This window comes from Corythoichthys intestinalis, chromosome 15 (genome assembly GCF_030265065.1).
Source record: "Corythoichthys intestinalis isolate RoL2023-P3 chromosome 15, ASM3026506v1, whole genome shotgun sequence".
Lineage (NCBI taxonomy): Eukaryota > Metazoa > Chordata > Actinopteri > Syngnathiformes > Syngnathidae > Corythoichthys > Corythoichthys intestinalis.
In genome coordinates, this window is record NC_080409.1 from 43,136,882 (window position 1) to 43,713,597 (window position 576,716).

The window sequence follows — 576,716 nt, forward strand, 5'->3', positions numbered from 1 at the left end:
CGGTGTTCAAGGTCATAACTTGAGGTGTTTTTCCCCTCCTAGAGATTTTTTTTCTGTAACTTGAGATGTTTTTACCAGGATATGCCATAGTAAGTTTTGGTTTTGTTTCTATGATGTCAACCCATAAATTGAGGCATGCCCTGCATTTCTCTTTTGTCCACATGCGGAGAGGATGCTTTGTGCGTGGCTCCGCGTCTCTACCCTTGATATATCATGTTTATAAAGTCTTCGAAGCAGGCAATCTTTGGTTGGGTCTGATTCATTTCTCTTAATTGAGCTATCGAGGTAACACTTGTCTTGGAGTTCAAATCTGAGCTTCCCTGACAAATAATCCAAACTCTGACAAATAATCACTCCACAAGTGTTGTGTGAGTTCATGTTTATCTTTATGACTTAAGTTTTTTTTTTTTGTTTTAAACTCTAGTTTCCCCTAAAGTTCAATTGAAACGTGTTTACTATCATTCATAAAATACCTTTTTGTACACCGACTTCAAACAATAGCCTAGCCACACCCCACAACCCTCAACTGCATTGAGTAAATAAACTCCAAACAGTTTTTCCTCTAGGGAATTTCCTGGTTGTGTTATGTGTTCCCACACTTACCCTGAATTTCAAGATATGTTATCACAGTATTTTCACAGAAATTTGAAGATCTTACATAGTCAACTAGTTTTAGGGGAACCCTCACATATCAAGTCTGGCCTGTTGTTAAAATTGAACCTAAAGCAAAATGTTCTCTTGGCCAATTGGAGGGGTCCGGCTCATTAGCAGATTGCGGTGGTCAGAATGCCTGCCCTGGTTCCATGTGTCATCACACAAACATCTGCAAATGCTTCAACATGCCCCCCTTTAGACACACACACACCCCACACACAAACACATATACAAGCCTCCCATGCTGTTCCCTCTCGTCCCCATGTGAATGGTAAACAGTAATCTGCGACTTCCCCTCCAACATATTCATTTATCCCCTCAATCCTGTGGGGTTGGACCATGATTACAGGGCAGACCAGTGAAGCCGCCCAAATAAACACCCCTCAGGCAGCACCAAGGCCCGTCCACCTCACCCTAAACACCAGTTTCCCCCGGCTGGATCGGGTTTCAATCAAACCCACGCACAGCATACAAATAATAGGAAGTAGTAAGGGGGGATCGTCATTCACACCAGATGAATGTAATGCAGTCGTGGAAATATGCCACATTTCCCATACCCCGATTACAAAGTAGAGAAATATATGTTAGGGCTGTCAAACGATTAAAATTTTGAATCAAGTTACTCACAGCTTAAAAATTAATCGTAATTAATCGCAATTCAAACCATCTCTAAAATATGCCATATTTTCTGTAAATTATTGTTGGAATGGGAAGATAAGACACAAGACGAACATAAACATTCAACATACTGTACATAAGTACTGTATTTGTTTATTATGACAATAAATCTACAAGATGGCATTAACATTATTAACATTCTTTCTGTTAAAGGGATGCACGGATAGAAAGACTTGTAGTTCTTAAAAGATAAATGTGAGTCAAAGTTATAGTAATTTTATATTAAAAACCCCTCTTAAAATCTTAATTGTATTAAATTTGTAAAAATTTCAAACAAAAAATAAACTAATAGCTCGCCATTGTTGACGTCGCCGAGCGGTAGAGCCTAGTTCGGGCCTAAAAAATCCAGCCCGACCCGACACGGCCCGCTGGTATTGAGGCCCGACCCGGCCCGAGCTCGATCACTTAACTAGATTTGCAGGCCCGAGCCCGAAAAACCCGATTTTTTTTTTTTTTTTTTTTTTTTTTTGAGTGACGCGGAAAAAACGCAGCAGCAGCAATTTATTGTCATTTCTTCGAGTTGGCAGAAAAAAACGCAAGTTTTCTTAATGTTTAAATAATCTACATATTTTTTTTAGAATTATCAAAGCATTCACACAACGAAATAACGCTGGGAAAGTTTGTTAAACATATTTCTGAGTGTGTGGGACATTGTTCTCACATGGACGCGCCTCTCTGACAAGGAGAGGGAACAAGAGAGGGCGGCGCCTCGGCCGTGCGCAAACTACAGCGGGAGGACGGCGTTCGTGCACACGCACAAGCAAAAGCGCAATACAGAGAGCCTGCTCTCCATTTTATTTATTTATTTATTTTTTTTTTTTTTTTTTTTTGAGTGACGCGGAAAAAAACGCAGCAGCAGCAATTTATTTTCATTTCTTCGAGTTGGCAGAAAAAAACGCAAGTTTTTTTAATGTTTAAATAATCTACATATTTTTTTTTTAATTATCAAAGCATTCACACAACGAAATAACGCTGGGAAAGTTTGTTAAACATATTTCTGAGTGTGTGGGATATTGTTCTCACATGGACGCGCCTCTCTGACAAGGAGAGGGAACAGGAGAGGGCGGCGCCTCGGCCGTGCAGCGGGAGGACAAGAAGAAAAAGCGGCCGGCGCCACGGCGTTCGTGCACACGCACAAGCAAAAGCGCAATACAGAGAGCATGCTCTCCATTTTTAAAAAAAAATAATTTATTAGTCCGGCATGGCGGCCCGACCCGACCTGACCCGAACGTGAATGCTTAAATTGTGGGCCCGACCCGACCCGACATTCGGGTCGGGTCGGGTTGGGGTTCGGGCACAAAATCTAACCTCTACCGAGCGGGACCTAACATGGGCTCCCTGCCTTTCTTCCACAGTGTCTTTAACTATGTAAGGTAGTGATTGAAATACACCACGAGGTGTCAATGGTGAGTTTTAAATTAATTAGAGATCTAGCCAAGGCAAAGTCTGAATAAGTTTTATGTGTATTTTGCATAGCTATTTTGATTGGGAATGTCAGTTCTCTTTGCATTGAGCGCGTTTCTTTTTGTGAACACTATTTTTTGAGAGATAGGAATATTATTTTTGTTGTGCTTTCACTAAATGATACTGTAGCGACTTAACTGTTCCGCCCAAATGCATGATGGGAAGTTGGGCAACCATGACTGTCAGTGGTGGCTGCAAATGGTATACCGCAGGGGTGCCCAAGTCCAGTCCTCGAGAGCCCCTATCCAGCTTGTTTTCCATTTCTCCCTCTTCCACCACACCTGACTCAAATAATCAGGATCATTATCAGGCTCCTGCAGAGCTTGCTGATGAGCTGATCATTCGATTCAGGTGTGTTCAAGGAGGGAGACATGGAAAACAAGCTGGATAGGGGCTCTTGAGGACCGGACTTGGGCACCCCTGGTATACAGTATGTTCTGCGTTGTGTTCAATTAAGTGTGTTAAGAAAAAGATCGTCTTCTATGAGAGATAGGAATATTGTTTTTGTTGTGCTTTCATTAAATGATACTGCAGCGACTTAACTGTTCCACTCAAATGCATGATGGGAAGCTGGGCAACCATGACTGTCAGTCGTGGCTGCAAATGGTATACAGGATGTTCTCCGTTGTGTTCAATTAAGCGTGTTTAGATAAAGATCGTATCCTGTCATTCTTCCCCATGTTCTTCCCCACAATATTTAAATTTGTTGTGTAATAGTTGCCAAAGCTTAAGCCATTAAAATGCGCGGTCAAATGAACGCCTGTGTCCACTTGCATTTCTCTGGCTTTTCGCTCTCAATGTGCTAAAACGGTGTCATTGTAAACTGTTTGAGGCAATGCCTGAACGGGTCATTCCATGCATGCGTTAATTGCGTCAAATATTTTAACGTGATTAATTTTAAAAATTAATTACCGCCCGTAAATGCGATAAATTTGACAGCACTAATATATGTATTAGCTTTAACGGACGGAGCCAATTGCAAGTGCCAGAACTTACAGTTTTTCAAGTAATAATTCATTGGTTTTGTGTTGTGACCAAAAATTTGACTCGAGCAAGTTTCCGAGATATCACTCGATTGCAGTGAAAAAACGTAAAGCCACTATCACTAAAGCCCCTTTCACAAACATACCCCGGTAAATTCCCGTATAAGATGACGCGGGATTTACTCGCGTCATTGCTTTCACACATGTAGAGATATCCCGGGAATGACAAGGGTTGGACACTTTCACCGACTTGTCCCGTGTTGCCCACTGGTGCTCTCTGAGCAGGGAGGGCTGCTGGCGGGATTTTATAACCCGGACATGACTTCATTTTTGGTCGGCATCAGCAGTCACAATGTTGGTCAAATCATGCTTTTTTTACAGAGCCATTTGTGGGAGCATTCCCGACGTCATAACTGCAGCCAATCCAAGCTTATCAAGACTGTATTGAAGCCCAGGCGATCCAAGACAAAGGTACCGAGATATTAATTTGCTGGGCGCAATACGACACCTCTGCTGCCCGGGTTTTGAAATCCCCTACGTTGTCCTGGTATTGGAGTGTATTTGTTTTGATGTCTTATCGACTCTCTGCCTTCCGCTTAGGTTAGTATTATTGATCCCCGTCAACCTACTGTCACGGACCCCATTGTGTTATTCCCCCTTTTCCGCGATCACGTGTATTTTTGTTTTTATTTAATAAACCCTTGAACGCTTCCCTCCGTTGTTTTGTGCTTTGAGGTACAACCTTGCTTAACATCGGCAACAAAAATAAACCACACATTTCCAAAGATGGACGATGGTCTCTCTTTCTCGGCTCGACGATCCAGAAGCAATTTAATTTCGTTATGTTAACTTTTCAGCATAGACTTCATAACCTATTGACATGGCACGGGAAACGGGGCCAATTCGTAGGGGGCCTATTTTCAAAAACTTCAAATTCAAATATTTACAAAACCAAAGCTGCTACCGACCTAAAACCAAAACACACACATATCTTAGCCATATATGAGTCTCCATGAGCAGCGTATCAAAAAATGCAAAGTCGTTCTCTTATAAAATCCCGATGTATTATTTTTTATATATGTATAACACAACTTAAAATGGCTATAAAAGTCTCAGATTTTACACTAAATGCACAAAAAAAATCACCAAATGCAGAGATAATCACCTATATTTTCAGGATCAACAGCAATATTTAACATATCCTATAGGTTTTTGACCAAAATAGCAATTTTTTTTTTTTTTTTACTGCAAGTTTTCAACAGCTAATAAATCACTCAACTTAACATCAGAAACTTAATACTTGAGGAAAACATGCAGAATCAATTATAAATAATATGTAAATAAATTATTAATAAATTCTATATACAATCACAACTTATTTTAGAATAGAATAGCCCTTTATTATCATTATACACTATATAATTTTAGCAAATGAGGCTAGCGGCCGCCTGGCATAACAGGAGCTTTTCTGGCGAAAATTCTTGTGAATAAATGCTTAAACCCCCAAATTCTTCATAGATATAACGTAAAACAGTCTCGATTCTTGGTTAAAAGGAAAGAAACCGTGCAGTTAGCGTTATGTATATTGACGAAGTACAATGCTACTATGTTAGCGAATGAGGCTAGCGGCCGCCTGGCGTAAAAGGAGCTTTTCTGGCGAAAATTCTCATGAATAAATGCTTAAATCCCCAAATTCTTCATAGATATGGACGTAAAAAAGTCTCGTTTCTTGGTTAAAAGCAAAGAAACCGTGCAGTTAGCGTTATGTATATTGACGAAGTACAATGCTACTATGTTAGCGAATGAGGCTAGTGGCCGCCTGGCGTAAACAGAGCTTTTGTGGCAAAAAATTTTTGTGAATAACTGCTTAACTCCCTTAATTCTTCATAGATATGGACGTAAAACAGTCTCAATTCTTGGTTAAAAGTAAACTATGAGGCCAGTCAGTTACAAAAATTAGCCGCCTCCATATGTAAACAAAGAGAATTCCTGTGAATAAAGGCTTCTATCACGCATGCATGGTACGAAAAATATCTTACCTTGAATCCTCGAACAAATCACTCCTGAGACAATCCTTCCTGTTTGTAGCCTATGCAGTACAGCTTTCGTAGTTAAATCCAATCATAAGTAAATCCAAGCTTAAATCCGACATGAGCGTGTGTCGTCTTCGGCGATTACTAAATGAAGCTCGGCCCCATCTGATAAGGCGTCGGGCAAAGAATGACAACGTGACACATTCAATAGTAATGATGTCTATGGTTTTCAGTTTAATTTAGCTATTTCCAGCTTGCTATGTTGATAATTGCGATGTTTGTTTACCGTTTTTCGTCATGCTGCGAAGAAAGAGGAAGTAACGTTCAGGCCGCCATGATATTTACATCATCAGCCATCGTGTTGGTACCTGGGAATTTAACGCTTGCTTTCACTTATGCCTCGTCCCGGGACTTTCCCGGATATTATACTAAGACGCAACCCATGAAATGTCTGCATAATCTCCGTGTCAGTCGACCCGGGAAATTGTACTCACATACAGTACAAGGGTTGCCCGTTTAAATTCCGGGATTTTAACGGTGTCAGTGGCGCCTCCAGAAATTTTTCATAGGGGTGGCCAGATGGGGCCACTTAAAATCTTGGGGTGGCCAAAACTAAAAGCCATAATTTCAGGTTTTCGTTTTATCATTGCAGTAAAAAGGTCAGGGGAAAACTATCAGAAAGACTTAAGGACACTGCTACTGATGTACCTTGGTGTATTGTGTAATATTTGATGTTACTAATGATTTAATGTGCATAGTCCATAACTGTCCAGTCAACATTTTGAGTTCGACAACAATTCTGTTTTATTGTGTTATGTATATATTAGACATAAGGTGTACATTTAACTAGGGCTGTCAAACGATTAAAATTTTTAATCGAGTTAATTACAGCTTAAAAATTAATTAATCGTAATTAATCGCAATTAATCGCAATTCAAACCATCTCTGAAATATGTCATATTTTTCTATAAATTAATGTTGGAATGGAAAGATAAGACAAGACGGATATATACATTCAACATACTGTACATAAGTACTGTATTTGTTTATTATAACAATAAATCCACAGGATGGCATTAACATTATTAACATTCTTTCTGTGAAAGGGATCCACGGATAGAAAGACTTGTAATTCTTAAAGGATAAATGTGAGTTTGCATATTGTGACTAAATATTGCCATCTAGTCTATTTGTTGAGCTTTCAGTAAATGATACTGTAATGACTTAACTGTTCTGCCCAAATGCTTGATGGGAAGTGGTGCAACCATGACTGTGTGTGGTGGCTGCAAGTGCTATATCTTCTCTGCGTTGGGTAGACTACAGGGTATTAAGAAAATGATCAACTCCTGTCATTCTTCCCCACGTCGCTTCCCACAATATTTATAGTTGCTGTGGGAGAGATGACAAAGCTTTTGCCAATTGAAAGCACGGCCCCAATGAATGCTTGTATCTACTCCACTCACTTGACACTGCCTCTTATCTCTGTATATAAGTAAAACAGCGCTATTGTAGGCTGTTTGCGGCAATGCGTGAATGAGTCGTACCGCGAATGCGTTAGTTGCGATACATATTTTCACGTGAATAATTTTTAAAAATTAATTACCGCCCATTAACGCGATAAACTTCACAGTCCTTCATTTAACAAAACGAATTAAATGCATTCATTTGGGATGAAATGCATAACTGTTGCTACAACAATCTAACGATATACTGGCAAGCGGGGTGGCCAATTTATAGCCCCTGGTGGCGCCACTGAACGGTGTTTCGGTGTATGTGAAGGGAGCTTAATACACCTTCTGATGAATATTTCACGTGTTAGTCACATACAAAATAAGACACTAACAAAGACCATGAGAATTTGCTAATGCTGAAATAATTGTGTGGTGAAAGCTCAGTTCCTGACCTCTCACATTACCTTGATTTGCCTTAAAGGCATATTAATGCATTGATGTACCAAAGGGCCTTGAAAAGTAAGCTTTACATTGAGGTTCCTGTTCGTGAACTATAAGACAAATAGGCAACTTTTATACATTTTCTTGACCAGGACTGCTGTTGGGGTCTGGGGGCATCTCGCCAACAATACACATTTTTTTAAAAAGTCTTTTAACAAAAGAAAAGTTTCTTTTTTTTCCCAAGTTATGATGGTGCTACATTTTGGTTGCCCGCAACTATGTTAAACTAAGGGGAGAGTTTCAGTTAGAGAAGCTTTACTGTACCTTCATCAGATTAAAATACAACGTTTTATAGTGCGTGTCAATTACTCACAGATATTCCTGTCCTGTTCCAGTGCTCGTTTACAAAGCGTATTTTAACTTTATTATTTCAGTTTTATTAGATTCATTCAGCAGAAGGTCAAATGCCTCTATGTAATGGGATAAACTCACTTAAATGTACATTTGGGTCTGTTTAACCCAACTTACGTAACACTGTAGTTTTCAAATGCTCACATACTTTACTTTCTAGCTATTTACAGAACTTAGAACATCACAAATATGTGTTTTCCTCAAGGGCTTTTCAACTGTATTGGCCTTCCATCTGAACCAACATCCTTGATCGCAATCACAAGACAAACTTCACCCATGCGCCTACAAAATGAAGACAGTGCTGCACGACAAACAAAGGCGCTTAATGCATCACACAAATGAGTAAGCGTGATCCTTTTGGGTGGTCACACTTCATAGAAAGAACCAGTCAAACACGCCTGAAGGCCCCGAACACTTGCTTTTCTTCTCGCCTCAATACCTTCATTACTCACTACCCTGCAATTAGGACACCTAAAAAGTGTTGTCCTGTGAGGAGAGCAAGGATTTGGACACTACATAATCATGGGTATGTACTGTTGAGTTCATCTGTCTGGTACCTTGAAAACAAAATCAGCGACTGTGAAAGCCACACCTCTTGGTAACACCTTGTGAAAAAGGCGAGATTTCATGGGGTCCTTATAAAAATGACAGGCGCCTTCAAATTGAACCACCTCAATTTGTTTTGACCATAGCATAGCATCATTCAGTTAACATTAAAGTTCCTGATGACATGGGTTACATAACCTTAAATTGCATGTAATCAGAATGCTTCCAACCTCAAACAATGAAACAAACAGGAAACAGAAACAAATAGAAAACAGATTGGGAAAGAGCTTATGATTGCTGAATAATCATTTACTGCATTTACAGTCATGCAACTCAGAAATAGGTAGCGAGTCACATACCTTGAATTGAACGTCAGTTGCTTTTTTACTCCGCCATCTTTATTGTCGCGAGTCGTGACACAACATTCCAACATCTACCTTGACATAATTACATGCATATTCTGTAGCCACTCTGTTTGATTGTGAATTGTCTAAACCAGTGATCCCTAACCATCGGGCCGGGGACCGTTACCGGTACATGGCACATTTGCTACCGGGCTCAGAGAAGTTATTAGTAGGGCTGTCAAAATTATCGTGTTAACAGGCGGTATTTAATTTTTTTGATTAATCACGTTAAAATATTTGACGCAATTAACGCACATGCCCCGCTCAAACAGATTAAAATGACAGCACAGTGCAATGGCAACTTGTTACTTGTGTTTTGGGGAGTTTTGTCGCCCTATGCTGGCGCTTGGGTGCGACTGATTTTATGGGCTTAAGCACCCATGAGCATTGTGTAATTACTGACATCAACAATGGCGGGCTACTAGTTTATTTTTTGATTGAAAATTGTACAAATTTTATTAAAACGAAAACAATAAGAAGGGTTTTAATAGAAAAATTTCTATAACTTGTACTAACATTTATCTTTTAAGAACTACAAGTCTTTCTATCCATGGATCGCTTTAACATAATGTTAATGCCATCTTGTTGATTTATTGTTATAATAAACAAATACAGTACTTATGTACCGTATGTTGAATGTATATATCCATCTTGTGTCTTATCTTTCCATTCCAACAATAATTTGCAGAAAAATATGGCATATTTTATAGATGGTTTGAATTGCAATTAATTACGATTAATTCATTTTTAAGCTGTAATTAACTCGATTAAACATTTTAATCAATTATTAAATTATATACAATTATACAATTATTAAAATTATCGCGTTAACCGGCGGTAAATAATTTTTAAAATTAATCACGTTAAAACATTTTACGCATCTAACACATGCGCGGAACGACCTACTCATGCATTGCCGCAAATAGACTACAATGGCGCCGTTTTATGTATATTGAGAGCAAAGAGGCAGAGTCAAGCGAGTGGAGTGGACAGAGGCATTCATTGGAGCCACTCAATTTATTGGCATAAGCTTTGCATCTCTTCCACAACAATTTTAACTATTATGGCATGCGATGTGGGTAAGAATGACAGGAGATGATCTTTTTCTTAACACCTTGTATTGTACACAATGCAGAGAAGATATACCATTTGCAGCCACCACTGACAGTCATGGTTGCCCAACTTCCCATCATGCATTTGGGCAGTTAAGAACAGTTAAGTCGCTACAGTATCATTTAGTGAAAGCACAACAAAAATAATATTCCTATCGCTCTCAAAAAAAAGAAAAATGTTCACAAAAAGAGAAGTGCTCAATACAAAGAGAACTGGCATTCCCAATCAAAATAGCTATGCAAAATAAGACTCAGACTTTGCTCAAACTCTATTCAAATATTTCGTTTAGCACAACAAATACACTGGATGGCGATATTTAGTCACAATATACAAACTATCAAAATTACTATACCTTATACTCACATTTATCTGTCAAGAATTACAAGTCTTTCTATCCGTGGATCCCTTTCACAGAAAGAATGTTTATAATGTTAATGCCATCTTGTGGATTTATTGTTATAATGAACAAATACAGTACTTATGTACAGTATGTTGAATGTATACACCCGTCTTGTCTTATCTTTCTATTCCAACAATAATTTACAGGAAAACTATGGCATATTTTAGAGATGGTTTGAATTGTGATTAATTACGATTAATTCATTTTTAAGCTGTGATTAACTCGATTAAAAATTTTAATCGTTTGACAGCCTTAGAAATAATAAATCATTTGATTACGACCGCAATCTGGCCAGTGCCACCTGACACATCAATATTCCTGTCTACTAGGAGTGGGAATCTCTTGGTACCTCACGATACGATATGATTTGCGATACAAAGCTCACGATAACGATGATCTGACGATATGGCGATACAACGACTTTCGATACATTGGTCAGGAAATCATTCTAGGATATTCTAAAACAAACAGAAAATAAACAGAAAAACAAGCTTCTGCTGTGAATTGGAATGAGTTTATTAGTAGTAGATCAGTAATAGAGGTCCAATCCATTTGAACTGGGCGGGTGTTCATTCGCTGCCACCCCTCCCACTTCAAACGGATTGAACGTTAATGGCCGTCAGTGGCAGCCGATGCCAGGCAATGAGAACCGTATTGGCCCGAATATAAGATGGTGCTTTTTGCATTGAAATAAGACTGAAATAGTGGGAGTCGTCTTATATTCGGGGTCTAGACATTATACCCATTCATGACGCTAGATGGCGCCAGATATCATTGAAGCGAATGCTGAACTTGAGGAAGAATGTTCTGTCATGACAGATCTCAGCTACTCTCAAGTTTCTCAAGTGTCACACCCCTACTGTCTACTCTATTGACTTATCCGAGTAAAGATTTGTGTACGTCACCATCTAGTGGGTGGCCACCGTTTCTGGGGTTTTCAGTCAACGTAAACAGTAACGTTAGCTGCTGTTGGCTTTGTGCTGCCAACGACAGCGTCTTTGAGCAGCTTGTTTACTGGGAAAATGCCACCTGCTGAGCCAGAAGAGCAGCCTACAACGAATACCATTCTGCATAATATGTGGCTAAAAGCTAGCAAACAATAAAAGTGAATGGACTGAGAGCATTGTGGCGAACCGTATTGGTAAACCCAAGAAACTTTTCACAATTGAAGAAGAACTCATTATGCCTTCAATCAAGGATTTTGCTGTCAAATTTTAGGAGAGCCCGCCGTTAAAAAAAAAAAAAAAAGGTTGATTCAGCGTTTGGTGAGTTACATTTTCCCTGCCCCTAATGTTCGTTTTAGCTCTGTTGAGTTATTTTATATTTACTGTATTTTTTTGCCACAGATTACCGGTCCGTGAAAGAAAAGGCCCACATTACACAGGTCCGTGGTGCAAAAAGGTTGGGGACCACTGGTCTAAACTTCATTTTATTTGCATTGTACAAATGAGGCACATCACGTCAGGCACAAAACACCCATGGGGTTGTGATGATGGGCTCTGGGAGTGGTGGTCTAGTCTCCCTTCCCTACACTCGGAGTGACTGGGGGACCGCCCTGGGTACTGGGACACTAATGGTATCCCCTTGACTGGTTGACACATGGGGTGATCGCACAGGCTCAGCTCCCTTCACAGGTGGCCAGTGCCAAGCCCATCCCCCCTCGGATGTCAGCAGAAAACTTCCACACTATGGATGACCAACACAAGTACCGTAATTTCCGGACTATAAGCCAGTACTTTTTTCCCTCATTTTGAATCCTGCGGTTTATAGTCCAGTGTGGCTTATTTGTAGATTCATTTGGGTTAATAGATAACACTTTATTTGACAGCGGTGTCATAAGACTGCCATAACTGTCATAATTATGTCATGACACTATCATAGGCATTAATGAATATTTTTGACGGTTGTCATTCCATGTCATCTGGCAAATTATGTCACTAACTCCATTTATGTCCAGCTCGGATCTTTTACAACAATTCAAAAGTAAAATAATTTGCCGGATGACAAAAAATGACATCTGTCATTAGCATTCATTAATGCTTATGGCAGTGTCATGTCATAGTTGTGATGGTGTTATGACAGTCTTATGACACCAGCTTCCCTAAAAATCCCAACAAAATTGTTTTGCATTGCATCATGTGAAAATTAAGTCTTCCCTCTTCCATACAAAATGAAGTCTCAGTCTGGGTGATGCATATTATGTGGCACAATTGAGTATCAAAAGTGAAAAAGTTCTCACAACATGTCGCTATGACAACCGTCTTGAATCATAGCTTGATCTCTTGCTTTCCACACACCCCACAGCAGTCCAATAAAATCTGAGCATTAAGCAAGTTGGGCAATTGATTCAGCTCTGCGAAAGCTTATGAAATATTTGAAAACAGCCCTTCTGGTAACTTTGGTGGTTTTGTCAAAACTGGAACTGAAGGATGATAATTTGATCAATTGTATTATCCTAATCAAGCATATTTGATTGGTCAATTGTAAGGTTAATACTTTTGTATTAGGTCACTGCTAGCATAGTTGTTAAACAATATACTAGTATAGTTTAAAAGAAGTTTTTTTAATTTATTTTTTATTTTTATTTTTTTTGCTTCAATGGGGTGTAGTAGGGGTTGGCAACCCAAAATGTTGAAAAAGCCATATTGGACCAAAAAAAAAAAAAAAAAACTATGTCTGGAGCCGCAAAAACATTAAAAGCCTTATATAAGCCTCATAATGAAGGCAACACATGCTGTATGTATCTATATTAGCTCTTAGGGCTGTCCCAAACGACTAATTTTCTCCCGATTTGTCAGCCAAACTATTTTTACGATTAGTCACCCAATCTAATATATGGGTTTTCCCATTAGCAGTGTATCAAATACTTGTTCTCCCCACTGTATAATACATATATATATATATATATATATATATATATATATATATATATATATATTACTAATTTAGCAATGAAATTTTTGTTGATGCTAATTAATTCACAATAAAAAAACATTTTGGAACACTTACATTCTTTATTAAAGTACAAATAAACACGTAAATAACCATAATAAATAACAAATAAACAATGAGGTCAAATGCTGATATCATTAACTAGTGCAAAAGAATGGAATTTAACAGATTCAGAACACTGACTTCGCCTTTCCAATATGATTCAAAACAATTCTCCCCCCCCCCCAAAAAAAAAAATATATATATATAAAAATTATATATAAATAAATAAATAAATAAATAAATAAATATATAAGGGCTGTCAAAATTATCACGTTAACGGGCGTTAATTAATTTTTAAAAATAAATCACGATAAAATATTTGACGCAATTAACGCAGATGCCCCGCTCAGACAGATTTAAATTACAGTAAATGGTGTTGGTGTTATACTTATATAGCGCTTTACCACCTTTCAAGGCGCTCAAAGCGCTTTACACTATCTCGCCATCTACCTACTGGTGACGCAGCACCAGGAGCAACGTGGTACAGTGAAACGCTCACTTGTTAATTGTGTTTTATGGAGTTTTGCCGCCCTCTGCTGGCACTTCGGTGCGACTGATTTTATAGGCTTCAGCACCCATAAGCATTGTGTAAGTAATTATTGACATCAACAAATCGGGCTACGAGTTTATTTTTTTGATTGAAAATTTTACAAATTTTATTAAAACGAAAAAATTAAGAGGGGTTTTAATATAAAACTTCTATAACTTGCACTAACATTTTTCTTTTAAGAACTACAAGTCTTTCTAGCCATGGATCACTTTAACAGAATGTTAATAATGTTAATGCCATCTTGTTGATCTATTGTTATAATAAAGAAATACAATCCTTATGTACCGTATGTTGAATGTATATATCTATCTTGTGTCTTATCTTGCCATTCCAACAATAATTTACAGAAAAATATGGCATATTTTATAAATGGTTTGACTTGCGATTAATTGCGATTAATTACGATTAATTAATTTTTAAACTGTAATTAACTCGATTAAATTTTTAAATCGTTTGACAGCCCTTATATATATATATATATATATATATATATATATATATATATATATATATATATATATATATATATATATATATATATATATATATATATATATATATATATATATATATATATATATATATATAAAATAGTTTGGGGCTTAATGCTCTATGAATCTGCTATGGCAGCATATAGACATATTGTTCTATCAAACACAACACTGTTTTTTTGGCTTAAAATATAGCAGGTTATTTCAAAGAGGGGTGCAAAAGCAGAGACTGCTTTTTCAGTCTTGTCTGTGTTTTCCGCCATATTAATATATTATAATATTATATATATACACACACACACACACACATATATATATATACATATATACATACATATATATATATATATATATATATATATATTCTTTTATTTGTGTTATCCGGTCTATATAACAATCAACCAGCATGACAATTAAGTAAAAATTGTATTTGAGGCCGAATTTGATGTTTTTCATGAATAATTTCGATTCTATCCACCTTGTTTTGAGCACAGAAATCATGAACGGGATCTGATGTAATTTCACGTGTTGTCCCTGTGTGCTCTCACGCTCTGTTTGCACTCTTTCCATGTTCCTTCAGGTGTTGAAGGAAAAAAAAATTCTTGTGAATCGAAAAGAGGAGCAAAAATATCAATTTTAATGACGAAATCCCTTTTGATGGGATTATTTTCTACATCGCGTGTTTATCTCGGACTCGTAGCAATACGTGATTGACGGGAAACTTCTTGTCTGGAAACATGCCACCGGGACTACTTTACGGCAACGCGGAAATACGGGCTATTAGCATGTAGTTTGTCTTTTAGGTGTTACTTAGTGTCTCAAAATAAAAAATAGGCGATCGGGAATCACATAGATAGCGCGGCGGTGCGTTTGAATGGAACATTTTTAGCAAGCTGCGGAAGGATCTAATTTTCTTCTCGAGAGAGGGTCGACACATCCGCCCAGTTTTCCGATGCCCACCCTCCCTCCTTCCTCCTCCCCTCCCCTTGTTGAAAATGGAGTTCGATTAAAGCAGATGTCCACCAACTTCTGAGGGGGAAATTTAAACTATTTTTTTCCTCTCGCTTCTAACTAGCATTTGTGCAGGAACCCCGTTTAGGGACGCGACTACTCTCTTCATCCCTGTCTTGCATTCCCCTCCAGGCGTCGTGGTTGCCTTTAAGCGGACATTACTCGGACACGTTGGCGGAGCGAGGCTGGCTTTCTAACAAGGCGCTGTTTCAAGTGTCGTCCCGGAGCGCTCTCAAGTTGGCGAATGGATGCTCGACAGTCAGCCACGACTAATACGCAGCCGAACGTGACGGGCTTCAACACTTTCTGCGTTTTTTGAGGATATATCCACAAGCAGCCGGGGCTATTTTTATTTATTTTTTCTCACTAAAAAAACGGAGCTTGCTTGGAAAGAAGATGGCCAGTTTTGTGCCTTGGTCGGATTTTACTTCCAAGGAGAAGAAGGCGAAATTGTCATTCTTCCTCCTCGCGATTTAACGGCTAACGCTAGCTCCATTTCTTTCCTTTTTTGCTCGCTTTTTTTTTTTCCCACCGCGGGGGTCCGTTTTTACGCTTTTTACTGAGCACCCCACCCTGAATAAACACCAAACTCAAAGACTGTTGTACGCATGTGGAGGAAAATGGTGAATATTGTGCTATTTTATCCCGCCGTCACAGCGCCGTCGATGCTAGTGCTAGGACTCGGATCTCCGTGAGGAAGAAAATGAGTGAAGAGTCAACAAATCCAAACAACGAGTGAGTACAAATTCTCACGAACAAGCTTGTAAACATTATTTTTTCTTACCCTTAGCATGTTGCTTATATGCATTCATAACGAGCGATGCTTCATAAATACGACCCTGGTAATATATGAATGTATTTTTTTGAATGGCGTGTCGTCATGAGTATAATCATCAACTAAACCTCATTTCGGCATGTAATTCGTCTAAAAGGCCACAAGTGAACGTCTTTTAAGATCATATCGTGAACAGTACAAGGGCGAAAACGCCATTTTTCAGCATTCATACGTGACAAACCGCATATGTATAATAATGCGGGTGTCGTCGTCTTTGTAAAAAACAAGACATTAAACGCCTTAAAATGGATGCTTCTTTCCCATAAGGCGGAAGATGGGCTGTTTTTCTTCAATCACGCTCATTTACATACTTTCATTCATAAAAAAAAAAAAGCTTTAAATACACAAAAGCGCCGCGCAAACTTATGGAAACACGTTGGATAAAAAGGGATAATTTACGTGTCTCGAATCCATTAGTATTGTTATTTAGAAGGGAGTTTTAGGTGTTATGGTTTTACACGGTTGATCCCTTGTGTGCCCTTGTTGACAGTCAGTGAGAAATATCTGCTTCGGGAGGTGCTGCGGTCACATGATCCCCTCCATTCATAAAGTACCTGCCAGGCCCCATTCACATTCAACTGTACGCTGTTTCGCATTGCAGCCACGGTCACACAATGATCACATTTCCTTTTCACGCAATTTCTCTTTCACTGTGCGCGCGCGCGCGTGTGTGTGCGAGCACGCGCAACACATCAACACTGTTCTGTGTCTTTTGATAATGTATTTGTCACAGAGGAAGTCATGTGTTGCTGCCTTTTTTCCTCTCTTCTGCCCATAGCCATTTACACTGTCACGCTTTTAATGTGTCAAACACGCCCATGTACAGAATCTCTCTCTACACCTATCCAACTGCTCGTTAACTTAATTTCTAATCAGCCAATCACATGGCGGCAACTCGGTGCATTTAGGCATGTAGACATGGTTTAAGACAATCTCCTGCAGTTCAAACCGAGCATCAGTATGGGGAAGAAAGGTGATTATGAGTGACTTTGAACGTGGCATGGTTGTTGGTGCCAGAAGGGCTGGTCTGAGTATTTCAGAAACTGCTGATCTACTGGGATTTTCACGCACAACCATCTCGAGGGTTTACAGAGAATGGTCCGAAAATGAAAAAAATATCCAGTGGGCGGAAATGCCTTGTTGATGCCAGAGGTCAGAGGAGAACGGCCAGACAGGTTCGAGCTGATAGAAAGGCAACAGTGACTCAAATAACCACCCGTTACAACCAAGGTAGGCAGAAGAGCATCTCCTGAACGCACAGTACGTCGAACTTTGAGGCAGATGGGCTACAGCAGCTGAAGACCACGCGGGGTGCCACTCCTTTCAGCTAAGAAGAGGAAAATGAGGCTACAATTTGCACAAGCTCATCGAAATTGGAGAATAGAAGATTGGAAAAATGTTGCCTGGTCTGATGAGACTCTATTTCTGCTGCGACATTCGGATGGTAGGGTCAGAATTTGGCTTCAACAACATGAAAGTATGGATCCATCCTGCCTTGTATCAACGGTTCAGGCTGGTGGTGGTGGTGTAATGGTGTGGGGAATATTTTCTTGGCACTCTTTGGGCCCCTTGGTACCAATTGAGCATCGTTGGAACGCCACAGCCTACCTGAGTATTGTTGCTGACCATGTCCATCCCTTTATGACCACAATGTACCCAACTTCTGATGGCTACTTTCAGCAGGATAATGCGCCATGTCATAAAGCTGGAATCATCTCAGACTGGTTTATTGAACATGACAATGCGTTCACTGTACTCAAATGGCCTCCGCAGTCACCAGATCTCAGTCCAATAGAGCATCTTTGGGATGTGGTGGAACGGGAGAGTCGCATCATGGATTTGTAGCCGACAAATCTGCACCAACTGTGTGATGCCATCATGTCAATATAGACCAAACTCTCTGAGGGATGCTTCCAGCACCTTGTTGAATCTATGCCACGAAGAATTGAGGCAGTTCTGAAGGCAAAAGGGGGTCCAACCCGTTACTAGCATGGTGTACCTAATAAAGTGGCCGGTGAGTGTATATTTCAAACTCATGTGTTTGCCCATCAGTGTGGGTCCATAGTAGTGCTGCAATGATTAATCGATTAATTCGAGTATTCGATGAGAGAAAAAAAGATTCGAATTAAGTTTTGCTGCTTCGAGTATTCGTTTAATTAAAGTGGCATTGTAATGGTTTATTTTGAAAGTGTTTGCATTTAGTTTTATTGATTTGGGTGGATACACTGCCCTCTAGTCTGCCTCATTTCACATGGCCCAATCCAGCTTCTCCCTGTTAAGACCAACATAAGATAGGTTTTTGTTTGAGCTAATTTTTTTTTTTTTTTTTTTTTGAATGCGTTCGTAATTTAGTTTAAAGGTAAATCTAGCCAATTTTTCTGGAAATGTGTCTGAACCATTTGGTAAGAGCATTGTAAATAACAACAAGAAAAGTTAGTATTTTATAGCATTTAAGCTAGCTGACTTTTGCTTTGTAAGTTAGCCAATTGTTCTTAATACCGTAATAATATAATATTTTATAATACCGTTTGAGGCTCAGCTCAGGTATTTCAAGTTTTTATGTTCCTTATCCGATTACTCGATTATTCGAACTAACTAGCTCATCGATTAATCGACTACTAAAATAATCGATAGCTGCAGCCCTAGCCATAGACTTCATAACCTATTGACATGACACGGGAAACGGGGCCGATTCGTAGGGGGCCTATTTTCAAAAACTTCAAATTCAAATATTTACCAAACCAAACCTGCTACTGACCTAAAACCAAAACCGGCACCTACCTTAGCCATATGAGTTTCCATGGGCAGCGGCATAAAAAAATTCAAAGTTCCTTATAAAATCCTGATTATTTTTTATATATGTAGTACACTACTTAAAAGGGCGATAAAAGTCTCATTTTACACTAGATGCACAAAAATCACCAAATGCAGTGATAATCACCTATACTTTCAGGATCATGAGCAATACTTAACATATATAAGTTTTTGACCAAAATAGCAACTTTTTTTTTATTATTTACTGCAAGTTTTCAACAGCTAATCAATAGCTCAATTTAACATCAGAAACTTAATACTTGAGGAAAACATGCAGAATCAATTAGAAATATGTAAATAGATTATTAATAAATTCCATATACAATCACAACTTATTATAGAATAGGATAGCCCTTTATTATCATTACACACGATATACTATTTGCGAATGAGGCTAGCGGCCGCCTGGCACGACAGGAGCTTTTCTGGCAAAAATTCTTATGAATTAATGCTTAAATCCCCAAATTCTTAATAGATATGGACATAAAACATTCTCGATTCTTGGTTTAAAGCAAGGAAACCGTGCAGTTAGCGTTATGTATATTGACGAAGTACAATGCTACTATGTTAGCGAATGAGGCTAGTGGCCGCCTGGCGTAAACCTAGCTTTTGTGGTGAAAATTCTTGTAAATAAATTCTTTAATCCCTGAATTTCTTATAGATATGGATGTAAAACAGTCTCGATTCTTGGTTAAAAGTAAACTATGAGGCTAGTCAGTTACGAAAATTAGCCGCCTCAATGTGTAAACAGAAGAATCCGAAATGAGCGTGTGCAGTCTTCGGCTATTGCTAAATGAAGCTCGGCTCCCTCTGATAAGGTGTTGCGCAAATGACAAAGTGACAAGTCTATAGTGATGATGTCTATGGTGGATCATAAAATCAGCTAGCAAATCTACAGAGATTCTAGGGCATTTGCTTAATTTAATGCAAGACAAGAGGCGAGTGTTATGGCAGGTATCGCCTTCACGCAATGCCCTGAACATCCGACATTTCTCGGCTGAGAACGTCACTGTGGTGAAGTAAACGCTCTAATTATTAGGCTTGTCCTGATCACATATTTTTGTAACCGAGTCAGAGTCACCTGTTTTTAAGGATCTGTCGATACAGAGTACCGATCAGATTGCTCAGCAAAGTATTAGGGAGACAAAAAGCACATCCAAATGTAAACTCGTTACATATTCTATGCATTACGCTATCTAACCTTCAGCTTCCCACGACTACGGCTGCAGCTATTGATTATTTAAGTAATTGATGAATCGATCAATGAGTTTGAATAATCGAGTAATCGGATGAGGAACATTTAATTCGTTGCAGAATAAATTTTAGGAGATTTAAAACAAAGGCTTGCTAAGGTTGTCCTTTAAAAAGAACATAAAATGCAAATACAAAAGAAAATTCTCGAGTATTTTTCAAACTATGCAGAATTGCACTTTCATTTCACAAGAGAAATAAATGCATTTTAAAATAAAATACCTGAGCTTAGCCTCAAATAGTATAAATGATAAATGAGGATGAAAGTACAACAAAAGAACAATTGACTAACTTACATAGCAAAAATCCCCTTGCTTAAATGCTTTGAAAAGATCATTTAGAATTTTTTTTAAACAAATCATTCAAACACATATTTCCACAAAAAACCGCTAAATCTACCTCTAAACAAAATCACAAATGCATAAACATATTGGCTCGAACAAAAATTTAAAACTTATGTTGTTCTTAACTGGGAGCAGCTGGGTCCAGTTATGTTAGATGAGTTGTGTCATATAATCACTGTTGCCACTCGAGGGCAGTGTAACCACCCAAATCAATAAAACTAAATGCAAACACTTTCAAAACAAACCGTTACAATGCCACTCTAATTGAACGAATCCTTAAAGTGGCAAAATTTGATTCGAAGCTTTTTTTTCCCAATCAAATTACTCGATTAATCGTTGCATCCCTATCCACGACAACTAGCGTATTTCGAAGTTGCGTAGTACTATCAAGAGGAGCCATTTTGAAGTTGTCTAGATCATTACAAAGCTGCAGAAAATTCTCAATGCTAAGAAGGTCTTTCCCATTGAAGTGGGATGCAGAGGCTTTGTAGCCGTATCCACCAATAAAACTGCAAAAAGACCTTGGTGTCCATGGACAGGCTCTGCAACAGACAGTTAGGTCACTCTTGGAAGCAGCTGAAAGCAGCCGCCAGTGGATAGGGTTGAAGCGGAAGGACCCATGCTGGGCTCGCAGGTCATTGACATGACCCCCCAACACACACACACACACTTGCAAACCCAGGTCAGAGCCCTCCAGGAGGAGGGTGGACAGGGTATAAGGTCAGCACAAGGCTTGACTCAGGGAAAAGGATGTCCTTGCCTTACATCGTTCATTGGACTGGAGCATCTAAACAGCCTCTAATTGAGCATGGGACACAGGCGCAGGCGTGATCAACTTATCTCTGGCAACCATCGATGAGGCTGCCTAGTGATAAAGGCCAAAACACCCTATGACTTGGAAAAACTAGATGCGAAATGACAGATTCGCCGGCGTTAGTAAACAACTGCCATCTTAAAGCAGTAGACTTCTGTGAAAGGCTGTTATAGCGAACCTTCCAAGTGAACCTAATTAACTTTTCATCTAAAATACTCCTAAATCGGCAAAATCTTGACTTGAATCTATCTCTAAATGATGAAAGTAGACAGAAGGGAAATTATGGACTAACGGGAGCAATTTGAACAACTTTAACGGTTGATTCACAACATTAAATTAATTTAGTATAAAGCCGCTGATACAGAATGGGGACTTGAGTATTTTATTTACTGTTTTGAACTGTTAACGTGATACTGAAATAGTAGTTTATTTTAAGCCTGAAATGATTTTTGTACATTTTTTTAAACTAATGTACAAAACATTAAAAGCAGCTAATAGCTGGGGGGGATGCATCCATAATCGAATCATAGCCTCTGAATCGTAATAGTAATCGAATCGTTAGGTGCCCCATGATTCCCACCTCTACTCATATGTATGTTGTATATAACTCAATCATTGTGGACATTAACCTGTTGTGTCGGCACACCTCACATACAGTAAGTAGACCTTGTAACATGTTTACTCTGAAAAGACTTAAGGCGTCGGCAGTGTCCAAGAACACTACTTAGTCAAGTAAGTGTTTCGGTGTCATGTTAGTTGGGGATCATCACCAGCATTGTTTCTTCACATATACGTATGGTAGAGGTTTGGTTTAGTTTATTTTGTCTCATACTGCTGCAATTAATGTTAAAATGTTACTTAAACACTGGCTGTTTAGTTGATAAACTTTTTTATGGCGGCAACGGTTTGGACTCTGGAATGAAATGTTCTAAATAAGATTGATGTGACTGGGAAATCTTGTTTTGAAAACTCAAACAAATGGCATTGACACTAGTGCAGTTGTTTTTGGCAGTCCTTCTAATTTTTGTCTGCCTTTTGAACGAAAATACTTATTCATCTTAAGGTAGTCATATTTTAAGTAGGGCTGTCAAACGATTAGAATTTTTAATCGAGTCGAGTCGAGTCACAGCTTAAAAATTACAGTAATCGTAATTAATCACAATTCAAACCATCTATAAAATATGCCATATTTTTCTGTAAATTATTGTTGGAATTTAAAGATAAGACACAAGACGGATATATACGTTCAACATACTGTACATAAGTACTGTATTGGTTTATTATAACAATAAATCAACAAGAAGGCATTAACATTATTAACATTCTGTTAAAACGATCCATGGATACAAAGACTTGTAGTTCTTAAAAGATAAATGTTAGTACAAGTTATAGAAATTTTATATTAAAACCCCTCTTAATGTTTTCGTTTTAATAAAGTTTGTAAAATTTTCAATCAAAAAATGAACTAGTAGCTCACCATTGTTGATGTCAATAATAATTATGGTGCTGAAGCCTGAAACCCATAAAATCAGTCGCACCCAAGCGCCAGCAGAGGGCGGAAAAACACCAAAAAACACAAGTAGAAATGACACTTTGCTGTCATTTTAATCTGTTTGAGCGGGGCATGTGCGTTAAATGCGTCAAATATTTTAACGTGATTAATTAGAAAAATTAATTAACGCATGTTAACGCGATAATTTGGACAGCCCTAATTTTAAGTTGTGTCAAAATACTTTTGTTTTTATCTAATTTTCATCGACGAAACATTCCTAAAATTGCAGCGTCGCAATAGTGTAGCAATGCTACTTCGTTGCAGTCCTATTGGGGCATTCGGAGTAACAACGCAATGCTCCTATTTGTGCGTTTGCAGGCGCAAAAACTTATGGGTGGCACCATAATTGTAAATAGTTGTTAAATGCAGGAGATGAGTGATTGAGTTGTTAATAAAGGTGTGTGAAATTCTGTGAATTCTTGCATGCCTCAAAATATGAAGGAAGCTGACTCATTTTTGTCCCGTTGTCGTCTCGTCAGACAAAAATTGATATTGGTGCTGTATATTTTTGTCTCCCAAGACACATTTTTAGCTCGACGAAAAATGTTCATCGACCAAATAATTTTATTGTCCTAGTTGACGAAAACAACAACGCATTAGTGTCGCAGAATCAACTGTCATTTAGCTCTGGTGTGTGTAGTTTGTGTGGAATAATTTAAATAGTCAAGATCCACTTTCAAAATAAAGGCACCACATATTTGAGATTTTATTCAAACTCAATAAACATTGCGTTGGCCGGTCAGCGACTGGATGGGCTGGATATGGCCCTCGGACTGTGTTTTGCTTACATTTGCTATGTGATGTGCTGTGGTTTGTTCCTGTATGCGTGATGGCGGCAGCTAAGATGGCGAAGTGATCCAAACATTGTTGCTAGGATTCCACCACCTGTCTTGCCTGAGTGTATGATTCATAGAAACGCAGAGGGTGCGGAATACTGAATGTTGCAGCATTGGTCTCCATTCTTTTCTCTCTTGTCTTTTTTTCAAGGCGTTCCATCGCGTTTTGATTTGTCCACTAAAATGTTTAATTCCAAGGAATTATTGGAGGTTGTACAAACTAATGAATACACTCTTTATTGTGGACATGTTAATTTGCACCACAGTGATAGTCACTGGTTATTTTTATTCTATTTTGTTGTCCTTTGTGAGCTTAATTTGATTTCTATCACATATAGAACATCTTTGAAGGCACTTTAGTCATCATATTCAGTAATTGTTGAATGGTAAAAAAGAGGAACCACAAAAGTGCTTTCTCCAACAGTAGTTCAGTGTGTCTGTTTGCGACAGTCCTGACATACAAGGTTTTGTGGCAACAAATGGCATGCACTGCACTAAAACATATTTTGGGTCAAGAAGTGTTTTTGAAACAAATATTTAGACTACTGTGTGCTGTGGTTTACTTACAAACTCTGGTAGCGTCACCACAGAAAGAATGGTTTTACATTTTAGCACCTATTGGTGGAGCAAAGTCACAATTTTGTCATATTCTAAGATGAAGAATTGGAAAAAACAACGACAAAATGCATACGAAATTAGCGTAGCGTGTTGCTAAAGCTTTGTACGGTGATATCTCGACATACGATTGCTTCGACACACGATCTTTTCGACATCCAACGTAAAATTTGACACGCCATTTGTTTCCACATCCGGCGAAATGCTCGAAATACGACAATTCATGACAGTCGCAATTTCATTTTTTGCACGGCGGATTTTCTTGTGAGAGAAATCAACATGACATGGGTTCCAAGAACGTTAAAGCAGTAATGAGATAGAAAAAAGGTGAGGCTTACCATTGAAATGAAAATGGAATGATGGGAAAAATATGAGCGTGAAGTGCACGCCCATGAAGTGCTTGCCAATACTCCGACGACCTCTGTTCGCCAGTGTTTGTACGTTAAGGTGACAATTATTATTCTGGTACCATCGCCAAAGAGATCACCAGCTTCGTCAGGTTTTTAATCATTTCATTCAGAACTTGTTCAACAAAACGCGTCGCCAACTGATGGCAACAATAAGACGTGAAAAGAGAAAGTCAACTGCACTCTCTCACTGCCGTCAGCCCTGCGGTGCGTTCAGGTACACTACGCAAAATACATAATGTATTTGTGTTGCTCTTGTAATTGCTTTTTGCAATAGTAACAGCAGTATTTATTAGGGATTTTGTAAAAAAGCACTGAGCTGGTGTGACTAGAAGAATGGATACCACTGCAGATACCGTAGTATCCCGAATATAACGTGCACTTTTTTTCCAAAAATTTACTCGTAAAATCATGGGTGCGCGTTATTCACGGGTACAGAGACGGAGACAGAAAAAATTCATCGTGATTCATGTTCCATTGTAAACATGGACCAGCACAATATTACCTAATCCGAACGACAGTGATATAGTAATCAAGTTTCATGTGGTAAATAATTGTTTTCATGATATTTTTCACATCTAATAAAATTTAAAAAAAATTTTGTACTATTCGTTTATTATTTACCGGTACATTTTTCTTACCTTATCGTTGCAACGTGGCGATGTTGTCTTGAATAGAGCGTAGATGGCGATCCGTTTTGTATCAATGTTGACCGTGTGGCGAGCTAGGACGGGAGTCTGAGGAAGAGTGTCGAACCACTGAGCCAAGCAGAGTTGTTTTATTTACATTGAAACTCACAAAGTGACAACGTACGTCTTGCACGCAACTCGCAGGACATTTGTTTACTTTCGGCTGTTCCCTTAACTAAACTCTTTCCCCCCCCGGGAACTACACAACTTGCAACATTAGTTCCGCTGGTGAATTCTGTTAAAACTCGCTACAACTCCTTACTTTATGAAAATTATTATCGTATACTGTGAGCAATTTTACTAAAGAAAAATAATATTCTTTTTTTTTTTTTTTTTTTTAAGTGATCCTCTAACTTAAATACATGAAGGCTCTAATAATTAAACCACAATTGTTCTCTTGTACTAAAATATGTTGTTAGAAACACATAAAATGTTAAATCAATGACAATATTTTATAATATTTAGTACATATTTTGACCGTTAGTTGGTGCCATGGTTTGCGGGCTCGCAGTGATGACGTCACTGGGATCTTTCCAAATGTGTAGCGGGTTCAACAATTGCTTATTGCTGCCTAAACTCGCGAAGTAAAATGCCACGAATTGCTGCTTTTGTATGCAATTTACAGTCAAATGGAAACAAGGGGAGTGAAGTGAGCGGTCAAGGTGGAATTATTATTTTTAGTGAATAAATGTGCATAAGTGGAAGCTTCTCCCCCTTTTTGGTCCCTGAATGCATGTATCCTACTCACCACGCGTTACAACCGCCGCCCGAACATTTTTCCTGGATCCTCAGTCAAGTAAGGGATCCGTCTATTTTCTGGATCCGACGGTCCCACCGCGTCTGCAATATTGGTTTCGGATCTGTCCATTTTTTTGATTCATCGGTCCCACAGCGGCTTTTTGGATCAGTCTATTTTGTGGAATCGACGGCCTGATAGCGGCTGCGACATTGCCATGGGATCGGTCTAATTCCTGGATCTTCGAGTGAGTAAAAAACGCGGATTTGGATTACTATTGCTATCTTTTTTGTTGACTATTCTTCGTGGGAGTTTTCCCCAAATCATACGAAATAATTAAAGCACTATGGCACGCTACAGTGACGACAGTGACTCTGACGTGGCCCTTACAACAATGTTTGTGTTCGTCAGGGAACAGCGTACTGCTGAGCTCCCGAGTAAAGAGTGGTCAAGGTAGAAATATGATTTTTTGGTGAAAAAATGTGCATAAGTGGAAGCTTCTCCCCTTTTTGGTACTTTTATACACGTATCCTACCTGCCACGCGTTACAATGTACAAGACATGGATTACACAAGGTGTGCTCTTTGGCCTGTACTGTATGTAAAGCACACAACAGCTCTGGATGCTAACAATCGACATAATTATATTGGGATAAGTTTGAAAACACAATATGCTTACCTTGAATATCTGCTAATAAAACCGGAGTTCCCAACAGCATACACTCTCGCTCCCAACCGGAGTTCCCAACAGCAGTCTCTCGCTCTGTTGCCATCGAGACTCACTTGCAGCGAGTGCATCACCAGTTTTGATCAACTTTTGTCTTATCACGTATTTGCTGCACGCATTTTTCCCTGAAGCTCGTTTTGTGAACGACCGACAGTGCTGTCCTGCTCTTCACTTTTCAGATCTGGGTCAAATAGGAGGGGTAGAACTGACGACATGTTGGGGAAGCTAACGAGTGGCAACGGGCCCGGTAACGTCACGCACTGCGACGTACCAAGAATGGCGACCTATCACTTAAAATAATTTTACAAACTTTATTAAAACAAAATTATTAAGAGGGGTTTTAATATCAAATTATTATAACTCATACTAACATTTATCTTTAAAAATTACTAGTCTTAAAAATAGAGGATCCCTTTAAAAAAAATATTTGACAAAAGGATTAAAAAATGCTGCAACCGCTTACTTTATCAAAGTTCGAGACACGAGACTCGTATTTATTGGTGCTAAAATTAGGGTGCGCTTTATACACGGGTACAAGAATTTTCCTAGATTTTACAGGTAAAGTTGGGGTGCGCATTATACACGGGTGTGTGTTATATTCGGGAAATTACGGGTAGTCCTTTTAGAACAATAATGATACCTGTCCCGAATTAATTAGACCAAAACTTCATCAACGCATTGCCTTTTTATTTTCTTTCTATGAGAACGTAGGTCTTAGCTTTCTTTAGGTGGCCAAAATATGCCTGATCATAAAAACAACAAATTGCAAATGGCCACCTGGGGGATTCAAAACACGTAACATGCAAACATCCTAACATTTTTAACAGATTTAATGCAGGTTTTTGGGCTGTGGAACAAATTAATGGAATTATAATGTATTCTTATGGAAAAATCCTGTTCGACATACGAACATTACAATTTACAAACAAGGTCTTGGAACGAATTAACTTTGTATTTAGAGGTACCACTGTATTTAGGAATTTCCATCAGTCTTTTTGCTGCCTTCAGTGTAACATGGTATTCTCAGGTTGCCATTAGTGTTGCACCGATACCATTTTTTGGGCCCGATACCGATACAGATACCTGGCTGTGCAGTATCAGCCGATACCGATACCATTCCGATACCACTCTGTTAGCAATATATATATATATATATATATATATATATATGTATGTATATATATGTATGTATATATATACATACATATATATACATACATATATATATATGTATGTATATATATGTATGTATGTATATATATACATACATATATATACATACATATATATGTATGTATATATATGTATGTATGTATATATATACATACATATATACATACATATATATGTATGTATATATATGTATGTATGTATATATATACATACATATATATACATACATATATATATGTATATATATGTATGTATATATATATATATATGTATATACATACATGTATATATATTTATGTATATATATATGTATATATGTATATATATATGTATATATATATGTATATATGTATATGTATATATATATGTATATATATATATGTACGTACGTATAAGGGATGCAACGATACAGTTAAGTCATGGTTCGGTACAATTTTCGATACAATTCAATACATTTAATGCTCTGAAACAGAAAATACAACTGTTATTATTATTATTATTATTTTTATTTGCTAACAAGCAAAAATAACATCATATAAACAAGCATTTAATGCATAATATTAATGTGCTTCTTACTTATCTGGAGAAATTTTGTATGTAAGTGCTGAGAACAATCTTTACTGTTTGTAAAGTGGGGCACACTGTTGATTGCTGCAGCTCTCTTAGCAGCTATATTTACCATATAAGCAAAACATCCTATTTGTGGTCCGAGTCCATCTGTAACATGTACTGAATTAACAGTATTTGCACCATTATCTATTGTCACTGGTATGGATTGATTTGGTCTGCTTAACTTTCATTCAGTCATGGCGGTTTCTAATTCATCAATGTAGTATATGGACTACGCGTCGCTCTGGGCTCACGCAGTTAATGGCATGGGATCTAATGTAGCACATCTAGGTTGCTATTTGATGATATCTAGTGTGTGCGTGCGAGAGTTAGCATGGGATCTAACATAGGACATCTAGGTTGCTATTTGATGATATCTAATGTACGCGCTGCACCGCTTGAGTGTTTTCTGGCCGCAAAAGTCACTTCTGCTCATTACTGCACAACACATATGACAATCGACTTTCATAAACAGGACGAGTTTGAAGTACGGCGCTCTTAATTTGCCACTCATTGTTCATCATGAAACCATGAGTCTGTTTAGTCTCCCACGGTTTTAACCTTTCTGATCCCATCGGCGCTATAATAGCAGGCGTTAGCTTACGCATGCTAATCGTTTGTGAATGCCAGCAGCGTAACATCGCGGATATGCGTTGTAGTTTACATCCTTAAATTGAAGATGAAGGAGTTAATTTCGTTTGGTAATTTCGAGACAAAAAAGACATACAGATGTCATGCATCGGGATTTGGGAAGTTAGCTCACGTGGGGAGGACAGTACATTTGCGTTCAAGTGATGCCAGTAGATGGTATCGGCACCCTAAATGTTAGTACTCGTCGTTACCGATACCACCAATTCGGGCCGGCCGCGCCCCCTGCCGATACTGGTATCGGTATTGGTGCAACTTTAGTTGCAACGGCACTATTCTTTGTAGCCATAACTGTATAGCAGAGAAATGGCGTTAGGAAGACTACTTATAAGAAAAGCAACGCCCTTCACTTCCTATTAATATTCTGACATCTGAATTTTTATGGCGCCACATGACTATTGCTTGCCGTGTATCGTAAAATGTTATTACAAATTAAGCTGTTGGATTCTTGTCATTGGCAGCCAATAAAGTGTTGCTCTTTTTTATGGGCGAGGTCAATAGTGCTTTCACTGAAATGATCATGTATGGTAGGGCCCCCATTGTCTCAAGACTCCTGCTGTGTCGTGCTTTTGTCTTGTTGCCGCTTGCCGGTCAGGTAGACTCTGGAGGTCCTTCTCTTGTCCTCTTCCTATCTGCATGATTGATTTGACAGCTCAGCATTTTTATCTGCCATGCGGCTGTTATGATCTTATCACCTGTGGCTGTTTTGCTCTCCCATTCCTGTGGTGGTGCTTTCTAAATGCATTCCTCCCAAACAGCCCTCATCAAGTCATGAAACAACAAGACGAGACTGCTACTTCAGGCACTAAGCTTTACGGACCTGGGTAATTTCTAATATCCTGTACCCGTCATGTTATCATTTCCTGTATTTTTTTTAAAAAGTACATCTTCGGGGTTGTTGGCAGTGGCTCGATATAATCTTGAACACGTGGATTTTTACTTGCTAATCCGATCGAGATGCGTCTGCCCTTTTACAACGTCTGCTGAGCTGAAAGAGGCACCTGTATCTGCATCACCAAAACTAATTTAACACTATCAATTAGGGGTGTGACAAAATATTGAAATGATGGTATATCGTGATACTTTGTATCCCAAAAGGTTATCGATATGCTCCTGCCAAGAACCGAGATATTGTTTTAAAAAGGTGTCAGTGGGACCAACAAGTTGCTACCAAATTCTTCCACCATATTAGTGTCTCAGATAACTCAAAGGCTGCCATTGACGGTGCTCGACGCCCAATCCGTTTAGACTGGGAACGTTCGTTCATTCGAAATAGGGCTGCAGCTATCGATTATTTTAGTAGCCGATTAATCGATGAACTATTTATTTCGAATAATCGAGTAATCGGATAAGGAACATAAAAAATTAAAATACCTGATCTGAGCCTCAAACGGTATATAAAAAAAGGATCTATGTACCTCAAAAGAACAATTGGCTAACTTACATAGCAAAAGTCCGCTAGCTTAAATGCTATAAAATGCTAACGCTTTTTTACAATGCTCATAAAAACTGGCTCAGACACATATTCCCACAAAAAATGGCTAAATATACCTTTAAATTAGATTAAGAATGCGTTCAAAAAAATCTTGGCTTATGTTGGTCTTAACAGTGAGCAGATGAATTCAGCCATGTGAAATGAGGTAGACTAGAGGGCCGTATATCCACCCAAATCAATGAAAATAAATGCAAACACTTTCAGAACAAACCATTACAACGCCACTTTAATTAAACGAATACTCGAAGCAGCAAAATTTAACTTGAATCTTTTTTTCTAATCGAATAGTCGAGTTAATCGATTAATCGTTGCAGCACTAATTCGACACCAGAGTATTCAGTCATTCTGTCCAATTTTTTGGGGTCATTTACAGGTCACTTGCTGTTCATTTATAGGTCATTTCCTGTTGAGTTTGAGTCACTAATCATTTGGGTGATTTCCAGGTCACTTCCTGTTCTGTAACTTAAAATAAACAGGAAATGACACCTAAAATACCCCCAAATCAACAGGAAGTAACTGAAAATCAACAAGTAAATGGCCCAAAATTACCTCATTGCCTGGCATTGGCTGCCAATGACGACCATAGACGTTCAATCCGTTTGAAGTGGGAGGGATGTTCATTCGCTGCCACTCTCCCAGTTCAAATGGATTGGACGTCTACTAGTGATAAACTCATTCCAATTCACAGCAGAAGCTTGTTTTTCTGTTTATTAGTTGTTTGGTCAGGAAATCATTCTTGGATATTCTACAATGTATCGATAATCGTTGTATCGTCAGATCATCGTTATCGTGAGCTTTGTATCGCAAATCGTATCATATCGTGAGGTAACAAGAGGTTCCCACTCCTACTATCAATATAAATGAGGACTGCCATAATTAATCAAATCATATAAATAATGAATTACAAAAAAAGGTTAAAGCAAAACCCTGTCTCAAAGTTTCGGGATAATCATTTTACCATGAAGACTCACATGTCTAGATAACATAGTGCAATGGTTGCTAGCCAGAAGAAGAGTCAATAGATAAAAACGAGTGTCCGAAGTTAGGCGCCATATCGCAGTTGACAATAAATAATAATAACGTGCCACACCATTATGTTTATGTTATTTAAATAATAATCATAACAACAGATCCTACTATTTGCAAGTTAGAATGAACTGTAATGTAATCACAAGTGCACAACAAAAAACTCAGCTGCCGGTGCACTTTCAAACACTTTGAGTAAATGTAGGAAAACAAACACATAATAACCACATTCATACACAAGCTGCCGATGGCAACAAACCACAACTCATGACGAGTTAACACAGCCAGACTACTTTCCTTAGGCCAGTTTTTGCGTTTTAAAGCCATAAACGTCCATTGTCACTGATACAACCGCATGTCATTTGACCTTGGAAAGTAGAAGGACCAAACTATTGAGTGTATCTACTACACAACCCCACATTTAAAGTTTGAGGTTATTTTTCAGACGGGTGCTGTCAGTGGCTTAAATAAAACAGCCTAAATCACAACCTCTGAATCTTTCCAACGAAAATGTTTTTACAATGGGCACATAGTGAGATGGAGTAGCGCAAGAAATGTCCAGAAATTCAGATTTACAGGTGGTATGTGTATTATGTTTTAAACTGTGTAACTTAGAACAGCAAGACTACATTTTAAAACTATCCTGCTCTAGGGTCCCACTTTGTATTTCAAAAATATTTGATTGATAAGAAATCATGGGAATTATTTTTAATAACATACTCACTGCTTACTGGACATCATGCATGACAAATGGGTCAAGTGCAAAGATTCTCTGTGATTCTTAAAGGGAACCTCGGACTTAAAGATGTATAAGCTCTAATAAGCCAAAATTGTTATAAACACATCAAATATTGCCATTGATTTAAAAATCTATGATATCTAGTACATGTTTTGACCTACAGAGGGCGCAATGTTTTATGCGCGCAATGGACACTCGGTGTGATGACGTATAGTTTGTCATTGTCACTAGACGAACACTCTCGATCCCATCATTGCTTACCTTGGTTTTTTTATTAATTATTTATTTTTATTGAGTCTTTTATTACCTTTTCGTTGCCTCAAAATACTTTTTGCATGTGTTTCCCTCTCATAATTTTAAGCATCGTTTTCTTGTGCTAGCTTTAAGGAGCATACGACAGGAGAAAAAAAGTCTTAAATAGCATTATTATGTGAATTAGAATCATATTTTGAGACGATTCGACTATATACAACAATTTAGCAAAGCGCAGATGACAAGAAATTAGTCTTTTAATCTGCCGGTTAGCCACGTCTACCATTATAGGGCTCTAGCGTCACCAACAGGTGGATGACGTCAGTGGGAGACTGGGCTCATCGGTTCTACTATTCAGCCCATTGAGAGGGAATTATTCAGAACGAGGAAAATGCGACGAAGAGAGCCGCAAAATGTCATTGTTTCTGTCTTTTCAATATTTTTTACAGGATATTCTTTTTATCCAAGTATTTTCCCCAATTGCTAAATAAATGGCATGGTCATTACAAATAACAGTCTTGTGCTAAATGGAATATGAAATAATAAAAATGCACTTATTCAGGACGACATGGCAAAATTACTCCATAATGGTCAAAACTGTCGACTTCACCTTTACTGTCGCACCTCCCGAACAATATTTTATGACACCTAAATCGGACATATGTCATTTCCCTTCCCCGGCTTCGGAGAATATAAACAAACCAAGAGGCGTGACAGCTAGCCGACACGCTAACCCGAACCGAGTGATGTTTCAAAGCGAAGCGAAAAATCACGCATAACTAGCCCGGATTATTTGACACGACGACTGGGTTGTCGATTGAGTTCGCGGATCGGCAAACCGCCCGGCGGAGAGCAATTTACACTTCGTTCCCCGGAGGAGGGCGGCTGCAGTTGTTGTGCAGCTAACGTGCAGCTAATGTGCATGAGGAGAGCTTTTTATATGCCTATCAATGATCAAACGTAAGTAGTCCTTTATTTAAAGAAAGTTTGTAGTGTTTACTTTGTAATCACTGTATTCGTATTTGACATAATACAAAACAAGATGTTTACTCAATTCCTCGTAAGTCCAATGGTCCCACAGTAGTAGGGCTTGTTTTGGCCAATATCCACGGTGAATGGGAACCTTTTGAAACTCCAAAAAGGCGCACACGCCTCTCCCTCATAAAGCAAGATTTTTCAGCAGCCGTTTGGCTGGCGTGATGCGAAAAATAAAACGTATTAATCCGCAAAATCAGCTGAATCCTTAGTCATACACAACAGTACGGCTGTTTAGTGAAGAGGACGCCTTCACTCGTACACGTCACTGCGCCCTCCTCCTCAATGCAAGACCGAAGCCGGAAGTCACTCATTTTCATGGCGCGGGATTCAAAAAACTAAATAAATATAGCGATCACTTCCACACACATCCAAGCAGTCCATATCATTCAGGAGCATACAATACCGCGTGTATTATGAAATAAACATGCTTTTTCGTATCACATGCACTTTAAAGCATATTGTTGAGCTATTGACCACATAAGTGATGTAGTATAGTTAAACCACCCTTATTTGATATTACTAGTACGTTGAAGTATTTTCTTAAGGCATCTTTCATATGATCTGTCTGTATACATGTAAACAAAACAAGCTGAAAGCGCACCGTAGTACTTTGGGTGTCAAATTCGCCTTTTGTAGGACGTTTTGCCGCTGAAGCACATTTTGTCACAACACCGTTTTTTCCCCCCTACTTTCGTCTCGTCTCATCCCGTCTTTCCTGTTCATTTAGCGTTTGCTGCTCGTTTTGTAAAATATCAACAGTGCTGTCATGCTCATTAATGTTCCTCTCTGCTTCAAATTGAATGGGCTGAACAGATGACATGTTTATGTCGCCAAAATCATACTCTGGAAGCCCGGCAGCGTAACAATGTGACGTCAGTGCCCTGCGACGTCAACAACGTTGGTGACCTACTAGTTAAACTAATTTTACAAATTGTATGAAAACGAAAACAGCAAGAGGTGTTTCAATATCAAATTATCTTAACTCATAATTATGTTTGTCTTTAAGAACTACAAGTCTTTCTATCCTTGGATCCCTTTAAAGAGGGGAAAAGCTCCTCAATACCACAAAGGGCTTTCGATTTTAGTGCTGCCACTATATTGACATCAATTCTGTCATTGCATGAACCACCGGAATATTCTCACACGGTGTCCTGACTGTCCATCCAGTCTCAAGCCCAAAACATGGTTGGCATAGGCCATGTGACTATTTCCCCATAGAGGAACTAGCAAACATTTTAAAAGCCACTCTGTGGAGCCCATTGTTGCAATATTACATTTAGCAAACTCCATGGAAGGATTGTGACATGTATTTTATACCTCATCTCTATTAAAATTCCAGACTTCTGAGTGCAAAGACTCTTAAATTATCTTGTCTTAAACTGATCATTTGACCTAAGTACTGCATAGCAGATTTGGCCAATTTGTTCAAATAAACTTCTGTTGGTATCCAAAGACAGTCGTAATTAGGCATTTGCCGGTAAGAGATTTTGACAGTATGATAACTTTAAGCAAAAATACCGCGGTTTCACGGTATCATGGTTTTGCAACTATAACGCTAAAATGTCATTTTGGGATGGGTTAATTTTTCACAAAATATTTGCGAACTGGAACATAAACATGAATATAATGTTAAATCAATAAAATAACAAAAACAACAAAAATATTTTAAATAGAATTGAAATAGAACTTATAAAGCCACACCTCAAGTTGCTTAACATTAGAACAAAATAATTATTTTCCATAAAAAGTAAAAACATTTCTAAATAAAATTGTTCTTCTCTTCACTGACTTTAAAGCTCCATCTCGGCATTTTTAGAGACTTGCTCATCTTCTACATATTTCTTTCTCAGTTCAAGTTATGATGCAGAAATGTGAGTATGTTCACCTTTTTCAGGGTTACTATACCACTGTTACTATACTATTATTAATTAGTTGAATATTAATAGAGAGTGAGAGCAAGAGATGGAGTGCCTGTATGATTCGTATCATTATTTACACATTATTCACACACGCACACCCTCTCTCAACACAGAAATTCGCCAGAGAGAAAAAACACCTAAGGCTTTATTTAACAGATGTTTACCAAGACTTTATAAAAGTACGCTAATAGTGAGGATACTATTAGCTGTATTGGCATGCTAACTAGCCACGTTAACAAACTTTCATTATAGTATTTGTTTTACCATCGCTAGGCACACTAAACACATTGGAACCTTGGTAGCTGGTGGGAAACGTTCATGACAGCGTTTAATTACCTTAAATTTTGTGTAAAGTGACGGATGATGGTCACGTAACTGTGAAATCATGTTGGAGGTGTTGCCTGCACAATGACTGTCCTTCCTTGCGGCCGTCTGTTTCTTTTCGGTAGCGGAAATAATCCCATACTAGACTAGACTTTTTTGAAGGGGTTTTGAAAAAGATCAGGTGTAGTTTTGACATCGACAGCAGTGCCACCAACACACAGGACAAAGCAACAACCGCGGAAGGGTAAGCGCTGCCGCTCCAAGCCATTTCTAGCTGCATTTTTGGGACATAAAAATAGCTAATACAGTACTACGGTATGACTGAAAATTTTAGTGGTTTTGAAACTGTGACGTTTTCATACCACGGTAAACCTTGAAACCAGTATCCGGCACATGCCTAGTCGTGAATATTAATTGACACAATTAGTGCCGCAACGATTAATCGATTAACTCGAGTATTCGATTAGAAAAAAAGATTCAAATTAAATTTTGCTGCTCCGAGTATTCGTTTAAAATGGGGTTGTAATGGTTTATTTTGAAAGTGTTTGCTTTTAGTTTTATTGATTTGGGTGGCTACACTGCCTTCTGGTCTGCTTCATTTCACATGACCGAATCCACCTGCTCCCTGTTAAGACCAACTTAAGCTAAGTTGTTGTTTGAACTCATGTTTTTTAATGCATTTGGAATTTAGTGTATAAGTATATTTAGCTGTTTTTTTGTTTTGTTTTTTGTGGGAATATGTGTCGGAACGATTTGTTGAAAGCATTGTTAAAAAAAAAAAAAAAAGTTAGCATTTTATAGCATTTAAGCTAGCGGACTTTTACTATGTAAGTTAGCCAATTGTTCTTTTGTTGTACGCAGATTCTCATTTATGTTTTTTATACTGTTTGAGGCTCAGCTTAGGTAGTTTAATTTTTTATGTTCCTTATCCGATTACTCGATTATTCAAACTAACTAGTTCATCGATTAATCGATTATTAAAATAATCAAAAGCTGCAGCCCTAGACACGATACATTTTTACTAGGGCTGTCAAAATTACAGCGTTCACGCGCGGTAATTAATTGCCCCGCTCAAACAGATTAAAATGACAGCACAGTGCAATGTTACTTGTGTTTTTGGGAGTTTGGTTGCCCTCTGCTGGTGCTTGGGTGTGACTGAATTTATGCGTTTAAGCACCAATGAGCATTGTGTAATTATTGACATCAACAATGGCGGGCTACTAGTTTATTTTTTGATTGAAAATTTAACAAATTTTATTCAAACGAAAACATTAAGAGGGGTTTTAATATAAACTTTCTATACCTTGTACTAACATTTATCTTTTAAGAACTACAAGTATTTCTTCCATGGATCGCTTTAACAGAATGTTAATAATGTTAATGCCATCTTGTTGATTTATTGTTATAATTAACAAATACAGTACCGTGTGTTGAATGTATATATCCATCTTGTCTTATTATTCCATTCCAACAATAATTTACAGAAAAATATGGCATATTTTATAGATAGTTTGAATTACGATTAATTACGATTAATTAATTTTTAAGCTGTAATTAACTTGATTAAAAATTTTAATCGTCTGACAGCCCAAATTTTTACTACAACCATACATGTATTGCAGAATAATTTGCTCTCAGAGAGTGTTCGTAAAGTTATTTTGCAGACACAATATTTATTATCTAGTGTCTGCTTGTTCTCGAAGCTGCCACGTGATTGTTTGGGTGATTAATGGCAGCGGTGTTCTGAGTAACCAGACTGCTCGGACTGCCTGTGACGAAGAGCCTATTCCATTCCCATGGTTGGAGTTGGGCCTGGATTCTGTGCATTTTAAAAGCCAAGCCACTTCCTCTTTGCATTTTTCATTTCCTCTTTGAGTATTTTAAGCGCTTTAAATGTCAGCACTGTTGAGGTTTTTTTTTTTTTTTTTAACACCTTTGTAGACACCTATATGCTGTTTGCGGGTTGGTACCACAACAGAAGAACATCAGAATACACTGTTTTTGTGTTGGTCATAGAAGGCTTCTCTGATGTGCTCAGACTATATCTCAGGGCCTGTGAGAAGACGCTTTGAGCAATAAGCTCCTCAATCGTGGATATTGTTTGCAGTTGTGCGGCATGTGGGGAACATGAAGGCTGCGCCTTGTTGCGAGCTCTTTGCTCACAGCTGGTCTGAGGTGGTTCTTTCCTGCGAGGCCGCAGACATAAAAAGGCACAGATGTAAATCCTAAACCTTGTTTCTTTGATTGAGTTCCCCAAACCCTTTGAAAACAGGAAAGGGTTTCTGTGCGTGCCAAATGTTCGTTGCTGGGATGTGTTTCTCGAGAGATGAGCCATGATCTTAAAACATTAAGTTCCATTTATTCATTGAATAAATTAGACATTTTGTAGAGGAAGATAATACTGGAAGTCTGTTATTTGTTTCTTTTGTCAACTTGCCGTATTTATCTTTTCAATCGAATTTACCAGGCAAATGTGTGTTCAATAGACTGTGATGAACTACATTTTGTATGAAAGTTAACAATGCCATATTTTGAACATCTGCCAAACAGTTTTGAAACTTGCACACATTGTATTGCAATTGCGTAATCGCGTAAAGATAGCATAGCATGTCCATCTTCTATGTGTCTTATGTTTAACTTATCCACTCCCAGCCATTTTCACCGGTGCAACCCCCTTCGCTCCCGGCCGTTTTACTGGATTTTGACTGATTTTTCAAGGCCCACAGAAAATTATGTTCTATTGCTATATAAACATGGACCCCACCAAAAGAAAGATTACTGTCTTCTTTCAGCAGGAAAAAAAAGTCTTTTCCCATTCTTTAGAAATCAGCATTAGAAAATAGCTTAGTTTGAGCAGTTTTCCAATTTCTGATGAAAAAAACGGAGAAATTGAGCTTTTTGTAAACGCATACATTTCAAACATAACTTTGACTTTACCACAGCTATTTTTTTGCTTTAGTTACATCTCAAACATCTGAATGATTTCATTTTACAAAATAACATAAACAACAAGACAAATAAAGCTTTTGATAGCAAAGTAACAATTTATTTACACATAACTAACTGAGAGATGACGATGTTGTGGTCGCGACGGCCGGGGTAAACTTCTCCCTCATCGCCGCCTGTCTCATAAAGATGGATTTTTTTTTTAGTGTTTCCAGCACGGACTCAACGGCATCGTCCGCTGCACTGGTGGTCCCGGTCGTTCTGCTCGGTTGTCCAGCGCCTGGCATCCCGGGCATCCTCCCGGTTGTTCTGCTCGGTCGTCCGCCGCCTGGCATCCTGGACGTCCATTCAGTCGTCTTCCGCCAGTGCTCTGGCTGTGCGGCCGGCCGTTCGTTCCGTTGAATTGGGTTGGGGGTCTTACCAAATGCGCTACTGCCCTCCAGTGGCCAGTTTTATTGCTTTAAAATGGATTTTCAGCTTTGTGCTTTGGAGCTAAGTTGAATCAGAACCTAGAGATGTTTCTTGTTAGAAAAAAACCGTAAAAGACGTTATACGTCTTTGGGACACTGAAACAATTAAAAAATAGAACGTATTTATACGTTTTGGGGAGCAAATGAGTTAAGTAACAATTTCTATTTTGACATTTTTTGATATTTAATCCAATGTCCTTGATCATCCATGCTGAACATGTTTGAACAATTGCCTTGAGAAGTTGGCTAAGTCAGTTTACAGTCGTAGATGTCTCGTGGCGCTTCTTTTGACTGCAAACTCAGCAAACTTGCCATTTAATCAAGTTTACAGTTTGAAGCCAAGTTGTCCCAGGGTAGACAAAAAGGGAAATTAGCGACTAGCCAGTGGTTTTTGATGTCCACTGGCCCCACTATCAAAACCACTGGCCCAGGTCAACACGTCAGTCATTGATCCCAATAACTGTGGGGAAAAACATGAATCTAGTGCAAATAATCCTATTCCAATTCCATAATCTCATCCATAATCACTCCAGTATAGCCAGCAATTTTTCTTGGGAGCTCCAGGGGGAGGCCGTCCCGTGGGAGAGCCCCGTGCATGGGCGAAGCTTTCCTATCCTCCCCTTACCGCCCTCTGGAAGTCTCCTCCGGTTCGCCTGTCGTGGCAACAATTTAGAAGTCAAAGAGATGACTAAGGCAATTATGGGTTAGAATTTTCAAGCTACACCGTCGTTATGACGATATTATTTTCTCCATAGTCACGCGGATGAATTATCACGTTATGTTTATACCATAGGCTTCATACTCTAACTTAATTGTCTGCATATGTGGGCATTGATCTGCACATCTTACAGTAAACCTCATTTTTTTTGTGTCATCGTAGCCAAGCCAATTCCAGCGGTCTCGCCACTGCGGCTGAAACTTTCGCTCCCTTTTCTTTTCATATTTGATTTCGCTTTCCCTCAACTCCTCTGGTGACTATCTTTCTTGAGCAGTCTTTTTTTTTCCCGGTGCTTGGCCGGGTGCTGGTGGTTTCAGAAACATGTTGTATTGTAGTATAATGTCAGTATCTGAGTACCCACCTATCAATCAGCAGCAGTAATAAGGTTGCGCGCATTCATGCGAGAGCGAGCGAGTGAACGAGGTGTGTTTACGCCCCACGGAGAGCAACGGCTGACTGCATAGACTGTAAGGTTGTCTTTGATCAGGATAGCATAACGTCATCAAAACACGTAAATACTGGGAAATAATGTGAAATTAGATTGTTTTTTATTTTTAATCAACGCATTATTTTTACTAGCACCACCGGGCCAGTGGTTGGAGTATTCTGGTTGCCTTGACTGTATTCAAAGTACACTGGTACCTTGACATACGATCGCTTCGACACACGATCTTTTCGATATCTGACGTAAAATTTGATTCGCCATTTGTTTGTGCATCTGACGATATGCTCGGATTACAAGGATTTATGACCGTGCCACAGTTTCTTTGTTTACTCACAAGAAAGGACATACAGCAGATTTTCTCGTGAGAGAAATCAACATGGGTTCTAAGAATGTGAGTGCAGGTGGTGGAAAACAGGAAAAATGTGATGCTTGCCATTGAAATGATAGAAAATGAGCGTGGTCCACGCGTCCGTGAACTGGCTCGACAATACGGCCATAGAATGTCTACGATCTTGACGGTCCTCCTTCGAACTCCGATCGCCAGTCTTTATAAGTTAAGGTGACAATTATTATTGTGGTAACATCACCAAAAAATCGCCAGCTTCGTCAGGTTTTTATTAATTTATTTCAGAACTTGTGCAACACAAAATGCCTACTGTCCGCCGCAGCTGAACAAAGTGAAAGTAAAAAGCCCCTTTCTCTCTTTAAAGTCAGCCGTGTGGCGCGTTCAGGTACACCACGCAAAATACATCCGCCACATTAAATCCCTATTCGTTACATTGTTACAGGTAGTATTATTACTATTATTATTATGATTTTTAGCCATATTTTATTTGTTTTGCTCTGTGTAATTGTTATTTGCTATAGTACCAGAAGCATTTATTAACTTATTCACTCCCAGCCATTTTTACCGGAGCAAGGCCCTTCGTTCCCGGCCGTTTTACTGGATTTTGACTGATTTTGCAAGGCCCACAGAAAATTCTGTTCTATTGCTATATAAACATAGAACTCACCAAAAGAAAGATTAGACTCTCTTCTTTCAGCAGAAAAAAAGTTAGTTCATATATTTTTCCATTGTCTAGAAATCAGCATTAGAAAATAGCTTAGTTTGAGCAATTTCTGATGAAAAAACGGAGAAATTGAGCTTTTTGTGAAACCATACATTTCTAACATAACTTTGACTTTAACACAGCTATTTTTTGCTTTAGTTACATCCCAAACATCTAGATAATGTTTTCCTTTTACAAAATAAGGTGAACAACAAGACAAATAGAGCTTTTGATAGCAAAGTAGCAATTTATTTACACATAACAAACTGAAAGATTACGCTGTTCCGGCCGTGAGAGCCAGTTAAACTTTTCCCTCATCGCCGCCTGTCTCTTAAAGATGAATTTTTTTGAGTCTCTGTGAGCTCTGCTCGCGAGCAGCACGGACTCAAAGGCATCGTCCGCTGCAATAGTGGTCCCGGTCGTTCTGCTCGGTCGTCCATCGACTGGCATCCCGGGTGTCCTACCCGTTATTCTGCTCGGTCGTCCGCCGCCTGGCAGCCATTCGGTCGTCTTCTGCCGGCACCCCAGCCGTGCGGCTTGGCCGTTCGTTGCCGTTTAGTCGGGTTGCGGGTCATACCAAAGTTTTATTGCTTTAAAATGGATTTTTAGCTTTGTGCTTTGGAACTAAATTGAATCAGAACCCAAAGATGTCTTTTTTGAAGGAAAAAAACAAAACAAAACGTAAAAGACGTATAAATACGTCTTTGGGACACTGAAACAATTAAAAATAGAATGTATTTATACGTTTTTGGGGGCAAATGAGTTAAGGATTTAGTGTAGGTTTTCGGGCTATCAAACGAATTGATCAAATTCTAATGTAATTCTTATGGGAAAATCCTGCTCGACATACGACCATTTCGACTTAGAAACAAGGCCCTGAACGAACTAATGTATATAGAGGTACCACTGTACGTCCAGGCTACCGGGCCAATTATATTTTCTACCCTTTTTTCCCATATTTGCTTCAAGACCCAATCGACAATCTCTTCCGCCGACTGAATTATTGACCATCAATTGATTATTATTTCTAATTATCGCATAGCTGGTAAACAGTCCAATTGGACTGTTTATCTCTCCCCATCCTTGCAGTACGAAGATGGTAACTGTCGAAATTCTTACAATGATGTCTGCTAGAGGAGGTTGGTGTGTGCTGAGGCCTAAAACCTCCTTCCTCCCTACCCCTGCTATAGTTGTAGAGAAACTACAATTAGAATCAGGGTCTCTTGAGACTGCTCTAACATCAAAGCAGAGCATAGACACTGTACAATAGTCAAAACTTGTGCTTCCTCTTCTGTATTTCATTTTTTTCTTCCGGTAATGCTAGGCGCAAGGTTTTAATTTACCGGAATGCGTGTGGCTTAATTTAAGATCTACTCATTCTGTGGCTTTTTTTTCCAGGTTAAAAAAAATGCATTGGTAATCCAATAATAGTTGGTCTGCTTTTCACAAAAGCACTCTTTAGTCCATTTTAATAATATTGAATTTCATTTTTCCTGTTTGTTTGCAGGGTACCCGCAGGGTCTTAAAGTCTTAAATTTGATAACTGTAAAATAAGGCCTTTAAAAGGTCCTAAATTTTGTTTACGAGTCTTAAATTTCATTCTCAAATGTCTTAATTCTTCCCTGTCTTATCTGCGTGATAGAGCTTATTACTGTATAATGAGTATACAAACAAAAAAAGTATGGAATGTTGTGTCGTAAAATTATTTTTCATTTTCTCCATTATCGTTCTCTGACCGATAAATGCACTGTTTGGGTCGGAAAATCCAGATTTCCGCGTTTTCAAAAATGCAGCATTACATTAAAGCTTTGGGATGGGAAAGTACAGATTTAACCCGTTGTGGTTGAGTGACTCAATATTTTGAGTCACTCAACCACAATGTCTTATGCTGTTATTCTTAGTTATGCTGACAGATTCTTTTGCGTTATTTCATAAATGTATGCCCGAATAGGTGCGAGATTGGTCTTAAATTTCATTGGATGTGGTCTTTAAGACTTTTTAAGACCTTTTTAATTTGAATAGAAAAATCCTGGGGGAACCCAGGTTTGGTCAGGTTTGGACTCGGATATCGAAGTCGTATGATTTTCGACATTTACGAAAAATTCCAACCAACGTGAAGAGAAATCTTACTGGATCAAGTGTCTAGTCTAAACCTTGTCCAGATTCAGAAAACTTTATAGTTCATGTCCATCGCAAGGACTATAAATGATATGAACATGTGTAGGGCTGCAGCTATCCAATATTTTAGTAGTCGATTAATCGATGGACTAGTTAGTTCTCCCCAAGGTTTGTCATTTTTTCCAAAGGCTTTTTGGAGTTTTTCCTTGTTGACATGGAGGGTCTAAGGATGAGGGATGCCCAGGACTTGGACTAGAACTTTATTTAAATTATCTACTCTTTCTGACTGTGTATCATTTTGCCTCTGCAAAGCCCTTTGAGACAACCTTGTTGTGATTTAGGGCTATACAAATAAAATTGAATTTAATAGTTCGAATAATCGAGTAATCAGATAAGGAACATGAAAAAATACCTGAGCTGAGCCTCAAACGGTACAATTTTTTTTTTTTTAAATGAGGATCTAAGTACAATGAAAGAACAATTGGCTAACTTACAAAGAAAAAGTCAGCTAGCTTAAATGCTATAAAATGCTAGTTTTTTTTTTTTATTTTTTTTTTTTTTTTAAGCAATGCTCCTAACAAATGGTTCAGACACATATTCCCACAAAAAACGGCTAAATATACCTATAAACTAAATTATGAATGCGTTAAAAACATTAGCTCAAACAAAAACTTCTTATGTTGGTCTTAACAGGGAGCAGTTGTATAAAGCCATGTGAAAAGAGGCAGACCAGAGGCCAGTGTATTTACTCTAATCAATAAAACTAAATGCAAAACCCTTTCAAAATCAACCATTACAAGGCCACTTTAATTAAACGAATACTAGAAGCAACAAAATTTAATTCGAATATTTTTTTCTAATCGAATACTCGAGTTAATCGATTAATCGTTGCAGCACTAAACGTGATAACAATTACCAAATTTGGTAGTGTTACCACATTTTTTGCTATTTTGTTCAAGAGGTAAAATGTACTTTCTTTGTTAAGTGCGGTGTTGTTTTTCCCTGAGTCAGTTGGTAGCTTTGGCCGAATGTTCTTGTGAGGGAGATGACTCACCAGCAGCCTCGAGGTGTTGCAAGGAGATACAGCTGCATTTCTCTTTCACTTCTCCTTCTACAGTCAAAGTATTAGCTTTCAGTATAGCTAATAAAGCAGGCTTGCACACACACGGCCTATTTTGTGGGCGTTGTCCAATTACGAATTCGTCTTTTATTAATGGGTAACATAAAGCACCCCTATGAGCCTTCTTGTTGCTGCTCTTGTCATAATTTGCTCTGCATCCATGTTGGGTCGTGCCATTTGTTTAGCGCTGCCCTTCAAGTTGGCTGGTTATTTAGAGAGCTTGAACCGTGGCTAATTAGCTGGCTGGCGACAGCACTGCTGGAATCGACAGTCGCGGCCCAGATTGCATGTTGTTTATCTTCAATAATAAACTGTAGTCTTCATGTCTTGTAGTTTTCATGTCTTGTTTTAACCTGTCGAAGTCGTGCTTGATTTGTTTTAAACTTATCTGAGCTTTGAACAACTTTCACCTCCCTTCACACTACCAATATCCCAATAGAGGATAAGCCGCAGAATCGGATTGTGATAAGTAGCTAGTTTATTTTGCCAACGATATTTTAATGAATTTCTTTACCCTCGAAAGCTTAAAAAGTCCCACAAGCCAAATCTGTCTCGTAACGCTGGACAACATTTCTGATATAGAGGAGCGATGGGGAGATGGAAAAAATGAGTTTGGGTGGGGGACTTTTCTCCCCTTTTCTGATGTTAATGAAAGGAGGAATGGTTTTCCAGCTTTTAGCTTGCAGAGTGTGTCTCCCCTGCAGCATGCTCCAGTGCCTGGACATTGTGGGAGTACAAAACTCCAGGCCCGGGATCCAATAACGTGAAATTTCAGCAGAGAAGCAACCATTGTGTGGCAACAGGCAGGCGGGGAGGGGTTTTGGTAGAAGGGGGAGACAGAACGGAGTGAAGGGAGGGCGACTTGGCCAGCTCCCAGGGCTCAGGCCACATCCTTTCTCTCTCCTCTCATTCGTCACTCCTCCTCTTCCTTCTCCTCTTCATGTCTTTCTTTCAGTGCCCCCCTCTTTCCATCCACCCACCTCTCACCATAGGGATGGGAAGCCAAAGACCAAGACACAAGCAAAAGCATGATGGCATACTGGAGCCTAGTGAGCCATGGGCCAGAGAGAGTGGACAAACGGCCACTTTGTCCACTTAGGAAATGCTAGTCCCAGGATCTCCCTTCTCCGGCACACACTAGAGCAGCCGGTCTCGAGGCCCAGGCCTGCCTGGTCTGCACGTGCTTTATCATCACGCCCTCTCTTCACCACAACGTCCTGCTTTGTCTTCCTCTTTCCCCTCGAAATCTTTTATTTTTTATTTTAACACCGTCGATGCTCACGCTCTTCGCGCTCACGTTGTACAATTTTTGGAATAATGCTTATCAAAGGCCTTTTCTTAAAAAGTTCACTTTAAATCCATTACTAAAACGCTTTAAAATGGTTGCATAAATATAACAACGCAACATGTCTTTTAATAGGATTTTAGGGTGCACATAACAATTTCGGTGTGGTTGTCAAATGAGTACCAGAGGTTGTTGTTTGGTGTTTTTTTTTCCTGCCTCACCACCATCCTCACAGATGAATTTAAAGACTCACAGCACAACTGAGCAAAGTACGTCCCACTGGCCACATCCGGCCCATCCACATTCAGTGGCAGCCTTTATGAAATCAAAATGAAAAATAAAAGTGTGCGCTTCTCATGTTTTGATATGTGTTTTGGCATTACGAGTTATTATTATTATTTTTTAAAACAAGTGTTTACAAGTTATACTGTAATATACCGTAAATTTCAGACCATAAACCGCTACAATTTCCCTTCATTTTTAATCCTGCGGCTTATAGTCCAGTGCGGTTTATTTCTTGATTTATTTGGGTTAAAAGGTAACACTTTATTTGACAGCGGCGTCATAAGACTTTCATAAGACTGTCATAATTATGACATTGTTAGGTTTGCGGGCAGGCAGGTGGTGTGTGGGCCCAAATGCAGGGAATGGGAGGCGAGGCAGATAGACGGTGCAATAAGTATTGAATTAAAGCCAACAAAAAACAAAGTACAAACAAAACGACTGGGGAATTCAACAACTTAAGTCAAACAAAAGTCTGGGTACGAACAAAAGACAAGTATCAAAAACTTACTTAGGCTGAGGAACACGAGGGCTGTGACATAGGAACGGGCAAGAATTGAGGTTGAAGTGAACATGCTCATTGAAAATGTCACGACAAGGAGTGAAAAGAAACTGGGAGCTTATATACACACACACAGACAAGGGGTAACGAGACAACGAGGAACAGGCAGGTGGCACAGGAGAATGCAGATTGGAGGATACACTAGGAGCAGGCACAACAGGTGAAATCAATGGGCAATCACAGGGACACACTAGGAGGTAACCAACTCAAAACCTAAAAGACATGACACTATCATGGGCATTACTGAATGCTTATGACAGATGTCATTAAGTTTAATCTGGCAAATTATGTTACTAACTCCATTCAAGTCCAGTTTGGATCTTTTACATCCATTCAAAAGTGAGATAATTTGCCGGATAACAGTAAATGACATCTGTTACAAGCATTCATGAATGAAACAACTGCAACAGTAACTGAAGAAGTAATTGGCACAGAACATGAATTTCGATTGTTATTTACATTTGTAGCGCTGCAATGCATGCTAGGAGGCATGTTGGACGACAACGGTGTTGACAGCAGGTGGCAGCAGAGGTTGACTGTCCTCCAAGGGAGCAGAGAAGGCCAAATGAAGCTTCTTGAAGCAATGAATGGTCATGCTGGTTCATTTGGTCTTATGACAGTCTTATGATACTGCCGTCAAGTAAAGTGTTACCGGTTAATAGCTTTTGGTGTAAATATCCCATAATACAGTGAGGACAGCTGCGGCTTGTAGTCCAGTACGACTTATCTATAAACATGTCTATGAAAATTTGGTGGGTGGCGGCTTATAGTCAGGTGCGTCTTATAGTGCGAAAATTATGGTATATGAAAAGTCCTGCTGTTTTGGTTAGTAATTGGGCTCAGTTATTAGATGTGTCAACAAAAGTGTATCTGAACTAAGCTGCAGTTACTGGGCGATTACGGTAAATAAGGACATTTACCAAAGCCATCTTAAATAGAAGAATGCTATGATGACGCTTAGTAGAAACAAATGGCAAGAAGTCGAAAAGATCGAGTGTCGAAGCGATCATATGTCGAGGTACCACGGTATGTAATTGATGTTTAAAAATATGTAACATTACATATGATGGTAATGATCACCTTTTGTGGGTAAGTTGGCAAATATTAAAGCTAGGGCTGTCAAACGATTAAAATTTTTAATCGATTTAATCACAGCTTAAAAATTAATCAGAATTAATCGCAATTCAAACCATCTATAAAATATGCCACATTTTTCAGTAAATTATTGTTGGATTGGAAAGATAAGACACAAGACGGATATATACATTCAACATATTGTACATAAGTACTAGAGGTGTGCAAAATTTCCGATTCTTAGATTTTTCGCGATTCGGCCGTGGAAGATTCGAGAACGATTCACAAACATCCAAATTCTGATTATTGAAATATGCCAAGTAAAGCGGAAGTACAACACACTCAGCGCGCCGCGCGGACTTCGGGACGGAACGGAGCGGGAGTAGCTCAACATTATGCTTCTCATTAACCGGCCCCTCGGGCCCTAACCCGTTGCCAACGCTCAACTCACGGCTCTAGCTCAACTCATGCCACGAGATAAAAAAACACAACAACATACCTGACTGCTGCCGAAAAGCTGCTACAAGTACAGCTAAGCTACATAATGTTACGGTAGATATAATTTATATAGGACTAGATGGATTATAGACTCGGTAGCGGTAGCAGCACATCTGCAAAAAGCTAGATGCGGGCGTTAGTAAACGGCCGCCATCTTAAAGCAGTAAACTTCCCTGCAATGCCGTTGTAGCGAACCTTCCAAGCAAACATAATTAACTTTTTATCTAAAATACTCCTAAATCGGTAAAATATTGACTTGAATCTATCTTTAAAATAGTTTTAAAACTTTCACATGTCAAAAGTAGACAAAAGGGAAATTATGGAATAACGGGAGCAATTTTAACAACTTTAACGGTTGATTCACAACATTAAATTAATTGAATGTAGTTTAAAGCTGCTGATACAGAATGGGGACTGGAGTTTTTTTATTTAATGTTATTTTTGTATATTTGTTTACTGCTATATGTTAACTTGATACTGAAATAGTAGTTTGGTTTAGCCTGAGAGTATTTTTGAACAATTTTGGAACTAATGTACAAAACTTTATTTTATATTAAAAAAAAAAAAAAAGGAGGGGGGTGAATCAATAATCGTTTTATAATCGAATCGGAGCCTCTGAATCGTAATCGAATCGTTAGGTGCCCAAAGATTCCCAGCTCTAATAAGTATTGTATTTGTTTATTATAAGAATAAATCGACAAGATGGCATTAACATTATTAACATTCTGTTAAAGCGATCCATGGATAGAAAGACTTGTCATTCTTAAGAGATAAATTTTAGTCCAAGTTATAGAAATTTTATAGTAAAACCCCTCTTAATGTTTTCGTTTTAATAAAATTTGTAAAATTTTCAATCAAAAAATAAACTAGTAGCTCGCCATTGTTGATGTCAATAATTACACAATGCTCATGGTGCTGTAACCCATACAATCAGTCACACCCAAGCGCCAGCAGAGAGCGGCAAAGCACCAAAAAACCCAAGTAACAAGTGGACATGACACTGTGCTGTCGTTTTAATCTGTTTGAGCGGGGCATGTGCGTTAGATGCGTCAAATATTTTAACGTGATTAATTTAAAAAATTAATTACTGCCCGTTAGCGCGATAATTTTGACAGCCCAAATTAAAACATAAATCTAACAAATAAAAATATCAAAGGCCAGACAGTCTTACCTTGTAACCATCTTTTGTCTTGCCTTACTTGTGGTGCATTCTCGGTCAGAATAACTTTAGATTTTTTTTTTTTTCTTTTTTAATAATGTCGGGAGCATGAACATTGTTCAACACTAATGAAAGCATGCTTGGACACTAGCGTTTTCTTATTGTTTTATACAAAGAAAGAAACTATAATAGCTTATTCTAATCTATATCATATAGTTTTAAACATTTATATATGATTTTTATATGAAATTGAATATTTATGATGCTGTATTGAGCTGAAAACATGCTTTTCATGGACACATTACAGGAATTTACGACTCCAAAATCAGTTGAACATACAAAATACCATTTTGGTAACAAATCGTGGACCGGGCCACATCCTAGACATAACCATATTTCAACTAAAAATGAACGATTTCTTGTTTTCGTGACTAATTCCCTGAAATCTTCAAAGACATAGTTTAGGTTAGCTTCATGACAATCGCCCTACTACCTGATTTTTCCTTTTAAGGGAAAAGGGAGGTGTCTATTTGAGGGGAAGCGTTTATAAAGTGGGTGACGCACCCGATGACTAATTGGGGCACGGCATCTATTAGCAGAAATACAGTAGTCAAATAGCTCAAATTCCCTTAATGCAAACGCCCCATTTCAGAGTGTCCGTGAAAGCCTGCGCACATCCTTTTTGTGCATAGAAAAGGCTCTATTCACGTGTAGTTGGGAGCTGTTGACTGTCACCTTGGTCTCCACCCTGTTCCCATCCGCTGCCACGTCCTCCCCCACAGTCCTCCATTACATTCTCACCCTCCCTCCCCTCCGTCCCTCTGTTTTTCTCTACTGCTTTTGGTCGGAAATGAAGTCAGTCATCCAGCAGAATAACTTGGAATAATTTGGAACATGGGGGGGGGGGGGGGGGGGGGGGGGCTTTTCTCCCCCCATCAACCCCTTCCCCCATTCAGTGCACTCACAGGCCCAAGCCAGCTGATGTGCTTCCGCTCTCAATTGTGTGTCCAGTGCAGTGGACTGTGTGCTCCCAGTGAGGGGTGTTCAGGACAGCCTTTGTTTGTACCATCCTGGTCTAACTTTCCCTGTGTGTTGCCTTGTGAATCACACGTGGGGGAAGAACTCAAAAGAATAGAATTGACCATGTAGACCCTTGTTTTACCCTGTTTTAACTTTCTTCCTCTTATGGACCTTGTCCTAGAATGGATGTAGCTAAGGCTGCAGCTATAGATTATTTTAGTAGTCGATGAATCGATGAACTAGTTAGTTCGAATTATCAAGTAATGGGACAAGGAACATGAAAAATTAAAATACCTGAGCTGAACCTCAAACAGTATAAAAAATAAATAAGGATCTCTGTACAACAAAAGACCAATTGGCTAATTTATGTAGCAAAAGACCGCTAGCTGAAATGCCGTAAGACGATATTGTTTTTTGTGTGTGTTTTTTTTTTTTACAATGCTCTCAACAAATGGTTCGGACACACTTTCCAACAAAAAACAGCTAAATATACCTCTAAACTAAACTACGACTGCATTAAAAAAACATGAGCTCAAACAAAAACTTGGCTTATGTTGGTCCTAACATGGAGCAGCTGGATTCAGCCATGTGAAATGAAGCAGACTAGAGGGCAGTGCATCCACCTAAATCAATAAAACTCAATGCATACACTTTTAAAATAAACCATTACAACGCCACTTTAATTAAACGAATACTCGAAGCAGCAAAATTTAATTCGAATCTTTTTTTCTAATCGAATACTCGAGTTAATCGATTAATCGTTGCAGCATTGGTCCGCTTTAAACGGATGAGAGTTGTTTTTCTCAGATAATCCACTTAGTTTTTTAAATGTGAACGTGCATCCGAACTCTAGTTCGGACCAAACAAAGAAACTCTTGTCCGCTCAAAAATCTTGGGTCTCGGTCCGCTTTAAGCACCCTGTTTCACTTGTGAACGCAAGCGGATCAGTGTGTGCTTTGCTACAGCGTCACACCACGCTCCCTCCGGTCCGAGAGATGTATTTCCGCTTCTAAATTTGTCCAATCAATGAGCGCGCTTTTGTCCACGTGATGCTACTCGGAAAGTTCGGTTGGCGCAGTGTGAATATGAAACCTTTTGAACAAGCCATTTGCAAGTGTTGTTACGAGGTAGCTTTCCAACCGGACCCTGATCCTCTTGGTCTAATGTGAAAGTGCCCTAACTTCCTATTTTGGGGGTCTAGACCCTTTATCCCCCCCTCCCTGTGACTGTGCTGGCATGTGTGAGATGGTGCTTTTGAAGGGTCAGGTCCTGGTCATTGTGCCCTGGTCATGGCTGAACGACACCGCCGCCTGCCTTCTGTTCACCCCAGGGACCCTTGCCTGACTGACAGCCCCTCCTGCACCCATCACCCCCCACATCCTTTATTGAAGTGGGGGGACTTTAACAGCCGCTATATTTCCATCTCATCCTGCTTGTAAATTGGTCCAAAATGCATTTTTATTGTCATGAGGCCAGGGGTCATATTGTAAAGCGGAACATGGCCTTTCTGGCGTCGTAAAAAAGGTGTGGCCAGAAAGGGTAGTCCAAGGAAATTACAAGGGAAGTTGTTGTTCTCCTGTCCTATCCCTGCCACAGGCCAGTTCCTCTCCAAGTTTGGGACGGCATTGAGGAGTGAATAGGCCCGAACGATTTTGGAAAACCTATCTTTTTGGGGAGTTTGCGATGTTATATTGAATTACCGTATTGGCCCAAATATAAGACGGCCCTGATTATAAGACGACCCCCTCTTTTTCAAGACTCAAGTTTGAAGAAAGACTTTTTGAACACCAAATTAATTTTTATACAGAAAATATTTACAGTACATCTGAAACAAACGATCATAACAATTAGCGCTGCAACGATTAATTGATTAACTCGACTATTCGATTAGAAAAAAAATCGAATTAAATTTTGCTGCTTCGAGTATTCGTTCAATTAAAGTGGCGTTGTAATTATCTATTTTGAAAGTGTTTGCAATTCATTTTATTGATTTGGGTGGATACACTGCCTTCTGGTCTGTCTCATTTCACATGGCTGAATCCATTTGCTCCCTGTTAAGACAAACATGAGCTTACACTGCCTTCTGGTCTGTCTCATTTCACATGGCTGAATCCATCTGCTCCCTGTTAAGACAAACATGAGCTAAGTTTTTGTTTGAGCTAATGTTTTTTTTAATGCATTCGTAATTTAGTTCATAAGTATATTTTGACATTGTTGGGGGGGATGTGTCTGAACCATTTGTTAAGAGCATTGTAAAAAAAAAAAATTTTTTTTAGCATTTTATAGCGTTTAAGCTAGCGGACCTTTGCTATGTAAGTTAGCCAATTGTTCTTTTGTTGTACATAGATCCTCATTTATTAATTTTTCATACCAATTGAGGCTCAGCTCAGCTATTTAAATTTTTCATGTTCCTTATTCGATTACTCGATTATTCGAACTACTTCATCGATTAATCGACTACTAAAATAATCGATAGCTGCAGCCCTAATAACAATATATTTTAAAGAAAAAGCATGTTATTTTGCCCCATTCAAATCTTAATATCTGAACATTTAAATATGTAAACTAAAGTGCAATCACATTCGTAAATGAATGGCTTGTGGTTTTTGAAATGTAAATAAACCAATCTATTGTGATAAAACAACAAAATTGCAATAACTGCATTAACCGTCAAATTGAAGTCTAACAGTAACTGTAGTCTTGAAACAAATATGAATAAGGAAAAAACAACAAAATTGCAATAACTGCATTAACTATCAAAGTAAAGTCTACCTGTAACTGTAGTCTTGAAACAAATCTGAATAAGGAAAAACATTGCAATAAAATAATGCAAACTGTTTAAACTTGAGAGTAGCTGAGATCTGTCATGACAGAACATCGCTTCAATGATATCTGGCGCCATCTAGCGTCATGAATGGGTGTCACGTCTAGACCGCGAATTTAAGACGACCCCGAACTTTTTCAGTCTTATTTCAATGCAAAAAACACCGTCTTATATTCGGGCCAATACGGTATATATTATATTATATTGTATTATATTTTGTTTAGATGCATACAGACAGAACATACTAAACCTTAAGAAAATACTTCAATGTAGTAATATCAAATAAGGGTGGTTTAAATATGCTAGTGACTAGAGCAGGGCGGTAAACCGAAAATTTACCGTTACCGAAACTCTTCGCGATGACCGACGTAATTTTTACCTGTAAATTCGGTAATTTAATAAAACAAGAAAATACAGTTTTTTCATCCCGCGTTGACCCTGCCGTTCGGCTACGTTCATTCCCCTTAAAGAAAGCAGTCAATGTGCTTACTTATGGAGTCACGTGGTTATCAGGAAGTCAAACAGAAGCCCGATAGGCTCACAGTAGCGGCTAACGCGGCTTAAGGGAGGTTCGCCATACTTTCACCAGACATTAAGTAGACTCTTGGCGGCATCCAGACGGGCTTTCACCCGCTGTCCTCCCTGGTTTTCACGATTTCTGGAGAGGGTGCTTTCAGTGCTTTCTACCGGTAGCCAGGCCACAGGCTAACGCTAGCGGTTAATGCTAGCGGCTAACGCTACAAATGAACGTGATGGAGTCGGTTAGCGGCTCTAACCGAAACGGCTGAACTTAATGAGTGGATTGGGCACGGACTTCATTTTGCAATTAGTATGTCACGTTATTTTTGCATCTCTGTCTGTGTTTGATTTCTCTGATAGCTTTTGTGATGGTAAATCATTCAGCATAAAGTACAATCCAACAGTGAAATTTATATGACCGTTTAATGGCCACAGCTATTTTTCTGTAATTGCTTGCTTAATTCTGTGTCATTACTGCCATCATAAAATCTTAAAATTGGCAGAAGATCAATATAGCTTTAATGTGTGTGTGTGTCTGTGTGGGGGTTTATGTGTGTGTGCATGTATTAAAAATGCACTGGGAAAAAAAACCTGAAACTTTGAAGTAAACACTTGTGTTGAGTAATTATGTCACAGCAGCCATTAACAATAAGTTGTCTGTTTGAAGTGTACTGTTAAAGCTGTAAGTCATTTGTGTTACAATGACATGTACATTGTTCAAGCCATACAAGCTGTAATAAATGTTCATACTTGAATTCTTATTGTTTACAATAATTTTTTATATACTTAATGTTTAGACTGCATGTACAATTCTTAAATATGTTAAATTGAAAACTGGTAAATAAATCAACGAGAAACGGTTAATCTGTATTTCATGCATTGATTCACATTTTCAAATTATATACCGTATTTTTCGGACGATAAGTCAGTTTTTTTCATCGTTTGGCTGGTGGTGCGACTTATACTCTGGAGCGACTTATGTGTGAAATTATTAACACATTATTATATCATTTCACATGTTATTTTGGTGTTTTGGAGTGACACTAATCGTTTGGTAAACTTGTTAGCATGTTCTTTATGCTCTAGTTATCTGAATAACTCTTAATAGCTATGTTACGTTAACATACCGGCCACGTTAGCATTTTGTTGTTCATGCATCATGTAACATTATCATACTGTACATTTATTCAGCATGTTGTTCTCTATTGTATTTTTATTTTAAATTGCCTTTCAAGATGACATATCTGTTCCATGTGTTGGATTTTATCAAGTAATTTCCCCCCAAAATGCGACTTATACTCCGGTGCGACTTATATATGGCGGAAAACACTCAGGTGATTTGAAGTTCTGCTCTGAGACCCCCAATTTAGCCAACTTTCAAAATTGTCCAATATGCATGTGTGATACATCATTGGAAAGCTTAAAATCTCAATTTTCTGAGGGAATAAAAATTTTGAACAGGAGGGCATTTAAAAAAAAAAAAAAAAAAAAAAAGTTTTTTTAAAAAGCAAAACCCCATCTGGAGGCAAGAGCACGCGAGAGCAGAATTAGACGCCATGACTTTAACGAGATATTACCGAGTGCTTACCTTGTTTTGATCCAAAAACTCCATGTAGCATCATGTATCACTGAGTGTCAAGACACAGCTGTGAATGGCCACAGCTGGATTTTTGGGGGATTTTATGGGTGAAACATGGTGATACAACAAGGGTCACGATGCAGAAATCGCAGACAACAAGGAGTGGTCGAGATGTTCTTTTTCATATATTTACCCTTTTAAACGTTATTTTTCAATTTACTTTGTTTGGATCAATTATTTATCATCTAACATATCGGGGAAAATGCGACAGTAACAAAAAATACAATTAAGTGACAGTTATGAGGTAGATATCCGTGACTTTTTTACAGACGCCAAATTTTTCATTGTGACGTCATTTGTTTAAAAGTTTAAAATTTGCAGGTGAATACTTTTTTAGTCGTTTTTTTTTTTTTTTAACAAAATATTAGACATCAATTAATGATTCTAAGCTAAAAATGACAGTCATTTTGAATAATAAATATAATGAATTACCTTTGTTTTATGGCTGGGTTGAAACAAAAGCGGTTGCGGACGTCTGTAAATGGGGGTTTCCAGGGTAAAAGGGACAAATTAAAAATAGTTCGGGGGCTTAATGCGCCATGAATCTGCTACGGCAGCATATAGACATATTGTTCTATCAAACACAAGTAATTTTGGCTTAAAATACAGCAGTTTATTTTAAAGAGGGGTGCAAGAACAGAAACTGCTTTTTCAGTCTTGCCTGTGTTTTCCGCCATATGTTTTTTTCCTCTTCATTGGGCATTTTATGGCTGGTGCGACTTATACTCAGGTGCGACTTATTGTCCGAAAAATACGGTAACAGTCCGTTTGGGCCAATTTATCGTTATTGAGGTAATTCTGCTCAATTTACTGTGATATGTACTTTAGGCCATATCACCCAGCCTTACTAGTGACTAATGTGGTCAACAGATCAAGAATCAGCTTTAAAGATACCACAAGAAAACACTGTGCTTAAAAGTATGCGAGGGTAACACATGCAAAAAGTATTTTGAGGCAATGAAAAGGTAATAAAAGACTCAGTAAAAACAAATAGTAAGTACTCGCAGCTTTTATCCGATGAGCGCATGTGCTGGACGTCTCTGTGTAAAAGGAATTGGAGTAACCCGCTAGTGTTAGTCTAGTGACAGTGACAAACTACGTCATCAACCCGCGCGTCCATTGCGCGTAAACATGGCACCATCCATAGGTCAAAACATGTAGTAAATATTATAGATTTTTAATAACATATTTTAGTAAAAGAAAACGATTGAGGGTTATTAGAGCCTACAAGTCTTTATAAGTCCGACATTCCCTTGAAGTACATTTTATTAACAGTGAGGCTTTTGCAATTTATATTTGGCTGTCACTCGCGGTCTATCAAGTTGATTTTTAATTTGCGGAACTTAACATTCTGATGCAATGGTTCAATTGCTGATAGTCCCAGCACTGATCTTTGCCAAGGGTGTGGAAGGCTGGAGAACAAAGGTTGCCCACGTTTAGTGGAGGGCGAGTTAAAATGGGAGTGCACCAAGGTGCATTATCTGTTGTCAGTGACTTTTTTTCTAGCCTCAAATCAACACTTTTCACACATGGTATCTATCACAGAAGCATTTTTCACAGATACAGAACATTCACGACATCAGAAAACTAGCATTGTGTCACAAGTAGAGACATTCAGCAATCACATTCTTGACATGTCTTTGACTTAATATGTTACCAAGAGTCCATGCAAAATCCTGCCCTTTAGCACACCCTGACCTTTGTCATTTCTGGTGGCCTGATGCAGTTTTTGTTATCTAATCAGCTAAACATCTGACTGCAAGTTAAGATGCAGTGAGGCAACAGAGCTAGTGAGCCAGAAGAAAATGGAATGAAAACAATTATTTTTATTGAGTTAGGGTTAAGGTTTAATGTCAACTGAAATCCCAATACCTGTACAGTCTTAAGGCTGGTTTATACCTGATGCGGCTTCACACGGAAAAATGACATCAGTCCAGCGACCATGCCTTTCTGCATGGCGTATGAACATGTCAAAATTTACACACCGTGTATGTAGTGGACTGACATACACGAGGACAATGGTGTTTCAACTTAAGTGAAAATCCAATTTAATAAAAGTCACAAAAGAAAAAGTTTCACAAAATATCTTGGGCCCAACATAAAAGAGGCCAACACAACAAAAGGCTTTAACCAAACTGACCTCCAGACATATCTCTGTGGCCGTTTAAATCAGGGTGGACTCCACTAACGACCACCTGAAGGAGGTATGAGAAATTAACCAAACTTTGTCAACGTAATAAAACGACAACAAATGGAAAATATACATATATTCAAACAATAATTAACTAATGTGCATTTAAACAAATTGAAAACTTTACTCCAAACAGTCGTAATTAAATCAACTCAAATATCCCCCCTTCAAAATGGTAGGTGCCAGATCTTACACAGCTGTGGTCGTTACCTCAAATTGGCAAATTAAATCTAGTAAGCATTCAGACAAATATTAACTAAAGTGTGCACCCATTAGAAAATATATGTTCAAAAAAATCACTTAAATAATTAACTAAATCTTGAAACTAGGGCTGTCGAACGATTAAAATTTGTAATCGAGTTAATTACAGCTTAATAATTAATTCATCGTAATTAATCGCAATTCAAACCATCTATAAAATATGCCATATTTTTCTGTAAATTATTGTTGGAATGGAAAAATAAGACACAAGACGGAAAAATACATTCAACATATGGTCCATAAGTACTGTATTTGTTTATTGTAACAATAAATCAACAAGATGGCATTAACATTATTAACATTCTGTTAAAGCGATCCATGGATAGAAAGACTTGTAGCTCTTAAAAGGCAAGGCAAATTTATTTATGTAGCACAATTCAACACAAGGCAATTCAAAGTGTTTTACATCACATGAAGATCATAAAAATCACATTTAAATCAATACAACGTAAAAACCAAGACAATCAAAATCGGAAATCAAATTATACATAAAAATCACATTTAATAACAAATAGAATGAAAATAAATAAATAAAAATAAAACAAAAACTACTAGTACTAATAATAATTGAAATCAGCAATGGAGATAAGCACAAGAGGAATAGAAAGCAAGTAGATTGAAATATATAGACAGTTATGGATATGCAGTGCTAAACAAAAGCGTTTTTAGCCCTGATTTAAAGGAGCTAACAGTTTGAGCATACTTCAGACGTTCAGGTAACTTGTTCCATAGGTGAGGAGCATAATAGCTAAATGCCGCCTCTCCCTGCTTGGTTCTTGTTCTTGGAACATGCAGAAGACCGGTTCCAGGCGACCTTAGGGGTCTAGATGTCTCATAGGAATCTAACAAATCAAGCATGTATTTTGGTCCAAGGCCATTAAGTGTTTTGTAGATGAGCAGTAGTATTTTATAGTCTATCCTTTGACTCACTGGAAGCCAGTGTAGCGATTTCAAAACCGGTGTAATGTGGTCCAGCTTCCTTGTATTTGTGAGGACTCTAGCTGCAGCATTCTGTACTAGCTGCAGCTTCCTGACTGATTTTTTTATCAAGACCCGTAAATATACCGTTGTAAGTTTTTCCATGTCTTGTTGAGTCAGAAGCCCCTTAATTCTGGTTATATTTTTTAGGTGGTAATAAGCGGATTTAGTGACAGACTTTAGATGGCTATCAAATTTTAGGTCTGAGTTAAAAGATAAATGTTAGTACAAGTTATAGAAATTTTATATTAAAACCCCTCTTAATGTTTTCATTTTGTTACAATTTGTAAAATTTTCAATCAAAAAATAAACTAGTAGCTCGCCATTATTGATGTCATTACACCATGCTCACTCCCCAAACCCATAAAATCATTTGGACCCAAGCGCCAGCAGAGGGCGCCAAAGAACAAAAAACAGGTAACAAGTAACAAGCGGACATTACACTGCTGTCGTTTTAATCTGAGCGGGGCATGTGCGTAAATTGCGTCAAATATTTTAACGTGATTAATTTGAAAAATTAATTACCACCCGTTAACGCGATAATTTTGACACCCCTACTTGAAACACTAAATTGTGGTGGTAGTGGGAGCCATGACAGTGTACCTGCTGAAATTTTAAAACCACCTGCACGTTTCGGCATGGAGATGCACGCTGAATGAGCTGCTGTTGGCGGAAGCGAGTTGAGGAGTGGAGAGTACTCATCAGCTCCTGTGGAAAGATTGGAGAACAAAATACTAATTGCAGAAATTCACAAGTACAAAACATTTGTATGATTCGGCCAATAAAGACCAAAGGGATGAGAATGGCATCAAAGAACAAAGAAGTTGCTCCTCCTTGATGAGAGCTTTGATCTTCTCCATGTTGCAGGGGGTGGAGGGCGTTGCAGAGAAATGGATTCTCTTCTGTCACTCTCTCTGTCGCTGTCGATTGTGAAGTTGCTCGTATGTCGTAGACACTTTTTGCTTCCCCCTGTAGTCTGAGAGAATATTGGTTTCAGTACGAGTATACATTCTGAAAAACATGTGCCAGATGAACCTCATATGTCTCGTTTCTGCACAGAACCTTCAACGCGTCATGTATAAACCAGACTTTAGAAATCTAAGAAATGACTTGCCTATTTTTGGTCGGAAACCAGCCAGTTAGAAATTAACAGTGGCCCCTTACTCACTTTCCGGGGGGTTGGATATATACCGTAATTTTAGGACTATAAGTAGGGTTGGGCATCGACGGGAACCGGTTCGAACACTCCGATGCTCCCGGAATCGTTCGAATTTTTAAGTTTCGATTCCTTGTTTCGATGCCCTGACTGCCGAGTGGAAAAAAAATTGCTCTAGTTTAAAGACTGATATTTATATACAAGTTATAATTAGCCCTGTGAGAAGTTCATTTAATTTCAAAGAACGTCGAAAAGTTAAGACTTTAATATGAACTATGCAATTTTTTGGACCCTTCACTTTTTTAATTTTGACCTTGCCTCTTAAAAGAATCGGAATCGGGAATCATTCGGAACTGGAATCGAAACGTGGAATTGGAACCGGAATCGTTCAATTTCAAACGATGCCTAAGGCGCACCTGGCTATAAGCCGCCACCTACTAATTTTGACACGAGATCGGCATTTGGTCATAGATAAGCCTCATTGTATTATAGGATATTTACACCAAAAGATATTAACCGGTAACACTTTATTTGACAGCGGCATCATAAGACTGTCATAAGACCAAATGAACCACCATGAGGCTTTGAACCAATTGGCTGCAAGGCTTCATTGCTTTAAGAAGTTTCATTTGGACATCACTGCTCCCTTGGGGGAGACAGTCAACCTACTGCTGTCAACCCTGTTGTCGTCCAACATGCCTCCTAGCATGCATTGCAGCGCTATAGATGTAAATAACAATCAAAATGTATGTTCTTTGCTAATTATTTCTTCAGTTACTGTTCCAGTTGGTTCATTAATTGCTAATTATTGCATTTGGTAACACTTTGACAGTGGAGCAATAAGAGAATCATAATTATGACATGACACTGTCATGAGCATAAGCATTCAGTTGTGCCCATGATAGTGTCATGTCATGTTTATGACGGTCTTATGACAGCCTTATGACGCCGTTGTCAAATATAGTGTTATTTGTTAACCCAAATATATTAAAAAATAAGCCACAATGGTCTATAAGCCTCAGGATGAAAACTGAGGGGGGTGGGGGTGTCAGAAAATTACAGTACTCTAAATGTAATTTGTGAGGCAGTGTACATCACTTTATCAGGAATAGTAGCTTTAGACCCTGTATCACAGATCATAAAAATAACTACTGCTTTAATCCAGAAGTGAATCTTTGTCCTTGTCCCTTTATATATTTTATTTTTAGCCTGCTTGAGTGTCTAAACATTAACTTTGTGGCAATCAAATGTAGAATTCTTTGCCAAAAGATTCTATTCATGGTAGTCCAATTCATGGTAGATGGCACTTGTGGCTTTTTTTTCTTCTTTTTTGTGCTATATAAATAAATTTGCCTTGCCTTGCCTTACATCTTCTAGGTTCTTTACATTGTGCATTTCTACCACGTAGGTTGAGTAAAAATTATTTGAGATCTGTTTGAATAGTGGATTTTAGTTGTGCTCTGTTATTGTTATTTTACTATTGTATAGTAGTCCTCTCGGGAATCGGCGATTGCGGTATTTAATGCATATTTCAATGTCCTCTGCAGAAATCAGTCTGTGGAATACAGGGCGAGGTGCAGAATATTATTTCATTTCAACTGTTGCTGTTGAATCGCACCTACCTACCTTTGACCACACAGAGAAGAAACAGCATTTAATTTCCTGCTGAATAGAGAACAACATGCTGAATAAGTGTACAGTATGATAATGTTACAATATTGTGCACTTTAAGTCATTTTCTGCTGTAAACCTACGTTTTCAATAATAAGTCAAGTAGATGGCTCCCACCTTGTTTAAATATTTCCTTCAATATAATTTCTGCCTGTAACCTTTTGTTTGATTAAATGTTTTGTACTTTATAAGCAGCGCAAGTAAATCTGCCCTAGAGTAACAAAGACAAAATTGATATTTATTAATTTAAAGCCATACTACTTCCCTGTGTTTTGGTATTGCAATTAGTTTCATAATATTTACATATTTACATCATCAGTGCTTGGATTTGCTTTAAAAATGGTCATTTTAGATTTTTTGTTGTTTTTATTTAATTTTTTTTTTTTTTTAATTAAAAATTTAAAACAACTTTTGAGCCGTACAATCAAAAACTGCTTTCTGCAGAATCAGGATTGCTGTCCATGGAATCAAATGCTTTTTCACCGCTGATGATGACCATGATATCTGGAGTCGTTTTTTTTTGCTATTCATATACAGTGGGGAGAACAAGTATTTGATACACTGCCAATGGGAAAACCCATTGGATGTGTATCAAATGCTTGTTCTCCCCACTGTATTCTGTAGGCAACATGCTATTTTAAAACCTGTTTTGTCTAATTAAGGTCTGCAGCTATCGATTATTATAGTAGTCGATTAATCCATGGACTAGTTCGAATAATCGAGTAATCGAAAAAGCAATATCGAAAATTTAAATGCCTGAGCTGAGCCTCAAATGGTATAAAAAAAATAAAAAAAAACGAGGATTGAAGTACAACAAAACAGCAATTGGCTAAACTTACATAGCAAAAGTCTGCTAGCTTAAATGCTATAAAATGCGAAAAAAATAAAATAAAAATCTGACAGTGCTCTTAACAAATGGTTCAAACACATATTCCAACAAAAAATGGCTAAATATACCAATAAACAAAATTACGAATGAATTAATAAAAACATTAGCTCAAACAAAAACTTGGCTAATGTTGATCTTAACAGGGAGCAGCTGGATTCAGCCATGTGAAATGAGTGATGTCATATTCACTGTCGCCCCTAGAGGGCAGTGTATCCACCCAAATAAAAACAAAAACAAAAACTAAATGCAAACACTTTCAAAACAAACAATTGTAATGCTCCTCCAATTAAACGACTACTCGAAGCAGCAAAATTTGATTCGAAGCTTTTTATCTAGTGGAATTACTCGAGTTAATCGATTAGTCGTTGCAGCACTAGTCTCCCTACCTTCAACTATGCATAAATTAGTGCTGCAGGGGTTACACCCAACAGCAACAGTGTTAAAAGTGCATTTAATTTCAATGTGTTCATATTTGCAGTTCTGACAGTCAGTCTTTAAGATACTTATGTTTGCTTTCTCCCTCTTTTTGCAGTGACAGTTATGCGCGTGTGAGAGCAGTGGTCATGACGCGGGATGATTCCAGTGGAGGGTGGCTTCCCCTAGGCGGTGGCGGCCTCAGCTGTGTTACCGTCTACAAGGTCAGCCAGGCGGAGGACAGCGGCAGCGCCCACAGTGGCGGAACCCGGGGCAGCACCGGCAACCTTAGCCCTTGTAGCCCCAGTCCGACACCCAGCCCAAGTCCCAGTCCCAGTCCCACGGCGGTGGAGTTTTACATAAAGGGGGAGCGGCTCAAAGACAAGCTGGTAAGGAACACTTGAGCTTGGAGAATTTGTAGATCGCCCTTTGCAGACTCCACAGGATGCTGGAAACGTTCCTTTGAGATTTGGGTGGAAGTTGATCACACAGCTGCTGTGGATTTAATTCATGGTGTCGTATGTTTGAGATGAACGCAGTGGGAAGGAGGACATTTGTGTTTTCACAGTTATAGTTATGATTTAAATCTTTTCCTTCAACTTCCAGAACAAATTGCCCTGTTTTTTCTTTAGCCGTGTGGTTGGTTCTTGGTACGAAGGATACCACTGAAGCAGCTGCTCCTGGTATCCGTTTATGAAATACTCAGAAGAAAAAAATGGAACCCTTACTTCAGTGATAATTCTTAGCCACAATGGTGCTTGTTTTAGACCTAATCATTGACTCCATGCCTGGTTTGACTGAATAGATACTGTACTTGCGTCAGTGATGTACTATATATGTGTTACACCATTGTGGTTTAGACAGTAGAAGTTCTAAAGTCCCCCAGCTCCAGATGCCCTGCAATTTGTAGTTCGATATCCTCCTAGAAAACTTACTAGAGAAGCTTCCTCAACCAGTCATGTTTTACTACATTCAGTGTTACGTACAGGCACGAATGCAGCTACATTGCATTACTTGACCGACGTATTGCACAGCTAAGCCTGCTGCAATATGCAATAATTCAATTTATCGCACGGTAAATAAAAATTAAGGCGGTCATTTTTCCGCTGCGATTTGTCGCCTCGTGTGCACGTGCGCGTGCGCCAGACGTGCTGTTAAAAGTTCAGCTTCCTTGTTACCAACTCAAAATGTATCTCCGTTCTGGGCCCGGCAAAAAATGGCGCCGGAGCCAATCCGTTCCCATTATATCATATTGTTCAACATATACCAGCCGCATCAGTGCTCCGAATTGACTGCGGACCATCTGGCATGCCGGAGCCCGCCGGATGGTTTAGTTGTTATTTTTGCCGGGGACCCATCCGTCAAAATGGGCGGAGCCGGGCCTGGAGTCAACAGCCCATTTGCTCATTCACGGTTTAACCAGTGAACGTGGACGAAGAACACTCCATCATGGAGGTGGAAAGTCACAAAGTGATTTTTGATGCAGCAGAACGTTATAAGGACAACATTAAAAAGGAAGCTTTATGCTGTCCTATTATGTGTGTTTTTCTGGCAATGATATCAAACATACGACGTTGCGCTTCAGGGTGCCTCGGAAAACATCCAATCAGAATATTACACATAGAACGCCATAGATGAAGCTATGAGGGGGAAAAGTTTTCATTTGCCTAAATGCTTAAGTTATTCAGTACAATTTAATTTTTTTCTTGAAAAAGACATTTTATTTATTCTGTGTTTCTGTGCGGTGTAAATATTGTTGCCTATTACTTAAAAGAGGCATAGTCTATTGTTTTTAGTTGTGATTTCTTAAAGGGTATGACAACACCTGGGGAAATGCTAATATTCCATCATTTATCCATCAACGCATGCCTTTTGAATTCATATCATGCCACTTCGTGCAATTACACACATCACAACACCAAGAAAATGACAGAAATTAGGTCGATTGTCAAGCTAAAAGGACCCGCCCCCAAGATGCCGGAAGTCTAGCATATTGTGTGTGTGACGTCACTATAGGGAAACAACCGGCTCAGTGCTTAGTACTGAATGGCGGCGATGATGGCGGACAATTTTGTTTCTATTTGCAGCGACGAATCCGACGTAACGAACATTCTTCTAATGGTGACGAGGAGAGTTATGAACCTTTCTTTGGTGTTTTGGGTTATCAATTTGAGCCCAAACGAAAGCCAATGCAGCCTAATGAAAGGATCATTGAGGGGAGCAATCACACTGATGAAACACCGGCGGCAACAGAATCACCGAATGGTTTGTTTTGCATTTCTTTTTGTGAAGCTGATACACCGTGACCGCAAAATAAAGTAATGTATAGAATAATTATCATTTAATATGCTATCATCGGTTTCGCTCTTCCAACCGACACAAATATGAATGGGATTAGAGGATTTGTTCTATATATTTTACGAGCGATAATTTATACATGTGTCCAGTCCTATATCCAATGCATGATATGTTTTTTATTATAAAAGAGTACTCACTCTGGCCATTTCCCTCCTTTGCTTTGCCTGGGGTGGTGAGGTGGTCTCATCAGAGCCAGTCATCGTCCTCTTTCACCGGGCACCGCATCTGCTTTCCGCAGCAATTTCTTTGCAAAACCTGATTTCATTTGCCTGTAGTTCGTATAGCTTTCAGGTGTAAAATGCGCACCACACAAAACCGTGCCGGAGGCTGGGTCTGCAAAATTAGCCCTCTTAGCACTGACGAACTTTACTCATTGTCTGCGTAGTCCAGCTCTTTTTCTCGCGTTCGGGAACTCATGGGTACTACATTGCGGCAAATGGCTATTTGTAAACCACATAGCATGACAGGTTTGAACCATTTTAGCGATTTTTTTGCTAAAACACGAACGCAACTCTCTCGTCGATAAACAACGATGGCACCTGCCTCGACCTTTTGTTTCCTTGTTATGACGTCTCCGCCCCATTCGGCTGTTTCCGGAACACTTTCGGAAATGTTCGTCATTTTCGATCTATTTTCGATAATTGCTCATTAATGTGATTGATTTTTTGTTAACTTTATCAATATTTGTTATCTTGGCACATAACGGTTCTATTGATGTCTGACACCCCTTTTGCGTTTTCATACCCTTTAAAAGTATTTCTGAATTTAAGAGTAAACATTTATCGTGTTTAAATGGGTCTACTTGATCTATTAATATATACTGTATTCTCACTGTGTTATTGTAAATTGGTTTAAAAAGAAAATTGGGGGGGCACAATAATATCGCAATAATTTATGAGATAAAGTATCGCACACTAAAATTTGTTATCGCGACAGGCCTATGCGCGGCCCAACCTCTTTGCAACACTTGTCGGACACATGACAGAAATTGTCATCATCCTTTGCGATCGGTCTCTTTAGTCACAAACTGGAAAGACGTACTCGGCTTTCTCTGGCTTGGTTACCTAATACTACTGTCTTTAGATTTTAAAAAATTATGCGCAAGTGCATTTCTATATGTTCAGTTAATACATTTGCTGTTATTTCAACAAGAACTGCCGAAGTTATTGGTCTGCGAGATGTCAATTTTTGGTGGGTGATATCCCGTGCTTGTTGTAAGATGGTATGTTATTTACTCATTTATAAGGCAGCTGGTTAAGTTAAGGTTGTATGATCAACTAATTCACTTTTACTTAAAAAAAGAAGTCAACCTGTATCCGGAATAATTTGCGTTCATCTTTAGAAGTTCCGAGGTACATTTTTCGTACATATTCTCTCCATTTAATCATCATTCATCCTCTTATATACAACAAATTGAAAATGTTGGAACTACTTCTTCACCATCCACTGTGCTTCTGTCACTCTCAAAGGCACTCAGCCTGGAAGCATTCTCAACTTGCCTCTGTGGCGCAGGTATCTGAAAATAGGAGTGAACTGCGTGATGCATGATTACATCATCTGGGAGAAGGGCAGATTACTCAGTAGCAGAGTATGATGAATGAAGGATGTGGGAAACCTATGTAGTTCCAAAAACGAAATATATGATGGAAACACATGCTCACTCTTGTAATTGGTACCAAATAAATGTGTGTCTGAAAATATTTCATCAGCATTAGGCATTACCTCACGTGTGGTATGTAACGTACAAACATGAGAACAAATTTAGTCCGAAAATCATGAGACAGTCTTTCATTATTGCACTTTGGAGTGTATCGCATTCAAGATTGAGCTGTGACGTTCCGAGGCAGAAGTGGCCTGTAACACATCACCAGCTTCCAAAATGTGTCCCAACTCTTAATTTATGAAAATAGAGTACTGTATATGCTGTATGCTACATTTGATATGTCGCTTATTACAACTACAATTCATTAATCACAGTCATTACTCAATAATATATTCTGAGTAAAAGTGTTATTTTTGGCCTTGAGTCACCTTATCCCCCACCCACTCTTTGATGTCATCCATTCTGGTCAAGTAATGCCCTATCCCTCTCTGACGTATAGTGATCCCTCGCTACTTCACGCCTAAAACTTCGCGCCCTCAGTCCATCGCAGATTTTTTTTTTCCAATTAAAAAAATAAATAGACACAGCATTTTATAGAAATACCACAATCCGATCATGCACAGCCTTTCACCTTTCCTCCTGCTGCTTTTCTTACTCACCAGGGCAGCTGCAGTTTGTTTGTTAAAGTTAACGATGACAAGCTAACAACCTTTGATCTTGCCAGAGAAGCTTGGGAGCGATGCGCTTCAAAGGAGCCGACTCGTTTAGCTTGTTAAACATGTGGCTCTGAAAAAGTTTAGGATAATGATGCAAAACAGGAGTTTGCTGTTTAAAAATTAAAAGGCTGAAATGCAAATTGCACTGACTTTTTCCATCCTCTCCAACCATCGGGTCTCAATGTTACCTGGTGTCTGTGTTAGCCGACAAAGGAGCCTTTGCTACCCTTTTAAATGTAGCTACAGCAAATTTATCTGGTGGCAGGCAAGCTTAGTTCTCAGCAATTCCTTAGAAATAGTTTTAGCAACTATACTGTGTCCTCTCAATGCACTCAAATTTGTTGAATTGATGCCAATATTAGCTCATTCACTCCCAGGCATTTTCACCGGTGCAGCCCTTCGCTCTCGGCCGTTTTACTCGGTTTTGACTGATTTTGCAAGGCCCACAGAAAATTCTGTTCTATTGCTATATAAACATGGAACCAACAAACAGCTTTTGATAGAAAAGTAACAATTTATTTACACATAACTAACTGGGAGATGACACTGTTGTGGACGCGACAGCCGTGTAAAGTTTTCCCTCATTGCCGCCTGTCTCATAAAGATGTTTTTTTTGAGTCTCTGCGGGGTCTGCTCGGCGAGCAGCACGGACTCAACGGCATCGTCCGCTGCACTGGAGGTCCCGGTTGTTCTGCTCGGTCATCCAGCGCCTGGCATCCTGGGCGTCCCCTAGGTTGTTCTGCTCGGTCATCAGCCTCCTGGATTTTCATTCGGTCGTTTTCCGCTGGTGCCCCGGCCGTGCGGCCCGACTGTTCCTTGCCGTTGAATCGGGTTGCGGGTCTTACCAAATGCGCTACTGCCCTCCAGTGGCCAGTTTTATTGCTTTAAAATGGATTTTCAGCTTTGTGCTTTGGAGCTAAATTGAATCAGAACCCAGAGATGCCTCTTGTTAAAAAAAGAACGTAAAAGACGTATAAATACATCTTTGGGACACTGAAACAATTAAAAATAGAACGTATTTATACATTTTTGGGAGCAAATTAGTTAATTTTGTGTGCTTGGTTTTAATTTGCTGCACCAGGTTTGAAGGGTTCATTGACTTGAATGCTAGCTTGTCTTGGTCTACAACATATGGGGCTTTTTCCAAGTCTGTTCTTCTTTTACACATATGCTATTAAAATAAAGTTTGGAATATCACAGAAGGAGAAAAAAACATTTTTTATTGCTCTAGGCCAAAAATCAAGGGCCAGTGTCGTCATGTAAGTTGATTGACTCTATTGTATTGGTATGTTAAAGCAGTGGTCCCCAACCTTTTTTGCACCATGGACCGGTGTAATGTGGTCCTTTTTTACACAGACCGGTAATGTGTGGCAAAAAATTACACTAAATATAAAATAACACGACAGGGCTAAAAAACAAACATTACGTGCAGGGGAAAATGTAACTCACCAAACGCTGAGTCCTCCTTTTTTTTTTTAAGCAGCGGCCTCATCTAAAACTTAAGAGCAAATATCCTTGATCGAAGGAATAATGGTAATAATAAGTTCTTCTCCCATGAAGCGTTTCTTAGCTTTAGCAATACGGTTCGCCACGATGTTCTCAGTGCATATTCGCTTTTGTTGCCTTGTTTGCTAGCTTTTAGTGACATATTATGCAAAATGGTTGTAGGCTCCTCTTCTGGCTCAGCAAGTGGCCTTTTCCCAGTAAAAAAAGCTGTCCAAAGACGCCGCCGCCAGCAGCACACAGCCAACAGCCGCTAACGTTACTGTTTACATTGCTTGAACACCCCAGTAATGTTGGCCAACCACTAGACGACGACGTACACAAATCTCTACTCTGATAAGTCAATGGAGTGAACAGGCATATTGATGTGTCAGGTGGCACAGGCCAGATTGCGGTCGTTAACAATGATTTATTATTTCTCTGCGGCCCGGTAGCAAATGTGCCACGGACCGGTACCAGTCCTCGGCCCGGTGGTTGGGGATAACTGCGTTAAAGGAAGGAGACATGAAAAACAAGCTGGATTGGGGCTCTTGAGGACCAGAGTTGGATACCCCTGATTCAAAATTATTCATGTCTATGATTTGATATGTCCATTTTACAATCAGTCCATTTTCATATACATTTATTTTAAGGCAGAAGATCCCCGTGGAATTCATTAGTTCCACTAAAGGAAAAGTGTTGTGTTTTAACTTCAGACCACACATTGCAGAATAGCATTATACACACAGGTGTTGTCATGTGTTTCTTAGGCCAAGAAAATTTTCACATCTTCAACACCTCAATATCTGTACAATAGACAAAAATAGGAATGAAAAAGCTGACTTTTACAGGCCTTGTCCAAACTAGTAATACATTAATGCAACTGTAATGTTCCGTGCTTTCTCGAAACATCTTGGTGTTAGCTGGAAATACAGTATGTCCCTTGTTTGCTAGTGGCTTTCTTGTCTGTTTGTTGACATTTATCAAGCCAAACAAAACTGATATTTAAAGTGTCGTTATCTCGCATTGTCACGGTCTTTCTTCCTTGCAATCAACGAAATAGCATCTCCTTCTTAATCCTTAAGGCGATTGCCGTTAAGCTTGTGACCTGCTTGTTCCAAGAGCTGTGTTGTGGATGTAAAAGTGATGGAGTAAATGTTGGATAATCCAGACTCTGGTAATGAAAGTGTGAAAGTGATGTCAGAAGGCTGTGGCCAGCATAGTGACGTAGAGACTCTGGTGGCCTCTTAATTCTTCGACATTGGCGGCTTGTAGGCTGCCTGGCGTCTGAATTGCCTTTGACTGAAAACATTTTATGTATTTTGTGTTCAAGGCCTATGAGTGTATAAGTATGTATGTGTGTGGCACAGGAAAGGGTGTGACGGGAATGCTGTCGTACAGGCTGGGGCATACACATGGCTCAGAGACCCCGACGACTGTTCTGGGAAGTGGTAAAACACCCCGCTTGCCGCCAGCTTCTACCCCTAGTCACCACAACAAACACGTAGCCATATGTAGGTCTGTCAGGATGCCACCCAGTGCCTGGGTGCCTGGCATGTGCTGCAGCTCTGCAGACTGTTTGAGGGCATCAGCGCAACAACAGCGGCAAGTCCAAGACAAACAACCACCGCAGACGAACCCACAGACGACTAATGTTAGTCATATAAGACTAGTAAGGCATGATATTACCTGTTCCTCTTACCACAGTATTGTTTGAAACCATCAGTGAGTTGACTAAAGTTGTCGACATAGTGGGATTATGTTTTGTTTTCATCAATTTGAGTTTGTCGCTGTTTGTTTGCCAATATGCAATTTCTTAGTTTCAGCTTTGGAAATGGCAATCTGATATTTTTATGGAAGGGTGTTTTTTTTTTTTGTGGCATTATTCTATTGTACAGTGCCCTCCGTAATTATTGGCACCCCTGAAAAAAGATGTGTTTTTTAGCTTCTAATATTTTTTTTTCTATTCAAATAATATGGGACCTTAATTGAAAAAGAGAAAAATCCAACATTCGATATAAGTGTATTCATTCAGTGGGGAAAAAATCCCACATAAAGAAAAAATTATTTGACATCAAATAATGTGTGTCACAATTATTAGCACCCCTACTATTAATACTTTGTACAACCCTCTTTTGCCAACAAAACAAGGTCTGGGGACTGAGATGGCCATGGGAGGAGCTTGATTTTGTTTCTGGTGAACCATTTCTGTGTATATTTGGCCATATGTTTAGGGTCATTGTCTTGCTGAAAGACCCAGTGACGACCCATTTTCAGCTTTCTGGCAGAGGGCAACAGATTTTGATTTAAAATGTCCTGGTATTTCAAAGCATTCATGATGCCATGAACCCTAACAACTTTCCCAGGGCCTTTGGAAGCGAAACAGCCCCACAGCATCACTGACCCACCCCCATACTTCACAGTGGGTATGAGGTGCTTTTCAGCATGCGCATCTTTCATGGCACGCCAGACCCACTTAGAGTGTTTGTTGCCAAAAAGCTCAATCTGGGTCTCATCTGACCAAAGCACACGGTCTCAGTTTAAGCCCCAATACCGCTTGCCGAACTCCAGACGTTTACGTTAATGATTGTGAGTGAGGAAAGGTTTTCTCCGTGCATGCCTCCCAAACAGCTTGTTGGCGTGTAGACAGCACCTCATACCCACTGTGAAGTATGGGGGTGGGTCAGTGATGCTGTAGGGCTGTTTCACTTCCAAAGGCCCTGGGAACCTTGTTAGGGTGCATGGCATCATGAATGCTTTCAAATACCAGTACATTTTAAATCAAAATCTGTTGCCCACTGCCCGAAAGCTGAAGATGGGTCGTCACTGGGTCTTTCAGCAAGACAATGACCCTAAACATATGGCCAAATCTACACAGAAATGGTTCACCAGACACAAAATCAAGCTCCTCCCATGGCAATCTCAGTCCCCAGACCTTGTTTTGTTGGCAAAAGGGGGTTGTACAAATTATTAACACCAGAGGTGCTAATAATTGTGACACACTTTATTTGATGTCAAATAATTATTTCTTTATGTGGGATTTTTTTCCCCCCAGTGAATGAATGCACTTGTATTGAAGGTTGGATTTTTCTCTTTTTTTCCCATGAAGGTCCCGTATTATTTGAATTAAAAAATATATATTAGAAGCTAAAAAACACATCTTTTTCAGGGGTGCCCATAATTATGGAGGGCACTGTAGATATAATGCACGGATAATATTTTATTTACAGCACTTTAAAATCAGCACCTCACCCTTAAAAACCTGAGAACACCACTCGTGGGTGAGTGTAATGACCTAATAGCGGTGATGTTATTGGGAGTGCATGGAGAAAGACATCGTGGGGAAAATATATTCCGTCAAAACACGGTAAACAGGCGGAGCCAGATCGAAGAACAGAGGTGGTGGTGGTGGGTGACTGTGATGCGCAGTGATGCGGCACAGAGTGTACTGGTGATGACTCAGCTGGCTCTCATATAGCCCCCCCCCCTTCATCATTCCTACTCACTTTAAAAAAAACGACCTAATTGGTTGACGAGTTCTTACGACACTGGCTTACAGATTTGTGTCAGATCTCGAGCTGAGCTTGCCGCCTCACTCGTCTCAGCCTCCCTAGGATTGCTCACAGCTGTGAGGGTGGCGCCTTCCTGGCTCATCAAAAAGTAGCTTTTCTTTCGTGCGAGGACCGTCTCCTGCGCACGCGCTCTCTTGATACGTGCATGTTGCTTGTTTATTCAGCTTTGCCATCCAAATGTGGTTTATTATCTGCAAGACTATCGGTGTCATCTAGCTTGCAAATTCTGAGCACCATAATGTTGCATATGTGACTAGCTTGTGACTCCGTAAACACAATAGATGGTGACAGTTTTTTGTGGCATTTGTTCTGTGCCTTGGCACCAAAAACATTCAGATGAAGTCTTGAATGATCACAGAATCCAAGCGTACTAAAGCCAAGATGTTAAACGATTATTTTAAATGTGCGTAACTGTTTTGTTCATGTAACACAAATAACGGATGCCATAGACTGCAAATATTACTGTGTATTTGAGCTGCGAAATCCATCGCTCTTTAAATTTGTCAGCGGACACAAATTAGTAGTGCAGCAGTGGCAGGAAACACTATACTGTCGTAACAGTTCTGCAGCTAATAATGTTTCCAAACATGGCGCCCCTCTTTAACGCTTACTCTTATTATTGTCCTTGTGGAATAAGTATTTTAATTAGGGCTGTCAAATGATTAAGATTTTTAATCGAGTTAATTACAGCTTAAAAATTAATTAATCGCAATTAATCGCAATTCAAACCATCTATAAAATATGCCATATTTTTCTGTAAATTATTGTTGGAACGAAAAGATAAGACACAGGACGGATATATACATTCAACATACGGTACATAAGTACTGTATTTGTTTATTATAACAATAGATCAACAAGATGGCATTAACATTATTAACATTCTCTTAAAGCGATCCATGGATAGAAAAACTTGTAGTTCTTAAAAGATAAATGTTAGTACAAGTTATCGAAATTTTATATTAAAATCCGTCTTAAAGTGTTCGTTTTATTAAAATTTGTAAACATTTTCAATAAAAAATAAACTAGCTCGCCCGCCATTGTTGATGTCAATAATTACACCATGCTCACTCCCCAAACCCATAAAATCATTTGGACCCAAGCGCCAGCAGAGGGCGCCAAACCGCAAAAAACAATTAACAAGCGGACATTACACTGCTGTCATTTTAATCTGTTTGAGCGGGGCATGTGCGTTAATTTCGTCAAATATTTAACGTGATTAATTTAAAAAATTACCGCCCGTTAAGGCGATAATTTTGACAGCCCTAATTTTAATCAAAATAGTATTTTGATTAGCGCAGGCTAGGCATGTGCCGTTTACCGGTTTCAAGGTATACCGTGTTATGAAAACGTCAAAGTTTAAAAAATGCTAAAAATGTTCCGTCATGCCGCTGCTACGGTATTAGCTATTTTCTATGTCCCAAAAATGCAGGGCTCACCCCTCCCCCTCAAGTTGTTGCTCAGTGTCAGTCAGTCAGCTGTGCCGCACGTTGGGTGGAGGACATGAAACACCTGAACTTTTTCCCCCTTTGAAGAAAACAAAGTCGCTGCTATGGGAATACCTTGGGTACAGGAAAGTTACAGCCTCGGTGTAGGTGGGCCAACCGACATGTAAAACATGTTTGCGGGGGGTGGCTTACAGAGAAGGCAATATCTCCAATATGATTTCACATTTGTACAATATTAAAGGTTAGTAAACGCTATCATGAATGTTTCCCACTAGCTACAAGAGTGTGTAGTGTGTCTAGCAGTGGTAAAATATACTGTAACGTAAGCCTGTTAACGAGGCAGATAATGTTGCTAATTAGCATGCAGATTTAATTTAGAATATTTCATTTATTTATTTATTTTTTTAACTTCACATGATACTTATATTCCAATTTGCTAAGATATTGTTTTGAAAAATAAAAATCCTGTTGAATGGAAAAAAGTTTGTTTTGTAACCCAGAAATCTCAAAACATTTTAGAGCTGTAATTACAATACCGTGAAACTGTGATATTTTTGTTTAAACCGGAAGTTCTGAGTTTTTGACACTAGGCTTTAGCTTTGAGTTGGTGGGGGTTTAATTAGTCGGTGGAGTTGATTTCAACAAATTCCGTGCTGTCTGTTAGTGCCGTATTGTCCCGAATATAAGAATAAGAAGAATAAGAATACGTTTTTTGCATTGAAATAAGACTGAAAAAGAGGGGGTTGTCTTGTATTCGCAGTCTAGACATTTTACCCATTCACGACGCTAGATGGTACCAGATATCATTGAAGCAATGTTCTGTCATGAGAGATCTCAGCTACTCTCCCCATTCACGACGCTAGATGGCGCCGGATATCATTGAAGCGATGATCTGTCATGACAGATCTCAGCTACTCTCAAGTTTAACCAGCTTGCATTATTTTATTGCAATGTTTTTCCTTATTCAGATTTGTTTCAGGACTACAGTTACAGTTAGACTTCACTTTGATGGTTAATGCAGTTATTGCAATTTTACAGAAGCCATTCATTTACGAATGTGATTGCACTTTAGTTTACTTATTTAAATGTTAAGATATTAAGATTTGAATGAGGCAAAATAACATGCTTTTTCTTTCAAATACTGTATATTGCTATAATCATTTGTTTCGGATGTACTGTAATTATTTTCTGTATAAAAATTAATTTGGTGTTCAAAAAGTCTTCTTTCAAACTTGAGTCTTGAAAAAGAGGGGGTCGTCTTATAATCAGGGCTGTCTTATATTCGGGCCAACACGGTATTTAATACTCTCAGGGCTCCGGAGTGGCTAAGCTAGCGCGAGTCAATGGTCCCTTCCTAGCATGCCAATAAAAAACAATAATAACAGATCTAACATAGTCAAATAAATTCGAAATGCAGATCGTTGTTCAAAATACCCATGTGGCCAAAACAATTGTCAAACCAAACTGCCGTAATTCATGATGGATGGATGAATCTTGGGATGCTAGGACGGGCTCATTGACTTGCCCTAGCTTAGCCACTCCGGAGCCCTGAAACTAATGACTAACTAACTAACTGCATGGATTTTGATGAAATCAACTTCGCCGACTAAATAAACCCCCGCTAACTCAAAGATTAAGCCTAATGTCCATAATTCAGAGCTTCCCGTTTAAGGTTATCATACCATCAGAATCTCATACCGGCAATTGTTTGGCGAGGAATGTAGTTCCTCTTTAACTCATTGGATGCCATTGACTGTGTTAGTCATCAAAGCCATCCTCTCAATCCCATTTACTGTTTCTTTGCCATGACAGTTTTATTTGCAAGCGCCTTATAAAGCTAGAGTTCAAAGAATATCACCATCTTCCTCCATGTCTGTTTATCGGCACACTGCACCTCCCACACCATCTCTGTGCCCCACGTGCAACATCTCCTGCCTCCTGTCATTTCCGTCCCTTCAAAGATTGGTTTGTGGAATGCGACGTTGAGTATCATCCTTCTTAACAACACGCGATACTTCCTCCTGTGTTTGTGCAAGCCTCACCATGTGACGCTCATCTTACCTGCTCCGGCTCCATTCAGTCTCGCCCTCCACAATCAGCCCCAGAGGCACAGACACCCCATCCTCCTCCCTTTTATCACCTGATCCCACCCCATCCTCCATAGTGTACATCGCTCTTCTTCCTTTCATTCCTCCAGCTTAACCCTTGGTCCGTCTTTTCTTTGAATGGTAGGGGGGAAAAAAATTGTGATACACTGGTGAGAGCTAGGTCTTTTATTTATTTTTTAAAATTGATATGTATAATATATATGGCGGAAACAATCAGGTGATTTGAAGTTCCGCTCTGAGACCCCCAATTCGGCCAAATCTCAAAATTGTGCGATATGCATGTGTGATACATCATTGGAAATCTCAATTTTCTAGGGGAAGAAAATTTTGAAAAGGAGGGCATTTTGGAAAGAAAAAGAAAAAATGAAACAGCAAAACCCTAACTGGAGGCGAGAGCAGAATTAAAGACGCCACAATTTTAACGAGGTATCGCGTACTTGCCTCTTTTCGATCCAAAAACTCCATGTAGCATGTATCACTAAAGGGGCAGTTTACATGGCGATTCTGCGACACAAAGATGCAATGACTGAGTAGCGGACTCGCCTCGCGTACATATGGTGTCGGCGAAAATGGAAGGCAAAGACGAAAAATTCTGAATCCTGCCTCCAAAGTGGAAGAATCCGATTGCGGGGGTTTGAGGGGGGCTTCCTCAGCATGCATATCAAAGGCTCCTGCAGCGCGAGACCGCGCCGTTAAAGTCAGCACTCGTACACGTCACATTGCGTGTGCGAAGCGGTGCTACTAAACATTAAAAACACCAAATATGGCGGAATGTCGGCTTTAATTTACTGTTTTAATAATATTTTTAAATATGTTGAACGTTTCAAATTTTGTGCCTTTTTGAACAAAGGAAAAAATTACATTGCTTCGAGTGGGCGGGCATATTTTTTCCGGGCTGAGGGCGCTTGGTGGGGTCAAAGTGCATCATTCTCTGTCGCCCTGTAAATCTGCACTGCCCCCTAGGGCCTGGCATGAATACTACATCGTTTTCATGCGGAATTAGGACATTGTTCAAATGGGGACGCAAATGCAAATTTGAAATTTTTCGTATTCTCGGAGAGTCACCGTGTAAACAGCCCCTAAGTGTCAAGACACAGCTGTGAATGGCCACAGCCGGATTTTTAGGGGATTTTATGGGTGAAACATGGTAATATAACAAGGGTCGTGATGCAGAAATCGTAGACATTGAGGAGTGGTTGAGATTTCCTTTTTCAAATATTGACCATTTTAAATGTTTTTTTATTTTTATTTTTTTTAATTTTCTTTGTTTGATCATTAATTATCTAAACTATTGGGGAAAATGTGACCGTAACAAAAAAAAATACAATTAAGCGATAGTTAGGAGGTAGATATCCGTGACTTATTTACAGACACCATATTTTTAATTTCGACGAAATTTGATTAAATGCGCGACTGAATAAATTTTTAAAGTTTTTTTTTTTTTTTAAACGAAATATTAGACATCAGTGAATGATTCTAAGCTAAAAATGACAGACATTTCGAATAATAAATACGATTACATTTTTTATGGCTGGGTTGAAACAAAAGCGTTTGTGCGACGTCTGGAAACGGGGGTTTCCAGGGTAAAACTGACAAAGTAAAAATAGTTTGGGGGTTTAATGCACCATGAATCTGCTATGGCAGCATATAGACATATTGTTCCATCAAACACAACAGTTCTTTTGGCTTAAATAACAGGTGTTTATTTGAAAGAGGGGTGCAACAGTAGAAACTGCTTTTTCAGTCTTGTCTGTGTTTTCCACCATTATTATTTTTTTTTTTAGTTAGGACTTCCGGTAGTTTCTTTTCACATGCCCACTTAGAACGTGTGTTGACAAAAGTCTCCCAATCAACATCGATCAAGGATTAGGCTTGTCCTTAGGATATTTAGTAGTATTGAATAACAGTAGACACTAGACACTGAGAGATGCTGTTCAATATCAATGAGCTTCCAAATCTTTTGGTTCAATGGTATAAAATTTCCAGACATTCTCCAAAATGTTTTAAAAATTAGCCACATTTGGCCAAAATGATTCTTTTAGATTCAGATCAGTATCACAGCTTTAGTTCACTGCATATATTGGTGTGATAGCTACTATGTCAGCTACTCAAATAGTGTAACATCATTAAGTACCAGCAGGACAACATAAGAATAAGCATTCAAACAAATTGGTTACAGTGTAAGGTTCTGTTAAAAATATAACATGAAAATCAGGGTGTTTCTTAAAGCGACAATAGGTAACTTTTCAGTTTTGGTCAATTTTAGCGACTCCGATGGACAAAAGCGGTAGTGTTTAGCCTTAAAGAAGACTACGTTTCCCTTGAGGACCAGCGCACACCCGCGCAGTGTCGTGAAATCATAATCTCCCAGTCGCCTGCAGATGGATTAAACGACATTTCTGTTTCCAGTGGCTGTGTGAAGGATGAACGATAACAATGAACGATGAAGGATAAGGTAACAAATTCAGTTGTAGCTAAACAATAGCATATTATATATAGCTAAAACCCCTCCCTGACGAGTTCAGTCGAATGAAAGCCGGGCCAATGTTTATTCTTGAGCATCCTGGTAGCCTCCCTTTTTTTTCTCTCCGCGGGCAAAACTTTTTGTCTCTTGTTGCTCTGCCATCTTTGCAGAATTTGCACGAAAGCATCGACTTCCGTCTTTATAACGAATGGGAAAAGTATGCCGTAAATTGGTCTGCACATTTGTAGTTTTTTTGTGTGACAGGGTTCCTGCCACTGCCTTCAAAGTTAATTACTGTCGATGAAAGCGATACAGACCCCCACAGGATATAAAAGGTGTCACTCAACTAATTGTCAGTCGACATATCATCACGACTGTTATGAAAATATTTTATAAAGGCTGAAAAGTTACCTAATGTTACTTTAATTACACTTTGATTACTTGTTGGCCTTTTCGCAGCCTTTTTTTTTTTAAACGTTTCCCAACGTCGTTGTTCTGTGTGAGAGGTATCAAATGTGTGGGATCTTGGTGAAAAGCATAAACTGATAAGTCATGTCTCTACTGCCATGTCTTATACATCAATTTGTATGAACTGAGTGAAAGGCGCTGCCAAAGAAGATGGACAGTTCTGTCAACCAATCAACTAGTAGTAGGTTTCCAAGCTGCACATTTCACAAGCTGTGATGTCAAAAAGGATGCGTTTAAATGAATGCATTAAAAACGTTAAATTGGAAGCATATACTTTTCTGATAATTAGCTGACACCGTTATAGTTATCCAATAATGTATATTATCTGGTCCAAAACATACTCAACCCAACCTTTCCTTTTTTATTGTTGCAAGTATTGCATTGTGACTCTTGCCCCCTGATAAGAAATTTACACCATGTCAGCGCAGCACATGGCCCATGGATGGTTTTCATAGTGCCAAACTTGCATATGCTCGCGCAGTCCGCCACGCCCCACAATTGCACATTCACGGCGCGTTAAGCCATTCATCTGCACGTTTGTCAAAACCTCAAGGACTGTAATAGCCGTCTCTCATTTCACTTAATCTGCCCTAGAGGAAGGCCATGAGGTGGCTCAGTAGCGCTGATTAATAATAGGCTTAAGAAATACAGCATCTTTCTACCGCACACTTTTGACTGTTTGCCTCCGACTACATAGTCCTACCGTTGTCCTCCAACTCATCTGTATTTAAGAAAAAAATAATAACAACCCAACACTATTTTGAGTACTTTTTACAAAATAAACTAAAAAATGCATGCAGTTGTTTTTTTTTGGTTCTGTTTCAGTAACAACAGTTATTGTGTGTTATCTTTCTATGCTCATGTTAAGTGAGAATGAATGAATGTCTTACATTCAAACTGGTCAAGCCAAAGAACAAAAATATATTCATCGGTGTTTTTACGGTGAATGAGGTGAGACTAAATACAGAAAATTTGTCTAATAACCCCATTAACACCTATTTTTTGGAATGCAAGTACAGAGAAAGAGAATAGGACTGACTGTCTTTTTGTTTGGACTAGGGCTGGCAAAATGATCGCGTTAACGGGTGGTAATTAATTTTTTTAAATTAATCACGTTAAAATATTTGATGCATTTAACACACATGCCCCGCTCAAACAGATTAAAATGACAGCACAGTGTCATATCCACTTGTTACTTGTGTATTTTGGTGTTTTGTCGCCCTCTTCTGGCGCTTCAGTGCGACTGATTTTATGGGTTTCAGCACCGTGAGACTTGTGTAATTATTGACATCAGCAATGGCAAGCTACTAGTTTATTTTTTGTTTGAACATTTTACAAATTTTATTAAAATGAAAACATTAAGAGGGGTTTTAATATAAAATTTCTATAACTTGTACTAACATTTATCTTTTAAGAACTACAAGTCTTTCTATCCATGGATCGCTTTAACAGAATGTTAATAATGTTAATGCCATCTTGTTGATTTATTTTTATAATAAACAAATACAGTACTTATGTACAGTATGTTGAATGTATATATCCGCCTTGTGTCTTATCTTTCCATTCCAACAATAATTTACAGAAAAATATGGCATATATTATATATGGTTTGAATTGCGATTAATTACGATTAATTAATTTTTAAGCTGTGATTAACTCTATTAAAAATTTTAATTGTTTGACAGCCCTAGTTTGAACATTGATGTCTTCCAGTTAGCCAGCCAGCTGTTTCCTGGATCGCTTATCATTAGTATGGCTGCAGGTGTGCATAGCTAGCATTGGCAGGAACTGGGGTACACCATGACCGGGTTGCCTCAAACTGAAATGTTTCAAACAGTTGTTAAAGGGATCCAAGGATAGAAAGACTTGTAGTTCTTAAAAGATAAATGTTATTATGAGTATAAAATAATTTGATATTGAAACCTCTCTTGATGTTTTCGTTTTTAAACAATTTGTAAAATTAGTTTTACCATTCTTGTTGACGTCGCAGGTCGGTGACGTCACATGGTTACGCTGCCGGGCTTCCAGAATATGACTCTTGCGACATAAACATGTAATCTGTTCAACCCTTTCAATTTGAACCCAAGAGGAACATTAATGAGCATGACAGCACTGTCGATATTTCAAAAAATGAGCAGCAAAAGCAAAATTAACAGGAAAGACGGGATGAGACAAAATGAGAGTAGGAAAAAAAAACGATGTTGTGCCAAAATGTGATACACCGGCAAAACATCTACAAGTCAAATTTGACACCCAAAGTACTACCGTGCGCTTTCAGCTTCTTTTGTTTAGATCCGGGGTCCTCAATTAGCGGACCGCGGTCCACGACCGGACCACGTCACACCTCTCTGCGGACCCACGGACGGGAAAAAAAAAAAAAAATCCAACATATATCATTTGTTTGAATCGCCTATCTATCACTAAATTCAGTTTCATTTTTAGTCAAATATCTTCCATGTTCCCACTTCTGTTGTCCTCTCTGACAACGATGCGCTGATTGGCTGAGAGAGCCTACGTGCGGCTAGCTAGCAGTGTGAAACACGAGTCGCACCCGGCACTTTGCAATCTGTTTGTTAACATGCCACCAGTAGAAGAATCTAACAAAATGGCATGGCCAAGAGAAGAAAAGTGGACAACGAAAATCGCTGTTTCAATGAGGAATGGAATGACAAATATGCGCCCATTTGACCAACTGCAAGTACCAAACCTATGTGCTTAATATGCTTAAAGACAGTTGCTCTGATGAAAATGTGAAACGCCATTATGTTAAATAGCCCAGCTATTTTGAAGATAAGTTTCCTCCTAAATCAGAATGGAGAAGGCAAGAAATTAACAGGTTGAATCAGTCATATCAAGAGTCAAGCAAGGTTATTGTTAAATCTATGACATAACAACAAATTGCAGCGGAGTGAACACAGTGTCGTGGGTGTTGGCCAAACATCAGAACCTGTTCTCTAATGGAGAAATAATAAAAGAGTGTATGACTAAAGTGATGATAGCAATGTTCAAAGGGAAACAAAAGGAGGAAATGACAACAAATCTCACTCTCAGATTCATCAACCACAAGACGCATTGAAGTACTGGCTGATGATGTCAGTAAACAGCTTTGTGACCCTCAAATGCTATTTCTGTCATTGAGCAGTGTTTTACAGTTAAAGTTACTGTCAATAATTGTTATGTTTTTACCTTAATGACAGAGCTTGTCATTTTTGTACTGGACAAGTGAACATGTACTGTACTAGTTGCACATGTTTCCTTTTTTGTACAGCAGTGTTTTACAGTTACAAAATGTACTGTCAATAGTTATTGTTTGCACCTTAATGACTGACAGATCATGTCAATTATTTAGTGTACATGTGTAAACATTGTACCTGCATGTTTTTTTAATTTTTATTTTAAGTAAAAAAAATGTTTTGTTAATCTATTTTTATTTAATCAGAATGTACATTGTATTTTCGTTTGGTCAAAAGAAAACCACCTTTACCACCTTCGACCTACCTTGTTCTTGACCGACATTAATAAATGGACCCATGCTTGTATGAAAACAATAATCGTGGACCTTCAACATTTGTATTTGAGGACCCCTGGTTTAGATGCATACAGACAGAACATACTAAAAATATTTTAATGTGGTCAATAAATCAACAATCAATGACAGTGCTAATCTATGTCATCACCTCGAGCGTCCATTGTGCGCTTAAAACATGGTGGCCTCCGTAGGTCAAAAGGTGTACTAAATATTATAGATTTTTTACATCATGGGAAATATTTTTGTTTCTAGTGCTGCAACGATTAATTGATTAACTCGCGTATTCGATTAGAAAAAAAAAAAAGATTCGAATTAAATTTGCTGCTTCGAGTATTCATTGAATTATAGTGGCGTTGTAATGGTTTGTTTCGAAAGTGTTTGCATTTAGTTATATTGATTTGGATGGATACACTGCCCTCTAGTGTGCCTCATTTCACATGGCTGAATCCAGCTGCTCTCTGTTAGGACCAACATAAGCTAAGTTTTTGTTAATGTTTTTTTTAAATGCATTTCTAATTTAGTTTATAGGTCTATTTAACTGTTTTTTGTGGGCATATGTATTTGAACCATTTGTTAAGAGCATTGTAAAAAAAAAGTTAGCATTTTATAGCATTTAAGCGAGCGGACTTTTGCCTCATTAATTTTTTTTTATACCGTTTGAGGCTCAGCTCAGGTATTTTAATTTTTTTATGTTCCTTATCCGATTATTCGAATTAAGTAGTTCATCGATAAATCGACTACTAAAATAATCGATAGCTGCAGCCCTATTTTGAACACTGCAAAAACTCAAAATCCTATCAGGACTTACAATTTAGACTAACCTAAAACTTAACTAGAACTTAAAAATAGCCTCAAATTCAATTGAGACACGTGGGGAAAACATTTAACTTTTAAAGTGATGTTTGTAAGCGAAATGACATTTTTTGGTCAGAAATATGATTTTTTTTTAATAAGATCTGGAAGTTTTTTTGGAGTGAAAGCCGTGAATTAGTTCGGGTTTTTTTCTAGTCATGTCTGAGATGCAATTGTTTGCTGTTTTCAACAATGTACATCGAAAATAAAGACATTTGCCACGTTTACATGGAGCCAAATATTCCAATTACAATCGGAATTTTTGTTCAAACCGAATAAATGTGTTCCATATAAACACTTCATTCGGAATGAACAGGCCCAAACCGAATGGAATTTCATTCCGATTCACAGGGGTGGAATATTCCTTTTCCCAAACCGATTAGAAGTAAAATTATATCATGTAAACAGGGAAGCGGAATGGTGTCTGGTTGCGTTCGTTCTGCGCATGCTCCGTACTGACGTGGTGACGTCACTCGGTGACGTAAGTAACGTCACTTGCAACATGGCTTCCAAGCACACGCACAGCGCACCCACACAACTTTTTAAATGAACGGCGTGTCATTGTTTCCACTCGAAAAGTTAAAACAGCAGCTGATCTGACTATCGATCTCCATGTTTTGCAACGTGACGCTTTGTTTTGATTAATCTGCGCATGTCAGACGGCAGTTGTCAAACGTCCTTTCGGAATAAAGGCAGACACATGTAAACGCTGGATCGGAATAGATGAAGTGACATGTAAACAGTTGATCTGAAAATTTCCATTCGGAATGATTTGAATCGGTATGAACAAAAGTCAGCATGTAAACGTGGCTATTGATTGTCTGAAAATGGTTCAATCTTAGGTGAAATGTCTTGTTTTCTCATGTATATTTATAATTGCTCTTTACCTAAAATTTTTTTTATCTGATTACTGGATTGATCGATAGAATTTTCAATTGAATACTCGATTACTAAAATGTTCGATAGCTGCAGCCCTATTTGTTTGTAATGACATATTTTGGTAAAACAGAACAATTGTGGCTTATTAGAGCCTACAAGTCTTGAAGTCCGAGGTTCCCTTTAAAATTTCCCAGAAAATTACATCATATTGCATTTAAAGGTGATTTAAAAAACAAAAAAATGTTCTTCTTTTATCTGACTCTTCATTTGTTTTTGTTTTGTTTTTTCTCTAGGTTGTACTGGAATGTGTCCTGCAGGAGGGCCTCGTGTACAACAAGGTCAACCCAATCTTCCACCACTGGAGAATTAATGACAAAAAGTTCGGGCTGACCTTCCAGAGCCCTGCCGACGCTCGCGCCTTCGATCGGGGCATACGCAGGGCCATTGAAGACATCGGCAAAGGTGGGCACTTGTTTTGGACACGTGTGTGTTGGCGTGCAGTCAATGTAGGATACATTGATCTGATTAGTGATTAAGGACACTTCCAAATGCTGAGCAAGACCTGCTCCTGTGTTATCTTGTTAGTGCCAGCTGTCTGTATCACAGCTGAAAGGAATACTCGAGTAACTCTCGTTTAAAACTGATCCGAGTAATTTTATTCACCTCGAGTAATCGTTTAATTTTGACAGCTCTAAGTATCACATTTTGCTCGGACTACTATTAATTCGGGACAACGCGCTGATGTCACGTGCGCAGAGGAAGAAGCAATTAAAAAAAAAAAAAAAAAACTTACTGCAGCCGACAGCCGCTACAAACGACGCCGACGTTGCTAAAAACTAGCCCGCATGATGCTACGGTGGTAGCAGGTAGCGTCTGATGCGTCTCATAGAGATCACATGTATGTTGAACTAGATGCGAAATGACAGAGTCCGCGGCGTTAGTAAACAGTCGCCATCTTAAAGCAGTAAACCTCTAAGCGCTAATAAATAAGATTAACGTTACTGTCACTCGCTCACGTAACGTTAGCCCTGCGGAGGGTTAGGTTAATTATGACCACTGTCGATGTGTGGCTAACGTGTCTTACATACAGGCTTTATTTAATCTGTGAAAACATAGCACTGTAGAGTGATGAGGGTGTAAAATAAAAACTTAATAATGCTAACTGTCAATTTTAGCTCAGTAGTCATTGCTGGATAAAACACTAAGAAGCACTGGTCCCTAATGTGCCCCAATACAGCAGGGGTCATTCATTTATTTTGAACACTGCAAAAACTCAAAATCCTATCAGGACTTACAGTTTAGACTAACTTAAAACTTAACTGGAACTTTAAAATAGCTTGACACAAATAGAATTTCGGTTGAAACATGTGGGAAAAACTTAACTTTTAAGTGATGTGTGTTATCAAGCGTAATGGCATTTTTAGGTAAGAAATATACAGTGGGGCAAATAAGTATTTAGTCAACCACTAATTGTGCAAGTTCTCCCACTTGAAAATATTAGAGTGGCCTTTAATGGCGTACCGCAAGCAACACGTCACTTCCGCTCATTAGTATTCATGACATTAGCTACTGTTGCTAAGTAGGGACAAGCCACCGTTTGTCCCTAATAGGAAATGAATGGAAATCGTGTACGAAGGAGATGTTTACAGAGCTAAACCTACCAATTCTCTCCGAAAATGATGTGCCTGGTGCCAAATTCACTGGCAAAGATGTGGAAGAACATAAAAATGTTCATTTAAAGAGATGGCTTGAGTGTCGAAGGCTGAAAAAGACAAAAAAAAAACGAGCCGACCTAAGCATAGCTTTAGCTTTTTTATCGACGCGACTGACAATGACATTCTCTTGTTTCAACAAGCTATCCTTTACCATCAGCCCTGTCTTTCTTATATATCCTCTGGTTGTCCTACGTCTCTTACCGTTCTTTGGGGTAATTTAGTTAGCTTTGTGTAGCGATCGCAAATGCTACTCAGTGACAGCCAACAAACACTTTTAATTTTTTCACTGACAACCAGTGTTGGGCACGTTACTTTAAAAAAGTAATTAGTTACATTACTCACTACTTCTTCCAAAAAGTAACTGAGTTAGTAACTGAATTAATCTATAGAAAAAGTAACTAGTTAAGAGGGAAAGTAACTATTTCCGTTACTTTAAAAAGAACTTGTTGTATGTCAAAGAATTTGAAATTTTCTGAGAAGTATTCGAGTCAGTGGAATAGAGAAGAACAGACAGGTAGTTAACCTGTTAGGTGCTTCAGCAGATTTGAATTGCTTACCACAGATGTCGACAAAAGCTTTGCCCCGGGACATAAATTTCACATTACATGCAGGTTCTTTCCATTAATTTTGACAAACTTGAAATATTGTCTATATCTCCACCTCTTAAAGGACAATTTTTCTTCTGAATGCTCTGCCATCCCGACCCTGTGCATATCTTTTGCGTGTGTGTGTTTGCCGCACGCGCTGTTCCGGGTTGCTTATGAAATCAACGGCTCTGATTGGCTTACTACGACACATGACTCTAACCCTCAGCCAATCACAATCACTTCCATCGCATCTCTCGAGGGGCCGCATTTAGGTAGGCTCGTTTCCCGACAATTCACGTCACCTTCAAAGCGTCTGTCGTCCTCAAGATGGAAGCAGAATTATTGCTGGCTGACAGTGGGAGATGGGAACGAGGCTAGCATCAGGTGTAGCAAACAGAAAAACGTTACCAAACTTGAAAGCAGTGTCTAATTGAATGAGCAGGGACAAACAGCTTGGAGTCAGAAGTACGTGCGCTATTCTCGAACCTGAACGCACCCCAAGTCTTGGATGACAAATCAACAGAGCAGAGAGTCGACTCGACACGGCTGGTAGTTTCTTCAATTTATTCAAAGTAACGCACCGCTTTTGGCCGTCAGTAACGGTAACGGCGGAAAAAGTAATTAGTTAGATTACCCCGTTACTGAAAAAATAACGCCGTTACGAAACGGCGTTATTTATAACGGCGTTACTCCCAACACTGTTGATATCACATCTCAATTCTATAATTTATTTACACTTCCCCCTTACTAAAGTTTTATATATATATATATATATATATATATATATATATATATATATATAACAGAAATGGTAACAGTGGCAGTCAGATACCATTGTAATTCTTTTCAGGTCATTCATTGTCAGACAGAAGCAGTACGGCACGTTACGATAAAAAAATAAGCTAAAAATATAAAAATGGCTTACCTCTTTGTCCTCTGAAAGACTATGCCACCAACCCAACATAACGTTTACTGCATATGAAATGTGAATGGATTCACCGAGCTGGTGTGAAAGTCCGCGCAGGTTTGATTCAGTTTTCACATTTTTTCCTCCCGGGTTTTTGGTTTCCGGAAACCTATGAAGAAAACATCCTTCATGTGTCGTAATGTCTAGAGTCGTTTCTACAAGTTCCAAAAAAGCAATGCGTGATCGGCATGTTCGTTTTTGAAAGATAACCGGTGAAAAGTAGTACAAATTACGTTGTTTCTATGTGAGGGCGGGTCTATAATGTCCCACTTCGGCTTTACTTCCGCTTTACGATGCGACGTCACGGTCTAAAAATAGCATGCGTGCGGTACGCCATTGTCAACATGGTTAAACCTCAACCATGAGAGACAGAATGTGGACAAAAAAAAACAGAAAATCACATTGTTTGATTTTTAAATAATTTATTTGCAAATCATGGAACATAAGTATTTGGTCAATACCAAAAGTTCATCTCAATACTTTGTTATGTACCCTTTGTTGGCAATAACGGAGGCCAAACATTTTCTGTAACTCTTCACAAGCTTTTCACACACTGTTGCTGGTATTTTGGCCCATTCCTCCATGCAAAAAAAATGTTAACATTTTATAGCATTTAAGCTAGCGGGCTTTTGCAAGTGAGCCAATTGTTCTTTTGCTGTACTTAAAGATCCTGATTTATTTTTTTTTATTTTTTTGGATAAGCGGGAGAAAATGGATGGATTATCCGATTACTCGATTATTCGAACTAATTAGTTCATCGATTAATCGACTACTAAAATAATCAATAGCTGCAGCCCTAGATATAATTGCTATATACACCTTTTATAACTGACAATGTAGTCTCGCTGGCTTCAGCTAATCAACAAATAGCCCAACTGTGTTGAAAGCAGAGCTAGTTTTGTTTTGACATGAGAAACTTGCAGCAAACATTAGAAAACGGTTGCTAGCCAGTGCCATTCACGAACATTTACAACAATTCCACTGGGGTAAAGGAGAGATCATTATTATTAGTATTATTATCTGTGTGGTAGGGGGCACCAAAAGATTTTCATATCGTTAATGCTGGGGAGCGAGCAAGTAAGCGAGAGACAGCGATGGCAGCACGACTCCTTTTTCAAAGCTGCCTGAGCCATGTGCCCAGTGTTGCCATGGCAACAGAGGACTGCAAGACCGATACACACGCATGTGCGCGCACATCCACAGGAGCGCAACATATTCTCTTGCCTACCAACACAACACAGGCCACCCACACCCCAACGCTTGTCCACTACACGCTCCCGCACACATTCACGAAACGAAGCGACTGGCAGTGGAGCAATGCAATACGAATACAGAGGAACCTGTCTGTGTGTGCGTGCGTGCTGAGAAGAGAGCCCTTACACAACAGTGACAGAATACAGAGGATTCCAGAACACAGAGCACGGGAAGGAGGAAAAAGCAAAAACGAGGGTGACGCGCCCTTCTCTGCTAGAGCTGACATGCGCACAGTTTACGTGTTTTCAGGGCAGGTGTACTGTACAATCAAGAATCTATTCAAACTTTAAATTCCACCAAGTTTAAGTCTCATTTGTCTAGTCGGCGACCGAATGAAATCTGAACAGAGATCTACGTTAAAGTAAATAGAGAGTGTATACAGACTAGGGCTGCACCGATCGAATATTTTAGTAATCGAGTAATCGACTGAAAATTCTATCGATTAATCGGATAGAACATATTTTTAGGTGAAGAGCATTTATAAATATACATGAGAAAACAAGACATTTCATTTAATAATGAACCATTTTCAGTCAATGAATGTCTTTATTTTCGATGTACATTGTTGAAAACAGCCAACAATTGCATCTCAGATGTAACTAGAATAAAAAATAAGACTAATTCACTGCTTTCACTCAAAAAACTTTTAGATCTTATAAAAAACAACTTAAAACTTAACTGGAACTTAAAAATAGCTCGACACAAATAGAATTTCAATTGAAACACGTGGGAAAAACACTTAACTTTTAAGTGATGTGTGTTATCAAGCGTAATGGCATTTTTAGGTAAGAAATATACGGTGGGGCAAATAAGTATTTAGTCAACCACTAATTGTGCAAGTTCTCCCACTTGAAAATATTAGAGAGGCCTGTAATTGTCAACATGGGTAAACCTCAACCATGAGAGACGGAATGTGGAAAAAAAAAAAAAAGAAAATCACATTGTTTGATTTTTAAAGAATTTTTTTGCAAATCATGGTGAAAAATAAGTATTTGGTCAATACCAAAAGTTCATCTCAATAATTTGTTATGTATTCTTTGTTGGCAATAACAGGCTGGTATTTTGGCCCATTCCTCCATGCAGATCTCCTCTAGAGCAGTGATGTTTTGGGGCTGTCGTTGGGCAACACGGACTTTAAACTCCCTCCTCACCCCGTGACGTCAAAATGATAACAAGAACGGGGAGCAAGAATCACACGGAGCGACCTAGTGAATGACCTACAGAGAGCTGGGACCACAGTAACAAAGGCTACTATCAGTAACACAATGCGCCGCCAGGGACTCAAATCCTGCACTGCCAGACGTGTCCCCCTGCTGAAGAAAGTACACGTCAGGCCCGTCTGCGGTTCGCTAGAGAGCATTTGGATGATCCAGAAGAGGACTGGGAGAATGTGTTGTGGTCAGATGAAACCAAAATAGAACTTTTTGGTAGAAACGCAGGTTCTCTTGTTTGGAGGAAAAAGAATACTGAATTGCACCATACCCACTGTGAAGCATGGGGGTGGAAACATCATGCTTTGGGGCTGTTTTTCTGCAAAGGGACCAGGACGACTGATATGTGTAAAGGAAAGAATGAATGGGGCCATGTATCGAGAGATTTTGAGTAAAAATCTCCTTCCATCAGCAAGGGCATTGAAGATGAGAGGTGGCTGGGTCTTTCAGCATGACCATGATCCCAAACACACAGCCAGGGCTACAAAGGTGTGGCTTTGTAAGAAGCATTTCAAGGTCCTGGAGTGGCCTAGCCAGTTTCCAGGTCTCAACCCCATAGAAAATCTGCGGAGGGAGTTGAAAGTCCGTGTTGTCCAACGACAGCCCCAAAACATCACTGCTCTAGGGGAGATCTGCATGGATTAACGGGTCCAAATACCAGCAACAGTGTGGAAAAGCTTGTGAAGAGTTACAGAAAAGTTTTGGGCTCCGTTATTGCCAACAAAGGGTACATAACAAAGTATTGAGATGAACTTTTGGTATTGACCAAATACTTATTTTCCACCACGATTTGCAAATCAATTCTTTAAAAATCAAACAATGTGATTTTCTGTTTTTTTTTTCCACATTCTGTCTCTCATGGTTGAGGTTTACCCATGTTGACAATAACAGGGCTCTCTAATATTTTCAAGTGGGAGAACTTGCACAATTAGTGGTTGACTAAATACTTATTTGCCCCACTGTACTTCAGAATTCAGATTCTACACATAAAATAGCTTTAAAATGATACCCTTTATGAAAAATCTCATTGCAATGAATAATTATTATACTACTATAATATATAGTAGTATACTATAATATTAATGCTAGATATTATTTTTAAGAATTGTTTTGAATCATGTTGGAAAGGCGAAGTCAGTGTTTTGAATCTGTTTACATTTTTCTTTTGCACTAGTTAACGCGATCAGCATTTGACCTCATTGTTTATTTGTGATTTATTGTTGTTATGTACGTGTTTATTTGTACTTTAATAAAGAATTTAAGTGTTCCAAAACGTTTTTGTGAATTAATAAGCGTCTTCAAAAATTTCATTGCTAAATTACCGGTAGTAAAAAATAAATAAATAAAAGGGGGTGTGTGGAATTATTAGATTAGTCGACTAATCGTAAAAATAGTCTGCTGGCTAATCGGGAGAAAATTAGTCGTTTGTGACAGCTCTAGTACCGGAACATATTTCCTCCACACCCTTCTCACCTTTTTAAGCCCTGACCCATTTTCATGCCTGATAATAAAATGTTAAATAAAATAATCTTGTTTCTCATTAAGAAATATGCAGGGCAAAATATCTCGTTCTCAGCGCGACTTGTCTGCCACGTTTGTGGTGTTTTTTGTGGCACTACTAGTGTTTTGCTTTGGGGGTTTGCAGATGCCGTAAACTCCCCACTCAAAACTTTTTTCCCTGCAAAAATTCTCGTGACAACAACTTGAATGTAGGTCACTCGCAATGAGAAAATAAATTGATTTGTACAGGAAGGAAAAAGTGGCCTTAGGCAAGTTGATTTGCACTCTGACTAATCAACTAAAAGAGTTAGTTGTACACCAACAAAGAAAATAAATCCATTACAAATGGTTTTGTCAATGTGACACTGTCATCTTATTAGCAAAGATAAAGAAAGCTTTCGTTTTGTGTTAAAAGTTCAATGACTTCTTTGTACCTTACGTCATCACAGTTTTTAAAAAAATGTGGAAACAGAGTCACCCTGATACCTGAAACGCGAGCCTGCAGTCTCCTGCATTTGCAGACAAGGTGTTTTTTGGGGGGATGTGGAAATGGCACATGGCGTTTTAGCAGAGGTCAGGTTACATTATTCGTGGCATGCATATTTCATGAGCTTCCGTGTGCCCCGCTGACACAAAGCAGCTTTCATTTCCCCATTTAGGCCGTAGTTGAATGGAAGCGCAATTTTGGTCTCATTCTGTTTTAAGCTTGCAAAGTAACGCACCCTTTTGACAGTCAAACTGCTTGGTTTATAAATACCTATTTAAACAGTGCACATAATCCTAAAATTGGTTTTAAAAACTGTATTTAAAAAAAAATATCATCTAAAGTCTTTTTGTGTGTATCTGTTTTTGTTTTTTCAGGCTGTAAACCATTTGGCGAAGGGGATACTCAGGAGGACGGACTACCAGTAAGTATTGTTTTTGGGAAATTTTTGCCCATTTTTTTTTAAAACAAATCATAACAAAAGAGACATTTACAAAACAAATACATATCCATAATACAAGAACTGATGAAGTGCACATGAACCAATGATAAAGATTGTAAAGACTTTATTTCTAGAGTACTTCCTCACAAAGGGGTCTCATAGGGCTTCACGGGCCACATTTAATAGAGAACATCCCCTGATCTAAACCCCAAATCAGAGTACGAAAAATTCAAATCCCATTCAAGGAAAAAAGGAACAATGACACTGTTGGATATCACTTGTGTGAAAAGTGAGAGAAAAAGCAAAGTGTAGGTGGCACGTTAGTCCAATGCTGACGTTCAAATTCAAAGGTTGATTTTTTTAGGCATGCAACCTCATATTTCTGACATCCTGCTGTACCTCTCATCAAGGTTCAACACTTTTGACTCCCCGAAACCCTTTACCCCCACCCCTCAGTATCTTAAAAAGACGGATGAAGGAGGTAGCTGCGTTCTTGTTCCTGTGGCAAAGTTCCTCTTTAAAGGATCAGGCTGAACAACACAGGAAATCCAATGGCACTGTTGTTGCTAGGCAGCAAGGGGGGGGGGGTTGCTACGGGAAAGGAGTTGGGTGTTCACAAGGTTCAGCGCGTGAGCCACTGAGGGTGTCACCATGGTGATTTGGCATCTGAATGTTGCGGTCGCAGATCTGGGCTGCAGAGATAGAAAAGTGAGCCATCCTCAAGTTCTGCAATTGGAGAGCCAGCAGATAGCACATCATCAGGCCTCATGGAATCATGGGACAGTTTGGACTGACATGAAATGCAGTAGCATTATATGAGATGCAAGTATCATAAATGAGTTTCTGACTTTAAAGTAATTTCTCAAGCACAGCATACTCTTGTGTACAGTTCACCCCATTCAAAGATTATGTATACAAGCTCAAGTTTGCTGTTATCCTTGATCAAAAAGTACAATACTATCTGCATTGTCAATCCAATTTCTTCTGCTTATCTGAGGTCAGGTCGCGGGGGCAGCAGCTTCAGCAGGGAAGCCCAGACTTCCCATTTGTATTTTTTTACTGACTAATAATGACTCCCGTAAATCCGTGGAAGATGTAACTGATGATTGCAGGTATCAACACACTGGTGGCATGCTAGGTCAATGATCCCCAACCAACTGGCCAGGCATCCGTGCCGGTCCGTGGCGCATTAGCTACTGGGCCACAGAGAAATAATAAATCATTTGTTAACGACCGCAATCTGGCCTGTTCCACGTGACACATCAATATGCATGTGTACTCTATTGACTTATCCAAGTAGAGATTTGTGTACGTCGCCATCTTGTGGTTGGCCACCATTACTGGGGTGTTCAGTCAATGTAAACAGTAGAGGCATGTGAAATTTCCGATTCTTAGATTATTCGCGATTCGGCCGTGGAAGATTTGAGAACGATTCACAAAAATCCAAATTCCGATTATTGAATTATACCAGGTAAAGCGGAACTAAAACACAGTCAGCGCGGGCTTTGGGACGCAATGAGGAATGGACAGAGAGTAAATATCATGTTCAACTCATGCCGCTAGATAAAAAAACAATAATACCTGACTGCGGCCGACAGCTGCTGCAAACAACGCCCAGTTGCTAGTTGCTACAAACATACGGCCACGTAACGCTACAGTAGATATCACATATATGTAGAACTAGATGCGAAATGACAGACAACGATGGCGTTAGAACATGTATAGCAAACTAGATGCGAAATGACAGACTTGCCGGCGTTAGTATACAGCCGCCATCATAAAGCAGTAGACTTAACTGGAAGGCTCTGTTGTAGCGAACCTAATTAACTTTTTATCTAAAATACTCCTGAATCGGCAAAATCTTGACTTGAATCTATCTTTAAATGATTAAACAGTTTTAAAACGTTGACATGTCAAAAGTAGACAGAAGGGGAAACTATGGAAGAACGGGAGCAATTTTAACAACTTTAATGGTTGATTCACAACATTAAATTAATTGAATGTAATTTAAAGCTGCTGATGCAGAATGGGGACTTGAGTATTTTATTTACGGTTTCTAACTGTTAACTTGATACTGAAATAGTAGTTTGGTTTAGCCTGAGAGGATTTTTGAACAATTTTGGAACTAATGAACGAAACATTAAAGGGGCGAGGGGGCATCAATAATCGATTTATATTCGAATCTTAGCTTCGTAATGTTAATAGAATTGTTAGGTTCCCAAATATTCCCACCTCTAGTAAACAGTAACGTTAGCTGCTGTTGGCTGCGTGCTGCCGGCAGCGGCGTCTTTGGACAACTTGTTTACTGGGAAAAGGCCACCTGTTGAGCCAGAAGAGGAGCCTACAACGAAGTCTATTCTATTAACTTTTCACGAATATCCCTTCGATCAAGTATATTTGTTGTAAAGTTGTAGGAGAGAACGCTGTTAAAAAAAAAGTGACTGAGTTTTGGTGGGTTACATTTTCCCTGTACTTAATGTTCGTTTTTAGCCCTGTCATGTTATTTTATATTCACTGTAATTTTCTGCCACACATTACCAGTCCATGAAAAAAAAAGGTGCACATTGCAAAAAAGGTTGGGGACCACTGCGCTATGGGACTGGGTAATACCAGCTTCAGCCTTTGTTTTGGGAGTCTGCTTGGTCTCAGTCTAACTGTGCCTGGTTGTTTTTTTCCTCAGGCTACTCTGGCCACCGCTTACATGAAAAAAACATGGCTGTTTGAATGATTGAACACTTATTTTGTAGATGTGAATGTATGAACGGTTGTCATTTTGGCAGTTAGTTCAGGATTTACCCTGCCTCTTGCCCATAGACAGCTGGGTTGGACTCTCAAGCACCCAGTCACCCTTGTGAGGATAAGAGCTACAGATAATCGATTGAAGGACTGATTAAAATATAGAGTGCACATGCATACACAGGTACAAACTGTACACATTGTGTAAAGATTCACGGTGAGTAGCAAAAATGTTATTTTGTATAATTTGCTAACATTAGCCATTGAATTGGAATGAACATACACCTTTTTCACAAGCTCTAGATACTGGTAAACAGCAATACAATTGACTGATTTTATTACTTTCTCTTCCAAAGATAAACGTAAAAAAATTATTATTTATTAATCCCCCACAGGGGAAATCAACAGTTCGACAGCCATACAATCACACAAATATACATTCAGCTCAGGTCAAGAAAAAGTTGCAAACAGCAAAATGTATTAAGTAGGGGTGTCAAACGATTAAAATTTTTAGTCGAGTTAATTACAGCTTAAGAAGTAATGGTAATTAATCGCAATTAATCGCAATTCAAACCATCTATAAAATATGCCATATTTTTCTTTAAATTATTGTTGGAATGGAAAGATAAGACAAGATGGATATATACATTCAACATACGGTACATAAGTATTGTATTTGTCTATTATAACAATAAATCAACAAGATGGCATTAACATTTTTAACATTCTGTTAAAGCGATCCATGGAAAGAGACTTGTAGTTCTTAAAAGATAAATGTTAGTACAAGTTATAGAAATTTTATATTAAAACCCCTCTTAATGTTTTCGTTTTAATAAAATTTGTAAAATTTTCAATCAAAAAATAAACTAGTAGCCCGCCATTGTTGACAATAATTACTTACACAATGCTCATGGATGCTTAAGCCTATAAAATCAGTCACACCCAATCGCCAGCAGAGGGTTACAAAACTCCAGAAAACACAATTAACAAGATGACATTTCACTGTGCTGTCATTTTAATCTGTTTGAGCGGGGCATGTGCATTAATTGCGTCAAATATTTTAACGTGATTAATTTTTAAAAAATTAATTACCGCCCGTTAACACGATAATTTTGACAGCCCTAGTATTAAGAGATAAAAAATAAAAGATTCACTCAGACTGATCTGTTGTATAGTCTTCTGGCTGTTCCGGAATTGTTCCTTTCTGCACTAAGAATGAGGAACCAGCAACCCTGATTGCTCCTCAGTACATTGGAGTGGGTGCCCAGTGTTGTTCAGGATGCCCTACATGAGAGTCCCACAGAGTCCACACTTTTCCCCATCACAAAAACACACTTCCGGTCCAGCCAGTTTGTGTGTCTGTGGGTCACAATGCCTCCCCCAACAACAGACTGAAAAAGATGTACACTGCCGACATTGAGCCTCTACAGGAAATGAAACATGCTCTGACCTTTCTTAAATATAATTGTTTTTTGATGATTTTTCTTGGGGGAAAAAAAGCAGTTCATGCTCAAGAAATTACAGCAAGTGGTCAAGATTGTAATCTCAAACCACCTCCTTTCCATTATTATACACAAACCCACACAAAGGACTTGCTTTACCCATGAAGAACAAATCCAGTTGCACAACTGAGCTCCGCAAGTCATCTACAAAGATACGCCACGTCCAAATTTTTTCTTGTTGAAACCCCACTTCAAATGTCTGCATTTAATTTTGAATGAACAGGAAGTTGCGATTTAACACTTAAGTTCACTGAGGTTATGATGGCTGCTTGACTTTATGGCCTTGACTGATTTTTTGGTGTGGCTGAATATGTCTCCATATGACACACCTCTGAGTCGGAGTTTGAAAACATGTTTTAAATTTTACGCTCAGGGTGCGAAGACTTCTTGTTGGATGACGATAGTGATGTGAGCGGTATCCAACTTCATGTATCCTTCTTGGCAAAGATGCAAATCTATTTCTTTTAAGAGCTTTCTTACAATTGAGCCAAGTTTGAACCCCTTTGTTTTGAGGCCAACAGCATTCAAAGATAAAGCCTTACTTAAGGCGCCTGAGGTGATTGATTAGCATAGCATAGCATGGCGTTAGGACTTAAGGTGATTTATTCCTTGACCACACTTATAAATCAAAGCCCATATATCTCAAGCTCTTCAACCTTCGAAACAAAGTGAGGAGCAGAAATATTTGCACACTTTGTGATTTTGCAAGTCCACCCCCTTAGAAAACAGGTAGAGGTCTGAAAACTTTTTCCACTTCTAGAGACATAAAAAAATCCAGAACTCACATTGTATGATTTTTCAATAATTTATTTGTAATTTGCTAGGGTTCATAAGTATTTGTAACCATATTGTTAATAATTGTTTGCAATTACAGTGGTCAGACGCTTTCTGTAGTTCTTCACCAGATTTTCACATATGGAAACAGGGATTTTGGCCACTCCTCCACATAAATCTTCTCTACAGCTGTCAGATTTCGGGGCTGTTCTTGAGAAACACAAAGTTTCAGCTCCATCCAAAGATTTTCTATTGGATTTAGGTTTAGAGACTGACTAGGCCCCTCCAGAACCTTGATATGCTTTTTACACAGATTCTCCTTGGTCAGCTTGGCTGTGTGCTTTGGATCATTGTTGGAAGATTCAGCCACGACTCATCTTCAAGTCTCTGACTGATGGAAGGAGGTTGTGGCTCAAAATTTGACGATACATTTCACTGTTCTTCCTCTGCTCTATACAGTACAGTTGTCCTGTCCCCTTTGCTGAAAAGCAGCCTAAAGCATGAGGTTTCCACCACCATACTTCACAGTAGGGATGGTGTTCTTGGGATTGTTCTCATCCTTTTTTTCCCTCCACACACGACAAGTAAAGTTTGCACCAAAAAGTTCTACTTTGGTCTCATGTGACCACATGTCTTCCACTGCATCATTCAGATGGTCCCTGGCAAACTTCAGACGGGCCTTCACATGTACTTCAACAGGGGAACCTTCTGAGCAATGCATGATTTTAAACCATTGTGTTCTACTGATAGTAGCATTTGAAACTGCATCTAGCTCTCTTCAGGTCATTAACCAGCCTCTACTGTGTAGTTCTACACTTTTCTTATCATGAGTGGTGCCCCACGAGGAGAGATTTTAAATGGAGCCCCAGTCTGCGGTAGATTATCAGTCATGTTTAGCCTTTTCCATTTTCTAACAATTGCTGCAACTGTTAATTTATTCTCACCAAGCTGCTTTCCAGTTGTCCTGTAGCCTTTTCCAGATTTGTGTAGCTCAACAATTTTTTCTGTGGTTTCTTTCGAAAGCTCTCTGGTCTTGCCCATGGTAGCAGTTAGATTATGACTGCCTTCGGGGTGTACAGTTAACAATAATTAGCTCAAACGGGTAGTGGGTGGGTGGTTACTCACGTGGTAAAGGTGGGCTTTTTGTAAGGTAGACTGACAACTCTTTGAGTGTCATAATTTTTGCGGATTCTCAGGGGTACAAATACTTATCAACCCCAGTAAATTACAAATAAATTATTTAAAAATCATAGAATGTGATTTCTGGATTTTTTTAGATTGTCTCGATGAGTGAAACTGCATCAATGATTGAAATTTCAGTCCTCTACCTATTTTCTAAGTGGGTGAACTTGCAAAATCACAAGGGGTGCAAATACTTCTGCTCCTCACTGTTCATGGAAATGCCATCAAAGCCCCACCCCCAAATTAACTTTCATCTTTGCTGGTCTTCTGAACAAATTGGGAAAGGTGAATGAATTTTTAGCCTAAAGCACAAGTACCGATACATGTTGTGAAGGACAGCATTGGCCAGTAGACATACATACCTGCTAAAAGCATGTTTTTGTTTGCGCAATCAACTCTTGTGCTGAGGGTCTAATGAATCTTCACTTGAAACAAATTAAATGAGGGAGTTAAGGCCGAGTTATACTTCCGAGTCAGACCTGCACCGTCAAGGAAGACCCGATTTACGACCCTGTGCCGTAGCCTGACGCGGTCCTATTGATTTTTCAAACCGTAGCGTCACGTCAGCGCATATGACGTGGCGGAAATGGACTGTGATTGGTTCGCTCAGACTGTTGTTTCCGGTTCAGCGCGAAATCACCGCCATTGTAAAACATTTTTCTAGACGCAAAAATGGACCAAGCCGACGGGAGTATCAACAAAGAGCAAGTCTCATTAAGACATCATAAAGTTTGCCAGATGGCAAGGTCAGCGATTGAATAAAAAATGGAAACACCACCGAGACGTGTGTGGTCGGAATCGAGTGGCCACACGAAGCGGTGACCCAGGCGGCCAAAAACTGCCAGCTTTTTATCACTTGTCATATTTTTGGTTGGTGCACTTCATCATTTATTGTGTACATATGTTTGCTGTGAGTCTGTGACTTATTTACGTGTCACACTTCAAGTATATGGAGAATAAAGCACAGGTTTGGTGTCAAAAGAGTTGTTTTGATCTTTAATTTTCAATTTCAATTCAATTTTCACACACGATACATCATCACTGATTGAGAGTGCCTCGGTGCTTTTTATGATAACGTTAACATCAAGGCTTCTAACGCAGTTTGTGAAGTTCCATAGACGCCAGAAATCTGCTATGGCTTCACACTGGCTGGTTGTAGGACACGGCAAACAAATCGGGCCGGATGGCTTTGCAGACCTCGGACAAAACGCCGGACGCAGTGCTCGATGCCAGTTTGAAGCTAGCCGCCACAGCTAGCTGGTTTTCACCCGAGGCTAGAAGAACTCTATGCGGCATCAAAAGTTGGACAGACCGCCTCGAAACTGTCTTCTGGGTCGCCTGCGCCTCAACATTTGTAGGATAAACATTTATTCAATGTTGATAAGCTGAAGATCCACATTCAAGCGTTCCATCTCGCATTGTTTATTTTTCTCTGTTAAACTAGACAAAAGGAAGTCAACAAGCATGCCCCAAAACCGTACAAACTTAACACAACACCCCTCTAGTGGCTTGGCGGCGAATTACAGAGCAACGCGTCACCTGGCCGGAGAACCATCGAATGTCGAATGACGCCGTAGTCGCTGCACCTTCACCGCAACGCGGTAGCATAACTCTGGCTTTAGTTTATATTGCACAAAAATGTGTTTGGGAGTACTTGTGAAAGCATGTTATAAAACCTGTTTTTAATTGGCTGTTCTACTGCTTTTAACTAATTAACTGTCATTTACGGCAAAAATGGTCCTATCTGTTTTAACAGCGAGGTGCGACAGTGATCATCTACTGCTCTACTTCAAATGCATTAGATGCCCATTTCCGCCAATGGCACGGAAACGTGATCGTTCACCACCAGCCCTCCCAGTACAAATGGATAGGACTTCAAGTGCTGTCAATAGTAAACAATGAGTTAATAGTATGTGGTCAATAAAACAGGAAACTGTTTTGTCATAGTGGACAGTCATCATTAATGAAAAAGTTTACAGTTTAACTCATCATGGGCCAAGGACGTGATTCAGGCCGACCTTAGAACTCTTGTTTTCCGACACCATGTGAGGATGGAAGTACCCTGGATGTTCCCTGACACCAATACTAGGCAAAGTTTCTTCATCTAAAACCCCTTCCCGCTTGTCGTCCATAGTTCCTTCATTCCTCACTTCCTCTCCTCCGTCACCCCCGGCCACATCTCTGGGGTCAGATCAGCTCCAGATTGGCCCCCACGCATGCCTTTGAATGGTGGGGCTTAGGCGAATGCTTCAAAAAGGAAGCCAGAGTCTGTTTCTCATTTTGATCTCCCCCCTCCTCCACCCTTTGCTCCTTTCTGTCTTCCTCTCACATACACATACAGCTGTCATCTGGCTTTTTAAGTTCCCTGCTGCATTTCTCCAGCTGGAGCTGGTTTATGACATTCTCTTTGCAGACTCTTTGGCCTGCCTCTCTCCCTCTCTCGTTGTCACTCATACACGCACACTTGAATCCAATGCAAAATCATTTTTCCCACCTCTGTTAGTCCTCCTCGCTCCTTTCACTGGCTCCTCTCGCTTACGTAGACACTTGGTCTGTTTGGAGGTACTCTGCGCGCACACTCATGCACATACTTTGTACATTCACTGTACACAGCTCGAAGGAGGGTCTGAAAGGGGTAAAAGTTGGGGTGGGGGGAAGTCAAAGGAAGCATCTCTTAGCAACCACAGGACAGTAATTACTGTTGCAGCAGCTGGGAGCAAACCAGATTTCCGCTGTGCGTTAAAGCACTGGCGTGGGCTCCTTTACTCACGGCACTGACTAACCAGAGCCAGCAGCCTCCCCCACACGCCATTAAGAGGAGGAGAGAGAAGGGCTCACCCAGCCTTGATGAGGTCTGGTGGTGGGGTTCAGATGGCAGGGGAATGTGCTTGGATCGGGGTTACATTTTTTGTGTTTGGCCTCCCCCCTTAAAAAGTGGAGAACTTGGGAAGCACTTAAATGAACTTGATGGTGGCAAATAGTCGTGAAATGAGGACAAAAGATTTTGGGCCAAAATAAAAGGCAAGAGCTATTGACAGATCTTGCATTAAATACCTTATTCGGTTCAGCAAACTTCAAATAACTCAACTTATGTTCATTTGGCTTTTTGTTACTCCAAAAGAAGTACCAGTGTCAAAGGAAATTTAAGGCTAACTACTAAAGCCCCTTTCACATAAACTTGAACACTGTTAAAATCTCAGGTTTTAAATGGGTAGCTCTTGTGTGTGAAAGCAATATCCCGGGTCGACTAACACGGAGATTACGTGGACATTTAATGGGTCGCGTTTTAGTATTACTGTATGTCCGGGACTTTCCCGGGACGAGGTGTTTGTCGATTCACAGCACGATGGCTGATGACGTAAATATCATGGCAGGCCCATTGTCATTTCCTCTTTCTTAGCAGTAAGACGAAAAGCGGTAAACAAACATCGAAATTATCAACATGGCAAACTGGAAATGGCAAAATTAAACTGAAAACATAACAAAATTAAATTAAATTGCTACTGGATCGTAGAGCCGAGGAAGAGAGTCCATCGTCAATCTTTGGAAAAGTGTGGTTTATTTTTTTGCTGCTGTTAGGGTCTGCAACTGCGGAAACAAGGTTGTACCTCAAAGTAGAAAACAACGGATGGAAGCGTTCAAGGGTTTATTTAATACAAACAAAAATATTTGCGAACGCGGAAATGGGGGAATAACACATTGGGTCTGAGGCAGTCGGTTGGCGGGGATCAATAATACTAACCTAAGTGGTAGGCAGAGAGCCGATAAGACAACAAAACAAATACACTCAACAACACAACGTACGGAATTTCAAAACAAGGGCAGCAGACGAACAAGCTAGCAAATGCATGAAATTCAAAATTACAAGGTGGCGAAAGGCACCTAGCAAGTTAATATCTCTTTGATCGCCTGGGCTTAAATACAGTCTTGATGAGCTTGAATTGACTGCAGGTACAACCGGCTCCGTAGCAAAACACAATCTGACCAACAGAATGTGACAGCCAATGCCGATCAAAACTGATGTAATGTTTCGGTTGTAAAATCGCGCCAGCAGCCTTCCCCACACAGAGAGCGCGAGTCGACAACACTGTGTTCACTCTGTGAAAGTGTCCATCCATGACGCGAGTAAATCCCGCGTCACCTTACACGGGAATTTACTGGGATTTGTGTGTGAAAGGGGCTTACCTTTAAAGGCTTATGTTAGCTATCTGCTAATAGAGGCGTGCGAAATTTCCGATTCTTAGATTATTCGCGATTCGGCCGTGGAAGATTCGGGAACATCCAAATTCCGATTATAGAATTATACCAGGTGAAGCGGAAATAAAACACAGTCAGCGTGGTCTTCAGGACGCAATGAGAAACGGGCCGAGAATAAATATCATGTTCAACTCATGACGCTATATATAAAAAAAAAAAAAAAACACACACACACACACACACAATAATACCTGACTGCGGCTGACAGGCGCTACAAACAGCGCCTAGTTGCTACAAACATACAGCGACATAAGGCTTTGGTAGATATCACATATATGTAGAACTAGATGCAAAATAACAGACGACGACGGCGTTAGAACATGTACAAAGAACTAGATGCGAAATGACGGACTTGTCGGCGCTAGTAAACAGACGCCATCTTAAACCAGTAGACTTCTCTACAAGGCTCTGTTGTAGCGAACCTAATTACTTTTTATCTAAAATACCCCTAAATCGGCAAAATCTTGACTTGAATCTATCTTTAAATGATGAAACGGTTTTAAAACTTTGACATGTCGAAAGTAGACAGAAGGGAAATTATGGAATAACGAGAGCAATTATAACAACTTTAACGGTTGATTCACAACATTAAAATTGACTGTAGTTTAAAGCTGCTTATACAGAATGGGGACTTGAGTATTTTATTTACTGTTTTTAACGGTTAACTTGATATTGAAGTAGCAGTTTGGTTTAGCCTGAGAGGCTTTTTGAACAATTTTGGAACTAATGAACGAAACATTAAAGGGGCTAGAAGGGGGTTGTGCACCAATAATCGATTCATAATCGAATTGGAGCCTCTGAATCATAATCGTAATCGAATCGATAGGTGCCCAAAGATTCCCACCTCTATCTGCTAACATATAGGAATAGGCTCTCTTGTTCGAAGTTATGACAATTAGCTTCTACAGAGATAAACAATATTGCTGGATCAGAGCTGTGATGGAAAACCCACCTTTTGTCCACCTTTTTTGGTTTTCGTTGTCTTTTTTTTTTTTTCAAAACCAATGAGGCAAATGCCACAGACTGAGCATTTCACAATTAGATTATTATTGCCATCTCCAACATGGCTGTAGGGTTGGTGTGGTATGGGTCCGTACCTCAGTTTTCTCTTTCAAAATAATATTTATTTTGTTTGTCTGAAAAAACTGCACTTTCTGTGGTACTGAAGAATAACTTGTTTGAAGTCAACAGTTATTCTGTTGTTACTGCTTCCAAGCTTCTGGGTATTCTTATTCACATGATAATCCAGTAGTGGTAATAGTTAAGTATGTAAAACAAATTAAAACACATGAAAATGTCAACAAAAACGGTACTTGTGTAAACATTGGATTAAGTGTGGATCGTGGATTTCTCTCAGATGTATTATTGTGTTGGTTTTCCTTTTTTATTACATACTGTTTTGATTTGCTGTTCAGCCATGAGAATTTTTCTCAGGTTTAGATGTATTATCTTTTGGGGTCTTTTATGTCAGGGGTGTGTCATCTTAGGCACCCCACGATTCGATTCGATTACGATTCAGGGTGCTACGATTCGATTATCAAACGATGATCAAGGTATTGACGATGATCGCGACTATCGCGATTATCGATGCATCATACATTGCTAATTGATACAATAGCCAAACACATTTATATCCATTATTTATTTAAAATATCCTAATGATTCAACAGGAACGATGGAAACATGCCCACACAACCAAAAGCTGCCCTCAAGCTGCTTTTTTATTTATTTATTTACAAGAAATTGCAAAAACATGAACCATTTTAAAGGGAGTACTTATTTCTCTCAAAAATACAATAAAATTTACACAGGTGGAATGAATTCCACATTTTCTGGAAACAAAGTGTCTTTAGAAGTAAGACTTCTTTTAACCAATATACTTTGTTTTCAGATTTCTTTACTATTTCGCATGTTTGTAGTGTTACCGCTGTACTTAATCATGGTTTTACAAGTTCTGCATATGAAATACACGTCAGCGAATTAGCTAATTAGCTTAGCGCTCGGCGCTAACTATTAACTTCTCAAAAACAACAACAATAAAGGCTAACAGTACAAGAGGGTTCGTGTACTCACCTCTTATAAATACATACGGGTCTTAGCAACACACTCAGGACATTTTTCAATTGAAATGCCTTAAAACTACTCCTGGAAATCTAAAAGACAAGGAGCAACGTTATCCCTCTCTTGCCCTCTCGCGCTAAAAAATAACTTGGCGCTGGCGCTTCTGTGACTGTCTCATACACAAATTTATTTTCCAGTCTTGTAAAAATGAGTAAATCTCTCTCAGTAACCGGCAGCATCCATCATAACACGCGTGCGCCCGTTAACGATGCCCAGGCGGCAGACGTGTCTTGAATTTCGTTCTGCTACGAGAGGCTGCCGCAAAGTTATGTGGGAAAATCATCGTTTTTTTTTTTAACCTTTGTGAATCGTAATGGAATCGTCACGTGTCGAATCGCGATGCATGTAATAATCGATTTTTTTGGAACTCACCTCAAACCAGAGAATTATTTGAACAGGAACTAAGCAAATTTTGAACTTTTGAAGAACAAAATATTGTTATTATTGAATTTAAAAGATGAAAAGAAAGACCAGAGAAGTAAAATTAAGGAGGAGATCCTTTTGTTTCATCTTTTTATTTCCGTAATTTTCGGACTTCACAGATAAGCCGCACTCGACTGTAAGCCGAAGCTGTCCTCACTGCATTATGGGATATGTACACCAAAAGATATTAACCGGTAACACTTTATTTGACAGCAGTATCATAAGAGTGTGATAAGACCAAATGAACCACCATAAAAATTTGAGCAAATCGGCTGCAAAGCTTCATTGCTTCAAGAAGCTTCATTTGGTCATCACTGCTCCCTTGGGGGAGACGGTCAACTGCTGCTGCCAACATTGTTGTCACCCAACATGCCTCCTAGCATGCATTGCGGCGCTACAGATGTAAATAACAATCAAAATTCATTTTCTGTGCTTATTTCTTCAGTTGCTGTTCCGGTTGTTTCATTAATTGCTAGTTAAGGTAGTTTGGTCACACATTTGACAGTGGCGCCATAAGACTGTCATAACACCATCATAATTATGACATGACACTGCCATGAGCATTAATGAATGCTTATGACAGATGTCATTTTGTGTTATCTGGTAAATTATCTCACTTTTGAATGGATGTAAAAGAGCCGAGCTGGACATAAATGGAGTAAATGACATACCGTAATTTTCGGACTATGAGCCGCTACTTTTTTCCTTGACTTTAATACCTGTGGCTTATAGTGCAGTGTGGCTTATTTGTTGATTTGGGTTAAGAGGTAACACTTTGTTTGACAGCAGCGTCATAAGACTGTCATAAGACCGTCATAATTATCACATGACACTATCAGGAGCATTACTGAATGCTTGTGTCATTAAGCGTCATCCGGCAAAGTATAACTCCATTTATGTCCGGCTATGATCTTCCACATCCATTCAAAAGTGAGATAACTTGCTGGATGACATCTGCTATAAGCTTTCATTAATGCTCAGGACATAATTATGATTGTCTAATCACAGTCTTATGGCGTCACTGTCAATTAAAGAGTTACCAATACCATAACTAGCAGTTAATGAAACAACTGGAACAGTAACTGAAGAAATATTTAGCACAGAGCATGAGTTTTGATTGTTATTTACATCGGTAGTGCTGCAATGTATGCTAGGAGGCATGTTGGATGGCAACAGTGTTGACAGGAGGTGGCAACAGACTCCCCCAAGGGAGCAGTGATGGCCAAATGACGCTTCTTGAAGCAATGAAGCTTTGCAGCCAATTGGTTCAAAGCTTCATGGTGGTTCATTTGGTCTTATGACAGTCGTATGATGCCGCTGTCAAACAAAGTGTTACCGGTTATTATATTTGGTGTAAATATCCCATAATACAGTGAGGACAGCTGCGGATTATAGTCCAGTGCGGCTTATCTATGAACAAATGCCGTTTTCGTGCCAAATTTGGTGGGTGGCGGCTTATAATCAGGTGCGCCTTATAAAAAAATTTGGGTAATTTGCCGGATGACACTTAATAACATCAGTCATAAGCATTCATTATTGCCTATGACAGTGTCATGTCATAATTATGACAGTCTCATGACGCCGCTGTCGAATAAAATGTTACCTAGTAACTGATCATATTTTCTTTCAGAGAAATATTTTTTAAATCTGAACAAAATGGAGGTTGGCAGCATCTCCGCAAAGAATGTCTTGTACCTTTTTCTACTGTGATGTAATTTCAACAGACAAAGTGACAATTCTATTAATCAAATGTTAGCCGCTTCGTGTATTTAATCCAACTTTGACACATAGCTTTACACCAGTGATGGGATTTTGGTGCGTGGACAAGCTGGGAGGCGCTCAGATACTTGTGCTGACATAACGTTGGCTCTTGATGTAATATCCTCCCCCATCTCGCGCTCTCTGTTTTTCTCCCGCACCTCTGCATTCATGAATCACGAAATCGTTGTCACATTTGTTGCCATGTGTACCGAAGTCTTGGCACGATTGCTCATTGAATCCTATTTATGAATCTACTGGAGCTGCAATGTAGATTTCCCATTCAGCGTATACATTCCTACACGACGCAATCTGCGGCATTCACAAGATGCTATTAATAGAAAGTTCAGCCTGATTGTTGTCAATGGTGAGATCCATTTCATTTTGAGACGTTGCCAAGCGAAGCTGAAAGAATGTGCTTTAGCTGATTTTAATTGATATGTTATTAATATTTTTTAATTTATATTTTAGCCATGTATCATATTTTGAAGCTTTTGACTCTTTGGAACTCTTCGGTTCTCACATTGAGGGCCTTTAGTCATCACTGCAGCACCCTTTCAAAAAATAGTTGCAGTCTACCCTCTAGTGGTTACATTTGGAAAGCCTTAGAAAGATTTTTGTTTTGTTGTTTATGCTTACCAAAATGGTGGCTTAATATCTCCACGTGTTTCTGTCTTTCTGCAGGCTTGCGAGGAGCCTCCTTCTATCTGTACACCCATGAAGGAGCCCTTCTCCCCTCTGAACAATGTGGTTTCAACTGAGCCCTTCAGAGGCTGCTACGTACGTGCTCAGCCCTTCGACGAGTTCTCCTCCAGCAACCGACGCTACCTGCCGCCACAGGTCTGATCCTCCTGCCACGCCCAACAATGTACATTTACTGAATAGAAAAGAGTCTTGAGTTACACCAATCAGAACATAGCTTGACAACTAATGCCCCTTTTCCACCGTACTCTAACCACTCTATGGTTTACTATTCGTAGTCCATGGTCAGACAAAGTGTATTGATGTGAGACCACGCTGCTGTTCAAGTGCTACTAGGGGCGACATTATAACATCTCACAATACACCGCTAGCAACTACAAAATTAAACACACTTGCTACATATGACAACACATGGATGATGAGACGGGCACAGGTCCCGAAACATACGCAGAAAATGGTTCTGAAAACAACAAGCAAATGCCCACTTGCCATGCTGTGGGACTTACAAGCCTCAATTTCAGATACTGTAATATCCATTATACCGTAATTTCCGGACTATAAGGCGCACCTGACTATAAGCCGCCAGCCACTAAATTTGACATGAAAACAGCATTTGTTCATAGATAAGCCGCACTGGACTATACGCCGCAGTTGTCCTCATTGCCGCAGTTGTCCTCATTGTATCATGGGATATTTACACCAAAAGATATTAACTGGTAACACTTCATTTGACAATGGCACCGTAAGACTGTCATGATACCAAATAACCCGCCATTAAGCTTTGAACCAACTGGCTGCAAACCTTTATTGTCACTAAAAGCTTCATTTGGCCATCACTGCTTCCTTGGGGTAGACAGTCGAACTCTGCTGCCACCTGCTCTCAACACTGTTGTCATCCAACATTCCTCCTAGCATGCATGGCGGCGCTACAGATGTAAATAACAGTCATGTCACTAAAAGCTTCATTTGGCCATCACTGCTTCCTTGGGGTAGACAGTCGAACTCTGCTGCCACCTGCTCTCAACACTGTTGTCATCCAACATTCCTCCTAGCATGCATGGCGGCGCTACAGATGTAAATAACAGTCATGTCACTAAAAGCTTCATTTGGCCATCACTGCTTCCTTGAGGTAGACAGTCAAACTCTGCTGCCACCTGCTCTCAACACTGTTGTCATCCAACATTCCTCCTAGCATCCATGGCGGCGCTACAGATGTAAATAACAGTCATGTTCTGTGCTAATTATTTCTTCAGTTACTGGTCCAGTTGTTTTATTAATTGGTAGTTATGGTATTTGGTAACATTTTCTTGGATAGTGGTGCCATAATACTGTCATAAGACAGTCTTAATTATTACATGACACTGTCATAAGCATTAATGAATGCTTATAATAGATGTCAGTGTCATCCAGCAAATTATCTCACTTTTGAATGGACATAAAAGTTCTGAGCGGGACATAAATGGATTTAGTGACATAATATGCCATATGACACATATTGACATCTGTCATAAGCATTCAGTAATGCCCATGATAGCGTCATGTCATAATTATGGTGTTCTTATGACAGTCTTATGATGCCGCTGTCAAATAAAGTGTTACCTATTAACCCAAATAAATCAAAAAATAAGCAACACTGGCCTACAAGCCGCAGGATTCAAAATTAGGGAAAAAAGTAGCGGCTTTTAGTCTGAAAATTAGGGTAAATGTTATGACAACAATTTACAATTATTTAGGTATGCTCTGCACAGCATGGAAAATTGCCCACATAATCACAGGTGGGACTTATAGTACACATTCCGCAACTAGTTTCTCAACAGGTCTAACTTGTAAAACATTAGGAAAAAAATCATCCGAAGGCTTCTATGGCCCCAAAGTTGCCACCGCCTCACAAATTGTGCCACCCAGACCCATAAGGGTACTAGCCTGTTGCTCCAGCTGTTGGTGGTCCACCTTGCTGACTGCTGGTGCTGTAGCTGGCCCCCACTCCGGGTGGCGCTGAACCTGACCAGCTGCTGCCACCGTAGCAGCCTCCTTCCCCGGCTTGGCTGGCTGTCCGTGAAACTGGCTAGCTGCTGCGGCGCTAGCCTCCTGCTTAGGGTTGGGCATCGAGCATCGATGGGAACCGGTTCTAACACTCTGATGCTCCCGGAATCGTTCGAATTTTTAAATTTCAATTCCTTGTTTCGATGCCCTGACCACCGAGCGGGAAAAAATTGCTTGAGTTTAAAGACTGATATTGATATACAAGTTAGAATTATCCCTGTGAGAAGTTCATTTAATTTAAAAAATCATCGAGAAGTTAAGAGTTTAATATAAATATGCAATTTTTTTGACGATGCATTTTTTTTCTTTGACCCTGCCTATTAAAAGAATCGGAATCGGAACTGGAATCGTTAAATTTCAAACGATGCCCAACCCTACCCCTGCTGCACCTTTTCCTTCCCGTTAGCATGATAGCTACAGCTGCCCTCATGGCCGGTTGTTGCTTTTCTGACTCGTTTTGAACCATCTTCCTTCTTTTTGAAAAAAGACAGTAAATGCAACTGTCTTTTTGGCATGTTAAAATATCATTTGATCCTGGCTGCTTGCAAATTCCCATTAGTTTATTTATTTATTTTTATTTATTTATTTATGTCACGGGCATGATTTGTTGGTCCAGCTTTTCGGTGCATCAACAAATCTCCAACTCTTTTAAATGACATTAAACTTTATAAAAAAAAAATTAAAAAACAGGCAATTCTTGGGATTTGTTCTCTAAACGAATTAATGCATATTATAATTTTATTTTATACAGTTTTTAAATTCGTTTTTATATTATTTTCTATACACGAGAGGTGCCGAATCTGCCCAAATAAGTCCCGTAACTCAGGGAGGCCAAAATGAAGAGGTGCCGGATCTTGTTCTGGCAGGATCCGGCACAAATTAACCCCTGGTCTTAGTCTTTTGGACAAAAATACTTGGTAGTCTTAGTCATATTTTAGTCATTTCAAAATGTGTTCGTCTTCGTCTAGCTTTAGTCGACAATGCTAAAAATGTTTCTGTCTATAAATTTAAAAAGTTTTAGTCCATGAATAAACACTGGTGTGAGCCATTCATCGCTACACATCGAGGTGGCATGATGAATCTTGCGAATAAAACCCAGAAAATGTTCGGAATATATGGCGAGGATAGCGTGGCGCTATGGTGAAGTGCTGGCGAGGCCTTCGGAAAATGATGTTATCAGGTAGCGGCCAGCAGCGAGGCGCGTCCCTCGTTGCTAAGGTTGTTGCTATGGCAGTAGCTCAAAAACTACGAGGTCAATTCAAAAAAAATTTTTTTTAGTAATTTGAGTTTTCAGACAGCAAATGACGCATTCAATACAATTTAACTGAGTAAAACACTCATGAATTGAAGTCTTCACCTGCCCTTTAACAGTTTTTTTTCTCTCGTCCTGGTCTCGAAGGTGTCATTCAAGTCAACACGCCATGTCAGCTTTCACATGGACGAAGAGGAGATCGTCCGCATCAACCCGCGCAAGGACGTGCTCATTCGTGGCTACGAGGACTACCGCCACCCGGTCATGTGGAAACAGGACGCAGAGCGAGAGGACCTGGACTTCCCGCCAGCCTTCCACAAACCAGACAGTAAGAAGTGCGAGTACCTCTTCCCCGACGGCCCCGGTATGGACCCCCACTCGGGCTCCGGCATGCGCACGGGCATGGGCCTCGGCCTTGGCAAGGACACGGCCATCAAGACTCAGCCCTCGCCGCTGCTCAAGTCCAAGAAGGGGAGACGGCGGCGGGAGGACGGAGAGCGCTCGCGCTGCATCTATTGTCGGGAGATGTTCAACCATGAGGACAACTGGCGGGGGCAGTGCCAAGACGCCCCCGACCCCATTAAGCAGTGCATCTACAAAGTCAGCTGCATGCTGTGCGCCGAGAGTATGCTCTACCACTGCATGTCCGACTCTGAGGGCGACTTCTCGGACCCGTGCTCTTGCGACACGTCCGACGAGCAGTTCTGCCTGCGCTGGCTCGCCCTGGTGGCGCTCTCCTTCATCGCGCCCTGCATGTGCTGCTACCTGCCCCTGCGTGCCTGCCACCACTGTGGCGAGGCGTGCCGCTGCTGCGGGGGCAAGCACAAGGCAGCCGGGTGACCCCGCGCCACCCTTGCGGGACACCCTCAAAGCTAGCTAACACAAGAAGTGGATCAAAGCAGATCAATTCAATGCCGGCATCCTTTTTTTCCAAACCCCGCCCACTCTTGGGGACGGGGCGGAGTTGTTGATCGCCAGCTCTGAGGGCTTTTGGAGATTTCAGTTTGCGTTTGTTGCCGACGAGCTGAAGCGGAGGACAAACCTGGGCTTTGCGGCGAGCTAAATCCAGAAGAGGAGTTGAGGACTTTGAGATTAACAAACTTGGAGATGTTACTAAACGCACCACACCACACATTGGCATACAAATCGCCGAACTCTACTACAAAAACGTGTAACTTTATGAAGGAAACTTGTCTTTTTGTACAGGGACAACAACAAAACAACTATTCAGAAAAATAATTTGCTGTTTGAGTATGCTAAAAGGGATTCATACTGTACGTGCTTATGCTTATTTTGTGTGACGTTGCAGTTGAGTAACAGTGGCCTTTCCTTCCCCTCATGACAGTGTAATTAGTAGTCAGAAAAAAAAAGCGTGCACTAGACATGACGTCACCCCTTACCCTATTTTCCCTATTTAGTGTCATTTAAACATCAGCGCGGTGCATACACGGCCACTTCTCAGGCAACAGCCTCACGTTGACCATTTTGTTTGCATTCCAATATAAAGGGACTCATTCCATTTGTTCGAAGGGAAAATGGTAACTTTATACCATGTTGACTTTCCCACAAAACTCCCCACAAATGTCATGTAAGATGACATCTTTACAAATAGAAATCCCACTTATTTAGTGCTTTTTTTATGCGTCTTCACTTTCTGATTCAAAGCTGAAATTTTGCTCAACCAGCAAGTTTTGTTTCGGTGCGTGAGGGATGATGGTGCTCCTATTTTATTTCTCTTTACAAAACAACCAGGCACTTAAAAAGAGGCTGCTTCTTCGATTGAGTTGTCCTTCTCCGATTATGAAATTAGTCCGAATAAAAGCACTGCACTCAAAAGCTTTTGGTTGCAGCGCCCCTCCACATTCCAAAAAGTCTTATGTTTCTCCCTAAATTACCGGTATATTTTTTATTTTGTTCTCCTTTGTGTCCATTCTCATGTCACCAGTCCACTCCTTCATGTGTCTTCGTTTCAATAAGCCCCGAATGAATGAGCACATTGTTTCAGGAATGTTGAGTATCTCGGCTAATAAGAACATACAGTTGGTGTGTCTCCATGCACACGCGTTTATGTGCAAAAAGGCCTTCATATGCACTGGTTATGTCCTGACTGACGACTCTTTTGACAAAAACATGGTAAATATATTTACTTTGGGGATATTCCAGGCTTTTCTGTTCGTGTTTAAAACTTTATTTAAGCGTTTATTAGCACTGACATTAGTCTGAACAACAACAAAAAGATGGTTAAAGAGATCCACGGATAGAAAGACTTGTAGTTCTTAAAAGAAAAATGTTATTATGCGTCAAAATAATTTGATATTGAAACCGTTTTCGTTTTTTTACAATTTGTAAAATTAATTTAACTAGTAAGTCCCCATTGTTGTTGACGTCACATGGTTACGCTTTTGAGCTTTCAGAGTAGGACTTTAGCGACACAAACATTAAGGGTGTAACGGTACATGTATTTGTTTTGAACCGTTTCGGTACGTGGTGCTCGTTTCGGAATGGAAGCGTACCGAACGAGTTTCTGACGTAATGTAACCCTTACTTTTCGAGGCTGTGAGTCAATCGGGTTACAGTTTCTTTGTGTAGATCATATTTACTCCGTCTTCTGTACTATAATGAGGACCAACACGGTAGGACGGTATAACCCAGAAACGTCAACGGCGCAACAACGTGGCCGCTGCGAGAACGCAGTGAAAGCGGCTCAGCACGACGCACGCGAAAAGAACGGCGGAGTTTATTATTTGACGCGAGACGCGACCCTCCTGCGTCAATACTACTACCAGTAGCTAGGATCGGGCAGACCGGAAGTCACTCGTGTAAAAATACGGTGGATCCGGTCGATTTTCAAACTAATATGCAATCGTAACCCACTTTTTGAGTCCATCAGATCTCTTGAGTGGTAGATCGGGGTACAGTTGACTTGTCTTTGTTGATTTACTGCTGTCTTCTGTGCTATAATAATAACCAACACGGCCCCGTGTTCAATACAAAACCCTCCTACCACAACAAAACAAGTAGGAACTAATATTCACAAAGGAACTAAAGTTATACAACATAAAATATACAATATAAATGAATACTACATAAGAGCTCATTTAAATAGAATAAATTGAAATGAGCCGAAACACCTGTAATTAAATAATAAGAATAATACACAGATCCTGCTTTCACAATTAAGTTGATTAATTTCTGTGTGGCGCTTTAACTTGAGAAAACCCACCAATAAAGCTTTTGAAAACCGTTCATAAGAAAAAAAAAAATGATTCATTTAGACATTTCATTTGTAAAATACATATAAAATCTTTGTCATTGGGATTGCTTTCCTCTTTAGCACAGGACTTCTTTTTTTCTTTCAGAAAGAAAGCTGACCAATACTCGGCGTCTGAAAGGCAAATTGTTGTTGGGTTATCTTTAAATACCCGCTACTTTTTGAGCAGAATTCTAGCTTTGTATGGGCTAATGTTCCTATTGTTGAAAGCACAAAGGTGTGTAATAAACAACTAGCACATTTATATTTTTCAATTTGTTTTCTTACTGTACCGAAAATGAACCGAACCGTGACCTCAAATCCAAGGGTACGTACCGAACCGAGATATTTGGGTACCGTTACACCCCTAATAAACATGTCATCTGTTCAACCGTTTTAATTTGAACCCGAGAGGAAAATTAACGAGCAGGACAGCACTGTCGACATTTCACAAAACAAGCAGCAAAAGTAAAATGAACAGGAAAGACGAGATGAGACGAGAGTAGGGGGGAAAAAAACGGTGTTCTGCCAAAATGTGCTACACCGGCAAAACGTCCTACAAGATACGAATTTGACACCCAAAACACTACCGTTCGCTTTCAGCTTGTTTTGTTTAGGTGCATACAGACAAAATGTCCTAAAGATGCATTAAGACGGTGGTCTCCAAACTATTCCACAAAGGAATAGTTTGGATTTTGTTCCACAGGATTTTGTTCCAACAAAACAAGACGACACCTTTGCACCAATCTGGTGTTTCACAATTCAGTTGATTGCAGCCAGGTGCTGCTTGTTTTAGGAGAAACCTCATTGGTTAAACTGTCTGAGCTCGATCGGTAGGAACAAAAACCAGGACCCACAGCGGCCCTTGATGACTGGTTTGGAGACCCCTGCCTTAAGAAAATATTTCAATGTCGTAATATCAAATAAGGGATGTTTTCAACAAAAAAAAAAAGATACATGACTAATGTGGTCAACAGATCGACAATCTGCTGTAAAGCTACCATAAGAAAAAAAAATGCTAAAAGTAAGAGAGAGAAACACATGGTTAAAGTATTTTGAGGCAATAAAAAGGTAATAAAAGACTCAATAAAAACAAATAGTAAGTCCTCACCACTTTTAACCGATGTGCGCATGTGTTTGACGTCTCGCCGCGTAAAAAACCAAGGCAAGCAAAGACGGGATCGAGAGCGTTGTTCTAGTGAAAGTGACAAACTACATCATCACCCCGAGCGTCCATTGCGCTCATAAAACATGGCGCCCTCCGTAGATCGCAACCTGTACTAAATATTAAGGAATTTTAAATCACTGGCAATATTTTTTGTTTCCAATAATATAGTAAAAGAGAACAATTGTGGCTTATTAGAGCCTATAAATCTTAAGTCCGAGGTTCCTTTTAAAATACAGGGAAATTTTCTGTTACTGTTCCTTACCATGGTTGTTGGTTTCTTAATGTAGATTAAAATACAAGCTAAAGACTCCTGGAAATGGAGGCTTTATTTTTCTGCTTTTTAACCAATCTTCCCCTCAACACATCGAGTATGGCCGAAAACAAATTTCTATTACGGGGTTCCACAGTTTAAGAAGTTTTATCTCAGATTTCCATAAGTGTAGTCCTCTATTTTCTTTTGTTGTTTATCACGATCCTTTGTTATTGCTGTAGTAAGAGAAATCCTAGGCCACGAATATAAAACAAATTTGTCCTCTTATATTGCGTCCAATTATTACGCTGTTCAGCAAACTAATTCATTACATGAAGTTTGTAACTTCATAACCTTTATATGGACCTCCTTAAACAGGATCCACTTATTTCCTGCATGTTAGATGACTGGGAATTTTGACAGTTCCCCCCTTAATGTGTTGCAAACAGATTAACGGCAAACGTGACTGACTAATTACCACCACAATAAGCTGACGAAGATATCTGTGTGAAAGACTCTTTAGATTGGCTGGTAAAGTTCCCAGATTTCACGATCACAAAGTATCTCTCCATTGACGTGGACAACTTCCAAACGATTGTGGTCTTTAGACTCCAAACTGCTGTTTGCAGCTAAGTAGTACACTCCATTTTGACACCATTGCTTTCAAGGTGTGAGGAATCCACAGTCAATTCCTCAAGCATATTCTTTACTATCAGAGGTGGGTAGTAACGCATTACATGTACTCGGTTACATTTACTTGAGTAACTTTTTGAGAAAAATGTACGTCTAAACCAGGGGTGTCCAAACTTTTTGCAAAGGGGACCAGATTTGGTGTGGCAAAAATGTGGGGGGCCGACCTTGGCTGACGTCCTTTACGTAGAACAATATATTTAAGCAAATTTTAGCAAGCCGTTCTGTGTGTCACATTTGCTTTATTATAGGGCTGCAGCTATTGACTATTTTAGTAGTCGATTATTCGATGGACTAGTTAGTTCGAATAATCATGAAAAATTAAAACACCTGAGCTGAGCCTCAAACGATATAATTTTTTTTTTAAAATGAGGATCTGTGTACAACAAAAGAACAATTGGCTAACTTGGATAGAAAAAGTCTGCTAGCTTAAATGCTATAAAATGCTAATTTTTTTTTTATTTATTTATTTTTTTTTTTACATTGCTCTTAACAAGTGGTTCAGACACATATTCCCACAAAAAACGGCTAAATATACCTACAAACTAAATTAAGAATGCATTAAAAATCATTTGCTCAAACAAAAGCTTAGCTTATGTTGGTCTTAACACTTTTTTTTTTTTTTTTTTAATAATTTCAACAATTTTGCAAATAGCCTTTGTGGCGTTCTCTTTCGACTCTCGGGCTCTTGCGAAATACTGCTGCTGTGAAATTAAACTAGCTTCAAGTTGCTTCAATTTCTCGCTACGTATCTACCCTGTAGTCTTGTCGTACATGTCAGCGTGTCTTGTTTGGTAATATCGCCTCATATTGAACTCTTTAAAAACAGCGACTGTCTCTTTGCAAATGAGGCAGACACAGTCGTTGCGTATTTTAGTGACAAAATAGCCCAGTTTCCACCTATCCCTGAAGCTCCAACCGTTGCAGCCAACTTTTTTTTTTTTGTTGATTGTCGACGTTTTAGAAAATTGGGAGTAAAGGGTCACATGTGGTAATGTTGCTTAGAGTGCTGCTCCCCTTTAGTGGGTAAATGAGGAACAGCATTTAGTGTGTAAGCTACTTCATATGCTTGTAGCAGTACTGCTGACCAATTTATTAAGTCTGTGTGCGGGCCAGACGTTATTGATTTTATGACAGAAGCTGGGGGCCGGATGAAATCCGACCACGGGCCGCATTTGGCCCCCGGGCCAGACTTTGGACATGACTGGTCTAAATCATACTTTTTACTTGAGTAGATTTGTCTAGAAAAAAACACTACTCTTACTCCGCTACTTTGGGCTACACAAGAGTCATTTACCATTACATTTTTTCTCTTTTTTTCTACATATTGGATTTATTATTTTTTTGCCAGCTAAGAGTAGCTCTACTAATTTCACCAATGAGATGTCGCAACAATAATCACATGACTACATTACACCAATCAAACACAAGCTTGCCATTCTATGATCACGCCATCCTCTTCAATCACGTGGCGTCTTTAAGCACCATAAAAAATAAAGTATTTGACATAGAGCGGAACTAGGAACTATTTTTAGCCACTAGAGGGCACTCATGCTCTTTGTACGAAAAATGCTTAATTTCTGGGCATAGACTTCATAATATATTGACATGACGGGGCGCAGGGCCGATCCGTAGGGGGCCTATTTTCAAAAACTTCAAATATTTTCAAAACCAAAGCTGCTACCGACCTAAAACCAACACAGGCACCTACCTTTACCATATATGAGTCTCCATGAGCAGTCATTTCCTTGTAAAATCCAGATAATTTTTTGTATAAATATAACACAACTTAAAATGGCTATAAAGTTCTCAGATTTTACACTAAATACACAAAAATCACCAAATGCAGAGATAATCATATGGCGGAAAAATCTCAGGTGACTCAAAGTTTCGCTCTGAGACCCACAATTTGACCAACTTTCAAATTGTCGAATATGCATGTGTGATACATCATTGGAAAGCTTAAAATCTCAATTTTCTGGGGGAAGAAAAATTTTGAACAGGAGAGCATTTTTAAAAAAAAAAAAAATTTTTTTTTTTTTTTTAAACAGCAAAACCCTAACTGGATGCGAGAGCAGAATTAAAGACGCCACGATTTTAACGAGATATTATCGCATACTTACCTTGTTTCGATTCAAAAACTCTATGTAGCATGTATCACCGAGTGTCAAGACACGGCTGTGAATGGCTAGAGCCACATTTTCGGGGGATTTTATGGGTGAAACATGGTAATATAACAAGGGACGCAATGCAGAAATCGCAGACAACAAGGAGTGGTTGAGATTTTCTTTTTCATATACAGTGGGGAGAACAAGTATTTGATACACAGTCAATGGGAAAAACCATTGGCAGTGTATCAAATACTTGTTCTCCCCACTGTAGTTACCCTTTTAAAAAAAGTTTTTTCAATTTTTCTTTGTTTGGATCGATTATCATCTAACATATCGGGGAAAATGCGACAATTACAAAAATACAATTAAGCGATAGTTATGAGGTAGACATCCGTACTTTTTTACAGACGCCAAATTTTTCAATGTGACGTTATTTGTTTAAAAGTTTAAAATATGCGACTGAATAATTTTTTTAAGTCGTTTTTTTTTTTTTTTTGATTACATATTAGACATCAATTAATGATTCTAAGCTAAAAATGACAGACATTTTGAATAATAAATATCACTATTTTTTATGGCTAAGTTGAAACAAAAGCGGTTGTGTGACGTCTGTAGACGGGGGTTTTCAGGGTAAAACGGCCAAATTAATAATAGTTCGGGGGCTTAATGCGCTATGAATCTGCTATGGCAGCATATAGCCATATTTTTCTATCAAACACAACAGTTGTTTTGGCTTAAAATACTGCAGTTTCTTTTTAAGAGGTGTGCAAGAGCAGAAACTGCTTTTTTAGTCTTGTCTGTGTTTTTGCCCAAAATAGCAACTTAACTTTTTTTCAACAGCTAATAAGTCATTCAATTTTCACATCAGAAACTTAATACTTGAAGAAAACATGCAGAATCAATTATAAATAATTTATAATTATATTATAAATAAATTCTATATGCAATCAAAACTTATTATAGAATAGAATAGCCCTTTATTGTCATTACACAGTTGTATAGTTATATAGTTGTAGTGAATGAGGCTAGCGGCCGCCTGACGTAAACAGAGCTATTCTAGTGAAAATTCTTGTGAATAAATGCTTAAACCCCAAAATTCTTCATAGATATGGACATCAAACAGTCTTGATTCTTGGTTAAAAGCAAAGAAACAGTGCAGTTAGCGTTTATTTTACGTAAATATGTCGAAGTACAATGCTACTCTGTTAGTGAATGAGGCTAGCGGCCGCCTGACGTAAACAGAGCTTTTCTTGTGAAAATTCATGTGACTAAATGTTTGATCCCAGAATTTTTCATAGATATGGACGTAAATCAGTCTTGATTTTTGATCAAAAGCAAAGAAACTGTGCAGTTAGTGTTTATTTTACGTAAATATGTCGAAGTACAATGCTACTCTATTAGCGAAATAGGCTAGCGGCCGCCTGATGTAAATAGAGCTTTTCTTGTGAACATTCATGTGACTAAATGTTTGATCCCAAAATTTTTCATAGATATGGACGTAAAACAGTTTTGATTTTTGGTCAAAAGAAACTTTGCAGTTAGTGTTTATTTTACGTAAATATGTTGAAGTACAATGCTACTCTATTAGCGAATGAGGCTAGCGGCCGCCTGACGTAAACAGAGCTTTTCTGATGAAAATTCTTGTGAATAAATGCTTAAATCCCCAAATTCTTCATATGGACGTAAAACTGTCTCGATTCTTGGGTAAACGCAAAAACAAAAAAATTGCGCAGTTAGCCTTTATTTTACTTAAATATGGCAAACTATGATGCCAATGCAGCAGTGGCTGATTTCTCCCATTGATTTTTTTCCACAATGTTTAAAAACGCATGCATGGTACGAAAAAAATAATAATTACCTTGAATCCTGGAACAAATCACTCCTGAGACAATCCTTCCTGTTTGTATGCGGTACAGCTTTCGTACTTCTTCAAAATCCAAGCTTAAATCCGGCATGAGCATGTGCGTTCTTGGAATGACTATTACTAACCCTTTAATCCCAGCAATATGAAGCAATCATCAGAGAATTCCAAAATTTGAAAAATACGGTCCTCATGAAACCTTTTTTTTTTTTTTTCAAATTTGTAAAAAGAAAGTCAAAATGAATATGTGTAATAAGCGCTCAGATATCTATAACTAGGGTGGTTCCGATCGTGTTTTTTTGCTCCCGATCCGATCCCAATCGTTTTAGTTTGAGTATCAGCCGATCCCGATATTTCCCGATCCGATTGCTTTTTTTTGCTCCCGATTCAATTCCAATCATTCCCGATAATTTTTCCCGATCATATACATTTTGGCAATGCATTAAGAAAAAAATGAGTAAAACTCGGACGAATATATATATTCAACATACAGTACATAAGTACTGTATTTGTTTATTATGACAATAAATCCTCAAGATGGCATTTACATTATTAACATTCTTTCTGTAAGAGGGATCCACGGATAGAAAGACTTATAATTCTTAAAGGATAAATGTGACTTTTTATATTGTGACTAAATATTGTCATCTAGTGTATTTGTTGAGCTTTCAGTAAATGATACTGTAGCCATTTAACTTCTGCCCAAATGCATGACTGTGCGTCGTGGTACCAATTGATATATCTTCTCTGCGTTGGGAAATAACATAGGGTGTTAAGAAAAAGATTAACTATTACCTTGCTTCTCCACCTAGCTTCCCACGATTATTCCAGTCGGTGGGAGAGGGATTGTAAGGCTTTAGCCATCAAAAAAAAAAAGGCTCCAAAGGCTGCTAAAATTCACTCTACTCATTTTACACTGCCTTTTAGCTCTATATACTGTATGGGTAAAACGCCACCATTATAGATTGAGCGCGACAATGCGTGAGTGGGTCGTGCAGCGCATGCGTTAATTGCGTTAAATATTGTAACGTGATAAATGTAAAAAATATTAATTCTCGCCGTTAACGCGATAAATTAGATAACCCTACCTTAAGCTTAAATTAAAGACTCTGGAAGAGTGTAACACATTATGTCTGTAACGTTAAATACAATTAGAAAATGATTTAATTAATATATATATTAGGGCTGTCAAAATTATCGCGTTAACGGGCGTTAATTAATTTTTTAAATTAATCATGTTGAAATATTTGACGCAATTAACGCAGATGCCCCGCTCAGAGAGATTCAAATGACAGTACACAGTGAAACGCTCACTTGTTGTGTTTTATGGAGTTTTGCCGCCCTCTGCTGGCGCTTGGGTGCGACTGATTTTATAGGCTTCAGCATCCATGAGCATTGTGTAAGTAATTATTGACATCAACAATGGCGGGCTACTAGTTTATTTTTTTGATTGAAAATTTTACAAATTTTATTAAAACGAAAACATTAAGAGGGGTTTTAATATAAAATTTCTCTAACTTGTACTAACATTTTTCTTTTAAGAACTACAAGTCTTTCTATCCATGGATCGCTTTAACAGAATGTTAATAATGTTAATGCTATCTTGTTGATTTATTGTTATAATAAACAAATAGTCCTTATGTACCGTATGTTGAATGTATAGATCAATCTTGTGTCTTATCTTTCCATTCCAACAATAATTTACAGAAAAATATGGCATATTTTATAGATGGTTTGAATTTCGATTAATTACGATTAATTTTTAAGCTGTAATTAACTCGATTAAAAATTTTAATTGTTTGACAGCCCTAATATATATATATATATATATATATATATATATATATATATATATATGTATATATGTATATATATAAGGTATGTCCGATATTTTTTTGCTGATTCCGATACTTTGAAAATGACGTGATCGGGCCCGATCGATCGGGACATCTCTATCTATAACCCTTGCTAAATCCTGTTTGTTTTTTTCATGGAACCTGCAGATGCATGTGTTGAGTTGCATCCATTTAAAAAAAAATTGTTTTTTAATGTCAAAATTCTGAATTAGTCTCAAAATCGTGAAATTTTAGGTGTATCAAATGTGATACATTTGGCAATATAGGGCTAAATGAAGCTCAGCCCCCCCCATGGTAAGGCGTGACGCAAAGAATGACGCAGTGTCAGGTCAATACAGTTTTGAAGTCTATGTTCTGGGTTTTATTTCGCTTAATGTAATGGGTTATTGTACAGTATCATTATAACAACAGTTCATATAGATAACCTTGTGCTGGGAAAAAAATCAAACATCGTAAGCAGTTCCTCAAAATGTTATTAATTACTTGAGTTTTCTTTTCACCAAATCATTTTTACTTGAGTACATTTTTTGGGATGACTTACTTTCACTTGAGTAATATTATTTTAAAGTAACGCTACTCCTACATGAGTAAATTTTTTGGCTACTCTACCCACCTCTGTTTACTGTCCATTAACTGAAAAATGTGGCACTCAGCAAGAACCGTAACAATTTGGGAGACAAAACAACTTTTTATTAATTTTTGTTCTTCGAATCTTTCTATGCAAACTTCTGACACGGGACACTCTCTTTAGACTGACAAGACACTTGTATTTTTATTTTTATTTTTATTTTTATTTTTTATTTTTTGAGATACTCATAGGTAGGAGTAATATTAGATGATGCCCTCCCCCTTTGATACCAAACACCTGTAAATATGTAACACTGTATTTAAGTATTGATCATAATAATATTACCTGGCTTGATTTGTCTTTGAGGGTGTCTACTTAAAGATAGAGCTGTATTTATCGTGGCTTGTCAACATTATCTACGGTAGCTTCTATTGACAGCATACTTTTGTACATAGGTCCACCTTTTGTAGTATTATTTCACATTGAAAAGTAGAGGGCATTTGCAGTGGGTCGGGGGAAAAACTAAACAAAACGGCTATTGAGCTTCTAATAAAAAGATATTGCTAGTTTTGTACGGTAGACGGAAGAATAGCGCTAACACGGTACAGGAGTAGCACTCCATTTACTTTGGAAATTTTGTATATGAATATAAATATATAAATACATGAATTTAAGGCTGCTAGATACAATCACTAATTTTATTGTGCTGTCAGAGAAAATTAGCTATGAATGACTGTTAAACCCTAATTCTCCAACAGCATTAAGCTTTTTTTTTTGTTTTGTTTTTTGAAAGTGTGTGTGTGTATGTATATATGTGTGGGAATTAGTGTGTGTGTGTGTGTGTGTGTGTGTGTGTGTGTGTGTGTGTGTGTGTGTGTGTGTGTGTGTGTGTGTGTCTTTCCTGTTGTGGAGGTAAACCAAAATTAGATGAAGCTGATTAAAAACTTGCTGGCTGACAAAATGTAGGATGTGCATTTATATCTCTGTGAATATATATATGTGTATGTGTGTACAGTGAAAAAAGTATTTGAACACCCTGCTATTTTGCAAGTTCTTCCACTTAGAAATCATGAAGGGGTCTGAAATTTTCATGGCAAGTGCATGTGCACTGTGAGACAGATAATCTAAAAAGAAAAATCCAGAAATCAAAATGTATGATTTTTTCAAAACCAATTTATTTGTTTGATACAGCCTGAAATAAGTATTTGAACACCTGAGAAAAAAAATTAATATTTGGTACTAGGGTTGTTCCGATCATGTTTTTTTGCTCCCGATCCGATCTCGATAGTTTTGGTTTGAGTATCTGCCGATCCCGATATTTCCCGATCAGATTGCTTTTTTTTGCTCCCGATTCAATTCCAATCATTCCCGATAACTTTTCCCGATCATATAGATTTTGGCAATGCATTAAGAAAAAAATGAATAAAACTCGGACAGATATATACATTCAACATACAGTACATAAGTACTGTATTTGTTTATTATGACAATAAATCCTCAAGATGACATTTACATTCTTAACATTCTTTCTGTGAGAGCGATCCACGGATGGTAAGACTTATGACTTTGTATATTGTGACTAAATATTGCCATCTAGTGTATTTGTTGAGCTTTCAGTAAATGATACTGTAGCCATGCCCAAATGCATGCTGGGAAGTGGAACCATGACTGTGCGTAGTGCTACCAATTGATATATCTTCTCTGCGTTGGGAAATAACATAAGGTGTTAAGAAAAAGATCAATTGCTACTTTGCTTCCCCACATTGCTTCCCATGATATTTCTAATCCTAGGGAGAGGGGTTATAAGGCTTTAGCCAGTTAAAAAAGGCTCCAAAGGCTGCCAAAATTCACTCTACTCATTTTACGCTGTCTTTTATCTCTCTATATAGGTAAGACGGTGCCGTTACAGATTGAGCGCGACAATGCGTGGGTGGGTCGTGCAGCGCATGCATTAATTGCGTTAAATATTTTTACGTGATACATTTTTTTAAAAAAATAATTACCGCCGTTATCGGGATAAATTTGATAACCCTACCTTAAGCCTAAACTAAAGACTCTGGATGAGTGTAACATATTATGTTTGTAACGTTAAATGCAATTAGAAAACGATATAATTAAGAAATATATATATATTTAAAAAAGGCATGGCCGATATTTTTTTGCCAATTCCGATACTTTGAAAATGACGTGATCGGACCCGATCGATCGGGACATCTCTATTTGGTACATTTGCCTTTTTTGCATTTACTGTACAGAGGTCAAATGTTTGAGCTCTCTCCAAAGATTTTCTATTGGGTTTAGGTCTGGAGATCGGCTAGGCCATGCTAGAACCTTGTTATGCTTTTACAGAGCCCCTCCTTGGTTTTCCTGGCTGGGTCTTCGGGTCATTGTCATGTTGGAAGACCCAGGCACGACCCATCTTCAATGCTTTTACTGAAGGAAGGAGATTGTTCCCCAAAATCTCACAATACAGGGCCCCAGTCATCTTCTATTTGATACAGTGCACTCGTCCTTGTCCCATGCGCAGAAAATCACCCCCAAAGCATGATGCTACCACCCCCATGCTTCACAGTAGGGATGGTGTTCTTGGGATAGTACTCATCTTTCTTCTTCCTCCAAACATAAAGTTCTATTTTCCTCTCATCGGACCACAAAACTTGCCTCCATGAGTCATGACTCCTCTGCATCATCCAAATGGTCAGGCAAATTTAAGACGGCCTTGACATGTGCTGGTTTAAGCAGGGGAACCTTCCGTGCCATGCATGATTTCAAACCATGACGTCTTCGTGTATTACCAACAGTAACCTTGGAAACTGTGGTCCCAGCTCTTTTCACCTCATTGACCAACTCAGGTCGTGTAGTTCTGGGCTGATTCTCCCCCTTTCTTAAGATCATTGAGGCCCCACGAGGTGATATCTTACATAGGGCTCCACTCTGAGATTGACCGTCATGTTTAGCTTCTTCCATTTTTTTTAATGATTGCTCCATCAGTGGACCCTTTTTAACCAAGCTGCTTGGCAATGGCGTACCACAAGCAACACATCACTTCTGCTCATTAATATTGATGACGTTAGCAACTCCTGCTAAGGTGGGGGACGCGCTTCCGTTTGTTCCCAATAGTAAATGAATGGAAATAGTGTACAAAGGAGATGTTTACAGAGCTAAACCTACTAATTCTGTCTGAAAATGATGTCCCTGGTGCCAAATTCACTGGTAAAGATGTGGAAGAACGTACAAACGTTCAGTTAAAGAGATTGCTTGAGTGTCGAGGGCTGAAAAGGACCGACCTAAGCCTAGCCTTAGCCTCTTTTATTGACACCTTTTTCTTACGCCACTGACAATGACATTCTCCTGTTTCAATAATCTATCCTTTACCACCATATGCCCTGTCTTTCGTATATATTATATCCTCTGGTTGTCTTACGTCTCTGACCGTTCTTTCGGGCAATTTACATTGCTATTTTTGTGTAGCGATCGCAAATGCTTCTCGCTGACAACCAAGGAACACTTTTAATGTTTTCATTAAAAACAAATTTTAATTCTACAATTTATTTACGCTTCCATCTTACTAAAGTTGTTTTTTTTTTTACAACAGAAAAGGTAACAGTGGCAGTCAGATACCATTTTAATTTTTTCAGGTCACTCATTGTCAGAAAGAAGCAGCATGCCGTAACGCCATTCTAAAAAATAAATAAAAAAATATCAAAATGGCTTACCTCTACATCCTCTGAAGGGCCATGCCCCCCAACAAAATGTTTACTGCATATGAAATGTGAATGGCTTCACCTCGCTGGCATTAAACTGGTCTTTTGGACGTCCGCGCATGTTGATCCATTCTACACATTTTTTTCCTCCGAGTTTTTGGTTTCGGTTTGTCTTAATGTTGTAAAAATCTAGTCGTTTCTACAAGTTCCATAGCAGCCGTGCTTGATCGGCATGTTCGTTTTTGAAAGATTACCGGAGAAAACTAGCAGAAAAATCCCACTATAATGTTCAACTTCCACTTTACGATGCGACGTCACGGTCTAAAAATAGCATTTATGTGATACGCTATTGCTTTGTAGCCCTTTCTAGCCTTGTGGGGGTGGACAATTTTGTCTCGTGTCTTTGGACAGCTCTTTGGTCTTGATCATGTAACAAGTTTGAGTCTTACTGATTGTATGGGGTGGACAGGTGTTTTTATGCTGTTATCGACCTCAAACGGGTGCATTAATTCAGGATGATACATGGAGTGGAGGTGGACTTTTAATAGGCGGACTAACAAGTCTTTCAGGGTCAGAATTCTGGTGTTCAAATACTTATTTGCAACTGAATCACACAAGTAAATTGTTAAAAAATCATGCATTGGGATTTACAGATTTTTCTTTTTAGATTCTCTCACAGTGGACATGCATGTACGATTAAAATTTCAGACTCCTCCAATATTTCTAAGTGGGAGAACTTGCAAAATAGCAGGGTGTTCAAATACTGTACGTATTTTCTTCACTGTATATTTATACATAGATACATACATAGGGGCTGCAACTAACAATTAGTTTAATAATTTTTTTTTTTTTTGCGGGAAGAATTTTTATGTCCATTATTTGAAATTGACAGTGCAGAAAATACACAAATTGATTCTGATCGAGTTACTGTTTAGGCAAAAATGTTGAATTATTTTTAAAAGTGAAAACATGTTTTCGATTGTCTCATTTTGATTAAAGATAATCCGTTCGTTTTAATAGAACTACAGAAATCTCGGAATATTTCTTGTAGAAATGTGGAGTATCTGAGGACATTTTGAAGAAAGAAAATGTCTAAACGATTAGTCAATTGTCAAACTCGTTGCACCTCTAATATATATTTATATATACATAAAGAAACGAAAAACAAAAACTAACATCATTTGCATTAACCAGCTCAGTGCAACGTCCTTTCATGAACGGTATTATATTATGCAACATACGTGTGCCCGCTTTAAGATACGGTATATGTATTATGTACATATACACATACAAACACGTATACACCTTTAGTTTTAACCACTTTTGCTGCTAGTCTTTTCTTTCAATCCTGGAAAAAAAAAAATTGTGCATTACAGTGAAATTCATACAAATGTACATTGTTGAAATTGTGTAGAATTATATCTCATATATAGCGTTATAGATACATCTATAGAAATATAGATGCTCTATATATACATACATGTATATATTTATACACATGTATATATCCACACATATATTTATGTGTACTTGTATGTGTGTGTGTGTGTATGTATATACAGTATATACTGTATATATGTATGTAAATATACACACACACTTACACTATACAGGCACACACACACACACCGTTTTCCTTTCAGTGCATTTTTTAAGGCGTTAACAGTTTACTTCTACCTTTTCACATCAGTTTTTGGGAGTGTTTTTGTTCAGGTTCTCCAACAAGGCTTTGGTGCACTGATACTACTCGATGTATGCTTTTTTTGACATCTTACAGCGCTTGGTGTAACATTTATGTGATTAGTTCTGAAATAGTGGAAGACATTTTTGTATTTTTTGGAATAAAAAAACTTGCAGTATAAATGGTACTATTAACTATTCTGTAAACACTGCCTGTTTGGTTTTTTTCCCCCTATTCCCCTTCTTGTGCATATATTTTTTTGTTAATTTAAGTTTCTTAGTGCCATCCTGACGACCTCAAAAACAACAATGATGACAAAAGAAGTGCCTCATGTCCAGTTTAGTCTCCATAAGTTTAACAACTCTCTGTTCTGGTTCTTTCAGTTTGCTATTATTTTGTGCGTTTGAGAATACCAAGTATATGATGTAAAATTGATAGTCCCGATAACTCCTATGGCATAGTTGTATTTTCTTTATACAGATGTAGCTTGTTACTTTTCATAAATGTATAATGTAAATATGCATACATATGTTTGTAACTGTTTTTATGTTACATCATACACTTGTAATTTGACATATCAAATAACATTATCATAATAAAATTGTGAGTTTTACCTCCTGTCTGAGTGTATTTTTATATTGCAGTCAATACAAATAAGAATACCGTATCATTAAAAATGTATACAGCAGGGGTGTCCAAATTTTTTGCAAAGGGGGCCAGATTTGATGTGGTAAAAATTTGAGGGGCCTACCTTGGCTGACGTCCTTTACGTCGAACAATATATTTAAGCAAATTTTAGCAAGCCAATCAGTGTGTCAAATTTGCTTTATTATTTGTTTTAATGAATAATTTCAACAATCTCGCAACTAGCCTTTGTGGCATTCTCTTTCGACTTTTGGGCTCTTGCGAAATACTGCTGCTGTGAGATTAAACTAGCTTCAAGTTGCTTCAATTTCTCGCTGCGTATCTTCCCTGTAATCTTGTCCTACATGTCAGCGTGTCTTGTTTGGTATTATCGCCCCACATTGAAATCTTTAAAAACAGCAACCGTCTCTTTGCAAATGAGGCCGACACAGGTGTTGCATATTCTAGTGAAGAAATAGTCCAATTTCCACCTATCCTTGAAGCGTCGGCCGTCACAGTCAACTTTCTTTTTATTTGTTGATTGTCGCCATTTTAGAAAATGGAAGTAATGGGTCACACGTGGTAATGTTGCTTAGCCCTTAAATACCTGCAACATGAAGGAATTATCAGTGGATCCCAAAATTTGAGAAAAATAAGGTCCTAATGAAACCTATTTTTCAAATTTGTAAAAAGAAAAGTCAAAATCAATATGTGTAATGACCGCTCTAATATCTATAACCCATGCCAAATCGTTTTTTTTTTTTCTCATGGAACCTGCAGATACATGTGTTGACTCGCATCCATCTTTTTTTTTTCTCGAAAAGAAATGTCAAAATTCTAAATTAGCCTCAAAAAATATAAATTTTAGGTGTATTAAATGTGATACATTTGGCAATAAAGGGTTAAAGAGCTGCTGCCTTTTAGTGGGTAAATGAGCAGCATTTCGTGTGTAAGCTACTTCATATGCTGGTTGCAGTCTGTGTGCGGCCAGACGTTATTGATTTTATGACAGAGGCTGGGGGCCGGATGAAATTTGACCACGGGCCGCATTTGGCCCCCAGGCCGGACTTTAGACATGTCTGGTGTAAGTAATTATTGACATCAACAATGGCGGGCTTCTAGTTTATTTTTTGATTGAACATTTTACAAATTTTATTAAAACGAAAACATTAAGAGGGGTTTTAATATAAAATTTCTATAACTTTTACTAATATTTATCTTTTAAGAACTACAAGTCTTTCTATCCATGGATCGCTTTAACAGAATGTTAATAATGTTAATGCCATCTTGTTGATTTATTGTTATAATAAACAAATACAGTCCCTATGTACCGTATGTTGGATGTATATATCCATCTTGTGTCTTATCTTTCCATTCCAACAATAATTTACAGAAAAATATGGCATATTTTATAGATGGTTTGAATTGCGATTAATTACGATTAATTAATTTTGAAGCTGTAATTAACTCGATTAAAAATTGTAATCGTTTGACAGCCCTAATTTATTTATTTATTTATAATTGAGAAATCCGCAATGGACTGAGGGTGTGACGTTTGAGCCACAGAGTAGCGAGGGATGACTGTAATGGCATATATCTTAACATTTTACAATAATATACTGTATTTATTTTATTTTTAATTGAAAAATATCCGCGATGGACTGAGGGCGTGAAGTTTGAAGTGCAGAGTAGCGAGGGATCACTGTATATTATGTACAAGAACGAAAAACGTACAATATTCAGGGGTGAAAGTGGGCCAGAACGGTCAGGAACGTAGTTCCGGTATAAGATTCAGGGCCAGAACGCAGTTCACGTTGCTTTGATTCCGAAAATATGACAGCAACTTTCAAAACGCTATGTAAAAAAAAAAATGCTAAGCTGCCACACATGCATTTCAGCTCCAAGAAGAAAACAATCTACCAACATCAGATTTACATACACAAGTGTTAACAACAAGCATAATAAAGTGCTTGTTTGGCGTAATCCGTTTCCACCAATATTTATTATTATTCCACGGACTGCATGGAGGTTTCCCCAGCTGCTGCAGTTATCTGAGTCTGACGATGATGAGTCACGTCAATTGCCACGTTTACATGGAGCCAAGTATTCCAATTACAATCGGAGTATTTGTTCAAACCGAATAAATGTGTTCCATATAAACACCTCATTCGGAATGAACAGGCCCAAACCGAATGGAATTTCATTCCGATTCACAGGGGTGGAATATTCCTTTTCCCAAACCGATTAGAAGTAAAATTATATCATGTAAACAGGGAAGCGGAATGGTGTCTGGTTGAGTTCTTTCTGCACATGCTCCGTACTGACGTGGTGACGTCACTTGCAACATGGCTTCCAAGCACAGCGCACCTAATTGGAGTCCGGCGGAAAGATTGTATTTAATTCAAACTTTAAAAGAATTGAATATAATTGCTCGCTTAGACGGGCGTAAAACGAAGAACAGTGAACTATTTTAAAAAGTTCACGAGAGGTTACACGAAGCCGGAATAGACCGGAGCGTTGACCAGATTAGAAATCGGTGGAAAACGCTGACAACCGGCTATTACAAGGCAAAAGAGCAAAACAGCAGAAGCGGATACGACCCCACAAACACAACAAGTGGGTTAAAGTTAAAACAGCAGCACTCTGACGATCGATCTCCATGTTTTGCAACGTGACGCTTTGTTTTGATTAATCTGCGCATGTCAGACGGCAGTTGTCAAACGTCCTTTCGGAATAAAGGCAGACACATGTAAACGATGGATCGGAATAGATGAAGTGACATGTAAACAGCTGATGTGAAATTTCCATTCGGAATGATTTGAATCGGTATGAATAAAAGTCAGCATGTAAACGTGGCTAATGTGCGAATGCACGCAGCAAAGCAAAACTCCTGGACTCATTTATCCGTTCAACTGGCTGACATACTGACATGTGAACAGCAAAGATGGTTAGCTCTGATTGGTTCGTATGTGTATGTTTTCTGGAACAGCAAAAAAAAAACAAAAAAAAAAACGCTTGTTGAATTGATGCGACAAAATAAGATAAAAACATAAAATGGCTCAAAATTTTTTATGAGCAACAAAAGAGTTGAGGAGGCTTGTTTATCATATTTAGTTTTATTTACTCTGATGGGGAGGTTCAGAACATCTTAGCTGTCAATGTGCACTTTGGACTTACAGTTGTGGTCAAAAGTTTACATACACTTGTGAAGAACATAATGTCATGCTCTCTTGAGTTTCCAGTTATTTCTATAACTCCGATTTTTCTCTGATAGAGTGATTGGAACAGATACTTCTTTGTCACAAAAAACATTCATGAAGTTTGGTTCTTTTATGACTATATTATTGGGTGAACAGAAAAAAGTGATCAAATCTGCTGGATCAAAAATATACATAAAGCAGCGTTAATATTTGGTAACATGTCCCATGGCCATTTTCACTTCAATTAGGCGCTTTTGGTAGCCATCCACAAGCTTCTGGCAAGCTTCTGGTTGAATCTTTGACCACTCCTCTTGACAGAATTGGTGCATTTCAGTTAAATTTGATGGCTTTCTGACATGGACTTGTTTCTTCAGCATTGTCCACAAGTTCTCAATGGGGTTTAAGTCAGGCCATTCGAAAACCTTAATTCTAGCCTGATTTAGCCATTCCATTACCACTTTTGATGTGTGTTTGGGGTCATTGTCCTGTTGGAACACCCAACTGCGCCCAAGACCCAATCTTCGGGCTGATGACGTTAGGTTATCTTGAAGAATTTGAAGGTAATCCTCCTTCTTCATGATCCCACTTACTCTCTGTAAAGCACCAGTTCCATTGGCAGCAAAACAGCCCCACAGCATAATACTACCACCACCGTGCCTGACGGTAGGCATGGTGTACTTGGGTTTAAAGGCCTCAACATATTGCTGGGCATTGTGGCCAAACAGCTCGATTTTTGTGTCGTCTGACCACAGAACTTTCCTCCAGAAGGTCTTATCTTTGTCCATGTGATCAGCAGCAAACTTCAGTCGAGCCTTAAGGTGCCGCTTTTGCCTCTCAGTCCATGGAGATGCAAAACACGCTTGACTGAGGACACTGACACCTGTGTTCCAGCAGCTTCTAATTCTTGGCAGATCTGCTTTTTGGTGATTCTCGGTTGAATCTTCACCCTCCTGACCAATTTTCTCTCAGCAGCAGGTGATAGCTTGCGTTTTCTTCCTGATCGTGGCAGTGACAAAACAGTGCCATGCACTTTATACTTACAATTGTTTGCACTGTTGCTCTTGGGACCTGCAGCTGCTTTGAAATGGCTCCAAGTGACTTTCCTGACTTGTTCAAGTCAATGATTGTTCAAGTCAATAATCACTCACAAGAAATTGCTAATTCGTGTTGCTGTATGTATATTTTTGACCCAGCAGATTTGATCACTTTTTCTGTTAACCCATAATAAAGTCATAAAAGAACCAAACTTCATGAATGTTTTTTGTGATAAAGAATTATCTGTTCCAATCACTCTATCGGAGAAAAATCAGAGTTGTAGAAATAACTGGAAACTCAAGAGAGCCATGACATTATGTTCTTCACAAGTGTATGTAAACTTTTGACCACTAGTGTATATTTGTTTATTTATGTTAGGCTACCGTATTTCTCGGACTATAAGTTGCACCTGAGTATAAGTCGCACCAGCCAGAAAATGCCCAACAAAGAGGAAAAAAACATATATAAGTCGCACCGGAGTATAAGTCCCATTTTGGGGGAAATTTACTTGATAAAATCCAACACATAGAACAGATATGTCATCTTGAAAGGCAATTTAAATTAAAAATACGATAGAGAACAACATGCTGAATGATAATGTTACATGATGCATGAACAACCAAATGCGAACGTGGCCGGTATGTTAACGTAACAAAGCTATTAAGAGTTATTCAGATAACTATAGCATAAAAAACATGCTAACAAGTTTACCAAACGATCAGTGTCACTCCAAAACACGAAAATAACATGTGAAATGATGATATAATAATGTGTTAATAATTTCACACATACAGTAAGTTGCTCCAGAGTATGAGTCGCACCCCCAGCCAAACTAGGGAAAAAAACTGCGACTTATAGTCCGAAAAATATGGTACTTATTCATTTCCTTTTGATTTAAAAAAGTCAATGTTTGCGCGATCTTCAAAATATATTCCATTTCACTCCGCATAATATGAGTCATTTGTACCTATTTTTCTGAATGTATGTTACTTATATCTTTATTATTTAACAAAAAAGTAAATGTTTACATTAACTACAATTGTACTATATATATGTTCTTAAGTAGTTAAAATTGAGATTTGGCATTTAGTATGTGAGGAAATGAGGGAAAATAAAAATTAGGAGATGGAGGTTGGGGTTATTGCTGTTTTGTTAACTTTAATTTTGCAAATCATTGAAAAAATACGATTTTGAATGAAAATCAGTTTTTGTATGTGTTGTAGAAATAACTGTGCTAAAACAGTTTTCTTTGCATTTCAGTAGTTTAAGAGGTTTGACCCCAGAAAAAAATAAATAAATTGGAAAAAAATAAAATAATAATAATAATATTTCTGGCTCCGCGGCGACCTTCACGTCGGACTCTCTTGGAAATTCTATCCATTTTCACCCCTGACAATAATTAAGTTGTTTTCAATGAAATATACTGTAGGTATACGGTATATTTTTACATAAATGTTATTTGTTGCATTGAGTGACGTCTCCTTCAGGCCATATTGAATATCTAATAAGTTAAAAAGAAATATCAACATGTAACTGGAATGTACATTACAGTAGTTGATTTTGTAGGCGGAACCATATTTGGACGGCTGGTTTCCAATCGGTCCTTAAACACAACCGGAACAAGCATGTATAACCATTGCAAGTAGCATTGTGTTGGTATTGAAAAACAAACAAAAAAGTCCAGCTTTCTCTTTAAGCACACTCTCATAAACACTGTCCCGTTGCGATGCGTAAACCATAGAATAAGCGATGGAGTGTGATATTCTGGACTCTTTGGAGCAACTTGGGTGAGTTCATAACCTGCTACTATGCTAACGCATAGCTTTTACATTGTCTTTTCCATGTTAACTTCGACTGTAAACTCAGTTTCAATTAAATATATTTTTCCCGCTCAGCTATGACGGTCCTCTGACCGAGGAGGGGGCGTTGCTCGAAGCCGCGCGGGGTGGCCTGTCGTCGGTGCAGTATGTGGGCTTGTGCCGGTGGTTGGTGTCCCGTTTAAAGCCGCTGTGTGACCTGGAGGAGAATATCACTACCGGTTCTGGTGAGCCCAAAAATGACACAAATCAATCTTATTTAGTTCCTATTAGTCTTGAAAAAATTAATAGCTACAATGACAAGAGCTGAATCCGAAATGGAGAGCTGTACATTCACAAAATTTAGTAAGGATTTGGATTTTTTTAAAAAGCGATTCCATGGGCTAGGGCTGAATTTTCCCATCAAATCGGTAACACCCTTGCAATGTCTGATTTTCACTATTCTGTCCTTCAAAATGTGACATGTCAGCAGTGAACAAAGGTTTTTGAATGTTGGATGAGATATGCAATCACCATCACCTTCTTTCATCCTCAGCGACCTTTTAAATTAGATAAACAGTAACACCATGTAACACATATTTTTTCCCCCAGGTTTTAAGTGGTATTTCCTAGTTTGTTTCATCGCATTGACATATAAAAACACTGTTTCCCAAAATGTTTTGGGTTGTGGTCACAACTTTTACATTCTATTTTCCACTTTTCTTTACCATTTTAGTTTCTAATGTAAGGTTTGTTGCCAAAAAGCTCAATCTTGGTCCCACACAAAAATACACACGGTCCCAGTTGAAGCCTGGGACCGTGTGCTTTGGTCAGATGAGACCAAGATTGAGCTTTTTGGCAACAAACACTCTAAGTGGGTCTGGCGTGCCACGAAAGATGCTCATGCTGAAAAGCACCTCATACCCACTGTGAAGTATGGGGGTGGGTCAGTGATGCTGTGGGGCTGTTTCGCTTCCAAAGGCCCTGGGAACCTTGTTAGGGTGCATGGCATCATGAATGCTTTGAAATACCAGGACATTTTAAATCAAAATCTGTTGCCCTCTGCCTGAAAGCTGAAGATGGGTCGTCACTGGGTCTTTCAGCAAGACAATGACCCTAAACATATGGCCAAATCTACACAGAAATGGTTCACCAGACACAAAATCAAGCTCCTCCCATGGCCATCTCAGTCCCCAGACCTTGTTTTGTTGGGGGTTGTACAAAGTATTAACACCAGGGGTGCTAATAATTGTGACACACATTATTTGATGTCAAATAATTATTTCTTTATGTGGGATTTTTTTCCCCACTGAATGAATGCACTTGTTGGATTTTTCTTTTTTTCCATTAAAATAATATTCACATTATTTGAATTAAAAAAATATATATTAGAAGCTTAAAAACATCTTTTTCAGGGGTGCCAATAATTATGGAGGGCACTGTAAATGTTTGCAGAAGTTCCACCGACGTAATTTCTATCACAGATTTAGTAGTTGCAGTGTTGGATTTGGCCCCGAGTCTGTCACAAATAGACAATGAAAGTAAATAAACTTGTATAGCACTTTTCCACCTTTCAAGGCGCTCTGCACTACATTGCCATCTACCTACTGGTGCTGCGTCACCAGTGTATGTATGTATAATAAATATATATATATATATAGTATACCAGTGCATGTATGTATAATAAATATATATATATACACAGTATACCAGTGCAGTGTAGTAGGAATGTGGGGTTCAGTATCTTGCTCAAGGACTTAAGCGAGTTCAGCAGAGAATTGAACTCACGACCTTTGGGTTGGGGGACAACTACTCTACCACTGAGCCATGCCATCCCCAGTGAAAGTAGCTGTTGAAAGTAGTTGTTGTTTCAAAAGTAATGAGTCGTGTTAACCACCCGTATACCTTAATTCATCAAGAAAGAGGATCAAAAAGGACTCGCTGATGATAAGTCAGACTGTATTAAAAACACCTTTCTCCACAGATGACTTGGAAAGCTTGGAGGTGGACATGAGGGGCTTGCTGAAGGAGCTTTGCTGCCCTTATGACGCGTCTGCAATACGGAACGGAAACGCTAAAGACTACCTCAAATTTATCTGTAAGTCACCGTTCGTCTGTCGACTTCAGCAACACAGTTGGAACCTCTAATGTCTGATGACTCTGAAGTGTTTGTGAGAGGGATTACTTCCAAAATGGTACCTTGCAAACATGTTACCCAAAGACCAGGAAAGATTTTGTGTGGAGAATGCAGGGTTTCCCTTAGGATTTTTTCAAGCTGTGGTGGTGGGCTGCATCGGAGTCGGACAGCCTCACCATGTCGTGCCACGGCAAAAAAAAAAAAAATCACGTTTTTTTCCCAAGAAGAACCATAACAAAGATATATTTGAAATATTTCATTAGCCGGGCTAATGTCGTAGCTCTCAGCTACGGTGCATGTACAGTACGTAAAATGCATAGCTGATTACATCTACGTTACCCAACGTAATAATACGACTTTTGTTCTCGTAGCAATAGTACGACTTACATCTCGTAGTCCAGGGGTCAGCAACCCAAAATGTTGAAAGAGCCATATTTGACCAAAAAACAAACTGATACAGTATGTCAGGAGCCGCAAAAAATTAAAAGCCTTGTATAAGCCTTATAATGAAAGCAACACCGGCTTTATGTATAGGTATTAGCTATTTTAGCCCACTATCAAAATGACTAAGTTGGCTACAAATGCATACTTAGACTTCATGATTAAATATTTATTTTCCCTGCAGTAGATCCTACAGAGAATGACGCACCACGTGACTACTGTGTTGTACGATGCCACCTCAAGTTTAACTTCAAAATTAAAAAAAAAAAGAATAAAAAAAACTCATTTGAAAAGCGTGGCGGCTTTTATTTTGGTGTGGGGGTGCGCCACAATCTCTTTTATGTTGGGGAAACCCTGCAATGCAACACCTGTCTCTTTTTGGCTGCTCAAAACAATATGGCATGGCCAGATTTGGGCAATTTATAAGCTGTCTCCGGACACTAATGACGTCACATCACTGGACCGTAAGCACAGTGGAGGCGTCTCCATTTTTTCAGATGAAAAGTGAGGGTCTGGGGGACAAGTCATTCTTTATAGATCAGGGTATCCGCGGGTATCTTAAAAAGTCTAAAAATATTTGAAATCTAGTCATTTGAATTTAAGGCATTATAATGCCTAAAATTCATTTTCTTGAGCAAATAATTAATGAAAAAAATTGTTTCTGATTCAAATTATTTTCATTTCCTTGTTTTCACCCCGCTGTTTTTTTGTTTGTTTGTTTTTTAGATTTAATGCACAACCAACCTGATTGCTAATCACCTGTTCAACGTTTCTCTTGTAGTGTTTTTAAGCTCTGAGCTTCAGGCGGCACAGATTATCATTAGCGGACGACATGACATTCGGGGACAGAATGGGTGTCCGGCATCTCGGGATCTGCGGGAAATCTGCCAGACCTTGAGCATGTCAAACTGTAAGGGACAGGATGCAGTGGATGTCCTCTCTCTCATTCAAAACAAGGTGAGGTTCTCTGTCCTTTATGTTGAAATGGTCATAATGTCATTATACTGATGTGTAATGTGTTACTACAGGTGTACACGCTTGTTGAAAAGTGCCCTGATGTTACAGAAGGAAAACCTGCTATGAAGAAAGCTCTCAGCAGTGAACAGTGGGTGGGTGATGATGACTATGAAGTTGGATCGTTTTGTGCTATCACACCGAGTTGCTGCAACATAGTTGTTAGGACTCAAAGTGTACTGTGCTGTATCTTATTGTACGAATGACAATTTCCACTTGCGTGTCCTCTCACAGGAGACGTTACGCAGCGTTAACGCCACCATGTCTGCAGAGTACGAGTGTCGTCGCAGGATGCTCATCAAGCGTCTGGATGTCACCGTTCAGTCTTTCGGGTGGTCTGACAGGGCCAAGGCACGTTCATCCATTAGCTACAGTGCAACTTCCAAAACCGAATGCCCAGAAAGTGGTACAATTCACAGTTTAACCAACATAATGTAGGAAAATGTACTGAAATTCTACCAATGTGTGTGTTTATAGTGATGTCAGGACTATTCAGATGAAGCCAATGTTTTGTTGATAGCCATTTTGACTAACATAAAAGCGTGTTTGTGGGATACTGTTGGAGGTTAACGTCCTCCTGGCAGTACACTATTTGGCTCCAGAATACTTTAATAGCTCTGAGATTTATTTGATGACCAATGTAACAAAGAACTAGCATAACTGATCTTACTGTTAGCAGTGTTGTTAGTAACGGCGTTAGAATATAATAGCGTTACTAACGGCGTTATTTTCTTCAGTTGTGAGTAATCTAATTAATTACTTTTCTCATCTTGGCAATACCGTTACCGTTACAGAGGCGTGAAAGGCACGCGTTACTATTTTGATTGGCTGACGCGAGAAAAGTCTGAGAAAGACGGACTCACGGAGACGAGAGAGCAGAGCAGGAGTGGGGAGGAGGCAAGGGAGTGTGACGCCGTTACAAACACGATGCTACTATGCTAGGTGGCTCCAATAATCCCTGACTGTAGCCAATAGCTTACAAACTACGCCCACATGATGCTTCGGTAGATATCACACATATATACAGAACTAGATGCAAATGACAGACACGGCGCCATTAGCAACATATTTACCATTTACCATATATAATAAAGAACTAGATGCGTTAGTAAACAGCCGCCATCTTAAAGCAGTAGACTTCTCATGAAGGCTCTGTTGTAGAGAACCTTCCTAGCAAACCTAAGTCACTTTTTATCTAAAATGCCCCTAAATCGGCAAAATTTAACTTAAATCTATCTTTAAATGATGAAACAGTTTCAAAAACTTACACATGTCGAAAATAGATGGAAGGGAACTAATGCAATAACGGGAGCAATTTTAACAACTTTAACGGTTGATTCGCAACATTAAATGACTTCCACACATAGCAAAGGTTGTTATTAGGGATGTCCCGATCCAGGTTTTTGCACTTCTGATCCGATACCGATATTGTTTTGCACTTCCGATCCGATACCGATACTGGCAGATACCGATACCGGCCTCTCTGAGCATGTATTAAAGTTTAAAGTTATTTAGCCTCCTTACTTAGTTGTCAGACTCATGTTGAAAAGGGTTTTAGTAGTCTTGATAACAACTTGCCAGCTGAATTAGGTGAGTTGGAATAACACATAATGGTTGGTAACAAGAAACTGACCTGTTTATTAAAAAAAGCAAAACACACAAACAACCTCAAACTATTAACTATTACACACTCCCTTTGATTTGCTTTGCTTTTATTTGTAGGCACAAGCCCGAAAAAAACATAATTTTATGCTTTATTTGTGAGGACTCAGGAGCGATGCGTGTTTACGTTTTGTGTGATCACGTTTGGTGACGCCAGTGCATAGTATATGCATAATGATAACAAATTATAGCCTGTCTTTTGTAACAAATTCTCCCAGTTAAACAAGACTGTAAGATGGATATTCAATAAACATTTATATATTTTATATTTGCATGTGTGTTCTAACAGGTGGATAGTGGATTTGACATTTATTTTAATCTCCTCGAGTTGGCAGAAAAAAAAATGCAAGTTTTCTCAATGTTTAAATACTCTACATATTTTTATCATTATAAATGCATTTACACAGCGAAATAACGCTGGAAAAGTACATACATACATACATCGTTTTAGTATAAATATATGAATATATATTTTTTGAAAAAAGTCTGCCCGATGCGTCTTAATCCCACTTTACTCACGAGAGATAATGGCTCGTCATCCAGAATGATGCCTTCGGCAATGACTCTTCCCCGGGCTTTGGGACTGTCAAGTGCCAGTTTGTCACGCATAGCAAAAGTTTCTGCCAGTGTTCGTTGCGTATGACCTTTCTTTCTGTCTTCTGTTTTCTCCTTATACTCCTCATATACTCCTCATACTCTTGTACTGTTTGTGGTGGTATTTCGATAAATGCTTGATTGGTTTGGTTGTATTAACACTTCTTACAGCTTTACCACCACGCTTGACTTTATTGTGGCATATGTTGCACTCTGCCTCTTCGTCTTTGTCGTCCTTTAAAGTGAAATAATCCCACACAGCTGACATTTTTACCGATAGTCTCTCAGTCAATTGCGATAATGGGGGGTAATGGGTAATGTAGTGTGTTGAAGGTGTGCGTAAAATTCGGACCGGATTTTAGGGAAACCGAAGCAAAAACTGGAATAGATTATGTAAGTCGGTGCACTGGAAAACCCGGACCGGACTTAAAAAAAAAAAAAAAAAAAAAAACTGGATCGGAAGTCGGGATCGGAATTTTTCCGTGTCGGCCGATCCGATACGCATTTTTTTGCCCATATCGGCGTCCGATCCGATCCAGATATCGGATTGGGACATCTTTAGTTGTTATGTAGTTATTGCAATATCTGCAATACCTCTGTGTCTAGTTAGGCTAGGCTAGGGCCAAATGTCCCAAAAAACCTTTAAACTTTAGATTGTGTGACCTGTTCTTGGTCATGAAAATTATCAATAGTTACTTTGTCAAGTAAGTTATTACTCTTACCTTCAGGTAACTGAGTTGCTAACGCAATTACTTTTTGGGAGAAGTAATTCGTAACTGTAATTACTTTTTAAAAGTAAGATTAACAACACTGACTGTTAGTTCCACAGTATGCAGCCAGTCTCATTTCTTTCATCTACAATATTCCTTTTGTCAGTTTCAATTTACCGTCATTTATGGACTATAAAGCGCACCTGACTATAAGCCGCAGGTGTCCATAGCCTAACATTGGATATTTGCATAGATGTTACACAGAAATATTTGATTGATCAAATATATATTTATCACTAATCAACACGCATCAACAGCACCAACTCGTGTTGTCTGAATGCTTCAAAACTAACTTTAGAAAACAGGTCACTACATTTGCAAAAATAATTAATCCACTTTACGTTGCTTCTAAACTTGAAGTGGATAAAATCCTCGTAAAAATGGTTAACATTTAGCCCTGCCCTTATATAGCAACTTTGTTGTAGCATAGTGTGGTAATAAATTCTTCCGACTGCCAGTTGAAAACAGCTAATCAACGCTAGCATCGCGTTCTCTTGTCGTACTTTTGGCTGTGGCGCAGTTGGTAGCTCAAGTTGTCCTGGGACCTGAGGGTCAGCGGTTCGATTCCCGGCTACGACTGCCCACTGTCAAAATGCCCCTGGGCAAGGCACTGAGCCCTAATTTGCCCCCAATGGGTTAGCAGAGCCTTGCATGCAACATTGGTCTGTGAATGTGTGCGTGAAAGAAAATGTGTGCCAATGTAAAGTGCTTTGGGGATTGTACCCTTTGTTTTGGGGTGTGGTGTTACCACAGAAAATTACCTGTGATGGCAGCAATAAAGCAGACAGTTGTTAATATTGCAACGTAGCTGTAGTGTAGCAACTGAAGAGGTACACAGTTACACAGGCTATTGTTTTTAATGCTTATAGTGGACCCTAGAGTTATCAAGGTTTTGTCAAACATAGAAAAAAATATTCATTTCTGGGGGAAGGAATTTTGTTGAGCTGAAGGATGTTAGTCAGATTATGAAAGAATAATTTAGTGAAATGTTTTGTCGCAGTTCTGTGATATGTAGGTAGTCAGATGCATTTTTTCAGAGAATTTCTGCTCGTCGCGATTCTTTCCTTATGAATTTATGGTTGTATTATTAGATTTTTTTTTTCGATATCTATGTTTTGTTTCTAAACATATTTCCTATTTTTAACCTATTTCAGAATTTCTCATGTTTTCCTTTTGAAAGTCAGTTTTTACGTATTTTCTTCACCAGTTTATAAGAACAGGAAATGGAAATTCTTGCAACATTCCTAAAGTGTTCAGTTCACTTGAGATCTTCTAGTTATCATTTTTTAATTATTTGTAGTTGTTTTCAAATGTCACATTTCCCTTTTGTCTTTATTATTTGAATGTGTTATCCACATTTTAATATTCAGGCGAAGGTGGATAGCATGGCTCGGGCCTACCAGCCTAAGCGACATGTGTTGAGGGCCGAGACCACAGTTGACGCCGCTGCTCTGCTGGCCGCCAGAGAGGACATCTTTAACGTGGTTAAGACCAGCAGCGGCGCCAGCAGGGTGAACACCGCATGCGCCGTCAACAAGGTATGCACATACACTTCTGGCCAAAAGTATTGACACTCCTGCAATTATGTCAGATAATGCTCAATTTCTCCCAGAAAATGATTGCAATTACAAATGCTTTGGTAGTAATAGCTTCATTTATTTAGCTTGCAATGAAAAAACACAAAAGGGAGTGAAAAAAATTAAATCATTATATTTTTACATAAAACTCCAAAAATGAGACGGACAAAAGTATTGGCACCCTCAGCCTAATACTTGGTAGCACAACCTTTAGACAAAATAACTGCAAACAACCGCTTACGGTATCCATCAATGAGTTTCTTACAATGCTCTGCTGGAATTTTAGACCATTCTTCTTTGGCCAACTGCTTCAGGTCTCTGAGATTTGAAGGGTGCCTTCTCCAAACTGCCATTTTTAGATCTCTCCACAGGTGTTCAAAAGGATTCAGGTCCGGACTCATTGCTGGCCACTTTAGAAATCTCCAGTGGTTTCTCTCAAACCATTTTCTAGTGCTTTTTGAAGTGTTTTTTGGGTCATTATCCTGCTGGAAGACCCATGACCTCTGAGGAAGACCCAGCTTTCCCACACTGGGCTCTACGTTATGCTGCAAAATTTGTTGGTAGTCTTCAGACTTCATAATGCCATGCACACGGTTAAGCAGTCCAGTGCCAGAGGCAGCAAAGCAACCCCAAAACATCGGGGAACCTCCGCCATGTGTGACTGTGGGGATCGTGTTCTTTTCTTTGAAGGCCTCGTTTTTTTCCTGTAAACTCTATGTTGATGCCTTTCCCCCCCCCCAAAAAATACTCTTGTCTCATCTGACCAGAGAACTTTCTTCCAAAACGTTTTTGGCTTTCTCAGGTAAGTTTTGGCTAACTCCAGCCTGGCTTTTTTATGTCTCTGGGTCAGAAGTGGGGCCTTCCTGGGTATCCTACCATAGTCTCTTAATTCAGACGCCGACGGATAGTAGGGGTTGACACTGTTGTACCCTCGGACTGCAGGACAGCTTGAGCTTGTTTGGATGTTAGTCGAGGTTCTTTATCCGCCATCCGCACAGGATTTCGTTGAAATCTCTCCAATTTTTCTTTTCTGTCCACGACCAGGGAGGTTAGCCACAGTCCCATGGGCTTTACACTTATTGATGACACTGCGCACGGTAGACACAGGAACATTCAGGTCTTTAGAAATGGACTTGTAGCCTTGAGATTGCCCATGCTTCCTCCCAATTTTGTTTCCTCCTCAGACAGTTCTTTGGTCTTCTTTCTTTTCTCCATGCTCAATGTGGTACACACAAAGACACAGGACAGAGGTTGAGTCAACTTTAATCCATTTTAACTGGCTGCAAGTGTGATTTAGTTATTGCCACTACCTGTTATGTCCCACAGGTAAGTAACAGGTTCTGTTAACTCATTTTCTCCCAAAAACGTATAAATACTTTCTATTTTTAATTGTTTCAGTGTCCCAAAGACGTTTTTTTTTTTTCATAAGAGACATCTCTCGGTTCTGAGTCAACTGAGCTCCAAAGCACAAAGCTGAAAATCCATTTTAAAGCAATAAAACTGGCCACTGGAGGGTAGTAGCGCATTTGGTAAGACCCGATTCAGTGGCATCGAACGGCTGGAAAGCACGGCTGGGGCGCCAGCAGAAGGATGCCAGGCATCGGACGACAGAGCAGAACAACCGAGCAAAACGACCAGGACCACCAGATAGGGTTGTTCCGATCATGTTTTTTTGCTCCCGATCGTTTTAGTTTGAGTATCTGCCGATCCCGATATTTCCCGATCCGATTGCAATTACAAATGCTTTGGTAGTAATATGTTCATTTATTTTGCTTGCAATGAAAAAAAAACAGGAGAATGGGACAAAAAAATATCATTTTACACAAAACTCCAAAAATGGTCCGGACAAAAGCATTGGCACTAAGGTTGTTCCGATCATGTATTTTTGCTCCCAATCGTTTTAGTTTGAGTATCTGCCAATCCCGATATTTCCCGATCCGATTGCTTTTTTTTTTTTTTTTCTCCCGATTCAATTCCAATCATTCCCGATAATTTTTCCCGATCATATACATTTTGGCAATGCATTAAGAAAAAAATGAATAAAACTCGGACGAATATATACATTCAACATACAATACATAAGTACTGTATTTGTTTATTATGACAATAAATCCTCAAGATGGCATTTACATTATTAACATTCTTTCTGTGAGAGGGATCCACGGATAGAAAGACTTGTAATTCTTAAAGGATAAATGTGACTTTGTATATTGTGACTAAATATTGCCATCTAGTGTATTTGTTAAGCTTTCAGTAAATGATACTGTAGCCATTTAACTTCTGCCCAAATGCATGATGGGAAGTGCAACCACGACTGTGCGTAGGGCTACCAATTGATATATCTTCTCTGCGTTGGGAAAGAACAGAGGGTGTTATAAAAATGACCAACTACTACCTTTCTTCCCCACATTCCAACGATATATTTAATTGATGAGAGAGGTATTGTAAGGCTTTAGCCACATAAAAATTGGCTCCAAAGGCTGCCAAAATTCACTCTACTCATTTTACGCTGCCTTTTAGCTCTATATACTGTATGGGTAAAACGGCGCCATTATAGATTGAACGCGACAATGCGTGAGTGGGTCGGACAGCGCATGCATTAAATATTGTAACGTGATAAATGTAAAAAATATTAATTCTCGCCGTTAACGCGATAAAGTTGATAACCCTACCTTAAGCTTAAACTAAAGACTCTGGAAGAGTGTAACACATTATATCTGTAACGTTAAATACAATTAGAAAACGATTTAATTAAAAAATATATATATATATTAAAAAAAGGCATGTCCGATATTTTTTTGCCGATTCCGATACTTTGAAAATGAAGTGATCGGACCCGATCAATCGGCATCATCTCTACCACCAGTGCAGCGGACGATGTCGTTGAGTCCGTGCTGCTCGCCAAGCAGACCCCGCAGAGACAAAAAAAAAATCCATCTTTATGAGACGGTCGGCGATGAGGGAAAAGTTAACCCGGCTGTCGCGGCCACAACAGCGTCATTCTCTGTTAGTTATGTGTAAATAAATTGGTACTTTGCTATGAAAAGCTCTATTTGTCTTGTTGTTTATGTTATTTTGTAAAAGGAAAACATTATTCAGATGCTTGGGATGTAACTAAAGCAAAAAATAGCTGTTAAAGTCAAAGTTATGTTTGAAATGTATGCTTTCACATTCACATTTGTTTTTTCATCAGAAATTGGAAAATTGCTCAAAGCTATTTTCTAATGCTGATTTCTAAAGAATGGAAAAAGATACGAACTTACTTGTTTTTCCTGCTGAAAGAAGAGAGTCTAATCTTTCTTTTGGTGGCTTCCATGTTTATATAGCAATAGAACAGAATTTTCTGTGGGCCTTGCAAAATCTGTCAAAATCCAGTAAAACGGCCAGGAGTGAAGGGCCTTCCTCCGGTGAAAATGGCTGGGAGTGAAAGAGTTTATTCCAGAAATTAGAAAAGCATCACGTGATTTTTAAAGGGTGCCAATTAAAGATGTCCCGATCGATCGGGTCCGATCACGTCATTTTCAAAGTATCGGAATCGGCAAAAAAATATCGGACATGCCTTTTTTTTATATATATTTTTTATTTAAATAGTTTTCTAATTGTAAATAACGTTAACGTTACAGACAAAATGTCTTACACTCATCCAGAGTAGTTTTGGCTTAAAGTAGGGCTATCAAATTTATTGCGTTAACGGCGGTAATTATTTTTTCTTAATTAATCACGTTAAATAATTAACGCATGCGCTGCATGACCCACTCACGCATTGTCGCTTTCAATCTATAAAGGCGCCGTTTTACCAATATATAGAGCTAAAAGCAGCGTATAATGAGTAGAGAGAATTTTGACAGCCTTTGGTGCCTTTTTTTATTTGGCTAAAGCCTTACATTCACTCTTAGTAATTAAAATTAACGTGGGAGGCAATGTGCAATATGTTCGTTCCCAACGCAGAGAAGATATATCAATTGGTGCCCCTACGCACAGTCATGGTTGCACTTCCCATCATGCATTTGGGTTGAATGGCTGCAGTATCATTTATTGAAAGCTCAACAAATACACTAGATGGCAATATTTAGTCACAATATACAAAGTCACATTTATCCTTTAAGAATTACAAGTCTTTCTATCCGTGGATCCCTCTCACAGAAAGAATGTTAATAATGTAAATGCCATCTTGAGGATTTATTGTCATAATGAACAAATACAGTACTTATGTACTGTATGTTGAATGTATATATTCGTCCGAGTTTTATTCATTTTTTTCTTAATGCATTGCCAAAATGTATATGATCGGGAAAAATTATCGGGAATGATTGGAATTGAATCGGGAGCAAAAAAAAAAGCAATCGGATCGGGAAATATCGGGATTGGCAGATACTCAAACTAAAACAATCGGATCGGGAGCAAAAAAACATGATCGGAACAACCTTAGTGCCAATGCTTTTGTCCGGACCAGAGTTTTGTGTAAAATGATATTTTTTTGTCCCATTCTCCTGTTTTTTTTTCATTGCAAGCAAAATAAATGAACATATTACTACCAAAGCATTTGTAATTGCAATTTATATTGTGGGAGAAATTGAGCATTATCTAAAAGAATTGCAGGGGTGCCAATACTTTTGGCCAGCAGTTTAAGGATCTTTAAAGTTCTTTAGTGTTCATGGACAGTGGCGCCTCCAGAAATTTTTCATAGGGGTGGCCAGATGGGGCCACTTAAAATCTTGGGGTGGGCAAAACTAAAAGCCATAATTTCAGGTTTTCATTATATTATTGCAGTAAAAAGGTCAGGGGAAAACTATCAGAAAGACTTAAGGACACGGCTACTGATATACTTTGGTGTATTGTGTAATATTTGATGTTACTAATGATTTAATGCGTATAGTCCGTCCGTAACTGTCCAGTCAACATTTTGAGTTCCACAACAATTCTGTTTTATTGTGTTATGTATATATTAGGCATAAGGTGTACATTTAACTAGGGCTGTCAAACGATTAAAATTTTTAATCGAGTTAATCACAGCTTAAAAATTAATTAATCGTAATTCAAACCATCTCTAAAATATGCCATATTTTTCAGTAAATTATTGTTGGAATAGAAAGATAATACTGTACATAAGTACTGTATTTGTTTATTATAACATTAAATCCACAAGATGGCATTAACATTATTAACATTCTTTCTGTGAAAGGGATCCACTGATAGAAAGACTTGTAATTCTTATAAGATAAATATTGCCATCTAGTGTATTTGTTGAGCTATCAGTAAATGATACTGTAGTGACTTAACTGTTCTGCCCAAATGCATGATGGGAAGTGGTGCAACCATGACTGTGTGTGGTGGCTGCAAATGCTATATGTTCTCTGCGTTGCATTCACTACAGGGTGTTAAGAAAAAGATCAACTCCTGTCATTCTTCCCCACATCGCTTCCCACAATATTTACACTTGCTGTGGGAGAGATGACAAAGCTTTTGCCAATTAAAAGCACGGCCCCAATGAACTCTTGTATCTACTCCACTCTGTATATAAAACGGCCCTATTGTAGGCTGTTTGCGGCAATGCGTGAATGAGTCGTACTGCGAATGCGTTGTGATAAATATTTTCACGTAATTAAAAAATAATTACCGCCTGTTAATTAGATAAATTTGACAGCCCTACATTTAACAAAACAAAATACATGCGTTCATTTGGGATGAAATGCATAACTGATGCTACAACAATCTAACGATAGACTGGCAAGCGGGGTGGCCAGTGGGGTGGCCAACCAATTTATAGGGGTGGCCGTGGCCACCCCCTGGTGGCGCCACTGTTCATGGAAAAAGTAAAAACTAATTTCAAAGTCTGCTACATCCTTAAAACATGTTACTCGCTCATGTTCATCAGGTCCAAATGGGAAGAGTTCCTGACCGAGGCGGGCGCCCCTCAGAGATAGAAGCACCGCCCCCTGAGATGCCCCCCTGGCAAAAAAGGCAAGATGGCGGCAGCAACTGGGGAGGTCATGGGCAAGGAAGAGGTGGATGGCAAGAGAGTCGGGGTGACAGATGGGTGGGCGGAGGAGGCGGCGGTGGATGGTGGGGAGGGGGAGGAGGAGGAGATTGGCATGGTGGGACACGCAACCATGGTGGCAAGCGAGGACGGTACCAGTATTGATTTTCCTATTCTTTTGAATAAGTTGCCCTTTTATATGAATTTGACAGAAAAAAAAGTGTTATGAAATTGAAGACCGTTTTATACAAGCAATCAACCTCAATAACCTTAATGTATTTCATTTTATTCCTTTTCTAAATTCACATTGAATATAGTGGTGCCTTGAGATAAGAGTCATTATTCAGCTGATTTTTTTTTTTTGACAGTAAACACAATTCTGCAAATATTGAATTCTACTCCGACTTGAAGATTACATTCATATCAGTGTTGTTTTTGGCAGCCATTTTAATTTTCGTCGTAGCCTGTGTGGGGCGGGGAGGCGCAGCACGCCACATGAGTGACACGACCAAACACTGCTAAATGCGTGCTAACTACACACAAAATAAAATATCACAAATATGAATTTAACGGAAACTGGCTAATTTTCATCTTCTCGGTAAGTTTGTCTCCTAAGACACGTTTTCAACATGTTGACGTCATCGTCATGAAAAAATTGTTCGTTGACGAAAACAACACCGATTCAGATTTAAGAGAATTAACACGTTTTATTTTTATAAAAAATAGTTCTGGCTTATCGAAACTTGAAAGGCATCTTAGATTCTTAGCTTAATGCTAACATGCAAATCACCATTAACCTCTTTTCCCTTATCAAAAGATCAGTGATATTACAGTTGTAAGTCGATCCCAGTATGGCTTAATAGTATTACATCCCCACTTTTTGGAAAAAGCAGGACAAATTATTTTGATAGCAGAAAACTGTTTACATTTTATTTAGTTATGGTATCATCCTTGGTTTAAAAAAAAAAACCAAGTAGGACGTTATTTTTTTAAAAACTCAAATATTTTGAGTTAAGAGGGTCGACTGGGACACATTCGTAGCATTTCAATGGGCAAAGATGATTTGCAATGAGTGTTTTGAGTTATGAGCATGGCTGACAACAAACTCATCTCAAGGCAACACTGTAATACTGTATAATTATTCCTCCATTTCATTGAAGGACAGCAACCCTCAAATAGTGTTCATTCAAAATACTAAGTAGCTATTCAGTGCAGCACTCACTTTCAGTCCAACAAACATGACTACACTGGTATATGAACTACAAATGAGTCTACTCTTGTATGTAAGCCTGTCACAATAATTATTGACTTGTCATTCGACATATAAAATTTGACTTGTGACAGCCATTATCATGACATGGTTTACCTGCGAATCAAATTAGAAATCGCAGCAATACTTTGCTCTCAAATAGCGTATAGGCCTCATTTCATATATACAGTGGGGCTAGTAAGTATTTAGTCAACCACCAATTGTGCAAGTTCTCCGACTTGAAAAGATTAGAGAGCCCTGTAATTGTCAACATGGGTAAACCTCAACCATGAGAGACAGAATGTGGAAAAAAACAAACAGAAAATCACATCGTTTGATTTTTAAAAGAATTTATTTCCAAATTAGAGTGGAAAATAAGTATTTGGTCACCTACAAACAAGCAAGATTTCTGGCTGTCAAGGAGGTCTAAAGAGGCTCCACTTGTTACCTCTATAAATGGCACCTGTTTTAACTCATAATCGGTATAAAAAACACCTGTCCACAACCTCAGTCAGTCACTCTCCAAACTCCACTATGGCCAAGACGAAAGAGCTGTCGAAGGACACCAGAGACAAAATTGTAGACCTGCACCAGGCTGGGAAGACAATCTGCAATAGGTAAAACACTTGGTGTAAAGAAATCAACTTTGGGAGCAATTATTAGAAAATAGAAGACATACAAGACCACTGATAATCTCCCTCGATCTGGGGCTCTATGCAAGATCTCACCCCGTGGCGTCAAAATGACAACAGGAACGGTGGGCAAAAATCCCAGAACCACACGGGGGGACCTAGTGAATGAGAGTTGGGACCACAGTAACAAAGGCTACTATAAGTAACACAATGCGCTGCCAGGGACTCAAATCCTGCACTGCCAGAAATGTCCCCCTGCTGAAGCCAGTACACGTCCAGGCCTGTCTGTGGTTCGCTAGAGAACATTTGGTTGATCCAGAAGAGGACTGGGCGAATGTGTTATGGTCAGATGAAACCAAAATAGAACTTTTTGGTAGAAACACAGGTTCTTGTGTTTGGAGGAGAAAGAATACTGAATTGCATCCGAAGAACACCATACCCACTGTGAATCATGGGGGTGGAAACATCATGCTTTGCGGCTGTTTTTCTGCAAAGGGACCAGGAGGACTGATCCGTGTAAAGGAAAGAATGAATGGGGCCATGTATCGAGAGATTTTGAGTGAAAATCTCCTTCCATTAGCAAGGGCATTGGAGATGAGACGTGGCTGGGTCTTTCAGCGTGACAATGATCCCAAACACACAGCCAGGGCAACAAAGGAGTGGCTTCGTAAGAAGCATTTCAAGGTCCTGGAGTGGCCCAGTCAGTCTCCAGATCTCAACCCCATAGAAAATCTTTGGAGGGAGTTGAAAGTCCTTGTTGCCCAACGACATCCCCAAAAAATCACTACTCTAGAGGAGATCTACATGGAGAAATGGGCCAAAATACCAGCAACAGTGTGTGAAAAGGTTGTTAAGAGTTACATAAAACGTTTTGCCTCCGTTTTGCCAACAAAGGATACATAACAAAGTATTGAGATGAACTTTTGGTATTGACCAAATACTTACTTTCCACCATGATTTGCAAATAAATTCTTTAAAAATCAAACAATGTGATTTTCTGTTTTTTTTTTTCCACGTTCTGTCTCATGGTTGAGGTTCACCCATGTTGACAATTACAGGCCTCGCTAATATTTTCAAGTGGGAGAACTTGCACAATTAATGGTTGACTAAAAACGTATTTGCGCCACTGTATATGTACAGTGGTACCTCGATATACGATGGCTTCGACACACGATCTTTTCGACATCTGATGTAAAATTTGACTCGCCATGTGTTTCTATATCCGACGACATGCTCGAAACATTTTATGACAGCGCTGCAGTTTGTTTTGCCGGAAGACGGACGCACGGCGGAGTGCAGGTGGTTAAAAAGGTGACGTTTACCATTGAAATGCGGATGGAAATAATAGAAAAATATGAGCGTGGTGTGCGCATCCGTGAACTGTCTCGACAATACGGTGTTGACGGTACTCCACCGACCGCCAGTCTTTATAAGTTAAGGTGACAATTATTATTGTGTTAACATCGTCAAATCGCAAGCTTCGTCAGGTTTCTTCTTTATTCCATCAACTTGTGTAACACAACACGCCTACTGTCCGCCGCAGTTGACGCCAGCAACAAAACATTGAAAGTAAAATCTCTACCGCACTACATCACTGTCGCGGTGCGTTCAGGTACAGCAAGCAAAAACATCTGCCACATTATAATATTACCGTAATTTCCCGAGTATAAGGTGCACCCGTGTATAATGTGCACCCCAAATTTACTTGTAAAATCTAGGGAAAATTATTGTACCCATGTATAACGCGCACCCTAATTTTAGCACCAATTAATAGAAGAATACAAGAAAACAGAGCTCGTGTACAGATATAGAGAAGTCATTTTACTGTCTGGTGAAACACAGCACAAGCATAGCACATTGGTAGTTCAAAACATTATCGTAAACTGACAATATGTATGGTAATAATATGATGATAACTTCTTGAACTTACCAGAATCCAGGAGAAAACAAAACAGATGTGACTTTTCTTTTAAAGGCTTCTGTATAACTTGCTCGTTTCATCATGATGAATAAATGTTTCCTTCATGGATTGATACGGTAAAATGAAAGTAAGAACGCAAGTCGGCAATCCGAGAGAGCTCATCGCTGTTGGGTTAGAGTTTACCGAGGGACAGATATAGTTGACGGACACAGGACGTCTGTGATGCGTTACGTATGTTATGGTCCGAGTTGCGGAGCTGCAGTAAACGTTGACTCAATCAAGAAACTAAATTCTGTGCTTTATGAAGAGTGAAAAAAGCAGAAATTAACACAGACAAAATTGTTCGGCCGATCAGAGCGAAGTATTACCGAAACAAAATGGTGACGTCACGTACCGTAGTGATCGGCCACATACGTTTCTTCAACACAACATGGCCATGTCAATTTTTAAAAAATCGGTTTATATATATATATATATACGTGTATATATATATATATATACGTATATATGTATATATACGTATATATATGTATATATATGTGTATATATGTATATATATATGTGTGTATGTGTATATATATACGTATATATATATATATTAGGGCTGTCAAACGATTAAAATTTTTAATCGAGTTAATTACAGCTTAATTAATCGTAATTCAAACCATCTATAAAATATGCCATATTTTTCTGTAAATTATTTTTGGAATGGAAAGACGAGACAAGATGGATATATACATTCAACATACGGTACATAAGGACTGTATTTGTTTATTATAACAATAAATCAACAAGATGGCATTAACATTATTAACATTCTGTTAAAGCGATCCATGGATAGAAAGACTTGTAGTTCTTAAAAGAAAAATTTTAGTACAATTTATAGAAATTTTATATTAAAACCCCTCTTAATGTTTTCGTTTTAATGAAACTTGTAAAATTTTCAATCAAAAAATAAACTAGTAGCCCGCCATTGTTGATGTCAATAATTATTTACACAATGCTCATGGGTGGCTGAAGCCTATAAAATCAGTCGCACCCAAGCGCCAGCAGAGGGCGGCAAAACTCCATATAACACAATTAACAAGTGGTCAGTTCACTGTACTGTCATTTAAATCTGTCTGAGCGGGTAATCTGCGTTAATTGCGTCAAATATTTTAACGCACGTTAACGCACTAATTTTGACAGCCCTTATATATATATATATATATATATATATATATATATAATTTCTGTCGCCATCCCTGTACCCGTGTATAATGGGGACCATGATTTTACAAGTTGATTTTGGAGGAAAAAAAGTGTGTTATATTCGGGAAATTACGGTATTGATTTATAATTTATTAGTTTTGCTATGTGTAACTGCCATTTGTAATAGTACCAGCAGTATTTATTAAGGATTTAGTGTAGGTTTTCGGGCTGTGGAACAAATTAATGGAATTATAATGTATTATTATGGGAAAATCCTGCTCGACATAGGACCATTTCGACTTACAAACAAGGTCCTGGAACGAATTAACTTCGTATGTAGAGGTACCACTGTATATACAAAGAAATCTACCTGAATTAGCACTTATAACTGCACAAGTACAAATAGACTTCTGTTGCTAACCAAAACAGAAGCATCCATAGAAACCTTCACATTGCTAATGATTTATTATGTGGTGACTGTTTAGCGTTTTAGTAGACTGTGACGTGGCACAATGTTGTGATTGCCTTATTGGTTTGATTTTGTTTTGTTTGCCTTGCCATAGGTGTGTAAATAAAAGGCCTCACTTCTTGGACATTTCCAGATGTTTTTTGTAATCACATTTAAGATGCGGTTGTTCAACTATATTTCAAAGACACACAACTTAGTTTTTGCATCATAATGACTTTATACAGTTTGTACAGATCACTCAGAAAATGTATACATTACATTAACACCTGAACATTTACAAAACAGACTTTTTTCTTTTGCACTGTTTTTTTGGATCAGAAAAAAAAATCTCCAATTTGTGCGTGCATGTACGCTGGTGACTGACCCTGTGGTAATTCAGCACACGCGCGAGCTGTTTCACTGCAATCAAACTTTCCTTCATCCTAAAAAAAAACAGTCTGCAGGCACTTAGTCAAATGTTTAATTAAAAAAAAAACCCTTAAGTTTGAAACAAACAAGATTTCTTGCTTCTGTTTTATCCTTCATTTGTCCATAAGACACCTTGGCTATAATAGTTTTGACGCAGTTAGGTGGTACTGCACAGTTCTGTTGAAAGTGCTTTATCCAGCAATGTATAAAAACAATATAATACTGATTAGGAGAGTTATGGATCAGCCGTGTTGTAGCACACATCCGATTTTGAGGTGCTCAGATAAGGCGGGAGTTTCGGAGGTACTGAACTAGCACCTTGTAGATGAAGCTGTACTGGGATAAGGTCTGCACCATCATCATCCTCTGCTGGCGTAGCTTCATCAGCACGGCCTTAATGTCCGTCATCTGTGAGAGGATAACCATCGAAAAGGAAATTGAAGCAATTTAGACGGAAACAGCTCTGGCTCCTCAAGAAAAATGTTACAGGTTAGTATACAGTCATGGACGACATTATTGGCACGCCTGGAATTTTTCCTGAAAATACAGCATTTTTCACAGAAATTAATTTAATTACAAATGTTTTCAGTATGAATGTGCTTATTTCTTGGATGTGGATTGGAAAAAAACACAGAAAAGCTAAAGAGAAAACGCCAAAATGTACACGATTTTACACCGAATGCTAAAAATGGGCTGGACAAAATTGTCGACACCCTAAATATCTTTTAAAATAAATAACAGAAAGCAATCGCTTCCTATAACCATCAAGTTTCGTGCACATCTCAGATGGAATTTTGGACCAACTCTTCTTTTGCGAACTGTTCCAGGTCTCTTTAGATTTGAAGGTTGCCTTCTTGCAACAGCAAGATCTCCCCATAGTGTTAAATATGTTTTAGATCCAGACTCGTCGATGGCCACCTCAGAATTCTCCAGCACTTTGTCTCCAACCGTTTCTTGGTGCTATTTGAGGTATTTTTTGGGCTCAGTCCTGTTGAATCACAAACGACCCAGTTTTCTAACACTACATTCTACATTGCGGCCCCAAAATTTTTTATAGTCATATTTCATGACTCCTTGCTAGGGGTGTAACAAAATATCGAAATGGTAATATATCGTGATACTTTGTATCCCTAAAGGTTATCGATATGCTCCTGCCAAGAATCGAGATATCGTTTTAAAAAGGTGTCAATGTCCAAAAGAAAAATGAACGAACAAGTTGCTACCAAAATCTTCCACCATAATAGTGTATCGGTTAGCTCTTAGGCTGCATTGACGGCGCACGACGCCCAATCCATTTAGACTGGGGACGTTCGTTCATTCAAAACCAGAGCATTCACAGTCATTCTGTCCGATTTTCAGGGCATTCACAGGTCATTTTCTGTTGAGTTTGAGTCACTGCCTATTAATTTGGGTGATTCCCAGGTCACTTCCTGTTCTGTAACTTAAAATAAACAGGAAGTGACCCATACAATACCCCAAAAGCAACAGGAAGTAACTGAAAATCAACAGGTAAATGAACTTAAATGGCCCCAAATGACTTTAATTAATCATTGCCTGGCATTTGCTGCCAATGACGGCCATAGACGTTCAATCCGTTTGAAGTGGGAGGGATGGCAACGAATGAACGAATGTGCGTTAATTGCGTCAAATATTTTAACGTGATTAATTTAAAAAATTAATTACCGCACGTTAACGCGATAATTTTGACAGCCCTAGAATATACATATAGTATTATACTATAAAATTAATACTATATATTCAATTTTTGTTACTATGACTATGTGTGACTTTCATTCAAAAGAATTGTGGTAATATTTCAGTGTGCCCTCTGCTTTATCTATTTTCAGGTTAAAACAAACAAAAGTTGAACAGTTTTTCCCCTCCCCATAAAATGCGGAATGCACACCAGAAAGAGCATCTCAACTCACACAAAGTATTCTGAAAATGATTGTCTGGGACATGAGGCCCATTGCAATTCATTTTAACATTTATAACAATATAGACATACCACAAAAAGAGTAAGAATTGTTTTGACTCCTGTTAAAAAGCTGAAGTCACAATGTTTCCGTTTACATTTTTTTGCACTAGTTAATGCCAGCAGCGTTTGACCTCATTGTTTGTGATTTATTATTGATATTTATGTTATTCATACATTAATAAAGAATTTAGGTATTCCGAAATGTTTTTGTGAATTAATAAGCTTCAACAAAAAAATCATTATTAAATTAGTAAAAAAAAAAAAAAATTAAATAAAAATATTTGATTAGTCGACTAATCGTAAAAATAGTCGGCTGACTAATCGGGAGGAAATAAGTCGTTTGGGACAGCCCTACTGTGAACAGTTCAAATCTTTGGTAACCATACGTGTAGCGTTACCTTCTCCAAGAAGTTTGATAATCCTCTCCTTGGTCTCAAGAGACATCTCTCTTGTTGGAGCCATGATTCTTGTGAATCGACTTGGTCCAGCAGCCCTCCAAGGTGTAATAACTACACTGTTTTTAACTGCTGACTAACGAGCAGATCTAATCTGAGGCAGGGGCCCAATTAAGGAAAGGAAATTGACTGGGTGTGTCTGTATTTTCTACTCAAAATGGAGGGATTCCATATTTTTTTCTTCAGAATGGAGTGATTCTATATTTATTTCCCTGCACTCGCTCTATAAATGTAGCATTTACTGACCACTGCAATGTTTTTTATTGATTTCTTTTACGCTTTTTGAATGGCAAGGAGTTGCGCTTTCGAACTAATTCATTATTTTTCAAGCTTTTTATCTGAGTTTGTTCTACATAATAAAATGTATGAGTGCTCATCCGAGACTGGTGATTCCATACTTTTTGCTAGGGGTTGTATTAGGTACGAACCGTTTTAAGTGTCTCTCAGAAGCCAAGCTGAGAAGATCAATTCCCCTAATGTTGTGTTGAAAGATAGCAGAGGAACACTGGAAAAGTTTCCCAGCAAATAATTGCAAAGCATTTTAAGTGATCATCTCAGAAAACTGAACTAGAAGTGTATCAAAATGTGAGCAAACAACACTTGTGTCTCCTCTTGGAAATTTACCTCATTGTGCTCCAGGCAAGCGATCATGATCTCAGACAGGATGACCACACCGCTGCGGCCCACTCCGGCGCTACAGTGCACCAGTACAGGCAGATTGCTGTTCTTCGGGTCACTGATACTGTTGGTGTGCCTTCGTACCGACTGTATCTCCTCCAGGTAAGCTGGAGACACCGCGACAGGAATGATAAGCCTCAAAATTTTAACAATAATGAGGGGGGGGGGGAATCTTCAACTCACTTAGGAAGCCTTTAAAATCTTCAGGGCAGCCGTGGTCCGGCCAGTCTGTGTACTGCAAGTGCCACACGGTCCTTTCATGGCCCGTAACTAGGTGTTTGATCTTCAGGCCTGTCGTGGCGTAGCAGCCCGACTCGGTGCGGAAGCGCGTGGTGATCTTGAAGCGGCCATATGTCACAGTGTTGTGCCGCGAGCCCAGACGAGGCCAGTAGCGGAAGCTCTTCTCTCGCCCGCTCTCCTGCACACGGAGGCCAAACAATCATTTTTAACACGAGGTTGAAACACCACGACCCAATCTCGCATCGACGCACCTCCTCCGCAGTGACCATGGCGATAATGGCGACACCTTGCTCCCACACCATCTGCCAGAAATCCTGGCATGTGTTGGAAAGAGGCCCCTGGCTGGCAATGTAGTTCCACTCGTGTCCTCCTACGTCGATCTGCCGAAATAAAACTTCCTCAACAACAAAACGCGACTGTAAAACCTGTCGCTCCGGAAGCCTTCCGAAAATTGCTTGTGTCGCAGCATGCCACACATTTTTTCTGGACGCTTCTGTTATTTTGTTCTCATGGCTATGCTCATCAGTAGAGCTGGGAATCTTTGGGCACCTAACGATTCGATTACGATTTTTTTTTTTTTTTTTTTGTACATTAGTTCCAAAATTGTTCAAAAATACTTTCAGGCTAAACCAAACTACTATTTCAGTATCAAGTTAACATATAGCAGTAAACAAATATACAAAAATAACAGTAAATAAAAAACTCCAGTCCCCATTCTGTATCAGCAGCTTTAAACTACATTCAATTAATTTAATGTTGTGAATCAACCGTTAAAGTTGTTAAAATTGCTCCCGTTATTTCATAATTTCCCTTTTGTCTACTTTCGACATGTGAAAGTTTTAAAACTATTTTAAAGATAGATTCAAGTCAATATTTTACCGATTTAGGAGTATTTTAGATAAAAAGTTAATTAGGTTTGCTTGGAAGGTTCGCTACAACAGCCTTGCAGGGACGTGTACTGCTTTAAGATGTCGGCCATTTACTAACGCCCACATCTAGCTTTTTGTAGGTGTGCTGCTAACGCTACCGGATCCATAATGCATCTAGTCCTATATAAATGATATCTACCATAACATGATGCTACTTTGTAGCAGCTTTTCGGCACCAGTCAGGTATGTTGTTGTGTTTTTTTTTATCTCGTGGCATGAGTTGAGCTAGAGCCGTGAGTTGAGCATTGGCATTACCCGAGGGGCCGGGTAATGAGAAGCATGATGTTTAGCTACTCTCGCTCCGTTCCTCATTGACCGCGCGGCGCACTGAGTGTGTTGTACTTCCGCTTTACTTGGCATATTTCAATAATCGGAATTTGGATGTTTGTGAATCGTTCTCGAATCTTCCACGGCCGAATCGTGAATAATCTAAGAATCGGAAATTTTGCACACCTCTACTCATCAGCCACCTTGTAAGATGCAAGCAATGGCAAGTCATCAGAGGTGGGTAGAGTAGCCAAAAAATCTTACTCAAGTAAGAGTAGCGTTACTTCAAAATAATATCACTCAAGTAATGAGTAACATTGTAACTGCTTGTTTTTGTTTGATTTAAAAAAAATAAATAAACAATAGTGTTTTTTGCTTAGCACAAACGTATCTATATGAACTGTTGTTATAATGAAAGTTGCACCGATACCGTAACCAGTATCGGCATGGGGCGCCGATCCGGCCAAAAATGATGGTATCGGTATCGACGAGTACCAACATTTAGGGCGCCGATACCATCCACTGGCATCACTTGAACGCAACTGTACTGCCCTCCCCTACTGAGCTAATTTCCCATATCCCGATGCATGACGTCCGTGTGGTTTTGTCTCCATTTTACCAAACGAAGTAAAAACCTTTGACTTCAGTAATATGTGTGTTCTCAACAACGCATATTCGCGATGATACGCTGCTCATACAAATATGGCACTCACAATCGGTTGACATGCGTTTACTAGCGTTTACTATTCTGACGACGTCGGGATCAGAAAGGTTAAGACTGTTGGACACTAAGCAAACTCATGGTTTCATGATGAACAATGAGTGGCAAATTAAGAGCGCCGCACTTCAAACTTGTCCTGTTCGTGAAAGTCGATTGTCATATGGTGGTGTCTTGCAGTAATGAGCAGAAGTGACCTCTGTGGCGTTTGTTAACTTTCTTTCTTTCTTTCTTATTTCCCAGAAAACACTCACACGCACACTAGATATCATCAAATAGCAACCTAGATGTATACGTTAGATCCCATGCCAACTCTCTCGCGCACACACTAGATATCATCAAATAGCAACCTAGATGTGCTACGTTAGATCCCATGCCATTAGCTGCGTGAGTGATGCGTAGTCTATATACTACAGTGATGAATTAAAAACCGCCATGACTGAATGGAAGTTAAGCTGGCCAAATCAATCCATTCCAGTGACTACAAATAATGCTGCAAATACTGTTAATTCAGTACATGACACAGATGGACTTGGACCACAAATAGGATGTTTTGTTCACGTGGTAAACCTAGCTGCTAAGAGAGCTGTAGCAATCAACAGTGTGCTCTGCCTCACTTTAGAAACAGTAAAGATTGTTCTCAGCACTTTTATACAAAATTTCTTCAGATCAGTAAGCACAAATATTATGCACTAAAATGCATGTTTATTTGATGGCATTGTTATTTTTGCTTGTTAGCAAATAAAAAAAACATCAACAAAAAAATAACAGTTGTATTTTCTGTTTGAGAGCATTAAATGTATTGAATTGTATCGAAAATCATACCGAACCGTGACTTTATATATATAATATTTGTTTGTTTTTTTTTGCAAACAAAGTGGTATCGGAATCGGCCAATACTGCGCAGCCAGGTATCGGTATTGTGCCCAAAAAATGGTATCGGTGCAACACTAGTTATAATGATACTGTACAATAAACCATTACCATAGACTTCATGCCATTACATAACCACATTAGTGTCATTATTATTATTATTTTTTTTAAAACCTGTCCTGTTCAGCTGTTTGACACTGAGAATGGAAGTGTCCGGGTGGTCTCAACAGTTTTAATGTTTCACATTGAGAGCATGACATACTCCCATTGTGATCTTTCAACATACCTCGTTTATTATGACAAAGCAGCGTACAGGAAGGGGTGATGGGAACAGAAGAAAAGAAACACAACAACAAGAAATACATTGAACACCTCCACTAACGGTTGACACCATGTGGGGGGCCTGTTGACCAGGGAAAGAAGGGGATGGGGGTGGGGAAGTTTATAGGATAAGTGATTGGGAGGGGTGGAGTGTACACAAATCAGCTCTGTGATCTAGAAACCAGTAATCTTGTGAATCCCTTGTGAGTGTAAGCCCGTCGGCAACCGACCCTACGCCGCCCTATCGCCAATCCCGGTGCCCCCCACCCGAGCGTGCCCAATCACATCCAGCCGCGCACTAGCCCCACCAAACACGCGACAGCCACGCAAACGGGCGCTACCTCCTCACGCAGCGCAGCAAAGGAGCTATCATCACCCCCCCACCACCAACACCGGGAGCCACGCCATAGAGGAAAAAGTGTGGGACCCACCTACCACCCTATTACTGTGGCTGCCAGGTCCCAGGCTGGCAGCCTTTACCCTGCACCGTGATGGGATTGTGTGGGGAGGGTAGTGCAACGTATGCATTAAGCTTGGGGCTGTGGGACCGCTGCATGGAATTTCTACCCAGCCGCCCGTCCCACCGCCCTTTATTAGAGCTTTCACCATAACCACATTAAGTCAAAGAAATACAAAAAAAAAAAAAAAAAATCATTAAATTCCGGTAAGAGGGAAAAAAAAAAAAACACAAAAATGAAGCATTATTCGTTCAAAGAGAATTAGTGCATTGCCCTCTAGTGGAGAAAATAGTTCCTAGTTTGAATAGTGAATATGTAGTTCCTTCATAGTTACTATTATGAAATTAAAAGGATCATATCTCCTGTGTTCTGTGGTCAATCGGTGCCAAAACAAAAACTTTGAGAGATTTAAATCCGCGCTTTCGAGTCATATTGAGGGCAGCGCTCTATGTCAAATACTTCAATTTTTACAGTGCTTTTAAGACCCCACCTGGGTGAACAAGCTAGCATGATCATAGAACAGCAAGCTTGCGTCTGATTGTTTTAATGGTGTCAAGTGATTATTGTTGCGACGTCTCATTGGCGAAATTAGTAGCGCTACTCTTGGCAATGGCATTGCTGGGAAAAAAAAAATCTAATATGTACAATAAAGAGGAAAAATGTAATGACTATTGTGTAACCCAAAGTAGTGGAGTATGAGTAGTGTTTTTTTCTTCACAATTCTACTCAGGTAAAAGTAAAAAGTACGGCTTAGTAAAACTACTCTTAGAAGTACATTTTTCACTAAAAGTAAATGTAACAGAGTACATGCAATGTGTTACTTCCCACCTCTGCAAGTCATCAAGTTTTCCTGCTGTGCTCTTCCCACACGATATGACAGGTTGAAATTTTAACCAATTAGGTGTCGCCCATTTGTTTTAGGAAGTTAATTAGACAAAACCACATGGACAAGGTAATGGATATAGAGAACAGAACCCTAAAATGGCTGTACCAAAACAAAATGGCAGACTTTCTTTTGTGGCATTGGTCCTTGAGAGATTCCTAAATTTCAAGTTGCAAATTTTAACTGGGTTAATGGGCTGAATTTCCAGTGGTCTATCTTTGGATGAGGCCTGGAAACCCAAAATGGCAAAACTCCTGTCGTTTCGGCTCCCGAAGAGATTAATTCATGTTGAACACGGTGACACAGCCATTGAAATTTTTCATTCCTGTTGTCCCATGGGACCTCTTAATGTGCAAGCACTTACTTTAATGTGTGACGCGTTGATGTAGCCTGTGTTGTTCTCTTTGGTCGGCACCAATTCCACACGAGTGTCATCGTAGGGCAGTACATCCTGGAAGCGGTTTTTGTCTGCGCTCTCTGCCATCTGGGCGACGGTGCACTCGGCCCCCGGATAACACTTGGGGATGCTCTCGTACTCCTTCAGCAGCTCACCCATCTCCATGTGATGCTCCAGTAATTTGCACTGGACGACACACAAGGTAATCTTAAATGATTTTTGTAAAAAGAAAATTTTCACTATGTCTTGTCAAAAGTTAACTCAAAATGCTTCCAACCTGAACAATAGTTCAAACAAATTAGAAGAAGAAAGCAATCCAAACTGGACTGGAGGTTCCAACGGATACTTAGCATGTTTGGTTGTAGACATGTGCCGATTACTGGTTAAGGTATAGGCTACCGTGGTATGAAAACGTCATGGTTTCAAAACCATACAAAACAAAAAAAAAATTCATACCATCCCTACGGTATTAGCTATTTTTTATGTTCCAAAAATGCAGGGAGGAATCCCTCGTTTGCAGCTGCAAGGTCTAACCCTCCCCCACCGGTTGTTGCTCAGTGTCAGTGAGTCAGCTGTGCTACACGATGGCTGGAGGAAGGGAAACTCGTGAACTTTTTACCCCCATCAAAGAGAACGAAATCGCTGGTATGGTAATACAGTGGTACCTCGACATACAGTGGAATGAAAAAGTATCTGAACCTTTTGGAATTTCTCACATTCCTGCATAAAATCACCATCAAATGTGATCTGATCTTTGTCAAATTCACACAGATAAAAAACCACCCAAACATTTATAGTAGGGCTGCAGCTATTGATTATTTTAGTAGTCGATTAATCGATGAACTAGTTAGTTCGAATAATCGAGTAATTGGATAAGGAACATAAAAAAATTTAAATTCCTGAGCTGAGTCTGAAACTATAAAAAAAATAAAGATCTATGTACAACGAAAGAACAATTGGCTAACCTACATAGCAATAGTCTGCTAGCTTAAATGCTATAAAACGCTAACATTTTTTATTTTTTTATTACTATTTTTTTTTTTTACAATGCTCTTAACAAATGGTTTTGGCACATATTCCCACAGAAAACGGCTAAATAATAATAATAATAATAAATATACCTATATAATAAATTACGAATGCATTAAAAGACATTAGCTCAAACTAAAACGTAGCTTTTGTTGGTAGGTCCGTGGAGCAGCTGGATTCAGCCATGTGAAATGAGGCAGACTACAGGGCAGTGTATCACCCCAAAATCAATAAAACTCAATGCAAACACTTTAAAAAAAACACTACAATGCCACTTTAATTAAACGAATACTTGAAGCAGCAAAATTTCATTCAAATCTTTTTTTCTAATCGAATACTCGAGTCAATCAATTAATCGTTGCAACACTAATTTATATGTCGGTTTTCATAATATGAAAACCTTTAAATGTTTGTGTGGTTTTAGTTAAAGCAGACACAGTTTTTACATCTGTGTGATTTTGACAAAGATCAGATCACATTTGATGGTGATTTTATGCAGAAAAGTGAGAAATTCCAAAAGGTATAGATACTTTTTTCATACCACTGTACGATCGCATCGACACATGATCTTTTCGAAATCCAACGCAAAATTTGACACGCCATTTGTTTCTACACCCAATGACATGACAGCGCCGCGGACGGACGCACGGCGGATTTTCTTGTTAGAGAAATCAACACAGGTTCCAAGAAGGTTAGTGCAGGTGGTGAAAAAAAAGGAAAAAGGCGAGGCTAACCATTGAAATGAAGTTGGAAATGCTAAAAAAAATATGAGCGTGAGCTGCGCATCCGTGCACTGGCTCAACAATACACTCGACACTCCTCCAGTCTTTATAAGGTGACAATTATAATTGTGGTAACGTCGCCAAAAATATTGCCAGCTTTGTCAGGTTTACATTATATAATTTATTTCAGAACTTGTGCAAGGCAACACGCCTACCCTCTGCCCCAGTTGACGGCAACAACAAAACATTAAAGAGAAAGTAAAATCTTAACCACGCCCAGCACGCAAAACACGTCCGCCACATTAGAACCTTATTTGTTACATTATTACAGGAATTGTTATTGTTGTATTATTCCGGTTTTTATTAATAATTTGTTTTGCCATTTGTAATAGCACCAGCAGTATTTATTAAGGATATAGAGTAGGTTTTCGGGCTGTGGAACAAATTAATGGAATTATAATGTATTCTTATGGGAAAATCCTGCTCGACATATGATCATTTCGACTTACAAACAAGGTCCTAGAACGAAATAACTTTGTATGTACTGTAGAGGTACCGCTGTACTTCGGCTAAAGAAAAGTTACAGACTCTAGTGACTTAGAGGAGGAGGGCCAACCGACATGTAAAACATGTTTGCAGAGGGTGGCTGCTGAGGAGGCAATACCTCCAATGTGATTTGGCATTTATACAAAATTAAAGGTTAGTAAACAATGTCATGAATATTTCCTTCCAGCTATGAGAGTTTACTCCAGCGTGTTTAGTGTGTCTAACAAACATGTTTTTTTTTTTCTCTCTCTCTCTGGCAACTGTATGTGTGATACGAGTCATACACACGTGCTTCTTATGGGAAGTAATTCAATTACTTTTGTTCTGATGGTAATAATTTTGAGCTGTGGCTGTGGGTTTACGTTCACCTAAAAGCAATAGCGTAGGTTTGCATAGGGACAGTAGGGACATAACACTACCAATTTTTCAGGATGGTCAAATTGTCCCCACCAACTTTTAAGCAACCTTATTTGCATTATTATGAGTTCAGTAATATAGGCTGCTCAATGGTAAAAAAAAAAAAAAAAAAAAAAAAAGGTTTTTACCCCAGATATAACACACATTTTAGAGCTGTAATTGCAATATGGTAAAGCTGTGATATTTTTGCTTAAGGTTATCATATCGTCAGAATCTAACAACGGCACATGCCTATTTGGTTGTTTTGTATGACTAAATCCCAACAGTTTGAAACAAAATCTCCAATTTTAAATGGACAGGAATTCAGCCTCTCCTTATAGAGCTAAATGCTCAGCCAGGCTGTCAGGGCTAACCAGTTCAGCTAGAAGACAGCGAAATGGCTGCTTAATTTCACAAAGCGTTACAATTCATTCCTACCCTCTCGTCATTGGAGTCTTGTTCAGGCTCGTCCTTGACTTCGCTCCGCACCGGGTGTCTGGAGATCGACAGGCCGTTGAGATGCGCCACTTTCAAAGACCCCATCTTCCTCCCGTCCGACCGCACGCTCTTCTTCATGCCCTGGCGTGTGGAGTACATGTAAGCATATGGTGAAGACGACTGTCTGTATGACTGGCGCCAGCGAAGGTAGCTAACTTCGAGGGAGTCAGAGACAACAAAGCCACACTTGAAGCATTTCCGGTAAAATGTCACCCGACTGGTTTCCAGTCTTTTTTCAAACATACCAACGCGTCATACTGCAGCTGCTGGTGTCAGCTCAATGCACCCGCATGTGAGGCTAGTAACAGGACACAAGCTGATGTGGAAAACAGCATGAAAAAAACAAGGCGATTCTGCTTTTCTTTCTTGTGGCTTGCAACATAAACTAGCTAATGAACTGGGGACCAGATGGACAACCCACAACAAAGGCCAAATGTGGCCGTATGGTCAGGTTGCTGTTCTAATGGGCCAAATGTGCAGGTTGCAACATTGAATGTTGCATGGTGAAAAAAATAGATTAATGCAGAAATCTATGTGATGGGTATATGTTCACACATGGCCAGAGCAGCTACCCGCATTCAGATAATTAGATGCGTGCTGTCTGATGTAATGCACGAAATACAGCTGTTACATTCTGTGACACCATCTCAGGCTATGTCTACACTAGGAAGGATAATGGCCTTAAACATGTAATTAGTTAGACCATACAGCATGTCGGCCACACTAGTATACCACTTGTCCGGATTGGTTGTTACCCACCGCTTAATATGGATTGCTGTCTCCGTACAACTATTGGACATTAGGGAAATTACATCATCGAGCGTGCCATCGCCATTTTATCATTGCATGACGGCACTGTAAACAATGGAGGCGGACGATCAAGACTTGGCATTCCTGCTATTTTGTTTTCCACAGGCGGGCTCGCTCAACTTGAACGAGTGGTGATGAGCCAATCATGCACTCACACATTTTTCTAGAACCTTCAAACGTACGTCACAATAATATGCTCCAATTCCAGTGCCCATTTGTGGTCCTCCCATTGCAGATTAGTTGATTGTTAAGTCTCCAATCAGCCCCTTCCAACACAATGCCGGGCGAAGTGGAGTATATAAAAATCTGTACAGGAAAATTAAACCCTGAAAAGTGAGCTGAGTGGTACCCAAAGTCACAGAACAAAACTGTCGCCACTTCCAAGAGTGCCACTGTCATGCACAAGCCCTCCTGGCTGCGGTTTCCACTTCTTGGAAATACATGCAGCACCACACCATATGTTTCTATATGTTATTCTTCAAGTGGTGAGTGTGCAACTGAGCATTGATTGTAACATCCCAAGTAAAAATGTCAGGCTTTCGTTTTTGTTCTTTTCTAAAGAACTATTTCAATCGGTCACAAAAAAACTGTGATCACAAAATGGAGTTCCTGACCCCTGGTCTAGAAGGTGAAGTAATTTTGAAATTTCCCACCGGTGAGTGATGACTTTCCGGTTCAGAGGTAAACCGCGCGGGCGATGACGTAACACAAGAGGCTTCTCCCTTCTACGCATGCATAGTTTACGCAAATGCAGGCGTAGTTTGCAGAAGCGGTGGGGGGCCTCAAAGGGTATGACAACCCCTGGGGAAATGCTAATATTCCATCATTTATCCATAAACGCATGCCTTTTGGATTTATATCATGCCACTTCGTGTAATTACACACATCGCAACACCAAGAAAATGATACAAATTTGGATCGATTGTCAAGCTAAAACAAACGGCCCCCGAGATCCCAGAAATCTAGCATATTGTGTGCGTGACGTCACAACAAGGAAACAACCGGCTCAGTGCTTAGTTCTGAATGGCGGCGATGATGACGGACAATTTTGTTTTTAGTTGCAGCGACGAATCCGACGTAACGAACATTCTTCTAATGGTGACGAGGTGAGTTATGAACCTTTCTTTGGTGTTTTGGGTTATCAATTTGAGCCCAAACAAATGCCAATGCAGCCTAATGAAAGGATCATTGAGGGGAGCAATCACACTGATGAAACACCGGCAACAGTTCGTGTGGGAAACACCGAATGGTTTGTTTTGCATTTCTTTTTGGTGAAGCTGATACACCGTGACCGCAAAATAAAGTAATGTATAGAATAATTATCATTTATTGTGCTATCATAGGTTTTCGCTCTGCCAACAGACACAAATATGAATGGGATTAGAGGATTTGTTCTATATATTTTACGACAATAATTTATACATGTGTCCAGTCCTATATTCAATGCGTGATATGTTTTTTATAATAAAAGAGTACTCTCTCTGGCCATTTCGAGCTTCTCTGCTCCACTCCTTTGGTTAGCCTGGGGTGGTGGGGTGGTCTCATCAGAGCCAGCCATCGTCCTCTTTCTTGATATCTCGGGACATTTAGGTGGCTGCGCGTGTATGGTGGTGTATGGTTTCGCAAAACCTGATTTCATTTGTCCATAGTTCGAATAGCTTTCAGGTGTAAAATGCGCACCACACAATACCGTGCCGGAGGCTGGGTCTGCAAAATTAGCCCTCTTAGCACGGACGAACTTTACTCATTGTATGCGCAGTCCAGCTGTTTTTCTCGCGCTCGGGAACTCATGGGTACTACACTGCGACAAATGGCTATTTGTACACCACATAGCATGACAGGTTTGAACCATTTGAGCGATTTTTTAAATAAAAAACGAACGCAACTCTCTCGTCGATAAACAACGATGGCACCTGCCTCGACCTTTTGTTTCCCTTTTGTGACGTCTCCGCCCCATTCGGCTGTTTCCGGAACACTTTCGGAAATGTTCGTCATTTTCGATCTATTTTCGATAATTGCTCATTAATGTGATTGATTTTTTTGTTAACTTTATCAATATTTGTTATCTTGGCACATAACGGTTCTATTGATATCTCACAGCCCCTTAGTATTATAATACCCTTTAAACACACCTTACACGAAGTGCGGACAGGTATAAATATAGTCTGCAAAATACCCTGGGAAAAATTATCTGTCCTAGTGTAGACCTAGCCTCAGAAACCAGCAAATTCATGGTTGGGCTCCAAAACCTTGTCACACAGGAGAGCCACTTGAAAAAGGCTGCTTTGATGGACTGCAAAACTGAATCGTAATTAATGACTTACCGCCGGTGGTAAACCTTCGATGGTCTTCTTCGCCTGAGGCACATCAGACACAGGCCTCTTCTTGAAATCCTTCTTGGATTTGTGCTTGGCCTCGCCGGTTAGGTCTCCCTCTGACACCGAAGGCATAATTCTTGCTTGCCGCACCTCGCGCAAGTAGAGAGGTTCAGAATCATGGATCAGGGGATGAACCTTGTAGGTGAGGGCGGCAGTTAGCGAGGGGTCCAGAGACGAGCCAATGGGATAAGCAGGGGGGGGTTCTAGAGGAGTCTGATGCTGAGGACCTGTGAAGGCTTGTTGCGGCGGCTCCTCTGGGATGGTGGCAGCTATCGCGTCATGAGAGAGCGGTGTGTGGCGCCCTGCGTCATCCTCAAAGTCGTCCTCATCGCCACTGCTGTGCACCAGCATGGTTGCGTCGGAGAGGGATTTCTTGTGTCCATACTGCACATCTACCTTAGTGTCCCCCCTGTCGTCCGTCTTTGCACGCTCCAAAAATACATTGAGCTGGGAACCCTGCGAGCGACCTCCGCGAGGGGCCTGAGGAGGCATGACAACTTCGGCCGCTGAAGAGGACACGTGCCGCTCTTTCAGCCGCATCCCCTCGAGGTTATGTGCAAGTCCAGCAATCTCAATGGAGTTGCGTTTCTGGCCGTGGTAAGGTGGCCTCTGCATGGGTCCGCTCAAAAGAGGTTCGGACACTTCTTGCAGGGAGTGAGCCACAGGCAAGCTGTCCTCCTGGAAAGTTTGGACCGAGTGGTGAACCCTGCGCGTGATGATCAGGTCTGGGTTGCTGCTGCTGACATAGAGGTGGCGTGACAGATCTGGTGTACTGTTGGCGGGCCGAGGGTGAGCGTATGGGTACGGCGGAGGCGGTCTGTACACCTGCGTCCTCATGATGTTGGGTGCGGGATACTCTTGGTCTTGCTGTAGCTGGACATTAGTGAGCTCAGGGACACTGACCGCTCCCACCACAGATCTCCGCTCAATGGGGTATCTGTGATACGGCGACGGGCTGTGGAAGCTTGATCCCATGTGGAAGGGATAATGCTGGTGCTGCTGGGCGGCGGCGCCATGCTCTCCTCTGATCTCGGGCTGACTGTAGACAAGAGGGTCCGGCCTGCTGTAAGCGTACGAATTTCCAATGTTAAGGTTTCTCATGGAGTGGCTTTGCCGGTGCTCCTGGGACAAAAGCATCCCCCCGCCTCCCCGGTTCTTCTGTCGCATTACTGTTTCGTAGTCGGGAGTGGCGCGGTAAGAAGGCGGTATGAGGGCACTATGGCGATGCGAGGGCACATAGTCAGGCCGGGTAATGTCACTAGTGATGGAGGGGTTGGAAGACATGGGCGAAGGCTGGAGATAGTGCTGAGGGTTGGTCAGGGAGCTTGTGCTGTGGGCGCTGTAAACGCTGCCGTTGCGCAAACGCCCACCACCGCTGTATTCTATAGGAGGGCAGTCTAGGCTGGTCTGGGAGTGGTAGTAGTAACCATTCTGGCTGTTCATATACAGGTTATCTGGGACAGAACAACATGTCTGAGATGAGCTTTGATGAGGAAGGCTGACACAAGTTTCAAGTAGGACTGCAATACACTATTATTTTAATAATTATTGTTTATTCTTTTGGATTTCCACTTTACCAAAACAGGTCATTTCAAATCAACAATGATAATGATTGCATTCCTGGCTTGGCACCAAACGTGTCACACACATGTTGATCATTCTTTCAGAAGTTTTTGATGAAACACACAGATAATCTGTCTGCTCTCACTATGAACTACAAACTGAGAACGTTTGCAACTGGGAGGCAGAAAGGACAGTTTTAAGTCAAACAGTCTGAACAATAAATTATCAATATAGTCGATTTATTCGATAATGGAATAGTTGTATAGAGTTACCTTGTGATGAGGTGTAAGGCTCTGTGAAGTGACCGTTGTAGTGCATTTGTGGCGGGGGCATCATGTAGCCCTGAGGCTTTGGCTGCTGTACAAAAAAATAAGGACTGATTGAGTGTTCTTATGATGTTAATATTCAAGCAGCAACAACACAAGAGGAAGGGAATTAGGATGTGCCTAGTGCCAAAAATAATCACACTTGTGATTTACCATATACAGTACAAAATCAACTCGAGTGCAAAGTTGGGTTCATGCATCCGTATTAGGGCTGCAGCTATCGAATATTTTAGTAATCGAGTAATCGACTGAAAATTCTATCGATTAATCGGATAAAACATTTTTTCTTTAGGTAAAGAGCAATTATAAATATACATGAGAAAAAAAGACATTTAATCCAATATTTGACCATTTTCAGTCAATTAATGTCTTTATTTTCAATGTACATTGTTGAAAACAGCCAACAATTGCATCTCAGATGTAACTAGATAAAAAATTCTCTGCTTTCACTCAAAACATTTCTAGAAAAAAACTTTAAAAAAAAAAAAAAAAAAAACATTTCTTATCTAAAAATGTAATTACGCTTGATAACACACATCACTTGAAAGCTACGTGTTTTTCCCTACGTGTTTCAATTGAATTTCCATTTGTGTCAAGCTTTTTTAAGTTCTAGTTAAGTTTTAAGTTAGTCTAAACTGTAAGTTAAGTACTGATAGGATTTTGAGTTTTTGCAGTGTTCAAAATAAATGTATGGTACCGGCTGTATTGGAGCACATTAGGGACGAGTGCCACATGGTGTTTTATTCAGCAATGACTACTGAGCTAAAACTGACAGTTAGCTTTATTATGTTTTAATTTTACACCCTCATCACTCTACAGTGCTGTGTTTTTACGGGTTAAATAAAGCCTGTATGTAAGACACGTTAGTCACGCATCGACAGTGGTCATAATCAAGAGAAACCTAGTCTTCCGAAGGGCTAACGTTACGTGAGCAAGTGACAGTAACGATATATTTATTTGCGCTGAGAAGTCTAATGCTTAAAGATGGCGGCTGTTTACTAACGCTGCCCAGACGCGGCCGAGTCTGTCATTTCGCATCTAGTCCTAAATGCATGCGATATCTATGAGACGCATCTGACACTACTTGCTACCACACTAGCATCATGCGGGCTAGTTTTTAGCGATGTCAGGGTAGTTTGTAGCTGCTGTCGGCTGCAGTAAGTTTTTTAAAAAAAAATTTTTTTATTGCTTCTTCCTCTACGCACGTGACGTCAGCGTTTTGTCCGGCATTAAAAGTAGTCCGGGCAAAACGTGATGCTTAGAGCTGGCAAAATTAAACGATTCCTCGAGGTGAATAAACTCAAATTAAATTAAATTTTTAAACTCGAGTTACTCGAGTTGCTCGAGTATTCGTTTCAGCTCTAATCCGTATTAATGGTCATAAATAACCATGGTTTTTTTTGTTTGTTTATATCATCAGCTTTTCATCTTCACCAATAAAAACATTTCCACAATTTCATACACCAACAGTGCAACGAGTAAAACGGTAATGATAACTTTGGGGTCCCATGGGATTCCACTGAGGTAGTTTTGTATCCTATGACTGGTAACAAACTGAACATTTTTTGTTCGACTGATTTGTTTAGCATTCTTAATACTATCGCTTGCTAGCTAGCGGTTGGTGATCCAAAGATAACTTGGTGTACATTTATGTAAATATATACCTGTTTATCAATTTTAAAAAATAAATTGTGGGCTGTATTTTTTGCATTTTGACAATAAGGACCGAGTAAAATAGCTTGAGGTACAGTAGCTGTAGGAAACTATTAACTGCATTTGGCCTTGATCACCGCCATCTAGCCAACTTTACCATCAGGGTCTTAAAGGGATCCATGGATAAAAAGACTTGTAGTTCTTAAAAGATAAACGTCAATTTGAGTTAAAATAATTTGATATTGAAACCCCACTTGATGTTTTCGTTTTTATACAATTTGCTGCCGGAATTCCAGAGTATGGCTCTAGCGACATAAACACGTCATCTGTTCAACCCTTTCAATTTGAACCAGAGAGGAACATTAATATGCATCACAGCACTGTCGATATTTTACCAAACAAGCAGCAAAAGCAAAATGAACAGGAAAGACGGAATGAGACGAGACGAGAGTATGACAAAACCGGTGTTCTGCAAAAATGCGCTACACCGGCTAAATGTCCTACAAGAGGAGAATTTGACTCCCAAAGTACTACCGTGCGCTTTCAGCTTGTTTTGTTTAGATGCATACAAACAGAACATACTAAAGATGCCTTAAGAAAATTACACGTAGTAATACCAAATAAGCGTGATTTAAATACGCTACGTGACTAATGTGGTCAACAGATCAACAATCTGCTTTAAAGCTACCACAAGAAAACACGTTGCTAAAAAGTATGAGAGGGAAACACATGCAAATGGTATTTTGAGGAAATTAAAAGGTAATAAAAGACTCAATGAAAACATAATTAGTAAGTATTCGCTGCTTTTAACCGATGTTCGCATGTGTTGGGCGTCTTGCCAAATAGAAGAAATTGCAGAAGACCGGTAGTGTTTGTCTAGTGAGTGACAAACTACGTCATCCCCTCGAGCGTCCATTGCGCGCATAAAACATGGCGCCCTCTGTAGGTCAAAACCTATAATAACTATTATAGATTTTTAAATCAATGACAATATTTTGTGTGTTTTAATAAAATATCTTGGTTAAAATATTTAAGTAACAGAACAATTGTGGCTTATTAGAGCCAATAAGTCCTAAAGTCCGAAGTTCCCTTTAAGGGTGGAATACACCAGCCGCATCTGTGGCACGTCAGGTGAAACGCGGCCGTTAAAGTCAAGCAGTGAGTGCACATCAGTCGTAACGCGGCTGCGTTTTAGACGTGTCCCAGAAGCAGTTGAATGCGTCGCACTCAAACCGAACGACAATGTTTATTATTTGTTGCAAGACTCAAGCCTCCTGCGTCAATACTACTAGGTAGGATCGGGCACACCAGAAGTCACTCGTGTAAAAATACAGTGGACCCGGTTGATTTTCAAAATAATATGCAATTAATTTGATTGATTTCGGCGTGGCGCTTAAACTTGAGAAAATTAATCAATCTTTTTAAAACCGTTCATAAGAAATAAAAAAAATTCTTTGTGAAATACGTGTTGAAATCTTTGTCACTGGAATTCTTTGCAATGTTGTTGTATTGTTTTTTTTAAATACCCGCTACTCTCACACAGTCCTCGCGTGAAACGATCGAGCCACTCCACAGACGCTATGCTCATAAAACACATCCTGTGGAAATTGGGGGCGAGCGACACCGGTGCGTTGACGCTCCGGCAACGCTAACGCACATGGTTTATTACCGGGGTTAGCCTTCCACATGCACAAAATCAAAGAAATACTCAATTTAAAAAAAATTTTTTTTGGTGTGCCACTTTGAGTGTTTACTCTTACCAACAAGCTCCATCTTTCATGTTTGGGTCAAAAACTAACATCCAAAATGCTACCTTTGTTGAAAAGAGTTTTTAATAAAAAAATAAAAAAATAAAAAAATAATAATAATAATAATAAAAAACTTAGTTTTTTCAACATTGATGTCGTTTTTTTTTTTGCATGAATCTTGCCACAAATTAACCGGGTTAAAACACATGCGACACAATGATATATAAAGTTAAATGTCAATGTTGATGCACTGTTTAACAGCATATTGAATTACTCTTGTCCAATAAAATTGCTTGGTCAGAAGTTAGAACTAGTTGTTAAATCAATAAGCAGAAGCATGCACATTGAACTCACAAGGGACAATCTTGTTGACGATCTACGCCTGACCGGGTTGATGACTGTGGGCTGCGTTTGCCTGTTGAGAAAACAAGTCAGTCAAACACATACCTGTACATAGAATCAAAGTTTACTTAAAAAGTCCTCTTAAATGCAACAGACATTGGCCCCCTTTTTAAAAAATTTTTTTAATTAATATTACGAGACGGAGCTGAAAAATATATCTGCAGAACACCCCCAACCACCCCCCTAAAAAAAGATGCCCACATTTCATTTTGGAAATCCCAAAGTGTGACATTTCCACTGCGAAAACGAATAGAGAAGAAATTTAACTCATTGTTAAAGGGAACCACAGACACAAAGACTTGCAGGCTCTAATACGCCACAATTGTTCTCTTTTACTAAAATATGTTCTTAGAAACACATAAAATATTGCCATTGATTTAAAAATCTATATTTAGTACGTTTTGACCTACGGAGGGCGCCATGATTTATGCGCACAAAGGACGCTGGGGATGATGACGTAGATCGTCTCTGTCACTTGACGAATACTACCGGGTTACTGCAATTCCTGCTACGCGGTGAGACATCCAACACATTTAATGAGTCTTTTATTACCTTTTCATTGCCTCAAAATACTTTTTGCGTTTCCTTGTGGTAGCTTGAAAGCAGATTGTTGATCTGTTGACCACATTAGTCACGTAGCATATTTAAACCACCCTTATTTGATATTACTACATTGAAGTCTTTTCTGGAGGCATCTTTAGTATGTTTTGTCTCTATGCATCTAAACCAGGGGTCGGCAACCCAAAATGTTAAAAGAGCCATATTGGACCAAAAGAAAAAAAAAAATGTCTGGAGCCGCAAAAAATGAAAAGCCTCATAATGAAGGCAACACCTGCTGTATTTATCTATTAGCCTACTATCAAAATAACCAAGTTGGCTACAAATACATAGTAAGCCTTCATGATTAAATGTTTATTTTCCTTCTAGTGCATCCTATCCAGAATGACGCACCTAGACACGTGCCAGTTTCAAGGTATACCGCTGAATGAAAACGTCACAGTTTCAAAAACCGCTAAAATTTTCCATCATACTGTTCCCATGGTATTGGGTATTTTTTATGTCACAAAGGAAGAAATGCCGTCTCACGTGCTGCTGCAGGGCTTACCTCTCCTCCTCCTCCTTCGTTCAGTGAGACAGAGAGTCAGCTGTGCTACACGATGGCTGGAGGAGGTGAAACACCTGAATTTTTCCCTCATAGAAGAAAAAAAAAAGCCTTTGGTATGGGAATACTTCAGCTACAGAAAAGTCACAGATGGCCGCGGCTGAGAGGAAGAAAGCCAACCGACATGTTTGCGGAGGGTGGCTGCCAAAGGAGGTAATACCTCTACGTGACCACCCGTTGCTTTACACAAAATCAAAGGTTAATAAACGCTGTCGTAAACGCTTCTCACTAGCTACGAAAGTTAACTCCAGTGTGTTTAGTGGGTCTAGCGCTGGTAAAACAAATACGAAAATTGGACAACAATTCAATTAATTTTGTTCTGGTGATGGTAATGTTGAGCTGTGGCTAAGGGCTATGCTCACCTGAAGGACTTTTTTTTTTTTTTTAATTTTAATTAGAATATTTCATTATACTTATGTTCCAATTTGTTAATATGTTGTTTTGAAAAATAAATATGTTCAAAGGAAAAAAAATGTTTTTTTTAACCCAGACATCTCAAAATAACACATTTTTGAGTTGTAATTACAATCCCGTGATATTTTTGCTTCAGGTTATCATTACTTCAGAATCTCATACCAGCACATGTCTAGACGTGCCACGTGATGTATGATGCCGCCTCAAGTCTAACTTCATTACAATATTAATTAATTAGAAGACTGTTTGTGCCATGTTTGTCCTCAGACAGAAACCATACTGAAACCATACTAAAACAAAAAATATATTTCCGACTCCCATCTTTTTCCATTTTTTTTTGAAAGAGCTCCAGGGAGTCACTAGGGCAGCGCTAATGAGCCGCATGCGGCTCTAGAGCCGTGGGTTGCTGCCCTCCAATCGAAACAAAACAAGCTGTAAGCTCACGGTAGTACTTTGGGTGTCAAATTCGCCTCTTGTAGGACGTTTTGCCAGTGTAGCACATTTTGACAGAAAACCTTTTTCCCTACTCTCGTTTCGTCTCATCCCATCTTTCCTGTTCATTTTGCTTTTGCTGCTCGTATTGTGAAATATCGACAGTGCTGTCTTGCTCATTAATGTTTCTCTCGGGTTCCAATTGAAAGGGTTGGACAGACGACATGTTTATGTCGCTAGAGTCATTCTCTGGAAGCCCGGCAGCGTAAACATGTGATGACAGCGCCCTGCGACGTCATCAACAATGGCGACCTACTAGTTTAAGTAATTTTACAAATTGTATAAAAACGAAAACAAGAGGGGTTCCAATATCTAGTTATTTGAACTCATAATATTGTTTATCTTTTAAGAACAAGTCTTTCTATCTGTGGATCCCTTTAATTGAATTCCTGTCTAACTGTGAATCATAATATAGTATCCGTTTCAAAAAATAAAAAAGAGCTGTGAATTTTGTATGACTAGCTTCTGTGTTTGGCTGCTGCAATTGTTTATGAAACATGCTACTTGGCCAACTGCGCTGCTCACCCCTTACTGGAAGGCAGAGAGGGACGGGAGAGCATTGGAAAACGAGGAAAGGCTAGAGTGAGAAGGGACTTCTGGGAGCCCTCAGGAGGCATGGGGTCATACTCCTCCCTGAGGAGGAGGGTGGGGTTGGAGGATGTGGTTACACTCGAGTCTTCCAGGAGTCAGGAGTGGTGCTCACCAGACAACAAGAGACAAAAGAAGCAGGAAGTGGGCTAGACGTGTGAAACTTACAGGCTGCTCTTGTTGATCTTATAAAACTTGAGTCTGGCCAGACACATGCGACATACGTATTTGGAAGTTTCCATGTCTTCCTGCAGTACAAAAAAGGGAAGTGAAAAAGAGAATGACAAAGATCGGATTGCGGCTGATGACACATTCCTGCACACAGACTTTCAGCTGATGCTATGTAACTTTAATGGCCTACACCCAGATAACAACAGCGCAGGCACATTGTTCTGACTGGCTGAAGCTAAATCCAATAAGGGACAGCAATGTCTCGAGGCTGGACGGGGAGAGGGTGTTAGAGACTTACGGTCTGGAACTGGACACTCTCCTCTCTGTTGAGCAACTCCAAGGCAAAGAAAGACCTGTTGTGACTCATGTTGTTAATTTCATTCCACCTGCGCGGCCAATTCAAGCAAAAAGAAAGGGAGAACACATGATGTCATTGCAGTCGTAGCAAAATTCTAAGTACGAAGACACAAATCAAGTCTAGAATTCATGTTGCTATGCAAGAACAAGAGTGAGAAAATGTTTATGGACCGGTCAGTCTTACAGACTGGGTTTAAAGGCCACATTTAGGTGTTGAAGATATTTTGAGGATTACCTAAATAAATGAAGAGGTCTTCCGTTTTTGTGTTTGACAAAGATCCCATCAAGGCAGGAACCCAGCATCACATCCGTGCCCGTGTTGTCCTGTCAACACGACCGGAGAAAAGCCTTTATTTTATAAACCGTTGACATTTATGAAATACACTGAAGGCCAGCGTGAACCCACCTTTGCCTGGTAGCTCTCCTGGCCATAACCCTCCATTTTCTCCACCTCTTGCATGTACAACATTTCGGCCTCTGGGGATGACAAACCCCTAAGAGCAACACAAGTCAATAACTTCCCAGGTTTCTCTTGTTAAAAGGAACCACTACTAGGACGTTGCTAAATAGCCATTTTCCTTTGCTTGGTTTATTCAACTAATGAGAACAGAAACTATTGGCAGTACGCTGATACTACTCACCTGTAAGACTGATACAGAAGGGCCACTTTCTGAGTGGCCTCCTCCAACACCCGCTCATCCTGGATCCAGTCCTGCAATGTCAAAACCCCAACGATTAAAGCGACTACACAAAAGGCAAGCCAACATTGCTTTGAATGGATGCAGAAAAATATACGGGTAGTTACCGGGTTACGATGTACCCGACGTCCGTGGTTTGAACTTTAGGACGCCGGCTCTCGTTTGCCATTTTGTCTCAGCTGTTTTTTTTTTGTCGCGTAACAGGGTCTCGTCTGCCATTTTCCTCAATTTTTTTTACTTTGTTGTTAATGTGACGTATAATACATATTTTGGTTAGTTATTTTGAGATTTAGGAGGTATTTAGGGGTACTTATAGGGAACCTTCAACTTAAAGACTTGTAGGCTCTAATACGCCATAATTGTTCTCTTTTACCAAAATATATTATTTAAAAACACATAAAATATTGCCATTGATTTAAAAACCTATAATATTTAGTACATGTTTTGACCTACAGAGAGCACCATGTTTTATGCGCGCAATGGAGGCTCGGGGTGATGTCACGGTCACTAGAAGAACACTACCGGGTTACTCCAATTCCATCTACGCGGCGAGACATCCAACACATGCGCACATCGGTTAAAAGTGGCGAATACTTCCTGTTTGTGTTTTTATTGAGTCTTTTGTTACATCTTCATCTACATCTTCTCAAAATACTTTTTGCATGCGTTTCCCTCTCATACTTTTAAGCATTGTGTTTTCTTGTGGTAGCTTTAAAGCAGATTGTTGATCAGTTGACCACGTTATTCACATAGCATATTTAAACCAACATTATTTGATATTACTGACTCAGACCTAAAATTTGATAGCCATCTAAAGTCCGTCACTAAATCTGCTTATTACCACCTAAAAAATATAACCAGAATTAAGGGGATTCTGACTCAACAAGACATGGAAAAACTTATGCATGCATTCATTTTCAGCAGATTGGACTATTGCAACTGTATATTTACAGGTCTTGATAAAAAATCCGTCAGGAAGCTGCAGCTAGTACAGAATGCTGCAGCCAGAGTCCTCACAAATACAAGGAAGCTGGACCACATTACACAGGTTTTGAAATCGCTACACTGGCTTCCAGTGAGTCAAAGGATAGACTATAAAATATTACTGCTCATCTACAAAACACTTAATGGCCTTGGACCAAAATACATGCTTGATTTGTTAGGTTCCTATGAGACATCTAGACCCCTAAGGTCGTCTGGAACCGGTCTCCTGCATGTTCCAAGAACAAGAACCAAGCAGTGTGAGGCAGCATCTAGTTATTATGCTCCTCACCTCTGGAACAAGTACCCTGAACGTCTGAAGTATGCTCAAACTGTTAGCTCTTTTAAATCAGGGCTAAAAACGCTTTTGTTTAGCACTGCATATCCATAACTGTCTACATATTTCAATCTACTTGCTTTCTATTCCTCTTGTGCTTATCTCCATTGCTGATTTCAATTATTATTAGTAGTAGTAGTTTTTGTTTCAATTTTATTATTTATTTTTATTCTATTTATGATTAAATGCGATTTTTATGTATAATTTTATTTCCGATTTTGATTGTCTTGGTTTTTACGTGGTATTGATTTAAATGTGATTTTTATGATCTTCATGTGATGTAAAGCACTTTGAATTGCCTTGTGTTGAATTGTGCTACATAAATAAATTTGCCTTGCCTTTGCCTTGCCTAGTATGTTCTGTCTGTAATCATCTAAACAAAACAAGCTGAAAGCGCACGGTAGTACTTCGGGTGTCAAATTCGCCTTTTGTAGACGTTTCGCCGGTGTAGCCCATTTTGGCAGAACAGTTTTTTTTCCTAATCTCGTCTTGTCTTATCCCGTCTTTCCTGTTCATTTTGCTTTTGCTGCTCGTTTTGTGAAATATTGACAGAGACGTCATATTCATTAATGTTCCTCTCGGGTTCAAATTGAAAGGGTTGAACAAATGACATGTTTATGTCGCTAGAGTCATACTCTGGAAGCCCGGCAGCATAACCATGTAAGGTCACCGCTCTGCAATGTCAACAACATTGGCGATCTACTAGTTAAACTAATTTTACGAATTGTATAAAACCAAAAACAACAAGAGGGGTTTCCATATCAAATTATTTTAACTCAAAATAACGTATATCTTTTAGGAACAGCAAGCCTTTCTATCAGTGCATTCTTTTAAGACGCCAGTACTCGTCCGCCATTTTGTCTCGGGTTTTTTGTTTGTTTGTTTTTTTAAGTCTTGCAGCAGTGTCTCATCTGCCATTTTCCTCTTGTTTATCTTTATTTTATTAATGTGACACATAATACATGTTTTTAGTTGGTTATTTTGGGATTTAGGGTATATTCATGGGTACTTAAAGGATTAATTCCGACTTAAGCGGAAATTTGGGTTAACGTCGCCAGCGTAGGAACGGAACTCGTTCGTAACCTGGGGACTGCCTGTAAACTTACAATAGGAAACAGCGCAAACTTCTGAAGAAACTCCTGGGAATCGTAGCGATTGAAGTCTCCAAAGTCAGCTGTGGGAAGACAAAAAATGTCAGTGTTCAATTGTCAACGTAACTGTTAAAGCTCCAGCCTCACTGCTAGAAACACCTGTTGAGTATCCTCAGCACCAGTAATGTTATAAAAGCAGGCCCTTGACTCCAATGCCTACATTGGTGACACCAAATAGGAATTACGCCATTTAATTCACGCATATACACCCCATTCCAAGAAATGTGATGGATAGTGACAGAACCTGACATAAACATTCAAATGGTGAAGGTCTTTTGAGGCAAAAGTGATCTCAGAGTCTCTGCTATGCTAAAATGCAGGCGTACAAACAGTAAAGCCCAATATAACTTTGTCAGCAGTGTTTGAGATTCTTGTGACTGCTCAAAAGGTTGGTAGGATATGTCAGCGCATCGGGCTTTCAGTGCTGTGATTTGGATTCACAAATTTTCACGTCAGTCTGAGTGTGTTTGCATGATATGTATGTGTAAAATATGATTTTAAAGACAAACGTGGGTTTTTTGTGTTCTGATTGCAGGACTGTGACTTTGGGTCAGAGGTGGTTAGAGTAGCCAAAAATATTACTCAAGTAAGAGTAGCGTTACTTCAAAATAATACTAGTCAAGTAAAAGTAGTCATTCAAAAATGTACTCAAGTACAAGTAAAAAAAGTATTTGGTGAAAAGAATAGTCAAGTAGTGTACTAAAGTATGTAGTAAAGTACATTATGAGTACATTTTTACATTTTTTCTCAGCACGAAGTTAGCTATATTAACTGTTGTTATAGTTATACTGTGCAATAACCCATTACATCAGGGGTCCCCAAACTACGGCCCGCCTCCACATTTGGTCCGGCCCCTTGAACAATAATTTTTTTTTGTTTTTTTTTCTTCTAATAGTGTTATTTATTTCCTGGCTTTTTTCTGTGAAGAAACCAGAGAAGGTTATTTGGTTATTATCTATTTAATTAATAATGTTATTATTATATTATTATTATATTATATTATATTATATTATATTATATTATATTATATTATATTATAATTATTTTCATTGTATTTACTTTTGTTCCGTGAAGAATCCAGAAAGGGTTATTTGACTGTGGCTTTCTGAAAAACAATAAATTTTTACATTTAGGCACTCCTGCAATCGTCACACCTTTTCTGTTACAAACTGACCCCGGCCCCTCATCAGAGAAGGGAAAAGTTATGTGGCCCTCACAGGAAAATGTTTGGGACCCCTGCATTACATAATCACTTTAAGCCAGGGGTGTCCAAACTTTTTGCAAAGGGGGCCAGATTTGGTGTGGTAAAAATGTGGGGGGCCGACCTTGGTTGACGTCCTTTACGTAGAACAATATATTTAAGCACATTTCAGCAAGCCATTCTGTGTGTCACCTTTGCTTTATTATTTTTTTTTAAATTAATAATATCAACAATCTCGCAACTAGCCTTTGTGGCATTCTCTTTCGATTGTCGGATTCTTGCGAAATACTGCTGCTGTGAAATTAAACTAGCTTCATGTTGCTTTAATTTCTCGCTACGTATCTTCCCTGTAATCTTGTCGTACATGTCAACGTCTCTTGTTTGGTAGTATCGCCTCAAATTGAACTCTTTAAAAACAGCGACTGTCTCTTTGCAAATTGGGCAGACACAGTTGTTGCGTATGTTAGTGAAGAAATAGTGCAATTTCCAACTATCCCTGAAGCGTCGGTCGTCGCAGTCAACTTTCTTTTTTGTGTTGATTGTCACTATTTTAGAAAATTGGGAGTTAAGGGTCACAAGGGGTAATGTTACTTAGAGTGCTGCTGCCTTTTAGTGGGTAAATGAGGAGCAGCATTTAGTGTGTAAGCTACTTCATATGATGGTAGCAGTACTGACCAATTTATTAAGTCTGTGTGCAGGCCAGACGTTATTGATTTTATGACAGAGGCTGGGGGCCGGATGAAATTTGACCAAGGGCCGCATTTGGCCCCCGGGCCGGACTTTGGACATGTCTGCTTTAAGCCAAAGAAATACAAAAAATGGGGGAAAAAAGTCATTGAATTCCGTCCAGATAAAAAAAAAAAAAAATGACAGAAACGAAGCATTACTCGTCCAAAGAGCATGAGTGCAGTGGAGAAAATAGTTCCTAGTTTGAATCGTGAATAGTTCCTTCATAGTTGGTATTATGAAATTAAAACGATCATATCTCCAGTTTTCCGTGGTCAATCGGCGCCAAATAAAAACTGGGAGAGAGGTTTAATTCCGTGCTTTTGAGTCGTGATGAGGGCAGCGCTCCATGTCAAATACTTCATTTTTTATGGTACTTTAATGACGCCACGTGATTGAACAGGCAGGCGTGATCATAGAACTGGAAGCTTGTGTCTGATTGGTATAATGGAGTCATGTGATTATTGTTGCGATGTCTCATTGGGGAAATTGGTAGAGCTACTCTGGGCATCGCTGCAAAAAAATTAATAAATCTAATACGTAGAATAAAGAGGTAAAATGTAACGACTTTTGTAGCCCAAAGTAGCGGAGTAAGAGTAGCGTTTTTTTCTTCACAAATCTACTCAAGTAAAAAGTATTCTTAGAAGTACATTTTCCTCAAAAAGTTGCACAAGTAAATTTAACAGAGTACATGTAACGCTTTACTACCCACTTCCACATTGGGTGATAAGTCACCAAAATACAAAATGGATTACTTTATGTGAAATTGGCAATATATCTGTAAGTATTCACATTTTGTGGAAAAATTGCATAGCATATTTTCAGAAAAAAAGGTGTCTTTTTTAAGGTTGGTGGTTATGTGATTTTTGAGTGCCATCTGCAACCAACCAGTAAAATAATTGGACCAAAGTGTCTATAATAGGGATGGTTAGATTTTTTTTAAAGTATGGTTTGCAATTATTCAACGGTGTTGTCGTGGTGCAGTGACCTGACCTCAGTGCAGGCATCGCAGCTCAACTCCTGCTCATTGACTGCTTCAATGTGAGGACAAATGGTTGTCTTATCTCTGTATTTGCCCTGTGACTGACTAGTGACCAGTCTTTGATAATTTACAAATATAGAAACAAATTTGACTTGTTAAAAATGGATGGGTGGATTTGTAAACAATAATACTTTTCATAAATCTACTTGCACAACTATTGGCTTCCTCTCAAATAGCTGTTCCTCTACAGTTAAGCCAATTAACGCCTCAGGTCACTTTACAAAGAACGCCTTCCAAGGCAGCGTTCCAGTGGTGGTAAATTTGCGTGTTTTGGATAACCACTATTTGTCATGCCTGTAATTACTTTGTCTGAGATGGCAGGTGATAAAAGCAGTTCTACAAAAGCAGACAAAACCTTCACGTTACCTTGCACAGCAAGGCTGGCCAGGCGGATGGCTTGTTCCAAAGTGCATGAGATGCGGCCCTCCAGCACATCCTTCTTCAACTGTAGATAATACTGATATCTATGAGAATTTGGAGTGGTCATTTTAGAACAGTAAAGGGGATAAAAGAGATTAAAAAAAATAAAACGACAGCAGACAATTATTGTGTGGAAGAGAGATTGTATAATTAAGGCAAACAAACGTTTAACAGCCAAGAGCATGTGACAAACTTATTTAAATGTTACTTGAACGACGATGGACAGTAATCCAGGATGTCGCTTTGGGACTAAACAAAACAGAACCTTGTTACCTCGTGATCTCCTGCTGCAGCTGCGTAACACTGGGGATGTAGAACACCACTCCAAAGTAGACCGTGGGTTCCACACCATATTTGTCTAGTTGCTTCTTCAGCGGCTTTTCTAGGTCGATCCACCGCTGCTGGTTCTGCTTGTTCTGGTACCATAGACTGAAGAATGTTATCTAACGTTTGGAGAAAGTGGAAGTGTCATATGATTGATGTATGTGAAACTAGTGCCGCAACAATTAATCAATTACAAAAAAAGCTTTGAATAAAATTTTGCTGCTTCGAGGATTCGTTTCATTGGAGTGGTATTGTAATGGTTTGTTTTGAAGCGTTTGCATTTAGTTTTAATGATTTGGGTGGATACACTGCCCTCTAGTGACAACAGTCAATATGAAACAACATATCTAACATGGCTGAATCCAGCTGCTCCCTGGTAAGACCTACATAAGATAACTTTTTGTTTGTGCTCATATGTTTGCTTATGCCTTTTTAATTTAGATTAGAGGTATATTTAGCAGTTGTTGTTTTTTTGCGGGAATATGTGTTTGAACGATTTGCTAAGAGCACTGGAATTTTTTTTTTGCATTTTATAGCATTTAAGCTAGCGTGTTTTGCTATGCAAGTTGCCATTTTTTGTTGTTGCACTTAGATCCTCATTTATTTTTTTTTTGTACAGTTTGAAGCTAAGTTCAGGTATAGTGCTGCAACGATTAATCGATTACCTCGAGTAATTCGATTTGACAAAAGATTCTAATTAAACTTTGGTTAGTTTTAAAATTGTTTTACATGTAGTTTTACTGATGTAGGTGGATAGATTCCCTGCCCTCTAGTGGCAACTGTGAATATGACATAATTCATTTCACATGGCTGAATCCAGCTGTTCTCTGTTAAGGCCAACATAAGCTAAGTTTTTGTTTGAGCTAATGTTTTTTTTAATGCATTCGTAATTTTGTTTACAGGTATTTTTAGTCGTTTTTTGAGGGAATATGTCTTTGAACCATTTGTTAAGAGCATTGTTTTAAAAAAAAAAATTTAAAAAAAGCATTTTATAGCATTTAAGCTTGCGGGACTTTTGCAATGCAAGTTAGCCAATTGTTGTTTTGTTGTACTTAGATCCTCATTCATTTTTATACCGTTTAAGGCTCTGCTCAGGTATTTTAACTTTTTATGTTCCTTATCAGATTACTCGATTATTTGAACAAACTAGTTAATCGAATAATGGGCTACAAAAATAATAGATAGCTGCAGCCCTATTCAGGTATTTTATTTTTAAATGAAAGTGCAATATGATAGGATCATTGGATGTCTTTTATCATCAGTGGGACTAAGACATACTAATTATTTGCCCTTCCCAGTTCAAATAGATTGGACATCAATAGTGGTCTATGAATTAAGTTTAATTAATTTTTTTAATGTTTTTTGGAAGTTTTTGTTTTTTTTGCGACTAATTGCATGCATATTTTGACTGACAATTTTATAAATCTGAAAACGATAAGGGTGAATTTTTCCCAGCAGTATGTCTTGGCTCCGAGCTCTTACAACTTTTGTTCTTAATAATTACAGTGTATTTGGTTATAAATGACAAAACTTAGTGTATTCGCTACGACAAATTTAGTTGGTTTCTAAATTGCATGACATTGAAGTTGTATTTCTTCCTGGTAAACTGTGGGTTTTCAAATTGTGCGATGTAATAAGGTATACTTTTTCCTCTGAATTTTGTTTCTAAATTGTACAAGTCAAGATCCATATTTTATACAATAGCTTTGTTTGGTTTCTAAACTGTGTAAACTTTACATATATATATATATATATATATATGCATATTTCCTGACAATCTTGCTTCCCCTGACAACTTTTTTTGGTTAAAAAATGTATATGATGTCAAAGAGTGCCAGGTGCATTTTTTTCCCAATTATGGTCAAGTTCTGTTACGTATGACCCGAGAAAAGAACAAGCAAAACTGTCCTTTGCTGACATACCTCTCTCAACTCAAGTCTCTGGGCCACTGCCTCCAAACATTCCTGGCCCGTGCTCTCCACTGACAGTGTGAATTCCACAAACTCGCCATTGAGTTGTTGGATGCGAGTGACCAGGCAACTCTTGCTGGAAACTGTGTACCTTCTCGTGCGCTTGAGCTTCAAGCCGAAGGGCAAGGGCATGATTCACTCTGGTGTGAATCGTTCGCATCTAGTCCTCGCAAATGGATCGCCTCTCTTTATCTTTTTAAAACACTTTATAAATGGTAATGGTCATGGGGCAGAGTCGGGTAGACCTGAAAAGATACACATAATGTCATATCAAGTTTTGGTTTTATTCCACCACATTAACAAAGTACCGTAATTTCCCGACTATAAGGCGCACCTGACTATAAGCCGCGACCCCCAAAATTTGACACGAAAATGGCATTTGTTCATAGATAACCCGCACTGGACAATAAACTGCAGCTGTCCTCACTGAATTATGGGATATTTATACCAAAAGATATTACCTGGTAACACTATTTTTGACAGCGGCATCATGAGACTGTCATAAGATCAAATGAACCACCATTCATTGCTTCAGGAAGCTTCATTCAGCCGTAACTGCTCCCTTGGGGGAGACAGTCAATCTCTGCTGCCACCTGCTGTCAACACTGTTGTCATCCAACATGCCTCCTAACATGCATTGCAGCGTTACAGATAGAGGTGTGCAAAATTTCCGATTCTTAGATTATTCGCGATTCGGCCGTGGAAGATTCGAGAACGATTCACAAACATCCAAATTCCGATTATTGAAATATGCGAAGTAAAGCGGAAGTACACAACACTCAGCGTGCCGCGCGGTCTTCGAGACGGAACAGAGCGAGAGTGTAGCTAAACATCATGCTTCCCATTACCCGGCCCCTCGGGTAATGCCAATGCTCAACTCAAGGCTCTAGCTCAACTCATGCAACGAGATAAAAAAACACAACAACATACCTGACTGCTGCCGAAAAACTGCTACAAGTACATCCATATAATGTTACATTGGATATCATTTATATAGGACTAGATGCAATATAGCTTTGGTAGTGTGAGCAGCACATCTACAAAAAGCTAGATGCGGACGTTATAAACGGCCGCCATCTTAAAGCAGTACACTTCCCTGCAAGGCTGTAGTAGCGAACCTTCCATGCAAACCTAATTAACTTTTTATCTAAAATACTCCTAAATCGGTAAAATATTGACTTGAATCTATCTTTAAAATAGTTTTAAAACTTTCACATGTCGAAAGTAGACAAAAGGGAAATTATGGAATAACGGAAGCAATTTTATCAAATTTAACGGTTGATTCACAACATTAAATTAATTGAATGTAGTTTAAAGCTGCTGATACAGAATGGGGACTGGAGTTTTTTATTTAATGTTATTTTTGTATATTTTTTTACTGCTATATGTTAACTTGATACTGAAATAGTAGTGTGGTTTAGCCTGAGAGTATTTTTGAACAATTTTGGAACAAATGTACAAAACATTGAAAAAAAAAAAAAAAAAAAAAAAAAAGGAGGGGGGTGCATCAATAATCGTTTTATAATCGAATCGGAGCCTCTGAATCGTAATCGTAATTGAATCATTAGGTGCCCAGAGATTCCCAGCTCTAGTTACAGATGTAAAGAACAATCCAAATTTATGTTCTGTGCTAATTATTTCTTCAGTTACTGTTACAGTTGTTTCATTAATCGCGAGTTATCATATTTGATAACCATTTATTTGACAGTGGCGCCAATGGACTGTCATAAGACCATCATAATTATGACATGACATTGATAAATGCTTATGACAGATGCCATTTTGTGTCATTTGCCCAAATATCTCACTTTTGAATGGATCTAAAGATCCGAGCTGGACATAAACTGAGTTAATAAGTGCCCATGATAGTGTCATGTCATAATTATAACGGTCTTATGGCAGTCTTATAACAGAGCTGTCAAAGAAAGTGTTACCTTTTAACCCAAATAAAGCCGCACTGGACTATAAGCCGCAGGATTCAAAATTAGGGGAAAAAAGTAGAAGCCGAAAATTACAGTTTTGTTTTTAATGGTAGGCTATCTTCGAACCTTGTGCCCTCAGTCCATTGCGGATTTTTTTTTCCAATTAAAAACTGAATGAATAAATGCAGTATTTTATAGAGCTGTCCCAATCCGTTCACGTAGTCTCTCACTCTCGCTCCTGCCGCTTTCCTTGGTCAGGCAGTGCACTGGAGTTGCTTATTAAAGTTAACGATAATTGTCAGACGTGAAGATTTGATCTTGCCAGAGATGCTTGGAAGCCGAATCTTAGATGCCCCGAATGCGTCAATCATAGTTTAACATGTTAAACAGTTGCTGGGGCAACTCACTGTGTGTAAGTGAGCAGCTTGAGCGTATTTGAGTGGACTCACTCAACAAAGCATTTAATAAAGACAAGAATTTTTCTCCTTTATTCTTGTTTAAAAATAATTAGGTGGGACAGCAACATGTTTAACACTTTATTCTTGTTTAAAAATAATTAAGTGGGACAGCAACATGTTTAAAACTAATCATAATTATTACATTTGAAGAGCTAAAACCATTTATTAAAATTAAAGATAATAATAATTATACAGTGGTACCTCTACATACGAAGTTTATTCGTCCCAGGACCTTGTTTGTAAGTCGAAATGGTCGTATGTCGAGCACGATTTTCCCATAAGAATACACTATAATTCCATTCATTCGTTCCACAGCCCGAAAACCTACCCTAAATTCTCAATAAATATTGATGTTACTATTGCAAATATCAATTACAAAGAGCAAAACAAATACATTATGAATAAAAATCCGAATAATAGTATAATAATAGCAATAATAATAATATTACCTATAATAATGTAACAAACCGGGTTCTAATGTAACGAATGTGTTTGTGTGGTGTACCTGAACGCATCGCTTGGCTGCCTTGATAGAGTGAGCCTTTTTAGTTTCACTTTCACCTTGTTTACTTGCTGCGGTGGACACTAGATGTAGAAACAAATGGCGAGTCAAATTTTACGTCGGATGTCAAAAAGATTGTGTGTCAAAGCGATCGTATATCGAGGTACCACTGTACTTTGGGTGGGAAAAAAAGTTTAAAAACTAGGGCTGTCCAAATTATCGCGTTAACGGGCAGTAATTAATTTTTTAAATTAATCATGTTAAAATATTTGACGTAATTAACGCACATGCCCTGCTCAAACAGATTAAAATGACAGCAGTGTAATGTCCGCTTGTTACTTGTTTTTTGGTGTTTGGCGCCCTCTGCTGGCGCTTGGGTCCAAATGATTTTATGGGTGTCACAATGAGTGAGCATGGTGTAATTACTGACATCAACAATGGCGAGCTACTAGTTTATTTTTTGATTGAAAATTTTACAAATTTTAATAAAACGAAAACATTAAGAGGGGTTTTAATATAAAATTTCTATAACTTGTACTAACATTTATCTTTTAAAAACTACAAGTCTTTCTATCCATTGACCGCTTTAAGAGAATGTTAATAATGTTAATGCCATCTTGTTGATTTTTTGTTTTAATAAACAAATACAGTACTTATGTGCCGTATGTTGAATGTATATATCCGTCTTGTGTCTACTCTTTCCATTCTAACAATAATTTAGAGAAAAATATGGCATATTTTAAAGATGGTTTGAATTGCGATTAATTACGATTAATTAATTTATAAGCTGTAAATAACTCGATTAAAAATTTTAATCGTTTGACAGACCTATAAAAATGTCTTTTATTTATCTTTCCAATGCTAAATTTGAATAAATGCATTGAAAAACAGAACAAAAAAGGTGGGGGGGGCGGTACTTCGCGGTTTTTCCACTAATCGCGGCGGGTTCTGGTCCCCATTAACCGCGAAAAACGAGGGATCACTGTACAGTGCCATGCTGAGAGCTGTCTCTGATATTATGATTTCTTGCAGAGTTACAAAAAAGTTAAAATATTAGAAACACACACCGGTATGGTGTACTGTAATGCAGTTGTACACCACTACAAGAGTACTAAAAACATGTCATTCTTAGGTCTTTGTAAATTTGCAATTACCAAAACATTGACAACTGCGCAGGATTAGTCTGGTAACTTAGCTGTTATTAGAGCGATATATTGATGTAAATCAAATAATTATGGGAGGCAGAGCAGTTTTGAATTTACCTTATTGATTCACCCTCCTTGATTAGTCGGGTCCAAACACTCCTGGCTGTGGAACTCTCCAGCACTAAATCCCTGCCCCCTTCTACTTCACCGAGGTTCAAATGAACTCACGCCAAAGTCCGCTCTAACTCTACTAAATGGCAACTACTGCTTTAAAAGTAAGCTATCCACCAGTTCGTAACCGAGAATGTACTTCATATGGTCTCTGTAGTTACCTTCATGAGGATTTACGCGCAAAAACAAGTGTCTTAGCTCAAGCTTGCTAACACACGCCCAGCAAATAGACACCACCCGCGAGTGGCTGACGTAGCCGGTAAATACGTTGAGCGGAGCCGCTTGAAGTTAGCCCTCAGCCTCCAGGAGAGTTTAAAGCTCGGAAGAACGTGACTCCCAGCGGTAGCTCCAAAATGTTTCGTTTTCGCGACAAACAATTCTAAATAACTTCACTAAATGCCAAACGCATGAGTTCCTAAGTCAACGCGAGTGTGCCACTACATGCCTCATTCCGCATCACTCGGGTTCCAAGCGTGTTTTGCTTCCTGGGACTAGAAGCGCAACAAGTGTTTTCATCCGCGGGACTAGAACATTTGTATTTGTGTTATTTTCCAAATGAATCCGAAGAAAAAAAAAAAAAAAAAGCTCACTTTTACAAACTATTTGACTTTTACACAATTATACAGTGTCCCAAAATCATAACCAAAGTCTGGAAAAAAATGTATTAGTGGCACAGTCGCGGAGGGATATATAGAGATTTCGGGGGTGCCGTGACCCCTGACAGCTGGAATGCCGGGTGGTGAGAATTCTCCAAAAGGGACAGCTGCCTGGACCGGCTGGCCGCTGACCTGCATGTTTACCTTCCATCTCGGCTGACAGCTCTTATCGCACACGCTAAACATCGCATTGTGCAAGAATACCGGTGTTTGTTTGCAAAATAGCTTCACATTCTTCCCTCCCCGCCAATCATATGTCGTGTAAAATAAATTAATTAAAAAAAACAGTAAAAACATTTTTATTGCATATTCAAAAGACACCTTGTGGTGACTCAAATCTGTTAGTCAACATAGAAATTCAGCCACACATTTTGATGACATAACAAATTTCAAACAGCAAACTGCAAGCTACGGCAATAAATGCCTGGGCACAAAACTACAGTGGTACCTCAACTCAAAGCAACACTAGGTAACATTTCAGTTTTGGTCGATTTTAGCAACGCAGGTGGACTATGGAGGTAAATTTGTGTCTTTATAATTCAATCAAAAAAAAAAAAAGTTTCATCAAAATATATATATTTTCAATCACAAAAAGTCACTTCAATAAAAAAAAAGTGTTTGAATGCAAAAATAAATGTGAAACTCCAAAAAATGCATTTGAAAACTATTTTTCTTTGATTTTTTTTTTTTTTTTTTTCTTCTTTTTTGATTGAAGTAACGTTTTGCTTTCGGGCCACATTTTGGCTAGGACATTAGTGTGTTTATTATTCAATCAAAAAATAAGTTGCAAAATATTTTCAAAAGAAAAATCACTTCAATCAAAAAAATATTTCAAAAACTTTCCAATCATAAAGAAATGTTTTTGAATGCGAAAAAATATTTGAGACCCAAAAATTTGGATTCTTTGATTGAAGCCATCTTTTTTGTGTTTGGGCCAAATTATAGGTAGGACATTTGTGTCTAAATAATTCAATCCCCCAAAAAAGTTGCTCCAATCGAAAAAAAATATTTAAATTACTTTTGCAAAAATAAAATTGCCATCTCTTAAAGATAATATATGTATATTTTTAAAAATATTATTTTTATTTGAAATTATTTTTTTTACTTGAAGTGTCACTTCTTTTTAAGTGCAAAACATTTTGAACTCTTATATTTTTTGAAGAGCAAAAAGTTTTGAACACACTTTTTTTAACTGCAAAAAGTTTTGAAGGCACTTGTTTTTTGTTTGAATCATTTTCAGACAAATGTTGCACTTGGTCAGACATGTTTGAGTGACAAGTGGCAACACTAATGGGGTAAGCCTTAAAAGCTTGATGAAGCAAGAATCATGGCCACCACTCGTCGGGCCGGCCGTAGCTGTTGGCTCGAGCCCAAGCAGAAAATAGCGCACCTAAGGTGGACGACTGGCTCGATGCGAGGGAGCGCCTCTATGGTCCAAGAGCCTCCTGCTTAATTTGATTCAACACGGAAAACCTGGGGAAGTGACGTATGCCATAAAGCAGTCAGCAAATTTGTAGTTTTTTTTTTGTGTGTGGTAGGGTTCCTGCCACCCTCCTTAAAGTTACTGCTATGTCAGTCGACATAGCATTACAAATGTTTTGAAAATATTTTATAACGGCTGAAAAGTTACCTAGTGTTGTTTTAAGAACGTCTCTACATACAAAATTTTCAGGTTAAGACCTGCCTCAATGGGAAAATATTGCCTCTCTTTAAGAAATTTCAGGACACCAAAGGCAAAAATACAGTATGGCTGGTACTTGCAGCTCCCAGAATTGACTGAACGTAACATACTTATAGCCGCTCTGAAATTGGCTATTGCTTAGCATCTAATTAGTTAAGAGGGAACTCTACTGTATGTGTATGTGTGTATCCCAGCGTCTTCATTCGCCCCTCGTGTTCCGACAGATTTACATGAGTGTTCTAACCTTGATTCGTTACTCTAGTCTTGTTTTTTTATATTATGCACAACTCAGAATATTATTATTGTACAATAATCTAGTAGTAACATATTTGTTACATGTTTTGACGCATTTTTATGCATTATAAAAGATTTATGTCTGAATTTGGGGGGGCTCGGAACAGATTAGGGCATGTACATGGAAAACACGTCTCTAGTTACAGAATTTTCAAGTTAAGAAACTACTTCAAGAACCAATTAATTACGTAAGTAGATGTACCACTCTATATTGTATACCTAGCTAAGCCTTAATATACTTTGGTCAAAGCAAGAATTTTACACCCCTTTCCCCCAAATAGCAAACAAACATGACTGAACGGTAAATAACACACAACATTCTTCCCTTTCAGAAAAAATAACTTTTCCACAGATGTCCTGAAAAATGACAGCAGCATTGCATTATACATCATTACATAGCATCACAGAAGATTCACAGTAAAGTAGGTCAAAAAAATGCCAAAATGAGTTTCACCCCTCTTAAAAATTGTGTTTTTGAAACGCTTCGAACTGCAAAGATTTTTTTAAATTAAAAGTTCACATTTTTTTTTGTTCAAACTTTAGGACATTTAAGATTATGAAATCTGAGAAAATGGGCAAAGACGAGACATACTTGCCTTTAAGAACTCCTAAGCTGCCATGGTAACAATAGCATTTGAAATCAATTTAAAAATATCAACAAATAAAATTGATGAAATACCAGAATGCAATTTGTGAGGGCATCATTTTGCCACCGTGGTTTCGGTGAAACAGCTCACAGAAGTATATACGAGCAGAAGTATTTGCACTCCTTGTAATTTTGCAAGTCACCCACTTAGAAAAAAATAGGTAGAGGTCTGAAAGGTCAATCATAGATGCATTTCCACTCATACAGGCATAATCTAAAAAAAAAAAAAAATCCAGAAATAACATTGTATGATTTTTTAAATAATTTATTTGTAATTTACTGGTGTTCAGAAGCATTTCTACCCCTGAGAATCAGCAATAATTATGACATACAAAGAGTTGTCATTCTACCCCTAAAAAAGCCCATTATTGTCACCTGTGCACCCCACAGTCAGCCATAATCCAACTGCTACCATGGGCAAGACCAGAGAGCTTTCGAAAGACACAATAGAAAAAAATTGTTGAGCTCTACAAAGCTGGAAAAGGCTATAGGAGAATTGGAAAGCAGCTTGGTAAGAATAAATCAACAATTGTAACAGTTGTTAGAAAATGGAAAAGGCTAAACATGACTGAATCTAGCTCGGACTGGGGCTCCATGTAAAATCTCTCCTCGTGGGGCATCACTCACGATGAGAAAAGTGAGGGCTCAGCCTAGAACTACATGGCAGGAGCTGGTCAATGACCTGAAGAGAGCTGGATGCACAGTTTCAAAGGCTAATGTAAGTAGAACATTACAGTGCAATGGTTTCAGATCATGCATTCTCAGAAGGTTCCCCTGTTGAAGGCAGTACATATGAAGGCCCATCTGAAATTTGCCAGGGACCATCTGAATGATGCAGAGGGGTCATGGGAGAAAGTCATGTGGTCAGATGAGACCAAAGTGGACCTTTTTGGTGGAAACTTTAATCATCGTCTGTGGAGAAAAAAAGACTGATGAGTACAATCCCAAGAACACCATCCCAACTGTGAAGTATGGGGGTGGAGACCTCATGCTGTGGAGCTGCTTTTCGGCAAAGGGGACAGTACACCTGCACTGTATAAAGCAGAGGATGAATGGTGATATGTATCGTCAGATTTTGAGCCACAACTTCCCTCAGTCAGAGACTTGAAGATAAGTCGTGGCTGAATCTTCCAACATGACAATGATCTGAAGCACACAGCTAAGCTGACCAAGGACTGGCTGCATAAAACACATATCAAGATTCTGGAGTGGCCTAGCCAGTCTCCAGACCTCAATCCAATAGAAAATCTTTGGATGAAGCTGAAACAAGTTTCTCAACGACAGCCCCGAAACCTGACAGATCTTGAGAAGATTTGTGCGGAGGAATGGGCCAAAATCCCTGTTTCTATCTGCGAAAACCTGGTGAAGAACTACAGAAAGCGTCTGACCTCTGTAATTGCAAACAAAGGCATCTGCACTAAATATTAGCACTGATTTTCTCAGGGCTATAAATACTTACGAACCCCAGTAAATTACAAATTATTGAAAAATAATACAATGTGGGTTCCAGATTTTTTTAGATTATGTCTCTATAAGTGGAAATGCATCTATGATTGAAATTTCAGACCTCTGCTCCTCACTGGATGTAACTTAACAAAGGTAAGTATGGCAGTGCCTATGTTTTCACTAAGTAATGCAGCATCTGCAAATTGGATATTTGGATATTCAACAATACTACCATTTGCTATAATGCATAAATTACTTTTCTGGTAGAAAGGTAGGGCCAGCTTCAAAAGGTAGTTGGGACAGTGTTGACAACCATTTCTTATACGCTTGTCTGATGTAAGGATCAGCGTGAAAAATAACAGTTGCCATGACATACAGCGGTCATCAAAAGCTGTAATGCAGATAACTCGCAGGATCCCTTTAACAATGAGGTTTCAACGTTCAGCGGCAACATTCAAAAGTCGTTCTCACTGACGGACGTCAGTGTATTTGTTTGTTGCTCACTACTAAAGTCCAATGTGTCATCTTGATCGACATGCAGCGACTCTGAAAACCTTCTTTCCAGGTCTTCAAGATCTTTGGATTGTTCTGTAAAATTCACCTCAACCTGGTCCTGAAGGAACTCCTCATGTCTGGTTTCTCCGTCTGCCTCTTCCTGCTCCGTCGCGAACAACCGGTAGTGTTCTACATCCTTTACTTCATTATTGCTAGCATCCTCAAGCTCGCTTTCTTCCCGATTCACCTCCTCGTCGGCCTTTTCATTCCCTGTTAGCGAGAAACGTTTTTCAGGAGACCACAGTGGTGTGGTGTTTAACACGGGCTCCTGACACCGCGCTGGAGAATTTTCACATTTGCTTTTATAAAAAGAGAGGCTGTTGTCCCCTTCGTTTTTCACTTGTTCCAGTGTTGGTTCAGGAGTCACTAGGAGAGAATCCAACAAGTCTTTTTTCACAAGCTCCTCGCTGTAAGAGGACGCAGAGGAAGGCTCGTCCAGGTTGTTGCGCAGGATATCCAGAAGGTGGCGCATTTTAGCCTAAAACAATCAAGTGGCACTTTGAATATATTGTACTTTAATACAGTGGTTCTTAACCTTGCTAAGGGCATTGAACCCCACGTTTTACATGTATATTCATCGAACCCTTTGGAAATAAGTAATAAAGCTTTTTTTTTTTTAATTCAAAACTGCTATAGCTAAGCTATAGCAAGCTAATATCTGAGTGAATTCCCATTCAAATTACTTCAAATTTCAAATACACTACTAATAATTGTGCCTTTTGCTATTAATTTTCACGTTAAAAAATTAATGTCTTGTTTTCATGTCTATATTCTCAGTTTAGTGTTCCTTGCATCACTTACTATTTTTGTAGTGTAAAACATGACGCAAATCGGACTTCATAATGTATTGACGGAACCCAGGACGAAACAATCTCGATTCTTGGTTAAAAGCAAAAAAAATGGGCAGTTAGCATTTATTTTACGTAAATATTTCGAATGTGCTGCTAGTCTTTAAGCAACTGCTGGGTCGCCTTATCACCACAAAGAGCTTTTCACGTTGAAATTCTTGTGAATAAATGCTTAAATCCCTGAATTCTTTAAAGATATGGTCGTAAAACAGTTTCGATTCTTAGCAAAAAGCAAAAAAACAGGCAGTTCGCATTTATTTTACGTAAATATCGCGAAGTATTACGCCAATGCTGTAGCGGCTAATTTCTCCCACTGATTTTTTCACAACGTTTCAAAATGCATGCATGGTACGAAAAATATAATAATTACCTTGAATCCTCGAACAAATCACTCCTGAGACAATCCTTCCTGTGTGTATGCGATACAGCTTTCGTACTTTTTCAACCTAAATCCGGCGTTGGGTCGCTGCATGTGTTTGAGAAGAACTAAGACCGACTGCTAATAACTGAAGCAGAGTGTGGGACGCCCCCTACAAAAAGGCGTGCCGCAGTGTCTGGGTAATCTGTCCCCTCAATATACACTGGGGCAAATAAGTATTTAGAAAAATCACCAATTGTGCATGTTCTCCTACTTGAAAAGATTAGAGAGGCCTGTAATTGTCAACATGGGTAAACCTCAACCATGACAGACAGAATGTGGGAAAAAAAACAGAAAATCACATTGTTTGATTCTTAAAGAATTTATTTCCAAATTAGAGTGGAAAATAAGTATTTGGTCACCTACAAACATACAAGATTTGTGGCTGTCAAAGAGACCTAACTTCTTCTAACAAGGTCTAACGAGGCTCCACTCGTTACCTTTATAAATGGCACCTGTTTTAACTCATTATCGATATAAAAGACACCTGTCCACAAGCTCGGTCAGTCACACTCCAAACTCTAGTATGGCCATGACCAAAGAGCTGTCCAAGGACACCAGAGAGAAAATTGTAGACCTGCACCAGGCTGGGATGACTGAATCTGCAATAGGTAAAACGCTTGGTGTAAAGAAATCAACTGAGAGAGCAATTATGAGAAAATGGAAGACATACAAGACCCCTGATAATCTCCCTCGATCTGGGGCTCCATGCAAGATCTCACCCCGTGGCGTCAAAATGATAACAAGAACGATGAGCAAAAATCCCAGAACCACACGGGGGGACCTAGTGAATGACCTACAGAGAGCTGGGACCACAGTAACAAAGGCTACTATCAGTAACACAATGCGCCGCCAGGGACTCAAATCCTGCACTGCCAGACGTGTCCCCCTGCTGAAGAAAGTACACGTCCAGGCCCGTCTGCAGTTCACTAGAGAGCATTTGGTTGATCCGAAGAGGACTGGGAGAATGTGTTATTGTCAAATGAAACCAAAATAGAACTTTTTGGTAGAAACACAGGTTCTCGTGTTTGGAGAAGAAAGAATACTGAATTGCCTCCGAAGAACACCATACCCACTGTGTAGCATGGGGGTGGAAACATCATGCTTTGGGGCTGTTTTTCTGCAAAGGGACCAGGACGACTGATCTGTGTAAAGGAAAGAATGAATGGGGCCATGTATCGAAAAATTTTGAGTGCAAATCTCCTTCCATCAGCAAGGGCACTGAAGATGAGACGTGGCTGGGTCTTTCAGAATGACAATGATCCCAAACACACAGCCAGGGCAACAAAGGAGTGGCTTCGTAAGAAGCATTTCAAGGTCCTGGAGTGGCCTAGCCAGTCTCCAGATATCAACCGCATAGAAAATCTGTGGAGGGAGTTGCAAGTCTGTGTTGCCTAACGACAGCCCCAAAACATCACTGCTCTTGAGGAGATCTGCATGGAGGAATGGGCCAAAATACCAGCAACAGTATGTGAAAAGCTTGTGAAGATTTACAGAAAACGTTTGGCCTCCGTTATTGCCAACAGAGGGTACGTAACAAAGTATTGAGATGAAATGTTGGTATTGACCAAATACTTATATTTCACCATGATTTGCAAATAAATTCTTTAAAAATCAAACACCGTGATTTTCTGTTTTTTTTTTTTCCACATTCTGTCTCTCGTGGTTGAGGTTTACCCATGTTGACAATTACAGGGCTCTTTAACATTCTCAAGTGGGAGAACTTGCACAATTAATGGTTGACTTAATACTTATTTGCCCCACTGTAATTATGAAGTCTATGCGCAAATGTTTCCTTTTTCTTGTACTTCCTCGTACCAAGTTCGGGTCAACCTTCCACTGAGCAAACCAGTTTGTCCTCCCATTAGATAGAGGGCTAGCAGTTGAAAGAAATGGAATTACGGTAAGCTTGTAAATTAGGGGCAAACCAGTCCAAAACTTAGTCTAAAACGACACTTTGCCTTTAGTTGGTGTAAGAAAATAGGGCTCTTTGTGTCTTAACCTTCATCGAACCCCTTAGACTTACTCACTGAACCCCTTGGGTTCGATCGAACCCTGGTTAAGAACCACTGGTTTAATATGAATGTATGTTTTTAAAGTTTCAACAAAGTTGATTAGGGTACTTTAAACTACAACCAGGTTCCCTCCCTGAAACCTAGGTATACTCACCTCATCCAGACGATGCAGATTCATATCAATATGCCGCTCTATCACCCGGTTGAGGACCCTTGAAGGAGACATGGACATTTAATATCCTGCAGCCTAGTAGCAACACGTACACGAGCTGCCTAAAGTGGTTATTAACCCAATAACATAAAATTGCTCCAGTCAGAAAAAGGATGACGTCAAAGCCTAGGTTTCCCCATCAGAAACATTGTCCGTCCATATTTTTTTTTGTTTTGCAGATGTCATTAGCGAACGTTCCCAACCATATTGAAGCTACAACCTATACTTTGACCGTAAAGCCTGACTGATAGGAACACACACAAAAAAAAAAAACATAAGGTAGTTGCCCCACACATCTGCAGTTCACCGTTCAATATTTTTTAAGCAATTTGCTGAAAAACTAATGTAACATCATTTTCGGACTATATGGCGCACCTGACTATAAGCCGCCACCCACCAAATTTAACATGAAAACGGCATTTATTCATACATAAGACGAAATGGACTATAAGATGACCTGTATTATGGGATATTTGCACCAAAAGATATTAACCGGTAACACTTTATTTGACAGCGGCGTCATAAGACTGCCAAAAGACCGTCATAATTATAACACTGTCATAAGAATGCTTATGACAGATGTCATTTAGTGTCATCAGGCAAATCATCTCACTTTTGAATGGATGTAAAAGATCCGAGCTGGACATACATTGAGTTATTGACAAAAGTTGCCGGATGACACTTAATGACATCTGTCATAATGCCGATCGATCGGGTCCGATCACGTCATTTTCAAAGTATCGGAATCGGCAAAAAAATATCGGCCATGCCTTTTTTTTTTTTTTTAATATATATATATTTTTTAATTAAATCGTTTTCTAATTGTATTCAACGTTACAGACATACTATGTTACACTCATCCAGAGTCTTTAGTTTAGGCTTAAGGTAGGGTTATCAAATTTATCCCAATAACGGCGGTAATAAATTTTTAAAAAATGTATCAGGTTAAAATATTTAACGCAATTAATGCATGCGCTGCAGGACCCACTCACGCATTGTCGCGCTCAATCTGTAATGGCGACGTTTTACCTATATAGAGATGTAAAACACAACATAAAATGAGTAGAGTGAATTTTGGCAGCCTTTGGAGCCTTTTTTTTAATTGGCTAAAGCCTTACAATCTCTCTCCCTATGATTAGAAATATCATGGGAAGCAATGTGGGGAAGCAAGGTAGCAATTGAACTTTTTCTTAACACCTTAAGTAATTTCCCAATGCAGAGAAGATATATCAATTGGAAGCACTACGCACAGTCATGGTTCCACCTGCCATCATGCATTTGGGCATGCCTACAGTATCATTTACTGAAAGTTCAACAAATACACTCGATGGCAATATTTAGTCACAATATACAAAGTCACAAGTCTTTCTATCCGTGGATCCTCTCACAGAAAGAATGTTAATAATGTAAATGCCATCTTGAGGATTTATTGTCATAATAAACAAATACAATACTTATGTACTCTATGTTGAATGTATATTTCGTCCGAGTTTTATTCATTTTTTTCTTAATGCATTGCCAAAATGTATATGATCGGGAAAAATTATCGGGAATGATTGGAATTGAATCGGAAGCAAAAAAAAAGCAGTCGGATCGGGAAATATTGGGATCGGCAGATACTCAAAATAAAACGATCGGGATCGGATCGGGAGCAAAAAAAACATGATCGGAACAACCCTACCTATAACAGTGTCATGTCATAATTACGGTGGTACCTCTACATTCGAAGTTAATTCGTTTTAGGACCTTGTTTGCAAGTCGAAATGGTCGTATGTTGAGCAGGATTTTCCCATTAGAATACATTATAATTCGATGAATTCGTTCCACAGCCCGTAAACCTACACAAAATCCTTAATAAATACTGCTGGTACTATTACAAATTGCAATTACACATAGCAAAACAAATAAATGATAAATAAAAATCGTAATAATAATACCGTATAATAATAATAATTCTTGTAATAATGTAACAAGTTGGGTTTTAATTTGGCTGATGTGTTTTGCGTGCTGTACTTGACGCACAGCGTGGCTGACATGACAGTGAGATAGATACGTATTAACCCAAACAAATCAACAAAAAAGCCACACTGGACTATAAGCTGCAGGATTCAGAATGAGGAGGAAAAGTAGCATCTTATAGCCCAAAAATTACGGTACGGTTTTTAAACTCTTTATGCAACTCAGTAAGATTCCCCCAAGGAAGTGAAATGGGAATGACCATAGAACAGAAAATTATTTATACAGGTATTCCCCGTGTTACGACGGACCTGACTTATGTGATTTCGACTTTACGACGCCTGCATCTCGTCGTTTTTTTTTTGTGTTTCTTTTTTAATGTGGACTTTTGTTTTGCGATGCATGCTTTTATTTTGGCGCAGGAAGCGTAGAAAAGGCGCCTGCCCAGCCAACACACGGCACGCACACACAGAGAGGCCGAGTAACAGAAAAGACAGCCTGCGCACATTTCTTGCTTGTGAAGCATCCAGAGGCGACGGCTGTGTATAACCCCTTTTGTATTTTTTGGGGTGCGTTTTCAATTTTGCTCGAATACTTGGGGCAAGTTTATGTAATTTGTTTTTGATGTGCGGACGCTAACTGATACATGCTAATCGTTTGTTATTGCTACAGTGGGGAGAACAAGTATTTGATACACTGTCATTGGCAGTGTATCAAATACTTGTTCTCCCAACTGTTAATCGGCAGCTACTTGTAAACGCAAATTTGAATTGCAGTTATTGAAGATGAGACTGATTTAATTTTATTTTATTTATGTTTCATTCTGCAAGTGTTGATGTCATAAGCAGCTGAATAAAATCAGCGAACCACACGGACGTCTGACATCGTCATTTCAGAGGAATACATGTTTTAGGATAGTTTTTTTTTTTTTTTAATTTAGAGGGTGTTTTGAAGTTTTTAAAGGGTTAATTCCAACTTACACGGAAATCCGGGTTACATCACCAGCGCAGAAAAGGAACTCATTCGTAAACCGAGGACTACCTGTATTTTACTGACGTCACACCCCACCTGTTAGAGACGGATCCTCTGGACAAGATGTCTTCCGTTACATCATTAATAAATTCGAGGTACATCAATTCTTCGTCCCTGTCAAAGAGCAGAGTATTGTTGTTGAAATGTACTCCGAATACTTTGTATAATTTTGATTGATGTTAATTAACTCGGAGATTTGAAAAACTTACTCTGCACTTGAAGACATGTTTCCACCCTCAAGTGTGAAACTGGAAGAAAATATGCTTTTAATAAAGTATACCGTGTAATGTGTCATTTTGTAAAATATTTCACCTGGATAAGTCGAAGTGATCATAGTTGCGGCTCTTGTTTGTTTGTTGTTTTGGTGTTAAGTATGTCCCATTGTGCTTGTCCTCATTCAACTGTTGCTCTTTATCAAGTTCCTAAGATAAAAAGAGGCATCATGTTAGGTTCACAATATTACATTAAGTGGCCAATAATAAGTCTACATATCCGGCGTCCAAATGTCAGGGTTTTATACTGAAAATGAGAAAGTTAAATCATTAAAAAATGCCATTCATGTTTTTAGAATTGTTAAAGCCTCAATAGAGGTTTGAAATTAAATACTATAGTTCAATTTCATGTTAAGTGGGAGTCAGCACGCACTTGCCAACATTTAAAGTGCCTCTGATTCAGCCAAAATATAATTAAGATGTTCTGGTAGACTTTGCCTGATATAGTGTATACAGTCATGTGAAAAAATTAGGACACCCCATTAAATATTCAGTTCTTTATGAAGAAATATTCACATATCAATGTCTGATCTTGTTTTTCTTTATCTCTGGAAAAGAAAGTGATTTAATTGCAGGTAAACAACAAAAAATAACATTGTTTGATTCATTAAACGAAATATATGAACAAAAATGCATATTCTAACTGAGGAAAAAGTTAGGACTCCCTTCCACCTAATAGCTAGTGTTACCCCCTTTGGCTGAAATAACTTTAGTGAGATGCTTTTTGTAGCCATCTACCAGTCTTTGACATCAGTCTAAAGAGAGTTCGCCCCACTCCTCAATGCAGAATACTTTCAACAATGACTGACTGTTGAAGTGAGAGAAAACACCATGGTGAGATCCAAGAAGGTCTGAGTCCTTCAGAAAGAAGATTGTAGACGCTTATGAGTCTGGTAAGGGATTTCAAAAAAACAAATATAAAATCAGCCATTCCACTGTCCAGAAAATAGTCTACAAGTGGAGGACATTCAAAACAACTGCCAACATGCCCAGGTCTGGCCATCCAAGCAAGTTCACCCCGAAAAAAACAAAACAAAAAAACTATGTGATATATCACACCGCTCTGCTCCTCTGCAGAGCAGCTGGATTAAAATTGTTGCTGTTAATACTGCAATTATTGACCTGCAAAGTTAAGTTTTAATAACTTTCTAACATAGCCAACACAATTTGATTGCATAGGTAATATTTGATTTTCATTATGACTTATGAAGAATGTTTTCTTCATACGTTTCCTGAAGCCAAAAACTCGGGAGGAAAAAATGTGAAGAATGGATCAACTTGTGCGGACGTCCAAAAGACCAACAGCAACAGTTTACCAATAGCAAGGTTAAGCCATTCACCTTCATACAGTATGCAGTAAACATTTTGTTGGGGGCCATGGTCCTGCAGAGGATGAAGAGGTAAGCCATTTAAATATTTTTACTTTTTTTTTTAGCGCAGCGTTTTGCCATGCTGCTTCTGTCTGACAATGAATGACCTGACAAAAATTAAAATGGTATCTGACTGCCACTTTTGTTACCTTTTCTGTTGTAAAAAAACAACTTTAGTAAGGGGGAAGTGTAAATAAATTATAGAATTAAGATTTGTTATTAATGATAAAATTAAAAGTTTGTTGGCTGTCACTGAGTAGCATTTGCAATCGCTACACAAAAATAGCATTGTAAATTACCCCCAAGCACGGTCAGAGGCGTAGGACAACCAAAAGATATAATATAAAAGAAAGACAGGGCATATGGTGGTAAAGGATAGATTGTTGAAACAGGAGAATGTCATTGTCAGTGGCCTAAGGCAATGCACACAAGAAAAAGGTGTCGATAAAAAAGCCACCTCTGGATCAGGTCGGCTCTTTTCCCATCTTTTTCAGTCCTCGACACTCAAGCCATATCTTTAACTGAACATTTCTATGTTCTTCCACATCTTTACCAGTGAATTTGGCACCAGGGACATCATTTTCGGACAGAATTGGTAGGTTCGTGCACTATTTCCATGCATTTAGCATTAGGGACAAACGCGAGCTTGACCCGCCTAGCAACAATTGCTAACGTCATGAATATTAATGAGCAAAAGTGACTTGTTGCGTGCGATACGCCATTGACTCGGGCTAGCTTAGCCACCCCGGATCCCTGAAAATAATGAATAACTAACAAACTACATGGAATTTATTGGAATCAACTCCACCGACTAATTAAACCCTAGCGAACTCGAAGATTAACCGGATGTCAAAAATTCTGAACTTCCCCTTTAATGTAGAAAAAAATCATTTTGAATGACTTATCTTGGTGGGTTTGTTTTTACGTCGTTTAAACAAGCACGTACACTTTGTAAATTCACTTAAAATGTGTTTAATTGGGTCACTATCGGCAAAGATTTCCATCTGCAAAATTACCTGAAGTTGCTCTTCCAACTCCTGTGTCTGCTGTATAGTTTTTGCTCTGCATGAAGAAGGCAAAACAACATGAAACAATTGGGAGACATATTTAAGTTGAGGCACTGTGATGAGTACCCTTTCTCCGATCTTAAGTCGTCACATCCTTTAAATTTGGTGACCCTCGGCGCCTGGTAGTAGCGATAACTCGACAGGTACGAGCTCTTTTCCGACCTCAGCATCCTAGGTGTGAAAGGCTTGTCTTGGGTGAAGTGCTGCGAATGTTTCTGGAGCAAGTCGCCGCTGTACGTCTTTTGCACGGGATCCCGGAACGCCCTGGAAAAGCTCGAGCCGCCCGAGGAGTATAGGTAAGATGCCGATGGCTGCCAGTGCGATATCGACTCCTGGCTTCGAAACTTTTGTTCTGCGGCGGAGTGAGGGCGATGGTGATAATGATGATTCTGAGGGGCAGCTTTAGAAAAGGGCATCTCCTTAGTTTGAAAGGAACTGCGAAATCCTGGGGTGGAGAGCACAGTGTTTCTTGAGCTGAGGTAGGGCCGGCATTCCGACTGCAGGGAACATCGACTCTAAAAAAAGAAAAAGAAATGTAAACCGCAAGTGAAATACCTTCAGGAATTTTACCGAGCTGATCACCCAATTAGTCTTATGTTTTGTTGTGTTATTGCAATGACAAATAGTTTTGATACATGTAGCTGGTTTTAATTCAGCAAATCATGTATGTTTTAATTCAGTTTCACATCATCTGTTGTTTGATTTGTTATCTTATTCGACAGGGTGAAATGACAGATTTGACTTCATCTCCCGATTGGAATTTCGTCACGTTTCACAGGGAGGGGTGTGACAAAATTAGTGCTGCATCGATTAATCGATCAACTCGAGTAATTCAATTAGAAAAGATTCAAATTAAATTTTGCTGTTTCGAGGATTCGTTTCATTCGAGTGGCGTTTTAATGGTTTGCTTTGAAAGCGTTTTCATTTAGTTTTATTGGAATAAGCGGCATGGAAAATGAATGAATGAATGAATTTGGGTGGATACACTGCCCTCTAGTGTCAACAGTCAATATGACATAACACATCTAACATGGCTGGATCCAGCTGCTCCCTGTTAAGACCAACATAAGGTAAGTTTTTGTTTAAGATAATATATTTGTTTATGTATTCTTAATTTAGATTACAGGTATATTTAGCAGTTTTTTGCGGGAATATGATGTTTCAAAGATTTGTTAAGTGCATTGGTAAAAGCATTTAGCATTTTATAGCATTAAAGCTGGCGGACTTTTGTTATGCAAGTTGCTAATTGTTCTTTTGTTGTACTTATATCCTGATTTATTTATTTTTTTGTACCGTTTGAAGCTAAGTTTACGTATTTTATCTTTAAATGAAAGTGCAATACATACAGTGCATACATTGAAGAAACAGGAATTTTATTTTGTATTCGCATTCAATGTTCTTTTGAAAGTGTAATTTTGGCATAAGCATAAACACTTGTTTATTTGTTTTACATATCCTAAAATTTATTCTGCAACGCATTAAATGTTAATAATCTGATTACTTGATCATTATAACTAATTGATCGATAGATGAATCAATTACTTAAAGCAACACTATGGAACTTTTCAGTTTTGGTTGATTTTAGCGACGCCTGTGGACAAAAGCGGTAGTGCTTTGCCTTAAGGATGACTGTGTTTCGTATTAAGACCAGGGCACACCCGCATAGTGTCGTTTAATTAAAGTGGCGTTGTAATGGTTTGTTTTGAAAGTGTTTGCATTTAGTTTTATCGATTTGGGTTGATACACTGCCCTCTAGTGGCAACAGTGAATATGACATAACAAATTTCACATGGCTGAATACAGCTGCTCCCTGTTTGTTAAGACCAACATAAGCTAAGTTTTTTTTTGAGCTAATGTTTTTTTAACGCATTCGTAATTTACTTTATTGGTATATTTAGCCTTTTTTTTTTGTGGGAATATGTGTTTTAACCATTTGTTAAGAGCATTGTAAAAAAAATATATATATAGTTAGCATTTTATAGCATTTAAGCTAGCGGACTTTTGCTATGTAAGTTAGCCAATCGTTCTTTTGTTGTACTTAGATCCTCTTTTTTTTTTTTTTTTTTTTTGAGGCTCAGCTCAGGTATTTTAATTTTTATGTTCCTTTTTCGATTATTTGAACTAATTCATCGATTAATCGACTATTAAAATAATCGATAGCTGCAGCCTTAGACAAAATATCGAAATGGTGATATATCGTGAAACTTTTTTATTCCAAAAGGTTATAGAAATGCTCCTGCCAAGAATCGAGATATCGTTTTAAAAAGGTGTCAATGTGTGAAAAAAAAAATTAATAATCTATGGCTACCACTGACGACGCCCAATCCATTTAGACTGGGAGAAGTGAATGAACGTTTGTTCATTTGAGACCAGACAATTCGCAGCCACTCTTTCCGATTTCTAGGGCATTTAAGTGTCACTTACTGTTAATTCTAGGGCATTTCCAGGTCACTTCCTGTTGAGTTTGGCTCACTGCCTATTCATTTCGTGTTCTCTAACCCAAAATCAACAGGAAGTGGCCCATAAAATACCTAAAAATCAAAAGGAAGTGACCCTGAAATGCCCCAAAATCAACAGGAAGTGACTGAAAATCAATAGCAAATGACCTGAAATGCCCCCAAATTAAAATCACTGGCTGCCATTGAACGCCGTTAGACGTCCAATCCATTTGAAGTGGAAAGGTGGCAGCAAATGAACATTTATCATTCTCCCAGTTTAAATGAATTGGACATCTACTAGTGATACCTCAGTCCAATTCACAGCATAAGCTTATTGTTTCGGTTTATTGCCGCAATTTTTGGACTATAAGGCGCACCTGACTATAAGCTGCCACATACCAAATTTGACACGAAAACGGCATTTGTTCATAGATAAGCCGCACTGGACTATAAGCCGCAGCTGTCCTCAATGCATTGTGGGATATTTACACCAAAAGATATTAACCGGTAACACTTTATTTGACAGCGGCATCATACCACTATCATAAGACTAAATGAACCACCACGAAGCTTTGAACCAATTGGCTGCAAAGCTTCATTGCTTCAGATTCAGAAGCGAGAGATTTTGAGTGAAAATCTCCTTCCATCAGCCAGGGCATTGAAGATGAGACGTGGCTTTCAGCATGACAATGATCCCAAACACACAGCCAGGGCAACAAAGGAGTGCCTTCGTAAGAGGTCCTGGAGTGGCCTAGCCAGTTTCCAGGTCTCAACCCCATAAAAAAATCTACGGAGGGAGTTGAAAGTCCGTGTTGCCCAACGATAGCCCCAAAACATCACTGCTCTAGAGGAGATCTGCATGGAGGAATGGGCCAAAATACCAGCAACAGTGTGTGAAAAGCTTGTGAAGAGTTACAGAAAACGTTTGGCTTCCGTTATTGCCAACAAAGGGTACATAACAAAGTACTGAGATGAATTTTTGGTATAGACCAAATACTTATTTTCCACCATGATTTGCAAATAGATTCTTTAAAAATCAAACAATGTGATTTTCTGTTTTTTTTTTCCACACTCTGTCTCTCAGGGTTGAGGTTTGGTTTACCCATGTTGACAATTACAGGCCTCGCTAATATTTTCAAGTGGGAGAACTCGCTCAATTAGTGGTTGACTAAATACTTATTTGCCCCACTGTAATTTGTCGGATGACACTTAATGACATCTATCATAAGTCTTTAGTAATGCCCATGATAGTGTCATGTCATAATCATGATGGTCTTATGAGAGTCTTATGACGCCGCCGTCAAATACAGTGTTACCAATCAACACAAATAAATCAACAAATAAACCGTACTGGACTATAAGCTGCAGGATTCAAAATGAAAGAAAATTACGGTAGTTTTTTTGTTTTTTTTTCAAATATCCTAGAATGATTTCCTGACCAATGTATCGATAATAGTTGTATCGCCATATCGTGAGATTATCGTTGTCAGGTGTTTTTTTTATCGCAAATCAGATTGTATCATGAGGTACCAAGATGTTCCCACCCCTACTCACAGGTAGAAAACACAATTGCACTATAATGAAACTTCCAGTGACTTACTTGCGCCGAGTAACATGAAGCTCTGCTGTTCCCATGAGAGAATGACTGCGCAGATTGGGGACGACCGCCTTGCTTTATACGCTCCTGCCTCTTCCTGTCAATGTCTGTTTACACAGGGAACCATTTTTGAATTTTCTCAGCTAGAAACTTCTTGCACACAGCATGATACATATTGCGCCTTTGAATTTTCAAGTTTCCTGCGAGCGGAAGATGTTATTGTATACTGAAGTCAGGTGTTAAGAGTGAAACTGGGACGCGTAACTTACACTTCATATTGTGTGAAAGGCTTTTGGGTATCGAGGTGTCGACAACAGCTGCAAAAAAAGAGGAGAAAATAAAAACTGTTTCACATCGATAGACCTAGTTTCATCATCATGTGCTGTGACTATTTCTAGTTAGGCATGTGCCAGTATGAGATTCTGACGGTATAATAACCTTAAGCCAAAATATCACGGCATTATGGTATAGCAATTACAGCTCTCAAAATGTGTTACGTTGAGATATCTGGGTTAAAAAAAAGAATATTGAACAGTATTTTTTTATTTTTCAAAACACATTAGCATAAGTATAATGTTATGTTAAAATAAATTTAAAAAAACAAAAAAACTGAAATATTCTGCAGCAATGCCGACAGCACTCCTGTAACGAGTCACATGACATTTTGGAGTGAAAATGACAAGCAGTACTCAATTTGGACATTTAGGGATGTACGTAGTTCCCATGCGGTGTCCTCACTTTGGTTGCCAAGCGTTTATATATTAATGGCTATATTTTAAGTTATTTTGAGGGGAAAATAAATTAACTCTATCATATAAGCTGCACACAGACTACTTTTCATTGTGTCAAAGTGTCATTTTCTCAGTGTTGTCCCATGAAAAGATATAAATATCTGCAGAAATGCGAGGGGTGTACTCACTTTAGTGATACACTGTGTGACGGAAAATTTTTGCGGTTTTAAACCCTTGACGTTATCATACCACGGTATACCTTGAAACCAGTAATCAGCGCATGTCTATTTCTGGAATTTTTAATGGCTCACCTTTAGCTGAATAAATCCGTTTGTAGTGAGACATCATGTGATTTTTAATCATTGCTTCGGCCCACCTACTGGAGGAGTTGGGATAAAATGCTGAAAAATAAATTAGACAGTGTTAAATATTGATCAAAAATCAATCTATAAATTCTTAAAATATCAATATGCAGTACTTACGGCTACTTTTAGATGCCTGCCCTCTGATGTTAAAGCTGGAACCAGGGACAGACGATACACTCCCTAAAATAAGAACACAGGTCACTATGTATTCATATTTTGGCTGATATGACTATCTATTTCTACACCGCTTGTCTTCATTAGGGCTACTTGTTTGCTGGAGCCTAACCCAACCACAAAAGCGAGGTCCAGACATAGAAAAATAACCATTCACACCTATGGACAATACCATACAATACCAAAATTAAAATGCATTTTGGGGGAATGAGGTAAGAAACATGCACTTACTGGGGCGGAACATGCAGACCGCGGAAAAGAAGAGCCAAAATTTGAACCCGAGTATTGCACTTAAAGTAAAACTTGGTAACTGTTAAGTTTTGGTCGATTTTAGCGACGCCGGTGGACAAAAGTGGTAGTGTTTTGCCTTAAGAAAGTTTCCCATGAGGACAAGCGCACACCCGCACAGTGTCGTAAAATCATCAATCGATAAAAAATCAATCACCGGGTCGCCTGCAGATGGATTAAACAACATTTCTGTTTCCAGGTGGCATTGTGAAGGATGAATAGTAATAAGGAAATGAATCCAGTTGTGGCTAAACAATAGCAACCGTGTGGCTGAGAAAAGCTAACCGCGCCCCCGTCCCACCCGAACTCGTCAGCACTGACGAGTTTGGTTGAAGGTGGGGGTGTCACGCCAGCGAGTAAAAGCCGGGCCAATGTTTATTCTGAATATCCTGGTAGCCTCGCTTTTCAATCATCAGACAAAACTTTTTGTCTCTTTTGTAGCTCTGCCATCTTTGCAGAATTTGCTTGAAAGCGTTCGCATCGACTTTAGTCTTTATAATATGTCACTTCTATATGCTACGTGTAATGGTAATGAATGGGGAAAGGAGGGAAGTGATATGCTGTAAAGCAGTCAGCACATTTGTAGCTTTTTTGTGTGGCAGAGTTCCTGGCACCCTCCTCAAAGTTAATTTGTGCCTGTGAAAGCGATACAGACCCCCTCAAGATATAAAAGAGGTGTCATTCAGCTAGTTGTCGTCGACATACCATCAAAAATGTTATAAAAATATTTTAGAAAGGTTGAAAAGTTACCTAGTGTTGCTTTAACAGTACATTTAGCTGGACAAATATAATGGGGCAAGGGCTAGTTAGATAGACAGAAGATGATTTCTATATTTCTAGTGTTTTTATGTTTATTCAGAACCAGGGGCGGACTGGTAATCTGTGGGTTCTGGAGGATCACAGAACGGCCGGTGCCCTGGTCGGCCGGCGGCCGCCATTCATTATACATCACTGTTTTTATCCCCCCTAGCCTCTCATTATCTACAGTTCGCATCCAATCCGACAGGTGGCAGCAATGCGCCTGGCTGTTTATCGCAAGTCTGATAGAAGAACAAAGAAAACACAAAGTAGACTTCATTGGTTCTTTGTAGAAGCAAATTAGCGACGAGTGTAAATGCACAATATGGATGGTGGTGGCAAAAAAAAAAAAGAAGGGTGGCGCGGAGAAGGTTAGGGAGAAAAAAATTAAAGAAACTGGAGAGCAAAGCATTAAAATGTCATAAGTTGACAAATATTTTCGCAAGCAGCAGTCTGGCTGCAATGGCCACGTCGGGTAACAGCAGCCCAGCCCCCGGCGATGGTGATAGGGGTAGCGGGAGCCGCTCTGACATGCAGCCGGTGCAGGGAGAGAGAAAAGAAGAGGGAGGGTGAAATGATAAGCTGGTGGAAGTTCCCCAGACAAGCGCAGGGCAAGTAAAAAGGGATGAAGAGGGTCACTTGCTCGGTATACTGGCAATTGTTATCCACCAGGTAGCTACATTTTAAATGAAATAAATGATAATTAAAGGGTTCGTGCCAGCTGGTCCGTTTGCAATCGTGTCAAGTAACAGTATGCTAGTCCTACTGTCACTCTCCTAAGGAAAAATATTTTAGCTGTAAAACAACGTATGGACACGCAGCAGCATTATTAATTCAGAAGAAATATAACAAAATATTAATAAAATGAATGGTTTTACTTTAAAGTTTAGTAAGTTAAATTGACATGATATATATTTTTTTAATCAAGTATATATCGTTTTGTTTTCTGGTTAATACTTTCCAGTGAATGTTATGTATCCAGGATTTGTCTTGAAATGTTTATTGTATTTTCACTTAAATTTATTATTTGTATAGCAAGATTAATTATGGCAGGGGTCTCCAAACCGGTCCTCAAGGGCCGCTGTGGGGCCTGGTTTTTGTTTCAACCGATCGAGTACCGACAGTTTAACCAATGAAGTTTCTGCTAAAAAAACGAAGCACCTGACTGCAATCAACTGATTGCACTTGTAAGACACCAGATTGGTGCATAGGTGTTGTCTTGTTTTGTTGGAATGAAATCCTGCGCCCGCTGCGGCCCTATGTGGAATAGTTTGGCGACCACTGAATTATGGCATAAACAATGAAATCATTTTATAGACAGATATATAGAGATATATTATAATAAATTAGATACATAAAACTTGCTTTGAAAAATAAATTCTTTCATTTTTTTTTTCAGGTTGATCATAGAGCTAGTACAGAAAATGAACCCAACTCCAGTTCAGCCTTGCAGTACTTTGATCGCCAAGTCAGACAGTCACAGTCTAGACACATTTTCTTCATTTTCTCTCAAAGTGCACGAAATTGATGCATTTTACAATAAAATGTAAAAAAAAAAAAAAAAAAAAAAAAGTCTTTTTCTGTTTCCCTTCGTATAGCGATTGTTGTGGGCTGGGCCGAGTCAAAGTCCAGGGCTGCTTTTTAGTCCCAGTCCGCCCCTGTTCAGAACTCAAGTTCTTACATCAAATGATCTTCCCAAAATGGCACTTTCCAAGTTTCCTTTTATCTGTTAGTCACATGATGCCCAATTACTGTTACTACGCATTAAAATTAACCAAAAGAGAAAACTTTGTGGTCTAAAAGGTGTTTTTGCATGACTGTAAAAGGAGAGTGAGCGAGAGAGGGGTATTAGATTATTAATTCGCATTTGCCAATTTGCTGCTAAATCTAAATCTTCATGTTTATTTCCAAATCATAATGGATGGACGTCTCGCGCCGTCAATGGCATTCATAGACGAGCATTTAAAGCTAATCCTCTCACTTTAAACGAATTGGACCTCCAACGTTACCAATGGTATGCAACAAGTTAAGAAACAATTACAGTACATTATTTGCCAGACACAACGCTAATGCTAACGCTAAGCACGTTACATACTTCTTCTCGAATCCATGTCAACGCTGCTTTTAGCGTATCCCATTTTCTCCAAAATCCTCCCCAAACCGCACAAGCAAGACCTCAACACATCCAGAAAATGTATCACGATCAACTGTTAACATTTTAAAGAGCCGAGGCGATAAATGATAGCAAGGTAATGCTAGCTTCAAGAAAGTCACGGAGCCTTGCAAAGCTTCACCGTCGCCATGCCGGTTGCTAAGAGTGATTACGTCAGGTCGTGACATGCGCATGCGCTGATGGGCATCAGATACGCCGGAAGTTGGAGGCAAAAAATGAGACACATTGGCAAATTTTCGCACATTTCTAAGTTTTGAATCATTTTAAATTGTTTTAAACCCTTAGTGAATAACGTTGATAACATACCCGAGGCATCTTACCTTCAATACATATACATAGATCTATCTCATTTTCAATGGGTGCATCCAATCATAGACGGAGTTTGACTTTTGGGGCAGGGGGGGGGCACAACATGTTTGAATGCAAAAATAAATTTGAAACTTTTTTTTTTTTAATTGAAGTCAAGTTCTTTTGATTGGAGCAACTTTTTGAATGTAGTAATGTTGATCTGTTTTGGGGCCACATTTTGGCTAGGACATTTTTGGTTTTATTATCAGTCCAAAAAAAAGTTGCCTCAAAAAAATGCAGATTTTGAAAAAGAAAATCACTATAATCAAAAAAAAAGAAAAATTTCAATCATAGAAAAAGTTTTTGAATGCGAAAAAATATTTGCGATTGAAAAATTTGCATTTGAACACTTAATTTTTCATTGAAAAAGTTGTCTTTGATTGAAGCAATCGTTTTTGTGTTTGGGCCATATCATGATTAGGACATTTGTGTCTAAATCATTCAATACCCCCCAAAAAGTTGCTTCAATCAAAAAAAATATTTTCGATCAAAGAAACCCCCCCCCCCCCCCCCCAAAAAAAAATTTTTTTTTCAATGATATGCAAAGCAAATGACCATCTAAGGTGCTAGGAATAATAATTTTGACCAATTATAAAAATTCATTCATTTTTGTTGCAGTTTTATTGCTTTTAAACTTTCATGTATATGTATGTATGTATGTATGTATATATATATATATATATATATATATTAGGGCTGTGAAACGATTAAAATTTTTAATCGAGTTAATTACAGCTTAAAAATTAATTAATCGTAATTAATCGCAATTAATCGCAGTTCAAACCATCTATAAAATATGCCATATTTTTCTGTAAATTATTGTTTGAATGGAAAGATAAGACACTAGATGGATATATACATTCAACATACGGTACATAGGGACTGTATTTGTTTATTATAACAATAAATCAACAAGATCCCATTAACATTATTAACATTCTGTTAAAGCGATCCATGGATAGAAAGACTTGTAGTTCTTAAAAGATAAATGTTAGTACAAGTTATAGAAATTTTATATTAAAACCCCTCTTAATGTTTTCGTTTTAATAAAATTTGTAAAAATTTCAATCAAAAAATAAACTAGTAGCCCGCCATTGTTGATGTCAATAATTACTTACACAATGCTCATGGGTGCTGAAGCCTATAAAATCAGTCGCACCCAAGTGCCAGCAGAGGGCGGCAAAACTCCATAAAACACAATTAACATGTGGGCATTTCACTGTACTGTCATTTAAATCTGTCTGAGCGGGGCATGTGCGTTAATTGCGTCAAATATTTTCATGTGATTGATTTAAAAAATGAATTACCGCCCGTTAACGCGATAATTTTGACAGCCCTAAAATATATATACATACATAAATATATATATGTATATATATATATATATATATATATATATATATATATATATATATATATATATATATATATATATATATATATATATATATATATATATATATATATATATATATATACAGTGCTGCTCGAAAGTTTGTGAACCCCACAGCGATGGTCAGATTTTTTGTAAAAAAAAACTAAAATAACCTTATTAAATGTTAAGTTATACCCAAATCCACAATACTGACATTCCAAATAATGGACTGAAACAAAAGAAATAGTTATATTGTCATTCTTTATTTAACAAAAGTGGTTGATTTAAGAAAAACTCAGATATCATGTGTGCAAAAGTATGTGAACCCCTTCAGTTAATAGGATATTGCGCCTCCTTTTGCAGAGATTACCTCAACCAAACGGTTTCTGTAGTGACTAATCAGCCTCTCACATCTACTTTGGGGGATTTTTGCCCATTCTTCCTTGCAGAACGCAGTCAGTTGAGAGAGGTTTGATGGGCGTCTGGCATGAACTGCTCGCTTCAGGTCCCGCCACAGCATTTCAATGGGATTTAGGTCAGGACTTTGACTGGGCCAGTCCAGAACACGAATCTTCTTCTTTTTCAGCCATTCCTTGGTTGTATTGCTGGAATGCTTTGGATCATTATCATGTTGCATGATCCACCTTCTGCCAAGCTTTAACTTCAAAACAGATGGCGTCAGGTTATGTTCTAGGATTTGACAATATTCCTCAGAATTCATGATTCCCTGGACTATGTGGAGTTGTCCAGGTCCTGAGGATGAAAAGCAAGCCCAGATCTTGACATTCCCACCTCCATGCTTCACTGTTGGGAGAAGGTTCTTTTGGTGGTATGCAGTGTTGACTTTTCGCCAGACATGGCGGTTTTGGTTGTGACCAAACAGTTCAATTTTGCACCTACATCAGTTGATGAAAACTCTTTTTAATTTAGTCTCGACAACACAACTGTTAAAAAAACAAAAAAAAACTACTGAATTGATTGATTAGGAAATCAGGTTGAAATAATAGAAAATTCCAAAATGTTGAGGGGGTTCACAAACTTTTGAGCAGCACTGTATATATATATATATATATATATATATATATATATATATATATATATATATATATATATATATATATATATATATATATATATTTACATGCAGTGACACTTTATATATATATATATATATATATATATATATATATATATATATATATTTATACATATATATATATATATATATATATATATATATTTACATGCAGTGACACTTTTCGGACACCGGGGGGCCTGGCCCCCCCATAAAATCCGTTTATGTTAAAATCCTATATAGAAAGTCAATTACATGCAATTTAGGGAGGGGGCTTATTTATGAGAATTGGCAGAAAAGCAAAGAAAATGATCAACTTAACACATATATATGTCTTAAGCTTCCACTTTCTGGTATCTGAAAGCTCATCAATAATTCAGAATGCTCCTCATACATATGAATGATGTCACCATTGAGATCCACCAATGGTTGGGCGTGACTCGCCGTTTTGCACCATGTGCTCACACACTCACCGGCTGCCTGCAAGGATGAGGGAATAATATAACAAAATCCATCTTTTTTGTGCCCGCCAGGAAAACAAACCCAAGAGTGAGTATTGGAAATCGATATTTGATGCCGGTTTACATTTAAGGAACACATTAGTGTTTGTTGATTGTAAAGGATCATTGCGAGAATGATAAAGGAACAAGCGCATCCTTATTTTTTAACCTCCTCGTTGTTCTCCCCAAGGCGAGTGCGTAAAGTTGGGTGGGCACCCACAGGGTGTGCCATTCCCTCGTGTGCGTATGTTTATGTGTGTGATAGGAGTGGTTTGTGGGTTGCCCTCGGTAGAATCAAAAGTATCTCACTTGGTCCAGACGAGATGCAGAAAAAAAGGAGGGGACTACTCTCGAGCAGCAGACAATGCGGTTATTTGCTCGCTTGTCATTAGCGCACACGATCTTTAAAATTAGAAGACTAGACAAAACTCTGAAGATGTGAACAATCGTTCACTTTAATCATTTACATACGCATTTCGCTTTTTTGTACTCCAAGCGATTGCATTACTTTTGTACAGGATTTTAATGAATTATTTATCGGATTTTTTGCAAAGATGAAATTCCCAATTGAAACCCCGAGGAAACAAGTTAACTGGGACCCCGAACAAGGTCAGTAAATACGTTTATTTATTTTTAAAAAATAATGATAGCAATTGGAATATTTAAAAAAAAAAAAAAAAATTTAAAACTCGACTTTAGATCTTACTCATCTGTCCTTCGCATTTTTTTTTTTTTTTTAATTTTCAAAATTATTTGTGTATTAACGGTTTTTGTTGTTGTTGTTGTTGTTTTTCCAAATATTTATTATTACATTATTATTTATTTGGCTTCTCAAAAGACAGAGATGCCAGAGTGTAGTGACAAAGCAAGCGGGCACAAACAATCAAAAGCAAGCCAAAACATAATCATTTAATAGCGTTCTATAGTAAATTCGTATTCATTAGACATTTGAATGTCTCTTGTATACAAATAAAAACATGGTCTTCTGAACTAAATTCTTCTGTTGACTAAAATTTGTCTTTGAAACGATTACACGTCATTTCGTATTATTTTGTAACCGGAAGTAATAGTTTTTTTTGTCCGATTTTGTCAGACTTGACACTTGAGTGTGTTTTGAAGCCTGTCATGTTCATTTTACCGTCAAAGTATTAAAATTTTCACCATAAACGTCTAAGGAACATCACTCACAGCAGTTATACGATGGTATTGGGCTCAGCTTGTGCCCCATGAAGAGGGAGTATCAGCTTTCCACCCAAGCCTTATTCAATTAGACACAATCAATAGGAGGCAGAGTTAGTGCCTTGGATTTTAGAGGGATGCATTCGTCACAAGCAACGTTAATACAATTCTTATTATAATACAGTACAGCTCTAAGGGCAAATGCAATCCATTCAGGGACATTGAGCTACTTTTAAACTATTTTCTCATTAGGGAAACTGAGGTTGATTTGTCATTCTGTGGCTTGTGCAAGTCACTACATATACCAATAGCACTATAATACACAAAGGCATGTGCCGGTATGATATTCTGACGGAATGATAACCTTAAGCCAAAAAATCACGGTATTGCAATTACAGCTCTAAAATGCGTTACTTTCATATATCTGGGTTAAAAAAAAATTCCATTCCAAGAGAATTTTTAAAACATATTAGAAAATTTGAAAAAAAAAAAAAAAAATCTGAATAGAAAAAAAGCGAAGCCCTAAGGTGAGCCGAAACCCACAGCCACAACATTATTACCATCAGAACAAAAATAATTGAATTATTTTCCATAAAAAGCACGAATGACTCATATCATGTTTACATTATACACACACTCTTTCTCAACAAAGTCAGTTGCCAGAAAGAATAAAATCGCCACATTTTACCACCGCTAGATACACTAAACACGCTGGAGTTAACTATCATAGCTGGTGGAAAACATTCATGACAGTGCTTACTAATCTTTAATTTTGTATATGGCGGAAAACACAAGAATGAAAAAGCAGTTTCTGCTCTTGCACCACTCTTTAAAATAAACTGCTGTATTTTAAGCCAAAAGAACTGTTGTGCTTGATAGAACAATATGTCTATATGCTGCCATAGCAGATTCATGGCACACCCATCCTCCAAACTATCTTTAATTTGTCCATTTTACCCTGAAAACCCCCGTTTACAGACGTCGCGCAACCGCTTTTGTTTCAACCCAGCCATAAAACGAAGGTAATTAATTATAATTATTATTCAAAATGTCTGTCATTTTTAGCTTAGAATCATTAACTGATGTCTAATATTTCGTAAAAAAAATTTTTTTTTTTTTTTTAAATTATTCACTCGCATATTTTAAACGTTTAAACAAATGACGTCACAATGTAAAAAACGGATATCTACCTCATAACTATCCCTTAATTGTATTTTTTTGTCACTGCCGCATTTTCTCCGATATGTTAGACGATAAATAATCGATCCAAACAAAGAAAACTTGGGGGAAAAAAAACGTTTAAAAGGGTAAATATATGAAAAAAATCCGGCTGTGGCTATTCACAGCTGTGTCTTGACACTCGGTGATACATGCTACATGGAGTTTTTGGATCGAAACAAGGTAAGTACGCGATAATATCTCATTATTATTAGGGTTGTTCCGATCATGTTTTTTTGCTCCCGATCCAATCCCGATCGTTTTAATTTGAGTATCTGCCGATCCCGATATTTCCCGATCCGATTGCTTTTTTTTTGCTCCCGATTCAATTCCAATCATTTCCGATAATTTTTCCCGTCAAATACATTTTAGCAATGCATTACGAAAAAAATGAATAAAGCTCGGACGAATATATACATTCAACATACAGTACATAAGTACTGTATTTGTTTATTATGACAATAAATCCTCAAGATGGCATTTGCATTATTAACATTCTTTCTGTGAGAGGGATCCACGGATAGAAAGACTTGTAATTCTTAAAGGATAAATGTGACTTTGTATATTGTGACTAAATATTGCCATCTAGTGTATTTGTTGAGCTTTCAGTAAATGATACTGCAGCCATTTAACTGTTCTGCCCAAATGCATGGTGGGAAGTGCAACCATGACTGAGCGTAGTGGTACCAATTGATATATCTTCTCTGCGTTGGGAAATAACATAGGGTGTTAAAAGATCAATTACTACCTTTCTTCCCCACATTGCTTCCCACGATATTTCTAATCGTAGTGAGAGGGATTGTAAGGCTTTAGTCAATTAAAGTAAGGCTCCAAAGGCTGCCAAAATTCACTCTACTCATTTTACGCTGCCTTTTAGCTCTATATATAGGTAAAACGGCGCCATTACTGATTGAACGCGACAATGTGTGAGTGGGTCGTGCAGCACATGCGTTAATTGCGTTAAATATTTTAACGTGATAAATTTTTTACAAAATTAATTACTGCTGTTAACGGGACAAATTTGATAACCCTACCTTAAGCCTAAACTAAAGACTCTGGATGAGTGCAGCATATTATGACTGTAACGTTAAATACAATTAGAAAACGATTTAATTAAAAATATATATATGTTAAAAAAAAGGCATGTCCTATATTTTTTTGCCGATTCCGATACTTTGAAAATGACGTGATCGGACCCGATCTCTAATTATTATTATATAATATTAAAGTCATGGCGTCTGTAATACTGCTCTCGCGTGCTCTCACCTCCAGATAGGGTTTTGCTGTTTAAAAAGATTTTTTTTTAAATGCCCTCCTGTTCAAAATTGTTCTTCCCCCAGAAAATGGAGATTTTAAGCTTTCCAATGATGTATCACACATGCATATAGGGCAATTTTGAAATTTGGCCAAATTGGGGGTCTCAGAGCGGAACTTCATCACCTGAGTGTTTTCCACCATATATATTTTGTGTATTGCCTCCTCGGCAGCCACCCTCCGCAAACATGTTTTACATGTCTGTTGGCCCTTCTCCTCCTCTAAGCCGCGGCCGTCTGTAACTTATCTGTCGCCGAAGTATTCCCATACCAGCAATTTCGTTTTCTTTGATGGGGGGAAAAAGTTCAGGAAATTCACCTCCTCCAGCCATCATTTAGCACAGCTGACTCACTGACACTGAGCAACAACCGGTGGGATAAGGTTGAACCTTGCAGCTTCCAGCGAGGGATTTCTCCATGCATTTTTGGGACATAAAAAATAGCTAATACTTTGGAACCTTGACGTTTTCATAACATGGTATACCTTGAGACCGATAATCAGCACATGTCTAAATACACCATCTCACTGCTAAGGACACACAAGTCTGCAAACCTGCAGCGAGTGCTATAGCAATTTATTTAAAACGCGAAATGTCGCTATAAGATTAGATTCCCGTCATCATGATTTCATCGCGTGCATCCCTGAATACTAATTCCAGGTTGGCTTCTGTCTGGTGTTTCATCTTGATTGTTGTGATTTATTTCATCTCCTGAAAATAACCTGATGCCGTCATTATGTAGTTTTATTGGGAGAGAACTAAAACAGAAAAAAAAACACTTAGCCATAATTGACTCAGTCATCCAAAAAGGATGAACTAACAAGATTCAGAAGTGCTGTGGGAATGCATGGGATGCTTCCTGGATGTCCTTGTCTCATCCCGGTACTGCGCATGTGCCTGGATGTGTGTGTGTTTTTCACATCACACATCAGTGAGCTGATGCCATCAAAGAATAGGAGCACCTCCCTGGAACAAACCTCCCACTCTTGAACGCCGCATCACTGTGGCTGCAGTGGATATAAGGTTCCATCCACTTCTTTCAGACACCCTTGTCTTATTAGTTTTATTGGAGGGAAAGTCAGTCCATTAAAAGGCTGAAAGAGTGTACCAACACACTGGAGGACACATAAAAAAAAAGGCTTCACAAATTTAAAAGGAAGTTAACACCTTAAAAGTTCATCAAATACAACCCCGAATTCCAATGAAGTTGGGATGCTGTGTTAAACATAAATGCAATAAAATAATTTGCTAATCATGGTTAACATAGTCATGTGAAAAAATTTGGACATCCTATTAAATATTCAGTTCTATATTAAGAAATGTTCACATATCAATGTCTGATCTTGTTTTTCTTTATCTCTGGAAAAGAAAGTGATTTAATTGCAGGTGAACAACAAAAAATAACATTGTTTTACTCATGAAATCAAAATTTATCAACAAAAATGCATATTCTAACTGAGGAAAAAGTTAGGACACCCAACCATCTAATAGCGAGTGTTACCCTCTTTGGCTGAAATAACTTCAGTGGGACGCTTTTTGTAGCCATCTACCAGTCTTCGACATCGGTCTGAAGAAAATTTGCCCCACTTCCTAACGCAGAATACTTTCAACTAGAGATGTCCCGCCGATCGATTGGGTCCGATCACGTCATTTTCAAAGTATCGGAATCGGCAAAAAAATATCGGCCATGCCTTTTTTTAATATATATATATATTTTAATTAAATTGTTTTCTAATTGTATTTAACGTTGATGACATAATATGTTACACTCATCCAGAGTCTTTAGTTTAGGCTTAAGGTAGGGTTTTCAAATTTATCCCGATAACGGCGGTAATTAATTTTTTAAAAAATGTATCACGTTAAAATATTTAACGCGATTAATGCATGCGTTGCACGGCCCAATCACGCATTGTCGCGCTCATTCTGTAATGGCGCCGATATACCTATATAGAGAGATTTAAAGGCAGCGTAAAATGAGTAGAGTGAATTTTGGCAGTGTTTGGAGCCTTTTTTTAATTGGCTAAAGCCTTACAATCCCTCTCCCTACGATTAGAAATATCATGGGAAGCAATGTGGGGAAGCAAGGTAGCAAATGATCTTTTTCTTAACACCTAATGTTATTTCCCAACGCAGAGAAGATATATCAATTGGTAGCACTACGCACAGTCATGGTTGCACTTTCCATCATGCATTTGGGCATGGCTCCAGTATCATTTACTGAAAGCTCAACAAATACTCTAGATGGCAATATTTAGTCACAATATACAAAGTCACAAGTCTTTCTATCCGTGGATCCCTCTCACAGAAAGAATGTTAATAATGTAAATGCCATCTTGAGGATTTATTGTCATAATAAAAAAATACAGTACTTATGTACTGTATGTTGAATGTATATATTCGTCCGAGTTTTATTCATTTTTTTCTTAATGCATTGCCAAAATGTATATGATCGGGAAAAATTATCGGGAATGATTGGAATTGAATCGGGAGCAAAAAAAAAATCAATCGGATCGGGAAATATCGGGATCGGCAGATACTCAAACTAAAACGATCGGATCGGATCGGGAGCAAAAAAACATGATCGGAACAACCCTCCTTTCAACCACTGTTGAAGTGAGTGAAAACACCATGGTGAGATCAAAGGAGCTGTCTGAGACCTTCAGAAAGAAGATTGTAGACACTTGTGAGTCTGGTAAGGGATTTCAAAAGATTTCAAAAGTATATAAAATCAGCCATTCCGCTGTCCGGAAAATAGTCTACAAATGGACGACATTCAAAACAAGTGCCAGCATGCCCAGGTCTGGCCGTCCAAGCAAGTTTGTCCCGAGAGCAGACCGATAGATGCTAAAAGACGTCTCCAAAAACCCTAAAATATCATCACAGGACCTACAGCAGGCTCTTGCTACTGTTGATGTGAAAGTGGTTGCCTCTACAATCAGAAAGAGACTTCACAACTTTAACCTTCATTAGAGGTGTGCAAGGAGGAAACCTTTGCTCTTCAAGAAGAACATGAAGGCCAGACTGAAATTTGCCAGAGTGAATGTAGACAAAGACCAGGACTTCTGGAGTAATGTTTTTTGGACAGATGAATCTAAAACTGAATTATTTGGACACCAGAACAGAGGACATGTTTGGTGTAAACCAGGGGTGTCCAAACTTTTTGCAAAGGGGGCCAGATTTGGTGTGGTAAAAATGTGGGCGGCCAACCTTGGCTGACGTCCTTTACGTAGAACAATATATTTAGGCAAATTTTAGCAAGCCATTCTGTGTGTCACATTTACTTACTTACTGACTATAATTTTTTTTCATTATTAATTTCAACAATCTCGCAACTAGCCTTTGTGGCGTTCTCTTTCGACTCTCGGGCTCTTGCAAAATACTGCTGCTGTGAAATTAAACTAGCTTCAAGTTGCTTCAATTTCTCGCTGCATATTTTCCCTGTAATCTTGTCGTACATGTCAGCGTGTCTTGTTTGGTAATATCGCCTCATATTGAACTCTCTAAAAACAGCGACTGCCTCTTAGTGAATTTAGTGAAAAATAGTTCAATTTCCAAATATCTTTGAAGCGTTGGCCGTCGCAGTCAACTTTCTTTTTTTGTTGTTGTTGATTGTCGCCATTTTAGAAAATTGGAAGTCAAAAGGTCACACGGGGTAATGTTGCTTAGAGTACGGCTGCCTTTTAGTGGGTAAATGAGGAGCAGCATTTAGTGTGTAAGCTACTTCATTTTCTGGTAGCAGTACTGCTGACCAATTTATTGAGTTTGTGTGCAGGCCAGACGTTATTGGTCTTATGACAGACGCTGGGGGCAAATGAAATTTGACCATGGGCCGCATTTAGCCCCCGGGCCGCACTTTGGACATGCCTGGTGTAAACCCAATACAGCATTCCAGGAAAAGGACCTCATATCAACTTTGAAGCATGGAGGTGGAAGTGTCGTGGTTTGGGGATGCTTTGCTGTAGTAGGACCTGGCCAGCTCACCATCCTAGAATCCACCAAAAATTCTATAGTGTATCAGAGGGTGCTTGAGGAACATGTGAGATCATCTGTGAAAAAATTCACCCAAAAGCAAAACTGGACCCTGCAACATGACAATGACACCCATAAATACCAGTAAATCCACCAAGGACTGGCTGAAAAGGAAGAAATGAGTCCTGGAATGGTCGAGTCAAAGCCCAGATTTTAATCCCATTGAGATGCTGTGAGGTTACTTGAAACGGGCTGTACATGCAAGAAACCCCTCAAAAATCTCACAGCTGAAAGTATTCTGCATTGAGGAGTGGGGCAAACTTTCTTCAGAACGATGTCAAAGACTGGCAGATGGCTACAAAAATCGTCTCACTGAAGTTATTTTTGTTGATCAATTTGATTTAATGAGTAAAACAATGTTATTTTTTGTTGTTTTTTTGCTATTAAATCACTTTACTTTCCAGAGATAAAGAAAACAAGATCAGACATTAATACGTGAACATTTCTTCATATTTTAATATTTATATTTTCTTAATATTTAATGAAGTGTTCTAATTTTTTTCACATGACTGTATATTGAATACACTACAAAAATAGAATATTCTATGTTAAAACGGATAAACATTGTTGCTTTGGAAAATAATCATTAACTTACAATTTATAGCTGTCATCACTTTCACACCACATAGTTCTAGTTATGATACGCATGTATAAATCCATGCAGTATTCACTTATTTATTTACACAATGCATCAAAAGCCAGGATGTTTTGTTCATCTAATGGAATCCTATTAATGACCACATGTGGTTCTTCCGCAATAGTGATACAGGCAATGCCCAACAAGCTTCCGAGGCCCCCTTCTAATGACTAATGGCTTTAATGTGCAGCATCTAAAACTCATTTATCAGACAGCAATGCAATATAAAGGTTGCCTTCGGAACTGTAAGATGCAGGTCAGATGAAGATAGGAAATAATAGAATGCCATATACATTTTGTGCCTCAACCACAAATTGTCAGCAGTGCCAGCCCCTCCCAGTTCAAATTAGGGCTGCAGCTATCGATTACTTTTGCAATCGATTATTCTATGCATTAATTAGTTCGAATAATCGAGGAATCGGATTAGGAACATTTAATGTGCTATAGAATACATTTTAAGAGATGTAAAATAAAAGCTTGCTAAGATTGCACTTTTCAAAGAGCATTAAATGCGAATACAAAATAAAACTCCCGACTATGCAGAATTGCACTTTCATTTCACAAGAGCTATAAATGCATTTAAAATTAAAATGAAATACCCAAGCTTAAGCTCAAAGAGTATAAAAAACGATAAATGAGGATCAAAGTGTAACAAAAGAACTAGAGATGTCCCGACCGATTGATTGGGTCCGATCACGTCATTTTCAAAGTATCGGAATCAGCAAAAAAATATCGGCCATGCCTTTTTTTAATATATATATACACACACATATATATATATACGTATATATATATATATATATATATATATATATATTTTTTTTTATTTTAATTAAATCATTTTCTAATTGTATTTAACATTACAGACATCATCCAGAGTCTTTAGTTTAGGCTTAAGGTAGGGTTATCAAATTTATCCCGATAACGGCGGTAATTAATTAAAAAAAAATGCATGACGTTAAAATATTTAATGCAATTAATGCATGCACTGCACGACCCACTCACGCATTGTCGTGCTCAATCTGTAATGGCGCCGTTTTATCTGTAGAGAGAGATAAAAGGCAGCGTAAAATGAGTAGAGTGAATTTTGGCAGCCTTTGGAGCCTTTTTTTAATTGGCTAAAGCCTTACAATCCCTCTCCCTACGATTAGAAATATCAGGGGAAGCAATGTGGGGAAACAAGGTAGCAATTGATCTTTTTCTTAACACCTTATGTTATTTCCTAATGGAGAGAACATATATCAATTGGTAGCACTACGCACAGTCATGGTTCCACTTCCCATCATGCATTTGGGCATGGCTACAGTATCATTTACTGAAAGCTCAACAAATACACTAGATGGCAATATTTAGTCACAATATACAAAGTCACAAGTCTTTCTATCCGTGGATCCCTCTCACAGAAAGAATGTTAATAATGTAAATGCCATCTTGAGGATTTATTGTCATAATAAACAAATACAGTACTTATGTACTGTATGTTGAATGTATATATTCGTCCAAGTTTTATTTATTTTTTTCTTAATGCATTGCCAAAATGTATATGATCGGGAAAAATTATCGGGAACGATTGGAATTGAATCGTGAGCAAAAAAAGCAATCGGATCGGGAAATATCGGGATCGGCAGATACTCAAACTAAAACGATAGGGATCGGATCGGGAGAAAAAAAACATGATCGGAACAACCCTAAAAAGAACAATTGGCTAACTTACATAGAAAAAGTCCGCTAGCTTAAATGCTATAAAACTTTTTTTTTTTTTAACAATAATCCAAGACATCCCCAGAAAAACCAGCTAAATATACCTCTAAACTAAATTACAAATGCATACACAATCATATTAGCTTAAACAAAAACTTACCTTTCGCTGGTCTTAACAGGGAGCAGCTGGATCCAGCCTTGTTAGATAAGTTGTGTCATATTCATTGTTGCCACTACAGGGCAGTGTATCCACCCAAATGGTGAATAATGGTAACTGTAGAGTACTTATGTAGAGCACATTTATCTACATTGTTACAGGGACCGAAGCGCTTTACATTAGCACACATTTACCCTTTTACACACACATTCACACACCAATGGTGCCATGCAAGGCGCTGCCAACCCATTGGGGGCAAATTATGGTTCAGTGCCTTGCCCAAGGGCACTTCGACAGTGGGCAGTCGTAGCCGGTGTTGAAATTCGCCTCCCCAGACAGGCCGCACGGAAACAGCGACAGCTGAACAAAGTGCCGCTCTGCCGATGCTGCCTCCGGGAAGGCTGAACTTCGCGCGTTCATCTCTGATATTAACCCTTTGTACTGACTCCATGTTCCAAAAGTTTGAAAAAGACTTGCCGAAAGCAGGTTGACAATTTATTCGTCGACAATGGTCAAAAACAAGGCAAAAACAGACGACGGAGGGACAATTCTGGATCCAAAACAAGGCTACATGTTTCCGAGCAGCAAAATCTGTCTTATCTCAGTGTCCAGTGTTTTTTAAGTCCGTGGGCCGGCCGAAGGTGTGTCCAGGCGTTGCTTTGGGATCATCCCTCTCTGGCCGGTTTCGGGGTGTTTAGGTTCGTGCGTGGATGGGATGTGGTTGCCACAGCGACTGACGCTGGTCTTGACGTCACAAGCGCCTGCTATCAACTTTGTTATCCGGGCTGGCACTACTTGTTTTAGGACAAAGCGCGCTGGTCTTTGTCCTTGTTCATTTGTCGGGAGGACTGATTGCCAGAGTTTGGTGCGTCAATCTTGCTCGTGGCGCACACGTTTTGGGCTTCTGTGATAAGATGGCGTTGTGTATCTATTCTGTTTCTTTAAACTATGGTGTGCTATTTATTTTACATTAGGTGTGTTAGAGTAGTGTAGTCCTACAGTGAATATGAGAAATGATACTATTCCCTGATTGATTATATTACGTGTGTTCGAGTAATGCAAACAGTTAGACGGTGCCTACGAGAAACGGTACATTTTTCGTTTTCCCCCTCATGAGCTCCGATAAGGTGATTCACTTTACTCTGTTCAAGGCCACTGAGTGGAGTCTGCCTAAACTATAGTCTGCCTAAACTATAGTTAAATGAATGTATAATACTAATGCAAAAAATTATATGGTGTGTGCGAGAACGGTAGCTTTTCCCTTCACTGGGAATCGAACTGCTGACCCTTCGGTCCCAGGACAACTCGAGCTACCAACTGCGCCAGGGCCTCCTCAAATCAGTAAAACTAAATGCAAACACTTTCAAAACAAACCATTACAATGCCACTTTAATTAAACGAATGCTCAAAAATTAAATCCAAAGCTTTTTTTCTAATCCAATTACTCGAGTTAATCGATCAATCATTGCAGCACTAGTTCAAATGCATCAGATGTCTTTTCCCAATGAGTAGTAGCCAATGGCAGCCAATAAATAAAAATCAATCTTGCATATTTTGTTGCAGACACGTGAGATGTTTGAACACAGCCTTCAATCTGCTCTGTGCCTATGATGGATTCCACTTGAGTTTAAGTGTACCAATCCTCACCAGACTTCACACAAACCATTTTTTCAAGATGTCTTGCTCCACTGAATTTACTTGCCAAACGCCACTTTAAATGGTCTCAGTCCAATTGCTTGGGTTTACAAGTTAACCGAATCGCAGCTCAACTTGATCTTTTTGATGTTTTTCAGTGGCGGTCCAGAGCAACTTGGTACCTCCCAAGAAGGCCCAACCAGGCATGGTGAAGTCCACCCTGGTCCAGGCCAGCGTGGCCACCATGCAGAACCCAATGGGCTGCGAGCCGAAAGCCAACGGCCACTGTGCCCTGCCTCGCCTGTCCATCTCGTCGCGCTCGGCCAGCGTGGTGGCCAGCATGGACGCCAGCTGCGACGGCTCGCTTGCGGCGCTACACTCGGTCATGAAGTGGAAGACGGTGCTGGCCGTCTTCATCGTGGTGGTCCTGTACTTGGTGTGCGGTGGTCTGGCTTTCAGGGCACTGGAGCAGCCGTTCGAGAGCGACCAAAAGACCAGCATCACCCTGGAGAAGGCTTCCTTCCTATCGAGACACCCATGTGTTACCCCTGATGAGCTAGAAGCTCTTATCAAGGTGAGTTGATGATGGCTATTTTAATAAATGACCATTGAGAGAGTAATTGGGTGATTCGTTCTGGTTCCATTGGCTGGTCACGTACCCTGGGGAATTACAGTGGCTGCATCCGTTATGCGCGGAATGTCCTTAGTGAAAGGAAAGCCTTTAACCTCAAGTTTCATTATGTTAACGGTTCCATTTGGGGTTTAGGGAATGATTACATGCGTCTGGGCTTGAATTTGCATTCATCATGAGTGTCACTGATGTTAGTGACTTGATACGGCAATATGACTTCACATTATAGCCAACAGCCTTTACGTACTTTCCAAGGTACTTGCAACACACTGTACATATGCCATGCAGATCTCAAGTAGAGCAGTGATGTATTGTGGCTGTCGTTGGGCAACACGGACTTTCAACTCCCTCCTCACCCCGTGGCGTCAAAATGATAATAAGAACGGTGAGCAAAAATCCCAGAACCACACGGGGGGATTTAATGAATGACCTACAGCGAGCTGGGACTACAGTAATAAAGGCTACTATCAGTAACACAATGCGCCGCCAGCAGGGCTGGCCCAGGCCATTTGGGGGCCCTAAGCAAAAAAATGCAAAGGGGCCCATATTTTTGGCCCTCCATTTAGTCACAGTGTACTGTGAAACCCATACATGCAATCCAACCCATACGTCCATATTTTGTATATATCAGATTTTGTTGCACTGCATACTTCAAACTTATCACCCCAAATGATTGTCAGTACTTTCAGTAGATAGCGCCAAACCCTTTTCTAAAAGAGAAAAGAAAGAAGTTAAGGAAGAACTTTTATTTGTTTAAGCTTGCAATCAAGTATCCAAACTCACAAAAGTCAAATAAAGCAAACTGCAGTAAACAAAATAGAATATAAATTAAACCATTGCCAGATTGGGCCCCCCCTAGTGGTCCGGGGCCCTAAGCAGTTGCATAGTCTGCGTATAGGCTGGGCCGGCCCTGGCCGCCAGGGACTCAAATCATGCACTGCCAGACTTGTCCCCCTGCTGAAGAAAGTACACGTCCAGGCCATAACACATTCTCCCAGTCCTCTTCTGGATCATCCAAATGCTCTCTAGCGAACCGCAGATGGGCCTGGAGTAGCTAGCTTAGCTACTCCAGAGCCCTGAAATTAATAAATAACCAACAAACTGCACGGAATTTATTGAAATCAACTCCACCAACTAATTTAACCCCCACTAACTCGAAGATTAAGTCTAATGTCAAAAATTCTGAACTTCCGCTTTAACACTGTAAATATGATTGATTACTTTTGGAGAATTCTATTAAGTGTTAACTTAGGTGTTTAAATATGAATAGATCTCAATTCCATAGCATTAAATTAACAGTTTACAGTTTTTTGTTTGTTTGTTTTCTTTCTTCGAAGGTAAGAGTTGATAAGTCCACTCTAAAGGTAGTAAACATGTAAATTTAAACCATGCATCCTGTGCTTGCCAATACTACCTTCAGGCAAAGAAGTGCTAAAACCTACAATGCTCAGTGACACTTCATGTGTTGACAATTTGTATGGTAAACATTGTTATGTAACACGACATAAAACTTGTCTGGGGGAAAAAAGGTTGGATAATAGTCTCTATCCTTAATGAAGTATTGCATGATACGAAGCATTCAGAATGCTCTTCTGATTTTATTGCACTCTTGGGCATAATGTATTAAATGCCATATTTCTGTCTTTCTTTCTATTGTCCATCTATCCATCTAGATTTATTCAAACATGACTGAACTGATATGCAAAAAGTGAAACTATTTTAGTTAAGGATTCAAAAAAACACCCCCACATATATTTTGAACAGTTGCCCGTCAACACATTTTTTTCACTGTACAAAATGTGCGAAATGTCCGAACTTCCGCTGCAGTAAAATTTTAAGGGACGTTGTGACCTTTTGTTATAAGCAATTTCATACGAAACTGAGTCAAAGTCCGTGAAGCATTTAAAAAAAAAAAAAATGTAAAAAAAGATTGGTAATAGAAACTGCATAATATAATATCTCATATATGCATATGCATATATATGAAAGACAGGGCAAGATTAATTAAAAACACACCAGGACCAGGGAGGTTCATCCGAACCTCAAGTGTTTTGTTTACTGTAAGAGTTGGCTCCGTCTGTCTCGTATTTTAGCGATGAAGCAGAAAAGGCACATTTTCCCATTTCAATTTAACTGTGTGCCTTCCGCCCACCACGTCATTTGCTAATTAGGCAGGCCTAATGGAGATTATGAGCTGGCTCTGTGGAAAAAATTGATTTTTAATGACAGAAAACAGTGGAAAAGTCTTTTCCAGTGTAAAGTGTTCCAGGGCTACAGCTATCGAATATTTTAGTAATCGAGTATTCTACAGAAAATGCCACCGATGAATCGAGTAATTGGATAAAACATTTTCTTAGGTCAAGAGCAATCATAAATATACGTGAGAAAACAAGACATTTCACCTGATATTAAACCATTTACCAAACCACCAAAAATAAAAAAATGAACTCGGGCTGTCAAACGATAATTTTTTTTTAATCGAATTAATCACAGTTTAAAAATTAATTAATGGTAATTAATTGCAATTCAAACGATCTCTAAAATATGCCATATTTTTTGTAAATTATTGTTGGAATGGAAAGATAAGACATAAGACGGACATAAACATTCAACATACTGTACATAAGTACTGAATTTGTTTATTATAACAATAAATCCACAAGATGGCATTAACATTATTAACATTCTTTCTGTTAAAGGGATCCATGGATTGAAAGACTTGTAGTTCTTAAAAGATAAATTTGAGTACAAGTTATAGTAATTTTATTTCAAAACCCCTCTTAATGTTTTCGTTCTAATAAAGTTTGTAAAAATTTCAATTAACTACCTAAGGTGAAATACAGCACAAGGTGTCAATGGCGAGTTTTAAATTAATTAGAAATCTAGCCGAGGCAAAGTCTGAGTACGTTTTATGTGTATTTGGCATAGCTATTTTGATATGGAATGTCAGTTCTCTTTGCATTGAGCACTTTTTTTGTTGTTGTGAACATTATTTTTTTGAGAGATAGGAATATCATTTTTGTTGCGCTTTCACTAAATGATACTGTAGCGACTTAACTGTTCCGCCCAAATGCATGATGGGAAATTGGGCAACCATGACTGTCAGTAGTGGCTGCAAATGGTATACAATATGTTCTGCGTTGCGTTCAATTACCCCTAATTTTCGCACTATAGGGCGCACCTGACTATAAGCCGCAGCCCACCAAATTTGGCACGAAAACGGCATTTGTCCATAGATAAGCTGCACTGGACTATAGGCCGCAGCTGTCCTCACTGTATCATGGGATATTTAGACCAAAAAACATTAACCGGTAAAACTTTATTTGACAGCGGCATCATACAAATGTCAGAAGACCAAATGAAGCACCATGAAGCTTTGAACCAATTGGCTGCAAAGCTTTATTGCTTCAAGAAGCTTCATTTGACATCACTGCTCCCTTGGGGGAGACAGTCAACCTCTGCTGCCATCTGCTGTCAACACTGTTGTCATCCAACATGCCTCTGAGCATGCATTGCAGCGCTACAGATGTAAATAACAATCAAAAATCATTTTCTGTGTGAAATATTTCTTCTGTTACTGTTCCAGTTGTTTCATCAATTGCTAGTTATGGTATTTGCTAACACTTTATTTGACAGTGGTGCCATAAGACTGTCATTACACAATCATAATTATGACATGTCTCTGTCCTGAGCATTCATGAATGCTTATAACAGATGTCATTAAGTGTTATCCGGCAAATGATCTCACTTTTGGATGGAAGCAAAACATCCAAGTTGGACAAAAATTGAGTTAGTGACATAATTTGCCAAATGACACTTAATGATATAAGCATTCGGTAACGTTCATGATAGTGTCATGTCATAATTTTGATGATCTTATGACAGTCTTATGACACCGCTGTCAAATAATGTGTTCCCTAAAAAAATCAACAAATAAGCCGCACTGGACTATAAGCCACAGGTATCAAAATGAAGGAAAAAAGTAGCGGCTTATAGCCCGAAAATTACGGTAAGCGTGTTAAGAAAAATATCGTCTCTTGCTCCGCCCAAATGCATGATGGGAAGTTGGGCAACCACGACTGTTAGTATTGGCTGCCATAGCTTAAGCCAATAAAAGGCGCGGTCCAATAAATGCCTGTGTCCACTCGCATTTCTCTGCCTTTTCGCTCTCAGTGTGCTATAACGGCGTCATTGTAAACTGTTTCAGGCAACGCATGAATGCGTCATTTCTTGCATTCGTTAATTGCGTCAAATATTTTAACTTGATTAATCAAAAAAATTAATTACCGCCCGTTAACGCGATAAATTTGACAACATAAATTTGAACATAAATAACAGACAATTGACTTACCGTGATTTCTGGACTATAAGGCGCACCTTACTATAAGCCGCCACCCACCAAATTTGACATGAAAACTGCATTTGTTCATAGATAAGACGCACAGGACTATAAGCCGCAGTTGTCCTCATTGTATTATGGGATATTTTCACCAAAAGATATTAACCGGTAACACTTTTGATATATTTATATTTTGTTCTTTTGCTTATGTTCTGTTTTATTTTATTTTTTATTATTATTATTTATTATTTATTTTTTTATTTTTATCAACAATTTTTGGCTTCCTTTTTTATTTTATTTTATTTATATCTTATTTGACAGTGGCATCATAAGACTGTCATAAGACCAAATGAACCACCATTAAGCTTTGAGCCAATTGGCTGCAAAGCCTTATTGTTTCTAAAAGCTTCATTTGGCCATCACTGCAACCTTGGGGGAGACAGTCAACCTCTGCTGCCACCTGCTGTCAACACTGTTGTCATCCAACATTCCTCCTAGCATGCATTGCAGTGCTACAGATGTAAATAACAATCATGTTCTGTGCTAATTATTTTTTCAGTTACTGTTCCAGTTGTTTCATTAATTGCTAGTTACGGTATTTGGTAACATTTTCTTGGATAGTGGATAGTGGACAGTCATAACTATTACATGACACTGTCATAAGCATTAATGAATGCTTATGATAGATGCCGGTTAGTGTCATCCAGCAAATTATCTCACTTTTGAATGGACGTAAAAGATCTGAGCTGGACATAAATGGAGTTAGTGACATAATATGCCACATGACACATATTGACATCTGTCATAAGCATTCAGTACTGCCCATGATAGTGTCATGTCATAATTATGATGTCCTTATGACAGTCTTATGATGGCGCTGTCAAATAAAGTGTTACCTATTAACCCATATAAATCAACAAATAAGCCGCACTGGACTATAAGCCACAGGATTCAAAATGAGTGAAAAAAGTAGCCGCTTATAGTCCGAAAATTAGGGTAGTTGGCGAGATCGAGAATTTTCTAGTCAGGAGAAGCTCGATCTGAGATTTGAACGCTAAATCTAATAACTGTGGGTCCGATTTGCTAATTCCTAGTCTGTCATGCTTCTTTGAAGTATATTCTTCCAGAAATTCCTTGAACTGTAACATGCTCTCACTTGGTAGACTAATAATAAAATAATTATGCCCCCCTGACATGCTCTTAACCTTGGAATAACCCCGACGATGAGGGAACCAGGCACATACAATTTGGAGTGGCCCACTTTCCGCTAGAACAACCCTGTTAGATGTTAACATCTTCAACACTGGTGGATTCTTGTCTGTCTTGTCTTTCTATTGTTTTACTTTCCACATTACCCACCCACACAAGCATCCATTACGCTTGCCTACTAAACTCAGGGCCACACAAAGGGATGCTATCCAGAATATGTTGTAGAAATCAATGATGGCATCTCCTGAGAGGAGTGGAAGGAAATGAAAACCTTTAGATTGTTGTATTAGGCAGCGGGGAGCCCAGAGGGAATCAATTATTCATTGTGTTAGGCAGGAGTAGACCTCCCGCTATGCCAGAAGCAGCAGCTGGATAAATGGGCCCATTGGAGGCAGGTGCAAGAACATTACAGCAGCAGGAAGTGCAAGCTAACGTGCTATCTACTAACTAACAGCTTTCAAGTGTTGACAGAATGATTATACCTTAGCCATAACTACAATTTAAGCCACAACCAGTGAGGAACCATCCAGTGAGGAACCATCCCAACAGATTGGGTGAACAGGGGTCAAGGCTACATTTCTCACGAATATGAACCTAATTAATTGATAGGCTAAATGATCAATGCAAAATAAATCTGTTTTGACCTATACTAACTTTCATATACCGTGGGGCAAATAAGTATTTAGTCAACCACTAATTGTGCAAGTTCTCCCACTTGAAAATATTAAAGAGGCCTGTAATTGTCAACATGGGTAAACCTCAACCATGAGAGACAGAATGTGGAAAAACCCAGAAAATCACATTGTTTGATTTTTAAAGAATTTATTTGCAAATCATGGTAGAAAATAAGTATTTGGTGAATACCAAAAGTTCATCTCAATACTTTGTTATGTACCCTTTGTTGGCAATAACAGAGGCCAAACATTTTCTGTAACTCTTCACAAGCTTTTCACACACTGTTGCTGGTATTTTGGCCCATTCCTCCATGCAGATCTCCTCTAGAGCAGTGATGTTTTGGGGCTGTGTTTTGGGGAACACGGACTTTCAACTGCCTCCACAGATTTTCTATGGGGTTGAGATCTGGAGACTGGCTAGGACACTCCAGGACCTTGAAATGCTTCTTACGAAGCCACTCCTTTCTTGCCCTGGCTGTGTGTTTGGGATCATTGTCATGCTGAAAGACCCAGCCACGTCTCATCTTCAATGCCCTTGCTGATGGAAGGAGATTTTCATTCAAAATCTCTCGATACATGGCCCCATTCATTCTTTCCTTTACACAGATCAGTCGTCATGGTCCCTTTGCAGAAAAACAGCCCCAAAGCATGATGTTTCCACCCCCATGCTTCACAGAGGGTATGGTGTTCTTCGGATGCAACTGAGTATTCTTTCTCCTCCAAACACGAGAACCTGTGTTTCTACCAAAAAGTTCTATTTTGGTTTCATCTGACCATAACATATTCTCCCAGTCCTCTTCTGGATCATCCAAATGCTCTCTAGCGAACTGCAGACAGGCCTGGACGTGTACTGGCTTCACCAGGGGGACACGTCGTCGAAGCTGCAGTCCGCTTGGCCAGCCGGTACCTGTCTGCTGCCTCCGGAGTCCCACAGGCCAAAAAGGCCCGGTAGGCCTCCTCCTTCAGCTTGACGGCAAGCTGAAGGTCCCATATTATTTGAATTAAAAAAAATATTAGAAGCAAAAAAAAAACATCTTTTTCAGGGGTGCCAATAATTATGGAGGGCACTGTAGGTGTTCTAATATGTCGATGAATGCATCCTTCATGTACTCACCATCTGTTTTCAACGCGTTATTATCTCCCGGGTTGCAACAAAACTTGCAGCAATAGTGGTGTTTGGCGATGCAATCCACTTCTTAAATCTATTTTTGCATTCCTCTAAGTTATTCAGAAGTAATGCAATGTCATTTTTTCTCCACATTACTCTTTTTTTGTTATTCGACAACTTTTCGCCACAGAGTAAACGTTCAGGCAATCCTTCCGCATTGGCAATGAATACAAACGATTTGGTCCAAGAAACGTTGAATCCTCTATTCTCGTCAGTTATTTATCTCTTTCGGCTCCATGGCCCATCACACAGCCGCCGATTTGTTTACAATAGGCCCCTGCCTGGCATCCCGCCCCACTGACAGAAACGTGCGTCGCAAGCCATGATGCAAATCTTCGTTGACAAAAATGTTGAAATTTAATTTAATAATTTGATTAATTTTTTCCATACATTTTTACAGCAATGGAAAATGTTAAGAATGTTTCTGTTATTTTTGTTCTCCTACAGAAACCATATCAAAACAAAAAATATATTCGCCTCCCTCATCTTTTTCCATTTTTAAACATTTTTGAAAATGCTCCAGGGAGCCACTAGGGCAGCGCTAAAGAGTCGCATGCGGCTCTTATAACACAGTTTGCCGACGCCCTGTCTGAATATAGAAATTAAATATAACTGAAAAACTTAGGGAATAAGAAAAAGAAATAAAAATTGAGCCTTCCTTCGGGTAAAACACCACTGCTTTTTTCCACAAGTGCAGCCAAACTGAGCAAAAAAAATGAAAGCTACTTTGGGCTGCTTCAAGACCACATAAATAAAATAAAAATGAACATTGGGCGGAAAGGGGGGTAAACCTTGGTTCACTGCATTTCTCACTAGGGTTGTTCCGATCATGTTTTTTTGCTCCCGATCCGATCCCGATCGTTTTAGTTTGAGTATCTGCCGATCCCGATATTTCCCGATCCGATTGCTTTTTTTTGCTCCCGATTCAATTCCAATCATTCCCGAAAATTTTTCCCGATCATATACATTTTGGCAGTGCATTAAGAAAAAAATGAATAAAACTCGGACAAATATATACATTCAACGTACTGTATTTGTTTATTATGACAATAAATCCTCAAGATGGCATTTACATTATTAACATTCTTTCTGTGAGAGGGATCCACGAATAGAAAGACTTGTGACTTTGTATATTGTGACTAAATATTGCCATCTAGTGTATTTGTTGAGCTTTCAGTAAATGATACTGTAGCTATGCCCAAATGCATGATGGGAAGTGCAACCATGACTGTGCGTAGTGCTACCAATTGATATATCTTCTCTGTGTTGGGAAATAACATAAGTTGTTAAGAAAAAGATTAATTGCTACCTTGTTTCCACACATTGCTTCCCGTGATATTTCTAAACATAGGGAGAGGGATTGTAAGGCTTTAGACAATTAAAAAAACACTCCAAAGGCTGCCAAAATACACTCTACTCAATTTACGCTGCCTTTTATCTCTCTATATAGGTAAAATGGTGCTATTACAGATTGAGCGCGACAATGCGTGAGTGGGTCATGCAGTGCATGCATTAATTGTGTTAAATATTTTAACGTGATACTTTATTTTTTAAATTAATTAATTAATTAAATTTGATAACCCTACCTTAAGCCTAAACTAAAGACTCTGGATGAGTGTAACATATTATGTCTGTAACGTTAAATACAATTAGAAAACGATTTAATTTAAATATATATATATATTAAAAAAAAGGCATTGCCGATATTTTTTTGCCGATTCCGATACTTTGAAAATGACGTGATCGGACCCGATTGATCGGGATGCTGACCGATCGGGACATCTCTATTGCTCACAGTTTAATTAACAGTAGAAAACACATACAGGAGGACACTCAGCAGCTTAGTACTTGAGTTTTGCAGGTTAGCAAATTCATACAGTTTAATGTTATGCTAACTCTAATGTAGGTTGGACTCTCAGTAGCAAAATTATTGGTGTTTTCCCCACCTCCGCAACATTGACATCGTTTTACATTACTTACAGTGGCTGCTGCTGGCCGAAAAATTTTATCAATCCTTTTCGAAGGGGGCGGAGGAAGCGACATATTGTCGACGTGTTGTATGTCTGTCATCAGCCAAACGAACATGCGTTTAAGGGGAAAAAATCGACTGGCACATTCAGCAATTGAAAAGGGATAAATGTCAATCTAAACATAATGAAATAATTCACTTAATTATGGTAGAGTTAATTCTTATTCTTACAACATATGGGAAGACAATCTAAATTACCTATTCAACAGGTCATTATATAATGCAAATGAGGTTGCTTAAAAGTTGGACAATTTGAGCATCCTCAAAAGTCCCTATGCAAACCTACGTCCTTAATTCTAAATGTGTTAATGTTGTTTCAGCGGTAGCAGTGCTCATTCATGCCAGTCTGTTATTTTCCGGGGGAGTTTCAAATACAAAAGCCTCAGGAAGAAGAATGGACCCAAAAAGCAACCACTGACAGACGTTCAATGCCTGTGTCCACATTTTAGCTCTTTCAGCGTACCACCTACCCGCTGTCATCCCCCTATGTCGTCCACCCTTATAATTGCCAAAGCCTCGAAGCTGACGCACGCTGTGACACAATGTGGTGCCGCACTATTATTTACAGACAGCATCTAGTGATGAGTCACGATTCAGTGCACCTACAGCAGCATTACATCACAACAACGACTTCCGGATGTTATACACATAGGCCTTGACATTGGGCATAGCTTTATGAGGATAACGCGGTGTATTGATTGAGCTATGAAGTGAACAATATTTATAAGAGTGCTCGGGAAAGCAGTCAGCCAAAACTATTTCCCCCCCCCCCACAAACACAAAAATAGAGATAACAAGCTTCAAGCACAAGATCTGCTATGCTGTGACATTCTCACACCAGCCTTCACAGTCAAGGAGACAATCTTGTTTGGCAGCTATCGGCACAGCTCAAGTTGGCCAGCATGACGATAAAGACATTAGCAAAAGTACTGCAGTTATTGGCACTGTTTCATGCTTTTTTAAAAGAAAATTTAATGGGTAGAGCACCAAGTCACTTGCTGCTGTATGCCAGAAAGACACTTTATCCGTCCTACAACCCTACGTATCAATTGGCAGTTTTTTGTTAAAAATATTTGCCAAGAAAATGACATAATTTATGAGGCATTTTATGACATTTAAAGATTAAATACCATATTTGGTGAGGAGGGAAAAAATCAGTCTTTTGATGTAAAAAACAAACAAAAACTGGCCACAAATAATTTTGTTTTTTCTTCTTAAAAGCAGTATTGTTTGTGGACACTTTGGCCACAAAATGTGTCATATCCGCCTTAAAAAACAAAACAAAACAGTATTTTAAAGGATATGGTCAGTGTTTTCACAGAATAATGCGATGTAATGCAAATTTTCCACCAAAAAGCAGTGTTTTGCCTCAACCGAAAGTTCAGAAATTTTGACATTAAGCTTAATCTTCGAGTTAGCGGGGGTTTAATTAGTCGGTGGAGTAGATTTCAATAAATTCTGTGTAGTTTCTTAGTTATTCATCAATTTCAAAGCTCCGGAGTGACTAAGCCAGTCAATGGTCCCACTTCACCATTCATCCTCTGCTTTATACAGCACAGTCGTCCTGTCACCTTTGCGGAAAAGCAGCCCCAAAGCATGAGGTTTCCACCCCCATACTTCACAGTAGGGATGGTGTTCTTGGGATTGTACTCAATCTTCGTTTTCCTCCATAAACGATGAGTAAAGTTTGCACCAAAAAGTTCTACTTTGGTCTTATGTGACCCATAAGCGGATTTTAAGGGGGGGGGGCAGGGGGTCCAAGCTCCTCCTGGTGGCCGAAAATTGTCATTGCATGTAATTGACTTTCCTATATGTATATATATATATATTTTTTTCGAGCACCTTAGACGGTCATTTGCTTTGCATATAATTTTCATAATTTTCATAATAATAATAATGAAAAAAAAAATCTTAAAAAATTTTTTTCTTCTTTGATTGATTTTTTTTTTTTTTTTTTGATGTAGCAATTTTTTTGGGGCATTGAATGATTTAGATAAAAATGTCCAAATCATAATATGGCCCAGACAAAAAAGATTGCTTCAATCAAAGAAAACTTTTTCCGATCCCGATATTTTCCGATCCGATTGCTATTTTTTTTGCTCTTGATTCAATTCCAGTCATTCCCGATAATTTTTCCCGATCATTTACATTTTGGTAATGCATTAAGAAAAAAATGAATAAAACTCGGACGAATATATATACATTCAACATACAGTACATAAGCACTGTATTTGTTTAGTATGACAATAAATCCTCCAGATGGCATTTACATTATTAACATTCTTTCTGTGAGAGGGATCCACGGTTAGAAAGACTTGTAATTCTTAAAGGATAAATGTGACTTGAATATTGTGACTAAATATTGCCATCTAGTGTATTTGTTGAGCTTTTAGTAAATGATACTGTAGCCATTTAACTGTTCTGCCCAAATGCTTGATGGGAAGTGCAACCATGACTGTGCGTAGTGGAACCAATTGATATATCTTCTCTGCATTGGGAAATAACATATGGTGTTAAGAAAAAGATCAATTACTACCTTACTTCCCCACATTGCTTCCCACGATATTTCTAATCGTAGGGAAAGGGATTGTAAGGCTTTAGCCAATTAAAAAAAGGCTCCAAAGGCTGCCAAAATTCACTCTACTCATTTTACGCTGCCTTTTAGCTCTATATATAGGTAAAACGGCGCCATTATAGATTAACACGACAATGCGTGAGTGGATCGTGCAGCGCATGCGTTAATTGCGTTAAATATTTTAACATGATAAATTTTTTAAAAAATTAATTACTGCCGTTAACGGGATAAATTTGATAACCCGACCTTAAGCCTGAACTAAAAACTCCGGATCAGTGTAATATATTATGTCTGTAACGTTAAATACAATTAGAAAACGATTTAATTAAAAAAAATATATATATTTTTAAAAAAGCATATCCGATATTTTTTTGACGATTCCGATACTTTGAAAATGACGTGATCATCTCTAGTGCCAATACGTTTGCCCAGCCCATTTTTTGAGTTTTGTGTAAAATGATGATGATTTGATTTTTTTCATTGTAAGCAAAATAAATGACGATATAACTACCAAAGCATTTGTAATTTTAATCATTTTTGGGGAGAAATTGAGCATTATCTGACAGAATTGCAGGGGTGCCAATACTTTTGGCCAGCACTGTATGAACCCCAGTAAATTACAAAAACAATATTTTTAAAAATCATACAATGTTATTTCTGGATTTTCTTTTAGAATACATCTCTTTGAGTGGAAATGCATATACGATTGTAATTTCAGACCTCTACTTATTTTCTAAGTGGGTGAACTTTTAATATCACAAGGGGTGCAAATACTTATACTCCTCACAGTACACTCTTGCCACACCATTTTAGAACAAAACTGCAATATTTTGCCCCCCTATTTTTATCTTTCACCATTCCAGAGCAATAATTTGACACAAAAATCCTCTGATGTTTTTGTACATTTATTAATTTAAACTAATTTCAAACAAACCATTAAAGGATGAGTTGCCAATGTTGCTTGCTGCTGTGCGCCGAAAAGAAGTGGAAAATAGTGTGAGCAAAACAAAACAAAGTGTCCTTCGGGAGTCCTCATTCCTGCAAAGTGCACGTGCGGGAAAAAGGATTTTCCACATTTTCAATGCAGTACCATGTTGGCTGGCAAACAGGCGAGAGCCATAAATAGAACAGCTCATAAAGTATTCAGACATAATGCAGATCTATTTATAGCCATCCCACCACTCTAGAAATAGGCTATTCGGAATCTTGTTAAATTTATATCTGGTCCGGCTAATTATAGATATGAAAATGAGTCAATTTAAAAAAGGGATGAGGGATTTGACATGAACACGTGCCTTACTAGGTATAAGAATAAGTGGGATGTGCATCCGAAATGTATGTCACTAGAGTGTTTGCATTTTTCATAATGCGGTAGCTCTCAAAAAGCTTGAACATAATGTGTGGGGGCGGCCCTGAATGAGAGAGAGAGAGAAGTGCATTCAAGCGCATTTAGCGTAAGAATTTAGCAACACAAAAATGCCATGTTTTGCTATGATAATTCAATAAAATGCTTATAATGTCAATTTTACAGAATTCCTCCCAATATATTGCCAAGTGGGTATAAAATGTCTTTAAACCCACGCGGAAATGCCATGTGTTTGGGTATTAGGGTTAATCAGAGGCACTGATTGAACATGAGTTTTAATGTGATTGGTTAATTTTGAGCACAGCCACATGTCCAGTTTTAAAAGGGTATGCACGTAACGATGTTTTGTCAGTAAACTACGATCGTTTCAAAGTTAGAACACAGCTAATCATTATTTCAAATTGTTTTCCAAGTAACCCAAAATTTGATATTAGTATTCTACTATTATTCCACGACCTTTTGTATAAAATTGTACTAAATTGTTTCAAGATGGGTTCACACATTACTATCAAACCACCAGGAGAGTTGGCTCATGCACAGCTTTGCCTGAGTGCATGTCGTCATGGAGACAGGGAAATAAAGAATTCACACTGAACATTGATGGGAAAGAAAGAGTAGATGGAGACGTGATAGAGGACAAGTGTGAATAACACCACAATGAGCACCATGAGTTTCTTCAATGCACCTTACAGATGCATAAGTTTACATTAATGAGTTAGCGTTCACTCTGCTGTAAGTCAAAATAAATGCTGTTTGGTGTGTGTTTTAGCATTCCATCGATGCCGTGAGTGCTGGTGTGAGTCCTTTAGGAGACACATCCTACAACTCCAGTTACTGGGACCTGGGCAGCGCTTTCTTCTTCGCCGGAACTGTCATCACTACCATCGGTAACTTAACATTACTACAGCGATCCCTCATTTTTCGCGGTTAATGGGGACCGGAACCCGGCGGGATAAGTGAAAAACCATGGAGTAGCCCCCTCCACACCATTTTTTTTTTTTCTTTTGTGTGTGCGTTCAATGTACCGTATTGGCCCGAATTTTTGCATTGAAATAAGATTGAAAAAGTGGGAGTCGTCTTATATTCGGGGTCTGGACATTAAACCCATTCACGATGCTAGATGGTGCCAGATATCATTGAAGCGATGTTCTGTCATGACAGATCTCAGCTACTCTCAAGTTTAACTAGTTTGCATTATTTTATTGCGATGTTTTTCCTTATTCAGATTTGTTTCAAGACTACAGTTACAGTTAGACCTCACTTTGATGGTTAACGCAGTTATTGCAATTTTGTTGTTTTATCACAATAGATTGGTTTATTTACATTTGAAAAACCAGAAGCCATTCATTTACTATTGTGATTGCACTTTAGTTTACATATTTAAATGTTCAGATATTAAGATTTGAATAAGGCAAAATAACATGCTTTTTCTCTCAAATACCGTATATTGTTATAATCATTTGTTTCAGATGTACTGTAATTATTTTCTGTATATGAGTCTTGAAAAAGAGGGGATCGTCTTATAATCAGGGCCATCTTATATTCGGGACAATACGGTATTTATTCAGATTTAGTATATATATATATATATATATATATATATATATATATATATATATATATATATATATATATATATATTATATATATATATATATATATATATATATATATATATATATATATATATGTATAAGACATGGTTTTTCACTTTTTTTCCCAAGGTATAATTAAAAAAAAACAAACTATTTATTTTTACATTTTGATAAATGGTTTTTAAGCACTTCAAATGTAATAATTATGATAAGTTTTAAACGTGTTACTGTCCCACCAAATTATTTTTGAAAAACGAATTAAGTAGAAAATTGTTTGGCTTTATTAAATGCTTCACTGAGGGAGTCCACTAAAATCCGCTCAAGCTGCTCACTTACACACAATGAGTTGCCACAGCAACTGTTTAACAAGTTAAACGATGATTGACGCATGTGGTGCTTTGAAGTTGGTGTCTCTGGCAAGATCAAACCCAATCGTCTATCAATCATCGTTAACTTTAATAAGCTACTCCTGTGCACTGCCTGACCAACAAAGAGCATTGAGAGATTGTGAGGGAGGGAGATGAGTGAGACTACGCGATCGGCTTGGCACAGCTCATCTGTATGTATTTATTTATTAATTTTTATTGAAAAGAAAAAAAAAATCCGCGATAGACTGAGGGCGCAAAGTCTGAAGCGCGAAGTAGCGAGGGATCACTGTATTGGTTAAATGTTGAACGATGAAAAAAAAAGCCATATTTTGCCACAAAATAGATTTTTTTTTTTGCTAAAAAACTGAGAGGTTTTCTTTAAAAAATGTCAAAGTGTTTTTGTGTTTTCTTCTAAATTACAATTTTTAGCCTAAAAATATAGTTCTATCTCAAAACGCAGGCTTTCCCCATAGAAATCCAACGGTGCACCATAAAAATAATCATTCGTCCAAATGAAAGTGGCTCCTCTCATCCCCTTTAAATGCAGTTTATTATTTTTTTGACATGACTGAACAAGAAACTGATTTTCTTGAGTCCAGAAGGGCAGACCCAGCAAAATACACGTATAAGGAAATGTAAGCAGATGTCCATGGCCAGATTATGCTAGGTTGGCTAAGGAGATCACTGATCTATATTGTTAAGTAGGCGCTTGATTGCAATGACGTACGGTGAGGATCATGACGAGTGAGGCACTGACTTCCAGTCAGATTTACAAACACACCACAATATATATTTCACATAAATTAGGACACCCCATTAAATATTCAGTTCTTTATTAAGAAATGTTCACATATCAATGTCTGATCTTGTTTTTCTTTGTCGCTGGAAAAGAAAGTGATGTAATTGCAGATAAACAACAAAACTTAACATTGTTTTACTCATTAAACCAAATACTGTATATCAAAAATATGCATATTCTAACAGAGGAAAAAGTTAGGACACCCTAACACTTAATAGCTAGTGTTACCCCCTTTGGCTAAAATAACTTCAGTGAGACGCTTTTTGTAGCCATCTACCAGTCTTTGACATCGGTCTGAAGAAAGTTTGCCCCACTCCTCAACGCAGAATACTTTCAACAGTGACTGACTGTTGAAGTGAGGAAAAAACACCATTGTGAGAACAAAGGAGCTGTCTGAGGCCTTCAGAATGAAGATTGTAGACGCTTACGAGTCTGGTAAGGGATTTCAAAACATCTCAAAAGAATATAAAATCAGCCATTCCACTGTCCGGAAAATAGTCTACAAGTGGAGAACATTCACAACCACTGCCAACATGCCCTGGTCTGGCCGTCCAAGCAAGTTCACCCCGAGAGCACAAAGCAAGATGCTTGCACACTCCAAAAACCCTAAAATGTCAACACGGGACCTCTTGCTACTGTTGATGTTAACGCGCATGCCTGTACAATCAGAAAGAGACTTCACAAGTTTAACCTTCATGGGTGGTGTGCAAAGAGCGTAGGCGGATCTACTATTCAGGCGAAGTAGACGATCGCCTTAGGCCCCCAACCAGTAGGGGGCCCCCAACTAGCTGCCCTTGCCCCAACGAGCAACGGCTTGGGCCACCGGAGCCAGCAGCACCCCCAACTTTTCATCATGTATAATTATGTCAGCATACCAAACAAACAAATAACAAAACAAAAAAGAAAGACATTTTAATGCTGAATTTATATTATCCCCCCCCCCCATTACACACGCACTACAATGGACTGTTCCACGACGACGGACTGAGTATCAGTCGCTTACCTTTGCTGTTTCTTAGCTTCACTTAGCTCTCCCGCGGTTTTCACGCCACTACGCTCGCTATTTTTACATCTCACTTGCTACTTTGCACGTCTGCTATCGTTTATTTTGAACACATCTCAATGAGAGCCAAAGCGCAGTGAGGGAGAAGTTGAGAACAGGCCTCTAATGCCTCTTTTAACTTTCTTCTTCTTCTTCACACCGAATATAAAATACACGACAGAACACCCTGTGGCGAAACAATGTAGTACAGTTCCAATCAGTCATACACTCAACAGCTGGTTAACAGCAAAAGTACGTCATGTTCATCATATAAATAATGATTTCTGGAGTTAATCCCACATACTTCAGAATTAATATTATAATATGTTGAGTAAAGACTACATAATACAGATTCTACACTAAGAATAGCTTTCAAATGACACTCTTCATGACAAATATGATTGGCAATGAATAATTATTATAATTATTATACTACTATTATATATAGTAGTATACTATAATAATATTGCTAGAATTTTTTTTAAAGAATTGTTTTGAATTGTGCTGAAAAGGCAAAGTCAGTATTCTGAATCTGTTTATTATCCATTCTTTTGCACTAGTAAATGCTATCAGCATTTAACCTCATTGCTTGTGATTGATTATTGTTATTTACATGATTATTTGTACTTTAACCCTTTAAGGTCTGGGCCTATTTTGTCTGATTTTGCATGCCTTTGAAGTTGCCTTTATATTTCAAAGAAAGAATTGTTCACGATGGCCTGGTTTGGTCCCTTTTTTTGTGACACCTTGAACTTCATGTCCAAACTGTTGTTTCCATCACTGACCAATTATAAATCATCATTTTGGGCCCAAAAAGACCAAAAATTCCACAATCGTTTTGTCAAAATTTTAAATTTTGATGTCCAATTGACAACCAAACATGCGTAACGAACCGTTTTGAAACTTTGTAATATTTATTCAACATGTTAGGATGAACATTCAACCAAAAAAAGTTAGAATAAATAGTCTTATATTTGACAATTTAACATAAACAACAGGTATAGCATAGGCGTTTTTTGCCTTTATACATGCTCTAGTCAAAACAGGTTATATACAGCAGACCGAACAGTGAAAAAATATATACCATCTAACACAAAAAGTGTTTAGAGGCCATCTCTTTATGAGTTTAGGTATTGCGGCCCATCACCTGATGAAAACTATGTACACACAATCAAGCTTCTTGAACACACATTTATATACACAAATTGAGAAGACTGATTGTGGGAAAAAATGTATATATATATAACATTGGGGGGAAAAAAGTATTTTCAAAAATATTTACAATAAACAAGTTACATTTTTTTCAGGCATGCCACTCCGAAAAGCAGTTTCGTCCTGGAATTCGAAACAGGGCGACATCACACAGCCCACACTTCCATGGGGTGTTGGTCCTCTTTCCACCCTTCCATTTTCATTTCACTTTACTTTCATTGTCACTATAAATGTACATGAAAAAAATAATACATAAAAAAATATATATATACAGCAATAAATAATAATGGAAATCTATATGTATGACAATAGAAAGAATACCATAGCTGAATATGTGCTACATCCCTAATCTTCATATAGAAAGAAGATCACCACAATTATAAATTCCTGCCTTGGATACACACAATTCACGTACGACTTTGATCTGATATGCACATTTTATTATTATATACACAAACACACACTTATATTGCATCAAAATTAACTTTGTCATGCAATATCAAAAGAAACTTTCAAAAGAAACTTTTTCCAGCCTAAAAAAAAAAAAGTGTGTTTGCTTACCTCTGCTCGTCGATGGCGTCACCCACATGTTCAAATACGTCACTATCTTCACTCGAGGACTCTTCCGAAGAAGACGATGATGACGAATTTGGACCATCCTCTTCCTCAAGTTGATCAAATAGCACAATTGCTTGCGCTAAATTTAGTTTTCCGTTCATTCTCAAAGTCACACAAAGTCGCTGCTCGATCCAAACGGCCGTCGGCTCGCCACCTCGCTGCTTCAGAACACTCCTCCCTCTCGTTCGGTGGAACCTCGCATGGCAGTTATATTTATTTAAAAAACGCATTTTGTGCTTCCACTGTGACTTCGAAAGGGTTCGTTTGATTTGTGGTTTTTTCATGGAGCTTCCGTTTAGAAAAAGGACAAGAAATGATGGAAATATAGACACAAACAAATGATCCATGCAGCGTTTTAATGTTTTTTTGAGAGGACAATAAAACTATAAAACTTAAATGACAATATCTCACGTTTTAATTGGTCGATTGACTTCAAATAATAACGAGAGTAAACCGCAACTTCCGCACTTTAAAACGAGACCAGCCAACGGCATGTGGGTGACGTATTTAAAACGTGAGGGCGCTTCAAAGACGACGTGCGCTGAGGACGCGCGTCCTTCGACTCTCAAGGGTTAATAAAGAATTTAAGTGTTCCAAAATAGTTTTGTGAATTAATAAGCGTCAACAAAAAATTTAATTGCAAAATTAGTAAAAAAAAAAAAAAAAAAAAAAAGAAAACTATCAGATTAGTCGATTAATCATAAAACTAGTCGGCTGACTAATCAGGAGAAATTTTGTCGTTTAAGACAGCCCTAGTGTACCAGAACATATTTCCTCCACACCCTTCTCACCTTTTTAACCCCTGACCCATGAAGAGGGCCCCTGGATATGTTCACCTTAGGCCCCAAAATTGCCAAGTCCGCCACTGGCAAGGAGGAAACCTTTGCTCTCCAAGAAGAACATGAAGGCCAGACTGAGGTTTGCCAGAGTGAATGTAGACAAAGACCAGGACTTCTGTAATAATGTTCTTTGGACAGATGAATTAGAAAATTGAATTATTTGGACACAAAACAAAGGACATCTTTGGTGTAAACCCAATACAGTATTCCAGCATAGAGGTGGAAGTGTCATGGTTTGGGGATGCTTTGCTACAGCAGGACCTGGCCAGCTCACCATCATAGAATCCACCATGAATTCTATCGTGTATTAGAGGGTGCTGAAGCTGAAGTGAAGCTGGACCCTGAAACATGACAACGACCCAAAACATACCAGTAAATCCACCAAGTACTGGCTGCAAAGGAAGCGAGTCCTGGAATGGCCGAGTCAAAGCCCATATCTTATTCCCATTCAGATGCTGTGGGGTGACTTGAAACAGGCTGTATATTCAAGAAACCCCTCAAACATCTCACAGCTGAAAGTATTCTGCGTTGAGGAGTATGGCAAACTTTCTTCAGACCGATGTCAAAGACTGGTAGATGGCTACAAAGAGCGTCTCACTGAAGTTATTTCAGCCAAAGGGGGTAACACTAGCTATTAGGTGGTAGGGTGTCCTAACTTTTTCCTCAGTTAGAATATGCATTTTTGTTGATAAATTTGGTTTAATGAGTAAAACAATGTTAATTTTTGTTGTTTACCTACTAGGAAGTCACTTTCTTTTCCAGAGATAAAGAAAAACAGGACCAGACATTGGCAGGAGTTATAGAGCATGCGAAAATTAATATTCTAAATCGGGTGGGAAAAAAGTCTCCAATTGGATTCAAATGAGAAACTGTTTATAAATACATACCAAATGACAGAAAATATAAAATTAACTATATATATAATAATCACATTTTTATTTTTCCATGACTGGCAGGTGAGGGTCTGCCTCCCCCGAATGCACGTCACTGCTTGATTGTGTTAAATTCAAATTAGGGCTGTCAAAATTATCGCGTTAACGGGCGGTAATTATTTTTTAAAATTAATCACGTTAAAATATTTGACGCAATTAACTCACATGTCCCGCTCAGACGGATTTAAATGACAGTAGAGTGAAATGCCCACTTGTTAATTGTGTTTTATGGCGTTTTGCCACCCTCTGCTGGCGCTTGGGTGCGACTGATTTTATAGGCTTCAGCACCCATGAGAATTGTGTAAGTAATTATTGACATCAACAATGGCGGGCTACTAGTTTATTTTTTGATTGAAAATTTTACAAATTTTATTAAAACGAAAACATTAAGAGGGATTTTAATATAAAATTTCTATAACTTGTACTAACATTTTTCTTTTAAGAACTACAAGTCTTTCTATCCATGGAACGCTTTAACAGAATTTTAATAATGTTAATGCCATCTTGTTGATTTATTGTTATAATAAACAAATACAGTCCTTATGTACCGTATGTTGAATGTATATATCCATCTTGTGTCTTATCTTTCCATTCCAACAATTTATTTTACAGAATATATATATAATTTACAGAAAAATATGGCATATTTTATAGATGGTTTGAATTGCGATTAATTACGATTAATTAATTTTTAAGCTGTAATTAACTCGATTAAAAATTTTAATCGTTTGACAGCCCTAATTCAAATATTTCCTGTCCCTGGTCGACTCACCAGACTCACACTATTTGGTAGAAATATGGATAAGCTAAACACTAAGTGGAAAATTCGTAAAACTGATATGACTAAATTCATTCTCATCGAACGTACTAAGGTACTGACAACAAAAAATGTTATTTTCCCTTGAGGACAACTTAATTATCGACTTTCTGTGATCTTATTTAGCACTGACCCTTTCCTCCATGAACATTACATAAGTCCTTGTATTGATGATGTTACATAAGGACATCATCTTGTCTTAATGTCTCTCCCACCCACCGTCTTCATTTCCCTCCTATGGAGCCCCTTTAAATGTCCTCATTAGGTTTTTATTACGTTTTATAAGCTTGTCAGCAAGGTCAATGTTAATGATGTCAATGGAAAAACCTTTCTTCATTTCTTTAAATATCAGGTTATGGAAACATCGCTCCCAGTACAGAGGGCGGCAAGATCTTTTGCATCCTTTATGCCATTTTCGGCATTCCTCTGTTTGGCTTCCTGTTGGCTGGGATTGGAGATCAGCTGGGCACCATCTTTGTGAAAAGTATTTTGAGAGTAGAGAAAATCTTTAGGGTGAGTTACAAGTATCGATAAATCATTACGCATACTGGTTTTGTGAGTCCTCCATTAACCGTTTACCATTTACCCTGTCCCCAAACAGCAAAAACACAAACAGATCAGCCAGACAAAGATCCGGGTGACATCAACCATCCTCTTTATTTTTGCTGGTTGCATCGTCTTCGTCACTGTCCCGGCTGTCATTTTTAAACACATCGAGGGCTGGACTACGCTGGAGGCCATCTACTTTGTTGTCATCACTCTCACCACAGTGGGGATCGGCGACTATGTGGCTGGTTTGTATTCAACCTGACGTGTGCTGGCAATCGTCAAGCCTATTTTAAGTCATTGTTTTATTTCTGTTTTTTAGGCGGAAACCGCAGGATTGACTACATGAAGTGGTACAAGCCACTGGTGTGGTTCTGGATCCTGGTGGGCTTGGCTTATTTTGCGGCTGTCCTCAGCATGATTGGAGACTGGCTTCGAGTGTTGTCAAAGAAAACCAAAGAAGAGGTATTTCTTTCACTGGCATGCTTATCACACTTCTGGGTTGGTTCTTTAAGCATGGTATAGATTTCAAGCATGTTAGAAGACCGTACACAGGCTTGGAAACAGTTATTTATGGCAACCCTTTTCATGACTTAAGGCTACAGTGGGGAAAATAAGTATTTAGTCAACCACCAATTGTGCAAGTTCTCCTACTTGAAAAGATTAGAGAGGCCTGTAATTGTCAACATGGGTATACCTCAACCATGAGAGAGAATGTGAAAAAAAAAAAACAGAAAATCACATTGTTTGATTTTTAAAGAATTTATTTCCAAATTAGAGTGGAAAATAAGTATTTGGTCACCTACAAACAAGCAAGATTTCTGGCTGTCAAAGAGGTCTAACTTCTTCTAATGAGGTCTAACAAGGCTCCACTCGTTACCTGTATTAATGGCACCTGTTTTAACTCATTATCGGTATAAAAGACACCTGTCCACAATATCAGTCAGTCACACTCCAAACTCCACTATGGCCAAGACCAAAGAGATGTCGAAGGACACCATAGACAAAACTGGAGACCTGCACCAGGCTGGGAAGACTGAATCTGCAACAGGTAAAACGCTTGGTGTAAAGAAATCAACTGTGGGAGCAATTATTGGAAAATGGAAGACATACAAGACTTCAAGATTCACTTCAAGATTTCACCACATGGCGTCAAAATGATAACAAGAACGGTGAGCAAAAATCTCAGAACCACACGGGGGGACCCAGTGAATGACCTACAGAGAGCTGGGACCACAGTAACAAAGGCTACTTTCAGTAACACAATGCGCCGCCAGGGCCAGTACACGTCCAGGCCCGTCTGCAGTTCGCTAGAGAACATTTGATCGATCTAGACGAGGATTGGGAGAATGTGTTATGGTCAGATGAAACCAAAATAGAACTTTTTGGTAGAAACACAGGTTCTTGTGTTTGGAGGAGAAAGAATACTGAATTGCATCCGAAGAACACCATACCCACTGTGAATCATGGGGGTGGAAAGGGACCAGGACGACTGATCTGTGTAAAGGAAAAAATTAATGGGGCCATGTATCGAGAGATTTTGAGTGAAAATCTCCTTCCATCAGCAAGGGCATTGAAGATGAGACGTGGCTGGGTCTTTCAGCATGACAATGACCCCAATACACAGCCAGGGCAACAAAGGAGTGGCTTCGTAAGAAGCATTTCAAGATCCTGGAGTGGCCTAGCTAGTCTTCAGATTTCAACCCCATAGAAAATCTGTGGAGGAAGTTTAAAGTCCGTGTTGCCCAACGACAACCCCAAAACATCACTGCTCTAGAGGAGATCTGCATGGCGGAATGGGCCAAAATACCAGCAACAGTGTGTGAAAAGCTTGTGAAGAGTTATAGTGTTTGGCCTCTGTTATTCCCAACAAAGGGTACATAACAAAGTATTGAGATAAACTTTTGGTATTGACCAAATACTTATTTTCCACCATGATTTGCAAATAAATTCCTTAAAAATCAAACAATGTGATTTTGTTTTTTTTCCCCACATTCTGTCTTTCATGGTTGAGGTTTACCCATGTTGACAATTACAGGTTTCTCTAATATTTTCAAGTGGGAGAACTTGCACAATTAGTGGTTGACTAAACACTTATTTGCCCCACTGTACGTCAACACTAGGACGGATAATGGCCTTAAACGTGTAATTAGTTAAACTATACGGCATGTCAGCATACACTTATCTGCCTCTTATCCATGCAAGAACTTACGGTCCACAGATAAATTATCCGGCTTATATTAGCCGCCACTTAATATAGACTCGTGTGTCTGTACAACAATTTGATACTAAGGAAATGATGTCAAGCTGTCGCCATTTTTAGTGCAGCATGACGGCATTGTAAACAATGTAGGCGGATGAACAAGACTTGGCATTCCTGCTTCTCTTTTCTTTACCACACATTTTTCTTGAACCTTCAAACTACGTCGCAATGATATCCTTCAATTCTTTGTCCATTTGTAGTCCTGCCATCGCGGATTACGCGGAGATGAGCGTTTTCATACAGAGCTCATCTCCCCCATCTCCGATCAGCCAGCTGTGGGCCTGGCCCCTCCCAACTCAGTTCCGACCGAACATGAGTATATAAAAATGTGTAGAGGAAAATTAAACCCTGAAAAGTGAACTGCATGGTACCACCTGTCAAAGAGACGCACGATCAGTATTTTTCATGACATTTCCGCCTGTCAAAACTGTTGCCACTTCCAGGATCGCCACTGTTATGCACAAGCACTCCTGGTTGCGGCTTCCAGGAAATATACGCAGTACCACACTATATGTTCCTATTTGTTATTTGATATATAAGTGGTGAGTGCGCAACTGAGCATCGATTATAACATCCCAAGTAATGATGTCAAGCTTTTGTTTTTGTTGTTTTCTAAAGATTTATTTCAATCACAACTCTGCGACTCAGGAGCGGGCCCTCCCTTCACTCTCGCTCCCACGTGATGCGTTCAATTGTGTTCACGAAAAAAACAGCGATCACAAAATGGTGGTGTAACAAAAAAACACAAAAAAGGTGTAGTAATTTTGAAAGTAATGAGTTTCCGCTTCAGAGGTAAACCATGCAGGCGATGACGTAACACACAAGGCTGCTCCTTTCTACGCATGCGTAGTTTGCGCAAATGCAGGTTTACCTTGCAGAAGCCTTAAACGCACCTTAACCGTAGTGTGGACAGGTATAAAAATAGTCGGCAAAATACCCTGGAGAAACAGCAGGGCCGAAAACCAAAAGTGGTTTTTGCCATGTGGCATTTTTTTTGCCATGTGGCAAAATGTTTTTGTCATGTGGCATTTTTTTTTGCCATGTGGCATTTTTTTTTTGCCATGTGGCAAAATGTTTTTTTGCTATGTGGTGAAAATGATTTTGCCATGTGGCATTTTTTTTTGCCATGTGGCAAAATGTTTTTGCCATGTGGCAACAATTTTTTGCCTTGTGGCATTTTTTGCCACATGCCATATACCAAATGCCAAATGCCATATACCCCCCAAACCAAAATGCATTTTGCCACATACCCCAAATAAATGCCACATGGCAAAATCCATTTTGCCACAGGGAAAAAAAATTGCCACATGGCAAAAAAAATTGCCACATGGCAAAAACATTTTGCCACGTGGCAAAAAAATGCCACATGGCAAAAACATTTTGCCACATGGCAAAATTTTTTGCCACATGGCAAAACATTTTTGCCACATGGCAAATACCACTTTTGGTTCTCGCTGTCTCTCGAAAATTGTCTGTCCTAGTGTCGACGCAGACTTTAGTCTTTTGGACGAAAATGCTTATTAGGCTAGGTTCATACTGCAGGTCTTAATGCACAATTCCGATTTTATGTCATGTCTTATTTTTTGGCGTGCCTGTTCAGACTGCCTTTGTCCATTGAGCCCGTTCAATGTTTAATGGCCTAAAAACGTACAAAGAATCAGTGTACGGGCTTGGCCTAAGTTGCTACCAGAAATATTTAACAGGTTTAACATTGAAAATTGCCAGACAACCATTTTTTATTTTTTTTTGCACAGCACAAAAGGACAGTGACCCTGGTCGTTCTGTAAGGATTGGTGGTGCAATAACCTTGAATAATTAATCTGTCCATAAGAGCATGTGTCTCGCACATGTGCGTCACAGTCGTAGGTTCCACTTGTTTTTTGAGCATTTGCACGAGGTAGTGTTGTTTCTTCACGCTTGGATGTTAATGGAAGACTGGTAGTGTGCATGGTTGCTTTGGTGTGCTATCAAATAGGGTGTATCATGGTTCTCGAGCCAAAAGCCAAATGGAATATTTTAGTGTAGATGCCTCCCACTGGTCTGCTGTCAAATTCAGCAATAAGTTTAACATAGTGTTTCTAAATGTTTCTCAGGTTGGAGAATTTAAAGCTCATGCAGCTGAATGGAAGGCGAACGTTCGTGCTGAATTCAGGGAGACGCGGCGGCGTCTGAGCGTCGAGATCCATGACAAGTTGCAGCGGGCTGCCACCATCCGAAGCATGGAGCGCCGCCAGCTCGGCCTGGAGCAGCGGGCGCACTCTTTGGACATGCTTTCCCCAGAGAAGAGGGCAGTTTTTGCCAGCCTAGATGCTGGCCGTTTCAAGACTTCGTCCCAGGAGAGCATCGACACCAAGCTGAACAACCTCCGCCTGAAAGGCGCATGCGAGCCCTATGAGCACCGCTGTGGCGAGCAGACGCAGCAGACGGCGTCCTCTTCGGAGGAGAACCTCTTCAACCTGCGCTTTGGCTCACTCACTAAGTTGGGCAGGCGCAGCAAGAACCGCGAGATCCGGAGGAACATCCCTGGGGACTCTCGACGGGCCAGCGTCAGCGTGAGCAACGGGAACGTTATGGTTGATGAAGAGCGGGGCGAAGGAGTGGAAGAAGATGGTGAGCTAGATGAGGAAAATCAGGAGAGGAAAGAGAGGAACACTAGTTTGACAAACCTGTCTCAGTATTCTATGGAGCGCTCAAAGTTGAACGGACGTATTCCAGAGCTATCTAAACACCAGAACGATTAGGTGTTCTCTGGAGAATCTCTTCAGATAAAGAGATATAAACTGTCAGCAGGAGTTCTTTTCACACATCTTGAGGTCCTGCCTAAAAGAATCATGCCCCATAGGTAAAATTTATGGACTCAAAGGAACGCTCCTACTTGTAAGGCTGCAGACAAAACTGTCTAAATCTAGAGTGATTAGCTGTTTGCTGAAAACATTTATCAGCCAGAGGGTTGACATTCAGGAATAGTACGCCGTGGGGGAAATTTCTGGACTCCTAAGAACACTCTTAGCTCAATATACATACATACGGGAACTGTCCAAAACCAGAATGATTCCGTTTCCTCAAAAAACCCATCAGACAGAGGGACATGTAACGGAACAAGCCCACTTCTGCCCCTTGAGGTACATTTTTAAAAGAATTGTACTCCATAGGAATCATTTCTAGACCCCTAGAAAAGCTCCTGGCACAGCGGAAATGTTAAAAAACAGAACGACTAGTCACTATTGACTGCAGTCACTGTTGACTGCAGTCATGTCAGCTTGTGGACACAAGAGGTGTTTTAAATTAAGCGGGTGAATAGCCAAACTTTCTGGACTCCCTTGAAGCATTCCACGTAGAACAGGTGCGGATGTATACCAGGACTGTCAAAAACTAGAATGCTTAGCTACTTGCTGGGAAAACTCACCAAACCGAGGGATATATTGTAGACTTTGAGTAGGAGTCTTTTATTGTTCCTCAAAGTACAATTCTAAGATAAATATACACAATTTGGAAAATTAACTGGAATCTAAAGCAAACTGAGGCCAAAGGGAACGTTTCCAGACCAGAATTGTCAGAAAACTATTTATCAGAAAAAGTAATCGAGACTTTCAAAAGGAGTCCACTTCTGCCTCTCAAAGTACAACCTAAAGCCCCTTTCACATACACCTGAACACCGTTTAAATCCCGGGATTTAAACGGGCAGTCCTTGTATGTTAAAGCAATTTACGCGGACATTTATCAAGTCGCGTCTTCATATAACTTTCCCTGGAGGCGGTGTGCGGGAAAACAGGCATTAAATTCTCGGGTCACAGCACGATGGCTGATGACGTAAATATCATGGCGGGCCAATCGTCTTTGAATTAAGACGAAAAGCGGTAAACGAACATCCCAATTATCAACATAGCAAGCTGGAAATAGCTAAATTAAACTGAAAACATAACAAAATTAAATTGCTACACTATCGTAGAGCCGAGGAAGAAAGTCCATCGTCCATCTTTGGAAATGTGTGGTTTATTTTGTTGCCGATGTTAGGGTCCGCTACTGCGGAAACAAGGTTGTACTTCAAAGCGGAAAACAACGGAGGGACGCGTTCAAGAGTTTAAAACTAAAATACAGTGGTACCTCGACATACGATTGCTTCGACACACGATCTTTTCGACATCCAACGTAAAATTCGACTCGCTATTTGTTTCTACATCCGACGACGTGCTCGAAATACGACGACATGACAGCACCGCAGAAGGATGCATGGCTGACTTTTCTTGTGACAGAAATCAACACAGGCTTTAAAAAGGTTGGTACAGGTGGTGAAACAAGGAAAAAGGTGACGCTTACCTTCTAAATGAGGATGCAAATTATAGAGAAATATGAGCGTGGGGTGCGCATCCGTGAAATGGCTCAACAATACATGTCCACAGTCCTCCTCCGACCACCGTTCGCCAGTCTTTATAAGTTAAGTCGACAATTATTTTTGTGGTTACATTGTCAAAGAAATCGCCTGCTTTGTCAGGTTTTTATCATTTATTTCAGAACTTATCCAACACAAAACGCAATTGACTGTGTACTCAGGAAAACATTGAAAGTGAAAGTAAACTCAACCGCACTGTTCCGCTCTCTTGTCATGTCAGTCACGCGGTGCGTTCAGGTCGTGCAAAAATAAATTTGAAACTCAAAAAATGCATTTGAAAGTTATTTTTTTATTACATTTTTTCATTTTTTTTTTGATTGAAGTCATTTTTTTTTTTTTTTTTGATTGAAGTAATGTTGTTTTGTGTTTGGGCCACATTTTGGCTAGGACGTTTGTGTCTTTATTATTCAATCACAAATTAAGTTGCTTCATACAAAAAAAAAAAAAAAATATATATATATATATATATGTATATATATATATATATATATATATATATATATATATATATATATATATATATATGTATATATATATATATATATATATGTATATATATATCCAAAAGAAAAATCACTTCAATCAAAAAAAAAAAAAGAAAAGAAAAAAGAAACATTTCAGTCATTAAAAAAAAGTTTTTGAATGCGAAAAAACATTTGGGACTCAAAAATTTGCATTTGAACACTTAATTTTTCATTAAAAAAGTTTTCTTTGATTTTAGCAATCCTTTTTGTGTTTGGGCCATATTACGGGTAGGACATTTGTGTCTCTAAATCATTCAATCCCCCAAAAAGTTGCTTCAATTAAAAAAAAAAATATATATATATATATATATATATATGTATATATACACATACATATATATATATACATACATACATATATATATATACATACATATATATATATATATGTATATATATATTCAATCAAAGAAAAAAATCATTTGAAAAATTGCCCTCTCCTATTTTTTTCTTTTTTTGTTGAAAATAATATGCAAAGCAAATGACCGTCTAAGGTGCTAGTCACATGATCTGTTCGACAAATAATTTTGACCCATTATAAAAATATCTTTTTGTGTTCATTTCATTAATTTTTGTGGTTTGTTTTCTTGCTTCACAACTTTTATATATATAGGAAAGTCAATTACGTGTAATGACACTTTTTGGCCACCAAGGGGGGGCCTGGCCCCCCCTTAAACTCCGCTTAGGCTCGGCACCGGTCTCTTTTGATCGCCTGGGCTGAAATTCAGTCATAGTGATCTTGAATTGGCTGCAGTTACGACATCGGGAACACTCCCACAACCGGCTCTGTAACAAAACACGATCTGACCAACAGAATGTGAAAGCCGATGCTGACCAAATATGACGTAATGTCCGGATTCTAAAATCGCGCCAGCAGCCCTCCCCGCACAAAGAGCGCCAGTGGGAAACACGGGACAAGTCTGTGAAAGTTTCCAACCCGCGTCATTCCCAGGATGTCTCCCCATGTGTGAAAGCAATGACGCGAATAAATCCCGCGTCTCCTTACACGGGAATTTACCGGGATAGGTGTGTGAAAGGGGCTTAAAACAGCTTTATTCTATTGTTAGAACGTAGCTTTTCTAAGGCTAAAACCTGTTCAGGTTCCCAAAGTCTGGTAAAACCCCAGGTACCTACCTACAGTATCTACTTTTGAGTGTATCACCCCAGTGGCAAGCCTTTGTAACCCCTACTTTTTCCGGAAGTCCACGGGCATACGTTGGAGAAATGTGCCTTTTCAGTTTCCTCAGTTAGCTAGGAGCTGTGTCCAGGAACCTCTGTCGTGCCATAAAATGGTGGGAAGCAAGATTTGTTGCCAAAAAAAAGAAACTAACCAACCGGAAGAGACTCAGTAGTCTCAATACCTCATCCCAGTTTTTGTTTTCATGAGCTTTTATCATGATGTTAGCTTGTAAGCTAGCTCTTATCCCACTCAGTCAGTCTTAAATGTGAAATCCACATCGTCACCCATCTTCGGGAAATATCATCGATTGCCGTTTTGTCGTCCCGTATCGCCTTTTCTATTTTTGGACCACTGCTAAAGACATGGTGGACGGTAAGATAGGGCTAGGATCAATAAACACACACTAAGTGGCTATAAACCACATCATGCTAATCAACATTATTGATTGTGCATGGATTTATGTTTTTCAAATGAAATGCACTTATTTGGAAAGTGAGGGGGAAATAAATCAGGATTGATGGCCAGTTTTTGTAAAACCACATTTTGTACTCACCAAGCATGTTTTTGCATATCATTTTGACATCAACGGCACTATTGTTGTAAAATGTTCGTGTGACTAAACACTAATCACCGACATCTGTATTCCTGGACCTGGGATGGGTCCAATAATCAATTAGCCAAGTTACTGATTGTTAATAGCAGAGCTTGACTTAGGTTTTTGTTGCCCCGTTTGAGCAATTGTTTTAGATTGGGTGTCTTGCAGTGATGTAGGTGTGAAACATTCACTGCCAATTAAGGCTGTTCTAGGCATCCCCTTAAAAGAGAGCGCACTTACGTCTCGCATTTACACTGCGGAAAATTCCACAGCAATCAGTTACTTATGTTTACGTTTAAAAAAGAGCCATTAGTTTTCACTGGATTGCCGACTTTCTCTGGTACGGTACAGACAAACAAAAATTGGTAACACTTTACAATAAGACTCCCTTAATTACCATTAGTTAATGCATTTTTAGACAATAACTCATGTTTAAGTAACATTACAATTATTCATTTAATCCTGTATCTAACATTTATTAATATACTAATTAACATGAGTTAATGCATTAATTAATGCATTTTAAGACAATAATGTTTAAGTAACATTACAATAATTAATATAATTGCTAATCTAACATTTTTTAAATATTTTAATTAACATGAATGAATGCATTAGTTAATGCATTAGTTAATGCATAACCAGACAGTAACTAATAGTTTGGTAAAATTAAATATATACAATGTCCTCCATAATTATTGGCACCCCTGAAAAAGATGTGTTTTTTAGCTTCTAATATTTTTTTTATAATTCAAATATTATGGGTCCTTAATGTAAAAAAAAAAAGAAAAATCCAACCTTCAATACAAGTGCATTCATTCAGTGGGGAAAAAATCCCACATAAAGAAAAAATTATTTGACATCAAATAATGTGTGTCACAATTATTAGCACCCATGGTGTTAAAACTTTGTACAACCCCATTTTGCCAACAAAACAAGGTCTGGGGACTGAGATGGCCATGGGAGGAGCTTGATTTTGTGTCTGGTGAACCATTTCTGTGTAGATTTGACCATATGTTTAGGGTCATTGTCTTGCTGAAAGACCCAGTGACGACCCATCTTCAGCTTTCGGGCAGAGGGCAACAGATTTTGATTTAAAATGTCCTGGTATTTCAAAGCATTCATGATGCCATGCACCCTAACAAGGTTCCCAGGGCCTTTGGAAGCGAAACAGCCCCACAGCATCACTGACCCACCCCCATACTTCACAGTGGGTATGAGGTGCTTTTCAGCATGCGCATCTTTCGTGGCACGCCAGACCAACTTTGAGTGTTTGTTGCCAAAAAGCTCAATCTTGGTCTCATCTGACCAAAGCACAAGGTTCCAGTTGAAGCCTGGGACCGTGTGTAGTTTTGCGTGTATTAGAAGCTAAAAAACACATCTTTTTCAGGGGTGCCAACAATTATGGAGGGCACCGTATATAGGCCTATGTAGGGTTAGGGTTTAGGATTTGGGTTTGTTAACTAAAGATGTTATAATTTCTTAGTTAAGGGACACATGTGCTACGCTTTACATTAAGGGTCCAAAAAGCATTCAGTAATGGTTAATAAAGGTTGGGGGGGAGACTTAAGCATTTATAATTTCTTAGTTAAGGGACACATGTGCTACACTTTACAATAAGGGTCCAAAAAGCATTCAGTAATGGTGATATAAGGTTAAGTAATACTTATGAGGTACGTTCACGTGAAATAATACCATAGTTAAGGTTAGCTTATAATATATATAATACATAACATTAATTAACATATACATTAGTGCATTAATAAATAGGTATTAATGTATACTGGTTCTAGTAAGTGATTATGTTATTTTTAAAATGCAAAAACGTTGCTCTGTGAGTCCTTGGGTACTGCTAACCTAACCTTAAGTAATGTATTATTTCACGTGAACATACCTCATAAGTATTACTTAACCTTAATTAAACATTACTGAATGTTTTTTGGACCCTTATTGTAAAGTGTAGCACATGTGTCCCTTAACTAAGAAATTATAAATGCTTAAGCCCCCCCTAACCTCTATAAACCATTACTGAATGCTTTTTGGACCCTTATTGTATCACATGTGTCCCTTAACTAGGGAATTATAAATGCTAAGTTAACAAAGCCAAAGCCCTAACCCTAACCCTATAGAGGCCTCTATATATTTTTAATTTTACCAAACCATTAGTTACTCTCTGGTTATGCATTAACTAATGCATTAACCAATGCTTTAGCTAATGCAGTAACTCATGTTAATTAATATATTAATAAATGTTAGATAAGCATTTATATTAGTTATTGCAATGTTACTTAAACATTAGTTATTGTCTAAAAATGCATTAACTACGGTAATGTTAATTAAGGGACCCTAATTGTAAAGTGTTACCCAAAAATTCATATTAGCCTAACAAGTTTTCTATGAATTCAGTATACAAGGAAAATGATTTAGAAGCCCATCCCAACATTGGTCCATTTTAAATGTAGTTACATGGAACAAAATGTTAATTTTAGGGAGAGATTTTACAGACAGATGAACTGATTAAAACTTTATCATGACCATGGCCTGTGATGTTTTGTTGTGAACATTTTACGAAAATTCATTAGTAAATGTATTCAGTGCCTTTTTTTTTTTTTTTTTTGTGGAAAATAAATATGGCAAATGGAATGTATATGTGAACACAGTGTTGTCTTTTACATTTTACATATCATACATCAGCGATTAATATTTTGTTGAACATCAAAAATTAATAACTTCAGCAGCCCCTTTGCTGAAGCTGCGAGAGGAGGGATGGGCTACGCTGGCTCACCATCCTGATTGGCCGGGGAGGGGCCATGACCCTGGGGCGGCCCCCGTGCAACATTTCCTCTTGCCTGCAGGACTATCACACGTCTGTTGGGATTCACGCATGACTGAGTACAATTAGGCACACTCAAGTAGAGAAACTATCGGTGCCAGGATTAGCGATCAGGCAGCATAGAATGGGATGTCAACATATCCACACTTACAAGTGATTCACATAATACTGGGTTCTACACCTCTCATGTCTGATTTGTGTACGCTCCACGCCACCTAATCACATCTAATTCTTACTCCACCCCCTTTTTCTCCTCGGTCATCAGGCCCCCACACCAACCAGAAATACAATTAGCTAACGATAGCACTACTATATTCATAGTTGCGTAGGCTTTGAATGTACTTGGCGGAAAACACTCTGGTGACTTGAAGTTCCGCTCTGAGACCCCCAATTTAGCCAACTTTCAAAATGGTCTGATATGCATGTGAGACACATCATTGGAAAGCTTAAAATCTCAGTTTTCTGGGGGAAGAAACGTTTTGAACAGGAGGGTATTTAAAAAAAAAAAAAAAAAAAATTAATAGCAAAACCCTAACTAGAGGCGAGAGCACGCGAGAGCAGAATTAAAGATGCCACGATTTTTACGAGATACTACAGCGTGCTTACCTTGTTTCTAATCAAAAACTCCATTACCATGTATCCCCGAGTGTCAGGACACAGCTGTATATGGCCACAGTTGGATTTTTGAGGGATTTTATTTCTGAAACATGGTGATATAACAAGGGTCGCGATGCGGAAATCGCAGACAACAAGGAGTGGTCGAGATTTTCTTTTTCATATATTTATCCTTTAAAATGTTATTTTTCAAATTTTCTTTGTTTGGATCAAATATTTATCATCTAAAATATTGGGGAAAATGCGACAGTAACGAAAAAAATACAATTAAGCAATAGTTATGAGGTAGATATCCGTGACATTTTTGCAGATGCCAATTTTTTCATTGTGACGTAATTTGTTTAAAAGTTTAAAATATGCGAGAGAATAATTTTTTAAAGTCGATTTTTTTTTTAAGTCGTTTTTTTTTAAACTAAATATTGGACATCAATTAATGATTCTAAGCTAAAAATGACAGACATTTAGAATAATAAATACGATTACTTCTCTTCTTTTTATGGCTAAGTTGAAACAAAAGTGGTTGCGCGAGGGGTTTCCACTGTAGGGTTGTTCCGATCATGTTTTTTTGCTCCTGATCCGATCCCGATCGTTTTAGTTTGAGTATCTGCCGATCCCAATATTTCCCGATCCGATTGCTTTTTTCCCCCCTCCCGATTCAATTCCAATCATTCCCGATAATTTTTCCCGATCATATACATTTTGGCAATGTATTAAGAAAAAAAATGAATAAAACTCGGACGAATATATACATTCAACATACAGTACACAAGTACTGTATTTGTTTATTATGACAATAAATCCTCAAGATGGCATTTACATTATTAACATTCTTTCTGTGAGAGGGATCCACGGATAGAAAGACTTGTAATTCTTAAAGGATAAATGTGACTTTGTATATTGTGAATAAATATTACCATATAGTGTATTTGTTGAGCTTTCAGTAAATGATACTGTAGCCATTTAACTATTCTGCCCAAATGCATGATGGGAAGTGCAACCATGACTGTGCGTAGTGGCACCAATTGATATATCTTCTCTGCATTGGGAAATAACATAGGGTGTTAAGAAAAAGATCAATTACAACCTTTCTTCCCCACATTGCTTCTCACGATATTTCTAATTGTTGAGAGAGGGATTGTAAGGCTTTAGCCAATAAAAAAAAGGCTCCAAAGACTGCCAAAATTCACTCTACTCATTTTACGCTGCCTTTTAGCTCTATATACAGGTAAAATGGCGCCTTTATAAATTGAACGCGACAATGCAGGAGTGGGTCGTGCAGCGCATGTGTTAATTGCGTTAAACGTGATTAATTGAAAAAAAAAATTACCGCCGTTAACGCGATAAATTTGATAGCCCTACTTTAAGCCAAAACTAAAGACTCTTATGCGCCATGAATCTGCTATGGCAGCATGTACACATATTGTTCTATCAAACACAACAGTTCTTTTGGCTTAAATTACAGCAGTTTATTTTAAAGAGGGGTGCAAGAGCAGAAACGGCTTTTTCAGCCTTGTCTGTGTTTTCCGCCATTTGTTGTTTTTGTTCTTCTTTTCTGTCTCTCTCTCCTTTTCTATTTTCCTTTCTGTCCCCCCACAAGCCCTTCCTGTTCATTGTATTCTCCTAATAAACGAAACAAAATGAATAATCACAATGAGTACATATCATACTCTCATTTTAACACATTAAAACTGTTCAGGCCTGTTACAGCCCCACAGAAGGCCTGTATGCTTTTTCCCTCTTTCCCTCAGTCATCAACACTCATTCCACCCACCTGTTCTGCACACCTGGTCATTATCACAGCCTCATAAACATATACACCCACAGCCCTCTGCTTCATTGTGAGTTTGTTAGCCCACACTGCAACATACGAGCGTCTCTAGTTAGCATGTCTTCCCGGATCATGATACACCTTTTGACCTTGTGGATTTTTGCCTCTAGCTTGCTCCTTGTCTGTGCCTCTGCCCTTTTTCTGTGACCTGCAACAGGACCGGATCTAGAACGTATCCTGCCTGGGCCTTCGCCTTGCTCGTTACCTTCCCCGATCGAACAAACCTCCGGGCCTCGTCAAAAGCCAAGACTGACCCTCTTGGGAATATTGTCAATAAAATCTGCTCTGAGCTCTGCATTCTTGGATCCGCTTGTTCCCGGATCCCTGTCAAGACAAATAGGAGATTTGGATCAACCATTCTCTGTGTCAAGCAGCTGAACAGGACCGGTTAAAAAAATTATATGTGGAAAAAAGAATATTAAAAATTTCAATTAGAAATTGTAATTTCCTCAAGAAGATAGTACTTTTACAACCCCTAAAAAACTTTTATGAGAATTAAAAAAACAACAACAAAAAACTAATATATATATATGTGTATATGTATGTATATATATATATATATATATATATATATATATATATATATATATATATATATATGTGTGTATATTAAAGATGTCCCGGGATGCCGATCGATCGGGTCCGATCACGTCATTTTCAAAGTATCGGAATCAGCAAAAAAACATCGGACATGCCTTTTTTAAAATATATATATATTTTTTATTTAAATCTTTTTCTAAATGGATTTAACGTTACAGACAAAATGTCTTACACTCATCCGGAGTAGTTATGGCTTAAAGTAGGGCTATCAAATTTATTGCGTTAACGGCGGTAATTAATTTTTTTTAATTAATCACAAATCACAAATATTTAACACATGCGCTGCACGACCCACTCACGCATTGTCGCGTTCAATATATAAAGGCGCTGTTTTACCTATACAGTATATAGAGCTGAAAAGCAGCGTAAAATGTGTGAAGAGAATTTCGACAGCCTTTGGAGCCTTTTTTTATTTGGCTAAAGCCTTACAGTCCCTCTCTCAGCAATTAAAAATATCGTGGGAGGCAATGTGGGGAAGAAAGGCAGTAGTTGATCATTTTCTTAACATTAGTTGATCATTTCCTTAACACCTTATGTTCTTTCCCAACGCAGAGAAGATATATCAATTGGTGCCCCTACGCACAGTCATGGTTGCACTTCCCATCATGCATTTGGGCAGAACAGTTATATGGCTGCAGTATCATTTACTGAAAGCTCAAAAAATACACTAGATGGCAATATTTAGTCACAATATACAAAGTCACATCCTTTAAGAATTACAAGTCTTTCTATTCGTGGATCCATCTCACAAAGAATGTTAATAATGTAAATGCCATCTTGAGGATTTATTTAAGGACGGGCGGCTGGACAGAAACTCCATGCTGCGGTCCCACTGCCCCAAGCCAAGCTCTCCTATTTTAATGCATACATTGCACTACCCTCCCCTCACACCCCCATCACGGTGCTGGGTGATGGCTGCCAGTCGGGAACCTGGCAGCCACAGTAATAGGGTGGTAGGTGGGTCCCATACTTTTTCTATATGGCGTGGCTCCCGGGGTGTGGCCTCCCCTCTGCCTCGGCTGCCGGCCGCGGGAGTGGGTTGGGGGGTCGGGTCTCCGATCTTGCATCGCCCCGTGGCAGTTCCTGGGCGTTCTCCTGCCTCCGCCTTCCCCTCTCTTCTCTGGCTGGACATCCGCCCTGCGCTCCGTCGCGGGTCGCTGGCTGGGCGCCGGTGTATCAGCGGGGTGTCGCCTGCACCGGCGGGGGACCCTGCCTTGCCTGGGGCTTGGTGGGCCGCTGGGGGTCCCTGAAGGCCGGTTGATGGGCCGGTTGATGGGCGCGCGGGTGGCCCGGGGGACCACCCTGGGTCCCGGGGGGGGGACGGTGGCTCCTTTGCTGGGCGGCGGGAGGAGGGATGGGCTGCGCATGGCCCCCCCGCCCGCCCTCCCTCCCCGGGCTGGCTGGGTGGGGGCCGTGGCCCTGGGTTGGCGCCCGCGCGGTTTCTCCGCTCGTCTGCGTGGCTGTCGCGCGCCCGGTGGGGCTTGCGTGCTGCTGGATGTGGTAGGGCATGCTCGGGTTGGGGGTTCTGGTGCCGGGATTGGCGATGCGGCGGCGTAGGGTTGGTCGCCAACGGGCTTACACTCATAAGAGATTCACACGATTACTGGGTTCTAGATCACAGAACTGATTCGTGTACACTCTACCCCTTTCAATCACTTAGCTTATAGTCTTATAGACACCCCCACCCCCATTCTCCTCTTTCACTGGCCAATTGGCCCCCACATGGTGTAAACCGGAAATACATCTCGCTGACGATAGCACCAGCATATTAGTAACTAGTTTAGATGTTCAATGTATTTCTTGTTGTTGTTTGTGTATGTGTTTCTTTTCTTTCTTCTCTTGTATTTCTTTTCTTCTGTCCCCCCATAATCCCTTCCTGTTCGCTGCTTTGTCATAATAAAAAGGTATTTTGAAGGATCACAATGGGAGTATGTCAGACTCTCCATGTGAAACATTAAAACTGTTCAGAATCCGGGCACTTTTTGACTTCCATTCTCTGTGTCAAACAGCTGAACAGGACAGGTTAAAAAAAAAAAAAAATAAATAACATACTGTACATAAGTACTGTATTTGTTTATTATAACAATTAATCAACAAGATGGCATTAACATTATTAACATTCTGTTAAAGCGATCCATGGATAGAAAGACTTGTAGTTCTTAAAAGATAAATTTTACTACAAGTTATGGAAATTTTATATCAAAACCCCTCTTAATGTTTTCGTTTTAATAAAATTTCTAAAATTTTCAATCAAAAAATAAAATAGTAGCTGGCCATTGTTGATGTCAATAATTACACAATGCTCATGGTGCTGAAACCAATAAAATCAGTCGCACCCAAGCGCCAGCAGAGGGCGACAAAACACCAAAAAACACAAGTAACAGGTGGAAATGACACGGTGCTGTCATTTTAATCTGTTTGAGCGGGGCATGTGCGTTAAATGCATCAAATATTTTGACGTGATTAATTAAAAAAATTAATTACCGCCCGTTAACGCAATAATTTTGAAAGCCCTAGCAAAATCAATCCAATAGAGCATCTTTGGGATGTGGTGGAACGGGAGATTTGCATCATGGATGTGCAGCCGACAAATCTGCACCAACTGTGTGATGCCATCATGTCAATATGGACCAAACTCTCTGAGCACCTTGTTGAATCTATGCCTGTATAAATACAGTATATATACAGTATACATATTGTATATACGGTATATACGGAAAACCCTTTTCATGGTAGGAACAAAAGTGTATTCTTTCAAGATAAAAACAATAAGATATGATTTTATAAAAGGAAAAAGTATTTTACTCAATATGGAATAATTTTATAAAAAGTCTTACTTTTTAAGTTTTACTCAAGTAGAATTATAATTTGCAGTGAAGAAAAAAAAACTAAGTGAATTCATTGCGCTGCTGTATTTAACAGAAACAAAGAGGGATTTCATTATATCCCAAAAAAAAAAAAAAAAAAAAAATTCATAAACAAAGCCACATTTTGTACATTTTGAATACAAAGAACTAAATAAAGCCGCATCTTTCAACTTGGAAACACTATCATTTTGTTGGGCATGTCTTCTGGTAAGTGGCTAGTGAAATTATGTGAAACACTACTGTATGTAATACTGTATTCTTACTTGCCCTTCATCGTGAAATGTGTGACATGAATATATACGTATCATTAATTCATATGTCAACAATGACCCACCCCTTAGGATTTAATTATTTTATTTAGGATTTTTTATATATACAGTATATAGCTATTTAGTGTATATAGTACTTTATTGAATAGTTTCACTTTTGATCCACTTTTGTTCATTCATTATTACGTAATTAGCGTGATGCAGACTATGTAAGCCCGCAGTCACGTGCATCCAAATGTGTGCAGCCAGCTGGCAGCAAAACAAAACAAATGAATCAAGGCGAGTGAGATGACTATAAATTGTGTATGCGTGTGTTCCTCCAAGGTGGACGCGACCCCTCTTTCCTGTTGATACATCTTGCGCCATCATGAGCACAATCTCGTGGCAAGTTAGCGATAGACTGGTCACCAGTCAATCGCATATAGATAAATATCTGCTTACGTTTGCATCTATGCACTTTTTTCTTTTGCGACCCAAAGCTGGAGCTTTTCTAATATAACTTTGTTCAAGTGAAAAGAGGAACACAGCAAACTGGAATCTTCCGACTCTCATATATTCATATTTTTAGAACATGATATTTATAGTGAATCACTGTGAGTAAAAAGTGTCAGAACAACCTCACCCTTTCATCTGGGAGCAGAGATGTAGGAGAAGAAACAGGAGGAGGGAGAAGAAAAAGTGGTGTGAACGCACTGAGGAGGCGGGTGTGAGACGGGGGCCTGCAGCAGTTCAGCATGAAGAGAAGAGTGTGTCCCATTAATTAAGTTCTATACATATGTGAGAGAGTGTATCAAAGTAAAATGACACCTAACACAACATGATATTTCATTAGATATTTTCCATCAAATAGTTTGAGTTTTTTTCATGGCATGCTTCCTGCTTCCTATGTTTGTTTACATTTCTAGCCCTTGTTTTTGCCCATCTGCGTAACTTTAAAGGAGCTGATTTCCATATATGGATCACTATAACCTGTGCAGATAACATGTAATTTATCATTAAGACAAAACCCTATTGATCTGCACTTATCTCTATCTCCGTGCATGATATCAGCCAAGGACGGAGGAAAGTGACAGAGAATGGAACATTGAGACTGGCGGGCCACTGGGTTATGCTGATGCAGGTGCTTTCCTCTTACTGAGGTGAAGCACATTATGTGAAACGGATGGATGGGTGAAAAAAAGGGGAGGATGGAAGAGGGAGGTGAGGGGCAGTCGCTCACATGGCCAAGCACATGTTCCTCACCGGGCCTTTTCTCCATTATAAAGTGTCACACGTGTAAGGACAAGGAAATAAATCATGTTTGTTTACAACCAGGCATTAAAAAAGGGGGGCTCAGCTATTTGTTGGACACATCTCAAAAGCAGTTTGCTTTGTTACTGTAATGAAATTGAATTCCAATTGCGTTAAAATGACACAGAACAGATGAAATTTGAAAGTTAAGGCACCACTCTATTCTTAGGTGTTTATTGTACACCAGTGGAGCAAATTAATGATTCAAATTTTATTTCAGAATGAGTTCGGTACGTACCTCTTGTTTGAGGTCACGGTTCGGTTCATTTTTGGTACAGTAAGAAAACAAAATGGAAAATATAAATGTGCTAGTTGTTTATTACACACCTTTGTGCTTTCAACAATAGGAACATTAGCCTATACAAAGCTAGAATTCTGCTCAAAAAGTAGCGGGTATTTAAAGATAATAATCCAACAACAATTTGCCTTTCAGACCCCGTGTATTGGTCAGGTTTCTTTCTGAAAGAAAGAAGAAAAAAGAAGTCCAATCCCAATGACAAAGATTTTAACATGTATTTTACAAATGAAATGCCTCAATGAATCTTCTTTTTTTTTTTTTTATTATTTTTTATGAACGGTTTTCAAAAGCTTTATTGCTGGATTTTCTCAAGTTAAAGCGCCACACAGAAATAAATTTAATTGTGTAAGCAGGATGTGTGTATAATTCTTATTATTTAATTACAGGTGTTTTAGCTAATTTCAATTTATTTTATTTTAGTGGGCCATTATTTATTTTATTATGTGTTTATATTTTACAAATGTGATGTAGTATTCATTTATATTTTATATTTTATGTTGTATAACTTTAGTTCCTATGTGAATATTAGTTCCTACTTGTTTTGTTGTGGTAGGAGGGTTTTGTTTTGAACACGGGGCCGTGTTGGTTATTATTATAGACCCCACTCACCAACGTCACACAATGACGTGTCGCTGTATCCGGCCACCATATTGTCCGTCATTGTGTGTCCGTATTCTCAATGGTCTCAATTTATCGTGCAATTTATAGTGGAAGGCCCGTTGCTTTCAGATGCTGTAAACCCATTGGATGTGTTGCATAAAAGGCGTTATGTGGAAAAGCTTCAGTCGATCCATTCGCCAGATCCATATTTGATGCCTAAATCGATATTTTTCGACCCGCTGTCTTCGCCGTCTCTGCCTGACATCTGCTACCCTGATATCTACAACTATCTTGTCCACAGAAACTCAGCCTATTCTCACGAAACTTTGAAAAACTTTAAGAGCAGCACTCTAAGCAACATTACCCCGTGTGACCCTTTACTTCCAATTTTCTAAAATGGCGACAATCAATAAAAAAAAAAAAAAAAGTTGACCGCGATGGCCGACGCTTCAAGGATAGGTGGATATTGGACTATTTCTTCAATAAAATACACAAAAACTGTGTCTGCCTCATTTGCAAAGAGACAGTCGCTGTTTCAAACAGTTCGATGTGACGCGATATTACCAAACAAGACACGCTGACATGTACGACATTACAGGGAAGATACGCAGCGAGAAATGAAAGCAACTTGAAGCTAGTTTAATTTCACAGCAGCAGTATTTCGCAAGAGCCCGAGTGTTGAAATAGAACGCCACAAAGGCGAGATTGCTGAAATTATGAATTAAAAAAAAAAATAATAAAGCAAATGTGACGCACAGAAGGGCTTGCTAAAATTTCTTTAAATATATTATTCTACGTAAATCAGCCAAGGTAGCCCCCCACATTTTTACCACACCAAATCTGGCCCCCTTTGCAAAAAGTTTGGACACCCCTGTTTAACTGATGATCCGTAGACGAGGCCAGCTTCTTTCACTTGGTACCAGCTAAATATTATTCAAAAAATACTGATGGTGGAAGAAATAAGCATCTTGAATTTGAAATTGTATGTTGTCGGCGATTAGCCTCGCAATGATCTTAACTGTGGTTGTCAGCCCAAAACCCTCTAAATATATATTAAATGCATCTTACCAGATATAAAATGACTACTACATAATCTGCGGTGATCGTTTGGTGCCCAGTTTCCTCGTCGAATAGCAGCAGTCCATCTCGCTCTCCTCTCCGGGTCTCTCGGAATACGGTAGAACTTCAAGTCTCTCCGTCTATCTTCTCTGTTACTGCAACCAACCGCCACACACGCCTTCACCATTTTGATTATTAATGTTAACGAGCAGACAAACACGCCATAATAGGAGGAATTTACGTAGCGGTAACGCGTAAAAACGGCAAGCTGACGGACAATATGGCGCGGAGGCGTGGTTGTGACGTCATGTGAGTGGGGTCTACAGCAGAGAAGACAGCAGTAAATCAACAAAGACAAGTCAACTGTGCCCCAATCTACCACTCAAGAGATCTGATGGACTCAAAAAGTGGGTTATAATTGCTTATTAGTTTGAAAATCGACTGATCCACAATATTTTTACAAGAGTGACTTCCGGTCTGCCCGATCCTAGCTACCGGTAGTCGTATTGACGCAGAAGGGTCGCGTCTCGCGTCAAATAATAAACTGCCGTTCTTTTCGCATGCGTCAAGTGTTGAGCCGCTTCAGGGAGGCGTCTAACACGCGGCCGCACTGCGACTGGTGTGCATTGGCTGATTGACTTTAACGCCCGCGTTTCATTGCGTTCTCGCGGCTGCCACGTTGTTGTGCCGTTGACGTTTTTACTGTCCTACCGTGTTGGTCCTCATTATAGTAGAGAAGACGGAGTAAATATAATGTACACAAAGAAACTGTAACCCGATCGACTCACAGCCTCGAAAAGTAAGGGTTACATTACGTCAGAAACTCGTTCGATTCGCGTCTGTTCCGAACCGAGCACCACGCACCGAAACGGTTCAATACAAATACATGTACCGTTACACCCTTATATCTATGATTTTTTAAAGACCCCTAAACCCTAACTCGAGGTGAAAGCATGAGAGAGCATAATTAAAGACACCAAGATTTTATTGAGATATTATCGCATACTTGCCTTGTTTCGATCCTAAAACTCAGCGTAGCATGTCTCACCGAGTGTCAAGACACAGCTGTGAATGGCCACAGCCGGACCTTTTGGGGATTTTATGGGTGAAACACGGTAATATAAAAAGGGTCGCAATGCAGAAATCGGTCGAGATTTTCTTTTTAAAATATTTACCCTTTTAAACGTTTTTTTTTTTTTTCCAATTTTCCTTTGTTTGGATTGATTATTCCTCATCTAAAATATTTGGGATAATGCGACATCACAAAAAAAATACAATAAGGGGTTGTTATGAGGTAGATATCGGTGACCTATTTACAGACACTGTTTTTTTTCACTGTGACGTAATTTGTTTAAAAGTTTAAAATATGTGAGTGTAAAATTTTAAAACGCCCTTTTTTCTCTTAAACTAAATAATAGACATCAATTAATCATTTTGAGCTAAAATGACATTTCGAATAATAAATATAACTACTCACCTTCTTTTTGTGGCTGGTTTGAAACAAAAGCGGATGTGTGGTGTCTGTAAACGGGGGTCTCCAGGGTAAAACGGACAAATGAAAAATAGTTCGGGGATTAATGCGCCATGAAGCTGCTATGGCAGCATATAGATATATTGTTCTATCAAACACAACAGTTCTTTTGGCTTAAAATACAGGAATTTATTTTAAAGAGAGGTGCAAGAGCAGAAACTGCTTTTTCAGCCTTGTCTGTATTTTCCGCCATACATAGCCATCTGTATATTAGGTTAACTTGAAAATTGAAATTTATAGGGTTGCAAATGATAACACTGGGCAACAATTTCTGCTTTATTTTCTGTTGTTTCGATACAATTTTTGGCCGCTGATTTGACATATGCCCCCCCCCCCCCCCCCCCCAATTTTTATGCAATCATCATTTTTGATATTCCTACATTAAATTATTATCATCATATCATACAGATTCTTTATTTATTTCCACAAAATAAATGTTTAACCCTTTGCATAGTTTTCCCCCCCTTTTTTGTTAATTGTTGTGATCATTAACTTGTCATATTTTTCACAAATTGGAGAACTTTGGCAGCAGTCCAGTACAGCACGTCACATTGTACTTACTGCTGTTAATGTTGCATAACATGATTTGTTTTGTGTATATTTTAAGTGCCAGCTAACTTTGCTAAATATATCACTTTGCAATAATGTTGCATTGCACAAATATTTTTATCTTGATTTGCAAAACAAAACAAAACAAAACAAAACAAAACAAAAACATTGTAGGGCATAGAGAAAAACTAAGATTAGATTTGGATTCAGCACCCTAAAAAGTACATAAGAACAAAATTTGTTTGTGTCAATGCAAGACATTTCTTTTTGACCAGTGTAATGAATTGACATTATTCAATTAAAAATGAGGAGTTGAGTTGAAACTCATACGATGTCGAAAATTACAGGCTGTATTTCCATAGACAAGGAGGGATGGACGGAAAAATACAAAACATTCAACAAGGGCTGGGTTTAATGCTTTGTCATTTTCTTTTTGCCATAGGCCAAAAAGCTATTCATCCAAATGTCCGTTAGAGAGCGCCACTCTCCACGTTTCCCCAACTGACTACTGACAGCCGCTCATACAAAGTGGCGTTTAAGTTTTTGGGGTGGATGAAAAATAAATCTAAACATTGAGAGGAAAATGTTGACTTTCTTAACTGCCCAACTTGTGACGCCAGCGTTTCGAAATACAAACAGAGGCCGAGGTGAGTCACGTCTGTACACACAGAAAGCGTTAGCTGCAGCTAACAAATAAGATCTTAAGGCTGGACGCAAGTTTTAGATTGGTAATGTTGAGAGTGCTAATTTTTTTTTTTTTTTTTTTTTTTTAAATAATCTATTTGTTCATTACCAGCGTCATGGCCCATTAACCAATATAAATGGTATAGTTACCCGTGCTTATTTCAGTACCCATCAAACTCAAATGTGAAATGTTTGTAGGGATTTGTCAGGTTTAGACTGGTTGGTACCTGCCTGGGGGCTGCTTGATTGCATTGAACATTAATTCAAGTCAAGTCACGTTTATTTCTATAATATAGTCAAAAATAGATCCAAGATGACACCACAGACAAACAACAGTTGACAAAAATATGACACTAAAATGATAATGAAATAATTACCATTAAATTAAATGTCTATGTGGCTATGGATAAAATGTTTGTTTTACTTACCTCAGATCAGTGGTTCTTAACCTTGCTAAAGGTACCGAACGAAGTTTCACATGTGGATTCATCCTTCAGAATTAGATGATAAAGCAAATTTTTTTTCAAATTCAAAACCAATATATCTAAGCTAGCAAGCTAATAAGCTTGAACCAATTTAAGAAAAGGCTCCAAAGGCTGCCAAAATTCTCTCTACTCATTTTACGCCGCCTTTTAGCTCTCTATATAGGTAAAATGGCACCATTACAGATTGAGCGCAACAATGCGTGAGTGGGTCGTGCAGCGCATGCATTCATTGCGTTACATATTTTAACGTGATACATTTTTTAAAAAATTAATTACCACCGTTATCGGGATATTTTGATAACCCTACCTTAAGCCTAAACTAAAGACTCTGGATGAGTGTAACATATTATGTCTGTAACGTTAAATACAATTAGAAAACAATTTAATTAATAAAAAAAAAATATATTAAAAAAATGTCCATGTCCAATATTTTTTTGCCGATTCCGACACTTTGAAAATGACGTGATCGGACCCGATCGATCAGCATCGATCGGGACATCTCTAGATAGAACAGTTTGCATATTTAAACCAAACTATCATATTTTATCCTGCGCTATAGTCAATTGAAAAACCATTGTGGCGAAGATAGAAATATAATTTTCCCATCATCCTAAATGACAACAGGCTTTATTTGCTCATGTCTATGAATGTAAGTAGACACGACGGACCGCTGATAGGTTGTCATGTCTGAACCTCTGCGATTACCCAAAGCCCTCCTTAGGATGGCATTAACTTTTTTTCTGAAGTATTGCCCAGAGAGGACGTAGAGCACAGGGTTTAGGGCGCTGTTGAGGATTCCGAGATAAGCCGAGACCTGGCCACCGACGTCCAGCGTGTGAGACCATGCTTTGGTGTCCAGCATATGAATGTCATAGAGGGTATCAAGGAAGGTGAAGACCTGGAATGGTCCCCAGCACAGGATGAACAGTAGAGTGACAGCATACAACAGCACTGTTGTCTTTGTGTCGTCAACTTCTTGAAGACCGACGCTCTCCTTTCTCTGTCTCAAAGCCTTGACGATAGATCCGCTGCTGAAAACAATCACCAGTGCAGGGACGACAAAGCCGATGACATTCAGCAGAACTTGGTTGGCTAACTTCCACGAGCTACCGTGGCTGTAGTCCAACATGCAAGCAGTCAACTGTACTTCTTCAAAGTACATCACCTTTCTGTGCAGCATGGTCGGCGTACTGAGCGAGAGGCCAAAAATCCAGAGGAACACACAAGTGACCTTAGCGTACCGTGTCCGTCGCAACCATCTCGCCTTCATGGTCATCACAATGGCCAAGTAGCGATCCACGCTGATCATAACCAGGGTGTAGACGCTGGTGTAGAGGTTCACCGTCATGATGCTGTTGACCATCTTGCACAAGGCATCACCGTACAGCCAGTTGAAGCCGTTAAGGATGTTGGCAGCCCAGAAGGGGACGCCGCACAGGAGGGCGAAGTCAGCCAGAGCCAGGTTGCCCAGGTAGACCTCGGCCACTGTCATGCGGTCCTTGTTAGCGAGGAATACACACAGCACGAAGGCGTTCAAGGCGAGACCCAGCACAGACACAGTGATGATGTATGGTGGGACAATGGTTCTGACAGTAATGAACTCCACGGACACGAGAGCCTCTGACAGGCTGCTGTTATCAGACCACAGAGCCGTCACCGCATGAGGAGTCACTGGCTCCATCGTCTTGACAAGAACAAAACACATCAAATAGTTTAACTGTAGAATATTTACCCATTAATATTATATTATCAGCAAAGATGAAATGAAAGAAGAATCTTCCAACAAACAATGCTAAGCTTATCTACTTCTCAACAGACAATGATCTCGTAAGCAATCTTTCTTTCCAGTAATCCCTTGTTTTTTGCGGTTAATGAGGACCGCTACCCCAAAAAACCTACTACATATATTTTAAGAAATGGTTTTCAAGCACATATAAATGTAATAACTATGATATACCAAAATTTTCGCACTATAAGGCACACCTGACTATAAACTGCCACCCACGAAATTTGAAAGGAAAACTGCATTTGTTCATAGATAAGCCGCACTGGACTATAAGCCGCAGCTGTCCTCACTGTATTATAAGTGTCTATCATAAGACCAAATGAACCACCATGAAGCTTTGAACCAATTGGCTGTAAAACTTTGCTTCACATTGCTTCAAGAAGCTTCATTTGGCCATGACTGTGATAGATAGATGGGCGAGATAGTCAACCTCTGCTGCCACCTGCTGTCAATACTGTTGTTGTCCAATATGCCTATAGACCCTACTCACTTGACGTCACAACCACGTCTCCGCGCCATATTGTCCGTCAACTCGTCGTGTTGACGCATTACCGCTACGTAAATTCCTCCTGTTATGGCGTGTTTTTCTGCTCGTTAACATTAATAATCAAAACGGTGAAGTTCTACCGAATTCCGAGAGACCCGGAGAGGAGAGCGAGATGGACTGCTGCAATTCGACGAGAAAACTGGGCTCCAAACGATTACCACAGATTATGTAGTAGTCATTTTATATCTGGTAAGATGCATTTAATATATATTTAGAGGGTTTTGGGCTGACAACCACAATTAAGATCATTGCGAGGCTAATCGCCGACAACATACAGTTTCAAATTCAAGATGCTTATTTCTTCCACCATCATTACATTTTGGAATAATATTTAGCTGGTACCAAGTGAAAGAAGCTGGTTTCGTCTACGGATCATCAGTTAAACAGGTGTGTCCAAACCTTTTGGAGAGGGGGCCAGATTTGGTGTGGTAAAAATGCGGGGGGCTACCTTGGCTGATTTACATAGAACAATATATTTAAACAAATTTTAGCAAGCCCTTCTGTGTGTCACATTTGCTTTATTATTTTTTTAAATTCATAATTTCAACAGCCTCGTCTTTGTGGCTTTCTTTCGACACTCGGGCTCTTGTGAAATACTGCTGCTGTGAAATGAAACTAGCTTCAAGTTGCTATAATTTCTCGCTGCGTATCTTCCCTGTAATGTTGTCGTACATGTCAGCGTGTCTTGTTTAGTAATATTGTGTCACATCGAACTCTTTGAAAGCAGCGACTGTCTCTTTGCAAATGAGGCAGACACAGTTGTTGCGTGTTTTATTGAAGAAATAGTCCAATATCCACCTATCCTTGAAGCATCGGCCATCGCAGTCAACTTTTTTTTTTTTGATTGTCGCCATTTTAGAAAATTGGAAGTAAAGGGTCACACGGGGTAATGTTGCTTAGAGTGCTGCTCTTAAAGTTTTTCAAACTTTCGTGAGAATAGGCTGATTTTGTGTGGACAAGATAGTTGTAGATATCAGGGTAGCAGATGTCAGGCGGAGAGGGCGAAGACAGTGGGTTGAAAAATATCGATTTAGGCATCAAATATGGATCTGGCGAATGGATAGACTAAAGCTTTTCCACATAACGCCTTTTATGCAACGCATCCAATGAGTTTACAGCCTCTGAAAGCACCGGGGCTTCCATGAATTGCACTATAAATTGCACGACAAATTGAAACCATTGAGAATACGGATAAACAATGATGGACAATATGGCGGCCGGATACAGCGACACGTCATTCTGTGACGTTTGTGAGTAGGGTCTATATGCCTCCTAGCATGCATTACAGCACTACAGATGTAAGTAACAATCAAAATTCATGTCATGTGCTAATTATTTCTTCAGTTACTGTTCCAGTTGTTTCATTGATACTTATGGTGTTTGTTCACACTTTATTTGACAGTAGCGCCAAAAGACTGTCAATAGACCAGTGCCTCTCAATTATTTTCTGTCATGCCCCCCCATGAAGACGTAAACGTTTCGCGACCCCCCCAACTCTCTGCCGCCTCTTTAAATAGTACCATTTGTCTCTAAAATTATCATTTTAAGTACACCTCTGCATAACATTGTCCTTTTTATATTAAAGGGGAAAAGTAATATAAATCAACTTGAAATAAAGTATAACTTTATTATAATTGTTTTGTGTGTAACAAAACAAAACAAAAAAAGGGTTAAGTCGCATCAATTTGCCTGAATAAAAACGTCTCATCCCAAACTAAAAATACACCCAAGGTACATTTTTTGACCATTTGATGCTGAAAAATAACAATTGAAATTAAATGACAGTGTCATTGGACAGAGGGACAGTTTTTATTTTTGCTGCAGGCAATATCAGCTCCTTTGCTATAGTGTGAGGTTATTTTGCACGGAGCATGCATGCTTATAGTGCATGATGGTTTACTGCTATAACAGGGACAAAGAGGGACGATTGTTGGTAATATTCAGCACGTTTTCACTAAAAAACATTCAAAGAAATAAGACCCCGATCACATTGATAAGCCGCTTAAGTGACGTTTTAATTGATTTGGCTTCCCACTGTCCGCCGTAAACATTTTTAGACACAGTAAACAGACAGGTCTTTCCTCGCCTCCTACTGTATTCTTTCTTTGCTAAGTGTTCTCATTCTGTTAAAAAATACTCCGCACACTCTGAAAAAGAGAGGGCCACTGCCACCTACTGAGGGGGTGTGCAAGTACACTTTACACTGCTGCCACAAAAGTACACTTTTGTACAGCAAATGAGCAAAAAAGTATGTTTCCCCGAGGTCGCATGCGCCACCCCCGGCATGACTCTGCACCCCCCCTATTTGAGAAGTACTGAATCAAACAGTCATAATTATGACACGACACTGTTATGAGCATTACCAAATGCTTATAGCTGATGTCATTTAGTGTTATCCGGCAAATTATCTCACTTTTGAATGGATGTAAAATATCTGAGCTGGACAGAAATGGACTTAGTGAAATAATTTGCTGGATGACACTTAATAACATCTGTCATAAGCAATCAGTAATGCCCAAGATAGTGTCATGTCATAATTATGACGGTCTTATGACACTGCTGTCAAATAAAGTGTTACCTATTTTCCCAAATAAATCAACAAATAAGCCGCACTGGGATATAAACCGCAGGATTCAAAATGAAGAAAAAAAAGTAGCGGCTTATAGTCTGAAAATTACGGTACATGAGATCTATGTAAAAGAAAACAATGATTTGTACATGTATACATGCACATAACTTAACATTTATAAATAAAATACTCTTTTTTTTTTTTTCATTGGAAAAAAAAAAAACACGACGGACTGAGGGTGCGAAGTTTGAAGCGTGATATAGCGAGGGATCACTGTACATCAATATTCCCTTTTATGTAGGCAGGGCTTTGGCGCCATCTTGTGGCATTTTTAGTTGTTACTAATACAGCACAAAAATACTGCAAAGAACTGCAAATAGCTGAAGAACGGCTCCACTAATAAACATGGATCATATGATTCCTGTCTAATATACTGTTGCAACCACCAGTCACAATGTTAAATGGGTTCACTTGCCATTTTTTGCCAGCAAGATTACGCAAAAAAAAAAAAAAAAAAGCAATACGGACTATGTCTATTGTCTTAGATAAACCAGAAATTGGCTTACTAACTTATATAAAGTGCTCCATGATTTTTGCAGGAGGAATTTTCTCCTTTTGCCATTAAAATTGTCACAATCCAACCATCCTCACCACTTCAGAATGCCGATGGTCCTATGTTCAGCGTTTTAGTAAAATTCCCAATTACATAAAAATGAGTGGTTCACTCATCTCAATTAATTATCAAATATTTTGACATTATTGCTTACAGTATATCCAGTCTAACTATCATAATACAAGTGCTGACAATGCATGATTAGCTTTTTTAGTCCTCAGATGTTGTTTACCTTGTGATTTCGTCACGCACTCAACTTAAGACTATTAAATGCTGACTCAGTCAACAGATGTTCCTCATTTCGGTCACATGATTTCCATTACTACTTTCAACGTTGCTAGTATTTACGACTTATTCTATTCAATAAATATAATTGTTGAAGGTTCTTACCATAGTGATCAGCAGCTCAAATGAGTTCACACTGCGAGTGGAAGAAGCGTTGGAACGATGGAGTGTTTTTGTATATACAGCAGCATTCTTGCACACCCCCTGATAGATCAGCTTGTTTATGAACAGTCCCCAACTTGCTGCTTGAATAACTGCACGGCCCTAAATGGAAAAATGTTCCTAGTGCAATAAATGTACTTATTTTATTAACGTGTTTGGGAAACTTAATAGTTATATGACCAAAAAAAAGGAAGTAGCGGTAGTATATTCTCACGTGGAGTTTACAAATGACAGATTTATAACTGCGATCATTTAAATGCAAATCCTAATTAACTGGATTGAATTCCCCGAGTTGCAGAGTGCAGACATGATGCAAATGTGCATTAAACTGTCAAAGGGTGCTGTTACAATGTAAAGTATGAGTGACATCTTGTGGTAAGGTGTAGATAGTATATTATTGTTCATTCATGCATTCCATCTTTTGAACCGCCTATCCTCACGAGGGATTCGGGGGTGCTGTAGCCTAACCCAGCTCGCAACGGGCAGGTGGCAGGGCACATAGAGTGTACAATCCAACAGTGTAGGTTTGCATAGCGACGGTAGGGCCATAACACTACCAACTTGGAAGTATGGTGAAATTGTCCCCACCAACTTCTAAGCGACCTTATTTACATTATATAATGAGTTCAGTTATATAGATAATTTAGATTGTCTTCCCATGTTTTGTAAAGCTAGAATAGACCCTACCATCATTACCAAACGCATGTTTGATTGGCTGATGACTTGACCCCACCCCCTTCCTGCCACACAGACACACACGAACTCAGTCAGCCCCGACAAATTCATGTCGACAAAATGCCGCCTCGTCCGCCCCCTTCGAAGAGGAAGGATATTAACTAGGGGTGTCAAACGATTAAAATTTTTAATCAATCGCAATTCAAACCATCAATAAAATATGCCATTTTTCTGTAAATTATTGTTGGAATGGAAAGATAAGACACAAGATGGATATATACATTCAACATACGGTACATAAGTACTGTATTTGTTTATTATAACAATAAATCAACAAGATGGCACTAACATTATTAACATTCTGTTAAAGCGATCCATGGATAGAAAGACTTGTAGTTCTTAAAAGATAAATGTTAGTACAAGTTATAGAAATTTTATATTTAAACCCCTCTTAATGTTTTCGCTTTATTAAAATGTGTAAAATTTTCAATCAAAAAATAAACTAGTAGCCCACCATTGTTGATGTCAATAATTACACAATGCTCATGGGTGCTTAAGCCCATAAAATCAGTCGCACCCAAGTGCCAGCAGAGGGCGACAAAACTCCAAAAAACACAACAAGTGGGTATTTCACTGTGCTGTCATTTTAATCTGTTTGAGCGGGGCATGTGCGTTAATTGCGTCAAATACTTTGTGTACTACGTGATTAATAAAAAAAATTAATTACCGCCCGTTAACGTAATAATTTTGACAGCCCTATATTATATTGTATTGTATTATTATATTATATTATATCATATTATATTATATTGTATTATATTATATATTTTTTTATTTACTTTAGTTCCGTGAAGAATCCAGAAAGTGTTATTTGATTGTGGTTTTCTGAAAAACAATACATTTTTACATTTAGGCACTCCTGCAATCGTCACACTTTTTCTGCTACAAACTGACCCCGGCCCCTCATTAGAGAAGGGAAGGGTTATGTGGCCCTCACAGGAAAAAGTTTGGGGACCCCTGCTCTACAGTATGCTGCTGTAAGCAATGTAGCTGAACTAAAAAGCGTACCCATTGATCCTTCTGAAACCGCCAAATGAGGCCAAATTTGATCAACCCGCCCAATGGATTTTTTCCTCCCTCTCCCAGTCTTTGAAAATAGCCCAACTTGAGAGGACCTGCCCAGTCTTGCAACATTGCCCTCAGTGTGCTATGACTAAAATGTGTGCTGTATTTCATTTTTGGGATAAATATATTTTTCCCAAGTAAAGGTTCCAGCTAATTGTAACATAGTGTTAGCACCCATCTCTGATGAAGAATGAGGATTTTTCAAACTTATTCGTAACGTATTCATATTTTCTTTGTATTGCTGCATTTAGAATATGATGAAGTCAATGATGGACCCAACATCTGTAATGCATTCACTGTATTTACTCTTATAACAATTCCACCCATCACAATAATAAATATAAGCAGATTCATAGACAGCAATTGTAATTGTACATCATTATGCTACAGAATCAATGTGTGGAAGCATCATTGTGAACGACTGGCAAAAATTCATGTGTTGAACTCAAATGTTTGCCATATATTCCACTTTGAGGTCATTTTATATACAGGTAGTCCCCGGGTTATGACGTACCCGACTTGCGTGACTTTACGACACTGGAGTCAGTTTTTTTTTTTTTTTTTTTTAAATAATGTTGGCAGTGCTAATGGTATGCGAGTAAAAGTGCACGTACACTCGAAAACGAACAAATTTGCGCACACAAAGAAGAGCGTAGCTGAATGAGAGAGAGAGGGGAAAGCCTACTGGCCTGCGCGCACATTTGTTGCTTGTGAAGCATCCATGGAGGCAACACCTGTATATAATACCTTTCGTACTGTTAATTGTGCGTTTTCAATTGTGGTCGAATACTTGGGGCGAGTTTATGTGATTGTTTTTGATGATGTGCGGACGCTAACTGATAGATGCTAATCGTTTGTGTGGATTGTTAATGCTGTAACAGCAGATAATTATAAATGCAAATTTGAATTGCTGTTATTGAATATGAAGCCGATTTAATTTCATTTTTATAATAGTTACATTCTGCAAGTGTTGATGTCATGAGCAGCTGAATAAAGTCAGCAAACCCAACGGACGTCTGACGTCATTTGGGTGCTTAACCTCACTGTCTAGCTAGGATTTAGCTCCAACATCTTGGCGAAGACAGTACAGTGATGTGTAATACATGTTTTTGGATTGTTATTTTGAGATTTAGAGGGTATTTAGGGGTACCTAAAGGGTTCATTCCGACTCACACGGAAAATAGGGTTACGTCGCCAGCGTAGGAACTGAACTTGTTCATGACCCGGGGACTACCTGTACTCCAGTGGTTGTCCACAGCCCTGGCAATGTGGTTCAAGGCTGACTGCCTTTTTGGTATCCCATGCCTTATATTTTGGGGAGTATCTGTGCACCCTCCTCCAGGCCTCTGAGTCATTACTGAGTGGGCTGCTTGACTGTGGTATCGTGAGGCAAGAAAAAAGCAGCGTGATGCTGCATCACTGGAAATGTTGTCGGTGGACAGTGAGTCATTCATTCTTGCCTGCCCAAATGTTTAAATACAATAAAGAATTTTCTGAAGGACTTGACCGACAGTTTGTTTTAAAATCAATGCAGACATTTGAATTTTTATTTCAGTTTAATTTGTATATACTGTGTCTTTACAGAGAATAGGAAGAAATTGTGATCAATTTTTATTTTACATACAATACATACTGTTACAATTATGCAACCGAGCTATTTAAACCTAGAATGTCAATGTTTTTATTTATGCTTTCTCTGTTCTAGGCATGTGCTGGTATGAGATTCTGACAGTATGTTAACCTTAAGCCAATATATCACAGTTTCACGTTATCACGGTATTGCAATTACAGCTCTAAAATGTTTTACTTTGAGATGTCTGGGTTAAAGAAAAAATAAAATAAAATCATTGAACAGCATTTTTATTTTTAAAAATATATTAGCAAATTGGACCATAAGTACAATTTTAAGTTAAATTAAATAAAAAATAAAATAATATAAAATACAATTAAAATAAATGCAGTCCTTTAGGTGAGCCTAAACCCACAGCCACACATCAACATTATTACCATCAGAACAAAAATAATTGAATGATTTTCTATTGAAAACCACATGTGTATGACTCGTATCATATTTACATTTTACACACACGCTCTTTCTCAACACAGACAGTTGCCAGAGAGAAGAAAACACCACGTTTTAACATCACTAGACACACTAAACACACTGGAGTTAACTCTCACAGCTGGTGGGAAACGTTCATGACAGTGTTTACTAACCTTTAATTTTGAATAATGTGAAACATAGACTTCATAATGTATTGACGGAGCACGTGGCCAAAAAATAGGGGGCCTGCATTGTTGGCGAGGCCGTCAAAGCTGACCGGGTGGAGTCACAGACAAAAAGCTTTTTTCGTAGACAATTCTTGTGAATTAATGCTTAAATCCCTGAATACTTTATAGATATGGACGTAAAACAGTTTCGATTCTTGTTTTAAAGCAAAAAAAAAAAAAAAAAAAAAGTGCAGTTAGCATTTATTTTATGTAGAAATGTCAAAGTACAATGCTAGTCTGTTTGTAAATGTAGCTAGCGGCCACCTGATGTAAACTGAGCTTTTCCAGTGAAAATTCTTTTGAATAAATGATTAGATCCCAGAATCCTTCATAAATATGGACGTAAAACAGTCTCGATTTTTGGTTAAAAGAAAAAAAAAAACAAAAAAAACGTGCAGTTAGCATTTATTTTACGTAAATATGTCGAAGTACAATGCTATTCTGTTAGTGAATGTTGCTAGCGGCCGCCTGATGTAAACAGAGCTTTTCCAGTGAGAATTCTTGTCAACAAATGCTTAAATCCCTGAATTCTTAATAGATATGGTTGTAAAACAGTCTTGATTCTTGGTTAAATGCAAAAAGAACATGAAGTTACCATTTATTTTACGTAAATATGTGAAAGTACAATGCTAGTCTGTTAGTGAATGTAGCTAGCAGCTGCCTGATGTAAACTCAGCTTTTCCGGTGAAAATTCTTCTGAATAAATGCTTAAATCCTCGAATTCTTTATAGATATGGATGTAAAACAGTTTACATTCTTGATTAAAAGCAAAGAAACCGAGCAGTTAGCATTTATTTCACATAAATATTGCGAACTACAATGCCAATGCAGTAGCTGCTAATTTCTCCCATTGTTTTTTTTCACAACGTTTCAAAATGCATGCATGGTACGAAAAATATAATAATTACCTTCAATCTTCGAACAAATCACTCCTGAGACAATCCTCCCTGTTTGTATGGGGTACAGCTTTCGTAATTGTTCAACAGAATTCTGGTGTTAGATCGCTGCGTGCGTGTTTGTGAATAGCTCCTCTTGATGTGGGCGACCCCCTACTTGAATGCATGACCGATCTGGCCAGTCAATACTTTATGAAGTCTATGATGCGAAATCATATTGGAGGTATTGCCTCCTCAGCAGCCACCTTCCGCAAGCATGTTTTACATGTCGGTTGGCCCTCCTCCTCTAAGCCTCGGCCGTCTGTAACTTCTCTGTAGTTGAAGTATTCCCATACCAGCGACTTTTATTTTATCTGATGGGGGAAAAAGTTCAGGAGTTTCACCTCCTCCAGCCATCGTGTAGCACAGCTGACTCACTAACACTGAGCAACAACCGGTGGGGGAGGGTTGAGCTTTGCAGCTGTGAGCGAGGGAGTTTACCGTGAATTTTAGGGACATAAAAAAAAATATCTAATACAGTCGGGACGGTATGACGGAAAATTTTTGTGGTTTTGAAACCGTGACGTTTTCATACCACGGTATACTTTGAAACCGGTAATATGCACCAGGGGTCGCGTTAACCGAATATTTTCCATCGTTCACCGTTTTTTTTAAAATGGTGACGGAAAAAACTGAAGTCCATCCGTCATTTTGACAGGTTGCAATTCACACCCCAGACAACAGGGTGGCGAGTGAGCATATTAATTAGCTATTGTCTCTCTTGATGCATGACGTCGTTGGCCTTACTCGGAAAAATGTCAAGGCAACTGAGCGTCCGAACTAAGACTACGTTCATACTACAGGTCCTAATGCGCGAATCGGATTTTTTCGTGTTTTTCCGACTCGAGTGAGGCATTAACTTGATGGTCTGAACGTGGCAAGTCGCATAGAACGGGACCATTTCAAATCCGATCTGGGTCACTTTCGTATGTGGTCTAAATCCGATCTGGGCCACATTTTTCCAGACTGTCGTGGCAGTCTGTACTGTCCAGTCCCGCAAATCGGATTTAATGCAGCAATTACGTCATCAAAAAGCGAGAGACGTTACGGTAGCTACAGTAGCGATGCAGCTGTGCGTTATTAGCGCCTAGCTTGCCTTGAACACGGCTTTTTAGGAAGGGTTGGACTTGACAACAGTCATAAAAAAATAAAAATAGGTTTGAGGATAAGCCTGAGAATGATCGGTTTTCTCTCTGCTCCATCTAAGCAATATTTCAACATTGCTTACACGGCCGAGAGTCGGGGCAAACTGCCCGTATGTGTGTGTGACATGCACGAACAGTGCGTGCATGCTATCGATCCATATACTTTGAATATAAGCCTAAACGGGGATTATACAGGTATATGCCTGTTATTTGTGTCCTCTTTTTAACAGCAATAAGCCTATGGCTACGTTCATACTACAGGTCTTAATGCACGAATCCGATTTTTTGTCATATCTGGTTTTTTGGCGTGCCCGTTCAGACTGCCTTTGTCCATTGAGACCATTCAAGTATTACGCATGCGCACTAATTCGCAGTCCGACATGCGCTTAGCAAGACGACCCGCATGCGCAGAAGCATCAAAACAAATGACTACACATGCTGGCTGTCATCCGTCATTCCAGGGATATCATATTTTGCTTATTAAAAAGAGGACACAAATAACAGGCATAAATAATCCCTGTACAGGTTTATATTCAAAGTATATGGATCGATAGCATGCACGCACTGTTCGTGCATGTCACACACACATACGAGCAGTTTGCCCCGACTCTCGGCCGTGTAAGCAATGTTGAAATATTGCTTATATGGAGCAGACAGAAAACGGATCATTCTCAGGCTTATCCTCAAACCCTTTTTTTATGACTTGCCAAGTCCGACCCTTCCTAAAAAGCCGTGTTCAAGGCAAGCTAGGCGCTAATAACGCACAGCTGCTTGATGTGTGATGGCGCGGTGTGGATTCTCTGTTGAGCTTGTTCGGACAGAATATTAATTAAAGATGAATGAAAACTAAATACTACTGAATATGTCATTATAACATTTAAAAAATTTAAGTGACGTGTAAAAATAAATTATGACCGGATTTTTATAACCCTGTCAGTCAAAATGACAGACAACGAAAAAGTCTAGCGCAACCTCTGATATGCACATTATTAAAATATGAGGGTTAACCCTCAATGGTCTTCTTCTTTCTTGTCCTACAAGAGAAAACCTAAAAACAGCCAATATTCTTGCGAAGCAAAATACTGCTGTGTTTTATCGCTATTTATCAGTAAACCACATATGTGTATGTTGTGACTATGACAAAATAGTACACTTCTGTTGGCATGGCATTTAAAATCTTGTTTTGGTTTTGACTTTTTACGTAAAAATAAATAAATAAATAAAAATAACGAGGCTAACAGATTTCTCTTGGATTACAATTTGGAGTTAGAAGGGAAAAGAGAGTTATGTAATAGCATGTTTGGCATCTAACTACAGTGCTTGGGGCCCAGCAAGGTTTTTTTTTCTTCATAAAAATGCCTCTGGGCTGAGATGAGAATCTTTTTAGAAGCCATCATCAAGACAAGCTGAGTTCTCTCACCGAATGTTATTTATTTTTTTCTCATGTAAACGTCCTCAACGTTGCAGAAGTGTTAGAACGTGTAGACGCTGTTGTTGCGCTACTCAAGGGCCACTGCTTACACACTTCCTGAGCTTTTTTCCGAAAGTTTTTACCAACTATGACATACAAGATGGGGTTGATGATACTGTTGAAGAAGGCCAAGTAGACAAAGATTTGTTCGCAAATATCTATGACTGCTTCAAGGTGACATCCTCCAATTAAACCGGCCTTTAATAGAATATCCGCCATTGTGTTGATGTGAAATGGTATCCAGCAGATAAGGAAGGCACCCAAGACGACCAAGACCAGTGTAGTGGCTTTCTGTTCACTCTGCTCAGCGCTGAATCTCTCGACTGACCTTTTCTTTAACGATTGGATGATCTTGACGGTGCAGAATGAGATGATGACGATCGGGATGATGAAACTAATAAAAATTAATATGACATCGCGGAGCAACATTAAGGTACGACTTGGAAGATCAAGAGCGCAGGCGTGTACGTTATATTCCGGGAAATGCATGACAGTCCTGAAGACCAGCGTCGGGGTGCTCAGGAGCAAGCCGAACACCCACACTAGAAGACAGCCAATTTTGGCATACTTGGGTCGACGCATTCGCCCGTGCGACATGGGATGAACCAACGCCACGTAGCGATCTATGCTCACTAAAACCAGGAAGTAGATGCTGCAGTAAGCATTCATCTTGATGCCCGCGTTGACCACTTTGCACATGGCCACACCGAAAGGCCAGTTAAAATCATTTGCAATGTTGATAGCCCAAAACGGAAGACAGGACACCAGGATGAGGTCGGCAACCGCCAGGTTGCTCAGGTAGATCTCCGCCACAGTGCACGCTTTCTTGTGAAGGCAAAACACCAGCAGCACAAAGGCGTTTAACACCACTCCCAACACGGTGATGACCGCCATGTAGATGGGCTGGCTGCTAGTGAGTGCATGCCAAACATCTGGATCGATGCAGTTCTTCTGTTCTTCCATGCCGCTTTGGTTCCAATGTGCAGCGGTGGTGTTCAGCGCTGGCATTCTGCAGGGAAGCAAAAATGCAAATTAAATAAAGAAGTGTCCAGTGTCAACTGCATTAAAAAACAAACAAACAAAAAAAAAACGTAATTTGTTGTATGATTTCTGAATAAACTTTCACTTCAAGGTAGGGCTGGACGATATGGCCTTAAGTACGTATCACGATAAATTGAGCAGATTTACCTCGATAACGATAAATGACGATAAATTCGCCCAAGCAGACTGTTATATAATTTGAAAATTTGAATCGATGCATGGAATTCAAATTAACCGTTTCTCGTTAAATTTATTTAACCAGCTTTCAATTTGACAATTGCACTTGCAGTCTAAACATTAAGTATTAAAAAAAAATCTTGTAAACAATAAGAATTCTAGTGTGAACATTTATAACAGCTTGTATGACTTGAAAAATGTACAACATTATAAAAATCAATATGACGACTGTGCAAACATGTCATTCTAACACAAATGACTTGCAGCTTTAACAGTACACTTCAGACAACTTATTGGTAATGGCTGCTGTGACATAACTATTCAACACAAGTGTTTACGTCAAGGTTTTTTTTTTTTTCCCCGAAACATTTTTAAATACATAACCACTTATTGGTAATGGCTGCTGTGACATAATTATTCAACACAAGTGCTTACGTCAAGGTTTTTTTTTTTTCCCCCGAAACATTTTTTAATACATAACCAACCCACACAGACACAACCAGATTAAAGCTGTATTGCTCTGATGCCAATGAAACATTTAAGGTTTTATGATGGGAGAATAAAGCAAACACATACAGAAAAATAGCTGTGGCCATTAAACTGTCATATTATATATAGGCTTCACTGTTGGATTATACTTTATACCGAGTGCTTTAGCATCATGAAAGCTTTCAGAGAAATCACACAGAGATGGCAAATAACGCGACATGATGATTGCTACATGAAGTCCGTGCCCAGTCCACTCATTAATTTCAGCCGTTTCGACAAGGTTAGAGCCGCTGTCCGACTCTTTCACGTTCATTTGTAGCCGTTGTTAGCCGCTAGCGTTAGCCTGTGGCCTGGCTACCAGACGAAAGCACTGAAAGCATCCTCTCCTGATATCGTGAGAACCAGGGAGGACAGCGGATGAAAGCCCGTCTGGAACCAGCCAAGAGTTTACTTAATGTCGGGTGAAAGTTTGGCGAAGCTAACTTAAGCCCGACTCCATCCCGTTTACTTGTAGCGTTAGCTGCTAGCGTTAGCCTACTGGGCTTCTGTTTGATTGGCTTCCTGAAAACCACGTGACTCCATACGTAAGCACACTGTCTGCTTTCTTAAAGGGGAATGAACATAGCCGAACAACACAGCGTCAAAGCGGGATAAAAAGACTATATTTTCTTGTTTTATTAAATTACCGAATTTACCGACATGGTCAAAATTACGTCGGTCATCGTGAAGAATTTCGGTGACGGTAAATTTTCGGTTTACCGCCCTGCTCTACTTCAAGGCTAACATCCTAAAATAGAGGGAGCTATTAAGCGGAACCATCATAATACTCCAAAGATGCCCATTTGAACAGTTTGGTTTAGGGATGTCCCTGCTCCAATCATGTGATCGGAAGTCCGGCCGATTGCTAGGCCTGACGTGATAACAACTTTTAGTAGGCGATATATTGTAGGGCTGTAGCTATCGAATATTTTAGTAGTTGATTAATCGATGGACTAGTTAGTTCGAATAATCGAGTAATCGCATAAGGAACATGAAAAATTAAAATACCTGAGCTGAGCCTCAAACGGTATAAAGAAAAAAAAACGAAAAAAAAAACCAAGGCCTCTGAGGAATCAAAGACTAAAAAAATTTATATAGTTTTCATTTTATGTCCTGTTTTGCACATTTATAGGTAAAGTATCGAACAAATGTTATTGTAAATAATTTTTATATACAGTATATGTATTTATTATCTATATATATAAAATATATTTATTATACATATATATATTATATATATATACATATATATATATATATATATATTAGGGCTGTCAAACGATTAAAATTTTTAATCGACTTAATTACAGCTTAAAAATTAATTAATCGTAGTTAATCGCAATTCAAACCATCTATAAAATATGCCATATTTTTATGTAAATTATTGTTGGAATGGAAAGATAAGACATAAAATGGATATATACATTCAACATACGGTACATAAGGATTATTTGTTTATTATAACAATAAATCAACAAGATGGCATTAACATTATTAACATTCTGTTAAAGTGATCCATGGATAGAAAGACTTGTAGTTCTTAAAAGAAAAATTTTAGTACAAGTTAGAGAAATTTTGTATTAAAACCCCTCTTAATGTTTTCGTTTTAATAAAATTTGTAAAATTTTCAATCAAAGAATAAACTAGTAGCCCGCCATTGTTGATGTCAATAATTACTTACACAATGCTCATGGACGCTGAAGCCTATAAAATCAGTCGCACCCAAGCGCCAGCAGTGGGTGGCAAAACTCCATAAAACACAACAAGTGAGCGTTTCACTGTGTACTGTCATTTAAATCTCTCTGAGCGGGGCATCTGCGTTAATTGCGTCATATATTTTAACGTGATTAATTAAAAAAATTAATTAACGCCCGTCAACGCGATAATTTTGACAGCCCTAATATATATATATGTTATTCACTATTTTGCACAGTTCGTCTCCTGTAAATAACCTGTTTTGACCATTGCTGTGTAGAAAAGACAAAAATACCTATGACCATACCTGCTTTTTCAGTTGAATTATCAAATATAAAACTATTCAGTCTTATTTTTTTCTGTTGAATGTTTATCCTAACAAGATGAATAAATATTATCACGCTTCAAAATGTTTGGTCGAGCATGTTTGGTTGTCAATAGGACATCAATATTACAAATTTTGACAAAACAATTTTCGAATTTTTTGTCTTTTTGGCCCCAAAATGTTGATTTATAATTGGTCAGTGAAGAAAACAACAGTTTGGACACGAAGATTATGGTGTCCTGAAAAAAGGGACCCAACCTGGCCATTGTGAACAATTTTATCTTTGAAATATAAAGGCAACATTAAAGGCATGCAAATTTGGCCAAAATAGGCTTAGGTGTTAAAGGGTTAAGGAATACTTGGAACAATTCTCTTGCCAATTTAATGTTATTGCTATATCTGAAACCTGGCTTAACATTGACAAAGGTATACATTTTTGGTTAGATGGATATGAATTCAGATATTTGAACAGACAGAACAAACTGGGGGGTGGGGTAGCCTTATTTATACACAAGTCTATACAATTTAATGTTGTAATGCATATGACCTTAGCTGTTGATGGAATATTTAAATGTCTAACGATTGAGATAACATTTTTCTGTTTTTCATTTTTTATCAGTTGCATATATCGGACACCTAGTTCAAGTATTGATATCTTTAATTATTGGGTAGATAAATTGTTTTCTTCTGTGAATCAAAAACAGTTAGCATTTTTGGACTATAAGGCGTACCTGGCTATAAGCCGCACCCACCAAATTTGACACAAAAACGGCATTTGTTCACAGATAAGCCGCACTGGACTATAAGCCGCAACACTCATCAATGTATTATGGGATATTTACACCAAAATATAGTAACCGGTAACACTTTATTTGACAGCGGCACCGTAAGACTGTCATAAGACCAAATGAACCACCATGAAGCTTTGAACCAATGGGCTGTAAAGCTTCATTGCTTCGAGAAGCTTAATTTGCCCACCACTGCTCCACCTGCTGTCAACACTATTGTCGTCCAACATGCCTCCTAGCATGCAATGCAGCACTACAGATGTAAATAACAATCAAAATTCATGTTCTATGCAAATTATTTCTTCAGTTACTGTTTCAGTTGTTTCATTTATTGCTAGATATGGTATTTGGTAACTCTTTATTTGAAAGTGGCGCCATAAAACTGTCATTAGACAATCATAGTTGTGACATGACACTGTTCTGACAAATAATGAATGCTTATACCAGATGTCATTTACTGTTATCCGGCAAATTATCTCACTTTTGAATGGATGTAAAAGATCCGAGCTGAACATAAATGGAGATAGTGACATAGTTTGCCGGATGACACCTAATGACATCTGTCATAAGCATTCAGTAATGCTTGATAGTGTCATGTCATAATTCTGACGGTCATAAGATTTATAAGACATATTTGGTAACATTTTATTTGACAGTCGTGCCATAAGACTATCATAATTATGACTTGACACTGCCATGAGCATTAATGAATCCTTATGACAGATGTCATTTTGTGTCATCGGCAAATTATCTCACTTTTGAATAGTTTAAAAGATCCGAGCTGGACATAAATGGAGTTACTGACATAGTTTGCCGGATGACAATGACATTTGTCATTAGCATACATTAATGCCCTTGATAGTGTTATAATTATGACGGTCTTATGACGCCGCTCTCAAATAAAGTGGTACCTATTAACCCAAATAAATCAACAAATAAGCCACGCTGGACGATAAGCTGCAGGATACTGAGGGAGGGAAAAAAGTAGCGGCTTATAGTCCGGATTTACAATATTGACATATTAAAGCCACCAAACTCAAAAGCATTGATGATTTCACTGACACACTACATAGTTCATCTTTATACAGTAGTTACTATAGCCAAGCGAATATTAAATAAAGAAACAATAAATACCTTCAATTACAGTCTTGAGCCCGGTTTATAAAGAATCCAATGCGGATTGTGCCTACGATACTTTTCTAGATATATTCACCTTCTTATATAACAAACTTTGTCCTGTTAAAGAATATTGTATCAAGGAAAAAAAAGACAAAAAGTCCTTGGCTCACCAAAGGAATTATGAATGCTTGCAAAAAAAAAAATAATAATTTATATAAACAGTTCATCAAAGCAAAAACAAAATAGGCGGAACAGAGATATAAAACATACAAAAATAAGTTGACGGACATCATTAGAACAAGTAAGTGTACTATAAAAAAGATTGTACGCAAATAAAAATAATATGAAAAGCAACTTGGGATACACTAAATCATTTAATTAAACACTGATCTCCAGCTCGATCATATCCTGATTATTTTACCGATGGAAATGGGAACATCCTTAACATGAATGATATCGTTGATGGTTTTAATAATTTTTTTTTTTTTTTTACAAATGTTGGCCCTCAGTTGGCTGCGGAATTTCCATGCCATACTGTTAATAACTGTCATAAAACGATCAAAAGAAATCCATCTTCAATGTTCCTCACAGCTACAGACGATAAAGAAATTATTAATATTGTATTAAAATTAGGGGTGTCAAACGATTAAAATTTTTAATCGAGTTAATTACAGCTTAAAAATTAATTAATCGTAATTAATTGCAATTAATCGCCATTCAAACCATCTATAAAATATGCCATATTTTTCTGTAAACTATTGTTGGAATAGAAAGATAAGACACAAGATGGATATATACATTCAACATACGGTACATAAGTACTGTATTTGTTTATTATAACAATAAATCAACAAGATGGCATTACCATTATTAACATTCTGTTAAAGCGATCCATGGATAGAAAGACTTGTAGTTCTTAAAAGACAAGCTATAGAAATTTTATATCAAAACCCCTCTTCATGTTTTCGTTTTAATATAATTTGTAAAATTTTCAATCAAAAAATAAACCATTGTTGATGTTAGTAATTACTCACGCAATGCTCATGGGTGCTCAAGCCTATAAAATCAGTCGCACCCAAGCGCCAGCAGAGGGTGGCAAAACTCCGAAAAACACAAGTACACCTTTCACTCTGCTGTCATTTTAATCTGTTTGAGCGGGGCATTTGTGCGTTAATTGCGTCAAATATTTTAACGGGATTAATTTCAGGGTGTCCCCTGCCTACTGCCCATAGTTAGCTGGGATAGGCTCCAGCACCTCCGCGACCCTCGTGAGGAAACAGCGGCATGGAAAATGAATGAATGAATAATTAAAAAAATTAATTACCGCTCGTTAACGCGATAATTTTGACAGCTCTAATTAAAATGTAAAAGTAAGTCTATGGATTATCATGATATCAACATGTTAGTATAAAAAAGATTATATTTTCCATTGTAAAGCCCTTAACATATTTCTGTAATTTATCACTTCAATCTGGTTGTTTTCCTCAAAAAATGAAAATTGCTAAAGTAATACCATTATTCAACAGCAACGATAAACACAATTTCACAAATTATAGACCAATCTCTCTATTGCCCCAATTTTCCAAAATTTTAGAAAAACTTTCTAAAATTCTAGACTTGAAAAGTTCCTAGAGAAACATCAAATACTAAATGCAGGACAATATGGGTTTAGAACTACTTCAATGGCGATAATTGAGGCAGTAGAGGGAATTACTAAAGCACTTGACCAGAATAAATATGCGGTTGGGATTTTTTTTGACCTCAAGAAAGCTTTTGACACAATAAATCATTCAATCTTACTTGAAAAATTAGAAAAAATATGGTATTCGGGGGTAGCTGGGGACTGGGTGAAAAGTTATTTAACAGGCAGGGAGCAATGTGTCAACATTGGCTCTTATTCATCAAATAAACTGGGTATTTCATGTGGGGTTCCACAGGGGTCAGTGTTGGGGCCTAAGCTTTTCTCTTTGTATATAAATGATATATTTAATATATCCAAAGTTATAAAACTCATTCTCTTCGCAGATGATACAAATATTTTTTACAGTAGTGATAGTTACACTGAACTTGTAACTACCGTGAACAGGGAACTAAACTTAATTGAAGAATGGATGAATATAAATAAATTATCATTGAATATAAGTAAAACTAAAACAATGATTTTGGGGAATGCAAAAATGGATACAGAATCAACATTTAGTATTGAAGGTATACAAATTCAAAATGTTGTTGAGAATAAATTTTTGCGAGTTATAATTGATGACACTCTTGGAAACCCCACGTCAGACATATAAAAACTAGGGGTGTCAAACGATTCAAATTTTGAATCGAGTTAATTACAGCTTAAAAATTAATTAATCGCAATTAATTGCAATTCAAGCCATCTAAAAATATACCATATTTTTCTGTAAATTATTGTTGGAATGGAAAGATAAGACACAAGATGGATATATACATTCAACATACGGTACATAAGTACTGTATTTGTTTATTATAACAATAAATCAACAAGATGGGATTACCATTATTAACATTCTGTTAAAGCGATCCATGGATAGAAAGACTTGTAGTTCTTAAAACATAAATGTTAGTACAAGTTATAGAAATCGTATATTAAAACCCCTCTTAATGTTTTCGTATTAATAAAATTTGGAAAATTTTCAATCAAAAAATAAACTAGTAGCCCGCCATTGTTGATGTCAATAATTACTTACACAATGCTCATGGGTGCTGAAGCCTATAAAATCAGTCGCACCCAAGCGCCAGCAGAGGGCGACAAAACTCCGAAAAATACAACAAGTACACGTTTCACCTTGCCGTCATTTTAATCTGTTTGAGCGGGGCATTTGTGCGTTAATTGCGTCAAATATTTTAACGTGATTAATTATAAAAATTAATTACTGCCCGTTAACGCGATAATTTTGACAGCCCTAATAAAAACCAACATTTCAAGAAGCCTTTCAATTTTGAGTTAAAAGTTAAAATATATCTTGATTACAATGCACTCCGTATTCTGTACTGTACCTTCATTCTCCCATATCTTACATACATTGTGGAAGTGTGGGGGAATACCTATCGCAATACGACAAATCCTTTAGTCATACTACAGAAACGAGCAGTTCGCATCATTCATAAGACTGGATTTCTGGATCACACCCATGAACTATTTCTTCAATCTAAATTGTTTAAATTTCAAGATCTAGTCGATTACAACTAGGGTTGTTCCAATCATGTTTTTTTGCTCCCGATCCCGATCGTTTTAGTTTGAGTATCTGCCGATCCCGATATTTCCCGATCGATCGGGACACCTCTAATTAAAACAATAAAAGGCTTGAACTACTTCAGTTGTGTGTAATGAATCTAAAATATATGAAAGTCTAATGTTTATCAGTACATTACATAAAATAATGAACTTTATCACAATATGCTAATTTTTTGAGAAGGACCAGTATATAGATGCTGACTACAGTATAGCGGCTTTGAAAGCAGTGCACACCATATTCAATCATTGCCCTAGACAGTGTCCCTATCTCTTTCTCTGCTAACTTAAAAAATACTCCAGTTTTAGTCACTGCTGCAAGTTTTACGCAACTTGTAAAATGACATAGGCGCAGGATATCAATTGCTGTACTGTAATTACATTCAGGTCGTGTATGAACTGCATGAATGTGCGTTTTACTAACATATTAAACCATACACACTCTTCCTCTGTGTACAATTAGCTCCAATAATGAGCTCTGGTCTGCCGACTGTAATTCCCTGGAGGGGCTTTAAACTGTGTACATCGCATTATGAGATATCATGCAGCTCGTCCGGCAATCTGTTTGGCATAAGGCCATTATGCTGACATTAGCCAAATAAAAGAACGAAAAACAACACATTACTGTATTTGACAATCTACTTAATTTTTACAACTACGTAGTCATTAACTTTAAAGAATTGCGGTTGAGTCATTTCCGTCTGAATCAAGTGTATTTTAATTGGTAACATCGTAATGGTTCACAAATAGAACTGTATATAATATTTTAAATACATTTGTAATTTTGTTCAAAAGAATATTGTGAGGTAAGAAGTTCATACCTTTTTAGTATTATTTGGAAGAGATTCTAGTCCTGACTATTTGGAAAACTCCTAAAATCCGAGGTCACTTGTTATATTGTTGAATCCCAGATTAAGAAAATATGATTGCAATCTGAGATCTTTTACCTTGTAGTAGGAAGATCCATTTTCTCTTGCGTAAAGTCAGTCCAGATGTGATGTGTACAGATGCCCGCCTGCGCTCTTGTAGGAGCTTCCTTCCCTTCTCCGCCCCGTCTGTCTGTGACTTGTTCTTTTGAAGGAAACTGAAGTGATGTCAGCCAAAAACCTATTACTTCACTCTGTTTTTCCTTTTTCACCCCCTCACTTTAACGTGTCATGTCTGCATTTATGGTATCATACTGTGCATATATTTTATATGTCAATGGCTTGCTCTTTTTTATTAAGTTTTATGATGTTTTTTCTTTTAGATGTAAACACATTTAACGACTGGACATCGTACAATGTAAGTTGAGTTTGTCTGCTTAATCATTTTTATTGAACTTGAATGTTTTTATGACTTTCTCCTTTTATTATCTTGTATTTTGCCCTATAAATACCGCAATTTTCGGGCTATAAGCCGCCACCCACCAAATTTGACACGAAAACGGCATTTGTTCATAGATAAGCCGCACCGGACTATAAGCCGCAGCTGTCCTCACTGTATTATGGGATATTTACACCAAAAGATAGTAACCAGTAACACTTTATTTGACAGCGGCATCATATGACTGTCATAAGACCAAATGAACCACCATGATGCTTTGAATCAATTGGCTGCAAAGCTTCATTGCTTCAAGAAGCGTCATTTGGCCGTCATTGCTTCCTTGGGGGAGACGGTCAACCTCTGCTGCTACCTGCTGTCAACACGGTTGTCGTCTAACATGCCTCCTAGCATGCATTGCAGCGCTCCAAATGTAAATAACAATCAAAATTCATGTTCTGTACTAATTATTTCTTCAGTTACTGATCCAGCTGTTTCATTAATTGCTAGTTATGGTATTTGGTAACACTTTACTTTACTTTACAGAGGCGCCATTAGACTGTCATTAGACAACAATAATTATTACATGATACTGTCATGAGCATTATTGAATGCTTATAACATGTAATTTAGTGTTATCCGGCAAATTATCTAACTTTTGAATGGATGTAAAAGATCCAAGCCGGACATAAATGGAGTTAGTGACATAATTTGCCGAATTAATTCCATCTGTCATAAGCATTCGATAATGCCCATGATAGTGTTATGTCGTAATTATGACGGTCTTATGATGCCGCTGTCAAATAAAGTGTTACCTATTAACCCAAATAAATCAACAAATAAGTTGCACTGGACTATAAACCGCGGGATTCAAAGCGAAGGAAAAAAGTAGCGGCCTATAGTCTGAAAATTACGGTAAGTAGATTTTTGGAAGATTTAAAAAAAACCTGAAATAGTTACTTTGATTTTTGTTGATACCAAATCACATTTGTAACAGTTTTGCTCGAAATTAACTAAGATGTAATTGCAAACAATTTTCTAACATGTAGGTAGTCCCCGGGTGACAACGTACCAGACTTACATGATTTCCCGCTTCCTTGTATTAATGCTGCTGCTGCTGCTGTCCCCCAGCATGGACTCCTCTTGCGAGTCCCAATCCGTTTTTCTGAGTTCAGACGGCTGGTTCGCTGTAAGAGAGGGGACGCCGGCGACCTGAACGGCCATGATATCCCCCTTCTCTCGCCTCGCTGCACTTTCCACAGCGCCTTTTTCTCTCAGAAAGGTGACTCACTTGCGAGTAAAGCCCAAATATATATATTAGGGCTGTCAAAATTATCGCGTCACGGGCGGTAATTAATTTTTTTAATTAATCACGTTAAAATATTTGACGTAATTAACGCACATGCCCCACTCAAACAGATTAAAATGACAGCAGTGTAATGTCCACGTGTTACTTGTTTTTTGGTTTTTGGCGCCCTCTGCTGGCGCTTGGGTCCAAATGATTTTATGGTTTTCAGCACAATGAGTGAGCATTGTGTAATTATTGACATCAACAATGGTGAGCTACTAGTTTTATTTTTGTTTGAAATTTTTACAAATTTTAATAAAACAAAAACATTAAGAGGGGTTTTAATATAAAATTTCTATAACTTGTACTAACATTTATCTTTTAAGAACTACAAGTCTTTCTATCCATGGATCACTTTAACAGAATGTTAATCATGTTAATGCCATCTTGTTGATTTATTGTTATAATACACAAATACAGTACTTGTGTACCCGTATGTTGAATGTATGTATCCGACTTGTCTTATCTTTCCATTCCAACAATAATTTACAGAAAAAAATGGCATATTTTATAGATGGTTTGAATTGTGATTAATTAATTTTCAAGCTGTAATTAACTCAATTAAAAAATTTAATCGTTTGACAGCTCTAATATATGTATATTTATGTATGTATATATATATATATATATATATATATATATATATATATATTAGGGCTGTCAAAATTATCGCGTTAACGCGCGGTAATTACTTTTTTAAATTAATTACGTTAAAATATTTGACGCAATTAACGCACATGTCCCGCTCAGACAGTATTCTACCTTTTGGTAAGTTTTACAGCAAGGCTTTTTGTGCTGTCTAACAGCGAACTCTTGTGGTCTCTTTGCGACATGGTTTATTGTGTTCTTGCCAGTTCAATATGGCTGCTAGACATCTCGGGCTGACGCCTACGTTGTGCTTATATGATCCTTGGACAAGATTTGTCCGTAAGTATGGTTGTTGTAAAGAATGTACATATTACGTAAGTAAGCGAAATGTTATATTTTTTGTGTGAGACGCTTTTTGTTTATGTTTAGTGAACCTCTATAGCGTGCTAAGCTAACGTTGTTGCTAATGCAATGCTTGTGTACTTTTTTTTTTGTAGTTTTACGACTGTCTAAAGAGGACAATGGTTTGAGGCCATTTTATTAATAAATCAGATGAAAAAGGAAGAAGTCTGATTATTAAGGTGTCGTTCACTAGCTGTCTAGCTTTGGAAAAAGTAGACGCTTCGGAGTGAGGACAGCATAGACAGATTTAAATGACAGTAGAGTGAAATGCCCACTACAGTCCTTATGTACCGTATGTTGAATGTATATATCCATCTTGTGTCTCATCTTTCCATTCCAACAATTTATTTGACAGAATATATATATAATTTACAGAAAAATATGGCATATTTTATAGATGGTTTGAATTGCGATTAATTGCGATTAATTACGATTAATTAATTTTTGAGCTGTAATTAACTCGATTAAAAATTTTAATCATTTGACAGCCCTAATATATATATAAATATATATATATATATATATATATATATATATATATATATATATTTTTTTTTTTTTTAAAAGCCTGAATAGTCACTGAATATAACGGCATTTAACATAACGTACTTAACATACCTCACAATATCTTATTTTTTTTACTTTATCTTATTAATATGGCGAATAAGACATGTTTTGGACAGTTATTTTGGAGTTTAGGGGGTATCTTTGGGTACTTAAAGGGTTCATTCCAACTTAAGCGGAAATTCGGGTTACATTGCCAGCCTAAGAACAGAACTCGTTTGTAATCCGCAGACTACAAGTATTTATTTTAGTCATTACGCCCCCCCCCAGGTCTGGAACTCCCTACCCCCTGATCTTCGCAGCATATCTACCCTATCACTTTTCAAATCTAAACTGAAAACACACCTGTTCACTCTTTCTTACCCACCATAACCCCTAGCTCTGTTATATTTTTACTTCTTTTTATTGTGCTTTTAATGTTTTATCCTTTTAATACCTTTTTATCGTACTGTGACTCCATGTATCTTGTGAAGCGTCTTTGTGTGTCTTGAAAAGCGCTTAGAAATAAAATGTATTATTATTATTATTATTATTATTATTTTCAATTTTCTCCTTTCTCCTTTTATTTACGTTTTTCTCATTAATAATTCAAGATACAATACTTATTTTTCTACATAAAACTCAATTTCGTTCCCTTATCAAATTACATTTTCTTCTCTGAATATTAGGATTTTTATTCAAGGAAAATTCGAAGTCATCACCCCACCATTTTAAATGGAATTTTGAGGTGTTAATTTGACTGGAGTAAAATACACAAAGCGAAAAAACAATTCACACCGTTTCTTAAAATCTCACATGGAACCAGTTTTGAACCCCTTCGGACCTGAGCATGCTGCTGAAGGGCATGACGCGTTCGCGTCTCTAAATCAATAAATACACTGAATTTAGTTGCTATTGCCACTTCTGGGAGATCATTGGTCGGAATTTTTCCTAATCAAAGTTAAAATTAGTTAAAGTTAAAAAGTCAATTTCACATAGAGCTACTTGAAAGCAGGGATTTCAGCCTCTCTCCCAGTTTTTATTTGGCAGCCATAGACCACGGAAAACCGGAGATAGGATCATTTTAATTGCATGGTAGGAAATATGTTTTGCCCACTAGAGGGCACTCATGCTCTTTGGACGGGTGATGTTTTATTTCTGTAGATATTTCTAGTTAGAACTTCAATAATTTTTGTGTATTTTTTAGGCTTAATATGGTCATGTAATAGGTTACAGTACAGTATAATAATACGTTTATATACTGTGGATGATGTTGTGCTGAAAAAAACAAAACAAATTACACCACTATGACGATTACTTTTACGTGTACAATATTATTTTGAAGTAACACTTCTGTTACTTGAGTAAAGTTTTTGGCTACTTTACCCACCTCTGCTTTTTTTTGACATTTGAGTTACTACAGTTAATCTATAGCAAATTGTGACATCGACCAGACAAACACCATCCTCCAGCCAGCTGATGACTAATAAGGAGATGATCTGCCCAACACAAATACCTAACATTAAAAATAGAGTTCTGCTTTTTTATTTTGAGTGGAAAAAAACGTGATCCAACATCTCTGTTGAATAGAGAAGACAAATAGGATAGAAGCTGTTTGGAAGCAACAGTTTTGTCTTTCACAATTTAAAAAAAAAATATAGAAAATACGTTGTATGCATTCTTGTAGGATATTTTGTGTGGAAAAATTTGTAGGATTTTCCTCCTAATATTTTGACGCAATTCTTCTTTGTAACTTTTAGGTAAATCTGGGATTTTAATAGTGTTGCACCGACAGCATGTTTTGGCCCTGATACCGATACCTGGGTGTGCGCTATTGGCCGATACCGATACCACTCCGTTTATGTACCGTATTGGCCCGAATATAAGACGGCCCTGATTATAAGACGACCCCCTTTTTCAAGACTCAAGTTTGAAAAGACTTTTTGAACACCAAATTAATTTTTATACAGAAAATAATTACAGTACATCTGAAACATGATTATAACAATGTATTTGAGAGAAAAAGCATGCCATTTTGCCTCATTCAAATCTTAAACTTAAGTGCAATCACATTTGTAAATGAAGGGCTTCAGGTTTTTGAAATGTAAATAAACCAATCTATTGTGATAAAACAACAAAATTGCAATAACTGCATTAACCATCAAAGTGAAGTCTAACTGTAACTAGTCTTGAAACAAATTTGAATAAGGAAAAACATTGTAATAAAATAATGCAAACTGGTTAAACTTGAGAGTAGCTGAGATCTGTCATGACAGAACATCACTTCAATGATATCTGGCGCCATCTAGCATCGTGAATGGGTATAATGTCTAGACCGCGAATATAAGACGACCCCCACTTTTTCAGTCTTATTTCAATGCAAAAAACACTGTCTTATATTCGGGCCAATACGGTACAGTGGGGGAAATAAGTATTTAGTCAGCCACTAATTGTGCAAGTTCTCCCACTTGAAAATATTAGCGAGGCCTGTAATTGTCAACATGGTTAAACCTCAACCATGAGAGACAAAATGTGGGGAAAAAAAAAACAAAAAACCCCCAGAAAATCACATTGTTTGATTTTTATTTATTTGCGAATTATGGTGGAAAATAAGTATTTGGTCAATACCAAAATTTAATCTCAATACTTTGTTATGTACCCTTTTTTGGCATTAACGGAGGCCAAACGTTTTCTGTAACTCTTCACAAGCTTTTCACACACTGTTGCTGGCATTTTGGCCCATTCCTCCATGCAGATCTCCTCTAGAGCAGTGATGTCTTGGGGCTGTCGTTGGGCAACACGGACTTTCAACTCCCTTCGCAGATTTTCTTTGGGGTTGAGACCTGGAGACTGGCTAGGCCACTCCAGGACCTTAAAATGCTTCTTACGAAGCGACCCCTTTGTTGCCCTGGCTGTGTGTTTGGGATCATTGTCATGCTGAAAGACCCAGCCACGTCTGATCTTCAATGCCTTTGCTGGTGGAAGGAGATTTTCACTCAAAATCTCTCGATACACGGCCCCATTCATTCTTTCCGTTACACAGATCAGTCGTCCTGGTCCCTTTGCAGAAAAACAGCCCCAAAGCATGATGTTTCCACCCCCATGCTTCACAGTGGGTATGGTGCAATTCAGTATTCTTTTTCCTCCAAACAAGAGAACCTGTGTTTCTACCCAAAAGTTCTATTTTGGTTTCATCTGACCATAACACATTCTCCCAGTCCTCTTCTGGATCATCCGAATGCTCTCTAGCGAACCACAGACGGGCCTGGACAGGTACTTTCTTCAACAGGGGGACACGTCTGGCAGTGCAGGATTTGAGTCCCTGGCGGCGCATTGTGTTACTGATAGTAGCCTTTGTTACTGTGGTCCCAGCTCTCTGTAGGTCATTCACTTGGTCCCCCCGTGTGGTTCTGGGATTTTCGGTCACTGTTCTTGTTATAATTTTTACGCCACGGGGTGAGGAGAGAGTTGAAAGTCCGTGTTTCCCAATGACAGTCCCAAAACATCACTGCTCTAGAGGAGATCTGCATGGAGGAATGGGCCAAAATACCAGCAACAGTGTGTGAAAAGCTTGTGAAGAGTTACAGAAAACGTTTGGCCTCCATTATTGCCAACAAAGGGTACATAACAAAGTATTGAGATGAACTTTTGGTATTGACCAAATACTTATTTTCCACCATGATTTGCACATAAATTCTTTAAAAATCAAACAATGTAATTTTCTGTTTTTTTTTCCCCCACATTCTTTCTCTCATGGTTGAGGTTTACCCATGTTGACAATTACAGGCCTCTCTAATGTTTTCAAGTGGGACAACTTGCACAATTAGTGGTTGACTAAATACTTATTTGCCCCACTGTATATATTTTTCAAAGAGTTACATACTTGGATGAGAATCATTGCTACCATGGCTTTGTCAGGCTGCTGCTTACCTTTGCGAAACAGGAAAAAACTGTTGTAGAACTGTTTATTGCCAACCTGGTATGGGCGACAATAGTTGAATAAAACTTTGGCTCTCAAAGACAAAAATAGTGCTAAATTTGTGAAATTAAAACATGTATAATACTAGCCCATCATTAAGACAGTAAAAATACATTCATAATATTAAACTCGGAATGAACTGAATAAACTTTTTAATCCCCTCAAAGGCCAAAAAGTACAAGTTTCATGAAATTATAAGTAAGAATAATAATAACTAACCACAGAATCCTGTCTCTCTATTAGCCTCCCTCTTTGTGCACCGGCAGGGCCTGGTCGGGCCCAAAATGTCAATTATTTACGTTCGGTTCGGGTCGGGCTTTTATTTATTTTTTCTTAAATAAATATATATTTATATATGTATACTAAAATGACATATGGATGTTAAACTAAGGAATACTTGTGATAAAATAAATGATTTGGATAAAACAGAAGGCGCTGTATGGTAATTGCAAACAGGAGCCGCAGACGCAGAGCCAGTGCATGCCTGCGCACGTGAACGCCGTGGCCCCGTCCTCTTTTTAATCTTCCCCTGGCGCCCTCTGCGAGTCTGCATCCTAGTATTTCCTTTTCTATATGGAGCAGCAAGAAGTGAAAAACAAACTAAAGCTGGGGGAATTGAAAAGGCAAACATGCCCCGGTAGGAGTGGGATATGGAAAGGTTTCAAATTGATCGGTGAAGATGCTATACTGTGTCGGCTTCGCTCAGTGTAAACGAATGTGGTGCTTTGCTTAACATACGAGAAATATATTTAACTTTTCCAGCAATATTTCGTTGTGTAAATGCATTTACTGTCTAATGATTAGGGTCGGGCATCGAGCATCGATGGGAACCGGTTCTAACACTCTGATGCTCCCGGAATCGTTCGAATTTTAAAATTTCAGTTCCTTGTTTCGATGCCCACACCGCCGAGCGGAAAAAAATTGCTCGAGTTTAAAGACTGATATTTATATACAAGTTAGAATTAGCCCTGTGAGAAGTTCGTTTAATTTAAAAAAATCATCGAGAAGTTAAGACTTTAATATAAATATGCAATTTTTTTGACGCTGCATTTTTTTCTTTGACCCTGCCTATTAAAAGAATCGGAATTGAGAATCGTTCGAAACTGCAATCGAAATGTGGAATCGGAATCGTTCAATTTCAAACCATGCCCAACCCTAATAATGATCATAAAAATATGTAGACTATTTAAACTAGAGATGTCCCGATCGATCGGGTCCGATCACGTCATTTTCAAAGTATCGGAATCGGCAAAAAAGTATCGGCCATGCCTTTTTTAAATATATATATATATATATATATATCTTAATTAAATGGTTTTCTAATTGTATTTAACGTCACAGACATAATATGTTACACTCATCCAGAGTCTTTAGTTTAGGCTTAAGGTAGGGTTATCAAATTTATCCCGATAACGGCGGCAATTAATTTTTTAAAATATGTGTCACGTTAAAATATTTAACGCAATTAATGCATGCGCTGCATGACCCACTCACTCATTGTCGCGCTCAATTTGTAATGACGCCGTTTTACCTATATAGAGAGATATAAGGCAGCGCAAAATGAGTAGAGTGATGCTTTGGCAGCCTTTGGAGCCTTTTATTAATTGGCTAAAGCCTTGCCCTCCCTCTCCCTATGATTAGAAATATCATGGGAAGCAATGTGGGGAAGCAAGGTGGCAATTGATCTTTGTCTTAACACCTTATGTTATTTCCCAACGCAGAGAAGATATAGCAATTGGTAGCACGTTGCACAGTCATGGTTCCCCTTCCCATCATGCATTTGGGATGGCCACAGTATCATTTACTGAAAGCTCAACAAATACACTAGATGGCAATATTTAGTCACAATATACAAAGTCACAAGTCTTTCTATCCGTGGATCCCTCTCACAGAAAGAATGTTAATAATGTAAATGCCATCTTGATGTAAATGCCATCATAATAAACAAATACAGTACTTATGTACTGTATGTTGAATGTACATATTCGTCCGAGTTTTACTCATTTTTTTCTTAATGCATTGCCAAAATGTATATGACCGGGGAAAAATTATCGGGAATGATTGGAATTGAATCGAGAGCAAAAAAAAAGCAATCGGATCGGGACATATCGGGTTCGGCAGATACTCAAACTAAAACGATCGGGATCGGATCGGGAGCAAAAAAACATGATCGGAACAACCCAAGATGAAACAGTTTTAAAACTTATACATGTCGAAAATAGACGGAAGGGAACTAATGCAATAACGGGAGCAATTTTAACAACTTTAACGATTGATTCACAACATTAAATGACTTTCACAAGTTGCAAAGGCTGTTATCTAGTTATTATTATTATCTAGTTATCGCAATATCCGCAATACCCCTGTTGTCTCATAAACCCTTTAAATTTGAGATTGTGTGACCATTTTTTTTTTTTTTTTTTTTTAGAAAAAAAAACCATGAAAATTATCACCAGTTACTTTGACAAGTAACTAATTAGTTTTACATTCAGGTAACTGAGTTACTAACGCAATTACTTTTTGGGAGAAGTCATTTGTAACTGTAATTAATTACTTTTTAAAGTAAGATTAACAACACTGTGATTAACCAATACTGATCCATATATAAGACGCAGTCTCGGCTTTTGAGAAAATTGAAGGCTTTTATGTGCGCCCTGTAGTGTGGAAAAAACTGTAAACACTTTCTTTTCATGTAAAATGAAGTTGTTGGGTTTTTATTTTTTTAATTGGAAAAATAAAAACTTTATTCTTGTCTAGGATTACCACGTCGGCCTCACAGTTCTGAGATTGGGTGTTCCTCCCACATCCCAAAAACATGCATGGTAGGCTGATTTAACACTCTAAATTATAAATACTTGTGAGTGTGTGCATGAATGGTTGTTGTATACTGTATATGTGCCGTGCGATTGGCTGGCAACCAGTTCAGGGTGTACCCTGCCTACTTCCCGGGAAAGCCTCCAGCACCCCTATGACCCTCGCAAGGATAAGCGGTTCACAAAAGGAATGAATGAACTCTAGGATTTCATTTTTGTGGTGCAGCTCCATGCCTTAACAACAACCAGAAACCTCTACTAAGACTACATATAGAAAGACCCATACATTTCGTACACCATATTCCATGTTATGTATTGTTCGTATCATGCAAAATCTTTCATACTGATGATAGTCTGAAAAATGGTGTCCATTTGTGGTCACGCCCTCTCCAGTTTTGAATCCTCATCACCATCATAAGTGCAGCCATTAGTTCTGTGCTTTTAGCGCTTTTGAGGTTAACGCAAATGAGCGGCACAACAATTTTTTACATGGCAAATGGTCATTCTGCAGCTCATTAAGGCTAATGTACTTAGTCCCAAAGGGGACTTGTGAAGTTAGGATTTTCCAGTACTCAGTAATGTGCAAAAGACCATTTGATTGGTCATATCCATTCCCGCTAAAAAGTGTGGTCGCTATGCAAAGAAAAAGAAATTCTGTAATGCTTTTGAGAAATGATTGAATGATTCACAGAGACACAAAGAGTTGCCCCAGTAAGTTCCATTAAATTGCTGAGAGGTATGGAAGTGGTGTCAGGCTCTTGCCCGCCATTTGCCTCCCGTGAGTATATCGGGCAAGCAACGGAATGAGAACGATTTATTGAGGTTACCGGGTTGTTTCCTAGTTGGAGCTTGAGATAAGGAACACAATCACATGTCACAGTGATTGCAACAACATGGATGATTAAGAGTTCCTGTATGAACGGAGCGATGTGTTGCTAAAAAATTCCATAGTGCCAAAATGCACCGCAAGGAAAGTTGGACATGCTAAAATCAGAATTAAAAAGTCGTAGTGTGAAAGTCATGTTTTTACTCTTATTGACAAGTTTCCTGTGCGAGGTATGGGCGGCGCCATCTTTGACATTTTCTGGTTCGGACTTCCGGTTTAGACAGAACAGCATGAAGTGCGGCTAAAGTAAGCGGGCAAAGTTAAAATTGTAAAATCAAACCAGAGGAACCCACGGCATCTCCAAAAGTGGATTCAGGACGACGTAAATGAGGCTTCGGGATCTTGTTCTTATCACTTCGTTGATTGTTCATGTACAAAATTCTAACAATCTGTGCAGCCTTTGTTATCATGAGGTGTAGATTGACTGGCCAGCCACTTGAGTGACCAAAATGAGGCAAAGTTACAAATAATATTACAGTTGCCGAATGCAGAAGGGCTGACACGGATTTTGTTGTTACAAAACCTGCACCCACTGCGGCCCTATGTGGAATAGTTTGGAGACCACTGACGTAAAAGGAGGCGAAACATGGTGGAACAGTAGCTGGGATAACCTGTAATCACACAACAGCGCATGTCGGGCGATCAAGCTGCCTTCGAAACAGATCACTATATGACTCAAACTGCACTTCAGACAAATAAAACAAGATGCTACGCTGTTGTTAAGACACCGACAAGGCTCTAATGACACTAGAAAAGATCCACCCATGTACAGTGGGGCAAATAAGTATTTAGTCAACCACCAGTTGTGTAAGTTCTCTTAATTGAAAATATTAGAGAGGCCTGTAATTGTCAACATGGGTAAACTCCAACCAAAAAAAACAGAAAATCACATTGTTTGATTTTTACGGAATTTATTTCCAAATTAGAGTGGAAAATAAATATTTGGTCACCTACAAACAAGCAAGATTTCTGGCTGTCAAAGAGGTCTAACTTCTTCTAACGAGGTCAAACGAGGTCTAACAAGGCTCCACTCATTACCTGTATTAATGGCACTTGTTTTAACTCATTATCGGTATAAAAGACACCTGTCCACAACCTCAGTCAGTCACACTCCAAACTCCGCTATGGCCAAGACCAAAGAGCTGTCGAAGGACACCAGAGACAAAATTGGAGACCTGCACCAGGCTGGGAAGACTGAATCTGCAATAGGTAAAACGCTTGGTGTAAAGAAATCAACTGTGGGAGCAATTATTAGAAAATGGAAGACATACAAGACCACTGATAATCTCCCTCGATCTGGGGCTCCATGCATGATCTCAGTAACAAAATGCGCCGCCAGGGACTCAAATCCTGCACTGCCAGACGTGTCCCCCTGCTGAAGAGAGTACACGTTCAGGCCCATCTGCGGTTCGCTAGAGCGCGTTTGGATGATCCAGAAGAGGACTGGGAGAATGTGTTATAGTCAGATGAAGCCAAAATAGAACTTTTTGGTAGATACACAGGTTCTCGTGTTTGGAGGAGAAAGAATACTGAATTGCATCCGAAGAACACCATACCCACTGTGTAGCATGGGGGTGGAAACATCTTGCTTTGGGGCTGTTTTTCTTCAAAGGGACCAGGACGACTGATCTGTGTAAAGGAAAGAATGAATGGGGCCATGTATCGAGAGAGTTTGAGTGAAAATCTCCCTCCATCAGCAAGGGCATTGAAGTTGAGACGTGGCTGGGTCTTTCATCACGACAATTATCCCAAACACACAGCCAGAGTAACAAAGGAGTGGCTTCGTAAGAAGCATTTCAAGGTCCTGGAGTGGCCTAGCCAGTCTCCAGATCTCAACCCCATACAAAATCTGTGGATGGAGTTGAAAGTCCGTGTCGCGCAACGACAGCCCCAAAACACCACTGCTCAAGAGGAGATCTGCATGGAGGAATGGGCCAAAATACCAGCAACAGTGTGTGAAAAGCTTGTGAAGAGTTACAGAAAACGTTTGGCCTCCGTTATTGCCAACAAAGGGTACATAACAAAGTATTGAAATGAACTTTTGGTATTGACCAAATACTTATTTTCCACCATGATATGCAAATAAATTCTTTAAAAACCAAACAATGTGATTTTCTTTCTCTTTTTTTTTTTTTCTTCTCCACATTCTGTCTCTCATGGTTGAGGTTTACCCATGTTGACAATTACAGGCCTCTCTAATATTTTCAAGTGGGAGAACTTGCACAATTAGTGGTTGACTAAATACTTATTTGCCCCACTGTATTTAGCTATCGCCAAATTCAAAATCAAAACGAGCAACTTTGACTTAACTTACCTAGGCAGAAATTTACCTTATTCTTTAGTGTAGTGAACTCTTTTATGCATAGAGACCTTAGGAAATTATAAACATTTTTTGGGTCAGATGTATTACTGAGATTTACTAATTGCAGCATGGTTGATTACATTCTCAAATTCTCATGCTGTTAAAAGTAAGGTTTTCAGTGTTCTTCTCCACGACAAACCACCATAAAGCATAGTAGGTACATATTGGACACGTTTATTGTGACAACCTGAAATTCCCCTGAGTAATTATGGAAGCAGTTGCAGTGTTATGTCTCGCTAGTGTGTAATGGGCCGTAATGCAGCACCATGATATGCGGCTAAGAGGGCGCCCATGCTCGTGCTTTTCATCCAAAACATACACTCCCAATTTTCCCTGTAAACTCTCTTAACGCGCTTCACAGGCGCTGGTCTGGATTACTCGGAGCCGCTCCCATCCTTGTGGTTTGTTTCATAACAGAGATATAACTCGAGATGGAGGGGACGCCCTCACTGTTTTTGCAGCCGTCTGTCAGAAAGTAGACAGAGCTCATGCCAACATCTGGCTTGGACTCCCACAAAAATAAAACGTCGATGTGACAGCGTGAGATGTCGCTAATGGCTGCCATGGAAACGTGTTTTTCACTAAAGTTCACCCAAAGACTGTGCGAAGTGGCAGAAACCACACAGACCACCCGCCCATGTTATATTTCAAGCACTTGGCACAAAGAGCATTGAGGGGGTTCCATACAACCAGTTGGATAGGCTACGTGTCTCCATTTGGGTACTTTCCTTTACTTGGGTTTCAATGTCGGCGACATCATTACAGCATGTAATGAAATATAAAACTTGGACGCAGATGATAAATTAAAGGTGATATATCTGGCTGACGGCATTGAAATAATACATAAAACTTGTTTTAAATGGTTAAAAACGCCATAAAAACTTTTAAACTGAGATACAAACGATGAGTTAAGCCCCTTTCAGACTTACTAGTCCTTTTCAAAAAATTAGCATATTGTGATAAAGTTCATTATTTTCTGTAATGTACTGATAAACATTAGACTTTGGTATATTTTAGATTCATTACACACAACTGAAGTAGTTCAAGCCTTCTATTGTTTTAATATTGATGATTTTGGCAAAAAAGTCAAGAAAAACCAAAAATCCCTATCTCAAAAAATTAGCATATTTCATCCGACCAATACAAAAAAGTGTTTTTTTAATACAAAAAAAGTCAACCTTCAATTAATTATCTCAGCTATGCACTCAATTAGCGATGTCCCGATCCAGGTTTTTGCACTTCCGATCCGATCCCGATATTGTTTTGCACTTCCGATCCGATACCGATACTGGCTGAAACAGATACCGACCTATCTGAGCATGTGTTAAAGTTATTTAGCCTCCTTACTTAGTAGTCAGACTCATGTTGAAAAAGGTTTTAGTACCCTTGATAACAACTAGCCAGCTGAATTAGGTGAGTTTGAATAACACACAACGGTTGATAACAAGAAACTGACCTGTTTATTCAGTGACAAACACAAAACATTATAAATAACAAACAGAAATGGCATAGTCAGTCAGTAAAACGCGCAAATAATATTGTAAACTGTCTTAAAAAAGCAAAACACACCAACAACCTCAGTGGAAAATCCCACAAATCCCCCAAGCTATTAGATGCTTTTAATGTTTCGTGCATTAGTTACAAAAATTGTATAAAAAGCCTCTCAGGTTTAAATAAACGACTATTTCAGTATCAAGTTAACATTTTAAAACAGTAAATAAAATACTCAAATCCCCATTCTGTATCAGCAGCTTTAAACTACATTCAATTTATTTAATTTTGCGAATCAACTGTTAAAGTTGTTAAAATTGCTCCCGTTATTCCATAATTTCCCTTCTGTCTACTTTCGAAATGTGAAAGTTTTAAAACTGTTTTGAAGATAGATTCAAGTCAAGATTTTGCCGATTTAGGAGTATTTTAGATAAAAAGTTAATTAGGTTCACTTGGAAGGTTCACAACAGCCTACTAGGGAAGTCTTCTGCTTTAAGATGGCGAATGTTTACTAACGCATCTGGTTTTCAATACTTCAATGTTGCTAACACAGTCGAGTCTGTCGTGTAGCATCTGGTTCTATATACAGTGCCTTGCAAAAGTATTCGGCCCCCTTGAACCTTGCAACCTTTCGCCACATTTCAGGCTTCAAACATAAAGATATCAAATATAAATTTTGTGTCAAGAATCAACAACAAGTGGGACACAATCGTGAAGTGGAACAACATTTATTGGATAATTTAAACTTTTTTAACAAATAAAAAACTGAAAAGTGGGGCGTGCAATATTATTCGGCCCCCTTGCGTTAATACTTTGTAGCGCCACCTTTTGCTTCAATTACAGCTGTAAGTCGCTTGGGGTATGTTTCTATCAGTTTTGCACATCGAGAGACTGACATTCTTGCCCATTCTTCCTTGCAAAACAGCTCGAGCTCAGTGAGGTTGGATGGAGATTGTTTGTGAACAGCAGTCTTCAGCTCTTTCCACAGATTCTCGATTGGATTCAGGTCTGGACTTTGACTTGGCCATTCTAACACCTGGATACATTTATTTTTGAACCATTCCATTGTAGATTTGGCTTTATGTTTTGGATCATTGTCCTGTTGGAAGATAAATCTCCGTCCCAGTCTCAGGTCTTGTGCAGATACCAACAGGTTTTCTTCCAGAATGTTCCTGTATTTGGCTGCATCCATCTTCCCGTCAATTTTAACCATCTTCTCCGTCCCTGCTGAAGAAAAGCAGGCCCAAACCATGATGCTGCCACCACCATGTTTGACAGTGGGGATGGTGTGTTCAGGGTGATGAGCTGTGTTGCTTTTACGCCAAACATATCGTTTTGCATTGTGGCCAAAAAGTTCAATTTTGGTTTCATCTGACCAGAGCACCTTCTTCCACGTTTGGTGTGTCTCCCAGGTGGCTTGTGGCAAACTTTAAACGAGACTTTTTATGGATATCTTTGAGAAATGGCTTTCTTCTTGCCACTCTTCCATAAAGGCCAGATTTGTGCAGTGTACGACTGATTGTTGTCCTATGGACAGACTCTCCCACCTCAGCTGTAGATCTCTGCAGTTCATCCAGAGTGATCATGGGCCTCTTGGCTGCATCTCTGATCAGTTTTCTCCTTGTTTGAGAAGAAAGTTTGGAAGGACGGCCGGGTCTTGGTAGATTTGCAGTGGTCTGATGCTCCTTCCATTTCAATATGATGGCTTGCACAGTGCTCCTTGAGATGTTTAAAGCTTGGGAAATCTTTTTGTATCCAAATCTGGCTTTAAACTTCTCCACAACAGTATCTCGGACCTGCCTGGTGTGTTCCTTGGTTTTCATAATGCTCTCTGCACTTTAAACAGAACCCTGAGACTATCACAGAGCAGGTGCATTTATACGGAGAATTGATTACACACAGGTGGATTCTATTTATCATCATCGGTCATTTAGGACAACATTGGATCATTCAGAGATCCTCACTGAACTTCTGGAGTGAGTTTGCTGCACTGAAAGTAAAGGGGCCGGATTATATTGCACGCCCCACTTTTCAGTTTTTTATTTGTTAAAAAAGTTTAAATTATCCAATAAATGTTGTTCCACTTCACGATTGTGTCCCACTTGTTGCTGATTCTTGACAAAAAAATTTAATTTCATATCTTTATGTTTGAAGCCTGAAATGTGGCGAAAGGTTGCAAGATTCAAGGGGGCCGAATACTTTTGCAAGGCACTGTACATATGATATCTATTATCACCAGTAAAACGACATTGACGTAGTTTGTTGGTACTCTCAGCAGAAGTCAGGTATTCTTGTGTTTTTTTATCCAGCGGCATGAGTTGAGCTAAAGCCGTGAGTTGAGCATTGGCATTACTCGGGTCTAAGACAAGTTATGTTTACTTTCGGGACGCAATGCGGTCAGTTTCTCATTGCGTCCCGAAGGCCGCGCTGTGTATTAGTTCCGCTTTACTTGACATATTTTAATAATCGGAATTTGGATGTTTGTGAATCGTTCTCGAATCTTCCACAGCCGAATCGTGTGTTGGATGGTGCGTCTTTACTCACATGAGATAATGGCTCGTCATCCAGAATGAATTCTTCGGCAATGACTCTTGTTATTCCCTGGGCTTTGGGACTGTCGAGTGCCAGTTTGTCACGCATAGCAAAAGTTTCTGCCAGTGTTAGTTGCGTAGGACCTTTCTTTTTGTCTTCTGTTTTCTTAACATACTCCTCATATTGTTTGTGGTGGTATTTCGCTAAATGCTTGATTAAGTTGGTTGCATTAAAACTTCTTACAGCTTTACCACTACGCTTGACTTTATTGTGGCATATGTTGCTCTCTGCCTCTTCGTCTTTGTCGTCCTTTAAAGGTGAAATGATCCCACACAGCTGACATTTTTACCGATAAAGTCTCTCGGTAAATTGGGAGATGGTAATGTAAATGTAGTGTGTTGAAGGTGTGCCGTAAAATGCGGACTGCATTTTAGAGAAACCGGAGCAAAAACTGGAATTGATTATGTAAATCGTTGCGCTGGAAAACGCAGACCGGACTTTTAAAAAACTGGATCGGAAGTCTGGATCGGAATTTTTCCCGTGTTCCGATCCGATACCGATGCGCATTTTTTTGCCCATATCGGCGTCCGATCCGATCCAAATATCGGATCGGTTCATCTCTACACTCAATACTTGGTCGGGAATCCTTTTGCAGAAATGACTGCTTCAATGCGGCATGGCATGGAGGCAATCAGCCTGTGGCACAGCTGAGGTGTTATGGAGGCCCAGGATGCTTCGATAGCGGCCTAAAGTTCATCCACAGTGTTGGGTCTGGTGTCTCTCAACTTCCTCTTCACAATATCCCAAAGATTCTCTATGGGGTTCAGGTCAGGAGAGTTGGCAGGCCAATTGAGCACAATAATAGCTCAGTAAACCATTTACCAGTGCTTTTGGCACTGTGAGCAGGTGCCAGGTCGTGCTGAAAAATGAAATCTTCATCTCCATAAAGATTTTCAGCAGATGGGAGCATGAAGTGCTCCAAAATCTCCTGATAGCTAGCTGCATTGACCCTGCTCTTGATAAAACACAGTAGACCAACACCAGCAGCTGATATGACACCCCAGACCATCACTGACTGTGGGTACTTGACACTGGACTTCAGGCATTTTGGCATGTCCTTCTCTTCAGTCGTCCTCCAAAACTCTGGGACCTTGATTTCCGAATGACATGCAAAATTTGCTTTCATCTGAAAAAGTACTTTGGACCACTGCACAACAGTCCAGTGCTGCTTCTCTGTAGCCCAGGACAGGCGCTTCTGCCGCTGTTTCAGGTTCAAAAGTGGCTTGACCTGGGGAATACGGCACCTGTAGCCCATTTCCAGGTTTCTGCAGGTACCCCAAGGTCTGGAATCGGCCATTCTCCACAATCTTTCTCAGGGTGCGGTCACCTCTTCTGGTTGTGCAGCGTTTCCTGCCACACTTTTTCCTTCCCACAGACTTCCCACTGAGGCGCCTTGATATCGCACTCTGGGAACAGCCTATTCGCTCAGAAATTTCTTTCTGTGTCTTAGCCTCTTGCTAGAGGGTGTCAAATATGGCCTTCATAAGTCAGGTTGTCAGTCTTGCCCATGATTGCGGTTTTGAGTTATGAACCAGGCTGGGAGTTTTTAAAAGCCTTAGGAATCTCTCGCAGGGGTTTTGAGTTAATTCGTTGATTCATATGATTAGGTTAGTAGTTTTAGAGTACCTTTTCATGATATGCAAATTTTTTGAGATAGGGATTTTTGTTTTTTCTTGACTTTTTTGCCAAAATCATCAATATTAAAACAATTAAAGGCTTGAACTACTTTAGTGGTGTGTAATGAATCTAAAGTATATTTCTAATGTTTATGAGTACATTACAGAAAATAATGAACTGAATCATAATATGCTATTTTTTCAGAAGGACTAGTATGTCCTGCTAAATTTCCGTGTAAAATGACGTGGATTTGACCTCTGTCATAGGTTTCATATATGGGGAGACGTACCGGAATTACCCGGGTTGGACCCTTTTTTCAGACTTGTCCCATGTTGGCGACTCGGCTGGGAGGGGTGGGGTTTTATAACCTGGACATTACATCATTTTTGGTTGGCATCAGTAACAAAATAGACCACACATTTCCAAAGATGCACAACCGACTGTCTCTTCCTCGGCTCTAAGATCCAGCAGCAATTTAATTTCGTTGTTTGTAGTTTAATTTTTCTCTTTCCATTTTGCCAATTGCGATGTTTTTTTTGTTTTTTTTTTTAACCACGTTTCATTTTACTGCAAAGAAAGAGGGAATGACGATTTTTACGTCATCAGTTTTTGTGCCGTGACCCGGGAATTAAACGGCTGCTTTCACACATGCCGCGTCCTGGGAAAATCCTGGACATTATACTAGGATGTGACACAACAAAAATGAGTGAAATGAAGAAAAAAATATTTTTATGATCGGTCAAAATTAATTTTCAAACAGATCATGCACCTGAGAGATGGTCATTTGCTTTGCCTAGCCAAAACCACCTGAGGACAAAAGAAACAAGATGTATTTTTTTCCCAAACCTAAACTTTCAAAAGCGACAACAACTACTGAGCGAGAACCAAGGATTGAGTATGTGGGCCATGAAACGCCAGAGATCACCGGCAAAATGGTGAGCGCAGTTTCAGTTTGTCCTACTAAAGACACCAATTGTATAACAGAGCCACAACAGGGCGTACCATATTCAATGGACGACGTCTTTGGCCAAAAACATAGTTGTCTTAAGTAGCCTGATTTAGAATTCCACAAAAAAATGATGGGAAACTAAAAAAAAAAAAACACTCATTTTCAATGTATGATTAAAAATATTCCTGGCTGGAATATTCAGTCAAAAGGATGTTTTGCCTCCCGCCATTTTCAAACTCACCACGGTGAGGATTTGTTTCGCAAGGCTGTGAGTGACTGGAAAAACTTGGCATTATCCGCGGAATGCAAAAATTGGCGTCTACTTCTCCAGAGAAAAATTTACAAACGCATGCACACCAACACACACACACATAGCTGGGATGCCTGCATTTATGAGCATGGGCTGAGCTTCTAACCGAGCATATATCTTGTAAGTTAATTTTATCGCTGATGCCACGTTTCAGGGTCATCAACATGTTTTGTCCCGCTGCCACAAAAGTCAAACTCCACCTATGGATTATGCCCGTGTAATTTACATGTCAGTCGACAATGGGAAATTGCTTTCAGACATAGGGCTATCCGTTTAAATCCAAGGATTTAACCGGAGTTCCGCGTATGTCTGAAAGGGGCTTTACTGTGTGATGAATGTAAAAACATTTTTCGGGGAACTTCAGTTCTCCATCATTGCCAGTGGCAGCCAATGAGTGAAATATATGTTCACCAATGAAAATCAGACAGTGCTTTTGCAGTGTCTCTGCGGGTTTCAACAAGCCAAATTTAATAATTTTTTAAGACCATAATGAATACAGTTTAAGATCCACTTCACATCGATACCGGCAAAAAACGTACAGAAGACTTGATAGAAAATGACCGGGCAGCACAGGTAATTCTGGTTTGCAGCATCAAAACATTTAAAAGCGAATTCATGCAAGTTGAATAAAAGTAACGCCAGTAGATTTTTAAGACCTTTCAAAATCGTATTTAGGTCCTTTTGTGAGATTTGAAGATAACTTTAGACATTTTAGGGCCTGAAATTCAAATTATTGGATTTAAGACCTTTTTTTTTTTTAAATACTTTTTAAGACCCCGCTGATCCCGTTTTGGATTACAATTGAGCAGAATTACGACATTTCCAAGTGGCATTACAGGTTTTTAAATAAACAATTCAATTCAATTTTGTTTGTATAGCCCTATATCACAACAAGGTTGTCTCAAAGGGCTTTGGAGAGGCAATATGATACACAGTCAGAAACAGCAGATGAAATAAATAAAGTTCAAGTCCTGGGCATCCCCCATCCTTAGACCCTCCATGTCGGCAAGGAAAAACTCCAAAAACTCTTTGGAAAAAATGAGAAACCTTGGGGAGTACCACAGTCAGGAGAGATCCACTCCCAGGACGGATAGACAAGATGCACCAGGACTGCCAATGGGAATTAGCAGACGGAGTTACAGTTTGTAAAGATGCAATAGATTAAGGGAAAAAGAAGAGGTCCATCTAGCCAGATGAGACTGGGGGGGCAACGAGGACGTCCATCCAGCCAGGGGTCCGGATAGTCAGGAGGCTGCAGCTGAAAAATAGCCCCTTCCCAGAGGGAAGGGGGGAAAGGGGACACCGGGTGGCTAGTGATGAAGAGACTAGTCAACTAGATATTAAAATTAGAAAATAGAAATAAAGTAAGACAAGTTGTAGGTAGAGTGAGAAAAAGGAGATAGGACTCAGTGGCTGTACTTCCTCCAGCATTATAGCTTCTAGTGCAGCTTAGACTGAACTGTGAGTCTAGTCCGATTTCAACTGGCCTGACCATAAACTTTGTCGAATAGGAACGTATTTAGTCTAATCTTAAATGTACAGACTGTCTCGGCTTCTTTAACACTAGCTGGAAGCTGAGTCCATGAAACAGGAGCTTGGTGGCTAAAGGCTCTAGCTCCTATTGTACTTCTAGAAACACTGGGAACTACCAGTAGACCTGCATTCTGAGAATGGAGTGTTCTTTTCTAACATTGTTTTTTTAATAAGCTGGAATGCCATTTTACCCAGGTCTGCACAACCATATGCATTGAAAGTACCCATTATGTCATTTTTAAAGCTACTTTATTTGGTTCTTTTGGGGTTCTTCTTCTACAGAAGTGCAGTTTCTCATTCATGGCGAAAAATGACAAACTAGTCACGCGACAAAAGAATTGTACTAAACATAGGGTGACCATATTTTGATTTCCAAAAAAGAGGACACTCAGCCTGGCCTCAAGATACTTGAATTTTACTCAAAGTTCGCTCAAAGATGCCTATATCACTTTAATATATTTAAAGTGTGCCCCCTCACTCTGGATAGAAAAATGCAGTTTGAAAAAAATAAAAATAAATAATGACGAAAAAAAATACATATATATACATATATGTATATATACATATATATATAATATAATGCAAACCCATGGAAATATAGTTCAGTCAACATACATACACACAGTAGGCTTATAGATTACTATCACGGCAATAGCCCTTGACAAATTGTTACTCCCATTCAATTGATATTCTCAATGTTCTAGATTGCACACAAACAATAACCGAAACAAACTGACAAACTATTCAACCAGCATGTTTCCAAACGTAGCAGTTCAAAACTACGTTTCCCATAATGCCTAGCGTGGTTTAGCTTACTGATAGCTAGCTGAAGCAAAAATCAAACTTTGCTATAAAAGTTTACAATCATCGGCAGCGCAACGATGCGACACCAAACGGGATTTTACAGTCAAAGCTCCGACAGAAGTCAACAGTTGCCATTATATACGTATTTATCGTAAAAAATGTAAAAACTGGGCAGGCGTTGTGGCCACATCGTCAACCCACTAGATGGCGGTAATGCCTAATAATAGGGGTTAGCTGCCAAAAAAAACAAGAAGAACTACTCCTTCCCTCCCTACGACTAGGAGCCATGTCATCGCAGGCAGGCGCTGCCACCCAGCGGCCGGAGGGATTCTCTTCAAATTGGTCCCGTGAAAAATCATAAAAACCGGACATTTTTATGAATTTATAAAACCCACCCGGACCACAAGGATACTACGTGAAAGTAGGACTTGTCCGGGCAAAAGAGGACGTTTGGTCACCCTAACTAAACAACAGCAAATACAAATGTATAAATTTGCAGTAAAAAATGCTTTATTTATATACTATATGCTGAATATGACGCATTTTAGAACCAGGAAATGACAACCTCCAAAGGACTTTCTCAGTGTTCAGCACTCCGGATATTAAAGGCCTTGGGGGAAGAATGAAGAAGTCATGTTCCTGCATAGTGTGACGTCATGCCATGAACCTTTTCGAACCTACATTTGTAAAACAATTTCACTTGCAAACGTGATTGCAATCAAATATTAAACTAGAGAGAAACAACCCATCAATTAGGGTACAGTCTCATCTTTTGCATGAAATAGTTGAAAATATTGCAAAAATATTAAAACAGACCTGTACATAAATATTTTTTGCTTTAACTTGACAATGTTGTGTACGTTTCTCTGAACACTATCTTTAGCAGACGGCTTCCAGTAATTTTCTGACATGCTGTGTCACTAAATTCAGCGGAGGCTTCCTCCTAAGAATATGCAGTTTAAAGTCTTGCAATGTTGAGGTACGTTTGAGCGATTGTTAGGTGTTGTCTTAGTTTAATTATGCCAAAACTCTCTAAATAAAAATTCTAATTAAACCAGGATTCATGGTGGCTGTGCACCACCGTATCCAGCAGAGGGTAGTGTGGGATATAAAAAACATTTTCTTCTCATTTTCAATATGCGTTCATCTTGTAATATTTTTTCCCATATGTCATTATATCTTTGGCTGTCATTGACGACGTGAAGCATCTAATCTCTTTTTGACTGGGGGATGCTGGTAGGGGAAGAGCAGCCCCAGCCTTCCCCGTCTCGCGTTGTCAATACCACTGAAAGATGAAAGATGGGAATTCACAGCTTGTCCTCAATGTTTAAATTGAGGTAATCTATAATGTTGTAAATAATTTATAGTTTCTCCCGTCCATTTTATCTGAAAGAAACAAGTGACCTGCAAACACATGCCCAGGATCTGAGCAATTCTGTCAATCTACCTCAGTGATGCGGCTAAAATTGCATTTGACATTTTATAGTGAGTCATTTAATTGATTAATATTCTGTACTGTTGAGAATATTCCCATTTCAGAGAGAGTACTGCAATTGATGCAAGCCTCGCTCCCTTCGCATCTTCAACATGTACTGTAATTTATGCACTCTGAAATTATTGGTAATTGTCTATTTTTACCGTTGACTGTATACAAACGACAAAGGATCAAATAAAACCAAATTTAAAACTCAAATCAACATTAGCCTTTAATATAATCATCCCAATTAACTGTTGATCTTTAAACCAATTACTGTGCTACAGGCGGTATCACATCCCGGCTGGCGGGATTTACACATTTTTAATACTACAGTATTATAATGTTTTGTTTGGTATTTATTAGGGCTGTCCAACGATTAAAATTTTTAATCGAGTTAATCATAGCTTAAAAATTAATTAAACGTAATTAATCGCAATTCAAACCATCTATAAAATATGCCATATTTTTCTGTAAATTATTGTTGGAATGGAAAGATCAGACACAAGACGGATATATACATTCAACATACTGAACATAAGTACTGTATTTGTTTATTATTACAATAAATCAACAAGATGGCATCAACATTAACATTCTGTTAAAGCGATCCATGGATTGTTGTTCTTAAAAGATAAATATTAGTACAAGTTATATAAATTTTATATCAAAACCCCTCTTAATGTTTTCGTTTTAATAAAATTTGTAAAATTTTCAATCCCCCCCCAAAAAAAACTAGTAGGTCGCCATTGTTGATGTCAATAGTTACACAATTCTCATGGTCATAAAATCAGTCGCACCCAAGCGCCAGCAGAAGGCGACAAAACTCCAAAAAACACAAGTAACAAGTGCATATGACCCTGTGCTCTCATTTTAATCTGTTTGAGCGGGGCATGTGCATTAATTGCGCCAAATATTTTAACGTGATTAATTTAAAAAATTTAATTACCGCCCGTTAACGCGATAATTTTGACAGCCCTAGTATCTATGCAAGACAGTATTACTTACACGCTGTTTCCGCTGTCCCTGTGGGCTGCCTTTTTTTTCTCCATTTTTATTTTAATTAAAAAAAATATATATATATTTATATATACAGTGCTGGCCAAAAGTATCAGCACCCCTGCAATTCTGTCAGATAATGCTCAATTTATTTTAAAATGATTGCAATTACAAATGCTTTGGTGGTAATATCTTCATTTATTTTGCTTGCAATGAAAAAACACAAAAGAGAATGGGAAAAAAAATAATTAATCATTATCATTTTACAAAAAAACTCCAAAAATGTTCCGGACAAAAGTATTGGCATCCTTTGAAAAATCATGTGATGCTTCTCTAATGTGTGTAATAAACATGACTTGTTACTAACCTCTGGCACGTAACAGGTGGTGGCAATAACTAACCACATTTGTAGCCAGTTAAAATGGATTAAAGATGACTTAACCTCTGTCCTGTGTCCTTGTGTGTACCACGTTAAGCATGGAGAAAAGAAAAGACCAAGGAACCGTCTGAGGACTTGAGGTGCAAAATTGTGAGGAAGCATGGGCAATTTCAAGGCTCCAAGTCCATCTCCAAAGACCTGAATGTTCCTGCGTCTACCGTGTGCAGTGTCATCAATACGTGTAAAGCCCATGGCACTGTGGCTAACCTCCCTAGATATGGACGGAAAAGAAAAATTGACGAGAGATTTCAACGAAAGATTGTGCGGATGGTAGATAAAGAACCTCAACTAACATCCAAACAAGTTCAAGCTGTCCTGCAGTCTGAGGATACAACTGTGTCAACCCGTACTATCCGTCGGCATCTGAATGGAAAGGATCTCTATGGTAGGATACCCAGGAAGACCCCAATTCTGACCCAGAGAAATTAAAAAGCTAGGCTGGAGTTTGCCAAAACTTACCTGAGAAAGCCAAAAACGTTTTGGAAGAATGTTTTCTGGTTAAATGAGACAAAAGTAGAGCTTTTGGGGAAAAGGCATCAACATAGTTTACAGGGAAAATAAAACGAGGCCTTCAAAGAAAAGAACACGGTCCCCACAGTCAAACGTGGCGGAGGTTCCCTGATGTCTTGGGGTTGCTTTGTTGCCTCTGGCACTGGACTGATTGACCGTGTGCATGGCATTATGAAGTCCGAAGACTACCAACAAATTTTGTAGCATAATGTAGGGCCCAGTGTGAGAAAGCTGGGTCTCCCTCAGAGTTCATGGGTCAATGACCCAAAACACACTTCAAAAAGCACTGGAAAATGGTTTGAGAGAAAGAACTGGAGACTTCTAAAGTGGCCAGCAATGAGACCAGACCTGAATCCCATAGAACACCTGTGGAGAGATCTGAAAATGGCACCCTTCAAGTCTCAGACCTGGAGCAGTTGGCCAAAGAAGAATGGTCTAAAATTCCAGCAGAGCATTGTAAGAAACTCTGTTTCTCTGTTGCTGTCTCTGAAACTCTGTTTTGTTGAAAGGTTGTGCTACCAAGTATTAGGATGAGGGTGTCAATTCTTTTGTCTGGCCCATTTTTTGAGTTTTGTGTAAAATTTTAATGATTTAATTTTTTTTTTCATTCTGTTTTTTCATTACAAGCCAAATAAATGAAGCTATTACTACCAGAGCATTTGTAACTGCAATCATTTTTGGGAGAAATTGAGCGTTATCTGACAATTGCCTGGGTGCCAATATTTTTGGCCAGCACTGTACAGTTGTACCTCGACATATGATCGCTTCGACACACGATGTTGTCGACGTCCGACGTAAAATTTGACTCGCCATTTGTTTCTACAGCCGACGACATGCTCGAAATATGACAACACGACAGTACGGATTTTGTTGTAGGGAGAAATCAACACAGGTTTCGAAAAAGTTGGTTCAGGTGGTGAAACAAGGAACAAGTTGACACTTACCATTGAAATGATAGAAAAATATGAGCGTGGGTAAACTGCCTCAACAATACAGCCGTAGAATGTCTATGATCTCCACGGTCATCCTCCGACTTCCGTTCGCCAGTCTTTATTAGTTAAGGTGACAATTATAGTTGTGATAAAATCGCCAAAGAAATCGGCAGCTCAATCACGTTTTATTCTTTCAGAACTTGTCCAACACAACACGTCTACTGTCTACACTGGCACGACACCGGCGGGCGTACCATAGTTAATGCATGACGATCTTGGCGAAAAGTATAGCTGTCCTAAGCGGCCTAATTTAGAATTCCCCTCAAGAATGATGGGAAACAAACAAAAAAAACCTCATTTTCAACTTATTATTATAAATATTCTTGTGAGTTAATTTTATTGCTGACGTTGCATTTCGGGAACATCAACATGTTGTGACCCCCCCTTCCCCAAAAGTAAAATTCCGCCTATAGCTGTTGGGCAGTACACAAGGAAATGCACTGTTTTGGGCAGTACACATATAGTGTATCAAAAAAATTGAGTACACCCCTCGCATTTCTGCAGATATTTAAGTATATCTTTTTATGTGAAAACACTAACAAAATGACACAATGAAAAGAAGTCTGTGTGCAGCTTATATAATAGTTACTTTATTTTCCTCTCAAAATAATTCAAAATATAGCCATTAATATCTAAACCCCTGGCAACAAAAGTGAGTACACCCGTTAAAAAAACATAAATCTGTAAATGTCCAAATTGAGTACTGCTTGTCATTTTCCCTCCAAAATGTCAAAAAGCCCGCCCGTCTAATCAGACCATAGGACATGTTCCAATAGTCCATGTGCTTTGTTGACATGTCTTCAGCAAACTGTTTGCGGGCTTTCTTGTGTACCGTCTTCAGCAGAGGCTTCCTCCTGGGGCGACAGCCATGCAAACCAATTTGATGTAGAGTACGCTGTATGGTCTGAGCACTATCAGGCTGACCCCCCACCTCTTCAATCTCTGCAGCAATGCTGACAGCACTCCTGTAATGAGTCACATGACATTTTGGAGGGAAAATGACAAGCAGTACTCAATGTGGACATTTAGAGATGTACGTAGTTCCCATGCGGTGCACTCACTTTTGTTGCCAGGGGTTTAGATATTAATGGCTATATTTTCAGTTATTTTGAGGGGAAAATAAATTAACCATTATATACAGTGGAGCAAATAAGTATTTAGTCAACCACCAATTGTGCAATTTCTCCTACTTGAAAAGATTAGAGAAGCCTGTAATTGTCAACATGGGTAAACGTCAACCATGAGAGACAGAATGTGGAAAAAAAAAACAAATTTATTTCCAAATTCGGGTGGAAAATAAGTATTCAGTCACCTACAAACAAACAAGATATCTGGCTGTCATAGAGGTCTAACTTCTTCTAACGAGGCTCCACTCGTTACCTGTATCAAAGGCACCTGTTTTAACTCAATATTGGGATAAAATACACCTGTCCACAATTTCAGTCAGTCACACTCCAAACTCCACTATGGCCAAGACCAAAGAGCTGTTGAAGGACACCAGAGACAAAATTGTAGACCTGCATTAGGCTGGGAAGACTAAATCTGCAATTGGTAAAACGCTTGGTGTAAAGAAATCAACTGTGGGAGCAATTATTAGAAAATGGAAGACATACAAGACCACTGATAATCTCCCTCAATCTGGGGCTCCATGCAAAATCTCACCCCGTGGCGTCAAAATGATAACAAAAACGGTGAGCAAAAATCCCAGAACCACACGTGGGGAACCTAGTGAATGACCTACAGAGAGCTGGGGCCACAGTAACAAAGGCTACTATCAGTAAAACAATGCACCACCAGGGACTCAAATCCTGCAATGCCAGACCTGTCCCCCTGCTGTAGAAAGTACACGTCCAGGCCGGTCTGCGGTTCGCTGGAGAGCATTTGGATGATCCAGAAGAGGACTGGGAGAATGTGTTATGGTCAGATGAAACCAAAATAGAACTTTTTGGTAGAAACACAGGTTCTCGTGTTTGGAGCAGAAAGAATACTGAATTGCATCCGAAGAACACCATACCCACTGTGAAGCATGGGTGTGGAAACGTCATGCTTTGGGGCTGTTTTTCTGCAAAGGGACCAGGACGACTGATCTGTGTAAAGGAAAAAATGAATGGGGCCATGTATTGAGAGATTTTGAGTGAAAATCTCCTCCCATTAGCAAAGGCATTGAAGATGAGGCATGGCTGGGTCTATCAGCATTACAATGATCCCAAACACACAGCCAGGGCAACAAAGGAGTGGCTTCGTAAGAAGCATTTCAAGGTCCTGGAGTGGCCTCAGCAGTCTCCAGATCTCAACCCCATAGAAAATCTGTCGAGGGAGTCTGTCGACAGCCCTAAAACATCACTGCTCTAGAGGAGATCTGCATGGAGGAATGAGCCAACAAACGGTACATAACAAAGTATTGAGATGAACTTTTGGTATTGACCAAATAATAATTTTCCACCATGTTATGCAAATAAATTATTTAAAAATCAAACAATGTGATTTTCAGTTTTTTCCCCCCCACATTCTGTCTCTCATGGTTGAGGTTTACCCATGTTGACAATTACAGGCCTCTTTAATATTTTCAAGTGGGAGAACTTGCACAATTAGTGGTTGACTAAATACTTATTTGCCCCGCTGTATTTCAAGCTAATGTTACGCTATTGTGTATGGATACAGCATGGCGGCCATCACTAAACAAAGAGCTTTTGAAGTTGAAAGTTCTTGTAAATAAATGTGTGAATGCCAGAATTTTATAGATATGATTGTAAAACAGTTCTTGGTTAAAAGCAAAAAAACGGGCAGTTATCATTCTTTTTACGAAAATATTTTCAGCTAAAGTTACGCAAATTTTTTTCCATTCATTTTTTTTTTTCAGAACGTTTCAAAGTGCAGATATGGTGCCATTTTATATAATAATTACCTTGAATCCTTGACCAAATCACTCTTGAGACACTCCTGCCTGTTTGTGTACATTAAAACACGCGTCCTTTTCCACATAAATCCGGCATTTGAACGCAGCGTGTGTTTGAATTTATCGCAGTGAAGGGCACGACGCTCTGCCTGGCCCGGCCCCTTACGGGGAGGCGTGGCGCATTGTCTGTTGGAGCTGTCTAGTCAACTGATGTTGAAGTCTATGCATCAACGTGGATTTCACAAAGCACAACCATGACTAGGTGGGTGCTTTGGCAAATTGCGAAGGATTGATTTCAAAGAAAAATACACAAATCTGCGAACCCCGAATACGTGGGGATATTAGTAAACAGTGTTTTTTTTTCTGGTAGGTAGCCTGCCTAAGTGGCTGGTCCCGCTCCTCCCATGTAAAACCACAGAAAGATACTCAAAACATCCGTTTTTCCAAGTCTTTTGTTCTGCTGTGGGTAATGCGGAGTGACAGCCGACATCGTCAGCGTCAGACGTCCGACTGCCTGCTGACTGATTGGATGACTTTTGACAACGTAGTGGTACTCACACTGAGGTCGCCACTCAGTATCTCTTGACGGGACTCCTCGCCGCCGTCATCGTTGTCATTGGAGCATCTCTTTGATTCAAAAAGACAAGTGCAAAGAAAAAATACTGAATGCGGTGACATTTTACTGCTCCACAGAGTAAGGTTAAGGTCACCCAAATACCGCAATTTCCCGCGTACTTTTCCCCCCAAAATCAACTTGTAAAATCATGGTGCGCATTATAAACGGGTACAGGGATGGAGACAAAAATATAAATATATATACACTCACCGGCCACTTTATTAGGTAAACCATGCTAGTAGCGGGTTGGACCCCCTTTTGCCTTCGGAACTGCCTCAGTTCTTCGTGGCATAGATTCAACAAGGTGCTGGAAGCATTCCTCAGAGAGTTTGGTCCAGATTGACATGATGGCATCACACAGTTGGTGCAGATTTGTCGGCTGCACATCCATGATGCGAATCTCCCGTTCCACCACATCCCAAAGATGCTCTATTGGATTGAGATCTGGTGAATGTGGAGGCCATTTGAGTACAATGAACTCATTGTCATGTTCAATAAACCAGTCTGAGATGATTCCAGCTTTATGACATGGCGCATTATCCTGCTGAAAGTAGCCATCAGAAGTCTGGTACATTGAGGTCATAAAGGGATGGACATGGTCAGCAACAATACTCAGGTAGGCTGTGGCGTTCCAACGATGCTCAGTTGGTACCAAGGGGCCCAAAGAGTACCAAGAAAATATTCCCCACACCATTACACCACCACCACCAGCCTGAACCGTTGATACAAGGCAGGATGGATCCATGCTTTCATGTTGTTGACGCCAAATTCTGACCCTACCATCCGAATGTCGCAGCATAAATCGAGACTCATCACACCAGGCAACGTTTTTCCAATCTTCCTTTGTCCAATTTCGATGAGCTTGTGCAAATTGTAGCCTTAGTTTCCTCTTCTTAGCTGAAAGGAGTGGCACCCTTCGTGGTCTTCTGCTGCTGTAGCCCATCCGCCTCAAAGTTCGATGTACTGTGCGTTCAGAGATGCTCTTCTGCCTACCATGGTTGTAACGGGTGGTCATTTGAGTCACTGTTGCCTTTCTATCAGCTCGAACCAGTCTGGCCATTCTCCTCTGACCTCTGGCATCAACAAGGCATTTCCGCCCACAGAACTGCCGCTCACTGGATATTTTTTTTGGACCATTCTCTGTAAACCCTAGGGATGGTTGTGCGTGAAAATCCCAGTAGATCAGCAGTTTCTGAAATACTCAGACCAGCCCTTCTGGCACCAACAACCATGCCACGTTCAAAGTCACTCAAATCACCTTTCTTCCCCATACTGATGCTCGGTTTGAACTGCAGGAGATTGTCTTAAACCATGTCTACATGCCTAAATGCACTGAGTTGCCGCCATGTGATTGGCTATTTCGAAATTAAGTGTTAATGAGCAGTTGGACAGGTGTACCTAATAAAGTGGCTGGTGAGTGTATATATATATATATGTAAAGACCGATTTTTAAAAATTGACATGGCCATGTTGTGTTGAAGAAACGTATGCGGCGATCCGTTGCCGACCATTACGGTACGTGACGTCACCATTTTGTTTCGGTCGTGGCGAGCTAGGGAAAGAGTCGGAGGCGGAGTATCAAACAACGGAGCTAATCCGCGTTGCTTTATTGACATTTAGGCTGCAACAAAATACGGTAGCAATGTCCGTCTCACATGCAACCCGCGGAATATACAGTGGGGCAAATCAGTATTTAGTCAACCACTAATTGTGCAAGTTCTCCCACTTGAAAATATTAGAGAGGCCTGCAATTGTCAACATGGTTAAACCTCAACCATGAGAGACAGAATGTGGAAAAAAAAAACAGAAAATCACATTGTTTGATTTTTAAAGAATTTATTTGCAAATCATGGTGGAAAATTAGTATTTGGTCAATACCTAAAGTTCATCTCAATATTTTGTTATGTACCCTTTGTTGGCAATAACAGAGGCCAAACGTTTTCTGTAACTCTTCACAAGCTTTTCACACACTCTTGCTGGTATTTTGGCCCATTCCTCCATGAAGATCTCCTCTAGAGCAGTGATGTTTTGGGGCTGTCGTTTGGCAACACAGATTTTCAACTCACTGTGCAGATTTTCTATGGGGTTGAGACCTGGAAACTGGCTAGGCCACTCCAGGACCTTGAAATGCTTCTTACGAAGCCACTCCTTTGTTGCCCTGGCTGTGTGTTTGGGGTCATTGTCATGCTGAAAGACCCAGCCACGTCTAATCTTCAATGCCCTTGCTGACGGAAGGAGATTTTCACTCAAAATCTCACAATACATGGCCCCATTCATTCTTTCCTTTAAACAGATCAGTCGTCCTGGTCCCTTTGTAGAAAAACAGCCCAAAAGCATGATGTTTCCACCCCAATGCTTCACAGTGGGTATGGTGTTCTCCGGATGCAATTCAGTAGTCTTTCTCCTCCAAAATCGAGAACCTGTGTTTCTACCAAAAGTTCTATTTTGGTTTCATCTGACCATAACGCATTCTCCCAGTCCTCTTCTGGATCATCTAAATGCTCTCTAGCGAAACACAGACGGGCCTGGACGTGTACTTTCTTCAGCAGGGGGACACATCTGGCAGTGCAGGATTTTAGTCCCTGGCGGCGCATTGTGTTACTGATCGTAGCCTTTGTTACTGTGGTCCCAGCTCTCTGTAGGTCATTCACTAGGTCCCCCCGTGTGGTGCTGGGATTTTTGACGCCACGAGGTGAGGAGGTAGTTGAAAGTCCGTGTTGCCCACCAACAGCCTCAAAACATCACCACTCTAGATGAGATCTGCATGGAGGAATGGGCCAAAATACCAGCAACAGTGTGTGAAAAGCTTGTGAAGAGTTACAGAAAACGTTTGGCCTCCGTTATTGCCAACAAAGGGTACATAACAAAGTATTGAGATGAACTTTTGGTATAGACCAAATACTTATTTTCCACCATGATTTGCAAATAAATTCTTTAAAAATAAAAAAATGTTATTTTCCGTTTTTTTTTTTCCATCTTGTAGGTGACTGAATACTTATTTTCCACCCGAATTTGGAAATAAATTTGTTTTTTTTTTCCACATTCTGTCTCTCATGGTTGAGGTTTACCCATGTTGACAATTACAGGCCTCTCTAATATTTTCAAGTGGGAGAACTTGCACAATTAGCGGTTGACTAAATACTTATTTGCCCCACTGTATATCTGTCCCTCGGGAAATTCAAACCCAAATAACAATAGTTCCTCGTGTTACCGTCTACACAGCGATGCGCTCTTTCCGATTTCCGACTTCGGTCCTCACTTTTATTTTACCGTATCAATCCATGGAAGAAACATTTATTCAGCATGATGAAACGAGCAAGTTATACAGCAGCCTTTAAAAGAAAAGTCACATCTGTTTTGTTTTCTCCTGGATTCTGGTAAGTTGAAGAAGTTGTCAGATCATATTATTACCGTACATATTGTCATTTTTCGGTAATGTTTAAACTACCAATGTGCTATGCTTGTGCTGTGTTTCACCAGTCAGTAAAATGACATTTCTGTATCTGTACACGAGCTGTTTTCTTGTATTCTTCTATTTATTGGTGCTAAAATTAGGGTGCGCGTTATACACGGGTACAATCATTTTCCCTAGATTTTACAAGTAAATTTGGGGTGCGCGTTTTACACGGGTGCGCCTTATATTCGGGAAATTACGGTATTATATACAGCATTCAGTTAGTTGTGTATGAAGCAGCACAATTCTACAGCACTGAAAACTGCAATTTGTGTGGTTTCTTTTTTAGGCGTTCATTCAATCTCTATGTCCTATGTCGCAGTTAATTCCATTTCTGGTTCTATGGTTATCGTCAACTATCTTTTTGTTATGACCTCAAAAATGGAACTGTTTTCTTCCTTCATTCTCTTGTATTTTTTGTTGTTGCTTCCATTAACCTTCGCGAGTGCCTTCCACTTCCATTTTGCCCCGCACACATTTAAGTGAGGTTTGGCTCACGTCTGCCAGTGAGTGATGAGCGATTCCAGTCAGTCTCGGCGGTGACAGGTTACATGTTGTGCATGCTGATTGATACTTCATTACGTCTTATTGAGCTCAAAGTCATCACCATTAACTGAGCTACACACTCTGTTGCGTGGCAGGCTTCCTGGTTTTGGAAATGAAAGATCTCGTCATAACAACACAATATTCAGATGCGTGTGCAGTTCATTTATGATTTCTTCACTATATTAATATCTCAATCTTGAGGATTATTTGAGTTCAGCACTTTTCACATTTGTATTTGCGCGAGAGTTTTCATAGTTAGGTTTCATTACCATCTTTAATATCTGCAGGCGGCTTTATGCAAAAGCATTAAAAGGTCAGGAATGACACTGTAGGGCAATGTTGCAAAAGTACATTTATGTATTAAGCAGTTTTGACCTTTTGCCGACATGCGTATTCCATTTAAGGTCAGTTTTTACATGTTTACCATATGTCAAGAATACTATGAAACGGAAAGTTTAACTCAATGAACCAAATGTGTTATGTTTTTTATCATTGCATTTTCTTTGTGTCTATATTTTTCCTAAGCATATGCTCTTACAGATCATTCTCCGATTACACTGTATATCTTTAAAGCCCTGAGCATTATACAAACACAAATACAAATGTTATTTAAATATTATTTTTCAAAACTTTTATTTTATGTAATAATTTTAGTTACCGGCTCGGAGAAACCGCTCCCCAACTTTGTTAACTTTACATACAATGACTCCTCTATTCTTAAACACATTTGATTAAAGTTTCCCTTGAGCAATTTTCAAAGTACAGCTAGTCTCCGACTTACGAACGAGTTCCGTTCCTAGGCTGGCAATGTAACCCGAATTTCCACAAGTTGGAATTAACTCTTTGAGTTCCTCTAAATACAAAATAACTGTCCAAAAACATGTATTATAAGTCATTTTAGTAATATCAAGTAAAACATAAGCTACTGTGAGGTATGTTGTGTTAAACGCCGTTATATTGAATGACTATTCGGGCTTTAAAAAAAATATATTATAGAATGGATATCTCACAGATTTTTTTAAAAATTACATTTTTAAAATCAGGCTAAATGACCGGAATAATGAGCAATTTTCGAAGTACTTTTATTTTGAAATGACACATCACAATTTCATTAGAGTACTTTAGTTCGTGTCTTGGGGTAGCCCACTATAACTTAGAAGTGGATTGGTTCTTGGTTATAGCAGTGATTCTTTTACATTTTTTAAATCAGGTGAATCGACACCCAATTTCAGAGTACTTTTATTTTGAAATCCCAAATCATTTAATATTACAATGCTTTAGTTTGAGTCTAAGGTGAGGGCGCAGGTTTGCTTAGGGACGGTAGGGACATAACACTACCAACTTTTCAGGAGGCTCAAACTGTCCCCACCAACTTTTTCATTATGTTCAGACTTACATTAACCCCTTTTTACTTGCTGAATTGCCGTTACACCCCCCCACAAAAAAAAAAAACTACAACAACAAAAAGGCACATTTGATCAGCTGATTTCTACATTATTTATTTAAAAAATGTTATATGCAGCCTATGCAGACATTTTTTCCGCTAATTATGCATTAAACATAATCGAGGTAAAAAGCTTTCATTTTTTGTTGAGTTTGGCTGTGCTTGTGGACAAAAGCAGTAGTGTTTTACCTGAAGGAAGGCTCAATTTGTATGTTTTTGTTATACCGTGGGGCAAATAAGTATTTAGTCAACCACTAATTAATTAATATTAGAGAGGCCTGTAATTGTCAACATGGGTAAACCTCAACCATGAAAGACAGAATGTGGAAAAAAAAACAGAAAATCACATTGTTTGATTTTTAAATAATTTATTTGCAAGTCATGGTGGAAATTTTTTCCCATTTTTCTTTTTAAATGAAATATAAGACATCCATTAATGATTCTAAGCTAAAAATGACAGACATTTTGAATAATAAATATAATTAATTACCTTAGTTTTATGAATGGGTTAAAAGAAAAGCAGTTGCGCGACGTCTGTAAACGGGGGTTTTCAGGGTAAAACGGGCAAATTAAAAATAGTTCGGGGGCTTCATGCGCCATGAATCTGCTATGGCAGCATATAGACATATTGTTCTATCAAACACAAGTTGTTTTGGCTTAAAATGCAGCAGTTTCATTTCAAGAGGAGTGCAAGAGCAGAAACTGCTTTTTCTGTCCTGTCTGTGTTTTCTGCCATATATTTTTAATAAAGGTCTTGCACTCTGAAGCCACTTCGGTGCAACACCGTAATGCAAACAATGATCCAAATGAGGGGCAGTTAGCTTGACTTCGTTTTTACGAGTGCAAGGTGGCCTGACCGCAGTAAATTTATATCGTTATTTCTTCAAATGCTTTTGATTGGCTGAATTGGTCTCATGATTCGGGTGCATAGCAGCCTTAGAAATGCAGTAAGAAATGGTTAATGGGATTTTTAGTAGGATTTCTCTTTTGGAACTACAGTACTGGTGTACAAAAAAATCTTAATACACTCATCTCCTTCCTGTCTGATCTTCCTTAGAATTCCCTCTTGCTGCAATCAACCTAAAAATAGGTAGGTTCCTCACCCCCTCAGAAGATAATTAGCTGTATTGACAAGGATCTGCAATAAGCCTCCTTAACGACGAGACAGTGTTTGTGTGTCAAAACAAAAGAGGCTGAAACAAACAGAACTGAGTTCCAGAAATGTCAGCCATGAGCCAAGAACATGCAACCCAAATCCATTCCCGTGGCTGTTGCCATGGCAGCAGATGACCTCAAATCCTTTTCTCGCCAAGCTTCTCTTCCCACTAATGTTATCAAGAACAAATCCCACTGTTCCTTTTGGGGTGGGGGGAGTCTGCCATTGGTTCAATGATTACATCAGTTTACAACGCTGCCATGTTTGTATGCCCCAGTGGTCTCCGCCGACAAGGAGCTGCCTGTAATTACGGTGTAAAAAGACACGTTGGCCATCTGGGGAGTTTACTGTTGTTAAACGGTAGCCGGATATACGAGCGCTCGTACGTGAGATGTTTTTCCTCAATATTCAAAAACTGTTTAATCAATACAAGACATGGTTATTGAACCTGCATCCCATTGGGGGCACTGTGGCACTGTCAACAATCCGACACCGAGAGAAAAAGACTTAAAAGTTATAGACCTTTTTACCGTGACATTTGAAGATGGCTTTAGCCTTTTTCTCGTCTGATGTAGTTTGGAAGTAGAAAGTGTCAATTGAAAAAGATTTTAAGAGGTAAATGGGTTTTAAGGGAGGCGGAACAGAGACTGTGATTTAAATTTCAATGAATATGTCAGATCAAAAATGGAAGTGGTGGACATTTGGACATAGTTAACAGAATCATTGAGGGACTGGCTGAATTGCCTTTTCTATTGTTTGGATTAATGGCACAGATGTGCTCTTTTGATTGTGAAATGGATCACAGACCACATCACTAGAGAGGCCAAGAACGTGCTGCAGATCTTGTTCAGCTGTCCGGTCTCCTGTCTGTTCCAAGAACAAGAACCAAGCAGGGCGAGGCAGCATTTAGTTATTATGCTCACCTCTGGAACAAGTTACAAGTATGCTCAAACTGTTAGCTCCTTTAAATCAGGGTTAAAAACGCTTATGTTTACCACTGCATATCCATAACTGTCTATATATTTCAATCTATTTGCTTTCTATTCCTCCTGTGCTTATGTCCATTGCTGATTTCAAGTATTATCTGGGTCTTTGAGACCCAGATAGCATTATTCCGTTTTTTTTGTTTTTTTTGTGTTTTTTTTTAATGGGATTTATTCAGCATGCCGCGCAGCCCGAACCGCTTGACCGATCGGCAGTATTGACACGTCCGGAATTTTTGCGCGACCCTGGGAATTTTTCAAACGGCTCCGAAAAATTTTCCGTTGCGCCGCAAACGGCAATTTTCCGGAAATTTATTATTATTTTTTTTAAATCAATTTTCAAAATGTATCTACCGTAATTTCTGGACTATAAGGCGCACGTGACTATAAGCCGCCAGCCACCAAAATTTGACATGAAAACGGCATTTGTTCATAGATAGGCCTCACTGGACTATAAGCCACAGTTGTCCTCATTGTATTATGGGATATTTACACCAAAAGATATTAACTGGTAACACTTCATTTGACAATGGCATCATAAGACTGTCATGAAACCAGAGGTTGCGCTAGACATTCATAAAAATCCGGTCATAATCTATTTTTACCTGTCACTTAAATTTTTAAAATGATAATGATGACATATTCAATTGTATTTAGTTTTCTTTCATCATTTTTAATTAATATTGTAATGCTTAGACACAGAAGTCGTGGTATTTTTCTCCCTCTTTTTACTCTGCTTACCTCCAACAACACCAACAAAACAAAACTCTGCCCCCAAAGAAAAAGAGGCAACTATATAGACCCCAATCACCAACGTCACACAATGATCTTAATTGTGGTTGTCAGCCCAAAATCTTCTAAATATATATTAAATGCATCTTACCAGATATAAAATGACTACTACATAGTCTGTGGTGATCGTTTGGTGCCCAGATTTCTTGTCGAATTACAGCAGTCCATCTCGCTCTCCTCTTCGGGTCTCTCAGAATACGGTAGAACTTCAAGTCTCTCTGTCTATCTTCTCTGTTACTGCAACCAACCGTCACACACTCCTTCACCATTTTGATTATTAATGTTAACGAGCAGAAAAACACGCCGTAATAGGAGGCATGTACGTAGCGGTAATGTGTCAACACGACGAGCTGACACACAATACGGCGGCTGCAGTCGGGGGCGGAGTTGTGACGTCATGTGATTGGGGTCTATACACAGGCGGCAATCTAGTCCACCAATTGGATGACGCGCTGGCACACCGGGTGCACCAATAAGAACCTCGCGTTGATGTGTCAATCACGGTGCCGCCGCCAGACCCCGGTGACGCTACAATATTCTGACAGATGAGCCAACGACGTCATGCATTAAGAGAGACAATAGCTAATTAATATGCTCACTCACCACCCTGTGGTCTGGGGTGTGAATTGCAACCTGTCAAAATGACGGACGGACTTCAGTTTTTTCCGTCATCGTTTTAAAAAACCGGTCAACGACGGAAAATATTCGGTTAACGCGACCCCTGCATGAAACCAAATGAACCACCATTAAGCTTTGAACCAATTTGGTGCAAAGCCTTATATTGTTTTAAAAATCCTCATTTGGCCATCTCTGCGCCCTTGGGCGAGACAGTCAACCTCTGCTGCCACCTGCTGTCAACACTGTTGTCATCCAACATTCCTCCTAGCATGCATTGCGGCGCTACAGATGTAAAAACAATCAAAATTCATGTCTAGTGCTAATTATTTCTTCAGTTACTGTTCCAGTTGTTTCATTAATTGCTAGTTATGGTATTTGGTAACATTTTCTTGGATAGTGGTGTCATAATACTGTCATAATTACATTACACTGTCATAGGCATTATTGAATGCTTATAATAGATGTCGGTTAGTGTCATCCAGCAAATGATCTCACTTTGAATGGACGTAAAAGATCTGAGCTGGACATAAATGAAGTTAGTGACATAATATGCAACATGACACAATTTGACATCTGTCATAATAATTCAGTAATGCCCATGATAGTGTCGTGTCATGTCGTAATTATGACGTTCTTATGACAGTCTTATGATGCCACTGTCAAACAAAGTGTTACCTATTAACCCAAATAAATCATCAAATAAGCCCCACTGGACAATAAGCCACAGGATTCAAAATGAGGGAAAAAAGTAGCGGCTTATAGTCCGAAAATTAGGGTAGTTAGCAGTAGTAGTAGTAGTATGTTTTATTTTTTAAAATCTTTTTTATTCTATTCGTGATTAAATGCTTTTTATGTATAATTTTATTTCCTATTTCGATTGTCTTTGTTATTACGTTCTATTGATTTTAATGTGATTTTTATGATCTTCATGTGATATAAAGCACTTTGAATTGCCTTGTGTTGAATTGTGCTATATAAATAAATTTGCCTTGACTTCATTTGAAGATTTTTACCTCATTCACTTTTGACAATTTGTAAAGCTGTAACACACATATGTACACATCTGTTCAAAACGACAGACATTTTAACAATAAAACACTCGACACACAACAATTGGTGCTCAAACGTCCATGTAGTCTGAGCAATATGTAAATTTAGTATATTAAATTAACCTAATTTGCTACACAAAAGTCCGCTAGCTTCAATGCTACGAATGCTAATGTATTTACAATTCTTAGCAAATCACTCACACGTAACTCCACAAATTGTAGCTGTAAACTTGCCTTGCAAAAGTATTCGGCCCCCTTGAATCTTGCAACCTTTCGCCACATTTCAGGCTTCAAACATAAAGATATGAAATTTAATTTTTTTGTCAACAATCAACAACAAGTGGGACACAATCGTGAAGTGGAACGACATTTATTGGATAATTTAAACTTTTTTAACAAATAAAAAACTGAAAAGTGGGGCGTGCAATATTATTCGGCCCCTTTACTTTCAGTGCAGCAAACTCACTCCAGAAGTTCAGTGAGGATCTCTGAATGATCCAATGTTGTCCTAAATGACCGATGATGATAAATAGAACCCACCTGTGTGTAATCAAGTCTCCGTATAAATGCACCTGCTCTGTGATAGTCTCAGGGTTCTGTTTAAAGTGCAGAGAGCATTATGAAAACCAAGGAACCCACCAGGCAGGTCCGAGATACTGTTGTGGAGAAGTTTAAAGCCGGATTTGGATACAAAAAGATTTCCCAAGCTTTAAACATCTCAAGGAGCACTGTGCAAGCCATCATATTGAAATGGAAGGAGCATCAGACCACTGCAAATCTACCAAGACCCGGCCGTCCTTCCAAACTTTCTTCTCAAACAAGGAGAAAACTGATCAAAGATGCAGCCAAGAGGCCCACGATCACTCTGGATGAACTGCAGAGATCTAAAGCTGAGGTGGGAGAGTCTGTCCATAGGACAACAATCACTGCACAAATCTGGCCTTTATGGAAGAGTGGCAAGAAGAAAGCCATTTCTCAAAGATACCCATAAAAAGTCTCGTTTAAAGTTTGCCACAAGCCACCTGGGAGACACACCAAACATGTGGAAGAAGGTGCTCTGGTCAGATGAAACCAAAATTGAACTTTTTGGCCACAATGCAAAACGATATGTTTGGCGTAAAAGCAACACAGCTCATCACCCTGAACACACCATCCCCACTGTCAAACATGGTGGTGGCAGCATCATGGTTTGGGCCTGCTTTTCTTCAGCAGGGACGGGGAAGATGGTTAAAATTGACGGGAAGATGGATGCAGCCAAATACAGGAACATTCTGGAAGAAAACCTGTTGGTATCTGCACAAGACCTGAGACTGGGACGGAGATTTATCTTCCAACAGGACAATGATCCAAAACATAAAGCCAAATCTACAATGGAATGGTTCAAAAATAAACGTATCCAGGTGTTAGAATGGCCAAGTCAAAGTCCAGACCTGAATCCAATCGAGAATCTGTGGAAAGAACTGAAGACTGCTGTTCACAAACACTCTCCATCCAACCTCACTGAGCTCGAGCTGTTTTGCAAGGAAGAATGGGCAAGAATGTCAGTCTCTCGATGTGCAAAACTGATAGAAACATACCCCAAGCGACTTGCAGCTGTAATTGGAGCAAAAGGTGGCGCTACAAAGTATTAACGCAAGGGTGCCGAATAAATTGCACGCCCCACTTTTCAGTTTTTTATTTGTTAAAAAAGTTTAAATTATCCAATAAATTTTGTTCCACTTCACGATTGTGTCCCACTTGTTGTTGATTCTTGACAAAAAATTAAAATTTGATATCTTTATGTTTGAAGCCTGAAATGTGGCGAAAGGTTGCAAGGTTCAAGTGGGCCGAATACTTTTGCAAGGCACTGTAGTTACAAATGCATACACAAACATTTATTAGCTGAAGCAACTTACAGCCTCATGTGGGCCAAACCAGAGCGCAGCTATCCTTTATCCATGTAAGACATCTGAGTGCTCTTGTATGGAAGTATTAGCATTGAATGACAGTCCAGCCAGACCCAACGCTGCCACCTAAGGGCACAATTAAACAAAATGAAATACTTTTGGACTTTTTCGATAGTTATTTTGACATTTTTAAGGGTTAATTCCGACTTGCGTGGAAATTCGGGTTACGTCGCCAGCGTAGGAACGGAACTCGTTTGTAACCCAGGGACTACCTGCATATTTAAAACAATTTCTGCTAACATCATGGTACGCCTTTGAAGAAATGTCTTTTAATGCTTCCATTTTGTACATAGAGATTGATTAAAAAACAAAAAGAGAGATAGAATAAAATAGGACGTTCCAGCTGTCTTCAAACTGACAGTTTGACAGGACGCGAATCTAAGCAGCTTGGCAGACATTAGCATAACCAGCAACTCCTCACTCAGCCTGTCACATTTTACCAGACAGAGGTCAGAATTCTCTGCCTTGTGAGACTGCCTCATTTCTCATGCATAAATATGTTTAAATATAGGGGTCTTTAGTTGATGACAGAGTTCTTTCCACACCATATTGTATCACTAAATAGCCTACATGTAATCTGAAATACTATAGATTCAAATATGTGTACTGTATATAAACACTAAATTGTAACCTTAAAGGGTACCACGGAGAGAGACGTAGTTCTTAAAAGATAAATGTTAGTACATTTCAGTGGTAAGCGTTACCTTTTTCCTTTTTTCACCACCTCCACTAACATCCCGTGTTGATTTGTCGTAAAGAAAGTACGGCTGTCAAACGATTAGAATTTTTAATCGAGTTAATCACAGCTTAAAAATTAATTAATCGTAATTAATCGCAATTCAAACCATCTATAAAATATGCCATATTTTTCTGTAAATTATTGTTGGAATGGAAAAATAAGACACAAAACGAATATATACAGTGCCTTGCAAAAGTATTCGGCCCCCTTGAACCTTGCAACCTTTCGCCACATTTCAGGCTTCAAACATAAAGATATAAAATTTTAATTTTTTGTCAAGCATCAACAACAAGTGGGAAACAATCGTGAAGTGGAACAAAATGTATTGGATAATTTAAACTTTTTTAACAAATAAAAAACTAAAAAGTGGGGTGGTCAATATTATTCGGCACCCTTGCAATAATACTTTGTAGCGCCACCTTTTGCTCCAATTACAGCTGCAAGTCGCTTGGGGTATGTTTCTATCAGTTTTGCACATCGAGAGACTGACATTCTTGCCCATTCTTCCTTGCAAAACAGCTCGAGCTCAGTGAGGTTGGATGGAGAGTGTTTGTGAACAGCAGTCTTCAGCTCTTTCCACAGATTCTCGATTGGATTCAGGTCTGGACTTTGACTTGGCCATTCTAACACCTGGATACGTTTATTTTTGAACCATTCCATTGTAGATTTGGCTTTATGTTTTGGATCATTGTCCTGTTGGAAGATAAATCTCCGTCCCAGTCTCAGGTCTTGTGCAGATACCAACAGGTTTTCTTCCAGAATGTTCCTGTATTTGGCTGCATCCATCTTCCCGTCAATTTTAACCATCTTCCCCGTCCCTGCTGAAGAAAAGCAGGCCCAAACCATGATGCTGCCACCACCATGTTTGACAGTGGGGATGGTGTGTTCAGGGTGATGAGCTGTGTTGCTTTTACGCCAAACATATCGTTTTGCATTGTGGCCAAAAAGTTCAATTTTGGTTTCATCTGACCAGAGCACCTTCTTCCACATGTTTGGTGTGTCTCCCAGGTGGCTTGTGGCAAACTTTAAACGAGACTTTTTATGGGTATCTTTGAGAAATGGCTTTCTTCTTGCCACTCTTCCATAAAGGCCAGATTTGTGCAGTGTACGACTGATTGTTGTCCTATGGACAGACTCTCCCACCTCAGCTGTAGATCTCTGCAGTTCATCCAGAGTGATCATGGGCCTCTTGGCTGCATCTCTGATCAGTTTTCTCCTTGTTTGAGAAGAAAGTTTGGAAGGATTGGTAGATTTGCAGTGGTCTGATGCTCCTTCCATTTCAATATGATGGCTTGCACAGTGCTCCTTGAGATGTTTTAAAGCTTGGGAAATCTTTTTGTATCCAAATCCGGCTTTAAACTTCTCTACAACAGTATCTCGGACCTGCCTGGTGTATTCCTTGGTTTTCATAATGCTCTCTGCACTTTAAACAGAACCCTGAGACTATCACAGAGCAGGTGCATTTATACGGAGACTTGATTAGACACAGGTGGATTCTATTTATCATCATCGGTCATTTAGGACAATATTGGATCACTCAGAGATCCTCACTAAACTTCTGGAGTGAGTTTGCTGCACTGAGAGTAAAGAGGCCGAATAATATTGCACGCCCCACTTTTCAGTTTTTTATTTGTTAAAAAAGTTTAAATTATCCAATAAATGTTGTTCCACTTGACGATTGTGTCCCACTTGTTGTTAATTCTTGACAAAAAAATTAAATTTCATATCTTTGTTTGAAGCCTGAAATGTGGCGAAAGGTTGCAAGATTCAAGGGGGCCGAATACTTTTGCAAGGCCCTGTACATTCAACATACTGTACATAAGTACTGTATTTGTTTATTATAACAATAAATCAACAAGATGGCATTAACATTAACATTCTGTTAAAGCGATCCATGGATAGAAAGACTTGTAGTTCTTAAAAGATAAATGTTAGTACAAGTTATAAAAATTTTATATTAAAACCCCTCTTAATGGTTTCGTTTTAATAAAATTTGTAAAATTTTCAATCAAAAAATAAACTAGTAGCCCGCCATTGTTGATTTCAATAATTACACAATGCTCATGGGTGCTTAAGCCCATAAAATCAGTCGCACCCAAGCGCCAACAGAGGGCGACAAAACTCCAAAAACACTATTAACATATAGGCATTTCGCTGTACTGTCATTTAAATCTGTCTGAGCGGGGCATGTGCGTTAATTGCGTCAAATATTTTACGTGATTAATTAAAAAAATTAATTACCGCCCGTTAACGCAATAATTTTGACAGCCCTAAAAGAAAGTGCGGCATTGTCATAAATCGTCTTATTTCGAGCATGTTGTCGGATGTAGAAACAAATAGCGAGTCAAATTTTACGTCGGATGTCTAAAAGATCGTGTGTCGAAGCGATCGTATGTTGATGTAGCACTGTAATCGGTTCACACTAACAGAATGCTCTCGCTGTTAATGGATGTTTTGATATTCTATAAAACTGTTGCGAGTAGCAGTAAAAGCAGTTTTCATTATTAAAAGTTCAGGAGAGCAATGCAAGGACAGAACAAAGTTTGAAAAAAAATACAAGACTTGACCTCTTGGGTTGAGTTGACTTTAAAGTTATATAGGAAATATTACCACAAGACCATTCTTGAGATTAGGAGTGGGAACCTCTTGTTAGCTCACGATACGATACGATTTGCGATACAAAGCTCACGATAACGATGATCTGACAATATGGCGATACAACGATTATCGATACATTGGTTGGGAAATCATTCTAGGATATTCTACAAACAACTAATAAACAGAAAAACAAGCTTCTGCTGTGAATTGGAATGAGTTTATCACTTGTAGACGTCCAATCCGTTTGAACTCCTCCCACTTCAAACGGATTGAACGTCTATGGCCGTCAGTGGCAGCCATTGCCAGGCAATGAGGTAATTTTGGGCCATTTAAGGTCATTTTCCTGTTGATTTTCAGTTACTTCCTGTTGATCTTGGGGTATTTTATGGGTCACTTCCTGTTTATTTTGAGTTACAGAACAGGAAGTGACCTGGGAATCACCCAAATGAATCGGCAATGACTCAAACTCAGCAGGAAATGACCTGTAAATGAACAGCAAGTGACCTGTAAATGCCTCGATAATCAGACAGAATGAGTGCGAATGCTGTGGTTTCGAATTAGTGATGCAATGATTAATCGATTAACTCGTGTATTCGATTAGAAAAAATATTCAAACTAAATTTTGCAGCTTTGAGTATTCGTTTAATTAAAGTGGCGTTGATATTAGGGTTGTTCCGATCATGTTTTTTTGCTCCCGGTCCGATCCCGATCGTATTTGAGTATCTGCCAATCACGATATTTCCCGATCCGATTGCTTTTTTTTGCTCCCGATTCAATTCCAATCATTCCCGATAATTTTTCCCGATCATATACATTTTGGCAATGCATTAAGAAAAAAATGAATAAAACTCGGACGAATATATACATTCAACATACAGTACATAAGTACTGTATTTGTTTATTATGACAATAAATCCTCAAGATGGCATTTACATTATTAACATTCTTTCTGTGAGAGGGATCCACGGATAGAAAGACTTGTGACTTTGTATATTGTGACTAAATATTGCCATCTAGTGTATTTGTTGAGCTTTCAGTAAATGATACTGTAGCCATGGCCAAATGCATGATGGGAAGTGGAACCATGACTGTGCATAGTGCTACCAATTGATATATCTTCTCTGCGTTGGGAAATAACATAAGGTGTTAAGAAAAAGATCAATTGCTACCTTGCTTCCCCACATTGCTTCCCATTATATTTCTAATCATAGGGAGAGGGATTGTAAGGCTTTAGCCAATTAAAAAAAGGCTCCAAAGGCTGCCAAAATTCACTCTACTCATTTTACGCTGCCTTTTATCTCTCTATATAGGTAAGACGGCGCCGTTACAGATTGAGCGTGACAATGCGTGGGTGGGTCGTGCAGCGCATGCATTGATTTCGTTAAATATTTTAACATGATACATTTTTAAAAAAAAATTAATTACCGCCTTTATCGGGATAAATTTGATAACCCTACCTTAAGCCTAAACTAAAGACTCTGGATGAGTGTAACATATTATGTTTGTAACGTTAAATACAATTAGAAAACGATTTAATTTTTAAAAATTGCCGATTCCGATACTTTGAAAATGACGTGATCGGACCCAATCGATCGGGATGCCAATCGATCGGGACATCGCTAGTTGATATGGTTTTGAAAGTGTTTGCATTTGTTTTTATTGATTTGGGTGGATACACTGCCCTCTAGTCGACCTCATTTCACATGGCTGAATCCATCTGCTCCCTGTTAAGACCAAGCGTTTGTTTGAGCTAATGATTTTTTTTTTCAATGCATTTCAAAGTTAAAGGTATATTTAGCCATTTTTTGTGGGAATATGTGTCTGAGCCATTTGTTAAGAGCATTGTAAAAAAGCGTTAGCATTTCATAGCATTTAAGCAAGCCGACTTTTGCTATGTAAGTTAGCCAATTGTTCTTTTATTTTACATGGATTCTCTTTGTTTTAAATATTTATACCATGTGAGGCTCAGCTCAGGTATTTTAATTTTTTATGTTCCTTATCTGATTACTCAATTATTCAAACTAAATAATTCATCGATTAATCGACTACTAAAAATAATCGTTAGCTGCAGCCCTATTTCGAATGAACGAACGTTCCAAGTCTAATTGGATTGGGCGTCGAGCACCGTCAATGGCAGCCTTAGAGTTACCTAAGACACTATTATGGTGGAAGATTTTTGTAGCAACTTGTTGGTCCTTTTTTATTTTTATTTATTTATTTATTTATTTTTAAACATAGACACCTTTTTAAAACGATATCTCAATTCTTGGCAGGAGCATATCGATAACCTTTTGGGATACAAAGTATCACAATTAGGGCTGTCAAACGATTAAAATGGAATGGAAAGATAAGACCCAAGAGGGATATATACAGTGGGGCAAATAAGTATTTAGTCAACCACTAATTGTGCAAGTTCTCCCACTTGAAAATATTAGAGAGGCTTGTAATTGTCAACATGGGTAAACCTCAACCATGAGAGACAGAATGTGGGAAAAAAAAACAGAAAATGACTTTGTTTGATTTTTAAAGAATTTATTTGCAAATCATGGTGGAAAATAAGTATTTGGTCAATACCAAAAGTTCATCTCAATATTTTGTTATGTACCCTTTGTTGGGAATGACGGAGACCAACTCTTCACAAGCTTTTCACACACTGTTGCTGGTATTTTGGCCCATTTCTCCATGCAGATCTCCTCTAGAGCAGTGATGTTTTGGGGCTGTTGTTGGGCAACACGGACTTTCAACTCCTTCCACAGATTTTCTATGGGGTTGAGATCTGGAGACTGGTTAGGGCACTCCAGGACCTAGAAATGCTTCTTACGAAGCCACTCCTTTGTTGCCCTGGCTGTGTGTTAGGGATCATTGTCATGCCGAAAGACCCAGCCACGTCTCATCCTCAATGCCCTTGCTGATGGAAGGAGATTTTCACTCAAAATCTCTCGATAAATGGCCCCATTCATTCTTTCCTTTACACAGTTCAGTCGTCCTGATCCCTTTGCAAAAAAACAGCACCAAAGCATGATGTTTCCACCCCCATGCTTCACAGTGGGTATGGTGTTCTTCGGATGCAATTCAGTATTCTTTCTCCTCCAAACACGAGAACCTGTGTTTCTACCAAAAAGTTCTATTTTGGTTTCATCTGACCAGAGCACATTCTCCCAGTCCTCTTCTGGATCATCCAAATGCCCCCTAGCGAACCGCAGACGGGCCTGGACGTGTACTTTCTTCAAGAGGGGGACAGATTATCAGTGGTCTTGTATGTCTTCTATTTTCTAATAATTGCTCCCACAGTTGATTTCTTTACACCAAGCGTTTTACCTATTGCAGATTCAGTCTTCCCAGCCTGGTGCAGGTTTACAATTTTTTCTCTGGTGTCCTTCCACAGCTCTTTGGTCTTGGCCATAGTGGAGTTTGGAGTGTGACTGACTGGGGTTGTGGACAGGTGTCTTTCATACCGATAATGAGTCAAAACAGGTGGCATTAATACAGGTAACTAGTGCACACTCGTTAGACCTCTTTAAAAGAAGTTAAGCCAGAAATCTTGCTTGTTTGTAGGTGACCAAATACTTATTTTCCACTCTAATTTGGAAATAAATTCTTTAAAAATCAAACAATGTGATTTTCTGTTTTTTTTTCCACATTCTGTCCCTCATGGTTGAGGTTTACCCATGTTGACAATTACAGGCCTCTCTACTGTTTTCAAGTAGGAGAACTTGCACAATTGGTGGTTGACTAAATACTTATTTGCCCCACTGTACATTCAACATACTGTACATAAGTTTTGTATTTGTTTATTATCACAATAAAACAAGATGGTGTTAACATTATTAACATTCTGTTAAAGCGATCCATGGATAAAAATACTTGTATTTCCTAAAAGATACAGTTATGGTCAAAAGTTTACATACACTTGTGAAGAACATAATGTCATGGCTCTCTTGAGTTTCCAGTTATTTCTACAACTCTGATTTTTCTCTGATAGAGTGATTGGAACAGATACTTCTTTGTCACAAAAAAAACATTCATGAAGTTTGGTTCTTTTATGACTTTATTGTGGGTGAACAGAAAAAAGTGATCAAATCTCCTGGGTCAAAAATATACATAGAGCAGCGCTAATATTTGGTAACATGTCTCTTGGCCATTTTCACTTCAATTAAGCGCTTTTGGTAGCCATGCACAAGCTTCTGGCAAGCTTCTGGTTGAATCTTTGACCACTCCTCTTGACAGAATTGGTGCAGTTCAGTTCAATTTGATGGCTTTCTGACATGGACTTGTTTCTTCAGCATTGTCCACAAGTTCTCAATGGGGTTTAAGTCAGGAATTTGGGAAGGCCATTCGAAAACCTTAATTCTAGCCTGATTTAGCCATTCCATTACCACTTTTGATGTGTGTTTGGGGTCATTGTCCTGTTGGAACACCCAACTGTGCCCAAGACCCAATCTTCGGGCTGATGACGTTAGGTTATCTTGAAGAATTTGACGATTATCCCATTTACTCTCTGTAAAGCACCAGTTCCATTGTCAGCAAAACAGCCCCACAGCATAATACTACCACCACCGTGCTTGACGAGAGGCATGGTGTACTTGGGGTTAAAGGCCTCACCTTTTCTCCTCCAAACATATTGCTGGGCATTGTGGCCAAACAGCTCGATTTTTGTTTCGTCTGACCACAGAACTTTCCTCCAGAAGGTCTTATCTTTGTCCATGTGATCAGCAGCAAACTTCAGTCGAGCCATAAGGTGCCGCTTTTGGAGCAAGGGCTTCCTTCTTGCACGGCAGCCTCTCAGTCCATGGAGATAGAAAAAACACGCTTGACTGTGGACACTGACACCTGTGTTCCAGCAGCTTGTAATTCTTGGCAGATCTGCTTTTTGGTGATTCTCGGTTGAATCTTCACCCTCCTGACCAATTTTCTCTCAGCAGCAGGTGATAGCTTGCGTTTTCTTCCTGATCGTGGCAGTGACAAAACAGTGCCATGCACTTTATACTTACAAACAATTGTTTGCACTGTTGCTCTTGGGACCTGCAGCTGCTTTGAAATGGCTCCAAGTGACTTTCCTGACTTGTTCAAGTCAATGATTGATCACTTTTTGATTTGATCACTTTTTCTGTTAACCCATAATAAAGTCATAAAAGAACCAAACTTCATGAATGTTTTTTGTGACAAAGAAGTATCTGTTCCAATCACTCTATCGGAGAAAAATCAGAGTTGTAGAAATAACTGGAAACTCAAGACAGCCATGACATTATGTTCTTCACAAGTGTATGTAAACTTTTGACCACAACTGTAGTAGCTCGCCATTGTTGATGTCAATAATTACACAATGCTCATGGTGCTGAAACCCATAAAATCAGTCGCACCCAAGCGCCAGCAGAGGGTGACAAAACACCAAAAAACACAAGTAACAAGTGGACATGACACTGTGCTGTCATTTTAATCTGTTTGAGCGGGGCATGTGCGTTAAATGCGTCAAATATTTTAACGTGATTAATTTAAAAAATTAATTACCACCTGTTAACGCGATAATTTTGACAGCCCTAATCACGATATATCACCATTTCGATATTTTGTCACACCCCTACTTAAGATTGACTTACATATCTCACTGCCATGTTTACCAAGAGTGAATGTTTAAATAAGGGTAGAGTGGCCAAGGTAGAGTAAAAGAGGGCCACCTCTTCTCTTTCCACCACTCAGAACAATAAATCGCTTCCACCGGTCTCTATTAGTCACCGATGAGAGCGGCCTTAGTCTTACTTAGCTGCTATGGATTTCCCACCTGAGAGTCTAATAACCTGTCATGCATTAGCATACATTAGCACTCGTGAGACCATGTGATTATCTATTTAATCTAGCTCTGCCTCCAGGAGTCACATCTTTTCCAGTCAACAAGCAGCAGTAAGCAACAAGAAAACAACCTTCATCGCTTTCATCGAGAGGGAATGGAAAGGCCCCGCGTCGAATGTGAGGGGGAGCTGATCGAATCAAGCCGCTGTATCAGTGGGGGTGAGGGGGGGTAATAGGTGGATAGCGAGCAAAGCTCATTCAGTCTGCAAGGTGGCGCGTCTGTTGACAAGTGCGTTTACAAATGCGATCTGTAAATCTCGGAGACATTTTTCCTCTTCCTCAAGGGGGAGCAGGGATTTGCAGCATTCAGTGAGTGACTCATTGTCTTTGTGGTGCGGCTTTAACAACACCAGATGCAGCCGGTGTGTAAAGAACAACTATCTCTTCTTGAATTCTGTTTCTTTCAGGGACAAGGTTTTACTGATAACCTTGCTCTACGAGAAGAAAAATGATGCGACTTACTACTTTCTATTTAAACCAGCAAGAAGAAACCTCTGTGGTCAAGGCTACAAATTGTCCTACGGTAACTTATCAAATAAATTGGTTCCTCAACTTACAAAATGAATTGGTTCTGGAAGTAGTTTCTTAACTTGAAAATTCTGTAAGTAGACACGCGTTTTCCATGTAAATGCCCTAATCCGTTCCAAGCTTCCCAAAATCCAGACATAAATCTTTTATAATGCATCAAAAATAGGGCTGTCAAAATTATCGCGTTAACGCGCGGTAATTAATTTTTTCAATTAATCACGTTAAAATATTTGACGCAATTAACGCACATGTCCCGCACTGTCCCATGTCAGACAGTATTCTGCCTTTTGGTAAGTTTTACAGCAAGGTTTTTTGTGCTGTCTAACAGCGAACTCTTGTGGTCGCTTTGCGACATGGTTTATTGCTTTCTTGCCAGTTCAATATGGCTGCATGACGTCTCGGGCTGACGCCTACGTTGTAATGTTGTGCTTATATGATCCTTGGACAAGATTTGTCCGTAAGTATGGTTGTTGTAAAGAATGTACATATTATGTTAGTAAGCGAAATGTTATATTTTTTGTATGAGACGCTTTTTGTTTATGTTTAGTGAACCTGTGTAGCGTGCTAAGCTAACGTTGTTGCTAATGCAATGCTTGTGTACTTTTTTTTTGTAATTTCACTACGGTCTAAAGAGAACAATGGTTTGAGGCCATTTTATTAATAGATCAGATGAAAAAGGAAGAAGTCTGATTATTAAGGCGTCATTCACTAGCTGTCTAGCTTTGGAAAAAGTAGACGCTTCGGAGTGAGGACAGCATAGACAGATTTAAATGACAGTAGAGTGAAATGCCCACTACAGTCCTTATATACCGTATGTTGAATGTATATATCCATCTTGTGTCTTATCTTTCCATTCCAACAATTTATTTTATAGAAGATATATATAATTTACAGAAAAATATGGCATATTTTATAGATGGTTTGAATTGCGATTAATTGCGATTAATTACGATTCATTAATTTTTAAGCTGTAATTAACTCGATTAAAAATTTTAATCGTTTGACAGCCCTAATCAAAACATGCGCAATAAACATACAGTACCCTCCATAATTATTGGATTTATAATATTTATGTGTTTTTTAGCTTCTAATAATTTTTTTTCCAAATAATATGGGACCTTAATGGGAAAAAAAAGAGAAAAATCCAACCTTCAATACAAGTGCATTTATTCAGTGGGGAAGAAATCCCACATAGAGAAATAATTATTTGACATCAAATAATGTGTGTCACAATTATTAGCACCCCTGGTGTTAATACTTTGTACAACCCCCTTTTTGCCAACAAAACAGCACCTAATCTTCTCCTATAATGTTTCACAAGATGGGAAAAGACAGAAAGAGGGATCTTCAGCCATTCCTCTTTGCAGAATCTCTCGAAATCATCCAGAGACCTGGGTCCTCTCCTCTGTACTCTCCTCTTCAGCTCACCTCACAGGTTTTCAATGAGGTTAAGGTCTGGGGACTGAGATGGCCAAGGGAGGAGCTTGATTTTGTGTCTGGTGAACCATTTCTGTGTAGATTTGGCCATATGTTTAGGGTCATTGTCTTGCTGAAAGACCCAGTGACGACCCATCTTCAGCTTTCGGGCAGAGGGCAACAGATTTTGATTTAAAATGTCCTGGTATTTCAAAGCATTCATGATGCCATGCACCCAAACAAGGTTCCCAGGGCCTTTGGAAGCGAAACAGCCCCACAGCATCACTGACCCACCCTCACACTTCACAGTGGGTATGAGGTGCTTTTCAGCATGCACATCTTTCTCGGCACTCCAGACCCACTTAGAGTGTTTGTTGCCAAAAAGCTCAATCTTGGTGTCATCTGACCAAAACACACAGTCCCAGTTGAAGCCCCAATACCGCTTGGCGAACTTCAGACGTTTGCGTTTATGATTGTGAGTGAGGAAAGGTTTTCTCCGTGCATGCCTCCCAAACAGCTTGTTGCCGTGTAGACAGCACCTCATACCCACTGTGAATAATGGGGGTGGGTCAGTGATGCTGTGGGGCTGTTTTCCCCCTTCTGTCATTCAAGAAGTCTTTGTGTGGCTTGAAAAGCGCTTTGGAAATAGAAGGTTTTATTATTACTATTATTATTGTTTGCATACTATCCTCATTAAAATATGAAAACGTTTGGGTAATTTTAGTTAAAGCAGACAGTTTTTTCATCTGTGTGATTTTGAAAAAGATCAGCTAACATTTGATGGAGATTTTATGCATAAATGTGAGAAATTCCAAAAGGTTGATTCTTTTTCATACCACTGTAAAATCAAAGTTGTGCATAATGTAAAAAACCAAGAATAAGGATTAAAGATAATACACTCATGTAAAGCTGTTGGAACACGAGGGGCAAATGAAGAGGACGCTAGGATACACACACATACAGTAGAGATCACTCTTCACCAATTGAACGGCAGGAATGCTAGGCAATAGCCAATGGCAGAGCAGCTATAAATATGATACGTTCAATAAACTCTGGGAACTGCGAGTACCAGCCATACTGTATTTTTGCCTTTCGTATCCTGAAATTTCTTCCGTAACAAGAGGCAGTTTTTCCTCGCTGAGGCGTGTCTTAACCTGAAATATTTGTATGTAGAGATATTCGTAAGTAGAGGTACCACTATACTGGCAAATTTGGTTTATGTGTCCAGGCCAAAGCTGTTTAATATGAAAGATTGCATTGACAGGCTCTTGTGCTAACTCTGTTAAAGAGGGGCGAGGAGCTCCATTTAGTCGTCCATAGGTTGTCTAATTGAACAACTGCAATTATCATGTAAACTTGCAGTATCTTGTGCTGGGTTGTTGTGGCCAAGGTTTGATAAATCGATACATAAGAAACCTCGAAATCAGGGCTTCATCAAGATTTTTATTTTTTTTTTAAATATGTATGCTGGATGGATTTATCGAGCAATATGGCCCGGCGTTGCTCGGGTGAAAAAGTGAAAATTGGCATTTTCTATGCTAATTTTTTAAAGTTTTGAATTAATTCTCAGCATTAAATGGAGGCCTATAGAGATCAAACCCATCCAAGAACACTCCCATACATAACAAGTACAACTGATTCCATAAAAATATGCCCAGCCGTTTCGGTGTCCATAAAACACAGCCACACAGAGAAACTCGCCTTTTTAGAGATAAAGATATCCAGCCAAAATGAATGCCCTATTACCATTATCTTCGAATTATAACGCACACATGACTTAAGCCGCCACCCACCAAATTTGACACGGAAACTGCATATGATCATAGATAGGCCGCACCGGACTATAAGCTGCAGCTTTCCTCATTGTATTATGGGATATTTACACCAGAAGATATTAACCGGGAACACTTTGACAGCGGCATCGTAAGACTGTCATAAGACCATCATAATTATGACATGACACCAGGGGTCGCGTTAACTGGAAATTTTCCGTCGTTGACCGGTTTTTTAAAACGGTGACGGAAAAAAACTGAAGTCCGTCAGTCATTTTGACAGGTTGCAATTCACACCCCAGACCACAGGGTGGCGAGTTAGCATATTAATTAGCTATTGTCTCTCTTAATGCATGACGTCGTTGGCTATTCTGTCAAAATATTGTAGCGTAACCGGGGTCTGGCGGCGGCACCGTGATTGACACATCAACGCGAGGTTCTTATTGGTGCACCCGTTGTGCCAGCGCGTCATCCAATTGATGGACAAGATTGCCGCCTGTGTATAGACCCCAATCACATGACGTCACAACTCCGCCCCCCTGACCGGAGCCGCCATATTGTGTGTCAGCCCGTCATGTTTATACATTACAGCTACGTACATGCCTCCTATTACGGCGTGTTTTTTCTGCTCGTTAATATTAATAATCAAAATGGTGAAGGCGTGTGTGGCGGTTGGTTGCTGTAACAGAGAAGATAGACGGAGAGACTTGAAGTTCTACCGTATTCTGAGAGACGCGAAGATGAGAGCGAGATGGACTGCTGTAATTCGACAAGAAATCTGGGCACCAAACGATCACCACAGACTATGTAGTAGTCTTTTTATATCTGGTAAGATGCATTTAATATATATTTAGAAGATTTTGGGCTGACAACCACAATTAAGATCATTGTGTGACGTTGGTGATTGGGGTCTATATCGTTGCCTCCTTTTCTTTGGGGGCGGAGTTGTTGGCGGTAAGCAGAGTAAAAAGGGAGAAAAATACCACGACTTCCGTGTCTAATTTTTCGCCGCCAAGCAAGCGTTACAATATTAATTAAAAATGAATGAAAACTAAATACTATTGAATATGTCATCATTATCATTTTAAAAATTTACGTGACGGGTAAAAATAGACTATGACCGGATTTTTATGACCCTGTCAGTCAAAATGACAGAAGACGAAAATGTCTAGCGCAACCTCTGCATGACACGGTCATGAACATTAATGAGTGCTTATGACAGATGCCATTTAGTATCATCCAGCAAATTACCTCACTTTTGAATGGATGTACCGTAATTCATGGGCTATAAAGCGCACCGGATTGTAAGCCTTAACGGTCAAATTTCAACAATTTTAGAAATAAATCCACATATATGCCGTACCTGACTATATGCCGCAGATGTTCATATGTTAAAATTGGATATTTACATCGATGTTACACAGAAATATTTCATTGATCAAAATTAACCACGCATCAACATCACCAACACGTGGTGTCTGAATGCTTTAAAACAAATTAACTTTAAAAACCAGGTCACTACATTTGTAACGATATTTACCTTGCCTTCTAAACTTGAAGTGGATGAAATCCTCTTAAAAACAGTTAACATCTAGTGCTAACCCTTATATGTAGCTTTGTTGGAGCATACCGTGGCAATAAAGTCCTCCGAGTGCCAGTTGAAACCGGCTAATCAATGCTAGCATCGCGTTCTGTTGTCATAGCAAATAGTGGATGCCCATCCATTTAAAATTCTTCTTTTGAAGCAGCATATAGTATCAGATGGAGCCATATTCATCTATAAAATCCTGAGTTTTTAAGTCTGACGAGCTTCTGGTAAACTTTATCGGTGCTAGTGTAGAGGCTGAGAGCTATGTCATGGCAAAATTTGGAAAGCCATTCTTTTAAAATGTTGACTTATCCAATTTTATTATTTTTAGCAAGAAAATATGAAGCTCGCTTGTCAAAAAAAAAAAAAAAGCCGCTTCCTTAAAAGCCACAGGGGAGAAATGGCGAGAAAAAAGTAGCCGCTTATAGTCCGAAAAATACGGTAAAAGCTCTGAGCTGGACAGCAATAGAGTTAGCGACAAAATTTGCTGGATGACACGTGATGACATCTGTCATAAGAATTCATTAATGCCCATGACAGTGTCATGCCATAATTATGACGGCCTTATTGCGCCTCTGACAAATAAAGTGTTGCCTATTGACACAAATAAGTCACAACAAAATAAGCCGCACTGGACTATAAGCCGTAGGATTCAAAATGAGGGGAAAAAAGTAGCGGTTTATAGTGGGAAAATTACGATAATATTCCGGAAAAGTGTACATTTAAATTTTTTCCTTTTTTTATATCAGCGTCTTGTTGTGGCATACATCACATCGTACCATCAGAGCACATTTAAATTTGTACATGAAACTGTCAATTTTGAAAGTCAACTGCAACATTGCAATCGCAAGAGACATGTCTTTTGTCCAAAAGGTGGCGCTGTTCACTCCAATATTAGATCGCATTTCCTATGCTAATTTTTGTAGTTTCGAATTAATTTTCCACACTTAATGGAGGCCTACAGAGATTAAACCCATCTAAGAACATTCCGAGAAACATAAAGTACAACTGCGCAAAAGTCGAAATCTCCCCAGCCATTTCGGAGTCCATAGGGAATAAACACACAGAGACACACATCCCCAAAAACCCCCACACAAACAGTCAAAGTTTGATTTATATATAAGTATAGGTACTTGGTGGGTAAAAGTAACAATAAATAAATAATGAATAGTAAATAATGAAGAGAGCCATATTTGCTATATTTTGCCCACCCCTGATTTATAGGAATAACAAATCAAGTGAGTCAGACAGATGAGAAATCACTTTTGTTTTTACTAGTACACAAGATGTTACATTGCTGAACCGTTGAAAATGTTCTGTAACTTTTCCATCATAAAAAAACAAAAGAATACAGGTTTGGTGGGGTGCAGGAGAATACAACTTCCAAGCAACCTGTGTCGAAATGTCTACCGTCGAAGCTTTACAATGGCTATTCTCAAAAATTACATATTGGTTATATACGGTTTGTGTTGGCGGAGAAAACCAGTATACTGCATTGATTCTAAAAGCGTACTTTTTTACAAAAGGAGTAGCGTGTCCGTGGTTTACAACATAGTTTAAATAGTTCTATACATCAACCAGTTGTTAAAAAGCAGGCCTGTTATGGAGCATTTGGCAAGAACACTCGTGTCTAGGTTGCTGATACAGTCACCATTGTAAGTTGCTACAAAATATTACAACAGTGTAGGCTATTGTATATTGTTATCATCCTTTTTTTGAGGTGAGGAAAACCAAATAGGCTACAGATCTCAAAAGACAGTCACTTCAAGTTCACGTTGGAGAAATGACAAACTATAAAAGCACGAACATCAATAAGTGGACTTAACAAAGGCAACAAGCTTGTATATTTGTGTGAATGAAGAGTATGTAAGAGTAAATGGCATCTTTGGCAGTACGATTAATACTTGATTACCGCAATTTTGGGACTATAAGGCGCCACCCATCAAGTTGGACACAAAAACCGCATTTGTTCATAGATAAGCCGCACTGGACTATAAGCCGAAGCTGTCTTCGATGTATTATGGCAGTGTTTTTCAATCTGTTTTGAGTCACGGCACGTTTTTACATTGGAAAAAATCTTGCGAATGTTCCAAAATTACTTTCTGTACGGCATATTTAATCATAAAATAATTTCTCAGTATTTATACAGTGGGGCAAATAAGTATTTAGTCAACCACTAATTGAGCAAGTTCTCCCACTTGAAAATATTAGTGAGGCCTGTAATTGTCAACATGGGTAAACCTCAACCATAAGAGACAGACTGTGGGGAAAAAAAACAGAAAATCACATTGTTTGATTTTTAAAGAATTTATTTGCAAATCATGGTGGAAAATAAGTATTTCATCTCAATACTTTGTTATGTACCCTTTGTTGGCAATAACGGAGGCCAGACTTTTTCTGTAACTCTTCACAAGCTTTTCACACACTGTTGCTGGTATTTTGGCCCATTCCTCCATGCAGATCTCCTCTAGAGCAGTGATGTTTTGGGGCTGTAGTTGGGTAACACGGACTTTCAACTCCCTCCACAGATTTTCTATAGGGTTGAGATCTGGTGACTGGCTAGGCCACTCCAGGACCTTGAAATGCTTCTTACGAAGCTACTCCTTTGTTGCCCTTGCTGTGTGTTTGGGATCAATGTCATGCTGAAAGACCCTGCCACGTTATCTTCAATGCCCATGCTGATGGAAGGAGATTTTCACTCAAAATCTCTCGATACATAGCCCCATTCTCTTTTTCCTTTACACAGATCAGTCGTCCTGGTCCCTTTGCAGAAGAACAGCCCCGAAGCATGATGTTTCCACCTCCGTGCTTCACAGTGGGTGTGGTGTTCTTCAGATGCAATTCTTTCTCCTCCAAACACGAGAACCTGTGTTTCTACCAAAAAGTTCTATTTTGGTTTCATCTGACCATTACACATTTTCCCAGTTCTCTTCTGGATCATCCAAATGCTCTCTAGTGAACCGCAGAGGGACCTGGACGTGTACTTTCTTCAGCAGGGGGACACGTCTGGCAGAGCAGGATTTGAGTCCCTGGCGGCGCATTGTGTTACTGATAGTAGCCTTTGTTACTGTGGTCCCAGCTCTCTGTAGGTAATTCACTAGGTTCCCCCCATGTGGTTCTGGGATTTTTGCTCACCGTACTTGTTATCAATTTGACGCCACGGGGTGAGATCTTGCATGGAGCCCTAGATCGAGGGAGATTATCAGTGGTCTTGTATGTCTTCCATTTTCTAATAATTGCTCCCACAGTTGATTTCTTTACACCAAGCGTTTTACCTATTGCAGATTCAATCTTCCCAGCCTGGTGCAGGTCTACAATTTTGTCTCTGGTGTCCTTTGACAGCTCTTTGATCTTGGCCATAGTGGAGTTTGGAGTGTGACTGACTGAGGTTGTGGACAGGTGTCTTTTATACTGATAATGAGTTAAAACAGGTTTAATTAATGCAGGTAACGAGTGGAGCCTCGTTAGACCTCGTTAGAAGAAGTTAGACGTCTTTGACAGCCAGAAATCTTGCCTGTTTATAGGTGACCAAATACTTATTTTCCCCTCCAATTTGGAAATAAATTCTTTAAAAATCAAACAATGTGATTTTCTGTTTTAATGGCGCTGCTCGTGTCGCATTCAAGAACTGCTTGGATTTTTAGCAATCAGCCACTTTTCTATCCTCATCTACAGTATATGTTGGAATAAAACACAGGGTGACGGTCGTCACATATGGATGAAATGGAAAGGACACTTTCGTGTATATTGACACTTGATGAGTCTATTCAAATGATGCACAGTAGATGTGCTGGGGTCCACATTGTCAGAGACAGGAAGGTGGCTGATGGCTAGAAATCTGAGAAGTTCTTGAAAGTGACACGAGCAATACCTCGGTCATCTGCACACGACTGAGAACTTTCTACTGCAACTCTGCCCGATGACGTTGAAAAAAAAAAAAAAGCAATATTAGATAATTTCTGGCGGCACACCTGACGATCTCTCACTAGTGTGCCGTGGCACATCGGTTGAAAAACCCTGTATTATGGGATATTTACACCAACATATATAAACTCGTAACACTTTATTTGACAGCAACATAAGACTGTCGTAAGACCAAATGAACCACCAAGAAGCTTTGAACCAATTGGCTGCAAAACTTGCTTCAAGAAGCTTCATTTGGCCATTACTGCTCCCTTCAGGGAGACAGTCAACCTCAGCTGCCACCTGCTATTAACACTATTGTCATCCAAAATACCTCCTAGCATGCATTGCAGCACTACAAATGTAAATTACAACCAAAATTCATGTTCTGTGCTAATTATTTCTGCAGTTACTGTTCCAGTTGTTTCATTAATTACTAGTCATGGTATTTGGTAACACTTTATTTGACAGTGGCGTTATAGGACTGGCATAAGACCATGTTAATTATGACATGACACTGCCATGAGGATTAATAAATGCTTATGACGGATATCATTTAGTGTCATCCGGTAAACTATCTCACTTTGGAATGGATGTAATAGGTCCGATCTGGACATAAGTGGAGTTAGTGACATAATTTGCCGGATGACACTTAATCACATCTGTCATATGCATTGAATCATGCCCATGATAGTGTCACGTCATAATTATTACGGTCGTATGACAGTGTTATGAAGCCGCTGTCAAGTAAACTGTTACCTATTAACCCAAAAAAATCAACAAATAAGCCGCACTGGACTGTAAGCCGCAGGATTCAAAATGAAGGAACAAAGTAGCGGCTTATAGTCCGAAAATTACGGTACTATGACTCGGTGGCGATGAAAAGCGTTTTTCATCCATAAAACTGTTGTATCAAAACTGTGAAAGAAGACCAGAAAAATTGCAGCAGTGTTGCCTTTAGACAGGGACACTTCATGCTACAATCAGAAAATAAGATGACATCAGCAGCAGCATTGTGTTGTGACCATTGCGTTCAACGCGGCAGGGTAGACTGCACGAACGTCAACTTGTTTTTCATCAGACAAGTGGGTGTTAAAATTCACCCCCTTCTACTGGCACTGTGATATATCCTGACACATGGGCTTCATCCTGCTTCATATACTAGTTTACCCTTTAAGCAGAGAATTAACAGGATTTACGCTTCATGGCTTTAAGAAAGTCTTTCACGAACCTTACGGAATTGACGCCACTGCACATTTTATGTACCTTTTCCTTTTGAAATTAAAAATGTCAAAAAGTTCAAATTGAATAAACTCTTAGGCTAAGCTAAATAGTGAATAAAGACTGTTATGTACTCAATTTTTTAAAAAATTATTTGTAAATAAATAAAGGGACATGAATTAAATCTATGAAATTTCACCTGCCATCCACAGTAAATACTAACAATTGATTAATTTCCTCCGCTGCCGATCAGAATGTTAAATACCCATCCAGAATTGTCACTCAACACCTGTACAATCTAATGTGATCCAATACAAGTGCTGTATTCCCCGCTAAATGTTCAATGATGATAATGCACACTTTTTAAACTTTTTATTTCATTATTGTAGTTCATATTGATGTAGTGCTATGCTGCATCCTATTGAAGTGAGTTCTAATGTTTTTGCCCCATCAATATGAATATGTTTAAAGAGCCCTTGTATTTGGATCTCATTAAATAGTCCAGTCATACTTTTACCACACTTATTACATATTCCACAAAGCGGCTATTTATGTACAGTGAAGAAATTAGGTATTTGAACACCCTGCTATTTTGCAAGTTCTCCCACTTAGAAATCATGGAGGAGTCTTCATCATAAGTGCATGTCCACTGTGAAAGAAATAATTAGGTTGTTCCATGTTTTTTTGCTCCCGATCAGATCGTTTTAGTTTGAGTATCAGCCAATCCCGATATTTCCCGATCCGATTGCTTTTTTTTGCTCTCGATTCAATTCCAATCATTACCTATAATTTTTCCGATCATATACACTTTGGCAATGCATTAAGAAAAAAATGAATAAAACTCGGACGAATATATACATTCAACAAACAGAACATAAGTACTGTATGTTGAATGTTTGTTAATTGCTTATTGTTTATGTTTGTTTATTATGACAATAAATCCTCAAGATTGCATTTACATTATTAACATTCTTTCTGTGAGAGGGATCCACGGATAGAAAGACTTGTGACTTTGTATATTGTGACTAAATATTGCCATCAAGTGTATTTGTTGAGCTTTCAGTAAATGATACTGCAGCCATGCCCTAATGCATGAAGGGAAGTGGAACTATGACTGTGCGTCGTGCTACCAATTGATATATCTTCTCTGCTTTGGGAAAGAACTTAAGGTGTTAAGACAAAGATCAATTGCCACCTCGCTTCCCCACATTGCTTCCCATGATATTTGTAATCATAGGGAGAGGTATTGCATGGCTTTAGCCAATTGAAGAAAGGCTCCAAAGGCTGCCAAAATTCCCTCTACTCATTATGCGCTGCCTTTTATCTCTCTATAAAGGTGGAACGGCGTCATTACAGATTGAGCGTGACAATGAGTGAGAGGGTCGTGCAGCACATACATTAATTACGTTAAGTATTTTAACGTGACACATTTTTTAATGAATTAATTGCCGCCGTTATCGGGATATTTTAGATAACCCTACCTTAAGCCTAAACTAAAGACTCTGGATGAGTGTAACATAGTATGTCTGTAACATTAAATACAATTAGAAAACAATTTAAGTAAGATATATATATATATATATATATATTTTTTTTAAAAAGGCATGGCCGATATTTTTTTGCCGATTCCGATACTTTGAAAATGACGGGATCGTCGGACCCGATCGATCGGGACATCTCTAGAAATAATGCAAAAAGAAATATCCAGAAATCACAATGTATGATTTTTAAAACAATGTATTTGTGTGATACAGCTCCAAATAATCATCTAAATACCTGGGGGAAAAAAAGTTAATATTTGGTACAGTACCCTTTGTTTGCAATATAGTTTCTCACTAGGTTTGCACACACTGCAGGAGGGATCTTGGCAAACTCATCAATCAGGTTTCTGGGCTGTCGCTGAGAAACACAGAGTTTGAGCTCCCTCCAAAGGTTTTCTATTGGCTTTACGACTGGAGACCGGTTAGGCCAGGAGTCGGGAACCTATGGCTCACGAGCCATATCTGGCTCTTTTGACGGCCGCATCTGGCTCGCAGACAAATCTTTATTTATAAAAAAAAAAAAAAAAAGCCTCGTCATACTCCCCTTTCCAAAACTGCGACGATCCCCGCCGACTGGAAAGCCGGTTCGCAGTTATTTTAGTGGGAAAGTGGCAAACATACATGTCGTTGCGTTTATGTATCTATTCATCTGTCTATCAATCGCACTGGCAACGCAGATGAGGCAGACACTGATCGAGTGGGGCCGTCGTATTTTGCTGTCAAAAAGAGCGGCCGATGTGCACATGTGCGTAGTAATTTTCCCACGGTTTTAGTTTCGTTTTCCCCGTTAATTTTAGAAACCCTTTTGAGAAGATGGCAAAAAGAAAGACGAGGAGTATCGTACGTTTCAGCAGGAATGGACAGAGGAATTTGGCTTTGTGAAGAGAGCAGGTTCTGCGGTGTGTCTAATATGGAATGATAAAATTGCATCTATGAAAAGGTCAAATATAAAGCGGCACTTCGACAACAAGAGGGGAGGATTTATTCAAGTCCTTCATTGAGTTCGCTAAAGAAAAAAATCTACCAGTGGACAAACTTGTTTTGGTGTGCACTGATGGTGCTCCGTGTATGCTTGGAAAAAACAGAGGATTCATGTCGCTTCTTCGTGAACATGAAAAGAGACTTATCCTAAGTTTCTCAATGCCTGCATCACGCTTAACCTCATCAAGTATCAACCGGACTACAAAGCCATCAGCAACACTGTGCAGCACCAGAAGTCACATTAATGGTAAGAAATATTCATCATTAATTAGTAAAAGCATAACAATGTTATTAAAAAGAATTCAGAGACTTATTGTACCGGTACTTAAAAAATGTTGAAATTACATAAAAAGCACACATTACTCGTATTTTTAGTTTTAAACATATTGTATGGCTCTCACGGGATTACATTTAAAAAAATGTGGTGTTTATGGCTCTCTCAACCAGAAAGGTTCCCGACCCCTGGGTTAGGCCATGCTAGAACCTTGTTATGATTCTTACGGAGCCACTCCTTGGTTTTCCCGGCTTTGTGCTTCGGGTAATTGTCGCGTTGGAAGTCCCAGGCACTACCCATCTTCAATGCTCTGACTAAAGGAAGGAAGTTGCTCCCCAAAAACTCACAACACAGGGCCCAAGTCATCCTCTCTTTAATACAGTGCACTCTTCCTGTCCCACGAACAGAAAAATACCCTGAAAGCATGATGCTACCACCCCCATGCTTCACAGTAGGGATGGTGTTCCTGAGATAGTACTCATCATTCTTCTTCCTCCAAACACGGTTAGTTGAATTATGACCTAAAAGTTCTATTTTTCTGACCACAAAACTTGCTCCCATGACTCCTCTGCATCATCCAAATAGTCATAGGCAAAATTAAGACGGGCCTTGACACGCGCACGGCTGGATGTGATTGGGTGCGCTCGAGTAGGGGGCCTCGGTGCCGGGACAGGCGATGGGGCAGCGAAGGGTCGGTCGCCGTCGGGCTTACACTCACAAGGGATTCACAGCATTCCTGGTTTCTCGATCACAGAGCTAATTTGTGTACACGCCACCCCTCCCAATCACTTATCCTATAGACTCGACACCCCCTTCTTTCCCTGGTCAACGGGCCCCCCACATGAAGTCAACCGGAAATACATCTAGCTGACAATAGCACCAACATATTCATAGTTAGTGTAGGCGTTCAATGTATTTCTTGTTGTTGTGTTTTTTGTGTTTCTTTTCTTGTGTTCTCCCATAACACCTTTCTGTTTGCTGCTTTGTCTTAATAAACGAGGTATGTTGAATGATCACAATGTCATACTCTCTATGTGAAACATTAAAACTAGGGCTGTCAAAATTATCGCGTTAACGCGCGGTAATTAATTTTTTTAATTAATCACGTTAAAATATTTGACGCAATTAACGCACATGTCCCGCTCAGAAAGTATTCTGCCTTTTGGTAAGTTTTACAGCAAGGCTTTTTGTGCTGTCCAACAGCGAACTCTTGTGGTTGCTTTGCGACATGGTTTATTGTTTTCTTGCCAGTTCATTATGGCTGCACAACGTCTCAGGCTGATAATGTTGTGCTTATATGATCCTTGGACAAGATTTGTCCGTAAGTATGGTTGTTGTAAAGAATGTACATATTATGTTAGTAAGCGAAATGTTATATTTTTTGCATGAGACGCTTTTTGTTTATGTTTAGTGAACCTGTATAGCATGCTAAGCTAACGTTGTTGCTAATGCAATGTTTGTGTACTTTTTTTTTGTAGTTTTACGACGGTCTAAAGAGGACAATGGTTTGAGGCCATTTTATTAATAAATCAGATGAAAAAGGAAGAAGTCTAATTATTAAGGCGTCGTTCAGTAGCTGTCTAGCTTTGGAAAAAGTAGACGCTTCAGAGTGAGGACAGCATAGACAGATTTAAATGACAGTAGAGTGAAATGCCCACTACAGTCCTTATGTACCGTATGTTGAATGTATATATATCCATCTTGTGTCTTATCTTTCCATTCCAACAATTTATTTTACAGAATATATATATATATATAATTTACAGAAAAATATGGCATATTTTATAGATGGTTTGAATTGCGATTAATTGCGATTAATTATGATTAATTAATTTTTAAGCTGTAATTAACTCGATTAAAAATTTTAATCGTTTGACAGCCCTAATTAAAACTTTTCAGACCAACCGGATACTTAGACGGGCCTTGACATGTGCTGGTTTAACCCTTGAGAGTCGAAGGACGCGCCGGCGCGTCCTCAGCGCACGTCGTCTTTGAAGCACCCTCGCGTTTTAATTACGTCACCCACATGCCGTTGGTTGGTCTCGTTTTAACGTGCGGAAGTTGCGGTTTACTCTCGTTGTTATTTGAAGTCAATCGACCAACTAAAACGTGAGATATTGTCATTTAAGTTTTATAGTTTTATTGTCCTCTCAAAAAAACATTAAAACGCTGCATGGATCATTTGTTTATGTCTATATTTCCATCATTTCTTGTCCTTTTTGAAAACGGAAGCTCCATGAAAAAAACACAAATCAAACGAACCCTTTCGAAGTCACAGTGGAAGCACAAAATGTGTTTTTTTTTTTTTTATAAATATAACTGCCGTGCGAGGTTCCACCGAACGAGAGGCAGGAGTGTTCTGAAGCAGCGAGGGGGCGAGCGACGGCCGTTTGAATCAAGCAAGCGAGCGAGCGACTTTGTGTGACTTTGAGGATGAACGGAAAACTAAATTTAGCGCAAGCAATTGTGCTTTTTGATCAACTTGAGGAAGAGGGTGGTCCAAATTCGTCATCATCGTCTTCTTCGGAAGAGTCCTCGAGTGAAGATAGTGACGGATTTGAACACGTGGGTGACGCCATCGACGAGCAGAGGTAAGCCAACTCGCTTTTTTTTTTTTTTTTTTTTTTTTTTTTTTAATGCTGTAAAAGTTTCTTTTGATATTGCAAGACAAAGTTAATTTTGATGCAATATAAGTGCGTGTTTGTGTATGTAATAATAAAATGTGCATATCAGATCAAAGTATAATTTGTGGTCTTCTTTCTATATGAAGATTAGGGATGTAGCACATATTCAGCTACGGTATTCTTTCTATTGTCATACATATAGATTTCCATTATTATTTATTGCTGTATATATTTTTATTTTATACTTTATTATTTTCATAAATACTGACTTTTGTTTCATGTACATTTATAGTGACAATGAAAGTAAAGTGAAATGAAAATGGAAGGGTGGAAAGAGGACCGACACCCCATGGAAGTGTGGGCTGTGATGTAGCCCTCTGCCTAATTCCAGGACGAAACTGCTTTTCGGAGTGGCATGCCTGAAAAAAATTTAACTTGTTTATTGTAAATATTTTTGAAAAGACTTTTTTCCCCAATGTTATATATATATATTTTTTTCTCCCACAATCAGTCTTCTCAATTTGTGTATATAAATGTGTGTTCAAGAAGCTTGATTGTGTGTACATAGTTTTCATCAGGTGATGGGCCGCAATACCTAAACTCATAAAGAGATGGCCTCTAAACACTTTTTGTGTTAGATGGTATATTTTTTCACTGTTCTTCACTGTTTGGTCTGCTGTATATAACCTGTTTTGACTAGAGCATGTATAAATGCAAAAAACGCCTATGGCTATACCTGTTGTTTTTGTTGAATTGTCAAATAAAAGACTATTTATTCTTTTTTGGTTGAATGTTCATCCTAACATGTTGAATAAATATTACAAAGTTTCAAAACGGTTCGTTACGCATGTTTGGTTGTCAATTGGACATCAATATTAAAAATTTTGACAAAACGATTTTGGAATTTTTGGTCTTTTTGGGCCCAAAATTATGATTTATAATTGGTCAGTGAAGGAAACAACAGTTTGGACATGAAGTTCAAGGTGTCACAAAAAAAGGGACCAAACCAGACCATCGTAAACAATTCTGTCTTTGAAATATAAAGGCAACTTCAAGGGCATGCAAAATCAGACAAAATAGGCCCAGACCTTAAAGGGTTAAACAAGGGAACCTTCCGTGCCATGCATGATTTCAAACCATGACGTCTTAGTGTATTACCAATAGTAACCTTGGAAATGGTGGTCCCAGCTCTTTTCAGGTCATTGACCAACTCCTGTTGTGTAGTTCTGGGCTAATTCCTCACCTTTCTCAGGACCATTGAGACCCCAAGAGGTGATATCATACATGGAGCTCCACTCCGATTGAGACTGACCGTCATGTTTAGCTCCTTCCATTTTCTAATGACTGACCAACAATGGACCTTTTTTCACCAAGTTGCTTAGCAATTGCTCCGTAGACCTTTCCAGCCTTATGGAGGTGAACAATTTTGTCTCTGGTGTCTACAGCTCTTCGGTGTGAGAGAATTTTATTCATGCTTAAAACACAACCATTATACATCATATTTTGTATGCTTTTGTTATTCTTGCATGAGAACATTGTAGCATAGAGCATCATTGTTATATTAACCTGTTTGAGTGTGCCTTCCCATAGCCTTGACTATTGTAGACTGTATCACAATATGCCCAAATATGGACTGTTATGTTCCTGTGTTTTCCAATATGCCCTGAATGAATACAGTGGGCGACTGTGGCTTATCAGACTGAGCTCATCATCGTTCTAGCCAGTGCCGTTGTTCAAGGTCATAACTTGAGGTGTTTTTCCCCTACTCGAGATGTTTTTCTGTAACTTGAGATGTTTTTACCAGGATATGCTATAGTAAGTTTCGGTTTTGATATGCCCTGCATATCACTTTTGTCCACATGCGGAGAGGACGCTTTCTGCGTGGCTCTGCGTCTGTACCCGAGAGTTCTTGTTCATAAAGTCTTCGAAGCAATCAATCCATTAGAGGTGGGAGTCTTTGGGCACCCAACGATTCGATCACGATTACGTTTCAGAGGCTTCGATTCAATTATAAATCAATTATTGATGCAAACCCCCCCTCTCATCCATGGCTTTTAATTTTTTTGTACACTAATTCCAAAATTGGTCAAAAATCCTCCCAGGCTAAACAAACTACTATTTCAGTATCAAGTTAACCGTTAAAAACAGTAAACAAAATACTCAAGTTCCCATTCTGTATCGGCAGCTTTAAACTACATTCAGTTAATTTAATGTTGTGAATCAACCGTTAAAGTTGTTAAAATTGCTCCCGTTATTCCATAATTTTCCTTCTGTCTACTTTCGACGTGAAAGTTTTAAAACTGTTTCATCATTTAAAGATAGATTCAAGTCAAGATTTTGCAGATTTTTTTATTTAATAAATTTTTTTTTTTAAGATAAAAAGTAATTAAGTTCGCTACAACAGAGCCTTCGAGAGAAGTCTACTGCTTTAAGATGGCGCCTGTTTACTAGCATGGGAAAGTCTGTCATTTCACATCTAGTTCTTTGTATATGATCTAACACTGCCGTCGTCTGTCATTTTACGTCTAGTTCTAGATATATGTGATATCTACCATAGCCGTATGTTGCCGTATGTTTGTAGCAACTAGCAACTGGGGGCTGTTTGTAGCGGCTGACGACCGCAGTCAAGTATTATTGTTTTTTTTTTTTATCTAGCGGCATGAGTTGAACATGATATTTACTCTCGGTCCGTTCCTCATTGCGTCCTGCTGACTGTGTTTTAGATCCGCTTTACCTGGTATAATTCAATAATTGGAATTTTAATGTTTGTGAATCGTTCTCGAATCTTCCGCGGCTGAATCGCGAGTAATTGAAAAATCGGATATTTCGCACGCCTCTACAATCCATGGTATGGTCTGATTCATTTCTCATCGAGCTATCGAGTAGACACTTGTCTTGGAGTTGAAATTTGAATTTCCCTGACATTTGGTCTTGACCATGTTACAAGTTTGAGTCTTACTGATTGTATGGGGTGGACAGGTGTCTTTATGCTGCTATCGACCTCAAACAAGTGCATCTGATTTAAGATAATACATTGAGTGGAGGTGGACTTTTAATAGAAGGAATAACAGGTTTTTTAGGGTCAGAATTGTAGCTGATAGACAGGTGTTAAAATACTTATTTGCAGCTGTATCACACAAATAGTTGAAAAAAATCATGCATTGTGATTTCTGGATTTTTCTTTTTAGATCATCTCTCTCACAGTGGACATGCACTTATGATGAAAATTTCAGACTCCTCCATGAAAATAGCAGGGTGTTCAAATACTTATCTTCTTCACTGTACCTAGATGGAACAAAGCTGTACAAAATATATGATTACAACTGTTTTTAATACAAACGCTTGCCCTAAGATCCTCAAGGTCACCGTAAGCAGATTGTCAGCAGATGTCCAGTATAATAAGTTGACACCCCAGCAACCCTGTCAAAGATAATAAATGGCTGAGATAAGCAGCAGGGATATGATGAAGGTGGTGAAGCTGAAAAGTTTGGAGTTGAATTGAATTATTGCCCTTGTTAAATATAGGCCTTACGATTTGATATTCATGTGGATTTTAGTGAGCGTTAAGTGAAGTTCGATGATGACTAAATTATTACTGTGTCCATGCCACGTATGATCCGCAGAGTCTCCTTACACGTAACCTAATGGCAATGAGCCTCTGGGCTGCCTCGGATGAAAATAATCCCAGCGCCCTCTAAATGTTTTAACATTCGGCATCCGTGTTCTAGGGCATAATTAAACAGCCCTGCCCTAAATTGCTTTGTGGCAACGGAGGCTGGCGACGTCCCCGGATCAACCCGGATCTCAAGCCCCATTTAACCTCCGTTTGCATCTCCGTGTAGCAAGTGAGAGTGTTTTCTTCAGGGAAGACATGGAAAGAGACTTAGGAGGGATCAGGATTCCTCTGATTCTTGGCAGAGAGAACAAGTTTCCTGTTTTTATCCATGACACATTTTCCTCAAATCGTAGAATCCAACAAAAGCAGAGGAGTCTTGCGCTCATGATGTAGACGTTGATGTCCATTGTGGAATCTCAGAAGACCAGTTAGAGTCAACATTTAGAAAGAATTTAAAAAAAGAAAAGTCTTTGTGGGATGGTTGTAGTCCTCAGAAGGTGCAGGCGTAGACTATGCCCACTACTACGATGTTTCCGATAGTTGCCACAATTGCGATCCAAAGCCAGATGGCGTCGCTGGACATTGACTGCGATTCGTCCGGCTGACCGTGCACGGAAGCGGCCGATGCAGCGGCGTGGACGCTGGCGGATGAGTTGAAGAGCGAGTGCTCGCCGCTGTAGTCATCATTTGGCGAAGAGTCCATGAAGGCTCCCGTCATAACTGGGATCTGACAGACAGAAGGAAGAAAAAACAATTATACCATTAATAGGACCAAAAACATGATTAGACCTTCAAATACGAATTAGCTAGTTAGAAGTTATCTCTACTCATAAGTCGATTACCGTAATTTTTGGACTTAATCCGCTACTTTTTTCCCTCATTTTGAATACTGCGTCTTATAGTCCAGTGCAGCTTATTTGTTGATTTATTTTGGTTAATAGGTAACACTTTATTTGACAACGGCGTCATAAGACTGCCATAAGACCATCATAATAATGACTATCATGGGCATTAATGACATTATGAATTATGTCACTAACTCCAGCTCGGATCTTTACATCCCATTCAAAAGTGAGATAATTTGCCAGATGACACAAAAAGACATCTGTTATAAGCATTCAATAAAGCTCACGGCAGTGTCGTGTCATAATTATGATGGTCTTATGACAGTCGTATGGCGCCATTGTCAAATAACGTGTCACCAAATACCATAACTAGAAATTAATGAAACAACTAGAATAGTAACTGAAGATATAATCAGCACAGAACACGAATTTTGATTGTTCTTTACATCTGTAGCGCTGCAATGAATGCTAGGAGGCATGTTGGATGACAATAGTGTTAATAGCAGGTGTCATCAGAGGTTGACAGTCTCCCTCAAGGGAGAAGTGATGGCCAAATTAAGCTTCTTCAAGCAATAAAGTTTTGAAGCCAATTGCTTCAAAGCTTCATGATGGTTCAGTTGGCAGCTCAACAGTAGCAACAAACAACAATATGGTTACAATGCAAGCATGTCTTACCTATTTGGAGACACCAAAGGTTGATAGAACTATCAACATAATCTTTATTTTCAACCTCGAATTAAATTTTAAAAAAAATGTTTTTAAGAAAAAAAATGGCTAATTTGTTTTTGCGGCATGTTAACGCCTCCTCTGTCAACAGTTGACTTTTCCAATCGCGTCTTATTCAATGTGACCTGGTAGCATGCAAGGTGTCAGGTTGTGTTATTAACAACAACAACAAAAAAATTGTTTCAATTAGGGCTGTCAAACGATTAAAATTTTTAATCAAGTTAATCACAGCTTAAAAATTAACTAATCGTAATTAATCGCAATTCAGACCATCTGTAAAATATGCCATATTTTTCTGTAAATTATTGTTGGAATGGAAAGATAAGACACAAGACGGATATATACATTCAACATACCATGCATAAGTACTGTATTTGTTTATTATAACAATAAATCAACAAGATGGCATTAACATTATTAACATTCTGTTAAAGCGATCCATGGATAGAAAGACTTGTAGTTCTTAAAAGACAAATGTTAGTACAAGTTATAGAAATTTTATATGAAAACCCCTCTTAATGTTTTCGTTTTTAAAAAATGTGTAAAATTTTTAATCAAAAAATAAACTAGTAGCTCGCCATTGTTGATGTCAATAATTACACAATGCTCATGGTGCTGAAACTCATAGAATCAGTCGCATCCAAGCGCCAGCAGAGGGCAACAAAACACCATAAAACGCAAGTAACAAGTGGACATGATACGGTGCTGTCATTTTAATCTGTTTGAGCGGGGCATGCACGTTAAATGAGTCAAATATTATTAACATGATTAATTTAAAAAATAAATTACCGCCCGTTAACGCGATAATTTTGACAGCCCTAGTTTCAATATATGTTATTTAATTATTTTTAACGACACAAAAAAAACCCAAAAAGAATCTACCAAAACACTTTTTTGTCTCATCAACCCCAGGAGGTGCTGCAGCACCCCACTTCCTGTGCCACTGGTTGGTCATTAAAACAGATGGAACTTGTTTCTCTTGGGTTTCTATACCAGTAGTTCTTAACCTTGCTAAAGGTAACGAACCCCACGAGTTTCACTTGTGGATTCACCGAACTCTTTATAATTAGATAATATAGCAATTTTTTTCAAATTCAAAACCGATATATCTAAGCTAGCCTGCTAATAATTTAGCAAATTCCCATTCAAACTTTTTTATAATTTAGACAGCATGTTTTATAAACAGGTCAAAATTTGAGACCACGCTGCCCATTAGCCTGTTGTATTCCCTCATACCAAGTGCGAGCCAACCTTCCACTGAGCAAACCAGTTCCTCCTCTCATCAAATCGAGGACTAGCAGTTAAAGCAATGGATTAAGCCTGTAAATTTGGAGCAAACCAGTCCAAAACCTGGTCAAAAAAGCCACTCTGCCTGGATTTAATCAGCGTACAAAAATAGGGTTCTGCATTTCTTTACCTTCGCCAAACCCCTTAGACTTACTCACCGAACCCCTGGGGTTCGGTTGAACCCAGGTTAAGAACCCATGGTCTAAACGAAGATTTATAAATTTGAATGTTTTTCATCTAGCCTTGCATTGATGCCGGGGTGAGTGTATGATTGAGAAATTCATGTAGCGGGCTTCAACCGGAAAACAATGCTAAAAATATCTCGGAGGCATGTTGCACTCTCGCATACACTGAAATTCATGCTTCCTCATTTGCGCACCTTCATTCTCTGTGTGCTCTCTCTCTATCTCTTTCTCTCTCCCTTTCTAACACACGCACTTACAGACAATATTCCCTGGCACACAGGGCAGGGGAACACTGTTTAGGAAGCGCTCTCCTCCGCTTCCTTCATTGGCCCCTGGTGGTGAATAATGACATGACACATCCTGTGGAGCGCCTGCTGTTAACATGAGCATAATGGAGGCAGACAGGCGTGCACAAGTCTAGCAAACCTGTACCACCCCCCCCCCCCCCCAAACACAGACATACACAGCCGCTCAGTGTATAGTTGCTGTGTTTACTGTACGTCTCATCAATTAAAATGCGTTTTTTCCCCTCCCTTTCTATTATTCTGCGTAAGCGTTTCTAGCCCACTTTGGGGTTACTTCATATTGAGTCTGTTTTCTTAAAATGTTTTAAATTATTTTCTGTTTTGAATGGTTTTTTTTAAGATCGAAAATTATATAACTGTTCATTGTTTGTTGAACCATTACATTTTGAAAACAAAAAACAGCAGCTGCTTGCTTTGAAAGTGTTTTCCTTCCAAATCCCTACCTGCATGAATATTATTATTAGTAGTAGTAGGGTTGTTCCGATCATGTTTTTTTGCTCCCGATCCGATCCCGATCGTTTTAGTTTGAGTATCTGCCAATCCCGATATTTCCCGATCCGATTGCTTTTTTTTTTTTTTTTGTGCTCCCGATTCAATTCCAATCATTTCCAATAATTTTTCCTGATCATATACATTTTGGCAATGCATTAAGAAAAAAATGAATAATAATCGGACGAATATATACATTCAACATACAGTGCATGAGTACTGCATTTGTTTATTATGACAATAAATCCTCAAGATAGCATTTACATTATTAAAATTCTTTCTGTGAGAGGGATCCACGGATAGAAAGACTTGTGACTTTGTATATTGTGACTAAATATTGCCATCTAATGTATTTGTTGAGCTTTCAATAAATGATACTGAAGGCCATGCCCAAATGCATGATGGGAAGTGGAACCATGACTGTGCGTAGTGCTACCAATTCGTATATTTTCTCTGCGTTGGGAATTAACATAAGGTGTTAAGATAAAGATTAATTGCTACCTTGCTTCCCCACATTGCTTCCCATGATATTTCTAATCGTAGGGAGAGGGATTGTAAGGCTTTAGCCAATTAAAATAAGGCTCCAAAGGCTGCCAAAATTCACTCTACTTATTTTACGCTGCCTTTTAGCTCTCTTTATAGGCAAAACGGCGCCATTACAGATGGAGCGCAACAATGCGTGAGTGGGTCGTGCAGCGCATGCATTAATTGCGTTAAATATTTTAACGTGATACATTTTTTAAAAAATTACTACCGTTATTGGGATAAATTTGATAACCCTACCTTAAGCCTAAACTAAAGACTCTGGATAAGTGTAACATATTATGTCTGTAACGTTAAATACAATTAGAAAATGATTTAATTAAAAAATAAATATATATATATTAAAAAATGGCATGGCCGATATTTTTTTGCCGATTCCGATACTTTGAAAATGACGTGATCGGACCACATCTCTAATTATTAGTATTAATATCAGTTAAGGGTGTAACGGTACATGTATTTATATTGAACCGTTTCGGTACGTGGTGCTCGGTTCAGAACGGAGGCGTACCGAACGAGTTTCTGACGTAATGTAACCCTTACTTTTCGAGGCTGTGAGTCGATCGGGTTACAGTTTCTTTGTGTAAAGTATATTTACCCCGTCTTCTCTACTATAATGAGGACCAACATGGTAGGACAGTATAACCCAGAAACGTCAACGGCGCGACAAGGTGGCCACCGCGAGAACGCAGTGAAACGCGGGCGTTAAAGTCAATCAGCCAATGCACACCAGTCGCAGTGCGGCCGCGTGTTAGACGCGTCCCAGAAGCGGCTCAACGCGACGCACATGAAAAGAACGGCAGCGTCTATTATTTGGCGCGAGACACGGCCCTCCTGCGTCAATACTACTGCCGTTAGCTAGGATCGGGCCGGAAGTCACTCGTGTAAAAATACGGTGGATCCGGTCGATTTTCAAACTAATATGCAATCGTAACCTACTTTTTGAGTCCATCAGATCTCTTGAGGGCAACAGATTATGATTTAAAATGTCCTGGTATTTCAAAGCATTCATGATGCCAAGCACCCTAACAAGGTTCCCAGGGCCTATGGAAGCGAAACAGCCCCACAGCATCACTGACCCACCCCCATACTTCACAGTGGGTATGAGGTGCTTTTCAGCATGCGCATCTTTCGTGGCACGCCAGACCCACTTAGAGTGTTTGTTGCCAAAAAGCTCAATCTTGGTCTCACACAAAAAAACACACGGTCCCAGGCTTAAACTGGGACCGTGTGCTTTGGTCAGATGAGACCAAGATTGAGCTTTTTGGCAACTAATTTGTCAAATAATTTTTTTCTTTATGTGGGATTTTTCCCCCACTGAATGAATGCACTTGTATTGAAGGTTGGATTTTTCTCTTTTTTTCCATTAAGGTCCCATATTATTTGAATTAAAAAAGAAATTATTAGAAGCTAAAAAACCATCTTTTTCAGGGGTGCCAATAATTATGGAGGGCACTGTATGTTCTGCGTTGTGTCCATTTAAGTGTGTTAAGAATAAGATCATCGCCTGTTATTCTTCACCACGTTGCTCGCCACAATAATTATGATTGTTGTGAAAGAATTGACAAAGCTTATGCTAAAAAAATGGTACGGTCCCAACAAATGTCTGTGTCCTCTCGCATTTCTCTGCCTTTTAGCGCTCAATGTACAAAAAAATGGCGCCATTGTAGTCTGATAGCATGAGTAGTTCATTCCGCTTATGCGTTAAATATTTTAACGTGATTAAATTTTAAAAATTAATTACCGCCCGTTAACGCGATAAATTTGACAGCCCTAATAAAAATGTCTTTGATAATGATGAATAATACATTTTCTTGTTATATTCATTTGAAAAAAAAAAAAAAAAATCCTGTAATATTTCGTTAAATAGCAAATTTTGTGTATTGTTCCTTGATACATCTTTTTATGTATATCGTCTTTATGAACACCATGAAATATTAAAATGTCAGATGAAAAGTGGGATTGATGAATATGAAAAACCCTTAATGAATTTCTTTTTATTTTTTTGAATATCCATTTTATTTTCTATTTTGCCCTCCATGACAAAATAAAACAAAAATTGTTCACAACACAAGAGGCGACTGGAAAAAAGACGCGTAATTTTGAAAATATAAGAAATTCCAACTCAAATAAAATAGAGTGCTGTTGATTTTAATCGTTTAGAATGAGCTTCTGTTACGCCAACTTTCTCCAACATTTGGTCTGATGCAAACGGAAGCTCTCAACCCTGTCTACATTCTTTATATCGATGTTTTATTCAGTAACTCATTGTCCACAGAAGCGAGCTGTTTGCATAAATTGGGAAGTGCACTGAATAAAATGAAGTGTGCAAAGATATTCCGGTCGACGTTGCGCTCATCTAAATATTTAAATAGTTAGTGTTTACATTTTTTTTCTGGATGCAGTGCCTAAATATATACAGTACAGTACATTAATTCGCTAATATAGCTTGGTGCTTTGGGGTTGCTGTGATGTCGGTTTTCTACTGCCGCAAATCCCATGAGCGTGTCGCCCATAACATATATGCAACAAGAGGCTGATCACTAATGGATCATAGGAAACTATGGCAGAGACCTCAGGACAGAGGATTCTAAAGTATCTTAGCTCTTAAGCAGGCAGTAGGTCATCCGCTATGCATTACCGGCAGGGAACACATGCTTATTGACATTTCATGGACCAGTGGCTTCAGTGGCACTGTACGATATGGCACTCCATATGGTAATGCTTAACCTGACTGGGTAGCACAGCGGAAGGCAGTTAACAGTCTTGAGAAAGTTCAATTTTTACATGAACTACTTCAAAGTTCAGTTTGTAAATCAAAAATTTTAACCAAGTTTACAGGTTTTAAATATGTCACTGTAAGTTATTATCCACACAATACAGGCATTTCCCTGTTGCTGCCAACCATTCAGTCCACATTTGTGGCCAGTTGCAGCTTTTGGACATTCTGTATATACAGTGGGGCAAATAAGTATTTAGTCAACCGCTCATTGTGGAAGTTCTCCCACCTGAAAATATTAGAGAGGCCTGTAATTGTCAACATGGGTAAACCTCAACCATGAGAGACAGAATGTAAAAAAAAAAAAAAAAAAAACAGAAAATCACATTATTTGATTTTTAAAGAATTTATTTGCAAATCATGGTGGAAAAAAAGTATTTGGTCAATACCAAAAGTTCATCTCAATACTTTGTTATGTACCCTTTGTTGGCAATAATGGAGGCCAAACGTTTTCTGTAACTCTTCACAAGCTTTTCACACACTCTTGCTGGTATTTGGGCCCATTCCGCCATGCAGATATCCTCTAGAGCAAGGACTGTCGTTGGGCAACACGGACTTTCAACTCCCGCTTACCTCGTGGCGTCAAAATGATAACAAGAACGGGGAGCAAAAATCCCAGAACCACACGGGAGGACCTAGTGAATGACCTACAGAGAGCTGGGACCACAGTAACAAAGGCTACTATCAGTAACACAATGCGCCGCCAAGGACTCAAATCCTACACTGCCAGATGTGTCCCCCTGCTTAAGAAAGTACACATCCAGGCCCGTCTGCAGTTCGCTAGAGAGCATTCGGATGATCCAGAAGAGGACTGGGAGAATGTGTTATGGTCAGATGAAACCAAAATAGAACTTTTTGGTAGAAACACAGGTTCTCGTGTTTGGAGGAGAAAGAATACTGAATTGCATCCGAAGAACACCATACCCACTGTGAAGCATGGGGGTGGAAACATCATGCTTTGGGGCTGTTTTTCTGCAAAGGGACCAAGACGACTGATCTGTGTAAAGGAAAGAATAAATGGGGCCATGTATCGAGAGATTTTGAGTAGAAATCTCCTTCCATCAGCGAGGGCATTGAAGATGAGACGTGGCTGGGTCTTTCAGCATGACAATGATCCCAAACACACAGCCAGGGCAACAAAGGAGTGGCTTCGAAAGAAGCATTTCAAGGTCCTGGAGTGGCCTAGCCTGTGTCCAGATCTCAACCCCATAGAAAATCTGTGAAGGAAGTTGAAAGTCCGTGTTGCCCAACGACAGCCCCAAAACATCACTGCTCTAGAGGAGATCTGCATGAAGGAATGGGCCAAAATACCAGCAACAGTGTGTGAAAAGCTTGTGAAGAGTTACAGAAAACGTTTAGCCTCCGTTATTTCCAACAAAGGGTACATAACAAAGTATTGAGATGAACTTTTGGTATTGACCAAATACTTATTTTCCACCATGATTTGCAAATAAATTATTTAAAAATCAAACAATGTGATTTTCTGATTTTTTTTTCTACATTCTGTCTCTCATGGTTGAGGTTTACCCATGTTGACAATTACAGGCCTCTCTAATATTTTCAAGTGGGAGAACTTGCACAATTAGTGGTTGACTAAATACTTATTTGCCCCACTGTATTTGCCTCTTGTTTTATTTTGGGTAAGATATGTACAGAGATATATATGTTGTAAAGGCAAGTGGACAACGGCAGGAGTTACAAGAATCTTGAACACATTAAGGATTATCTACTAAAGATAACAAAGGCTCTGACTTTCATTTGCACGGATATAACATGACACAAATGAATCGGGCATCTAAGGGGGGAGGGGGTGTTGCAATTATGATTGACAATCTCCTGGAATGTATTACAATTGAGCTCCTTATCCCAAATTGTAAAAACATAATTATCTGCTCTGTCTACCGAGCTCCTGATTCAAATGTCTAGTTTACTGAGTATATGGAAAAGATACGGTATAAAACGAATAATAAGCATGTTTGTCGTTGTGTAGACATCTTGGGATAAAATATGTACAACATGTTGTATGATTTTCCTCATACATTCATGTCTGATGAAACTGTTACAGTGATCACCATGTACACCTTAGCAATGTATCCTTTGAGAGACTTATAAGAAAAGCACTTTGAGTCGCTGCTCACACCAGCTGTGATAACACATAATCACTTTTGCCACACACATAGCCACAACAAAATGTTCCACAGCAAACAGATGCAAAAATGTCAGGGACATGACAGAGCCATAACCTTGTATGCCCTGAAATTAATCGAGCTGCTTGACTAGATGCTAAATTACTAAACCCAGATTGTTGATTGTGTTATTGCACAGTTTTGATGTATGTTCCATGCCTGAATGTGCGTCTTTGGTTGTATGGGGGATGGGAAACTGATAAGCAATTGCTTCATCCCGTCCACCTTTGTCTTCTTCTTCGGCTCCTTCAGGCAAATCATATCACATTTTGTAATTGTCAATGATTGTCAATGATACCGATGATGATGACAATAAAATTCCATTCTATTCCAAAGGCGAATGGACACAGGCGTTCATTGGACCGCGCCGTTTATTGGCATAAGCTAAGCATAAAAATAATTAAAAAGAAAAGCACTTCAATCTGTAGTAATGAGGCCCTATTCTCACACAGTTAAACAACAATGCAAAGTGAACTGGCATTCCCTAATCAAAATAGCTATGCAAAATACACATAAAACTTACTCAGACTTTTGTCACTCTATTCTCATTATTGTTATTTTTATTCTTATTTTATTTTATTTTATTAACTCTACTTTTGATTGAAAATTTTACAAATTTTATTTTAATGAAAACATTAAGAGGAGTTTTAATATAAAATTACTATAACATGTAACTATAACATTTTTAAAAACTACAAGTCTTTCTATCCGTGGATCCCTTTAACAGAAAGAATGTTAATAATGTTAATGCTATCTTGTGGATTTATTGTTATAATAAACAAATACAGTACTTATGTACAGTATGTTGTATGTATATATCCGTCTTGTGTCTTATCTTTCCATTCCAACAACAATTTACGGAAAAATATGGCATATTTTAGAGATGGTTTGAATTGCGATAAATTTTTAAGTTGTGATTAACTCGATTAAAAATTTTAATTGTTCGACAGCCCTATTTTTTACATCATGCACAACTCAGATTTTATGTTTATTGTGCAATAATCTAATTGTAACACGTGTTTCTTACATGTTTTGATGCATTTTGATGCATTATAAAAGATTTATGTCTGAATTTGGGGGGGCTTGGAACAGATTACAGCATTTACATGGAAAACGCGTCTCTACTTGCAGAATTTTCAAAGTACGAAACTACTTCCAGAACCAATTCATTTCGTAAGTAGAGGCACCACTGTAATAAGTATTTTCGCCCAAAAGACTAAGTTGAAAATTAAAAGGGCTGCCAAAAACAACACTGGCTAGTAATAACTAGGGTTGGGAATCTCTGGCATGAAGCCGATTCGATATGTATCTAGATACACAGGTTACGATTCGATTAAAAAAACGATACATTTTTAAGGCCGAGCGATTCGATACGATTCGATATAGTTTAAGAACGATACGGTTTGATACAGAGTGAAACCGATACGATAGTAAACATTTGTGTGTGTTCGTACAGTATTTTAAACATAAAAAAAAAAGATTAAAGATTAAATTACACAACAAAATTTCATACCAATGTTATGTTTTATTTTTTTTATGAAAAAAAAAATAAAGCTTACTATATGACCATCATTTTGTTGGATGGGATTGATAATAAAATAAAATAAAGTGCAGTAATTTAGTTACTGTATTTCCTGGTGTTTTGAACACAATAGGTAAGTAATTTAAGTGCAAACTTTCAACGTAAACATCTTACAAGCAAAAAATATTAATTATATGCTGCAGCTCTAGAAAAAAAGAATTAAACCTGCTCGTGTTATCATAAATAAATAATAAATTATGCTTTACCAATGGTATAACTGGGGGACTAAAAACATGGCATTTTAGACGGACGGGTCTATAATCATTACTTTAACCTTATACACAGCAAAGTCATTCACTTATGCCTGTGCTTCCACATTTTTTTATTCCTCATCACTGTCTATATCTTTTTTGAAGGGCAGATTTTTCCTGAGGAAGATCAACTGATCTGCATGTTTATGTTTAAGTAGACTGCGTTTCGTGGAAACAATATGCCTCCCTTTCCACCATTGTAGTGGGTTATTTTTCAGGGTTAAAAACTCACAATCTCTGTACCGCTTCACACTTCACAGTAGCTCTGTCCCATGCGAACAGATCTGGCTGCCTTCGTCACTTCAAAGTCCGACTTTTTTTTTCCTGGGTGCGTTGAAAATCAATCACTGCACGTCGCAGGTGTGCGCAAACTGTCCATTGTTTTAGCATGTTGTTTCGTTGCCACTACTAGTTTCGTTTTGGACTGTGAAGAAAACGCTATGGAACGTGCGTTTCAGTGGTTTTGTTAGCTCTCGCGTTGTTATGACACGCCCGTGACGATCGGGTAATGAAGGCGACTACTACTAGCAGTTCTGCCGAAATGAACGGGAAGTTGAGGCAACCACGACGGCGGTCACAATCTAAGTGCGCTGTGTGGTGAATGACACAAGCGCAGCATGTGAGGTAACAGCTAAATTATGATCATATTAAGCAATGCATTGAACTAGGCATAGAAGCCGATTCTTGTGCTCACGATAGCCGAATTCAATCTCTACTATCGGTTCATTGAATATTTAATGGCTAATTACTGTCGAATGGTAACTTTACTATCGATACAGCTGTATCTCTCACCTGTAAAACCGGATATCTGGTCGTATCGGTTTATCGTTCTCAAGCTTAGTAATAACCATGCTCGTCTCTTCTGTGGTTGGTTTGCATACAGATTTGCAGTCTTAAACTCTAAAATTTAACGTAAAAACGTGATGGAATAAGAGTCGACATCTACAGTGCCTTGCAAAAGTATTCGGCCCCCTTGAACCTTGCAACCTTTCGCCACATTTCAGGCTTCAAACATAAAGATATCAAATTTTAATTTTTTGTCAAGAATCAACAACAAGTGGGACACAATCGTGAAGTGGAACAAAATTTATTGGATAATTTAAACTTTTTTAACAAATAAAAAACTGAAAAGTGGGGCGTGCAATATTATTCGGCCCCCTTGCGTTAATACTTTGTAGCGCCACCTTTTGCTCCAATTACAGCTGCAAGTCGCTTGGGGTATGTTCCTATCAGTTTTGCACATTGAGAGACTGACATTCTTGCCCATTCTTCCTTGCAAAACAGCTCGAGCTCAGTGAGGTTGGATGGAGAGTGTTTGTGAACAGCAGTCTTCAGCTCTTTCCACAGCTTCTCGATTGGATTCAGGTCTGGACTTTGACTTGGCCATTCTAACACCTGGATACGTTTATTTTTGAACCATTCCATTGTAGATTTGGCTTTATGTTTTGGATCATTGTCCTGTTGGAAGATAAATCTCCATCCCAGTCTCAGGTCTTGTGCAGATACCAACAGGTTTTCTTCCAGAATGTTCCTGTATTTGGCTGCATCCATCTTCCCGTCAATTTTAACCATCTTCCCTGTCCCTGCTGAAGAAAAGCAGGCCCAAACCATGATGCTGCCACCACCATGTTTGACAGTGGGGATGGTGTGTTCAGGGTGATGAGCTGTGTTGCTTTTACGCCAAACATATCGTTTTGCATTGTGGCCAAAAAGTTCAATTTTGGTTTCATCTGACCAGAGCACCTTCTTCCACATGTTTGGTGTGTCTCCCAGGTGGCTTGTGGCAAACTTTAAACGAGACTTTTTATGGATATCTTTGAGAAATGGCTTTCTTCTTGCCACTCTTCCATAAAGGCCAGATTTGTGCAGTGTACGACTGATTGTTGACCTATGGACAGACTCTCCCACCTCAGCTGTAGATCTCTGCAGTTCATCCAGAGTGATCATGGGCCTCTTGGCTGCATCTCTGATCAGTTTTCTCCTTGTTTGAGAAGAAAGTTTGGAAGGACGGCCGGGTCTTGGTAGATTTGCAGTGGTCTGATGCTCCTTCCATTTCAATATGATGGCTTGCACAGTGCTCCTTGAGATGTTTAAAGTTTGGGAAATCTTTTTGTATCCAAATCCGGCTTTAAACTTCTCCACAACAGTATCTCGGACCTGCCTGGTGTGTTCCTTGGTTTTCATAATGCTCTCTGCACTTTAAACAGAACCCTGAGACTATCACAGAGCAGGTGCATTTATACGGAGACTTGATTACGCACAGGTGGATTCTATTTATCATCATCGGTCATTTAGGACAACATTGGCTCATTCAGAGATCCTCACTGAACTTCTGGAGTGAGTTTGCTGCACTGAAAGTAAAAGGGCCGAATAATATTGCACGCCCCACTTTTCAGTTTTTTATTTGTTAAAAAAGTTTAAATTATCCAATAAATGTTGTTCCACTTCACGATTGTGTCCCACTTGTTGTTGATTCTTGACAAAAAAATTACATTTCATATCTTTATGTTTGAAGCCTGAAATGTGGCGAAAGGTTGCAAGATTCAAGGGGGCCGAATACTTTTGCAAGGCACTGTATATCATGGCGTCTGGTCAAATCAATGTGGCCTGACCTACATTTGGTAATCATTCCGGTGAACTGTTTGGTAAAAAGTAAACAAAACAAATGACATTAGGTTGATGTCAGTTCAGATGAGAAAACAAACCAAAAACATGCATATCGCAGTTGTCAGCCATGTTTTACATAACGGGATTTGAACTGCTGCGAAAGAAATGTGTAACTTCAGAACAGAGGATAAACTTCAGCTGGGTCTTAAATTAAAAAGTGTTTCGGGTGTCATTTATGCCTGCAGCTAGGTTTTTAATATATACCTATAAAACCATTAACAGACATGCCACATCACCTTTAAATTGCTAGTCAAACAGGGCCATGCATTCTGGGAGTAAAAGTGTCATGTCTTGTTCAAGATAAGAGCCTAAAAGCTCTGGCAAAAACGCTCTGCACTCATGTTTCCCTTAAACTGAAACATCCTGTGATTTCCATCCGGATATCCCCAAATTTCTCTGTTCTAGCGGAAGAAACTCACGCTGACAGCTAGAAATGCTACTGTCAGATCCTGTTACCTCCGCGTTTGATATCCAAAAGGAGTGACACACTTTTTAAAATTCCTACCGACGGACTCGCCTCCCTAAAATATTGGATTGCTGTTGTTTTTAGCTTGATCACCGCATGCCTGCATTGGATATGTCTCCCTTCAAAACACAAGTCCTTGTGATCTTCAGCCAGATGGTTTACTATTTGTGATCCGCGGCAAGGGAATGTATCCTGGCAGCTGCTACTGTCACATCATGTTCTCCCCATTTACAACATGAAACTAACCCATCTGTCAAATTCTCACAAAATAGGCATGTCCCCGGAAAATAGTTTTTTTGTTGTTTACTGGGAAAGAAAATATTTCATATTAGGTCATCTATAGGGGTGAGGCCCTGTGACAGTTGAATTGAAGATTTCTGAGTATCTGTGTCATGCTTCTGTCACAATATCTCAAGGATTAAAAAACTGAGGGCTCTTTTCTTTAAACCTTGTCATGTCTGCTGAAAATGACCCACTGGTCACCCTGGCTTCCATCGCTGCTGGACTACGGCCAAGTCTGACTGTCATTACTCTGACAATCAGGGTCAGAGGTAGCGGGTAGCAACCGGGCTAATGATTTCTACCAAATGGAAGTAGTAGCTTAGAGTCTAGTGAATTTGTCTATTTGTTGCAAACATTAGCCGAATGGCCAAACATAAATTCAGAATAGCTCACTAAAGTCACTTACTGTATAGACATCTCACAGATTACCACTGCACTAGTCAGATATTTTGCTAATTGTATACAAACAAAGCATCATTTTCAAATAATCCCTTTAAACCTACTTACTGAAGAGATTGTTCTGCATTTAAAAACAAACTTTGTCTACTTGTCACTAAAGATGCACCGATACTGATACTAGTATCGGCAGGGGGCGCCGATCCGGCCCGAAATGGTGGTATCGGTATCGGCGAGTACCAACAAAGACGGCGCCGATACCATTTACCGGTCCATTATTATAACATTTGACCACAGCCTTTTTCTCCTCCTGGCGCTCACTACACTCTGTCTCTGTGTTGTGTGATGACACGTGAACACCAAGCAGCTATCGCTAATGGCCTGCTCCAGACCAATGAGAGCGGGCCAATAGCCACTCCTGACCAATCAAAAGGGGGCTTTTTCATATGGACGAAAAACAAACCAGGAAATATGGCGGCGCCGCGGCGGTCGGGAAATATTTCCAAATAGAAATCCCGTCGATTAAAATCAATGGCTGCATGCAAGATTTGCGGCCTGAAAGTTTGGAGATGTGGAGTTAAATCGGCCAGTTTCAATACCTCAAACTTGATAAAACATTTGAAGACGAAACGTGAACGAACACAACGAGTTTGAGCCTGCAAGAGCAGGACTGCTATCCAGAGGAAGAAGGCCGCTGGACCGGAGCAACAATCTCTGGTCAGTTCACTTCGTCTACTTTACTTTTATTGTCTTTTACTGAAAGAAATGCCGCAGTAATTTGGGAAGTGTTTCCAAAGTATTGTTGCCACCTTTCAGAAATAGAAATAAGGGACTCCCACCTCCCGAAAAAAAGGAGAGACGGGATGCTGTGGTCAATTATTATTACTTATAATCGTTAGCGTCCGCAAATGCGGAAGCAAGGTTGAACCTCGAAGCAGACAACAAGCGGGGGATACATAAAAGGGTTTAATGATTGCAAACAAAAAATAACACGCGATCGCGGGACAGTAGAAATAACAAAAGGAGTCCGTGACAGCAGGTCGACGGACAAACTAAGACGATAGGCAGCGGTTACAAACGAGAGCAGCACACTAACAGAAAAACCCAATGCAGGGGCATAACAAGCAAATGTAGCGGGATTATTGTGCCAGATGTCAAATAGCGATCAGCAAGGCAAATATCTCGGCAGCCTTCTCTGAGATCACCCGTGCTTAAATGCTGCGTTGATGAGCCTGCATTGGATTCAAGTGCCACGCCCCCACGCCCAGCAACAAAACACAATCTAACCAGCAGCAGAATGTGACAATAATTTCATGAAAGTTGCACTGTTTGGACTTTGAGAGGTTTAAAAAAGTTTATTCAGTTCATTCAGAGTTTATTATTATGAATTTATTTTTACTTTCTTACTGTTGGGCTAGTATTATACATGTTTTATTAATTTCACAAATTTAGCACTATTTTGGCCTTTGAGAGCGGAAGGTTTATTCAACTATTGTCTACTAGGGTTTAGTGTACTTTTTCCTATTTTGCAAAGGTAAGCAACAGCCTGACAAAGCCTTGATAGCAATGATTTCACATCCAATTATGTAGCTCTTTGGAAAAAAAAAAAAGTAAGAAAAAAAAAATATATATATACATATATAATCGGGGTGGTATCGGTATGGTATCGGTATTGGCCGATACTGCACAGCCAGGTATCGGGGCCAAAAAATGGTATCGGTGCAACACTACTTGTCACAGTGACTGACCTTGAAGCCGTCATAACAGAATAAAATCTTTGAAGATGTTCAACAATTTCAAATTAAAATAAGGTCAAATTTTATTTCTATAGCCCTTGACAAAAACACAAAAGGTCCTCAAAATGCATTACACGAACAATAAATATACAGTGGTATGAAAAAGTATCTGAACCTTTTGGAATTTCTCACATTTCGGCATAAAATCCCCATCAAATGTGATTTGATCTTTTGTCAAAATCACACAGATGTAAAAACAGTGTCTGCTTTAAACTAAAACCACCCAAACATTTATAGGTTTACATATTTTAATAAGGATAGCATGCAAACAATGACAGAAGGTGGGGAAAAAAGGTAAGTGAACCCTCTGCCTAAGGAGACTTAAAGAGCAACTGAAACCAATTTTTACCGAACAATTTAAGTCAGCTGTGTGCCCAATTACTGAAGAATCCTTTAAAGCTGCCCTGCCCACTATGAAACACACACCTGGTAAGAATGGTCTTGATGAGAAGAATTGTCTGAGGTGTGTCATGACTCGGTCAAAAGAGCTGTCTGAAGATCTGCGATCAAGGATTGTTGATTTGGGAAAGGATACAAAACCAATGATACCAAATCTCTAAAAGTCTGAATGTTCATCAAACGACAGTCAGAGAAGTTGTCTACAAATGGAGATAGTTTGGCACTGTTGCTTCTCTCCCAAGGAGTGGCTACACCAGAGATGACGCCAAGAGTTCAGCGCAGAATACTCAGAGAGGTAAAAAACCCCTAGAGTGTCTGCTAAAGACTTACAGAAATCACTGGCACAGTCCGCTATCTCTGTGCACACATCAATTATACGAAAAACTATGGCCAAGCATGGTGTTCATGGGAGGACTCCACGGAGAAGGCCACTGCTGTCTAAAAAAACCCCATTGTTGCTCGTTTAATGTTCGCAAAAAGGCACTTTGACACTCCGCAGAAGTTTTGGCAAAAATCTTGTGACTGATGAAACCAAAGTTGAATTGTTTGGAAGTAACACACAACGTCATGTGTGGAGGAAAAATGGTGTCAGTAACAGGTTCTGTTCTTTTTTTGCATCGTCTGCAAAATGCTGTAAACCAGCGAGTTTCCATGTTTGAAGTGTCACCTTTTTACTGCAATTTTGCATTTTGGAGAATACTGCCAAGGTTTTATATCAGGCTGAAATATTTTAATAATATATATATATATATATATGTATCAGGGTTTCCCCTACATATTAATTACTGTGGCGCACCGCCACACCAAAATAAAATCTGCCACGCCGTGCAAAAGAGATGTTTAAAAAAAAAAAAAAAAAAAAAAAATTAAGGCCGTTTCAAACAAGCGGCAGCCTAGTGTGAAGGGTTCAGCGGCAACCTAATCACTGTGTATTGTAATGTCCGTAGCTCTGCGAGACACAACATCATATGTGGAGGAAAAATGGAACAGCTCACCAACATCAACACCTCATCCCAAAGGTGTAGCATGGTGGAGCTGTTTAGCTGCCTTAGGGCGTGGACAATTTGCAATCATTAATGGAAGAATGAATTCAAAGGTTTATCAGGATGTTGTGCACGAAAACTGGAGGCCGTCTGTCAGACAGTTGAAGCTAAAATGAGGAGGGATGCTGCAACAAGACAATTACCCAAAACACAGAAGTAAATCAACTTCAGAAAATTTTCAGAAGAACAAAATACACGTTCTGGAGTGGCCAAGTCAAAGTCCAGACTTGAACCCCATTGAGATGCTGTGGCATGACCTAAAGACAGCGACTCATGGCAGACATCCCAGGAATCTGACTGAACTACAGAAGTTTTGTGGAGAAGAATGGGCCAAGATTAGTCCTGATCAATGTGCTAGACTCTGCAGCTACAGGAAGCATCTGGTTGAAGTTATTGCTGCCAAAGGGGAGGCCACAAAACATTAAATGTGATGGTTAATTTACTCATTTTTCCTCCTTCTGTCATTGTTTACATACTATCCTCATTAAAATACGAAAACCTATAAATGTTTGGGTGGTTTTAGTTAAAGCACAGACTGTTTTTTTTTCTCTGTGTGATTTTGACAAAGACCAAACCATATTTGATGGTGATTTTATGCAGAAATGTGAGAAATTCCAAAATGTTCAGATACTTTTTCATACCACTGTACTTCATGATAAATAAAAGGAAGGAAAATATTGTACAATGACACTGAGAAAAAAACAAAAACAACGCATCGTTATAAAAGTCAAAACAGCAAATAAAACGATAAAATAGATACAATCCGAAAACATTAAAACCCTTAAGAAATAAAATCAGGCTACCCTAGTCTGGAGGAAAAGCGAGTCGAAAATAGTGGGTTTTCAACCGCGATTTAACAAGGCCAAGATTCATAATGGTGCAGATTTCAGGGGACAGGCTATTCCACAACCTAGGGGCAACAACCGCAAAAGATCGATCACCCAACTGTTTCCCGAAGTTGGAAGTTGCAAATGAAGCTGGCCGGTAGAACGAAGAGCCCTGCCAGGGTTTTGGAGGGTTAAAATCTCCGACAAATAAGAAGGATCATTGGCCATTAATAGAATTGAAAACAAACAGTAAAAGTTTGAAATCAATTCTAAAATGAACTGGAAGCTAGTGGAGCGATAATAGCACAGGTGGTAATACTGTATGTTCACGTCTGGGTGTACCGGTTAAAAATCAACCAGCAGCATTTTGAACAAGTTGCAGATGAGAAATAGAGGACTTGGGAAGACCAACATAAAGTAACAGTAGTAAACAAATAATGTATAAAATGACCTGTTTAAACACATTTGGATCGAGAAATGTGATCAGTACATGTAAGCTTTTTGAGAAAATCCACTGTCAAAGTCTCATCTTCCACAAACTGACTAAGGTTTTCCAAGTTGAAGCAGAGCTAACCTGGACATCAAAACTTCCGTTCCTCTAGAAAAACATACTCGTTGATTACGTTTTTCTGTCTAATCTCTACAAATTCACATGGACAAGAAGAAGCTGTGTAATTTGCTCCTATTTCCCTGCTATCTATTATAATGCAGATACCTCTTCAACCTGTTGCCCTCTGGCAGGCGCTACAGGGCAATAACAGTCAAAACAAACAGACCGAGAGACAGCTTCTTTCCAAGAGCTGTCACCATACTCAACTCAAGTATGCACTGAAAAGTCACTGTCATAGTTAGGGCTGGGAATCTTTGGGCACCTAACGATTCGATCACAATTACGATTCAGAGGCTCCGATTCGATTATAAAACGATTATTGATTTTTTAAATAAATGTTTTGTACATTAGTTACAAAATTGTTCAAAAATCCTCTCAGGCTAAACCAAACTACTATTTCAGCATCAAGTTAGCGTATAACAATAAACAAATATACAAAAAATAACGTTAAATAAAATACTCCAGTCCCCATTCTGTATCAGCAGCTTTAAACTACATTCAATTAATATAATGTTGTGAATCAACTGTCACAGTTGTTAAAATTGCTCCCGTTATTCCATAATTTCCCTTCTGTCTACTTTTGTCAAAGTTTAAATACAATTTCATCATTTAAAGTAGAGCTGAAACGAATACTCGAGCAACTCGAGTAACTCGAGTTTAAAAACTGATCCGAGTAATTTTATTCACCTCGAGTAATCGTTTATTTTGACAGATCTAAGCATCACGTTTTGCTCGGACTACTTTTAATGCAGGACTGATGTCACGTGCGTAAAGGAAGAAGCAAAAAAAAAAAAAAACTTACTGCAGCCGACAGCCGCAACAAACGACACCGACGTTGCTAAATACTAGCCCGCACGATGCTACGTTGGTAGCAGGTAGCGTCTAATGCGTCTCATAGAGATCACAGGTATGTTGAACTAGATGCGCCATGACAGACTCGGCCGCGTCTGGGCAGCGTTAGTAAACAGCCGCCATCTTAAAGCAGTAGAGCGCTAAGCGCTAATAAATAAGATTAACGTTATTCTCACTAGCTCACGTAACGTTAGCCCTGCGGAGGGCTAGGTTACTATTAATTATGACCACGGTCGATGCGTGGCTAACGTGCCTTGCATACAGGCTTTAACATAACATAGCGCTGTAGAGTGATGAGGGTGTAAAATAAAAACTTCATAATGCTAACTATCAATTTTAGCTCAGTAGTCATTGCTGGATAAAACACCAAGTAGCACTGGTCCCTAATGTGCTCCAATACAGCCTGTATCATACATTTATTTTGAACACTGCAAAAACTCAAAATCCCATCAGGACTTACAGTTTAGACTAACTTAAAACTTAACTAGAACTTAAAAATGGGTTGACACAAATAGAAATTCAATTGAAACACGTGGGAAAAAATCCTAACTTTTAAGTGATGTGTGTTATCAAGCGTAATGGCATTTTAGGTAAGATATATGTGTATATATATATATATATATATATATATATATATATATATATATAAACTTAACTAGAACTTAAAAATGGGTTGACACAAATAGAAATTCAATTGAAACACGTGGGAAAAAATCCTAACTTTTAAGTGATGTGTCTTTTTCTTTATTCTAGTTACATATGAGATGCAATTGTTGGCTGTTTTCAACAATATACATCGAAAATAAAGACATTGATTGACTGAAAATGGGTCAAGATTAGATGAAATGTCGTTTTCTTATGTATATTTATAATTGCTCTTCACCTAAAAATATATTTGTTTTATCCGATTACTCGATTAATCAATAGAATTTTCAGTCGATTACTCGATTACTAAAATATTTGATAGCTGCAGCCCTAATTTAAAGATAGATTCAAGACAAGATTCTGCCGATTTAGGAGTATTTTAGAGAAAAAGTTAATTAGGTTCGCTACAACAGCCTTCTAGGGAAGTCACTGCTTTAGTACTGCTTTAAGATGGCGGCTGTTTACTAACGCCGGAAAGTCTGTCATTCGGTTCAATAATACATGTTGTAACACCGCCTTCGTCTGTCATTTTGCATCTAGTTTTACATATATATGATATCTACTGTAGCCATATGTTTGTAGCAACTAGCAACTGGGAGTTATTTGTAGCGGCTGTCGGCCGCAGTCAGGTATGATTGTTTTTTTTATCTAGCGGCATGAGTTGAACATGATATTTACTCTCGGTCTGTTCCTCATTGCGTCCCAAAGACCGTGCTGACTGTGTTTTACTTCCGTTTTACCTGGTATAATTCAATAATCGGAATTTGGATGTTTGTGAATCGTTCTCGAATCTTCCATGGCCGAATCGCGAATAATCTAAGAATCGGAAATTTCGCACGCCTCTAGTCATAGTAGTGCTAATGGCAGAACATGTCTCTAGGTACTGCATAATCTTGGTACTGCATATGCAATATTTGCAATATTTTCGAATGTATGTCATCCCAATATCGGGTACTTGTAGGAGCAGGATTGTTGTGGAATAAAATTAGCTGGATTTACCTGTTAAATCTTAACTTCACTTCCTTCAAACTTTTTCAAAACTGTTTTTCATTGCATAGCCCCAGACATACTTCAGATTATAAATACTTCCCTCCAAACAGGAGAGTTTCCTCAGACTTTAAAAACTGCAGTAATAAAACCTCTCCTAAAAAAAACCAATCTGGATGCCTCAACCATTAGTAATTACAGGCCAATATCAAATCTGACATTCCTGGGGAAAATTATCGAAAGGGTTGTGTTTGAACAGATCAAGACTTTTATGATGCAAAACAATCTTTTTAACTCATTTCAGTCTGGATTTCGGCCACAACACAGCACCGAGACCGTGCTTATCAAAGTCCTAAATGATATTCGTCGGAATACCGATGCAGGCAAATCATCTGTTCTGCTACTATTGGATCTCAGCGCCGCATTTGACACGGTTGATCACAACATACTACTCAGCAGATTGGAACAGTGGGTTGGGCTTACTGACACTATTCTTCAGTGGTTCACATCCTATTTACATGATAGAGATTTCTTTGTGTCAATTGGAAACTATCAGTCAGAACGAACCAAATTCACGTGTGGAGTCCCTCAAGGGTCAATTCTTGGACCACTCTTATTTAACATCTATATGCTTCCGTTAGCTCAGATAATGGAACAGTATGACATCTCCTATCACGCCTATGCAGATGACACACAACTGTACATTTCTGTGTCCCCACATGATTATAGTCCCTTAGTCTCCCTGAGTAAATGCATTCGTCAAATCAATGAATGGATGTGCCAGAATTTTCTCCAGTTAAATGTGGAGAAGACAGAGGTGATCATTTTTGGGCTAAAAAAGGAAAGGTCAAAGATAAGCAGCCAACTTAGCACAATGTCACTTACAGCTACAAATCAAGTCAGAAACCTTGGCGTAATTATTGACTCAGACCTAAAATTTGATAGCCATCTAAAGTCCGTCACTAAATCCGCTTATTACCACCTAAAAAATATAACCAGAATTAAGGGGCTTCTGACTCAACAAGACATGGAAAAACTTATGCATGCATTCATTTTCAGCAGATTGGACTACTGCAACGGTATATTTACGGGTCTTGATAAAAAATCAGTCAGGAAGCTGCAGCTAGTACAGAATGCTGCAGCCAGAGTCCTCACAAATACAAGGAAGCTGGACCACATTACACCGGTTTTGAAATCGCTACACTGGCTTCCAGTGAGTCAAAGGATAGACTATAAAATACTACTGCTCGTCTACAAAACACTTAATGGCCTTGGACCAAAATACATGCTTGACTTGTTAGATTCCTATGAGACATCTAGACCCCTAAGGTCGTCTGGAACGGGTCTTCTGCATGTTCCAAGAACAAGAACCAAGCAGGGTGAGGCAGCATTTAGTTATTATGCTCCTCACCTCTGGAACAAGTTACCCGAACGTCTGACGTATGCTCAAACTGTTAGCTCTTTTAAATCAGGGCTAAAAACGCTTTTGTTTGGCACTGCATATCCATAACTGTCTATATATTTCAACCTACCTGCCTTCTATTCCTCTTGTGCTTATCTCCATTGCTGATTTCAATGATTATTATTAGTAGTAGTTTTTGCTTTATTTTTATTTTTGTTTTATTTTTATTTATTTATTTTTATTCTGTGATTAAATGCGATCATTTGTCTTGGTTTTTACGTTGTGTTGATTTAAATGTGATTTTTATGGTCTTCATGTGATGTAAAGCACTTTGAATTGCCTTGTGTTGAATTGTGCTATATAAATAAATTTGCCTTGCCTTGCCTTCACTGATTTAACAACAAATACATACTGTACGTAAATAATTGATGAAAAAGTAATGCGATAAAGGAATCTAAACACCCCACCAGATTAAAGTGAATGCTTTTCTCTACATGGTGGTGATGTTGAGAAAAGACCCTCAAAGGAGGTAGGCTTGTATCCTCATCAGGAAACAAGCTGTTCAGAGAATAGAGGTTGGGAGGAACACAGCCACTGGGGTGGACCCCTGTAGTGTAAAGAATAGACTTTCGTACTGTAGTTGATCACAGCATGCGGCAGCTGTAGGACAACACCGTACCTATTCATTGTACCTCCAAGACAAGTTTTCTTCTCATGATGTATCATCAGCCATAAGTATTTGTTTCAAGTTACTAACGATCTTATAGGAGAAGCTCTGAAGTCAATACAGCATTCCTGTGGGATAGGCACAGACTGAACCCTGCCACAAAACAAAAGGACATGTACATTGTGTGCAGTGTATATCATCTGCTAGTCTGGCTGTAAATCTGGTCGGGCGGTTTGAAGGAAGCTTGTTCACCCTCTCAGTCTTGTTAAGACCTCCACTTTCAAGCCTTGTTCCTGTTATTCAGATTTACAGCATCACTTCTCATTGATTTTTCTCTTCCCCACTCCTCTTTCGCACTGCTACGTCTCGCCCCCCCTTTTAAAAAAATAAATCTTATAACTCAGGAGAACAAGTGTGACGTGAGCTGTGCTTGACACCCGGGACTGTTTTTCAACTCTTGAGAGGTAACACTGATCCAAGCTATGATAAACCTTTTGTTAATAAAAAGTAGGAACATTTGTCATTTATAAATTTCACAGTTTTTCTTGCTGGTGATACACTAAATCTAACACTGTTGGAATAATGCATGTTCCTTAGAAATTTTAAATGGCGCATTATTTGAAAGGGTAATGTACAGGGATTTCAATGGTGTAAAACAGGGATTCATCTCTTTTAGACAGTTTTTTTTTCATTGACTAAAAAGCTGTTGAACCCACTTGAACAGGAGTGTGCAGTTTCGTGGGAAGTGGGGTTTTGAGGGTGCTGCAGCACCCCTGGTGTTGTGGGGGGGTGTTTTAGTACTTTTTTTTGTTAAAAGGACGGTGACATAGATTGTAACAACTTCTATTGTTTTTCAACTCGTTCCCATAGTTAGGAGACGCGCTTGAGAATCTCACGAGATAACTTGTTTTGCACCGTAGTATTGTTTTACTACACGCCTGGGTCCCATAGTTACAAGCCTGGGTCCCATAGAGATAACTTGTTTTGCACCTATAATATTTACCATTCGTTGGCATCTGTTGCAGCACAGCTCATTTGTCCCATGTGAAAAGCCCTTTTTCAAGGGGGCTGAACCAAAAGTAGCTTAAATGTTTGTGATTGGACGGGGCCGCGCCGCTCGGGGGCGGAAGTTGGCCTCTCTGCCTCCAAAGGGGTGCGTCCTTACAAAAACCGAACATTTCCAGGTGACCAGTGAGGTCCACCAGTGGGTCACGTACGGATCGCCTGGCTTTTTTCCTTTTGACGCTTTACTGGAGTTTTGTTGGATTCCCACTCGTTTGTCACGGTAAGCGATTTTCATTTCCAAGGGACAACTAGTTGTGCTGTAACGTAACGCGGGGATTCTGAGATTGACAAACTCAAATCTAGCACAACGTTACCGTTTGTTTGCTTGTTTTTGATATCTGTTTGCTTGCTTTTGTGGGATTGTAATCAATAAGTCTCATTTATTCTGCATTTTCCAATCAATAAACATTGTCTATTGAGCAAAAGTGTGCCTGTTACTGATTCACCGCGAGCCTGGAAATTTCGGAAAACAGGAGTGTGATCCCTCAAAAATTGGAACACACCCTCTAAGCCTCCCCGATAAAGTCTATTCAGGGATCCGTTGGGAAGTCGAATCTCGGATACAGGAGGAGCAGTGTGGTTATCGTCCTGGCTTTGGAACAGTGGACCAGCTTTACACCCTCGACAGGGTCCTCGAGGGTGCATGGGAGTTCGCCCAACCAGTCTACATGTGTTTTGTAGATCTGGAGAGGGCGTTCGATCGTGTGCCTAGGGGAGTCCTGTGGGAGGGTGCTCCGGGAGTACGGGGTACCGAGCCTCTTGGTAAGGGCTGTTCGGTCCCTGTACGACCGGTGTCAGAGTTTGGTCTGTTTTGCCAGCAGTAAGTCGGATTCGTTCCCAGGGAGGGTTGGACTCCGCCAAGGCTGCCCTTTGTCACTGATTGCGCCTAGAAATTCTGTCCATAAATGTTATGAACAGAATTTCTAGGTGCAGTTTGGTAGCCTCAGCATTACATCTATGCTTTTTGCAGATGATGTGGTGCTGTTGACTTCATCAAGCAGTGACCTCCAACTCCCACTGGAGCAGTTCGCAGCCGAGTGTGAAGCAGTTTGGATGAAGATCAGCACCTCCAAATCCGAGACCATGGTCCTCAGTCGGAAAAGGGTGGCGTGCCATCTCCGGCTCGGGGATGACATCCTGCCCCCAGTGGAGGAGTTTAGGTATCTTGGGGTCTTGTTCACGAGTTAGGGTAGGAGGGAGCGGGAGATCGACAGGCAGATCGGTGCAGCGTCTGCAGTGATGCGGACTCTGCACCGGTCCGTAGCAGTGAAGAAGGAGCCGAGCCGAAAGGCAAAACTCTCAATTTACCAGTCGATCTACGTTCTTACCCTCACCCACAGCTTGTGACCGAAAGGACAAGATCCCGGATACCAGCGGCCGAAATGAAATTACTCCGCAGGGTGTCCGGGCTCTCCCTTAGTGATAGGGTGAGAAGCTCGGTCATCTGGAAGGGACTCTGTGTCGAGCCGCTACTCCTCCCTGTTGAGAGGAGCCAGGTGAGGTGGCTCGGGCATCTGGTTCGGATGCCTCCTGGACACCTCGCTGGTGAGGTGTTCCGGGCGTGTCCCACCGGCCAGAGGCCCCGGGGACGACCCAGGACATGCTGGAGAGATTATGTCTCTCGGCTGGCCTGGGAACGCTTTGGGATCCCGCTGGAGGAGCTGGTTGAAGTGGCTGGGGAGAGGGAAGTCTGGGCTTCCCTGTTAAAGCTGCTGCCCCCGCGACCCTGGGACCAAATTACAAGTTTGATTTGCCTGACCCCTATGGATCATCTTGACCCCTAAGGTCATCTGGTATCGTTCTGCTGTATGTTCCAAGGACAATAACCAAGCAGGGAGAGGCAGCATTTAGTTACTATGCTTCTCAGCTCTTGAACAAATTACCTGAAGGCCTGAAGTGTACTCAGACTGTGAGCTCCTTTAAATCAGGGCTAAAAACGCTATTGTTTACCATAGCATATTCATAACTATCCAAATATTTTTAAGTTCAAGTTGTTTGATTTTTAGTCTTTTTTTTTTGTTTTGTTTTACAGTGATCCCTCGTTTATCGCAGTTAGTGGGGACCAGAACTTGCTGTGATAAGTAAAAAACAGCGAAGTTGCCCCCACCCCCACCCCCGATTTTTTTTTTGTGTGTGTGTGAATGTGTGTGTGTGTGTTCAATGTATTTATTCTGGTTTAGCATTGGAAAGAGATACATTTAAGATATGTTTTTTCACTTTTTCCCCCAAAGTATAATATATATATATATATATATATATATATACACATACATATGGGTTTTCCCATTGGCAGTGTATCAAATACTTGTTTTCCCCACTGTGTATATATATATATATATATATATATATATATATATATATATATTAGGGCTGTCAAACGATTTAAATTTTTAATCGAGTTAAAAATTAATTAATCATAATTAATTAATCATAATTAATTGCAATTAATCGCAATTCAAACCATCTACAAAATATGCCATATTTTTCTGTAAATTATATATATATTCTGTAAAATAAATTGTTTGAATGGAAAGATAAGACACAAGATGGATATATACATTCAACATACGGTACATAAGGACTGTAGTGGGCATTTTTCACTCTACTGTCATTCAAATCTGTCTATGCTGTCCTCACTCCGAAGCGTCTACTTTTTCCAAAGCTAGACAGCTAGTGAACGACGCCTTAATAATCAGACTTCTTCCTTTTTCATCTGATTTATTAATAAAATGGCCTCAAGCCATTGTCCTCTTTAGACCGTCGTAAAACTACGAAGTACACAAGCATTGCATTAGCAACAATGTTAGCTCGTATAAGCACAACATTACAACGTAGGCGTCAGCCCGAGACGTCGTGCAGCCATATTGAACTGGCAAGAAAACAATAAACCATGTCGCAAAGCGACCACAAGAGTTTGCTGTTAGACAGCACAAAAAGCCTTGCTGTAAAACTTACCAAGAGGCAGAATACTGTCTGAGCGGGACATGTGCGTTAATTGCGTCAAATATTTTAACGTGATTAATTTCAAAAATTAATTACCGGCCGTTAACGCGATAATTTTGACAGCCCTAATATATATATATATATATATATATATATATATATATATATATATATATATATATACACTCACTGCCCACTTTATTAGGTGCTGCTCATTAACACTCAATTTCTAATCAGCCAATCACATGGCGGCAACTCAGTGCATTTAGGCATGTAGACATGGTTTAAGACAATCTCCTGCGGTTCAAACCGAGCATCAGTATGGGGAAGAAAGATGATTTGAGTGACTTTGAATGTGGCATGGTTGTTGGTGCCAGAAGGGCTGGTCTGAGTATTTCAGAAACTGCTGATCTACTGGGATTTTCACGCACAACCATCTCTAGGGTTTACAGGGAATGGTCTGAAAAAGACAGAATATCCAGTGAGCGGCAGTTCTGTGGGCGGAAATGCCTTGTTGATGCCAGAGGTCAGAGGAGAATGGCCAGACTGGTTCAAGCTGATAGAAAGGCAACAGTGACTCAAATAACCACCCATTGAAACCAAATAAGGCAGAAGATCATTTCTGAACGCACAGTACGTCGAACTTTGTGGCAGATAGGCTACAGCAGCAGAAGACCACGGCGGGTGCCACTCCTTTCAGCAAAGAACAGGAAACTGAGGCTACAATTTGCACAAGCTCATCGAAATTGGACAATAGAAGATTGGAAAAACGTTGCCTGGTCTGATGAGTCTCGATTTCTGCTGCGACATTCGGATGGTAGGGTCAGAACTTGGCGTCAACCACATGAAAGCATGGATCCATCCTGCCTTGTATCAACGGTTCGGGCTGGTGGTGGTGGTGTAATGGTGTGGGGAATATTTTCTTGGCACTCTTTGGGCCCCTTGGTACCAATTGAGCATCGTTGGAACGCCACAGCCCACCTGAGTATTGTTGCTGACCATGTCCATCCCTTTATGACCACAATGTACCAAACTTCTAATGGCTACTTTCAGCAGGATAATGCGCAATGTCATAAAGCTGGAATCATCTCAGACTGGTTTCTTGAACATGACAATGAGTTCACTGTACTCAAATGGCCTCCACAGTCACCAGACCTCAAACCAATAGAGCATCTTTGGGATGTGGTGGAACGGGAGATTCGCATCATGGAAGTGCAGCCGACAAATCTGCACCAACTGTGTGATGTCATCATATCAATATGGACCAAACTCTCTGAGGTTTGCTTCCAGCACCTTGTTGAAGCTATGCCACGAAGAATTGAGGCAGTTTTGAAGGAAAAAGGGGGTCCAACCCGTTACTAGCATGCTGTACCTAATAAAGTGGCCAGTGAGTGTGTATATTGACAGATGTTTTTAAGCTCTTCAGATGTAATGATCAGTTTTAAACATGTTACTGTCCCCCTGAATTATTTTTAAACAAGAAAAAAGTAGAAAAATGCTTGTCTTTATTAAATGTTTCATTGAGTGAGTACACTCAAATCCGCTTAAGCTGCTCACTTGCACACCATGAGTTGCCACAGCAACTGCTGAACAAGTTAAACGATGATTGACGCATGCGGCCCTTTCAAGTTTCGTCAATCATCGTTAACTTTTTTAAGCAGCACCAGTGCACTGCCTGACCAAAAAAGACGACAGGCGCAAGAGTGAGAGACTACGGGATCGGATTGGTGCAGCTCTGTGACATACTGCATTTATTTATTTTTTTAATTGTAAAAAAAAAAAAAAAATCCAAAAGTTTTAAGCGCAAAGTAGCACGTGATCACTGTATTTCTATTTCCAATTTCAATTGTTTTTGAATTCTCTTGACGATTTAATGTGTTTTTTTGGGGGGGGGGGTGTATAATTTAATTTCCCTGATTGTCGTTGTTTTTAATTTTTTTTTGATTTAATGTGATTTTTACAAACCATTTTATTTCATGTTTGTGGATTTTCATGTCATGTAAAGCACATGAATTGCCCTTTGTTGAATTGTACTATAAAAATAAATTTGCTTTGCATTGCCTTCTCTTTTACTAAACTAAGAAAACTACTTTGTCGTCGAGCTCAAGGAATAATGCTGAAATAATCTCTCGTACCACAAGGCATAATGGAAGCACGGTACCAACAAAACAAAGGTGGTGTGCGAGGTGGAAGTGCTTTGCCAAACGTGAGAGGAGGACAAGAGTGCGTGTTCCCATCTGGGCTCGTCGCTCGCTAATATACGCCACTTATTTGCAGTCGCACGACGACTGGAAGTAAGAGATTTGCCTGAGAGCATCAATTATGAAAGTGGAGAATTCCTCCCTACACCCAGCAAACAAAAACTGATTTCTTGTTCCTGCCAGATGGGAACTACGGCGTAGTGTGTGAAAGCATGTATATTGTATCACTTTGGGGAAGCCCAGGGGAGCTAGATTGAATTCTGAGTCATAGACCCGTCTGTCCATGTGTGGAACACGGCATACAATTCTATTTAGATAAAGGCAAAATGTTGTGTGTTTGTGACAATAATGACAACATGTTACCATCTGTTTTGGGACTTACCTTTTGTCTCCAGGCGTCCTTTGTCAAGTTTGCCGAGCCGACTGAACTGTCGCATACAGTAGTCTGTCTGGTTCGGCAACTCGTTTTCAAGTTGGAAATTTCAAGTGATAATGTCACACTGACCGATGTACTGAAGTAAATGTAACAGCAAATCAAAAATGCATCAAAGATTTTTTTTTTAGAAATTGTAATCGATAAAACGCATAACCAGATAAGTGCAACCTCGTGTAACTGTATTCTTTTTTTTTTTTTTTTTTTTTTTAACCTGTCGCGACCATGGCCGCGTTCAGTCTATAATGGCGCCGTTTTACCCATACAGTATATAGAGCTAAAAGGCAGCATAAAATGAGTAGAGTGAATTTTGGCAGCCTTTGGACCATTTTTTTAAATGGCTAAAGCTTTACTATCCCTCTCCCAATGAATAGAAAAATCGTGGGAAGCAATGTAGGGAAGAAAGGTAGTAGTTGATCTTTATCTTAACACCCTATGCTATTTCCCAACGCAGAGAAGATATATCAATTGGTACCACGACGCACAGTCATGTTTGCACTTCTCATCATGCATTTGGGCAGAAGTTAAATGGCTACAGTATCATTTACTGAAAGCTCAACAGATACACTAGATGGCAGTATTTAGTCACAATATACAAAGTCACATTTATCCTTTAAGAATTACAAGTCTTTCTATCTGTGGATTCTTCTCACAGAAAGAATGTTAATAAAGTAAATGCCATCTTGAGGATTTATTGTCATAATAAACAAATACAGTACTTATGTACTGTATGTTGAATGTATATATTCGTCCGAGTTTTATTCATTTTTTTCTTAATGCATTGCCAAAATGTATATGATTGGGAAAAATTATCGGTATTGATTGGAATTGAATTGGGAACAAAAAAATAAGCAATCGGATCGGGAAATATCGGGATCAGCAGATACTCAAACTAAAACGATCGGGATCGGATCGGGAGCAAAAAAACATGATTGGAACAACCCTAATTTTAATGTTTCACATTGAGAGTCTGACATATTCCCTTTGTGATCATTCAACATACCTCATTTATTATGACAAAACAGCGAACAGGAAGGGGTTATGGGGGAACAGAAGAAAAACACGAGAAGAAAGAGAAGAAACACAACAACAAGAAATATATTGAACGCCTAACTATACTAACTACCAACATGTTGGTGCTATCGTCAGCTAAATGTATTTCCGGTTGACACCATGTAGGGGGCCTGTTGACCAGGGAAAGAGGGGGAAGAAGGTGGGGGAGTCTATTAGCTAAGTGATAGAAAAGGGTAGAGTGTACGCAAATCATCTCTGTGATCTAGAACCCAGTAATCGTGTGAATCCCTTGTGAGTGTAAGCCCGTTGGCGACCGACCCTACGCCACCCGGCACCGGGACTCCCCGCCCGAGCGCGCCCAATAACATCCAGCCGGGCACGCAGCAGCCACGCAGACAAAAATGCATCAAAGATTTTTGTCAGAAATTGTAATCGATAAAACGCATAACCAGATAAGTGTAACCTCGTGTAACTGTATTCAGTCCCTGCTTGCTCTTGGGGTATTTCAGTTCTGGCTTTAGTAAATGAAATGCATTCTCAGTCGGATTCAAGTCAGGTAATTGACTGTTCCATTGCTTTAAATTTCACTACCTTTAAAATTATTTTTTATTTTACTTTCACAATATGATTCTATTATGCGTGTCTGCACCTATGAATGTGACGATGTACTGTCTCTTCCGCGGCTGTACGATCTAGTAGCAATTTAATTTCGTTGCACCAGTTTGCCATGTTGATAATTGCGATGTTTGTTTACAGCTTTTCGGCTAACTGCGAAGAGGAAATGATGATCGACCCGCCAAGATATTTACGTCATCAGCCTTCGTGCCGTGACCCGGGATGTAAACGCCTGTTTTCACACATTCCGCATCCTGGGTAAGTCTCAGTTTATAACATTATACCAGTGCTTCTCAATTATTTTCTGTTACGCCCCCCCAAGGAAGACGTAAATGTTTCGCGCCCCCCCAAACTCTGCCGCCACTGTAAATAGTATCATTTGTCTATAATATTACTATTATAAGTATGCCTCTGCCTCACATTGTGTCCTTTTTTTTCCTATTAGAGAAAATAACAGATCAACTTATAAAGTTAAACTTTGTTAACATTTTTTTGTGTATAACAGAAAATACTTAACGCGCATCAATTTGCCTGAATTTAAAAAAAACAAAAAAAAAACAGTCACATCCAAACAGTAAAAATACACTCAAGGTACATTTTTGACCATTTGATACTGAAAAATAAAATCAGTAAGTAATAAAGAAATTCGAATTGATTAGAAACATTAACTCATGAGGACAATATGCCCAAAAAAATTTTACCGAAAAACAAAACTGAATGGAAGAAAAAAAAAAAGTGTCTTTGGACAGAAGGACAGTTTTTATTTTCGCTGCTCACAGTATCACCTCCAGTTTGCACTTGTGTTGGGTTATTTTGCACTGAGCATGCTAACAGTGCTCACTGGTTTACTGATATAACACTGACAAAGCGGGACGATTGTTGGCAATATTCGGCACGTTTTCGCTGAAAAACAACCAAGCGGCTTATCAATGAGATTGGGTTCTAATGTCTTTAAGTGGCGTCTTAATTGATTTGGCCACCAGTTGTCCGCTATAATAATTTTTAGACACAGTAAACAGTGGTCCTTCCTCATCTACCACTGTATTAAATGTCAAAGCCAAAAGGCAAACGGCCCGATAAAAAAGTGCATTCTCGGCGGCTGAGGGAGAAACGTAGATGAGGGCGGTCGTCGTGATGATCCCAAGTCGAAAATGGCACTTCTCGGGCGGACACGTGAGAACCGGAGAAGATAGTGGGTAGCTGCGTGAGTCCGGCCGGAGAACTGCTTTCGAGGACGGCGCATAGCTCTTCATATCTCCCTTCTGTGTGCTCTTGCTTACTTCAAAAATACTGCACGCACTTTGAAAATGAGAGCGCCACTGCCACCAGCTGAGTGGATGTGCAAGTACACTTTATTCCAGAATGGCAGAAAAAAAAAAAAAAGAATGTTCCCCGAAGTCACATGCGCCACCCCTGACCATGACGCGACCCGGTAATTGTCCCCGTAATCTCCGTGTCAGTCGACCCGGGAAATTGCCTTCACACATCAGGGCTACCCGTTTAAATTCCGTGATTTTAACGGTGTTCAGGTATGTGTGAAATGTATGCCATCAAATTTATGACATTTATGTCCCTGTGAGAGTAGAATTTGTTTTGTATGCTTGATTTTTTTTTTCTAGTTTTTTGTTTTTTATTTGTATACTCATAACTGTGACCGTGAATATCTAGCAAAGACCGTAAATAAGTAATTCCCTGACACATCTGTAATCCGTGTGTAGTGAACTCCAGTACGCATCACAACAATCACACTAACCGATCACACGGGACCAGGGGTGTGAAGTGAAGCCCACGCATAGTTGAAAAGGCCATTTGTGAAAATGTTTTGAGTTTCCTTCTACAGACCTTGGATCTATGAACCCTCATGCTCTTGCCAAACAGTAAAACGTGATTTTCCAAAACTCAATTTGAACAGTTTTCTGTCAAGAAAATGAGTGATACAGAAGCTTACTTATTTAATTTTTTTTGTTCTGGTGTAAAAAACGCTTATTGAATAAGACTTTATTGCATTCACCTTCATGGAGGTTGTGTGGCCAGGAAAACACAATGTCATCGATTAGATTTATTGCGTTTTATTGCTCCTTAAATCCCAAAACCTCGATTATTACAAAGGACATTTCTTACATTTATTTCCGACGCAATACAATAAATGCCTGTGAGATATTTGTCTTAAGAAGATAAAAATTTTGTCAAAGAAACATTTTATGTGATTATGTACAATAAAACATAACTGACATGTAATTTATTGTTCTTCATTTTACATGATTGATTTAAAGGGAACGCTGTACATAACAATCAAATATAATAATTATAAATACAGATTATATATACAACCCCTAGCAAAAAGTATGGAATCACCAGTCTCAGACGAGCATTCACTCAGACATTTTATCATGTAGAACCAACTCAGATAAAAAACTTGAAAAAAATAATGAATTAGTTCAAAGGTGCAACTCTTTTGCATTCAGAAACACTAAAAGAAATGAATAAAAAACATTGTGGTGGTCAGTAAATGTTACTTTTATAGAGCAAGTGCAGGGAAATAATATATGGAAACACTCCTTTCGGAGGAAAGAAATATGGAATCATGAGAAACAAACAAAGAAATAACAATCAAAACACATCTCTAGTATTTAGTAGCACCACCTCTGGATTTTATGCCAACTTGCAGTCTCTGAGGCATGGACCTGATGAGTATTCTTCGTCAATTTGGTGCCAACTCTCTTTGATTGCAGTTGCCAGATCATCCTTGCAGGTCGGAGCCTTTTTTTCAATTTCCACCACAGATTTTCACTTAGGTTGAGATCTGGGCTATTTGCAGGCCATGACATTGACTGGACGAGTCTTTCATCAATCAATGCTTTAACAGTTTTAGTTCTGTTGCATGATGTATTATCATCTTGGAAAATGACGAACATATTTTCATTTGAAGGGATAAGAAAGCTGTCTGAAATTTCAATGAAAACTTGTGGATTTATTGAAGATTCAACCACAGCCATCTGCCCAGTGCGTTTGCCTGAAATGCAGCCCCATATCATCAAGGAATGAGGGAAGTTTGATGTTTTCTTCAGGCAGCCTTTGTAAATCTCACTGGAACAACACCAAACCAAAGTTCCAGCATCATCACCTTGTCAGGAGTCAATAATCTGCATTGGACAAGGCTGGAACTTTGTCATTTATTCATTTCTTTTAGTGTTTCTGAATGCCGAAGAGTTGCACTTTTGAAGTACCGTATTGGCCCGAATATAAGACGGCCCTGATCATAAGACGACCCCCGCTTTTTCAAGACTCAAGTTTGAAAAAAGACTTTTTGAACACCAAATTAATTTTTATACAGAAAATAATTACAGTACATCTGAAACAAATGATTATAACAATATATTTGAGGGGAAAAAGCATGTTATTTTGCCTCCTGCAAATCTTAATATCTGAACATTTAAATATGTAAACTAAAGTGCAATCACATTCGTAAATGAATGGCTTCTGGTTTTTGAAATTTAAATAAACCAATCTATTGTGATAAAACAACAAAATTGCAATAACTGCATTAACCAACAAAGTGAGGTCTAACTAACTGTAGTCTTGAAACTAGGGCTGTCAAACAATTAAAATTTTTAATCGAGTTAATTACAGCTTAAAAATTAATTAATAGTAATTAATCGCAATTCAAACCATATATAAAATATGCCATATTTTTCTGTAAATTATTGTTGGAATGGAAAGATAAGACACAAGACGGATATATAAATTCAACATACGGTACATAAGTACTGTATTAGTTTATTATAACAATAAATCAACAGGATGGCATTAACATTATTAACATTCTCTTAAAGCGATCCATGGATAGAAAGACTTGTAGTTCTTAAAAGATAAATGTTAGTACAAATTATAGAAATTTTATATTAAAACTCCTCTTAATGTTTTCGTTTCATTAAAATTTGTAAACATTTTCAATCAAAAAATAAACTAATAGCTCGCCATTGATGATGTCAATAATTACACCATGTTCACTCATGGTGCTGAAAGATATAAAATCAGTTGGACCCAAGTGCCAGCAGAGGTCGCCAAACACCCAAAAAACAAGTAACAAGCGGACATTACACTCAGCTGTCATTTCAATCTGTTTGAGCGGGGCATGTGTGTTAATTGCGTCAAATATTTTAATGTGATTAATTAAAAAAATTAATTACCGCCTGTTAACGCGATCATTTTCACAGCCCTACTTGAAACAAATCTGAATAAGGAGAAACAATGCAATAAAATAATGCATACTGGTTAAACTTAGTAGCTGAGATCTATCATGTCAGAACATCGCTTCAATGATATCTGGCGCCATCTAGCGTCGTGAATGTGTAAAATGTCTAGACCGCGAATATAAGACGACCCCCACCTTTTCAGTCTTATATCAACGCAAAAAACACCGTCTTATAGTCGGGCCAATACGGTAATTCATTATTTTTTTCAAGCTTTTTATCTGAGTTTGTTCTACATGATAAAATGTCTGATTGAGTGCTGCTCGTCCGAGACGATTCCATACTTTTTGCTAGGGGTTGTAGTTGTTCCAAAATTCTACACACGAGCATATTTTTTGCCTCCGGGTCAATTTCTGTATCGATGTAAAGTAATTCAATTGTATACATATGTGGATATGTACTGTAACTGTAATGTATAACTGTAGTACATGGAATTCTATATGTAACCTATATGTAAGATTGATAGTGACTTCCTATTTTATCTGTAGAATATCTCATGGCCAAATAAACAAAACTATTTAGACAAGCGATGGTGCCACAAATACAGTTCTACCCACTAGTTTTTTTGCTTAGTATTTAGCTAACAATTATTTAGAATACATGACCTCAACGTTCATTATAACTTCCTAACTTAAAATTTTTTAGCATTGCACCTAAGTCTGTTGCAATATGCAATAATTCCATTTATCGCGCGATAAATAAAAATGAAGGCGGTAATTTTTCCGCTACGATTTATCGCCTCGCGTGCACGTACGTGCGAACGTGCGGTAGACGTGCTGTTAAAAGTTCGGATTCCTCGTTACCAACTGCGCAAAATGCATCTTCGTTCCAGGTCCGGCAAAAACTAGCGCCGGAGCCAATCATTTCCATTAAATCCTATTGTTCAACATATACCGGCTGCGTCAGTGCGCCGGAGTGACTGTGGACCATCTATGGTGCGCCGGTGTTGTTGACGTGTGGGCGCTCCCGTCAGGAGTGACAATTCACGCAGGGCGGTTATTTTTCGGCACAACACCGGATATTTACAACGAAGTCCGCCAAAACATTGTTACCGACTTGGCTGCTACGGACAACCTCGCTTTGACAACGAACAGCTGCTTCAAACTCGTCCTGTTTATGAAAGTCGATTGTCATATGCTGGTGTTGTGTAGTAATGAGCAGACGTGACTTCAGCGGCGCTTGCTAACTTTTTTAATGCGCGCGCACACACTAGATATCATGAAATGGCAAATTAGATGTGCTACGTCCCATGCCATTGGCTACGTGAGCCCAGAGTGATTATGGGACTCGTAGTCCATATACTACATCGATGAATTGTAAACCGCCATGACTGAATGGAAGTTAAGAAGGCCAAATCAATCCATACCAGTGACTATAGATAATGTTGCAAATATTGTTAATTCAGTAAGTGACACAGATGGATTCGGACCACAAATAGGATGTCTTGCTCATGTAGTAAACTTAGCTGCTAAGAGAGCTGTAGCAATCATTAGTGTGCCCCGCCTCACTTTACAACCAGTAAAGATTGTTCTCAGCACTTTTATACTAAATTTCTTCAGATAAGTAAGAAGCACATAGATATTATGCACTAAAATGCATGTTCATATGATGGCAATTTAATTTTTGCTCCTTTGCAAAAAAAAAAAAAAAAAATACAGTTGTTATTTTTTTTTCAGAGCATTAAATGTATTGAATCGGATCGAAAATCTTGTCCCCCGTATCAAAAATCGTACCGAACCGTAACTTAACTGTATCGTTGCATCCCTATGGAACACCATTGTAGAAACTATGATGGGAAAAGTTTTCATTTGCCTAAATGCTTAACTTATTAAGTGCAATTTTTTTAATTTATTTTTTTAAAAACACATTTTATTTATTCTGTGTTTCTGTGCGGTGTCAATATTGTTGTTTTTTACTTAAGAGGCATGGTCTATTGTTTTTAGTTGTGATTTCTTGAAAAGTATTTTTGAATTTAAGAGTAAATATTTATCGCGTTTAAATGGGTGTACTTGATCTACTAATATATACTGTATTCTCACTGTGTTATTGCAAATTGGTTTTTAAAAAATTGTGGGCATTAATATCGCATATCGCAATAATTTATGAGAATAATTATCGCACACGAAAATTTGTTATCGCGACAGGCCTAATTGCACCACGATTTTCACTTGACGCCTGCACTACTTAATTGTTTTCCAGTATAAAATATCTTTCATTCATTGATTGAGTCTTATTTTCCTGGAAAAATGCAATAATTGTGGTGACAATGTTAAAAACATGGCCTGAAATATGTGAGCGTTGAGAACCCTGATTGCACACAACTCTTGAAACTAGGTTACGATAAATGATGCTAACATACAAAAGGCAAAAGTTCCACTTTAAATCAAATGAATACTTCAGTGTATTAATGTTAAGTGCCTTTTTTGCTTGAGGACTCTCAAAGTTGGATCGTGTATATATTTTTTATTATTGTTATTTTTTTAATAAGAGTCTGTCAAATATTGTGGCTCTGGACAGTGGAATTTGTCTAAACGCTAATGCTAACATGAAATAGCAGTCACTATTGTTGTCAACCAGCAATGTATGGAAACCAAGGTCACCATGACAACTATAAAGACACTATTCTTTTATGAAAGAGAGAAAATTATGTTTTCTTTAACTCAAATTGCAGTAGCACTTATTGTTGATTAAAATAATAATAACAATAATAACCCAATCACTGCCATTGACAGAGTGAGGTAAAAGCAACCAAGCTTGCTAAATATTTTTGTGCGTACCCATCACTCATACCCCCCTCCCGCCTAAAATGGACAAAATATGCCTTTTTCTTGCCCAAAGCCAATAGCCATGAATCATTCATAGAAACACGTATTTTAAATATGCATCAAGCTGGCTATATGCAGCATGTGTTTTATGCTACACTTTACACCAAAGAACCATATCATGGTGCAGAACATATTTCTTGTGCACCACGCTTCAAAATCTATATGCACAACCATCTCATGCATCTTGCATTGTGACGCCGTTTCAATTAAAACACACCCAGCGGAGTCACATGTCACTGCTCCTGCTACATATACAGTTGTGGTCAAAAGTTTACATACACTTGTGAAGAACATAATGTCATGGCTCTCTTGAGTTTCCAGTTATTTCTACAACTCTGATTTTTCTCCGATAGAGTGATTGGAACAGATACTTCTTTGTCACAAAAAACATTCTTGAAGTTTGGTTCTTTTATGACTTTATTATGGGTGAACAGAAAAAAGTGATCAAATCTGCTGGGTCAAAAATATACATACAGCAGCGCTAATATTTGGTAAAATGTCCCTCGGCCATTTTCACTTCAATTAGGCGCTTTTGATAGCCATCCACAAGCTTCTGGCAAGCTTCTGGTTGAATCTTTGACCACTCCTCTTGACAGAATTGGTGCAGTTCAGTTAAATTTGATGGCTTTCTGACATGGACTTGTTTCTTCAGCATTGTCCACAAGTTCTCAGTGGGGTTTAAGTCAGGACTTTGGGAAAGCCATTCGAAAGCCTTAATTCTAGCCTGATTTAGCCATTCCATTACCACTTTTGATGTGTGTTTGGGGTCATTGTCCTGTTGGAACACCCAACTGCGCCCAAGACCCAATCTTCGGGCTGATGACGTTAGGTTATCTTGAAGAATTTGAAGGTAATCCTCCTTCTTCATTATCCCATTTACTCTCTGTAAAGCACCAGTTCCATTGGTAGCAAAACAGCCCCACAGCATAATACTACCACCACCGTGCTTGACGGTAGGCATGGTGTACTTGGGGTTAAAGGCCTCACCTTTTGTCCTCCAAACATATTGCTTGGCATTGTGGCCAAACAGCTCGATTTTTGTTTCATCTGACCACAGAACTTTCCTCTAGAAGGTCTTATCTTTGTCCATGTGATCAGCAGCAAACTTCAGTCGAGCCTTAAGGTGCCGCTTTTTGAGCAAGGGCTTCCTTCTTGCACGGCAGCCTCTCAGTCCATGGAGATGCAAAAAACGCTTGACTGTGGACACTGACACCTGTGTTCCAGCAGCTTGTAATTCTTGGTAGATCTTTTTGGTGATTCTCGGTTGAATCTTCACCCTCCTGAACAATTTTCTCTCAGCAGCAGGTGATAGCTTGCATTTTCTTCCTGATCGTGGCAGTGACAAAACAGTTCCATGCACTTTATACTTACAAACAATTGTTTGCACTGTTGCTCTTGGGACCTGCAGGTGCTTTGAAATGGCTCCAAGTGACTTTCCTGACTTGTTCAAGTCAATGATTCGCTTTTTTAGATCCATGTATGTATATTTTTGACCCAGCAGATTTGATCACTTTTTCTGTTAACCCATAATGAAGTCATAAAAGAACCAGACTTCATGAATGTTTTTTGTGACAAAGAAGTATCTGTTCCAATCACTCTATCGGAGAAAAATCAGAGTTGTAGAAATAACTGGAAACTCAAGAGAGCCATGACATTATGTTCTTCACAAGTGTATGTAAACTTTTGACCACAACTGTAGGTGCAGAATGGTGCCCGGGGCAGAAATGAATCACAAATACACACTTTTTTTCCCCTTTAATTTACACAAACATTTAGTTCCATGAAATTTCTAATAAAACCAAAACAACAATAGTTTTAAAAAAATCCTATTATTTCTTTTTAAAACTTTGTGAATTTTAAAGTTAGAACTAACAATTACTTATTTTGAATACAATTCAGCTTTGAATGAATAAATGGAACTTTATTTTGAGCATGCACTAAGAAACAGAAAAAAAACAGTGTAACTCAGAATAATTATTTGCACTCAAAAGTTCGGAGAAGAAAAAATGTATTTAATCCCACGCTTGATCTCATCGTCTTAGAGTCTTATTTCGTGGGATACTCGACTTTGACTTTAAAAGAGAGAGAAAAAAGAACAATAACAAGAGCAACAAAAACAAATGAACAATAAAACAAACAAAAACAACTCAACCAATAGACAACCAACTAGACTGGGGGACGGCAACCTGTGTTTTGAGAGCCCAATGCGGCTCCTTAGCGCTGCCCTAGTGGCTCCCTGGAGCATTTTCACAAATGTTTGAAAATGGACAAAGATGGTTGAGGGAAATAAGCTACGGATTTTATATTATGTCAGATAATGGGATCATGCCGCACAATTTAATAAGGAGGTGGCTTGCATTTTGTGATTGAACTGAAAATACTCCCTGTCCCCCGAGAAGGCCACACGGCCGGCGGCTTGGCGGCTTGTCCCACACCATGGTCGCTGGCCGATAAAGGCATGCCCGCTGAGAACGCGCTTTTCTCGGCTTGGCCACGAGCAGCACCCAGCTCCGACGTCAGCCGTTTTGGCTGGCTGATCCAGCCCGCTCGGGCATATTCGCATGCCCGCCGAAAATGCGCTTTCCTCGGCTTAGCCTCGAGCACCACCCAGCTGCGACTTCAGCAGTTTTGGCTGGCCGATCCAGCCCGCTCGGTCATATTTGTGCGCCCGCCCAAAATGCGCTTTCCTCGGCTTGGCCACGAGCAGCACCCCACTCCGACGTCAGCCGGTTTGTCCACAGAGAATGGACTATTTTCGGCGTTCATTCCCAGTGACAAGCACTGTCCTAGACGCAGCAGAACGACATTCTTTCCTCCTCTTTCCTAACCCTAACCACCGAATCCGGGGCAGGGAAATGACAGAAGTCGGACTAACTCCGGTGCCATAAAATACCGTTCGGGAGAGGAAGAAGTTGCCAGATTTGACCATTATGCAGTAATTTTGCCCTGTCATACTAAATAAATGCATTTTGAATATTACATATTACATTTAGCACAAGACTGTTATTTGCCATGAGTCATGACCATACCATTTATTTAGCAATTGGGGAAAAATACTTAGCTAAAAAGAATATCCTGTAAAAATAGAGAGTAGAGAGACTGAAACATCCATGACATTTAGCTCTTCTCTGTCATATTTTCCTCGTTCTGAATCTTCCCCCCTCAATGGGCTGAATTCTAAATCAGATGAAATCGTGACCCTGTCGATGTCATCATCCCGCTGGGGACGCTAGAGCTCTATACTGACAGGCAGGTCTAAACGGCAGATTAAAAGTCTATTTTCTCGTCATCTGCACTTTGCCAAATTGTTCTATATAGTCGAATAATCTCAAAATATGATTGTAATTCACATAACAATGCTATTTAAGATTTTATTTTCTGCTGTCGCAGGCACTTTAAGGCTTTTAATTTTTTGTGGCTCCAGACGTTTCCTTGGTCCAATATGGATCTTTCAACATTTTGGGTTGCCGACCCCTGAACTAAACCAACAGAGTTGGCTCATTAATAAGAATTCTGGTCATATACACACCAATTCCACAAGAACAGCAACAAAAATTGTAAAAATTTGAACTTTATTTATTAGTAAGAGGCTTTTTGAGATTTTTGTTTTAATGTGTCTTTTGTGGGCTTTCAGTGATAATTTACTATCTATAATAACTCCTAAAAAATTTATTTCATGCACAATTACCAATTGGGCCCCCATCTATCATTATCTGTAATTCTGAGTAATATCTAAGGTTACTAAACATCATAACCGTTGTCTTATATAAGTTAAATGATAATTTATTAATATCCATCCACGTCTTTAATTTACCTAATTCCTTATTTACAGTACTTACCATTTCATTTTGATTTTCACTACTATGGAATATGTTGGTGTCACCTGCTTAAAAATTAAACATAAGAATGAAATAAAACATTGAAATATTGATTCTCATGTATTTTTACTTTAGTCTATATAAAAGGAGAAAATTACAACTATACCCAATTTTTTGATCGAGAGAAATGCAAAATTTAATACCTCACGAAAAAGTCAAATTTATAAGATCGAGATACATTTTTTGTTTTTTATATTTTTTCCCAAATATTAGTAATTTATCTTAAATAAGTAATTTTTGTGATGAATTATTTTCAGATATTATATATATATTTTTTTACACATTAAATTTATTTCCTTGTAACTGAGCCAACAAAATAGTGACTTAATTTTTACACCATGCAAATGTATCATAATACTAGTAATTATTTTTGGTTGTTTGTTGTTTTCATTGTTTTTTCAAATTTTTAAAAAATTATTATTTGTATGCTAAAATAGACCAATCAAGACTTAATAGACTAATATTAGCCATTAAAGAAACAAAAAAAAGTATAATACTCAAAATATTAATCAGTAAAAGTGAATTTATGCACACGTGGGCTGTTTTATTTCTTTGTGGACAAATGCAAGGCGACAGTCACGGTCAGAAAATAAAACAAAATGATGATAAAGCACTGCATCCAAATGACCCTGTGGCATTTTGTCCAGAACACTTCTCTAGTTGACTTTGTACACTCCTTTTGCATGTTTACGAGCACAGCGGTAATTACTGACGCTTTTGCATTATTCTACAACAACGGGCTCTTTTTATTGCATGCAGTGGCAAAAAAATAAAAATAAACAAAGGCCGGGAAGATGACTGAACGTATGCAAACATGGAGATTAAGAATGCTCATTAAGGATTACATGACTCATATAGTGGGTGTTATGGTCCTGTAAACCTTAGATTACTTACTCATCAGTCGGTGCAAGCGGTGTGCGCTGACAATTAACAACAATGGAGGAGAACAAGCGGTGTTCTGTATTTACTCATCGTCATAAGGAGACAAATTGTGTCCCACAGGAGACTTAGACCAGCGAGAAAACCAAGTGCTGCTTGAAAGTGGAGAAAGTGGAGTACAGTAAACCCCTGCGTGTTTGTTTTCAATTAAAAAAAAAAAAAGTCAATTACTGCGTTTTAGCATTGATACGCTATCACTGTCACTCAATAAAAAAAAAAGGCTGAACAGTAGGCATGTGCCGGTATGAGATTCGGATGGTATGATAACCTAAAGCAAAAATATCACGTTTTCATGGTATCACGGTATTGCAATTACAGCTCTAAAATGTGTTACTCTGAGATACCTGGGTTTAAAAAAACAAACAAACAAAAAAATTTTCTTTTAAGCAAAACATATTAGCAAATTGGAACATAAGTATAATGTTAAAGGGATCCTCTATTTTAAAGACAAGTAATTCTTAAAAGATGAATGTTAGTATGAGTTATAATAATTTGATATTAAAACCCCTCTTAATGTTGTTGTTTTAATAAAGTATGTAAAATTATTTTAAGTGATAGGTCGCCATTCTTGTTACGTCGCAGTGCGTGACGTCACCGGTCCCGTTGCCGAAATTCCAGCGTGTCACTCGTTAGCTTTCCCAACATGTCGTCAGTTCTACCCTTCCTATTTGAACCAGATCTGAAAAGTGAAGAGCAGGACAGCACTGTCGGTCGTTCACAAGACGAGCTTCAGGGGAAAATGCGTGCAGCAAATACCTGATAAGACAAAAGTTGGGCAAAACCGGTGATGGGAGAGAGTGCTGTTAGGAACTCCGGTTGGGAGCGAGAGTGTATCCTGTCGGGAACTCCGGTTTTATTAGCAGATATTCAAGGTAAGCATATTGCGTTTTCAAACTTATCCCAATATAATTATGTAGATTGTTAGCATCCAGAGCTGTCGTGTGCTTTACATACAGTACAGGCCAAAGAGCACACCTTGTGTAATCCATGTCTTGTACATTGTAACACGTGGTAGCTAGGATACGTGTATAAAATTACCAAATAGGGGAGAAGCTTCCACTTATGCACATTTATTAACAAAAAATAATATTTCCACCTTGACCACTCTTCACTCGGGAGCTCAGCAGTACGCAAACACGCGTTCCCTGACGAACTCCAACATTGTTGTAAGGTCCACGTCTGAGTCACTGTCGTCACTGTAGCGTGCCATATTGCTTTAATTATTTAGTATGATTTGGGGAAAACTCCCACGAAGAATAGTCAACAAAAAAGATAGCAATAGTAATCCAAATCTGCGTTTTTTACTCACTCGAAGATCCAGGAATTAGACCGATGCCATGCCAATGTCGCAGCCGCAATCAGGCCGTCGATTCCACAAAATAGACTGATCCGAAAAGCCGCTGTGGGACCGACGAATCAAAAATATGGACAGATCCGAAACCAATATTGTGGGACCGTCGGATCCAGAAAATAGATGGATCCCTTACTTGACTGAGGATCCAGGAAAAATGTTCGGGCGCCAGTTGTAACACGTGGTGGGTCGGATACGTGCATACAGGGACCAAAAAAGGGGAGAAGCTTCCACTTATGCACATTTATTCACTAAAAATAATAATTCCACCTTCAACGCTCACTTCACTTTCCTTGTTTCCATTTGACTGGAAATTGCATCCAAAAGCATCGTGGCATTTTACTTCGAGAGTTTAGGCAGCAATAAGCAATTGTTGAACATGCTACACATTTGGAAAGATCCCAATGACGTCATCACTGCGAGCCCGCAAACCATGGCGCCAACTAACGGTCAAAATATGGACTAAATATTATAAAATATTGCCATTGATTTAACATTTTATGTGTTTCTAACAACATATTTTAGTACAAGAGAACAATTGTGGTTTATTAGAGCCTGCATGTATTTAAGTTAGAGGATCACTTTAAGTTAAAATAAAAAAAATAATAAAAACCTGAAATATTCTAAATGAAATTAAAATAAATGCAATCCTTTAGATGAGCCTAAACCCACAACCACAGCTCAACATTATTACCATCAGAACAAAAATAGTTGAATCATTTTCCACAAAAAGCACGTATGTATGACTCGTATCATATTTACATTATACACACTCTCTCTTTCTCAACACAGACTGTTGCCAGAGAGAAAAAAGCACATTTTACCACCGCTAGACACACTAAACACTAGAGGTGTGCAAAATTTCCGATTCTTAGATTATTCACGATTCGGCCGTGGAAGATTCGAGAACGATTCACAAACATCCAAATTCCGATTATTGGAATATGCCAAGTAAGGCGGAAGTACAACACACTCAGCGCGCCGCGCTGTCTTCGAGACGCAATGAGGAACGGAGCGAGAGTAGCTAAACATCATGCTTCTCATTACCCGGCCCCTCGGGTAATGCCAATGCTCAACTCATGGCTCTCGCTCAACTCATGCCACGAGATAAAAAAACACAACAACATACCTGACTGCTGCCAAAAAGCTGCTACAAAGTACATCCACATAATGTTACGGTAGATATCATTTATATAGGACTAGATGCAATATAGATTCGGTGGCGTTAGCAGCACATCTACAAAAAGCTAGATGCGGGCATTAGTAAACGGCCGCCATCTTAAAGCAGTACACTTCCCTGCAAGGCTGTTGTGGCGAACCTTCCAAGCAAACCTAATTAACTTTTTATCTAAAATACTCCTAAATCGATAAAATATTGACTTTAATCTATCTTTAAAATAGTTTTAAAACTTTCACATGTCGAAAGTAGACAAAAGAGAAATTATGGAATAACGGGAGCTATTTTAAGAACTTTAACATTTGATTCACAACATTAAATTAATTGAATGTAGTTTAAAGCTGCTGATACAGAATGGGGACTGGAGTTTTTTATTTACTGTTATTTTTGTATATTTGTTTAATGCTATATGTTAACTCGATACTGAAATAGTAGTTTGGTTTAGCCTGAGAGTATTTTTGAACAATTTTGGAACTAATGTACAAAACATTAAAAAAAAAAAAAAAAAAAAAAAAAAAAAAAAAAAGGAGAGGGGTGCATCAATAATTGTTTTATAATCGAATCGGAGCCTCTGAATTGTAATTGTCATCGAATCGTTAGGTGCCCAATGATTCCCAGCTGTACTAAACACGCTGGAGTTAACCCTCGTAGCTGATGGGAAACGTTCATGACAGTGTTTACTACCCTTTAATATTGTGTAAATGCGAAATCACATTGGAGGTATTGCCTCCTCAGCAGCCACCCTCCGCAAACATGTTCTACATGTCGGTTGGCCTTCCTCTAAGCCGCGGCCGTCAGTAACTTTTCTGTAGCCAAATTATTCCCATACCAATGATTTCATTTTCTTCGATGGGGGAAAAAGTTCAGGAGTTTAACCTCCTCCAGCTATCGTGTAGCACAGCTGACTCACTGCCACTGAGCAACAACTGGTGGGGGGGGGGTTGAGCCTTAAAAGCTACATGCGAGGGATTTGTCCATGAAAAATTTGGGACATGAAAAATAGCTAATACCTTAGGGACGGTATGCCGGAAAATTTTTGCGGTTTTGAAATCTTGACATTTTCATACCACGGTATACCTTGAAACCGGTAATCAGCAAATGCCTAGTAAACATTTTCTCAGCGAGGGAACACTCAATTCAAGAATAATGTAACATCAAGAGCTGAGATTATGCAAACTGGTCATCAGTAAGCTCAATATGACAATTTTATGAGATGTACACAATTTTGTAAAGCTGTCAGGCTGCTTGCCCTCCTGTGCTTTCTACCCAGCTGTGTAACGTCTTAGACTATTTTCTGTTCAGTCTTTTCAAATCCTTGTCACTTGATTGTGTTCTTCACTCCCGCTGTGCCGCGCCTTCCCGCTGAGCGCTTGTGTTCGTTTTTTTTTTTTTTTTTTTTTCAGGGTCCAGCTGCTTCAACACTGTCACACGTTAGCATGTAATGCACATCCTCAAAATTAGTGCCCTTTCACACTGGCGTCAGCCTAGTGCAAGCGCAAAACGGGAGGAGCCACGTAGTCTGACGTAGACGCTGTCTACTGTAGTCCCAAGCACCAATACGTTTATTTTTAATTGTTGCACAAGAAAGCTGTGACTTTTCCTATAAGAGCAGGTGGCATTATAATAGCCGTGTATAAAGTTTTACCAAGTTTCGTTGAGAAGGTAATAGTTTTTGTTGTTGTTCGTGAACTACATTTTCACACAAATGCACATCGAGGTACCATTTAGCTTAGAGGTATAAGGGTCATTTTTCGAGTGTCTCAGAGCTCGCGAAACTTTAAAGAAGCGCATTTATCCTGGTTTTGTCGGGCTTGATTTGCGTGTATTCGTCTGCCGAAACAGTCTGATAGCACAAATATACAGTGGGGCAAATAAGTATTTAGTCAACCACCAATTGTGCAGGTTCTCCTACTTGAAAAGATTAGAGAGAACTGTAATTGTCAACATGGATGAACCTCAACCATGAGAGACAGAATGTGGGGGGGGGGGGACAGAAAATCACATTGTTTGATTTTTAAAGAATTTATTTCCAAATTAGACTGGAAAATAAGTATTTGGTCACCTACAAACAAGCAAGATTTCTGGCTGTCAAAGAGGTGTAACTTCTTCTAATGAGGTCTAACGAGGTTCGACTCGTTACCTATATTAATGGCACCTGTTTTAACTCATTATCCATATAAAAGACACCTGTCCACAAATTCAGTCAGTCACACTCCAAACTCCACTATGGCCAAGACCAAAGAGCTGTCGACGGACACCAGAGACAAAATTGTAGACCTGCACCAGGCTGGGAAGACTGAATAAGCAATAGGTAAAACACTTGGTGTAAAGAAATCAGCTGTGGGAGCAATTATTAAAAAATGGAAGACATACAAGACCACTGATAATCTCCCTCGATCTGGGGCTCCATGCAAGATCTCACCCCGTGGCGCCAAAATGATAACAACAACGTTGAGCAAAAATCCCAGAACCACACAGGGGGACCTAGTGAATGACCTACAGAGAGCTGGGACCACAGTAACAAAGGCTACTATCAGTAACACAATGCGCCGCCAGGGACTCAAATCCTGCATTGCCAGACATGTCCCCCTGCTGAAGAAAGTACACGTCCAGGCCCGTCTGCAGTTCGCTAGAGAGCATTTGGATGATCCAGAAGAGAACTGTGAGAATGTGTTATGGTCAGATAAAACCAAAATAGAACTTTTTGATAGAAACTTAGGTTCTCGTGTTTGAAGGAAAAAGAATACTGAATTGCACCATACCCACTGTGAAGCATGGGGGTGGAAACATCATGCTTTGGGGCTGTTTTTCTGCAAAGGTACCAGGACGACTGATCTGTGTAAAGGAAAGAATGAATGGGGCCATGTATCGAGAGATTTTGAGTGGAAAATCTCCTTCCATCAGCAAGGGCATTGAAGATGAGACGTGGCTGGGTCTTTCAGCATGACAATGATCCCAAACACACAGCCAGGGCAACAAAGGAGTGGCTTCGTAAGAAGCATTTTAAGGTCCTGGAGTGGCCTAGCCAGTAGAGGTGTGCATCGGCACTGCCCTCACGATTCGATTCGATTACGATTCGGAGGGCCACGATTCGATTCGATTCGATTCGATTAAGAGGGCCACGATTCGATTCGGTTCGATTCGGCAATGCATCACGATGCATTAAAGCCTGGGATGCATTAAAATGCTAAACAAAGCATATTTTTCGTGAATCATGAGGCAACACAAGCGGTCAGACATTAAACACCTTTTTATAGGCTCTTGTGTCATTCCTGGTTGTAGTCAAATGAAAATAGTAATATATATAAAAATAATAAAAAAACATCACAGCATTTAATTAGTGCTTTGAATGAGACCAGGGCTTTCTTTCTTTTTCTTTCTTTCTTTTTTTTTTTTACACACACTAGCAGCCTTTCATTTTTTAAACACCGCATAAGTTTGGTCAAGTTTCCCACCAACCTCATAGAAGCCAAAATGTCTCCATATGCCTGCTTTCAATGTCTTTGGTGCGTCAATAATCTTTCGCGCTTCCTCTTTCTCCGCTTTAGCCATTGTTATTATGTCTTATCTCTGCTTTGAGTGCCACTGCGCAATTGCGCATGTCTGTGACGTTACTCCCGTGAGGAAGCCAATTTTAGTTCCTCATCCCCCCTGCATTGCTTGTACAATAGCTCCCTCTACAGGTAAACATGAGAATAATAATACAAATGGTGAAACCAAATCCATTGCATCACTGGAAGATTTTTGAACGGACTTATATATTTTAATATGTGCTGAATCGATTCGGCTTGTTGCCCGCATCGAATCGCATCGTCCATGGCCCGCATCGGGATGCATCGCCGCATCGATTATTGTTGACACCAGTACTAGCCAGTCTCCAGATGTCAAACCCATAGAAAATCTGTGGAGGGAGTTGAAAGTCGGTGTTGCCCAACGACAGCCCCAAAACATCACTGCTCTAGAGAAGATCTGCATGGAGGAAAGGGCTAAAATACCAGCAACAGTGTGTGAAAAGCTTATGAAGAGTTACAGAAAACGTTTGGCCTCCGTTATTGCCAACAAAGGGTACATAACAAAGTATTGAGATTTGGGCTGCAGCTATCGAATATTTTAGTAATCGAGTAATCGACTGAAAATTCTATCGAGTAATCGGATAAAACATTTTTTTAGGTAAAGAGAAATTATAAATATTATTGAGAAAACAAGGCATTTCATCTAATATTGAACCATTTTCAGTCAATCAATGTCTTTATTTTCGACGTACATTGTTGAAAACAGCCAACAATTGCATTTCAAATGTGACTTTGAGAAAGAAAAAAAAGAAAAAAGAAAAAAAAAAGACAAATTCACTGCTTTCACTCAAAAAAACTTTTAGATCTTATAAAAAATTTCTTACCTAAAAATGTCATTACGCTTGATAACACACATCACTTAAAAGTTAGGTGTTTTTCCCACGTGTTTCAATTGAATTTCCACTTGTGTCAAGCTATAAATTCTAGTTAAGTTTTAAGTTAGTCTAAACTGTAAGTCCTGATAGGATTTTGAGTTTTGGCAGTGTTCAAAATAAATGCTGTGCTGTATTGGAGCACATTAGGCACCAGTGCTACTTGGTGTTTTATCCAGCAATGACTACTGAGCTAAAATCGACAATTAGCATTATTAAGTTTTTCTTATACACCCTAATCACTCTACAGCGCATTTTTCACAGATTAAATAAAGCCTGTATGTAAGAGTTAGCCACGCATCGACAGTGGTCATAATGAATAGAAACCTAGCCCTCCACAGGGATAACGTTACTGTCACTCGCTCACGTAATGTTAATCCTATTTATGAGCGCTGAGAAGTGTACTGCTTTAAGATTTTTATTAACGCCGGCGAGTCAGTCATTTCGCATCTAGTTCTACGCACATGTGATATCTACGACACGCATCAGGCGCTACCTGCTACCATGTTGCTACCACTGTAGCAACAGGTGGGCGTAGTTTTTAGCAACGTCGGCGCAGTTTGTAACAGCTGTCGGCTGCTGTAAGGTATTTTTTTTTATTGCTTCTTCCTCTACGTCAGCGCGTTATCCCGCATGAAAAATAGTCTGGGCAAAACGTGATGCTTATAGAGCTGGCAAAATTAAATGATTCCTCGAGGTGAATAAAATTACTCGGATCAGTTTTTAAACTTGAGTTACTCCAGTTTAAAAACTGATCCGAGTAATTTTTATTCGTTTCAGCTCTAATTGAGATTAACTTTTGGTATTGACCAAATACTTATTTTCCAACATGATTTGCAAATAAATTCTTTAAAAATCAAACAATGGGATTTTCTGGGGTTTTTTCCCCACATTCTGTCTCTCATGATTGAGGTTTTACCCATATTGACAATTACAGGCCTCTCTAATATTTTCAAGTGGGAGAACTTGCACAATTAGTGGTTGACTAAATACTTATTTGCCCCACTGTACCTGTAAAGTAAAAAACCATTTTAGTTGACTCCCTCCCTCTATGGAAAAAAAAAAGTGTGGTACGAAAAGATGCACCATGGATAAACAAAAGCAATGTTGGGATTCACAAGAAGTGGACAAAAATGGACACGTACACTTTATAATGGATATATGGAAGGATCAAATTTTAATGTGAGTGCTTCGGATTACCAACTGTCATCCCCCCCCCTATGTTTGGTCCAATACAGTCAAGTTAGGCAGCATCTTGTGATGTGATTTGGGCCTAACATGAGTTTTATGTTGTATGTTTTGTAAAATATTTTTATGTGATGATTAAAATGTGATCAATTTCTATTCATAAAATACAAATTTTCAGGTCCTACCAGTAGTTTAAAAAAAAAAAAAAAAGACTTCTAACTTTCTCCTCCCTTCTGCGCTGCAGACACGTTCCAAGCATGGAGATGGAGACCATTAATTGAATCTCCACTCATGTAAGACTTGGTCCAGAGTGAGTTGATGGTAGTGAGTGGGGGTTTCGGCTAGAATAACATGGCAGAGCAACGCTAATCCACTCGAAATTGCCAAGCAGAGTGCGACGACAAGATGAAAAAAATATTATTTCATTTACATCTTTTATAACATGACCATTTCTCAATGAAATGAACATTTTTCGGGCACCAACTAAATCAGTGTTTTACCATTAAATCAACACACCCAAATAAAAACAAACATTATATGAAATGCAGATGGTGTTTTTTCCCTCACAAATATAATAATCATGTAAGAGGAAAACATTTCAAAGCCACCAGACAAATAATCCGTCTAACTGAATTTTAAGTAGTAATGCAACCAACTTCAGGGGAGAAATATTCAGTTAAGCTTAAAAGATTACTCCGCCAAGGCTTCAAAATGCAATGTTCCTATTCAAATCCATTAATTACATGACCCCTGACTCCTTCCGAACAAAAACAGGATTTAGATTTTGAATTAAAAAATTTTTGACTCAAGGACCATTAGCAATGACTTTGAGATCTCTTAGTGTAAAAACATAAATAAAATGATTTCCTGATGGACTGTGCGATACAATGCCCAAGGAAAATTCTGTTTATTGAAATCACTTTGCAGTCTCCTTGACTTCCACCTCTCACGCGCAACACACGTCAGTTGTCTCTCGCAGTGTGAGGCAGAACAACTTCGCAACAATGCGCCTCAGCACTCCGGGTTACGTTGGGCGACGGACGCCACTCGCAGCTCCGGCTGGTAGCTGCGACCTTGTCATTATTGCTCTGCGATCTTTTCCCTACCCTGAGCCTGAAGGCTCACTGCTCATCACACACCTCCTCAAGAACTATCGCACCTCTTATCCCTGCAAACCCAAATCTGGACAACCCTTGAGGTCATGTTTTTGCATGGCAAAACAATCAAAATAAAGGTCGTGGAACTTGGAATCATCACAAATAAATGTTAAAACTGGCCTGGCTAGACAGTTCCAAAGTGCCCTTCCACTTTCTGTCGACACAGTGAATTGTCAAGTTGCGGATGCCGCATGAATCGCACTCAGTGGGAGCGCAAACGTCGCACGTTAAGCATCATTAGGCTGCTCGGCTTCTTATTTCTCATTTAACTCGACACTGAAGTCATTATTCATGTAGGAGGCTTAACATGGTTTATCATGGAATATAAATGATCAAAATGACTCATTTTTGGTGAAATGACTTGCGGAAAATAAAAACCTTCTAAATTGTCATTCAACTACTTATTACAAACATTGTAGGTGGCAGAGCAGCATGTTAGACATGCCAAAACCACAATTCAAATGGAAAAAAAGTGGTATAAAATTAACAAAAAACATTTGCTGGTACATGTGCAAAGTTTTACTGCGTACAGTATTATTAGACCTTAGAGTTTCATTCGTCTGCTGCATTTTTATGATGATTGAGTGGGTCTACTCGAGTAAGGAAACCAAAGAGAAAATATCTTCATGTACACTAGCAGTACTATGGCAAAGATTATACACAATTTGAACCTTCTTCACTATCAATTTTGCCACTGTTAGTATTCAAATGGAACTAATAAAGCACTATGATAATGGATGACACAACATTCTTTACCAATGTGTATGTTGTTATCTTGTTGAGGGTGGTCTGACAATTGGATAGACTATTGCAGAAAATAGTGGAGGTGAGATTCAATTAAAAAGAAATAATAAATAAATAAATACATTATACACGGTACAGACCAAACGTTGGAAACACCTTCTCATTTCTGCGTTTTCTTTATTCTCATGGCATGTAAACTCTCACTGGAGGTCATAAAAATATGAATGAACGCGTTATGTACAGGTAGTCCCTGGGTTACGACATACCCGAATTACGTGATTTCGACTTTACGATGCCAGAGTCTCGTTCATAAACGGAGTTCAGGGGGGCCAGGGGAGCCAGCCCCCCCTGGCGGCCGAAAAGTGTCATTGCATGCAATTGACTTTCCTATATACAGTGGGTAGCAGCTGAATAAAGTCAGCAAACCACACGGAGGTCTGACATCGTCATTTCGGAGGTTAGCTCGCTGTCTAGCTAGGACGTCTTGGCGATGACGGTACATTGATGTATAATACATATTTTTGGATAGTTATTTTAAGATTTAGGGGTACTTTAATGGTTAATTCCGATTTACACGGAAATTCGGGTTATGTCGCCACCATAGAAACGGAACTTGTTCATAACCCGGGGACTACTTGTATTTTAATCCTCAGTATTGACAACTGGAGTTTATTAATTTTAATGTCATCATTTTAATATCTGTATTGAAGGAATCTGACCTTTCATCCAGATTGCTGAAATCACGCCAGCTAAATTGCCGGACCCGCACTGGTGCAGCTCCAGCGACCCGGGCCGGTGAGAAACGACGACCCGGCCAAAAGGCCAAACTCAGCGCGTTCACCTAGTCCTACTCCTTGTAGAGCCGGGAATCTTTGGGCACCTAACGATTCGATTACGATTCAGAGGCTCCGATTAGATCATAAAACGATTATTGATGCACCCCCGTCCTTTTTTTTCCTTTTCTTTTTTTTTATTTTTTTTTTTATGTTTTGTACATTATTTCCCAAATTGTTCAAAAATCCTCTCAGGCTAAACCAAACTACTATTTCAGTATCAAGTTAGCATAATACAGTAAACAAATATACAAAAATAACAGTAAATAAAATACTCCAGTCCCCATTCTGTATCAGCAGCTTTAAACTACATCAATTAATTTAATGTTGTGAACTGTTACAGTTGTTAAAATTGCTACTGTTATTTCATAATTTCCCTTCTGTCTACTTTTGTCAAAGTTTTAAAACTATTTCATCATTTAAAGATAGATTCAAGACAAGATTCTGCCGATTTAGGAGTATTTTAGATGAAAAGTTAATTAGGTTCGCTACAACAGAGCCCTCTAGAGAAGTCACTGCTTTAGTACTGCTTTAAGATGGCGGCTGTTTACTAACGCCGGAAAGTGTCATTTCGCATCTCGGTTCAATAATACATGTTCTAACACCGCCGTCGTCTGACATTTTGCATCTAGTTCTACATATAGTATATGATATCTACTGTAGCCGTATGTTTGTAGCAACTAGCAACTGGGCGTTGTTTGTAGCGGCTGTCGCGTATGATTGTTTTTTTATCTAGCGGCATGAGTTGAACATGATATTTACTCTCGGTCCGTTCCTCATTGCGTCCCAAAGACTGCGTTGACTTTGTTTTACTTCCGTTTTACGTGGTATAATTCAATAATCAGAATTTGGATGTTTGTGAATCGTTCTCGAATCTTCCACGGCCGAATGGCGAATAATCTAAGAATCGGAAATTTCGCACGCCTCTAACCCCTTGTACTCCATTTTGAAAGCTGGAAAAAGGCTTCGGAACACAAGTTGACAATTTTGTCTGAGTCGACAGCAATCATACAGGACAGAGGGACCCAGGCACGGATACAAGGTCACCATGTCACAAGTCAACAGAAGGTTACCGAGAAAAATGACAATGCTTAGTTAAACAATTAGTCTTTTGAAGGCTCTCGCGGGGCGGGCCGTGGGCAGGAAGAAGGGTGTGTTTAGGCATTCTTTAGGATTATTGTCTGTTTGTGAATTGGAAAGGAGGACTCGGGAGTTACTCTTGTCAGGGCAACAAGGATTGTGGATTTTGCCACCTCAGCATCAAAGGGGCTCTTGGAGTCTTGGATATCAGACTTTCTCCTGTGTTCCTTGCGTTGGGACCGCGCGTCCCGCCATTTGTTGTGGACTGTTCGGGAAAACTTATTGCGAGAGTTGGTGGTGCAGACGTGGGATTGTCAGCGTCAATCTTTCTCAGTCAGTTGCATGACGCAGACTTTGGGCTTCCTTGATAAAAAGGCATTGTTTATCTCTTATGCCCTATATTGTGCTTGTTTTCCTTAAACTATGGTATAAGTGCTATTTATTTTATATTGGGTGTGTTAGAATAATACAAACAGTCAAAAAGTAAATATGTGAAACCATACTATTCCCTGATTGATTATATTAAGTGTGTTAGAGTAATGCAAACAGTAAATACTTTTTCTCGTAGGCACATCTCCTTTAGTATGTTACCAGGTACCCGGAACTGAGCAATCAGTGACAAAGGTCCCGCGGTGCTTGGAATACAAACTGAGATTAAAAATGCTTTATTGTTCTAAAGCATTTTTCTTTTTGATTAATCACAAAGGGTTAAAGTCCCGCTTTAAAAAAAACAACAAAAAATTACCCTTGCTGAACTGAGATGCCCTTGCTGAAGTGAGATGTTTACATGTTGTTAGACATGCCATTCCTCCAGACTAGACAGTTTTACGGCGCTTCAGAGGCCTCAGAATTAATTCAATTACCCATTTTAATCGACCCGAGGGATGTTCGACTTCAGTGCTTCCATTATGAATGAGTTCAATTGGACAGCAACAATATGCTAACATATTCTAATCCATTTCCAATAGGTTTAGAAGGGAAGGAAAGTGCGCTCAGGTGAACAAATATTGACTATATGAGTAAATACGAGTGCATATTTAAACATGCCCTACAATTCTTCCCATTATTTGATAAGGCCATTAAACACCAGAGATCTGGACACATTGACAAAAGACCCAACGCAAACACGGGGCCTTCTGGTGGAATTACATTTGAATAAATTACACAGCATGGTCACCTTTTCTTCGCAGTAAAACTTATTTAAAGAAACTTCTAACCCTTGTTAATCTTACACACATATGAGCCATACACTGCATTAGCTGACACCATAAATATTAAATATTGCAAATCTGTCCCTCTGTGATCGGTCTGCAGTTGGTCTCATTATAAAATGAAAAATGAGGTATTGCTTAACTTAATTGTCCTACCTGCGCAAATGCAAATATGTTTTATGGATGACTCTGCCAAAGTTCTGTTAACTCTTTACCGGTATCAGAACTCGAGTTAAGTAAAGATATGCAGCACTGTACTGTTGTCATCAGGTTGCACTGTCAAACTTGTCACACTAATATTGGTCACTGGCAGAGAAATTCATTTATTATTTATACAGTTTATATATTATTTAATAGTTTGCGTTTATACATAAAAATGCATACCCTGTATCCATAAACAGTGGAAAGGTCAACTGAAGATGGGGGAGACGCCTTTTTCGAGTAATACAGTATTGTGAAGGGATAAAGTAATGCTACTTTACCTGAGTCAGTTGACAAAATGATAAGTCATTCAGTACTGTATGTGTGATTCTTGCAACCTTGTGTAGCATACGGTGGTATGAAAAAGTATCTGAGCCTTTTGGAATTTCTCACGTTTCTGCATAAAATTACCATCAAATGAGATCTGATCTTTGTCAAAATCACACAGACGGAAAAAAAACAATGTCTGCTTTACTAAAACTATGGGGCGCCGTTTGTAAAGCAGCACATACTGAAAATTACGACAACATTTTCTCACATTTAACGCCACACAGTGTTGAAACACAGTGTCACTCGCTGCTCAGCCTTCACCGTGTACAGACGCAATCTGAGCTCCTGAAGCACTCTCTTGTCTTAACCGATAAGTGCTCAGGGCCAGCAAGCTCGACTCCCAGTATGGCTCTAAAGAATTTGAAACCTGGAGATTTGGATGAAATAAAATCCTCCATACAGAAGTTGAAGGTCTCCGTGACTGGCTTGATTCAAAACCAGAATTAAGAAATCGTCAGAGAGCGGCAGTTAATTCGCGCTGAAAACGAGAAACTCAAGCAGGCGGTCGAAGAGAGAGATGTTCGCATCAAGAGGCTGGAAATTTTGGCTGACGATCTCGACCAGTGCCGACGCGCAAATGAGCTCATCATTTCTGGATTACAACTGACGCCTACCCCAGGGGACACAGTGGCGCAACTGGCAATTGCTAAGCTGAAAGAGTATGGAATAAACTTGGAACCGCTGGACATCCGACGCTGCCTTCTGCTCCCATCTGGGGGGAGAGGACCGGCGATGGTGCTCATGAAGCTGGCAGACCACAAGACCAAGACTGCCCTACTTAACCAGCGCCGCCACCTGAAAGGGTCGAAGATTTTTTTGAATGACAACTTGACTCGCCGAAATTGCAAGAAAAGCACGTCAATTCAAGAAAGCTGGGAAAATAGCCAACACCTGGGTCTCGGATTCGTTCATTCGAAACCAGAGCATTTGCTGTCATTCTGTCCGATTTTCGGGGCATTCACAGGTCACTTGCTGCTCATTTTAGGGCATTTACAGGTCATTTCCTGTTGAGTTTGAGTCCCTGCCTATTCATTTGGGTGATTCCCACTTCCTGTTCTGTAACTCAAAATAAACAGGAATTGATCCATAAAATAGCCCCAAATCAACAGGAAGTAACTGAAAATCAACATGTAAATGACCTTAAATGGCCCAAAATTACCTCATTGGCGCATTGGCTACCACTGACAGCCATAGACGTTCAATCCATTTGAAGTGGGAGGGATGGCAGCGCCACCCTCCCAGTTCAAATGGATTGGATGTCTGCTAGTGATAAACTCATTCCAATTCACAGCACAAACTTGTTTTTCTGTTTATTAGTCGTTTGTAGAAAATCCTACAATGATTTTCTGACCAATGTATCGATCATCCTTGTATCGCCATATCGTCAGATCATCGTTATCGTGAGCTTTGTATCGCAAATCGTATCATGAGGTACCAAGAGGTTCCCACTCCTAGTACAAATAGTTAAGACTAAGGTGAATGCGCAGAGTTTATCCTTTTGGCCGGGATGTCGGAGTCCCGCCGGTGCGGATCGTTGGAGCTGGCGCGATTCGGGCGGTCTGGCTAAAAGATCAGATTCCTTCAATGATAATACGGGACAAAGCGCGCCCCTTTAAAGCTCTGGACGCATACTTTTGTTCCTGAATACGGGACGATTCCATTTGTCAAGGGACAGTTGGCAACCCTAACGTAACCATGTAACATGATATCATGTTTCATAAAGTGTGAGGAACTTGTTGACATTCCGCTAACTCCACAGAGAATCTTTATGTGCTCCGGCTCAGCTATTTAGGTTAGAAAAATAATACTATGACAGTTTGTGTTTCTACAGTAGCAAATCGCCGACAGCCTGACAACACAAGAGCTGTAAAAGGAAATTAGTGCGTGGGCGTAGCTGCTATTACATGGTGTGTATTGCGGCAGGTGGGCTTCAGTGTTTGTGAATGATTGCTCTACATATTTCCCTGCGGGAAGATGAGCTGCAACAGTGGTGTTGTTGGTGGTAGGGGGGCTATGTGTTTGGAATTTGTCACATATGCAGCATGTTGGCCTAGATACAGTGTTTCACGTCGTGCAACACTTTAGAGGCATGCCCTCAATCTTGAATGATTTTATGAATGTTGCAGTGAGTGAAGTGCAAGCATAAGGCATGAAGAATCCATTACCTTGTGTGGACTGTCAATAAGAACAAAGCTAAGACCTAGCACTATAATTCAGGATTTGCAGTAATGCCCCACACCCAATTGTTTATAATGGCCTACATTTAGTTATCCACTGCCAGCGATTTTCAAAACTGAGTGTAGCCCACCCCAACTTTCCACCCTTTTTACAGCATATTGAGCGTAATTTCTTCCCATATTTTCTGTTCTTACCCCTTAGATGCATAAGTGGGTCAAAAATGACCCGGTGATGTTGTTTTCTTGAAATATCTTCGGAATGAAAAATTGTTATTAATTCATATTCCAGGTATTTCTCAAAAAACATGTTTTTGATATAATGCCATTCAAATTTTCGATTAATTTTTTTTATACATTTGATGAAATTGTCATTTTTGTATTACTACCCTAAGCTTCCACAAGTGGGTCAAAAATGACCCACATGCATTTTCTACGGAATCCAATGGGAATCTTTCATTCTTATCAACTTTGACTGTCAGGAATAAATTTACCGTGGACCACACAGACTAGGTATGTAAAAAGTGACATCCCTTAAGATTATTTTACACAGCAAGAGCTAATTCGTGTACTGTTAGAATTATGTCCATTAGTGGTGTCAACAATAATCGATGCGGCGATGCATCCCGATGCGGGGCATGGACGATTCGATTCGATGCGGGCAACAAGCCGAATCGATTCAGCGCATTTTAAAATATATAAGTACGTTCAAAAATCTTCCCTGCGCAATTCCGGTAATGCAATGGATTTGGTTTCCCCATTTGTATTATTATTGTCATGTTTCATTTTTTACACACTGCATAACTCTGGTCAAGTTTCCCACCAACCTCATAGAAGCCAAAATGTCTCCAGATGTCAGCTTTCAATGTCTTAGGTGCATCAAGAATCTTGCTCCCTCTTTCTCCGCTTCAGCCATTATGTTATGTCCTATCTCTTAGAGGTTAGATCTTGTGCCCGAACCCGAATGGGTCGGGCCCAAAATATCAAGCATTCACGTTCGGGTCGGGTCGGGTCGGCCCGCCCCGCGCCGGACTAATTATATTAAAAAAAAAAAAAAAAAATGGGATAAAACCGAGAGCAGGCTCTCTGTATTGTTCATTTGCTTGTGCACTCACATGAAGCAGTGGCGCCGCCCGCTTTTTCTTCTTCTCCTCCGCTGTGGCGCTTGCGATTCGTTACGAAAGACACTTTTATTTGTGCACACTAAGGCAACACAAATGTGATCCTTTTAAATCCTCTCCTCTGCGTGTCTTCAAACTCGTTTTTTTTATTTATTTATTTTTTTTATTAAACTTTCCCAACGTTATTTCGTTGTGAAAATGATTTTATAATTATCACAAAAATATGTAGACTATTTAAACATTAAGAAAACTTGCGTTTTTTTTCTGCCAACTGAGAATCCGTTAAGAAAGACTTTTATTTATGCACACAAAGGCAACACAAATGTGATCCTTTTGAATCCTCTCCTCTGTGTGTCTGCAAACTCGTTTTTTTTTTTTTTTTTTTTTTTATATTAAACTTTCCCAACGTTATTTCGTTGTGTAAATGATTTTATAATTATCACAAAAATATGTAAACTATTTAAACATTAAGAAAACTTGCGTTTTTTTTTCTGCCAACTGAGAATTCGTTACGAAAGACACTTTTTTATGCACACAAAGGCAACACAAATGTGATCCTTTTGAATCCTCTCCTCTGTGTGTTTGCAAAATCGGATGTTTTTTTTTTAAATATTAAACTTTCCTAGCGTTATTTCGTTAAGGCGTTGCTTCTATAATGATCACAAAAATATGTAGACTATTTAAACATTAAGAAACATGCGTTTTTTCTGCCATCTCGAAGAAATGAAAATAAATTGCTGCTGCTGCGTTTTTTTTTTTTTTTTCGCGTCACTCCAAGCCAGGTCGGGCTTCAATACCAGCGGGCCGTGTCGGGTCGGGCTGGATTTTTTAGGCCCCATCTAACCTCTACTATCTCTCTGCTCTCTCAATTGCAAAAAAAAAGATATTTCCTCATGTTGAAACAGATTGTTATGGCTGCTAAAATGCTGCTGCACTTCATTTTAATTCATTATTTTTTATTGTTGTGTGGTACTTACTAATTGCATTTCTAAGCTGATTGCACATATATAGTGGGCTAGGCCTACATTTTACTTTTGTTCTACATTGCAATTTAGTTGGATGTTTTGTTTGCAACTGAACTGATCCCTGGATCGATATTGCGATAAAGATGCTGCTGCACTACAATATTTTCTTTGTCGCTTTTTTTAATATTTACTTGAACATTTTTATCGATGGGTTGTTGTGACTAAAATACAGTGACTGTTATTACTGATTTTGCACAGGAGTTCAGATGTTGCACTGTGTGAAAGGCTGCTACTGTGTGTTAAAAAAAGAGAAAGCCCTGGTCTCATTCAAAGCACCAATTGAATGCTGTGATCTGTTTTTTGTTTTTTTAAAAGAAATATATATCTAAAAGTATTTTCATTTGACTTCAACCAGGAGTGACACAAGAGCCAATAAAAAGTTGTTTAATGTCTGACCGCTTGTGTTGCCTCATGATTCACGAAAAAGATGCTTTGCTTTAGAATTTTAATGCATCCCAGGCTTTAAGACATCGCAATGCATTGCCGAATCGAACCGAATCGAATCGTGACCCTCTTAATCGAATCGAATCGAATTGAATCGAATCGTGGCCCTCCGAATCGTAATCGAATCGAATCGTGAGGGCAGTACCGATGCACACCTCTAATGTCCATGTAGTATTTTGTGTGTGTCTTTCATGACTCTTTTTATTATTATCAACAAATTAATCTACTTCATAACTAGCTAGCTAACTAAGGCTAGGTTCATACCGCAGGTCCTAATGCACAATTCCGATTTTTGGTCATATCTGTTTTTTTGGTGTACCCGTTCAGACTGCTTTTGTCCATTGAGCCTGTTTAGGTATCACACATGCGCTCTAATTCGCAGTCCGAGATGCGCTGAGCAAACTGGCCCGCATGCGCAGGAGCATTGGAGCAGAGAGAAAACCCAGCATTGTCAGGCTTATCCTCAACCAATTCTATTTTTTTATGACTGTTGTCAAGTCGTTCCTCAAAAGCAGCCTTCAAGCTAGGCGCTAACGCTAATGCACAGCTGCACCGCTACCGTAGCACCCGGTCTCTCTCGCTCTTTGCTGATGTTAATTGCTGCATAAATTTTGATTTGGGGGACTTGATAGTTCGGACTGCAGCTACATTCTGGAAAAATGTGGCCCGATGGGATTCTAACCAAATACGAACGTGACCTTGACCGAATTTGAAACGGTCCACTTTTATGCGACTTTTCCCGTTTAGTCGAGTCGGAAAAACACGAAAAAATCGGATTCGAACCTAGCCTAGGTTAGCTAACATTACTGTTTATATATAGTGTGTTTTATATGTATTTATACAGCTACATATTGATCTATTGAAAACACTACTATTATGTTTCCTTATCTAAAATGTCATAGCTGCTAGATTTACAGCTGAAATGGTCCTATAGATGTTGGATGATGGAGAGGCAGTGACGGGGTTGGACTCAAGTGTCCAAAATTTCTAATGACGAGGACCCAGACTATTGTTCAGGTGGCAGTTGTCCACCTGGAAATCCAACTGAACAGGATCAATCTGACTCATAAGTTTCCACTTATGTGTCCTCTGAAGAAGAAAGTGTCCAAATCATGGCCAACAGAATGAGTTGGTAGGGCTCTTACTAGAGAGAATTACCTCCCACCCAGGGCAGAACACAGAACCACAATATCCTCAGAAATCGGTCAGTGCTTCCACAAGGGCTTAGCACCGCTGTATCAACAAAAAGATGCATGGGAGCTCTTCGTCATTGATGATAAAATACAAGGAAGGATAAAGTCTATTGCTGTTCTGTTTTTTTTTAATGTTAATTGAATCATAAAGATATTTCAAGCATGAAATAATTCTTGTGTGGCCCTAAATATAATACAAATTAATATACAAGTGATTATTCTGAACCAAGATTGCATAAAAACACATTGGTTCTAATATGGGTCATTTTGATCCACTTATGGAAGAGTGTAGGGTCCAGTAACTTGTGCATCTAAGGGTTAACAGAAATCCTCAGGAGTAATTATATTTCTAAAAAAATTCAACCGTCAGAAATCTACACACGAAACACTCCTGATGCTTTCAATTTTCTCTGAATTTGCTATACTCGCATCGAATTGAAATTGCAATAAAAATGTTCATTCTTCAAATGTCTTCGGTACAGAGGAGTTATGGACTCTTGGCACATTCCGATCTCCATAACAAGCTTCAAAATGAATCAATGACACTGTATTATTCCGTACAGTGCTTCATATTTCAAACGCGCATTCTAGCTCAGCAAAAGAACCCCGGCTAGGAAAGTACTGGGGGAGGGTGCTGGGGTTGGGGGAATGCCGCCATGAAAAATTAAACATTTTCAGGAAAATCAAAGTTAGTGTACTTCACCAGCACTCATGCATGCCGGCAGCGTGCATTCGGGAACATGGCTGTATGTAACACAACTCACTGTACTGTAAGTGCCTGATTCATCGGCTCGCCATTAAAGATGCATGCATCCAAAATGAGACGGTCCCTAGTCATGTGTGCTTTATATAAACCATCAGCCAAGAGCCCAGCGGCTTGACGAGCACAATGGAAAATAACTTCTATAAATCTCCTGATGCCAAAGTAACACATAGGATATAATTGACATTTTCTGAGGAAAGAAATCGAGTCCATTTGTAACTGAAATTATTTCATGCAGTCGACACAAATGAGCTGTCAGGGGGAAATAATTGAGATGTAATGTAGGAGGTGAAATGTAAAATAATGACTGAAATGTATGGATCTGCTTCTCCGAGCCGGACAGAAGTGCATAGAAAACATAATATTACTGTTGGTACGCTAGGTGCATATCTATACATGATGATGCTTGCTGTAAATTATATTTACTGGTAGAAGAATAAATGCATTCTAATGAAATGATTATAATATTACAGTAATAAGAACTCATTTGAAGTAAGACTGTATTACAGTGGTATGAAAAGGTATCTGAACCTTTTGGAATTTCTCACATTTCTGCATAAAATCATCCTTCAAATGTGATCTGATCTTTTTCAAAATCACACAGATGTAAAAACAGTGTCTGCTTTAACTAAAACCACCCAAACATTTATAGGTTTTCATATTTTAATGAGGATAGCATGCAAACAATGAAAGAAGGGGGAAAAATAAGTAAGTTAACCCTGAAAACTTGAATTGAAAACAATTTTTACCAAACAATTTAAGTCAGGTGTGTGCCCAATCACTGATGAGTGGCTTAAAGCTGCCCTGCCCACTATAAAACTCACACCTGGTAAGAATTGTCTTGATGAGAAGCATTATCTGATGTGTATCATGGCTTGGTTAAAAGACCTGTATGAAGACATGCGATCATGGATTGTTGATTTGTATAAAGCTAGGAAAGGATTACAAAAAAAAAAACATCTCAATGTCTGGATGTTCATCAATCGACAGTCAGAGAAGTTGTCTACAAATGGAGATAGTTTGACACTGTTGCTTCTCCCCTAAGAAGAAGAAGAGTTCAGTGCAGAATATTCAGAGAAGTAAAAAAGAACCCTAGAGTGTCTGCTAAAGATTTACACAAATCACTGGCACAGTCCGATATCTCTGTGCACACATCAACTGTATGTAAAACTATGGCGAAGAATGGTGTTCATGGGAGGACTCGACGGAGAAAGCCACTGCTGTCTGAAAAAAAACATTGTTGCTCATTTAATGTTCGCAAAAAGGCACTTGGACACTTCACAGAAGTTTTGGCAAAATATTTTGTAGACTTATGAAACCAAGGTTGAATTGTTTGGGAGTAACACACAACGTCATGTGTGGAGGAAAAATGGAACAGCTCACCAACATCAACCCCTCATCTGCACCGTGAAGCATGGTGGAGGAAGCATCATGATTTGGGGCTGTTTTGCAGCTTCAGGGCCTGGGCAAATTGCAATCATTAATGGAAGAATTCAAAAGTTTATCAGGATTTTTTGCAGAGAAACCTGAGGCCATCTGTCAGACAGTTGAAGCTAAAAAGAGGATGATGAATGATCCAAAACACAGAAGAAAATCAACTTCAGATTGGTTTCAGAAGAACAAAATACATACTGTGGAGCTGCCAAGTCAAAGTCCATACTTGAACCCCATTGAGATGCTGTGGCATGATCTAAAGACAGCGATTCATGCCAGACATTCCAGGAATCTGACTGAACTACATAAGTTTTGTAGAGAAGAACGGATCAAGATTAGTCCTGATCGATGTGCTAGCCTGATCTGCAGCTACAGGAAGCATCTGGTTGAAGTTATACTGCCAAAGGGGGGCACGAAATATTAAATGTGATGGTTCACTCACTTATTTCCCCCCTTCGGTCATTGTTTGCTTACTATCCTCATTAAAATATGAAAACCTATAAATGTTTGGGTGGTTTTAGTTAAAGCAGACACTGTTTTTCATCTGTGTGGTTTTGACAAAGATCAGATTACATTTGATGGTGATTTTATGCAGAAATGTGAGAAATTCCAAAAAGTTCTGATACTTTTTCATATCATTGCATACACCGTGTTAGTAATCTTACTTTTAAAAAAGTAGTTAGTTACAGTTATAAAGAGTTAGTCACTCAGTTACCTTCTGTAAGAATAACATTGTATAAGCAGTGTTGGTAATCTTACTTTTAAAAAAAGTACTTAGTTACAGTTATAAATTACTTCACCCCAAAAGTAATTGAGTTACTAACTCTGTTACCTCATTGTAAGAATAATTAGTTACTCAGCAGGTTAGTCAGTTACTCTAGTTATTTTGATTAAAAAAAAAAAAAAAAAAGTTTCATGAATATGTCATTCATGGGGGGTGGCGTGGCTCAGTGGTAGAGTAGTTTCCCCCAACCCATACGATGTAGGTTAAGTTCTCCGCCCTGATGAACCCTTCTAAGTATCCTTGCGCAAGATACTGAACCCCACATTGCTCCTGGTGCTGCGTTACCTGTAGGTGGATGGGGATGTAGTGTAAAGCACTTTGAGGGCCTTGAAGGTGGAAAGGCGCTATACAAGTATACAGTGGGGCAAATAAGTATTTAGTCAACCACCAATTGTGCAAGTTCTCCTACTTGAAAAGTTTAGAGAGGCCTGTAATTGTCAACATTGGTAAACCTCAACCATGAGAGACAGAGTGTGGGAAAAAAAAAACAGAAAATTGCATTGTTTGATTTTTAAAGAATTTATTTCCAAATTAGAGTGGAAAATAAGTATTTGGTCACCTACAAACAAGCAAGATTTCTGGCTGTCAAAGAGGTCTAACTTCTTCTAACGAGGCTCCACTCGTTACCTGTATTAATGGCACCTGTTTTAACTCATTATCGGTACAAAAGACAGCTGTCCACAACTCAGTCACACTCCAAACTCCACTATGGCCAAGACCAAAGAGCTGTCAAAGGACACCAGAGACAAAATTGTTGACCTGCACCAGGCTGGGAAGACTGAATCTGCAATAGGTAAAACGCTTGTTGTAAAGAAGCCAACTGTGGGAGCATTTATTAGAAAATGGAAGACATACAAGACCACTGATAATCTCCCTCGATCTGGGGCACCATGCAAGATCTCACCCCGTGGCGTCAAAATGATAACAAGAACGGTGAGCAAAAATCCCAGAACCGCACGGGTGACCTAGTGAATGACCTACAGAGAGCAGGGACCACAGTAACAAAGGCTACTATCGCCGCCAGGGACTCAAATCCTGCACTGCCAGACATGTCCCCCTGCTGAATCCAGTACACGTCCAGGCCCGTCTGCGGTTCGCTAGAGAGCATTTGGATGATCCAGAAGAGGACTGGGAGAATGTGTTATGGTCAGATGAAACCAAAATAGAACTTTTTGGTAGAAACACAGGTTCTCCTGTTTGGAGGAGAAAAAATACTGAATTGCATCGGAAGAACACCATACCCACTGTGAAGCATGGGGGTGGAAACATCATGCTTTGGGGCTGTTTTTCTGCAAAGGGACCAGGACGACTGATCTGTGTAAAGGAAAGAATGAATGGGGCCATGTATCGAGAGATTTTGAGTGAAAATCTCCTTCCATCAGCAAGGGCATTGAAGATGAGACGTAGCTGGGTCTTTCAGCATGAAAAAGATCCCAAACACACAGCCAGGGCAACAAAGGAGTGGCTTCATAAGAAGCATTTCAAGGTCCTGAAGTGGCCTAGCCAGTCTCAACCCCATAGAAAGTCTGTGGAGAGTGTTGAAAGTCTGTGTTGCCCAACGACAGCCCCAAAACATCACTGCTCTAGAGGAGATCTGCATTGAGGAATGGGCTAAAATACCAGCAACATTGTGTGAAAAACTTGTTAAGAGTTACAGAAAACGTTTGGCCTCCGTTATAGCCAACAAAGGGAACATAACAAAATATTGAGATTAACTTTTGGTATTGAACAAATACTTATTTTCCACCATGATTTGCAAATAAATTCTTTAAAAATCAAACAATGTGATTTTCTGGGGTTTTTTTCTCCACATTTTTCAATGGGAGAACTTGCACAATTAGTGGTTGACTAAATACTTATTTGTCCCACTGTAACTCCATTGACCATGCATTCAAGAAAAAATTAGGGCATATGTTTTTTATTCTCCATAATCAACATTCAGCTGGCAACTAACTGCCATCAACAATATACTGAGTTCCGATAAAAAGTCAGTGTTGAGTGAAATATTTGTTTAATCATAACACAGCTCCAAAAATGATCAATGCTAACAATTGATCTTGTTGTTGCTCCGTCATTTGTTGCCATAGCTTCTCAGAAATTGAGTGAACCTGAGGCCGCATGATGAATAATCACCGCCTCGTCGTCATAGCCATGCTTTTAATAAAACTTTGATTACGGGAGTGGTGGGGGAAGGAATCTTGGATAAATCGTGTTTATTCTAGACTCTTACACTGCGATCTGGAAATATGATGTCTCAATCATGTGAATGTGAGCTGCGAAGTGGCTGACCTACCCTTCAACCCATTAATAAAAGAATCATCCCACTAAAGTCTACAGCAAAAGGAGCATCTTCGGCATTCGTTTTCCCACAAGTAAGCTATCGCAGTCAATGTTACCATTACTGTCAATATTAGTTGTGATATTTTATTCATACCATTACTAAGGAATTAGATCATCGTTGTTTTTCTTATCTGGAGTACGTAAATACTATGTGAGCAATTCCTACCAAACTGTCAGGGAGACCACAGGCTAAGGAAAATGCTATTTAAACTTCTTGGCCTGTCCCAACTGGGTAAAGTTTTTGGAGAAATTTGTTAGTACATCGGTCAAGGATATCTTCTTTATTTTGTTGAAATATTAGCATCACACAAAAACAGCTTTAAGGATTTTCTCATAACCTTTGGGAGGGAGAGATACGCAAGGATGAGCAAAGGAAATACCCATTTATATGAAACTTTTTGCGGTTTGTTATAACGACTGTCAAGGTCGGGTATTTATTCCCTAATAGGATTATGCAAAGACTATTTAAATCGATTCATATGGAACTGTGTAATGGGGAGCATAGGCCAAGGAAATCCTCATTTGAATGTAAACTTAGCTGGGTTATGCTGAAACATCAGATATGATTACCATGAGCAATAATCGACAGTTGGGTATGGAATTAGAATGTATTTTTTATTTTGAAATATTAGTTTTATTCATGTCTCTGAAGGAGACAATGTAATTTTTGACAGGTGCTTCTTAGCTACAAGCTTTTCCACGTCACTGCTTATAAATATCCAGAGAAAGGCAACATTCATAGACAAAAACAAAAAAACAAGCCCAGCTTAACTAGATGTATCAATATACATTTATTTTGATGCTCACTAATGTGGGATGTTATTCACCACTTCTTATGAGTTTTTTTTTTTTTTTTTTTAGAATTAAGTAGGGCTGCAGCTATCGATTATTTATTTAATCGATTGATTATTGAGTTCGAATAATCAAGTAATCGGATTACAAACATTTTATGTGTTGCAGAATGTATTTTAGGAGATGTAAAACAAAGAAAGTGTTTATGCTTGCGATAAAATTTATTTTGGTTGGCTAAGATTGTACTTTCAAAACAGCTTTAAATGTGAATACAAAATAAAATTCTAGAAAGTTCTTAAACTATACTAGGGTGACCAAACGTCCTCTTTTGCCCGGACAAGACCTCTTATTACGTGCTCTCCGGAGCGTCCGGCCGGGTTTCATAAATTCATGAAAATGTCCGGTTTTCCTGATTTTCACTGGACCAATTTGAAGAATTTGAATTTGAATCCCTCCAGCCGCTAGGGGGCAGCGCCTGCCTGCGTTGGCGTGGCTCCTACTAGTAGGGGCGGGAAAAGGAGTAGATCTTCTTTTTGTTTTTTGTTGGCAGTTTACCCTTTGTTTCATGGGGAATTACAACCATCTACTGACGGTTGACTGTTTGGCGAGAGATAGACTACAGTAAGGAGTTCAATAAGGGGTTTTAAGACGTGGCTCCATACACCTTTCTGTAAGTTTATCTCCTGTTAATGTCGATCACGTGTCTTCTGTTGTGTATTGGGTTATATGTGTACACAGAGATGCAGTATATTCTGAGAGTCTTAATTGTTCTGTGTTCGTTTATTTGGTTGAATGTTAGTATTCTAATTAGCTCTTTCTTATGAGGTTTTTTTTTTTTTTTTTTTTTTTTTTTTTTACAATTAATACGTATATAATGACAACTGTTGACTTCTGTTGGAGATTTGTACTGGTATAATCTGCAAAATCCCATTTGGTGTCGCATCATTGCGCTGACGATGATTGTAAACTTTTATAGCAAAGTTTGACTTTGCCTCGGCTCCCGGTACTCGGCATTATGGGCAATGTAGTTTTGAACTGCTGCGTTTGGAAACATGCTGGTTGAATAGCTTGTCAGTTTATTTCGGTTATTGATTGTGTACAATCTAGAACATTGAATGAGAATAAAAACGGAGTGGGATTAACAATTTGTCAACAACAATTGTTGTGATAGTAATTTATAAAAATGATGAGTTGGCACATAGCCTACTGTGTGTGTGCATTGACTGGACTACATTTCCATGGGTCTGCATTATACTAGTATTATTATTGTTTTTTTTTTGTTTTTGTTTTTTTAATAAAACTGAATTTTTCTATCCAGACGGAGGAGGCACACTTTAAATATATTAAAGAGATATAGGCATCTTTGAGTGAAATTCTAGTAAAATTCAAGTATCTCGAGGCCGGGCTGAGTGTCTGCTTTTTTTTAAATCGAAATATGGTCACCCTAAACTATACAGAACTGCACAGAACTACATTTCCCAAGAGCGATACATCCATTTAAAAATAAATTTAAATACCTAAGCTTAGCCGCAAACGGTATAAAAAAAAAAGAGGATCTAAGTAGAACAAAAGGCTAACTTGCATTGGAAAAGTCCGCTAGCTTAAATGCTATAAAATGCTAACTTTTTTTTTTTTTTTTACAATGCTCTTAACAAATTGTTCAAACACATATATACAAAAAAAGCTGCTAAATAAACTAAATTACAAATGCGTAATTGAACATTTTAGCTCAAAAAAAAAAAAAGCATAGACTTCACTATCAGTTGACGGGACACGGGGCTTGGGGCGATCCGTAGGAGGCCTATTTTCAAAAAAAGTAAAATTCTCAAAAGCATAGCTGCTAGCAACCTAAAACAAAAACAGGCACCTCCCTTAGGCATATATGAGTCTCTATGAGCAACGACATAAAAAAATTCAGTCGTTCCCTAAAAAAATCCCGATTACCGGTAATAATTTTTTAATAAGTGTAACAAAACTTAAATGGCTATAAAATTCTATAAAAATCACCAAATGTGGAGATAATCATCTATATTTATATATTTTATTTTATATATCTGTATATCTATATTATAATAGCAACTTAATTTTTTTTATTTAGTGCAATTTTTCAACAGCTAATAAAACAATTTTCACATCATAAACTAAATACTTTAGGAACGCATCCAGAACCATCTTAATTTTACTCAAAAAAAAGCAAAATTTGCATTTTTCTATACACAATCGCAATTTATTTACTGTTGGTTGAATTCCGATGTTACTTTTGCCTCAGCACAGAGGCAATTTTGCCGGCTATCTAGCCCTCGAAGTTTTTAGATTGAATTGTTACATAAAATATAAACCGTAAAAGGCTAATGTTTTTTGTATGAATGCAGAAATGTTTAAATTACTACTTTTTTGCCAAATAACGGGCAGTTGGCCGAAAATTACCTGATCATTTGAATGTAAATTTGCGGCTACTGTGTATGGATACATGGCCCCATCACAAAACAAAGTGCTTTTTAAGTTGAAAATTCTCTTAAATAAATGCGTACAACCAGGAATTTCTATAGATATGAACAGAGAACAGTCTAGATTCTTTGTTAAAAGCAAAAAAAAAAAAAAAAAAAAACGGGCAGTTATCATTCTTTTTACGTAAACATTACGAGTTAAAATTACGCTATTGTGTAAATCCAACGTGGCGACTGTCACAAAACAAAGAGCTTTTTAAGTTTAAAATTCTTGTAAATAAATGTGTACATCCTGGAATTTCTATAGATATGAACATAGAGCAATCTAGATTATTGGTTCCAAGCAAAAAAACGGGTAGTTATCATTCATTATACGTAAATATTTCGAGCTTGAGGTACACACATTTTTTTCCATACATTTTTATCGCAATGTTTCAAAGAGCATGCGATGGGCTATTTTATATCATACCGTAATTTTCGGACTATAAGCCGCTACTTTTTTCCTTCATTTTGAATCCTGCAGCTTATAGGCCAATGCGGCTTATTTCTTGATTTATTTGGGTTAATAGGTAACACTTTGTTTGACAGCGGCATCATAAGACTCCCATAATTGTGACATGACACTATTATAGGCATTACTGAATGCTTACGACAGATGTCATTAGGTGTCATCCGGCAAATTATGTCACTAACTCCGTTTATGTCCAGCTCAGATCTTATACATCCATTCAAAAGTAAGATAATTTGCCGGATAATACTAAATGACATCTGTTATAAGCATTCATTAACGCTCATGACAGTGTCATGTCATAGCTATGATTGTCTAATTACAGTCTTATGGTGCCGCTGTCAAATAAAGTGTTACCAAATACCATAACTAGCAATTAATGAAACAACTGGAGCAGTAACTGAAGAAATAATTTGCACAGAACATGAATTTTGATTGTTATTTACATCTGTAGCGCTGCAATGCATGTTAGGAGGCATGTTGGACAACAACAGTGGTGACAGCAGGTGGCATCAGAGGTTGATTGTCTCCCCCAAGGGAGCAGTGATGGCCAAATGAAGCTTCCTGAAGCAATGAAGCTTTGCTTTTCATTTGTCTTGTGATATTACAGTCATATGATGACTAGAGGAGTTCCAAAAAATCGATTATTACATGCATCGCGATTCGACACGTGACGATTCGATTACGATTCATAAAGGTTCAAAAACGATTGTTTTCCCTCATAACCTTATGGCAGCTGCTCGTAGCAGACCGAAATTCAAGACACGTCTGCCTCCGGGCACCGTTAACGGGCGCACGCGCGTCATAATGGCTGCTGCTGTTTACTGAGAGAGATTTACTCCTTTTTAAAAGACTGAAAATAGATTTATGTATGAGACAGGAAGGAAACAGAAGTGCGACCCTGCGCAAGTTATTTTTTAGAGCAAGAGGGGAAGAGAGATAGTTCGTTGCTCCTTGTCTTTCAGATGTGCAGCAGTAGTTTTTAGGCATTTCAATCAAAAAATGTCCTGAGTGTGTTGCTAAGACCCGTGTGCATCTGTAAGAGGTGAGTACCCTCCTGTACTGTTTAGCCTCTATTGTTATTGTTTTTGAGATGTTAATAGTTAGCACTGAGCGCTAAGCTAATTAGCTAATTCGCTAAAGTGTATTTCATATGCAGAACGTGTAAAACCAAGTACAGCGGTAACAGTAAAAACATGTGAAATAGTACAGAACTCTGTGAAAACAAAGTATATTGGTTAAAAGAAGTCTTATTTCTGAAGACATTTTGTTTCCAGTAAATGTGGAATTCAGTCCACCTGTGTAAATTTTATTGTATTGTATTAATGATTTTGCGCTTTCTTGTAAAAAAAAAAAAAAAATATATATATATATATATATATATATATATATATATGTATAAAAAGCAGTTTTTTGTTGTATGGGCATGTTTCCATCGTTCCTGTTGAACTCATTAGGATATTTTAAATAAATAATGGACATAAATTTGTTTGGCTACTGTTGTAATTAGTAATGTACGATGCATCGATAATCGCGATAATCGTGATAATCATGATAACCGCGATCATCGTCGATACCGTGATCATCGTTCAGTAATCGAATCATAGCGCCCTGAATCGTAATCGAATCGAATCGTGGGGTGCCTAAGATGGCACACCCCTAATGATGACGTGGTCAAAGTGCTACCAGTTAATATGTTTGGTGTAAATATCCCATAATACAGTGAGGACAGTTACGGCTTATAGTCCGGTGCGCCTTATAGTGGAAAAATTACTGTAATTGCCTTGAATCCTTGACCAAATCACTCTTGAGACACTCCTGCGTGCTTTCAGGATGCAGTCAAACTTTTGTTCTTTTTCCACCTAAATCTGGCGTTTGAACGCAGCAGCTTATGTTTGAGTTTATTACAGTGAAAGCCAAATGCTCTGCCTGGGTCGGCCCACAACGGGATGGCGTCAGAAAAAATTCTTACAATGCCACTCTAATTAAAGGAATCCTCGAAGCAGCAAAATTTGATTCAAAGCTTTTTTTTAATCGAATTCCTCGAGTTAATCGATTAATCGTTGCAGCACCTTAATTAGGCAGTATTGTGTTTTGGATTTATTTGTTGCAAACACACAAAAACTCCTTTATCGATTACTTAACTGAACTGAATTAATTTGAATAGGGCCAAGAAAAAAGTAAACTCCATTAAGGAAATTATATTGCTTCAAAGAACAAATATATATTGCTTCAAATTTTACCTAATTATTTCAACATTTTATCTCCAGTTTCTTTGTGAACACTGTATTAATCATAATGTCATATTCAGGAAGCGGATATCAATGGATGTCTTAATTTAGTGCACATTCACGATCCACATTAAGAATCTTCAGCGTTGGCCCAGATGGAGTGCCGCTCCGGTTATCTATTTATCACAAGACAAGAGACTTCACGGAAAGCCAATTGAGGGAGGAAAAAGGGAAGACTGTCCCCACCAGTTAAAAAGCTTATTACATCTTTGAAATAAGATTCAACTGTAGAGACTGTGGTTGTGCTCCCTTATAATGAAGGAATTGACACTGAGATAACATTACACTGTAGTTGAATTGTTATGCCACCCAAGAACAAAGATTGTCTTAGCCTGTATTGTGCAGAAGCTACCTTTGTGCTACTTAGTGCATTTGATCAAAATACCTAACCTCATTTGAATATGTTAATCCTGATTGGGCAATTATCCAAGTTGGTATTTGTCAGCTCTCTGAATGTGGGCATTGCGTTATTAGAGGTAATTGTGAGGCTGTTGTCGACGCTTTCACTCATCTGTCTGTTTGGCTGAGATGGACAACCCTGTCAGATGGGATGTCTCGACTGGGACTGCTTCCCCGAATAAGGCGATATAATGAGATATGCTGATGGGCTGTCACCAGTTAGAGACATAATACCTGAGGCCAGAATGCAAAACATTGCCATTTACACAACCGATTCATGCAGAGGCTCAATGGAGAAACACAAATGATTAGGGGTGTAACGGTACACAAAAATCTCATTTTCGGTTTGGTGGGTCACGGCTCGGTTCATTTTCGGTACAGTAAGAAAACAAAATGCAAAATATAAATGTGCTAGTTGTTTATTACACACTTTTGTGCTTTCAACAATAGGAACATTAGCCTATACAAAGCTAGAATTCTGCTAAAAAAGTAGAGGGTATTTAAAGATAATAATCCAACAACAATTTGCCTTTCAAACCCCGCGTATTCGTCAGCTTTCTTTCTGAAATAAAGAAGAAAAAAAGAAGTCCTGTGGTAAAGAGAAAAGCAATCACAATGACAAAGATTTTAACATGTATTTTACAAGTGAAATGCCTCAATGAATCATTTTGAACATCATTATGAACGGTTTTCAAAAGCTTTATTGGTGGATTTTCTCAAGTTAAAGCGCCACACAGAAACTAATAAATTTAATTGTGTAAACAGGATCTGTGTATTATTCTTATTATTTAATTACAGGTCAATTTTTTTATTTAAATGGGCTATTATTTATTTTATTTGTTTATATTTTACAAATGTGATGTAGTATTCATTTATATTGTATATTTTATGTTGTATATCTTTAGTTCCTATGTGAATATTAGTAAAGATGTCCGATCACGTCATTTTCAAAGTATCGGAATCGGCAAAAAAATATCGGACATGCCTTTTTTAAATATATATACATTTTTTAATAAAATCCTTTTCTACTTGTATTTAACGTTACAGACAAAATGTCTTACACTTATCCAGAGTCTTTAGTTTTGGCTTAAAGTAGGGCTATCAAATTTATCGCGCTAACGGCAGTAATTTATTTATTTATTTTAATTTATCACGTTAAAATATTTAACGCAATTAACGCATGTGCTGCACTACCCACTCACGCATTTTCGCGTTCAATCTATAATGGCTCTGTTTTACCTATATACAGAGCTAAAAAAGGCAGCGTAAAATGAGTAGAGTGAATTTTGGCAGTCTTTAGAGCCTTTTTTTAATTGGCTAAAGCCTTACATTCCCTCTCTCAACAATTGGAAATATCGTGGGAAGCAATGTTGGGAAGAAAGGTAGTAGTTGATCTTTTTCTTAACACCCTATGTTGTTTCCCAACGCATAGAAGATATATCAGTTGGTGCCACTATGCACAGTCATGGTTGCACTTCCCATCATGCATTTGGGCAGAACAGTTAAATGGCTACAGTATCATTTACTGAAAGCTCAAAAAATACACTAGATGGCTGTATTTAGTCACAATACACAAGTCTTTCTGTCCGTGGATCCCTCTCACAGAAAGAATGTTAATAATGTAAATGCCATCTTGAGGATTTATGTCATAATAAACAAATACAGTACTTATGTACTTTATGTTGAATGTATATATTAGTCCGAGTTTTATTCATTTTTTAAATTAATGTATTGCCAAAATGTATATGATCGGGAAAAATTATCGGGAATGATTGGAATTGAATCGGGAGCAAAAAAAAAAAAAAAAAGCAATCGGATCGGGAAATATCGGGATCGGCAGATACTCAAACTAAAACGATCGGATCGGGAGCAAATACACATGATCGGAACAACCCTAAATATTATTTCCTACTTGTTTTGTTGTGGTAGGAGGGTTTTGTATTTAACACGGGGCCGTGTTGGTTATTATTATAGCAGAGAAGACAGCCGTAAATCAACAAAGTCAACTGTGCCCCGATCTACCACTCAAGAGATCTGATTGACTCAAAAAGTGGGTTACGATTGCATATTAGTTTGAAAATCGACCGGATCCACCGTATTTTTACACGAGTGACTTCCGGTCAGCCCAATCCTAGCTACTCGTATTGACGCAGGAGGGCCGCATCTCGCGTCAAATAATAAACTCTGCCGTTCTTTTCGCGTGCGTCACATTGAGCAGCTTCTGGGACGCGTCTAACACGCGGCCGCACTGCGACTGGTGTGCATTGGCTGATTGACTTTAACGCCCGCGTTTCACTGCGTTCTCGCAGTGGCCACGTTGTCGCGCCCTTAACGTTTCTGGGTTATATACTGTACGTGTTGGTCCTCATTACAGTAGAGAAGATGGAGTAAATATAATCTACACAAAGAAACTGTAACCCGATCGACTCACAGCCTCGAAAAGTAAGGGTTACATTACGTCAGAAACTCGTTCGGTACGCCTCCGTTCCGAACCGAGCACCCCGTACCGAAACGGTTCAATACAAATACATGTACCGTTACTATTGGTGCACGATAATTATTGGTCCAATAATTATCGGTCCGATAATAGGAATTATGACGTCATCCCGATAAATCCAATAACATCATTAATAGGACCGATACTATGTATTGTGCTGGCTTTACAGTTTACAGTGACTTTACACTCTAGTATAGGAAAGCAGTTGACCCTTTGCGGGGTATTGCTCCCACCTGCTGGTCAGAATAATTCATTGCATCTATTTTTTGTCACAGTAGTTCTGTTCACATTACAAGCTCATTCACATACACATTACGGTGTCTAGCGGTCGCATTGACAATCGTGAATGCTTTCTGTTACGTTTCCACCTCGGAAATATGTAAGTATTTTATGTTTACTATAACATATGGATGTGCACCATATGTTTACTTCTGTGGTGAAGGGTCATATGTACAGAACTTAATAAGTTGTTGTGTTATAGAAGCCAGCCAATGCTTTAGTAGCTTAAGCTAGTGTGCTATGCTATACATATAATAGTTGTGTATATAAGTGTATTGTGCAGTTTGTTGTATATTGAGTATTGAATATGTGCATTTTTCTGTTGTACTTTCACATTATTAAGACAAGTGTCTTCCCACAGAAGCAAGAAAAGACCAAGCCTTGTGGTTTATGAAAGTGCAATCATTTTTAGCTGGCTGTCGGGCAGTGCAGAAGTGAAACGCACTGTTTTGTTCATGTCATTATGAAAAATCTGGTGAGATCAAAGGCAAATCTATGTTGAATCCACACTCCTTTTTTTTTCTTTCTTTTTTTTTTTTTTTTTAAACTCCAGGTGTTCAAAAACTCAGGTTATACATTTAAAAAATATATATATTTATTATCGGTTATCGGTATCGGCTTTGAGGAGCAGGAAGTTATCGATATCGGTATCGGTTTCAAAAAATGGATATCGTGCAACCCTAACCGTTACACCCTTACAAATGATGCAACAGGAACAAATAAAAAAAAGAGCATGAGGTTGACAACATTGCATCACCCTGCACTTGACCTTGAAAGCCATAAGCTGTTTGACAAACACTGGGTTGCTCTTTCAGCCCAAGTCAGAGTGAGGGTAAGCACCGGACTGGCAAATAAGTTTTGCTTGTCTAAAACCTGCACAAGATCTCAACCAAGGTTGGTGGGTCACAAAGTAAAAATTCACTCTATGGCTCACCGTGAGTTTCCCATTTTATATTAACTAGATTGCACTTAGTGAGTTTCAAAATAATACATGCTCACTTGGTAACTCTGCATTAGAGGGGCGACGGAGCGGCAGTGCCCAACCAGGTGGCATTTTTCCATTCTAAATCTATTTAATGTTTTAGCTAAAGCTTTGAACGGATAAGCATCCGCAGCATGCTCACAGACAGCTCTGCATTTGGGGCTGTGTCAGACAGTCTTTTCTCATTAATACAGGGGAGGAATTGAATTTTGACACTTTATACGCACTATTAACTCAGCATTTTGTGCAGGAGTAGAAGGAGCTCCTCTTTTTTTTTTTTTACGCAAGTATTCAACATTTAGCTACAGTGTAAAGTGAGTACACCCCTCGCATTCCTGCAGATATTTAAGTATATCCTTATATGGGACAACAATGAAAAAAATGACACTCTGACACAATGAAAAGTAGTCTGTCTGCAGCTTATATAATAAATTGATTTTCCCCTCAAAATAACTCAAAATATAGCCATTAATATCTAAACCCCTGGCAAAAAAAAAAAAGAGTATACCCCTTAGAAACTACATCCCTAGATGCCGAGATTGAGTACTGCTTGTCATTTTCCCTCCAAAATGTCATGTGACTCATTAGTGTTACTATGTCCAGGTGTGCATAGGGAGCAGGTGTGTTCAAATTTGTAGTGCAGCTCTCACACTCTCTTATACTAGTCATGGAAAGTTCCAACATGGCACCACAGGCAAAGAACTCTCTGAGGATCTTCAGGCATGAAAATCTCTCACCTTTCGGCGAAATTCGCCGTTTTGAAGTCAAAAAGGGTGACCTACGTGAACTGTGTAGATCCGAGGAGAAACTTTTTAAGGGGGGGGGGGGGGGGAGTAGGCATGTGCCGGTTACCAGTGTCACGGTTTACCATGGAATGAAAACCTTGCGGTTTCAAAACTACTGAAATGATCTGTCACTCCGTATTACGGGATTCGCTATTATTTTTCGTGTGTCAAAAATACAGCCAAAAGTGGCGCGGCAGCGCTCACCCCTTTCCCGTTTGTTGCGGTGTGTGTCAGTGACGCTATTCCAGCGAACCCAAAAACAAAACACCAAGACACACTTTTCTTCAATTTGTTGAGCTCTCAAATCGTGGTAACTGAAATAAACAAAATGAATACATTTAAAACGTTGTACAATAGTATTTTTCCATGTGTGAGTAGCTTCAACAGATTAGCATCATGAAAAAGTTTGCCAAAAACAAAACACATTTTCCTTTCAAATTCTATATAAAAACTAATTAAAAACTTACAAGGACGAATGTTAGCCTAGGCTTAGCTAGGAGAGCAACTTCGTCGAGGTTTTAATTTAAGTCTCACAGCCGCTGAGTGAGGAACAAGTTTGAAGTGGAAAAAAGGATAGTGTCAAAGATCGCTAATTGCGACAGATGATCTTGTCCTAAGCACAAATTCACATTCGCTGAACGAGGAGAGGTCTCACTCCCAATATTTTTTTAGATGAATGCATTAGCCAGCATATTGAATTTGGTGGGTAATGGTTTCAATTCTTTTCATATTTTGTGGTATAACAAAGTTACTACTGTTTGTTGCAGCTTGTGTCGAACTAGGGCTGCAGCTATCGAATATTTTACTAATCGAGTAATCGACTGAAAATTCTATCGATTAATCGAGTAATCGGATAAAACTAATATATTTTTAGGTGAAGAGCAATTATAAATATACAAGAGAAAACAAGACATTTCATCTAATCTTGAACCATTTTCAGTCAATCAATGTCTTTATTTTCGATGTATATTGTTGAAAACAGCCAACAATTGCATCTCAGATGTAACTGGAATAAAAAAAAAGACTAATTCACTGCTTTCACTCAAAAAACTTTTAGATCTTATTAAAAAATATATATATATACTGTATATATTACCTAAAAATGCCGTTACGCTTGATAACACACATCACTTAAAAGTTATGATTTTAGATGTTTAAATTGAATTTCTCTTTGTGTCAAGCCATTTTTAAGTTCTAGTTAAGTTTTAAGTTAGTCTAAACCGTAAGTCCTGATAGGATTTTGAGTTTTTGCAGTGTTCAAAATAAATGTATGATACAGGCTGTATTGGAGCACATTAGGGACCAGTGCTACTTGGTGTTTTATCCAGCAATGACTACTGAGCTAAAATTGATAGTTAGCATGATTAAGTTTTTATTTTACACCCTCATCACTCCACAATGCTATGTTATGTTAAAGCCTGTATGTAAGACACATTAGCCACGCATCGACAGTGGTCATAATTAATTGAAACCTAGCCCTCCGCAGGGCTAACGTTACGTGAGCAAGTAGCGACAGTAACGTTAATCATATTTATTAGCGCTTAGCGCTCTTTATTAGCGCTCTACTGGTTTAAGATGGCGGCTGTTTACTAACGCTGCCCAGACGCGGCCGAGTCTGTCATTTTGCATCTAGTTCAACATACATGTGATCTCTATGAGACGCATCAGACGCTACCTGTACCAACGTAGCATCGTGCGGGCTAGTATTTAGCAACGTCGGCGTCGTTTGTGGCGGCTGTCGGCAGCAGTAAGTGCTTTTTTTTTTTTTTTTTGCTGCTTCTTCCTCTACGCACGTGACAGCGCGTCGTCCCGCATTAAAAGTAGTCCGAGCAAAACGTGATGCTTAGAGCTGTCAAAATAAACGATTCCTCGAGGTGAATAAAATTACTCGGATCAGTTTTTAAACTCGAGTTTCTCGAGTTGCTCGAGTACTCGTTTCAGCTCTATGTCGAACACTGCCACAGCTAGCCAAATCTCCGGTGAAAAAATAGCTCCCGTTAAGTTAGCGTCAAGCTTGTGTATTTAACGGTAATTTAAAAGAAGAAACACAAGCTTCTTTCTAATATCACTGTAATTGGTATTTCAGTGACGTGTGGCGCCTTTTTTTCAGTGCGACATTCGTGCAATGTTGAACACCTAACTCGTTTAGCTTCAAAGTAAACTTTGTTTCTAAATAAAACATGGCCAGCACAAGGTATATGTGTCTGTGGTGCCTCCTGCAGATTACTGAAACACAGTGTGGTTCGACAGAGCTAAAAACAGTATTTCGTTGGGTTGTACAGTGTACCGGTGTTCGGCAATTCCTTGCCACGCGGCGAAACGTCCTACACAATGCTCAGTGCTCTTGCGCAAACATTCGCACGCATGCGCACATCAGTTAAAAGCGGCGAGTACTCACTATTTTTGTTTTTATTGAGTTTTTTATTACCTTTTCATTCCCTCAAAAATACTTTAAGCATGTATTACCCTTCCATACTTTTAACCATTGTGTTTTTTTGTGGTAGCTTTAAAGCAGTTGACCACATTAGTCACGTAGCATATTTAAACCGTCATTATTTGATATAACTACATTTAAGTCTTTTATTAAGGCATTTTTTAGTACGTTCTGCCTGTATGCATCTAAATAAAACAAGTTGAGAGTGCACGGTAGTACTTTGGGTGTCAAATTCACCTCATATAGGACGTTTCGCCGATGTAGACATTTTGGCAGAACGCCGGAACATATGTCCTCCACACCCTTCTCACCTTTTTTAACCCTTGACCCCGGGAAAAACACAGAAGCAAACAAAACTCTGTTACAAACAAAAGACTGGTTTTCAAGAAAACTTACTTAGAACACGAGGGCTTGGATGGACACAGAATTAGTGCTGACCAGAACGTGGACATGGACAATGACGCAACAAGGAGTGAAAAGAAACTGGGAGCCTATATACTGTATACACACAGACAAGGGGTAACAAGACAATGAGGAACAGGTGGGTGACACAGGAGGATGCAGGTTGGAGGATACACTAGGAGCAGGCACAACAGATGAAATCAATGGGCAATCACAGGAACACACTAGGAGGTAACCAACACAAAACACATCACTTGCAAATGACTTGTTAAAAAGGTTCAGCATTCACACTGTGCCAACTTTCTGAGTAGCATCACGTGGACGCAAGGTGCACTCATTGATTGGACGAATAGAAGGGGAAATACCTCCCTCCTGGCAGGGAAGGGAGCATGGAGCGTCACAGTGTGGTGCTGTGATGCTGCACGTAATGTAGCATAGCATTATTTTTACATGTTAAGCTGTATATGTTTTTTTGTTTGTTTGTTTTTTAATTATAGTCTTTTATTTTACAATGATATTATAACCGTGCATCTGTATTTTTTTTTTTTTTTTTTGTCAGCTGACTGTCAACTGACTGACCTAACCCTAACCCTAACCTGCAGCAGATGTTAGTATGCATGTACGTTCAAATAAAAAAAAGTTAAAACCTAATGTAGCATAGCATAGCAAGTCGCCACTCGGCCAGCGGGGTTGCCTCCCTCCCAACTTGAGTGAATTGGAGTATACAAAAAATGCATCGGGGAGATTTAAACCACAAAAACGAACCGTGTGGTACCCCAAGTCACACAGCCGCGCTATCGCCTACCACTTTCTTGACTTTTTGGACTGTCAAATTGTTGCCACTTCCAGGAGAACGAGACTCACCAAACACCCGACCCGAGAAGCTCCGCCTGTCTCGGCTTCTGTCGTTCAGCAACACCATACAAAACACATCCAACACATTAGAACCAGATTCTGTGTATCAAATGCGTACCACAACAACATTTGGCAATGGTTCCTCTGTCATCTTTCCATTGTTAATTTTGAATAGCGTGCATGCTGTACTTCCACTTCCAAGGATGCCCTGCATGTACCGTCACAGTTTGGAGTATTACAGCTCCACGCTGTAACGCTGCACATAAAGCAGCTAAAGTGCACCCTGCTTTGGTTGCATTCACAAGCGAAGCAGGGTGCGCTTAAAGCAGAACCAGGGCTCATTTGTTTGATCCAAACTAGAGTTCGGATGCACGTTCACATTAACAAAACGAAGCAGACAAACTGAGAAAAAGAACTGCACCAAACATTGCTAGTGTGTAAGCGCCATTAGTTAATTAGTATGTCTGAGTTTGTGGTCCTGCTGACAGCAGTCAGCATGTCACCATGTGTTATGTTCTGTTATGACTGTGCTCTATAGATTCTGCCATGCAACAAGTGAAAAACATGACTTCATTAAGAATAACTATTCCCTCTGCAAATAGCATTTTTGTAATGTTTTTGTGAATGCCTCACACTATTCCAACAAAAAAATTGCGGAGATATAAGGTCTAATTATGCTCCCAGCTTGTACCGGTATTCTATACTTGCAATTCCTCATCTTGAGGAATGACTTTCTACCTCTACGGTGGATTTATGGCACTAATGAACATCATGCGCTGTCACAGTCTGCAGTCCTAATGGTCACTTCCTCCTTGCTGCTTCTCAAATGATGTTCTTCAATGGCCGAATCTTCCTAAGGTGGAGGACAGTTATGACAGATTCTGTCTTCCATAGGAGATAAAATGATGGGAAAGGTCTTACGGTTCACAGTCGCCCGGTTGGGGTGACTTGAGGCTCTCGAAGTAAATGCAAAATGCAGCTGTGGTCTTAAAATCTGCACGTCAACAATATGCTAAGATTTGCAACACTACTGTACAAAGTGATCAGTTTAGTTTTGTGTGTCTTACTCAAGTCAAAATCCTTGTTCCAAAAGTCCAAAAAATCCAAAAGTTCTTGTTGCAATTCATTATTTTTTAGGGCTGTCAAAATTATCGCGTTAACGGGCGGTAATTAATTTTTAAAATTAATCACGTTAAAATATTTGACGCAATTAACTAGGGCTGCAGCTATCGAATATTTTACTAATCGAGTAATCGACTGAAAATTCTATCGATTAATCAAGTAATCGGATAAAACAAATATATTTTTGGGTGAAGAGCAATTATAAATATACATGAGAAAACAAGACATTTCATCTAATCTTGAACGCTAATATTGCTTTAAGATGGCGGCTGTTTACTAACGCTGCCCAGATGCGGCCGAGTCTGTCATTTCGTATCTAGTTCAACATACATGTGATCTCTATGAGACTCATCAGACACTACCTGCTACCAACTAGCATCGTGCGGGCTAGTATTTAGCAACGTCGGCGTCGTTTGTAGCGGCTGTCGGCTGCAGTAAGTTTTTTTTGTCTTCTTCTTCTTCCTCTACGTACGTGACATCAGCGCGTCCCGCATTAAAAGTAGTCCGAGCAAAACATGATGCTTAGAGCTGTCAAAATAAACGATTACTCGAGGTGAATAAAACTACTCGGATCAGTTTTTAAACTCGAGTTACTCGAGTTGCTTGAGTATTCGTTTCAGCTCTACAATTAACGCACATTCCCCCCGCAGACAGATTTAAATGACAGTACAGTGAACAGTACTGCCTCTTGTTAATTGTGTTTTATGGAGTTTTGCTGCCCTCTGCTGGCGCTTGGGTGCGACTGATTTTATAGCCTTCAGCACCCATGAGCATTGTGTAAGTAATTGTTGACATCAACAATGGGGGGCTACTAGTTTATTTTTTGATTGAAAATTTTACAAATTTTATAAAACGAAAACATTAAGAGGGGTTTTAATATAAAAATGTCTTTAACTTGTACTAACATTTATCTTTTTTCTATCCATGGATCGCTTTAACAGAATGTTTATAATGTTAATGCCATCTTGTTGATTTATTGTTATAATAAACAAATACAGTCCTTATGTACCGCATGTTGAATGTATATATCCATCTTGTGTCTTATCTTTCCATTCCAAAAATAATTTACAGAAAAATATGGCATATTTTATAGATGGTTTGAATTGCAATTAATTGCGATTAATTACGATTAATTAATTTTTAAGCTGTAATTAACTCGATTAAAAATTTTAATCGTTTGACAGCCTTATTATTTTTACATTTCATCATAACTAGTGATAGGAACAGTAATTATTTAGACTACTGAATTACTAGAATTGGTGCAGTGTAACATTCAATCCCTCATCATTCAGTTCAAGATTCAGCCTGAGGTGCACAATCACTCTATAACACGTTCACTTACTAAAGGATGGTGCATTCAAAGACCATAATACACAGGCATGTATATTTCAATTTGACTTGACTCAACATTAGCCAGCAGCTTGGAGAAATAGATGCCAATGAGTGTGTATCCTCATGAGGAAGAAACACTTAGAATCACTCAAGGCAGAGCCATTTTTTTTGCTGTTCACTGAGTGATACGTGTCATTTGTTCACAGTCATGTTCGCTTAGCCGTCAACAGTCCCTTTTCTGCCCGCACGCCGGCAGCCTTGTTCACCAAAGATTCACGAGTGAGTCACAGTGACAGTTTTGCTCCCGAAGAGCTCGCTCGCAAGTGGCAGGTGATCTGATCTGAAGTGAGGAAGGGATGAATTGGTTCATGGATGGATTCAATTCAGTACATTCACATACCGTATTTTTCGGACTACAAGTCGCACCAGCCATAAAATGTCCAACGAAGAGAGAAAAAACATAAGTCACACCGGAGTATAAGTCGCATTTTGGGGGACATTTACTTGATAAAAGCCAACACATAGAACAGATCTGTCATCTTGAAAGGCAATTTAATATAAAGATTAGGGCTGTCAAACGATTAAAATTTTTAATCGAGTTAATTACAGCTTAAAAATTAATTAATCGTAATTAATCGCAATTAATCGCAATTCAAACCATATGCCATATTTTTCTGTAAATTATTGTTGGAATGGAAACACACACGACGGATATATACATACAACATACTGTACATCAGTACTGTATTTGTTTATTGTAACAATAAATCCACAAATGGCATTATTAACATTCTTTCTGTTAAAGTGATCCACGGATAGAAAGACTTGTAGTTCTTAAACGATAAATGTTATAGTTACAAGCTATAGTAATTTTATATTAAAACCCCTCTTCATGTTTTCGTTTTAATAAAATTTGTAAAATTTTCAATCAAAAGTAGAGTTAATATAATCGTAAGAAGAATAAAAATAACAATAATGAAAATAGAGTGAAAAGTTTTACGTGTATTTTACATAGCTATTTTGATATGGAATGCCAGTTCATTTTGCATTGTTGTTTAACTGTGTGTCAGAATAGGGCCTCATTACTATAGACTGAAGTGCTTTTCTTTTTGTGAACATTATTTTTTTTTTTTTTTTTTGAGCGACAAGAATATTATTTTTGTTGTGCTTTCACTAAACGATACTTATGTTTGTTGTGAAGGAGTTGCCGAAGCTTATGCCAATAAACGGCGCGGTCCAAAGAACGCCTGTGTCCACTCGCCTTTACTGTATAACATATAATGGGAAAACCCATTGGCAGTGTATCAAATACTTGTTCTCCCCACTGTATCTGTACATATCTTACCCAAAATACAACAAGAGACACATAATTGCCACTAAAAGAAAGAAAATTTACCGAAATATGTGTGGAGCACAAATAGCAATTTGCATTGCATTGTGAATACAGCATAAATGTCTCACAACTACTAATTCTCCCACGTTTAGAAGAAACACCATGAGTATGTAACGGCGCTGCCCCCAAGCGGCCGGTGGCATTCTCTTCACTCTTAATGTCCATAAACGGCCTCATTGTAATCTGTTTGAGGCAATATGCCAGCGGGTCATTCATTGCATGCGTTAATTGCGTCAAATATTTTAACGTGATTAATTTAAAAAATTAATTAACGCCCGTTAACGCAATAATTTTGACAGCCCTAATAAAAATACAATAGAGAACAACATGCTGAATAAGTGCAGTGCATGAACATTGAAATGCGAATATACTCACCAGGACGCTACGGTTCGGTCCTGGCTATATAGCGAGCTAAACTCCCAAATGACGATGCTTGACATCCGTATAATTTGCGGAATCAATTCTGTCCTCGATACCAAACAGGTTCGCATCAACGTAAATAAATGATAATTAGGTGCTGTTACAGCAATGACAGAAACGGTTAGCATGCGTTCGCTAGCATTAGCACATCGTTGAAACAACCACACAACTGGCTTTAAGTGTCCGATCGCAGGTGGAAAACACACAACAACAACAGAAAAGATGATGCACACAGTTGTTGCCTCTGTAAAGATATTTTACAAGCATAAACAATGAACATAGGTTCGCAGCCGTGTTTCTCTCTCGCTAACTCGCCCGCTCGCTCACTCATGGTGCGTAGCTGTCCGTCTTCTTTTGGCGTGCGAGCGGTCTTCTTCACATAAACAAGTGCGAGTGCGTCCTCACGTGGGCGTGAAAGCGCCACAAACTAAAAGCATGCATTTCAATATAAAAAAGTTAATAATACAATTGAACACACATTGCCAAAGGCAGAACGCAAACGTGGCCTTAGCTATTAAGAGTTATTCAGATAACTATAGCATAAAGAACATGCTAACAAGTTTACCAAACCATCAGTGGCACTCCAAAACACCAAAATAGCATGTGAAATGAAATCATAATGTGTTAATAATTTCACACATAAGTCGCTCCGGAGTATATGTCGCACCCCCCAGCCAAACTGAAAAAAAACTGCGACTTATAGTCCGAAAAATACGGTAATTATGAAAGCGGTTAGCTTGTTTTTAACCTTGAATTAAAGGTAAAAATAGATGCTGTTTTTTGTTAACAACAAAGTACAAATGGTCCCAGGTGTTAACCGTTTTAGGTCCACGTATGGAAAAGCTGTGTGAATTACCAAAAGGATTTCCTGTTTTTGAGATTTTGTAATTGACATAAAATTTCCAGTTAAGTCATTATTTCCTCAAGGCTTTTAAAAAGCAGCTATAAACTCCCAAACTAAACAGGCTTAGAGTCTTTTAAATTTTTGCAATGTTTCTGTGATATTTTTCACTGTAATTTTGTATTTTGTTGTATGAAGCACTTTGTGACTTTTGACGGCAGAAAGCACTATGCATTGGTACCTCGACATACGATCGCTTTGACACACGATCTTGTCGACATACGACCTAAAATTTGACTCGCCATTAGTTTCTACGTCCGACGACATGCTCGAAATACGACGATTTATGACAGCGCCAGAGTTTTCCACGCAAAGTGGACGCACGACGGATTTTCTTGTGAGAGAAATTAACATACAGTCCCTGAGAAAAGTCTTGTCGCTTATCCATTTTGTAGAAACAATTGCTAATAACCTGACTTTTAATTATTCAATTGGTCTCAGAAATGGCTCATATGAAAGCTAAGACCCTCCAAAATGATGTTAAATGTACAAAAATATATTTGTTTCTCTGAAAAAAGATTTCTCATTTAATGAAGACATAAAGGTCAAATTTTGGCAAGACTACAGAAAGTAGTGTGAAAATTGAACAAAAAATGTACTTCAAATACAAAAATAGGTTACATGACATAAGCGAATTATAACATTTCAGACTATTTATGTTGACTTCCACCCTGCAGATCTCTCGCACACCCCCATACTAGATGTAACCCCAGACCATGATTTTGCCACCACCAAACTTCACAGTTTTCTGAGTGAATCTCAGATCCATGCTGGCTCCAGTACGTCTCCTGCAATGTTTGCGGCGACTGTGGTGTAATTCAATGGAAGATTAATCTGGGAAATCCACCTTTTGCCACAAAACAGGGAAGTTTGGTGGTGGCAAACTCATGGTCTGGGGTTACATCCAGTATGGGGGTGTGCGAGAGATCTGCAGGGTGGAAGGCAACATAAATAGTCTGAAACATCAACAAATCTTAGCTGCCTCTTACATTCCTAACCATAAAAAGGGTCAAATTCTGCAGCAAGATGGTGCTCAATCGCATACTTCAATCAAGATCCTCCAGGACTGGCCAGCCCAGTCACCAGACATGAACAGGATGAAAGAGGAAGCATGGAAGACGAAACCCAAGATTGTTGATGAACTCTGGGAGGCATTCAAGACTGCTTTCTTATATGTTCTTGATGACTTCATCAATAAATTGTATGAATCCTTGCCGAACCGCATGGATGCAGTCCTTCAAGCCCATGGAAGTCATACAAAATATTAAATTTGGATCTAACAGCACCACTACTTAATTCGCTTACGTTATGTAACATATTTTTGTATTTGAGGTACATTTTTTGTTCAATTTTCACATTTTCTTTCATTCATTTTCTTTCATTTCTTTCATTTCCTTTTGTCTTGCCAAAATTTGACCTTTATGTCTTCATTAAATGATAAGTCTTTTTTCAGTGAAACAAATATATTTCTGTACATTTAACATAATTTGGGAGGGTCTTAGCTTTCATATGAGCCATTTCTGAAACCAATTGAATAGTTAAAAGTCAGGTTATTAGCAATTGTTACTACAAAATGGATAAGCGACAGGACTTTTGTCAGGCACTTGTACGTTCCAACAATGTTAGTGCAGGTGGTGAAAAAAAATAAAACGGTGAGGCTTACCATTAAAATGAAGATGGAAATGATCAAAAAAATATGAGAGTGGGGTGCACAGACGTGAACTCCCTCGACAATACGGCCGTAGACGGTCTTTGATCTCGGCGGTCCTCCTCCGTTCGTCAGTCTTTATAAGTTAAGATGACTATTATTGTTATTGTAACCAGTGTTAATAACGGCGTTACAATATAACGGCGTTACTAACGGCGTTATTTTTTTCAGTAGTGAGTAATCTAATTAATTACTTTTTTCATCTTGGCAACGCCGTTACCGTTACTGAGGCGGGAAAGGCGTGCGTTACTATGCGTTACTAAGTTGGTTGAATAAAAGAAGTCAGAGAGAGGGACTCATGGAGACGAGAGAGCACAGCAGGAGTGTGGAAGACGCCGTTGCAAACGCGATGCTAGGTGGCTCCAATAATACCTGACTGTAGCCTACAAACTACGCCCACATGATACGGTAGATATCACATACTATAGAACTAGATGCAAATGATAGACACGGCTGCATTGGCGACATGTTTTAAGGACTACATGCGTTAGTAAACAGCGGCCATCTTAAAGCAGTAGACCTCTCAGGAAGGCTCTGTTGTAGAAATCCTTCCTACTTTTTTTTTTTTTTTTTTTAATCTAAAATGGTCCTAACTCGGCAAAATCTTGACTTAAATCTATCTTTAAATTATGAAACAGTTTTAAAACTTACACATGTTGAAAGTAGACAGAAGGGAACTAATGCAATAGCGGGAGGAATTTTAACAACTTTAACGGTTGATTCAAAACTTTAAATGACTTCCACACACAGCAAAGGTTACTATCTAGTTATCGCAATACCCTTGTGTCTAGTTAAGTGGAGGGTAAAGAATAGGGCTAGGGCCAATTGTCCCAAAAATCCTTTAAACTTCACATTGTGTGACTTTTTTTTTTTTTTTTTTTTTTTTGAGAAAAAAAAATAAAACATGAAAATTATCACTAGTTACTTTGCCAAGTAACTAATTACTCTTAAATTCAGGTAACTGAGTGACTAACGCAATTACATTTTAGAAGTAATTTGTAACTGTAATTAATTACTTTTTTATAGTACAATTAACAACACTGATTGTAACATCGCCAAATTTTTTTGTTCATCATTTATTTCAGAACTTGTGCAACACAACATGCCTACTGTCCGCGCGGAAGTATTATTATTACTAGGGCTGTCAAACGATTAAAAATTTTAATCGAGTTAATTACAGCTTAAAAATTAATTAATCGTAATTAATCACAATTAATCGCAATTCAAACCATCTATAAAATATGCCATATTTTTCTGTAAATTATATATATATTCTGTAAAATAAATTGTTGGAATGGAAAGATAAGACACAAGATGGATAAATATATTCAACATACAGTACATAAGGACTGTAGTGGGCATTTCACTCTACTGTCATTTAAATCTGTCTATGCTGTCCTCACTCCGATGCGTCTACTTTTTCCAAAGCTTGTGAATGACGCCTTAATAATCAGACTTCTTCCTTTTTCATCTGATTTATTAATAAAATGGCCTCAAACCATTGTCCTCTTTAGACCGTAGTAAAACTCCAAAAAAAGTACACAAGCATTGCATTAGCAACAACGTTAGCTTAGCATGCTATACAGGTTCACTAAACATAAACAAAAAGCGTCTCATACAAAAAATATAACATTTCGCTTACTAACATAATATGTACATTCTTTACAACAACCATACTTACGGACAAATCTTGTCCAAGGATCATATAAGCACAACATTACCACGTAGGCGTCAGCCCGAGACGTCGTGCAGCCATATTGAACTGGCAAGAAAGCAATAAAACATGTCGCAAAGCTTGCTTTAAAACTTACCAAAAGGCAGAATACTGTCTGAGTTGGACATGTGCGTTAATTGCGTCAAATATTTTAACGTGATTAATTAAAAAAATTAATTACCGCGCGTTAATGCGATAATTTTGACAGCCCTAATTATTACTAATATTATTATTCCAATTTTTATTCAAAATTTGTTTTGCTCTGTGATATTGCTATTTGCAATAGTAATAGAAGTATTTATTAAGGATTTAGTGTATGTTTTCAGGCTGTGGAACGAATTAATGGAAATATAACGTCTTCTTATAGGAAAATCCTGCTCGACAATGAACATTTTGACTTAAAAAAAAGGTCCTGGAACAAATTAACTTTGTTTGTAGAGGTACCACTGTATAAGTAAAGTTTACTCATTTTTCTTACAGTTCTTTCTTTATGATGCAAAAACCCTTGCAATATGTTAGAAATCTGCCCATATTTTTGTAGTGGATCAAATTTGATTTGTGATTTAACTGAAAATACTAAACCTTTGAAGTATATTGTTTTCTGGTCAAAACTAGCCAATTTTAAAGTTTGGGTGTGTAAAAACAACATTTGACTTTTAGATGCCTAAACATTGAAAACAGGCCATTTTTAAGCCAAACACAATACAAGGGTTAACATGACAACCACCTGTTTTTTTTTCTTCCTTTCAGTATTTGAGGCTAGCAAGACCAGTTTAGAATGTACCCTATTTCCATACAGTCCTGTAGGATAGGCTCCAACTCACCTGCCACTCTAGGGACGAGCTAACAACACTGAACACCACAGAGGACCCACATCAATTTTTTAACAACGCAATTACAGATCACTGACAGTGGCGACCACTCTGGCACACCATCACGGCAGGATTGTAAACTGATTTTATCACACCGGTGGCACCCCACCACCAAATGGAACAGTGAGAGTTGTTCTTGATAACATGATAGCAGTGGTGGAATGTGACAAAGTAACTGTATTAATTACATTTTTGTACATCTTTACTTTACATGAATACAAATCTGAAGAGGCACTTTTTACTTTTACTTCACTACATTTTACAGTAGTTATCCGTACTTTTTACTCCACGACTTTCTAATTGTCGCCTGCGTTAAACGTTAACTTTTGTTTTCTTTTTTTTTCTCATTGTGAATTCATAGTTTTGATGTCATGCCTCCGGCCCAATCGATAGTCCCCGTGCAACTATACCATAACTGAGCACTAGAGGCAGCATCACAAGTACAAGCAAAATTAGACAGCTGAACATTTATTGACCAATAGAAAAAAACTAGGGCTGTCAAACGATTAAAATTTTTAATCGAGTTAATTACAGCTTAAAAATTAATGAATCGTAATTAATCACAATTAATCGCAATTCAAACTATCTATAAAATATGCCATATTTTTCTGTAAATTATTGCTGGAATGGAAAGATAAGACAAGATGGATATATACATTCAACATACGGTACATAAGGACTGTATTTGTTTATTATAACAATAAATCAACAAGATGGCATTAACATTCTGTTAAAGTGGTCCATGTATAGAAAGACTTGTAGTTCTTAAAAGATGAATATTAGTACAAGTTATAGAAATGTTATATTAAAACGCCTCTTAATGTTTTCGTTTTAATAAAATTTGTAAAATTTTCAATCAAAAAATAAACTAGTAGCCCTACTCTGTCCTCAATGTGTGTGAGTACACAAATTGACAGATAGCGAACATAAGTTCCAAAAAGAAATGAGACGGTGTGGCAAAGTTGCATGGGCTTTACTGAAGTCATCTCTTTTTGACAGGAGCACGTTTCTTGTATTTTTGTAAAACTGAAAATAACAAGGCAATGTGTCAATAACTTGCATAAATCACAAAATAACATAAAATGTACACACGTGTCCATTTGAGCAGTAGCACTAGCAAATTAGCTCACAATTATCTAACAATGTAACTGCATTTCACCATATATGTGAACAAATTCTAATACACATCATCAATAACTATCTAATGCTCATGAATATAAACAAAGGAGGAATATAACTCACAAGCGATGCATGTATTTGACACAAACAGTGTGATGGGGCTATGAAAACTGCCACTGAATACTGGATGCGGACGTTAGCTGGTCTGAATAGCACTGTCTATTAGTGTGAGTTCGTGTCGACATATCATCACGTCAGAAAAGCGCGCCGAAACCCAAATAATCAGCTGCACTGAATCGCCAGCAGAGGGCGACATTACGCCACATAACATATGCAAGTCACACCCAAGCGCCAGCAGAGGGCGGAAAAACTCCATAAAACACAATTAACAAGTTGGCCTTTCACTGTACTGACATTTAAATCTGTCTGAGCGGGCCTAGTGCGTTAATTGCGTCAAATATTTTAACGTGATTAATTTAAAAAATTAATTAACGCCCGTTAACGCGATAATTTTGACAGCCCTAAAAAAAACACAACACTTTTGTACAGTAGGTGGCGGTATGTACCGGAAAGTTTCTGGAAATCCGCCATTAAAGCAACACTAGGTAACTTTTCAACTTTTATAAAATATTTGTGATGATATGTCGACTAACAACTAGTTGAATGATACCTCTTTTATATCTTGAAGGGGTCTGTATCGCTTTCACCGGCACTAATTAACTTTGAGGAGGGTGGCAAGAACCCTGCCACACACAAAAAAAACTATAAATGTGCTGACTGCTTTACAGCATACATTACTTCGCCCTTTCCACATTCATTATAAAGAGGGAAGTCGATGCTAACACTTTCCTGCGAATTCTGCAAATATGGCAGAGCAACAGAGACAAAAAGTTTTGTCCGAGGAGGGGAAAAAAGTGGCTACCAGGATAAAAGGATGCCACCAACCAACTGGTTATCGCAGCCACACGGCTAAACATAGCCATTTAGTTCATCCTTCACACAGCAGCTGGAAACAAAAATGTTTTTTTTCATCCTTCTGCAGGCGACCATCATGATTTTTCGACACGTTATGGGTGTGTGCTGTTCCTCATGGGAAACACAGTCTTCCTTAAGGAAAAACACTTCCACTTTTGGCCACCGGCGTCGCTAAAATCGACCAAAACTTAAAAGTTTGCAAGTGTTGCTTTAAGCTAAATTTTTGAGTTTTTGAGCTTGTTAAGCTTCTGTTTACAGTGCAATTTTATTGCCTGTTTTTAATAAGCTTTAAATAAAACTGAGCAATCGATGAATTTTCTACTTCTTTCTTTGAATACTGACTCAGATCGTAATACTATATGACTATAAGGCCGGACTATAAGCCGCCACCCACCAAATTTCAAACGAAAACGACATTTGTTCATAGATAACCCGCACCAGGCTATGAGCCGCAGCTGTTTTCATTTTATTATGGGATATTTACAACAAACGATATTAACTGGTAACACTTTATTTGACAGTGGCATCATAAGACTGTCATAAGACCAAATGAACCACCATGAAGCTTTGAACCAATTTGCTGCAAAGCTTCAATGCTTCAAGAAGCTTCATTTAGCCATCAAAGCTCCCTTAGGGAAGACAGTCAACCTCTGCTGCCACCTGCTGTTAACACTGTTGTCATCCAAAATGCCTCCTCGCATTCATTGCAGCGCCACAGATGTAAAATAACAATCAAAATTCATGTTCTGTTCTAATTATTTCTTCAGTTACTGTTCCAGTTGTTTCATTAATTGCTAGTTATGGTATTTGGTAACACTTTATTTGACAGTGGCACCATAAGACTGTCATAAGACAATCATAATGATGACATGACAATGTCATGAGCATTATTGAATGCTTATAACATGTCATTTAGTGTCATCTGGCAAATGATCTCACTTTTGAATGGATGTAAAAAATCCGAGTTGAACATAAATGGAGTTAGTGACATAATTTGCTGGATTACACTTAATGACATCTGTCATAAGCATTCCGTAATGGCCATGATAGTGTCATGTCGTTATTATGACGGTCTTATGACACCACTGTCAAATAAAGCGTTACCTATGAACCCAAATAAATCAACGAATAAGACGCACTGGTCTATAAGCCACAGGATTCAAAATGAGGCAAAAGAGTAGTGGCTTAAAGTCCGAAAATACGGACGGTATATATACTGTATATATGTATGTATTGCATCTTTGCATCGGGGGAAAATACTTTTTAGTTGTAAAATAAATTTTAAAACAAGTACTTTGTACTTTTAAGTAATTGTTCTACCTGTATCTGAACTTTTACTTAAGTAAAAAAAAAAAAAAAGTGAGTACTTCATCCACCACTGCATGATCAGTGTTGTCACAGATGACTTGAAAAAGTAATTTAATTACTGACTGATTACGCCTCAAAAAAGTAATCTAGTTACTATACTGATTACTTCATTATCAAAGTAACTAAGTTACTTTAAAAGTAATCTATCAGTTACTTCTTACCCATTTTTCTCCCTTTGCCGCCTCAACATAAGAATGACAACAGAAAAATGTCATCACATGTAATTGACTTTCCGATGATTGTATTTAAAGGTGAATATCAGAATTTCGCTCTAGCTTAGCCACTCCGGAGCCCTGAAACTAACAAATATCTGACAAACTGCTTTGAAATTTGTTGAAATCAACTCCACCGACCAATTAAACCCCGCCAACTGTAAAATTAAGCCTAATGTCAAAACTTCTGAATTTCGGGTTATGGTTAACAGCATATCAGTGCCAATGTAAAACAATGCAAACTGACAGCACAATAATCAACACACAAGTGGATTGTACATTGCAATAAACACAAAGGTGGTGGCGGGCGCGGATGCGCGTGCAGCCGTGTACATTAACAACCCGGAAGTACTCCTCTCAACACACACGGGGTCAATTTGGCCACAAAACGTGGCGGCAACTAAGCACTTTACACTCAGTCGGACTTAAAACACATCCCACAGATGCTAAACGAACACATCACCTCACGGCATTAATGTGCAACACACATATGATGTAAACAAAGCTTGCCAACGTGGAGCGATGACTGCCCATCGCTGCTACGGCAAAGCTACGAAACGGCTGCGCATGTAGGGGGTCCAACCTTTTGCTGATACCCTCCAGAATAAAGGAAAAATACTCACCTTCATTCATGGATATCCACAGATCAACATTCCCTCGCAACGTCTCAATACTCGGCGCGAATGTCCACCCGCCTCAGTCCCACAACACGTGACGCGAGACCAAAACAGGAAATAGCTAAGAGGTTGTCATGGAAACACGTACCGGGAACCTTTTATTTTAGCATTTTCTATTCAAAATGCTCTTCGTACATGACTACAATATTCTTCATTCTGCATACGTTATGAGGCAATGAAAAAATAGTAACGCAGAGACACTAAGGAAACTAATATTACTGGTGTAGAAAAATGAACGCGTTAGATTATTCGTTACTGAAAAAAGTAATCAGATTACAGTAACGCGTTACTAACTTACGCGTTACTGACAACACTGTGCATGATAGATGAACAGTTACCCCGTTAGTGTTTATTATGTACTGTATGTAATTCAAATGCTTTTGTCGATGTTACTCTTTGCTGAGTTTGTTTTGTTCACTAAAACAAAGAGTTGTTGGTGCTTTGCCTTTGACCTATTTTAATCAATGGTCATTTTCGTACCTCATAATTGCCTTCCAAGGTCATGAAGCATGAGTGTGCGTAATGAAGAAGGTGGCGACCTGCGGCTCTCCAATGAGTGACTGCACACAATGATGCTCAACCATCCACCAGTTTATGAATATGATTAGAAGAAATTCCCCTCGGTAATTCTGCTTCCAAGATCGCTGCCAGCCGTCCTTCTTGCTATTCTTCCTTTTCAAAGCCGAGCAGCTCGAAGACATTTTGTGTGTAGGTGTGTGTGTGTGCGGTCGTGAGGTGAATAATTTATCGCTTTTGATATTTCACTCACGGAAAGTTTGCACAATTAGCGAATGGGAGGTACTTACTCACGTCATTTTCATCCTGAGATGTAGGGAGACAATGAGGGCTTGGTCCATTGCATCTCTATATAAGGAATGGATGAGGTCCCCCATTTTTCGGAGCTTGTTTGAAACTAATTGTAAACATTTGTACCACACAAGAGCAGTGATATTGTGCACTAAAATCAATTACGCGTAACCAATTACAACATAACCACAGTATGAACTTGACGATGGTGAATAACATTTAATTAGAAAAATTGAGTGTCACTTGTTTTGCTCTTAATTACTAGTGTAATTCTTGATAGTGGCTTGGGATGTTTCTTTCCTCAACAGTACTGTAGGTTAAGTGAATAGTGCCTGTTCTTGGTGAGGGTTTGGATTAGAGATGTCCCGATCCGATATTTGGATCGGATCGGACGCCGATATGGGCAAAAAAATGCGCATCGGTATCGGATCGGCCGACACGGAAAAATTCCGATCCAGTTTTTTTTTTTTTTTTTTTAAATCCGGTCCGTGTTTTCCAGCGCACCGATATACATAATCCATTCCAGTTTTTGCTTCGGTTTTCCCTAAAATCCGGTCCGCATTTAACGGCACTCCTTCAACACACTACATTACCGTCTCCCAATTTACCGAGAGACTTTATCAGTAAAAATGTCAGCTATGTGGGATCATTTCACCTTAAAGGACGACAAAGACGAAGAGGCAGAGTGCAACATATGCCACAATAAAGTCAAGCGTGGTGGTAAAGATGTAAGAAGTTTTAATACAACCAACCTAATCAAGCATTTAGCGAAATACCACCACAAACAATATGAGGAATATGTTAAGAAAACCGAAGACAAAAAGAAAGGTCCTACGCAACTAACACTGGCAGAAACTTTTGCTATGCGTGACAAACTGGCACTCGACAGTCCCAAAGCCCAGGGAATAACAAGAGTCATTGCCGAAGAATTCATTCTGGATGACGAGCATTTATCTCTCGTGAGTAAAGACGCACCATCCAACACTTTTATGCTGCATTCCAGAGAAGTGGGATTTATCCCACTCGGATGGTACCAGTTCCGACCTCAAAGCGTTCCAAGCAAATGTAAACAACAAAGATGGCTGATCGCGACGAGGTGTTTTTTATTTTGGCCATCCAAAGACATTTTGACCTCCTCTAAAACGCTCCTAAATCGGCAAAATCTTGACTTGAATCTATCTTCAAAACAGTTTTAAAACTTTCACATGTCAAAAGTAGACAGAAGGGAAATGATGGAATAACGGGAGCAATTTTAACAACTTTAACAGTTGATTCGCAAAATTAAATTAATTGAATGTAGTTTAAAGCTGCTGATACAGAATGGGGACTTGAGTATTTTATTTACTGTTTTAAAATGTTAACTTGATACTGAAATAGTCAATTATTTAAACCTGAGAGGCTTTTTATACAATTTTTGTAACTAATGCACTAAACATTAAAAGCATCTAATAGCTTGGGAAGTTTGTGGGATTTTCCACTGACAGTTTACAATATTATTTGCACGTTTTACTGACTGACTATGCCATTTCTGTTTGTTATTTATAATGTTTTGTGTTTGTCACTGAATAAACAGGTCAGTTTCTTGTTACCAACCATTGTGTGTTATTCAAACTCACCTAATTCAGCTGGCTAGTTGTTATCAAGAGTACTAAAACCCTTTTCAACATGAGTCTGACAACTAAGTAAGGAGGCTAAATAACTTTAAACTTTAACACATGCTCAGATAGGCCGGTATCGGTATCGGCCAGTATCGGTATCGGATCGGAAGTGCAAAACAATATCGGTATCGGATCGGAAGTGCAAAAACCTGGATCGGGGCATCCCTAGTTTGGATTTGTTCGAATACTTTCTTGACTCATTCTGTATCGGCAATTGTGTTCTGTAAGTTTTGGAGTCAGAACGCACAACTTTTCATACTACCATTATTCTTGGACTGTAAGGCGCACCTGACTCTTAGCCGCCACCCACCAAATTTGACACAAAAACGGCATTTGTTCATAGATAAGCCGCACTGGACTATAAGCCGGACCTATCCTCACTGTATTATGGGGTATTTACACCATAAGATAATAACCAGTAACACTTTGTTTGACAGCGGCATCATAAGACTCATGAGACCAAATGAACCACCATGAAGCTTTGAACCAATTGGCTGTAAAGCAGGGGTCTTCAACCCTGGTCCTCGAGAGCAGCTATCCAGCTTGTTTTCCATGTCACCCTCCTTTAACACACCTAATCAAACACCTGCTGTAAACACTGTTGTCATCAACATGCCTCCTAGCAGGCATTGCAATGCTACAGATGGAAATCTGTAACAATCAAAATTCATATTCCGTGCTAATTATTTCTTCAGTTACTGTTCCAGTTTAGGGTTGTCCCAAACGACTAATTTCCTCCCGATTAGTCAGCCGACTATTTTTACGATTAGTCGACTAATCTAATAATTATTTATTTATTTTTGTTTTTTTACTACTTTAATAATGACATTTTTGTTCAAGCTTATTAATTCACAAAAACATTTTGGAACACCTAAATTCTTTATTAACGTATAAATAAATAACATAAATACCAATAATAAATCACAAACAATGAGGTCAAATGCTACTGGCATTAACTAGTGCAAAAAAATGTAAACAGAAACACTGTGACTTCACCTCTTTAACAGGAGTCAAAACAATTCTTACTCTTTTTGTGGTATGTCATTGTCTATATTGTTCTAAATGTTAAAATGAATTGCAATGTCCCGGACAACCATTTTCAGAATAATTTGTGTGAGTTCATATGGTTTTTCTGGTGAGCATTCCGCATTGTTGGGGGATGGGAAAAACTGTTCAACTTTTGTTTGTTTTAACCTGAAAATAGATCAAGTAGAGGGCACACTGAAATATTACCACAATTATTTTGAATGAAAGGCACACATACCCACAGTAACAAAATTTAAATATATTAGGGCTGTCAAACGATTAAAATTTTTAATCGAGTTAATTACAGCTTAAAAATTAATTAATCGCAATTCAAACCATCTATAAAATATGCCATATTTTTCTGTGAATTATATATATATTCTGTAAAATAAATCGTTGGAATGGAAAGATAAGACACAAGATGGATATACTGTATACATTCAACATACGGTACATAAGGACTGTAGTGGGCATTTTACTCTACTGTTATTTAAATCTGTCTATGTTGTCCTCACTCCGAAGCGTCTACTTTTTCCAAAGCTAGACGGCTAGTGAACGACGCCTTAATAATCAGACTTCTTCTGATTTATTAATAAAATGGCCTCAAACCATTGTCCTCTTTAGACCGTCCTAAAACTACACAAAAAAAAGTACACAAGCATTGCATTAGCAACAACGTTAGCTTAGCACGCTATACAGGTTAACTAAACATAAACAAAAAGCGTCTCATACAAAAAAATATAACATTTCGCTTATTAACATAATATGTACATTCTTTACAACAACCATACTTACGGACAGATCTTGTCCAAGGATCATATAAGCACAACAGAGACGTCGTGCAGCCATATTGAACTGGCAAGAAAACAAACCATGTCGCAAAGCGACCACAAGAGTTCGCTGTTAGACAGCACATAAACCCTTGTTGTAAAACTTACCAAAAGGCAGAATACTGTCTGAGCGGGACATGTGCATTAATTGTGTCAAATATTTTAACGTGATTAATTTAAAAAATTAATTACCGCGCGTTAACCCGTTAATTTTGACAGCCCTAAAATATATAGTATTAATTTTATAGTATATGGATAGTCATGGATTACAGTAAGCAGGACAGTGCTGTTTCCATATATATTTTTATTATGTGTATACAGGATATATGTATATATGTTCCCCAAGTGGGAGCTTCCATGGTCCTAATAAATTTAATAATTAAAAAAAATATATTATATAATTATATTATATATGTATTAATTATTTTATTAAATAAAAATGCCCGTTGAAGCACATCAAGGCAACTTCCATTAAAAAAAATCGTGTGAAAGTTGTATGGACTTACAATCCGCTAGCTTGTTGTTTCTTGTTGTTTTCGAAAATTACACTTGGGTGAAGGCACTTCAAGTGTTCGTTCATAGCCGACGTGCTACCATGGTATGCGAGCTCAGCTTAGCAAAGAGTACACAAAGTGGCACCCTCCATATTTTCCTTGAAATAATTCCAGGCTCTGGCTATTCTGGTCTGCTTTTTTGGCTTTATGCCGCTTTCACATGTTAGCAATTCTGCCCTTTTTGGTAATTGGCGGTGTTTTCAACAATTGGCGGTGTTTTCAACTCCTCGCCGTAGTGAGGAGTGAACCGGCGATTCACTTGGCTCGTTGTCGTCGGTTCGTCCGATTTCCTCCTCATGAAGGCGACGGCGTGGATAAAAACACCGCGAGGCGTTGGATGGCTCTTTATGGATACTTTTATTGACCAAAACAAAAACGTGGGGGACGCAGCCAGCCACTCAACTCGGCGCTGCCCGCGCACTTTTCCAACTCACCGATCTCGCTCCGTCTCTCTCGCTCGCTCGCCCACTTTCTTCCTCTTTGCTCAATCTGACAACCCCGGTCACATTGAAATAACAGCGGCCCCCTTGAGGGTGCCAGTAACAACCGCATGTATCGCGAGCGCCCGCCATTCTAAACTTTATCCGCATGTAATTTTTTTTTTACCCGTCATTACCCGTCGACGGTATGTTTTGCCCGTCAAAGCATTTACGTCATCAATGACGTCAACAACGTCGACTAGTCGGGACAGCTCTATTGCAGTTGTTTCATTAATTGTTAGTTATGGTATTTGGTAACACGTTATATGACAGTGGCGTCACAAGACTGTCATATGACCATCATAATTATGACATGACACTGCCATGCTTATGACAGATGTCATTTTGTGCCATCTGGCAAATTATCTTACTTTTGAAGTAATGTAAAAAATCCAAGCTGGACATAAATGGAGTTAGTGACATAATTTGCCGGATGACACTGAATGGCATCTGTTATAAGCATTCGTTAATGCCCATGATAGTCACGTCTATTTTTCCTTTCGGCTTGTCATTTCATAATTATAACGGTCTTGTGGCAGTCTTGTGACGCTGCTGTCTAATAAAAAATAAGCTGTAGGATTCAAAATTCTTTTTTTTTTTAATGTAAGAGAAAATTACCCTGTTTACATCATGCTGTATTAACATTTTAATTATTCTGTGACAACTTTTACATGCTTTGGTTGGTGCCGCGGTTTGGGCTAACGACAGTGTTTGACTGGGTTCAACATGCCCATGTGTGAATATGAGGCATAGACTCCACCATCAGCTGACAGGATAGCTCCTACAGAATTTGCGCCACGCCTTCCCGTAGGGGGCCGACCCAGGTAGATTGTTGAGTTGGCTTTCACTGTGATAAACTCAAACATACGCTGCACTCTTACGCCGGATTTAGGTGGAAACAGGACGAAGGTTTTACTGCATACAAGAAGGCAGGAGTGTCTCAAGAGTGATTCGGTCGAGGATTCAAGGTAATTAATTATGTTAAAAAGCACCGTGCATGCACTTTGAATTGTTGTGAAAAAAAATCAATGGACAAAATTAGTGTAACTTTGGCTTGAAATATTTACGTTAAATGAATGATAACTGCCCGTTTTTTGCTTTTAACCAAGAATCTAGACTGTTTTATGTTCATATATATATACATAGAAATTGGGCGATTTAGGAAATATTTACAAGAATTTTCAACTTAAAAAGGATTACACAATACCGTAACTTTTGCTTGAAATATTTACGTAAACTGAGCGATAACTGCCCGTTTTTTTGCTTTTAACCGAGATTTTAGACGGTTTATCGTTCATATCTATAGCCATTGCGCGATTTAAGCATTTATTTACAAGAATTTTCAACTTAAAAAAACTCTTTGTTTTGTGAAGGCCGCCATTTTGGATTTTGTAAAAAAAAATAAAAAAATAAAACGTTATTTCTGGCAAAAACCTATATATGTTATGTTAAATATTGCCATTAATCCCGAAAATATAGGTGATTATCTCTGCATTTGGTGATTTTTGTGCAGCTAGCATAAAATCTGAGAATTTTATGGACATTTTAAGTTTTGTTATGGAACGACTTTAAATTTTTTGATGCCCCTGCTTATGGAGACTCATATATGCCTAAGGCAGGTGCCTGTTTTGTTGTTAGGACGCTAGTGACTTTGGTTTTGAAAATAAATAGGTCCCCTATGGATCGGCCCCGTGTCCCGCCAATAGGGATGGGCGGATCGATACCAAAATATCGATATTTCGATCTAGCACGTTAAGTTTTAGGTATCGATCCCCAAGCAAAAGTATCGATATTTGGAATTAATATATTATATTTTCTTTGTCTACTTTTTGGGTATATTTTTGTGCACACTTTTTGTACTACTTTTCCCTTTCGCGTTCTACACACACGTAAGCAGTGCACGCACATAAGCAGTGCACCAGCGTCTGCTCCCGGCCCCATTTACGTCCCTTTCCTGTGTCGATCAGCATGCTTTTCCTCCACCCCTCTCACGAGTGCTTCGTGAGTTTGTTGCTATTTATTCTTATTTTGTTAAAGGTCTGTTTCATATATTTCAAAATCTGTTAGAAACTTGTGTTAGTAAAATAAAATTCAAAACCGGCAAGTGACTATTGTTTATTGGATTTGCTTTTAATGATCTATCATTAGAGGGCGGTAACATGCAACTATTAATTCGTTCTCTAATTAGATCAAAAATATTTAATTTAGGTGGATTAAAATTTGATCAAATACAACGTGTATCAGGGAACTGTTCTGTGCATATGAATTTAAGGGTCATGGTTAAAGAGTGAGACTGACTAATCAGATTTTGTTGTTGATGGATTGGTTTGTGAGTTTGTAGGGAAACTGCTTTGCTAGTTATTAAAAGCAGCAGTTTTTCCATTGCAATGCATATTTGACACAAAGAGACTTTTAATAGTTTTTGAGTGCTTGCTGTAGTTGTATATTATATACCATCAGAATGGCTGAGAACTCTGCAGGGTTGTGTATAAATATATATATATATATATATATATATATATATATATATATATATATATATTAGGGGTGTCAAATGATTAAAAATTTTAATCGAGTTAATTACAGCTTTAAAATTAATTAATCGTAATTAATCGCAATTAATCGCAATTCAAACCATCTATAAAATATGCCATATTTTTCTGTAAATTATTGTTGGAATGGAAAGATAAGACACAAGATGGATATATACATTCAACATACGGTACATAAGTACTGTATTTCTTTATTATAACAATAAATCAACAAGATGGCAATACCATTATTAACATTCTGTTAAAGCGATCCATGGATAGAAAGACTTGTAGTTCTTAAAAGATAAATGTTAGTACAAGTTATAGAAATTTTATATTAAAACCCCTCTTCATGTTTTCGTTTTAATAAAATGCTTAAAATTTTCAATCAAAAAATAAACTTACTTACACAATGCTCATGGGTGCTGAAACCTATAAAATCCAAGCACCAGCATAGGGCGGCAAAACTCCGAAAAACACAACAAGTACAGCTTTCACTGTGCTGTTATTCTAATCTGTCTGAGCAGGGCATTTGTTCGTTAATTGTGTCAAATATTTTAACGGGATCAATTAAAAAATGTATTACCGCTCGTTAACGCGCTAATTATGACAGCCCTAATATATATAAATATATATATATATATATGTATAGATAGATAGATAGATAGATAATATGAACTTTCGATATCGGATCGGGATCGCAATATTTGGCCTTGGAATTACTTGGTATCGGATCGAATCCAAAATCACTGGTATCGCCCATCCCTACCCGTCAACTGATAGTGAAGTCTATGTATGAGCAACTAGGATCAGGAGAAGTGGTGTTTGACATTTGACAAGTGACATTTCATCACAAAAATGTTTTTTTTTTTTTTTTTTTTAATGGTAAAAACGTATCAGTTACGGTAAAGATATTGAGACGATCCACTTCTTAATAATATAATAATAATCCTCAAAATAGATTTTAGGGAACTAACATCTGGAAACAGTGAACTTTTTCTCAGATTTCACGCATTTTAGATAATTATACGTTTTCCTAATGGTTTACATGCCTTAACAGGTGCTGCTGTTTTGGCTAGCAAATAAACCATCCCATTCTGCCTATGCTCATTCATTGCCCAGCAGTTACGGGCAACATTTAGTCAAACAACCAGTCACATTCTTATAATGTACATAGCGAGCCTCTCTTTCACTTTTATTTAGTCCATCAAATAATTCTCTGCATTACTTATCCTGTTCAGCGTCATGTTTAGCTCATGTTAAAAAGAGTCCCAATCGAAATTAATATGATGTGGCTCCCCGTTATGAGTCCCTAACTTCAACCCACGACTTCTCATCCCGTCACATGTTGTCATCACCAGATCTGAAATTCACTCCCACCATTGGGGGGGGGAATACCTCAATAGGAAATATCTATCACTGTTAAAGTAGGTTGAAGTTGTTTTCCCAATACAATTTCAAATAATCAATGCTTTTTAAAGCCAGTGAACTCCTACATTCCCGCACAAAAACAGCCTTTAAATGAAAGTTCCAACATCAAAACTCACCTGCGCGGCCATGAAGGAGAGATCCATGCTGTTGCTCGGCTCAGGGCGAAGGCACTCAATGAAAAAAGCCTGCGCGCGCGTTTCACGCTCCTCCTCCTCTTCTTCTTCTTCTTCTTCTCCTTCTCCTTCACCTCCTCATTGAGCATGTGCCCCCGCTTTTGTTTTTAATCTCTTCTCCTGTTTGGAAGCGCGCACACAGCCAGGCAATTCGTGTTGCGCGTTTCACATGGACAAGAGGATGGAGGAGTGGGGGGTGAAAAATAAGAGAGGGGGAAAGAGGCAGCGGTGGGGGGAGGAGATGTGGATGCAAGAGGCAGCGTGAGAGGATGTGGAGGAGATTCCAGGCAGACGCTCTGACACATAATAGTCTATCTCTCCTCTGTGTCTAGGTCAGGCAAATTTGAGCGAATCTCTAGATGGAAAAAGATGGGAAAAGATAAGAATCTTCACTTTTTAATTAAAGTCCAATGGACTGATTTTATCAAGTGTTTTGATATATAAGAGTGTACCGACTGCTTAGGTAGGCTACAGTAGCCCCTCTTACTGCCTCACATTTCAACATTTATAGTATCTAGTGCTATACTGTAGTTTGGATTGCAAGTTCCCTGGGGGTCTGCAAGTCAAATAATTGCAACGTATAAACCGATTGATTCCAACACACGTGCAGTGTTCACCGCTATTCGTAGGGGTTAAAGACCAAGCCATTCCAGGAATAGAGAAAAGTAATTGATTCCCCTTACATACGATATAGCACTAGATGGCTGTAAAGCACTTTTTCACAGTGGCGAAGCTCTTCAGATTTTTGCACCATAGTTCCTTGAGGCATCAACCCTTTTATATTGGGCATGAATCAAGGGCGTAGGTTTGGTCTGAACTAGAGGTACACGATAATTATGAGTCCGATAATTATCGGTCCGATAATAGGAATTATGATGTCATCCCAATAAATCCGATAACGTAATATATTATCGGCCCTTAGTTTTGGCACGGTGTTGGATTGGGATTTGTGCATTTGTTTCCACTCCTGTTTTTCCAGTATGCAAAGTTTTGTTACTGTCTTTGTTTTGTTCATTATAATAATGTTCATGTCATCATGAAAATTCTGGTTCGGTCAAAGGCAAATCTAAGCTCAATCAACCACTAGTATTTTCGACCTACAGGTGTTCAAAAACTCAGGTGAATATACATTGAAAAATGATATATATATATATATATATTACCGGTAAAGATCACGATCCGATCACATCATTTTCAAAGTATCGGAATCGGCAAAAAAATATCGGTCATGCCTCTTTTTTAATAAATATGTACAGTTTTTTAATGAAATCGTTTTCTAATCGTATTTAACATTACAGACATAATATGCTACACTCACCCATAGTCTTGAGTTCAGGCTTAAGGTAGGGTTGTCAAATTTATCCCGATAATGGCGGTAATTATTTTTTTCAAAAATGTATCACGTTAAAATATTTATAGCGCAATTAATGCATGCGCTGCACGACCCACTCACGCATTGTCGCGCTCAATCTGTAATGGCGCCGTTTTACTTATATAGAGAGATAAAAGGCAGCGTAAAATGAGTAGAGTGAATTTAGGCCTTTGGAGCCTTTTTTTAATTGGCTAAAGCCTTACAATCCTTCTCCCTACGATTAGAAATATCATGGGAAGCAATGTGGGCAAGCAAGGTAGCAATTAATCGTTTTCTTAACACCTTATGTTATTTCCCAATGCAGAGAAGATATATCAATTGGTAGCACTACGCACAGTCATGGTTCCACTTCCCATCATGCATTTGGGCATGGCTACAGTATCATTTACTGAAAGCTCAACAAATACACTAGATGGCAATATTTAGTCACAATATACAAAGTCACAAGTCTTTCTATCCGTGGATCCCTCTCACAGAAAGAATGTTAATAATGTAAATGCCATCTTGAGGATTTATTGTCATAATAAACAAATACAGTACTTATGTACTGTATGTTGAATGTATAAATTCGTCCGAGTTTTATTCATTTTTTTCTTAATGCATTGCCAAAATGTATATGATCGGGAAAATTTATCGTGAATGATTGGAATTGAATCGGGAGAAGAAAAAAAAAGCAATCGGATCGGGAAATATCGGGATCAACAGGTACTCAAACTAAAACGATCGGGATCGGATCCGGAGCAAAAAAACATGATCAGAACAACCCTAATTATCGGTTATTGTATCGGTATCGGCCTTGAGGAGCAGGAAGTTATCGATATCGGTATCGGTTTCAAAAGATGGATATCGTGCACCCCTAGTCTGAATATTGGTAGGGATGGTATAACAGCATAACCTGCATGTACACTTTTTGCTCGGAATGCCTACATTTCTCACGAAAACACTAGTGTCGTTGGCATGGCACCCCACCCCCATCCGTCTTCTCTGGCCCAAAAGGGTACTCGCCTGTTGCTCTAGCTGTTGGTGGTCCACCTGGCTGACTGCTGGCGCTTTAGCTGGACCCCACTCCGGTGAACCTGACAAGCTGCTGCCACGGTAGCAGCCTCCTGCCCCAGCTTGGCTGGCTGTCCGTGAACCTGGCTAGCTGCTGCAGCGCTCGCATCCTGCTGGACCCGTTATCATGATCACTGCAGCTGCCCTCACAGCTGGTTGTTGCTTTTCTGACTCGTTTTGAACCATCTTCCTTCTTTTTGAAAAAAAAAAGTAAATGAAGGTCTTTTTGGCATGTTGAATACTGTTTGATCCTGGCTGCTTGCTCCCCAGATGCTGCAAAATTCTCTTTCAAATGACGTTATATGTCCATGAACAACATGCAATTCTTGAGATTTGTTCCGTAAATAAATTTATGCATATTATTATTTTATTTTTTACTGTAATGTCCGTAACTATGCAAGTCCCTTTAAGAGACGCAGGGACTGGAGAGCTGTGAGGTAGTAGGAAGCGAGGGGGAGACGGGCGAGACGCAAAAGGTAGTGGTCGAATGTCGCGGCAGTCCGCAGTTATTTTGTTTACTGTTTTCTTATTGTTGCCACAATAAAGTGGAGAAAACAATTAACGACTCCTCTCCTTCTTTCCCCCCATTTGGCGCTTTTATAATACATTTTTTAAAAATATTTCTATATTATCATTAATTTCTATACACGAGAGGTGCCAGATCTGCCCAAATAAGTCCCGGAGGTGCCGGATCTTGTTCCGGCAGGATCCGGCACAAATTAACCCCTGACAACACCCATACCAAAAACTGAAGAATCTACATAACTCTGGTTTTCAGGTCTCATTTTACCAATGATAATGAACAACGATTTACTTGTATCAGCACTTCAGATTCGCTTCAGATTATTTTTAGTTTTTACAGTAATGTTAGTTAAATTTTCTATGCTGAGTGGGCAATGCTGACTTACACAGTGGGAATTAGCGGTGCAACGGTTTGCGGTTCAAAGCCGAACGGTTCAATACGTCTTTATGAACCGCGTCTTTTTCGGTTTTGCAATTAATGTATTCCGAACGCTTGTGGAATGAATTGATCGAACTCTGTGTGCCTGTGTGTGACGTGAAGCACCGCTGTGGAGAAATTCCCGCCCCGCAAGTAAATGTCAGATCGCTGTCAAGCACCTGTGTAATAGAAGCCGAGTAACGCCTTCTCTCGCTTACGAGCGAAGTGAAAGTGAAACAAGAAAGAAAACAAATAGCTATGGCGAGCAGAGGAGTGGAGAGACCGAATTTTGAGGAAGCACCGGCTTCTTTCAAATCTGCAGTGTGGCAAGATTTTGGTTTCCCCGTGGACTACAATGCGGCGGGAGAGAATTTTTTTTTTTTTTTTTAAATTGCTAGCATTGCTCAGCGCTTGTTCCCCATGCTAATGGCAACACTTTTATAACATGACTCCGGCACCTCAGCCGGCATCACCCACAGATATCACTTTCTCCGGGCAGGACAACCCCGAAGATGACACCAGTGAAAACACACGGCGGGCTTTGTTAATTTATTTGCAACGCTTGACCCGCGTTACATTGTTCCCTCGCGGACATATTTCTCCAACAACGTAATCCCCGACATTTATGAAATGGCACGCAAAGCCATCGAAGATGATTTTGCTAAAGCACATAGTTTCGCCCTGACCACTGATAGTTGGATGTCCCGTGCTACAGAGTGCTACTACCTAACTGTGACAGTCCACTATAATTCATACCTGTCAAGTTGTACGGTCTCGTCGTAATTTGTACAAGTGAGCACTGATTTTTAAATTTTAAATTTTTACGTTACGTTCAAAATCTGCACGTTTTTCCTGCATTACGTTTTTTGTTTTTTTTTCATCCGTTCGGATTCGGTCACCGTTTCTGCAACAAGACAATGTTCGTTAATACGTTGGTTGAATGACGCGAGAAAAGTCAAGAGACACGGATAGGAAGAGTTTTTGTTGAGACGCTGTAGCAAACGCGATGCTGGGCTAGGCGGCTCCAATATTTCCTGACTGTAGCCGACAACATACAATCTACGCCTAGATATCTCATGTATATAGAACTACATGCGAAATGACAGACTCGGTAGTATTAGTAAACAGCCGGCATTTTAGAGCAGTAAACTTCTCAGAAAGGCTCTGTTGTAGTAAACCTTCCGAGCGAACCTAAGCAACTTTTTATCTAAAATACTCCTAAATCGGCAAAATCTTGACTTGAGTCTATCTTTATAGTAGACGGAAGGGAACTAATGCAAAAACGGGAGCAATTTTATCAACTTTAACGGTTGATTCACAACATTAAATGACCTCCAAACATAGCAAAGGTTACTATGGGTTTTTTTTTGTTTTGTTTTGTTTTTATTTTAATGAAAAAAAAAACATGAAAGGTATCACCAGTTACTTTGCCTAGTAATTTTTTTCTACTGTGTGTGTATTTCAGTAGTCAGTCACTACACTAGCCAAAGAGCTAAGAGGCATTTTAACAGTCGAAAATGTTTACATTTTAAGTGTTTATTTCATTTTTTTAAAAAGCAAAATAAAGGCAGTTGTTTTTTTTGTTTTTTGTTTTAATGCAAAACGCAAACCGAAACCGAACCGAAACCGTGATCCCAAAACCGAGGTTCAAACCGAACCGTGGGCTTTACATGACGTTTTTAAGAACTAATCTCCCATCCCTTAAAAGTTTACTAACATGCCAAAATGCATTAAATGTCCTTTTTAATTACTGGTACTTTAATCTTCAGGCATGACAAGCATATTGGTTATGCACTTTATTACTTATATTCTTTTTCATCTGCTGTAGCCATTTTTTGGGGGGGGGCTTGTTTTGGCCACAGGGCATTCGCCGGCATCTTACTTCCATTTACGGCGGTGTAATTGGTAAAAATAGATTAATAATATGAGCTCTTGTCATGATTTTCCAGGTTGATGCTAATGAGTTGGAATAATGTCATGCCACCTCCTCGGCTTGCCAGGGCTCAACGTTGCCGACTGCTTCCTACGTGACTGATGTGCTCTGTCATTTCGGCGCACATAAGGCCACGTGTCGGGTATTTGTGTCCTTTGATGCATTTAAATATATTTCTACACATACACCGTTTACGTGTACTGTTCGAGTATTTGGGGATCAGTCACGCTAAAAGATCGTTCACCTTGTGTGTCGAAGCTTTAAGTAGTGTTGCACCATGTGACAGCTCGATGTCAGATGCTATGAATAACATAATTTGTTTTAACACCAAAACCCCGAAATCTATGTTTAATCCATCAAAAAGGAAAAAGGCTCGTAATCCAACCAAGGGATTTCTGAGACAAAACCACCTGGGAAATGAAACCACCCACACGTCCCACACGTGTACGCGGTCAATTCATTTAACCATTGCAGCCTCGAGGCACAAGCACACGTTAAAGGTGAATACCTCTTAAGGAAGGACCTCTTAATTACATATGTGTAACGCTATCTTCTGGGATGCCTTCACGAATATATCCAGGATAGCTAGTGGCTTGCGATGACTCACGTTTATTGTTGGAGGGACAGAAAAGGCAAAACATCACGTGGGCAAAAATCTTTTGAACAAATCCACAACGACTAATTTTACAATATGATCGTATGGTAGAATTTTTCTTTTATAATAAACATAAAAAATACAGGGTAGTCCCGACATAAAAAAACAAAAATACTTTTTATATTACACTGTCACTAAACATTAATTGAAAATGAATACCAAAAAAAGTTTTCGTAATATTCTGCAACCTACCAGTGCAATTTTATCAAGGGGGAGAAGAAAAGGCAACACATCACGTGGGTATCGGAAAAATAATTGCGTTAGCATTAAGCAACACAACACTTGTGAAATGTTTCGCTCATGGACTGGATTAAAAAAACAAAACAAAAAAAACTACAACACAACAACAATGGAGGAACAGTGATATCACTCAGGGACACACATACTCTAACTCATATGTACAAAATCATAACATAGCATACAACAAAATATAACTAATGTGGGGAACAGTGTTGTTAATAACGGCATTAGAATATGACGGCGTTACTAAAGGCGTTATTTTTTTTTTCAGTAGTGAGTAGGGTTGTAACGGTACACAAAAATTTCGGTTCGGTATGTACCTCGGTTTTGAGGTCATGGTTCGGTTCATTTTCTGTACAGTAAGAAAACAAAATGCAAAATATAAATGTGCTAGTTGTTTATCACACACTTTTTCGCTTTCAACAATAGGAACATTAGCCTATTCAAAGCGAGAATTCTGCTCAAAAAGTAGCGGGTATTTAAAGATAATCCAGCAACAATTTGCCTTTCAGACCCCACGTATTGGTCAGCTTTCTTTCTGAAAGAAAAGAAAAAAGAAGTCCTTTGCTAAAGAGAAAAGCAATCCCCAATGACAAAGATTTTTTTTTACTTAAATCATTGTCTGATTAAATATTACGTTCTACTCGATATATGGCGGAAAACACTCAGGTGACTTGAAGTTCCGCTCAGAGACACCCAATTTGGCCAGCTTTCAAAATTGTCCGATATGCATGTGTGATACATCGTTGGAAAGCTTAAAATCTCAATTTTCTGGGGGAAGAAAAATTTGGAACAGGAGGGCATTTTGGGGAAAAAAAGTTTTGTAAACAGCAAAACCCTATCTGGAGGCAAGAGCACACGAGAGCAGAATTACAGACGCCATGACTTTAACGAGATATTATCGCGTACTTACCTTGTTTCGATCCAAAAACTTCATGTAGCATGTATCACTGAGTGTCAAGACACAGCTGAGAATGGCCACAGCTGGATTTGGGGGGGATTTTATGGGTGAAACATGGTAATATAACAAGGGTCGCGATGCAGAAATCGCAGACATCAAGGAGTGGTCAAGATTTTCTTTTTCATATATTTACCCTTATAAACGTTTTTTTTTTTTTTTTTCTTCGGATCAGATCGATTATTTATCATCTAACATATCAGAGAAAATGCGACAGCAGCAAAAAAAATACAATTAAGCGATAGTTATGAGGTAGATAAATGTGACTTTTTTTACAGACGCCATTTTTTTTCATTGACATAATTTGTTTAAAAGTTTAAAATATGTGAGTGATTTTTTTTTTATTTTTTTTTAACGAAATATGAGACATCAATTAATGATTCTAGGCTAAAAACGACAGACATTTTGAATAATAAATATTAATTACCTTCGTTTTACGGCTGGGTTGAAACAAAAGCGGTTGCGCGACGTCTGTAAATGGGGTTTTCCAGGGTAAAAGGGACAAATTAAAAAAAGTTGGGGGGCTTAATGGGCCATGAATCTGCACAACAGTTATTTTGGCTTAAAATGCAGCTGTTTATTTTATAGAGCAGAAACTGCTTTTTCAGTCCTGTCTGTGTTTTCCGCCATATACTTTAAAACTTTTCATTCATTCATTCATTTTCCATGCCGCTTTACCTCTCCTAGCTAACTACGGGCAGAGGGCAGGGTACACCCTGAACTTTAAAGTATTAAATATTTCAAATATATATTTTTTCCTTTTTTTGCACAGCGCCCCCATAACCCCCCCCATCTTAGCAGAGAATGGTTTGACCCCGCCCTGGCGGACTCAAGTGCTACGCATTTTCTTGTCTTTGCCAGTGACTGTAGCTGGAGGAGAGCGAGCCTTCTAATAAAAAAAAAACTACCTACGCTCCACCATATCACAGGGCAGGTGTTCTGACAAATTTTGCAACCCATCAAAAATTGCTACCTTGCGGTTTTGCGCATGCGCGTAACGTTAGAAATGGCCGCGAATGCAGCGATTCCACAGTAAACATAACAAACTTTCTTTAAAGAAAGGAATATTTACTTAAGTTTGATCATGTAAAGACATGTACAAAAGTTCTCAGACACATCCTACCATGTTAGCTGCACACAGCAACTGCACCCCGCGCTCTCACTGTTAACGACTTCGCCGTGTCGTTAAGTATTAATTTACGCCATTTCCATGTTGCACATGTATGTTTATGATGTATCTAGTTTAGTTAGCACCTTTGGATAACATTGAGAGTCCAGCTGAATGTAAAAGAGGACTTTTTCAGCGCCAAAAACGCTTTGGGAGCAAAATTTTATAAGGGAGCAAATTTTGACAGAACAGGCTTAACAACCTTGCCATTGTTACCAAACTGCACTTTATTGTAAGTTACAGTGCTTTAAACTCCGCACCAGAGTGTGGAGTGGACGGCTCGTTTGACGTCCGTTCGTCCTGGTCTTCCTTCATGAAGGTAGCGATGTGCATAAAAACGCAGAGACACTTCGGATGGCTTTTTGCTGGAACTTTTACTAACAATGGGGGACTCACAGCCACTCAACTCAGCGCTACCGCACAACAACTCTCAACAACTCCTATCTCACTTCCCTTACGCTTGCCCACCTCTTCGTCTGTGCCAAATTGGTAAAGCCGGTCATATTGTAGGGGACAGCGGCCCCTTGGGTATGCCGGTAACATCATGCTCTCCATTGAGCGTGAGCTTGCTCAAAAAACTGGATTTCACTGATTGTATAAATTACTTTGCTGTCAAAAAATCTGCATGTCTGTTTGAGGGCTTGATAACCCCAGGGATGTGGAGGGGGCAGGCACAGGTAGGCCTGTCGCGATAACAAATTTTAGTGTGTGATAATTTATCTACTAAATTATTGCGATATGCGATATTATTGTGTTTTTTTTAAACCAATTAACAATAACACAGAATACAGTATAGTATATTAATAGACCAAGTACACCCATTTAAACGCGATAAGATATCACAACTAGAAACCATAGACCATACCTCTTAAGTAAAAGACAACAATATTAATACCGCACAGAAACACAGAATGAATAAAATGTGTTTTCAAGGGGGGGGAAAATACAATTGCAGTTAATAACTTAAGCACTTAGGCAAATGAAAACTATTCCCCCCATAGCTTCTGCAATGGTGTTCCATAGGGATGCAACGATACAGTTAAGTCAAGGTTCGGTACGATTTTCGATACGGGGGACACGATTTTTGATCTGACTCAATACATTTAATCCTCTGAAAAGAAAAATAACTTTATTTTTTGTTTCGTTTTTTTTTTTTTTTTTTTTTTTTTTTTTTTTCCAAACGAGCAAAAATTAAATTGCAATCATATAAACATGCATTTTAGTGCATAATATCTATGTGCTTACTTCCTACTGATCTGAAGAAATTTAGTATAAAAGTGCTGAGAACAATACTGTCTGTAAAGTGAGGCGGGGCACACTGTTGCTCATGTAGTAAACCTAGCTGCTACAGCTCTCTTAGCAGCTAGGTTTACTACATGAGCAAGACGTCCTATTTGTGGTCACAATCCATCTGTGTCACGTACTGAATTAACAATATTTGCAGCATTATCTATAGTCACTGGTATGGATTGATTTGGCCTTCTTAACTTCCATTCAGTCATGGCGGTATATAATTCATCGATGTAGTATATGGACTACGTGTCCCATAATGACTCTGGGCTCACGTAGCCAATGGCATGGGACGTAACACATCTCATTTGCTATTTCATGATATCTAGTGTGTTCGCGCATTAAAAAAAAGTTAGCAAACGCCACAGAAGTCACGTCTGCTCATTACTGCACAACACTAGCATATGACAATCGACTTTCATAAACAGGACGAGTTTGAAGTACAGCGCTCTTAACTCATTCACTCCCAGCCGTTTTCACCAGAGCAAGGGTCTTCGCTCCCGGCCGTTTTTTCCGGGTTTTGACTGATTTTGCAAGGCCCACAGAAAATTCTGTTCCTTTTCTATATAAACATGGAACCCACCAAAAGAAAGATTAGACTCTCTTCTTTCAGCAGAAAAAAAAAGTTAATCTTTTTCCATTCTTTAGAAATCAACATTAGAAAATAGCTTAGTTTGAGCAATTTTCCAATTTCTGATGAAAAAACGGAGAAAATGAGCTTTTTGTAAACGCATACATTTCAAACATAAGTTTGACTTTAACACGGCTATTTTTTGCTTCAGTGACATCCCAAACATCTGAATGCTGTTTTCCTTTTACAAAATAACATGAACAACTAGCCAAATGGAGCTTTTGACAGCAAAGAAGTAATTTATTCACACATGACTACTGAGAGATGACGGTTTGTCGCCGAGATGACGCCGTTGTCGCCACGTCAGCCGTGTAAACTTTTCCCTCATCGTTGTCTGTCTCACAAAGATGGATTATTTTTGCGTTTCTGCGGGGTCTGCTTGGCGAGCCGCTTTACTGAGCGTCTTACTTGTTTTGCGTAGTCGTCCAACGCCTGGCCTTTCAGGCGTCCTCTCATTGTTTTGTTCGGTCGGAGCACCGCCTGGCATCGTGCCGCCAGCGCTCCGACCTTGCTGCCCGGACGTTCACTGCTGTTGAATCGGGTTGCCTGGTCTTGCAAAGTGCGCTACTGCCCTCCAGTGGCCAGTTTTATTGCTTTAAAATGGGCTTGGAGTGTTGTTCTTTGTTTCTCAGATACAGTGGAAGGTATATATGCTTCTTATTTAAAAAAAAAAAACGCAAAAGACGTATAAATACGTTTTTGGGACAGTGAAGCATTTGCAAAAAAAAGCACTCTGCGTGAAATTTCACCCCTGACGGGAGCGCCCACACGTCAACAACACTGGCACGCCGGAGATGGTCCGCAGTCAATCCGGAGCACTGGCGCGGCCGTTATACGTTGAACAATAGGATATAATGGGAACGATTGGCTCCGGCACTATTTTTTGCCGGACCTGGAACGAAGATGCATTTTGCGCAGTTGGTAACAAGGAATCCGAACTTTTAACAGCATGTCTGCCGCATACACGCACGCACGTGCACGCGAGGCGATAAATCGCAGCGGAAAAATTACCGCCTTCCTTTCTATTTATCGTGCGATAAATGGAATTACTGTATATTGCGACAGGCTTAGGCACAGGATGTTTAGCTATACTTTTTTCTTAACAGGCAGTCATAGCACTCTCAGTTGTATTGTACTGTAGCCTACATGGCACAGTAGATGGAAATTTTTTTGTTTATATTGTGTCACATCACATTACGGTCTGGTGAATTTAACAGCCCATCTCAAATTAAATAATTTGAAAATTTACACTGTCATTGCTTGCAAAGCGTTAAAGTACTGCGTATGTTTTCGTGACAAGCCGGTGGCAGGGGTGGGGTGGGGGTGACCTTATAATGGTCTCTTGTCACCGGGCCCCTGCAAGTCTATTGACAGCCATGCCACATATTATCTGGTGCGCATCAGATTGTTTAAATTTATATTATTTCTGTCAATGAACCTTAATCAATGGCAGGCAATGAGATAATAAATAATTAACCAATTAAATTTTGAGGCTGAATTTTCACATCAATTCACTTAACAAGACAGTGTTCTGGAAATATCATCAGCTCTTATTTTCTTGTCATAGTCTGGCTTTGTGCTTTTTTTCCCCACACGTCCTAGTGGGCTTCCTTTCAGATCCTGCAGATCCAAGCAGGCAGCTGATTCATAATTCATGCTCAGCTGGATATCTTCAAATGCATCATGTGGCTTTTCTTCTCATAGGCAACCAATAAGACTACATACATTTTTTTTTGCACATGCTATCTCCAGCTGAAAAGTCACCTTTGAAAAACCCCATACCAGTTGTGCGTCTCATCCCAGGTTGTAACATCGGTTCGTTTCCCAGGTATTGTTCCTGTTTCTGCACAGGCTTGTGTTATTGACCACTCAGATGTGATGAAGCACACTAGCAGAGGATGGGCAATCTGCCCACGTGAATCCACAGTCTTTGGGCACACTGCTCTACAGTGTGCTTTATGTGTGTCTGGTGTTCGATTGGAACCATCTCAACTACTAGTAGCACAGACTTCCACTAAGGCCTGAAAACCGTAAACATGTCTGTTTTATTCATTTGATTGAGATATCACCACGCGTTGGGTAAAACTGTCTATTCCCTCTTTCGCCGAGAAAACGACAAATGCAGGAGTCAGTAGACTTTGGCGAATAGTTTGCCTTCAGCACTTCCTTCTAATCCAAGCCAAATTGGCCAGTGTTGAACTGCCGATGAGCAGAATGGTTGCTGAGAACACAGATGGATGGAGCCATTAACAAATACAGCGGAACCTCAAAGGTTTGTTCCGGAACCCTGCTCCCAAGTTAGACGCTGTGTGCATTATTCACTTAGGTGAAAAAAATCTTCCTTCCTTCTCCTTGGATGGAAAAAAAATGGTGTTAACTTCAGATCATGGGTTGTGTTGATATATTCATTCACACTTGATTGCTCACTAAAATAGCAACAAGTGACGCGGAAAAGTCTGGATTTTTACAGCAAAATAAATGCGTAGTACAAAGATGAGCTTTTGCTGATAAAAATTGCATTCCCTGCCTGATACAGTTGGGCAAATAAGTATTTAGCCAACCACTAATTGTGCAAGTTTTCCCACTTGAAAATATTAGAGAGGCCTGTAATTGTCAACATGGGTAAACCTCAACCATGAGAGAGAGAATGTAGGAAAAAAAACAGAAAATCACATTGTTTTTTTTTTTTTAAGAATTTATTTGCAAATCGTGGTGGAAAATAAGTATTTGGTCAAGACCAAAAGTTTATCTCAATACTTTGTTATGTACCCTTTGTTGGCAATAAGGGAGGCCAAATGTTTTCTGTAACTCTTCACAAGCTTTTCACACACTCTTGCTGGTATTTTGGCCCGTTCCTCCATGCAGATAAATAACTTCAATCGAAAAAAGAAAAAATTAAATCATAAAGAAAAACATTTTCAATGCAAAAAAAATATTTGAGACTCAAATAGTTGCATTTGAAACCTTAATTTTTCATCAAATTTGATTTGAGCAATCCTTTTCGTGTGACATTTGTGTCTAAATCATTCAAACCCCAAAAAGTTGCTTCAATCAAAAAAAAAAAAATGTTGTCAAACAAAGAAAAAAAATCATTTGAAAAATAAAATTGCTCTCCCCTATTTTTTTTTATTTAAATAATATGCAAAGCAAATGACCGTCTAAGGCAGGGGTTTTCAACCCAGTCCTCAAGGCACACTGTGGGTCCTGGTTTTTGTTCCAGCCGATCCAGCAGAGACAGTTGAACCAATGAGGCTTCTGCTAAAACAAGCCACACCTGACTGCAATCAACTGATTGCACTTGTAAAACACCAGATTGGGGAAAAAGTGTTGTCATCTTGTTTGGTAAGAATGAAATCCTGCACCCACAGTGTGCCTTAGTGGAATAGGTTGGGAACCCCTGGTCTAAGGTACTCATCACACGACCTGTTCGAAAAATAATTTTGACCCATTATAAAAATATCTTTTTTTTGTTCATTTCATTCATTTTTATTGTTTGCTTTATTGCTTTACAACTTTTATATATAAAGGAAAGTCAATTACATGCCCTGACACTTTTCGGCCACCAGGGGGGCCTGGCTCCCCCTTAAACTCTGCTTATGCCCATAACCCCTTCCTGTTCGCTGCTTTTGTCATAATAAACGAGGTAAAAAAAAATAAATAAATAAATAAAAACATGTAAAAATAATGCTATGCAACATTACGTGCAGCATCACAGCACAATGCTGTGATGCTCCAAACCCTCCGAGGCTCTTCTATTTGTCCAATCAATGAGTGTATATGAGTGTGAGTATATTACGACTTCTTTCTTGTGATTGTATTTTTATGTATCGTACATGGCTATTGTATTTTGACCTTTTGTAAATTGAATTTAGATTACAACTCTCAAACTCGTGGCTTTGGGGCCAGATCCGGCCCATCTCATCATTTTTGTGAGGCCAGTGAAAGTTAATCATGTGCTTCAACCAAATATTTCTCGCTTAAAGGGATCCTCTGTTTTTAAGTAATTCTTAAAAGATACATGTTAGTGTGAGTTATAATAATTTGATATTAAAAGCCCTCTTAATGTGTTTGTTTTAATAAAGTTTGTAAAATAATTTTATGTGATAGCTCGCCATTCTTGTTACGTCGCAGTGCCTGATGCCGAAATTCCAGCATGTCACTCGTTAGCTTTCCCAACATGTCGTCAGTTCTCCCCTTCCTATTTGAACCAGATCTGAAAAGTGAAGAGCAGGACAGCACTGTCGGTCGTTCACAAGACGAGCTTCAGGGAAAAATGCGTGCAGAAAATACCTGATGAGACAAAAGTTGGGCAAAACTGGTGATGCGAGAGCGTCCTGGTGGGAACCCCGGTTGGGAGCGAGAGTGTATGCTGTCCGGTTTTATTAGCAGATATTCAAGGTAAGCATATTGCGTTTTCAAACTTATCCCAATATAATTATGTAGATTGTTAGCATCCAGAGCTATCGTGTGCTTACAGTACAGGCCAAAGAGCACACCTTGTGTAATCCATGTCTTGTACATTGTAACGCGTGGTAGCTAGGATACGTGTATAAAAGTTCCAAAAAGGGGAGAAGCTTCCACTTATGCACATTTATTCACAAAAAACAATATTTCCACCTTGACCACTCTTCACTCGGGTGCTCAGCAGTACGCAAACATGCGTTCCCTGACGAACTCCCAACATTGTTGTAAGGTCCACGTTAGAGTCACTGTCGTCACTGTAGCGTGCCATAGTGCTTTAATTATTTAGTATGATTTGGGGAAAACTCCCACGAAGAATAGTCAACAAAAAAGACCGCAATAGTAATCAAAATCCGTGTTTTTTACTCACTCGAAGATCCAGGAATTAGACCGATCCCATGGCAATGTCACAGCCGTGGATTCCACAAAATAGACTGATCCGAAAAGCCGCTGTGGGACCAACGAATCAAAAAAATGGACAGATCCGAAACCAATATTGCAGACGAGGTGGGACCGTCGGATCCAGAAAATAGACGGATCCCTTACTTGACTAAGGATCCAGGGAAAATGTTCGGGCGCTAGTTGTAACGCGTGGTGGGTAGGATACGTGCATACAGGGACCAAAAAGGGGGAGAAGCTTCCACTTATGCACATTTATTCACTAAAAATAATGATTCCACCTTGACCACTCACTTCACTCCCCTTGTTTCCATTTGACTGGAAATTGCATCCAAAAGCAGCACATCGTGGCATTTTACTTCGCGAGTTTAGGCAGCAATAAGCAATTGTTGAACACAAAAGATACCAATGACGTCATCACTGCGAGCCCGCAAACCTTGGCGCCAACTAACGGTCAAAATATGGACTAAATATGATCAAATATTGCCATTGATTTAACATTTTATGTGTTTCTAACAACATATTTTAGTACAAGAGAACAATTGTGGTTTATTAGAGCCTACATGTATTTAAGTTAGAGGATCACTTTAAACAAAATTGATATAAAATCTCGGTGGTACTCGATGAAAGTTTGAAGAATCCTGAAATCAGGGAATTTTACTGTTTCTTTTCCCATTCATTCGATCGCTGACAGCCCGTCCCATTTGTAATGGATTGGACGTCTAGCACCATCAATGACAGCCATCGAGTTGAATATTTAAATGGGTTGGGTGATATAATGGATAATTCCAAGGGAAACTCAACTACAATGTGGCCCCCGACAAGTTCCCTCAGTTCCCTATTAGAGAACTTTTGCAAAAAGTACTACAGCAGTTGTGGATGTGCATTCAAAAGTTAAGATAAGGTCATATTGAGTTGACCTGTAAAGGTTAGCCTGAATTTCAGGTTCATCCTGATATTTCACCTGAAAGTCTGTTCCTGCATAACAAAGGCGAGGACCGTCTGCCCTCAATTTGCTGCTCAGAGCCAAACATATTGTTACATTGGCACACACCAGAATGGCTGTGAGCCACTGTGTGCGTGTGAATGCAACCGGAGCAATTAGAAGTTTGTTTAGACGCACTTCAATTTGAATACATTAGCGGCAAATATATTTGCGTGTTGCATCGAGTGCCGTAGAGGACACCTGAAAGTCAATCACATTTATAAGGTGAGACGGGATGAGCCTAGAGCGAGATGAATGATTCAGACACACCCCAGTCTAAACCAAGTAGAATGATCATACAAGTGGATTTCGGAAGAGCGAGTAGCCCTCAATTAGGATGGGAGGGAGTGCACCGAGGATGCGGGATGGAAGCCAAACCTAAAAAGAAGTAAATGAGTTTTGCTGTGTCACATGATTTCCCCAGGGTGAGGACGCCGCCAGTCTGGCATTAAATGAAGCTGATGAATTTTAAGTATCACTTGAGGCAAAAGTGCTAATAACTAACAACTATTTTGTTTTTTTCTAGGAATAATTTATTGGAAGAAGATTGGCTAGAGAAATTGTTTTCACTAGTTCTCTGTCTTCATTGAGCCAAGGCACATTGGCACATTTTATCGGAAATATCTCATGGCATACCATCAAACAACTGAAATATTGCTGGGCTAGCCTGAATTAAACAAATACTTAATCACAAACACTGTTTGAAGTGTTGTTTAAGAAAAAAACAGTTTAATTTAAGGTAATTTAATGACCATTTAATTGTTCTAACTCTCACTATATGGCTAAGTCCAGACTGCAGGTCTTAAAGTGATCCTCGATCTTTAAGACAAGTAATTCTTAAAAGATAAATATTAGTATGAGTTATAATAATTTGATATTAAAACCCCTCTTAATGTTTTTGTTGTAATAAAATTTGTAAAATTATTATAAGTGATAGGTCTCCATTCTTGTTATGTGGCAGTGCGTGACGTCACCGGGCCGAACTTCCAGCGTGTCACTCTAAGCTACCCCAACATGTCGTCGGTTCTGCCCTTCCAGTTTGAACCAGAAAGTGAAGAGCAGGACAGCACTGTCGGTCGTTCACCAGATGAGCAGCAAAGGCAAAATGAGAACAGGAAATACAGTACCTTATAAGAGAAGAATTGGGCAAAACTGGTGATGTACTCGCTGCAAGTGCGTCTCAATGATAACGGAGCAGAGAGTGTATGCTGTTGAGAACTCCGGTTTTTGTTGGCAGATCTTCAAGGTAAGATATTGCGTTTTCAAACTTATCCCAGTATAATTATGTAGATTGTTAGTGTCCAGAGCTGTCGTATGCTTTACATACTGTACAAGCCAACAGTTTGATGGGAACAAATCCTGGAATCGAGTGTAATCCATGTCTTGTACATTGTAACGTAGTAGGTAGGATACGTGCATAAAAGTATCAAGAAGGGGAGAAGCTTCCACTTATGCACATTTATTCACACAAAAAATAATATTTTCACCACTCGCCACTCGGGAGCTCGGCACACGCGTTCCCAGACGAACTCCAACATAAAAGTAAGGTCCATGTCAGAGTCACTGTCATCACTGTAGCGTGCCATAGTGCTTTAATTATTTGGTATGATTTGGGGAAAACTCCCACGAAGAATAGTCAACAAAAAAGGTAGCAATAGTAATCCAAATCCGTGTTATTTCACTCACTCGAAGATCCAGGACTTAGACTGATCTCATGGCAATGTTGCAACCGCGATCAGGCCGTCGATTCCACAAAATAGACTGATCCCAAAAGCCGCTGTGGGACCGACGAATCCAGAAACTAGACAGATCCAAAACCGATATTGCAGCTGCAGTGGGGCCGTCTGATCCAGAAATTAGACGGATCCCTTACTTGACTGAGGATCCAGGAAAAATGTTCGTGCGCCAGTTGTAACGCGTGGTAGGTAGGATACGAGCATTCAGGGACCAAAAAGGGGACAACCTTCCACTTATGCTCATTTATTCACAAAAAATAATAATTCCACCTTGACCACTCACGTCACTCCACTTGTTACCATTTGACTAGAAATTGCATCCAAAAGCAGCACATCGTGGCATTTTACTAAGCGAGTTTAGGCAGCAATACGCAATTGTTGTACACGCTACACATTTGGAAACATCCCATTTACGTCATCACTGCGAGCCCGCAAAACATGGCGCCAAGTATCGGTCAAAATATGTACTAAATATGATAAAATATTGCCATTGATTCAACATTTTATGTGTTTCTAACAACATATTTTAGTACAAGAGAACAACTGTGGTTTATTAGAGCCTACATATATTTAAGGTAGAGGATCACTTTAAAGTGCCTACGACCACAAAAAGCATGTTTATTTCATATTTCACGCAGTATTTTATGCTCCTGAATGAAATGGACCTCTTGGATGTGTGTGGTAGCGATCGATATATTTATTCAATTTTTTGAATCCCGCGCCATGAAAATGAGCGACTTCGGCCAGAGTCTGGATTGAGGAAAAAGGCAAATTTTACGTCAGCGGACTAATCATCTTCAAAATAAAGCCATTACTATATTATGCAGAAGGACTGCGGATTCAGCTGATTTTGCAGATTAATTCGTTTATTTTTCATATCACGCCAGCCCAATGTGCTGCAGGCTTTTGTTGCTGCACCAAGGAGAGGCCTGTGAGCCTTTTGGGGTTTCAAAAAAGATCCTGTTCACCATGAAGAATGGGCAAAACAAGTCCGACAACTGTGGGGCCATTGGACGGACAAGGAAGTGAGTAGGCCAAATGTTTTATATTATGTCAAATATTGGGATCATGGCACACGTTTTAATAAGGAGATGACTTCCATTATGTGGGTGACAATAGTCACTATCCACCGAAAAGGCGGGAATGGCTGCCTCCATCAGTCAACAACCGGCTTCTTGTCGCACACCATGGTTGCCGGCCAATGAACGTCCGTTCTCGGGCAGCCACGCGCTCTCGTCTGCGGTTCTCCATTGTTCTCCGTGTGCAGACATCCAGCCCTCTCGGCCCTCTTCGTGTGCCCGCCGAGAGAGCACTTTCCTCAGCTTTGGCTCGGGCAGCCATGCGCTCCAACGTCGACCGGTTTGCCCACCGAGAATACGCCATTTTGATGTTCAATGATGGGCTGAAACTTCGGTGAAGGCTATCACTGCCGCTGTGTGTGACATGAGTCGGGGTAGTTCAGTGTGATTTTTCGTTTTTGAAAGGCGAGGAAGAGACATGGAAGAGCTGCTCGGTTCGGGTTAGCATGTAGCATGGCTATCACACTCTTTTGTTTAGGCAAGGTAAGGCAAATTTATTTATATAGCACAATTCAACACAAGGCAATTCAAAGTGCTTTACATCACATGAAGATCATAAAAATCACATCAAAATCAATAGAACGTAAAAATAAAGACAATTGAAATAGGAAATACGTTCTTTCCTTGTTTCCGAGTCCCCTCAGGGTAATGACACAAGCCGGACTAACTCTAAAATACCGTTCGGGAGGTTTAAGAGTACGGCAGTTTTGACCATTATGCAGTAATTTAGCCCTGTTGTACTGAATAAATACATTTTTAATATTTCAATATTCCATTTAGCACAAGACTGTTATTTGTCATGACCATACAATTTATTTATCAATTGGGGGAAAATAATAAAAATAATATCCTATAAAACTATTGGAGTAGAGAGATTAAAACATTGATGACATTTTGCTGATCTCTGTCGCATTTTCCTCATTCTGAATCTTCCTCCTCCATTGGGCTGAATTCTAAATCAGCTGAAATCGTTACTCTGTCGACGTCATCACCCAGATGGCGGCGCCAGAGCGCTGTAATGACAGGAGAAGCTAAACGGCAGATTGAAAGACTTATTTCTCGTTATCTGCGCTTTGCCAAATTGTTGTATATAGTTGAATCATCCCAAAATATGATTTTAATTCCAATAATAATGCTATTTAAGATGTTTTTTATGGTGTCGCGGGCACTTTAATGCTTATTTCAATTTTTTTTATCATACCAGAGCTTTATTTATGACTGTTTATGACTACCGTTTTCTAAAGAGGACTGAAAAGTGAGGCGTATGTTCAGAAAAGCATTACACACAAGACTCACAACAATGTAAAGAGACCACATGCACAGATGCAGAAAAAATATATTACAAGGCAGCAAGCGGAAACATGCTAAATAAACAGCACACCATATTTTACATGGGGGTATGTGATTTCACTGTCAAAAGATTTATCTTAAAACTCTGGAGCAATGGAAGAAGCCGAATTGATTTCCTGCTACTTCACCCCGCCCCCGCTATTTCACCCGTTGCAAAGCAATATAAATTGACGTCATCAATGGGGACAGGACAATTCAGACTGCAACCACATTCCGAAAATGTGGCCCATATTGGATTTAAATCCCCATACGAAAGTGGCCTAGATTAGATTTGAAAATATCTGCCTCCATACGACTGAAACCATCAAAAAAGGATCTCACTTGAGTCAGATAAAAGCAAAAAAATCAAAATTGGATGACTTCAATCTGCGGTTTGAACATAGCCAATGTCACTGCATTAATAGATGACGACAAATATGCCGCAGTTTTTACATTTGCTGTTAACCATTTATGAACTTTCCTTTTAACATTCATTTCTGTGGTGCCAATTTCCTACCATCTGATGAAAAACTCACCAATTTTTACTACGAAAGGGAGAGTGATATGCCACCTTTGCAAAGATGATATCCTGCAGCACACCTTATGATCACTCACACATTTCTCGGCACAGTGGTCTCAAAATTCTGTAACGCAAGCAGTCGTGTGCTTGCGGCATGCCGTCCCTTTGAATACATATCATTATCTAAGCTACTTATGGGCAGTCACACTTTACTGAAACTCCAAGGGATTGAAGTAAAATCCCTGTATACCCCTTTGGTCTAATCTAAACATTTTAGCAACAGTTTGCAACAAAAAATGCTAACGATGCTCTCCTCTCATAGCCATGCTTAGAGATACGATTACTGTGTATTCTCACGCAATGCAGTGTTGTTTTTATTCAACAATGACGATAACAAAAATAATTGGTCAACAAACTATTTTTTCATGACGATGATGTCACGAAGATGAGCTAAAAACCTGTCTTGGGAGACTAAAACATAACGAGATAGATGCTAGATGAAAATTCGCCATAGTTTCCGTCATAAGTTCACAATGTGTTATATTTTCCGATCCTATGTGTAGTTAGCACGCATCTACTTTGTTTGGTCGTGTCACTCATGTGACGTTCTGCGCCACCTTCTGACCCCACACACAGGCCTAATCACCTGCCGTAAGTAAGTGTGTGCCCATTCCAGGCTCCCTTCCACATGTCAGGTGCTGCTTGGTAAGTTTTGTTTTCTTATCTTGACTATGTCATGTTGCTTTAGCCCAATGCTTCTCAATTATTTTCTGTCACGCCCCCCCCAAGGAAGACGTAAATGTTTCGCGCCCCCCCCCAAACTCTCTGCCGCCACTGTAAATAGTATCATTTGTCTATAAAATTACTATTATAAATACGCATCTGCCTAACATTGTGTCCTTTTTTTTCTAATAAAGAAAAAAAGTAACATAGATCAACTTATAATAAAGTATAACTTTATTAACATTGTTTTGTTTGTAACAGAGAAGACTTGACGTGCATCAATTTGCCTGAATTAAAAAAAAAATCACATCCAAACTAAAAAATACACTCAAGGTACATTTTTGACCATTTGATACAGAAAAATAAAATGTAATAAAATCAGTAAATAATAACAAATTTAAATTGATTAGGAACATTCACTCATGAGGACAATGTGCCAAAAAATTTGACCGAAAAAACAAATCTGAATAAAATTTTTAAAAAGTGTCCTTGGACAGGACAGTTTTTATTTTTGCTGCTCACAGTATTTACCTCCTTTGCAATGGTGTGGAGTTATTTTGCAATGAGCATGCTAACAATGCTCACTGGCTTACTGATATAACACTGACAAAGCAGGACGATTGTTGGCAATATTCGGCACGTTTTCACTGAAAAAAATCAAGCGGCTTAACAATGAGATTGGGGTCTAATGTCTTTAAGTGGCGTCTTAATTGATTTGGCTTCTGGCTGTCTGCTATAATTATTTTTAGACACAGTAAACAGTGGTCTTTCATCATCACCCACTGTATTAAAAGTCAAAGCTAAAAGGCAAACAGCACGAAAAAAGCGCATTCACGGCGGCCGAGGAAGAACCGTAGGTGAGGGCGGTCGTTGTGACGATCCCAAGCCGAAAATGGCACTTCTCGGGCGGCGACGTGAGAACCGGACAAGACAGTGGGTCGCTGCGTCAGTGAGTCCGGTCGGAAAACGGCTTTCGAAAACGGCGGTGGCACACTGCTCTCATATCTGTTGTCTGTGTGTGCTGAGTGCTCTTCCTTAGTTCAAAAATACTGCGCGCACTCTGAAAATGAGAGCGCCACTGCCACCTACTGAGTGGATGTGCAAGTACACTTTATTCCAGTACGGCAAAAAAAAAAAAAAAAAAACATGTTCCCCGAGGTCACATGCGCCCCCCCTGGCATCGCTCTGCGCCCCCCCAGGGGGGCGCGCCCCACTATTTGAGAAGTACTGCTTTAGCCTTTATAGGTCTGTGCTGGGTGATCATCACACACTAAACTAACTTGTGGCGCTAGCACAGCGTTCGCGTTAGCATTAGCATTTAGCGCAATGTCTCGGTGAGTGGCTTCCTAAACTCATGGAAAACCTTAAACACACAGATCGTGGCATTCAGGTGAATTTATTTAACTGTAAATAATGTGCTGTTTTCTTGCTAATTGTGTATTATCGCCATGAAGATGTTGATGTCCTTGTAGACAGTGTTCTAGAGACCGAGCGTGGTATGGGGGAATTGAGCGGATAAAACTTATGGAGTTTTAAAAATTAAAAATTATTAATTATTATTACCGGTAATTTAAAATTATGGAGCCCAGAGTAGATTTTTATGTTTTTATTTTATGTACTCAAAATCTATTATTGCTCACTCAAAGATCATTAATTGGTTGCTCAATATATTTTTATGCGCTCAAAATCTATTTTTCTATGCTCAAAATCTAAAATTGCTCGCTCAGAATAGTGGCACAAATACAGTTGTGGTCAAAAGTTTACATACACTTGTGAAGAACATAATGTCATGGCTCTCTTGAGTTTCCAGTTATTTCTACAACTCTGATTTTTCTCTGATAGAGTGATTGGAACAGATACTTCTTTGTCACAAAAAACATTCCTGAAGTTTGGTTCTTTTATGACTTTATTATGGGTGAACAGAAAAAAAGTGATCAAATCTGCTGGGTCAAAAATATACATACAGCAGCGCTAATATTTGGTAATGTGTCCCTTGGCCATTTTCACTTCAATTAGGCGCTTTTGGTAGCCATCCACAAGAGAGAGTAATAGAATACACCTTGTGTCAAGTAGGGTTCATGCCCCCGATGATTTATGACTTTGACCTCTGTGACCCCGCCCCCTTTGATTGTAGTCCTTTGATCTCTATTGATGATGACAGATGATTGATGACCCCTCCCCCCTTCCCCTTTGATCGTGGTCCTTTGATCTCTATTGTGATGACAGATGATTGATGACCCCCCCCCCCCTTATCCCTTTGATCGTAGTCCTTTGATCTCTATTGGTGCTGACAGATGATTTATGACCCCCCCCCCCCCCCCCCCCCCGGACCCCTTTGATTGCAGTCCTTTGATCTATGTTGGTATGATGTCATTGATGTGGTTTTGGTCATGACAGATGTTTTACAACTTTGAAGTTTAGCGCATGCGCGTTCCAGGGTATGGGTTATGTCCGTACATGTCCCCCCTAGAAAAAACGTAGTGTATGTGTGGGGGGCGTGTTTAGCGCATGCGTGCTATGTGTGGTATGGGTTATGTCCGTACATGTCCCCCTAGAAAAAAACGTAATAGGTGTGGGGCCGTGTTTAGCGCATGCGTGCTCCGGGGTATGGGTTATGGATCTAATTTGGATTGAGTTAATTAAAGGGGTATTTTTGATGGTTCTAATTGGGTTTAATTAAAGTTTTTTTTTTTTTTTTTTTTGATGGATCAAATTTGGATTGAGTTAATTAAAGGGTCTTGTAAGGTTTTGATGGATCTAGTTGAGGGGTTAATTAAAGGGTTTAGGGTTAGGGTATGACTTAATGGTTTGTAATTAGAGGGTTATTGTGGTGTTGATTGATCTAATTGGGGAGTTATTTAAAGGGTTTTTGGATGGGTCTAATTTGTGGAGTTAAATTAAAGGGCTTATGTGTGGTTTTGATGGATCTAATTGTGTAGTTAATTAAAGGGTTTTGTGTGGTTTTGATGGATCTAATTAGATCTAGTTAATTAAAGGTTTTTTGTTGTTGTTTTTTTTCGGTTTGGATGGATCAAATTTTTTTTTTTGGGGGGGGGGGGGTTAATTAAAAGTGTTTGCGATCATGGGTGTGTCTTAATTGGGTGTATGTCCATATATGTCCAAACGAGACGTTGTCACGGATGTTAGGATATGTGCGGTCATGCCCCGCTACAAAAAAAAAAGGGGTGGGGGTGGGGGCGTGTTTAGCGCATGCGTGCTCCGGGGTTTTGGGAAATGTACGGACATGCCCCCCCCCCAAAGAAAAAAAGTAATGGGGGCTGGGGGCGTGTTAAGCGCATGCGTTCTCACGGATGTTGAGACATGTCCGTACATGTCCTAACGAAGAATCGGAAGTAGTAGGGCGTGGCTAGCGCCTGGGCTAGTCGTAGCCAAAGCGATGTCCCCTTTGACCCGTACCTATTTGGAAACAAGGGGGGTTATGGGAAAGTGTGGGTGGGAAGGGGTAACTTATCTAGGCATGTTCATGCATGTCCGGACAAAGCCCCCATGGGAGGGTGTGGTCTGTGTGTAGGCTAGTTTTGTAGCAATGCTGAGTGAGTATTTTTCCGGCGAATCTTTTACCTTCTGGATGAAGTCTCTTCTGTCAGGTTTGTGGTTCTATAATAAGTTTTAAGAAGTCTTGCACGAGTTCAATTTCAAGCATTTGTGAAACTACAGTTTTTATATCAAAGTAACTTCATTCCATTTACTCAAAGTACAGCGTCTTTCAAGTATGAAGTTTGCTTGATCATTTCACCACAGATACTACAGGCAGAGCATTGACTTCAACTCCAGACAGCTTTTTGCTGCAACTATAGGTTGGTACTAATGTATACATATATACACTTAGGCAAATAACTATGTATTTCAACCGGATTTAAATCATTCTATTTCGCAAAGTTAGCATGCTCTCTATATCTTTAAAAGTAACCAAATAAGAGTTGGTGACATACCAGTTTTGTTGCTGAAGAGTCTTTTCTCCCCAACTTCTTCCTTGCGATTCCGCGGGCCGACTGATTCGAACCATGTCTCAAAAATCAACGCGAATCTCCGCCCCTCTTCCATAGCATGGAAGCATAGTGTTCTGGTTATTATGCAATCGACCTAGCATACAGTTTCAGAGGTTTGCACTGGTGAACGGTTAGGAGTTTACATTCGAGTTTTCTCAACAGACTGTAATATATTTGATCCAAATAAATACCAAATGCTCTAAAATACTGTATATAGTGTTCTTATTCTTCAATCAGTTAATATACACATCTTTGATGTGAAAGATGTTATAGAATGTATAAGGTGATAACTTGTAGAACATGAAAAGCACAACATAAAATGTTAAATATGAACTACTACTGCATCCGAAGTGTTATGTAGATATTATGTGAATGTTCATACTTGTAATTCTTGAGGTTTGAGGATTTACTTCCTACTACAAAACACATTGTCTCTAAACTCGGTATATTTTGATATTTATGGAAATGTAACTATTTCGTTGTTAGTACGTTTATAAAGAGTTTAGTAAGCGAGATGACTAAAGTTATACACTACATGAGACAGTAATTCATTTACTTTTAGGGAGAAGTAATTTTTTAACTGTAACTCATTACTTTTTAAAAGTAAGATGACCAACAGTGGTTACAAGTTAACTTTTTGTGTTTAAGAATGACAACTGCCATCTTGATATTACAGTGAGCAAACAATAGGATGATGTACAACTCAGTTTCATTGCAAACGTATTAGTTCAAGAGTGTTCCATTTAAAAGACCCTCTAACATAAAAACAAATGGGAACTAATATTCACTTTGAAACTAAAATTACATGACATAAAATGTTGAATATAAAAGAATGCTACTTGTAGTTCAGCGGGTTGGACTATTTATACATTTATGTTAATGTAATTATTTCCTTGTTAGTATGTTTTTAAAGAGTTTAGTAAGCGAGATGAATAAGTTATACAGTACATGAGTTACTAACTCATATAGTCTTTTTGGCAAAAGTATTTTTTAACTGTAACTCATTACGGTTTTTTTTAAAGATTAACAACACTGGTTACAAGTTAACTTTATGTGTTTTAGAACGACAACTGCCTTCTTACTATTAAAATGAGCAAAACAATAGGACGATGTACAACTCAGTTTCATTACAAGCGTGTTAGTCCAAGAGTGTTCCATTTAAAAGACCCCCTATCTTAACAAAAACAAATAGGAACTAATGTTCACAAAATTACACAGCATAGAATATTGAACATAAAAGAATGCTATATCTAAAGAGTTATATGTTAGAATATTTTTAAAGAATTCAGTAAGCGCAATGAATAAGTTTAAACAGTATCCAGACCAAATTGACAGCCAGCTGAGTTATACTAGCCATCTCCACCCCCACATATTTTTAAAGAATTCAGTAAGCGCAATGAATAAGTTTAAACAGTATCCAGACCAAATTGACAGCCAGCTGAGTTCTACTAGCCATCTCCACCCCCACCTGCAAACACATACAACGTGATAAAAGATACATCTGAAAGTGTCAATTTCAACAAGGGGCAAAAAAGCAGGTTTCAAAGACCTAGAAAATTATGTATTTAAAAATATCTGCAATGATACTATTATCTTGTTATTTCAAAAGATTTTATGAACATTACTTTAGTACAGTACGCATTTGTTTTGTGCATATATTAATTTCACATGCTAAAGAAATGTTTGTACGCCTGATACAGTTGGTATACCTTCTCTTACAAAATCATCTTGTAATTGCATAATAAGTGCTCTTATGCAAACGTGTTCATTTGAAAAGTGCAACAAGCAACAAATACGGTACCTCCAAAAGCATACTGCACATATCTGAACAATGATGAAGGAGGGGAATATGTTGGACCATTTTTAACCTTCTGTCTGTTTGTATTCCAAAAGCTACTACTTACACACACTTATCTCATACCTGAGTCAATCCAAGTTAATTAAAGAAATATTCAGAACAGTATATGTTGCGTTAGCAAGTTTGATAAAAAAATAAAAAATAAAAAATAAAACATTCAAATAAGAGTTAGGTAGTTACATACCGACTTTGTCAATGACCATACGTGTGCGCAGTTTGAAGAGGAGTCACGTTTCTCATTGGTTCTCTCATTGGTTATTCAAAATCATTCTAAAATACTTCAGCCATAAAACTATTCATTTAACTTTCTGCCAATAATGCAATTCAGTGCAATTGAGGTGGCACTGTCATGACTGAATGTCTGACTGTCATGCCTCATTGTGTGAAGTTTGCTCGTTCTTCCCCACTCCATGTGTGGGGTTTACGACGGGTGCTCAAGTTTCCTCCCACATTCCAAAAAACATGCATGTTAGGAGTATTTAACGCATCAAATTGGCCACATAATTTTTTGGGTTGTCTGGAAATTAGTCTGGTAACCCTTCCATTTTGGAAGGATCTTAGTGTTCGCGGCATGCTCGTAAGGCCTCCTATTTTTACCCATTACATACTTTCCTGAAGACTTAAAGATTGGCATTATTTTTTTTTTTCTTCCTCAAAACCCTGTTTGTTTGTTGTTTTATTTTTTTTTTTTTAATAAGAGCAACTTTATGTATCTTTAATACATCATAATAAAATATGTCCACACCATTTAGCAGTCTAAATTTGTCTTTTGAAAACTTCAGCTGTACACTCACTGACGTCATGCTATTGGCTCCGGCCATCCTGTGTGGACTTTGCATGTTCTCCCCCTGTCGATGTGGATGTGAAACTCTAAATAAGCTTCATAAGTCACATCGACTTCCCTCTTTTTTCACTAGCAGGCCAAAGTGTTCCACGGTGTGTCTGTGGTTTAAAAGAAAAAAACTACAGTAAACATCAGTGAATCAAGAACTCTTGTGTCACCACGTGTGAACAATCCGTCATCCTCAGTGTACCTTTTTATACCATCCGCCAACAACGATGGCAGGTACAGTATTCTATTTTTTTTTCCTTAATTTTATTAATACGTCGTATAATACATGTTTTTGGGTAGTTATTTTTAGGTTTAGGGGGTATTTAGGGGGACCTAAAGGGTTAATTCCGATTTATGCGGTAATTTGGGTTATGTCGTCAGCGTAAGAACGGATCTCGTTCGTAACCCGGGGGACTACCTGTAATTTGTATTGTATTGTGTGAGAAAATTGTATTCATGCTTAAAACACAACCATTATACATCATATTTTGCATACTTTTGTTATGCTTGCATGAGAACATTGTAGCATAGAGCATCATTGTTATATTAACCGGCTTGAGTGTGCCTTCCCATAGCCTTGACTATCGTAGACTGTATCACAATATGCCCAAATATGGACTGTTATGTTCCTGTGCTTTCCAATATGCCCTGAATGAATACAAAGGGCGACTGTGGCTTATCATCGTTCTAGCCAGAGTCGGTGTTCAAGGTCGTATCTTGAGGTGTTTTTCCCCCTACTGGAGATGTTTTTCTGTGGAAAACCACCAGAGTTGATACTTAAGTTTCAGTCTCGTTTTCATAGGTATCGTTTCACAGTAAGCATCCTTGGGTAACGCCCTTTCAACAGTATAAATGTCCAACCTCTATTGTACTTATGGGTGATCACAGCTCCTGGCAGAATCACATCATTTTGTACCCCTGATATACAGTATCATGTTTATAAAGTCTTCGAAGCAGGCAATCTTTGGTTGGTCGTATTCATTTCTCTCATCGAGCTATCGAGGTAACACTTGTCTTGGAGTTCAAACCTGAATTTCCCTGACATATTGTACTGATTTTTTTGTGGTTGTTGTTGTTGTTAGAGACTAAATACAAAATGGAAAAAGATTCACTTAAAATTAGAGAAAAGTAAAACAAACAGAAATTTCCACATAAATGCAAAATTTCAAAAAATGAACATGCAAAATGAAATGAAAAATAACTAAATATTACATTGATAAAATGCAAAGTAACAAAAAAAACTTTGACTATGTTCAAAAAAGAATACGTGGGCAGACCGCATTCATACGAATGGCTGGCTGTCAAGTATATACGGAGGCAAGTTGATGATAAAAACGGTCCCTTTTGAATTTTCAACAGTGTATATTCTATAAGAGGCACTTTATAATGTCTATGTTGAGCTTTATTGGTATGTGCGTGGCGTATTATATATTTTATCTAGGTGACGAGCTATTTTCTACTTTTTAAGCTGACTCTGCTAACTGGGAATGTATCGCCAGGGATAAATTCATTAAGTCGCTACCTCTTTAAATTGTCAACTCTTTCAGAGGCCCTTTGTGACGTTCACACTCATCTATATTTGTGACTATTGGTACATGACTGGCTTTCACGTGCTAATTAGCTCGATTTTGTAAGCTTTGAGCTAAGGTATCACCTTCATGGAAGAGTAGCAGGTCGATGCATGACAACCTGTATTGTTTACACCAAAATGTTTGACATTATTATATTATAGAGATCTGTATAGATTGAAAAGTGATGTCAACAAACAATAAACACAAATTTATAATACAAAACTAATTTCATGTTATTGTATTAGGTCAAATTTTCATGAACTGCTTCTGCTGGGGACTGCTGCTGGCTGTAGGCCAAATGTAGCCCATTTTTCAAATAGCAAAAAACATATTAAATAGGCCTTTTATTTCATGTTTTGACGGCTGACCGTTGCCATCCATTTTTTCTGCTGCTCTAATTCTTTGCGGAAGCCATGCTGCACAACCAACAATCAAAGGCCGCTGATCCATAAAATGTTAGGTGTAAACAATGAACCACGACACCAATTTCATCAATTGTTCAATAAAAAATGTTTTTCTTTATCAAGGGGTAATAACTTGTTATTGTTATACATTACACAATGAAAATAATACAATTTTGTTCCTGTCTTGTGATCATTGTATTTGTGTTGCTTGGGTCCAAGCTAAATGAAAAATGCCTCTAAAAAGGTACAGGTTTGGTTTTGCTAAAATTAGAGGCTATATTAAAAATTTGAGTCAACGAGACATCCGAACGATTTGGACGAGACTGCCAGAGAGTTGCTGAAGGAATGGCGCAAGAGTCGTGGATCCGAAGACTGCGCTAAAGACTTAGTTAGGGCTCTCAGGGCATGCCACCACAATCTCACAGCTGATAAAATGGAGTATGCCTGGATGGTACCTCAATAGAGAGCCAATGACATATTAATATTTAACCAATGTATATAATGCAGCAGATTTGTGGTCATTTAGAAAATGTATTAAGATAAAGGTGCACATAACACAAGCTGAGATTGTTGGACAGACCAGTTTATTTACAGTATTTGCCCGGTATATAAAATACTTTTTTTTTACTTGTATATGAGTACTTTTTTTTTTTTTGGACGATTACTTTTACTTGAGTAATATTATTTTGAAGTAACGCTACTTTTACGTGAGTAAAATTTTTGGCCACTCTCCCACTTCTGGCAAACAGACGTAACTCAGACCTTATAGGTGTTCCACCTGCTGAAATAAGGAATCCTAAAATTAAATTTTAAATCACAGTTTAATAGAAATAATTTAATAGAAATAATAAAAATAAAAAAAAGATTACATTTTTAAAGACAAATCATTAAAATAATCATTTATAAAAATAAATTGATCATTTAAAATTTTAAAATAATTAATCATTAAAAATAAGTTCATAAAATAATTAATCATTAAAATAAAAACACATTCATTCCTTTTCAATGCCGCTTAGCCTCACGAGGGTCGCGGATGTGCTGGAGCCTATCCTAGCTTACTACGGGCAGTTGGCGGGGTACAGCCTGAATCGGTTAACAGCCAATCGCAGGCCACAATGAGACGTGCAACCACAGTCATACCCAGAGCCGTATAAAGAGAGTGGCGACACCCCCATAGGGATCGATTATCCGATTTTACTTCCGGGTTTTCCGGGTTACGGAGCCTCGGGTAGTTCCAAGCACAAGCAGAACTGTAGTGGTTTTCAATGAAACTGACAGCGGTAGTTGCGACATTTATGGGAAAATGGATATAATCATGTATCTAAGTGATTTGATTTTGTCATTGCATTATAACACATATTCAAATGTTAGTTTTACATTTGGAGGCGTAAGGCGACAGCTGAAAACTATGTAAACTGTTACACAGAAGTGAACTTTCCGATGTGGACTGAAAGTTTCATGTTTGTTTGGCATTTCCATGAGAAATCAACTTTTACATTGAAATGCAGGATGACTTAGGTTTTTCTTTTTTCACAACAAGAATGCTGTTTTTCCAGAAAATGTCTAGATTTCCTTGATTCACCTACTTGTGGTAATATATTAAAGCTAACACCATGTATAACATATTTTATTCCCAAGTTCTGAATGGCACATCCTAGTTTGTTTTGTCGCATTGACATATAAAACCACTTTTGTTTCCCAAAACGTTTGAGGTCACGACTTTTAAATTATATTTTCCACTTTTCTTTACTGTTGTACGTTCTAATGCTTATATGTGTGTGTGTGTGTGTGTGTGTACATATTCCTTATTTTATAGACTGTTTGACCTGAAATTACGTTTAACAAACATTTCCTGCTTAACTCAAATTTTTAATATAGGCTCTAATTTTAGCAAAACCAAACCTGTACCTTTTTAGAGGCATTTTTCATTTAGCTTGGACCCAAGCAACACAAATACAATGATTACAAGGCAGGAACAAAATTGTATTATTTTCATTGTGTAATGTATAACAATAACAAGTTATTACCCCTTGATAAAGGAAAACATTTTTTATTGAACAATTGATGAAATTGGTGTCGTGGTTCATTGTTTACACCTAACATTTTATGGATCAGCGGCCTTTGATTGTTGGTTGTGCAGCATGGCTTCCGCAAAGAATTAGAGCAGCAGAAAAAATGGATGGCAACGGTCAGCCGTCAAAACATGAAATAAAAGGCTTATTTAATATGTTTTTTGCTATTTGAAAAATGGGCTACATTTGGCCTACAGCCAGCAGCAGTCCCCAGCAGAAGCAGTTCATGAAAATTTGACCTAATAAAATAACATGAAATTAGTTTTGTATTATAAATTTGTGTTTATTGTTTGTTGACATCACTTTTCAATCTATACAGATCTCTATAATATAATAATGTCAAGCATTTTGGTGTAAACAATACAGGTTGTCATGCATCGACCTGGTACTCTTCCGTGAAGGTGATACCTTAGCTCAAAGCTTACAAAATCGAGCTAATAAGCACGTGAAAGCCAGTCATGTACCAATAGTCACAAATATAGATGAGTGTGAACGTCACAAAGGGCCTCTGAAAGAGTTGACAATTTAAAGAGGTAGCGACTTAATGAATTTATCCCTGGCGATACATTCCCAGTTAGCAGAGTCAGCTTAAAAAGTAGAAAATAGCTCGTCACCTAGATAAAATATATAATACGCCACGCACATACCAATAAAGCTCAACATAGACATTATAAAGTGCCTCTTATAGAATATACACTGTTGAAAATTCAAAAGGGACCGTTTTTATCATCAACTTGCCTCCGTATATACTTGACAGCCAGCCATTCGTATGAATGCGGTCTGCCCACGTATTCTTTTTTGAACATAGTCAAAGTTTTTTTTGTTACTTTGCATTTTATCAATGTAATACTTAGTTATTTTTCATTTCATTTTGCATGTTCATTTTTTGAAATTTTGCATTTATTTTTTACTTTTCTCTAATTTTAAGTGAATCTTTTTCCATTTTGTATTTAGTCTCTAACAACAACAACAACAACCACAAAAAAATCAGTACAATATGTCAGGGAAATTCAGGTTTGAACTCCAAGACAAGTGTTACCTCGATAGCTCGATGAGAGAAATGAATACGACCAACCAAAGATTGCCTGCTTCGAAGACTTTATAAACATGATACTGTATATCAGGGGTACAAAATGATGTGATTCTGCCAGGAGCTGTGATCACCCATAAGTACAATAGAGGTTGGACATTTATACTGTTGAAAGGGCGTTACCCAAGGATGCTTACTGTGAAACGATACCTATGAACACGAGACTGAAACTTAAGTATCAACTCTGGTGGTTTTCCACAGAAAAACATCTCCAGTAGGGGGAAAAACACCTCAAGATACGACCTTGAACACCGACTCTGGCTAGAACGATGATAAGCCACAGTCGCCCTTTGTATTCATTCAGGGCATATTGGAAAGCACAGGAACATAACAGTCCATATTTGGGCATATTGTGATACAGTCTACGGTAGTCAAGGCTATGGGAAGGCACACTCAAGCCGGTTAATATAACAATGATGCTCTATGCTACAATGTTCTCATGCAAGCATAACAAAAGCATGCAAAATATGATGTATAATGGTTGTGTTTTAAGCATGAATACAATTTTCTCACACAATACAATACAAATTACAGGTAGTCCCCCGGGTTACGAACGAGATCCGTTCTTACGCTGACGACATAACCCAAATTACCGCATAAATCGGAATTAACCCTTTAGGTCCCCCTAAATACCCCCTAAACCTAAAAATAACTACCCAAAAACATGTATTATACGACGTATTAATAAAATTAAGGAAAAAAAAATAGAATACTGTACCTGCCATCGTTGTTGGCGGATGGTATAAAAAGGTACACTGAGGATGACGGATTGTTCACACGTGGTGACACAAGAGTTCTTGATTCACTGATGTTTACTGTAGTTTTTTTCTTTTAAACCACAGACACACCGTGGAACACTTTGGCCTGCTAGTGAAAAAAGAGGGAAGTCGATGTGACTTATGAAGCTTATTTAGAGTTTCACATCCACATCGACAGGGGGAGAACATGCAAAGTCCACACAGGATGGCCGGAGCCAATAGCATGACGTCAGTGAGTGTACAGCTGAAGTTTTCAAAAGACAAATTTAGACTGCTAAATGGTGTGGACATATTTTATTATGATGTATTAAAGATACATAAAGTTGCTCTTATTAAAAAAAAAAAAATAAAACAACAAACAAACAGGGTTTTGAGGAAGAAAAAAAAAAATAATGCCAATCTTTAAGTCTTCAGGAAAGTATGTAATGGGTAAAAATAGGAGGCCTTACGAGCATGCCGCGAACACTAAGATCCTTCCAAAATGGAAGGGTTACCAGACTAATTTCCAGACAACCCAAAAAATTATGTGGCCAATTTGATGCGTTAAATACTCCTAACATGCATGTTTTTTGGAATGTGGGAGGAAACTTGAGCACCCGTCGTAAACCCCACACATGGAGTGGGGAAGAACGAGCAAACTTCACACAATGAGGCATGACAGTCAGACATTCAGTCATGACAGTGCCACCTCAATTGCACTGAATTGCATTATTGGCAGAAAGTTAAATGAATAGTTTTATGGCTGAAGTATTTTAGAATGATTTTGAATAACCAATGAGAGAACCAATGAGAAACGTGACTCCTCTTCAAACTGCGCACACGTATGGTCATTGACAAAGTCGGTATGTAACTACCTAACTCTTATTTGAATGTTTTATTTTTTATTTTTTATTTTTTTATCAAACTTGCTAACGCAACATATACTGTTCTGAATATTTCTTTAATTAACTTGGATTGACTCAGGTATGAGATAAGTGTGTGTAAGTAGTAGCTTTTGGAATACAAACAGACAGAAGGTTAAAAATGGTCCAACATATTCCCCTCCTTCATCATTGTTCAGATATGTGCAGTATGCTTTTGGAGGTACCGTATTTGTTGCTTGTTGCACTTTTCAAATGAACACGTTTGCATAAGAGCACTTATTATGCAATTACAAGATGATTTTGTAAGAGAAGGTATACCAACTGTATCAGGCGTACAAACATTTCTTTAGCATGTGAAATTAATATATGCACAAAACAAATGCGTACTGTACTAAAGTAATGTTCATAAAATCTTTTGAAATAACAAGATAATAGTATCATTGCAGATATTTTTAAATACATAATTTTCTAGGTCTTTGAAACCTGCTTTTTTGCCCCTTGTTGAAATTGACACTTTCAGATGTATCTTTTATCACGTTGTATGTGTTTGCAGGTGGGGGTGGAGATGGCTAGTAGAACTCAGCTGGCTGTCAATTTGGTCTGGATACTGTTTAAACTTATTCATTGCGCTTACTGAATTCTTTAAAAATATGTGGGGGTGGAGATGGCTAGTATAACTCAGCTGGCTGTCAATTTGGTCTGGATACTGTTTAAACTTATTCATTGCGCTTACTGAATTCTTTAAAAATATTCTAACATATAACTCTTTAGATATAGCATTCTTTTATGTTCAATATTCTATGCTGTGTAATTTTGTGAACATTAGTTCCTATTTGTTTTTGTTAAGATAGGGGGTCTTTTAAATGGAACACTCTTGGACTAACACGCTTGTAATGAAACTGAGTTGTACATCGTCCTATTGTTTTGCTCATTTTAATAGTAAGAAGGCAGTTGTCGTTCTAAAACACATAAAGTTAACTTGTAACCAGTGTTGTTAATCTTTAAAAAAAACCGTAATGAGTTACAGTTAAAAAATACTTTTGCCAAAAAGACTATATGAGTTAGTAACTCATGTACTGTATAACTTATTCATCTCGCTTACTAAACTCTTTAAAAACATACTAACAAGGAAATAATTACATTAACATAAATGTATAAATAGTCCAACCCGCTGAACTACAAGTAGCATTCTTTTATATTCAACATTTTATGTCATGTAATTTTAGTTTCAAAGTGAATATTAGTTCCCATTTGTTTTTATGTTAGAGGGTCTTTTAAATGGAACACTCTTGAACTAATACGTTTGCAATGAAACTGAGTTGTACATCATCCTATTGTTTGCTCACTGTAATATCAAGATGGCAGTTGTCATTCTTAAACACAAAAAGTTAACTTGTAACCACTGTTGGTCATCTTACTTTTAAAAAGTAATGAGTTACAGTTAAAAAATTACTTCTCCCTAAAAGTAAATGAATTACTGTCTCATGTAGTGTATAACTTTAGTCATCTCGCTTACTAAACTCTTTATAAACGTACTAACAACGAAATAGTTACATTTCCATAAATATCAAAATATACCGAGTTTAGAGACAATGTGTTTTGTAGTAGGAAGTAAATCCTCAAACCTCAAGAATTACAAGTATGAACATTCACATAATATCTACATAACACTTCGGATGCAGTAGTAGTTCATATTTAACATTTTATGTTGTGCTTTTCATGTTCTACAAGTTATCACCTTATACATTCTATAACATCTTTCACATCAAAGATGTGTATATTAACTGATTGAAGAATAAGAACACTATATACAGTATTTTAGAGCATTTGGTATTTATTTGGATCAAATATATTACAGTCTGTTGAGAAAACTCGAATGTAAACTCCTAACCGTTCACCAGTGCAAACCTCTGAAACTGTATGCTAGGTCGATTGCATAATAACCAGAACACTATGCTTCCATGCTATGGAAGAGGGGCGGAGATTCGCGTTGATTTTTGAGACATGGTTCGAATCAGTCGGCCCGCGGAATCGCAAGGAAGAAGTTGGGGAGAAAAGACTCTTCAGCAACAAAACTGGTATGTCACCAACTCTTATTTGGTTACTTTTAAAGATATAGAGAGCATGCTAACTTTGCGAAATAGAATGATTTAAATCCGGTTGAAATACATAGTTATTTGCCTAAGTGTATATATGTATACATTAGTACCAACCTATAGTTGCAGCAAAAAGCTGTCTGGAGTTGAAGTCAATGCTCTGCCTGTAGTATCTGTGGTGAAATGATCAAGCAAACTTCATACTTGAAAGACGCTGTACTTTGAGTAAATGGAATGAAGTTACTTTGATATAAAAACTGTAGTTTCACAAATGCTTGAAATTGAACTCGTGCAAGACTTCTTAAAACTTATTATAGAACCACAAACCTGACAGAAGAGACTTCATCCAGAAGGTAAAAGATTCGCCGGAAAAATACTCACTCAGCATTGCTACAAAACTAGCCTACACACAGACCACACCCTCCCATGGGGGCTTTGTCCGGACATGCATGAACATGCCTAGATAAGTTACCCCTTCCCACCCACACTTTCCCATAACCCCCCTTGTTTCCAAATAGGTACGGGTCAAAGGGGACATCGCTTTGGCTACGACTAGCCCAGGCGCTAGCCACGCCCTACTACTTCCGATTCTTCGTTAGGACATGTACGGACATGTCTCAACATCCGTGAGAACGCATGCGCTTAACACGCCCCCAGCCCCCATTACTTTTTTTCTTTGGGGGGGGGGCATGTCCGTACATTTCCCAAAACCCCGGAGCACGCATGCGCTAAACACGCCCCCACCCCCACCCCTTTTTTTTTTGTAGCGGGGCATGACCGCACATATCCTAACATCCGTGACAACGTCTCGTTTGGACATATATGGACATACACCCAATTAAGACACACCCATGATCGCAAACACTTTTAATTAACCCCCCCCCCCCAAAAAAAAAAATTTGATCCATCCAAACCGAAAAAAAACAACAACAAAAAACCTTTAATTAACTAGATCTAATTAGATCCATCAAAACCACACAAAACCCTTTAATTAACTACACAATTAGATCCATCAAAACCACACATAAGCCCTTTAATTTAACTCCACAAATTAGACCCATCCAAAAACCCTTTAAATAACTCCCCAATTAGATCAATCAACACCACAATAACCCTCTAATTACAAACCATTAAGTCATACCCTAACCCTAAACCCTTTAATTAACCCCTCAACTAGATCCATCAAAACCTTACAAGACCCTTTAATTAACTCAATCCAAATTTGATCCATCAAAAAAAAAAAAAAAAAAAACTTTAATTAAACCCAATTAGAACCATCAAAAATACCCCTTTAATTAACTCAATCCAAATTAGATCCATAACCCATACCCCGGAGCACGCATGCGCTAAACACGGCCCCACACCTATTACGTTTTTTTCTAGGGGGACATGTACGGACATAACCCATACCACGCATAGCACGCATGCGCTAAACACGCCCCCCCCACACATACACTACCTTTTTTCAAGGGGGGACATGTACGGACATAACCCATACCACGGAACGCGCATGCGCTAAACTTCAAAGTTGTAAAACATCTGTCATGACCAAAACCACATCAATGACATCATACCAACATAGATCAAAGGACTGCGTTCAAAGGGGTCCGGGGGGCGGGGTCATAAATAATCTGTCATCACCAATATAGATCAAAGGACTACGATCAAAGGGGCAAAGGGGGGCGGGGTCATTAATCATCTGTCATCACAATATAGATCAAAGGACTACGATCAAAGGGGGGAAGGGGGGCGGGGTCATAAATCATCTGTCATCACAATAGAGATCAAAGGACTACGATCAAAGGGGGCGGGGTCACAGAGGTCAAAGTCATAAATCATCGGGGGCATGAACCCTACTTGACACAAGGTGTATTCTATTACTCTCTCACAAGCTTCTGGCAAGCTTCTGGTTGAATCTTTGACCACTCCTCTTGACAGAATTGGTGCAGTTCAGTTAAATTTGATGGCTTTCTGACATGGACTTGTTTCTTCAGCATTGTCCACAAGTTCTCAAAGGGGTTTAAGTCAGAACTTTGGGAAGGCCATTCGAAAACCTTAAATCTAGCCTGATTTAGCCATTCCATTACCACTTTTGATGTGTGTTTGGGGTCATTGTCCTGTTGGGACACCCAACTGCGCCCAAGACCCAATCTTCGGGCTGATGACTTTAGGTTATCTTGAAGAATTTGAAGGTAATCCTCCTTCTTCATTATCCCATTTACTCTCTGTAAAGCACCAGTTCCATTGGTAGCAAAACAGCCCCACAGCATAATTCTACCACCACCGTGCTTGACAGTAGGCATGGTGTACTTGGGGTTAAAGGCCTCACCTTTTCTCCTCCAAACATATTGCTGGGCATTGTGGCCAAACAGCTCGATTTTTGTTTCGTCTGACCACAGAACTTTCCTCCAGAAGGTCTTATCTTTGTCCATGTGATCAGCAGCAAACTTCAATCGAGCCTTAAGGTGCCGCTTTTGGAGCAAGGGCTTCCTTCTTGCACGGCAGCCTCTCAGTCCATGGAGATGCAAAACACGCTTGACTGTGGACACTGACACCTGTGTTCCAGCAGCTTGTAATTCTTGGCAGATCTGGTTTTTGGTGATTCTCGGTTGAATCTTCACCCTCCTGACCAATTTTCTCTCAGCAGCAGGTGATAGCTTGCGTTTTCTTCCTGATCGTGGCAGTGACAAAACAGTGCCATGCACTTTATACTTACAAACAATTGTTTGCACTGTTGCTCTTCGGACCTGCAGCTGCTTTGAAATGGCTCCAAGTGACTTTCCTGGCGTTTGCATCCAATGAGCCCTATTTAAATAGCCTCAGAGAAGTCAAAATTGCTAATTCGTGTTGCTATATGTATATTTTTGACCCAGCAGATTTGATCACTTTTTCTGTTACCCCATAATAGTCATAAAAGAACCAAACTTCATGAATGTTTTTTTGTGACAAAGAAGTATCTGTTCCAATCACTCTATCGGAGAAAAATCAGAGTTGTAGTAATAACTGGAAACTCAAGAGAGCCATGACATTATGTTCTTCACAAGTGTTTGTAAACTTTTGACCACAACTGTATAACGCCATACTGTTACAGCATGCAAAACACAAATGCCACATTAGAACCCGATTCGTCACATTATTATAATTATTATTATTATATTATTATTATTACGATTTGTATTTTTAATGTATTTGTTTTGCTATGTGTAATTGCTATTTTAGCGTAGGTTTTTGGACTGTGGAATGAATTAATCGAATTAAAATGTATTCTTATGGGAAAATCCCGCAGGTATCCCATAGACATACGACCATTTCAACTTACAAACCAGGTCCTAAAACAAAGTTAATTCGTATGTAGGGGTACCACTGTTTAAATCGTACTGTTTGGGGGGCGCTATTCATGATTTTAAGATCTGCTAGGCAAATACCAAATGTTCTAATATCTGGCAGCTGTCCGATTTCTGTTTGATGGTTTGGATGTAAACAACACAGTGTTGTATACATTTTCTAAAGCAGATGAAAAGCCCCGTCAATGAGGAGTTAAAGTAAACAAGGGCGATTTCGAAAAGAGCAGCATACAAGCTAAACAGATGAACCTTGCAGCTGAACAACAATGCACCCTATTACTGATGCAGAACATATTGCACAGGCTATTGCCTTTTGTCTGATCATAAATAAAGGCACTGACTAGCGCTGAATGAAAAGGTTCACAATGGGCAACTGTTATTTCCCTCCCAACTGAACAAAAACATGTCAGGCATCTGACAGACATTGTTCTCCAACACCTTGTTTTTGCTTGCCAATGCACTCCCAAATAAAACCGACTGACTGAGTGGCTGGCCTCAGCGCCGGTGTATAATTTTCATTTTACACTCTGCTGACTTTGTTGCCGTGCATCTTGACGCTGAAGCATGTGTGTGTGTGTGTGTGTGTGTGTGTGTGTGTGTGTGTGTGTGTGTGTGTGCGTACGTGTGTTTGTTCAAACAACATGCTTACGAGCATCCCTTGTGACCTATAGAAATGAACAAGGCTTCCCCTCCCAGGTCATAGGTGGCACTGGACCGCAAATTGCCCTCAAGGACGACAGGTGATTCATCTGAGCGGCTCAAAACATGCTGCAGTAGATATATGCTCTTTTTAGTAGAAGTCCATCTTTCATGATTTTATTACTGTCTATGCAGCCCGGTGTGGGGGTGGGGGATGGGGGGGTCTCTCTCAAGGTGAATTGGTAAGAGTCGGATTTCATTGAGAAGCTTAGGCAAAACAGTGTATACATTTACACATTAAGATGATTCCAGGGCATTTTGTGACCTTAATAGCCTGCTGATAAGTATCATTTTTCATGGATTTGTATCAAATTGGAAAGACGTTGGTCTCCATTGGTCAGCCCTGGTGAAAAAAAAAACAAAGCCGGGGCTATATCCCCGTATACAGTTGTATGAAAAATCACCATCAAATGTCATCTTATCTTTGTCAAAATCACACAGATGAAAAAAACTGTCTGCTTTCACTAAAACCACCCAAACATTTCTAGGTTTTCATATTTTAATGAGGATAGTATGGAAACAATGACAGAAAGGGGAAAAATAAGTAAATGAACCATCACATTTAATATGTTGTGTCCCCCCCTTTGGCAGCAATAACTTCAACCACACGCTTCCTGTAGCTGCAGATCAGTCTGGCACATCGATCAAGACTAATCTTGGCCCATACCTCTCTACAAAACTGCTGTAATTCAGACAGATTCCTGGGTTGTCTGGCATGAATCGCTGTCTTTAGGTCATGCCACAGCATCTCAATGGGGTTTAAGTCTGGACTTTGACTTGGCCACTCCAGAACATGTATTTTGTTCTTCTGAAACCATTCTGAAGTTGATTTACTTCTGTGTTTTTGGATCATTGTCTTGTTGCAGTATCCATCCTCTTTTTAGCTTCAGCTGTCTGACAGATGGCCTCGGGTTTTCCTGGAAAACATCCTGATAAACATTTGAATTCATTCTTCCATTAATGATTGCAAGTTGTCCAGGCCCTGAGGTAGCAAAACAGCCCCAAATCATGAACCTCCCTCCACAATGCTTCACGGTGGGGATGAGGTGTTGATGTTGGTGAGCTGTTCCATTTTTCCTCCACACATGATGTTGTGTGTTACTCTCAAACAATTCAACTTTGGTTTCATCAGTCCACATACTTTGCTAAAACTTCTGTGGAGTGTCCAAGTGCCTTTATGTGAACATCAAACAAGCAACAATGTTTTTTTAGACAGCAGTGTCTTCCTTCGTGGAGTCTTCCCACAAACACCATTCTTGGCCATAGTTTTAGATATAGTTGATGTGTGCACAGAGATATTGAACTGTGCCAGTGATTTCTGTAAGTCTTTAGCAGACACTCTAGGGTTCTTTTTTTGCCTCTCTGAGTATTCTGCGCTGAACTCTTGGCGTCATCTTTGGTGAATGGACTATCCTTAGGAGAGAAGCAACAGTGCCAAACTCTCTCCATTTGTAGACAACTTTTCTGACTGTCGATTGATGAACATCCAGACTTTTATAGATGGTTTTGTATCCTTTCCCAGCTTTATACAAATCAACAATCCTTGATCGCAGGTCTTCAGACAGCTCTTTTGACCGAGCCATGATGCACATCAGACAATGCTTCTCATCACGACAATTCTTACCAGGTGTGTTTTATAGTGGGCAGGGCAGCTTTAAACCACTCATCAGTGATTGGGCACACACCTGACTTAAATTGTTTGGTAAAAATTGATTTCAATTGCGCTTATAAGTCTCCTTAGCCAAAGGGTTCACTTACTTATTTTTCCCCCTTCTGTCATTGCTTGCATGCTATCACAGGTGGTGTGGCGTAGTGTAGTTGTCCCCCAACCCAGAGGTTTTGGGTTCAATTCTCCACCTGATGAACTCGCCTTAGTATCCTTGAGCAAGATACTGAACCCCACATTGCTCCTGGTGCTGTGTCACCAGTAAGTGGATGGCAATGTAGTTTAAAGCGCTTTGAGAGTCTTGAAAGGTGGAAAAGCGCTATACAATTTTAACACCATTTACCATCATTATTAAAATATGAAAACCTATAAATGTTTGAGTGGTTTTAGTTAAAGCAGACACTGTTTTTACATCTGTGAGTGATTTTGACAAAGATCAGATCACATTTGATAGTGATTTTATGCAGAAATGTGAAAAATTCCAAAAGGTTCGGATACTTTTTCATACCACTGTATGTACAGTTTCTATAATTGCGGTTGAACATCTGCAGTTTGCAGCCCCCAAGTGTTTATAGTAAAAGGATGTGACGTTGTAAACATTACAGTAGTCTGGGGTATAGGAAACAAAAGAAGGAAGCTATCTAATTAGTCGAACACTAAGTTGAATGCAGAGATGGCAAGTGGTAGGGGAGTTCAACCGAGAAATATTTAGTGGTCCGAGACCGAGACCTTTTTCCTTTATCTGAGATGAAGAATCTTAAATTTAATACAGACCCTGGTGACGTGACCGAAGTCATCTGAGCCGAGTTTTTGTTTTCTTCTGAAGGTGGATGGTTCCTCGTGCTTGAATCGCCAACTAAGTCACCAGCGAAAAAAGAAAACTTCCGATGGTTGCAGTGTTGTTTTTGGCATCTTCTAATTTTCGCCTTAATCTTTTGTACACTTACTAGTCTTGGTCATATTTTGGTCATTTCAAAATGTGTTCATTTTCGTTTTAATTTTATTGACGAAAACTAAGACAATTTTCACCTAGCGTTAGTCGACACATACTCAAAATGTTTTCGTCTACAAAATTACAAAGTTTTAGTCAATAAATAAATAAAGCTTTCCAACAATTTGGAACAAACGTTGACAGGAAATACTGCTGCACGATAATTATCGGATAATAGGAATTATGACGTCATCCCGATAAATCCAATAACATTATAGATAGGACCGATAATATGTACTTTTCTGGCTTTACAGTTTAAACACTAGTATGGGTTTGCGGGGAATTGCTGCCACCTGTTGGTCAGAATAATTCGCTGCATCTATTTTTTTGTTACAGTAGTTTGGTTCATTTACTTACACATTGCGGTGTCTAGCGGTAGCATTGACAATCGTGAATGCTTTCTGTTACTTTTCACCCTTGGAAATAAATGTAAGTATTTTATGTTTACTATAACATATGGATGTGCAATATATGTTTACTTCTGTGCTGAAGGGTCATATGTACAGAACTTCATAAGTTGTTGTTTTATAGAAGCCAGCCAATGCTTTAGTATTTCAAGCTAGTGTGCTATGCTATACATATAATAGTTGTGTATATAAGTGTATTGTGCAGTTCGTTGTGTATGTGTATTTTTCTGTTGTACTTTCACAATATTAAGACGAGTGTCTTCCCATAAAAGCAAGAAAAGACCAAGCCTTGTGGTTTATGGAAGTGCATTCATTCTTAGCTGGCTGTCGGGCAGTGCAGAAGTGAAACGCACTGTTTTGTTCATGTCAGTATGAAAAATCTGGTGAGATCAAAGGCAAATCTATGTGGAATCTAGCACTAGTTTTTTGTTTTTTTTTAACCTCCAGGTGTTCAAAAACTCAGGTTATACATTTAGAAAAATTATATATTTGTTATCGGTTATCGATATCGGTATCGGCTTTGAGGAGCAGGAAGTTATCGATCTCTGTATCGGTTTCTTAAAATGGATATCGTGCACCCCTAACAGGAAAGCACATATTGCAGTGTCTATAAGGAAAACACCAACTTGTTGATGATAATACACACTCAGCAGGAAAACTACATTATTTTCCATTAATTATATCCACCTAGATGCCACGAACTGAATGTAAAAAAAAAAGTTGCTCTAGAATTTAAGATAAAGCCCACTACGTGAAATGCTAATGCTAACGAGAACGCGACCGCTTTGCTAGCGCTCTGAGTTACATTAAGTGTGTGATTATCACTCAGCACAGACCTTTAAAGGCGAAAGCAATATCGCATATTCCCTCTTGCCAAGATAAGAAAACACATCTCAACATGTGTTTCAAGACAAGAAAACCTGGAGAGGACACTATTGAGTGGGGCAGGGTGCAGCACATCACATGAGTGCCACAATCAAACATTGCTACAATGCAGGCTAACTACACATAAAATAGGAACATGTCACACATTGTGAACATTTGACAGAAGTTATGGTGCATTTTTGTCTAGTTATCGTCTCGTCAGGTGAAAACAGGCATTCGTCGTGTTATGTTTTAGTCTCCCAAGACACATTTTTTGCTTGTCATCGTCATGAAAAATGTGTTCGTCGACAAAATATTTTTGTTATCGTCCTTGTTGACGAAAACAACAATGGCTGGTTGTTTTTCTTCACTTCCACGTCAACCTCGACTGATCTTCGAATTAACTTAGCTGCCTTTATACGTGTTGTGCAGTTACAGAGCTATCAAAATTTTCATAGATCGTACCTGGAAATTCGATACGTTTGTGCAAAGAAATGCACTCATTGTTTACTCATACCTACGGACAAGGTGTTCAATCGGCCTACCATGCATGTTTTTGGAATTTGAGAGGAAACCGAAGTATCCAAAGAAAACCCAAGCAGGCCCAAGGAGAACATGCAAACTCCCTACAAAAAGGCCAGAGCCTGGGATTCAATCTGACCTGTAAGGCGTACAGTAGGGCAAATAAGTATTTAGTCAACCACTAATCGTGCAAGTTCTCCCACTTGAAAATATTAGGGAGGACTGTAATTGTCAACATAGTTCATCCTCAACCATGAGAGACAGAATGCGGAGAAAAAAACAAAAAAAAACTGAAAATCACATTGTTTGATTTTTAAAGAATTTTTTTGCAAATCATGGTGGAAAATATGTATTTGGTCAATACCAAAAGTTCATCTCAATACTTTGTTATGTACCCTTTGTTGGCAATAACGGAGGCCAAACATTTTCTGTAACTCTTTACAAGCTTTTCACACACTGTTGCTGGTATTTTGGCCCATTTCTCCATGCAGATCTCCTCTAGAGCAGTGATGTTTTGGGGCTGTCGTTGGGCAACGCGGACTTTCAACTCCCTCCGCAGATTTGAGACCTGGAGACTGGCTAGGCCACTCCAGGACCTTGAAATGCTTCTTACCAAGCCACTCCTTTGTTGCCCTGGCTGTGTGTTTGGGATCATTGTCATGCTGAAAGACCTAGCCACATCTCATCTTCAATGCCCTTGCTGATGAAAGGAGATTTTCACTCAAAATCTCTCGATACATGGCCCCATTCATTCTTTCCTTTACACAGATCAGTCGTCCTGGTCCCTTTGCAGAAAAACAGCCCTAAAGCATGATGTTTCCACCCCCATGCTTCACAGTGGGTATGGTGCAATTCAGTATTCTTTTTCCTCTAAACAAGAGAACCTGTGTTTCTACCAAAAAGTTCTATTTTGGTTTCATCTGACCATAACACATTCTCCCAGTCCTCTTCTGGATCATCCAAATGCTCTCTAGCGAACCACAGACGGGCCTGGACGTGTACTTTCTTCAGCAGGGTGACACGTCCGGCAGTGCAGGATTTGAGTCCCTGGCGGTGCATTGTGTTACTGATAGTAGTCTTTGTTACTGTGGTCCCAGCTCTCTGTAGGTCATTCACTAGGTCCCCCCCGTGTGGTTCTGGGATTTTTGCTCCCCGTTCTTGTTATCATTTTGACGCCACGGGGTGAGGAGGGAGTTGAAAGTCAGTGTTGCCCAACGACAGCCCCAAAACATCACTGCTCTAGAGGCGATCTGCATGGAGGAATGGGCCAAAATACCAGCAACAGTGTGTGAAAAGCTTGTGAAGAGTTACAGAAAACGTTTGGCCTCCGTTATTGCCAACAAAGAGTACATAACAAAGTATTAAGATGAACTTTTGGTATAGACCAAATACTTATTTTCCACCATGATTTGCAAATAAATTCTTTAAAAATCAAGCAATGTGATTTTCTGGGTTTTTTTCCCACATTTTGTCTCTCATGGTTTAGGTTTACCCATGTTGACAATTACAGGCCTCCCTAATATTTTCAAGTGGGAGAACTTGCACAATTAGTGGTTGACTAAATACTTATTTGCCCCACTGTACGTGCTAACCACTCAACCACCGCACTGTATCATAGATCATCCCAAATCAAAACTGCTCAATCCATGCTTGTTCTTACATCATTCTTTGTATCATCGGGTTTTTATGCATAAAAGTGTATAAACTCATCCTGCATCTGACCTCAACCATCTTGAGAACCTCGGGGGCATTCTCAAGCAAACATTTTATTAGAGTAGGTTGTAGTGGCAAAACATCTGTGAAGGTGGAAGGCAGTTGACATCCAAATTAATCTGTTTTATCATCCTACTAAATTAGAAATTAGAAGTCAAATTCTGCGTGACGAAACACCTTGGGGTCTTTTTGTGCTCACCGCAGATCTACGCCCCTTTTTGATTTTAAAATTAGAATGTTTCATAACAGTAATGCATTCCACTCATTAATATCAGAGCAGTCTGCCAAATTCCCAAAATAGTGATGCGAGGTTTACGCTGACACGATAATGATGTTTGTGTTTTTAAGCCCAAGCACTGCCACCTACAGTGCTAGCCAAAAGTATTGGCACCCCTGCAATTCTATCAGGTAATGCTCAATTTCTCCCCAAAAAATAATTGCAATTACCAATGCTTTGGTAGTAATATCCTCATTTATTTTGCTTGCAATGAAAAAATACAAAATAAAATTGAATTTATTTTTTAATGATTATCATTTTACACAAAACTCCAAAAATGGTCCGGACAAAAATATTGGCACCCTTTGAAAAATCATGTGATGCTTCTCTAATTTGTGAAATTTACAGCACCTGTTACTTAACTGTGGCACGTCACTGGTGGTGGCAATAACTAAATCACACTTGTAGCCAGTTAAAATGGATCAACCTCTCTCCCGTGTCCTTGTGTGTACAACATTGAGCATGGAGAAAAGAAAGAAGAACAAAGAACTGTCTGAGGACTTGAGAAGTAAAATCGTGAGGAAGCATGGGCAATCTCAAGGCTACAAATCCATCTCCAAAGACCTGAATGTTCCTGTGTGTACCGTGCGCAGTGTCATCAATAAGTGTAAAGCCCACGGCACTATGGCTAACCTCCCCAGATGTGGACAGAAAATAAAAATTGACGAGCAATTTCAACGAAAGATTGTGCGGATGGTGGATAAAGAACCTCGAATAACATCCAAATAAGTTCAAGCTGTCCTGCAGTCCATGGTTACAACAGTGTCAACCCGTACTACCCGTCGGCGTCTGAATTAAAAGGGACTTTATGGTAGGATACCCAGGAAAACCCCAATTCTGACCAAGAGACATAAAAAAGCCAGGCTGGAGGTTGCCAAAACTTACCTGAGAAAGACAAAAACGTTTTGGAAGAATGTTCTCTGGTCAGATGAGACAAAGGTAGAGCTTTTTGGGAAAAGGCGTTCAAAGAAAAGAACATGGTCCCCAAGGTCAAACATGCGGAGGTTCCCTGATGTTTTGGGGTTGCTTTGCTGCCTCTGGCACTGGACTGCTTGACCGCGTGCGTGACATTATGAAGTCTGAAGACTACCAACAAATTTTGCAGCATAATGTAGGGCCCAGTGTGAGAAAGCTGGGTCTGCCTCAGAGGTCATGGGTCTTCCAGCAGGACAATGACCCAAAACACACTTCAAAAAGCACTAGAAAATGGTTTGAGAGAAAGCACTGGAGACTTCTAAAGTGACCAGCGATGAGTCCAGACCTGAATCCCATAGAACACCTGTGGAGAGACCTGAAAATGGCAGTTTGGAGAAGGCACCCTTCAAATCTCAGAGACCTGGGCCAGTTGGCCAAAGAAGAATGGTCTAAAATTCCAGCAGAGCATTGTAAGAAACTTAATGATGGATACCGGAAGCGGTTGTTCGCAGTTATTATGTCTAAAGGTTGTGTTACCAAGTATTAGGCTGAGGGTGCCAATACTTTTGTCCGGCCCATTTTTTGAGTTTGAGTAAAATGATAATGATTTAATTTTTCTTTTTTCTACTCTTTTGTGTTTTTTCATTGAAAGCAAAATATATGAAGATATTACTACCAAAGCATTTGTAATTGCAATCATCCTCTGGCAGAAATTGAGCATTACAGTGGGGAAAATAAGTATTTAGTCAACCACTAATTTTGCAAGTTCTCCCACTTGAAAATATTAGAGAAGCCTGTAATTGTCAACATGGGTAAACCTCAACCATGAGTGACAGAATGTGGGGGAAAACCCCCCAGAAAAACACATTGTTTGATTTTTAAAGAATTTATTTGTAAATCATGGTGGAAAATAAGTATTTGGTCAATACCAAAAGTTCATCTCAATACTTTGTTATCTTTCACACACTGTTGCTGGTATTTTGGCCCATTCCTCCATGCAGATCTCCTCTAGAGCAGTGATGTTTTGGGGCTGTCATTGGGCAACACGGACTTTCAACTCCCTCCTCACCCCGTGGCGTCAAAATGATAACAAGAGCGGTGAGCAAAAATCCCAGAACCACATGGGGGACCTAGTGAATGACCTACAGAGAGCTGGGACCACAGTAGCAAAGGCTGCTATCAGTAACACAATGCGCCGCCAGGGACTCAAATCATGCACTGCCAGACGTGTCCCCCTGCTGAAGAAAGTACACGTCCAGGCCCGTCTGCGGTTCGCTAGAGAGCATTTGGATGATCCAGAAGAGGACTGGGAGAATGTGTTATGGTCAGATGAAACCAAAAAATAACTTTTTGGTAGAAACACAGGTTCTCTTGTTTGGAGGAAAAAGAATACTGAATTGCACCATACCCACTGTAAAGCATGGGGGTGGAAACGTCATGCTTTGGGGCTGTTTTTCTGCATAGGGACCAGGACGACTGATCTGTGTAAAGGAAAGAATGAATGGGGCCATGTATCGAGAGATTTTGAGTGAAAATCTCCTTCCATCAGCAAGGGCATTGAAGATGAGACGTTGCTGGGTCTTTCAGCAGGACAATGATCCCAAACACACAGCCAGGGCAACAAAGGAATGGCCTCATAAGAAGCATTTCAAGGTCCAAACAATGTGATTTTCTGTTGTTGTTTTTTTTTCACATTCTGTCTCTCATGGTTGAGGTTTACCCATGTTGACAATTACAGGCCTCTCTAATATTTTCAAGTGGGAGAACTTGCACAATTAGTGGTTGACTAAATACTTATTTGCCTCACTGTATCTGACAGAATTGCAGGGGTGACAATACTTTTGGACAGCACTGTATTAAAATATAGCATATTGTGTTCAACTTTGGTAGTATACTGCTTTCTATTGCATTAAATGGCTTTATCATAAAAAATAAATAAATAAAAAGCTACATCACAGCAATAAAGCTGAGCATAATCATGTTTTTGTGCCATAGTGACAAGCCATTTACCAGGCGGACGAACTTCAGTGTGATTTATGGCATATAACATGTCTTGTCCATCAGCCAGCCTCTCGCGGGGGTCCTTGACAGTGCTGCTTTGTCGTGATTACCTGCTAGAAACTGTAAACACGAGACATTTTTCTGCCTTTTCAAAGCGTCTACCTGACAGCCACAATACCGTCCTGCGCGCTGTTAGAGCTTAACCTTTCGCCTCGCGATTCCTCTGTGTGCACTTTTGCTTACCCCCCCTAACAGCATTATGCAGGAAGGCGCGAAGTAGAAGGCTATGACTTTTGGCCGTGTGATGGATGAGAGTCACGAGGCGTTTGGGGAACATCTGTAAGGTTAGAGATGACAGGTGTTGATGTGTTCTCAAGTCAGTTGCCCTTTTCAGACAGGGTTTTTGTCTTTTTCTGCCATCTTCACTAACTGTCAGAGCACGGGTGGGAAAACCTATTTGCGTTGAAGGTTTTGTTAGCTTTTTATAACTGTAAAAATGAACAGTAAATGCTTCATTAAATAATAATCGTGAATTATACAATTTCTTGAAGCACATTTTAAATGCACAGTTGAAGTTTACATTCTTCGTACATAAAATGACCCATACAGTTTTCCCTCTCTCCTTAAAATGAAACCAGACTATACGTTGGTTGCAATAATCGGTTGTTTTAATGATCGATTAATCTGTCGATTATCAGATTTTTTAACAGGATCTTTGGACTTCGACCTGTGGGCTCTAATAAGGCACAATTGTTCTCTTTTACTAAAATATGTTATAAGAAAGACATTATTGCCATTGAATTAAAAATCTATATTATTTAGAACATGTTTTGACGCCATATTTTACGCACGCTGGGGGTTATGACGCGGCTGACCTGGACTGGGAGAATAGCAGTGCTAGCTAGCAAGCAAAGCTAGTATGATGAATGGCATGATTTTGTCACCTTCTGTTGCTGGTTAGATTGTTATGTGACAGAGATGTGGGATGAGTTCCCAACGTCATACCCGCATCCAATTCCAGCTCATCAGCAATGTTTTTACACCGATCCTAGGCGGCTTGCAAAGATATTGACTTGCTGCCATTTGATAGTTTGTATATCCCTTCGTTGTTACTGGCATTATTGCCTTGTTTTTTTTTTCATTTGTCTGCCTTTCACCGTGGGTTGCCCTTGTTTTTTATTTCATTTTATTTTATTGATCCTGACCTACTGTTACAGACCCTATTTGTGTCTCCCTTTTCGTGATCGCGTGTTTTTTTTGTGTGTGTGTTCAATATGTTCTTGTTGTCTGCTTGCTGTCTGAAGTGAGCCGCATTTTTTAATTCTTGGATCAAGCCAGCTGTACTTTCTTTCCAGTGCATTTCCATTTCAGGTTTTACCGCACAGACAGACAGTGCATGTGAGTTGCGATTGCTTTATAAGGAATATCATGACTACGCGGAAGTATAGTCCTGTGGTCTACGTGCTCGGCTGTCGCACAGCAAATGCGGTTTCGAATCCAGCTGGAGATCTTCATTTGATTGCTTTAGCTGCTCATTTTGTGAAATATCGACAGTGGTGTCCTGCTAATCATTTTTCCGCTCGGGTTCAAATTGGAAGGGCAGAAACGACTGACCCTGTGGAAGTACAGCAGCGTTGTCCAGTGGCGTCACCGCATTGCGTTGTCAACAACAATGGTGACGTAATTGTTAACTAATTTTTCAAATTTTATCAAAACGAAAACATTAAGAGTTTGAATATCAAATTATCATAACTCATACTAACATTTATCCTTAAGAACTACGGGTCTTTCTGTCCGTGGTTCCTTTTAAAACAAATTTTCATGGACAAAACATTTGTTCAAACTAACAGTGCAGAAAATGCCCAAACATAACTGATTATTACTTAGTTGCTGGTTTGAGTTATAAAATCCAGCAAAATTGTTGATTATTAAAATCAGCAAATATTTACTGTAAAGAAGCTGAAATTCCAAAGTTGTGGACAGTTTTAATTAGGTCATATTGTATATTAGCATAAAGCTAACAGGTTTGGAGTATATTAAAGTTGTCCGATAATGACTTTTTAACTGATTTCCCGATATTTTCCAACTCCAATAATCAGATACCGATATATGCGGTCGTGGACTTAACATATAATGGCTAATTGCATTGTGATGCCCCACTGGATGCTTTAATAATGATAAATAAAAACTTCGAGGTTTTTCAAGTATTTTATGAAACATAAGAGAACAACTTCAACTGAAATTATGCAAAAATTGCCTACATCACATCACTATATTTGTTGTCGAAATCCAAATATTGCAAACATAATTTTAGTCAAATAAGCCTCAAAGTTTGTGATGACAAAGCATTACAAATATAGACTAGCAAAAGGCACAGACTAGTCCAGACAATGTATTGTCAATGACTTATACCCAAGGTGCATTTTATTGGGATTTTGCACAGATTTTTGTATTTTATTACTTTTCTTAGTGACTATTTCTTTCTGGTAGCGCAGTAGTTATATGTAATGTGTTTATAATTCATTAATTTTCAATAATTTATTATTCATTTAATTTTTGCACCAAATGCAAAAGGTCTGCTCACATATCAAATCCCAAGCATTTTAATTTGGAGATGTTTAATGGTTAATATACATAACTGCTGTGCTAAGTTGTGACCAGCACATTTACAAAGGCAGAATGCTTCTACATTCACATTGAAGGCACCATGCATATAAGCCCAAAACCGGCTATGAAAAACCCATGTCGATATTATGCGATATAATTTTAAAAGGCTTTAATTGGCTACCTGATCTTATCGGACTACTTGTAATAATAATAGAAATAAGTAAAGATGTCCCGATCGATTGGGTCCGATCACGTCATTTTCAGAGTATCGGAAACAGCAAAAAAATATCGGAGATGCCTTTTTTTAATATATATATATATATATATATATATATATATTTTTTTTTTTTTTTTTTTAATTAAGTCGTTTTCTAATTGTATTTAACGTTACAGACAAAATGTCTTACATTCATCCAGAGTCTTTAGTTTTGGCTTAAAGTAGGGCTATCAAATTTATCGCGTAAACGGCAGTAATCAATTTTTAAAAAATTAATCAGGTTAAAATATTTAATGCAATTAACGCATGCGCTGCACGACCCACTCACACATTGTCGCGTTCAATCTATAATGGCGCCGTTTTACCTATATATAGAGGTGACAGGCAGCGTAAAATGAGTAGAGAGAATTTTGGCAGTCTCTGGAGCCTCTTTTTAATTGGCTAAAGCCTTAAACTCCCTCTCTCAACAATTAGAATTACCGTGGGAAGCAATGTGGGGAAGAACAGTAATGGTTGATCTTTTCCTTAACACCCTATGTTACTTCCCAACGCAGAGAAGATATATCAATTGGTGCCGCTACGCACAGTCATGGTTGCACTTCCCATCATACATTTGGGCAGAACAGTTAAATGGCTACAGTATCATTTACTGAAAGCTCAACAAATACACTAGATGGCAATATTTAGTCACAATATACAAAGTCACATTTATCCTTTAAGAATTACAAGTCTTTCTATCCGTGGATCCCTCTCACAGAAAGAATGTTAATAATGTAAATGCCATCTTGAGGATTTATTGTCATAATAAACAAATACAGTACTGTATGTTGAATGTATATATTCGTCCAAGTTTTATTCATTTTTTTCTTAATGCATTGCCAAAATGTATATAATCGGGAAAAATTATCGGGAATGATTGGAATTGAATCGGGAGCAAAAAAAAAAGCAATCGGGTCGGGAAATATAGGGATCGGCAGATACTCAAACTAAAACGATCGGGATCGGATCGGGAGCAAAAAAAGATGATCGGAAAAACCCTAGAAATAAGTAATACTTTTTCATTTTAAATGACAAATTAACAATTCCTGCTCTTTGGGAAATTATATTAGCATAATCTTTGGAAACCACACGGAGGAAGGTCGGGAAAGTCGGGAGTTTGCAGCCAGAACATACCAGATGCTCAGCACACAATGAGCAGGTGTGAAGGGGAAAACTGAAATTTCTAGTTTGAGTTTGAAATACATCTTGTGACAGCATTGTGGGAACGTTTCTGACACATCTCATTGCGCTCTCCTCTGAGCAAGGTAAAATGAGAAGACAGAGGAAACCAATAATGAGTTTTTGAGACAGGCCCGTATCCTCATCTAGATGCAAATGTATTCCGTCCGGTACAAGTTGGGTCTCTAATTTATTAAACCAGTTGAAACGTCATCAATTTAGCACTTGTCTTGCTATCAACTTTCTGCGTGAGGGGAGGAAGGTGTGCCATTTCCCCAACACAAGGTTGTTTTTCCCTCACTTCCTCACACAAGTGGAACACACTCTTAAAAAAAACAGTAAATGGAGAGGCAGTGCAGCTTGTGACAAGTGTAACGGCTTCATTTTTAATATGACAAAGACGAAGGCGGCTTGGCCCAAGAGGCTGCCGCTTGCGTGTTCCTGTGTTGCCACTCTTGCTTTTATCGCGACGGGCCCACGATCCGCTATGCATTTCTCGTGTCGGCTGCAGCCGTGCATGTAACCGGTGCCCCAACACTCCGTCTTGGACCTGTCTTCTCAACCATGTACTGTATGTGTGGCTTTGTTTTGTCAAATCTGTTAACAGCAGCACCTTCAACTTCCAGTGCCACCAAATTAGCCTTAGCACATAATCCCCAGCAAAGGACTTTGCTTTGAATCTTCTTAAGGTGTCGTGACAATATTTTTTTTTAAGGGGATGGGGACTGGCTTCAGGCTATCACATCATGGGTACCAGCAATTTTTTGAGCTATTGATTTTTTTAATCATATTGTTAGGCTGTCAAATAATCTAAAAATGTTCAATTTAGCTAAAAAACTGTGCATTTTACATCATGGAAATAGTATGTGATGCACGGGATGCAACAATAAAATGAGAACGTAAACATGAAAACAAAAGGAACAGTGTGAAATGGAATGAGTTTCATTTAATTTACCAACGTGAAAATCAACAGCAAAAGGCAAAATTATTTGCACTAAATTACAAATCTGGAGTAAATTTGAACAGGAATTCACTTAGATGTTAGCTTGCTAAGTGTTTAATTCATAAAGAAATGGCTCTATCATGAAATTCTGAAGGAATTGGTGAATGCACCTGTGGAACTCGTTTTGTTCGGTACTTTTGCATCAGGCACATATTAAGAGATTTCCCTCAAAATTATTCATAGAAATATTGTGGATAAAATTGTGGATCTAAAATTTGTGTGTAAAACATGATCACGTGTGTGAATAATTTTGAGAGAAATCCCTCATGATCGTTTTTAGTGTTTCTGGGTCAGCCAGCTGTCTGGTGCTGTAATTCTATGATATGATTTCCTCATGTTACTACTGTCTACTGAGGAAAATTTGTGATCACTGTGCATCTTAATCTCATAGAGCACATACAGTATGATGGTAAATGGAGTCTGAAAAGGTTGTCAGTTTCAGTGTCTGAAAAGGCTAATAAACACATTCCTGCCGTCAAATGTATTAGTCAGCGTTGTCACTAACTGTAATTTGATTACTTTCTTTCAGTAATGAGTAATCTAATGCGTTCATTTGTCCAAACCAGTAATCTGATTAAAGTTAGTTTCCATAGTGTCTGTGCATTACTATACTGTTATTTCGTCATAATGTATTTAGAATGAAGAATATTTTACTCATGTACGAAGAGCATTTTAAGAAGAAAATGTTAGAAAGATTTCCATTATGTGTTCGTTTCCGTGGTAACCGCTCACAGTTACTTCCTGTTTTGGCCTTGAGTCACACGCGCTAAGTGTTTTGGGACCGAGAAAAGCGTGCGCTTGTGCGGGTGCACATTCGAGCCTAGTGCCACCACCTGTGCGAGGGAATGTTGATCTGCGTGCGGCCATGAATGAACTTTACATATTATATCATATGATATCCAGTGTTGTCAGTAACGCGTTACTGTTACTGTAAACTGATTACTTTCGTTCAGTAACGAGTAATCTAACACGTTCATTTTTCAAAGCCAGTAATCTGATTAAAGTTTGTTTCCTTAGTGTCTGTGCGTTACTATTTTTTTCCCTCATGATGTATGTAGAATAAAGAATACTGTAGTCATGTATGAAGAGAATCTGAATAGAAAATATTGCTCTTGAGTTTGGTAGTGACATCGGATGTCACGTTTTCTCATCGGGGGAAAAAAAAAAAAAACGGGTCACGTGTATTACCATGCTATGAGCACTGTTGGCGGCCAACAAAGCCATTCCTTTGTTGCCCTGGCTGTGTGGTTGGGATCATTGTCATGCTGAAAGACCCAGCCACGTCTCATCTTCAATGCCCTTGGTGATGGAAGGAGATTTTCACACAAAATCTCTCGATACATAGCCCCATTCATTCTTTCCTTTACACAGATCAGTCGTCCTGGTCCCTTTGCAGAAAAACAGCTCCAAAGCATGATGTTTCCACCCCCATGCGTCACAGTGGGTACGGTGTTCTTCGGGTGCAATTCAGTATTCTTTCTCCTCCAAACACGAGAACCTGTGTTTCTACCAAAAAGTTCTATTTTGGTTTCATCTGACCATAACACATTCTCCCAGTCCTCTTCTGGATCATCCAAATGCTCTCTAGCTAACCGCAGACGGGCCTGGACGTGTACTTTCTTCAGCAGGGGGACACGTCTGGCAGTGCAGGATTTGAGTCCCTGGCGGTGCATCGTGTTACTGATAGTAGCCTTTGTTACTGTGGTCCCAGCTCTCTGTAGGTCATTCACTTGGTCCCCCCGTGTGGTTCTGGGATTTTTGCTCACCGTTCTTGTTATCATTTTGACGCCACGGGGTGAGATCTTGCATGGAGCCCCAGATCGAGGAAGATTATCAGTGGTCTTGTGTGTCTTCCATTTTCTAATAATTGCCCCCACAGTTGATTTCTATACACCAAGTGTTTTACCTATTGCAGATTAAGTGTTCCCAGCCTGGTGCGGTTCTACAATTTTGTCTCTGGTGTCCTTCGATAGCTCTTTTGTCTTTGCCATAATGGAGTTTGGAGTGTGACTGACTGAGATTGTGGACAGGTGTCTTTTATACCGATAATGAGTTAAAACAGGTGCCATTAATACAGGTAACGAGTGGAGCCTCGTTAGAAGAAGTTAGACTTCTTTGACAGCCAGAAATCTTGCTTGTTTGTCGGTGACCAAATACTTATTTTGCACTCTAATTTGAAACTAAATTATTTAAAAATCAAACAATGTGATTTTCTGTTTTTTTTCCCCACATTCTGTCTCTCATGGTTGAGGTTTACCCATGTTGACAATTACAGGCCTCTCTAATGTTTTCAAGTAGGAGAATTTGCACAATTATTGGTTGATTAAATACTTATTTGCCCTACTGTACATGCGATGACATTTTTATGTTCTCATTCTTATGTTGGGAGGAAATGTAAAAATTGGTTAAAAGTAGTGCTGTCAAAATGATTGCGTTAATGGGTGGTAATTTTTTTTTTGATTAATCACGTTAAAATATTTGACACAATTAACGCACATGCCCGCTCAAACATTAAAATGACAGCACAGTGAAATGTGTACTTGTTGTGTTTTTTGGAGTTTTGTCGCCCTCTGCTGGCGCTTGGGTGCAACTGATTTTATAGGCCTCAGCACCCATGAGCATTGTGGGAGTAAATATTGGCATCAACAATGGTGGGCTACTAATTTATTTTTTGATTGAAAATTTTATAAATTTTATTAAAACGAAAACATTAAGAGGGGTTTTAATATAAAATTTCTATAACTTGTACTAACATTTATCTATTAAGAACTACAAGTCTTTCTATCCATGGATCGCTTTAACAGAATGTTAATAATGGTAATGCCATCTTGTTGATTTATTGTTATAATAAACAAATACAGTACTTATGTACCGTATGTTGAATGTATATATCCATCTTGTGTCTCATCTTTCCATTCCAACAATAATTTACAGAAAAATATGGCATATTTTATAGATGGTTTGAATTGCGATTAATTACGATTAATTTTTAAGCTAAAATTAACTTGATTAAACATTTTAATCGATTGATACCCCTAGTAAAAAGTAACTGATAAATTACTTTTAAAGTAACTTAGTTACCTTAATGATAAGTAATCAGTTAAGTTGCTAGATTAAGTTTGTGAGGGGTAATCAGTAATCGTTTATTAAATTCTTTTTCAAGTAATACAACACTGGTATTCGTTGAGCATTAATTTTTCACTCAAAATAACGTTCAATCAAGGATTGATTTGTGAAATCCCCATTAATAAAAAGAGAGATATTCATTTAATCATTTTTAATGTTATGATTCATGATAAACATGAAAATTGTGAAAGCAATAGTTTTATATTTAACTATATTTAGACCTTTCCACAAGGACATACTAGCTTGCAAGAACAGTTGGGGTGTTAAAAAAGTCTGGAATGCTCTTTAAAAAATTCCACAATAAAAAGAACGTTTAAAAACTGGTATATTAACAGAAATAAATTTTATGTTGTATTTTAATTAATACAAAAATATTTTGATCAGTAGGGTTGCTGTGTGAAAGGGTGCATCGCTAAATAAATATTTCGCCCTGTGTAAAAGGCAAAGTGGGTACAATGTTGTATCTTACATCATGGCTCTAATGCAGCGGCATTTCGTTGCTCCTAACAAGCACAGGAAGTACGTTAATCTGTTAAACAGACTTAGGGCCAACTTGCAGATGTCAAAACATCATTAAAAAGTCTGTTCCCAAATTACCAACGAGGTTAGATGAGAACTCTCAAGCATAAGAGAGTGCCAAGTATTATTGAGATTAACGCCATTAGTGCAAACAATCAACGTCTCACCAGCAAGGGAGCGATTCTTTAATGAGCGTAAGATGATGAGCATGACCTCACAATCACCCCAGGACGAGTAGAAAATGAAACGACCTTTTGGAGTGGGTGATTTTCACACGCCTTCTCATTTGTTGCTGGTGACGAGATGAGAGGGGACGATTATTCCATTAACTCGGTGCCGGGAACGTGTCATGGCGTTGAGCTGAATGGTTAATGTAGTGCTTCCCTTTAAACACGTGAATAATTCATCATCGTTAATTGCAAGCATTGTGCGATCGAAGTCCGTTGCGTGGTGGTAAAGGGAACCCTCGCTATATGCAGTGGTTAGGTAACGGTACTGATAAGGAATCAAAAACATTTTGGAAGGGGAGGGAGTGTTGTGTTAGCGCCACACATAACCTTTTGAAGTCCAGCAATGGATTCATTGGACTGTAGCGGACATGTTTTAAGATTGTGTGATTGAGCTAGTGTATGTCGCCACTTCGTACCCTACAAAAATCCAAGAATTTCTTTCCTATTAAGGTTACCATTCAGTTTTACAATTGGAGTACAATAGGCGGGGGCGCTGCCAGGGATTTTGAGCCCCACCATCAGTGCCGACACACACACACACACACATTCAGCGTATCAACTACGTAATTTCCTGCATTCTGGTGAATCTTTACACACTAATTTGTACATTTTCTGCATTAATTTAAGATGAAAATATATTCATTGAATTGACTGATATCATCTATAAGAAATGTACTGAAGGCCATCTTTTACAATCTAAATATATTTTTATTAGAATTATTCTCAAAGCAAATACCATAATGAATGACTTAGAATAAATGTTTTGTTTTAACTTTACAGTATACAACTGTTTTAGTATGAAGAGCTTGCTAAGGGTTTGCCTGCTGTACTGATTAAAGGTAAGCTAAAATTTGGAATTCATGTTTGTGAATAGGTGAATGTCCCTCATTGAGGCTGGGAAAATCCCGTATTTCGTACGGAGTGAGCTGGGACCTCGCTTCGGAACTTTGTAATAGACATCGCGAGGTTCCAGATGGGGCTGAATTGGGCTAAGATAACGGGTTAATTTTCAGCGCTACATTGACACAAGACACCAACCTTCCTTTGTGAAGTACTTTGTCACGTCCTGTTGGCCTTTTCTACCCTTCTCCTGTTTTTCTTTCTTTCCTGTTTTGATAACCCGATTTTTGTTTTGAAATCATTTCTGCAGTACCGCGCACTCAGAGTCATTGACTAGTGTAAATGTGCACCGCTGGTCCCGGTCTGATCGAAGGAAGGGCGGACCAAACCGTTTAATGAAAATACAGGGGTTGGGGGTGGCTGTCAGTACATAAGCTCTCTGGGGGTTTATTTTTTGATAAAAACAAAACAAGAAAAAGAAACCATTCGTTTTATTCCTGTTAAAATTATAATGATTATTATTTAAATTTGCAAACGATTACCTAATGTTCTAATTTTCTTTGTGGGCCCCATCAGGGCATGGGACCCTTAGAATCAATATCACTTTTCACCCCTATACGGCGCCCCTGACAATAGGAGGGTTAAAGGTCAAACATTAAATTGCTCATTTTTAGTCTAAAAAAATAACACATTCTTCTATCGTGGGGGTGCTGGAGCCGATCCCAGCTGACTACCAGCCGGTGTTGATTTTGACAGCCCTTTTAATTTTCGTCTTGGTCTTAGTCTTTTGGATGATAAAGCTTATTAGTCATATTTTAGTCATTTCAAAATGTGTTTGTCTTCGTCTAGTTTTCGTTGACGAGAACTCTTGACTAATTTCGTCTAGTTTTAGTCGACATTTACTCATTATATATATATTATAAAATTCGGAAGTTCCACTCCCAAAAAATAAAAATTAAAAAAAGGATTCCAACTAGATCGCATAAATATTGACAGACAAGCATATACATCTACGAGCATCAACAATTTTATCACGAGATTATAAAAACAGGAAAAAGTACATTATTTACAATTAATTATACCCACCTGGACACCAAAAGTTGTCTGAAAGTTTAAGAGGATGCTCGCCGTTAGCTATAGCCTAATGCTAACGCGACCGTGAATGCAATGCTAATGCTTCAAGTTACATTTAATGTGTGATGATCACCCAACACAGACCTCTAAAGCAACATTGCGTATTCTCTCTTGCCAAGATAAGAACGATAACAAATCTTATGGTGTATATCTCAAAACTTGCAAGGACTGGAAAGGACATTAGTGGGTGAGGGGGCGCAGCACACCACATGAGTGACACAACCAGACACTGCTACGATGCAGGCTAACTACATTGCAAACATATGATGGAAACTATGGCGTATTTTCGTCTCGTTCTTGCATTGTCAGACTAAAACTGGCGTTTGTGTCGTTATGTTTAGCCTACCATGAAACGTTTTTTACTTGTTATCGTCTCGTCATGAAAAAATTGTTTGTCAACAAAATATTTTCGTTACCGTCACCGCTGACTAAACAACACTGCTACCAGCTGTGGAAACACAGTTGGCAATGGTCAGTGATGTCACAGATTACTTGAAAAAGTAATTTAGTTACCGATTACTTAATACGCCTAAAAAAAAGTAATCTAGTTTACTGATTACTTTCTTATCAAATTATAAATTATAAAAATTTAAAAGTAATTTATCAGTTATTTTTGACCAATTTTTCTCCCTTTGCTGCCTCAACATAAGAATGACAACGGAAAAATATCATTGCATGTAATTGACTTTCCTATTTAATTTAAAGGGGAAGATCAGAATTTTTCACATAAGGCCTAATCTTCGAATTAGCGGGGGTTTAATTAGTCGATGAAGTTCATTTCAATCACCATTGCCTCGCGCTAGCTTAGTCACTCCGAAACCCTGAAACTAACAAATAACTGACAAACTGCATGGAATTTGTTGAAATGAACTCTGTCAAATCAATTAATTAAACCCCACTAAGTCGAAGACTAGGCCTAATATAAAAAAATCTGAACTTTGTGTTAGGATTTAGGTGTTGATAGCATACCAGTGCCAATTTAAAAATATCCAAATTGACAGCACAATAGTGCAGTAAACACAAAGGTGGGGGCGGGCGCGAAAGCGTGCGCACAATTCGGAAGAACACAGAGCTAACATGCGGTCGATTAGGCCAAAAAACTTGGCAGCAACTAAGACTTTACACTCAGTCGGACTTACAACACATCCAAAAATGCCAAATCAACACGTCACCTCACGGCATAAATGTGCAACTCGAATATGATGTAAACAATGCTCGCCGATGACTTCCCGCCATTGCAACAGCAAAGCTACAAAACGGTAGCGCATGTAGCAGCTCCAACCTACCGCTGGAACCCTCCAAAGTGAAGGAAAAATACTCACGTACATTCATCGAAAGATCAACATTCCCTCGCATATCTCAACAGATGGCTGCACTTGGCTCACCCGCCCCAAAAGACTTAGTTCGTGTGACTTGAGACCAAAACAAGGAGTAACTATGAGTGGTTACCATGGAAACAAACGTGGAGTGGGAACCTCTATTCAAAACGCTCTTCGAACATGACAACAATATTCTTTAATTCTACATATATTATGAAGCAATAACAAAATAGTAATGCACAGACACTAAGGAAACTAATCAGATTACTGGTCACCGACTTCGCGAGGACGAGCGGGAGCGACGACAACCTACTGTCGCAATGGCAAAGCTATGAAACAACATATGTAGCGGTTCCAACCTATCGCTGGAACCCTTCAGAATGAAGGAAAAATACGTTCATTCATGGACGCACACAGATCAGCATTCCCTTACACATCTCAACAGGTGGCTGCACCCAGCTCGAATGTGCACCGGTGCTAGCACACGCCTTTATCAGTCCCAAAACACTTAGCGCGTGTGACTCTAGACCAAAACAGGAAGTAACTATGAGCGGTAATCATGGAAACGAACACGTCGCTGGAACCTTTTTAACACATTATGAGGCAATAACAAAATAGTAACACACAGACACTAAGAAAACTAACTTTAATCAGATTACTGGTTTGGGAAGAGGAACGCGTTATTTTGCTCGTTACTGAAAGAAAGTAATCAGATTACAGTGATTACACTGGCCATGGTGCTGCTTTCAAGAATATCAAACTGAAAAAATGCTTTAGAAGCAGTGTAAAAGTATCTTGTTCACCAGAGATGTTCAGATACTTGCGAGATCTTCCCTATTGTGTCTGACAACCAGTTGAGGGTGATCCTCCTGTTATAACCCAGAATGTGAATGTGACTCGCTGTGGAAAAACTAAAAGTCTTGTAGGATCCTCTTTTCAGCAGCAAGACACATTTAGAACAAGATCGTAAATCCCGGCCTGTTCACACAATTAAAGGAATTTATTCATTTGCCCTTTAGGTATCATTATCACCATCTGTTTCGTGGATAGGGAAGGTAGTGAGCATTGTGCAATTGCTTCAACGTCAGCTACATGTCAGCAGCTGATTGAGAAGATACAGGAACAATGTCGACACTATAGTACTGTATACATTTTCTAAATTGTTACAGGATAAAATACAACAACTAAACAGTTACTGTTTGGAAGAGGAATGAGGAATTTCTAATACAATTTTTGAAGTTTTGGATTCAAAGTAAATTACTGGTATTTGTAATCTTTAACAACAACAATAAATTAGATGTGGTTTTACTCTTATATTTTTGGTTTTAACGGTAGATTTGACAACTCATGGGTGAGGTTCAAATTCGCTTTCAGTATTAAAATGTGCTTTCCCATATTATCGCATTAACATTATTGTAGTATCATTTACCATAATTTCCCGAATATAAGGCGCACCCGTGTACAACGCGCACCCCAAATTTACTTGTAAAATCTAGGGGAAATTATTGTACCTATGTATAATGCGCACCCTAATTTTAGCACCAATAATAGAAGAATACAAGAAAACATCTTGTGTACAGATATAGAAATGTCACTTTACTGACTGTTGAAACACAGCACAAGCATAGCACATTGGTAGTTCAAAACATTACCGTAAACTGACTATATGTACGGTAATAATATCTGATAACTTCTTGAACTTACCAGAATCCAGGAGAAAACAAAACAGATGTGACTTTTCTTTTAAAGGCTGCTGTATAACTTGCTCGTTTCATCATGATGAATAAATGTTTCCTCCATGGATTGATACGGTAAAATGAAAGTGAGAACGTAAGTCGGAAACCGAGAGAGCTCATCGCTGTCGACACGACAGTAACAATAGGAACTATTGTTACTTGGGTTTGAGTTTCCCGAGGGACAGATATAGTTGACGGACACACACAGGAAGTCTGTGTTGTTACGTTTGTTATGGTCCGAGTTGCGGAGCTGCAATAAATGTTGACTCAAATGAGTTCAAGAAACTAAATTATGTGCTTTATGAAGAGGGAAAAGAGCAGAATTTAACACAGACGAAATCATTCGGCCGATCAGAGTGAAGTATTACCGAAACAAAATGGTGACGTCACGTACCGTAATGGTCGGCAATTGATCGCCGCATACGTTTCTTCAACACAACATGGCCGTGTCAATAATAATAATAAAAAAAAAGAATCGGTTTATATATATATATATATATATATATATATATATATATATATATATATATATATTTCTGTCTCCATCCATGTACCCGTTTATAATGCGCACCATGATTTTACAAGTTGATTTTGGGGGAAAAAAAGTGCGCGTGATATTCGGGAAATTACGGTAAATGTTTAATCCTTAAATACCTGCAACATGAAGCAGTTATCAGAGAATCCCAAAATTTGAAAAATAAGGTCCTAATGAAACCTTTTTTACAAATTTATAAAAAGAAAAGTCAAAATGAATATGTGTAATAAGCGCTCTAATATCTACAGAATTGGCCCGAATATAAGACGGTGTTTTTTGGATTGAAATAAGACTAAAAAAGAGGGGGCTTATATTCGCGGTCTAGACATTATACCCATTCACGACACTAGGTGGCGCCAGATATCATTGAAGCGATGTTCTGTCATGACAGATCTCAGCTATTCTCCCCAGTCACGACGCTAGATGGCGCCAGATATCATTGAAGCGATGTTCTGTCATGACAGATCTCAGCTACTCTCAAGTTTAACCATTTTGCATTATTTTATTGCTATGTTTTTCCTTATTCAGATTTGTTTTAAGACTACAGTTACAGTTAGACTTCACTTTGATGGTTAATGCAGTTATTGCAGTTTTGTTGTTTTATCACAATAGATTGTTTTATTTACATTTCAAAAACCAGAAGCCATTGATTTATGAATGTGATTGCATTTCAGTCTACATATTTAAATGTTCAGATATTAAGATTTGAATGAGGCAAATAACATGCTTTTTGTCTCTCAAATATATTGTTATAATCATTTGTTTTGGATGTACTGTAATTATTTTCTGTATAAAAAATAATTTGGTGTTCAAAAAGTCTTTTTTTTCAAACTTTAGTCTTGAAAAAGAGGGGGTCATCTTATAATCAGGGCCGTCTTATATTTGGGCCAATACGCTATAACCCTTGCTAAATCCTGTTTTTTTTTTTTTTTTTTTTTTTTTTCTAATGTTATTTTTTCTCATGGAACCTGCAGATGCATGTGTTAACTTGCATTCATCATTTTTTTCCCCAAAAAATGTCAAAATTCTAAATTAGTCTCAAAATCAAGAAATTTTAGGTGTATAAAATGTGATACATGTGGCAATAAAGTGTTAAATACAGTTAATTATAATGTGACATTGAAAAACAACAACAACAACAAAATGGTGAATTTGGGACGTGATTCTCCCATCTTGAGGATGATTGCAGGATATTTTCAATTTAAGCAACAAGATTAACCTTTCACTGCGCATTGGTCTAATATACGTTAAGATCTTGTGTGTATTGGGTTGTGTGTAATATACATATACATTTAATTGTTTGGCTTACTTTATATTTTACTTTGTAATGCTGATACTAATAGAATGTACTCAAGTAATTATCAGTTGTTTTCTGACAGTTGTGCTAGAAGGTCAGAAATAAATCAGCATTCACCGTCTCAATAAATGCCAGAGGGGGGCAGTGTATCCTCTCTCCATCACACTTTCCTCTGCTGAATTCAAGGCTGTCAAAACATCCCTACATCTGCCTCCCTCCCACTCACTCACTCAAACACACTGTAGCTCTTTGTTCCAGCCAGCTGAAGGTGCTCGAGCCCAGTATAAGCTGTAAGCGCTAAAGCTGCCTGGCGTGTTTTGAAGTTGTTCAAGTGCGACTTTGGCTTCTCTGGTAAAGGTCTTATATCCCATTTTAACAAGCAGCCTCACCCACTCCGGAAAAAAATAAATACAATAAATGAAAACCTGGACAGACACCTTGAAAAGCTTGACAGAACCCTAAGGAGAACACCGTGGTAAAGCTCAGAAATGTACTTCCCTTGTGATTTGCAAGAGCCAAAAACATAATCGCTACAGTGGTGTAAAAAAGTATCAGAACCTTTTGGAATTTCTCAAATTTCCGCATAAAATCACCATCAAATGTGATCTGATCTTTGTCAAAATCACACAGATGAAAATAGTGTCTGCTTTAACTAAAACCACCCAAACATTTATAGGTTTTCATATTTTAATTAGGATAGCATGCAAACAATGACAGACAGGGGAAAACAATTTTTACCAAACATTTTAAGTCTGGTGTGTGCCCAATCACAAATGAGTCTTTTAAAGCTGCCCTGCCCACTATAAAACACACACCTGGTCAGAAATGTCTTTATGAGAAGCAGTGTCTGATGAGCATCATGGCTCGGTCAAAAGAGCTGTCTGAAGACCTGCGATTAATGATTGTTGATTTGTATAAACCTGGGAAAGGACATAAAACCATCTCTAAAAGTCTGAATGTTCATCAATCGACAGTCAGAGAAGTTGTCTACAAATAGTGTTTGGCACTGTTGCTTCCCTCCCAATGAGTGGCGGTCCACCAACGATGACGCCAAGAGTTCAGCGCAGAATACTCAGAGTGGTAAAAGCGAACTCTAGAGTGTCTGCTAAAGACTTACAGAAATAACTTGCACAGTCCAGTATCTCTGTGTGTACTCATCAACTATATGTGAAACAATGGACAAGAATGGTGTTCATGGGAGGACTCCACGGAGGAAGCCACTGCTGTCTAAAAAAAACCCATTGTTGCTCATTTAATGTTCGTAAAGAGGCACTTGGACACTCCACAGAAGTTTTGGCAAAATATTTTGTGGACTGATGAAATCAAAGTTAAATTGCTTGGGAGTAACACACAAGGTGGGTCATGTGGAGAAAAGATAGAACAGCTCTCCAACATCAACACCTAATCCCCGCCGTGAAGTATGGTGGGGGAATTCATGATTTGGGGCTGTTTTGCTAATTCAGGGCTTGGACAACTTGCAATCATTAATGGAAGAATAAATTCAAAAGTTTATCAGACTGTTTAGCAGGAAAACCTGAGGCCGTCCGTCAGACAGTCGAAGCTAAAAAGAGGATCGATGCTGCAGCAAGACAATGATTCAAAACACTGAAGTAAATCAAGTTCAGAATGGTTTCAGAAGAGCAAAATATATGCTCTGGAGTGGCTAAGTCAAAGTCCAGACTTGAACCCCATTGAGATGCTGTGGCATGACCTAAAGACATGCCAGACATCCCAGGAATCGGACTGAACTACAGCAGTTTTGTATGAAAGAATAGGCCAAGATTAGTCCTGATGTGCCAGACTGATCTGCAGCTACAGGAAGCATCTGGTTGAAGTTATTGCTGCCAAAGGAGGGCCCACAAATATATTATTTGTGATGGTTCACTTACTTATCCCCCCCCCCCCCCCCCCTTCTGTCATTGTTTGCATACTATCCTCATTAAAATATGAAAACCTATAAATGTTTGGGTGGTCTTAGTTTAAGCAGACACTGTTTTTTCATCTGTGTGATTTTGACAAAGATCAGATCACATGTGATGGTGATTTTATGCAGAAATGTGGGAAATTCCAAAAGGTTCAGATACTTTTTTTATACCACTGTATTTACAATATTACTTTGAAGTTGAGATCGTTGTGGGTTTTGGTGTTCGTGCCATAAGTTTCTTTGTGAAGTTCATGAATCCTTGGATGACCAGTCTCAACATGATCTGTTGGTTGAAATTGCCCGTGAGACATCTTTAACAGAGAGTGTATTAGCTTTGGATAATTGCTATTGGCGGGTTGATTGTGATTAATTCATAATTCACTTGTTGCCCATTAATCAACAACAAATATGGGCTACCGGGAAATGGGGCCAACCTCTTTAAACAAGGTATTGATCAGACCATTAATAAAGCCATCCGATACTGCAATACTGTATGTGATGCTTCCAAAAAGGTTTTATTGCGTAGAAATATAACAATGCTGTATAATTAAAAGCCTTCCATGTCCACTTTCCAGTGGTGGGTAGTAACGCATTACATTTATTCCGTTACATTTACTTGAGTAACGTTTTTGAGGAAAATGTAGCGGAGTAAGAGTGGCGTTTGTTCTTTATTCTACATATTAGATTTTACTTCTTTTGCCAACAGTGGCTCTACCAATTTTACCAATGAGATTAAGAGTAGTTTTACTAAATTATACTTTTTACTTGAGTAGATTTCTGAACAAAAACGCTTCTCTTACTCCGCTACTTTGGGCTACACAAGTCTTTACATTTTTCCTCTTTATTCTACATAAAAGATTTATTTATTTTAGGGCTGTCAAACGATTAAAATTTTTAATCGAGTTAATTACAGCTTAAAAATTAATTAATCCTAATTGATCGCAATTCAAACCAGCTATAAAATATGTCATATTTTTCTGTAAATTATTGTTAATTATTTAAGACACAAGATGGATATATACATTCAACATACGGTACATAAGTACTGTATTTGTTTATTATAACAATAAATCAACAAGATGGCATTAACATTATTAACATTCTGTTAAAGCGATCCATGGATAGAAAGACTTGTAGTTCTTAAAAGATAAATGTTAGTACAAGTTATAGAAACTTTATATTAAAACCCCTCTTAATGTATTCGTTTTAATAAAATTTGTAAATTTTTCAATCAAAAAATAAACTAGTAGCCCGCCATTGTTAATGTCAATAATTACACAATGCTCATGGGTGCTTAAGCCCATAAAATCAGTCGCACCCAAGCGCCAGCAGAGGGCGACAAAACTCCTAAAAACACAAGTAGCAAGTTGGCATTGCACTGTGCTGTCATATTAATCTGTTTGAGCGGGGCATGTGCGTTAATTGCGTCAAATATTTTAATGTGATTAATTTTAAAAATTAATTACCGCCCGTTAACGCGATAATTTTGACAGCCCTAATTTATTTATTTTTGCCAGCGATGACAAGAGTAGCTCTACCAATTTCACTGATGAGACGTCACAACAATAATCACATGACTCCATTATACCAATCAGAGCCTGTTCCGTCACGTGGCGTCTTTAAAGCACCGTAAAAATTTAAGTATATGACATAGAGTGCTGTCGTCAACATGACTCAGAAGCACAGATATTCACCTCTCTCCCAGTTTTTATTTGGCACTGATTGACCACAGAAAAGTGGTGATCATTTTAGTTTCATAATTGGTACTCATGCTCTTTGGACAAATAATGCTTTATTTCTGTAGATTTTTTTTTCTCCTGCCGAAATTCAATGATTTTTTTGTTTTGTATTTCTTTGGCTTAATGTGGTTATGTAATAGGTTATAGTACTGTATAAAAAAATTAAATTACATATAGTTGACATTGTTTTGAGTAAAAAATGCCAATGTTAAAAAAAAAAAAAAAAAAAAAAAACATCTTAAGCAGTTACTCACAGTGTTACTTATTTATTGAGTATTGTTTTCACTTATACTTTTTTACTTGTACTCGAGTACACTTTTTGGACGACTACTTTTAGTTTTACTTGAACTTTATTATTTTGAACAAACGCTACTCTTACTTGTGTAAAAATTTTGGCTACTCGACCCACCTCTGCCACTTTCTGATTATTTTGCCATAACACAAGAAAAAAATAACCTGTTAATCATTGTAACTCCCTATGTAAAAACGGTTTTACTGTACTGTAGGGTGCCACAAGATGGTGGCAAAGGACTAGTTTGTTTCGGAAGCTCCTCAACTCACTTCAAATTGTTTCATTGACCCCAAGATGCCATCTGAAAGATTGCAGCAATGCTTTTGTTGCTCTGGTTTGGGCAGAAAAAAATGTATTTTTTGTTGTTTGTTCTTCTCCGCTTCTGTCTGCTCCCTTTCTTTCTCTTTCCTAAACCCCTTCCTGTTGGCTGATCTCCACAAATAAATAAAAAAATAAAAACCACATTAGGAGTATCTCAAACTCCCTAGTGATACATTAAAACTTCAGATCAGAACACTCAGATTCCTATTCTCCGTGTCTAAGCAGCTAAACACGTGAAGGAATCTGACCTTCGCGCCAGCCGAACCACTGGAGCAGCTCCAACGGCCCGGACCGGCAGGAATCGACAATCCGGCCAGAAGGCCAAACTCCGCACATTCACCTTATTCTTAACCCTTTGTACTGACTCCATTTTGAAAGGTTTAAAGAAGGCTCACCGAAAATACGTTGACAATTTATTCAGGTCGACAGCGATTAAAACGGCAAGGCAGGCAAGGTCACCCTGTCACACGTCAAAAAAAGGTTATAGAGGAAAAATGATCACGATTAGTTAAACAGTCTGAAAGCTCTCGCGGGGCGGGCTGTGGGCAGGAAGAAGGGTGTGTTCAGGATTATTGTCTGTTTATGGATTGGACAGGAGGATTCGGGAGTTAATGTTGCCCAGGCAGCGAGGAATGTGGATTTTGTCACCTCAGCGTAAAAGGGGCTCTATGAGTGTTGTTAATCGTGTTATCAGTTGGATATTGGGCATTCTCCGGTGTTCCTTGTGTTGGGACACAGCGTCCCGCCATTTGTTTTGGACTATCCGGGAGAACTGATTGCGAAGGTTGGTGCGTCAGTTGCTTGACGCATGTCTTCGGCTTCTGTGATAAGAAGGCGTTGTTTATCTCTTATGCCCTGTATTCTGCTTGTTTTCCTTAAACTATGGTATAAGTGCTTTTTTTATATTGGGTGTGTTAGAGTAAAACAGTCAAACAGTAAATACGAGGAACGATACTATTCCCTGATTGATTATATTAAGTGTGTTAGAGTAATGCAAAAAGTTAGACGGTGCCTACAAGAAAAGGTCCTTCACAGGACAGGTAAAAAAGAAAAAAATGAGCAGAACAAAATAAAAAGCAGATTAGGTTTTACAAAATAAATGAAAATAAATAGCCAATAGATGAATTTGTGAATTCCATTGTCGGTGTTCACGATATCTCCTTGGCGCTCCAGAACTGTCCTTCCAAGAAAAAGACCAATCAGCATCAAAGTATCGTCAATGCAAGCAAATTCATCCTAAACTCGCAGACTTGTATTTGTCTAAAGCGCAACAAAAAAAAGCTAACGTTGCATGCTGGTAGCAGAGATGAGTCAAACAGCAAGAATGAGCAAATGCACATTCAGCTTGCATGAACCTATGCGGCCGAACTGATTGAAGTGCACTGAGGTGTTTCAGCCCTTGAATATGACTTGCTGCTGGTCAGCTGGCTTTTTTTTTTTTTTTTTTTGCCCTTAAACCCTTGACTCTACCTTGCCTTAATCATCTAGCCAGAAAGCACCCAGCCATTCCTCTCCTCTGGGTACAAATCAAATTCAGAAGAAAAAAAAACTGTAGAAGAGCAAAACCCATTTTGCTGAGCTTACCTGTAAACCGTGCTGGTAGTTAGCCCAGTATCGATTTCTTACCTGATCACATCTTTAGCTTGCACTTCATGAACATGACTACAGTGTTATCTTCACTGTCAAACACAATCCGTTCTGTGACACTGCTAAAACACCCTTTTGGTCAACGTTTAATGTGGAATTAGCCATGCTTTTTCAGTCTTTGATTACTTTAAAGGGTGTGACAACACCTGGGGAAATGCTAATATTCCATCATTTATCCATCAACGCATGCCTTTTGAATTCATATCATGCCACTTCGTGTAATTACACACATCGCAACACCAAGAAAATGATAGAAATTAGGTCGATTGTCAAGCTAAAAGGACCCGCCCGCGAGATGCCGGAAATTTAGCATATTGTGTGCGTGACGTCACTATAGGGAAACAACCGTCTCAGTGCTTAGTACTGAATGGCGGCAATGATGGCGGACAATTTTGTTTCTATTTGCAGCGACGAATCCGACGTAACGAACATTCTTCTAATGGTGACGAGGAGAGTTATGAACCTTTCTTTGGTGTTTTGGGTTATCAATTTGAGCCCAAACGAAAGCCAATGCAGCCTAATGAAAGGATCATTGAGGGGAGCAATCACACTGATGAAACACCGGCGGCAACAGAATCACCGAATGGTTTGTTTTGCATTTCTTTTTGTGAAGCTGATACACCGTGACCGCAAAATAAAGTAATGTATAGAATAATTATCATTTAATATGCTATCATCGGTTTCGCTCTGCCAACCGACACAAATATGAATGGGATTAGAGGATTTGTTCTATATATTTTACGAGCAATAATTTATACATGTGTCCAGTCCTATATCCAATCCAAAATTAGGGCTGTCAATATTAATGCGTTAACGAGCGGTAATTAATTTTTTAAATTAATCCCGTTAAAATATTTGACGCAATTAACGCACAAATGCCCCGGTCAAACATATTAAAAAGACAGCAAAGTGAAAGGTGTACTTGTTGTGTTTTTCGGAGTTTTGCCGCCCTCTGCTGGCGCTTTGGTGTGACTGCTTTTATGGGTTTAAGCACATGAGCATTGTGTAATTATTGACATCAACAATGGCGAGCTACTAGTTTATTTTTTGATTGAAAATTTTACAAATTTTATTAAAACGAAAACATGAAGAGGGGTTTTAATATAACATTTCTATAACTTGTACTAGTTATTATCTTTTATTTATTTTCTATAAATTTTATAAATATATATTTTATTTATTTATATATTTATATATTTTATTTATTATTTTTATTTATCTTTTAAGAACTACAAGTCTTTCTATCCATGGATCGCTTTAACAGAATGTTAATAATGGTAATGCCAGCTTGTTGATTTATTGTTATAATAAAGAAATACAGTACTTATGTACCGTATGTTGAACGTATATATCCATCTCGGTCTTATCTTTCCATTCCAACAGTTTATTTTTTGATTGAAAATTTTACAAATTTTATTAAAACGAAAACATGAAGAGGGGTTTTGATATAACATTTCTATAACTTGTACTAGTTATTATCTTTTATTTATTTTCTATAAATTTTATAAATATTTATATATTTTATTATATATTTATATATTTTATTTATTATTTTTATTTATATTTTAAGAACTACAAGTCTTTCTATCCATGGATCGCTTTAACAGAATGTTAATAATGGTAATGCCATCTTGTTGATTTATTGTTATAATAAAGAAATACAGTACTTATGTACCGTATGTTGAACGTATATATCCATCTCGGTCTTATCTTTCCATTCCAACAATAATTTACAGAAAAATATGGCATATTTTCTAGATGGTTTGAATTGCGATTAGTTACGATTAATCAATTTTTTTGCTGTAAGTAACTCGATTAAAATTTTTAATCGTTTGACACCCCTAATATATTAATAAAATTTTATAGTATATATATATATATATATACTCTGGCCATTTCCCTCCTTTGCTTTGCCTGGGGTGGTGAGGTGGTCTCATCAGAGCCAGTCTTCCTCTTCTTTCACCGGGCACCGCATCTGCTTTCAGCAGCAATTTCTTAGCAAAACCTGATTTCATTTGCCCATAGTTCGTATAGATTTCAGGTGTAAAATGCGCACCACACAAAACCGTGCCGGAGGCTGGGTCTGCAAAATTAGCCCTCTTAGCACTGACGAACTTTACTCATTGTCTGCGTAGTCCAGCTCTTTTTCTCGACGTTTTGTTTCCTTGTTATGACATCTCCGCCCCTTTCGGCTGTTTCCGGAACACTTTGGTAATCAGTGTCTTAAGTGTCCGTTTGTATTGTGTTTTGGAGAAGCATATTAGCACTTGAGTTATTTTTGGATAGTAAAGTTGTCTCAATTCTTTTTATAAAGAAACACACAAACCTATTCATATATCAGCTTAGTGTTTCCTTTCAACACAAACTCCCATTCAAAATTGTCATACAAGAGAGTGTGCTTTAAAATTAGATTTGGATTGTATTTATGAACAACTGTTTGATGAATGAAACAAATTCCTTCCAGTCTGCCTCCTCCGTATTTAATTTTAATGTTTAGTTTGTTTCAAGAAAATTATGAGTCATTGATACAATATATATCAGCGCTTTGCCCACAAAAAAAAAATGTCAATCAGCAGCACTTTTTTATATTTGAGAAATTGTTTTTGTTTCATACTCACAACCTATATTAAAACTAAAAAGTTTTATGTACTTAAAACAATACAGTTCTAGACTACAATTAAGTCAGCTGTGATAAAATATTAGTTTTGAATGAAATAGTCATCAATTTTCTCTTTATTGTTATTTCCAACATGCTTAAAAGAACTTCAATTTAAATTGTAAAGGGAATTCCAAAAAGTGGCATTTATCTGATTAACTGTTTAATTAATCATCCGATTACCGATTTTTCGGACCACAAGTCGCTCCTGAGTATAAGTCGATCCAGCCATAAAATGCCCAACGAAGAGAAAAAAAACATATACAAGTCGCACCGGAGTATAAGTCGAATTTTTGGGGGAAATTCACTTGATAAAATCCAACACATAGAACAGACATGTCATCTTGAAAGGCAATTTAATATAAAAATACAATAGAGAACAACATGCTAAATAAATGTACAGTGTACTGTGTATGAACAACGGAATGTGAATATACTGTCCTACGTGACGGCTCGGTCCTGGCTTTACAGCGAACTCCCAAAAGACAATGCTGGACGTCCGTATAATTTGCTGAATCAATTTGGTCCTCGATAGAAAACAGGTTCGCATCAACGTAAATAAATGATAATTAGGTACTATTAGTAATAAGTAACAGGTTAGCCTGCGTTCGCTATCATTAATTAGCACATCGTTCAAACAACCACACAACTGGCTCTAAGTGTCCGATCGCGGGTGGAAAACACACAACAACAATAGAAAAGATGATATACGCAGGCGTTGCCTCTGTAGAGATGATTTGAAAGCATAAACAATGAAAGTAGGTTCGCAGCCGTCTATTCTCTCTCGCTAACTCGCCCACTCACTCACTTACTCACTCAGAGCTACGTAGCTGTCCGTCTTCTTCTGGCGTGTGAGCACTCTTCTTCACGTAAACAAGTGCGAGTGCGCCCTCATGTGGGCGTGAAAGCGCCACAAACTAAATGCATCCATTTCAAGATAAAAAAGTCAATAATACAATTGAACATACACTGCCAAAGGCAGAACGCGAATGTGGCCATAGCTATAAAGAGTTATTCAGATAACTATAGCGTATGAACATGCTAACAACTTTACAAAACCATCAGTGTCACTGCAAAACACCAAAATAACATGTGAAATTATATCATAATGTGTTAATAATTTCACACATAAGTCGCTCCTAAGTATAAGTCGCACCCCCAGCCAAAATATGAAAAAAAAACGCGACTTATTGTCCGAAAAATACGGTAATTGATTATAAAAATAATCGTAAGTTGCAGCCCTACTGTACTGGTACACTGAATTATGTATTTTTATAAAACTATCAAAAATCCAGTGAAAACTGTAAAATCACTAACCCCGAAAGTGACTAACACTGAACAAAGTGTAAGAATTCAAAAAAGTATTGAACTTTATAAAAAACATACCTTAAGGCATTTGGTTAGCCAAACACAAAATGCTCAGAAACAGTGGGTATTGCCAATTTTTTAGCAACCTGAAGTACAGTAGTCTCGTTTTGTTCCGTTGTCTCAGCAAGCCTTTTTTCTGACAACACTACCCCTACCAGACTAGCTGAAATGTCTGACCTCAGCTTGATACATCGCCTTTGCCATCATTAAAAAATTGCTTGCTGCGAACTGTCCTCTCCTGTGCGAGCAAGACTTCACTTTCAACGTTCTCACCACACGGCAGGACGGGGTGGGCATGTCCACTGAATGCTCTCAAAAGAACGCCCCACAGAATCTCCCGCTGTTGGTCTCGTGCACGTTCGTGGCTCAGCCAGTGTTTGTGCGCAGCGGACTTCTGCTGTGTGTCTATACATTAACACACGACACAAAAGCAAGAGATTTATTGGACGAACTGACGCCGTACTATCGGAGTTGATCTAGAGCAGTCGTCAGAAATCTTTTTGATTAAGAGAGCCAAAAATCCACATACTTGAAAATGTTATTCCACAAGAGCCATGCAGTGTATATGTGTCTGTATGCATATGCATATACAGACATGTGAAAAAAATAGGACACCCTGTGCAAGCCTGTTTGTTTTCTAACATATTTGGTCATAAGGATATTTATTATCAATTTTAACAATCTTGAGGGATTCAAGTAATCGAACTAAACAATTTAAAGATTTTTTTTTTTTTTAATAACTTTCTGTAAATTGTACTTTTAAATAAATTCAGTTTCTGTTGATGAATAAATTAGGACACCCCCATATTCAATCCCATTTAAAATGGCTAAAATCACACACAGGGGTATCACATCAGGTGCACAGGATTAGATCATCATTAACCAGTGTTTTGAAGGAGGCTTCCCTTACTTAAACCTCACATTTAGTTTGGTGTGCCCCTGACTGTTGAAGTGAGAGAAAACACCATGGTGAGATCAAAGGAGCTGGCTGAGGCCTTCAGAAAGAAGATTGTAGACGCTTATGATTCTGGTAAGGGATTTCAAAACTATAAAAAATCAGCCATTCCACTGTCTGGAAAACAGTCTACAAGTGGAGGACATTCAAAACAACTCCCACAATATCCAGGTCTGGCCGTCCAAGCAAGTTTACCTCGAGAGCAGACCACAACATGCTAAAAGAAGTCTTCAAAAACCCTACAGCAGGCTTTTGCTACTGTTGATGTGAAAGTGCATGCCTCTACAGTCAGAAAGAGACTTCACAAGTTTGACCTTCATGGGAGGTGTGCAAGGAGAAATCCTTTGCTCTCCAAGAAGAACATGAAGGCCAGACTAAGGTTTGCCAGAGTGGATGTAGACAAAGACCAGGACTTCTGTAATAATGTTCTATCGAAAGATGAATCTTAAATGTAATTATTTGGACACCAGAACAGAGGGCATGTTTGGCGTAAACCCAACACAGCATTCTAGGAAAATAATCTCATAGCAACTGTGAATCATGGAGGTGGAAGTGTCACTGTTTGGGGTTGCTTTGCTACAGCAGGACCTGGCCAGCTCACCATCATAGAGTCCCTCATGAATTCTATCGTGTATCAGAGGGTGCTTGAGGAGATCATCTGTGGAAAAAATTAAAGCTGAAGTGAAACTCGACCCTGCAACATGACAATGACCCAAAACATACCAGTATATCCCCACCAAGGACTGGCTGAAAAGGAAGAAATGGAGAGTCCTGGAATGGCCGAGTCAAAGCCCAGATCTTAATCTTAATGCTGTGAGGTGACTTGAAACTGGCTGTACATGCAAAAAAAAAAAAAAAAAACCTCAAACATCTTACAGCAGAAAGTATTCTGCGTTGAGGAGTGAAGCAAACTTTCTTCAGACCAATGTCAAAGACTGATAGATGGCTACAAAAAGCATCTCACTGAAGTTAAATATGGTAACATATAGGAGTGGGAACCTCTTGGTACCTCAGGATACGATACGATTTGCGATACAAACCTCACGATAACGATGATCTGACGATATAGCGATACAACGATTTTCGATACTTTGGTCAGGAAATCATTCTAGGATATTCTAGAAAAAAACTAATAAACAGAAAAACAAGCTTCTGCTGTGAATTGGAATGAGTTTATCACTAGTAGACATCCAATCCATTTGAACTGGGAGGGTGGCAGCGAATGAACATTTGTTCATTTGCTGCCATCCCTCCCACGTCAAACGGATTGAACGTCTATGAAAGTCAGTGGCAGCCAATGCCAGGCAATGAGTAATTTTGAGCCATTTAAGGTCATTTACCTTTTGATTTTCAGTTATTTCCTGTTGATTTTAGGGTATTTTATGGGTCACTTGCTGTTTATTTTGCGTTACAGAACAAGAAGTGACCTGGGAATGCCCTAAAATGAAAAGCAAGTGACCTGAAAATACCCCAAAAATCAGACCAAATGACTGTGAATGCTCTGGTTTTGAATGAACGAACATTCCCAGTCTAAATGGATTGGGCGCCGAGCACCTTCAATGACAGCCTTTATTTATTTATTTTTAATTGACACCTTTTTAAAACGATATCTCGATTCTTGACAGGAGCATATCGATAACCTTTTGGGATACAAAGTATCACGATATATCACCATTTCGATATTTTGTCACATCCCTAGTAACATAGCTATTAGGTAGTCGGGTGTCTTAACTTTTTCCTCAGTTAGAGTATGCATTTTTGTTGATATATTTGGTTTAATGCAGGGGTGTCCAAACTTTTTGCAAAGGGGGCCAGATTTGGCGCGGTAAAAATGTGGGGGGCCGACCTTGACTGACGTCCTCTACGTAGAACAATATACAGTGGGGAGAACAAGTATTTGATTCACAGTCAATGGGAAACCCCATTGGCAGTGTATCAAATACTTGTTCTCCCCACTGTATTTAAGCAAAATTTAGCAAGCCATTCAGTGTGTCACATTTTCTTTCTTTATTTATTTTTTTAATGAATAATTTCAACAATCTCGCAACTAGCCTTTGCGGCGTTCTCTTTCGACTCTCAGGCTCTAGCGAAATACTACTGCTGTGAAATTAAACTAGCTTCAAGTTGCTTCAATTTCTCGTTGCGTATCTTCCCTGTAATCTTGTCGTACATGTCAGCGTGTCTTATTTGGTAATATCGCCTCACATTGAAATCTTTAAAAACAGCGACTGTCTCTTTGCAAATGAGGCAAGACACAGTTGTTGCATATAGTCCAATTTCCACCTATTCTTGAAGCGTCAGCCGTCACAGTGAACTTTTTTTTTAGTTGATTGTCGCCATTTTAGAACATTGGAAGTAGAGGGTCACACAGAGTAATGTTGCTTAGCCCTTAAATACCTGCATCATGAAGCAATTATCAGAGAATCCCAAAATTTGAAAAATAAGGTCCTAATGAAACCTTTTTTTCAAATTTGTGAAAAGAAAATTCAAAATGAATATGTGTAATAAGCGCTCTAATATCTATAACCCATGCTCAGTCATGTTTTTTTCTCATGGAACCTGCAGATGCATGTGTCGATTTGCATCCATTTTTTTTTCAAAAAGAAATGTCAAAATTATAAATTAGTCTGAAAATCATGAAATTTTAGGTGTATCAAATGTGATACATTTGGCAGTAAAGGGTTAAAGTGCTGCTGCCTTTTAGTGCGTCAATGAGGAGCAGCATTTCGTGTGTAAGTTACTTCATATGCTGGTTGCAGTACTGCTGACCAATTTATTAAGTCTGTGTGCGGGTCAGATGTTATTGATTTTATGACAGAGGCTGGGGGCCGGATGAAATTTGACCATGTGCCGCATTTGGCCCCCGGGCCGGACTTTGGACATGTCTGGTTTAATGAGTAAAAAATGTTAATTGTTGTTGTTTACCTGCAATTAAATCAATTTCTTTACCAGAGATTAAGAAAAACAAGATCAGACATTGATATGTGAACATTTCTTTATAAAGAACAGATTTGTTATAGATAGATAGATAGATAGATAGATAGATAGATAGATAGATAGATAGATAGATAGATAGATAGATAGATAGATAGATAGATAGATAGATAGATAGATAGATAGATAGATAGATAGATAGATAGATAGATAGATAGATAGATAGATAGATAGATAGATAGATAGATAGATAGATAGATAGATAGATAGATATTGGGTGTGGGTGTATAACCTCCACCAGTCATCACTAAACACCACTGGTATTTGCATACATTAAATAGAGCTCTATGTATGTAAGCTCTAGCCCACTACTGTATAGTAAGCTGGGGCTCAGACTGAAATCTCCCAAACTAAGACTTTGCAGTCATCCTGCACAATACTGAGGGAGATCAGTTTGGATTAAGGAATAGAAAACGTTGACACAAGCCTTTGTGAGGCCGGCTCCAGAATAAAGATTCATCTATCTAATTACTTATTCTAAAAGTTAAAAAGGAAATAAATCGCTAGCCTTTGATGTGGTGATGTGGTTGTGTGTGTTTTTTTGTTTTGTTTTTAACATCCGCTAGCTTCTTTCAGTAATGTTTAAACTTCTAATCACAATCCATGAACGGTATGTTAGCTTCTGTTCATGGTGTCAGTGTCACACTCTCACAGTAGTCAAGACGAGTAGCTTATTCACATTCATATAGGTTAGCCTAAGTATTCTTACTTTCTGTCTTTATTTAGTCATATATGAAGTCAAATAGCTCACATGCTAAATAAAGGGGCTTTTCATTCCATAAAGAAGCCATACAGCATTGAAGACTGCTGGAGAATTCAGCAACAAAAGGAATTTGATCTTATCATATGATATTGTTGAGCTAACTGAATAGTATGTCTTTCAAGGACATTCATTGTTTAATTTCATTTCCTGCGTCACGTATCGTCAATGTTTTCCCAGACAGTTTGTCTCGAGGGAAACCCTCTTGGTAAAAAAACTTGACCTCATCCCTCCTATCCAATTCAAGGATTGTGTATGTGAGCGACCATTCGTAAAAAAACAAAGCACTTATGAATATTCAGAGTGAGGAGTCAAATGTCACCATAACAATAATAGAGCTTGAAGTTTGCTGGCAAATATGAGCTAATGAACGCGTGCGCCTCATCTTGATTTGTTTAGCTGGGAATTTTTGCGATGGACTCTTCATGGCCTCAATCTCACAGTTCAAGCTGGAGCTTTTTCAAAAAGGTTAATGATTGTGATGAAATTGAAATTGAATGGATAGTGCAGTCTGGAATTCAATTAGTTTAAATTTTCTCAATAGAAATGATTCATTTTCGGCTACTTACTTCACATCAGTTGATTTAAAAATACTCATTTGGTGCCTGTTGTTGCTTAGGAAGTCTTTTGAAGTAATGGAATGAGCTTAATTTAGTCCAGTGCTTCTCAATTATCTTCTGTTACGCCCCCTCCCAGGAAGACGTAAACATTCCGCGCCCCCCCCCAACTCTGCCGCCACTGTAAGTATATACTGCAGTATCACTTCTATATAAAATTCTTATAAGTACATCTCTGCATAAGATTGTGAAAAAAGTAATATAGATCAACTTACAACGTCCAAGCAAGTTCACTCCGAGAGCAGACCGCAACATGCTAAAAGAAGTTTCCGAAAACCCTAAAATGTCATCACGGCACCTACAGCAGGCTCTTGCTACTGTTGATGTGAAAGTGCATGCCTCTACAATCAGAAAGAGACTTCACAAGTTTAACCTTCATGGGAGGTGTGCAAGGAGGAAACCTTTGCTCTCCAAGAACAACATTAAGGCATGACTGAAGTTTGCCAGAGTGAATGTGGACAAAAACCAGGACTTCTGGAATAATGTTTTTTGGACAGAGGAATCTAAAATTGAATTATTTGGACACCAGAACAGAGAACATGTTTGGCGTAAACCCAATACAGCATTCCAGGAAAATAACCTCTTACCAACTGTGAAGCATGGAGGTGGAAGTGTCATGGTTTGGGGATGCTTTGCTTCAGCAAGGCCTGGCCAGCTCACCATCATAGAATCCACCATGAATTCTACCATGTATCAGAGGGTGGTTGAGAAACATGTGAGATCATCTGTGAAAAATTTAAAGCTGAAGCAAAACTGGACCCTGCAACATGACAATGACCCAAAACATACCAGTAAACCCACCAAGGACTGGCTGAAAAGGAAGAAAGGAAGAGTCCTGGAATGGCCGAGTCAAAGCGAGTCATCCCATTGGGATGCTGTCGGGTGATTTGAAACGGGCTGTACATGCAAGAAATCCATTAAACATCTCACAGCTGAAAGTATTTTACATTGAGGAGTGGGGCAAACCGTCTTCAGACCAATGTCAAAGATTGGTAGACGGCTACAAAAAGCTAGCCTGCAACTCCAGACTCACTGCTGTTACCCGGATCAAATTCCCAGAGCGGCGCAAGCCACAGCAAACAGACAGCGTAGTGGACCAATCAGCGACGGGCAGACGTGATGTTGGTAAAGCGACAAGAAATTCTAGCGCAAGGACGTAAACATACGAGGAGAGCAGAGAAGTTTATTCAACGTGGCTAATGTGAGACAGGCTGTTGGTCTCAATGTGTTTTTGGTCATTTAAAATTGAATTTGAATTGGGTTGGCGTGGCTCAGTGGTAGAGTAGTTGTCTCCCCAGAGGTTGTGGGTTCGATTCTCTGCCCTGATGAACTCGCCTAAGTATCCTTGAGCAAGATACTAAACCCCACATTGTTCCTGGTGCTGGGTCACCAGTAGGTAGATGGCGATGTAGTGTAAAGTGCTTTTAGCAAGTCAATGGTATTATACAAGTATAACACCATTTACCAATTTACCGCGGATAGGAAACATATTCTCGGCTCTCCCGTTCGCCATCTGTGTTGTTGTGGAGACGACTTCCGACGCGCAAGAGTGACGTTGCTCGTTAAGAACACGTCATGCAAATAAACTAATCTGACTGCACAGACGATTTCATTCGGGTTCGCGAGGCCAATCAGGACCTGACTATAGCTGGAACAGCGCTGAGTCTGGACTTCCAGGCTAACAAAAAGCATCTCACTGAAGTTATTTCAGCCAAAGGGGGTAACACTAGCTTTTAGGTGGTAGGGTGTCCTAACTTTTTCCTCAGTTAGAATATGCATTTTTGTTGATATATTTGGTTTAATGAGTTTAAAGTTAATTTTTGTTGTTTACCTGCAATTAAATCACTTTCTTTTCCAGAGATGAAAAAAAAAAACAAGATCAGACATTGATATGTGAACATTTCTTAATACAGAACTGAATATTTCATGGGGTGTCCTATTTTTTTCATCGAACTGTATTACTTGTAAATGTGCTACAACTGCCCCAAAAAGCATGTATTTTCAATTATTTTATGAAAATGGATTGTGTAAGAACTTAGCATTTCGTTTTAACTAGGGCTGTCAAAATTAATGTCGTTAACGGTCGGTAATTAATTTTTTAAATTAATCACGTTAAAATATTTGACGCAATTAACGCACATGCCCCGCTCAAACAAATTAAAATGAAAGCACAGTGCAATGCCAACTTGTTACTTGTGCTTTTTGGAGTTTTGTCGCCCTCTGCTGGCGCTTGGGTGTGACTGATTTTATGGGCTTAAGCACCCATGAGCATTGTAATTATTGACATCAACAATGCCGGGCTACTAGTTCATTTTTTGATTGAAAATTTTACAAATTTTTTAAAAACGAAAACATTAAGAGGGGTTTTAATATAAAATTTCTATAACTTGTACTAACATTTATCTTTTAAGAACTACAAGTCTTTCTATCCATGGATCGCTTTAACAGAATGTTAATAATGTTGATGCCATCTTGTTGTTTATTGTTATGATAAAAAAAATACAGTACTTATGTACCATATGTTGAATGTATGTATCCATCGTGTGTGTTATCTTTCCATTCCAACAATAATTTACAGAAAAATATGGCATATTTTAGAGATGGTTTGAAACGCGATTAATTACGATTATTTACAATTAATTTTTAAGCTGTTATTAACTCGATTAAAAATTTTAATCGTTTGACAGCCCTAGTTTTAACACTTTTTTGACAATGCGAGAGAGAAAAGGGGGAGAAAAACAGCCTCAGCCCAAATACTGAGTGTCAAAAGTTTTAGAGGACGTCTCACATTATGGCGTCAACATTAGCACTGCAAGGATGTTGAAAGTTATTTAATGGCATTTCCCAGCTTGGCAAGACACTGAAATGATGGGGCAAATGATGTGCGTTTAACAAAATGCTGACAATAAATCATCTCTATTGTATACAAGAAGACTTAAATGTTAATTCCAGCTCATGAATACACACCATTACAAATGTGTGGGGGATCATGTGAAGTTCAAGTTCCGTATTTATCAAAATTCATTATTTTGACACGTCCTTGCATAAAGACAACAATGTGTGCAATTTGTGGAGTATTACTAGGAACATTTGTAACGCTCGCGGTGTTGGCAAGTGACTATTTTTGGAAGTAATGAGACTATTTGGCATGTTGCACTCACGTCACATCCAGCTGAGGTCTTTCATGTGTCCACAGATGAGATCCATAGCGATGAACTAGGTCACCTTAAAGTGTCATAACGTTGAAAACACTCGTACATGCGAGTAATATCTTAATGTAGTCTTCATGGGCTGACGGTAGCAATTTGTTCTGGGTTTGAATTATTTAATGAAACATGAGGCATGTGCTTAATGAACAAAAATCCCTATTTAGCGTAATTATATTTTATGATTATTTGTGCTTTGACGGTTATTAAAAAGTTCATTTATTTTAATTAGATTCTTAAGACTGATGACTTACAGTGGTATGGAAAAAGTGTCTCAACCTTTTGGAATTTCTCACATTTCTGCATAAAATTGCCATCAAATGTGATCTGATCTTTGTCAAAATCACACAGATGAAAATACAGTGTCTGCTTTAACTAAAACCACCCAAACATTTATAGGTTTTCATATTTTAATGAGGATAGAATGCAAACAATGACAGAAGGGGGTAAAAATAAGTAAGTGAACCCTCTGCCTAAGGAGACTTAAAGAGCAATTGAAACCAGTTTTTACCAAACATTTTAAGTCAGCTGTGTGCCCAATCACTGATGGCAAGGCAAGGCAAATTTATTTATATAGCACAATTCAACACAAGGCAATTCAAAGTGCTTTACATCACATGAAGACCATAAAAATCACATTTAAATCAACACAACGTAAAAACCAAGACAAATGATCGCATTTAATCACAGAATAAAAATAAATAAATAAAAATAAAACAAAAATAAAAATAAAGCAAAAACTACTAATAATCATTGAAATCAGCAATGGAGATAAGCACAAGAGGAATAGAAGGCAGATAGGTTGAAATATATAGACAGTTATGGATATGCAGTGCCAAACAAAAGTGTTTTTAGCCCTGATTTAAAGGAGCTAACAGTTTGAGCATACTTCAGACGTTCGGGTAACTTGTTCCAGAGGTGAGGAGCATAATAACTAAATGCTGCCTCACCCTGCTTGGTTCTTGTTCTTGGAACATGCAGAAGACCCGTTCCAGATGACCTTAGGGGTCTAGATGTCTCATAGGAATCTAACAAGTCAAGCATGTATTTTGGTCCAAGGCCATTAAGTGTTTTGTAGACGAGCAGTAGTATTTTATAGTCTATCCTTTGACTCACTGGAAGCCAGTGTAGCGATTTCAAAACCGGTGTAATGTGGTCCAGCTTCCTTGTATTTGTGAGGACTCTGGCTGCAGCATTCTGTACTAGCTGCAGCTTCCTGACTGATTTTTTATCAAGACCTGTAAATATACCGTTGCAGTAGTCCAATCTGCTGAAAATGAATGCATGCATAAGTTTTTCCATGTCTTGTTGAGTCAGAAGCCCCTTAATTCTGGTTATATTTTTTAGGTGGTAATAAGCGGATTTAGTGACGGATTTTGATGGCTATCAAAATTTAGGTCTGAGTCAATAATTACGCCAAGGTTTCTGACTTGATTTGTAGCTGGAAGTGACATTGTGCTAAGTTGCCTGCTTATCTTTGACCTTTCCTTTTTTGGCCCAAAAATGATCACCTCTGTCTTCTCCACATTTAACTGGAGAAAATTCTGGCACATCCATTCATTGATTTGACGAATGCATTTACTCAGGGAGACTAAGGGACTATAATCATGTGGGGACACAGAAATGTACAGTTGTGTGTCATCTGCATAGGCGTGATAGGAGATGTCATACTGTTCCATTATCTGAGCTAACAGAAGCATATAGATGTTAAATAAGAGTGGTCCAAGAATTGACCCTTGACGGACTCGACACGTGAATTTGGTTCGTTCTGACTGATAGTTTCCAATTGACACAAAGAAATCTCTATCATGTAAATAGGATGTGAACCACTGAAGAATAGTGTCAGTAAGTCCTACCCACTGTTCCAATCTGCTGAGTAGTATGTTGTGATCAACCGTGTCAAATGCGGCGCTGAGATCCAATAGTAGCAGAACAGATGATTTGCCTGCATCGGTATTCCGACGAATATCATTTAGGACTTTGATAAGCACGGTCTCGGTGCTGTGTTGTGGCCGAAATCCAGACTGAAATGAATTAAAAAGATTGTTTTGCATCATAAAAGTCTGGATCTGTTCAAACACAACCCTTTCGATAATTTTCCCCAGGAATGTCAGATTTGATATTGGCCTGTAATTACTAATGGTTGAGGCATCCAGATTAGGTTTTTTTAGGAGAGGTTTTATTACTGCAGTTTTTAAAGTCTGAGGAAACTCTCCTGTTTGGAGGGAAGTATTTATAATCTGAAGTATGTCTGGGGCTATGCAATGAAAAACGGTTTTGAAAAAGTTTGAAGGAAGGATGTCAAGGCAGCATGTTGTGGGCTTTAATTTCGACACAATTTCTGTTAAAGTGGCATAGTCCAGGAGGCTAAACTGTCTAAGATTGACGTGGGGGACATTTTGGGAGGCGTTTAGTGTAACATTTGTTAATCCGGAGTTGCACACAGTCTGTCTAATCTTTAGTACTTTGTGTGTAAAGAATGCTGCGAAATTATTACAGGACACCTCAGATGCCAATTCCTGAGGTATTGATGCTTGTGAGTTTGTCAGTTTGTCAACAACAGAAAATAGTGTGCGAGTATTGTTGGTGTTTCTACTAATGATCTCTGAAAAATATGATTGTCTAGCATTTTTCAGTTCCTGGTTGTATTTGCGAAGACTCTCTTTGTAGATATCATAAAAAACTAGGAGTTTGTTTTTTCACCATCTGCGTTCTGCTCGTCTACAAACTTGCTTATGTTTTATACCTAGTATGGCATTTTTCCAGGGTGACCTCATCTTTCTTGACAAAGTTTTTGTCTTAATCGGGGCAATAGTGTCCATTACAGTCATCACACTGGAACTGAAACTATTTACAAGTTCTTCCACTGGAGCTATTGTAGGGGTTAATGATGAGGCATAGGCCTGTGTGAATAACGCACATGTGTTATCACTTATGTAACGCTTCCTAATCACCTCTGTTTCCCTTTTCAGAGGATGGACAGGAGTGGTCATTTTAAACATAATGCAGTAGTGATCAGACAGAGCAACATCATTCACTGTGACCTCAGAGATGTTAAGACCTTTGGATATTATTAAGTCCAGTATGTGCTCTCTGTTATGTGTTGGAACTGTGACATGCTGAGATAAACCAAATGTATCCAAAATATTTAAAAGCTCTCTAGCACATCCTTTTTCAGGATTATCAACATGAATGTTAAAGTCACCCACTAAAACAACACAATCAAAATCCATGCAGACGGAAGACAGTATTTTGGTAAGCTCATCAAAAAACATTGTGTTATACTTCGGTGGTCTGTAAATTGTTACCAAGGCAGCTCTGCAAGGGCTTTTTAGCTGAATGACAATATATTCAAAGGAATCAAACTGACCACATGAAATATTTGTGCATTGAAAACTGTCCCTGATCAGATGATGAGTAGTTTAAAGCTGCCCTGCCCACTATAAAACACACACCTGGTAAGAAATGTCTAGATGAGAAGCATTGTCTGATGTGCATCATGGCTCGGTCAAAAGGGCTGTCTGAAGACCTACGATCAAGGATTCTTGATTTGTATAAAGTAGGAAAAGGATACAAAACCATGTCTAAAAGTCTGGATGTTCATCAATCGACAGTCAGAGAAGTTGTCTACAAATGTAGAGAGTTTGGCACTGTTGCTTCTCTCCCAAGGAGCGGCCGTCCACCAAGATGATGCCAAGAGTTCAGCGCAGAATACTCAGAGAGGTAAAATAAGAACCCTAGAGTGTCTGCTAAAGACTTACAGAAATCACTGGCACAATCTAATATCTTTGTGCACACATCAACTATATGTAAAACTATGGCCAAGAATGGTGTTCATGGGAGGACTCCACAGAGGAAGCCACTGCTGTCTAAAAAAAAAAACATTGTTGCTCCTTTAATGTTCGCAAAAAGGCACTTTCACGCTCCACAGTTTTGGCAAAATATTTTATGTACTGATGAAACCAAAGTTAAATTGTTTGGGAGTAACACACAACATCATGTGTGGAGGAAAAATGGAACAGCTCAGCAACCCCTAATCCCCACCGTGAAGCATGGTGGTGAGAGCATCATGATTTGGGGCTGTTTTGCTGCCTCGAGGCCTGGACAACTTGCAATCATTAATAGAAGAATGAATTCAAACGTTTATCAGGATGTTTTGCAGGAAAACCTGAGGCCGTCTGTCAGACAGTTGAAGCTAAAAAGAGGATGGATGCTGCAACAAGACAATGATCCTAAACATATAAGTGAATCAACTTCAGAATGGTTTTAGAAGAACAAAATACATGTTGTGGAGTGGCCAAGTAAAATTCAATGCTTGAACCCCATTGAGATGCTGTGGCATGACCCAAAGACAGCGATTGATGCCAGACATCCCAGTAATCTGACTGAGCTACAGCAGGTTTGTAGAGAATGGGCCAAGATTAGTCCTGATCGATGTGCCAGACTGATCTGCAGCTACAGTAAGCGTCTGGTTGAAGTTATTGCTGCCAAATTGGGGGGGGGGGCTCAAAATATTACATTTGATGGTTCACTTACAGTACTTATTTTCCCCGTTCTGTCATTGTTTGCATATTATCCTCATTAAAATGTGAAAACCTATGAATGTTTGGGTGGTTTTAGTTAAAGCAGACACAGTTTTTTCATTTGTGTGATTTTGACAAAGATCAGATCACACTTGATGGTGATGTTATGCAGAAATGTGAGAAATTCCAAAAGGTTCAGATACTTTTTCATACCACTGTACTGAATATTCGTTTGTTATTATTCTGTGTCCAATGTGTGAAAGCTTTTCAAATGAGCTGAATGAGAGATTTTATTGTGGTTGTCTGTATTATTGTTTTATCTCTTGCTTGTATGATGAAATAACACAACATGGTTAAGGTTAATTAGGTTTACAGCTAACCGCACAACAAGCGTTGTTGCTGTATGCGTGAAAACGACAACAATTGTGCAGTGATTAATTGCTCTGTCCGCATGTGTAAGCATAGATTCTATTTGTTTTCTGTAAAGACAAAAACAAAAAATGCTGCATCTTCTCTTTTATGAAAAAATATGTAATTAATTACTTTATCAAGGCCTGGAACTGAAGGTTTCATCCATCCGTCCATTAGCTGTCCACATGAAATATTTTTCGTTGTTAGTAGGGATTTTATCTTATCAAAGAATTTTTCTGCAGCATTTTTAAAAGTCACCTTATGCTACCATTTAAGGTCAGTTGTTCCTCTTTTGACCAAGATATGCAATGTTTTGCATACAAGGAACTTCAATTCAAATATTGATGTCTGCAGGCAGAAAAAGCACTTTCCTTATTTTCAGTGTGGCGTTAATTACACTTGGTGACAAATGAGTCCAACGCATAAAATATTTGCCTTTCGTCGTAATACTGACCAAGGGACAAAGATGAGAGTAGTTTGTAATCATAATTTTTCATTTCCCGCTTGGTCACTGGGATATTTTTTTGCATTTTCTGTTATTAGCCTCCTATAATTGGAATATGATATGAATGGCATTACATAAAAGGCTGAAAAAGAAGCAAAGAGTGACAAAGAAATGTGCAGAATATGGAACATATAGGCAACAGTGACATGAGCACTTGGCCAATTGGCATTGATTGATCATGATTTATTGGTGTAGAAGTGGGGTGTCATTTGAAATACCGTGTGCAACTTTTTAAAACGGGTCACCAAACTACGGCCCGCGGGCCAGATACGGCCCACCTCCACATTTGGTCTGGCCCCCTGAACAATTTTTTAATAGTGTTATTTATTTCCTGGCTTTTTTCTGTGAAGAACCCAGAGAGGTTTATTTGGTTATTATCTATTTGATTAATAGTGTATTATATTATATTATATTTTGGGCTGTCAAACGATTAAAAATTTTAATCGAGTTAATCAAAGCTTAAAAATTAATTAATTGTGATTAATTGCAATTCAAACCATCTATAAAATATGCCATATGTTTCTGTAAATTATTGTTGGAATGGAAAGATAAGACACAAGACGGATATATACATTCAACATACTGTACATAAGTACTGTATTTGTTTATTATAACAATAAATCAACAAGATGGCATTAACATGATTAACATTCTGTTAAAGCGATCCATGGATAGAAAGACTTGTAGTTCTTAAAAGATAAATGTTAGTACAAGTTATAGAAATTTTATATTAAAACCCCTCTTAATGTTTTTGTTTTAATATAAAATTGTAAAATTTTCAAACAAAAAATAAACTAGTAGCTCGCCATTGTTGATGTCAATAATTACACAATGCTCCTGATGCTGAAACCCATAAAATCAGTCGCATCCAAGCGCCAGCTGAGGGTGACAAAACACCAAAAAACACAAGTAACAAATGGACATGACACTGTGCTGTCATTTTCATCTGTTTGAGCAGTGCATGTGCGTTATACGCGTCAAATATTTTAACAAGATTTAATTTAAAAAATTAATTACCGCCCGTTAACGCGATAATTTTGACAGCCCTATAAATTATATTATATTATATTATATCTTTATTTAATTTACTTTTTGTTCCGTGAAGAATTCAGAAAGGGTTATTTGATTGTGGCTTTCTGAAAAACAATTCATTTTTACATTTATGCACTCTTGCAATCGTCGCACTTTTTCTGTTACAAACTGACCCGGCCCCTCATCAGAGAAGGAAAAAGTTATGTGTCCCTCACAGGAAAAAGTTTGGGGACCCCAGCTTTAAAATGTCCTATTACATTCTTGTGTAGGCGTCACATACAAGGATTATTATTATTATTACATGTGCAAGTTCATTAAACTACTCAAGCACACGTTGAAGTCATTATGTTCATAGCTCAAATAGTCTTTGCAGCGCAGTGGAATTATTATTTTTTTGCTTCTCAGTTGGTTTTGTCATAATTGTCTGGGGGAGTGGGACAAAATTAATTTTATGATATTTGGTGGAAAGATATGTTCATTGGTGTCCCACAGTACATGTTGGAATTTTAATATGATATTGTTCTGCATCACTGCAAACTATAACCATAAACCTATTGTTAATAGAAGTTTTTCAATATCACCACCACTGCACCTGAAAACTAGCCAACCAGAGGCGGTTGCTTTAAGACAGCAAAGGAAGCTGCCCAAAATGTAAAAAAAAAAAAAAAGTGATTAAATGTATACTGTTGTTAGCAGGGGTTAATTTAAGCCGGATCTAGCCGGAACAAGAGTCGGCACCTCTTGATTTTGGCCTCCCTGTGCTCCGGGACTTATTTAGCACCTCTCGTGCATAGAAAATAATAATAATTAGGGCTGTCAAACGATTAAATTTTTTAACCGAGTTAATCACAGCTTAAAAATTAATTAATCGTAATTAATCGCAATTCAAACCATCTATAAAATATGCCATATTTTCCTGTAAATTATTGTTGGAATGGAAAGATAAAACACAAGACGGATATATACATTCAACATACTGTACAACTTTCTTTATTTACACATGGAGCTAACAGCACGAACACAGCTTGGGGCTCTCGTCAGTCTGTGCCTCTCTAGCTCACTCCCGCATCACGTACCATTGCGTGCACTTCAGGGTGCCTCGGAAAACATTATATCTAGAATATTACATAGTTACAGACATTACAGTATAAAATAAAATAATAATATGAATGAATTCATTTACAGAACAAATGGCAATAATCGCATGTTGTTTATAAAAATGTAACGTCATTTGAAAGAGTTGGAGATTTGTTGATGCACTGAAAAGCTAACCCAACAAATCACGCCCCTGAGATAAGGAACACAGGAACACAGCCTCACTGCCCCTTTTTCAATCCAAACTCAAAACTCACCTGCTCAGACTCGCATATCCATAAAAATCCCTGATTTATTTGTGTTTTACTGTTCTGCTAATTATTTTTATTACTTTATTGTTTTGAACGTTCTATATTTAATTATTTTTACTGTTTTTAGTCTTTAATTTGTCTAATTGTTTTTCAAATGATTGTACAGCGACCTTGAGTGCCAGAAAGGCGCCTTCAAATAAAATGTGTTATTATGATTACCGTATTTTTCGGACTATAAGTCGCACCTGAGTATAAGTCGCACCAGCCATAAAATGCCCAACGAAGAGGAAAAAAACATATATAAGTCGCACTGGAGTATAAGTTGCATTTTGGGGGGAAATTTACTTGATAAAATCCAACACATAGAGCAGATATGTCATGTTGAAAGGCAATTTAAAATAAAAATACAATCGAGAACAACATGCTGAATAAATGAACAGTATGATAATGTTACATGATGCATGAACAACAAAATGCGAACGTGGCCGGTATGTTAATGTGACATAGCTATTAGAGTTATAGCATAAAGAACATGCTAACAAGTTCAATCCAAAATACCAAAACAACATGTGAAATGATATAATAATGTGTTAATAATTTCACACATAAGTCGCTCCTGAGTATAAGTCGCACCCCCAGTCAAATTATGAAAAAAACTGCGACTTACAGTCCGAAAAATACGGTATTATTCTTATAAGAAAAAAAGAACTTTTGAAATTTGCGGCATCTGGGGAGCAAGCAGCCAGGATCAAATGGTATTTCAACATGCCAAAAAGACAATTGCATTTACTGTCTTTTTTTTTTTTTTGTTTGTTTTTTCAAAAACAAGGAAGATGGTTCAAAATGGGTCAGAAAAGCACAAAGAAAAAGAAAAAGAAGTCCCACAGCATGGCAAGTGGACATTTGCGTTTTGTTTCCAGCACTGTTGTCTGTGTATGTTCCGGGACCTGTGCCCGTGTCGTCATCCCTGCGCTGTCCTATGTACTTTGCGTTCCGGCACCTGTTCAGAATTAGCTTCTTATCACTCCTGGTTACAATGCAGCTTGCTTTTCATTCATTCACGCAGCTTCACAGTCCTTGAAATTAGTGTTTTTCAACCTTTTCTGAGTCACGGCACGTTTTTACACTGGAAAAAAATCTTGTGGAACACGACAAACTAAAAATGTTCCATTTAATTATATTGAACTTTCTTAATATTTATACTTACTAAGTGTGACATTTGATGGAACGTAAAACTTAATGGAGTATGTTTCGTCCCCCCAGTGGCCAAAAATGTCATTGCATGCAATTGACTTTCCTATATATAAATTTAAAATTAAGACTTTGCCAGTAAAATAACGGTACAATTTTTTTTTTATTTTAATTTTTTTTTGATCATTTCTCGTGGCACACCTTACAATCTCTCACGGCGCACCGGTATGCACGGCACACCGGTTGAAAAACACTGCTTTAAACCGTGTGGAAGCTGTGCTTTTCCAGAGTTGAGAGTGCATTGTTTCACGACAGCGAAACGAGACCAGTCATTGGATAAAGCCTGGGTTTGTCCCGCCCATTGAACGCCGTGCGTCTCTGGAGGTCTATGGACAGTGGGTATGGCTCAGCTGCCCCGGACGCTCTGGTTTTCTGCATTCCTTTTTTGAAAGACAGGAAAACGAGTGAATCAGTGATCGGGTAATATTAGCTTCCGTGGCAGGCATTTTTCAATTTTTATTCCGTTGTTCTGAGTTGAATCGCAGACTTTCATCATTTTTCTAATGACAGTTGCTTTGTTCAAAATGACTAGCGAAAAATCAGTTGGGTTTTTTTGGGGTGTTTTTTTTCAATTGTAGCTGCTTTTGTTTGGAGACATGACTTTTAGCACTCTAGTTTCTTTCCCTACTGAGCAGCAAGTGCCGCTGAGCCCCTCCACCATCACAAAGCACTTACAGGCAGACACACTTTGAGCTTCCCTTCACTGAAAGACCAGCGTTAGCCACTGTAGTCAATCATTGTTGAATGTTGAATTGTTGAACACCTGAAATACTGTACAAATGGTAAATGGTGTTACACTTATATAGCGCTTTTCCACCTTTCAAGGCGCTCAAAGCGCTTTACACTAGCTCACCATCCACCTACTGGTGATGCAGCACCAGGAGCAACGTGGGGTTCAGTGTCTTGCTCAAGGACACTTAGACGTAGAGGTGTGCGATTCGGCCGTGGAAGATTCGAGAACGATTCACAAACATCCAAATTCCGATTATTGAAATATGTCAAGTAAAGCGGAAGTAAAACAAACTCAGCGCACCGCGCGGTCTTCGGGAAGCAATTACCCGGCCCCTCGGGTAATGCCAATGCTCAACTCACGGCTCTAGCTCAACTCATGCCGCGAGATAAAAAATAAAAAACAACAACATACCTGACTGCTGCCGAAAGCTGCTACAAAGTACGTCCACAATACATAATGTTATGGTAGATATCATATTTATATAGGACTAGATGTAGAATAGACTCGGTGGCGATAGCAGCAAATGTTGAGAAAGCTAGATGCGGGTGTTAGTAAACGGCCGCCATCTTAGAGCAGCAGACTTCCCTGCAAGGCTGTTGTAGCGAACCTTCCAAGCGAACCTAATTAACTTTTTATCTAAAATACTCCTAAATCGGTAAAATACTGACTTGAATCTATCTTTAAAATAGTTTTAAAACTTTCACATGTCGAAAGTAGACAAAAGGGAAATTATAGAATAACAGGAGCAATTTTAACAACTTTAACGGTTGATTGACAACATTAAATTAATTGAATGTAGTTTAAAGCTGCTGATACAGAATGGGCATTTGAGTATATTATTTATTGTTTTTAACTGTTAACTTGATACTGAAATAGTCGTTTATTTAAGCCTGTGAGGCTTTTTTTTTTTTTTTTTTTTTTTTTTTTTTTTTTTTAGTTTTTGTGACTAATGTACAAAACATTAGCAGCTAATAGCGGGGGGGGGGGGGGGGTCATCAATAATCGTTTAATAATCGAATCGTAGCCTCTGAATCGTAATCGAATCGTTAGGTGCCCAAAGATTCCCACCTCTACTTAGACGTGTTCATCAGGGCGGAGAATCGAACCCACAACCAACTCTACCACTGAGCCACGCCACCCCACACACACAAAAAACTACATTTCATATAATGGATTGTACTTGGTTTATTTTCAAATATTTACCATTATTTTATTTTATTTTTTAATGGATTTTGTTGATAAGATTTGCAAATGTGTAATAAAATAAAGACTTGATTCTGTGCAGTTAAGATTTCTTGAAAAAATTCTAATGATTTTTGAAAATTTTATTTTAAGTCAATTAGGGTAGGCTATATGACATAATTCACTTGACTGTCAGTGTTCAGGAAATGTGATCAATTCAATCCATTTCCTTATTCAAAGACCCCATTAATCTCATTTTTGTGTATTATGTGTTCATATATGTCTAATAAACCTAGAGTTGGCGTATGCAAAAAAACCTCACAAATACCGTAATTTCCCGAATATAAGGCGCATCCGTGTATAATGCGCACCCCAGATTTACTTGTAAAATCTTGGGAAAATTATTGTACCCGTTTATAATGCGTACCCTAATTTTAGCACCAATAAATAGAAGAATACAAAAAAACAGAACTCGTGTACAGATACAGAAATGTCATTTTACTGACTGGTGAAACACAGCACAAGCATAGCAAATCGGTAGTTCGAAACATTACCATAAACTGACAATATTTACGGTAATAATATGATTTGACAACTTCTCCAACTTACCAGAATCTAGGAGAAAACAAAACAGATGCGACTTTTCTTTTAAAGGCTGCTGTATAACTTGCTCGTTTCATCATGATGAATAAATGTTTCTTCCATAGATTGGAAGTCGGAAATCCGTGAGAGCTCATCGCTGTCGACACGACAGTAACAGTAGGAACTATTGTTATTTGGGTTTGAGTTTCCCGAGGGCCAGATATAGTTGACAGACACACACAGGATATCTGTGTTGTTACGTTTGTGATGGTCCGAGTTGCGGAGCTGCAATAAACGTTGACTCAAATGAGTTCAAGAAACTAAATTCTGTGCTTTATGAAGAGTGAAAAAAGCAGAATTTAACACAGACGAAATCATTCGGCCTATCAGAGTGAAGTTTTACCGAAACAAAATGGTGACGTCACGTACCGTAATGGTCGGCAACGGATCGCTGCATACGTTTCTTCATCACAACGTGGCCGTGTCAATAAAAAACCAAAAAAACGGTTTTTATATATATATATATTTCTGTCTCCCATCCATGTACCCGTTTATAATGTGCATTATGATTTTACAAGTTGATTTTGTGGGAAAAAAGTGTGCGTTATATTCGGGAAATTACGG

General features: G+C 38.7%; 8 protein-coding genes and 1 long non-coding RNA gene across 17 annotated transcripts in view; 3 read left to right on the plus strand and 6 right to left on the minus strand.

The window, feature by feature from the left end:
- The window catches only part of LOC130930943 (uncharacterized), a 7,561-nt gene extending 1,385 nt beyond the window's left edge, over nucleotides 1-6,176 (minus strand). Inside the window, exons 1-2 of the long non-coding RNA XR_009067136.1 lie at nucleotides 6,099-6,176; nucleotides 5,819-5,977 (exon numbers count right to left, since the gene is read on the minus strand). This is a non-coding gene — a long non-coding RNA (uncharacterized LOC130930943). The remainder of the gene's footprint in view (nucleotides 1-5,818; nucleotides 5,978-6,098) is intronic.
- A 9,427-nt stretch (nucleotides 6,177-15,603) lies between these two features.
- On the plus strand, nucleotides 15,604-129,883 carry spred1 (sprouty related EVH1 domain containing 1). Its single transcript, XM_057858811.1, has 6 exons — nucleotides 15,604-16,359; nucleotides 63,873-64,143; nucleotides 85,527-85,695; nucleotides 93,329-93,375; nucleotides 108,831-108,986; nucleotides 112,291-129,883. Exons 1-6 carry the CDS (start codon nucleotides 16,328-16,330, stop codon nucleotides 112,981-112,983), a joined length of 1,368 nt encoding a protein of 455 aa, XP_057714794.1. The 5' UTR covers nucleotides 15,604-16,327; the 3' UTR covers nucleotides 112,984-129,883.
- A 5,869-nt stretch (nucleotides 129,884-135,752) lies between these two features.
- On the plus strand, nucleotides 135,753-155,692 carry fam98b (family with sequence similarity 98 member B). The gene is made up of 8 exons (XM_057859133.1): nucleotides 135,753-135,928; nucleotides 136,037-136,185; nucleotides 137,922-138,035; nucleotides 139,297-139,472; nucleotides 139,544-139,624; nucleotides 139,764-139,880; nucleotides 143,926-144,093; nucleotides 150,008-155,692. The coding sequence occupies exons 1-8, from the start codon at nucleotides 135,891-135,893 to the stop codon at nucleotides 150,272-150,274; spliced, it is 1,110 nt and encodes a 369-aa protein (XP_057715116.1). The 5' UTR covers nucleotides 135,753-135,890; the 3' UTR covers nucleotides 150,275-155,692.
- Nucleotides 155,152-192,975, minus strand: ptpn21 (protein tyrosine phosphatase non-receptor type 21). 6 transcript variants are annotated; one of them, XM_057859128.1, is made up of 21 exons: nucleotides 192,426-192,975; nucleotides 191,167-191,246; nucleotides 188,234-188,526; nucleotides 186,261-186,430; nucleotides 185,934-186,031; nucleotides 182,554-182,621; nucleotides 180,073-180,143; nucleotides 179,838-179,925; nucleotides 179,667-179,755; nucleotides 179,373-179,460; nucleotides 179,072-179,151; nucleotides 178,841-178,948; nucleotides 176,200-176,260; nucleotides 172,391-172,475; nucleotides 170,502-172,009; nucleotides 167,308-167,448; nucleotides 164,144-164,362; nucleotides 159,582-159,710; nucleotides 159,274-159,508; nucleotides 159,037-159,197; nucleotides 155,153-156,387 (listed from the first exon to the last, which is right to left on the minus strand). In XM_057859128.1, the coding sequence occupies exons 3-21, from the start codon at nucleotides 188,411-188,413 to the stop codon at nucleotides 156,259-156,261; spliced, it is 3,708 nt and encodes a 1,235-aa protein (XP_057715111.1). In that variant the 5' UTR covers nucleotides 188,414-188,526; nucleotides 191,167-191,246; nucleotides 192,426-192,975; the 3' UTR covers nucleotides 155,153-156,258. The 6 variants fall into 6 exon arrangements, with proteins under 6 accessions (XP_057715113.1, XP_057715111.1, XP_057715109.1 ...); XM_057859130.1 differs by lacking the exon at nucleotides 191,167-191,246 and having other exon boundaries at nucleotides 155,152-156,387; nucleotides 172,391-172,472; XM_057859126.1 differs by lacking the exon at nucleotides 191,167-191,246.
- A 474-nt stretch (nucleotides 192,976-193,449) lies between these two features.
- spata7 (spermatogenesis associated 7) lies at nucleotides 193,450-215,636 on the minus strand. The gene is made up of 12 exons (XM_057858569.1): nucleotides 215,433-215,636; nucleotides 212,195-212,257; nucleotides 212,024-212,113; nucleotides 211,251-211,298; nucleotides 210,985-211,088; nucleotides 207,013-207,461; nucleotides 206,896-206,941; nucleotides 204,550-204,659; nucleotides 204,447-204,485; nucleotides 204,274-204,351; nucleotides 201,193-201,250; nucleotides 193,450-198,235 (listed from the first exon to the last, which is right to left on the minus strand). Exons 1-12 carry the CDS (start codon nucleotides 215,473-215,475, stop codon nucleotides 197,657-197,659), a joined length of 1,707 nt encoding a protein of 568 aa, XP_057714552.1. The 5' UTR covers nucleotides 215,476-215,636; the 3' UTR covers nucleotides 193,450-197,656.
- Nucleotides 215,637-218,747: 3,111 nt separating this feature from the next.
- Nucleotides 218,748-260,452, plus strand: kcnk10b (potassium channel, subfamily K, member 10b). Of its 2 annotated transcripts, none has more exons than XM_057859579.1 (7): nucleotides 218,748-218,857; nucleotides 230,835-231,250; nucleotides 245,437-245,554; nucleotides 253,242-253,402; nucleotides 253,491-253,683; nucleotides 253,758-253,900; nucleotides 257,792-260,452. In XM_057859579.1, coding segments are annotated over exons 1-7 (1,680 nt in total). In that variant the 5' UTR covers nucleotides 218,748-218,856; the 3' UTR covers nucleotides 258,440-260,452. The 2 variants fall into 2 exon arrangements, with proteins under 2 accessions (XP_057715562.1, XP_057715561.1); XM_057859578.1 differs by lacking the exon at nucleotides 218,748-218,857 and adding an exon at nucleotides 219,155-219,417.
- A 17,886-nt stretch (nucleotides 260,453-278,338) lies between these two features.
- bdkrb1 (bradykinin receptor B1) lies at nucleotides 278,339-279,576 on the minus strand. Its single transcript, XM_057858823.1, has one exon. It carries the CDS (start codon nucleotides 279,574-279,576, stop codon nucleotides 278,506-278,508), a length of 1,071 nt encoding a protein of 356 aa, XP_057714806.1. The 3' UTR covers nucleotides 278,339-278,505.
- An 11,168-nt stretch (nucleotides 279,577-290,744) lies between these two features.
- On the minus strand, nucleotides 290,745-301,448 carry bdkrb2 (bradykinin receptor B2). Of its 3 annotated transcripts, none has more exons than XM_057858825.1 (2): nucleotides 301,359-301,448; nucleotides 290,745-292,488 (listed from the first exon to the last, which is right to left on the minus strand). In XM_057858825.1, exons 1-2 carry the CDS (start codon nucleotides 301,376-301,378, stop codon nucleotides 291,450-291,452), a joined length of 1,059 nt encoding a protein of 352 aa, XP_057714808.1. In that variant the 5' UTR covers nucleotides 301,379-301,448; the 3' UTR covers nucleotides 290,745-291,449. The 3 variants fall into 3 exon arrangements, with proteins under 3 accessions (XP_057714808.1, XP_057714809.1, XP_057714807.1); XM_057858826.1 differs by lacking the exon at nucleotides 301,359-301,448 and adding an exon at nucleotides 297,168-297,316; XM_057858824.1 differs by lacking the exon at nucleotides 301,359-301,448 and adding an exon at nucleotides 293,886-294,006.
- A 68,531-nt stretch (nucleotides 301,449-369,979) lies between these two features.
- On the minus strand, nucleotides 369,980-480,058 carry LOC130930751 (uncharacterized protein C14orf132). Its single transcript, XM_057858827.1, has 2 exons — nucleotides 479,786-480,058; nucleotides 369,980-373,219 (listed from the first exon to the last, which is right to left on the minus strand). Exons 1-2 carry the CDS (start codon nucleotides 479,810-479,812, stop codon nucleotides 372,983-372,985), a joined length of 264 nt encoding a protein of 87 aa, XP_057714810.1. The 5' UTR covers nucleotides 479,813-480,058; the 3' UTR covers nucleotides 369,980-372,982.
- Between the last annotated feature and the right edge of the window lie 96,658 nt (nucleotides 480,059-576,716).

Excerpts from the sequence above, each read along its gene's own strand:
- spred1 (XM_057858811.1), top strand. The coding sequence starts at position 16,328 with ATGAGTGAAGAGTCAACAAATCCAAACAACGA. Across the intron at positions 64,144-85,526 it reads AGCGGCTCAAAGACAAGCTG|GTTGTACTGGAATGTGTCCT; the intron begins GTAAGGAACACT and ends TTTTTTCTCTAG. Across the intron at positions 85,696-93,328 it reads CATTGAAGACATCGGCAAAG|GCTGTAAACCATTTGGCGAA; the intron begins GTGGGCACTTGT and ends TTGTTTTTTCAG.
- fam98b (XM_057859133.1), top strand. The coding sequence starts at position 135,891 with ATGGAGTGTGATATTCTGGACTCTTTGGAGCAACTTGG. Across the intron at positions 136,186-137,921 it reads GAATATCACTACCGGTTCTG|ATGACTTGGAAAGCTTGGAG; the intron begins GTGAGCCCAAAA and ends CTTTCTCCACAG. Across the intron at positions 139,625-139,763 it reads CTCTCAGCAGTGAACAGTGG|GAGACGTTACGCAGCGTTAA; the intron begins GTGGGTGATGAT and ends GTCCTCTCACAG.
- ptpn21 (XM_057859126.1), bottom strand. The coding sequence starts at position 188,413 with ATGCCCTTGCCCTTCGGCTTGAAGCTCAAGCGCACGAGAAGGTACACA. Across the intron at positions 179,926-180,072 it reads CTTCTGTATCAGTCTTACAG|GGGTTTGTCATCCCCAGAGG; the intron begins GTGAGTAGTATC and ends TGTTGCTCTTAG. Across the intron at positions 159,509-159,581 it reads CCATGGTCACTGCGGAGGAG|GAGAGCGGGCGAGAGAAGAG; the intron begins GTGCGTCGATGC and ends CTCCGTGTGCAG.
- spata7 (XM_057858569.1), bottom strand. The coding sequence starts at position 215,475 with ATGGGATACGCTAAAAGCAGCGTTGACATGGATTCGAGAAGAA. Across the intron at positions 204,660-206,895 it reads AGTTGGAAGAGCAACTTCAG|GAACTTGATAAAGAGCAACA; the intron begins GTAATTTTGCAG and ends TTTTTATCTTAG. Across the intron at positions 204,486-204,549 it reads GATCACTTCGACTTATCCAG|TTTCACACTTGAGGGTGGAA; the intron begins GTGAAATATTTT and ends ATTTTCTTCCAG.
- kcnk10b (XM_057859578.1), top strand. The coding sequence starts at position 219,363 with ATGAAATTCCCAATTGAAACCCCGAGGAAACAAGTTAACTGGGACCCC. Across the intron at positions 231,251-245,436 it reads AGCTAGAAGCTCTTATCAAG|CATTCCATCGATGCCGTGAG; the intron begins GTGAGTTGATGA and ends TGTGTGTTTTAG. Across the intron at positions 253,403-253,490 it reads GAGTAGAGAAAATCTTTAGG|CAAAAACACAAACAGATCAG; the intron begins GTGAGTTACAAG and ends GTCCCCAAACAG.
- bdkrb1 (XM_057858823.1), bottom strand. The coding sequence starts at position 279,576 with ATGGAGCCAGTGACTCCTCATGCGGTGACGGCTCTGTGGTCTGATAAC.
- bdkrb2 (XM_057858824.1), bottom strand. The coding sequence starts at position 293,908 with ATGACCGACGTAATTTTGACCAT. Across the intron at positions 292,489-293,885 it reads ACCGACGTAATTTTGACCAT|AATGCCAGCGCTGAACACCA; the intron begins GTCGGTAAATTC and ends GCTTCCCTGCAG.
- LOC130930751 (XM_057858827.1), bottom strand. The coding sequence starts at position 479,812 with ATGGATCTCTCCTTCATGGCCGCGCAG. Across the intron at positions 373,220-479,785 it reads TCTCCTTCATGGCCGCGCAG|ATCCCAGTTATGACGGGAGC; the intron begins GTGAGTTTTGAT and ends TCTGTCTGTCAG.